This window comes from Strigops habroptila, chromosome 4, assembly GCF_004027225.2.
Source record: "Strigops habroptila isolate Jane chromosome 4, bStrHab1.2.pri, whole genome shotgun sequence".
Taxonomy (NCBI): Eukaryota; Metazoa; Chordata; class Aves; order Psittaciformes; family Psittacidae; genus Strigops; species Strigops habroptila.
The window spans coordinates 46,312,783-46,805,713 of NC_046358.1; the positions used below are offsets into that span (position 1 = coordinate 46,312,783).

At 39.6% G+C, this 492,931-nt stretch overlaps 13 protein-coding genes across 45 annotated transcripts in view; 8 read left to right on the top strand and 5 right to left on the bottom strand.

Moving 5' to 3' along the window:
- GPHN (gephyrin) overlaps positions 1-183,536 on the top strand; it is a 312,212-nt gene extending 128,676 nt beyond the window's left edge. Inside the window, exons 1-26 of one of the 17 annotated variants that reach the window (XM_030481561.1) lie at positions 11,112-11,169; positions 37,565-37,754; positions 45,769-45,861; positions 71,035-71,129; positions 75,644-75,710; positions 79,765-80,037; positions 81,305-81,412; positions 88,576-88,710; positions 107,782-107,838; positions 116,121-116,162; positions 129,522-129,584; positions 131,950-131,992; positions 134,214-134,351; positions 139,179-139,271; positions 143,169-143,224; positions 148,204-148,323; positions 152,584-152,642; positions 152,858-153,011; positions 155,037-155,158; positions 163,484-163,555; positions 173,114-173,201; positions 175,228-175,301; positions 177,914-177,978; positions 179,119-179,222; positions 180,383-180,479; positions 182,526-183,536. In XM_030481561.1, coding sequence (XP_030337421.1) covers positions 37,713-37,754; positions 45,769-45,861; positions 71,035-71,129; positions 75,644-75,710; positions 79,765-80,037; positions 81,305-81,412; positions 88,576-88,710; positions 107,782-107,838; positions 116,121-116,162; positions 129,522-129,584; positions 131,950-131,992; positions 134,214-134,351; positions 139,179-139,271; positions 143,169-143,224; positions 148,204-148,323; positions 152,584-152,642; positions 152,858-153,011; positions 155,037-155,158; positions 163,484-163,555; positions 173,114-173,201; positions 175,228-175,301; positions 177,914-177,978; positions 179,119-179,222; positions 180,383-180,479; positions 182,526-182,659 — 2,394 coding nt within the window. In that variant the 5' untranslated portion in view covers positions 11,112-11,169; positions 37,565-37,712 and the 3' untranslated portion in view covers positions 182,660-183,536. Of the gene's footprint in view, positions 1-11,111; positions 11,170-37,564; positions 37,755-45,768; positions 45,862-71,034; positions 71,130-75,643; positions 75,711-79,764; positions 80,038-81,304; positions 81,413-88,575; positions 88,711-107,781; positions 107,839-116,120; positions 116,163-129,521; positions 129,585-131,949; positions 131,993-134,213; positions 134,352-139,178; positions 139,272-143,168; positions 143,225-148,203; positions 148,324-152,583; positions 152,643-152,857; positions 153,012-155,036; positions 155,159-163,483; positions 163,556-173,113; positions 173,202-175,227; positions 175,302-177,913; positions 177,979-179,118; positions 179,223-180,382; positions 180,480-182,525 lie in introns of those variants that run through there. The other 16 variants (XM_030481564.1, XM_030481563.1, XM_030481562.1 and 13 more) reach the window with 16 other exon arrangements.
- Positions 183,537-194,244: 10,708 nt separating this feature from the next.
- FAM71D (family with sequence similarity 71 member D) lies at positions 194,245-200,913 on the top strand. Its single transcript, XM_030482232.1, has 6 exons — positions 194,245-194,489; positions 196,031-196,233; positions 196,822-197,086; positions 199,126-199,364; positions 199,923-199,969; positions 200,879-200,913. Exons 1-6 carry the CDS (start codon positions 194,355-194,357, stop codon positions 200,911-200,913), a joined length of 924 nt encoding a protein of 307 aa, XP_030338092.1. The 5' UTR covers positions 194,245-194,354.
- An 11,288-nt stretch (positions 200,914-212,201) lies between these two features.
- MPP5 (membrane palmitoylated protein 5) lies at positions 212,202-268,144 on the top strand. Of its 5 annotated transcripts, none has more exons than XM_030481971.1 (15): positions 212,202-212,412; positions 234,959-235,046; positions 241,773-242,281; positions 247,964-248,172; positions 254,478-254,555; positions 255,320-255,466; positions 256,101-256,262; positions 257,867-257,944; positions 258,846-259,029; positions 260,107-260,178; positions 260,620-260,691; positions 261,388-261,555; positions 262,294-262,496; positions 263,882-263,992; positions 265,023-268,144. In XM_030481971.1, the coding sequence occupies exons 3-15, from the start codon at positions 241,915-241,917 to the stop codon at positions 265,197-265,199; spliced, it is 2,028 nt and encodes a 675-aa protein (XP_030337831.1). In that variant the 5' UTR covers positions 212,202-212,412; positions 234,959-235,046; positions 241,773-241,914; the 3' UTR covers positions 265,200-268,144. The 5 variants fall into 5 exon arrangements, with proteins under 5 accessions (XP_030337831.1, XP_030337835.1, XP_030337833.1 ...); XM_030481973.2 differs by having other exon boundaries at positions 212,251-212,398; XM_030481972.1 differs by lacking the exon at positions 212,202-212,412 and adding an exon at positions 234,386-234,589.
- Positions 268,145-268,846: 702 nt separating this feature from the next.
- ATP6V1D (ATPase H+ transporting V1 subunit D) lies at positions 268,847-278,358 on the bottom strand. The gene is made up of 9 exons (XM_030481981.1): positions 277,998-278,358; positions 275,302-275,419; positions 275,034-275,113; positions 273,585-273,652; positions 272,839-272,883; positions 272,255-272,358; positions 271,876-271,942; positions 270,328-270,406; positions 268,847-269,720 (listed from the first exon to the last, which is right to left on the bottom strand). Exons 1-9 carry the CDS (start codon positions 278,036-278,038, stop codon positions 269,579-269,581), a joined length of 744 nt encoding a protein of 247 aa, XP_030337841.1. The 5' UTR covers positions 278,039-278,358; the 3' UTR covers positions 268,847-269,578.
- On the top strand, positions 278,211-289,580 carry EIF2S1 (eukaryotic translation initiation factor 2 subunit alpha). The gene is made up of 8 exons (XM_030481979.1): positions 278,211-278,550; positions 281,412-281,653; positions 282,813-282,892; positions 283,362-283,513; positions 285,971-286,077; positions 287,228-287,325; positions 288,319-288,462; positions 288,748-289,580. Exons 2-8 carry the CDS (start codon positions 281,413-281,415, stop codon positions 288,871-288,873), a joined length of 948 nt encoding a protein of 315 aa, XP_030337839.1. The 5' UTR covers positions 278,211-278,550; position 281,412; the 3' UTR covers positions 288,874-289,580.
- A 3,778-nt stretch (positions 289,581-293,358) lies between these two features.
- On the top strand, positions 293,359-305,895 carry PLEK2 (pleckstrin 2). The gene is made up of 9 exons (XM_030481977.1): positions 293,359-294,869; positions 297,497-297,661; positions 298,620-298,801; positions 299,543-299,634; positions 299,972-300,159; positions 300,676-300,777; positions 302,504-302,587; positions 303,738-303,816; positions 304,851-305,895. The coding sequence occupies exons 1-9, from the start codon at positions 294,750-294,752 to the stop codon at positions 304,976-304,978; spliced, it is 1,140 nt and encodes a 379-aa protein (XP_030337837.1). The 5' UTR covers positions 293,359-294,749; the 3' UTR covers positions 304,979-305,895.
- A 92-nt stretch (positions 305,896-305,987) lies between these two features.
- LOC115606303 (galectin-related protein A-like) lies at positions 305,988-311,289 on the bottom strand. 3 transcript variants are annotated; one of them, XM_030481984.2, is made up of 5 exons: positions 311,059-311,289; positions 308,594-308,682; positions 307,647-307,821; positions 307,112-307,298; positions 305,988-306,604 (listed from the first exon to the last, which is right to left on the bottom strand). In XM_030481984.2, the coding sequence occupies exons 1-4, from the start codon at positions 311,080-311,082 to the stop codon at positions 307,155-307,157; spliced, it is 432 nt and encodes a 143-aa protein (XP_030337844.1). In that variant the 5' UTR covers positions 311,083-311,289; the 3' UTR covers positions 305,988-306,604; positions 307,112-307,154. The 3 variants fall into 3 exon arrangements, with proteins under 3 accessions (XP_030337844.1, XP_030337843.1, XP_030337845.1); XM_030481983.1 differs by having other exon boundaries at positions 306,300-307,298; positions 311,059-311,288; XM_030481985.1 differs by having other exon boundaries at positions 306,300-307,298; positions 311,014-311,097.
- A 695-nt stretch (positions 311,290-311,984) lies between these two features.
- ZFYVE26 (zinc finger FYVE-type containing 26) lies at positions 311,985-374,129 on the top strand. 9 transcript variants are annotated; one of them, XR_003990876.1, is made up of 43 exons: positions 311,985-312,172; positions 312,595-312,807; positions 314,244-314,322; positions 315,131-315,220; positions 317,128-317,680; positions 318,900-319,027; positions 319,877-320,041; positions 321,119-321,207; positions 321,482-321,642; positions 324,860-325,042; positions 325,623-326,276; positions 327,695-327,784; positions 328,494-328,562; positions 329,174-329,325; positions 330,669-330,867; positions 331,211-331,474; positions 331,654-331,773; positions 332,054-332,218; positions 332,650-332,877; positions 334,276-334,381; positions 335,167-335,906; positions 336,470-336,666; positions 337,581-337,685; positions 338,252-338,374; positions 339,094-339,270; positions 340,436-340,682; positions 341,750-341,848; positions 343,687-343,844; positions 344,777-344,946; positions 346,280-346,308; positions 348,637-348,731; positions 348,819-349,039; positions 349,689-349,836; positions 350,955-351,164; positions 351,988-352,203; positions 353,686-353,883; positions 354,204-354,406; positions 355,261-355,402; positions 355,956-356,015; positions 357,356-357,538; positions 357,925-357,969; positions 358,857-360,637; positions 373,180-374,129. XR_003990876.1 is itself a non-coding variant. In XM_030481961.1 (42 exons), the coding sequence occupies exons 2-42, from the start codon at positions 312,617-312,619 to the stop codon at positions 359,064-359,066; spliced, it is 7,662 nt and encodes a 2,553-aa protein (XP_030337821.1). In that variant the 5' UTR covers positions 311,985-312,172; positions 312,595-312,616; the 3' UTR covers positions 359,067-361,265. The 9 variants fall into 9 exon arrangements, 8 of the variants coding, with proteins under 8 accessions (XP_030337821.1, XP_030337823.1, XP_030337825.1 ...); XM_030481961.1 differs by lacking the exon at positions 373,180-374,129 and having other exon boundaries at positions 358,857-361,265; XM_030481963.1 differs by lacking the exon at positions 373,180-374,129 and having other exon boundaries at positions 324,863-325,042; positions 358,857-361,265.
- Positions 362,063-371,035, bottom strand: LOC115606295 (retinol dehydrogenase 12-like). The gene is made up of 8 exons (XM_030481976.2): positions 370,969-371,035; positions 370,335-370,882; positions 369,492-369,610; positions 368,541-368,696; positions 368,140-368,244; positions 367,521-367,730; positions 365,528-365,717; positions 362,063-363,586 (listed from the first exon to the last, which is right to left on the bottom strand). The coding sequence occupies exons 2-8, from the start codon at positions 370,850-370,852 to the stop codon at positions 363,484-363,486; spliced, it is 1,401 nt and encodes a 466-aa protein (XP_030337836.1). The 5' UTR covers positions 370,853-370,882; positions 370,969-371,035; the 3' UTR covers positions 362,063-363,483.
- On the top strand, positions 371,174-384,474 carry VTI1B (vesicle transport through interaction with t-SNAREs 1B). The gene is made up of 6 exons (XM_030481982.1): positions 371,174-371,486; positions 374,804-374,862; positions 376,048-376,239; positions 377,508-377,681; positions 378,547-378,608; positions 379,690-384,474. The coding sequence occupies exons 1-6, from the start codon at positions 371,372-371,374 to the stop codon at positions 379,784-379,786; spliced, it is 699 nt and encodes a 232-aa protein (XP_030337842.1). The 5' UTR covers positions 371,174-371,371; the 3' UTR covers positions 379,787-384,474.
- ARG2 (arginase 2) lies at positions 379,965-402,902 on the bottom strand. Its single transcript, XM_030481978.1, has 8 exons — positions 402,558-402,902; positions 402,336-402,408; positions 389,108-389,285; positions 388,043-388,202; positions 383,206-383,300; positions 382,971-383,075; positions 381,335-381,471; positions 379,965-380,389 (listed from the first exon to the last, which is right to left on the bottom strand). Exons 1-8 carry the CDS (start codon positions 402,672-402,674, stop codon positions 380,184-380,186), a joined length of 1,071 nt encoding a protein of 356 aa, XP_030337838.1. The 5' UTR covers positions 402,675-402,902; the 3' UTR covers positions 379,965-380,183.
- Positions 402,713-411,671, top strand: PIGH (phosphatidylinositol glycan anchor biosynthesis class H). The gene is made up of 4 exons (XM_030481980.1): positions 402,713-405,452; positions 407,408-407,617; positions 408,248-408,331; positions 410,448-411,671. Exons 1-4 carry the CDS (start codon positions 404,973-404,975, stop codon positions 410,547-410,549), a joined length of 876 nt encoding a protein of 291 aa, XP_030337840.1. The 5' UTR covers positions 402,713-404,972; the 3' UTR covers positions 410,550-411,671.
- A 1,189-nt stretch (positions 411,672-412,860) lies between these two features.
- On the bottom strand, positions 412,861-468,258 carry PLEKHH1 (pleckstrin homology, MyTH4 and FERM domain containing H1). Of its 3 annotated transcripts, none has more exons than XM_030481937.1 (29): positions 468,071-468,258; positions 458,965-459,140; positions 452,659-452,721; positions 449,465-449,614; positions 446,229-446,312; positions 444,587-444,668; positions 440,989-442,007; positions 439,141-439,219; positions 438,469-438,557; positions 437,762-437,912; positions 436,603-436,742; positions 435,718-435,828; positions 434,190-434,276; positions 432,999-433,160; positions 431,927-432,007; positions 431,397-431,576; positions 431,158-431,266; positions 430,109-430,221; positions 429,261-429,437; positions 428,439-428,536; positions 425,698-425,875; positions 425,134-425,289; positions 422,406-422,506; positions 420,473-420,614; positions 419,395-419,537; positions 418,190-418,319; positions 416,473-416,559; positions 415,784-415,930; positions 412,861-415,475 (listed from the first exon to the last, which is right to left on the bottom strand). In XM_030481937.1, the coding sequence occupies exons 1-29, from the start codon at positions 468,123-468,125 to the stop codon at positions 415,299-415,301; spliced, it is 4,467 nt and encodes a 1,488-aa protein (XP_030337797.1). In that variant the 5' UTR covers positions 468,126-468,258; the 3' UTR covers positions 412,861-415,298. The 3 variants fall into 3 exon arrangements, with proteins under 3 accessions (XP_030337797.1, XP_030337799.1, XP_030337798.1); XM_030481939.1 differs by lacking the exon at positions 468,071-468,258 and adding an exon at positions 467,982-468,035; XM_030481938.1 differs by lacking the exon at positions 468,071-468,258 and adding an exon at positions 464,406-464,797.
- Between the last annotated feature and the right edge of the window lie 24,673 nt (positions 468,259-492,931).

Sequence of the window (492,931 nt, forward strand, 5' to 3'; positions counted from 1 at the left end):
TATCTAGGGTAGAATTATGCATCAATGAGCACTTGAAGTCAGGTGATATGGCTGGAGGAAATAGGAGCTAAAGTGTTGACTGCTGTTGTGGAGGGATGGCATCGCTATTTATCCTGACAGGGTTTAGATGAAAATATAGCTGACAATATAGTTTATGTTAAAATAACCTAGTAAAATCTACCCACGGTATTCTGCTGGGGTGGGTGGGAGTGTCTTATAAGATACAAAATCTGGAGTTTTCTCTTCATTTGTAAATGGTCTTTGGTCCACCTGCTTTCTAGATCCATCTTTTAGGTTTTAAATTGAAGAAATGGTCCTCTAAGTTTAATTTTGTTTGATTTCATGGATATGTACTGAGCTACCTTCTCAGGATAGGCCTTTCGTTCTTTCATTGCTTGACCTGATGCTGCCCACTTACCTGTAAGCTCTTTGATCACAAGTGCAAATCCAAAATAGAACAAAACCTTACAAAGCAATTAAACTGTTGCATTGTCGGCATAAGATGATTTTGCAATTTTACCAGAGGTTGAAGTCCTAAACTTTATTCTACTGACGTTTAAATGTTCTCTCAATGTGATGCTGCAGTTTAGCTCAGTTCCTAAATTTAGGTACTACTGAAACTCGTTTCAGTACGGATTTGGATTATTTCTGGGCTCTCGTAACTAGGTTTTTGTAGTTATTACTGTTACTCTCTGAGGGGTGAGGGTGTTCAATGCTAGTTCTGGAAAGAAAAGGCAGGTTACATAATAAAAATTGCTTGTTTGGAGTAAAACTGTAAATTGTGATTTGGCAAGGAGGTTATACATGAAGCCCAGGTATCCCTGTACAGAAACCTCAGATATCTTTATGGATATCAATGTCTGTGAGGGTTATGCGTATGCTGTACTGTCCTCAATATCTGTTTGCAAGTGGAGTTGTTTTAACCATCTTTGATTTCCTTTCTCACCATGACTCAGGAAGTACTGTGTGAAGTAGCAAGTATTAGCAACATTAGCTTAGGTCATGTTAGTCATTTGTCTATTGATAGGTATTTAGCCTCATAATTAATATAAGGTGGTTCTAGTAAGCAAAATCTATGGTGTTAAATCTTTTCCAATGTGCATCTGTGATTGCAGTTAGCATATTGGCTCTTTCAGATGCCTAGAAACACATCTAAGCTATCTGTGGTATCTGTCAGTAGGTTTGCAGGTTAAGCATTTTTCAAGACTGTTCTCTAGATATATGAGGTTCATTGTTGGTGAGTAAAGGGAGACCAACATGAGCATGCTGGAAAAGAGGTCTCTACTGCTTCTAACATTTTTTTAAAACTTGTGTGGAGTTATCATTTCCAAATGTACTGTTACATGGCAGAGACTGTTAGACTAAATTTCTGCTTTGTAAGAGATACCCTACTGTCACTTTTTCTATTCTAGGTAAATTGGCCAAGGCTCAGCAATGTGGAATATACATGGCAGCGCTTAAGTTACGTGTTTTACAGAAATGTAAACTCAGCGTTTGCTTTGTCTATTTTCACTCCTCCTCATCCATGCTGAAGCAGTAACTGAGGAAGAGATCACATCTCTTCCTCATTTTTGTTCTTCAGCTTGGGGATGGCTGGAGGCATGTTGCAGTTGTCAGAGATGTTATGATCACTGTCACCCAAAGGAATATGATAGTAAGTACTATGTATATGTGCCTAGTAACCTTGTGCAATCACATCTTAAAAAAAAAAATAATTAAAAAATCTTCAGTTACCGTGAGGTGGGTTACTCTTCTTTCTAAATATCATGCTTGTAGAGGGAGCCATTATAAGGGAGAAGAGCTTTGGCCAAATGGAACTGGAGGGGATTGTTATAACTTGTTTTTATTTCAAGATAACATCATACAAAATAGATGGCAGTAGAACATACCTGATAATGACTTACAAGGTCACTTAAAGCTGCAAGTAAGGAGAAGTTAATACTTATATTTTGCCAATGGATTATGTTTGTGCAAGCTATCTAGAAATTAAAGTACTCATATTTTTTAGGACCCGAATGAAACAAAATTAATGAATCCACTCTTAATCAAAGACCTCAAGTTGTCTAAGATCCGCATGTCCCCTGCCTACTGTGTTTCTTGGTATTGAGTCAGGTTGTAATGAGTTGTGACATGAGTAGCAGAGACAATAACATCAGTGGTTTTTAAATGCATCTAGAAACATTTTGTTGACATTTAAATGATAAAATGCAAAGAAAAAAGGGAATGACAACTGCATAAAATGAAAACAGGAGTGTTGAAAAACCCATATAGCCAATAATATATGAAAAGCAATGAAATGTTTTTTCAATAACTTGAATTTGGACCTTACGGAAGTATTTTACAAGCAGCTGTAACGTATGGATGATGGCTTCAAAAATAGCTGCAAATTATCTGGAATTGAGATTACTGTGAGACAGGCAATAAAATCTCACTTTCAGCATTGTCAGTAATGCTATTTGTCTGTAGAAGGTTCCTCCTAGGTATGAAAAGGGATAGATGAAATATGGAGTTTTTATTCATATGACTCCATTCTGTGGCTGAATACCTCTATTTTACCTTTTTTTTCCCCCCTTTCACAATCCACAGCACACAGTATACTCAAAAAAAAAAAAAAAAAAAAAGACCCATCTGAGTCAGGTCACTATTTTAAACACAATTTACTTGTCCCATTTAGGCTAAGCGTGGCAATATATGTATGGATAGGCAAACACACTAATATATTCAGGAAAAAGAAAAACAGGAGCGAATTCTGGCTCTGAATTTAACTGGAGAAATATAGACATAAAAAGAGTGTCATTAATCATATACTGGGTTGCATTCATACTTTTTATTTCTCTGGAATGTGGTATGGAGAGAAATGAGACATTAGAGCTTTGTGAATGAGTATTGCGTGAACTAGCCCTTGTGGATGCTGCTTGCCTCTCAGACTCCTCTATCATTTTTGTAATTTCAGAACTGTAGGAATTATTTTTTCTTAAAACAAGTTATTTAAAAATTCTGTCAGTCTTCCATAAGCCCTGTGATTTCAATTGTAAAGAACAAATTTGAACTAGAATCTGGAATGAGCAGACCATTTCCGCATATTTCCCACGTTTTATTCTTCCCAAGTTTGAGTCATTCTGCTCTCGCCTTTAGTCTTTTATTGGTATTTTTGGCAGTGAAGACATTTTCTGGATGTCTTTTTGCCTGATTGCTCTTCTCAACCTGTGATCTGCAATTCATTCCAGCTTATTCTTCAACATCAGAAATCCCTGTGTTTCCATTATTCAGTTTTCTGGTTTTATATATTCCAGCCAAACTTCCTCTCTTTTAAAAATAAATATTTAATATTTATTAGCCTTGGCATAACCGTGCACGTGGAATTTGTGTGTCTAAGCATTCTTCACAAGCATCAGACAAGCATGTGCCTCAGCATGTAAGAAATGAAAGGGAAAATATACATTAAAGTTATTGGGAAGAAAATGGTGATATTGCAGTGGGGTGTGAGAAGCATGTACATAGTTGTCCTGGGTTCAGCTATAGCAGCCATTTTTCTCCTTCTTAGTAGCTGGTGCAGTGCTGTGTTTTTAACTTTCAGCCTGGGAACAACACTGATAACACCGATGTTTTTAGTTGTTGCTAAGTAATGTTTACTCCGACCAAGGACTTTCTCAGTCTCATGCTCTGCCAGGGAGGAGGGGAAGCGGGGAGGAAGCAGAGACAGGACACCTGACCCAAACTAGCCAAAGGGGTATTCCATACCACAGCACGTCATGCCCAGTATATAAACTGGGGGAGTTACCCGGAAGGCCCAGATCACTGCTCGGGTCAGGCTGGGTATCGGTCGGCGGGTGGTGAGCAGTTGTACCCTCTCCCCTTGTTATTTCCCTTGTCGTTATTATCATTGGTGGTAGCAGTAGTGGTTTTGTGTTATACCTCATACTGGACTGTTCTTATCTCAACCCGTGGGAATTACATTCTTCCGATTCTTCTCCCCATCCCTCAGGAGCGGGGGGAAGAAGAAGGGGGGAGTGAGCGAGCGGCTGTGTGGTTCCGAGCTACTGGCTAGGCTCAAACCACGACAATGGTAAAAATTGAGGGTTCATGGTGGAGGGCCATATTTTTTTAAATCCATTTTTTGTTGGGTACTGAAAGTCTGGGGGGGAGGGTTGTTACAAGAAAATAAGCCTTATTGTTTCTGCTAGTTGTGGGTCAACTTACTCTTTTGGGAGGATTTTTTTTTTTCTTAACACTTTCTTCAGATGATCTCTCTTCTACATTTGGATAGAAGCAAATAAAGCTCAACTGAAATCATAGTGTCAGCAAAAATAACTTTATCTGTCTGTAGAAGTTTCTGCAAGCAGTGATGGTAATTTACAAGTGGAATCTTTCATTTCCTGCAGATCACTGCAACCCTTATCATATTGCCTAAATCCTTTAATTTGCAATGCCTTCCAAGACAGCCAAAAGGTCACTCTCAGGCGCACAAATTTTGCTTTCAGTTGAGGTAGGTGGGGATTTCGTGACAGGCAATTGCTAGCAATATATATGCAAATGCTCTATCTCTCCTTCATTTCTCTACCACTGCATTTCCTATAGGACAAAGTAAGATCAACATTTATTATTGTCTTGGCCCTTACTATAAATATTTCTCTTCACACAGTGTTTCAAAGTCCTTGGTCTACCAACTAAATCCCAACATGGATATTAAATTCATATTTCTTTGTCTATCTGGTAAGAATTTGACTGGTTTCGCGATAATGATTTTTGTCTGCTTCTGCATATTTTTTCTCTCAGGAAATTTCAAATCTTGCTCATGTTGTTTAATGAGCTGGCTGGTCAAACATCTGATGCCCCAGTGGGAACTTTCAAAGTCACTGAACACATTTTTAGTTAAATCTAGCTGACATTTCTGTCTGTTTGATTTAATGTATGATTTTCATAGTTAGATTACCAATCAGATGGAGCATAGTACAATCATTCCTCTGCTCTATATACATGCATTCATCCTGCAGAGAAGTTGGGGGTTTTTGCTGTTGGTCCACATGGCAAGACTGGTTTTGGATTTTGCTGGCATTTGGGAAGACTTTAAAAGTCAATTTTTATTAGAAATAAAAAATTTGAATCTGTAATGAAAATTCTGAGTGCAGAATGAGTCTTTGATACTTAATTTTCAGCCTATTTCAGATGCAGTGCTTCTCTCTTTTGTTATGATCTGGTAGAACTAGGCTATTACAAAGCATGAAATATTTGATGTAATGTTATGCATGCTACATTGTCTGTCAGTTAAATGCTAAAGTCCTAAAAACAAATTTGGACGTTTATCCATATTGTTTATGTTTCATTCTATTTAAAGATCTTAAAATATTTACCATCTGCATGCTTCATACCCTTGCTGTGAATCATACAAGTATTGATGATAAGACTTTTGAACAATTATTAATGAATTTTTTAGTGAGAATCAAATAGTTTTTGCTTCTCATGGAAGATCAGCCTTCCTCCTACTTTTGGCCAGAAAGCACCTCTCTTTATGCTGAGAGTAAAAAAAAAAAAACAACAGCACCACTAAAAAGTCCACATATTTAAGCATATTCTTCATCTGTTTTGTTTCTTTTGGGGGCCAGTGCTTGCAAGCCCAAAATTTTTGGGATGTTGCCTTCCCTGCTCCCCTTCTGTGTCTTTATCAGGAAGTAAGTAAACTGGATAAACATTCTCAAGAGGGGGCAGTCTGTAGATCTGTCTTTTGGCTGGCAGCAATAATAACCCCAAAATGTCATATATAGGTGTGCCCTGTGCACTGAGGTTAAACCAATGATACCCCCTTAGAAAACTATACTAAACCTGATGTGAGTTTTGGTAACTATACAGAGTGTCTTTTAAGTTTATGTGCTTAATTTATATCATAACAGTTCAATCCTTCCTCTCCTATCTCCCAATAAACAAATCATTTGCCTGCAAGGGGAGAGTGCTTCCTGGTCATGTGATTGCCAAATGAAATACAAATCGGCCCTCGTCTCTAGTTTCTGACATATACTGGGGACAAAGATCCTTGTTGTTGTCTTACCCAGTAACAGATTGTGAGGTTGACAGTATTTCCATACAGAAGGTGCCTGAAAAATTAGCTGCTTCTAATTTATTCTTGCTTTTCCTACAGTAAAAAACAAACAAAAAACCAAAAACAATCAAACAAAAAAAAAAAAACCCCAAAACGACACTTTGAAGGGTGAAGGAAAAAATTAACGTTGTTCCTCCTTAAAAATGTAGTTTGTTTATTCTGTTTAGGAAGAAAAAAAAAAAGCCAGAAAGCAGGGACAAAGTATTCTTACACTTTTGTTATTCTTAAAACAGTATTAAGTTAGGGAATAAAAATTTTAAAACATGGATTGATTTTAACACCCACCCCCTTTTTTCCTTTGTTGTATGTGCAATAAATTTGGCACATGGTGAGGCAGAGGGAGAATCCTGTAATTTGATGCCTTTTAATCCCAGAGCTGTCATTCAAGAGAGACATGAACTGACAGAGGGCACGTCTGCCAATCAGGTTTATTTCAGTGAGGTTTTTGAGTACAGCATGTTGAATTAGCCTAAGATTACAGGTGGAGAGGGGAGAGAAGTGAGTTTTCTAGGATGTCATTATTGAATCCATTGGGGGAAAAAAGAAATAAAAAAAAAAAAATAAAAGAACCAAACCAGAAAACATGGGTGGATCTTCATCACGTTATTTCAACACCTTAGAGTAAGTAAAACTGTTGTCACGAAGCACTTTCCAAAGCTGTTTTTGCAGATTCGTCGCTGGCGTGCAGCCAGCTTGCTCTAAGCTACCAGTGTTCTGTTGTGTAGGAAGGGAGCCTGAAATAGCCTTATCTCCCTCCCTCAGGGTGCTTTAACAGTTTCTCACAGGACAGGAAACTAGTGTTAAAGTAGCTTGTGACTGCTTTTAGTGTATGCTTTTACAGGTAGTAGAGTACAAAGTTGTTTTCAAACGCAGTGCTGCTACCTCCTTCCAGGGAATACTCCGTGAAGTTTTGGCTGTATGTGAGGATCCAAGGCAAGATGATTTGCTGATGTCTCACATGTCACCATTAAGCCCAGTTGAGTAAGCTAAAAATTGCTGTCTTGGTCAATTTGCTCCAGCAGTAGTAGTATCATAATATGTATTCATTCAGTAGCCTGTGATAAAATGAACATGCCCTTAGAATTAGAAACAGACAGTCTGGCTCCCAGTCATTTGATCTGCTCACAAGCACAGTCTGTGCTTGGTTTATAAATCAAATCAAAATATCCTGATGGTAATAACAAATATATTTATGAGATGGATCTGAGGAAAAAAAGTTGGGCAAAAGATTCTGAGGTTGCTTTCATTTAAAGGTGAAGCAGAGTTCCACTGGGAGGTTTAGCAGCAACTTGATATGATTTAGACAGTGATCTATCTGAAGAAAGATTAATGTTAATTAAAGTGGCATTGGAGAACTTCAGCAGATGACAAGCAGCCAAGCTGGCTAGAAGCTATTTTAGAAAATTGACTTCACTGCATTCAGTATGACTCATTAATTAAGTTAACAGATGAATCAATAGCTCAGCTTCTTATGGCAGTCACTGAATGTGGAACCGTATTATAAAGAGTATGTTCATATATTTAGTCAGAATTCAAATTGTAAAAGCTGACCAGTATTGATTCAGTCCAAGTGCACAAGTGTCTTGCGCATGATTTATCTATTCAGTAATAATCCAGTGGATCCATTGGCAACAGGCATATATACAGGGGGCAGGGGAAGACCAGTCAGAAGCCCAACTTGCAACTATATGGAAAATAATACTGTGATGATTTTTAACCCTCATATCAAGAATAAATGTTTTTATTAAATGAGAAATTCAGTTTCTCTTTTAGGTAGATTATTAAACATACAGCAAACAGGTAATAAAAGGATAATTTATTAAAAAATTTGATAGTTTATTGTTATAACAGAGTGTAATCTATTTCTCTTGATGTTTTGTCCTCTCAAGTTCTCTTCCCGTTAGGGCGATGGTCATTGTTTCTTGCCTCCAATCTGAGCACAGTTCTTCTTGGTTTTAACTTTCCATTACTTGGATGAAGTTCAAGTTTCTCTCTTCAGCGGGTACTTTCTGCTTTAATTTGTGAAATAGTAAAGCTTCCATCTGTTCCAATACAACTGTATTGGCCTCGCTTCAGTTTATTTCCTGTATTTTGCTAATTTCTTAGGTTGCTATAGAAACCTTACTTTCCACATTCTCCTCAATCCTTTTTGTGAACTTCCACCAAACCGAGTCTGTGCATTGTATGTCAACCTGAGATGCACTTGTTTCCCTAAAAAAGACACAGTTTCTATTGTTTCACAAACTCCTGTGCAGATAGTTACATGAGATTTATTAGTTCCTAACTATTTTTATGGATTTTTCGATCTTATCTTTTCTGATTCTCTCCTCAAATACCATCACCAATTGTGCCCAATATGAGGTGTGGTTCTTCATTTTTATTATGTCAGCTCTAATTTCTACATCCAGGAGTAATTTCATTTCTCTCCTGCCAAAGGATTAAAGAACTGGAGTGTCAGTATTACATGCAGTGTATGATACAAACCTGATGAGACTGCTGTCTATTGAAATTTTTATATAAATTGCATAACCTTCAGAGATTTTCTGTAACATATGCACGTGTGAAAAAATAAAGCTAACTAGTATTTAAAATAATTCCATTATTTAATAATGCAATGTTGTATTTAGCTTTGCTCTTGGTTGGTGTGTTTGTTCTGAAGAGAAAATGCCATTTATATTGTAGAATGCTGATTGTTGTGTTGTTCAACTAGAGAAAAATATAATAAAATCTATAGTAAACTGAAACGTGCGAAAGACAAAGAGTGAATCTGCACAAGAATTACGTCCCTAGTGAATTGAATTCTGGCCCTTCTACCATGTTCTTGCTGCATTACATTTTAGTGTACAAGCCCACAGTAGTTAATGTGTCCTCATGCCAGCTGGTCCTTTGCTTTTCTGATTGAGTGTAATTACTTCTTGAAACACTGTGATCAAAAAAGCTGGTGTAAAATTTTCTAACAAAACCAACCAGCAGAGAGAGGTTACTCCAAGAAAATGAAAAAACATATGCCACATGCAAGTCCTCTGTCACTCTCTCTTTCAAAACTGTGGATTTGTAGTAATTGACATTTTACTTTAAAATGTGCTACCATTTGGACTGCAACTTGGCAGACTTAGAGTATGCTAAGCTCTTGACAGAGAACTTTGCAGAAGTATTTGCAGAAAATGATGTTAATTAATGGTTTAAGCAAGCCAGATGAGTTTACTGAGTCAATTATTTTGATTTTTAGGGGTTTTTTTTCCTGTGTATTCCAAGAAAGTGCTTAATAGTTGTGCTGAGAGTTGACAGTAAGAAATCCGCTAGGTGGAATTCTGTGCTAGTGGAGTGCTGGCAGCAGAGACTCTGTCATCCCCTTCTGCTGGAGGATAGAAAGTCAATGAAGTTATTTTTTTGGGTACTCCAGAGTATGGGCAGGAATGGATCTAAAAGTACTAAATAAAAAATATTTTCTAATAGACCTAAGGACTAATAGACCAAAAGGACTGGTCATGTGCAATAAAATGTGTGCTGATCTGAGCCATTCCTTGTCACGAAATGATGAAGCAGTCTTTCGTAATGAAGTGAAACCAGTTTCTTGTAGCTATCTGGCAACACCATTTGCACAAAGGTCAGGCACAGTGAAGACTAAAAGCTCATGTTTGTACTTGCACTGGCAAACGAAAGCTTCACTTCTCTCCCAACTTTCAACTCCATTGATGATAAGCAGCCATAGAAGTTGCAGATGAAAGAAGAGAGAGTCATTACTGCACTCTAGTTGTTCATCATGAATTGAATGCCGTGATGTGGACCCTGTCTCTACCTCAGAAATCTTAGTTGATATTACTTGGAGCAGTGATGGACTTCAGACTTAGCTTTTACTATGCAGACTTCATCTTCTGTCTAAAGCCTTCAAACCATCCATTTCTGAGTGACTTACTTGTAGAGATACAGAAAGGCAGGACTTATGAGGAAAATCTTAATGTGCATTCTGTGTTACTCTCTTCTCCCCTATTTAGGTTGAGTAAACAATATGTGTAATAATGTCAAGATTGAATGTAAGGAAATACATTAGTGTAGAAATGCTGACAATGGGAAGCAAAAATTCCAATAATAGGCTGATAATACAAATGCACATTTGATAGCTGTCTGCTGCTTTAGTTTCTTACATGATTTCCATTTCCTTAGGACCTGGAAGATGACTGGTGTTGCTAGAGCCAGCAGGGAGGTCATTAGTGCAGTTATATTTTTAGGTCTGAGTTGTCACTATCAATCATACTGCTTCATGAAATAGAAGAAGCCATGACTGCATGTCTCTGGGGAAAATGTACTATTTACCACAATTTGTAGTACATGCTATTCATGCATCCTCAGCCTGTGAACTATTCTTTACCATAAAATTTTGCAGGATGTAGACAAGTAAGTTCAATGTGGAACAAACCCCACTTCTTCTACATCAGTGCCAACTATTGCACATCACCTGCTTTTTATTACCAATCATGAACAACAGAGACTTTTCAAACATGGAAGCCATAGAGTCTGTGTGGATTGTGAGTTCTGTACACAGATGTCTAATTAAAAAAAATCAACTAATAAAATTGCATTTGGGTGCATTTAAGACTGTAGCAGCTTAATGAAATACTGAGCACAAAGCATATCAGGTTTCAAAGACTTAAACTCATCTTAGACAACAAACAAGAAGTCGTAGAGTATGATGATTGATGGCCGTTAATATAAAGAGTAACATCCTGGTGATGGTAGTCCTGCTTGGTTGACCTCATTCTTATCTTTCAGGCTAGTAAAAGACACCTTGTTTCTAATGTTTATGTTAGTTACATGAGGATTTTTCTTTGGATAAAGAAAGGAAAGGGTTTTTTTGCTGTTTTGGGGCTTAGTAGATTTTACCTCTAAACTGGTAGGAGAGATATTTGTATTTTGTAGCAAGTAATGACACCGTTAACATGCTGTGCTTTGCATTACTGATTTTGAGAACATTTTTGTTCTGATTTCAGAGAATATCTTTTTTTTCTCCTGATTTCAGGTTGGGTGGGACTATATCTGCATACAAGATAGTGCCAGACGAAATAGAAGAAATCAAGGTACAGTATTAGTGCCTTTCAACATTTAATTTCTTTGCTTGGAGAATTATAGAAATGTCATATTAAAAAGCCATGTTATTTCTTGCTTTGAAGTGTATCATGGGGGGGGAAGTGTCTAAAGTAAAATTGTTAGACCCATATTTAGGTATCTAAAATAGAATTTTTATTGTTTTTACAAGTACAGTTTACCTTCAGCTTAAGTTGACTTCAGTAGGGTTTGTTTGATGCCAAAAACTTGTGTAACTGAACATATTTCTGACAGCTGCAGGATTAATGTGAACATTGAGTTATATTTTCATAACAGAAAATAAATATAAACGTAGTGTCCTTTTGCTTTTTTTTGCAGTATTATCTGTCTTAAAAAGCAGATAATATGAAGTCATTGGTACTCAAAATCATTAAAAGCTCTTTAATTTTTGGGGAGTGACCACAACAAGTGCTGAGGTTTATCTCCAATGCAGTGTACATTATAAAAAACCTCACTTTACCTAAGTCCACTCATGGAAAGTACTTCAGCAATTTGTGTCAATTTTGTTCTTCAGTGGAGTAAAAGATGGGTACTAGGTGGGAATTTGGCCTAGGTCTGGCAGTGTGGTCTGTGTAGCTGGTTCTTTGGTTGGTAGTCAATCAGTCTGACATATTGCTTGCTCATTAAGATTGATTACTTAATCCATTGTGCTGTTTCTTGGACTCATTTTCTGCTGTGCAAAAGGAGATGAGTAGTTTAAAATCTAGTAAAGAGAAGTGGTTGCATAATCATCTGATCTAGATATGACTTCATAGTATGTAAAGTTGTGAGGATTTATTCCTCCTCCATTAATGTCAAACTCGCTGTAAGAAAATACAGTGACTGGCCGTATCTGCATCAATCAAAGTTATCACTCTGTTTTGATCACAATTTATTTCTCTCTTCTGAGATTCATGGACTCCTAAAGTACCAAGAGGAGCACAATTTATTAGGATAGATACAATCTTTCGTCTTTGGTATTAGAAAGAAAGAAAGAAAAAAGGTTTTCAGAACTACTTTGTATTATGCATTATTTTCATGATGTTCAGAGAACTGCACCAAAGCTATAAAACCAAAAACTACAAAAACTGTAAACCGTAATCTTTCTTCTTTAATATAAAAAATCCATACCCACTGACATTTTGCTAATGTTGAAGATGGAGAATAGGAAGGTGATATTTTTGGCTTTATGGTGCAAACTGAGTTCAGTGAACAAAGGAAAATGGAATGCTGGGAAATAAATAATAATTTTATTTTTAAGAAATTACTGTATTAGGCAAGATCACTAGTCACAGGAATGTGGTTTCCTCCATCTTGTCCCCTCCCCACAGCTGCTAAAGAAGCCTGTTCTGAATTTTCAGCTCGCTCTTACTCAGCTGGTGTTTAGGTGCTTGAGATACAGCAAAAGGTGGGTTTCTCATTGATCTCAGTTGTGCCAGCATGTAAGTGTGGAAGGAGGATCATATTTTCTAAGTCAGAGCTATTCCAAGTGTTCAGAAAAAATCTCTTTTGCTTGTTTCTGGTAGCTATCTTGTCTTGTTCAGGTAATGGGTTTTCTAGATTGTGACTGAAGTCAGCCCATCTCTCACACCTTAAATGATTGAATATCTGAAGCTGCAATAAAATAGGTGTTATTCATATGAAATAAGGCATGACTGGAAGACGCTAAGACACACTAGCAGTGAATATAATGAACAAATCTATATCAAATATGGAAAAGTATTGTATTGTATATATGTATTTCGAACAGTAGTTGGCAAACAGGGAGACTGAGTATTCTTGCAGTAAATATAGGAGGTGTCTTAACTTCTGAAAGGTTCTCCAAGCACATTTGAGTAGAAAAAGGAGAAAGGAGGAAATAAAAGAGAAAGCAAATTATGTTATTGGAATGTTACTTGTAAAGAGGACAGAATCTTCAATGCACAAAAGTTCGGTTATTTTGCCTCACAACTATCCCTTCCCTATTTAAACATGAAATACTACGGGGTTTAATTTGACAAATATGCAAGAAGAACAGCTCCATTTTTAATACCCGATTTAACTTGACAGGCTGCTGAATGATATTCACAGGAGTTGGAATATCCATGTTTTCCAATAGTCCTTACAAAGTAAACTGCTGTCTTAAATGGCAAAGGAGTGTACTTTATCAGGCAGAGAGCAATAATTTCTATGACAAATAAGTAAAGAAGTCTCTGAGAGCGTTTGCATATATTCTAGAAGAGGTGGTAGATTAACCTCCTTTACAGCTCACAATAATTTGTAAGGAAAACAGATGTATTGATTTTGTTAATTCACGTAATTACATCTTAGGTAGAACATCATTGTAAAGAGACTATATCTCTGAGTTTATGAAAGAGGAAAAACTCTGTAAGCCTTAATATACCTGCTGGTTGAAAAACATCTTTAGAAGATTAATGAAATGCATGTTTCTAAATATATATATATATATGAGAAATTTTTTGTCCATATTGCAGTTCTCAGCAAATTTTAACATGTCTTTATATTGTTTCCATTCTGGAGTGTTTAGAATATATTTATCCTTGCATGTGAGTGTGATTTTACTATGTGTACACATGTATTGTGAGATCATATACGAGTTATGTATCTACAATATAGCCTGTGCAAAAGTGTATCTATTTCTTTGAATGAGTGTATATGGTGAGAGTTGTGTGTAATTAAAGCAGTGCATCCCACTTACCAAAGCTAAGTAGTGTTGGGCGTGCTTATAGGTATATGTATTAGGAGTATTTATGGTAGAAGTAATAGCACGTACCCTAACTACTCTCCTCCATGTTACCGAGGTGTTGTGGTTTAACCAGGACACAAGTTTAGGAAGAATTGTATAGAACCCATCACCACTACAGTTCTTCAGCATCTATATGCGTCTGAAATGGAGTGGGATGTAACTTCTCTTCCCTAGATTTTTGTCAGAGTTGCTTAGGTTCCCAAAGTGTGAGTGCTCAACAGGTAACCATATGAAGATACCATCAAATTTCAGGTTTCCTCCCTGAAAACTTTTCTAGAAGGTAGAAATATCTTCTATCACAGGGTCTTCAGGACCAATGCTTCAATAAGAGAAGCTTTTAGAGGAGGAAAAACAGTGAATGCCTAAATGGATGTGCTGCCATCTGCATTCCTGTCATTTTTCTACACCAGTTAAAGGAATGGCACCTTGTTTTCAGTACCTTCTGGTTTTAACAAACTGCAGGAACTGATGAAGACAGTAAATATAGTAATTACAGCATATTTTGAGAAAGTGTCACTCTTTCAACATTCTCTAGACTTTTGATCTCATCAGAATTATTCATCTTGTAAGCAAGGAGCTTTTCAAACTTGCAAAAACACATTGACAGATTTCAGCCTTGTTCCTTGTCCCCCGTAGTAGTATGTTGTGCCTAAAGAAAAGGTCTTCCAAGCCATATAATTTCATGGACATAGGGACTGGTGAGCATATCAGGCAGCACTGGTTTTGAAGAATATTTTGGTTGGAAATTAAAGCAATTGCATTTGAGAGGAAAATAATAGTAGTAAACTTAACATTTCTTTATTTTCAGGTAATGACATTTATTACAAAATACGATTTCATTTGCAACGTGGAGTTTGCCTCAAGAGTAAAGAGCCATTTATGACCGTTACTGATGAGGGAAAGTTTGTGTGATGTGCCTGTAGATAGTTTTATATGTCAACACTCGCATGTTATGGTTTATAATACCATGAGAGATGGTCTTTTTTGATTGCAGTATTCTGTCACTACAAAGCAAATACGCTGTGAAGGACTGTTATGCTAGAGGAAAACTCGGTGAATGAGAAGGCCACTCATTAACAGATTTCTAGAAAAATACTTGGCTGGCTAGGATTTGGAAGTGAACAGCAGAAGGGAATGTAATTGGAGGGGGATGGTTTTGGTTTTTGTTTATTTGTTTGTTTTGGGTGGCTTGGTTTTAGCTTTGCGGCTTGTTGGTTTTTGGTTTTTTGGGTTTTTTTCTAAGTGCTTTCCCATATGCTTTTCATGTAGGCATATGCATGCATTTCATAATCTCAGGATAAGAAATGAATTTGGGAAGAGGTGTTCAATTCATAAAAGTGATATGCACAAGAACAGCATTGCCATTGTATTTCATTCTTGTAATACTTGTGGTATGAGACAGATACAGACACTCCGGTGTAGAGAACAAGGTTAAGTGGTTGCTTCCTCTGGTAGTTAATTTTAAGAAATCTAGTTAGAAATTTTTCTTAGAACTGGTTGTAAATTTGTAATTTACATGTAAAGCAGTTCTAGAGGAAGGTGGGAATTTTCTTTAGTTCCATTATCCACCCTTTCACACAGAGACATACTTCATGCTCCTCAAACACCTTTAATTCTTCTATAGTTAGTTGCTCTTTAAATGAAAGCACATATGCATTAAAGGCTACATTTAAAACTACAGACCTTTTCCCCTGAATAATGATAGCTCTCTTTTTTTTCTTTAGAAGTATGTGTTCACTTACTAGTTTAACATTAAGATCCTTTTCATGAATGGCTCTCATGCGTTCCTCTCAGACTGTCTTCAGTCTGTGAGGCAACAGACTGGTGATAAAGATTCAAGAGTAGAAAGTTTATTAAAAAATGTGTGAGAGGGGGAATTAGCCAGAAGGGAAGTGAGGAACTCTGTGTCTTCTTAGAGGGCAGTTGCTCTAGGTGACTTAGGAATTAATGAGATTTTAACTTTTCCATGCAATCGTATTTAGGAATATCTAATGAATGAAGTAAGCTGATTTCAGTATCAGCTGCATTTCAGAGGAAAGCTGGACTCTCTGCCATTAAAAATATGCATCTTTGAAATGATTACAAATTATTTCAGTCTATTCAGAGACTTTCTCAGAAATCTTCTCCAAGTTATAGACCTTGTGGTGTCATATACCTACATAATACTGTATGCCAGAATCTGTTATTTATGCCAGTAGGAGTAGCTGATGAAACTTGTGCAACCTCTGTGTGCAGCCAAGAGACACTGGCCTTGATCCTTCAAAGCATTTTCATGTTTATCAATGTGTGGAAAAAATAAGTAGCAATTTGTCAACAAGTGCCTGTAATCATAAAAACATGACTGAAAGAAAGGTAGTCATTATTAGTGTGGTGGATAGTCCATAAGAACAGAATTGTGGTTCAAAATATTTGGACTTCACAAGACTGGCTTTGTATCTCAAGAGCTGGTGTTAGGGCATTTAAATATTTTTGCATCTTCTGTAGAATCAACAACACATTACATAAACAAGGAGATGTGCTGTTATCCAGTTTTGCATAGGACTTTAAGTCCTGAATCTGGTTTATTTCATCATTGTATTGATGTTCATCTGCTAAGTGTATGAGCATTTGCTGAGGATCTTCACAAAAAGTTTCCCCAAGGTTTTTAATGGGAGGCATCACAATTTGGTGAATACAGTCTGTATCTGTTTGGATCCAGCACGAACAAAAAATAGATTTTCTTCCAGTGACCTTTGAGAATAAGAGTTTTTTGAAGAGGCTCAAGCTGTTTAAAGTATGCAGTCCCACCAATCCCATCATTGGAAATGTAAAACACCAAGAAGCTTTTACTACTTACCTTGCAGGAAGAACAATTCTGGTTCTTGTTTTTTCTGACAGTGTTTTCCTTCTTCTACGTCTTAGGTTAGAATTACTAACTCATGGCACAAGAGCTCTTACTGAGTAGCATGACATAAAAAGATATTATCAATTGAATGTCTAATGTGTAGAATCTCCATAGACTCCAAAGCTTACAGATAGAAGTTGAAAAAGATTTAAAGGCAATATATGATGGTCATGTGTTCTTCCATGATTAGATTACTAGTCCTGCTGGACTGTGTGCTGGCTAAAACTGAGGGCTTGTCTTTTAACATGCACTCAGAGTCCGACTCTCCAGTAGACAGCTTCATTGTGCTCCTGCAGCCAGGAAAAGGTGTTTTCTAAAATGATTTGAGGTGTCCCAACAAGTAACAAAAAAGAGATGCTATTCTGAGATCTCAATTTAGTGTATGAGATCCCTGATGAACTTTCAGATTTGGATCTTCTACTTGGTTCTCAGGTTTCCATAAAGGAGACTTTCTCAAGAATCCAGCTCAGACAATTGAGAAGTGGGGCATGTTACATTAGAACAACTTTACGTGTCATCATATTTCTCTTTAATTAAAGTTTTCCTGATGTATGCACAGATTTCTTCACAAGTTAATTTCTAAATTCTGTATTAGCATAGTCAATCACTGATTAGTATTCTTTTTAAGCTATGTATGGCTCACAAAAAAAGTAAATTACATTGTTTAGATGACAGAAAGAACTTTTGAGTTTTTACTTGCTGTGTTAATCCTTAAGTGGTCTTACAGGCTGTTGTTGTTTCCATGCTGGAGAGTATGAAAAGTTTGTGTGACAGATGATGTGCCAAAACTGAGAAAAGCATTATATGAAACAAAAAATTACTTTGCTTTGTTTGTCTGTGTGTATGCATTCATGCTGTAAGCATATATATACAGTCAGTTATGCTAGAGATTTACACCCCTTGCAGTACTGGTAGTGTGCCCATAGCTCTTTCTCCTCCCATGTCATGCATTTGTGCTCCATTCTTTTAGTTCTTGTCAATAGCTGAATATTTATATTATATTGCATCATGGTATATTGCTTCTACTTGACTGTGATTTCTTTATCTGTTGTGTTACATCAGTTTTTCTTCTCATTAGCATTCTCAGTGCTTTGTTTTTTAAGTCTAACCTTTTTTCTGGAAAGCACAGTCTATATTACACTGGTTCTGGCGTAGAATCTAGGTTTTCAGTGCCAAGCCTGACTGTACAAGCCTGACCCACTGTCCAGGCATACTATCACACCAGTGAAATATGAGTGTTTTGTAAGGATGACTTTTCTATTGTGGGATTTTTTCCTCCACCTATGAAGCCAGTAGTTATTGTAGATACCTGTTTGGACTCTCACAGTGTTCTGCTCTGAAAGGTTTGAGACTCTTCTCTTGAGAGGACATGCTATAGCTATTGCTATCTCAAGTTTTTGTATAGAAACTCTTAAGGGAGTACTCATTGAAGGAGCTTTTCATCTGTTTCGCTCATCTGTGGATGATGGATACTCAGTGCAATCACAGACCTCTCAACCAAAAAAAAAAAAAAATCTGTACAAAAAGAATGTAAAGTGAGAGATGCCTGAAGTATCTATCGCTGTTCCCTGATTATTGGACAACAGGATTCAGCCCTGTCCTTGTGGATGTTCCCTGACATTTGATAGGATTTTTTTTAGGCCCAGGCAGTTGCTGCCATTACCAGTATTACATAGTCCATTTTCCTTTCTGCCTTCTGATTGTCTCTATTATTTTGATAGATGTGCATGATGTAAACCAAGCAACTTGGTTGGGAGAAGCTGAGCGTATGCTCTTTTTGGCATCTGGCTCTGAAGAGGCCAGTTGACTTTTCTAGTTTGGAAGAGACACTAGCAAGTACCTGAGGGTGGCCCAAATTTCTTTATTTCTGGTAGTGATCAAACTCTGATCAATATTAGGACTGCTGAGTGCATCGCAAGCACTTCTGCTTTTCTGGCAAGGACATCAAATGCCTAGATCATCCTGATGAAAAAGTATATTCATTAACTTTCCACATGAGAATAGGAGTTGTCATTTCTTGTTTTCCTGCTGTCTTCCGTCTTATGTTTCATAGGCTCTGTGGCCTCAGACATCGCATGGCTCCAGAAATGACAGAGGAGACCACCTCACCAAGCTACCTTTCTCTTACTAACTGTCTTGAATATAGAAGATGATGAAGCATTGTTATTAATTCCTATTCTAATGTGAGAAGGATTTAAACTAATGCATTTTCTATTTTATTTTGAAACTTGGTCTTACAAACGTACAAAAGAAATTTAGCCTGTGTTTTGCAGATCGTGGAATATTGCAGCATGGGGAAGGAAAGGGCAGGAAGATTTAAGTTGAAATGCCATGCCAATGACATAAAATCACTTAGGTAATATTATTATGTACTTTCTAAAGCAAAAAAAAAATAGTTCTGTGGTTCTCCTGCAGATAGAGAAGTTTCAGTAGGATTAAAAAAAGAAAAATAGCTGAAAGTTAGTTTACAAGACAAACCAGTATATTGCTAATCTTTCAAGCCTTTCTGGTTACCCAGCATTTAAGCATTATTGGTGCTGTGGCCCTTACGAGGGAAGATTAATGTGTATCAGATTTTTCACAATCACAGTCCTGTTTATCTATTAAATCATTCTTCACTAAGTAAACTAAAAATAAGCAACAAGAAACTTCAAATCTCATGTTGTTTTCCAGCATAAAAAATATCTTTGCTTCTCTCTGTGGTCATAGTAACCATTTTTCTCTGTTTTCTTCCTGGCTTTCTTCAATTTTCCATTCTGGCAAAATGCATATCTCTGTATTGATAATCACCTGAAACCTACTTAGTTCTTGGGGCATCTTCTTGCTTGCTCTAACACAGTTCTTGCGGTTTTCATCTGACCCAGTATACTGGACAATGTTTTCAGTGGCTTCTCACTAGAAAACTCACTTCGGCTGAATGAGAGGACAAAACGTAGCTCAGCCTTATTAAGCAGCAAATAGCTTTTGGCAACTATATAAGTAAATCAAGTTTATGTAAAAGCCCTAATAATTTTCCATGTGACCTGTTACATTAATTTTTGTTTGGTTATATTTACGCTATCAAAATGTATTTTGGTGACTCACTCTTGAGATCTGTAAAAGAAATTTTAATGTTGTCTTATCATAAGTGGTAATGTCATAATTGGTTAGGGGCTTGACTGAGTTTGAGGGAGATCTACAATATGATTTTTTTTTCTTGTGGTAAATAGATTTCTGAATGTTCTTTTTCTGATTGTCAAAATAGATTAACACTGGTACTGTACATATAAGAAGAATGGAGATAAGGTGGGTTTTTTTTTTTCTTTTTTTCTGTAGAACCACCTTCAGGTTCTGCAGCATTTACAGGTAATGTCTTAGTGAATTCTGAAAATTATTATTTGTAGAGAAATTAAGTATAACTGCAAATAAGGACACTGAAATACTGAGTAATTGGGTGACAAACCATCTGATGAAATTCAATGGAAGTAAATGTTAAGTGGTGTATATGGGAGTTGTGAAAAAATCCTAGATTTACAAATAAAATAGGGGTCTCTAACTTGACTTTTGCAATTCAAGAATGAGGTCTGAAAGGTGTGCTAAGGTAGTTACTATTAGCTCAGTGTTCAGGGGCAACTGAAGGGAAAGAAAGAAAAATAAAAAAAAAAAAGTGTGTGAGGAATTATTAGGAAAGGAACCAAGACCATAAAACAAAACTTTTTCTGTTATGGCAGGACACCAGAGGCTCATACATATAAAATGGTTTGTGAAGGGCTGATCCCCTAATCACCAAAATGGCACAGTAGGGCTGAAAAAGATTGAGTCAGATTACAAAAATTATGTAATTTATAGAAGCACTTCCATATGAGGAACAGATAAAGACACTGAGATAGAAATGTCCACAAGTGGCACATTTGGTTGCATTTCAGCAACATTCCTCCTTATTTCTACTGCACTTCTTAAATTAACTCTCGTGCTTAATTTAGGCAAATTGTAAGACAGCCTCAAGGCACTGAAGCTTTGAATATATGTCTCCTATTAGTTGAGAATCTACTGATTAGGGGGTGGGGGGAAGGAGGGAAGAAAAACAGTAAAAGAATGGAGTTCCTAATAACAGAAAGCATTTGCTTAAAACTGCTGAAGCTGAAACCTTATCTGGTTATAACACAGCAGTTATCTCTCCATCAGAAACTAGCTCAATAGATTGTATTATTCTGACAAAGATTTGTAACTGGTAGACTGCAGATAATTCTGCTAAAATAGTGTAGTTTGTTTTGCTTTCATAATATGTTTTCTCTTTAGATGCTTTTTTATGTTGTCTTAATGGCTTGATTGGAAAAACACAGTAGGAAGAAAACAAAGACTGTACACGCCTCCCCGTGATATGCAAGCTTGTAAACTGTATTAATAGAGTGATGCTTAGTACTTAATGTGTGATTACACCTAATTAAACTTCTCTGATAATTTTTTTGTGGTGCCCTAATCCTTTAGTTACCCTATCCCATGTAAGGTCCACTATCTAAAACAGAATAGGAAACATGAAATGTTTGTAACAGAAAACCAGCGCAAAACTTCCTTCAAGGAAATATCAAAAGGAAATGATATAAAATAGTATTAACAGGCATGTTGAACTCTGTGGCTAGAGGCATTTTGTTTGCTCAGATGCTTTTTTTTATCAGAGGCACAAGATTCATCTAGATGAGATTTCATGCTGATGAGCTGTATCTGAGCACAGATGTAAAATAGAAGTTTTAAGTGGATTCTATGTTTTATTGAGTATGTTGGGTGAGAGACTTATCTTGTTTCTGACAGTACACAGAGCTGGAATGTTGGCTTATAAAGGCTTCTACAAATAGATGTCTTCTAGCTAAACAAAATCAGAGCAAAGTGTGTGGAGATGAAGTTAAAAATCATAGAATCATAGAATCGTAAGGGTTGGAAAGGACCTTAAGATCATCTAGTTCCAACCCCCCTGCCATGGGCAGGGACACCTTGCCCTAAACCATGTGGCTCAAGGCTCTGTCCAACCTGGCCTTGAACACCGCCAGGGATGGAGCATCCACAACCTCCCTGGGCAACCCATTCCAGTGCGTCACCACCCTCACTGTAAAGAACTTCTTCCTTATATCTAATCTAAACTTCCTCTGTTTAAGTTTGAACCCATTACCCCTTGTCCTACCACTACAGTCCCTAAGGAAGAGTCCCTCCCCAGCATCCTTGTAGACCCCCTTCAGATACTGGAAGGCTGCTATGAGGTCACCACGCAGCCTTCTCTTCTCCAGGCTGAACAGCCCCAACTTTCTCAGCCTGTCTTCATATGGGAGGTGCTCCAGCCCTCTTATCATCCTCGTGGCCCTCCTCTGGACTCGCTCCAACAGCTCCATGTCCTTTTTATGTTGAGGACACCAGAACTGTACGCAGTACTCCAAGTGGGGTCTCACAAGAGCAGAGTAGAGGGGCAGGATCACCTCCTTCGACCTGCTGGCCACGCTTCTTTTGATGCAGCCCAGGATACGGTTGGCTTTCTGGGCTGCAAGCGCACACTGCCGGCTCATGTTAAGCTTCTCGTCAACCAACACCCCCAAGTCCTTTTCTGCAGGGCTGCTCTGAATCTCTTCTCTGCCCAGCCTGTAGCAGTGCCTGGGGTTGCCCCGACCCAGATGTAGGACCTTGCACTTGCCTTGGTTAAACTTCATAAGGTTGGCATCGGCCCACCTCACAAGCGTGTCAAGGTCCCTCTGGATGGCATCCCTTCCCTCCAGCGTATCAACCGAACCACACAGCTTGGTGTCGTCGGCAAACTTGCTGAGGGCGCACTCAATCCCACTGTCCATGTCACCAACAAAGATGTTGAACAGGACCAGTCCCAACACCGATCCCTGAGGGACACCACTCGTTACAGGTTTCCAACTGGACATCGAGCCATTTACCACAACTCTTTGCGTGCGGCCATCGAGCCAGTTTTTTATCCACCGAGTGGTCCATCTATCAAATTGATGTCTCTCCAATTTAGAGACAAGGATGTCATGTGGGACAGTGTCGAATGCTTTGCACAAGTCCAGGTAGATGACATCAACTGCTCTGCCGCTGTCCATCAGTTCCGTGGCTCCATCATAGAAGGCCACCAAATTGGTCAGGCAGGATTTCCCCTTAGTGAAGCCATGTTGGCTGTCACCAATCACCTCGTTGTTTTTCATGTGCCTTAGCATGTTTTCCAGGAGAAACTGTTCCAAGATTTTGCCAGGCACAGAGGTGAGGCTGACTGGTCTGTAGTTCCCCGGGTCTTCCACCTTCCCCTTCTTGAAAATGGGGGTTATATTACCCTTCTTCCAGTCATCGGGAACTTCACCTGACTGCCAGGATTTTTCGAATATGATGGACAGTGGCTTAGCAACTTCATTCGCCAGCTCCTTCAGGACCCGTGGATGGATTTCATCAGGTCCCATGGACTTGTGCACGTTCAGGTTCTTAAGATGGTCTCGAACCTGATCCTCTCCTACAGTGGGCCTAAGGTCTTCGTTCTCACAGGCCCTGCATTTGCTTTCCAAGACTTGGGTTGTGTGGTCAGAGCATTTGCTGGTGAAGACTGAGGCAAAGAAGTCATTAAGAACCTCAGCCTTCTCCAAATCCATGGTAGCCAGTTCTCCTGATAGCTTCTGGAGAGGGCCTACATTGTCCCTAGCCTGTCTTTTATTTGCTACATATCTATAGAATCCTTTCCTGTTATCTTTTACATCCCTTGCCAAACTTAATTCTAGCTGGGCCTTAGCTTTCCTAACCTGGTCCCTAGCTTCTCGGGCAATGTTCCTGTATTCTTCCCAGGCCGCCTGTCCTCGCTTCCACCTTCTATAAGCTTCTTTTTTCCCTCTAAGTTTCCTCAGCAGCTCCTTGTCCATCCATGGAGGTCTCCTGGCCCTCCTGCTGCACTTTCTTCTAGTCGGGATGCAACACTCTTGAGCACGTAGCAGGTGATCCTTGAATACCAACCAGCAGTCTTGGGCCCCCCTGCCCTCTAGGACTGTATCCCATGAAACCTTACTAAGGAGGTTCCTGAAGAGGCCAAAGTCTGCTTTCTTGAAGTCCAGGGCAGTGAGCTTGCTGCACGCTCTTCTCACCGTCCTGAGGATCTCAAACTCAACCATCTCGTGATCACTAGAGCCAAGGCTGCCCTGGAGCGTTACATTTCCAACCAGTCCCTCCCTGTTGGTGAGCACAAGGTCCAGCATGGCACCTCTCCTCGTCGGCTCCTCTACTGCTTGAAAGAGGAAGTTGTCTTCCACACAATCGAGGAACCTCCTGGATTGCTTGTGCCGGGCCGTACCGTCCCTCCAACAGATGTCAGGATGGTTGAAGTCCCCCATGAGGACCAGGGCCTGCGAGCGTGAGGCTGCTCCTATCTGTCTGTAGAGCGCTTCATCCACAGAGTCCTCTTGATCAGGCGGCCTGTAACAGATCCCCACCGTAATGTCCCCTGTTGCTGTTTTCCCTTTGATCCTGACCCACAAACACTCTGTTACCTCATCACCCGTCCCCAGACAGAGTTCCATACTCTCTAGCCTATCACTGACATAGATAGCAACGCCCCCTCCCCGTCTGCCTGGCCTGTCTTTTCTAAACAGCCTGTAACCTTCCATTCCAACATTCCAGTCATAGGAGCCATCCCACCATGTTTCTGTGATACCAATGACATCATATTCCCGTAGCCTTGCACACATCTCTAATTCCTCTTGCTTGTTCCCCATACTACGGGCGTTTGTATAGAGGCACCTTAGCCGAGCTCCAAATGAAGCCGACTCAATGGCTGGGGCAGCTGGAACATCTCTACATCGCTCCAAGCACTTATTACAGGTGCTGGCAACTGACCAGGAATGTTGGGATGGATCAATGCTCCCCTCCCCCAACACATCTAGTTTAAAGCTTTCCTGACCAGCCTGGCAAGCCTCCTACCAAAACAGCTCTTCCCCTTCTTTGTCAGACCAGCTCCACCAGCCTCCAGTAGATCTGGCCTCCCAAATGGAGCCCCATGTTCTAAATAGCCAAACCCCTGACTATGGCACCAGCTTTCTAACCATTTATTAACCTGCCAGACACGCCTAGCTTTTTTAAGGTCCTCCCCTTTGCCCTGGAGAATCGATGAAAAAACTATCTGAGCTCCAGAGCCCCTAACCACCTCTCCCAGGGCTCTGTAGTCCTTCTTAATGTCCTCCAGGCAACTGCTGTCTATATCTCTAGCACCCACATGGACCACTACAAGGGGGTAATAGTCAGCAGGACTTACTAGAGCAGGCAGCCTCTCAGCAACATCCCTGATCCGAGCCCCCGGCAGGCAACACACCTCCCTTGAGACTGGATCAGGCCGGCAGATGGGTGCCTCTGTGCCTTTCAAAGTAGAGTCCCCTACTACTATGACCCTCCGCTTCTTCCTGGAGGCACCAGTAGCGATCCTCTTTACTGGTGCATCAGCAGGGTGCTCATTAGGTGTGGTGGGTGCTTTCTCATTAGCCTCCTGCAGAACCGCGAAGCGGTTCTGGGTGGGGACATCAGATTTAGGAGGAAGCCCCTTGTCGTTAATTGTCCTCTTCCTCCTTTTTTTGTTCGTTTTTCTCGTGACTAATTCCCAGCTTCCTGGGTTGCTGCCCTCCTTCTTTCCTATACGAGCAATGCTGGACGTTTGCAGCCCCTGCGCAGTTTGAGCCTGGAGCAAGCAGCCCAGCTTCCTCTCAGCTTCCCTGGCATCTTTTAGCTCTCCAACAGCCTCCCGCAGCTCAGCCACCTGCTGCAGGAGGACCTCCACCAGAGCGCACCGAGTGCAGCCCTGTCCATCGTGCACCCCCGCCTCACGAGACCAGTCGAGGCACTTTCTACACTCCGAGGTCTGCACCGCAGCCTCCCCTCTCATCGGCTCTGTCTGGGTGCCTACGCTGGCCACCGCCGGGGCAGAGCTCCCACAGCGGGCCCTGCTCCTAAGGCGAGTGCTCACCATCCCGCTCGCTGCCCGCTCGCCCTGCCTGCGCGAACTGCCGTGCCACGCCCTGACTGCCCGCCCTGTTCGCCGCGCTCCTGGTCGCTCGCGCTCCCTGGGATGGGTTTTACCCACTGAGGGCTGGTGCCGTCACTCCTGGCGCCGCCCCCTGTGAGTCAGCTGCTCGCGTCAGCTGAGCTGCCGGCTCCTGGGCAAGTCCTGTCGAGGACTTGAGGCTCCCTCGGTCTCTCTTGCCGCTCCGAACTGAGGCTCCGGGACGCTGTGCTTCCCCCCGCTCCGGTGTTAAAGGCGTCCTCTCTGGAGATACTCACCTCGGCTTGCCTTAGCCCTAGCCACCGAATCCCTAGTGCCAAGAACTGAACATTTATCTTGACCTATGTTTATGTTACCAAATCATGCAGACCAATAAAATGCATCTATCTTCTTGGCCACCTGGGCACAAGCTGGCTCGTAGTCAGCCAGGTGTCAACCAACACCCCAAGGTCCTTTTCCTGGGCAGTTTTCCAGCCTTCCCCAGGCCTGTAGCATTGCATGGGATTGTTGTGATCCAAGTGCAGGACCGGACACTTTGCCTTGTTGAACATTATAGCACTGGCCACAGCCCATCAATCCAGCCTGTCCAGATCCCTCTGCAGAGCCTTCCTATCCTCCAGCAGATCAACACTCCCACCCAACTTGGTGTCATCTGCAAACTTACTGAGGGTGCACTCCATCCCCTCATGCAGACCATTGATAAAGATGTTAAACAGAACTGGCCCCAGTACTGAGCCCTGGGGAACATGACTTGTGACCAGCTGCCGACTATTTAACTCCATTCACCACTACTTTTTGGGCCCAAACATCCAGTCTGTTTTTACCCAGCAAAGAGTACACCTGTAGGAGAATGCTGTGGGAAACAGTGTCAAAAGCTTTACTGAATTCCAGGTAAACAACATCCACAGCCTTTCCTTCATCCACTAAGCAGGTCACATTGTCATAGGAGACCAGGTCAGTCATCATCCTGCATGCATTCCACTTTGGAGACCACTAGTCTGGGCTATTGAAATGATTTACTGGTTCTGGGAGCATCACACCAGTAGGTAATGAAAAACAGCTCTGTTTTTTAGGTAGCTCAGTACTAATCATTCCATAAATAATACAATTCTTAAGAGGCACTTTGAGTTCTCCCACACTTTTGGTTTACATAAGTTTGGTTTCGAGTCAAGTTGGTATTTTACTTCTACGCCGGATAAAGTTTACTGAAAATCACCCAGCATTCAAAATTTCATGTGAGGTGTTTATAAAATTGTAAAAAACACAGGAATGTTACTTGAACACATTATCCTAATGAAAATGCTCTTGACAATAGGTTATTAAAAGGATCCAGAAAAAAAATTGGAGGAGATCTATTCCACATCCAAAAATACTGTATAGCAACAGTTTCAAGTGAGGAAGCAGATACGTTAACATGCCAAAAGGAATTCTTCCCCTAAAGTCTCTTTCTGTAACACAAGCACACAGGAGGAAAAAAGCTTTCCTGAGAGGTTCCTTGTTTGGATTGTTGGGGTTTTTTTTTTCCTGAGATAAAAAGCCTTTTTGTGTTAATTAGCATTAATAACCACCATATTTTATCTGGTTGTTTATTTTGTGTGAGCCATAGTTTACAGAGCTATTTATCTTTATGGCCTTTACGTAAGGAAACTAAGAAGTGCTGCCGCAGGGTGAGGAGAAGACAGACATGAGTGCAGGGTGCAGGTGTTGTCTGAATGAAGTGGGTCCAAATTGGGTGCATATGAGATAGATATGGAGAGATTATATCAGAGACCTATGGTTGTAACAAAAGCCAATTATTTTTCCCATGGTGTGTGGAGACAACACGGATTATGTATTTGGTTGGGCAACAGTAGTATTATGTATTTGGATGCAAGATAAAGTAGTTTGTTAAACAGAATGTCTTGATATTACAATACACATGATGTAATTTTCTGTAGTCGAAGTCACTATTTGCTTGTCTGGGGTATCTTTGAGAACCCCATGGAAATGTTTCCTAGCATGCATCTATTTGGGCAAGAAAAACAATTCTTTTCTTGTTAAGCACTAATATAAAATTAAAGTTTAATGTTTCTCTTTCATTATTCCTGTGCTTTTGATATGTTCTTTTTCTAGATACCCCCATGATAAAATAGCTAGTATTTTGATTTAACTTACTGTAACTCTGGTTCTGTACCTTTCAATTATAATAGGAATTCAGAAATGATATGACTAAATTATTCATCAGAGAAATATATAAGGGAGAGAGAATGCCACTAAATTGTCAGAGTTCAGTAAAGGTGCAGTACTTGCCGAGTTTACTTTTTAAAATATTCTCTTACAAAAAATATACAAGGATTTCTGGAATTGTTCTGTCAGAAACGTTTGCATTCAATTTCACCTGCCTCATCTTTCTGACAAGATTAGGTGGAATGTTGAGACTGCAGAGGTAATGCATATATTTACTTTCACTATTTCTGCATAAACTGACATTTCTATTTTCTCTTATTATTTATCATGTGCTTTATTACTGTTGTTATACTCTATCAAAATAGCCTTGTATTTTAAAATTATGAATATTGTAACAGTTTCACTGTGTTGCTTCAGTAGCATGATGACACCAACCTCTCTATTAACAAATAGGTTGATCCCCTATAGAAATTTATATTGCTCAGTCCTTTCATTTTAAAGATCTTCTGCATCCTTACCAGTGAAGTGGTCTTAGTAGTTGAACATAATTTAAATTTAGTGAGAATTACCTAACATTTATCGAATGAAATTTGAGAATGAAGCTATGTATCTGAGGATACCTGATGAAGACAAGAGCTTACCATCCAGGTGTTTTAAAATTCTTGTCCCCCTTTGATAAAACAGAGTAGAACTATTCTTTATGTATTTGGAGCAAGGAATGTGTTCTATATTTTAATAAATATTTCTAGGGAATACTGCTATATAAAAAAGGCAGTGTGTAAAAATAAAGCTGAGTGTCATTTGGGACACTGAAGCTAACACTTTAGTTTTACAGAATATCTTGAGGCTGTAAAAGACAACAGTTACCCTCAGGCTGTTTTGAAGGAAAGATGCTTGAGTTTAAAATCAGGGAACTGTAAAGAAATGCTTTACATACAAAAGCCCCAAATGCCTCTAAGTACTGCTCAGAACTGTGAATATTTCTGTAGATGAGAAATCAAAGACATGGTTGTGTTTCAAAAACAAAAAATGGGTATTTGTGAAGTATTGTGCTCTAAGTGTAATTAAAGCTTTCACATGTACGATACGCTCACCGAGTTGACTTCTGAGACCCAGCAAAAGAAGTAAGCAAGAGTAGTGCACGCTTACTTAAAGGGAGATTATGAGTTTTCTGTAATTAAGTCTTTTCTGTGGACCTAACCATGGAAAGCACTTAGGACACACATTCTGACTGTTCAGCCAATACTTGATACACATCATGAAGCTTTAATCATAATGGCTCAGTTCCCTGCATTTGCCATTTTGCTTTAAGTAAAACAACTGAAATGCACTTCATGTATTTGGGTACCCAAGCCCTTTTACAATGTATTGTTATATTTAAACACATTATGTGAAGTAAGATATAGATTTTATGTAATATTTGTGTGTGTGTGCTTAGAATACTTTGTATTTCGATATTTTTTGCACAATTTTAGTACCCTAATCTCTTTAAAAAGAAACCCTATATTTGGGTAAAGAGTATTTTAGCAGAGACATAGTCTTGACAACAGCAAAAACTGACCTAATTATGTTGCAGTTAATCTAAACCCGTGACAGTCTCATAACAGTCAAACTGAAAAAATGAAAGGGGAAAAGAATTTTCCTCTGTGGTGGAAGTACAGAGTTTGCAAAAGATTTAAACAAATTCTTATCAAACCTCATTCAAATACTGGAATCTGTCTAAAGAACAGAGATTACTGATGAAAATTTTTCTATCGGTAGGCCAGTGAGAAATGTAATACCTCCCTACAAAAAGGTCATTATAATAAAAGGAGCCTAAAGGGATGAAGTCTGTTTATTCTGCTAGCCTGCAATTATTTCCATAGCAAAATGGTGTTCTTTTGTCAGTACTGTAAATGGGGATGGCCAGATGTTAACTTGCTAGTTATGACCTTCAATTGAGTATATTTAAATGAAGTCGTAGTGTGCCTCAGTTTTATCATTATTATTATTACAGGGTTTTTTTCCTAAGGGTTCAAAAATACATGAAATTCAAATTTACCAAAATCCAAAGAATGGGATAGAAAAGGAGCTGCCTGACAAAAAGTAGTTTTGTCTGTAAAGTGAGTTTCTGTGTAGAGAGTTGTATCGTGCTTATTCCAATAAAATATATGTGCTGTAGCCAACGCTTTTATGATATTTTCTTGTAGATATTTTGAAATTTGGGTGACAGACAAAAAATGCTTAGTTTCCTACTAAAAATATCTCTGCTTTTGGAGTTAGAAGTGAAAGCTGAAACAGCAGCTAGAGACTTAATGTACTGAATGATCTGTGACATTTAGGAAAGAATAGCTACAGTGGCTTGGAAATTGGCTTCATTTTTTAGACTTGATTGGTACGTATGGTTACAGCTCTGAAACCAAAAGTTCTAAGTGGATGAAGTGTCAAATACTGTGCTTAGATTCCTGGGTACAAATGTACTAGCTCTTGGAGTATTGCTGCAGTAGAATTGTTGGATTCCTGGTAGACCTGACCTTTAATCAGCAATTTGTAACTCTTAGCAGAATTAAAAAAAAAAAAAAAATCTTTGATCTCTTTTTAACATCTTCAAATTTCACAGATATTTCCAGGCCTGGAGAAAGAACTCCTACAGGACAGAAAAGACTTGCTTAGTAATTGCAAGAAAAAAAAACAAGGGCTTCTCCTTCCATAGAGTCAGAAGTGGTGGGTGTTGAAATGGGAATTCTGGGTGTATGTTTGTTCTGCACTGTGGCAGGGGAGTGAGACAGAGGGATGGTGCCAGGTTCTTTCTGGATCTCAATAAGAAAGGCCTGACAACAAATGGCTGAATAAAATATCTGCTTTAATAAGGCAGAATAAGAGGAGGAATATAGATAACAAATAAATCTTACTCACTTCAGATGCTGCGAACTGTGTAGCATTGGATCAATCCTTTGATGGATTTCTCAGCTCATGAGAAATTCCTGCTACACTTTTAGGTAAAGGAATAGTTTACTGGTGTGATCACCAGTACTGAGTGGGAGCTGCCTGCAGCCTCCTCTGTTGCAATGAGGTGGCTGAGTCTGTCCTTGGGCCAAGAGGTTTGTGCAGCATGACGCATACCTGAGGACCACGTTGGACATGGAGCACAGCACAGCCTACTGTGGGAACTGCAGGGGAACTGTGTTGTGGATCACTAACTCTGTGATGTATAACGGTCTCCTGGTCAGGATCACTACAACATTAGAAACACTAGAAATAGAACATTATGTGGTCCTTAATTTCTGAAGGGTATTGCCCAGTTCTTGCTCACAGATAATATTTATTGCATAGCCTCTTTCATCCACTAATTCCACCTACTCTTTCTTACCGAAAATACTATCTGAATGACTCTGCTGCCTGTGTAGGCTCTTCATCATTCTCCAGCACTAAAGTGGCAATTGTCTGTACAAGGGAAAGCAGTAGTCCAGAGATAACTATACTGTATGCATCATAGTCCTCAAAGTAGAATGTGTGGGAGATAATACAGCTCTTTGAAAGGGGCAATATGGTATTTTTAATTATTGAGATGATGCCTTTATTCTAAATTTTATTGAGCAGATGACTGTAATGTGATTTTAACATGTCCAGAAAGGTAAGTTTTGCAATTAAAAAACAGACAAAAAATACTTATATAAACATTTTCGTGTGACAGACCATATGGTAGAATGCTAGTACATAAAGCAGAGGATACTCAGTCAAAAAGATTCATTATTTCTTATGCAACTTTTTTTCCAAGTATTTAAGTAACTCAGGATTCTCGTAAAGGTTACCATGTGTGTCGTCTTGAATCTTTAAAATCACAGACAAGTACTTCCTAGTCCAGAGGGCTTTCCGTGGTTTCACAACTCTAAAAATGACTCATGCTTTAGCAAGAAGGGTTCTGTTCCTGTGAAGCAGCAGACATTTTGTATGCATAACTTCCACTACCTGTCTGATCTGAGCACATCAGTAACAATGGGAATGCACTTTTTTCACCAGAACCTGCTGTACCTCCAACTGTACTCCTTAAGCATTTCCATAATTACTGAGTCCTCATGTTTATCGTTTTGGAAAACTACTCAAAAAAAAAAAAAAAAGAAAAAAAGGAAGTGTTTATATATTCTCTCTTCATTCTTTTTCAAGGTAAACAGGAGGAGAGGAGCATGAAATACCTATTTATGAAAGTATAATGAATAATTGTGGTATCTGTACCTTAATTGTGACATTTAAAATAATGGCTTCTATATAGTTATGAAGGTTTAATATAAACCAGATAAAGTGAAAGCAATTTCAAATTAAATTGAAAAAACGCTTCTTGAAATACTTATTTCAAAAGGTTTACTTATGGTGAGAAATGTCTGCTAAGATTAGCACAATAGAAATCAGGTGGGGTTTTGAACTTAAATTGTAAGAAAAGCTTTTAGTAAAAAGGAATCTAAGATTTAGTTTGTCTTGTGTTAAGGAATTAAGAGGTTATAAATCATTCATTCCTCTTGAAGCAGATATTGTAAGGAAGGGCTTCAGTGACTATTCCCTCACTGCTGCAGCTTTTGGTTCTGGCACAGATCTTCATTTCGCAACTGAAGCATATGGTACAAATATATTCATTGCCAGAACACTTAATTAATTAAGCCGTCATTCATTCAAGATTAATTGTTAGGAGTACGAGTATAGATGACATGCTTAATGCAAGTGTTTCTTACTCTGGAAATAGTAGTTTGTTTGAAAACTCTGTCACAGGACCAATAATTGCGAATAGAACCAGCGCGTTGGAAATTATGGGCCTGGAAGGCATTTCTGAGTATACCAAGACATTCTCTGCAGCAGTCAAGAGAGTCGCTATGATCGCAGCAAGCATTCGTAAGGATTGCTCTTCCTTTAGCAGAAAGCATTTTATACTTCTGTCATTCTGATAGTACCGATTAGTATTTCTTTTATGATTCTTAAATTTTAGCAAGTGAAGTTTGGCACCTGTCTTTACAAAACCAAGAGATTACAAGTGATTCTGCTTAGAATTGTCTTTTCCAGCTCTTTTCATGTATTGCTTTGAACTTTGTTCATGTCCTCTATGGCTTTGTTAACATTTTGAGACTAGACTGAGCTAGATCACTTCTGTAAAGCAGTTGCTTTGTTAAGCTTCTGTTTGCTCCATTTGCAGCAACTTTATCAAATTAGGCAGACTTCTTACAAAGTTGTCTCCACTTCAGTCAGTTCAGAAGGACATACATTTTTTTTTTTTATTTTATATATATAATTCTTGTCATATAACAAAGCATTAGCATATTTTTCTATATAGCACAAAATAACTTCCAAGAATTTAGGACCTTAGAAACAATAGAGATTACGATACAAAAAATTCTTGCAAAATGCTGCAGGTTGTTAGACATTCTGGATATTTTTTGCCTGTGAGATTTTCTATATCCATAAAGGCATGTTTGAACAACCTTAGTATCCTGGCAGATTTTAGCTTCATTTATACCAGCTGCAGAAACAGTTGGAAGGTGATTTTGAAATCTCTTTAGGATTTTTAATGTTTTTATTACCACCTGACTCCAAGTAATTTTGTTGTTTGTAAGTATTAAGAAGAAAACTAAACATCTTTTAAAAACATTCCAGCAAAGAAATGACCAGAAAGTTTCAGCTCTTAGAGAAAGAAGTTTTCTAATGCAAATTGTTCCGCATCAGTTTTCTCCTGAGTATAATAATCAGTTGAAACCTTTGATTGCAGTGGGATCAGCTAATGTTAAGACACCTCTGCAAGTTGCAATGGAAGCAGAAGATAGCTCATCAAATTCTATGGTAACAGCTTTCACCTGGTATCGGGTAATAGCTGTAATCCTTTGGGCCTATCAGAGATATTCTGCGTAGACTGAATCCTGAAAAGGTCTTCCCTTTGAAGAGAATGGCCCTTTAAGTTCAGTAGTGGATTATCCTACGAGTACCAAAAGGTTCTTTCACTACATTTTAGTCTTTGGATGCTTATACTCCAGAGTTCAGGCATAAACAATAACCTAATCGGCAAGGCAGCCTATTACTACCTCATTCTATTATTCTTTTATTGAGCTATGTCTTTATAAGGAAAATGCAAGAGCTTGTAGGGAAAAATACTTTTTCTGTAGTGAGCACAGTTATTTATTTTTCATTGCCTTCAACAGCTGTCAGTGTGTTCTTTGCATTAAGAACCATCAATAAATCTCAATTGATTTTTATCCTTCCTTATCCCTTTTAGGAATCATATGCAGAGTCTCCAAAATTACTCCTACACAACAGCTAATGGAGAAGGGCAGGCAGTTTAATCAGTTCCAGAATCTTTCCTTTCTTGTGTATACCTTTTTCTTCCTTGTTTGTATACCTCCCATCACAAGAATGTATCAGAGCAGGGTGTCCATACCTTTCTTTATATTTTGAGAAATAAAGGACACTGCTTAGTTTTAGATGAAGGGGCTTTCTTCCTTATGGTTTATTATCTTCTGGAAACTAAATCTGGCATTGAATGTTAGACCTGGAAGGTCATTTACCATCTGAAAATAGTACTCTGTAATTTGCTACTTATTTGCCAGCAGTAGTCATTTTTCCTGGGGGAAAATAAATATCTTTGCATACTCACATGTAGTGACCTGATTTGTACAAGAATCCTTTCTCCATGAACGCATACGTAATGTTCAGGGTCCTCTACAAATACTATTTTATTTTACTCTACAGTAGAAGGATGAACACAAATAATTCCCATCTAATTTATATTCAGGAAAGAGAAACAATCTGAACAGTGCTAGGACAGTGATAGATCACAATAAGATCATGCCTTTAGTTGTTATGTCACATGGCCTGTACATGCACTGGTTGGCTGGGAACAGCTTACATTTAATTCATGCATTACCATTAGGTCTTAGAGAATGAATACAGCTGATAGTAATCTTAAAATCTCTCAGCTGTTAAGGGGATCCACTACAAATATGTAGAGATGCCAGTACAGATGCCTTCTTCGTTGCAAAAGAGCAGCATCTCTGGTAAATGTTGCTGGGCAAAATTGGAGTGCTGTTCTGTATCCATACACTGATGATCAGAACAATGATTTTTGGGTGAATAACACCGTCATAGTGCACTGCATGAGCAAGATCTATCCATTATGTAATGACTCCAGCTATGGAGTTGTTGTGATGCCATAGAACAGCTGTTACAATCAGTTATCTTCAGAATCTTCAAAATATGCTGCCACATCTTCTTAACAGATACTTCTCTGAATAGCTATATAGGCAATTGTATTGACAGTATTATTCACCAAAGATTAATCTGTGGTTGATAACATCAAGAAATGCGAAGATTTCTTTTCTAGATGGGAAAAGCATCTGAGTTGGATGAGAGATGTCTTTAATTCCATGCATTTCAGATCTATGCTTGTCTACCAATACCCTTATTCTGTTGTGATTAAGTGTCTGAGTCACCATAGTCACTCCATTCTGGCTTGAACAGTATCAGTACCTGGAATTCAGAAGCTTGCAAGCATCTCTTCTAATCATTCTGCTTTTTTTTTCCCCCCACCGTTGATCATTCAGACCAATAGATGCATGCATCATTCAGAGCTTGGTTTTCATGAAGTGAAGTATAATAACATATTTGACTATTTAAACATCCAGAACATTTTGGTTCAGGTTAGGAAACAGTCCAATACCTTTACCTAGGCTACAAAATGGAAACAATATTGCTTCTGAGGAGTGCATCTTCTGCAAGGGCTTTATTTCTCAGTACTTTGACTCTTTACAGTCCTTTGTAAGATTGAAATGATACTTTAGACCAAATCTCTACATTTCTTCTGAAAATTAGAATTTTCATTTAAATTGTTTTAATCACCTGCTCTTCCAGTTGTCATTTGTCCAAAAGTAAAATATTCACTGATCTTTAAATATATGTTTTTTAGACAGGTGTCTACCAGGAATGACAAAATAATCTTGAACTGGACAGAGAGAGAAAAAAACAGATTCCATCCAGGCCTATTTTAGTGTATTATTTAGAATTTGGTGGACCAGACTTCATCAAGGAAATTTCAGTGAGGATACAAGTGATTTTTGCTGTTTCCTTTAGAGGACCTAAGAAAGTCTGATCTATGCAATACTGCCTATGCTTTTGCTAAAATATACTCATTGTTTCAGCGTCTCATTCAGGTGCCTGGCGTAATAAAGCCATAAAGCAATTTTGCTTGGATTAGGCTTGCAAAATGCTGCTTCTCCTTTTACGGTATATTGATTTTAAGTTACTAGAATTGGCACAGGTACAGAGAGACATTCAGTAAAGACAAACTTGGTATTTTTGGGGTAATTTCACCTTGTTCTGATAGTGGGTGTATTCATATGCTTCTACGTGAGATTTCTTTTGTAGTATCCATAGACATTGGATTTTAGCTCTTCTTGAACCTGTGGCAGTCTCAGGACCCTCCATGTCAAAACATTACTCAGTCTCTAAGATAGTCAGTTCTTGTTACTCTCCAGAGTAATGATAGCCAGTAGCATTTGTGTATGATGTGTGTGGTGCTGCTTTGATCACGGCTCTTTTAAGTTGTTACATGCCATTCCTTTGATTCCTTTCTGTACTTTGGTGAGGGTTCCAGGTTGCTTTCTCTGGTTGAGTATACTCATGTTCTCACACCTCAGAACTCATAGCTTCCTAACAGTTGATCAGGATGCATTGGATTTTTCATTACTAAATAGCCCTGGAAAACCACTGCGTTATAGTGGTTCCTTCTCCCATTATAGTGGTTCCTTCTCCCATTATAGTGGTTCCTTCTCCCATTTTGAGGTCTTAAATTCTTACTCCTTCTGCTTGCATCTCTGAATGTGACACATCTGGTAACAGTTTTCTCAGCCAGTTGCTGAAGTATATGGGTTCTTATGGCTGCCATTTTACAAACTACTTTTATAAGGGCAGAGTATCTGTTCTTCAGTCATACAAAATTCCTTCTTGAAGTGGTGCTGAAGTTCCAGAGTAGCTAGGCAATTAGTCCTTCACTACTAATTTCCAGATCTTGCACTACTTTGGTTGAATTTTATACTTTAAATTCTTGATTTCGTAAGGACTTTATAATTCCTCTTCACAAGTCCAAGTCTTTTAGTTTGTTTCTTTGCTTGTTGCACTGTAGCAATATCCAGAAGTTCACCTAACTTCACGCAACAATTGTTCAGATGGCTTTCTGGCTCTACATGGACTCAAGGAACTTCTCTCCCAGAGAAGCAAAAGCAAATGGCCAAATCAAATTCTGCCAGATCTCTGGGCAGACTTGGTATTTGTACTGTATGGTGTTTGAACATTTGCCGTAAGGCCATCTGGAGTTCTGTCTTTGCTTTCACCCGGCATTATGTTAGCCTAATAGTATCCAGGGCTGTTTCAGCCTTCAGTGGAGTGATGCTGCAGTTGTTTGTGGGAGTCCTCAGACCTTCTCCTGGGTGGTAAAAGGCAAAGGTAACTGTTCAGAGTGAGTCATTGTGGGAATGTACATGCAGACTCAAAGAAGAAAGGTTACTGGTCAGTAACTGGTGTTCTTTGAGAGATACAGTCTGCATGTACATTAGTCTCCTACCTGCCTTTCCCCTCTTTCTGAATCTCTTTCAGGTTTGATTGTGCATTTAAGAGGAACTGAAGTGGTGGCGGATGCACTCTGCCCTGTATGTCATGCCTCAAGCAGGAAGAGGGGAGGAGGTAGAGCACCCCTCCCGGGACACTCCAGGGCAGGCCACGAGCCCACCCACTCTTAGAGTATATGTATGGACTAAGTATCTCAAAGTACAGCAGCCATTTGTTGGTAGGTAAATTTTCTTTACTGTATTTTCACAGGTAAAGCAGTAGATTGTATTTTAAAAACAATTTCATTCATTGACTCTGTGGATGATATGCATGAACAATACACACATGAGGGACTTTATACCACAAACTGCATTACACTGAGTAGCTCCCTATCTCTCTGATGGTTTTATCTCTCGTCTTTTTCCCCCCAGTCCTAACTTTTTTAGATATTTGAATATTTTCACTCTGTTCAATTTGTCATTTCCATTGTGAGCTACACCACAAATTGAATCACATAAGTTGTAATTTTATTTAAAAAGTAAAAGGAAACAATGTCTTACACAATTTTAGCTGAGTGTATGAAGTAACACTTGAGATTGTATTTACTATTAGAAACTGAACTGGGTTCTGTAAGAATCAATTATATTTTACAATTACATTGTTCTTTAAAACTTTATAGTTGCAGAAAAGCAAACGTTTGAGTTTAAACATTTTTTTCCACAGCTGGGTTTCTCTTTGTGTTTATTTCTTTAATCACAGAAGCCTTGTAGTTAATTTTTTAATCCACTGCACTTCCTATCCATTAAACGGAACAAGTAGATGCAGGGTATAACCTTGCTAAAATGGGAGATGCAGTTGTCCCTGCAAGCAAATACATGCTAATACAAGCAAATTCTGCAAGTTGTTATTTTCAAGTATAGTTTCTAAGAAGTGAAGGTGATGTGAGTTGAGGGCTATTACAGAAATATGATTCTTACCTGTTTGTACTTGGAATTCTCTAAGACATACGCCTTTGCCTATGATGGGCATGCTTTTCCTAGTTTCTTAGAGTTGAAACAGTTAGTGTTGTCTTGGCAGCTCAAAGAAATTTACAGGGGTTTTTTGTGGCTTTACCATTTCTATGTTTTCGATAAGATTAAGGTGTAGATTATCTGGGTTTAGTTACAGCCAGTAAAGTTTAGTGAAACTTCTGATCTGTGGTGCATGAGATATATGTGCTGTAGATGTGGATGCACATATGTAAAATATCATAAACAACTCTCATTTTAGAAAGTTACTGACTTGTGTAATATCAAGCTGCCTTTTTACATTCTAAGAAAACCCAAAGTAAAGAGTCTTTTAAACAACCTTAGATGAACGTTAACATAGCAAAGGGAAAGATAGTGTGGGGAAAAGCCATCTTGTTTTGCACAATTAATCTGAAGCTTATGGCTCCAAACTCAAGCATTTATATCTTGTGATAATAGATCTTTGAAGTGCAGCTTTAATTAAAAAATAAAAAAATAAAAAAATAAAATCTGGTTATCTATTATTACTGAGCCATATTGGATTAATTTAGTTGACTTTATGCTTTTCTTTCCTTTTCATTCCAGTTGCTATTTTAGCTTGTGTTGTTGTAATAATAATTGGAGGAATATGTATTAGATGTCAAGATTCTCACTGGGAAAAGCATTACTGGCAAGGAGGCATTATATTTTTCTTTAATATTTAATTGGTTTCAAATAACTTCTGAAGAAAACCAGAGTTTTTGTAACTACTGTAATATTTATTTTAGTAAATTAGTGTTTTTAGAGAGAGTGTTTTTACGTGTGACAGAAATGAGACACGTTTCATTTTGGTGCTTTTGCTAGTACATTTTCATAATGTAAAGATAAGCATGTGTGTAGGCATATATGCCTACACACATGTATACGTACCTGCTGAATTCAGAGTGGACACGAAAGTTGTTGTTTCAAGAAACAGACATGTTTGGAAAATACATAATCCTGTCTCTTCTGGCAATTCTAAGGTCCATCCCTTTCTCCAGGCATCTGAGAAAAACTGTGATGCTGGAGTGACTGATGCTTTCCAGTGAGTAGCTGTGATTTCAAGACCTTAGCATGCACTCTAGGAGGATACTAGTGTGCTGTACCAACAGTAGACGGGAACATATCCTTCATGTAGAAGGAAACAAGTCTTTTGCCTTGCTGCATGTACAGACATATGGTTTGCATCTGATCAAGACCTCCTTATAGATTTTAATTCAATTTGTTAAATCATACAATAAAATCACAATTTTTCTTGTTTACACTAAAACTGATATGTCAAGGTAGTTTGAATTTTTCCTTTGCTTTCTGAGAGGAAATCAGTACAAGACATTTAAAACTGCACTTTTATTTTGTGTTGAACCTTGAAATATTTGATAGCTGCAAATTATTTTAAGTGGAAAATGCCTATAATTAAATTTCTATTTAAAAAGTAAGCCATTTATGGAGTACATTTTTATTACTTTCTTCCTTTAGTTTTGCATTTCAGTAAAATAGTTGCATTTTTATAACTTCTTTTAATATATTGGTGTACTATTTATAAAGCTGTATTTAGAAAAACAACAATGCAAAAAGATTGCAACACTGAAACCTGCAACCATATCCATGAAATCTTCCAAAGACTATTAACAATGTTCAGTAAAATCTCAAAAGATTAAAATGTCTATTTAGGCACATCAAAGTACTTCTTGTATTTCATCCAAGTCTCTTGACTACGGTGATTACATGATTACACTATGAACAGAATCCTGATATTTCTCTTACTTTCTGTTTTTGTTGATGGGGGAAGGTAATAGAAAATGTTGAGTGTATTTTCATGGTGTTTTAGTCTTTCATTTTCTGATATTCTTAAATCATTTTGAGATTGATTACTTGCAAAGTTGTTGCTTCACACATAAAAATAGCAAAGCTTTCAAGCAATAAGAGAAAGATTATGAGCATAAGAAATAAAACCTTCGCATGAAATAGGGCAAAATTATATTAAAAAAAACAAACTAAGAATATATTCACATTTATAAGGCCTTCCGTGTTTTTCAAATTGAATGTTGAACTCAGCTCTTTATCTTTCCTTCAGAGCCTTTGCTTTATGGGTATTATTGTTCTTGCATGGTCCTCAGGACTTGATTTTCCCTTTAAAATTAATAGACAAGCCATGTTAAGCTGAATAGAGAAGATTTAAACTCCTAAATACAAAACAGTGATGAACAATTGGGTTTCTTTTACCTTTTCTTTTTTTTCCTGGTTTGTATTTGTGTGCTGTGACGTGAGTTTCTGATTCATGCAATTACATGTGCTCTGTCATGCCACAGTGTCAGGGTCAATCTTTAGTGAGCTTTGGTCAAGCCACATGAGTAAGTAAAGGTTGTTATGAGATCTTAATGTACCAATTCCTGTATTCCTGAAACTCAGTGGTCAAAATTACACCCAGTTTTCTTAGTAAAACGGTGACTGTGCACACTTTCTCTTCTTTGATATGTTTTTCCATATTCTCATTCACTATAATTTTTTCATTATGATGATGTTATATAATCATACATGAAAATAATCTCAGACACTCTTTAAGCTCTGTTAGCATGAGACCACAAAGTGTGAAGGAACATTAAATTGTTATTTAATGTTGCATTTATACAACAGTTCTTCTTATTTGACTTGGATTGGTAAGGAAATTTATCATTATAGCTTTAAGAACATACTGTTATATGTTTTTTCCTTGCATTTTGAAACATACTGTCCTAAAGTAAACAGGATTTATTTGCAAATATAGAAGTTACATAATTTTACAATGCTTATAGTTTTGAGAAGATCTGTTCTGGGAAACACAGACTTTTGCATTTCTAAGCACTACCAGTAATTTTTCCCAGAATCCACAATGATCTTTTCAGTCACATAAAGTTGTTTTGAGAAATTCTGGAATGTATGCATGTCTGTGAAACAGCTTATACTAACTTCTGTTTTAAAGTCCAATGTGAAATTGTTTCATAATTAAATTTAATATTGATATTTGTTCAGCAATTTCCATTAAATTTCAACATTTTAAATGGTCCTTCATATGTGATTAGTGGTGTATATAAGGTGAAATAACTTCAAGTTTACACTGTGCTAGAAAAATTTAGCATGTGCCAAAATACCGAAGATCTTTGTTAACTATAGAATTACATAACCGGTTTCAATACCTAATATAGAATACTTAATATAGGCATTTAGTCCAATCCACAGTGACCATTTTTGTGTGCTTTGTAGTACTTCTGTTTCAGTTAAGGGTGTTACACAGGGTCTCAGTATCTATGTGGAAGAACAGTGTACAGTAGCAGTGAGAGGATTGGAAGAGTCTTGCAATCTTTCTCAAGTTTTAATTTCTGGCTAACAGCATGCATTATAATATTGTGTCAATGACAGATGATTCTGTCATTCTGAAAATGAAATAATTAATTACACATGTAGAACTGCTCTGTTCCATTATTTAAGAGAAACAGCAATCAAGGACAGAAATGTAGAGTGCCTATGATTGTAATAAAGCTTTATTGCAAGAGATTGCAAACATTTACTCAGATAAGTAACCCACAACCATCAGTTATTGCCAAAGATCAGGGAACTGAGCCTTTCATTCCAGAAAGGAATCCCTATTTGTTTCTCCTGTTCACTTACTTGCAGGGATTAGTGGATGGTACATTAATAGCTGCTGGGAAAATCTACTAAATTAAATTATGATGTAATTATACATGTAATACCTGGTAAACACCAGGAATGGAGTGTTTACCACTTCCTTGGGCAACCTGTTCCAGTACCTCACCACGCTCATAGTAAAGAATTTCTTCCCTATATCTAAGCTGAACTTCCCCTGTTTAAGGTTAAACCCATTACCCATTTTCCTATTGCTACAGTCGCTGATGAAGATTCCCTCTCTGCCATCCTTGTAGGCCCCCTTCAGATACTGGAAGGCTGCTGTGAGGTCTCCACGCAGCCTTCTCTTCTCCAGGCTGAACAGCCCCACCTTTCTCAGCCTATCTTCATACGGGAGGTGCTCCAGTCCTCTTATCATCCTTGTGGCCCTTCTCTGGACTTGCTTCAACAGCTCCATGTCCTTTTTATGTTGAGGACACCAGAACTGCATTCAGTACTCCAGTCTTGGACATTGAGATATTTAAGTTACCTCAGCAGAAGCGCATATGTCTGTGTTATATCCATTCACTGACTGAAATGTCAGGAAGTGCTAGCTTAGGTGTGGTGCCACAAGGATACATCTGTACAGCTTTTGGACTTAGTGTGTCTTAAGGTGACAATGCCTATATGAATTTGCAAGTATGTGTCTGTGGTAAACATAGGGTCTTTGCCCTGTGCCACACACTGTAAGCATTCTTTCCATGAGTTAATGATCTTTATTGGCTTTAATTAATTTATATGTGAAAGACTAAGAACTCAGAGAAAGAGTGAGGCAAGATTTTTCTGCACTGGTGAGATCAACACTGTTCAGGAGAAAATTCAAACAGATCTTAAGTAAAATTTTGGATGGGCTGTGTTATAATTGAAATAATTTCAAAGATTGGGCAATGCATAAGAAGTCCAGCAAGTAGTTCCGAGTTGGGAGAGAGAGGGGACTGATTGAAACAAGACCTCTTTGGTGCTGGATGTAAGTTGTATGTTAGTCCCAAGGATTTCCTACCTATTTAAATGAGAAAAAATTAGATGTATTTAAAAGGGGAAATGCAAAGAAACAGGTAGAGATCATATCACCGTATCTGATCCAAAGCTTAAGAAGACAACTGGCCCACCATTTTATTTCTGTGCAGCAGAAAAACATAATTCATGTAATTATTCTAGGACTTCAGTGAAATCTGAACAGGTAAGAACCACAGATGTATGCTTTTGAAGTAAAATTGTGGCTAGAGGAACTGACTACAGTAACTATATTTCTCCCTGTCTACTTTGACACTACAAAATATATGAAAAAATATATATTAAAAAAATCTTAAATATTAAGCTCTTTAATGGCTGTGGGAATTTTGTTCTGTTTTTGTTTGTTTGTTTGTGTTTGTTGGTTTTTGGATTTTTTTTTGGTTTTTTTGTTTGTTTCCCCCCTCTCCCCTGGAAGTCTATAGTTTCGTTCTGGCTTTTTAAAATTTGGCAGTAATTTCGCAGTACTTTTTTTTCCTGAGCCAGATACTGTATTTTTATTCATAATTCCATTAGCAGCATAATTCCATTGACTTGAATGAAGTGACAGTGATTTACATAACTTGTTGGTGTAGTCTCATTTTATCTTGAAAGCTTATCATCAATGAAACAATAGAAGAGGAGAAAGATACACAAAATTATTTAATCATGTTTTCTCTGGTTGAAATATTATATAATAATTCTGCTTTTATAGCATTGGTAAAGCCAAATATCAGGTTTGTGGCCTAGAGGAATTCTCGTTTGAAGACAAAGCAAATTCAGTTCCCTGCAAAGCTAGTGAAGAATCAAACTGTACTGCTGGCAGAAGCGAAGAGAATATGAGTAGCTTCTTGTCCTCAACTGATCAGGGTGGTGCTTCCTTTTTTAGATACTTAGAATGTCAATGAGAATGTTTCATAAGGTAGGGTTTTGTGGGCTACAGGGAAAGCAAGCAAGCTGAATATCACTCAGGTATTTTTACATGATTTTAAAATGACGTGTACAATTTACATGTCTAAAATACAGTGAAACCCAAACTTAAACTTACTGCCTCATAGTCAAAGGTCGTCTTACTGGAAACTTACGTTTCTCTACTATAACTAGAACTTGGTAGAGAATTATATGTCTGCCTAAGTACACTGATGCAATAGCGGTAACAGGCATTTAATTATTGTTCAGTTTATTTGAAGAGTTAGGATACGAACTGATTTCTTTAGCTTTTTGTGAGCTACTACATGACTTTTTTTTTCTTCCCCCATGTTAATTGGAGTGGTTTGGAATTGCAAGATGAGAAGAGAGGAAGGATTTATTTTCTCTATAAAACCAGTTGAAGTGTTGTGGGTAAAATGCTTCATTAAGAAAAAAAACCAAAAAATAAAAAACAACAAAACCCAAGACAAAATCTCTCCCTCCTGTTTTATACTGACACATACTTCTTGATGTTAATAATTTTTTAAATATACACAATATTAAGCTCTAACTTTGCCAAACACATTTTACACTGAACTTCTCTCAAGTATTCTCTGAAATTTGTAGCTGTTTGAAGTCAAATATGGTTTTAGATGATAAAATAGAGAAGATGCCACCTCTTTAAAATAATTTTTCTGATGCGTAAGTACGTTATTTGAGCAAACAATTTTAAACTTAAGATGGTTTTTACTACCATAATTCCTGCTTTTTCAAAACATTAATCAGAAGTCAGACTTAAAAGTTAATTTCTGAGACATTATGTGTGTTCTTTTCTTGAGCTTATTTGAAATGTTCATATAAGCAGAAACTTCTGGTATTTTAAATGTAATATTGATAAAGTCAAGAGATGACACAAAAGAGGAAATAGAAGGAATAGGTAAAGAAAGAAGAAATAAAGACGGAACTTTTGGCTTTGACACTTCTTAAAGTATCCTTGGATACATTTGCATGATGGAGCTTGCAGGCAGATATAGGTTTATTCTCTAGTATCATGAGTTCTCCGGTACTGTAATTCATTGAATTTATATGACATTTCTTAATCTTTCTTAGTCCAACCTTGGAATTGGTATGTACAGTCCTACTGAGATGTTGTAGGGAATATAGAAAAGATGATTATAGATAATCTTTTCTGTTGCTGTATCACGTGTATTGTTACAGCTTTTAATAGATACACTTACAAATATATGGTTCTTGCTTTTTTCAGGCTATTAAAAAGAGGAGCACATAAACCAAAGTTACTGCAATGAGAATCAACCATGTAGTCTGAATTAAATGAACACAATGTATTACTTCTCAAAATCAAAATTAATAGTGTTATAAATGAATAACTGAATTCTTGTTTTCCATTTCAGGTGAAGAGATGGAGAACAGAATTTCAGTTTCCATTTCCAAAAATATTATGATGGATACTTGAATTATTCTGTCATATGCTGGTTATAAATAGTGGTTTAAAATCTTTGTATAAAAAGCCATGAGTGATTTTACATTTTCCTGTATTTATTGTGTGTGTTTATGTTATTAAGACATTTCAGGTCTTCAGTGTTTTCTGATATAACTGTATCCCACATATTGCTTGGTAGATCTGACAGGATTCATATTCTCTTTCAGGAGACGCTGATAGATTGGTGTGATGAAAAGGAACTTAATTTGATTTTAACAACTGGAGGAACAGGGTTTGCACCACGAGATGTCACTCCAGAGGTGAGATAGTCCTGGAATAGAAAAGATCTGCCTTTTGGCATAGAAATGTATGAGCCGGTGGGAGGGAGATGATTTTTTTTTTTTTTTTTTTTTTTATTTAGTCTGTAACGTTGTAGTATCTATGGACAGGTCAAGTGACACACAACTTGGAAGCAGAAAAACCAATAGGGAATATAGCACAAGAGGATTACTCTGACCTTGGGTTCTGACTCACACAACGATTTTCAAACTAAAATGTAGCACAGTATAATGGATTTCCAGTCCCCTTACACAAAAAAAAAAAAAAAAAAAATCAAACAGCTTTTTGGTGTAATTTTCCTTAGCAGTACAGTACAACACTGCTAAGCAAACCCTGTGTGGCTTTTGTTGTGTCCTGCACAAGGAAAGGTAGGATAAGAGAGATCCTTTAATTCTCCCTTGCAGGCTACTGCATTGTCAACTACTGCATTATAGGTTAGAGTGTGAGAGGCAGATAGTAGGGGGAAAAAATTGCTTGACACCACATCATCAAAAAAAGTTAAACAGGCACAGCAATGGAGGTAACGTGTACTAGTAAATGTTGCACAGGAAATCTGGTTACATTCCACATATAAGGAGCTAAGGTAAGGAAAGAAAAAAAGGAAACGTAGCCTAATAACCTCACAGCTATGAGCTGTTTTATGAAATGAGTGTGTGATTGCAGTTGAAGTATTGTGGTATTTATGGTTCAAATTAGATAAATAGAAACTTCTAAAATCACATACTTTTTTTGGTTTGCTTATGTTCACTAAAGGGCAGAATTAAGATTGAGTGCCTGAAGTGTTTATTTCCGTAATTTAACATACTTAGATTTCTCCTAAGTACTCAGGTAAGTTCTCAATTGCTTAGACTTTCAACTTAGAGTTGATTTGAGTTCATTATAACATGCCTACAGTGCCTTTTACTTACAAATATGTTCTGTCAACTATGGCTACGGTTTAACTTTTTTCTGTTAGGAATCTAAAAATATTTTTTAAAATCTATTGTATAACATTTGTGTAACTAAAAAAACATGTAAAGAAAATGCTCCTATACGTTATTTCTGATCTTTTTACATTATATACTAGAAACCTGGAGTAACTAAAACCTAAGGATCAGTGTATCAGAAAATGAGTACAGTCTAAGATGACCACAGCGTGCTAGAGCTAGTAAAACTGAATTTGCAGATCATTCGCTGTGCTAAAGCAACACAAAATTGAAAAGTGTGTTGGTTAAATTGGCTTCTTCCTTTCAAACTAACTTAATGGTTTTGAAGGTTGTATTCCCAGCACTGCGTAGAAGAAGGGCTGAATTTCTGTTTCAGTTTTTCTGATTTGTTACCTTTATCCAGGCTTGAGACTAAACAATGGTGCCAGAGGAAGCATTGCAGCCAGTGCCAGAAATTAGCTACAGATTCTTAAGCAGCATTTGGGACAAGAAATAAACAAATGAGAACTCCACACATAAACACCTAGTATTTTTCTTGTGTTGCTTCATTTCTGTTATTCAAACTAATTAAGACAGGTGGTGATGATTTGTTTGGTTAGTTTTGCTGTTACAGTGAGCCATTAAAAAAAATATCTGAGTTGTTGAAGTGTCTTTACACTATGTAATAAAACCACACTGATATAAAAAGTCATTAATAACTTGTACTGAAGAACATTTGTTTTTAATGCAATAGGTATGCAAGACTTCAGTTGGTTATAACAGAATTATGTGTTCTGACTGTCGAATTATTCCGATATTTAAAAGAATTTATATAAGACGATATTTACTCGCTTTTCACCCATTTAAGTTGGGTTAACTTGCAAGCTTAAACTTAAATCACAGCGGAGAGATTGAATCCCAGTTCTAATTACGAAGTCGCAATGATAAGGTTTGTTCTTATGACAGGGTTTATTAGATCATTCATTCGAACAAATATTTTTAATGTAAGAAAATTGGCTTGGCAGTATGTGTCATTACAAAAAAGTAAGAAGAAGCATAAGCTTTGTCCCCATATTTACTGCTTTTGGGTCAATGAGTGCCAATTTGAAATGGAAAATTCATTATGCCAACATACAATGTGCAATTGCAAGACTTCAGGAAAACTTGCATTGATGTAGGAGGTGGTTTTCATCTCTTCTGTGTATGGTGTTTGTCCAGCATGCTTCTCTCATTACTGAACTGATAGTGAAATGATGTGATCATGACGTGCTATTGAGATGTCATCTTTGAGACATGATTTTAGAACTGGTAGTAATTTAATCTGATATTGGAAGACATGTTAACATTTTTCCTGTGAGTAGGAAGAGTAGTCCCTTGGGTCGTATTTCATCTGGAATGATTGAAATACTGCTTCTCCTTAATCCACCTGTACTTCTGGTTAGAAAACACATTTTTCTGAGCATAGAGACATAATTGCTATTGTACTGTACAAGATAAAGTTAGTTCCTGACAGTATTTACAGGCCAAAGAATTAATGCTAATTGAATGTTATAATTATTTATTAAATTGAAATTAAGTGCCTAGCATAATATATCTATTGAAAATAACTTCTTGAAATTTCAGGTATTTATGATTAAGCTTCCAAAAAAATTTACTTGGTTTCCCCACTCACTTTGCCTTTTGAACACTATATCACAATCATACCAAGTTATTGCAATTGTTTCAATAATGTGTAATTACTTTTTTTCTTATAATGGAATAGACAATTTTAGGCATAATCACAATATCCGATTTTCCTTACCTATCTCTGGTCCCTAAATGTATAGCCTCTGTCTAGACAGTGGATGGTGAGAAGCTTTTGAACCAGTTACTGATTCACATTTTGAGGGGCACTAGTCAGTTGAATTGAGGAGTGTGAATATCCTTCACTTTCTTGTCTACACAACTAGAAGTGATGAAATGCAAGTCGATATTTAAAAAGCAAAATTCACCCAATGGATGGCTGAATTTGAAGGAAATTTTGTTGTAGTTGTTATTAGGGAATGCCGTAATTCATCTGCTATGGCAGTTGGTGGTAGTTTGCATTTGGACTAAAGCCAAAGTGTAGGGTTAATTTTGTAGATACAACTTCTTTTTCACAGTCTCATTTTGCCTATAATTTATGGGGATAGTCTTGAAATCCATACTGGAAATGCTCATACAGTGTTGTTTTTAAGAAGTGTTTGTTGCTGGACAGACATCAGGCTTTTGCATATGCCCAAGATTTAGGGAACTTTTGTTTTACATTTTCAGATGCAAACATTTTTTTCATGGAACTACAGTACTTGAGTGGCAGACAGTTACAGTTACAGAATGTTAAGCATAAGACACATTAACGTTTGTGAAGAACAAAAAAGTGGCAGTATTTTTATTGATCACTAGATACCCTTCTGAGATAGAAATGTGTTTTCTCTGTTTCTTGGTCAATACAAAGAGAAAGGAAAAATCTCATGTATACAGACTCTCTGCACAGTTTTCTACCTTCTGGCTTCTCTACTTTTACATTTATCCTTTTGCAAAATTGTGCATCCAAAAAATTCACTTGTCTGCCCCCTAACAGAGTCTTCTTACTGTTTTCTTATCTTTCATGAATGGTGTGGCTCACAAGTTTTGTTTGCCCCACTACAAAGCTAACTTTATGTACATAGATAATAGCAATAGAAGTCAATTTGTTGTGCCTCAACTGATGCTAGATGTCCTTGAGCTGTGTCACTGTGTGTATTCACAATTGGTTCAGCCACGCTGCAGGTATGCCTGAAATTTTACACCTTGAAATTTTAAGATAAGACTTTAGAAGAAGCTTAGAAGAACTCTTTTTCATCATGTAAAACCAGACAGATGTTTCCTTATTCTTCCTTCTTTTCCAATGCTCTGGAAAAATTATGAATGCTCCATTCAATTCTTGCTGGTTATATTCATCAAAGTTTATAGACTATTTTTAAATGTATTTAGACATATGCTTGTTTTCATTTATGACAATATAGGCGTATTTGCCTATTTTTTCCCCGAAGTTCTATAGTCCATGAAAAGAAATCATTCTCTGGAACTCCCTCATATTTGTCAGCATCTTTCTGAAAAAGCATGCTCAGAATGAACAAAATACTCCAAACCACCTCACACAAAAGCCATGTTTGGAGAGAAGAAAGTCTCTATTATGCTGTGATGTAAAGTCTTTGTATATTCAGTTCAAAATTGCACCAGCATTTTTATAATCAGTACCAATTGCAAATTTTCTGTCACTTGGCTTTTCCCAGTTCCCTAAGGTAGCTTTCGCTGTTGCTGTTTCCCAAGTTTCTCCTTGGAATTTACTGTGGGTTTTTTTCTTCAAGTTCCATTTGAATTCCACAGACTATTTAAAAATGTCTGTATGCTTCCATTTCTGTGTCCCAAATAGTGTTGGCAACCTTCCTAATCTCTATTATTTGTAATTTTCATGTGTTCTATTTGTTTCCTTCCCCTTCAACTCTGTTGATGAAATAAGATGCTTGTGACAAAACAGGGTATATCATGTTATCCCCGTACTCAGAGCAACACATGTTCCCTCCAGATTAACCAAATCCACTGAGACATTTCAAATAACACCTTCCATTTAATAGGCGACAATTTAAAGTAGAAATAATATGTAGGGTTTTTTGTCCTCCCTGATTAAAACAGTGCCTTTCCAGAGCATCAGGATTTCTAATGTTGTTGTGGATATGGCAGTACTTCTGGTCTTCTTCAGCAGTATTCAGCTTTTCTTAGTGCCATATCAAAGACATTTTAGTGTTGTCATTGGGCCAAAATAAACAAATTTTCTTTTTACAAACTGTCACTTCAGGACAATCTTCATCTCACATGGGACATTAGTCACTTTTGTGGTAGGAATCGTATGAAACTGTACCACCTGTGATTACCCAGACTGTTGTTATGGTTTTTCACCCTTCAATAAGCAGGGTACCCTCCATTTTAATAACCTTTTCTGGCATTTATTTTCATAGTCTATTCTAGGACTGTAGTTTTCAGTTCCTCTTGAGGTCTCTCTCCCTTGATTTCTATGTAGAGCTATTGTGAAATGAAGTGTGCTGTGTATATAAAATGTCTAACCCTGTAACTTGCCATCAGAACTTTTGAGAACTACTGTTCCCTGTAGTTTAAATAAGTATGTATTATGTCACTTCTCGTATGTTTAAACTGGTATTTTGGTTCTAGAGTTCTAGCTCACTTCCAGCTTGCTCCTAGACGGTGTGAATTAGGAAACTGTGCCAGGTGCATCTAGACAACAAACATGCTTAAATGGAACACACTGCTCTGTGACAGACTCCTTCCAAAATGTGTGCTACTTTATTAGAAGTTTATCAGCAACTCTATAAGGCACCATTCCCTTTTTCTGAGTCCTCCAGACAGTTCCTAGCTTATATGATTAGGTCTTTATCCAGTCTGCTTTCATTTCTCAATAAAATTTATTATTTGAAATGCTGTATTTGGTGTTATAAAAATCCAAATATATTTATGTGCTATATTCATTTAATTAAAAATTCTATAATTAGATTTTAAATCTCATATTGTTATAGCAGAATTGATATATTTAGTTGCAGAACATTTTTCACTAAACAACTACTACCAGTTTCTTTGAGAAGCAGTAGTGTACAGATTATCTGCACTACACAGTACACTGTCAGGTTACAGAAGTACCTGTCTTGGGAAACGTGAAACTAGTTTAGCTGACTTATGAAGTGCTAAAAAGTGTGCTTTCTATTCTCTTGTTTGAGTTTCTGAGGAAAACTTGGAAACACATCAGTATCACCGAAGAGCTTGGTTGTGCTGTCAGCTGCAGTTACTGCATGGAAACACCAGGACAGGTATAGAGAGAAGTGAGAGGCGAAGAAGCCAGATCCCATTTACTCAAATATCAGAGGTTACACAAAAAAAGAAAAGAAGCCCCTCATCACACCCCAAACCCCCAACCAAAAAAAACCCAACCCAAACGCAAAGGAAGTAGGAAACATGTGGAGACAGCATTCCTGAAGAATGCTATTTTTGATAAATAAAGAGGGATTGGTACATTCTTGATATTCTGGTACATACACAGCAGTTTTGAACATGTTTCTTTGTGTATCTAGCTGAGATACTGTACTGAAAGAATGTATGTCTCTCAACTTGTTTCTGTCTAGATTTCCTGACATAGACAAGTATGAAGATGGGGAGGTTGGGGGGGAGGGGGAGAAGAGGGGGAGAAGGAATAGGAATACAGAGGATACTTTTGTCTCTGTATCTGGGATTGATATGTCTAAAATGGGAAGCTGCATATTTTTCCGACATTCCCTTTTTAAAAAGTTTCAAATGTCACAATGGCTATAGAAAAAGGTGGTAAAAAAAAAAAAAAGATGTCTAGGAGAGATGCTTTCTGTCAGAGTTACACAACTCAGTCTGTTCAGTTTATCCTAAAGAACACTGGGAGGTAATTTGGGTTTTACCTGGGTTTTCTTTGGGAAATAATGTAAGGTACCAACAGGTTTCTTAGTCTACTAAAGAGAATTGTAACAACAGCTGCTGATGGGAAGCTCGAGCCAGAAAAGTCTAATAAGAATATCATCAAAATGGTGTTGCCTTCCGAAGGCGTGGCGACCTGGTTCAGGAACGGCACGGCGACCAACCCCAGTCCGCTCGGGCCATCAGCTTACAGACACCAATGTGGTGGATGGCAAATGGCATTTATTGTTAAGTAGCATAGCATTATATAGCTTTAGGTCTTATGACGTCACTTCCGTCCGCTTACATCATAAGCTAAGCTAAATGCTATTGGCTATCAGAAATGTCAGGAGAGGGGCTCTCTCTTTCCGTACAGCGCGATATCTTCCGGCCGCCAGACCTTAACTACCTACAAAATGGAAGGTTTTTATGTGTTTGGGCTGGTTTGTTTAACAATGAGACATTGATCACACAAAACAAATTCCCATCTGTCAAATCAAAGGTGATTGACTGTGGGAGAGATGTCTTATAAAACTCAAGTTATCTTGTACTCATTCAGAAGTCATGGATGAGTTATCCTGTGTGGAATCCAAAACCTGATTCTAGTCTTGTGGTTTTTATTTGTTAAATGAGAAGATAGTTTGAATTAAATGGATCCTGAAATTAATGAATAAACAATTTTGTTTCCTGCATACAAAAGGATTACATGAATTGCTTCTCTGTCCCTTAATGGAAAATGCAAAACTCTAATAATATTAGCTGAGGATGCTGGGGCAAATATCTTTTAGATTATTTAAGTAATGTGTTAACCTTCTGTGCAAAGTTGTCTGACCATCAGAACCTAAAGATAATACTAATAGAATTCCTGTTAAGCAGTTGGGTATTTTTACCCATTTGAGGATCAAATTGCTTTATTTTAGCTTTCCTTAATACTCTCAAATACGAAATAGATGTTCTGTTTTCTGTCTTTCAAACATGTATGCAAGCTCTGTTGAATAGAAGAAATCAATAGTAAAACAGCAGTAAGGGGCTCAAATGTTTCATAGAATGAGAAGCAAAGCCACAGTAACAAGCCAGGAAATCTTGCTTTTGTTTCTTAAATTGTTCAGTTAAGTTTTTTATTCCAAGGTAATTTCAGAATGGAAGCTGGAAGAAGCCTCAGCATATCCTGTGGGTGGGCAAATGGTTCATATCCCAGTGATTCCAAATACTTTCAAAATACACCCAGAAGAACAATATGGTTATAATTTACTTTCTATTGAGAGGCATTCTCCTCCTCTTGGCCTTTTAGCCATGTTTTCATTGTAGGGACCACAACTCTCATAGGTATCTCTCTGTTCATTTAAATCATCTGGCTTGGCTCTTATTAGCAGTTTAGTAGCAGCAGTGCATAGATCTTGCAGTCCTTTCTGTAGCTGGGGAAGAAAAATATGCCTGCTGTAGGATTTCTGCATAACAAAATTTTCAGTTTGGAACTTTCAGATTTTTTTTCCTCTTAGTAATTTATAAAAACAGTTTCCATTAAAACATCACTTTACAGCAGATAATAGGGAACTGAAAAAAATTAAACATCAAGTTAAGGCAAAATAATCATGAAAACATTGTCAGGCCTGTAATTGTGCAATTCTTGCTCTTAATGTTTCATTTTTTTAGCTGGTCATGGTCTATTACAAAGAGTTTAATAAAAGCTTAATATGGAGAAAAATATTAAAAAAATGCATAGACATGTTAGGAAGACTGTGAAGGCAGCTTAAAGAAATGACAACTAGAGGGCAAATAGTAGTCTGGATTTAAGATGTATCAAAAATTGAGTTAGTCCTTTTGACATAAGCACATCAGAATAGCAAAATGACTATTAAAATAGTCAATCATTAAAAGTAATACTCATTAAAGAGTATAGAAATTCTCATTTGCTCTTTGCCTGCAGTGTAGGAGCTTTTTGAGCCACGGAGCAGGAAGAAACTAGAAGACTCCTGGAAAGCAGCTGGCTTCAGCAGTTATTTTAGGATTGTAACTAGTCTTTTGCCTGCTTTTGCTAATTGCTATCACGTGGAGCAGTGAAGCTTTAGCAAAATGTAGATTCAGTATAAATACCAGAATAGAAAACCAAAATTACTATTGTCACATTCAGGCATGAAGGTCTTATCAATTATGGACAAGAAACTGATTACTTTTCAACCTTCATTTACACCATGTTTTAGCTTCTTATCACTTTATGCATATATTCTTTTCCCAATTATTTTGTGACGAGAACACCCAAATTAATAGAGGTGCATTATCTACTGTTTATTACTGACATTAAAGTTTCACTAGATTTAAGAAGTCCATCTTTTCCTCCACAAATAAACATTTTGTTACAGTTTGCTGAGATCAGTTCCATCATAGTTCATTTTCATTAGCCTTTGAAAGATCTCCCTTTGGAGTGAAGGTGCTAGCAATTTTGTTCTTGCTGTGGTGCAGCTAACTGTGGTTGCTGCTGGCCACAAAATCACAGGATCTTATAAAACTGCCAATACATGCTCTAAGTAAGTACCTCATACTCTACAGTATTAGTATCTACTCTGGTTCAGGCAGATTTATGGCATTACTAGTCGTGTGATGGTAATGTCTTGGTCTCCTCTGCCTAAATTTCCTGTCATTTTGTTCTAAGCCCAACTAGTGTTTCATACAGGAAAGTTTGGATATGGAAGAAATTCCTGTTCTATGACCCAAATTTCTAAATTTGAAGTTATATTAACCTCTGTTATTCCTCTGCCTTGCTCAGCTAGAAGAATGAATGGCTGATATCCAGAGGATCAGTATAAAAAATGTATCAGTTTAGGCTATTATTATGGTATTCCTTAAAAGCTTTGTTGCACATGAGTACATGGCAAATTCATACAGATTCTTTCTCTGTGACCTTTCCAAATCCTAACTCAGCAGTGCACAACAGAACTACTGATTCTTTTATTGTGTCTAAGGTTCTCTACAGTTTGCAGGAGAGGGAATAGTTGGCTTCTTGTTGCATACTATTGCCTTATCAAAGAGAGTTGTAGGTTTTCAGTGTTACAAGTAACGAGTTAACGTGCAGACAGATAAGTACACACACAGTGGACCTCTAAGAGGACAGAAATAGTGAAGTTTGATTCTTCGTTATTGACTTTTAGTTACTAGGAAGATACTTACTGAATAAAAAGACATACTGAATAAAAATGACTGAAGTGACAGATGAGTTAAATTACTGAATTTTATTACTGCTGGGATGTTCTCAGTTCTTGCATTCCAGAGTTCATTACATGTTTCTGAAATAGAGCAGCAGCTAAGATTTCTGAAACGTGGTTTAATTTGTTTCCATGTTAAATAGCAAAGTGCTCAAGTTAAAGAGGAGACTTAAGGTAAATAAAGGTGTTGATAAGTTTTGCACTTTTGCAACTTGCCATCGAAGAGGGTTACCCCACAAGACTCGTAAGACTTAATTCTTTTCATTAGAGTGTGGGTGTATCTAAGGCAAACACCAACCTACGCTAATGATGAGTAACAGATAATGACAACTTCAGTTTATCTCACCAATGGCCGGCAATGGCTAATGGGTACTCCTGTTCATCTTCATAAGCTATTTTTGCAGTGGATATGGGAATGAGCTCACACGACCATCCCCTTTCCCCTCTTATGCACCTTGTGCTAGAGGTAAGTGTGGTTTCGGGGAATAAGGGTGGGATGTCATGAGATGAAAGTGATATGGGCTTCTTAAATTTTTCACAAACCTCAATAAAGGCATGTATCTTGGGATGGGCAAAGACTCAGTTGAATTCTTATTTTTTGCCCAAAGAGATTACCCAGTCCTAAATTGACATGCTTTCCTTGAACTGGGAGTCAGAAATCCCTTTTCTCTTCTGTTTTTCTGCTGCAGAATTTCCCAACATTCCCATTATGTGGGCTCCAGAGAGGGGTAAGCAACATCTTCAATCCCACCCAATCATTTCCAAACTAATTCTTTGCTAGTATTTTTTTGCTTTTTTAATCATCATCAGAAACAGGTTTTAGACACATTTTTCCCATTTGTTTGATTTTTCTTGTGGATTCTCATATTTTGTTTTATAGGAAGGTCCCACGGCCTCCCAAGGTGTTAGGGTCAGACTCATCTGCTGTTTCCATTTGTCTGCTATTCTCCTGTGGATATTCATGGTTCACTCTGATCTAATGATATTACCAGAGGGTGAGCATCTAGACTCTTGGGATTGTTTCACTCATGGTATCCTAAGTTATTGAAAAAGCAGTGCCACCCTGCTGCTCTGTCAGTCAGTTGGCAGGCTTTTGTTTTGTTCTTGCTGACAGTTGCATCTGATTTTCTGTGGGCTTTGGTCTTTTGCAGCCTGTCTGGGGACTGCCTGGCATTCACTACTCTCTTTTATTCTGTCTACCTGCTGGCTGTGTGACGTTGTCCTCCTGAAATCTTGGCCCTTTACCTGACTGTCTAGCATTACCATTTGACCAGCTAATTGCTTGACACTACCTACTGCCCTGTCCATCTGTTGAATGGCATGTATCGCCTCCTTATTGTCCTTTCAATCTGATTGCACATGGGCATTGGCCTTCCGCTGCCCTGTCTCATGCTCTGAGTGCCCGGGCGTCACCTTCCTGCTGAGTGCGTCTGCTGACTCTGTGGAATTGCTCTTCCGCTGCTTCGCACACTTGCTGACTTTTGGTACTGCTTTATCAACTTGCTGAATGTCTGGCATTTTCCTCCTGCCTTTTCACTTGATCCTTGAATACAGTATTCCCTTGCTGCTCTTTGGGTCTGCGTACTCACTGATACTTGCTCTTTTGCTGTCCTGTCCACTTGCTTTTATGCCTGGCATTTCTATCATATTGTCCTGCCCACCTGCCTAGATTTTATTTCTAAATATGCACCAGTCTGAAAAAAATAAGAAGGATTGTAAGGAATGGGGAAAAAAATATTGTTTGGCTCCTTCATGATCTGATTCAGTTCAACATACCAGCCAAAACCTGATCTCAGTACCAGCATCCACTTTTTTTCATAGAACTGCTCAAAACCTTTCCCTCCTTACAAAAAAAGAAAAAAACCAAAGCTGAATCGTATTAAGTTTTTGTTTCCATCCCTTCATTTGATAGGTGTATTACTGTTCAGTACTACTATATTCAGTATTAAATTTGACAGTAATTAAGTACTAAACAACATCACTAATATTACCTACGGTAGGTCTCAGCGTCGATGGAAGGTAGGTAATAACAGGGGAAAAAAACAATCTGTTGCTGAGCCTCAGAAAGATTAAAGTTTTATTGTAGAGATGTTCAGTAAAAACACAGTGAATCAAAAGAGTAAATAAGAAATGTTACAGATCTCTTAATTTGAAACACAAGGTTACACCTAATGTAAAAAAGTCATTGCGTCAGTACAGTATTACCACACCGCAGTGTGTCTTAGTTGCTGCTTCCTACTCTGTACTGGGAAAATGATCAATTGCCAGTTTACAGAAACCTTTCGTCACTCTCTCACAGATCAAGAACAGGACTTGACTACATCTGTAAGGACCATAGTAAGGGGATAAATCATTGTCACAGCTTAGAGTAAGAAGCAGGATTTCCTGCCTCTTCTTTTAATTCAACTCACTTGACCTTTCTTTTCCTAGGTCTGCCACAGTCTAGTTTATTATGTGTGTTTGTGGGTTTAATTACGCTTTTAAATCCAGTACCAACTAGGAACCAGAGAGAATATTCTGTCATAATGAACCCTATCATAATTGCAGAATAAGTTCTTCCTACACTTAGAATAATTGTATGTAATATTCTTTCAACTTTAGCTTTTAATCTCTCCAGATATAATATTACTACTTTTGCTATCTTCAGAGAAACCCTAAATATGCAAAATTATGCCTAACCATACAGGCAGGGCAGCATCCCTTTAGTCAGTAAGTAGCCTCTTTCATCTGTGGAATCAAAGTGAGACACTGTGGGAGAGCACCTTGCTCCCATGCTCCCAGCACCAGCTTGCCCCTATGGAGGATTGCTGCCCATGCAACAGATAGTGTTCCAAGTGAGAGTCAGTAGGAACCTTCTCCCAGTTTTCACATTAACTTCTATAAGTCCAGTAAACTTGTATTCTGGTCCAAGAAACTGGAGGACGCAGATGTCTGCCTTTACAATCTTCTAGGCTCTCTGTCCTCTCCACAGCCTTTCCAACCCTCCCTTGCTTCTCCAAGGATATTTTCTCCACAACTTTGTGAACTTTTAAAGACAGAAGGCTGGCAGTCTCTCACTTCCTACCAGCTTCACACTGTTGAAGGGTCTGGTGACAAGAACAGATCTCAGTAGCAATTCTCTTTCTCCCAGTGTTACTTTGCTGCTTCCCTAGGCTGTTGTTTGAGAAGTGACTTCAAATGCTGCAAGGGAAGAGGAATATTCACTCCAGCACTGCAGGGCTGCAAGACGCTGCTAGAACTCACTTCTTATCCCAAGACCATAAGTCATTTTTCTGTGTATCATTTTAGTTACTTTTAATATAGTTGTTTGGGGGTTTTTTAATCAGTATTACCTCAGAAAAAATGGCTACTTTTCAAATTATATTCAGGTTATATAAACTTTCAATGCAGAAAAGAATCAGAAACTGGAGGAAAATAAACACAATGCTTTTTCTTGGTTGAAAATTATACCTACTGGAGAATTGATACAGTGCTGTCTCAAACAGCTTCACTGTAAAATATCCAGGAAAATCAGTTTTCCATCTGCAGTGGTCAAGTTATGTTCAACATATTTTGATCAGTTTACAAAAAAATAATCTATGTTAAGTTGGAAGAATACATTGGGGGTTTTGTCTTATAAATGAGTCAATTTGTTTAAAGAAACAAGAAAAAAATTGCGTACAAACCCTGAGAAGAACATCATGTCTATCAAATCCCAGGAACAATGAAATACAACAAAATTTTGTCCTTTTTTAAAATGGTTTTGTTTGGTTTTGTTATTGTTAAGGTATCCTTTAGTCTATGCTGTGCACTTTTCAACAAAAAATTAGCTTCTGGAACCATCACGAGGAGTTACTAGTCTTTCCAGCATATAGTTTCCTTTTCCAGGATAACTAAATTTCCTGTTATCAGCCTAATTGTATCTTAGTTTTATTTCCTCTTATTAGACTCTTTTCCTTCCTTATTATCTCTAAAAAAAAGAAGAAATTTTTACATTTCTCATAGTAATTTCCTGAACTACTATGTCTAAATCCTACAAATTATTTGTCAGAAGAGGGTTTTTCGTATATCCTCACTTCAATGCAGTATTTAAATTCCATTAAAATTTTTACAGCTTGCTTTCTTTATTCTCTGTTTTCTAAAGGTGTCTTTTCTGATGACAGTCAGCAGCTAATTGCTTCAGTTGTTTCTGAAAAGGAAACAAATTCCTAACTAATACAGGTCTTTTGCTATCAAAAAGGAAGACAAGTATATAATTATTTTGCTACCCTTGGGATTTCTAGAAGTTGTTCCACTGCCCTGACCTACTTAATCACTGCTTTTGGTTTCAGTTGAAATTTTCCATTCTTTTAAGAATAATGTGTCTGACAGTGACTTATATCAACTTGGAATTAAAATTTTGTTGTGTCTGTATGTTGCTTCTGGATCCAGTTTGAAAAAATTACTTTATTTTAGACAAGAATGCGTCTGATGATATATGTGCTAAAGAACACATGTGCCTTTTGGTTCATGCATTGTCATCAATGACGAGAGCTTTTGCTGTCACAACTCATATAACAATTTGCTGAAGGTATGTTGATACCGAGTAAGTTCTAGTGTCTTTCTACTGTTACCTCTTTACTCAGTGGTTAAATAGCTTTTGTTTAAAGAATGAGGAGATAGTTACACAAAGCAGGTGTAAGAAGCAAGATGACACTATTTTTACATTGATTACTTCTAAGCATTGCAATTTGTGACTCATGATTTTTTGTTTTGTTCTGATGAATACATTTGGGAAGATTTAAACACTCCATCTTGTGGGTTCCCTTTTCTTAAAATGTCCTTTAGAGTACAGGCTAGGAAAAGATGTTTACTTGGTTATAATGCAGTTTTAACTTATTCCTTGTTAAGATAATATCCACAGCTTAAAGTTGGTGAACTTCCTTAGTAAATTAAACTGATATATTCACTGAATTTATACATGAAAAAAGACCCAATCATCCATCCTTCAATGACTGTTGCAGACTTGTTCCCCCCAGTACTTTTTTCTATTGTTCTGCCCAGCCAGTTTTTAGATTTTGAAGTTGCTGGAGCTTCTTTCACTTCACTTGGGAGTTTGATGAAGTCGTATAAGTGTCATGGTTTGGAAATTGTATCTGAGACCATACCTAAACTTTTGTTTGATTAGTCATTTACGGCTCTCACAGTACATCATAGCAACACTAAATAATCTTTTCCATCCTTGTGATTTACTTTTGGGAAATAATTGCACACCTTAATTAGGCTTTTTCTTTTAATCTTTTTCAGATGGACAGTAGTATTTGTGAAATAAGCTTTATTTTATGTAGTGCTGCAATCACGTACATCACTCAAATGGCGGATTTGGCAGATTTCAAAGCTGAATGAAACCTACGCATTGCACTTTTTTCTTCCTTTTTTTTTTTTTTTTTTTTTTTTTTTTGTCTGAGTTTTCGGGATACAGCTCCTTTTTCAAGAGTGACAAATGATTGTGTTATTGCCACTTCTTTCCATGAGATAACCGGTTCTTCCTTTCAAACCAAATAGTGTTTATGTATCCAGTGAAATACAGAATTAACCCATGAACAGCAAGCCCTAAAGCTACGGTCTCTCTCAAACTCTTCTACTACTCATTCAAATTTTACTGATTTCTACTGTTTGGCATTGGTGGTTCCTGGAACGAAAAGAACAGAGAAGGGCTCAAAGTTCTTTTACATGTCTTTGTCTCCCAAGGACTTTGTTTCCTGCAGCATCTTAATGAGGAGCTGCTCTGAACTCATCGTCACTCTTTGCAGGCAAGAAGGAGCCTGTAATAGTAGTTTTCTTTTGACATTTTTAAACATAAAAAAGACAGATTTATTAACTTAGCTGGAACTTCCAGGATTTTCTCAGTTAACAGATTTCACATTGTTATGACAGCTTAATATTTTCCCCAGAAATATTTTGGGTCTTTGTTTCTTTTCCTTTTTACCTTTTTTAAAAAGAGAATTTTTAAATTTAAGTTCTTTAATCAGGCACATATTATTGGGCAGGTAACCCTAGGTGCATATGATTTCTATGTCATTCTGAATTACTGTCTTCCATCATCCATATACATTGTATAGAAATACTGCTGTATGATTTCTTTACTTGTTAATCTGCTTAAAGGCGCTATGGTTGTTGCGGTTCTCTGAGCGTGAACACGCTTCTGTGATAGCGAGCTACTTAGCATGTATTGCAAGAGCCCAGCCCTGTGTACATTTTAAGTACACAGAGTCAGAACTAACTTCTTCCCTGTGCCTATCTAAGAATCTCTTCTGCCTTAACAGTTGTTAAAAGTTACCACTTTTCTCTGTGATCCACTTAGACAGTGCTAGTACAAAAATCAATCTGCTGAAAAAGTTTGGACAGAGATTGAATTTTATTAAAAAGCAAAAAGATTTTTCAGCACAACATGGTCAGCTGCTTCACGCACAGCAGAAGTGTATGTGAAGGGACTTGCTTATATACCTATGTTGCTAATCTGTGTTAATGAAAAGAACATTACATTGCAAGAACCGTAGGGTTTCGAAGTTAGGAGTTGAGCAGTTAGGAAGTAAACCAACAGAATTTGTCTATACAATGCAAAGTTGCCTTAATCTGAAAGCATTACTCTGTCACAGCTGAGTAGTGTCAATAAATGATTGAACTGTTCTTAGCTAGTGCACGGAAGATACTGTAATACTTTCTAAAATTGGAAGAAACTGGTGTTTTGGGTACAGAAATGTATATAGAAAAGATCTTAGGGACATTGAAATAAAGGAGAAATATTTTATACTGGATTTTGTTATATTGATAATTATTATTATTAAGTATTGTAAAACATTAATTAAATAGTAAAATCAAATTCCAGAAGAAAAGGTAAATGTGGTATATTTAATATTCCTTATTCAAGGTAGATCAGGAATTCTGCCATTTTTCATTCCAGTGCTCTGTGGTGCAGCAGTCTCAACAAAGTACTTTCCACCTTCTCTACGAGAAACCTTTTCATCCAATTGTTTGCATGAGAATTTCGGAGGAAAAATGTAATTTGTGCCAGGAGTTAAATAACCCTGTGTGGGAAATAATTTGACAGAATGCACAGTAGGTTCCTTTGACTTTCAAAATCTATTCAGTTGTTCAGTTTCAATGAACACATCATTTACATGTGCCTAAATCACAGCTCTATTGAGGCTCTGATTAAGTTGAGACTCTGAATACATGAATTGCATCACAGGATCTCACAAAAGAATCCTTTCTGTCAGTTTTTAGGTTATGGCAGAAGTGCTTTAAAGCTGTTGTTATTAGAGATGCTTTATCATGCTTTTACTTGGAGAGTAAAGATACTGTGTCAGGGAATCTTAAAAGAAAGTACTTTTTGTAATTTTTGTATTGCCGTGATACATTCTGGAAAAACTATCCCTCAGTAGTCCATCCTTTGTAGTGTAAAATGTATATTTTAGGAAGTTGGTTTGGTTTTAGTCTTCAGCATTGATGATTGGAGATCTGAAATTGTTTGGAGGAGCTACTGTAGAGAAACTGACTGGAGTTTCAGAAGTACAAATATTTTATATGCAATATTTGTCCTTGGCAGAAGGTAGCAGATGACACAAAACAACAGACAACATTCTCAAAATTAAATATTTCCACATCTCAATCTCAGTAACAAATGTGTTGGAGCTAAAGTATTGCAAAATTATTTATTTAGAGAAGTGAAATTGCAAGTAAAAAGAAAGGGGAGTATATCTTTGGTATATACATAGTCTAGAAGGCAGTACACATAACTAGAAGCACGGCACATGGCATTTTTTTGGTGAGACAGTGCTCCCTAGTTGTTATACCATTAGCTAAGGCTCATTATGTTGTCAGTTGCATTGCATTCTTATTGATAGTCTTACTGAAATATAGCAAGTATTTATAATAATTTCTCTCATTTCTGCTGTATGATTCTACAATTTATAGAGAACAAAATTTTTCACTTCTGAGGTTTTGTTCTACTTCAATTTTTAAAGAATTTTGCAAAAGTTGTGAGGGATTGAATAGATTTTTACATTTTACATTAAATATAAAGCAGTTTGAAGTAACTGAAGGAAAACTTAATAATAATGATTCAAAATAAAATACTAACAATGTTTTGTAGTAGCAGAATGGTGTCACTACCTTTAACAGCAAATCTTCAGCTGTACTACTTTTGAGCAGCAAGGGATTTATTCATACATGAAGTGGAGTTGAAGTGGGAAGCACAGTTTGCACATGAAAAAGTGGGCTGAAAAAGGAAGTAGGCACCTGGCCCTCCTTGTAAGCAAGTGCGGTGGCTTGGTTTCACCTGTTATTTTAACAATAATCCTCCTAACCTCTACACCTTTGCAAATATTGTGCCTTTTGTCACTGGCTTAACACACACCATTATACAGCTGTAACATACTGTATCTGGTGGGCTGCGTACATCTTCATGGAGCCTAAATGCTTTCCCCATCGTGCAGAAAAGCATTTAGTGTTTTCTTTGTTTGGTTAACTGTTTCTAAAATTGATTGTTCTGTAGCTTTTAGGTTTTATAGCAATGTAGTGGGGTGGGCAGTATCATAAAATCAAGATCAGATTCTATGGCATATAAAATTTAAAGACGTTTACTATCTTAAAAATTTGTTTAGTAATCTGGATTTAGAAAAAAAAATTATTATCACTTAATATATATATATTAGAAGTGGTATTTTGAAGATGCACATGGTTGGTTACCCATATCCACCATATCCACTAATTTCATTACCATTTCTATTACCAAATGAGGTAGGCAAATCACTGATCTGTGAAATTTATGTAAATCAAATGCAATCAGGTTTAGCTCAAAACTTTGGTACAAACCTACTGAGGTGCAGGAACAAGTTATATATTCCACAGTGTTGCTTTCTCCAGTTATATTAATTCAAATTTTCAGGTTCTTTGTTGTGTATAAATATGTGAAGCATCTTCCCCAAAATGTTTTGCAAGCTCTAAGTAAAAAGGAAACTGAATGTTATGAAGTACATCTTTTGATTGGCTTGATTTCAGTTGAAGAAAACAAGATCTTTTAAAGAAAGTTACAGGAAATACTAAAATCCTTATTTATACTTAGGTAATTTTTTGTTTACAAAATTAATTATCACTGGAGTCCAACTACTAAAAATTAAATATATTCATGGCTTAGTCGTGAATAAGTGATCAAGTACTGTCAGAGGTACTTCTACCAGCCAGTTGGTTTTTATGGTCATATACACAGTGGAGTTAAACTGATAAAATCATTTGCTGATAACAGTTTATAAACAAGAATGACATTGAATTATCTCCTGGTATCTTAAGTCTCATGCTATAGGCATCGTTACAGTAGGTGGTACGATGGATCCCAGTGAAGGGATTGAGGGAATTTTGAGGGGGGAAGTTGCAGGCAGAGGGAATTGTGGATGTGAGGAGAAACAGAGAAAACAGTCTGTACTTAATCTAATCTAACAGCTTTTATTACTGTGACACTTTTGTTCCTCAGCCAGATAAATTCTGAGTCATTCTGTGATGTTTAGGATCTTCATGGCAGCACAGTTGCTGCAAGTGTGCTGAGAGTGCAAGAGAATTTCAAATCAGCATTCTTGTGCTGCAGGTAGTGGAAATGAATTATTGGTGTGTGCAAATATACAAATACACCAGTTTGTAGAGTTCATTTTTAGTTGGCTGCATTCATCAGGGTTTCATCCACCTTTGGTTGTTTGTAGGTTTGAGTCGGGAGAAGGGGAAAAAGAACATGTGACAGTTATTGGAGGAATGTATACCGAGCTCACCACTGAGAAGAGGGAAAGATGATAGAATAAGCCACCCTAATACATTTAGACATGTTTTGTTTTATGTAAAATAACTCTATAAAAGCCTGGGAGAGCTCTCAATATGTGTTTATATATGTCTGACACACATAGCTGCATTTAACATCAGAAAGACCCAACAGGAACATCAAAATGGAGACTCATCAGTCTCAGGTTGAGTTTCTTACTGTACAGGAAAATTGACAGAAGCCTAGATGGTCACTTCATGAGGAGAAACAAAAACACACATTGGGGCAGCACTGGCCTGATGTCTGCCTACCCACCACCAGCCTGTCCTGTGAGTCCAAACTTAGTGATTGTGCTTAATTTAGCCTTATGTCAGTTATTCTCCACTACTCTGGGACTATAACAGTTGATAGGTTTACAGGCCCACATCATTAGCACTCATTGATAACTCACTGTTGAGGAAATTATGACTGTCGGGCTACTACTTTTAAGGTACATGTGGCCAGTTCATTGGTGTGGATGTGAATCTGTCAAAAGCTCTAGAATGACAGTAAACACCTCTACTTCTGGGATCCACCCTGTCCAGAAGCAGCTATTCATTGCCCTCTGGATGTATGCCATTCTTGTCTTACATGGATCTGTTACAGCTAATTTGACATGGAGAAGTCAATGATAATTATAATTACATACATGTGAAAGGACAGCAGTTGTATGGTGTACCTCTGGCTGCAGCACCTCAATAATGTGTTAGGGCCACTGTATTGTTAGAAAGTTATTAACCCATGACAAGTTGAGATACTTACTGACCTGCCTGACTTTGGTTGCTTTGCACTAATGGCATATGTGATCAGTTTTACCCATTTGACAAATTAGCTGAGCAATTAGCAAAAGAAATTTGATTTTGGAGGACATCAGAGAGTACAGTTCCCGTCAAGCCTTCAATCCATGAAGAAGATGCAGAATATCATCACACAGTATGAGTGTCTCAAAACTTACCTTTATCCAAAAACTTTTCAGTGTGTTGAAAGAATCCAACTGCTGCAACCTGTATTATCTCTTGTACTAAGAGCAGAAATAGGTAAGTGATTTTTAGGGAGAACCTCTAATCAGTCTAGCTGCATGTAAGCTCTATTTTCTCCCCTGCAAAAGAGTAGGGAAGTAGACAATAAGCTGAAATAGCTGACTTGTGAATAGAAATTACAGGCACATGTCATCTCCAGCAGAGGTATACTGAATAACCTTGAAGGAGGTATCTCCAAGCTGAGAGATTCAATTTTTGTTACTAAATTGTACATTTCTTACATAACTGGTCAACAGACATGACTGGCATTTTGTTTGCATATTTGACTAATCTGTCTCCATAGTTCTTTGTCTGGTGTGGTCTGTGAGCTCTGTTGCAGAGGAGTATATAGGTTTGGATTTTTTTTTAGACCCTTCCAAGACTTCTGCTTTCAATAAAAAGCTCAAATAGGTAATGAAATGTTATGCTAATTCTATAGTCTGCTAAATATAAATTATCTGCAAATTTGTCCATTAATTTACATAAATAGTTTTATGATATGCTATGCAGTATCATAGATTTTAGGTTTTTTCAGCAGAGGCAGTATCGGTCATCTTAATTTAGTCAAACTTATTATAACTTGTCTCATATTTGCATTTTAGTTGAAGAGATAAAACTATATTACCAACCCAAAAATGCTGAAGAGTTTATGTCTTAGATCATTACTTACTATTGAGGTCAAACTTTGCTATGCTTAATACCTGAAAGACAAAGATAAGGAGTTTCTGAACATTTCAAGAAGAATAGTCCTTGGTCTGATAAGTAAATCAGCCTGGAGTAGGTATATCCTCCAGAAGCTGTCTGGGAGGGCTTCCACAGGTGTGGAACTGAATTAACTTACCTTATATGGAAGCATAGAAAGGCAGTGAAGCATCAGAAAACTCTGTGAAACCAATTGGCAGTGAGCCATCTGTTAAGCAACCACAACTACGTCAAAGATATCTAAAAATATATCAGTTGGTTTGGGAACATAATGCCCTAACTCCAATTAAAAGGCACGTTGAAAACAATCAAAAATGTGTTTTAAAATAAATTGGTTTTATTCATATAGCTATGAAATATAAGAAGAACTGCTCTCATAGACATTGTTAGTAAGTCCTGAATAGTTATGTGAAATACTTAATTGTTAGTCTCTACGTTTCCTCTCTGGAGTAAAAACTACCGTTTTATTTCAGTCCACTGTCTCTCTCCCTAGTTCCCCCACAGCCTGACATTTCTATCATGTCCTGTCTTACTTTTTGGTTCTCCTGAGTTTTTCCATTATGTATTTATTGTCTGTCCAAGCCACCTTGCGGAGTGTTATTTCCATCCCGCTGACTTTGTTCACTCACCCCTTGCTCTACCCTCATTCCTGACCTTTTGATAATTCTACTGCTCGGACTTCCTTTCTGCAATTCTTCCTTTCCACTTAGGCTTCCTTCTTCCCACATTTCCTTCTCCCATCTAAATTACAAGCCTCAGCTTTTTTTGCAACCTCCAAACTGTCCTTTCTGCATTTCTGGCTCTCTACCTTCAAGTGCTTCTGCTTCTTTGGAACCCCTCTTTTCCACCTCCATCTTGTATGCATCTGTCTGCTTTGCACTTTGATCTTAGGTGAAAGAAACTGGGGACACTTTTGGCTGTCATTTAATATTTTATGCAAATTTACTCCAGTATTTTCCACCTACTTTTTATATAGTCATCAGCCTCAGGTTTGAGAAATCAGTGGGTAGCTTCTGTCTGGACAAAGGCATCAGCGTGAGAGCTCTGAATGAAATCTTCTCATCATTTTTTCCTGCTTCTGCCCATATAGTAGTGTTGTCATCACTGTTTGTAAGAGAGACAGGGGCAACAGCCTTGATCTGTGGTTTGTTTTAGCCAACGCTATGGCCCCATGCCACAGGCAAAAGCTGACCGATGGTGAGACTACCAAGGTAAAAATGCCTGAATTCAGCCTTGCTAGAGTTCTGATAAAATGTGAAGATGCTGAGTCACTAATTCTTCAGTAGTTTACATGCAGGTAGATATTGGTACCAGACAGTTAATTCCTGAGCTGGATGCAGATGAAAATCTAGTTTTGACCTCTTTCTTCCACCCTTAGTTCAAAGCTGAAAGAAGTATTAAAAAACTTTTCTACCAGCACTTTGGTACAATGTTAGGTGAAACAAAGAGTTGTTACAGATAGACACAAAGTATCTACAAATCACTGCGGTAATGCCAATTTCATTCATATACATATAGCTAATCAAGACTGTGCTTCCCAGTGTGATGGTGATTTCTGTTCCTGTACACTGCACATTTGAAGTCGTGTTATTTGAGGACATCCCAAGAGTGGACTTTCCAGTGGCTGATTTCAAGACCAGATGTCACTGTAAAAGTTGTTTACTTAGCAGCAGCATTTTTTTTTTTTATTTTTTTTTTTTTTGCGTCCATCCAGTCAGGCTGCAAATATGAAAATGGGAAGCATTCCCCTGTTTGTAGAAGTCTGCCTGCAGTAATAAATATAAGCATGTATATTTTGAAACAATTATTTTTAGAAACTTCTGTCAAGGGCTGTACTGCTGTTTGGACTTTCTGCCCTTTCAGGTTTTGTTGCTTAGTCTATACATTTTTAATAATCACATTGCCTGCTAGCAGTGACATTTTGTGAAGGTCATTTTTTCTTGTGAAGTTGGAGAGTGGACTGGAATTTCATTGAAGGACTCCCTGAGCTGCAGGATTGTTGTTTATGGAACTGTCTTGCATCTTGTACCACCTTTGAAGCCTGTTTAGCATTTTAACTAATGATATCTTCAAAGTGTCACTGTGCTCAAGGGCAAAAAAGAAATCTCAAAATATACTTTGTATTTAAAACCAGTTTTGAATAGCTTTGAAGCATGGTATTAGCTGAAAATAAAAGGCATAGATATAGACTTACGACGTATGCGCACACAGAGAATTCCATGTTTCACCAACTTTTTCATTGTCAGCAAAGTGCCCCTGCACCATTGCGATGCCTTTTCCTTCTGTACTATAAATAACATCACATCTATGAATAGTTAAGAATTTTTAATGTGATTGATAATTTAACACCTCAGCAGATATCTTTAGACAATCTCCCTCAGTGGAGAGGTTTTAGTTTTTCCACATTATTCCTAGCCTGCTTCTTCTCATTTCCCCTGTGTAGAAATACGGACACTGGGTTGTATTTATACGCCTTTTCCATTTCTGAGTGGAGGATGGCAGATACTAAAACTGATATGCTGTGCTTGAAATAAAAGAGGCTGTGGTGTCAGCTACTGAACTAAAATTGCTTGGTTTTGTAAGAACCAAAGTTCCTGATTCCCACAACTAAGCATATGTCAAATTTGCTTGTAAATTAAAGATCTGAAGGTTTACTTGGTAGCTGTGATACTGACATATTCCTTTAAAACATGCTAAATGTTAATGGAAATGTTTGAGAATATGGCCACTTGAATATCCATACTGTTCAGGAGTATTTTTTTCCTGTTTTATTTATTATTTCCTGTAAGTGTTTTAGCTGTATAGCTAGTATAGGACTCCTTGATCCTTCTCATAGGTGTGTAGTTCTCTGTGACTTTGTTTTTGTACTTTTAAACTAGTAAAAAGTACAAGGATGTGATTTATAATTTAATATTTCCCACAAAATAATTTGTCTGCTTTTCTTCCATTTTATTCTTTTGCCGTATTAAACTGCCAAGAAAATTTAGGTTATTCAGAGTGTCCTTATATGTAAGATCTGTTTTTGTCTTTTTATTTTGATGGCTGTACCATCAAAGCATTGTAGTTTGGCTGGATGTTTTACAATGGATTTCATAGTTTTGTGAGCATTGCTAACATTTTAGTCGTGCCAAATAACTTAGAATCTTGTTTCAGAACATGAAACAAGATGATCCACTGAACAGCAGCTACTGTGAGGGAAATGAAGAGAGGTAGGACTGTAACCTGTCTTTGGAGTGTTACGTCTTAACTAAAGTTAGAGGCTGGGAAGCTGGGCAGCTTGTGCGTTTGAGAGAATTCGTGTTAGGAAGTAAGAAGGCTGTGCACATCCCAGAAAAATAATTTTCTGTCTGGTTCTCTGTGTGGAAAAGGGACTAAAAAGACAAGGATTTTCAGACTCTGTTTCCAGGCTTCTTAATGCCCACTGTATACAGACCGCTTGTGAATAAAAGCCACCAGCCTGTTTGGAACTGCTGTTTTGCTGACATGATCAAAATGACATGATCAGCCTCAGCCTCTGGCCATTATCATTACCATTTTACTATTTTCCTGCCTGCCTGCTACATGGGCTTCCCTTTGCAAATTTTTTTTTCCTGTCTTCTGCACAGACTGATTCACCCTTCTCATGCCTAGGAAAATCTCAGTGGGAAAATGCACATGAGATTGATGAGGAAGACAAGGCAGTTACATTTGGTCTTTCCTTTGCTTATTCACAAACATTATTTCCTTTCTGTTGGAGGGAGTTGTTATTTATGTGATGCTGGTTAACATTTCCTATATATGTAGGGTCCTGACTTCTAACATTTTCTATAGGAGTCTTTACAGTACAGCTAACAGTGCTTCTTCCCAACCCCTTGTCTTTCCCTGTTTTACGCAACCAAGAGAAAATTCTTTAACGTAATTGTGTTGAGAATTTAGCAACGACATCTCTTGGCAGAAACAAAAAAAGAAGATATTCTTACCCAAATTTTACCTGGTTTCATATTTTTCTTGTCCTTGTACTTCTTCACTCACTTTGCTATTTAATCTTTGATTGCAGGCCACTAAAGAAGTAATAGAGCGAGAAGCCCCAGGGATGGCCCTGGCAATGCTGATGGGATCACTTAATGTAACTCCTCTGGGCATGCTCTCTAGGTAAGACCATTTCCTTCAAAATGTGAGGTGAACTATTTCCTTAGAAATACACATTTCTATGTTATTGTTGTGAAATGACAATGCACAAATAACTGAAGGTTGTCACTGTTATCAAGTCTAGAAGTCTTAACTTCAGAGAAGTGGCCACATTCCAAGAATGCTAATTGCATTCTCTCATTTAGTTCCCTTTGTTGTCTCCATGAGACACTGTATCCCCCTGTATTTTCCATGCCAGGTTATTTGTAATGTTGATGCTTGCTGTTAAACTGCTATCTTTTCATCCTAGAGCTGTGGCATTTTAGTGGTGAGTGAAGTTCATCAAGTACTAAAATGTTTTGTTTAGCAAAAAACCACTTTGATAAATACAAATGCTCTCTGAGTAAGTTAAATGGTATTTATCCCATGCTTTCAGATAAATACTTTAACTTCTAGAGTTTGGTATTTCCTACTGAATAATTAGTAACTGTTTCTCTGCCTGTTATTTCTTTTTTATCAGTGGCATCTCTTGCTATTGTGTATTCCTTTCTGGAGCAGATTTTTAGTTTATTCCTTTAATTTACCTCATTTTACATATGAGAGACAGTGATAGTGATACCTTTCATAAAAGTTAGTTTGTGCTTGCATGTTATTTCAAGGTACGTAAGAAACAATGTCTGTTGCAGGTTTTTATTTCTTTTTGTATAATGATCGTATAACAAGAAAATAATTATGTAAGAAATAAAGAAAGAACTTCTGAATCTGCAGCTTTGTATCCAGATACTTTCTTTTTTTAAAGGACATTTAGATGAGAGGTTTAGTGATTCAACCAGGTATTTTAAAACTTTTCATATCACTTATCATGTATCTGAAAGGGCAACATTACCAAATTAACACCTTCAGATTCTGTCCAAATTAGCAGTTATTTTAATTTTCTTTAGCTGTTACAATTTTTTTGTATCATAGTTTGTGTTTATCTGAAGGGAAAGGATAATAGAATGCTGCCATAAGGAGAGGAAGGGTTAATTTTGCTGTTCTGTTTCGGATCAAGAAGAGGATTGCCATTTAGATGACATTACCAACTTTGATTTAGGACATGGTGTGATCAGGATGTCTGCAAGAATGTTGTAATGGTGGTGGAACCAAAATGCTGGATTGTAACCTGACACTTCTGTACATATAGAAAGAAAATGTCCCTTAAACTACAGCCACATTGAGTAGTAATTGATGACTACTGTGATGGGAGATAACATTGCAAAGATACTGCATGCAATGATATTAGGGCTTTTAAAATTTTCCAGTGAAAACTTTTGCTTCAGGCCTAAAAGCAATCAGCATGCAAAGGCCATAATTTTTGTAACACTTTTCAGTTCATAAAAGTTAAGTACACAAAAATTACAAAATTACAGCATTATGGTTTCAGTTCTGCATGAATGCACGTGTGTGGCGATTATGGTTTTTTGTAGAATTCATCTGCAAATGCTTAGGGTGGAGGAAGGAAATTTACTTTCCTTTGTTTTGGTTGTCCTATGTGTAATCCTGTATCAGGTTTAGTGCTCTGTATTCAGAATCTTCTCTGAATGCAGACTCATTTCCTTTGAGATTTTTCTTACAGCATTTGTTATTTACAATAGAAATTGTTAATATATTTTCATAAATAAATCTGCAAATTGAGGTAGTGTTGTAATCCCCCTTTACAATGAGAATTAAGGCACACATTGAGAGAGGTCAAAAACATATGCTATTTTTAGGTGCACAGATTGAGAAATGTAGATCCTAATTTTCCAGAGTAGAAAACATTAAATGTTACTTGTCCTAAGCTTACCTCTCATTGACTTCACTTTGAAGTGAAGTTCTGATGGATAATTTTGCATGTAATTTCTTTGACTTTTCAAAAAAAACGAAAGCAGAAGTTCCATTATGCAACATTAAGCTGACACTTCTATAAATCACCTGCAGGCTTGGAAATGTTAGGTCAATAGTGTTGAATTGTATCACATGAACTCCTAAAAATTGTTATAAATTACAGGCTGTCTTTCTGACTATGGGCCAGCATTAGGAAGTGGCGAGTTATTTTGTAGACTGGATTCACAGATGGCAAATGAGGGGCAGTGAGACTCTTGTAGTTTGGATTCAGTCCCAAGGTCCAGCAGGGAGTATCTTACAGCATCATAGACCTTTTTTTTTATGTGTTTCCTGAAAGTGTTTCCTTTTCTTCTCTGTGAGCTTCCAAAGTGGTCCTTGTCCCAAAATTATCTCTTTTCTTCACCCGGTTCCTTACCTGTCAACTACGAGTGCTGTGCCAGTCTTTATTGAGGCTTTTTAAAGTACTCCCTGTCTCCTTGTCCTTCTATTCTACTTTTACCAGCATAGTTTCTTGCCAGGGAGATCCTGGGTTTTTTTCAGAGATCACGATCTCCATTCCTGCTTCTGCATCAGGCCTGTAATTCTTTCCTCCCACATCCATTTTGTCCATTGTTTTTTTCTCCCACATCCTGTGTTTCCTTCCACTCCCTTGCTTCTATTTGTATTCTTCTTTCTCAGACTTTGGGTTTTTTTAAAGTTTCTGTCCACTACATCACAAGGCTGAGGATAACATGAGGTCCACAGCATCTCCCTCAACTGTTCTGTATTTGGAGGAATATCATCAATTTATCTCTCCAATTAGCCAGAATGAATGCACATTTTATGTGCTTTTATGCTAGGAGCACGCACAATAGTTTTTGCAAACCATGCAGTTCTTAAGTACTTTTACTTAATTTTGCATGCTCTCTTGAGAAATTTTTGGCAGCTCCATTTCTGTCTTGAGTCACTAAATTTGATTATTGGCAGCTGAAACTTGTAGCTTTCAGGAGAATGGCTGCTGGTTTAGTCCTTTTTTATCATTGATTGGTTGTACTGGTCATTTAGCTTATAATGTTTGAAATTATTTAAAGCAGAATTAAAAAGCCAAGAAGAAGATTATTAAGGGAACTATCTGCCAAACACAATTCCACCTCATTTTAATTCCTTTGCGAATAATTTCTATTTATTTCCTTTATTTTGAATCTGTCATAAACTGTATCCCATAAATGGGATTTGCTGGATTGAGTTTGTACTCTGTAAGTTTGGCTACTGCAACAAGAGTAAATGAGTGATTTCTTTAATTCAGGCTCTTCATCGTCGTATTTCAGTAGTATTTCAGTATATATTCAATATATATTCCTCAACTACCTGGAATTCTTTCTTAACACAAATGATATAGTGTCAAAGAAGTGAATATAGGAAAACAGAGGCTAGGAGTCATTCAATAGTCAAGCTGCCAGTTGAAATAAGACTTGTCTTCAGGCTGGCTTGACTGTGATATCGAAAGTTCATTTTGTGGCACGAAAAAGGTCTCTGTGCTATTTCACTGTAAGCATTATGACAGCTGTCACTAGAATGCTTGCTACCATGCTAAAAAATGCCATGCTACCTATAAATTACATTAATCACTGAGAAATATTTGTATAAGAATAAATCCAAGGGAAGCTGGCTACCCCACATATCATGTCCTTTGGCTCAAAATTGTTTTTAATGCCCTGTTAAGAAACTATTTTCTCTTCTATTCTGTCTTCAGTTATGGCTCCAGTTTTTGTTTGATAAAGAGATTGTTGTTACACAGTTTCTCTCAATTGTAGCCTCCATATCTCTGTGGTTTGGTTTTGTCCTTTTATTTTCTTCTTATCCTTATACCCAGGCCTGGGTTTTTCACCACCAGTTTTGTAAACACTAGAGAAAAGCAAGAGGCACTCTTTACAACCTCAAGGCAAAATCCAGTAATTTTAATTTACTTTTTCTTGAAAAATATTTAGCTAAAAGGAGGAAGAGACAAACTCTAAACAACAGAAAGCATTCACCAGTTGGGTGTTCTAGTTCAGCCCTGTATCAACACCAAACAAATTCCTGAAGATAAAAAATAACATAATATCTTCCATCTTTGATAGTTGGTTCCATCTTTTGGTGGGGCCAGGGGGAAGACTGTCAGGAAGAATTAGATATGAATTGCATAATTGCATAAGTGCAGTTTTCACTTGAGAATTACTTCTCTATGTGCTTTTCTTACATTGTATCTCTAAAAAAAAGAAAACACATTTGAATTAATGCAACCGGCTTGACTTAGTAATTTTGCCTGGCAGGGGGAATAGTTTTTGACACCATCGATTATGTTACAAAGGAGCCATGTGTATGAGCAATTAGGGACTGTATCAAAGAGTGTATTAAGGAAACAACAGAATTATGGAAGCCACACAGATCTAAAAAAGGACAGAAATCTAGCCAGTGTTTATACTATCAATTAAATGTTAGACTCTATCAGCCTTGTTTGATGCTTTTACAGCTCAGCATTTCCTGAGCTGTTTTATGAGGACATGGGCAATGAATATTTTTAGACGTTTTGTAAGTTTTGTAAGTTTACAAATGCTGATAAATGGTTGAATTCATCTTAAATGCTCCATTCTTGTTTCTACAGTGGAAAAAGCTGCATGCAAGAATTTCACTCTGGGTTTCTTTCTTTTCAGACCTGTGTGTGGAATCAGAGGGAAAACTCTCATAATTAATCTACCAGGTAGCAAGAAAGGGTCACAGGTAAGAAGTATTCTTACTGATCTGCTACTGAGGATCCATGATGAGTACCTCCCATTGTTAATGGTATAAAGTATCCACTACAACAAATTTTACAAAAGCAAATTGAAATGCATATTCATATAACTGAACTCATCATCACTCTTAGGGTTGATACAATTCCAATCTGATTGAAGGTACTGTGTGATCAGGACGGCATTACATGTAGTGCAAGAGTGCTCACTGTGAAAGTGCTAATAAAGAGTTTAATGGTCCCTTACACTTTCTCCTTCTTCTCTAGTCCATCTGTACCTGATGCCTGTGCTGTCTACAACTTCCAAGAAAATGTTCTTTTTCACACAGAAGAGGAAGGCATAGTATATGGTAGAATATGCTGGAGTATGAAGAGCATTCCCAGTTCTGGTCAGGAAGAGGGAAAAAACAGAACATAAATTTTAAGAGTTTAAGGATATTTTAAATCTTTTTGGATATGGGGACCAGACTTTAAACCCTTAATACAGTCTGTCTTCTTCCTGTATTTTGCTTGGTTTGGACAGAGAAGTTAGGGTTTATGGTTTTATTCATGCTTTCTGACTGTAGAGCTGAGAGAAACAGAATCAAACACCAGGAGGAATTTTTGTGTGTGTGTGTTAATAAGGCTTGATCATTCCAGTGCTCTTTCTTTCTGTGTAATTGTCTGATAGATCTAGAAAAAAGCCTTTTCCATGCAAATACTGGCAAGCTGAATAGTGGGCAGTACAATGTAATACAAAACTGCTAAGGTAGATTTCCCATCAATCGCAAGATCATATTTCTTCAGGGCTCAGACTAGGTGAGTGGCCTTGTTAAAAAATGTCTTTACCTCTGGCCTCTAACAAATGTGTACCTTGTAGTTTATCAACGTCTTCTGAACCAGTAGTACCCAATCACAGAAAAGACAGTTCTAATGTGTTTGGCAGCACAGCCCCGAAGTCACTGTTGCTTGAAAGATTTATGTCTGGAGATAAATAAAGAATGTTTGTGGAGGCTGTCACCTGGAAGTTGAAGAGTAAATGTTTCAAATGCTATTATCTTAAGCAGCCATCACAGATTTTCACATACATTATCTACATACTTCAGTTCAAGAGCTCAGTAAACCCTCCTATGATTCTACCATTCTGAAGAGTCTTTTTGCGAAATATAATGAGACTCTGTAATTGAAAAGAAATTAAAAAGCCTTCAAAACATGCAACAAGCATGGTGGGGCAGGAGTATACCTACTTGAAGGTCTTCCAGTTGTGAGTGGGAAGTTACATGTATGTACACAAATTTAACATAGCAATGGGCCCCACATCTTAGAGAACTGGTGTACCTGTAAGAAGATTTTTCAGAAGTTGATACTTTTTTTGTTGGATTATGAAAGAGATGAGATAGCTTACAGTCTCTAATGGTTTCTGTTGTGTTCAGTAGCACTCCTAACATGGTAGGTACAGAAAAAAAATTGTCATTTTCTGCCCTGAGGGTCTCAGACTGTGGAGATAGGTAAATTGTAGAAAGAAGATGAGGAAAAGAAATGAAAAAATGTTAATAAGTATTTCAACAGTAGTTTGATAAGTCATAAAAAAGGTAATTCTGTTGGAAAAGAGATAGTGTCATATGATTTCATTATACAAGCAAGCTTTTTATAAACTGATGATTTATTTGTTCCTTTCATGATACTCTGTTCTGTCACAATTTATTTTAATATGAAACATCTTTAAAAGTATCAGATTTCAGCAAAGATTTTTAAGATGAATAGTAGAGAAAACTGTTCCATAACAGGCTGGATCTCAAAAACCAAATAGGACAGGTTGTTGCCAGGAATCTTTTTCATTTCTCTCTTTTATGACTTGCTAAGTTCGTTTCCATCATATTAATACAATCATATAAGAAGCTTATATAAAGCTATGAAATAGCAGCAATATACAGATTCAATTAATAAAATACTAAAATACTAATAGAAAATGGCAGCAGTGTAAAGGTTCCATCTCAAAAATGGGCACAATGCATACAAAGCATGTTTTCTCCAGAGAATGTGTGGCATGCACACTGAATCACGATCTGTAAATACTTCTATTTTTTTGTTGTTCTGGTCAGTTTTCTTTTCTTTTAGCCTTGCAATAAGTATTTAATGTTATAAAAGAGAGTAAAGTGTGAAATTACCAGATTTCATTGAAATTTTGGGGTCTATGACAATTTTTCATAATTGTACTAACAATTGCCTAAAACAATGAGTTTTACAAGTAACATGAGCTTTGGACTAGTTACTGGGAATCTATTCATCAACAATCAAGCCAACAAGACTTTATTTCAGTGGTAGGAGGGGAGCATGCTTCTCTGAAAAATTAGTCCTTAATTATTTTTTCATTATTATTGGTCAGTTCACCGATTTTTGTCATTGTTTACCACTCACTTGACGTTTGCTTTTTCACTGAAGTAACGATGGTTGTATGCTTCAGTACTTTAAACCATTTAAAAAATAGTACTGTAGAGACATAAAAACTCTGAGGTTTGCAGTTACATTAGAAGCTATAATTATTATGCTTGCAAATATATTTTAGTATATATTCATTATATACAGCATCCTATGTTAATCTAGTTTGTTATCAAGTAGTCTGACTTTTCATTACTGTTAAAAGAGTGACTGAAAGGTGGGTTCTTATTGAGAAGCTTTGAGGAAATAGTGTGAGTCATGTTTTTGACTTACACAGTGGCTTATATAAACTCTAGTGATTTCTGGTGGATGGTTTGCTCTTTATTTTGTTTACATAGGCATTTTTTAAAAATATTTGTTACAGTATCTATTTACAAACTGTTTATCATTTTTTATTTTCTGGATACTCTGAAATGTTGGAATAAATTTTAAAAAAATCTTCCTTATGCTTGAAACAAAACTGAAAATGAAGTACAACAAAAGGAATAACGTCAGCTCTCTTTGTCAACTTGTATGTTCCCTAACTGCACTGCCATGGCAATTCATTCTTGTGACCCTGCCATCATTTTCGAATAATTTAATGTTTCTATGCAGTCTGCTCAAATAATATGAAGAAAACTTTTTACAGAGGCGCCTGGGGGACAAAAATCTTAAGTTGAAGAAGGTAGCTTCCAGCTGGATAAAAAGAAGACAAACAAACGAAAAAACAAAATTCACTTTGAGGGCAATTAAGTGTTAGAACAAGTTGTCAAGAATGGTTGTGGAGTCTCTGTTCTTGGATTTTTTTCAAGACTTTACTGAGCAAAGCCCTAAGCAACCTGTCTGAATTTCATATGGATGCTGACCTGAGCAGGAGCCTGCAGTGTGTGATGTCCTGAGGTTCCTCTTTGATTTGATGAAATACTAGCATATTTTAGCAGCAAAGATAACCGTCTATGAGTATGCCCATTACAGAACAAGAACAGTTACACAGTGTCTACATTTTTGCTCTCTCCAGCCATATAAAATAAACGTTCTTCTAATTGTTTTTAAGATCACAGAGCAAGGAGAGGTTTGAAAAATAGATTATTTATGAACAATTTTTTCTGAGTTACGTAAAATTATAATTAATGTATTTTGTCGTTCTTCCAGTATATAGGATAAGTCCATGAATAAAAAAGGATGTAATTACATGAAATTACAATTATGGAAACCCTTATGAATTGTTCTGTAATTGTGAAGGAACGTAATAAGAATGATATGAAGTTAATACCCCTGCAGGGATAGAGTTAATGTTTTTATTCTGCATTTTTGTAGCATTCTGCCAGCTGCCATCTACTGTTTTTTGTGTTATGTATTCATGAAAATTTAAGTCTTGTTTTCTGAAGGTTTTATCCAATATCAGCTTAATTACAGTAGCTCCGTTGCACTTTAAAAAGTCAAAAATATATGGTATAGTCCCCAGTTCTGGTTCTGAGTTTTATTTTGCCCTCTGTGAGCAATTGTGTAGGGCATTTGAAGTTTTATTTATGATTGGGTGAGAAGATGCATCTAAATCCCAAATACATTTTAAGAGTAAATCTGAAAAATCCCTATTTACTTCTGCAGGTAACTTCTCATAGACATTTCTCTTCTTGTTGTGCATAGGAATGCTTTCAGTTTATACTGCCAGCCCTACCTCACGCCATTGATCTTTTGCGGGATGCCATTGTAAAAGTAAAGGAGGTACACGATGAGCTTGAAGATCTACCTTCACCACCACCTCCTCTTTCTCCTCCTCCAACCACCAGCCCTCACAAGCAGACAGAAGACAAAGGAGTACAATGTGAGGAAGAAGAGGAAGAGAAGAAGGATAGCGGAGTTGCCTCAACAGAGGACAGTTCTTCTTCACATATAACAGCAGCAGCCATTGCAGCTAAGGTGAGTCTGGCTTGTTTCCCTGAGAGACCCTTTGTTTCTTTCTCAGGTACTTTCCACCAATCTGCATGTTAAGACTATACTTTGATGTCTGTGTGGTCAAACACATATATTTTAGGTATGTTCTGTAGAAATATTGCTTCGTAAAAATACGTGAATCCTGTTTCAGTAGATGATTTCAAATTTCAGCGGGAGATATATTGTGTATTGTCTTGATGATACCATGCATTTTTATTATACCATTCTGATGTGACAGACTATTTTTAGTGATTTTTTTTTTTAATTCAAAGTACTCACACACCTGAACATGTAAAGTCCAATAAATGGCATATTAAGGAATCGCAACAGGATTTTTTAAGCCATGATATTTATTTTGAAAAGAAAATGTTGGTTTCTAAAAACATTGATTAAAAAGTAGGACAAATAGGTAGCAGGTTAAGTAGTAAGCTATCCAGACTACTGTATTCCACTGTGCATGTCCACATAAGAGATGTGAAATTCTGCTACAAAACTAAGTATCATCACATTGTCTTGATAGCCTTGTTTTAACCAGCAATTCATAGATCAACATTACTCAAACCAAAATAATAAATTTGAGACTACAAAAGGAAAAAATAAGGTAACACTTGCGAATCATTTGAGTTGAAATTTTAAATGTTTTCCAAAGAAATATATTATTTGAAGCAATATATAAATATGTACCTCAGTTTTGTCTTCAGTTTTCAAATGGAAAGACAATGTATTCCTACATATCTGGCAAGGTTTTTTCCTAAACTGCTTTGTTCTATATTTACTCACAAATTGTGCTTTTAATTCCTATTATGAGAATTGAAAGTCTGAGTGACTCAAAATTATATTAAACATTTTCTAAATCAAAGCAGCAACATTCTAACTCCAGAAATGTGAATTCAGGTCTGAGACATCTTGACATTTCTAAGACAGCTGCAGCTGGAGATCATCTCCTCATGTACAGGAAATCCTGATTACATATATCTTTACAGGGATGACTTAAGGTAATTATTACTTGCAAGTTTCAGTTTTTATTAATGCAGATTTAAAATATCTTAATTTCTTTTGATATAGGCAAAAGTAAATAATATGTGCCATTTTTAAAGGCAGAAAATACCTGAGATCTAAACTGGCTGTGTTCATATGAGCTTGGCATTTCAGTGTCACACTTGTTTTTACGTCATTCCTTTTCAGTCATTGGCTTGTATAGTTTCATGTTTTCCTGTCACTGTACTCATAGCTGTTATGTGTTGTGCATTAGAAGCATCCATCCTACACCAGTTCAGCTGTTATCATGGCAAAAGGTGAACAGCCCATCCCTGGTCTCATCAGTTATTGCCATCACGCAGCAGGCAGTGCAGAAGAACTGGTAAGAGACACTTCCAAGAGGCTTTTGCACTAACAGTAGCTAAAAATACACTGCCTGCCTTCTAGTCTACTGTGTGAACAGACAGTGTTATTTATTTTCTTCTAACCAAGAAGGTAGCACACATCAGTGCTACCTTTTAGAGAACATGCTACAGAAAATACTCTGTTTAAGATACAGGGCTAAACAAGGTAAAGTTTGTGTGCATTGTCAGTTTGAATAATTTGGCTGCTGAGATAATCATTGCTATAAAGCCTTTTTCTGATTCGTCATCAGCTTTGTCATCGAATAGACTCAATAATTGAATGTGATTAAAGTAATCCCCTAAAAATTACTGCTTTAGATCTATGAAATTTTGGTAACTCTTTCCCCTTCATTTGCTTTGCTTTGCTTTGCTTTGCACTCAATATTTTGTTTGTCAACATAATACAGCATTTGCACTGGGTATTCATAGTTTGTTTTCATCACTTGCAGTTTCTCCCTTATTTTTGTGTTCTGTTTAAAAGTAGAATTTCTCAAAAACAGAAGAAAAGACTTGAGGAGTCAGGATACAGTGGGCTTATTGTTAATTACTGGATTTTAGGAATAGTAGGCAACCATTGGTAGAAAGGACTTAGTTTATTACAACCCAGAGGTTATAACTTGGGCTCTAACAAAATATAATACTTCTTATATTTCTGCCAAAGGCTTAGTCTAGGCTTGAATCAAGATCGAATAATGACTACAGTATCATCAGGAATGGAACATAATTTATTGTATTCATAACTGTAGATTAGAGAAACCTAAAGAAGGCAGTTGGTCTAGGGAGAGTTGTCTGACCTGTTCTTCCCATGTCAGCCAGCAAACGGGGTGTAAGTTCTTGTGAAAATGTCACTACATTTGATGACTAGAGGCTGCACTTTCTTGTTGCCTTAGGCAAATAGTAATTTAAACCATCACTCAAATAGCGTCACACCTCTGTATTTAAAACATGATGACCATGTCTCTTGAAAAGTGACTTAAGAAATGTAGAGGCATTAAAGTTCACATACCTGGTGAGAAAGCTATGTATGTATACGCACATACACATCTATTCCAATAGTTTCATTTTTCTGAGTTGAGGTTACTAAACCAGAGTTTGCACCATATTCTTTAGTATGAGTAGAACAGTGAATTCAGCCTCTCTGACACATGCTGTTAAGCTGTCATCCAGGCTTCTCTGTCCTTTTGCAATTACTCTTAAGCTATTGTTTTACGCATTCTATAATCTAATTCAGATCTTCAAACCCAGAGCTGGAAGTGGCTAGTTTTTCAGAAAGTTGTTGAGTTTTTTAAGCTGTCATTTCTCTATGTTTTTAAGACATTTTTGCTCATGTATAACGATCAAAGTAATTACCATCTAAGGCTTGTTTTCTTAGTACCTCACCAGCACCGTCAATCTTTATTCCAGTCCTGGGCAATAGACACTAAATCTCATATCTTTTCCTTTTCCCATTCTTGTCAACACTTAGTTCTCTATTTTGAAAATACAAACATTTAAACCGATATAAAAGTACTTCTGGAAAGGTAATATCAGATAAAAACTGTAGAAGTAATGACTGATGGATGCGGTGGATATCTTTCTCTGTCACTTCATTTGTTTCTCATTCATTTCTTTCTCTGTCATTATGTTACAGCAGGTTTTCCACTCCACCTAGTGCAAACAGAAGCTATTTTCACTGATCCTGGAGTTTTGGTTTACTCCAGTTAAGAGTTTTGAGACCTCTATCCTCTATTAAATTTTTTTGAAACTGGAAGATTAGCTGAAAAATTTTAGGGGGAGATATCATAAATTGTCAAGATGTGACTTTGTGAAAGTTTATTATCACAAATGCAATGATATTCATACCCTTCTTTATTGAAGATTTCCAGGCTCCAGGAAACACAGAAATTTCTCATGAGTTTATCAAGGTCTTTAACGGGATTAACAAGAAGTTGCCTTGATTAGAGACTTATATTGCTTAGATTTAATTTTTAAAGGAAAATCTTACTAAATGTAGGTGAGAAAAATGAGACATTCTCCATATCACATAACATATGCATAGGAATACAAATCATATTCTGTTGTCCCTTTCACCTAATGAGCAGTAGACATCCATTATATTTTTTATATATTTGTGTCTATGCAGTATACATATTAGTACCTTCTCTGAAAACAGCAAGTTGTAGGTTTAATGAGAATATTCATACTGGTTTTATAATACAACACACTGTTATATTAGAGAAATAAAACTCTTGGGAGCAAAATTTGTTAGTGTGAACTAACTTAATTCTCTCAGTGAGATTTTGTGTCTGTGAAAGCTAGCAAGAAACTTAGAGTTCTAGATTGGTTTATATATGGATTGGTTTATAGCAATTGTCCTTTCTGTAAAGGTAGAGATTAGGAAATATTTCTCATTGAAATGAAATGTCTGTAATCATTTTTCCCTTTGTCTTCAGCTTCCTTTTATGATTAGTATCCTGGCTGAAATTTTGCTTAAATTTTAATTTTCTTACAGGCAAAAATTAGTACTTCACATGCAATTCAATGGAGACTGGAATTGTCTCAGTCACTTTGTTGAGAGAGTTTTTTGTTCTGAAAAAGGTTATATCAGGTAAAATTTTAGAAGCAATGATTGATAGATATGGTAGGTAGAAAAAAATACACCAAACAGTTACTTGCCTGAAGAGAATGAGACAATGTAACTCTAGAATAATCAGGGTAAACCCAGTGGACCAATACACAATCATATCAAGATGTGTGCAGTTTTTTTTCAGGGGAGGATAAAGAAGAGGTGTCTTATTTGAAGCGTTAAAACTATTCTTTCTTTTATTGTGTCTTCTTTTATTTTATGCCTTTAGCAAAATGTAATTTTTTGTTGTATTGTCCTTAGTCACGGAGATTAAAAGGAAGCATTCGAATTTATAGATAGCACTGGAGCTCTGCCAATATAAAATTTCGGGGTTTTGGGGTTTTTTCTTGTGTTTGACGTATTTAAGATGGGATTTCAGGAGAAAAAGAGAGCAGAAGGGAAATGGTGCTTCTGGCTACAAACTGTTTGCATGATGAGAATATCATTGTCCTTGTTTACCTCTATTTACTATTATTCACAGTACACCTCTAAGATGCCATTTGCAAATCAAGCCTACTTCAAGTAGAGGCCAGTTATGCACTGTTTCTGAATAGGAAGATATCCTCAGCATAATAGTCCATAGTGAAGAGAAACTTCTGAATTCATAATTTGTAGTGGAAACTGCAGCAAAAGATACTTAGCCTTGAAAAATCCTCTGAGGAAAGTTGGGTTTTTTTCAAATGCTGACAGAAGTTGACTGGTAAAGAATACTTTCAGTCTAGAAATATATCAGTAGAGCAGAAAGCAGGCAGCTGTTGGTACACTGAGAACAAGATCTCTTTCCACACAACTTATAAACAGGTTATAAACATGAGAAACTCTAAAGTGTGGAGGAGGGTTTGTGGTAAAACAAGATCCCCTAGGTATAACCCAGTATCTCTAAGTTAAGGTTGCTAAGTTAGACATAGTCATAATTTCTAGATGGGAACCAAGGAAGTTGAGGGGGAAAAAAATTACATAAAAAAGAAGTATTTAATGACTTGAGTTTTAAGATTGGTCATTTTAACTGCACAGAGATAAGCAACAAAGCTGTCAATATCTTATCAGTGGTCCTAAGGATGCAACAGATTTTAAAATCTAGGGTTCAAGCTTGTTCCTGGAAGGAGGTAATTTTCAGTAGCTTCTATTAGTGCTAAAGCCCTGCTAGGCAAGAATGTTCAAAATGCCTTGATGCACACTGGGTCCTGCATCTCCATTATGGAAAAAAAAAAAAAAAAAGAAGAAAAAATCCTGGCCAGAAATGTCCAATGTTCGTGGTTTGACTTGTCACTGGATCTTCGTCTCTTGCTTCTTTTTGTTGTCTGCTACTGCCATTTCCCCCAAATATGGAGGTTCTTTTGGTGGTTCTCTTGGAACTTGAGCATTCTTAGGTGAGCTAAGAAATTCTCAGTGAGGAGAAAGATCTTAAAATACGTGTATATATATTCCTTCAAAGATCTGAATTTCTACATTTCCTAGTGTGTTATAGTAGAAAAGTGAATTGCAGGAAGCAAGAGAAATCTGATCTGGTAGAAGTGGGGCCTCTGAAAAAAGAAGAGGTTAAAATTATGAAAATAAAATTAAAACAAGCCTTTGTAGAGAGTGTGTTATAACGGAGTATCTGCTGCATTTTGTGTTGCGAAACTAATGTTAGAGATCAGTTCTCTTACCTGAGGTATTTATCATTTCTATGTCTCACCATTTTGCACAGAGAAAAATTTAAAAATTATTCATTATGTTAAACTAGCAATGTAGTCAGTTATAAAGCTGGTGAGGTATCTGCATTACTGGGCCAAAATACTGCAGTAATAAGAAGCAACATACTTTCTTAGACTTGTTATATTAATGCTAAGAAAAGCTCTATTCTTAAATGCATTCTTCTACCTCACTTCTTCGGAACTGGTGATAAAATTGAACAGAAGAGACAGAAGATAAAAAACAATGATATATTCACTTTTATAACAGAAAATAAGACCATTTTCTCACTGTTTTAAGATGGTGTAATTACATTTATGTAAGATGCTTAATAATACCAGCTAAGGGATCTGTCTCTAAAATTCCATCTTAGAAATAGATTTATAGAATCATAGAATAGTTCGGGTTAAAAGTAACCTTTAAAGGCCATTTAGTCCACAACTGCCTGCAATAAGCAGGGAAATCTGCAACTAGATCAGGTTACTCAAAGTCCTGTCCAACCTGACCTTGAATGTTTCCAAGGATGAGGCATGAACCACCTCTCCCGGCAACCTGTTCCACTGTTTACCACCCTATTGTAAATAATTTCTTCCTTCTATCTAGTCTAAATCTACTCTCGGTTTAAAACCATTACCCCTCATCCTATTGCAGCTGGCCCAACTAAAAAGTTTGTCACCACTTTTCTTATAAGCCCAGTTTAAGTACTGAAAGGCCCCAGTAAGGTCTTCTTGGAGTCTTCTCTTCTCTGGGCTGAACAACCCCAGCTCTCAGCCTTTCCTCATGGGAGAGCTGTTCCATCCCTTTGATCATTCTTGTGACCCTCCTCTGGACCTGCTCCAACAGGTCCAAATCTTTCCTGTACTGAGGACTCTAGAACTGGGTACTGTACTCCGGGTGGGGTCTCACCAGAGCAGAATAAAGGGGCAGAATCACTTCACTCAAATTCTGGCCACGCTCCTTTGGATGCAGCCCAGGGTACAGTTGGTTTTCTGGGCTGCAGGCACACACTGCTGGCTCAAGTCCAATCTTTCATCTACCAGTACCCCCAAGTCCTTCTCTCAGGGCTGCTTTCAGTCCCTTCATCCCCCAGCGTGTATTGCTACCAGGGGTTGCCCTGACCCAGGTGCAGGATCTTGCTCTTGGCATTGTTGAACCTCATGAAGTTCACATGGGCCCACTTCTCAAGCTTGTCCAGGTCCCTCTGGATGGCATCCCATCCTTCAGACATGTCAACCCCGCCACTTGGCTTGGTGTCATCTGCAAACTTGGTTGAGGGTGCCCTTGGTCCTGCTGTCTATGTCATTGATGAAGATATTGAACATTACTGGTTCCAATATGGACCTCTGAGGGACACCATTTGTCACCAGTCTCCATATGGACATTGAGCTGTTGACCACTACCATCTGGATGCAAACATACAACCAGTTCCTCATCCACTGCACATCAAATCTCTATCTCTCTAATTTAGAGAGAAGGACATTGCGGGGGATCATATCAAAGGCCTTGCAGGAGTCCAGATAGACAACATCTTTAGCTCTTCCCTTGTTCACTGATGTAGTGAGTCTATCGTAGAAGGGCACTAGGTTGGTCAGGCAAGACTTGCCCTTGGTTAAGCCATACTGGCTGTCTCAAATCACTTCCCTGTCCTTCATGTATCTTAGCATCACTTCTAGGAGGATCTGTTCCATGAACTTTCCAGGCACAGAGGTAGGCTGACAGGTCAGTAGTTCCCAGGGTCCTCCTTTCTATCCTTTTTAAAAACGTGTGTAATATTTGCTTTCTTCCAGTCACCAGGGACCTCACCTGACTGCCATGACTTTTTCATATATCACTGAGAGTGGCTTGGCAACTGTGTTGGCCAATTCCCTCAGGGCTTTGGAATGCATCTCGTCAGGTCCCGTAGACATGCATGTGCAGATTCCTCAGGTGGTCACAAACCTGACATTCTCTTACAGATGGAGGGACTTTGCTCCTCCAGTCCCTGTCTTGCAGTCCATCCACTCAAGAGGTGGAAGAGGAGAGGTTGCCAATGAAGACAGAGGCAAAAATGGGTTTGGGTGCCTCAGCCTTTCATCCATTGTTATCAGTTTGCCAGTTGTGTTCATCATGGGGGTATACTTTCTTAGCTGGTCTTCCAATACATAATGTGAAGGAGAAAAAAAAAAACAAAACCAAAAAACCAAAACCAACCAAACAAAAAAAGGATGAAATTCTTATTTTTCTGTTTAGAATGCATTTTAAACCAAGTGTGGCTTTGGATGGTGATTTCTAGTGCTTTTGCCTGTATTCCCTTCAGAGAGGCCTGCAGCTTTTGCAGCACAAACCTTACATCAAGAATTTTTGTAGCTGTATTTTTGTACTGTCTTCAGTACATGAAGAGTATTTACTCACTGCATGACATTTCGTATGAGAAATTTTCTCACTGCATGAAAACTGCATGAGGGATTCAGTCATTGCTAATAAATGGTTTTCTGTTCAGAATATTGTCCCCTAGTTAAAGAATGGGAAGTCCGCCTCCCTTCATGCCACAGTAGAAATCACCGTTGGTCATTGTTGGGTTTGAAACAGAGGCTTAGGAGGAAAAACATTACTTTCTTACTATTTCCATTGTAGTATGTCTGATTCATAGGTTTTTCAGGAGAAATATATGTTCTATGCTACTTCAGTTAGAATATGATCTTATATATTTGCTGTGTTTGTAACTGAAATTATGAGAACATGCCATTAACCACTGCCAGCACTGAGTGTGAGAAGGTATGCAGAGTGAGAGTGGGGTATTCCTGTGTTTTTTATTTGAGGTTTTGAGTAAGTTTTAAATACAGTATAATTGTTACTATTAATTCCATCTCTCTTCTTTTTAAGATTCCAGATTCCATCATCTCTCGTGGTGTTCAGGTGCTCCCACGTGATACAGCCTCCCTCAGTACTACTCCTTCAGAATCTCCTCGTGCCCAGGCCACCTCTCGTCTCTCCACTGCATCCTGCCCAACACCAAAAGTAAGTACATTGATGCCTTTGCAAGCTCCATGCTCAGGTATATAATCTGTCAAATTAATGTATTGCCTCTGCTGAACAAGTTTGTTTTGCATGGAAGGGTTATATCATTCTAAGTAATAGACAAATGCAAGACAGTATAGTTCATTCCATGTGTACTGTTGCACAATTTAATGTGTGGGTCCACCAACACGTTATGGTTACTGAAGTTTCGTGTTATCTCTTGCAATATCAGTCATGAATATGAAATTGTTAACACTTTGAATGTCTTTAATATCCCCAGGAATGTAGATAATCCTGCCACTGAGTAGCAACATTAAGCAAGTAGTATTTTGTCAATAAAATATATGTGCAAATTTCTAGCCTGGGCTGGGGCAGTTCTGCGCCTCACTTTATTATTGGGTTTAAGACACTTTCAAGCCAACTGGTTTCGCACAAACCTAGGTATTTGCTGCCTGACATTTGCAAACAAAAAAACAGCCTAAATTGAATAGAAAGAAAGTTTTAATGCCAACCTTATGGGATTATTATTCAGTTCTTACTGATTACGCTATAGTATTTAATCATTGAGGTGAACTCTATTATGTTCTCTTTCTATCAAACTTTAATTAGGACACATCAAAAACTAAGTGAATTGACCAGTGGCAAGGCCTGAGATGTTTACTCTCAGAAGGATTCCTTTCAGCAGAAGAAAACTCTGTCTGAATTCGCTTTGTGCGTTCACGTCACAAAGATCTTTCTGTGGCACCAGATGCTGACATACTAATAGACCCATAGCAGATGGCAAACAATAACATTCTTCCTCATCTAATTCATGATCCTTGAAGATTATTCTGCTTGCTAAGGTGATTGCCGGCATCTGCTAGGTCTTCTTTCCTGCTGTCTCCTTCTTTTGTGTCAGCAAACAAGATTTATTGGCAATCACCCATAGAAATGTTTTGATTTAGCCTGTGGGATTGTTTTATGCAGTACTCACCTTCACTATAATAGAATAAAAATTATTCTGATGGACAGCATACTTAAACTTCATTATATAGTCTACTTTTCTTAAGAAGATACTCAGTGAATTCTGTCTGCAAGTGACTCCTTCATTTTTTTGCTAAGAATTTGTCACTTGTCTGATGGCTTAAAAATAAAACTCAGAGCTTATTACATTAGAACACTCAGGGCAGAAGAGCTATATGAAACGGAGAAACTGCACTGAGTTTTATGCCTATTGACAAAACAAGTGTCCAAAGAAAACCAAAGGAGACCAGTAACAGGCATAAAAAAGGGACAGCACTGCTAATAGCTCTAGATGTAGCCTATATATTTTCGGGAAGGTTATCACAGTGGGAAGGAGTAAAGCTTACTTGTGAAGCAGAATGCACTCCTCTAGACTATCTTCAGAGATTCAGAAATTACAGAAGGAAACTACAAGAACTTTGAAACAGATTAAAAATCTGAAAGTCTTCTTTGGGAAATCAGTTGAGGTGAGCTGTTATCATAATTGGATCATGCTTTGGTATTTCATGTTATGCCCTGTTTTTCATGTATTACTGAAAAAACAGATTTTGTTCAAAATGTTTGAAATCACACCACTTTTATAAGAGGAAGTGCCATTCAACATCTAGCTAGTCTAGCTTTTCTGTGATGTCTTTTGAAATTGGGTGGTACAAGCTGATGTAAGGAAAGATCTGGGAAAGCCCAACTGGAAAATAAACATGAAGTGTGATCTCATCTGTTCCTGTCACCTAGAGGTTGGATTTTGCACAAAAGTATAAGCTTCTTTGCCACTTAGAGAGCTCTTAGTTAATTTTACTTATTACTTGAAAAAATTCAAACAAACTACTCATCATATTTTTCTTCAGTCCTTTTCAGTACCGACAAGTTCTCAAACATCATACGAATTTGTCAGGAAATATGGTTCATTCATATTCTTTACAATTGTCAGTATGTCTAAATGTCTTCACTTACTGTGTTTTCCCTTCTGGACCCTGGCTTTCTAATTATGCGATATGATTTAAATTTACACCAGATCTTTTGATCCACACAGTAGTGAGATTAAAGACAAATTGTACTTTGTTATCCAGTGGATGTTCCAGGGTGGTATTTTTTTCCTTCTTTAATCTGCAAGTGTGTACCTTTTCAATATTCTTATTTGCTGGTTGAGGAACCCATTTCAGGATTCCAAAACATAGGACATGAAACAAAGGAGAGGAAGTTTCAGGGGAAAAAAAAAACCAAAACCAAAATCAAACAACAGTTCAGTTTTCTTTGATTATACATATTGTTTATAGTGGTGGTCTAGCTGTAGAGCTAGTGGCACTATATTTCTTTGTCAGCTACATATTCCAATTTATTTTGTTGTACCATTTTCTTGTATTTTTTGTCCTAAATGTGCATAAACCCTTACATCTCTCTTACTGAATTTGCTGAATAGCAGAAAGTTGAGTGTGTCTCAGAAAAAGAAAAATCAAGCTTCTGCAATACCAGGAGCACCTCTATTGAATGAATGTAAGTAGCAGGTTTCTAATACAGGAGGTATTGGAGAGAAGGTATGGGAGAGTGTATTACTCATACTCCTGATTGATCTGTTAGGAGAAGTCTTTACCTTTTTATAATTATATTTTGGAAAACCTAATACTGTATATATATACACACGGGTCATGTAAGCAAAACATTTAATTTTAAATTTGCTTTACTGTTTATCTTCCATGTTTTCTGAAAATCTCTGTTTCTAACAAAACAGTAAATGATGAATATTAGGTTTGAACCTGTATGTTTCAATCAGTCCTCAGAAGTTTAATTTCCTGATAAAAGAAGTAATTATATTTTTCACTGTAGCCTCTTGGGAGGTCAACTCAGGAAAAATTTCCATTGGGACTACTCTGTCATTAGGTACATCCCCAAAACTAAGCAAACTTACTTTTGTTAGCTTTTAATAAATCTATGTAGAACACCTTCCTGATTTTCTAAATTGCGTTTGGGTTTCGAACAAAATCCACTGCGGCTCAGAGGTCATTTAAACCATATTTATAGTAGATGGAATCACATACAGAGGCAATCTAAGTTTTACTCGGGAAAACTGCACTAACAGTCCTCCCTTTTTCAGTCATTCAACCATAAAGTTAATAGTGATTGTGGCAGATATTTTTATCTTCTACAATATAGTTTTGGTCTTTTGAAAGTTTTAGTGCTTTCTCAACAAGGTTAGATGAATTTGTGAATACTTGCATGACAAAAGTTTAGGACAATGTGGCTTGCAAGTTTTTCTTGTCATTTGCAGTAGCTGCTCAGATTCTAAGATCTTACTATATTTTTGTGTATGTTTGTGGTCAGCATTTTCATCAAGTTAAATGCAACGTTCTTTCAGATACAAAAGTAATACAATACCTAATGCAAAATACATTTTACAAATATGGAGAAATTTTTTAATGGTTGCATTAATGTTGACTCTTGAGACTTTTTTTAAACTTACAGTATAAAATTTTAGATCTATGACTTCAGGTAACTTAAAAGAATATATCCAGAGCAAATGACTGAGTCATTCCTTCAAACTTCTAATTTTGTTCTACTCTTAGTGAGATGATATTAGTATAAAAGAAAATTACAGTTTTCAAATTGAAGTCTTCACTTCTCCCATACATAAATGACGTAATCAATATTTGATTTTTGGCAATGTTGTGTGTCAAAGTCAAATGAAGCAGAGATAGAAGACCAAGGGCAGGTTTTGAATTATCACCAGGAATACATTTCAGTGACAGGAGGTGTTCAAAGTATTTCACTTCGCAAGATCATCAGTCTCATTGATGTTCAGTTCTTCCACTTCAGTGTGCCGAGTTTCTTTCAATGTTATCTTTGATCATGAGGGATCCTAAGGAACTTGTTACAGTACTTTTAAGATGAGAGTGGTTTTTTCTTTTTCCATCTTGCTGCTTCATTCCCAACAGTCCTTATATTCTGCTTAAGAAAAAGTCTCTCTCTACTTTACTTGCTGGTTATCTGTCCTTTCCCTAACTATCCATATTTTAGTTACACTGAATCAGACAAAACCCTCGATGATGGTAAGTTACATCCTTACCCATTTGTAGTTGTGATAGATAGCTTTTAATTCCTACATAAGAAAGGTATATAGGCTCAGTCTTACAGGTAAAATCAGCAAGCAAAGCTACTTTTCAGTAGTTTTTTAGGTTCTAGCGAAACAGTCATCTACCCACTGCTTCATCCATGCCTTCTTTATAGCAGAGTATATTCAACTAGTTGATCACTTTCTGTAACTTTCTATAGCTGTCTCCTGTTAAGAACTCTTATCTTTATAATTTGTAAGTTGATATTCACCTAAAGACGTAATATTCCTAATGTCAAAAGTATGTTACACATAAGTTTTGTAAACGTTTCAGTTGCAGAGAAATTCTGAAATGAAAAGGCTTAGAAAAATATATTCAACTTTTTTAAAAAAGTAAAGAGGCTGATGAGAATTATTTCCGTAGCAAAAAATATTTTATCTCAATCATCTCTTATGCTTGCTATCCATGAGGAATGATGCTCTGAACACCTTCTGTCATGAACTGTAGCTTTAATGTTGAATGTGCACATTGGTGCAAGTTTTTCACACAACCAAATAAGTTACAAAGTAATACTAAATGTAATTATGATTTATGTCTTCAGTCTAGTGTTGTGACTTTCAGTATACAACTACTCTGTGAAGTAATACCATTAACAGATGAGCAGGTAGAGTTGGGAATATGCTTTTGTATCAGTTATTGTTACAAATTTTTCAGTAGAAATATTCAGTATTTTTCAATAGAAGAAAGATCAGGTTGCTTACTAGAAATTCTTCATTAATAGTTAGATGCTGCTCAGGACATGATATGGCAAGCTGTACTTTTACCCATAGGGTAGATATTTTGTGTGCATTGAGGGTGTTAAATTTTGTATTTGTTATCTTGATTCCTAGTAGTTCTTCTAAGGTGGGCATCAAGGTGAAAACAATATGGCAAGTATATGAATATATTTTAAAGTTTGTATGCATACACTCGATTCCCAAGTAAAGGTTTGTTATTTATGAAGTTTGCTGTGGTTTTTTCTCGCTAGGAACTTGCTTGAGTAGGTAGCAAGTGCATTGGCACAGCTGTTTAGCTGTGATATGGTTGAGAAGCATGGAAAAGTATAAAGGATGTTTTAAATTGCTAGGATGATCTAGGTAGGTGAAATCACACTCCAAGCACTGCAAGGGTTTCTTGCTTTTTCCTATAAAACAGGAAGCTCTTTATAGATACAGGCTTAATCAGATATGTGATACTGCTAGAAATTCCAATATTGTGATTATTTCTGGGGTTTATTTCCTCTTAATTTTTTTTCAGTGCAATTTCCAGGATTACAAAAATTATATTTGGTGAAAAACAATGCTGAGAGAATGTATATTGGAGTAGAAAGTAGCCAGTGTTGCCTGAAGATGAGGAATCCTGCTTACTAACACATGTCAATCCACTGTATCCTCCCAGGTTCTCCTCAATACAGTGCAGCGGTGCCTTTCAAATCAATTACTAATTAAGATAGTAGAATATTTTCCATATAATTATTGCCTTTTTCCTCATTGTTTAAAGTGTATTGTCTTGGCAAAACATGTGGATGATTGAGTTCCTACCAGTCTTATTTTTAGTTTACATTTTGGTTAAAAATCCCAGTTGTTCTTAACTGAAAACACTAGATGTCACAGCTTCGAAAGCGAGGCCTTGTACTAAGAAAGAAGCAGCTTGATATGCCTGGGATAGTGAAAAAAAAACAAACCAAATACTTAAAAACTAATAAAAGGAAAGTCTACTAAAATTCTTTCTAAAATAGAAGATTCACTGTGTAGGAAGGTTGAAAAATACAGGGGTATGGGTTTAGGTTTTTTTGTTAGTATCAAAATAGACCCATCAACAAGTCTCTGGAGAGGCAGAATAAAGACTTGAGTTACCAAGCTTAAGGTGAACATAGAATTTCAGTGGAGGTACTTATTTGACTTAGTTTTATTTATTGAATATCTGTTTTTCAAGTAGAACCATATTCATTGGTAAATGGAGTCTGTATTAAATATATAGCAGTGCCAAAATCCAGTTCCCTTCCTTTTCGCATGCCCAAGAACTGTTAGGAGCAGGGCTGAAGAAAGTTGTTAGGGTAGTTGGGAGTTGACTACCAATCCAGAGCATCCAGAACAATTCTTGAAATCATAGAATGAGCTCTTTTTCAGACCTGTTATATACTGAATCATAGGAAGAAGTTCTAATGTGCAAAATTTCTCTACATTTCTCTTTCTTAGTAACCAATTTGTGTTTTGTAAAGCTATGGAATTCCGTTCTTTTTGTGAGTCCAGTGAAACTTTCAGACATGTCAGAAATAAGCTTCTTAGTCTTTCCCTGAAAATATGTGTATTTTTAAATTGTAGCTATTCTGCATGTGTATCCATCCAGAAGAGAACGATCTTTCAGTACGGACATCCTGGCTGACACATGCATTGCATGAGTTCTGATCTATGTATGCTTATGCTGTATCAGCTTGTCAGTTAGTTCTTCCTTGATTTTTTTTTTTTTCCTCCAATTAGCTTTGGGAGCAAGAGTTTTTGTTGTTATTATGCTTTCTTCAAAAGTCAAGTGTTTTTTTTTAAATTCTGATAACTTCAATTTGGCATTACTTCTAAGAAACGGACAAGATGTGCATCTCCTTCACACATTAGTTTCATTACCCACACCTTTTCAGTTCCTGTTCAAGATAAATCTGTGGTTTGAATTCTGATGTATCACAAGATGAGGGCTTTGGAGTTTGTCTGTTTGTTTGTTTGGGGTTTTTTTTCCAAACAGCAATATCTTTTATCCAGATTTTTCATTTAGAAATTTCTTTGAATGCACCTCCACAGAAATAGTTGCTATTCCAATTTCCAGTGTATCTAGTTCCGAACTTGTCACCGATGCTTGGTGAGTTTGTTGGTGCCTGGTAATTATTTTGATGTCTTGCTGGAGTTAGCTTCTTGGAGCAATATTGACCTCCCATCTCCATTCATCATCTTTTCCTTGGGCATATTAGTTTTTATTACCTGTGCCAACTGATTTATTTTTGTTTCTTTAGGAAATATGGTTTCAAGAGTAAAACTATGCATCTGTGTGCTGAATCTTCATATTGCTATATGTTCAGTTTGTAGAAATTTGTTTTTCCAGTGCTCCTCTTTTTTAGCATCTCAGTTCCTGATAATCTGTAATTTCAGCCATACATACATTAACCTGATCTTAATCAACAGTTCAGGTATGGGCAGGCTTGCTTCTGTTCCTCCACTGGCTGTTGGTAAAACATATAATCCACATCGCTTGCGGCTGTGTTCTTTTTTTGATAAAAGAAACAGAAATTTCAAAAACATACTTGCAAGGATAGACAGTGATCCTTTTCTAGTTGTTTCTTTCTTGTCACAGTAAATAATTCAGTGAGGGTGTAACAAAGATCAATGACAGATATTATAGGAGAGGTAGGTGATGTTATTTTAAAACAAAATGGACTTCAGTCACACTTTCATATCTTACATACTCAAGAGCACAAAAGATACATGCATTCAGTAAAGTCCAGCATTCAGGCATCCATATATATGTGTACCCACGTGGTCTGGTCAGGATTGTTTGAATTGATGTGTAGGATGTGGGGCACAAGCTATCAAGTCCTCCACAACTTCTCTAGGTTTCTTCCTACGCTCGTATCCATGAAGTCAGTGTTGGACATGTCCTTTATGCTCTTTAGAGGTTGACATTTAAGGGGATATTTGTCTCTCCACCTGGTTCCGCCTCTTGAATATTTAGTATTCACTTGCTGTCCTGTGTTCTCCTTATCTAAACCTGCTTTTTATCATTCCAACATCATCTCTCAGTGGCTCAACTCATTGTCTTGGTCTGTGAATTGTTTTAGGTTTTCTTGTTTTGCTGATTGGGTATCCCCAATGAAGTGTTGCATGAAGTGCTGTGAACTAAATGAACTACTAATTGGTATGCCATCAACATATTTACCTTTCATCCCTTCTGCTATGCTGTCTGGTGCTTCCACATTCATACATTTCCATTTTTTCTCTAACATTTTGAATATATCTGTTAGTTATTCAAGGAGTATTCTTATGCAGAAGTCTGTATTAACTTACTATCAAAACAAGCTACTTGCATGTTACAGCCTGATACCATATCATGCTTCTACAGATTTGCAATATAGTAATAATATTCCATTTCATGTGCACGTGCAACCCAAAGTGCTGTAAAAAGTGGTGGTACTCTAGCAGCAGCAAACAGTTATGTGTTCACAGGAGCCAAAACGTAGATTTAGACCAGGAAAGCTCTTTCAGGGCATGCATGTTCCTGTGGTTAATGAATGTATCACCCGCAGTAAAAGTTCACTGGTTCCATCTACCTGATGCAAGATGTGAGAAAGAAGCAAGAATCTAAAGCACAGACATTGCTTTTCCCATGGATGATGTAAATATGGAATTGCCTTCAAGTTGTATGTTCTTTAGTGAGTGTACTAGTAGTCCCTAACGTCCAATTTCTCTTTTGAAAAGTTAAATGGCACCTCTTGGTTCTATGAATCTTACCTCCTATTTTGGGCAATACCTAGTACAATTCAGTGTTGTAATATGTAATACAAGCTGAGTACAAACTAACCAAGTTGCCCTTGTGCCACTGTTGGTGCTTTAACTTAAATAGACCAATCTTTTGTTGGTCATGTATTCACTCCTAAGATAGACTTATAGAGGAGATGCGTAGAAACTTTCAGATTTCATTTTCATGAATTAACTAAGTCAAACATCTTCATTTTCATCCTTTAAAAAAGGAAAACCAGAAAAACAAAAAATCCAACCTTCTTCAAAAGTCTTTTTCTACATTTGTTACACATTTCGCCTTCCTTGGAGTGATCAAATCTGCTTATGTGAGATTTTACTGGTGTTTTGTACAATGGATTTATCATCTGTCTTTTTTCCAACTGTTAAGTCCTTGCCCATGTAGCGAAGATGCTTGTTAGTTCAGAACTTTGTGTAAAATTTCACTCTATTTCTTTTACAGTGATCTTCAATGTTATCAAATACCTGCTGATGAGATTACTGTAATATTTTCTAGTGATGATGCCTCACATATTTATCTGAGAGCACTCCTAACTTTAGTGTCAGAATCATTATTGAAAATACTAGATAAGGTCAGTTTCTACATCCCTTATTTGCAAACTATATTCATAACTTCTCTTCCGCCCGTTCCCCTTTCAGCAAAATGTTACCTTCCAACTAGCAATTTCCTTGCCCTCCGAACAATTCTATTTTTACTTCTATATAATCCTGTCCTACATTTCATCTGTTTATAAGAGCAGTTGCCTCGTCAAAAGTAAAACAGCTTTATACTAATTCTCATTGATTACTATGCCTTTTTTCCCATACTGTGTATAATCATCCCAAATCAAAATTCAGGCAAGGTATTATTTTTCATTACCGAGTTTACCACTGTTACCTTCGCAACCTCAAATGATAACATTTCTACTTTCTCTTATTATGTTTGTATGTTTAAGGGATCTTTTACTCCTCGTTTTAATTTCTTTCACTCTGTTTTGTACTTAGCAGTTTCTAGCTTAGACAAAATAGTATCTTTTATCTTCATGGCTGCCAGGCTCTCAGTCTAGACCTAGTAGCATTCTTGGCATAGTTTTTTGTTCTTCTCCACTCAAAAAAACAAAGTCAAAGTATTTCAAGAGTTTATTTTGGCTGGCTGTGTCTTCAGTTAGAATGGTACTTTTGCAAAAGGTTCGTGAAAGATGGTCATTTGTCTCCTTTGGTAGGTAAAGCTGTTGTCAATACAGAAAAGTATATTTTTCAAGATCAGTCATAACTGAATTGAGTATATGTTAACTTTGGATTTACTGTATCCATACTAAAAATTCTTCTCATTTGAGAGCAAATCTATCTTTATGTATTCAAGCAATTAGGCTATTTCATTATAGTATAAAAATGCAAAGTCATTCTCAGTCTGATGTGATATAAAAAAAAACCCAACTATCCAAGAAGTTAGTAGTTTATCTAAAAAATGGATTGAGCCTGAATTCAAGGCTCATATATGCCGTTCACTCTAGAGTACGTTTGTGTTGTCTTCTCATTTTGCATGGAGCTTACAAGATAGCCTTCTACGGGGCATGGGAGATGTAGGACTTATCTCAATTTTGAGTTTTTTTCATAGTAACTCTTTTATATCAAGGTCTTGTTTCTAGTATCTTTTTTGCCCAAGCAGATAGGCTTTCTCTTTTAGAAAGTCTAGATCTCAAAATCATGTTACCCTTGCATTTATAGGTCAGCATAACAGTGTGTTAAATGTGAATACGGTCATTCATCTGTTTGTCTTTCCAAGACAGAAAAGACAAGACATTGTCTTTTAGGACTTACCCTGAGCAATTGCTATCAGATTTTGAGAGTTTCATTCATTAAGTAGATTCTTACATCATCTTGATTACCCACTTTTTTGAACTGTAGTTATTTTTAGCAAGTATTATCCAAGATGGTTTTGGGAAAAGGTACAAGATGCTTTCTCTTTGGCATTTTTCTGCCAAGTTCCCATGCATTATTTCCTGGCTGGAAGAGGAGAACATCATTGATCCTATTTAGGATGTGGTCTAATATTTTTACCTATTGGTGTGTATAATTCTCATTCTGTGCCTCTCTATTCCTCAGGATGATTTAAATAAAAAAAAAATCTGTGTGTATGTGTGTACGCATAATCTTTTATCACATCTGAGCCTATGTGCTGTGCAACCATAGCAGAGAAATATGTGTGCAGTATGTCAGTGCGCTTTACTTGCTGTTTTGGTGTAGTTCCACTCTATCTGTTCGAAGTGCAATAAATGACAGTTTAGAGTACCTCGAATGAATGGTAGTCATTAAGCAATGAGATGAGGTAAGCCCTATAGCAAATTTATCTAGAAAGGTTGGAAAACATTACTGTAATACCTAACATACCAAGTCCGTTCCATTAAATAGTTCTGTTAAATTCTAACCATCACTAAGCATCGAACAAATAGTACTAGGAAATGAGAAAACAAAGGTGATGGAAAAGGTGATGGTTTTCAGAATCAAAAGAACAGTTTTGAGTCGCAATAAACAGCCATTCTAAATTTGATAATACAGTTCATGCTGTTAAATTCAACTTCTTTGTCTGCTTACACCTCTACCTACCTCTTTTCTCACAGTGTATGTTAGAAGCACTTTATTTTATAATTCATGTAAGAGGTCAGTGCTTATCCAACTCTGCATTCTGGATCTGCAAGGAGAACTTAGTATGTGCCAAGTGCATTGCCTGTGTTTGAGAAAATTCTTATTTAGTTGTACCACTTTTTGTTTAGCAAAATATTGATCATAGGTTGTTCTCCCTGTTTCAGTATTCTCTGTGGAACAAGAACAGGGAGAAGGCACTGTAATGCCACAGGGAATTGTCCCTTTTTGAACATCAGCAATCTGTTTAACTAGTTTTGGTTGTTCCTTGAAGAGATTGTGTAAGAAAACAGTATTTAATTTTTTTCTACATTTCTGCATCGTAAAAGTACTAAACTGTTGCAGCACAAATCATGACAAAATTCTGATGACATGTTACAATGTGAGTTCAGAATTGTGTGACCATGAAGATACTATGCTGTACTTCAAGATTAGGTGTTAGAATATGTTCAAATGATTAATAGTAATGACAACAATCCAAATGACTCCCCATATTTATTACACTAAAACTTATCTTAAATGCCTGAAATTAGTTGCCTCTATTTTTCTGACCAATTTAGTTCCATTTTAAAAGTCAAAATACATATTATCTCTTTAAAAGGGGCATTTATGAATACAGTAGAATTTGATTTCTTCAATTAGGCTTCAACAGTGTATTTGCTTTTTGAAGGGAAGTGGTTATCTATTTCTGATTACTTTCACAGTAGCATTGCATATTCTTGGACAAGAATTTCCGTAGGCATTTATCAATATTTACATTTACTGAAACCTGCATATATTTCAGTAAAGAGCTTTTTATTTAAGCCAGCAATAGTGGTGACTGCAGGAATGTATTGATGGGAAAAGTCTGTGACAAATTAGGGGTCCTGAAGGTGAGAAATTCAAAGTGCTTACATTTGGAACATATTTCTCTCCAGTAACTGCTGGAAGCTAGGCCTCCCACTTGAATGCCCTACAGTAGATTTATGGAAATCATCATAAGAAACAGTAACAAGTTTGGCAAGATTTCAAACGAGCTGTTGGCAATCTCTCTTTCGAATTTGCACCATACATTACAGTTTATTTATTAAGACTACTTTTTTTTCTTTTAAAAATAGTTTTTCAAAATGCAAGGAATGCCTTTGAGCAAAGAGTTCTGTGCATTGGCATGGTGGTTCTTCGCAGTGCTTTCTTTCCTTTATTAAGTTCCCAGGCAACCTCTTGGGACAATGGTCTCATTCAAAAGCACAGTTAGTGTGGACAAAGGTTGACCTTTGTCACTTCCCGGGTTATTGTTAGTATCTAGCGTCTTAAAGGTCATATTGTTTAAAGCTTCTGCAAAGTGAATTGAATCCTGGATCTTTCCACCTTATCTTCATCTTCCGAGATTATCATCTCTCTGGTTTAATTATGAGTTTCCTATAGCTATAATGGATACACCCTTTCCCAGTATCCTTACCAACCCTTCCGCTTCTCTTTCACAGTTGAACTCTGCAGGATGCATAGATGTCAGGAAATACATGTGACAAGAAGCTTTATACAGATTTTCCAAACACAGCCCTGCCTAGTCAAAAGGATAAAGTACAGGATATTACAGATATTTGAGAACAAACCTTAAATGCACTTGTCCTCAAAAGAGGTTTACTCTTCCCTTTAAAGTCCCACTGGCCCATCTGTTTTCAGAAAGTTGGGATCTTCCTTATTACACTGAGTCCCAGTACAAACGTCTCTCCCTTAATTTTGTTGCTAAAAGTGGCCAAAGAGAGCAAATGTCTTAGATGGTTTGCTTTATAACCTACGTGTCCCACCATCAGGTCACTTCTAAGTGACTTTGTTGATGCAGCAGCTTTCACCGTGACCACCAAGGTATGTTTAAAAGGAGCTAGCTGAGTGTCTAAAACTGTTTAAAGGACGTTGCCCTCCACTGAAGTATGGACAGCTCTGTATATGCTGCAGCTTTTAGAACTTTAGTTCAGCTTAGGGCAACAAATCAAGAGAGCAGCACATTCAGAAGTGAATTGGCAGTTTGGGAAAGGCACCACCTAAGACTTCCCATGTTTTTATTTTTTCCTTAAATATGAAATTCTTCCCTGCTTACCAAACAGATTTTTGATATACATAATGGAGTTTTGGTTTTTTAAAAGCCCTACCAGAAGCATGAGGAAATTCTGCTTTCCTTTGTGGGGAAAGCCAGAGAATCAGTGGGGCTGCAGGCATAGCTGGAGAGCAAAATGTGCCATCAGCCAGTGAAAAAATGTTCAAAGTGAGGCTTTGAGAGGATTGAAGGTATTGAATTGAGGAGAAATCTGGTATAAAGTTGGGTGGTAGAGATCTGGTATAGAGCAAAGCAGTATTTGTGGCTCTTGGGTGATGAAGTTGCAGGACTTAGAGTGGCTTGGAGAAGAATAGGAAGTAGGTTGGAGGCAGGAGGAACCAATGTAAAAATAAAGGTCTGTGATCAGGAAAAAATGGAAGAAAGGTACTCTTGAATGTGTAGAAAGGTTTGGGGGGCTTGACCTGTGTGACAGGACTTCTCAGTTGCGTGACTGAAAACTCTGAGACAAGCTGGGTCTGGAATCCTACTGTAAAATTTGATTCTCTATATGTTTGTGCATCCCTATATAATAAAGTGAAGCATAAAGTATTTGAACTTAATTAGTTTTCTTGGAGCAGTCTGGTCTTGATAGCACACAGCTCTGTGCATGCTAATTAAGCCTTCTGATTGCCAGCATTCTTTACAATGGGTGGGAGCCCTTTGTTTGATTTCCATACCATTCCCTTTGGGCTGGGCATGCCTCTGCCAAGAGTAGCCATTCGGTTTCGTTACTCATCATTTATAATCTCTTCATGTCTTGGGCAACATAAAGCATGTGTATTTTAACTGCATAGTGAAAGTGAGTACCCAGCTCTTGTGTGCCCAGAGCTCCAGTTTAAATGAGATTTAGGATGTTAAGTCACTAAGAATAGTGGCATAATATGTAATGTTTGTATTTATTGTAGTCTGTTTTGCCCTGGCAGTGCATTTTACCTACCAGCTTTTAGATTTAGTTTCTGGCCATTAAATTTCACTGAAGTTAATAGATAAAAACTAAAAGAACTAGACTGTCATATGTGGGTGTAAAATAACCAGTATATTACAAAATGTCCTGTATAAGGACATCTTACATTATCTTTGCCATTGTATATGTTAACAGAGCACTGATTTAGTGATGATACTAATGTACTAATCTCCAAAACTGCAAGAAAATTGCATTACTTTTTACCATTGATAGGTCCACCTGCACTGTGTTTATTCTCTCATCTGTACATGGAACAGTGCGAGTAGTAGTGCCCATTAAAAGAAAAAAAACCAAAAAAACCTTTCATGTGGAGGCTGTTGGAATATATTATGATTCATATTTAGTTTCTCTTCTGCAAGTTTTTGATGTTTTTGTCTTCTCAATGCGTTTATCTTTAAGATCATTTTAATGTTGTTTTTATACATCCACCTACCTTTTCACTGAATCATAGAACATCTCTTTAAACTACGTTAGACTGGAGAGAGGTTTCTCCCATTGCTGTTCTCCCATATTTTGCCTTGGTCAGTTTGGATGGCCCTTTGGACGTGACAGATTTGGAGTGTATTATGGAATTCAGCTGAAGGAAGTTAACCAAAGTAGGAGCATTATATGCACAGTTTTCCTCTAGACTTCTAAAACTGATCATTCCTTTCTTGCCATGATGCCCTGCATTTTGAGATGAAATGGTAATTGAAAGGAAGTAATAGCAGGTAAAACTGGAAAAATGAGGGAGGAGGTTTTTTGTCGTAGCAGCTACCAACTTGTGAATGTCACTGTTTCACATCCAAAAACCTGCTTTAAAAAGGAAAAACTTCATAAATATTTATCAACAGTATGTGTAGTCACATTGACAAATATCTTGCAAGCAAGTTTCATGATTTAGGATTCAGTAGAGGATATTAACACCATTTAAATGCGTATCCCCTGAGGCAACTAGGTTAGGAGCATAAGAGAACTTTTAGTTAGGTGCAATGACAAGATGCCGTGGCTCAAAACTAACAGGAACAATTTCTGTCTAAGAAAACAGAAAATATTTGTCAGCGTGGTTGTCAGGAATATGTGGGATAACATATATGGCAAATGCAGAAACATTTATTTGCAGGCCCAGTGATGTAATGTTCCACAAGTAACATTAATAGTTTTCTTTACTCACTGATCATTAGTGATCTCTGTGGTAGTGGTCAAGTGGGAGAACAGTTACCTTTTTCTTATATACAGCAAATAATCTGAACTTGATTTGGATGCTGTGTAGCATAATCTCTGGCTTTTTAAGTGATCAAATATTGCATGCCCAGGCCATTGAGTAAGAAACTGAACATCTTTTTAAACTACTGCTGCAAAGAGTTTCCATTACTAGTGTTGCATTTATTTGGTTTCAGAATTAAGTAATTAGATCATATCAAAAGGCTTCATCATTTTGAACCATGTATTGGCCAGAATTTTAGAAAGACAGAATCTTATATTAGTCATATTATATTGTTATATTGTTCAGAGCTGTTCTTTCTTTATAACTGCTAATTTATATATATAAGGTTGGGATTTTTAAATTGTTTTTTTCTGGAATAAAATCATGGTTAAAGATGAACAGGTACACTTCTATGGGCTCTGTTAGAAGGTAGAGGAATAATAATGAAACAAAATGCAACACTTCTCCTTAGAAAACATTAATTGTCTGTTCTTTGGTACCTAAGTCTTTCACTCATCTTCTGAGAAGTTCATTAAGCATATTTAAACACTCCGTTTTGCTCACTGTTTGTTTCTGGTTTCCCTGCTTCCTAAGGTTTCTTCCACTGGGTTCCTATCTCATTCTGCTCCTACTGGAATTCCAGCTTGTTCTTCAGATATCAGGATAGGGATCTGTGGCTAATCTTCAGCTATTAACTATTATTCCCTTGTGAATAAGAAAGAGATGTAAATATAATGCATTTATCTTAACTGTCAGTGCATCATACCTTGCCAATTTTCTGGAATGTTCTCTACACAATATCTTTCTTCCTTCATTACACTGAGTATCTTCATTCTTGTCCTTCAGAATGTTTCAAAACCCTCTGGTCATTAAGGTAACATTTTTCCAGTAACTACTTAGTGTTGCTCCTGCCTCATCTCTCAATCTACTAATTTAGATTGTGTTGTGGTATAAAAAAAAAAAAGTCTTAAACCTGAGGCAAAAATATTTGTTTTCAGTGCCACTATTGAGATTCTTTTCCTTAGTCCTATGTTTTCCTTAGAAGTATTGTTTTCATTTCACAAATGGGTAGTAAAAAAATCAAAGGACTCATTTCTAGATCACACAAGTGACAGAAGTATACATATTGTTCATTTAAAATGCTTCCATGCGCATCTTTTATTCTAATCTCTTCTAGCTACAAGTGTTCATCTATGATGGGGTTCTTGTGTCTAGCTGAGTTTCTGAAAAACAAGGAGTGTATAATTCATGCTGGTTTCTGAAACACTAGTTTATCAGTCAACTTCTAGGAGTACAGGAGTTGACTGGAGAGAGACAAGAATATGCCAGAATTTCTTTCTATGGCATTTGCCATGAAAAAAAAAAAAAAAAAAAGCTTTTTTATTCTTACTGTCCATACTGTCCGTTGCCTTCTGGGCAATACCATATTTAATTCCCAGAACAGATGTAGTATAGTTTGTGCAATACACATATCACTCTGAGTAATCCCTTGAGAAGCATCCAAGTTGCATTCTGCAAGGTTCCTGCAGAAAACATGTTATCAAGTATATAAACTGTGCCATGGATGTAAAACAAGAGTTGACCTTAGGCTATTTCCTTGTAATTTATATTTTCAAGCATTTATAGTTGTATTGCTTGCAGTATACACGTTGTATATGTATTCCTCTGTATATTTTTAAGAAATATATGTAATTATGTCAGTCATATGCACCTAGAATATCTCTGATCTCAATTCTGACTGAATTCTAAATGTTCAGCATAATTTGAGCAGCCACAATCCCCACACTGGTAAGTAGTAGAAGAAAAACTTTTTCCTTGAAAGGCAATGCATACTGCTGTCACCTAAAACTTTTCCCCAAGTTTCTGTGGTATGTAGCAGTTTTCTTCTTAATGTCCTAGTTCCGTGTCATTATGTGAGAATGTCAGCATTTATTTTTTTCTTATTTCTCATTTTGCAAAACAAAATTAAATATAGTAATTTTGAAAAATTTTTAGTAACACAAATTAGGGTCCTACTTGATTATGTCTTATTCTCTGGGACTGGTAATATTTGAAGTAGGATATTGGGCCAAATATCTTTGCTCTAACTCCCTAAATCCTGTTGTTTTCTTTTCAAATAAGGATCTTTTTACCCTATTGAGGCTTCTTTTTTGTTGTTTTTGGCTTCTAGGTATATTTTTATGTGTGTTTTTTTAATTAGCAAAAATATAGCAGCTAGGTTAAACTGCATATAATTTAATTGCATCTGTCTTCTAAATGGGACATATTTTATTTAAGAATGACAGTTGTTTTTATTGGTCAGTATACTAGAATTGCTTGGAGGTTTGCCTGGAGTCCCATGAAAACAGTAATGTGGGTGTTTCACTTGAGAGTTCAAAACTTACTATTTTAATGCCATAAGACCAGGGAAGGAAAGAACAATTTCCAGAAATGTTTCTAGTGTGATTTGCTCAGTTGCATTATTTTCTTAAGAATTGAGTGCAAGTAAAAAATACATTGTTGACTGTGTTTTGAATATGAATTTCTCCATTTTGCATGGGTCAGATAAAAACAAACAGGGAAATCTAACTTGTGCTTTTGCTAACGTGCTCCAGAGAATATAAAGTGTAGTTGAATTTCCATGGTTCATTCAGTCTTTGGCTTCTTTGCTGAGATTTCTTAAAGACAGATTATGTGGTTTGAAAGGGTTCATCTCACTTGTGTGGGACTTTCTTTTGTGTAAGCTGTGAAATAACCATCAGATAATAAAAATTTCCAATTCAGTCTTGGCTCAGAACTAGAAGGATATCCCTAAGTCATTTTTGTTGTCTTCTTCCTTTACTTCAAATGACACAACAGAAGTTTAATTGATCAGTGAGAGATTTAAATTTACTGGATTCAGCAATTCCAAGAAGAACTTTTGCTGTAAATGGATGTTTTATTTTACCTGCTTCTAATGATATGAAGCCTTTTGAGCAGCTACCTTATTTTTTTCTTCCATCCTCTACATCATCTAGGAAAAAAACTTATAAATGAAAAGTAATCAGATAGGAGATATCAGGGGAAAGGTTATATATGTCGTATATTTAAAATAAAAATCTAATGTTGGTCTGGCATTAAAATTTTCTGGTTGGGCAGCATAATTTTAACTGGGAATCTTAATAGCAGTGGCTAAAATCTCTAGGCCTGGGTCAGTAGTAATCTGTATTGCATTCTGTCAGGTATCAATCATAATACTTGCCAGGCCTGATACTCCCAGTTATGGCATACTATGATCGTGTGATTCGTAGAAGATATAGGGTGTTTTTTCTTCAGTTAGAGTTTTAGGACTTCATTATTCCTCATATCCAGATCAGATAAGTAACATGTATTATTTCAAAAATGTTAGTGAATTCAGCATGCAGCATATGTGCCAGATTGGTAATATATTGAAATAAAACTGATCAACAAAGCAAGTTCAAAATGCCATGATAAAGCATCATTTATTCCAGAAATTAGAGTCTGTGTCTTTGTCCTCTAGAGGTGTCTCAGAGAGTCAAATTGATGTCTTGCATGTACTGCTAACTGATTGTGTGGAAATTTTTTTAAGTTCACTTTTTCTTTATTCTTCTGTCTTTTTTACCCATCTTCCCCCATTGTAGCAAATTAGACGGCCGGATGAAAGCAAAGGAGTTGCTAGTAGAGTTGGATCCCTCAAAGTAAATATGTTTCTAACATTTATTTTGCAAGTTTTCTTCTATAGCCTACACTTTTCCTTTTGAAGGGGGAGGTGAGGGGAGGGAGGGAAGGGGCTTTTCCATTTCTCACCATCCCATCATTTTTATTTCAGTATTCTTATTGCTGTTGGGTCACATTTTGTTTGTTTCTGTGCTACACATAGAACAACTGAAGTCAGGCTGCCAGTTAGTTAGCTTTGAATGTCACTACAAATAAAAGATAGTAACAACTTCCTTGAAATGCCTGTAATTTGGTGATCATGATTAAACCACTTCTCTGATCTGTGGTGTTTGTTGTCTCTTAACTGCTTGTTACATGGAGAAGTGACTTACTCATCTTCAGACTACTGCTTCCCATCTTGAAACATAATTAAACTTCTGTAGTGCTCACACATTTTGCATTTAAATCTGCAAAAGACCATTACAGGAGAGTTTAATATTTCATGTATATATAGCCTTTAAATCAGAAAAAATCAGAGTAAATAAAGAGGAGATAAGAGATTCATGTGAGGCTAATAAGAATGGAGACACTGTTTTGTTAATAATTAGTCCCTTCTGCCTTTTTTATGTTTGTATAAACATACTCAAATATTTAGGGCACGTAACAGAATAGGCAGATACCTAAACCAGTACCCACCATGCACAATGTTAGACCCTAATAAATGGTTTAAAACACAAGATATAACCTATACCAAGATGTTGATCATATGCAGTACAAGCCATCCTGTTAAGGTTCCATCTCAACAGTTGCCTCTTTTTCAGCCATCCAATTTTTCACTTTTTTTCCAGTTTATTTCCTTTTAGCACTTTCTCAAGCACTGAATATTTCTCTTTTCTTCTACACTCTCTTTGCCTTTCCTGCCGCCTTTGGTTTTGAGCTTTTGGTTTGGTTTTGTATGTGAGTGTATTGACTTTGTTCTAGGACAAGCCATCCTCTCTGTTCTCTAACACTGCTCTACAGCTGCTCTTTGTGAAAATGTTATTTCACTGAGCACAGAGAAGGGGAGGGGAAGGATTAATTATGCGCCTCTTTCCAGTAATGCCACCATTTAAATTGATCTCAGCATAGAAGAATAAGCCAGTTGATATTTGTTTATACAACTTATAGTTGGAGGCATCTGTAGCATTCCTCACTGTCTGTGAGGCTTTATCTTTTCATCTTGTGTTTTGAGAAGAGGTTTAAGTTACAGTGTTGATGAGAAGAGCACTGTACAGGAATGAGGCACTGTTTCAGTGGGAGACCTTCAAGACCACTGGATTCACATGGACAAAAATACAAGACAGCCACAGTTTCTATGCTGTTTTTGAAAATTGTGTATGTAATTATTGTGACCTGTGCATTTTAATGGGTTATCACGTGCAATTCTAGGTTTACTACGTATACATATGTAGAAGATGTAGCTAATTTAGGTGATGGGATTCACCTATTATTTTAAGAACACCCATTGATACTTAATTTAGGATTATTATTTCTGTATCTGATTGCCCAGGATTTAATTTCACAACCCAAAATACATATTTAGACACAAAATCTTCTATGACTATCATTATAGAAAATGGGAAATTCTAATTGAGGTTCCCAAACATGAAAATTTATCTCTAAAATGTTGTTATTTGTGGAAATAAATTCTAGAACACCATCTTACCCATAAATAAGCAAATAAATAATTAGAATTATCTGTGCCTTGATCTTCCATTTTTTTCCTGTACTGAAAAAAGAGCCATGTTAATCAAGCAAATGTATCTTGTTTCCAGATTCCAAGTTTAATGAGCTTGTATGTCTGTGTTGTCCAAAGCATTTTGATGTCTTTTCAGAGGCAGTGAGAAATGTGTAATGCTATGATTTATTAAAAAATAAAATAAAATTAAAAAAAAAACGAACAAAAAAACAAAGAACAAAAGAAAAAAAGAAAAAGAAAAAAAAAGTGCCAAGAGAACAGGTTGCTTTTTCAATTCGTTTTCTGATGTTTACATGTAGCTCCATTGAAAGCTGGAGGAGCTCAGAGATCACCTAGAAGGCAATGTCAAAGGATGCTCTGCCCGAGTAAATGTACGATTTCACTTGGTGATCTGTTTTTTTTAAAAAAACTTCCACTGGCTGGTAACACCAAATCTGATTGGTTTGTCCTCTCATCCCCATCTTTTTCCTTTCTCTCTCTCTTTCTCCCTTTGTGTTTTCTTTCTTTTCTGGCTGGGGTTTCATTTTAATGTGTGTGAGAAACCTGACCTAATTGACAGGGTTCTTCTTTAAAAGAATATCGTACTACATTTTAATGAATGCCAATCAAAATGCTAGGCTTTACAGTAACTAAAAAAAGTCCCTTTCCAAAATTGAAGTTGCATATCTAAAAGTTTTGTGAATATTAAACTTAGCAACAAATAAAATAGACATCCTCAATTTAAAGGATAAAAATATCTTCTGCCAGTGATTGATGGCGTTTCCTGAACTGAAAATTGATAGAAGGTAACCCAAAAGCATATAGGTTCACATGTACCTCTGTCTTTGCCTTTAATCTTTTTGCATCCCTATTTTATCTCACAAAATAGATTAGTATTTGGTTCAAGGCCAGCTATGCAAATTTTGATTGTTTTTTTAGCAGACTAAGGAAAAAATCTGCAGCATATTTCTTATGCATTAGGCTTGTTCTTTAATGAAAAAAAAAAATGTGAAAAAAGGATTAGGATCTAGTATATCAGTCACGATACCCATATAAAGTTGTGTATTTCTCACAGTGTCACAAGGAATGTTTAATAAAGCAAGTCAAATCCAACATAGCAATACAGACAGCAGTACCTCATGTTTAGTAGTTCACCTCATAAATTAAGATCAGCTTTTCAGTAGTTCTGTAGAAGTGAGTTTAAGCCTCATAATTTAATGCATCATGAAAATTACAAAAAAAGGTACAGTTGTGAGCATAGTAGATGTAAAAGGTAGTAACCCTCTATCCCTTTGCACATCTATCTAGTAAAGATTCTGTGAATAATTTCTTTAGATTCGTGTCTTGTTTGTGTCTTCCATACACTGTGACTGTTGTCATTCTCAGCACTATCATTCTAATGCATAATCCACTATGGTGATACAGTGCAAGATAATTTTGGTAATAATAATGATTTGATAATTTTTACCCCTTTTGGATGCTTTTGCATATCCAGCTATATATCTGACAAGGAATACAACGAAGTTTAGCTGCTAATATATTGCAGCTTTCTATGGGAAAAAAAAAAAAAAAGAAAAGAAAAAAGAAAAAAAAGAAAAAAAAAGTAAAAATCAATTAAAAGACTGTATTTTTTCCCTGGCAAATCTTTAAGAATCAATTTTGGGGAAGAATAAACTGTGTGGTATTTTACATTTGGTGGTAACTCAAATTATTAGTCATAATCAAGACAAAGCAAGTTACTTTACTTTAGATTCCTCACTCTTAAATTCATGAATTACTACTAGTGAATAAATGTAAAGCTAGAAACAAATTATGTCATGAAACTTTGTACTACAAAAAATGTGTTCTAATCACACATGATTTCAGAAAATGTCACATCAGGAAAGGTTTCAAACAAAAAGCTGTGACCACATTAGCCATGAAAAATTAGTTGTAATAAAATGATCCTGTTCCTCTGTGCCACTTTATGTGTTATTTTGTGGCTGTATCCTACACAATGTAAGGAAGTCAGATTGCGAACTAAGACATGTTCCATATATTCTGCTTATGCCCTTTAAGTTTCTTAAAACAAGCAGGGCACATTTCAAATATAATAACTTATAACTAAAATCTGGTGCTTTTTCACTGCCACTCTGATTCATACTGCAATAATGGATGTTTTAGACAAGGCAACACTTTAGAAGACAAAAATGACTGATCAAAATAAAGAACAAATCCTTACTTAATAGCAGACAATTGGAAAGAAAATAATGAGGAATCAGTTAATAGTCCATCTTTAAAACAATTTTTATTTCTTCCATACCACTTTTGGAAAGGGGTTTAGATGTCAGTTGTTAATACTCCTACAATGTGGCAAATGTATTGAATGGTGTGGGATGGGGAGCATATAGTATCTGATGGCCAGCTCCGTAAGTGAAAATGAAATGCTATTGCACGATTGTGTATATTATTAAGGTGGAACCTTTGTTCCAGACTGAATTGCAAAGACATGCTTTCCAGATTACATTTAAGGGCCATTGGAAATATGCAGGAAACATTGGAATTCTGCAGAATATCCCTGATTCCAACAGAAGTTTAGAAAGCCTGCCAGATATTAAAAAAAAAAAAAAAAAAAAACCAAAAAAACCCTGCACTGAAAACATGCATAAAGTTTGAGTTAATTAGGCATTTTGAGGGTTTGGGTAGTTTTCACTTTAAAACACTGCTTTTAATATCAGCAGTAATGCATGACCATTTACCGGACAAGTTATCCTGAGCTGAGATTTGTTTTTCCATTTCTACTTGAGAACTTCATTCATCTTCCTTGCAGCTCTTCCAGTTTTTTCATGGCTAAATCCTTTGACCCCTCCCAGAGAGAAGTGTTTAGAAAAATAAGTCTTCTGTCACTTGGACATGTTAGCATTTCCTTACTGTTCAAATTAATGTAGCAGTAGCAAAGAAACGCAATAGCTACTGAGATTATCAACAGTGATACAGCTGACTGGTTTATGTTTCTAGAACTCACAATACCGCCTAAAATTGATACCTTCCTATAAGTGTGGAGTTCAGCTGAAATTCAATAGAACAGCACTGCTTCAATCTGTGATTTGAAGTTTTTTTGGTTGGTTTTTTTTTGGTAATTGTGCAGGCTAAAAATTTTAAATGCCAGTATAAATTCTGCAGAAAAATAGTACGGAAAGCCCATCAGAAAAAAAATTAAGTGTAGAAGTTCCGCACAGAGTTCCCACATAATATACCTAACAATTTTTGTGTGATTTTTGACCAGCATGGTTCCAAATCAAAGATTCTGGGTTTGTTCAAGAAAAACATTCTCCAAATACATAGCAGAGGCCAAATACTACCCATAGATGATGATTAATGAAACTGTAATTATCATTTTTGATACAGAGCTGTATCTCTCAGTCTACGGTCTCCTGCATGCAGTGTTCTCTTTAAGTACCTGCCTTGATGAAGGATTACATTTATGGTGCTTTTATTCCTGGTCTTAATATTCCATTATTAAAGATCTAAGTCAAGCCAGTAAGGGCCTCAGACTAACAACAAATTGCTGTTGCAGACTTTGAACCAGATTCTCAGTTGGTATAAATAGGCAATGCTCTTTTAAAATCATTCTCACAGTGGGGTATTTCTGTGACTGACAACATGGCCCCTTAACTTGAATGTTTAGGGCGGAAGAGCCCAACATCTCAAATGTTAGAATGTTAGCTTCACCTAAGGTAGTGTATAGCGGTTGTCAAGTAGTATGCAAAATAAAGAGAGCTGCCCCCTCTCTCATACTGGAAAAAATAAGCACTGCAGTTCATATATGATAATAAATTGAAAGCAGAGTAGATGGCAGATGTAGATTAAATTAAATAGATGGCAGAACTGTCAAAGGAATTTGGAAAAGTATTGACATTTAATTTTAAAATTAAACGTGTTATTAACACAGAAGTTGTACACTTACAAAATGCTAAAATTGGGCAGATGCAGGAAAACAGTGACATAGAAATGATCAGGAAATTAAGTGTGCAGCAGATTAAACAGTCTCATTGTGTGATCCTATTGAACATAAACCAAACAGCAATTACTATATGTAGAAGTGTGGTATAAGCATAATCATTTCTTCAAGAACATTAGATTGAGACTAGAACACTTGAGCATACCTTCAATTTCCTGATTATGAGACAATGTCATAGGTAAATTGAGAGTCTATACATGTATGAATAAGAAAAAAAGAAATAGGAGTGAGTGAGATTAAGAGATTAAGGAAAATTGTGTGTTCAAGCATAGGGAGAAATAAAATATACAGGTATCTTATTAAATATTATAATTTGCTTCTATACAACTGAAGCTATGAAAAAAATATAAAATTATTTAAAGTGATTAAATACTAAGAAGAGTAAGACTGAAGTTAAATGGTAAGTTTAGCCTAGATACTAATGAAAATATGGATAATTAGATCACAGGGTAATTTGACAAGGAAAGTAATAGCATTCTTCTTGCAGCAGTTATCTAAGAGAAGACTAAAGTAGTATACAAGCATCTAGCATACCCCTTGTAAGTTAGCGTGAGGAGTAGACAAGATGAACCAAGTTCTTCAAAGCTTTTCAGAATACTATTCCAAACATCCTCATAGTTGTTTCTGTTTATCTAGTTGCTAATACTTAAAAAAGTGATGCTGTGATGTTTCTTCTTGTTACTGCATTCTTTGGATCCTCATCTGCAAACCTGAAGCTAATGGTTCTTCTTTTTCCATGCTGTTGCAAGGCAAACCATGGGAACAATGATTGGACACTATTTATGAGAATCTTGATTAGAGATTCACCCAAAATTTTAGATGAACCCCTGTTCTGAGCAAAGCCACACTCTTTTCTTTCTTAGAAAAATTTCAAAGCAGTGTTGCTGGAAACAGATTTTTCTCTGTCATAAGGAGATCTCTCTTTTTTTTTTTCCTTTTTTCTTCCCATTCCCCCCCTTTTTTAGAAAACAAGATGGACTGTTAAGAATAATACTTGATTTCTTAAAACTGTCTTTTCTATGTTTCTATTTGTCTGAAGGAATCTTCTATTTTTGACTTAATTTTTCTGCAAACCCTTTCCCTATAAGAAAACTTTTTGTCAGGAAAACAAAGTGCTGAGTGCATGTGAACATTTAAGATGTTTTGAAGTGATTTTTATTTCCTTAGTAATGCTATCTAGAAGAGCAAACAAGATACACAATGCCAGAAAAGAACAAAAATATTTTCAGAGTATTAAAAAACGTTAGTGAAGAAAGAACAGCTGCATAGAACTATATAATAGAGACATAAATGAACACAAATGTGACTGTAGAGTTTTCCTGGAAGTGATATTTTATATTTCAATGAAGACTTATGAAATAGACGTTTGAGATTGAAGAATATTCATGAGAGGCTTTTTATGAGTACCATGTTCTCTGCTCAGTCCATCAAAATACCTATGTCAGCAAGAGGTCACGAATAATTTATGTGGAAATTCTTGCTGGGTTCATCTTTACCACAAATGTATCCAAACTGCTGTTTTGTTGAAGTCTAGACACTAATTTTGTTGAAGTCTAAGGAAGTTTTTCTGGGGCTTCTGATAATTCATTTTTCCCGTAGAAAAAATTGAGAGGAGATTTTTAATGCATTTAGAAGAAAGAAGTCTTAAATTCCATTTATTCGGCTGCTTTTAGTCTTTCTTCACATCCAGTTGTCATCAGATCTATTAATCTAACAAAAGTTAAGGGGGAAAAGAAAACCAAAACACCAAAACTCTTACTACTCTTTGTAATTGAAACATGAAATGTTTTCAAGCAAAGAAAGGATTTTCAGATTAGATTTATTAGGAAAAGATATCCTATAAATAACTGGAGAGTCCTTTTTTAATACTTATGTAAGTACATAAGTATTATATTTTACTTAATAGTAAAATGAGTGTCGTGTACAAACAAAATGTTTCTTAAGCAATCAGTAAAGCTGTAGTGTTACCAATTGACTTGTGTTTGCGCTGAAAGCTTTTGACAGTGGACAGTATCCCTCAAGACTCACAGCACTTTACATTGCTTAGAGACATACTCTGCAGGTTTCTGCTGACCTATATCTGGCCATTAGTCATTTAACTTTGCAAGTTATTCTGGTTTTTGGGGCAGTGAGATTGAAGAAAATCCACTGTTGTTAAAATGCTGGTTCTGAGCATCTAAAAACATAAAGATATACAGGAAAGAATAGGGCTTCTAGTAGGTTTTCACATTGTACCCTTTGCAGAGTTAGATTAAAACTAATAGTTTTAAATGAAAGAGAATGGTAAAGCTTCATCCTAGAATACCATATTGTCCTAAGGATAGTGTTGTTAGCTATTTAAAGGAGGCAGGATTGATAGTTGCTTTCAGATTAATCATTAGTTTTAATTATTTTACAAACACAGTACATTTTTTTTTTTCTTTTAAGAAGCTTCCACCTTAAAAGGCATAAATTTGGAGTTTCTGAAATAGCTGGTCATGGAAACTTAATGAACCCCCTACTACTATCTCAGTGCTGGAACCACCTATACAGAAAACCTTCTGAGATCCTTACTGTGCCACCATTTCCTTTTTAACAATGTCTTCTTTTCCCCACTGCACAACCAGGCTCGGCTCCCTTCGTGCTCATCCACCTATAGTGTTTCTGAGGTATACTTTGCACGTGTTCTCTCACACAGTTGACCTGCTCGCCCATCACACTTTTTGCTTTTATTTACTTTCTTCTTTTTTTGCATTGCACTTGTGCACAAGTGGGTAAAAATCAGCTGGGGGGGAGCAGATTTTGCATGATCAATCTGCGACCATGTTCAACGTGGTTTTAAAATCACTGTACCAGTCTGGGGCAATCATGGTGTATAGTCTAGCAAGGCAACTGCTACATGACATAACAACATAAATTAGATAGTAAAAGCATCCTTAGTTATCTCTTACATTAAATAAAAATAATAAATTTACAGATGTCCAGGCTGCAAAATGCTTCAGTGGTTAGTCTGATCCATTTTCAGCTGATGAAACTGGAAAAACTCTGTAAAGATGGCTGTCACATTATGATTGCTAACTACCTATCTAGATACAGGTGGGGTTATGATACCTTTAGTTCATTACTAATTCCCATATCTCTGGCTTGGGTCACTACCTGCCAAAATGCATACACTGTTGTAAATACTTGCATATTGGCTTCACAGTAGTCTTCTATAATAAAGTATAGTACCATCTTAGCAAGAATTGAAAAGTACATTCAATTGTAATTAGGATGGGAAAGAAAAGGAGAAAGATGTTAAGATAAACTAGAATTCACAGCATCATGGGATAAAAACAGAGTGTATAAAATACTGTCAAATTAATATCCATGACCCACTGTGGAAAGATTAGGCTTCAGCATGTTATAAATGATTAATGGATGAGTATCAAAAAGATGGACTTAAGGTTTTCTGCAGTACCGAATCACTCTTAAGCATATATAGTTATTTATTCTGTATTTTAAAAGAATCCCTTAAAGTTGACAAGATCTCTTAAAATGATGACAGTTCGTGCTATCTCACACTGTCGGCCCAGTTCTAGACCTGATGTGAATGTTGTGTTAATGAGCATCATAGACAATGTAAGCATAAGGAGCTCACCTACTCAGTCACTTTGTCCCTAAGCAGGAAGATCTGTGTGTAAGCAATACCTAGCTGATGCGTGTCTAATTTGTTCTCAAAAGCTTCAGTTTCTTAAGCCATCATTCCTCGCACTTCCTCGTGCTTAATAATAGAAAGTTTTTTTCTAGTTCCAGTGTATGAACAGACAAGAGATCTAATAAAACAGGTTTTAAGAAGAAATATGCTTACCAGTTTTTCTGCCATAGATAAATAGTTGCTGTCTGGCTCCAGGGGACAAGTTATTTTAAAGATACTTAAGTATGTGTTCTTAAAAGCACCTAATACGTATTCTGCAGTTTATTGTGCTTCGTTACTGTATTGTGTGAAAGTCTCTGTTTTTATCATGATTATTGTCAAAACGCTAATGTGGAATAAATAAGTAACACTATGCTTGTATGCATACAAAGACACTTTTTTCTTGGCTAATGCAGCAGCAAGGAATTAAGTTCAGTGCTTCACATGCAAGGCAAAGGCCATCCGCATTGAACCAGCCTTTCTTCTGAATGATTCGTATGAAATTATGAGAAAGCACTGGATCAACAGGCATTTCAGCTTGATGACACTGTCATAATGCACATGAGCAAAAATGGTGAACATGCTTTTATGGTTTGTGAAGTAAATAAACCGCTTTAAGGGAAACTGGACTCTTCTTGCTTTGATGGCAACTTCAGCCATTTGTCCTTTTCACATTCTGGAGCAATCACTGTCTTCGAAAGAAATATGAACCTGGGCATTGTGGCTGGTGACTGGTCAACACGTATGGGTCTCCTGCTTGATCAGATTCCAAAATCTATTTTGCCTTCTCCAAAGCTACGAGACTGTAGTACCAATTAGTAATCTTGGAATAGAGAGACTCTACTGAAACTGAACAAGAAAATTGGAGTATAAAGTGCATGAAAACTTAGTGACTGCTGTCCGCAAATGGATTGCTTTGCAATTTGTTGTAAGGAATCTGCTCGCTGAAGTATCAAAGTGGCACTGCAAGACTGTACAAGCAACTTGTCCCTTATACCCTGTCCAAATGGAAGATCTTCATATCTAAAATATGCATAACCTGGCTGCCTGGTGAACCAGATCTTGTGATGCAGATAAAAAATTTCTAGCTGATCAGAATTTCATGCTTAGGAAAGCAATAGCGCAAGCCCTAGACTGCCCTCTCCAGAACTGCAGACTGGAGGTGTGAAAAAAAATGCGTATGTTTTTCCCTGGTGGCAGGGTAACGTCCTGTGTACTTTTGAACAGACCATTTGAGCCAATGACAGATCCAAAAGAACAAATCAATTGAAACTGAACATCTCTGGCAATTGTAGGATCTGAATCTCTAGGGATTGGAGATTCTCAGGGATCCGTAAAAGATTTGTGGTGTAGTTTCTAACTTTGTAAAAGACTCTTTCTTCAGAAATACAGCACAATATCAGGATGCATGTCCAGCAATGCTCAATGTCATCTGCTATTATTTTAGAAAATGGGAAAAGCTGCTATGAGTGAACAACATCCTAAACTCTGAAGGATATGATAGAAAATCAAGTCCAAACGTCCACCATGAATTTTTATCAAGGGGAAGAAAAGCAGAAATGTACTGCACATATCCGGGGGGCGAAAGGACCACCCTTTTGATAGAATCTCAGTGTTGTTTCTTGTGTTTAGACATATTTCTGTGGTTCTTGTTCCAAGAAAATATTTTTCTAAAGCTGATTCTTAAGCACCAACTTCAGAGCTTCTTAATTTTGTATGTCCGAGTCATCACCAGATATCTTTAGGCCTTCAGAGAATGCCAGGAACACAGAGATGAGAGAAATGAAATCAATGCTGTGGGAATTTAGCTGAACATGCTCTCTGACAAAGATACAACAAAAGATAGTGAGTGTACTGTCAGGGATTTTTTTTCTTGCTGTTACATAGAAGGTCTTTAATTGAAGAAGTAAAAGATCTTCCAGCAGAAGAGAAACTTGATATTCTGCATTGTGAAGAATTTGAGGTAGATTTCACTGCCTGATTTTTTTCACAGAAAACATCCTGTAGAGGCTCTTTTGTGTCTCAGACTCCCAATAATTAGGAAAAACTTCTTTTCACCTGTTCCTTTTTATTGCCACCAGTTGCACTGGTGGAACTATGAATGTGGTCAACTGATACCTGTTTGAGAGGAATGGGCAGAAAGTTGTTAAAAATTTCTACTTACCCTTAGTTACAGAAAGTTTTGCATAGTTTGTTGAACTCCAGACATTATAGGGTAGTAGTACTATGTATCTACTTAGCCCCAGTCAGCTCCTTAGCAATTCCTCTTGTTTGGAATGAGGGGCTGTCTTTGGTTCAATTCAACTAAATCAAAGTGAATTTCATTAAAAAGTGATTCCCTTGTGGCAAGAGAAGTAAAGCTTTAATGCTCTAAAATGATATAATAGTAAAATACAAATTCATATTCTCTTTGAGCTTTACAATATAGAATAAATTCTTCCCCCTTTATGAACACTGGTTAGCTTCATGCCTGAAATTTTTGTAAATGTTAGCACGACTACTTAAATTATTTTTCTAAGAGTAGAAATATTAATTAGGAACAATGCTGACTTAGAAGTTGTGCAGTATAGTATGTGTATAATATAGCTATAATCTACTTATCCAGCTGTCACAAAACATTTTTCTTTTTTAATAGCAGTGCTTCACTTAAGAAATTATTAAATCAGATTGGTTTCACTTACATTTTTAGAAGTACTCTGAATTCAACTTCTATCATAAAAATAGCATACAAAATGCAAAACTAGGAGATTGACCAATGGAGATTCATAGTGTCCTAATTTATAAAATTACACTTAGGTGTAATGGCCCCATTTTTTACCCTCATTTGTATCTCAGACCAGCATCTCTCGCTCGCTCGCTTCTGCATGCGCTATGTGTTTGGTAAAAGCATAATGAAGGAAACCTATTGATCTGATTGTTTAAAGTATAGTGGCAGCAAAATGTTTACTGCAGTGTTATCCCCTGCTTTTTTTAAAAAACAAAAAAAAGTATGTTTTTCAAAGGGGGAAACAGTCAGGTCCATAGCTTGTCGTCTGTTTTATTTAGCCTCATTAAGTGGTTAGAACATGATGCCTTGTGTTGTGAAATGTCTGCAAACTTTCATGTCAGACTTTTCTCGCACAAAGTACATTGTTTCCATAAACATAGTTTGGAATATGTATTAGCTGCGTACTGATTGACAGGATTTGATTGTGTACTTAGCATTGTTAATAAAACAACAGAGACTTGTGTTATCTTACCTGATAATACAGGAGCAGAGGGACCAGTACAGGGAATTAAGTATCAGCAGTTTGTTTGTTTGTCCAACTATATTGGTAAAATCTTGTTCTGGTTTTCTGTGTAAGTTTTTTTGCTGTTGAAAATGGAAGAATGAGATTTTAGGTAAAATCAGAATTTGTAGGTATTTCTCTTTCAAACCTGAACAAAAGGTAAAAGCTTTCTACTTGGCAATTGCCATTGAAAGACTTATATTTTTCCTATTGTATTTTACTTTGCTACTAGTGCTACAGTACTCTAGGCCTAAGAAAATTGAATTAATTAAAATTCTTACTTTTAGAGAAACATGGTTTGCTCAGCGCACGTTGCAGTGCAAAAGTTTATGAAAAGCCAATGATCTTATTTCCTTATTTGTTTAAAAAAAAGCAAAAAAAGGTTTGCTAGTTCTATCTTAATTCTTGTTATTGGGATTAATAGCTGCACAAAATATCTTCTGTAGCATTCTCTGTTCCGTACCAGAATAGAGAACTGTTCTTGCTAGGTGTCATATCAAGAAAGGCATTCAAGGCATCTCATGAGTGAAAGTATAGCAAAACTTCAAGCTACATCAGGAAGGAGAGTGGGTTATTGCAATAATCTGATCAAGGTATACATGAATAACTTCGATGAATGTCATCTTAGATATTTACAATCAAATTTATTTTAAAAAATCATTAAGAAATGTTACTATATTTGTACTTCAGATACAATTTATCTTTTTTACCCCCTGCTTATTCTCAAATTAGATTCTTTATTAGTTCATACATCCAAAATAGAAGCAAAATTTTACTAAATCCTATAGCTTCTCTGTACATGGTACTTACCTCATGACTTCTGTCAAATAAAATTATCCCTTCATATTAACATTTTGCACTTTTTTACTCTCTATTAATAAGTTCGGTTCAAGCACTCACGAAGTCCATTTACAAAGAACTATTTAAATTTTAGTAGAGTGGTAGAAACAGGGATTTTGAATGGCATCTCATTTAATATTACAAACTTTGGCTTATATATTATCTATTCAACTTATCGAAATTGTAATACTTTTTGTTGATTTTATGATGGTAAAATGCTTCCCTGCTCTGTATTTATCAGAGAGAGAATAAATAAAATTCAAAGTGTGTATTAGGAAGCATAGGCATTAAGAAATTGAATGACAAAATCACAACTATTTTCCAGATAATGTTATATACATTTCTATATTCCAAAACCTCAAGTAATTCAGAAATAGTTTCCATCCTTCCTCATTTGGAACTCTAAAGTTCTTTACTTTCTGTTTCAAGACAAGTCTTTATGGTTTTTTTTTAAATGCCTTTTCTCCTTCTTCCCTTTCTCCTTCTTCCACAAAACGGGGAGACATTTCACCCTGCCTTATGGTAGAGATGTGCAATCATTTATAAAACAAATTAGATCAAGTCAGAGAGCTTTAATGTAATTTTCCTTTTGATTGGTTATAGTTTAGACTAATGTATGTAATCTATATTTGCATTTTCTGAAGTCAGTCTTGTCATTATTTCTCTATAATTACATCCATTTAAGCAAGGGGTTCTGTTTCCATTTTCCTGTGCTGTACCATTCCTTGGACTATATAGCATCAAAACTGGCTTGATTAGATATAAATGTGATATTTGTTTTCTAGACAACCACTGTTTTCTTTTTAAATCCAGTAGCAAGCTGCTCACCAGCCAGTAGCAAGCTGCTTGCTAGCATACAATGCTTAGTATTTATTTTGAGGGTCTTACTACTTATATCAGTTTGTTTAAGAAGCCAGGTGTTAGTTTGTGTCCTGTTACACTGGAAATAACACTCAGTGCAACTGCTTTCTAAGTTAAGTTCAGCTCCCAAGAACTAATTCTTCAGAGTCAGCTTCAGTAATAGAAGCTATAGAAAATTAGTCTGGAGTCTGAAACAGTAATAAAGTAGATCAAAACTTCTATTACATTGCTATGACTGCTTTTGGAGTAATCACTGGTGTAAAATGCCATATGTATGACATAATTTACATGTGTCTCTAGTGGACAGTGTCTGTTCTAAGATCTGGAAATCAAATTAGAGAGACACAGCAGTGTCAGTAACATATAGCTCAGATGTCAGTGGGTTCCCATCAGTGCTCCCTGTTGTCTTCCTGGTTTTGCAGTTTTTCAAATGCAGTTTTGTAACATGGAAACAAGTGTTTTTGCTAAACATAATTACCATGAGGTTTTTTATTTAAGAACTGAAGGGAGGAATGTCCTTATTCACAGTATTTTTCATATCCCTTTATTTTCTATGAATTTCCAGGGTTTAGTGCTGCTAGAAGCCCAGCCAAATTAATATTGAGGTCTCAGGCACATAACTGCTGGTGGTTACCATTGTGCTGGACCCTGCAATCCAGACTGCCAAATTCAAGACGGAGCTAAAGGAATCTTACCCTTTTGAGCCTTTAAGGCTCAAAGCAAAATCCTAAATGCAGATCCTCTTTCTGCTTTTGTATTTCTGATCACTTTCAAAAATAATTTCTAACATGGGTTTGGCAGTATAGTTCTCAGTGCAGCATTTGCTTGATTCCACCATCTCCTTTCCATGGCTTATGAACCATCTGAAATCATTGCATTATTCATCCATGATGATTCTGATTTCACTTTAAGGATTCTCCTCAGAGGAATATAGTCTGTGTTTCTGCCTCAAGTCAAAGGCAGAAACCTAGCTCTTCATGCAGTAAGTTCACTGTACTGGTATTTACTGCTCAGATGGATTCCCATACTGAAGCTTTATTTTCCTTACAGCTGTTGCTTCCTAGTTTGAATCTGAATTTAAATGAGCTTTATGCATTTTTATACTTGAAAATGTGCAAGCCTGAGGTTTTGGCTGAATGCTGTATACATCAGTTACTATAATATACACCATATATAAGGTTATTGTTACTTGTGTTTACTAGGTTTTGCAATTCTACTTGAAGCCCTTCAAATTTGATGCTCCTAACTCAAATTAAAATGTTAAGCTTAACTAGAATCAACTACTTTGGAGTTACACTGGGGCAGGAATTCTGATTGGATCACATGGGAAAACTTATGTTTTGTTCCTGCTTATACAGTTAGAAAAGCAGTCTAGCCATTCATGTTAGAATGATAATAACTATAAAAATTCCAAGCAAAATTGCTGGCAAACACTAGTGGAAAAAGCTGAAATTTAAAGATGCTTTAAAAATCTAAGAAATTGAGCGATGGCCTTTTGTTGACTTTTTGGCCTGAAAATTCACTAGTCAGGTGATTGGTGGCTTTTGAAGCTTATCATTGCTTTGGTTTTGTTGGTGGTGTTCTCATGTGTTCATAGTCTTTTAACATAGAAATGCAAGGAATGTTACCTATGTAGTCAGCTTCCAGAAAGGTGAGATTGTAAGCGTGAAATATAGGTTGTAGGCTTTGCTAGCAATTCCAAGTTTGATTCAAAATCCTATCAAGGTCAATGGAGAGATGCTTCTTCACTCCCACAGACATTGGATCAAAAGGATGGAGGCCTGTAGGCCTCAGACCAGGTAGGAACAAAAGTAGCAGAAGCTGAAAGTTCCAAACAAGCCTCTGTCCCTTCCCCACCAACATATGTTCAAATATTGATGATAACTAGATGTTATGAAAACTGAAGTCTGTTTCCCAGTTGTAGCAGATGGGGTGAATGGTGACTACAGCTATCTGGCTTCAGTCCAGGAGGCATAGCTGTCTGCTGGAATGGAAAACATGATGCTGTGGCAGAAAGCCCTGAATGGGTGCCAAGAAAGACTATACTGCATTTTCTGCCTCCCTATTAATGCAAACTTCATGTTTCATGCTGGAAAAACTTCTTACACTGTTGTCGGGGTACTCATTTTGTGTGTGTCCTACTTGAGACATATGCTGAGTGATGTTCACATATGCTGAGCACTCCAAATGCAGTTGAAATAAATGGCATCTGAGGGACTTTTCATTCTGTAGTCCAGCTGCAGGCACGTCAAGTTAAATTTAGTTTAGATGTCTCTGGGTCTCCGTTTCTTGTTTGTAAAATCAAGTCATCCCTCTGCTTCACAAAAGATTTTGTAAAAATAAATTCCTTCATGTGTATTAGGATGTTTTATATTGTAGAACCAAACAGAGCAGAGAAATCTATGAAGAACTAAATAATTCCCCATTCAGAAGACAGTTTTGCTAATGTTTAGTAAGTAAAATGTAAAATCAGTTTTTGAACAGGGAGATTAAAATTTAATAGCCTTATCTTGTCTCATGCAGAAGCCCTGTTGAAAATAATGATGAAATAATGATGCTTACATGTCAAAGGAAAAAGAAGAGCTGCACACATAACATTGATTGGATACATCCTAAATGTTATTGAGTGTTGTGTTTCACTTAAACTTACCAATTTTGCTTGACTAAATTTGAATGAAGAGTTTATTTTAAAATTCTGATTTTGAGAGTCATACATTCAGGAAAAATAGTTTACTCTTTTTGCAGTATTGTGGAAATGTCTTTGTTTTAATGTTGCATTGAAATTTGCTGTTGCTGGGTCAAGAAACAGAAATGTGAAAATAGTTGAAATTTCATATAAAAGTAAAGCACTTGTAATAGAAATGAAACTTTTAAAAATGACAACCTTATTAGTATATATCAGTGGTTAGAGAGTAATTTATGGTGTGCTTGAGGACAAGAATTTCTAGTTATCACATATTTTCAGTCCATCTGAATAACAGCAACTTCAAAAGCCGGTTTAACTGAAATGGACATGGAGTTTAAAAAGTCTTATGCTGGTCAGATAGGATATAACTCAGACATCTAGGACATACTTAGAAGGCTGAGTGATTCATCAAATTTCCAGGGTGTGAGATTGTATGAAAATAGGCAAATAAATCCCATTTCTGTGGCAAACAAGGATGACAGGAATGCCTTTCTTTTGTATCACTTTGGAAAGAAAATTTATTCTCTCTGCCTTTACTTAGGCTATCTACTTCTCAAACTGGAGAATATTTCCAGGGCATTTGGAGAATGTTCAAGATTTTCATTCAAAGAAATAAAGATCTTGTCCACAGCTAATACTACAAGTAGTAGAACTTTTGATTTTCCCAAATGCAGTGTTCCTAGAGATTTCTTGTGTCTTACAAATCAAGTTAGAAATACGCATTGGGAATTTGTGAACAAATCATTTGGCTATGTCTTGACTTAATATGGCTTCAGTTTATACAAGATGCATATCCTGTCCATATTTGGGTATTATAATTAATACTGCTTCTCTGAACAAAACCAGTGTGATCTTGAATAAGTCCTGAACAGCCACTAAAACATCACAGAAACATGCTGTCTTTCCAGTGTTATTCATACAGCATATCTATATGCTGTCTCATGCTCTTAAAAACACAAAAGCTAGCTTTTTGTTTTTCTCATAAAAATGTAAGCATTTCATTAAAATTCCTCTGACGAAATAAAACCCACCTCCTTTCTCTTTTCCTCTTTTTATTCTCAACTATCAAGCCTATGCCGCCAGTTTGTAGTAGCAAGTTTGCTTTTCCATTAGCTTTCTGACCAGATAGGAGATTACCAATTTGTCTCCTTTTTTTGCTGTACATAACATAGTTCTTCCTGTTTTCTTATTCAGTGAGGTGTTCAGCTTGCAACTTTAGTTGGTGTGTAAGATTTTGTTTGAATCCTCTTCTAGTAATAATCATTTTGATTTTGCATCTCCAGGACAAGGTCAGTTTCCACTGAGAGATGACTAATCAGCGTCTTACCCCAGAAAACTGGCCTTTGCCTTTTCATTTCCTTTTCTTCCAAATAATGGATAGTAACTTTTATTTTTTTTCAAATACTGCTCCTGTAAAATGAACCAATTCAGCCCTCATGTCTGTACAGTGTATTCATCAGTCCACTTCCACCATCCTGTTTGAACAGTAGTTAGGATGAACCATAATCTGACCATAAAATACCATATTTGTGTTCAGAGTCTCCTGGGAAACAGTGATGAAAATAAAATGTATCTTTATGTAAAGTGTAGGTGACTAGGAAAAAACTCAGAAAAGAGAACTCAGTAATATATGGATGAAGACATAAAGGCATATTCAAGATTTGAAGATTACTTCTGTTCAGTGTCCAGTCTACCAAGCATAACATTTAATAAGTGGTAAAAATCTGCTCCTAAAATTATTCTGCTTCAAATAATTTTTTGCTTATTTCTTCTCACTGACTCCAAGTGAGTAATTCCATGTGTAGAATACTGCATTATTCATATTTAAATTTTGGTGAGGTGAATCCCAACAACCATGCTGCTCCTTTTTAAAAACATCTTAATGCGTAATGTCTGCTGCTATCAAATTCCTTGAGCTCACTTTCCTTTCTCTTTCAGACGTGTTCTTAGTATAACAAGAAAAAAATCATTCTGTAGGTTTGAACTGACTTCAGTCCTAATTCAGGTGGCCGTAAAGCATACTCTTAAGACCTTGCATATTCAGCTCAGCGTAAAAGTGCTGTTTGATTAGGAATGTGTTCCTGAAATACGAAGATTGCATCTTGTAGTAACATTATTTAATCCTCAAATACTTCATTGAATGTTTTGTGAAGTTTGCAATTCCAAGATACTCTTTTCCTGTGAATTTTTTTTAACTTCATTTTTATATTCTGTATTAATTAAATCAAAGCAATTCTCTGTTCTTCAGATTAGATTTAAACAAATTTTTTAATGAAACCAACCAATGTAATTCGTTACATTTTTCAGTTTACTCCTAATTTAACCTTACATATATTGCTTAGAATAACAGACCAAAATAAATTTTTACAGTACTGTCACACCAGTTTGAGACATTGTTATTCATGATTAAGTTTTATGTGTTTATTTACAGATATTGATTAATGTATGTTTCACTCTTAGCAGGGAAAAGGTATTTTAGGCAGCAGCATGCAAACCCTACATTTATAAATCAGATCATACATGATTTGAAATCTATTTAAAGCAGATAGGTATTTGAGAGACCATTCAAATGGCATGTGCACAGGGTGTGTTGTACAGAACTCAGATTATGTCATTACTAATAAATCACATGTAGAAGAAAGCAGCAGCAGCATGCTTTCCCACATCACAGAGAATAAATTGTCTTCATAAAACTGCTAAAGTTTCAAGGAGAGGTTATATGAGTTACGCACTTGCTCACAAACAGCAAGTCGTAGTAGGTGTAATACCTCATAGACAGGCCTCCCCACTGTTCATGAGACCGTTAGAGGAATAGAGTTCTAAATTGCTAATGGCTGCTATGCTTTGCATACCCTGCTTCCTTCATTACAGCTTAATGAACTCATTCCCTTTGCTGTACCTTAGTCCTCTGTGTCTGTATGAATGTTTGGGTTTCTGCTGGTGGTTCCATATTCTGCATGCTTTCCTTAAAGAGAAGCAATGTGCTTTCCCATAAATGATAAAGATTATGGGTTAGCCTCCTACAGGCTGTGTGTTCCTGAGAAATTGGCTCTTTCTGTTGGTGATAACTCATGTTTTGGTGTCATTGTTCTGAATTGTTCTTCATGTTGCAAAATTGAGTTGAAATGTACTCCCATAAGAGTTAGCTTTTCATATTGGGCTGGAAACTCTTCATCTTTGTGTAGCAATTTGTTTTATTATAACGACTGGCTTTTAATTGTACCTCCCATAATGAAGAGCTGACTTAATACTCTGTGCTAATCTTGTTATGACTTTAAAAAGGTAAGTAATTTCTCTAACAATTCCTAAGTTATGGTAAAGTGTTAAAGGGTTTTTCAGTTTTCTTTTTCCCTTTATTTTTCACATGAATTTTTTACTTGTAGCATGAATTTTTCTTTGTGTCTTTTTCTATTTTTCTTGTAAAAAAGCCTTTTGTGGACTGATTTTTATTTGCAGCAAAACATATCATGTAAATATAAATAAATCCAATTCAGTACAGTGATTGATTTCATTTTTGAGACCAATCATGATTGATAGATAGAAATTGTCAGCAGGACTCTTTATTTTACCATTCATTTAATTTATTTTTGAGTATTATATTTCACATTCTATTTACTACTGCAGCTATGGGAGAAAGCTTACAAGTTGCATTCCGGCATAATGAAATTGTATCTTATAGAATATAAAATCAAGTTTGCTTATAAAAACAGAGTAATGTGAACTGAATGCTTTGGGTTTGGTAACGTTCTGCCTGAATTATGCAGGGGAATGGTGCTGGCTGGTGGCCCATTGTATCATCTGCCAAGATACATTGTGAGCCAAGAGGCTGTGTAATGGTCAAACAGAAAAACTATACTTTTCCTGTGAAAGGAGAAACAGACATAGGTTGTTATTTATGTAACTACCTGTGAATGAGAAGAATTATAGTAAATGCTACTACTAATCACTCGCCCCAGTCAGTCATGGTACTATATGCAATGTAATATGGATTTCTTTACTTAACAGTAGCTTTGAAAAGAATACAGGTTTTTTTGTAAATGTCACAAAGTAGTGAAACCTGCAGATAATGAATATGATAAAAGGCACTTAAAGCACGTGACCCCATTTATACAGAGCTCCACTGCTGCTAAAACTGTATGTGTTAGAAAACTGGTGGGTCTTATTCAAAATCATTTTACTTCAGTCTTTTGTTAGAAATAACATTTAGGATCTCAATGTGCAATTTATATATTAAACAAACTAAAGTATTATGTAATACCTAATTTTGATGTTAGTTATGTTAAAACATGGTTTGTATTCTGCAGCTGTGAGCATAGGTTGGGAAATGACCAAGTCTAGCTGATCAAACCTTTTATTTTATTATCATGGATTCCTCTTCCACAGCTGCTTTTAAAATTTGTGGGAAGCAAATTATTTCTCATACTGCATATGTTGCCCATCAGGTGAGTGATAACATGGAAACTGTAGGCTGGGTGTAAGAAATCAAAAAGTATATTTAAAGTCCTCTGTGTGCACAGAATTAAAAAAAATGACCTGTAAGAGGCTGTGTGTGAAGCCAGCTGTCTTTTGTTACCATTGTCATTTGGACACTGTAAGAGCAAAACTTTGTCAGCACGTTTTCTATATTAGAAGATTTGATCTGCAAATCTCAGCTGCTCTGTTCATTATAAATCTCTTGTTTTTGTCCATACACTAGCTCCACTATAGGTTGGAAGGGCTTAAAGATGAACTGAGGAGGAATAGAGGCTACAACTCGAGAGTAACTATTACTGCTCAAAGGAGCTGTTTTCCATTCGCAAACATTGCTTTGCGCTATGGGTTTGGGCTCCTTTTGTTCCTCCACTTTGTTGAAGACTCTCTCTTGACTTCCATTTTACTTCTTTAGCACTGTCTTTGTCTGCTAACATTTTTCCTCCTTCTCTAGTAGCTTTTATCTGTGTCCTTTGGATCACATATTTTACTTTGTTTTAGTAGATTGTTTCAAATGTTTTGTATTTTTGTATTTTTGGATTTTTTTTCTTTTTCTTTAGGACTGTGTTATCTCACTGAGTTTCATTCCACAGTTTGCTGAATTGCTTGGTTATTTTGCAGCAGGCCCATTCCTCGTTTTTTCTCTTTTCATATGGTTTTCAGTGAGAAATAAGAGAGCCTCTTCCATTTTAAATAGCGGTCTTACACACATAGGCCCATGTCTCCTTTTGAACACACCTTCTGCCTTGCCATGTCCATCCTGCTTCTCTCTCTCTCAATCTGTGCTGCTTTCTCTCTCTTGTGCTTTCTTTCCTACCATTATACCATCTTTTTGGTCCAGAATTGTCCATTGGTAAATTATAGATAAATATTTACTTCTTCCAAAGAGAGATCATGTCATGCCTTTGAAATCTTGTAAAACAACTCTGGGCCAAATTTGGGCATCATCATTAATATTTTGTTTGCAGTTTTCTTGTATAATGCTTTTGGTGGGAAGGAGGGAGGGCTTGGGGGGTTTCTGTTTGTTTTTTTTAAACAACAGTTTTCTTCAGGGAAGGACACCATAACCCACTCTAAGTTGCAACATTACTTTCCATAAGTTATTCCATTACAATAAGTAGACTGTGTTGCACTGTAGAATCCAATTTTTTTATGTGAATATACATTTGGGGCAAGCTGCTGTGGAACAGAAGAAAGAGGTTTAGAAGTTGGGCCACAGTTGGTTTCAGCTTTAAATGATTGTTCCTTTCTGAAGACTTTTGCGGGTTCCATTGTGTACCATTGTGTACCATTCTTCATCAGTTGTTAGATCATACAAATTTAATTTCTAGGCAATTCTTCTGCAAATTGAAACTAGTCTGGAAGATAATCTGGGTTCACTCCTTCGCTTCTTCAGCAGAGGCAAATGTTCTGCAGGGAAATTATACCCTCAGCATGGCTTGTGCTATTCCACTTCTTTCACCACGTGTCCACAGGTTTACTTTATTAGTCCTTTCATTGAAATTTAGCAATACATTTGTCAATAAAGTACAAAAGAGAAGGATTCTGTTCATACCCTCTGAGAGGATTGTCTTCCTGCAAATTTTACTTTAGCTGGGGTATTTTCCACACAAAAAGCTTTTTTTCAAATTTTACCAGTTCCGTCAGCTGACCTGCCAGAATATAGATTCCTTTTCAAATTAGTTCATCTAAAAACTTGCAACTTCAGTGTTATTATACAATGTGCTATCTTTGCAAACCTGAGAAGAATTAACAAGAGCTGATGCTTCAGTATAGATAAACGTCAAAATGTGTCATATTTACAGGACTGATACTCTTAAAAAAATAATTATTTTTTCAAATCTGCATGGTAGATAGATGGAACTCTAAATATCCAGTGTTACTAGAATATTAGACCAATGTGAATCCTCCAATTTCCCTAGAGTCAGGCTAATGTATCTGGAATAGCACAGTGGCAGCTAAGCATCTAGGAAGAGGATTTGTTGAGAAACCTGTTGTCATTCTCACACAGTTACTTTTTAAAGTAGAACTGCACTGTAAAATTCATAATGAACATAGCATTTAGTTTAACACAACAGAAGCAACTGAGTAAATATATATGGCTCCAGCCAGGAGCTGTTAATAAAATTGTGATTTGCTTACACAATTGCAAAGAAGACTTATTAAATATCTACAGAATCAGCACAATCTAATTTGAATATTTTAAACTCTTTCTATAATATCTGAAATTATCAATAACAAAATTTTAAAGCAGGTCATGATAATATATTGGTATTTTGTCTAATCATAAAACAGGACCTAGATTCAGAGTTACTGTAATTACAATTGTATGAGAAAATGTGGATTTTTTTGTTTAAAACTGGAGCTTAACATGTAATTTTGACCACCGTGTTCTTTGATTTTACTCTATTATCATCCTTAGGCCATCATTTCTTATGAGGGGGGGAGGAGTAGAGTCAAATTCCTATATCAGATTCTGACCATCAGCTACTACCCTTCTGCTTAAATATACTTATCTTATGTAGAATATGTAAGAATATTGCTGAAAATATGTATAGCCTCTGTCTTTGATCCCAGGAGCTTGCCCACTATATCTTTGTATTTTGCATTCCTGTTAACTTCTGTAACTCATAGACTCTCTTCTTTCTCTGCAGGTCCAGTCCAGGTGCAGCAGCAAGGAGAACATCCTCAGAGCAAGTAAGTACTGAAACTCATAGCTCTATTGAGAAACTAAGAGAGGTCATAAGACAGCAAATCACAGTCAGATGAGAAGGATATGGTTGGGACATAAGTGGGTTTGCAGAAGAAATTTAATGATTTAAGACAGCGAAATTCAATTCAAAGAGAAAATAAAAGCGTAATTAGCTCATAGTGTTCATGTATTGATGGGTAGTTGCTTTTTAATTTTTCTTCCAGGTTGTTCATCTAATGACATGGAGGTCTGTGTTATTTGTGGTGATGTATTGTAAATATTCATGTGTGTGCAAGCTTTATGGGCAAAAAGAATCAACACTCAAAGACAATGAAAATGAAAATTCTCACGTTGAATATATATATGATTTTTATTTTCATACTTGACCATGAAATTGAATGTTGGATTACATAAAACCAAACAAAAAAATGCAGAAGTGAAGAATTCAGACTTGATTCAAAGTATCTATTCTTTAATTTGCACTATTCCTTTCCTTCTGTTTGTGGGAATCTTTCCTAGTCTGAAGTTTGATCCACCATATGTGTGTATGTGTATGTATATAAAAGAACAGGAATAAGAAGTTGTTTTAGTGATGAGAGAAAGCTGTCAGGAATTTTCTATGTTATGCAACCAATTGACTTTGCTGCTTCAAAGCTAAAGGATTATTTTTTCATACAAAATGCTGCTAAATGTAAGTAGTTATTTTTAGAGTGATCTGACATTTCACATTAGTGAAAGATAAATTGGGAAGATCTGAGGAGTTGTTTAATGTCATTTACTTGTAATTAAAAAATACCACTTAGTAATTTTAGAATTTAAAAAAATATTAGTTGTTTGTTTCCAGGTCTGTTTAAATATATGATACCTCTAAAACAAGAGTTAGCATTTGTAGGAAGAAATAGGGAGAGAGAAGGATTAGTAATTACGCTTGCATTTCTCTTCCTTTCTTCATTAAGGTTATTCATGCTAGTGTTAAACCTGAACAGTTTTTATTATTGAGTGTGTATTTTCTTGGTTTCTCTTGTAGAAATAATGGGTGTTACTTTTGGCGTTGGAACAAAGTTGGCAGAGATAAGGGGATTTTATCCATTGTCAAAAAAAAGTGTTGAAGAACACGTATGTCAGTACATTTTAACAGAACCTTTGACTTAAGCAAATGTCATGGCTCAGCATTCCGAATCTTAAGGTAGTACTCTGGGCGCTACTCAAAGCATTCAAAGCCTCTGAATTCAGTCATGTTTTAAGGATTAAAGAGGTGAAATGTTAGTCTCTGAAGTAGCTAACAGTGAGGTTTAGGTAGCAGTAAAACATAAACATAAAAGCATTTAATGGCTGTAGCATAGGTTTGCTGCCACAAAATTCCCCCAGCTTTCACTGCTGAAACATGTTTTCCTAGAATCTTCCTTCATTTTTTCTATCTTTTCCTTGTAAGAAAATAGTATCTTAATTTATACAGTCAGGATAAAGTTTTTAACATATATCGTGTGGAATCTGCTGGACTTGCAGGAATTACAGTGCTGCTAAGCAGGGTTTCTTTCTCTATGCAGAGAAAGGTAGGGAAGTTTGACTCACATGTGCTTTTGTTTTCCTTATTTTTGTGAGGTTGCTAACAAATTACAGGTGTAATAGTGGAAAATGTATGCTTAGAGGGGCATGCCTACTGTTAAATCCAGGAATGCAGTTTTTCCACTAATTACAATTTTATCTTGCAATAATTTAATTTGGATCATTTCTGCCTTGTCTGCTTATGAGAAAGTCATGTTTAAGAGTGTGAAAAATCTTAATATAGTTAAGATATATCTCATCAGCTGTTTCGCTCTTAGTATGCTGACTGCTATGTTAAGGAAAGGAATTAGGTCAGAAATAATTCGTGTTTGACAAATTCACAGTGCCTGCTTTTACCATCATGTTATCTTCTAAATAAATGCAAAAAAAAAGTTCAAGTAATTTTTCCCAGCATCTTTCTTGGGACTGGAAGTAGGCAGTTTTGTTTGTCTCTACTTCTACCTCTGAAAGACAGTTACTGTGTTAACGGCAAAAAATAAATTCATCAACAATCTCCCACATAGAGAGACAAGCATGTGTCAGTGATACTCAGAGGTGATAGCTAACTGATTTCATTTTCCCGAAAGTGCCGCATTTATTTCAGTAAAGTGGTTTAAATAAACATCACCGTGTACATCTACACACTGTAGCACACATGAACTCGGTGCTCTCTCGTTGCAGGTCACAGTGCTGTTGACATTACCAAGGTAGCAAGAAGACACCGCATGTCTCCATTCCCATTGACATCTATGGACAAGGCCTTCATCACAGTTCTGGAGATGACTCCAGTGCTTGGAACAGAAATCATCAATTACAGAGGTATTTTAAGTAGGATTCTTTGTGAGGATTAGGGTGGTTATTTCCTTATTTTACAACCTTCTTAAGTAGTTGCTCTTTTGTTAATGTTGTCTGAGGTGTCTGAGACACTACCTTCTCCAGGAGAAACTGCTTTAGGAAATGCCAATGATAGGAGCAGAAGTCTCCTTTCAAACTCAGGAGATGTTGATTGAGCTCAGTGCTGCTCCCTGAAGGAATCTGTAATGGAGCTGTAATTAAATATATAGATGAATTTCCTTCCAGTCTGTGTTATATGCAACAAAGCTAAATCATAGAAACCACAATTTGCCTCAGTGGTTAACACTGGACTTCTGTAGATGCGATGTAGATCCAAGTTGCACTGTGATTGTTCACTCTGTTGTCTTACTATTGGAGTTGTGGTAAATGGCTCGATGTCCAGTTGGAAACCTGTAACGAGTGGTGTCCCTCAGGGATCGGTGTTGGGACCGGTCCTGTTCAACATCTTTGTCGGTGACATGGACAGTGGGATTGAGTGCGCCCTCAGCAAGTTTGCCGATGACACCAAGCTGTGTGGTTCGGTTGATACGCTGGAGGGAAGGGATGCCATCCAGAGGGACCTTGACACGCTTGTGAGGTGGGCTGATGCCAACCTTATGAAGTTTAACCAAGCCAAGTGCAAGGTCCTACGCCTGGGTCGGGGCAACCCCAGGCACTGCTACAGGCTGGGCAGAGAAGAGATTCAGAGCAGCCCTGCAGAAAAGGACTTGGGAGTGTTGGTTGACGAGAAGCTTAACATGAGCTGGCAGTGTGCGCTTGCAGCCCAGAAAGCCAACCGCATCCTGGGCTGCATCAAAAGCAGCGTGACCAGCAGGTCGAAGGAGGTGATCCTGCCCCTCTACTCTGCTCTTGTGAGACCCCACTTGGAGTACTGCGTACAGTTCTGGTGTCCTCAACATAAAAAGGACATGGAGCTGTTGGAGCGAGTCCAGAGGAGGGCCACAAGGATGATAAGAGGGCTGGAGCACCTCCCATATGAAGACAGGCTGAGAAAGTTGGGGCTGTTCAGCCTGGAGAAGAGAAGGCTGCGTGGTGACCTCCTAGCAGCCTTCCAGTATCTGAAGGGGGTCTACAAGGATGCTGGGGAGGGACTCTTCCTTAGGGACTGTAGTGGTAGGACAAGGGGTAATGGGTTCAAACTTAAACAGAGGAAGTTTAGATTAGATATAAGGAAGAAGTTCTTTACAGTGAGGGTGGTGAAGCACTGGAATGGGTTGCCCAGGGAGGTTGTGGATGCTCCGTCCCTGGCGGTGTTCAAGGCCAGGTTGGACAGAGCCTTGAGCCACATGGTTTAGGGCAAGGTGTCCCTGCCCATGGCAGGGGGGTTGGAACTAGATGATCTTAAGGTCCTTTCCAACCCTTACGATTCTATGATTCTATGATTCTCACTAAACCCCCTTTCCAATCTGAGGTTAATGATCAAATAAAAAAATGCATTATATATGTATATGTGTGTGTGCGTGTGTGTGCACATGTATGTTAGTTTGCAAAAAAAAAATGTTCATTTTGAAGAATACAGTCTTATGAATTAAGAACCAGCTTTTCGTTTAGTTATCTTTTCATTTATTTTTCTGTTAATATACCTGTAATTTTAGGAGATAATAAAAATGTAGTCTTGGAGGTCTGAATGCCAGCTAACTCTACTCAGAAAAGCATTATTGTGCTGTGTTAGGATTTTTTTGTGGGTTTGTATCTTGAATTAGCATTGGGGTCCTTAAATTTATCTTTCAGGAGCACAGTTTCTCTGTAGGGAAAGTGAAATATTTAAAGTTCTAGCATTGCAATTTCTTTCATTAAAAAATTGCCTATTAATTTTAACCTGATTTATTTACATTACTAAACATACTACGTAATATTCATCCTCATAAATAAAGCTGTTGAATGTTACTCTGTATATGTAGCCAGTAGAGTCCTGAGTTTATTCTTGATTAAGTCAAGGCATGCTGTAGTCTCTCAAATATATTCTTTCCTAACAAAGGAGGAGGATGAATAAAGATATTTTTTGAAACATGACTTTCACATTGGTAAGAGTATTGCTCAGTGCCTGTATAGCTCATTTAGCCTCTTCCATATTAAGAAAAAAAAAAAAAAAATGGACCATCCTAAAACATTTTACAAAAGTGCCATAAAACAAAGGCATCTGAAGCATTTTTCCCACTTGCCATCATCAATATCTGGTATGAATCCCCCAGTTAGCCTTTTATTCCATCTGAATTCAGTTACCTGAGCATTGCTCCATGGTTATATAAGTTTAATTTTTTAGACACCATGATAATGATTATTCTTCTGATATTAAGAAGAGGCAGAAGTTTAATTGATACTAAAAGTACAAAGCAGAGACAATCCACACTTCATGGTTTAAGCCTCAGAATGGAGCAGTTTTACTGATCTAGTCCACGAGCCCTGTAACATCTGTAGCGTTTGGACTTTTTTTTTTACACTGGTTATTCATTTTGAACTAGCTGATTATTCTGATAGCATTGACTTTTTGTATCACACTGAAGTACTACCAGGGCAATATTTACAAAATGGGAGCAAATCCATCACCTCTAGTACAATCTGTCTCACTGCTTTATCACAGTACCAATACCCTGAGAAATCAAAATTCTTCACAGGACCGTACCAGTTTCACCAGATAAGCTTTAGAAAATACCCAAATTTGAAAAGTTGTTTTAATGTAATTCTCCATTTTGTGTTTGAATCAGAAAGCTATGGGCATTACAAGGGGCATTTTGTGACATTAAAGCATTTCAAAACATCTTTTTTAATTACAGTTAATCAAAATAAGGCCAAACAGTGTATTTCTAAAATAATTGCTCAAATGAAGGAGAGTACAGAGGTACTTCACATTGTCCTTTAGTTCCTGACTTGCTTCATTTTAAATGCCTATGGCTTCAGCAGATAATTCTACATTTTTCTACCCTTAATGAAATTCATTCCCGCTACTGGCTGGCCATTTATTCCTTTCAAATATTGCATGGCAGAATGCCAGGAACATGCTGTTCAACTTTGCTTTAATTGGTGTGATTTTGCATGCAGACAAGAAGTAAAATGAAGACATAACATGCCTGCTAAAATTAGAAGCATCACTTTTGTATGAGATTTTGTGTTTCTGTGAACAGAGGGTGTTTTTACTAGGCCTTTGATAGCTGCCTTTTCTATGCTATAATTTAAACGTCTGTGCATTCTTTTTTTCAGTGCAATAATACAAGCTTTTGTGAGCTTTCTAATAACTTCTATATTGTTTATCATGGACAGTGATACACAGCGATGCACAGACATACTAATAGCCATCATGAAGATGCTTTTCTAGTTGCTTTAACAGATGCTATCAGCATTTTCATAGCAATACCTGTTTCAAAAATGCAATGAGTCGCCTCATGCTGAAAGGTCATACATATGGATATGAGCATAATGATGTTATAGTTATTATAATTATAATTAATTACTAAATCATTTTTTGTAATAAGTAAAATATAACTTGCATTTATAATACCACTTTACTGGAGCTCAACAGTTTCAAATCAAGTTATCCATTTAGTGTGCAATGTTAGGTCTTTTGCCTTCCCAGCAAATCCAGAATCATATCAAGTTCCCTATCTGTAAAACAAGCAACATACTTTGTTTATGTCTTTCTATTTTGGCATGTCTGAAAGATCATAATCGATAAAGTACATATCCACATAAGTTCTCCTGGCAGAAATATTCATGCATTCTCTCATTCCTTCATATTTTCAGCTGGATATTGCCTTCCTGTACCACAACACACTCTTAAGAGCTGTGGCTTCTGTTAAGCAATAAGCTTCCTTTCTCCACATAGACATACTATACTGGAATCAAGCCAATCTGAGTAGTGTTGTAGTAGTCAGTAGTTCTGACCCTTGTGCCCCTTCCCAGTCCATCTAATCACGCATGCAATAAATATTCTTTCTCACTCACCCACTGTATGAAGGGATGAGATATATACTTTCCACTCTGCTCCACATCATACTACAAAAAAAAAACCTCTTGCTGGTGCCATAAAAGCAAACAAGCAGTGCACACTTGACTGAGGGTAGAGTAATTCCTATCAGTCTCTACAGGGAGGCTGAGCCAAATTACAGCTCATCAGTCATAGCTGCTAAGTGAAGGGAAAGCGTATGTTAAAATATTTAGAACTGTAATAGTGTAAATTTACATAAATAATCCTCACACTTAAATGCACTCACCCTCCATTAAGCAGAAATGCTCCCAGCAATTGGGCAAAGCTAATGTATTGCAAAACTTCTTTGTCAATTTATGGAAACTTATCCATCATTACTGTTTATATTGAGTCCTCTGGGCTCAATCCATCACCTCTCACCTTTTGCACACAAGATTAGCTTTTGAAATGTTATTTTTAAAGGTTTTTTAAAAGATCCACTTTTTTATTGAAATACAGGAAAGTATGTATTTTTAAGAGATTTCAGGAGAAAAACTTGTCTTGAAGAAACAAATACTTGTTTTCTCTGCCTAATCCTATATCAGAGCTGTTACCTCTGGGTGTGGATACTTGGCATTCAGACCTAGTGTCAACAGTTTCACCATAGCTAGGAACACAGACTTACTGAAGAAATCTTCCATCAGTACTTTCAGACTCCAGTCTTTTTTCATTTATGCAGACGCAGAAATCAAAAGCCCGAGAGATCTATTCATGTCCCATACACATACATTTCATCCATCAGAGCTCACTGCTGTTCATGGGTTTCTTTTCCCTTTCTCTAGGCATAATGATATGGAGCGTGTTCTTTTCTCTTTTTTTCTCTTTTCTAGATGGCATGGGCCGGGTCCTTGCACAAGATGTATATGCAAAAGATAATCTGCCACCATTTCCAGCATCAGTAAAAGATGGCTATGCTGTCAGAGGTAAACTCTCGCTTTGCAGACATACAGTATAGTGTCTGTAAAACCACTTTATAACATGTTAGTTCACCTGTTTTGGATCCAGCAATGGTTATTTTGGTTGAGATTTTATTCAGATCATTGCTGATTATGTACAAGGCAACTGTCTTGAAGGAAGACCATAAAGTTGAATTCAGATCTGTTAAGTGTATATATATGTATATGCATAAATGTACATCAACATGTGCTCATGGACTTGCACCTGTCTTGCCAGTGAGGTTCTTGGAAATATAAAGAATTCAGTAGAGTAACAGAACATCTGTTTCTGAATGACAGATTCTTCTTCTATTCCTCTGGTTTTGATTTGATCACGAATTTCTTACAGTAGAACTGGCACAGGTCCAGCTTCCTGTTTATGAATTATTGTATGATTGAATTAGAGAATTTTCAAAAATTCTGTACTCTTATGGAGGCACATTAAAAGAAGAACTCATTTTTACTTTAAAAATATTGCAGTTGCTGTATATAAATAAAATTAGTAGTGTGACTTTATGGAGCAAGCAGTGAGTGGTTTCCCAGGAGACCTGAATCCATTCTCGCTTTGCCACTAGGAGCTGCATGATTTTGAATAACTTGCTTCTCTGTGCATCAGTTATTCGCTTTCTAAAGTAAGACTAACGATATTCACCTCAGATGTTTATGGAGGAAAATTAATATATACATGATTGAACATTATACCATTAGTGAATTCATTGTGGTAGGGATTGAATCATCATAATACCATGTTTAAATTTGGACACGATGGCAAACTTTCTTCTAGGGACATTAAAGTATCTTTTTTGTTACTGGCTGCTGAAACAATGGAAAACAACTGTCCATGAAATAGACTGTCTGCAAACCCAGGCAATGGATGTAGTCCAATTGCTTCCCCATGGATTTGATATCAAAATAAAAATCCGGGTCTACAAGATGAGTTTGACTGCAGCTCTCTGTTGTCTATGTGTGTGCGAGACAGGCAGACCAAAATGACCAGTAATAGCGGCAAGGGAGCAGATGTAGCCAGAGAAAAATTCAGGTAATATAAAGCTGAGAAAAGCTAAGAGAGGAAGCTCTGAGTAGAATGCTGACTGACAAAGGCTTTGGGATCAGCTAAATGCTGTCTGGCAATACAATTGCTACAAAGTAAGGGAAAGCACAAGTACAATCTCAGTAAATACACAGAATAAGCAGAATGATCACAATCGCCATCTTCAACAACTTCTGTCAGAACCAACACACAAGACCCTAATTTTGGTGGTGGATTCAAATAAAGTAACAGTAAGGTACTTGAATGCATCCAGAGGAAGACACCAAAGCTGGTGAAAGAGCTGGAAGGCATGTTCTTTGAGGAGCAGCTAAGGACTTAGGGTTTCTCTGGCTTGGAGGAAAGGAGACTGAGGGGTGACCTCATTGCTTTCTACAGATTCCTGAAGAGGGGAAGTGGAGAGAGAGGTGCTGATCTCTTCTCCCTGGGATCCAATGGTGGGACATGTGAGAATGGTTCAAAGCTGCGCAAGGGGAGGTTTAGACTGGACATAAGGAAGCATTTCTTTACTGAGAGGGTGATCAAACACTGGAATAGGCTTCCTAGAGAAGTGGTCAATGCCTCAAGCCTGTCAGTGTTTAAGATGCATTTGGACAATGCCCTTAATAATTTGCTTTAACTTTTGGTCAGCCTTGAATTGGTCAGGCAGTTGAACTAAATGATCACTGTAGGGCTCTTCCAACTGAAATAGTCTGTTCTGTTCTATTCTGTTCTGTTCTGTTCTAATCTATTCTATTCTATTCTATTCTATTCTATTCTATTCTAGTAAAGCTGTTATCTCAAGATATGAGAAACAAAGCTTGTAGGCAGAGATAATATTGACTACATTAATGGATATTTTTGACCAAAAAAATGAAGGCTTAGCTTTCAGTCACATAAAACTATCTGCCCAAAACCTGTTCCACTTCTTTCAAGATATATCAGTTGCTCACCACCTATAAACTTTTTCTCCATATCATTATTAATCGGGGATTAAAATCTAACTCAGTAGCATTTTACCAGGTCTAAAATAATTCAGCTATTAGGGACTTTTTTTCTCTTCTTTTGCTGGATCATCCCAGGATATTTTTTTCAGGGAAGGTCTGACAACTGTATTCAGTAGTATTATATGCATTACTCAAGGACAAGTAGTTCAAGAGTCCTTCTCCACTTTCTTGTTTTAGGGTTTATTCTAAAGCTCATAGATTAGGCTGTTTGGCAGGGTTTTAAATTTAAGTTAAAACTTGACTAAGTACCAGAGATCCTCATCTGCAGAGTTGCAGCTGATGTATGAGTATGAATATGATAAATTGTTATATAGACTGAACGGGCAGTTCTGCTGTCCTCAACATAAGAAGGACATGGAGCTGTTGGAGCTAGTCCAGAGGAGGGCCACAAGGATGATAAGGGGGCTGGAGCACCTCTCGTATGAAGACAGGCTGAGAAAGTTGGGGCTGTTCAGCCTGGAGAAGAGAAGCTGTGTGGAGACCTCATAGCAGCCTTCCAGTATCTGAAGGGGGCCTACAAGCATGTCAGAGAGGGACTTTTCGTCAGGGACTGCAGTGACAGGACAAGGGATAATAGATTCAGACTTAGAGAGAGGAAGTTTAGGTTAGTTGTAAGGAAGAAGTTCTTTACTGTGAGGGTGGTGAGGCAAGCTGCCCAAAGAAGTGGTAAATGCTCCATCCCTGGCAGTGTTCAAGGCCAGGCTGGACAGTCTTGGGTGACATGGTCTAGTGTGAGATGTCTCTGCCCATGTCAGGGGGATTGGAACTAGATGATCTTAAGGTCCTTTCCAACCCTAACTATTCTATGATTCCTGAAAGCAATTCTTCTCAATACAATAAGGTTATCTGACTGTATATTCAGGGCTTTTGAAATAAAACAGAATATACTAAGGTAAAGGTTGTCACTGATTAGACTTCATCTCTGGAAAATCAACTTTTGACATTTTCAGATTTAAAATTAATAAAAAGACATATTTAAATATGATCATATGTACCCAGTTTGTCCGAACACTCTTGGCAGCATGCCTGCTGTCCTTGGACAGGGAAGTTGCTTGTGCTCTGTACATGCTTTGCACCATGGTAAAAAGCATGTAATACCACTAGTGCAATTTGCCAAAAGAGGCAGGCAGAAGCTTGAACTTTGTTAATAATGGTGCCTTTGTTGTTCCTGTAAAAGTACAGATTTGGCTAAATTAGAAGTCCTGGAGACTTTCAGTTTGTTAAATCTGACTTTTAATTTTCAGAATGGCTTCAGTGAAGGGTGTAAGGTAACTAGTTCGGTGCTAACTCCTAACATTACAAAAAGAAGCACAACTCAAGACTTCTAATGTGGCAGTCCAAGTTGCACTGTCTTAAGCCCTATTGCTTTTCAGAAAATGCCAAACCTGTAAGGTCATCTACGCAGTCTGTCACCATTGCACTTGTCCACATTTTCCTCCAAAGGCAGAGACAGAATCTCTGAAATATCAGTATTTACAAAATATTGATACCCCTGTGCTAGTTTCACAAAGAAAAAGATTTGTTCCTGGTGGTCATGTTTATAAAAATAATCTCATGAGCTCTCTTAATTATTTGTTATTAATGTAATACCTCCTAATCACCTTTTACTTGATCCCTTATTGCCCAGAAATGTTCAGTTAAAAGTATTATAGAACCTGTAATTTTCGAAAGAATAAGCACAACTTAAAAGGACCTAAAATGTGAATTGCTTGCAAATGTTTGCATTTGAAATGTTCATGCTGACACTGAAGAACTGAGTCTTAGATCATTCTTTGGTTCTTCTGCTCTTAATTTCTAATGCCATCGCTTGTTTGGTTCAGCCTTTACCATTTGTATTGTCCACCTTAACAGCTGCTGATGGCCCAGGAGATCGATTCATCATAGGGGAATCCCAGGCTGGTGAGCAGGTGAGCACAATTTTTTTTTTTTTTTTTTTTTTTTTTTTTAATGTACTTTTCTTTCATAAGATACTGCTTAGTAGTTTTTACAAGCCTTGCTAGAGCTCCAATAACTCAGTATTCTTGGAGGTGGCATGAAGTAGGACACAGCTGTACCCTCCTGCTATGTGCCTTGGGACATGATGATAGAAAGGGAGGTAGTACGGTTACATAAGCAACTAACAAGGATATCCCAAAATACTTCTGAGCATTGCGCTGACATGTCTGATAGGAGTGTATACAGTAATTTTTTGCCCTACTGCAATGTTAGAGGACATAAGGTTTCTAGTGGCATTACAATTCATACACAGGGAAAAGCATTATTTAACCCCTTATTGCTGGCAGATTTTTAAAGGGGCATCATCCCAATAACTGTTTCCAGAAGATGCTCGTATACTTCACACTGATCCCTGCAAAACAAAGTGTAAGAATTCTGTATGAAGCCTTTAAAGAAAGGTAATTATCAGAACAAACTTTTGGAAGCCAGTCAGGAGCCAGGTTTGTGGTATTGCTTTGGGGTTTTTTGCTTGTTAAATGAAGGGTGTTTGTGCACCCTAGTACATACATGGATTGAGTTTAAGAGCAAGTTGAGGCAGCATCCATTCATGACCTGCTGTGCTATATAAATACTCATGAATAAACACAATTCGTGATTTGCTTTCAAACTCAAGAGTACATTTCATTAAATTGCTGTATTAATACTGAGGGAATGGAAAAAAAATAGCAGTTATGTTCAGCCACTTTTATTATTCTGTCAATTTAATTATACATGCTATCTTCTGTTCAGGAGAGCATGAGTTAGTCCAAAATGTTTCTCCACTATTTCAAGTCCCAGTTTATAATCGTGTATATTGTATATGAAATGGTGGAGAAAGGGAATAAATAACAGGCAAAACAAAGGATTGGTCAGTTTTAATGAGGATTTTATAGTGTGGCTATTTTGACTATTAAACAAAAAAGTCCAAGTAAAATAGATGTATTTTAAAAGTTGTTTCAGGTTTTAGAAGTACTAACAGTTACAGGATTATTCAATTTTTTAAAAAATGGAGTTGAACTGCCTCTAACTGTATATTAGAATTTATTTTGGCTAATCGTAATAGATACACAGAACTGTGAAAATTATTCTTGCTGTAGTTCCCATCCATCATCATGAATTATACTTTGGTATAATAGACATCTTCTCAATACTGATATTCATGTGAACTTAGATTAATTAATATGTTATACAAAATACGTAAAATTACTTTAAATGCCAAAAAAAAGTAGACTAATGAATTTTGCAGGTTTTTCACCTGCCTTGGATTTTTAGCCCTTCTATCTGCATTTCCAAGCATTAGTCCGGAATTGAAAAGGCTGACAACTATTTCAACAGCCCTCTTCATGGTCACTATAAAATAGCAAGAACCAACAGAGTAACCTGCTGAATTATCACTCCTATCATTATTCAGCTGTCATCAATATTATCATTTTGCTAGTTAGAAAATATAACAGCACACTGGTGCTGAAAAACAGGACTTTTGAAGCTGTGCTTAATGGGGAAGACTGCCCACAGGCCTAAAGGGTTTCAAATCCTAATGAGTTCAGCAGGTTTGGACAAAGGATAAAAGGGCAAATGGGAGCTTGCTTCCCTCCTACAAAATTCAGAAGTTCACAAACGGTTCTCTACAGGGACAGTCTGTCCTCTCAGATTACTGGGAATAGGAAGCCTCTCTGGCAAGGAACAAAAACTGGGTGGGAGGAGGCTTGCAGAGAGAGAATAATTCTGAAAATACCATCGGCAAGTTAGGAAAATGAGGCTGTTGACCTCTGAATAATTGGTCAACATTTTTTTCTTGAGCCAACACATCTTCAGGTTCCTCTCCTTCCCAAGAAATTATTTATAGCCTTGGAAGGCTCCTCAGTCTCATTTCATCCTTCAGTCACTCTCAGCAGCAACATTCTGCTTTTCATGTTACAGACCAATTAACAGAATGATTCACAGCAGGGAGTTCAAAATGGGTTTAGATTTGGCTCCTCCTGTAGGGAAAAAGGTTATGTAAATGCTACGTAGAGAGGAAGAAGATGGGACTGAGAATTGCAGAGAGGTCGTATAGCCAAGTTGCACATTTCTGTATCAATTCGTAAATTGTGTATTATTTTCTGATTTCCATTTCCAGGTGGCTGTGTTTATGTTAACAACCACTTTTTATTTTGTATTGAGGAAACCTTTCAGACACAGTCCTGCTTTGGGGAGGCTAGGGCACATTTGAGAGTACTACTCATGAGCCATCCACGTGGCCTCTGTGTGAAAAACTCAACCACAGGGAGCAGTGGTTGTCTTCCTAAAGACTTACGTAGCTGGAGTTTAGCATTTCATGGAAGACTTTCTAAAGATGTTTGTAAGAGCCACTGTGACTAATCAGATGTAATATAGGATGGAAACAGACATTCTATTAACTTGGGTCTTTTTACAGAAAGGAGCATGGGTCAGTGGAAATCACACAGGAGAGGTGTAATATGTGCAAGAGAAAATGTCAGATGGGGGCTGTGCTCAGTAGATTATTTCTGGTTTTTATTCAGTGGCTGAGATTAAATAGATTATCGGTGATGAAGGCAAAAGACAGAACCCAATAGTGCCATATTCCAGGTAAGTGTGAGATCTCAGAGGCCTTTAAAAGAGCTTCTGTGAAATTATTATACATTAATATGCTTTCTGAGAAGCGATCATTTATTTATCTTCATAGTCTCTAGCACAAAAGAACACAGCCCTGGAGATTCACACACAAATCTGATGGTTGACTTTTGTTCATAAAGTTAATCTGATCAAATTCTCAAAGGAAAAAAAAGGAAATTAAATATATGAGCAACACAACCAGTTCTAAAAGCAGCTCTTACTGTATCGTAAATTTGTTTAAATGTTTCACATCATTACATCTCAAAAAAATTAACTCATCTAGTAATAAACTCCAAGAGCATGAGTAGTTGCAGTGCATTTTATCACCATAGGCACTGATTTCTGGCAGAATTGTCAACATTTTGTATTCCTTGTGGTTCTTGAGGCCCAAAAAATGCATTTTAAATGGGAGAATATTTTTATACAATATACACTGAAAATTGTCACTAATGTCATCAATATGTTAGTAAGTCCAAAACAATTTTTACCTACAACAATATGCAAAAGAGCTCCCATAATCCAAGGCATAAGATTTGCCTTTTGCAATTATTTTTGTTTTCCATAAAAATCAAAACACACTAGACAAGATTATCTTATTTTCGCTTTTAAGTGTCTTCAGTTATTGGCAGTATTTCAGCTGTTCATCCACAGCTCCTTGCATAGTCTGTGGTGAGAAGTAAGTACTGTTTTTTAAAAAAGTATTATTTTAGTGTCATCTGGTTTAGATGCCTACTTTAGGATAACATGAATCTTGCTTTTGCACACTGACCGTGACATATGGCAAATGTGAATTTTTTTTTTTTTTTTTTTTTTTTAGTTAGGATTTTATTTCGGTTCTTCCCAAAGGATGTTACATTTCTGTTACCCACAGAAAAGGGTCAAGATTCAATCAGCTCAAGGCTCAGTTCTTTCTTGGGATGCATAGGTCACTGTGATACTGTGGTAAAGCAGATAGATACAAACCATTTCTAATCTCTCCCTGGGTCTCCTTACCCTGGGGCTTCTGTCCCAGTGACCAGCTTTTGAAATACACACATTTCAAAGTAATACTCGTATTTCAGACGTTATGACAGTGCTAAAATGGAGTAGAAGAATGGGAAAGGCAATCACAGCTTTGTGCAGCTGAAATGTTGGTCACTGGTCTAGAATTTGCAAATGTCTAACAGCCTCCTGTCACAAGTCATGGAGTAAATGACTGCAGGCAGTACTGCAGGTCCATGGGTTGCTATCAGATATGTGCTAATTGCAGTCTGAGAAGTCCTGGACAAACTCCAGTGCTGCATATGGAATAGAGAGTCAATCTGCACATGAAGTATACATGTGACATGTACAGAATATGTTGGTCTGATCACAGCTGTGTAGATCTGTGTGTAGCACATGTTTACTAGTAACAGTAATGCCTAAATAAGTTGAGCTTACCAAAGTGCTGCAGGGAGCAAGCATTCGTATTCCAGCAATGAAATCTCAATCATCTTCTTTTTTAGAAAGATTTTCTTTTAGGTATATATTTCTTAAGTTCTTATGATCAAATCTGGCCAAATTTTACTCTGGATTTTGAAAAATGTGTATTAAAATATGCTGCCTGGTGAGAATTCTATTAAAACCGTGTCATTTGTCTTATCATGTTCTGATATTTTTCTGTTCTTTGTATTACTTATGCTGAAACTTTGTAATGTACTGTGACTTTACATAATTATAGAATACTATCAATTTTCGGCTTTGCTAAAGTCAACCTTACAAAGATAGATATTCTGTGTCAACTGATGTTGAGCTGTCCCTCAGTAGGAGGAAATCTGCTTCAAAATGAAGCAGCTGGTTACATTACTTATAAGCTGCTGGGGTTTTACATATAGTGTGCTGGTAAAACAAAACAGAACGAAAATGCAACCAAATCAAAGCAAAGAAATTTCAACCCTGAGGACCAGACTACTCTGCAAAATATTTATGTACAGAGAACTACTTCGATTTAGCTCATGTAAGTTTCTAGAAGGTCACCACTTGTTATATTTCTGAGCCAGTTATTTTTCTGAGCCAACCAGAGTACCAGTATATTGCTGCTTATGAAAGTTGTTCTTGTGATAGAAAGGGGAAAAATGTGAAGCCACCTAATATCTGACGATATAAAAGTCAGATCTGAAGAAATGACCTAATGATCTTTAAATACATTAAAGTTTATACCTGTTGATGTCACTAGCAGTATATCCAGAGCCACACCAGAACTAAGAACTTTAGTCTTTCAGATTACTTTCATAAAGTTCAAATGATTTGAGATTTTTGGGGGTTTTTCATTTTTCAGCCAACTCAGACTGTGATGCCTGGTCAAGTAATGCGCGTTACAACTGGTGCTCCAATTCCATGTGGTGCTGATGCGGTGGTGCAAGTGGAAGATACAGAGCTCATCAGGGAATCAGATGATGTGAGTCACAAGTTAAAAATCATTTTTCTTTTGTGTGCAATGGAAAATGGCTCATGATATAATCCTGTAAATACAGTCCTGCAGAAAAGCTCTTCTGTTCATCTCAGAAATCTGAGGAATTTCACATCAGTTCCTAGTGGCAATTCTACTCACTTTTTCAGGCTGTGGCAACAGTATCACAGACCTACCTGTCTTGACGTTGATTTTTCATCACAGTTGTTGAATGCTGACACCAAAGTATTTGGGAGCATGATTTGAGTGAAAGTCATATGCCTCCTGGAGATCCATAACTACAGTCCAATTTGTGTGCCTAGTGTAATTGCATTTTAAAATACAGAGTAATGGCAATCAGACGTATTTCCTTCTTTTCTGCTGAGTCTACATTTAGCAGTAGAGCAATCTTTTTTATATTTCAGCATCATCCTGAAACTCAGCAAGATAAGGACTTTTAAAGTTCCTCTAAACTCACCAAGTAAGAAAGGGAAAAATTTTCTTAAAATACATGTTGATTCCAGAATTGTACTTTGAAATATTACATTGCAGCATTACTGCTGATATAATTAAAACTGAATATGATTTTCTGTGGGAAAGTGAACTGGTTTAAGTCTGCAAAATCTATGGGATAACTTGGATTATTTTGAACTATGCTATGAAGATGGTTCTGTTTTATCAGAGTTGGTCTCATTTCAGCAAGGGTGAATTTGGTGGATTTTGGAGAATGTGTCGTGTGCACATACCTTACAATAAATGCATATGTTTAAAATAAGAGGTTTTATTATGTAAGAGGGGAAGTAAGTGCCCCCCAATTTTTATTAAAGTTTCTTCAGTATACGTCTGTGTTCCTTTAATATGAGAAAATTACTGTATTTGAGACCTCTGAAAGCAAGCAAATGGATAAGGTGCATATTCCCTCAGAACGCAGTCTTAACTTTGTTTAGCTCGGACAGATTTTCCAGTATACCTATAAGTCATATTGCACTCAATCTTATGGATGCTGCAAAATACCACATTAAAAATGAGTACTACAATACTAATACTGTACGCACAGTTGTCTTAAGGTAAAATGGGGTTTTCTGATGAAGTAAAAGAGCTATTTGTAGACAACTTCATCCCAAACAGGTCCATCTTAGACTTCATGTTTAGAGAATTCCTTCTGAATGATTACCTTACCTAGCTGTGATTTCAGGATACCATTGTCATGTTTTCCATCATCTGACAGATTTTAAGGCAAGAAGTTAGTCTCTTTTTGACACAACTTCCAAGTTCAGTTTTGGAATTAAGCGTGTGCGTGGTTCGCTGCTCAAATCAGCTTTTGCTCTTCTGCTGCTGTTCTGACAAGCTGTTCCACTTCACCATAGCTCTATGCTAGCATTGCGATTGCAGCTGGGGTGTAAGCAGATGAATTCTAGTGTTCAAAGCTGATGAAGACAGCAAAAACTGAAACATACTCTCATGATCCTTTCTTATGCCTTATTACCGTAAATGCATAGATTTTTACATCTGAGGTCAGCAAGCTGTCTAGGCTGGCCTTCTTCCTGACAGAGTCAGTCCTGCTTTGAGGTTACAGATGCGTACGTGTAGATTATATCTTCCTGTAAAATACGCTATTGCCTTCAGTGCTTGTAAATCATTCCGTTAGCCTTACTGAGCAAGTTTTCTGTGGCCATTGCCCACCTCATCATGAGAGGACTATCATGCTGCAGAGCAACATGCACCATAACCTGATATTTTCTACTTCTTCTTTGGATGACTGTCTTCCTGAATTCTACTTTTTCTGTCCGTGTTCTCCTGTGCACATGAGAACAGATTATTTGGTTATTCACTTAAACTGAGGTTTTTAAGCAAATGGTCAGCCACCTTCAGCTTCCTTGTCCTGCCTGTAAGTGTGAGATAGTACCCTTCAGTTTCTACTTGTCCTTGAATATGCCACTCTACTAATCCTGTACATAAATAATTAGTATAGTTTCAATATTAAGTTATTTTTCTTTCCTTTTTCATGCCTAGGTGGCTACATATTTGAAGAATATTTTTCTTTTTAGTGTTAAGAACTCCTTCAGGGCTGGGATTTAACTAAAATGAAATCTTGAACATCTGAAAAATGTTCTTCTGAAAAGACAGAGAGTACTTTTTAAAGGAGCTCCTTGACCTCTAATTGCAGTAGCAGTACTTAAATATCATAGCAAGCATTCCCCAAATGATTGTAGAAGTCACAGGTCCGAAAGGAATTGCATCTATCCAGCAGGAAGGTAAATTTTCATAAGCTTTCTAAATGCACAATCATTAAGAAAGATCCCTGCAAAAACATGTCTACATCCTTTTCATTTTGAGCTTTTATGTCACCTTGTAGGACAAAGGAGCCCAATGTGATCAACCAAAGCAATAGTTAGATCCTAGATCAAGATTGAGCATCAGTATATCAGCATGGATGCTGGCTGTTAACAACCATCAAAGTACAAAGACATAGTTTAAAATATATTAATACACAGCAAGAAGAATGCTGCCTGATACACACCAAATGGAAGATGCCATACCTCCCTGCAAGCCTTACCACTAGCCACCTTTAATTCTCTTGTATTCCTAAAGCTTTCTAGGATATCCATCAGTTTCATAAATAATAATCTCCGCATGTCACCATGTTGTCCACAGTCACTTCCCACTGTGCTTTTTAAACCTGGGATTACAAAATTCCCAAAAAGCCTTTTTTTCCCCTTGTTCCCTCTAATCCAGGAGTCTTAAATAGGACCTTCTTTATTAATCAAATGTATCCTCTTGATTCCCTAGAAACTTCCTAGCTATCTTTAAATGTTATCCAAAATATGGAAAATTTGGATCTTCATGACTGGCCAACCACCCCCAGAGTTGTAAAAATTAAATAATACTTAGGCTAACTGTTGCCCCAGATTTTCATCACAAGCTAAAGCGTCTTTTAGAGCTTCAGATGTGAATAAGGGAAATAAAAGGACATCCTGGGCATCAGCACAGCCGTTTTGGATATTAGCAGCCAAAAATACTCTCTTCTCTTAAACAAGAGGAGCAAGTATAAAAGAAACAGAATTTGCATTTAAAGCATATTTTGAAAATGCTGTGATAAAGTAAGAAATAAGATTTTTCAGGGTTGATGTTTTTGTAAATTTCCTGGTTTTGATTTATCCATTGTCACAGTAAGAAAACAGAATCACAATCTGAACATAACAATGCATTCATTAACTACAGTAAGTAAACAGAATCACAATCTGAATGTAACGACACATTCATTACCTTTAACTTTGGAGCCTTTAGTTTAAAGCACTTAGTTTGAACTCAGACATCTTCCAATATCCTATGCAACACTATCATTCCTGTAAAAATTCCAAGTGACAATGACGTGGCTGTTTGTCTTATAATATTAGTGTCCGATTTATAACTTTGAGGTACTGTAAGTATGAAGCACTACACGATAATGTAAAAACAAAATCTGTTCCAGTGTAAGCAACTGTAGTTTTAGTGCTACAGACAGACTAGCAGTCGAGGCTGAGTGTACATATCAACCACCCACTTGCAGGTCATATAAATCAAATATTGACAGTATAGGTCATGTGCCATTTATTGGCATTTATTTGCATTGAATGAGCCAACAAACCATTGAAATTCTGAAGAAGTAAACACAAATATTAAAGTAGACATCAGACTTTTAAGGCCACTCTCTCTTGTTGTGGTTTAACCCCATGAAAAAATGGCCAAATCAGCCTCATTCTGATTTGTACAAAGCTCTTAAGTGGGTGTTTCCACTGCAGGAATTGACATGAAAATCCTGAAACAGCTAGTGCGTATAGCATCTTCCTGTCTTTCTGCAGATGTAGTGGTATATTGCCTGTCAGAATAACCATCTTTTTGAAATGGCATCTTTGAAATTGTTTGAGCACATAGAGTTGGCTGAGAGGAATAGAAATAATCCGCTTGATATACCAGATCAACAGATAAACATAGGACATAATATAAGAAAGATAAATAAGCACAGAGATCATTAAAGAAAGGAAGGTAAAACTATATATTCAATGCTGGTGAGCTCATCAAAGAGAGAATTTCTTAGAAAGCAGTTCCATTTTAGCACACATTGTATTACGATCTTGACACATGGGTCAGGAGAACAGTGATGATGCTTAAACCATGCGGTCTCAGTGTAATGAGTACCATAAGCTGTGTAGACTTCTGAGAAATTGAAGATGATTAATCTTCTTTGAATAACCCAGCTGACCGTATTTGATCTCCTTGTTTTTGTAGGGCACTGAAGAACTAGAGGTTCGAATCCTGGTGCAGGCTCGACCAGGCCAAGATATCAGGTCTGTAACAGCCTACTTCATAAACAGTAAAATATCTCTGTAGGGAATTGAAGGGCTGGTGATTTTTATAGTAATTTTTTAACCATAAGTAGTACTGACATTTTGACAATCTGACTAATGAGCATCCCTGGACACTCCTTACCTGAAGGAGGACCAATCAAGGAAATATACTTTCAATCTCATTCTGGTTTTCTTTCATTTTTCTCTGCGCTCAGACCTATAGGACATGACATTAAAAGAGGTGAATGTGTGCTGGCTAAAGGAACCCACATGGGTCCATCTGAGATTGGTCTCTTAGCAACTGTTGGAGTAACTGAAGTAGAAGTTAACAAGTTTCCAGTGGTTGCAGTCATGTCAACAGGGAACGAGGTAAGAAAAGTATGTTTAGATGAAGGTCTGAATTACTGTATCTTCCTTTGGACAGTGTTTTGGATGGTGGCTTCCACCCTCTTCCCAAGTAGGCTCGCTTTTTGAGCTGCAACTTGTGCTGACATGAGGTATTTTAATGAGTGATCAATCCATAATAGGCTGCTTGTGCCTGTTGTGCTTGTGCCATCGCTTTTTCCCTCAATGGTCTCTTACAAGTCTCACACACTGTCTTTGCCAAAATTTCAGTACTGTATCCAGCCATGTGCCAGCTGCTTTCTCCTGCCAGGAAGGGAGGACCTGTGGGGTAGTCAGAGAGGTAATTTGTACTGCCAGTCATGACTGGAAGAATAATTTCTTTTGAGCAGCACGCCTCTGTATCCATAGTGCAAATGGCAGCTAACCTGTCTTTAAAAACTCAATAGTACTGCCAAATGCCTGCTTGTAGCATTGTGCCTTAATATTTTAATAATAGCACATTTTGAAATCCAGATAATCTGCAATTGGTAGGAGTGCAGACCAGCTTTCTAATTGCTTTCTTTTAACTACATCAGAAAAATCAGATTCAAGATTAACTTAATTTAGTAATTTTGTATATGTGTGAGTTGACTCTGGCCAGCAACTATGCGCACTCATTCTTTCCAGCAGCAGGACAGAGAGAGAACAGGAAGAACAAAAGCAAAAGAACTTGTGGGTTGAGTTAAAGTCAGTTTGAAGTTTAAAGATGGCATGAAGTTTGACCTATAATTTTGACTCTCTTGTGAGTCAAACATTTTGAAATTCAGACACAAACATAAACCCAATAGCTGTATTCCCATACAGCTTGAATAGGTTGAATTTTGAAAGACTTTGGACACTTTTAATACGTTGCATTTTGTCATCTGGCAGTGTCCTTACAACTTCCACAACCCTAGTGAAGGTTACTTTGTGACTACTGGGTACTGTGGGTGACAGAGGCCAGCCTTGCTGGATCAGAATCTTTCCAGATTTCATAACATAAATAGGATGTGTCGTGCAGGAAACATATTGCTAATTGAAGAACAAATGCAAAGAGCTACAAGGATAGCAGGTGATGATTTTCTGAATAGTATCTTCTCTATGACTGATGATTCTTGCATGTCATTAAAGGGTCAATTACTGATGTGGGCACTCTCTTTTGTATCTTGTGTTAAAAAAGATCGTAGAATCATATAATAGTTAGGGTTGGAAAGGACCTTAAGATCGTCTAGTTCCAACCCTACATGGTAGGTTTCTTAAACATCCTATGGAAATCTTCACAGAAATAGGACTGCTAGCCAAAGCATCAAAATGTAGCCATGCTCCACTTTTGGTTATTCTGACCTTACTACCTATTACTATTGCTGTAATTTTCACATAGGCATTTTTATTGTTATTTACCTCCTGACAATATTGTGTTGTCCTTCTGTGTCCTACAAAAAAATTCCTATTATATGTAGAACATGTTTACATATGTATGTTTTGTAGTTTAATTTCCACAATACAGGACGCATGTAAGGCAATTGCTATGATACTATATTGAGAGAAAGATTTTAATCCAATTCAGTAATTGGTATAAGAACCAATATTTAAGCTTCTGTCTATTATTCCAATACAGATTGTTGTATTTAAAAAACATTTTTATTGGTAAGTAAACAAGGAACTTCAAAATTGCTTTTAATACCTGTAAATCTGGTTATCAATATCAATGAGGTTCCTTTAGAAGCATTTAAATAGAAACAATAACATGGAAACTTAAAGTTTGTAGTTTGATTTCTAATGTTTGAGATTAGAAGCCAGGTACTAGCAAGAAGAAAGAAGATTTTGCAGGCTTGGACCAATAGAAACAAACTAAGCAACATGGAGGATTGGACTAAACAAGCATATATCTTACTAAATTAAATTCACTAAATCACTTTACGTATATATTTTGTTATAGGTGTCTAATATTCTGTCCCATATGAAGAAGAAAATTCTTACTTGTGCAAAGTATTGCAAGGAGACTGACTGAAAGTGTTTCTGGTTTTATAGCTACTGAATCCTGAAGATGACCTCTTGCCAGGAAAAATTCGGGACAGTAACCGTTCAACTCTCCTAGCTACAATCCAAGAACATGGCTATCCAACAATCAACTTGGGAATTGTGGGGGATAAGTAAGTACCACATGTTAGTAAAGTTGTCAGTTCATATTTATGTGGTGCACTTTATGGCATCCGTGGAAAAAAGAAATGACAGAGAAAATGTCACTTGTTGCAAGTGTGACAGTGTTGTGACAGAGTACATCTTGAAGAAGATGTTTTACCCCTTTCATTAGAGAAATAAATGTCTATTCTAATATTAAGAGGGATCATTTGATAATTTTTTTATTGAATGGTGTTTATCTTGTTCTGCTTTCTGTTTGTTGAAACATCTATTACTGTGCAAATTGTATTTATTGCTGCACTATCATTACAAGCACCGTACTTAAAAATGCAAAAGGAGACATTTCTACAGCAACTATACTTTTTTCTGATCCAGTAAAGGGAGAAGGAGTTCTTCTCAGGGTTTATTTTCCATGACAAAATTAATTTAGAGTACAAAATTTTGTCAGATGATGAATAACTGTCTTTTAGGGAAGGCCCCACCGCTGGATGTTGCTCAACATTTCCGGAAATATATCAAAGAATTTAAAAGAGTAATATTTTTTTTCCTTTAATGGTCTCTACTTTGATTGCCACAGAGTAGTACCTATGATCAGTCTTTCCGTTCATCTGACAGTGATTGCTCCTTGTTTCCAAGTGGTAGCAAAGTAACATCTCCTGTCGAGAGCTCTACGATAAGTGATTGAAGTGTTCAGTCTTTTGTCCTTTGTAAGGCTGTGCAGTGCCTGTCATCCATGCCTCGAGTTTCTCAGCATAATGTATTTCCTCAATTTATTGTGCCCCAAAGGCTTTGAACAGGCTTTCTTGTTTCTCATTTTGGGTATCAAACCAACTGACAGACTTGGTTTGATGGGGAGTTGTTCAAGTTCCCCTCTACCTCTTTGAGGAAAGGGGTATTCCTTGTAGGTAATTAAAAGTCAGGCCAGATCAGAAAGGAAAAAAAAAAAAAAAAAAGGGAAATAGTGAATTTCAGCATCCACTTTTCACATTGATTGATGACAAAATTCCCAAGCAGGGAGACAAGGTTACTGCTAGGGAACAGCTCATTTCAAAACCAGTCTTCCCTTGTGCAGGATTCAATACAAAACATCACTGGCTTGACAGAAAATACATGAATGGGCCAACCGCTGAGTGGTTTTACAATAGTGAACAAAGCTGAATGGTGGCTCCAGGACATGCAGTTGTATTTGAAGTGTTCATGTAGGGAATGTGACACACAGCAATTACAGCGGTTTTTGTGTTCTCAGGGAAAGCAAACCCTCCTGAATACTTTCACTGACTGCATCCAGGCATCCTTATTGCTACTCTGGCCTGGCAAAACTCCATTGTTATTGCAAATAGCAGTAAATATCAAAAACTTCCTGCCCATGGATATTTCTAGTTTCAGGTGGTGATTTTATGAGAACAGAGTCTAAGCTCATGAGACTGTTCATGAGAATGTAAAGATTGTTTATTCTTTATGGCCTTGTCCTAACCAAATAGTTATAGTCTCAAATTTGCTATAAAGTCAACCAGAGTTGAAGATCATTGTGCAAAAATACGACTGTGTTCCATTGCCTTCAGGAATTTTTTCTGTGACCTCCTAGGCATGGAGTGTCTGTGAAGATAAATAATCTTGAAGGCTTTCAGTAATAAATAGCAAATAATTTTAGAGTCATAGGATCATAGAATCATTTAGGTTCGATAAGAACTTAAAGATCATCGAGTTCAATGGTTAACTGAGCACTACCAAGTCCACCACTAAACCATGTCCCCAAGTGCCACGTTTATGAGCCTTTAAAATATTTCCAGGGATGGCAACTCAACTACTTCCCTGGGCAGCCTGTTCCAATGCTTGACAAACCCTTTCAGTGCAGAAATTTTTCCTAATATCCAAACTAAACTCCCCTCACACAATTTGAAGCCATTTCCTCTCATCATATCACTTGCTACTTGGGAAAAGAGACCAACACCTCCCTCACTACAACCTCCTGAAGGTAACTATAGATAGTGATAAGGTCTCCCCTGAGCCTTCTTTACTCCAGGCTAAACAACCACAGTCTCCTTTACAACAAATACATCTGCAATTCTGTTTCAGTCAAAAGGAAAATCTGATTATGTCAATTAGGTTGATAATAAGTATGATATTATTTCATTGTGTAATAAAGCTACTAAGCGAATGTTGAACAAATGCAAGAGACTTACCAGAAAGATCTTACAAAGGGTACAATTTTGACATTTTAGTTAGCATGTTTATAGAAAAGGTGAACAAGCCTTCAGTATCTGTTACATGGTTCACTAGAATTAAACCATAGATTATGTGTGTGTGTTTGTGCTCATGTATATGTGCAGTTTATTTTGTATGTATAGTATGTATCTAAAGAGTGAAAAAGAGAAAGATTTTATGTGCCTGCAATACCTGTAGTAAAAATAGATGTAGTAAAAATAACTGGCAAACAATACTTCTCAGAAGGGAAAATTAACAATTTGTAATTTTTTCTTTGAAGGTATCACTGTAAGGTATTTCTTCATTGCCATATTTCACACTTGGGTGTTACATTCTTTTTTTTTTTTCCTGTTTCTTTTTGCTTATACAGTTTAAATTGAGTAAATTTTTACTTCATTTTACTGGGAGTGTCGCTGTGTACCATAAGAGTTTGAGAAAGCAGAAAATAGGGAGTGCAGTTGAGCAGTATTATTGCTGTAACCAGTCAAATTTCTTAACAAGCATGGAAATTCTGTCAGTCATATTTACAGAGCTAATACTCAAAGTGTTTTAGAGTAGTACTTGCAGAGACAAACTTAGAGGTAAGTATTCCTATATTTCAGTTCAGCGTATGAATCAATCACAGGTGTTTAGATAAGAAAATAGCTTGTGCAGCTGCTTCATAGCCTGGAATTGTGATAGATGTAAACACATTCCAACAGAGAACATGAAAGGATGGGGAAGCACGTGGAATGTCTGTGAGTGTCTGCAGAGTAGTTAGGAACACTTTAAAAATACCTTAGCTTACTAATCATATGTGAAGTTACATTTTGAACTGGCCACTCAAGTCTCGCTTTAGCCAATATTTGTATTTTCAATTGAAATCAATTTCTTTGTTTTTCCAGCATTTTAACAGTTTCTGAGATTGTCATTGTTTGTTTCCATTCTCATAAATTGTATACATTAGTCAATATTCAAAATGAAAACAGCAAGTTCAAAACACATAGATAAGATCTACAATTAAAATCCTAGAAGCAAGCAATAGGAAAAAAGAACAAACCTGGAAAATGTGATATAGCTGAAGCTACGTCTGGCTAGAAGCCAAGATTTTCTCTATTTGTGTTCTTAGCACATAAAAAGTGAGCTGTTTGAAAAGCACACATCTCTGAGTAGAAATGGAAGATACTTCAATTCTAAAACTACTCCAAAAAACAAATGCGAAAACAAAAAAAGGAAGAACCCTTCTGATGTTGTTCTTACTATTGTGTCTTTCATCTTTGTGTGAATAGCTGAATGAATTGTCAAAAAATTGCAAAAACAATTGGGCAGTTAAAACTGGTATTCCAATGTACTTTTGAATGTTGTCTCGTATAACAAGACCAAGTTAGAAAGGCTTCTAATTTAATTTCCTTTGCTTGTAGTCTATGAAATTATTTGGTTCTTTGGAAAACGTTGATAAAACAAGAGTTACATCTCTGATCTGATCTGTAGAACCATTAACTTAATTATCAGGATATTTTCGTGTCTGATTATTTCATTTGTGTTGTTCTTTGTATCCACTGTTTATTTAAAGCTCTAAACTTTAGCCCTAGCAAAATCTGCTACAGCATGGACCTCTGTTTTAAAAAGCCATCTTCCATTTTGACAGTTTTCCTTCTATGAGAGGCTCTTCTATTAAACTTCCTAAAGAATTTTGATCACATATGTAATGAATTCAATTTCCTTTAGTTTTACCTTTGTTTACATGAGTGCATTTTCCCCTTCTCTGCATTCTTTTCTCTATTTTCTAGTTCCTTTATCGTTCTTCTCTGAGACAAGTATAACATTAGCTGATTCCAGATGCATTTTCATTTATGAGCCTGTGATTACACAATGGAGAGAGAGAAAGAATATCTCTCTCCCTGTAGGAGAAAAATTTAGGAAATTCGCATCTTTATCTGCTCAGTTGCTTTAAAATTTATCAGAATAGTTATAAAATCAGCAGCATATGAGAGCTTTTCCACATTAAAATTGATTAGTCTCTCATTTATATACGTCTCTTATCACATATTGTTTGACAATATTGTTTGACAAAATAGAGCTCCTAAGTGACAGGTAAACTTATTAAAAATCACCCTTGCTATTGTGACAGCATTGTTGTATGATATCCCTAAAATACAGGCTTTCAAATAGTCTTTCCATATTTTGGAAGAGATACTACGATCTGATTCAAGGATTTAGTCTGCTTGAATTTTGTGTTTTGCATTCAAAAAGAGATTTAAGTCTTGTGTACCTGTGTGGGTTGCATGTAATTACTAGTATTATAATTCAGATGGCACATCTGGACTGGAGGCAGAAGAGCAGAGAAACTGCTCTAACTAACATTTCTCATGCAATATCAACTTGACATGTATTATCATATGAGTGAGTTATAGGCAGAATGCAGCCACAGAATCCGAGCCTCTCCAAACACCAGTTTAATCTCCAACTTGGGTACGATCAAATATGCTGTGAACAGAACTTTTAGTAGTAGTTGTATTATTTAACAAATTACTGCAAGAAAAGGCTTGTCAGAGAAAAGGCTATAAATCAAATGTCACAATATTAGTTTTTGCTAAAGTGACTTCAGTTCCAGATCTGCTCAAAGAATGATGGTGTTATAAAATGTGATCATAGCCTAATGAATCCAGTGACACTGGGTAACAGTTTGAAGGTGAGTCAGACATGGAGGTCTTCTCTTTCATTGTGCCCTGTCTAGAAAAATATTCTTCTTTTCAAGCAGAAATGTTTAATATCTGTCACAACTCTTGATAATCATTAGGGCCAACTTCAGATAAGTTGTCATCTCATCTAATGCACATATTCAGAAAACACAAAGAAATGTCTGAGTCAAAACAGAGGTGGAAAATACAACTTGTGAAAGGGACCAGTGCAAGGCCCAGGGGATTTTCTGTACCAGTAGGAAACTACATAGTGTGACAGGTAATAAAATTTTATGCTGTAGAGGTGACAGGTGCAAAGCTAATGCACAACAATGTGTCATTCTCCTAATTGTCCTCAACACAACCATGAACTTCTTCCTGAATTAGCGTTTATAGAATCACATTAGTAGAACATGACACTAAAAAGCAAATAATAAAGAGGACAGAAAACTGTGAAAATCTTCCTGTATTTGAAAACAGAGGGAATCTGTAACTGTACTTATTGGAGGGAAATAAAAACTACTCTATTTTTGAGGCATGTGTTAACATTTAAAAAAAATTCTTGGAGTCGTAAGTTCTGTTTAGAAGAGAACTTCAGCCTCTAGAAGCCAAAATATCGTTCACCTAAGCTACTTTCAACATCCTTTATATCTAGATCATATATAGGAATTTGGGTTCCCAAGTCACTGAGAAATTTTTAAAGATTGAAATTTTACTAGTAATACCCTAGAAGAAAATAATTTAAACTAATAAAGGCAGTAAATACAGAAATGTCAAAGAAGTGGTGAATGTTGAAGATGGGTCACTGTGTAAGCAATATGAATCACTTAGAAAACTTTATTAGTATATCATTAATACAGCCAAGTATGATTTTTTATATATATATATATAGACTAAATAATGTAAGTAAAATTTACAGGATAGAGGACTATATCCTAAAAAGTAAAGATTTAGGAGAAGATTTGAAATCATAGCAAGAAATCTGCTGAATATAAGTACTAGCAGATGTATAAAGAGCTAAGTCCCCTGTAGAATTAGAAGGTTGGTTTTGATCTTACCTTTGTATTCCCAGGAAGAAGAACACAATAATTCTACAGAATTCAGAGAAGAACCATTAAATCTTTTAAGTGGTTGAAAGTTGGACCATATGTTACAACAGTATCAGAACTCAGACTGTTCAGGTCTACAAAGATCTTACATAGTGACCTGATTACATTCCAGTAATACTGAGCCACATGGAGAATAAACTTTGAATAAAATTTCTATTTCAGCAGCAATGGCTTGATATCAGTTAGAGGATTTCAGGCTGTAAACAGTGAAAGTAATTAGTTTATAGGAAACGATATTAAATGCTTTGATAGAAACTCATTTCAAAGCAAGATTGGATATTTATTTCAATGTGATCTACAGCGCGAACTGAAGCAAGTTCAGGGAGGGTCTCAGATTATATTAAATACCAAATCGGATAGAATTATCAAAATTATTTCTTCTGGTCACAAATAATCTCTGAACTCTTACTTCAGGGAATTAAATTAATTTTCATGTTCTATTAATGGACAATATGTAGTAGAAGCACAAACTCAGAAGACCAGTAGCAGCAGAAATAACACAGCAACTGTGGTCTTTAAAGATAGAGTGCCAGTCAGAGCTTTGGGTATTTTAATATGTGATGCTCAAATTAATTTAAAACTTTCTGGAATTCTCAACAAGATGCTTTTAATTTCCTTATCTCTGTGTAATTCACTGTGTTGTTTAGAAACATCTGTAGCTGCAGTCTGTCTTCTGGGAGAAAAATATTCTGAGAGTCAGAGTACTTTTAGAATTTAGAACCTTACTGGAAAAAGTTGTTGATTTTTGAGGCTCCTGTCTGTAATGCTGATGAGTAAACCAGAATCTGGGATCACTTATGAAATCTGAAAGACTTTTGTATGTCACTTCCTGACATAATGACCCTATTTTGAGAAACAAAGACTGACTTTGTTCTCTGGCAGTGAATAGAAGAACAAATGAGGGACTGAAGCCATTTGAGGAAATAGGTATCTTGGGAAAACTATGAGAAAGAAATAGGCACTGAAACTTATAACCTGAATAGTTGTTACATTTTTCCATGACTTCCAAACAACATTAGTATGCATCTGATCTGGCATACCAGTTCTGTGATGACATATGAGGAGAAACCAGGCATGGATTTACAAGATGATAAAGAGGATTTTAGATTTCATGTAGCAGTGTCCTACTATAAGAATAGTGCAGACACACTGGCCCATTCTTCTCCTTACATTCCTCAGTCAGACAAGATCTCTGTGTGCCCAGAAGTGATCTTTGAAATGATCACAGAATCGAATCACAGAATGCAAGGTTGAAGTATCATCAAGTATCATCTGGTCCAATCTAAATGATAGACAGCAGCTGCTGTGTGCAGAATGAACTGAGCCTGGGCTGGGGACTGTGGAGAGAGGTTGAGTTTGTTACTGTTAACAAACAGTCCAGCCTTCTGAAAAGAAGAAAGGGCTCAAGAGTTGCACAATGACAATTCATGACCTGGTCTATTTCAATCCTGAACATCTTATTTTAGGGTTTTTTTAAGAGACATTTATAAATCTGTGTTTCTAATGAAGATATTTTACATTTTACGTTTATTTGTCCTACATTTAAGAGTATCGAGACAGATTTCAGCTTATTTCATATTTCTGTTACAAAGGATGCTATTTAATGATTATTTCTTCCCAGTGAAACTGACTTGGAAGAAGTGTGTGTAAAAGGAAACGCTGTCTTCATAAAACAGAAATTCATAGCAAAACATCATTTTAAATAAGGTCCTGATAGCAGTAACTGTCTCAATTTTGGACATTTTTTTCTAATCCTGTCTCTTGGAGCAGGGTAGCTCAGTATGAAGCTTTTCATGAATGAAGTGGCATCTTTACTGACTATGGAGATATAAAATTAGGATAAATACAGCCCATTCCCCTTGTAGTCAAGAAGGTGACATTTAATATGCCTTGAGACCCTTTCCTGAGTAAGAAGCTAGAAAGTGTGAGTAAAAATGTTTCAATAGGGCCCATCTCCAAGTATTTTCCCATTATTATCTGTGGTCCTCCTTCCAAAATGTCAGCGTTTAACACTTCATTTTGTTTTGCCTGGAAGTCAAGAGTAAAGAAGTTTCTCCGTAGACTCTGCAAGGAAAGATGAACTATGCATTGTTGGCATGTCCAGTTGAGCCTAAATTCATCCACAACTTCACTCTTCATCCTTGTGAGAAGCCTGTCCAAACTATAACAGAAAGGTGTTCCCATGCACTCCCTGTCGTTTCTGTTGGCTGGTCTTGCAGAGAGGAAGCATTTCCCAGGATGATTTTGAATATTCAGAGCCACTAAGGGGGACACAGCTGGGCACAGAGCATCCCTTTCACTACAGGAGCCTTTCTCCTTCCCTAGCTCTTTATTATACCCCTTCTGCTTCCTTTACCCTCAGGAAGCCAGATGTTTTTAAAGAAGAAGGGACACAGAGCTTCCAGAACACTGCGGAGACAGGCCTACCAGATTGGTGAGCACTGGTTTTGAAACACTTGGGACATTGAGACACATGCATGCTCACAGGCAGGCTTGACTAGGTGTCTGTCAGTGCAGAGCTTGGAGCACAGATTCTACAAGTGGTTGCCATACAGAAGGAAATGGTATTTTTATTCTGTCCATTAAATAACATTGCCTTGTCAGTTAAGTTCTTATGCACCAGTGCACTGTAGACGTACATGGCTCCACAACATTAGTAAACTTGAAGTTCTGTTAACATCAAGAGTGTTTACATTACTCACCAATAGCAGCAAATATCTTTATCCATCAAGTCTTTTCCCTTTTAAAAATACAGCAAATTAGGAAGAAACCTGCTTGAAGGTAGTAGCGGAGTACAGCTCTAGGGAAATCCCTGTTAAGACTCTTCAGTCATACCTGCATATTTGTTTTTCCATTAACATGCTGATCATCTCTAAAGCAGGCTAACTGGATTGCTCATGAAATCTCTAAACTATCCAGTACACTTTTTTACCAAAATACATGTACAATTGTATGTTAGATCTTATTTAGGAGGATGGCTTAATAACATAGATTAATTTACAGAACTTACCTCCTATCACAGACAGGCCAAAGGGACAGGAGTGATAACAGGGGGAGAGTATACCACCTGTCATTTTCTCCATTAACAAACAGAAAAAATAGTTTCTATAGTTTGATTCTTGTAGAAATTAAATATAGGCTGAAAAGTAATGAAAAACCTATGGCGGGCTAGTACCCAAAAACTTCAGTCATGTGAGGATCCTCACTGAGGTTAATGGGCCTGTTTTTATAACAAAAGGTTGGAGGATTGAATTACAGCTTAACTTCATTTTGCATACTAGAAAAACAAGTTTCTGTACACATTACTGGATCAATCTGCTATATCCGTAGCCTTCTAAAATGGTTTAGCAATTGATTGTTTATGCTGAAGCCAGGTTGTCATAAATTTAGGTTTTCCTCATTAAATTGACTAAAGAGATCAACCCATTAGAATCTTAAGCTGTACACTACACATCCTCAAAAAATGAACTGCAGTTAGCTTATAAGAACCTGCCATCTTTAAAACATTTTAGATGAATGTGAAGAACATAGTATAGACTGTCTGCTTTATCAGAATTTGCTTAGAAGCTGAAAGCTATCAGCAGGTGATCAACTTGGAATACCTCATAGAAGTCACATGTCATTGCTAATAGCCTAAATCCAGAGGACACATTAAATGAGCCTTTTGGCTCTTCTAAGCAGTGCTGGGGCAAGCATCAACAAAAAAAACCCCAGCCGTTAGAATAAAACCTTGCTACCCAAAGCATGAGCAGTAAGAAAATGCTTCTTCTCCCATCTTTGTGCTTGAAGGAATTTAGTCCAGTATCCTAGAGACAAATGAAGGTCTAGTTCCTTCTGTCAACTAACAAACAGCTGTCAAAAAATTGACTTGCTGGTCCCAGACAGAATAAGTTTCTCTTTCAGTTCCTTCTCTTCACTTGTTTCTAATAAACTGTAGTTTACTCTTCTTGGATAATTTGTACTATGTTTTAGTAAACAAAAATCAATGTCATATTTTATTTGACATTTTATAAAAAAATAACTATTTGGTTTAAGACATAGCTGGTGACAGGGAATTTTAAAGGCCTTTTTATATTGTCTCTGACCTGTGGCTTCCAACTCATTTTTCTTCTGGAGACAGACATTTTTCCAAGTGACTAAGTTGTGATTCTGTAAAAGGTGGAGCTTTACAGAGAAAACGCATTGCCTTTAGGGACTGCATTTCTACCTGTCATAGAGACATCCATACTGTAGTTCAATAGCAGTTACACCACTTTACACAAGGGATGAATTTACTTTAAATTCACTTTAAATTTATTTAGAATTTACTTTTACTTAAAATTGAATCTAAAGCAAAATGAAAATGTAAGAAATTCCATTATAACAATACCATGCCCCTGCATGTCAGACTTTGTAATACTATTTGCAATATATAAGCAATTGTCACTAATTACATTAGTCATAATATTTTACTTTCAGATATGTCAGTATAAGCCAATCCTCATATTTTATGAGTGTTCTGAAAGAACTAACTGCAGAACCATGTTTACTCTTCAGACTCACCAGTGGCCTGAAATCTTTACTGATGAGCAGTGTCTGATTACTGAGGCATTGATTACTGTATTATGTGGTGTAATCTTCACCACACAATTATACATAAGTTATATAATAAGTTATGTAAGTTATATAAGTTAAAAGTTGTATATAAGTTTTGTAATAAGTTATATATATTAGATAAATTCTATATATATATGTTATATAATTTCAACCCAGCTACAACTGTTGAATATTTTTCACTCCAAAAGTGAAGACTTTTCAGTGAATCCATGTAGATTCACCTCTTTCATAAGAAGGAAGATAAAACAGAAGCAATGATCTTTATCAGTGAAATACCATCCAACTTCTCGGAAAAACTAATAGACTTCTGGGAAGTACTGGGATAGGATTCATTGTCCCAAGCCAGTAAACTTTTCAGGGATAAAGTATTAGTTAATGCAACCAGCTGTTCTCAGGCTTTTTCTTACATTCAGGGCTTAATATAATGGCACGGCACCTGAATTATCAAAGCTTTGGTCCTGTTCTTTCAGCATTTATGAAAAAAATAGTAATTACAATTCACAAGCAAATGCTTGCAGATGCATGTACACAAGCAGCAGACAAGAATGCAGTTCAGGACCCAACCATCAACAATATAATTCCTTCATGTAGGAATGTTCCATACTGCAGAAGCACATGGCTTCTACAACATGGGACCTTTTCCTGTGGAACTACCATGGCTATCTCTTTTTCTGACCTTTATGCTCTTTTGTCATTCTGGCATATATATGAGTGGAAGTCTTCTGAAATAGTTCATGAAAACAGTGGAGTAAAATATGTTGTCATCAAGATACAGAGACAGAGGAAAAGCTGAAGGCATTAGGCAGATCTCATGGTAACTTCAGCAGGAGTTGAAGACCTCTGATCAAAGTCTCTTTGAGTTCATAAATGTAACGTAAAAAAGAATACTCTGCAAAATAGCATTCTTACTTGCAGCAGCAGCAATAAAAGGACCAGCAAAAAGTAGCAAAGACAGATTATTTTATGTTGTTATCAGATAGACAAAACTTCCATAGTCATGTTGGACAAGCCAAAAGCTGCTGTAATTATTCCAGCTTTCCTCACAAGCTGGCCTATATTCTTAGGGAAAACATACTGCATCTGTTCAAAGTGATCCAGGGAAATACCACAGAAGGTAGAAGGAAGAAATATTATAAGAACATGATGAAATACACTGGAGAATTTTGAAACAAATACAGTTTCAGAAGATTGCCCATATGTTCCTACATACATCATCAAAATCAGATCTTCTTCTGCCTTAGAAAACCAGACTAGTCAAAACACAGAATTCCTATTACATTCAAATATTTATTCAGTAAATTACATGCATTGAAATACATTGAAATACATTCATCAAATTACATTCAATATTACATTCTACAGAAGACAGGGTTTAGCTGGCTAAACCTAATATGGCATCTATTCACTATTCTGCATCCTGCAAATTACTGATATGCAAAATATTCCTGTTGGCCTTGAGGTGAGAAGTGTGTGACAGGCTTTGTCTTTATGCCTAGCTGCATTCTTCCATTCACTTTGAAATCTCTCACTTCAACTGGATGAGCACAAGAAAAATGAGAGTTTATCATAAAGGATCAAATCCATATCCCATGTTTCCTCAAACAGAAATGTCATTGAGCTTGTCGAGATCTCTGAGTACAATAAGTACAGTCTCTTTGGTTTTGGTTGTTTGGGGTTTTTTTAATGAAAGTTTTACTTTGGTAAAGTCTTTGTTGTTTTGGAGGTGTTTCTTCTGTTTTTTTCTGATGTGGAACTAGAAGCTTGATTGGGATCTTTGCACACAAGAGGAATTCCTAGCAGGTCTTTGTACCTTAGTTATATATCCTTTTCTAGGAAATCTGTTTAGCAGAAAAAAGACCTCATAAGATGCAAAATTAGCACTAACCACTGTTCCCACTTTGTGTGGGCATAGCCAGAATGTGCTAAGTTCAGGGTACCTACAGACAGCACGTAGCCTTTTGAAGTTTGCAGTCAACTGCTGTAGTTTAGAGGAGCAGCTGGTCTCCTTTGGTCTTTAGTGTGTGATGTAGGATCACTGCTAGCACTTCAGTTTTCACTGTGCGTCCAGGAACCTGTAGCTCTGCTGAATCTGTGCAAAATCATGTCTGAAGGGATCATTATTTCAGCATATAACTGAAATACTGGAGATGCTTCCAAATAAAGTAAAACAGTAGGCAAGAAAGGTTACTGAGCTCTGCTTTTGTACTCACGATAGACACTTCTGCATGCCTCTGGTGCATTATAGTGCATGCACATCTTTATGTATCTGTGTCCAATATATCCATAAAGCACTCAGGTTTAAGGGACTAACTGTGGTGGTTTGCATGCACAAATTTTGCAGGTATGGGTTTCCAGAAGACCTAGATTTATAAAAGCCAGAGTACAATAATCACAAGTGTTTCTATTAACCACCCAACAGTAATAGCTGTATACGGCAATGAACAACCAGGACTGGAAATGACTGTCAGGTAATGAGGTTAATTTGAATGAATGAGACTACTGTGGCAAAGAACTTGGTGGAAATGGTCCTGGAAATTAGTAGTGAACTGTGGATTTTGTACTTTGACAGTGGCTTGGTAAGTCAGTCCTAACTGAATGTTCCGGTTCGAATTTACAGGGATAACTCATTTTACTTCAAAGTGGTAGGTGATGCAGATCACCATTTGTTGTTACTTGTTTTCTAAATTAAATTATAACACTGAGCAGTTTAATTGCATGTATCAAACTGCTGGTGTTAAGGGTTGTATCACTGAAAAGGCTGACAGATTTATAATTAATGACAGTGAAGCACACAATAGGATCAACAGAAGTGAATTAACAGATGTTGATTTCTATTTGAAAGAGAAAATTACACTGTAATTTAGGGTACTTCAGAATGGCACTTAAAACATTGAGAATTCTTGGCTGTACTGTAGCTATTTCTTTAGAGGGAGATAGATAAAGAAAAAAATCTCCTACGTGGCTGATGTCTGTTTTAATGAGGCTTGCATAATTTTCTTGTTCAAGCTCTTAAGCTCCTGCATATCTTTTCAGTTCAAAGACAGCTTAGTAATCAAGTGCTCTGTAACAGTTTTCCACAAACTAGCTTTGATAATCAGAATTCTGCATGAATCCAGAAAGCGTTCCTATTCTGGTATACTGCCAGCCTGCAAGCCCTCTCTTCAAATAAATGAAATCAAGTGGCATGTCAACTGCAATGTTATGCATCTGCTTATTGGATTCTATACATCCTGCTGCCACTATACAGCAGACACCCTCCAACTAATTTTCAGATCGTACTGCTTATTCTGTTCTGTTCCGTATAAAAAGGGTCAGGACATTGAGGCAGTGACGTCGATACTCTGTTTATCAGATTGACAAAATTAGCATGTAATATAAAGGTATACTTAAAAGTACATGGTTTCTTTATGCAAAGTATTATGTCTGCAGTTTCAAAAATATATGTACAATACATATAATATTTGTACAGACACAATCTGCTGTAGATGGGGATTTCTACTGTTGATAAAAAGGTTGGATTTGTGCTTTCTTACCTATATGAATAGTTTCGTAAACTGTGAGTAATTGTTCTAGAACAACTTTTCTTAGTTGTATTTACAGAAGATGCTGGGTTGTGATGTGCAACATACAGGGAATGTAATTTTTGCCATCAATTTCAGCAGGTTAGAAAAGCACACTCCCTTCTTGTGCACAGTGTCACTCTGACTTTGAAAATCACCAAATGAAACAGAACAGTTTTGCCATCTGGAAATGAGACTTCCCATCAAAATCTACTTTACATTGATTCAGGTATTCACCATTATATTTGAGGACATGTTACAGTTCTGTCCCGGAAGGAAAAAAATCCAAGAGTGGCACCTTCACAAGACATTTTAAAGCATTTATCATACTAAATTAGACCATTAGTCTAGCTAATCCTGTATCCTGTCCCTGGCAGTGGCCAGAACATAGTTCCTGATTTGTACCTGCTCAGTGAGTGTTATTTCTCAGCTTCGTGGTGATTTGTCACAGGCTTTTTTGAACAATCTTTTCCTCTTATGCTCAGATGCCAAAGTTATTTTGTCTATTCTTTCATAAGTTAATTGTCTTCACTTTATTCTTTTTCCATGACAATCCAAAGGAGAAGCTGCTCATTGCTATACAACAAATTAAACGAGAAGTAGCATCTTCATATCTGATTATATCAAATATGTTTTAATAGACATTTGAATGATAACTCTCTGTATTAATTCGACTAAAGGCAAGGAAAATGTTCGCTGCAGTTGATTGAAGTGTTGATTGAAGATTACAGCAGGTGACTCCTGTAAGGAGTGTTTTGTGTTAATTGCCAAGTCATGGAACTGCCAGACTCAAGTAGCATAGAAAGTTAGACAGACCTGAGTGACAAAAAGAAATGTGCCCAATGAGTTAGAAAGAGAGAAACCTTCTGCAAAGGCAAGGGAGAGAATTCTGTAAATGTCTTCTTTCTTCAGAATAAAAAACAAGCTAGCATAATAATTCCATTTATTACAATAAAATTTCTATCTTTGATTTTGGAAGGATTCAGTGCATTTTGCAACTATCTGAAGATGATAGAGAGTGCTATTGGTTGAATAAAGTTTTAGAGGTAGAATTTTTAAATGTCTTGCATAACCAGATGGTAAAGAAAGGGACATATTATAGAGGTCACTCGACTGGAAATGCTAAAAAAAAATGCACCGGCTCCACTAATTTCAACGTTTTACATTACATGTAATAAAAAAAAAAAAGTATGATGAACTACTCCAGTGATATGCTACCCTCATAAACAAAGGTGTGAATTGAGTTCTCACCTGGTTTGAGTTTGGGCTTATTTTGGGTTTGTTTGGTTTTTTTCCTTTGTTAAGTAATTTTATATATATACACACATACATATATTTGGTATGTAAGTAGGAGAACTTCCATTCTGTTTAACAACAGTTAAATATAGAGTTGACTGCTTTTCACTGTTCTTTACATTATTCTCAAACCACAGTCAAAAACAAGCACACTTCATAATTCAGACTTAGGATGTTCTCAGACAGGTGGTCTTGCTACCTAGGGATAACTCTCAAATATTAAAGCAAGATAAAATGAAACAGCCTGAAGCAAGCTCCAGAAAGGTCCTCAGCTGCATCACAACCTAATGAGAAAAATACACTGAAAGCAGTCTTAGTTTAGTAATAGTAGTGTGTCTGACTGTCATCGAGCTTCAGGAAGACCTTATCAACCTGTGTAAAGAACATGTATTCCTTGTTGCATTCCAGTCTGCACTCCAGTCCTCGTTGGCAAGGATTAAGGAATGCTTAGATCTTGAGAGACTTTTGCTATTAAAAACTCTATAATTATCTTAAGCAGTATCTTGTTACATACAGATTATTAATTAGACAATGAATATGAAACAGTTGGTTCTGAAGAAGATACTGACAGTAGCCAACAACAGACTTGCTTCTTTCCTCTTGCCTTCACCAGTTAGTGAAGACTTGCACTGGATTTTGGATAAAATGATCCTGAGATTTCAGAAGGGGCAGCTGAAAAAATGTCTGTTTCCTGAAGAACAAAGGAGATGGTTTTTGTTCGAATCCATATGTTCTGTATTTCTCCCAAAGAAAACAGAATTCAGCCATTCATAATAGGCCATTTAGAGTATCCAAGATACCCAGTACACTAAGCAAAAGTTGTGGAGGCATGCCACAATACCTGAAACCACCATTTCGTTTTAAAAAATGGTAGGGTATAATTCTATCTATTGATTATAGCCTGCTCTGTGGCACCAGCAATCTGACCTTCTTTCTGCTGTAGTTTGTTGCCTACCTCTTACAAAGAAATATGACCCTAAACAGTGGATGTAACCAAACATAAATAGAAAAGTTTTCCAGGATAACCGCACTGTCATACCAAAGAAGATGCTGCATCAGTCACTGGACATGGTGGAGAAAGGGTCTTGAGTCTTTCTGCCTGTAAGGCATGACCAGGTTAGAGGACATGTGAGGGCTCTCTGGTGAGGAGGTGAGGGGTGTGCAGGGTTGCATGCACTTGCGATGTCTGCTCAGTGAGGGAGCAAAGTCTTTCTCGTGTGACATAAATCATAGTGTGCACAGCACCACATAATGCTAACTGCTGCTTTGATTTCAATAAACCATGGGCAAAGACAGGATGCTCAGAGGAAAGGAGTTTTCTTTCTGAGACCTTTTGAAATACACCATTTCTGTTAGTCTCTGAAAGGTCAACCAGGATTTGCCCAGTATTTCTAATTTTCCTGTTTCCAGCTCAAACCCCAAAATAACTGCAGTGATTCTCTTTTATTGAAATGTAGCCAAAGCTCCTAAAGGACAGCCCACATGCCACCTGCAGCCTGCAAAGCCTTGATAACCCATAATGGTATTTTGTAATTGTAGTGTGGCATTTAACTGAGGTGTTGTATTCTAGGTGAAGTCCTTTATACAGTCACTAGCATTCTAAGAAGGAACAGCCTTCCATGAAAAACTTTGAGAATCATTGAAATAAAAACATACTGTTGAAGGAACATTACATACAGTCATAGCAACTGGTCAGCTTCTGGTCAGTTCACAAATGTTACAGTATGTATTTAATATATTGAAAATTCTTTTGAGTTCCTTTGGTCTTATGTAAGCTGTATTACTGAGTTTCCCCACTAGTTTAGATCTCAAAAAAAAAAAGAATCTAAAAAGAAATTAGTTAAGACACCAAAACTGAAATACACTCAGCTTCTATCGTTCACCTTTGCAGTTGTACTCTTTGTGTGGAGGAACACTACATGTCCCCTTACAGTTTCTCGGGAAGTTAGATAGACATTTGAACAGGATGGATTGTGTTTTTTCAAGATGAAGTGAATGTACAGCTGGCTTTGCTGCAGAGCCCTCTAATGGAGAAGACAGGCAAAGGATTTATTCCCACTTTTCACTAATGAAAGTTTGAAGTGGAGCCTTACCCCTAGTTTTGCACGCATGAAATAAGCTAGACAGGTAGTACTGCAGCCTGCTTGGTGGGCAGTAATTTTCATATGTCAGGTCCCTTTATATAGGCCTGTCAGTTCATCTAAATCATAGTTTGTATTGCTGCCTACTGTGCAAATTACATACTTTTATACACGTGTGTTAGTGTTCTTCAATCCCAGCCTGAAGTATCCCAATGTTCCTGTTGCAAAGCTTTTAGACAGAAAGGTGCCAAACGGTGTGGTGTTCACTTAATGAGACTGTATGGAGTAGAGCAGGGTGGAGTCTTAAAAAGGAAAAGATCTTATATTAGCCAAGAGTTGTATCTCTTTCTTAAAATAGTGTGTGTGTATACATCTGTATGTGTGCACACAGACACTTGCTTACACTACAACTCGTACTAGTTCCATGCCACTAATCCACTTGCCTGTTCTTTTCTGTAGCCCAGATGATTTACTGAATGCACTGAATGAGGGTATCAGCCGTGCTGATGTCATCATTACATCAGGAGGTGTATCTATGGGGGAAAAGGTATGCTAAATTTAAGTATGACTTCCTACAATATATGTAAGAATTTCAAGCCAGAGTCTGTCGTCAGAGCTTCTACGTTTGTATTAATGTTTATTTTAAAAGGGATCTTACTTTTTTTGGAATGCTTAAATGTGAACTAATTAAGAAAATAGTCTTCAGTGCTATCCTCATTCCCTTTGTTCCTATTACTGTACAACAGGGAAGATTTTAGTTCTTGATTTGCAAATGTGTTTTTATTTAAGGAATGATTTATATAGTTATGATGAGGAAGGTGTTTGGTTAATAGCACATGAAGGCAACAGACTTCTTTTTAATCTTAGAGCAGGTGAAAGTAGATAGAATAAAGCTATTTTGAAAGCACTTTGAAAAGCAACCTGAGTATATAAATAGCCCGTTCTTGCTCAGCAGATCTGTCTCCTGAATATGCCAAAGCTGTATCTGTTACAAAAATAGTTTTATCACATTTTGCGCCTGATAGTCCTACAGAGGCAATACATACGAGACACAGTGAGCTGATATATTTGCCTTTTGAATCATTAACAGAATTGTTGATTGAGTTCCTGTTGGTAATCCCTGTGCCAAAACCATCAAAGAAAATAGGGATACACAGATGCTGGTGGGGCGTAGATGAACCTTCAGGACATTTATTAATCATGACTCAAGGAAAACTCAGATTACTTTTTGATCCCAGGCTGAATCTGTGAGTTTGGCAGGTAAAAGAAACATCTCTCCTTTTATAATATCAGATACTAAAGACAGTCATTAGGAGATGGCAAACATGAGTGCTGGTTTTGTCACTTTTCTGAGTAGAAATCATATTGTTGGATACATCATGAAAATGGATAACTAGTTAAACCAGTGTCAATTACTTTCAATCCCATCATTGTCCTCAGTAGTCTTAGAAAAATAATCAAGGACAAGTGCTCATTGTTAAATTGGTAACGTGGCAACATAGTGCAGAGACAGGAACACTTGGAGGTGACTGGACTGGTGGATGGTCTTACAGGTGTTCATGCCTTCTGGCTAATTTTTCCCAAGCCTGAATCTGAGGCAACAGCATGAAGTCATAGACTATATTCCCCTGATGGTTACCCCTCTGATACTGAGCTTTCAGCAGTTTTAATGAAATAACTGTGAACATCCAGAAAGTAAATAGAAAGTAAAAAATTATTTAGAATTCATGCCTGGCTGAAAAAAGTTGCTGCTTTCTAAGTATTTGAACACACACCCAAAAGAAAAAAATAAGAGAGAGAAAGATGGGAAAACTGCAAGGGAGCTTCACATTTACTGCTACAATAATCTTTCTCCATAGATGTCTGTTATGTCCTTTGTCTTCAATCTCACTAAACACAACAGACAGGGTACTACATCTTGAAACACAGCAATTTTCAAGAAAGACTAAACAAGTAATTCAATTTGGTTTAATAACTGGATCAATTGTATTTATGCAAAATCATTTAACTTTAACGCACAAGCTACCCACAGTTTTTCCTTTCTAAGGACTGTTAACCCCAGCCACTGTGAATTAGACCATGTCCCCAAGAAATTGCAGTAATTACAGTATCCTGGAAAACTATGATTTCTACAGTACAGTATTGATTTCAGAAGTACTAGGAGATTTTTAAATCTACTGCTAGATAGCTTCCATGGCAAAAGTTAAATAACTTGATGATTTTAAGTCTTAACTTTGAACCATACAGGTTTTTTCCATCTTTGACATAGAGAATGTTTTAGTAGTAGGTATTTGTGGGGTCCTCTAAGATTCTGATGCTGCTGCTGACGTTTAAGTAAATGCATTACTATGTCCTCGTGGAGTCAGGATGGCACCTAAACTAAGTCTGTTCTTCACCACTTCTTTTTGAAAATACTTTTTTCAAATACTGGAAATTCCCCACTGGACTGTAGCACTTTCAGGATATGAAAAGTCTTTCATCTTCACTTGATATTAATTAATTGCTTTGAATGCTTAGATGATGTAAGCCACTTTGATGTTACTTAATTGATTTTCTCTTTTGAATTTGAACAGGACTATCTTAAACAGGTGCTGGATATTGATCTTCACGCACAGATTCACTTTGGCAGAGTTTTTATGAAACCAGGGTAAGAAACCTTTCAACTTAGGCAGCATAGATGGGGGCTATAGTGGGCCAAATATCCTGTAGAAGTTCTTCAGTAGATTTCAGTTTTCCAAATATACTATATATATGGGAAAAGAAGCAAAATCAGTCCTGTTCAGATTATTCATCATCTTTATGGGTGAAATCAACTGGAACAGAGACGTTACTTTTTATCAGTAAAAGATATTTCTCTGATAACTGTTGCAAATCAAGCTTGGGGACTGAGGAGAAACCAGCATGCTGTAAATGTTGCCACAGTCTTCACTGTGATCACAGAGCTCAAATGTCAACATTGTTATGAAATAACTGGGAAACATAAGGACACTTAGCTGCTGGTTTGCTTATCGAGCATCTCATTTCACTTCAACATTTGCATAAGTCATATTCCTACAAACAAGCAATTTCTTGAGAGAGGTGGAATGACAGCTAATTTACAAAGTTTTATCTAACTGGCATATTGAGCAGAGTAATTTTAAAGTAGACACAATCCTTTATATGCTTAGTTTGCCTCAGAAAACTGTCTCAGCATTGCTTTCCTTTGCCGTAGCACAGCAAATTAATGTGTCTGGAAGTGTGCTCCGTAGAGAAAATGAAAACTATCTGTATGGAAAATAGAGTGTTCCCTTTCACAGTACAGTAGAAGAAAGATGTCTACTGCTCTGCCTCACTAACAATGGAGTGCACTTTGTTTACCAGCTGGGTTGTTGGCGTGGTCCAGTAACACAAGGCCAAGTGCAGCTTTGAGGAATGATTCCCTCTAGCCCGTAACTGTTGCCAGGGAGCAGAACAGAAAGTGGGTGTTTGCTGTGAAAACAGACAAACTTTTACTGTCTCTGTATACAGCCCATGTGGTTTTTGTGCTTGTGCTGCTACTACCACCAGCTCCCTTACGTAAAGGGAACAAGTGAGCTGAAAGCTTCCCCCATGCTGGATGAAGGCATGGAAATTGCTCACTGCTTCTGTCTTACTGCTACAACCAATATGGGGAAGTCCCAAAAGTGGGATCTGCTGCTGTCAAGAATGCATGTTCTGATTTAGAGAATTCAGAGTATTAAATTCTGGTCTGGCTTACCTGAAAGCAAATGTAGTTCTTTCTTCTGGTGATCCCTCTGTAGACTTGTAGCAATACAGTTTTAATAACTAGCCAGAAAAGCTGTAAGAAATTTGTTTTCCCCAAATATCCATTTTCATTTTATGCCATAAGAAAGTTATTTCTTGCTGCTACCAAAGCATTTGGTCATCTAATCTTACTGAGAATGTAAGCACTCTTATTTTCATTGGCTGTAGTGCAATAGCAAATATTGTGTCTTAGTTTTTATTAATTCTGTCTTAAAAGGCCTTAGAGATTAATTGTGATTATTATATTGGGAAGAATTCGTTTGAGTAAGTTCCAAGAGTGAAGTCAGAATTTGCTTTGTTTGCCTGTATTTTGATGCGCTACATGACTGCAGCATGATGCCTGGAATTTACCATTCTCTACTTGATCCGAAAGTTGCTGAGCTAATGTAAAGTTGAGTCTTGTCTAGCAGCACTGCCAGAAGACTTTATCCATGATGGTGTTGAACTCTTATATGAGAATTCAGTTTTCAGTAAATATGAATTAGCAATTAGATTTTTTTGTACCTCAGTTTGTGCACTGGTTATAAGATTTGGAGGCCTGGCACGTAGTTCCCATTACGTTAGAGACATTTCAAAATAGAAACTTCAAACACCAACTTGCCGTGGTAAAATAGGATATTGATTAGTCCTAGCAGATACAAAACCAGGTAGTAATGATCAAAGTGTGGCAAATCTCCAGAGTTGCTGCTGGTCAGCCACTATTGTCTGCTGTTAGTTCAAAATGAAGCCAAGGAACTCGTCTAATTATTGTTCCTAACAAAGTATTATTTCTAATGTTTAAAATGATGCTATTAACATAGGTATATAGAAAACATTTTTTCACAGATGAGTACCTTTTCTTTGCCAGCCACATTCTTGAGCCATCACATTTCTGTCCTATTCGTAATAGCTCTGATAACAAGTCACTAAAGATCACTTGGGAGCAGCTCTGAAAGACAGAGAGAGCTCTTTACTGATAGGCCTAGGTCTTAACCTGACTGCAGCTCTGCCTGCTTATCAAAACGTGTTCATCTGCAGACTACCTAGCATTTGCTGCTCTGAAATACTGCTCCATTGTCACTACTGCTGTAGGCACTGGAGTAAGGGAAATTAGAGTTACTAGTGTTACAAAGAATTTGGAGAGCCTTATAGGAAAATGAATACAGCTCTGTGATGCATTTCAGTATTGCTTCTTTGTTAATTGGCTTCTAGCATGAAGACAGGATTTAGATTTTTGATTACTAGTTCATCTGCTCTTGGCTGTTTCCTCACCACAAAATCATCTATTTAAAACTTCGTAGCTGAATACCAAGAAAAACTAATTGTTCTGTCATCGCAAAGAGAGGATTACACCCCCAGTATGGAATAAGCAGCAGGTGCTAATGAACTGCTGAGAGAGATCCTGGTTTGTTTTCTTTTCCAAATGTTTTAAATAATAACATAATAATGTTCAAACAAAGTCTAGTGCACTTATTAAATAACTTTCTTTTTCCATAGCCTGCCAACAACTTTTGCAACTCTGGATATTGATGGCGTAAGAAAAATAATCTTTGCACTCCCAGGTAAGATGTTTTGTGGATTACTTTTGTTGTCATGCATATTTAACAGACATGAAACACAATAGTGACATTTCACAGCACCTGCGTCTGGTATTGGCATCCCTAAGGAAGGTATCTGTAAGGTTTTCCTAGAAATTTCCAGAAGAGACAGACTTACAGGGATATATTGAGGAGTTCTTTCTTGTTCTTGTCCTCAGAATTTGCCAGTGTACAGGCCTTACGCTTTCTTCCATCCAACAATTTCCTTGGGTTTTGGAAGCGGTACTGTGCAGGGATGGTTTTTTCCCACAGCTCCCTCTGCTTTCACAGTAAATATTCTGTGCGTGTAAGTCAGTGCATCCACTCTGACATACTGAAAACAGAGATAAAAACGAGGGAGTGCCAAGGAACATGTGACAGAATTCTTTTTTTCAATCGTGATCGTACCGTGGAACCAAAAGAGGGCAGCATCGCTTCACCACCTGGTGCTGCGTTTCCTTGGAAATCACCGTTCAAAATAAACAGTTCCTTAGGGAAATGTCTGCAAATCTCTATCTTCTAAATCAGGAAGAATTTATTTTATTCCTCTTGCTCTGGATTTGCATGGATTTCTGACTACACAAGGAATCCTGCTCTTGATAAGCTGGTGGGTTTCAGATGTATCTCTAGTGCTCTTTCTCTCTCTTATTTTAGTTGCTGCAGTACATTTTCTTCCAGGGAGAGCTCAATGGAGCATCTGTCTGATCATAGTATTTATTTTAGAACTGTCACCTAGGAAAGTCCAGATGTGTGAATCAAGTGGTGTTTGACAGATGTTGGTCATACATGTCTCTTGTAAGCCAATAGAAAACATATAAATCAGTAGAATTCTCCTCAGAATTTGTACTAAAGCATTTTGCCACTCTGTTAGGGAATTAAAAGTTATTTTTGCATAGGTCTTGAAAACCTTAATCATGAATCAAGAGCCCTATCAGCTAGGACTTTGTGTACGCAGTAGGCCCCACATGCCACTCTGGTCTTGAATGAAATGTTTCCTGTACGTAGCACGAAAAGCTCTTTAGAGTTCTTTAGAAGTGCAATTGCTCTAAAAAACATTAGATCACTTCCAGCATTTCACAGAGTAAATCAAGAGGGAGTCACCACCAACTGTTCTTTGTCCTACAGGCAACCCTGTCTCAGCCGTTGTCACCTGTAATCTCTTTGTTGTTCCCGCACTGAGGAAAATGCAGGGTATCCTGGATCCTCGGCCCACCATCATCAAAGCCAGGGTAAGAAGCTTGTCCTCTATTTAAAAATTCTCTCAAGATGTTGAAGCACAGCTCTTCAGGCTCTGCAAGGCTGTCTTGTTTGTGGAATCTGACCCCTAGACTAATTCTGGCAAGTTGAAGGAAGTTCACACAAAACAGATCCATTCTCAATCTCTGTGTCCCAAATATTCAATCCCAAAATTTCTAAGAGTTAGGTGACCATTTAATGGAGCAAGATACACAGATGCAGAGGCAGTCGTTTGCCAATCAGGCAGAAAGGACACTTTTCCAGTTTTTAAAAAAAAAAAAAATGGTTTTAACCTGTGGTAAAAAATGCAGAGTAATCTGGGAAGACCTGAAGAGTTGGATAGTTCTGTACTAGCAATGGAAAATACAAACTTTCTGTTCTTGAGTTATTCATACAAGTAGACTCCCCACCCCACACCCCCCCCCAAGCAATATAAATCCCTTAAACTATTCATTTCACTTTTAGAAGAAATCATGGGTATTGTAACTCTGTTTAATATAGATGCAAGGTATATTGTTATAATGTATTATTCTTCTATTTTTGATTCAAATAAAGTACCAAGGGATACATTACTTTTTATAGTTTTCCTAGTGTTCTTGGCTATGCAGTTTTCTCTTGCTGCTTATCCCGTGTCTCTCTTGCACACTTCCTCAGGCATCCAGATTTTTCTTTATCTTACACCTATAATATTCTAAAACAGAGAGCAATTTGTAGTGACGCTCACTTTTGCGTGAATTTTCCGATGTGTTCCATCAAATTCCATTGTGAGCCATCCCTTGTATGTCTTTTCATTTCAAAAATGGCCATTTCTCTTTTGTCAGAGCTAGCAGGATTTTGAATGCGAGTAAAATTTTTATCTTTATGCAGTGTAATGCAGAAACCAGAAATGAAAAAGCTTTTTTTACAGAGAAATACTATTTTTAAACTCCCAGTAAAGGAACAATATTATAATATCACAGTTGTATTTTCCTTAAATATTGCAGTCTCTGCCTCTGTCAGCTTTTGATCTTGCACTAGACACCATCTGACCTCGAAATGCAAGTCTTTAAGAAGTCCATTTTTAAGGAAAAACAATTGAGCAGATGATTCCGTTATCTTAGACAGTTCAATCTGAATGTGTGACATTTTCATCCTTTCTTTGCTTCTTCTACAGTTATCATGTGATGTAAAATTGGACCCCCGCCCAGAATATCATCGGTGCATACTGACTTGGCATCACCAAGAACCTCTACCTTGGGCACAGAGTACAGGTTAGTGTCCCATCACACAGACTGGCAGACACTCACACAGGTCCTTGCCTCCTTACGTACATGTCTAAAAACAACCAAGCGTGTGCACACATTTTTTCATATAACCTTCCTTATTCAGGCTGATTTGCTGATATTCTTGTGCACATCCATACATGTTCAAAAAACGTGTAGATGAGGTCCTTAGTAATGTGATTTAGTGGTGGACTTGGCAGTCCTTGGGTATGGTTGGACTTGATCTTAAAGGTCTTTTCCAACCTAGTTGATTCTACGATTCTATGTACATTATTATAAAATTCAGTCATGATAAGAGTTACCAACTTAACCATTAAAACCTCCTTTATCTGAATAACCTGACTTTTTACAGACACAACACATCTGTATGCTTGCTATGTGCACGTATTTCATTAAGATCCACTCATGCTACTTGCACTCACAGACACATTTGCTTACTCATGCTTTTGTGCATGTACTAAACAAACACAAGTTGAAGCCTAGGTTGGAACAATACAGATAAAAGTGTGATTCTAGCTGAACTGGAAAAGTAGAAGAGAGAGCAGAGACTGTATGTTCTTTTAAAGCAGACCAAGGCTTTTCTTAGTCATGTTTGCCACCTAGGGATGCTGCTGGATACTCAGCTGCAGTTGAGGTAAATAGTATATTTGAATACTTGATTAGCTGTGTAGCACTGGAAGACTGACTCTGCCAGTTACTCAAGAGATTCAGGTCCTTAAACAACTAATTGTATTTTTGCTGCATCCAAATTGTTCAATACAAAGCACTATATGCAAGTCTCCACAGGGTAAACATAAGCTCAAATGAATCTTTCTGTTTACTCAGAGAAAGTTCTTACTGTTGACTCCCAAGATCACACAGCCTTTGACATATTTCCAGGTATAAGTCAAGGTATTACTTACATCTATAACACTGTATTTGGTTTAACTCTTGTTTTATTGTGCACCACTTCTTTCCTTACACAAACAGATTGTCTGGAATGATTTCTCTGTCAGTCTGGAGGTTTAAAACCCAAGAAACTGAAGGACACAACTTTTTATTGCATTTTCATTTTTTTCGGTACTACCAATATGATACTGTTTTTCTTCAGGACACGTTGTGAAGTTCAGTGTCCCAAAGAAACCCACTGTTTTGAGGTGGTCTATGTTATGGATTTACCAAGCCGGCCACCTAGGGTCCAACCCTAGGATTGCGCTCAAAAATGTGAAGTCAAAGTGAAGGTTTCCAGTTCCTGTCTTGCCAGTTCTCAGGTTACAGCTCGAGCTGGGTGCCTCTGCAGAGGGACCCGTACCCCAGATCATGCCCTCCAATTATACCCATACCACGCGGCACCCAATCCCCAAGTCCACTCACTTAATTCTGATTAGTCATCTCTTGATTTCTTAGTGGTTTTGTCACCAGGCCTTCTTCTGAAGTTACCTCATTCTCTTGGAATTGTTTCCTTGGTCCTTATCTTCTTCATTCTGCTCACACCTGCCAGATTCAACTAGTTCTGTGTTAGCACCATTAGTCTTATCAAAAGTTTTCTCTCGATCAGTGCTTGTGGCTTCAGCTACTTCAGCTACTAGTGCTAAGCTAGTAATGCTAAATGAGACTATTCAGAGAGAATAAATTTATTCTATTTACTCTATAACAGTATATTAAGAACATTCTAGAGTGTGCTGATTTTAGTCTTTCTACAATCATATTAGGTATACAAATTGAAAAATGAAGACATTTTTATAGGATTAGAAATTCCAACAGAAAAGCAATTTATTGTGGTGAGATATAAGATATAGCTAATGCAGAAGGCTGGGTAGGAAAGCAGTCAGCACCGGGAATGAAGGTTTTGAGAGCCAAGGCGAAGAGAGGCTGACTAATTCTCTGCAGAGTTCTGTGTTTCCATCCACCTTGTAACAGTGAGATCCCAGCTTTATGAATAAGTTAGTACCATGAACATCTTCATAAGAACAGCTCTTGTTTCTCACATGGTGTGTTGCAGCATTTGAAAATAGTGGAAAACTTAACTGAAATTCTTCTCTCACTCTCCTATAGGGAATCAGATGAGCAGTCGTCTGATGAGTATGCGCAGTGCCAATGGACTGTTGATGCTACCTCCAAAGACAGAGCAGTATGTGGAGCTTCACAAGGGGGAGGTGGTGGATGTCATGGTCATTGGAAGGCTATGATGCCACCAGCAAGAGTGAAGCTTTGATGCATGTCCACATATCATTGACTGTATCCTGTAATATGCAACGGCACAGCTAGTTTTTCTGATTTGGATAAAAGTTGATCAGTATAGTCAACATCTTGAACTATATTTCAAATGGAATTTAAATAAATACCTTTTAAAAAAAACTTTAAAACAAATCTTAACAAAGAAATTTATTCTGATTATATCAAAGCAACTTTTTCCTTTCCTTGCAATTGCTTTGTGTGTTCAATGCTAGTTCTAATAGCGGTAGCTTTTAGTAGACAGCAGTAGGTGCCTGCAGAACTTGTGTTTTTTCTCATCTTTAAGATACAACTACTTATGCTCTTAAAACAAGGCTGTCTGCTTATTTATACTAGCGTAGACAACACTTGGATTTCCCTTATTAGTATGCTTCATAACTGCTTCACAGAGAGCTTCTGCTTGTTCTTTATCTTGTATCTCGTGTTGATGTGCACAGTGCCAAAAGCGGAGTAGCTGCATTGGGAACCCAATGAAGCCCCGAGGTTTCCTCACCTCGCTGCGCATTCAGGGATCTCTCTTGTCCCGGCAGCCACCCAGCTCCGTACTCTTGGGCAGTAACTGGATACCTTTTATTTCAACAAACAACAAAATTGCTTCCTTAAGTGCTGACAGCCTTTTTAACCAATACATTTAAAAATGTACAGAACTGAAAACTAAAAAAAATCAAAGACTGATCTTGTACAGATATTAGTGTTACCAGCATTCGTGTGGAAATTAAATGAGCAAAGAAATAAAACTAATGTTAAACAACTCTGTACCATAACATTTTCTGTAATGATATTGAAACTTAAATGAATAAAAAAAATCCTCAATCATTATTTAAAATTTCACCTGTTTAGCCTTGTTGTTTGAACCAAGAAAATAGTGGTTTAAGAGGATATTTGGGGTGGGGAAGAGGACAGGAAGGGAAATAGTATGTGGAACCTAGGGTCCATCCCTCATGTACAGTAAGTATCACGAGTGAACTGAAAATACAGAGTAAGCACTGTCACCGCCCAAGGGACAAAATGGAAGCAGCTTTTGGGGGGGATTACAACTGCGCTAGTCAAAGCTGGAGAATACTTTTTTTTTCCATCTGAATTGCACAGCAGTTGCAAAGAGCCCTTGTGCTGCAGTGTGGAATTTGATAGATCATTCTTTTTTATTATTATTTCCATGAGATACTGGCACTTTTCAGCACTCGCCAGATTATGTATTTTGGTAATTTCACATTTCATCTGGGATTAAGACCCTAGCAGTGCCCTACAACACCTTGCTTCTTGGAGTTCAGGGGTAAAATGCTATCCCACCAACGCCACTCATGAAGCCAGACATTTGTCTGTAGTATTTTTTTGAAGAGTTACTCAGAGAGGACACAGAAAACTGGGTTTGAACCCTGACTGCCACAGTGGAGCAGAGCTGTAGTTCTGTGATAACCACAGAGGCCATCCCTGTGGTAGTTTTAAAACCAAACTCTTTGCTGTGAAACAGCCTGAATACTCCCTGCACAAGCCATTGAAAAGGTGAAAGGCAGGTGGTGGGCATACACCATGTTTGAAGACACTCGAGGGACTGATCATTCAGAAAAATAATAATACAACTTTCTGATTTTATTTCTCTGTTCTGGAGTACATGTCCACGTTTGTGATCTCTGTGTAGCAGCAGGATGGTATCAAGTTAAATTCATGGATGCCTGTGTTGACTGTACCAATATTGTAAATCACAGAAGAAGGAAGAGAGAGAAGAGTTAACTCATCTCTGAGAAATAATGTAGAACACTGCCTATTATAATCCAAAGGGTTATTATATAGTTAGAAGTTATTACTGGCAGCATATATAATGAAAATTGGAAATGTGTAAAGGACACCAGTAACAACCACCTGAGGGAGATTGTATATGCAATTGGAAATACTAGACAAAGACGAAAGAGAAATGTGAGGAAACCCAGCCAGAAATACCTTGGGTCTGGTTTACATTAAAACCATTACGCAAAACGAATGCGCCTGAGAAGAGTTGGCACAATGCTGTGTGTAACACTGGGCTGCATTTAAACTGCATCTTAAGCGGTATCTCAGCATCGTAATACTTCATTACCATTGTAACAAATAAAACATCTAGAGGTTAATCACAGATAGTATAAACTGCTTTAGCCACCCTATGTTTTTTGTAATGGCCTCTGACCAGTGTTCAAAGTTTTATGCAGGAGAATAAACTTTGCACTTTCCAGTCCAGCCTTCGTTAACACTGAAAGCTGTAGCATATATTGGAGAGGTAACTCTGGGAGAAGTGTAATGAATCATTTTACAACTAGGTCTCAATTATCAAGCCTAAAATCTGAAGAATCTGCCTTGGTTGTTGTAATATAAATGGATATAAAGGAGATACAAATAGATAAATTCAAATTACTTTTTTAACATTCCCAATTTATGGTTTCAGGGAAGGTTGGAAGCTTCAGAAAACAAATCAAGGACAAAGGGGTCTTCAAGTATGTGGTTACTTTGGTTCAAGGGTTGAAACTTGCAAATGGAAACATTTTAAGGAATATTTTCACTATTTTTACTTCTCTAGATAAGGCTTTAGCACAGTCAGAATAGTAACCTAGTTAACAAGAAGCAACACCAGCAAAGACCGAAGATAAGGTGGGTGTTCCAGCATTTGTAGTTTTCTTCTTTTTACATCATTTTCCTTGTGTGTATATATGGGGATGATCATGGTTAGAAACATATGCAGTGAGCTTTCTGAGTCTCATTCATCCAGCTGGGATAATACTACAGTGACCTACAAAATCCTGCAGCAGCTTTTATATCCTGGCTACCTGGTACCAAAACCTTGATCGTGCCCCTGGATGTGAAACATGATACAAAAATTGGCGGTATTCAATCAGATAAGTAGAAGGATAGACTGGCCTCTTCCAAATACTAATTTTAAGACTTTAATTACAACATTAATTCTATCTTGATGTTAAAATGTGCTAAACATGAAATGTCTTTGATCTGTAGGTAGTTATTACACATCTGTATGACTCCAGAGATAACTAATTAACAGGGAATCTTTAGTCTTTTTGATTCTTGAGCTGAAGGGTTGCACTTAAAACATATTACAGCATCGATACTGCTTAAGGACAATACGGAACTGAAATCACCCTGCAGGTTCTGTCTTTGACCTCCTCAGCTTGCCACTCTGCACCAAGTGCTAAAGGTTGTCTTCTTTCATATGTCTCAGTCCAGAAGACATGCTGCTTGCCTCATGCCCAGTAAAGATGGTATTCAGGTCACTGGCAGTCTGCACATACCTGCACTGACCACAAGTGCCAGGTGTAGTACCTGGATCTACCTTTTCCTTCCAGTTGCCTTGTTTCAAAGTCTTGTCAGTGGTGGGATGGCATATGCCAGCCTCATTACCTTCGTGTGATACCTTAAGCAGCCTTCAAGGCCTGCCTCAAGACATACTCAGGAAAGCTCTTCAGACTGACACCTCTGCCAGCACTTGTAGGGCAGGAACTATGTCTGGGAGTTGAGACTTTATGGTGGGACTTGTTATTTTAGAAAGACTAATACTATCCAGCACTTCCTATGGCTCTCTATTAATGTTCTAATACTCAACTTCTGAAAACTAGCACCATCACCTGAACTATTCATGAGGTTTTGTGTTAGATAAGAAAAATATACATAAACTGAAAAGAAACATACCACAGCTTTGTTTTCTTACATCATAACATGAGATGTTTCCAGGTACCAGTATTTGACAAAGAAAGGACAAGCAAAGTAAGAGTAAGCAAAAAGCCATAAGCACTGATTAATGCCGAAAACACAACTCAAGAAGTGCATATTCACTAGCTATCAGGTTCAATAGTTGTTTTAAAGGCAGAGGCTCCTTCTTGGGTACATTTATTTAGTATATTTGGATATATAGCTTTGTACGTCCCTGAGGAACTAAGTGGGAGAGTGGGAGAGGATCAGATGAGGCATCAGAGCCCAATTCAGGCTATCAAGCAGTAGATTGGACTGACCTGTAATGATCCTTATATTCTTCTTCTTAATAAGAGGGAAAAGGGTAGGTGTTGAAATGCTCAAGCACAAAATTTGCCAATGATTTTATTTTGCCTTAGCTGGAAAATTGAAACTAGTTTCTAATATTAGGAAAAAAGCATTAAAATTGCCTGTCATTTATGCTGACACTTTCTGAACATTTCTAATAGACTTTTATCCAAAATAAATTCAGGAATATATGTCAGCCTAATATTTCTTTCGTGAGGTTATTTTATTAATTTCCAAAAATTCCAGGTAATAAACTTTTTGCTTAAATGATTTGTATCTATGGTAGTCTCCTTCCTAAAGCTAAACTCAGCTGGTGCTACTCCCATGAAAAAGCTGGAATTTAGCACTTCAGGTTAGACAGAGAAGGGCATTTATGTGTGTAGTTAAAGAAAGCGGAGACATTTCTGGGAGAAGGGGGCAAGGTGGTCAAAGTCACAGCTATTGATGAAGACAAAGTATTTGCAATGAGGAGAATAACTGCAGCAGCCAATGATTGCTAAAGCAGTAACCTGTAGAATACAGACAAGGTATAGTTTCCCATAGTAGTATTTGATCAGTAAGTTGCAATTAGGGTCCTTAACCTCACAATGAAGAACACGATCTCTAATAACTGTAACTCCTGAACAGTTTGGCAATGCCTTCACTTTCCTAAAGCCAGCCGGTTTCAGAAGACAAAACACACCATTTGCATTCCTTCAAGCATGATACTGTCAAGAGCTGTATATGTAACATAATTGCTATTATTTACTCAGAGTGAAAAAATCCACATTGTTTCTTCTGTTTCCTTTTATTCACTTTTTTCTGGGTTGGTCTTTTTTTTTCAAACTTGACTTTTGTTTGATAATAAGTATAACCCAGCCTCCACTCGGAAAGGTGAGTGCCATGCTGGCTTTAAACACAGCACTGAAATGCAGACACTTCTTGGCTGATTCATGGGGAGGAAAAGCCTGTTTGTTTTGCAAATGTTACATCCTCATGATCTAGTTTTCTGAAAGGGCTTAGTGACTCATGTTCAGCATTAGATTAAGACTTGCGTCCATGCCATGTTGCACGCAAGCTGACAAAGCTCTTGGAATATAAAGCTTTCAAAAAGGCAATGCACAGATGCATGGTAGCTCTCTAGTTGTTGGACTGGTCTGCCAGGGATTACTTGCTCCATCCTAGCATTGTACAGCGACATCCAGCATCCTCTAACCCTATGCAAGGACTTCTGCATTTGCATGGACCCAATTTGGGTTTAAAAATACAGGCAGCAAACTCAATTTTTGCAGAGTTAATTCACAACAAAACCAAAACCCGATTGTACACCAGTAACTCCACAGATAATCTCAACATACAAGAGAAAGCAAATGCATTGGCATGATCTTGATAACTAGGGATTCAAAAGTAAAAGTAACTTCAAGAAAAATAGAAGATAGAAGGTAAGTTTATGTCTGTGCAAAAACCACCTTAGAAACAGCAGCAGGTAAAATCTCAAAACCCTGATATAATCCTTTTGGAGGTATGAAACACTGCCAGATGGAGAGCCATATCCAGATGCATTTGCTTCCATGAGAAAAGCAGAAGTCAGATTGCAATTCTGACATGTTACCAGCCACTGGCACAAAAAAACTGTCCCACTGGACTGACTAGGAAGCATGCAAAGTGGATTTTGTCAGTACCTGACATTCTCCTCATGTGGATTTTGCCGTGGCCCAAGATGGTTTGAAAGGATTCCACTACCAAACAGGAATCAGAAAGATCAGTAGGACAAATGAGAGTTAGCACATCAAGGATGTAAAGCTTTTCAAAAACAACACATTATTACCTGTCTGACAAGAGCATTTCCCAACTCAGATGTTTGTTGTGGCAAAGTCACCAATGACTTCATCATTTTGAAATGTTGTGCTGATTGGACCACTAAGGAGGACCCAATTCTGCAACAACATGTAGACCAGAAGATGGGCCAGGAGAAGTCAACTCAGATGTTTGCAGACGCAACTTCCTACGCTGGCGATGGCTGGTACCAGCAGGAGAAGGCAGCTTCTGGGGGTCTACTCCAAAACTGCTGAGAAGGAGACAGCAAACTTCCCGGCATTGTGTGGCCTTTGCACTTTTAGATACATTTCTTTCACAAAAATCTCTCCCTTGTAAAGAAGTGGCCAATAGTTCACATCTCAGGCACAGTATAAATGCATGGCAAGTAGATAACGATCCACCTTCCAAATAGGCCCCCAGCACCTACGGTGTTCATGGCAAGAAGTCCCACATTTTCGCAGCCTGAAGCAGTATCATCTCCTCTGTTTTGCCCTGAATCTGCCACCTCCTGGTTTTGTTTGATGTCTCTTAGTTTTCACGTTGAGGCAGACAAAGAGAAGTCATCCTCACTGTACCACTCATAGATGGCTATCATTTGGATTAAGAGTCCTTAATCTATGTAGTCTGCCCTTTGTGGTCATGTTCTGTCTCCGATGGTCCATAAATTGGATTATGCTTGTGTTCCTCTTTGCACCCTCTTCAATTTTACTATATTCTATTTGAGACAAGGAGACCAGAACTGCACACACATTAAAAGGCATCACTATCATCTCACGTATCCACATAACAATGACTTCTCTTTGTTCTCTACTTCCTAATAGTTAATTTTTGTTCTTCAGTGCTTCTGACCAATGTGTTTTTAAGGGTATTAAAATACAGGTAACCTTAAAGTCTCATTCTTAATTGGTAGTAGTCAACCTAGGAACATAATTATAATGACAGTTTCAGAAAATATTTTCCTCATAGGCATAATTTTACTTTTATCTGTGTTGAATTTCCTCAGCTGTTTTAAGTCACTTCCACTCAATTTTGAGCAATCCATCCGCAGTTCTTGTTCCTTTAAATTAGCTACCTTTAGTTTAATTTGCTAATAGAGACTGCATCAATTACCTCAGCTGAGCATCTGTTCTATACTGTATGAAAAGACCTTGGGTAGCTTGACAGCTATGCTATAATATTGATAGTTTACCTTGTTATGTCTTATGCCTCATCTTTTCTTGTGGTTTATTGCCAGCTGGATTGCCCACTGGTGCTGACAGCCTCTTCAGCTATGCTTTAGTTTTAGCATGCTGTTGCATTATGCCAGCTGACCTAATAAATCCCACCTAAGGCAAGACCACCCTCATGCATACAGGGAGAAGCTGCAGTGAAAAAAATTTGGTTTAATATTTCTTGTATTTGGATGAGGTTGCTGGAACAGGCATGTTCATGGTGAAGACTGGCGGTCAGTCTCTTGGGATGTGGCTTTGCAGTGCCCCGGGGCAGGTGCATGTGCTGCATTCAAGGGAATTAGCTCACAGGAATGTGTAGGTGAGTGAACTGGAGCCAATGCTGATTACAGCTGGTTGTTTGGGGCATGCTACGCCTTTCTGCAAACACAGTCTGTCAGGACTTTGGTGCCAGTGCTAGGTAGCTGTTCATCACTAAAGATATTGGATAACGAAAATGAAAATGGCCTGAGAGCTACTTATCTGCCAGTCTTTCAGGAGCGGAGAGGTACCCATGCAGATGCAATGGTACTTGAACCCATTTAAACAAAAGGTAGTCGGCACTGTACATCCATGACTGACTTGCCATAATTTACTCCCTGTGGGCCAAATCCAATCAATTTGGCTAACATGCTGTGAAAAGCCAGGGAACAGAGCAGAAGACAGGATTTAATGTGCTCTTGGTAGCCTGCATTGCTAAGGAGTCATGCTGCTGGCTTCCCCATTAACTAGAGTTTTTCTAAGAGGTGGTGGCTAGGGTTAGATTAAAAGAAAAAATAACAAAAATAATAGTCCTATGTTAATGGGTGGGATAAAAAGCACACACACAAAGGAGCACAGAGAGGATGGCAGTTGGGTGAATCCATATAACACCCTGTGCCAGCTACTCCCAGGCACATCACAGGAGCTACCAGACTACCAGCCCACCAGCCCACCAGCCCATCACTACAATGGCACAATGTCAAGCAGGAACACAAGTTAAGGATTCATAGGGGTGGCTGGGGCCCTGGCCAGGGCTGTCGCAGGAGTATCTCAGCCCCTGCCCAGGTCTGAAACCCATCAACATGAAGCAAGAGGAGGGCTCTCACAACCACCTTTCAGACAACGGGAGGTTACTCTCTGGGAGTGCAGGACACATTACAGGATGCAGGGGAAAAGCATTTATGGGATTGCACAAGATTTATGAGATGTTTAAGAGAAAAACCAAAAGTGGTGAAAGGAATGGGTGTAAGGGGCTTGGAGAAGAACAGATGTAGGAAAATAGAGGGATAAAGGGATTAAAAGGATTGGTCAAGTGTAAACAGGTATGCTTGTCTGGCCAGGCCCTGTGCCCTGCCTGATCACTACAATCTGTCCTGTCTTATTAAATGTTGTTTCTAACTCTTTTCCTGGGTGAGGAAGAGGCAAGACCATGGGAGGAGCTAGCTATGAGGGGGAACAGGGGAGTCCCAGAGATCTGTTGGAGACACCAGGGGGTCTGTGGGCCACATGAGACTCATTTTGTGTGTGTTTTGTGTGTCTATAGGTGTCTCCATGAGGGGAGAGACCTAAGAATGACCAAGGATCCAGGACCAGCTACAGGGTGAACTGTGTGTCCGAAGCTGGCCACTGCAGAGACTGTGATGTGTGTATGTGTTTTTACATATGTGTGTCCAAGTGAGGGGTCTGTATCAGCAAAAAGAGTGGGGTTACAGCCTCAGGGGTTCCTATGTCCAGGTGCCAGCATCTGGGGAGACTGGGACCCAGGGGCCAGATACTGGACAGAGTGCCTGAGCCCAGCTGCTGAAGAGATAGATATCATATTTACATGTCTGTATTTTCCACTAATGGACCTTCATCCTGATCAGCCAGAGAGGGGAACAGGATATGGCCATTGATGCTATGTTTGTGCAAGTGCTGTATACATGTTGTGTGTGTGTTTGTGTTGTACGTCCTGGGAGGGAATACATGCTCAGCCTTATTGTTGGTTGCACCCTGGGGACATGTTGCTGCAGCAGCCTCACTTCTATGAGGCTACTGGATTTACCCCATCCCCCACAAAACCCACAGTCCTTGGGGCTCTACTGCTTCCTAAGTTTGTCTTAGCTCAGACTGTTGCTCCTCTGGTATCCGCGTACTACACTTACTGCACAGTACAAGCAAGGGCTGAGTGTATGTGTGTATGGGGTAGGTAGATAGACTTGCAGCTTCCATGGTTTACACAAGAGCTGTGACCACTTGGCTTCATTGGAGTCAGTCTCCTCCATCTCAGTCACTCACTCATGGTGGTGTTTGTGATTATATTCCCATTGGCTAGAGAGGGAAAGGGAATTCAATGTTGAAAAGGGCATGATAGTGGTGGTTTTGCTAAAGTAATGCTATTTATCCTTTTCTGGCCATGTATATTTCACAGCTGATATCAAGCTGGGAAAGAAAAGCACCATTGTTTTCCATGCTGGATCAGAGTTGTCTTGTACAGTGGAGAGTCCAGAAAGCATTTCTACTGGAGATTGCTATGTCAGTGCATAGTATTATTGGACAGTCCAGAAGCTGTTCTATGGTGGGCCCTACTTAAACAAGGGAGGATGTGTACCTTCCCAAAGGAGGCTGTGTACCTGCAAGGGAGATTGCACAACTCTTCAAACTATCAGGCAACATAATCCTCATTTTGCAATATTGATTCTGATTCAACCAGCCTGATGCTCAGCCATGGCCTGAACCCTGTCCAAACAGCAGGCTGAGTTGGAAGCAGCAGTGGTATCATGTCAGCTGAAGAGGAGGAGTTAATATCATAGGTTGATTATGATATCACCTGGATATCTAAAAGGTTACTCCAGTAAAAGAATGTATACAGAGAAGATAAAATTTACAAACCTGAGCAAGACATATGACCACAAATGCCATTTTAAATTGGCTCATTAACACTCAGGCCAGGGCCCTGAGTGCACCAATAGGCCATAACTGCCCTGACCACCTTCATCTGGTGGGTGGGTCCACCCAACATCCCTTACCTATGGTTCTGGGAGCTACACATCAGCTCTCGCTTGGGCATGTAGCTCTTGTTAGAGAGAGGCTACAGGTGTATCTCTTGCCAGCTCTGACTCCTGGGTGGACGTTCTTAGACATTTATTACAATTTCGTCTCCAGTCTTGCCTCCTGCTACTATTGACTGGATTCCTGGAACAGAGTCTCAGGATGGACTCCAGATCTGGTTTTGCATCTTGCCTTGTCTGTGTCTGTTAGTGGACCCTATTACCACCATCCTGCTCAGCGCATTCACTTTGAATTCTTCAGGATTGGAGGACTATGCCTTGACTGTTCAAAGCAATGCCTCTGATGAGGTCACCCAGCTCATCATCCCTCATGGAGCAGACCATGCTGCTGTTCCTGCACTGCATGGACAATACCTGTGCAAAAACCTCTGATGTTATCATGCCCTTAATGTTCTTCTGTTACAGGTGAACCTATGCTACCTGCTACCCCTATGCCCTGATGCAACCAAGAAATGGAATTGCTGCCAGGACTGATGAGAGCTCAACCAGGTGATGTATTGTGATGTCAGCAGTGATGGGGCTGAGTTCTCCCAAACCACTCCGCCTGCCTGTTATAATAACACTTGCTGCCTCACATATACAGATTCACATACTACTTCTCTTCATGTCATTACTTCTTAAAGAAACTCAAGCAGGGAAACCATATCATCAAGCCTGCGCATGATGCTGCTGCCAATCATTGATTTCTAGTGCTGGGAAAATTCCAGCAGGCTCTGCAGAAGGGACTAGTGCCCCCTCTTTTCTTAGACATCCTCGTCTGTGTAAGAAATGGATTGATCTAAGTAAAATAAGGTAAAAAGTAAAATAAGTAAAAAGAATAGGAAGCAGAAGTCTACTACATCTATTTTCTTTAAAGCCTGGTAGCAGGGTATTTCTATTCTTGGCATTCTGCCACTTACTGAGCAGTTATGAACAAATAATTTGACTTTTGTATATATTTGGGTTAATAGAAATCAGCTGTTTAATGAAGATGTACAAAATTTAATTAATGAGTAGCATTGAATATTATTTTTTTTCCCCTCAATGTGTCAATCAATATTATGTTACTTATTCTCCAGCTTTTGTGTTAAAGTCAGCCTGGTCAGCTGCTGGAAAATTTCTACTTCAGAACATCTCTTAAGTCCTGCCCTCTTCTTGACTCCTGGCAGAAAATTGTGACCCAAGAGATGCAAATATAGATGTCACTATCTCTCACTGAGAACAGCCCAAGGGTTTCTACTGTTATTTGCAAATACAGAAAGTTATCTTAACAGTGACAAAAATATATAAAATTACTTATAAACAAGAACATAATGAAGTATAGAATAGCATGTGCAAACTAGTGTTTAGAGATTCACTGGCCCTTTTTCCTTAAATAGTAAAAGAGGAGCCAAGAGCTGTGAGAAAGCCTTCCTAAGTTCCCTTTTGCACTTGAGATTGCATGTTCTTAAAAATGTAAGTTTGAGGGGGTGAGGTTCTGCTCTTTGGCAGTATAGTAAAGCCCATCAAAAAGGATTATGCTTGTTTTCACAATTATTGGGGGGGAGGGTGTGATAAGCCTTTTGATCTCTATCCCTTTAACTTGCAAATTTATTTTTGTTTTGTAGAGAGGCAAAATGAATAGCAAGTTTGATTTTAAGACCATCAGTTCAAGTCAGGCATCCATTATGGGTGACCTTCAGAAACTTCTTAGCCAAGGAGAATATGCTCCTTTTATCTCTGCTCCCATCTTAGAAAGCAAGTTTGTCCAGGTAAAAAGTCATTCAAATTAAATTATTTGGCATGCTTAAGATAAAATTGCTTGCAATTATTACCTTTTTTCCCTCTCTCAGCTCAACAGGTATTCCTCATTCGTTTGTTCTCACTATTCTTAGTCTCTGTCCACTACACACACACATGGATATGTTTCTCCTCTCCTAGAGACTCATTCTGCTCATATTTTTAAGGCAACAGTCCAGAAACCTATGAACAGCAATGCTGCAAATTAGAGAAGGAAGACAGAGTGATATTTTCACTCTTCCTTGTCAGCAGTTCACTCCTTCCTGTAGCAGCAGCTAGGGCTGTTCTAGCAAATTCCTGGTTCTGTGCTATCTCATTAATATTTTCAGCCATCAACATCAGTTCAACCTAGCCTATATGGCAGGCAGCCTTTCCCAGGCAATCTCCCCCCCTAGTTGCATCTTGTAGTATCCTTGCATGCAGTATCACTACCCTGCCTGTCACTTGCCCTAAGCACTGGCCAAAGAACCCTGCAAGACTCTGGCAACAGTCTACACTCCTACAATACTGCATTCACAGTGAGTCTAAAATATCTGAATTCTATTTGCATGGTGTATCTGAGCTCTGTTTTTCATAGGGTTTCATTACTTCACTTTCTGATAATTGCAACATCCTTTGGTCTTGCCTTGATTAATTCAATCTTGCATTGTTGATACACATAGAGAATGTTAATTAGCTATGAGTCCTCATTTTCAAGGTACTTTATGATTTATCTCTGCTTTATTTATCAGACCTCATTTGCTATCAAGGAAGCAGTTGCCCTTAACCAATCAACTCAAGAAAACAGCTCCATCACTGACTCATTTACATTAAAACAGAAAGAAGAAGAAAAAAAAAAAGCCTTTGATCATTTTTACATACTGTCTCTCACACATGGGAGGAGATTCTACTGGATATCCACTAATTTAATGCACTATCCTCCCTCAGATTTCTTTTTAGGACACACTTCTTCTCTGCCTATCAAAACCAGATCCTGACAATGGTACATCAAATGTGAGTTGATCACATTTATCAACTTGTTCTTATCTCCTTGCATTTTCTAATTTTTCTTTCTGTAATTTCAAGTCTTACACATAAATTACCTGGGATCATTTTCCTTCCTGTGTTTGTACAGTGCCTAGCAGGACCCTGGTTCATAACCAGGTCTCATTAATATTGCAGTATTGCTGACAAAGACAATGAGTCATCAGAACAGAGTGCCTCTTCCATCATATTTACACTAACAGATAACGGTACTCAAGAGGTTTCTGACCACAGCAATCAGATACCAAATTATTTGGACTACCAGCGATTTCCAGTCCTCTTCTATTATTTTTCAACTTCTTTCCTTTGTTTTCATTCACATGCATTTGTGTTTTGTTTCCACATTCTCCTCTATCCTCACCAACCCAATACATAAGCTCCAGGGCCCCCAAGCCAAAACACCGTTAAATGTGTTGGTAGCATATTCTCTGAGAGATCATACAGCAAATGCCAGTGTTGATGGGGCTTTTTTTTTGTTGTTGTTGTTCAGGTTAATCAAAGAGGGGAACCAATTTCTGTCCATAACCGACCCAGCTGCGTGACCATCGGCATCTGTGCTGCCAATCCCACTTCATTAATGCCTGAGGCAATGCTGGTAGCATGTGAGGTGTCCATGTTCCCACAGGAAAGTATGAAAAACTTCTGGAAACTCTCAGAGATGCCATCCCCCATGGAACAGCTAGCACTTACCAGGTGAGTTAGCACTGAGAAGGGTTAAATATTTCTTTGAAGAATAAATAAGAAATATGAATGTATTTCCCAATTTGATACAGCATGTTCCTTCTTTTAACGGTCAGTTTATTAACAGGCCTCATACTTGCACTGGCTCTTTGTTCCAGCACTAACACCATAAAGCTACGAGAAACTCTTAAGTACAAATCTTTAGGCCCCACTCCAGTCATAATTTCAGGCCAATGCTACCCATGTGCGTATAGATATCTTGATGATTACAAATACTTACTACTTTCTAAATATATCAGAAGCTGAAAGCTGGTAGGAAGACTAGGGGTACAGGATTGCAAAGGAATAAGGTAGTGGAATAAAGATATTGTAGAGATGCCAACTTCCTTTACCTCCATTCTGCACACTACTGCCCAGCATTTCTTCCACAATTAGCTAGGGGCATACAGAAAAAGTATGTCCAAATCCACTCAGCAGATTGTTCCTATTCCAGTTTATCACTTTCAGTCTTACTCTATCTGTAGGTCTGACAGACACAGTATCTTCTTTGAGAGAATTCTCCACTTGTGTTTAATGATGAGTTTCCCCCTTTTTTTATAGGCTCTTCCCCTTGAAGTTTGTGGAACTCTCTGTCCACAGCACAGTTAATCATCACCTCATGTTGAAATTAGTAAATGGCCGTTCCTATTATCTAGAGCTCTGTGCCCCACCGGACCAGCAACAATACCTATTCCACCTGTGGCTGCAGCTCATCTCTCTCCTGAAACACCCTGAAGATATCAGCAATACTGAAGTAGATGTAAAATGCAAGGATTTTGACACGTGTCCCAAGAAAGTTCCCAGCTCAAACGACCCATCAGAAAAGGTGGGTCTTCAGCAAATAGGTATCAAAATTTCAAGCTGACCAATCGGAAAGTATCACTTGTGCTCATATTCTGTACTATCTCTCAAGTCATATTTTTTGAGTGCTTTGAAGGAGCTACAGTTCTGTTTATCAAAATAGCTGGCTTGTAAACTCCCTGCAGAATTTCAGGGCAATGGGAGCGAGGATGCGAGGTGCACCACAGCCCTCCTAAATTTTTGCAGATCAGTAAATAGCATACTACTTATTGTTCGGTGTTCAGCTTTCCCTCATAATTGCGGCTATGTTCTTAAATAGTTCTTTTTGACTGAATTCAGTCAAACCACTGAATTTCAGTGGTTTGACTATGACCTGCTGAAAAAAAGCAGAGAAGGAAAGATGCAGCACAGCTGAGACCCCTGCAGGGACTGACAACTAATTAAGTAAAGAGGGCAAAGTCATTTGATCCATTCAAAGGACAGAAAGAGAAAATTCTTGAGGCAAATGCTACAGCAGGCAGGCAGCAGGCAGCTGCTCACTGTAGCTAAGACAGAAACAAGGAGAACAGTGAAGGTCAGCAAAAATGCTTCAGGTCCTAAAGAGAATATCAGATACAGAAATTTCACTAAAGTACAGAAGGGATCTGTTACCTTAGCGTCACACTTAGGAAGCAATTAGGTGGTTAATGATGCTGCTCAACGTTACTTAATGTTATTTCCCCAAAGTTCCAAGCAAACATTTTGTCAGCACAGTATTGGTGAGTCTTTAGTTCCCATTCAAGCCAGCTCATCTCTCAGCCAAGCACAGCCACATCCACAGGGAGAAGAAAAAACAAAATCATATGGCCAGTGCTCAATGCTGCATGTACAGAGATAAGGAACAACTTTGTGTATGTGCAGCAGAAAAATTACAAGGGAACTAGAAAAATATAATTTTTGAGAGAGGAGAAAACTGTGAGAGATGATTCTTTTAAGAAAAATCAGTGATGAGGTAAACAGATGACTGAAAACCATCTAGGGGAAAGCTAGCATATTCAGATTAGATTTGCAGAAAGTATAGACTCAGATTTGGCTGAAAAATCTGCACAGCCACATCTAATAACCATACCGCTTACGTCAAGAATGCATAGATTGTAAGAAAGAAAGTATAAGATTTATAAAATTTCTTAATTTATATTCTCCTGCTTCAAATATCCCTACATAGCCACCTTTCTTCTGGGTTTTCTGCTTTCTCTCTTATCGAATGTCAGAGACTAGACCCTTGTTTCAACTTCTGGACATAAACTGGCCTGATATGGATGTCAGTTCCTACATGTACAACAGATATTACTAGTGATTCAGTATGCAAAAATCATGACCCAGACCTGGAATCTCAATTTTTCTTTGCAGAATAGATGTCTTCTTTTTCCAGTCACACGTTCATCAGTGTTTCAATACCTTGAGGTGTTGGCCATCACTCACTATTGGCTTTTCTACTGTTAGTTTTTAAGTTTGAATTATTACATCCTCCCTGCTCTCTTTCTGTTTAGCTAGAAAACTGTCTGCATGTGAGAGACAAGTATCTCTGCCTCAGCTACTTAAAAGCAGGACACTTCTTAGAAAGATTTTTGTAAGGACCAATCTCAAAATCTGGACAGAACAGAAAGCAAAGATCTTTTCTCAGCTTCTGAATATGATCAAAAAGAGGAGAATACTCTGGAGATAAAGTTGGCCTGGACATGAATCAGAAGCAGAGAACTTGGAGGTGAAGCCACAAACAAATCTCAGAGGTTAAGCTTTGGGCCTGTTATCCCTTGATGGACTGTATAGTCACCTCTAGGCAAAGCTGTAGGCCAATAATCACCAACAAACTGATAATGTCAGAAAAACAGTAGTCTCTCTTCTAGATAAATATATCACATTTCCTATGTATGGTCTGTCTGACACCACTTTATAGCAGAATATTCAGTGTATAGGGGACTATAGCAAATTACCACAAAGTTCCAGCTGTGCTGATCAACCCTGTGTGCAGCTCTTTTTTATGTCAGTTGCTCACCTCTGTTAATCTTTCCCTTTTCCTTTAAGAGGGATGACCCACAAGATGTGCCGAACCCCACAGCAGAGGAAGAAGTTGTTATTAAACAAATCTCCAACCAAGTTTCCCTCTCAGATACAGTGGATCACACAGAAGAGAGTGGAATAAAAGGAGAAATCTTCTACAACAACCTGAAACCAGCAAGGCAGGAAATCACCATGCAGTCAAAGAATATGAATCTTTCTCGGGATATAAAGAAGAGCAAAAGCTCAGAAAAGAGGAAAACTAGGTAGGTATGCTTGGAAAATGAATCTAATATAATTAATTTCTCGTGCTGACTTTGAAAAGTGAAATGTGGCATCTTTGTCTTCAGAAAATACATTATTGCAACGCTTTTTCAGGATTACTATGATTTTCCTAATGCTTTAATGGATTAGGAACCTGACGAATACAGGGTGGGGGTTCCAAGTATCTAGACTTTGATTTCTCAGATGTTCAGGGGCTTTTGAAAGGCCATTCCCCCTGCCCACTCTCCCATACACCAGGTCCACGCAGACAGGAACCAAGTAAAAGTGCATGAATGCTCAGTGCTTCAGTGCTGTTATATATAAGTGCAGTCTATACCATTCAAGTATCTCTATGTATTAGTGTGCCTGTGCTTCAAAACAAGGCTTACTATATCATTTAGCACCTATTTATCATTGATCCTGGTATATAATGATATTACTAGGCTAAGACTTTTTCATTAGTTTCTTGGCAATGGCATAATGGGTTTTTCTTTGGTTTGGTTTTTGTTTTTTTTCCCTGAACTACCTTTTTTTTTGTTTTTTTATTTGTGTTTTTTTAGGACAAGCACAACAAAGAAAAAAAGGGAAAAGAAAACACAGACTCCAGGTATGACGTTTTTTCCAATATTGACTTGCTTGCCCATTGCTATTCCTAATTCAATTACAAATGAGAGAAGCTGAAACTTCATGAGCTGAGAGTTCCTTAGAACAAATATTCCTATATCCACAAATAGGAATATGTGCCAACAGATCAGCACTTCTCATGTTATTAGAAGGTACCCTTTGCTATTTTCCTGCTGTGATCACATCTCACCTTCCAGGGTTCAGCATCAGGTTTCTTCCAGAAAGGCCTTTGCCTGATGGCAGCCATTGCAACTTCACTGCAAAATCAGATAAAATACAGGATGGTGGAAAGGGTGAGAAAGATGCAGGCCTAGGACAGTTCAAAGTTATAATGTTGGCCCACATCTCCTCTGCTGGTGTGCTGTCAGGCTTCCCCAAAACCCATGTCTGAGCATGAAGTTACCTCCAGATAGTGTGTCTGCAGTGTCCTCTAGCATTGGGTCTGGACTCATGTTTCAAACAGAATGTGGACACGTTTTGGAGCACTCTCCACAATGTCACACTGTGATTAGCATTAGCATCCTTTCTGACATCCTGCATTTCTGCAAAATCTCTACAGAATATCCAGCTAGAACAAGCAGGCACCTAAAGACAGTCTTTCTTAACATTCACAGTTCCCCTTTTTTATACGTCTCCATTTCTAGTCAGTGATTAAACACTGCTATCTATGCCTGCCAAGGAATGACAAAAACTGGAGCCCCTTAGCTTATTAATGCCACTTTATACTCATGATCATTATGCATGTGAATGAATCAGTCTCTTAAACAAAAGCTGTTATGGTCTTCCTCTGCATACTTCTCCATTTTACTAAGTCACAAAAGTTTGAACAAGCTCTTGTTCAATCAACATCATTTTTTGTGAACGTGATGCTCCTGTGTGCTTCTCTTTGTAGCTGGCTGGTGGGCTGCATGCAGTTCACCGTCCTAACTGCCAGTTGGTGATCTTAAAGTGATCTCTATGACCTGGAAGGAAAAGTATTTTGGTTTATGATGTACTCTCTTTTTCTCTGTGTGCACATGTCTCTGTCCACTAAAACACATTTATCTGGCTGAAAATCTTGTTGCATCTCTCTCTACATACCCTTTGGTACATTAATAATTTTTAACTTCTCATTGTTATGTTCTTTTTCACTCTCTTTTTCTCTTAAAAGCCGTTCCTTTTGAAATGGGGATACTGAAAGGGAGCAATGGGTTATGAGGAGATATAAATTAGTACATGCTTAATAATTTATTTCAGCACTCTGCATGAAAGGGAGACAAATAATGACATAGTTGGCAATAACAAATTTGTGCAAAGTCCTAGATTATTGTGCTCTTCATTTCAAATTCATTTCCTGCATTTTTAAATTGTCTGTGACATACAAACAGTGCCAAACACCTAAATTATATTTTACTTGGGCTTAGTGCTACAGTATTGTGTTTCTTGTGATTTTATTGTGAAAATTGTAATAATGGAGAAATAGCGATCAGAACAGAAATGCTTGATATATTTTCCTATTACGTACACACAATCATAATTTCCTTTAGGAAAAAAAAAAACCAAACCCGTCTTGACAAATCCGGCATTCAGATTTGTTGCATTGAGTGAAGGGGACCTGCCTATTTATTTCCATCACTTCCACCCTAGAGTTTAGTGCCCATTTTGTACTCTATATAAACAATTACTTTTTTATATTAATTTTGTAGTCATATATTTGCAGTGTGTTTTCTATAGGGAAGAAAAAATATCTGACTGTATTTCCCATTGTTTTCTTTCTGTTACCGTCTTTGCTTCTTTCTCTGTGCCTAACTGTTCCTTTTTCCCAGTCACTTACTTTTCAGCTTTCCCTCTGATCAGCTTTCCTGTTCATTTTCTCTAGCCCTAGATTATTCTTTTTCTCACTTTCTATGTTCTTTCAATGCTACTCTACACTTCTTCTTTTTAAATGGTACCTTCCTCCAAAGACTTATTCCTCCTCCTGTGTTACTGTGTGTCTGCTCTTTTGCTCTTTTCCTTCCTTTTCTGATCATGCTTCTCCCAGTCTGCATCCTACTATCAATTCCCGAATTTGCCATATTGAAGCAAAGGTAGCGTGTGCTCTTCATGAGCTTCCTTAGACCTGCAGTCTCTCTTGTCTTCTTCTCAACTACTGGTCAGTCTCCAGAATAGAAACGATCTTCACATAACCGCCAGGCAGCTGAGAAGCATGACAATATCATGTCAACAGACACCAGCTATGCACAGGTTTTTTTTACACTTCTCAGATGTTCTGCAAGGACTAAAGATGATTTCTGCTGTGAGGGTGAGTAGATGAGACAGCTTGTAGGAGTGACTGAGGAAGAATAGCATGGGAGAGACTGGGAAAGGCCAGTTTGGAATACAGAGCACAAATTCTAATAAACTCCCCACAAAGGCAAATCAATTCCCTCTGGCAAATCAGTTCTGTCTTTGTGGTTCTTAGTTCTGTCTTTGTGATTCTTGATGAATGTTTATCTTCTCTGTCCTTTGCTCTTTTGATTCCTTGTGCTTCTTTTTCATTCTCTACTTTTGTGTGCTGTCTTCCTCATGCTCGTCATGTTTCTTTTCAGAAAATTTAAAGAGTGACAATAAATCAAGTAGGCTGCTTCAAGTAATACCTGGGCCATTTTTCACTAAGAAGAAATGAAAGAAAATAAAGCAAAGCATCCTGGACATCAGATGCAGTTGGAACAAGGACAAGATGTACACACAGAAGAAAAAATTCCCTTGCAGACTTCAATTCCATTCATAACCTCTTACTATTACAATTAATTATTACTGAAATACAAGGTCTGCATTTCCCTGTATTAGTTCACAACTAGCAACAACAAATAAATTTTGATCCTTGGCAGTGCAATCTACATTTTTCAGTGACTGGGACCATTTTTTCAGGGAGAAGATTTGCAGCAGAAGGCAAAAAAATAGGTGCTTGAATTAACTTTATAATGCCTGACTGTGACTTACACTTTTATATAGGGGCAAGAGAGTTTCTCATGCAAGCAACTTTCAGAACATTTCAGGGGTACAAATGACAGAGAGTAATATCAGGTAATGGGCACAAAATTGTATTAACACAGGTTTTATTTCTGCCAGTGAACTCCTAAATCAATGTTGGCAAATCACTTTTACTTTTTGTTCCTTAGCTTCTTCATTTGTAGAATGAGGATAGCCAGACCTCTTTTGAAAATCATCATGCAGTGTACTATTGAGAACCATTTTATAAGAATTTTGGTATTGTTGTTAGTATTGTTGTTCTTATCTAGACACTATAAACATTGCTATCCTATTGGAATACTGAGAACATACTTGCTGCACTATGAAGCATTTTGCATTAAGCAAACTAAATTGCTGCTGCTGCTGCTCATGCTACCTGCCGCTGGGACATTCCTGGGTAGTTTACAGCATGTGCAGTATTTTCTGAAGTTTTGAAGCATAAATTCTGCACAAGCATAGCTAAGCATGGGAGATGGATGCTTTCTGTGTGCTTTCCTCCAAATGAGCACAGAGAGATTACATAATTCACAGCTACCAATCTATCGTTCCTTGAGAATATAAAACAACTCAATACTCTTTGAGAACAGCCCATGTATAATCAGATTCCAGTCTAGGAAGGGCTGGCAAATTCAAATTCTAGATATCACCCAAAACATGAACAAGAGTGAAATACCATTCAATACAACTGGAAATTGCAACGTTATTTTCCATGGTAAAAAAAGTTTCTAGATTCTGTTTAACAGAAGAGCAAAGTAGCAATTACTGACAAGGAAGAAACTTTTAGGTTTTCACTGAGAAAATGATTGTACAGCACATTTTCTGCTGAAGGGACAGTAAGTACTTGAACGATACACCATTTATGAAGTGCTGTTGTCCACTACAAGAACAAACAAATAATACTGTAAAAATAAGGATCAGTAACAGTTTCTTCACTATCATCTACACATAGACTGGCTGAAGATGCTTACCATCAGTGACTTCATGCTAAACTTGCACACTAGAGGTGAAAATGAAATGAAAATTGTAACACTGGGAAATCAATGGTACAGATTTTGAATATTCCTAAGTAGAGTATACTGCATTCAAAAGCTGTTTGCATTAACTGGAAATTGTCATTTTGCTAGGTCAGAGCTATGACTGATTTCATATCAAGATACACTGCCCATACTAAGTAATGTAGAATGGAATGCAATAAATTAAATATTTAATTAGGAATACCTCCCTTATAAGCTAAATACCATGTTTGGAGAAGCACTGCACACTACCTGCACTACAAACTAATAAAGAGAAATTTAGTTCGTATCCAAACAACTTGCCAATGCATAAGGCATCAGACATAACCTAGTCCTAAGGGAAAAGTTAAAATCCATCAAAACAAAGGGATTGGATGTTCAAGCACATTTTGAGAAGAGTGATTTTGAGACGAGAAACAACATTAATGAAACTCATTCTTTTGAATTCTCAGACCTGAACTGTTGTTAAGTAAATATATTTGCCTCAGTTACACACATTTGTCATAACAGAAGACAAGCTGATGAGGCAGGTGAGGAAAGAACAAAATACTTCCACAAAGACTTTATGCTGTGGTAAATGGGACAAAGGTGCCCACTAAACTCAGGACAGCTGCTCTGAAGTCATTAATGTGGCAATGTGACACTAGAATAATTACAACTCTTGAACATTGTGTTTCTCTTCACTTACTGAACAGGTAGATATAGCCCTTTACCTGTAGAAATCAGAATCAGCCTGAGCATATATTGTGCTGCTAAAAAGTCACTCTTACATACATAGTACCCTAACCTGTGGCCACACTGACAGCCCTTGAAGAGACAGGGTATGACAAAGGGCAGCTGCACCGTGTAAATGGAAATATTATTTAGCCTCAGTTCACTGGAATCCAACCTAAAATACTCTCAGCCAACGCTGCGAAGAATGAGTGACTTCAGAGTATTGTGTTTCCCAGATTACAACACTGGGAAGAAGGCTGAGTTGCCTGCATTGCAAATGCGGCAAAAAATACCTCCTAATTGCTGTGCCTAGAGCAAAGAAAAATAACTCAGCATGGATGCTTGCTGGGTTACATACTTATGGTCTTATACTGAGCTGATTCAGTAGACTGGTATGCAGTGTTGGCTCAGTGAGCCAGTACAGTCTATCAGCTCCTCTGAAAGAAAAATTACTGCTGGGAGAATGACAGTCATTGAAGATCCTGCAAGCAGAGTGGAGTGTGTAGAGTGACAAAGCATAATGTGTTTGACTACACTTTTTAGGAAATATTGCAAAATAGAGTGGTATTCATGCAATAGAGAAGGTTTTGCAACTTTCTGTTAAGGTGCAGATTCATGAGAATGGTATAGAACTGTCATTGCAGTTTATCTAAGGACAAATGAAGACCACCTGCATAGCTCCACATAGCTATGTGGAAATTATTATTCTGTTAGTATCAAAACAACTGCTTTCTTCCTTAAAGATTATTATGTAGCTGCTATCACTTTCCTAGGAAAGGTAAGTATAGCAGTTTTCATTATGGCAACATAGGACAAGTGTATTTTGGTGCTATCTTCCATAATTCATTTTCACAAATCAAGCAGCTATCCCTTCATTGCTCAAAACGTGGTAATGGAAATCTATTGACATAGAATCATATAGAATCATAGAATCGTAAGGGTTGGAAAGGACCTTAAGATCATCTAGTTCCAACCCCCCTGCCATGGGCAGGGACACCTTGCACTAAACCATGTGGTCCAAGGCTCTGTCCAACCTGGCCTTGAACACTGCCAGGGATGGAGCATTCACAAGTTCCTTGGGCAATGTATTCCAGTGCCTCATCACCCTCACTGTAAAGAACTTCTTCCTTATGTCTAATCTAAACTTCCCCTGTTTAAGTTTCAAGCCATTACTCCTTGTCTATCACTACAGTCCCTAATGAAGAGTCCCTCTTCAGCATCCTTGTAGGCCCCCTTCAGATACTGGAAGGCTGCTATGAGGTCTCCACGCAGCCTTCTCTTCTCCAGGCTGAACAGCCCCAACTCTCTCAGCCTGTCTTCATACAGGAGGTGCTCCAGCCCTCTTATCATCCTCGTGGCCCTCCTCTGGACTCGCTCCAACAGCTCCATGTCCATCTTATGTTGAGGACACCAGAACTGTACAGAGTACTCCAAGTGACACGTCTGTAGGGAAGATATTATGCTGGGATCAGCATGGACTTCTGCAAAAGAACTGGATGCCATACCTGATTTTTTTCTGTGCCACGACACTCCAGATTTATGCATATGATGAAATAATGTATGAAGGATTTTCTGAGCATGTTTCTCAAAGAAAAGAAAAAGTCGCTTACTTTCAGAATATTTCCAATAAAACTTATGCAGTTATGGATTTGAATAAAACAGATTTTAAACATTGCTTTAAGTGCTGTGGAACAACAGACATGCGGGCTGGCAGTTAACTGCCCCAAATATTGTTTATAATCCGCTGAAAGTAAGCTCAAAAACTAGGGCAATATTCAAACAACAATTTTAAGAAGAATAATTTTGAAAGTGATTCTGCCTTATGTCATATTCAGACATCCATGTTGTTAAAGATACAGTACAGCACGGCCATAAATCTCTTTGTATCACTAATTAAAGTACAACAGGGATGCACAAATTGAAAACCTACACCAAACAAGACTGATAAATAAAGCACAATATGCAAGATTATTTCAGTGAAGATTTAGAAAAAGGGAACAAGAAGGACAGTTATGATATTTATGGTTTACTGTATCTTACAGCTGTCTTACTGTACATCTAGTTTGCTTTCAAGAAAAAGATTTATTACATTTCACGTTTATAAAATATGCGCAGTATACTGTGGTGTCATACATTTGATCGATAAATATATAAAGCTTAAGCTTTACACTGCAGCATTATGAGGTAGGAGGGTTTTGTCATTAACACAATCACCACTACTAAGCTGCCTTTCATGAAAGACAATCGCACTTGGGGAGAATATAAATCCACAAATGTCATAGGATTTACTTCTTAAGTATTTCCCTTAGGTGGTATCAACTGCTGAAACTTTTGTTGTCTTTTTTGTTGGTTCTTCCCCTATTTTCTCACAGATCTGTGAGTTACAGGGGTTTATTTTTTTTTCTTTATGTATGTTTATGAGAATAAGAAGCTCCACAGAGTAAACAGAGTAGCAATAAAAACTGGCTTTTGCCCTGTATTCACAGATTAAAACAAAGTAATCAAACTGTCAGGTAAACCCGGTAAAAAAAGTACATGCAAGTTGCCAGCAAAGCAGGTTATCAGTAAAATCCAAACATAATCTTGTCTTGACTTTGGGCTTTAGGATACATCCAGCCTGCAAATGGCAAATCAGGGAAGAAGAGAGTTCATCATGATACAAATTAATAATTTTTATAAATAGCGAAGCAGGATTTCTTTTCCAGAAAGACTTAAATATGTCCTTCAGATCTTCAAGATCAAACAAAAGATGGAGAGTTGTGCACAGGAAGGCACACAGATGACTGCAACAATATCAAAAAGATACACGGGTATACAATCATAAAGAGAGTAACATTCAAAACCAAGGAGAAACTACCGAAGGAAGAACAAGCAGCAGCAAACATATAAAGAGACAGATAAGGTAATCACTAATCTGAGTATAACTTAAAAGCGGAAGGGAAAACAGTGGCAAGAAAGATAATTTTTATTGTCCATTATTTTTCTGGATTAAAAATAGTGCCCCAACCTGTTACATTAACAACCTCACTTCCAGGTTTAATTTGGGTCACCCATCTTCTGGGAATGATTCCTATTTCTGGGCTTAAGACCCCTCACTGAGAGATGTGTAGTACTTCCAGGCTTGAGACCTCTCTTATGGAGATTAATCTTTTTCTACAGCTGAACTTCTGTTGGGTTTACTACCCTATTTGTAAATACTGTGACCTTACTTGGAGTTGTGCAATTTCGGATCTGAAGGATTAAGGAGTGGCAGAGGATACTAGAAGACAGTGAGGAAGACGTTTCAGTCACTCAGAGGAACATGAGTGCAAAATGTAGTTATTGGATAGGAAGTAAGAAATAGTTCTAGTGCTTTCAAAGAGAAAAACATGACCATATTTGAATCAGTGGTATTTCTTGTCCTAGCTAAGGAAGGCTGAAATTATATTGGACTGCTGTATTAATTTCAAAATTCAGGTTTTCTGTTTCTGTGTTGTGGAGGCCAAGAGATATTTGGTTTTTTCCCTTGCTTAATAGTTGATTTAGGTTCTGGACTTTTGTATATTGCACTTTTCTTTGGAACACTAGATACTGAACACAGTAGGCATATAGGTGGACTAGTGCTGCTGTTATATTCTTTCATTCTGCTGGTGCATGTGTCCTACTTAGGGTTAAAACAATCACCAGATTTGTAGTCAGGAGATATCAGATTGCTATAAATCAAACTGGAAAGACCATTGTGAGAGATATTGTCATTTCCTCTGCAACACAGGGAGAATATACAGGCAAAGTGTGAGCGGGAAGGAGCTTCCTTTCATTCATATGCAGTTAAAGGTGACATTTAAATGTGATTATCCAAGATATAAGCTATCAATATCTAAAGGCCAAGGGAAAAATCCCTGTGAAGTTCTCAGAGACAGGAGGAAAAGAGTCTATCTAAATAGATGCCAGACATGAAAGCAGAGATAAAAAGAACACAATTTCTAAAAACCTGGCACGAATAAAAGATCAAGAAGGAAAGGGTAATCAAGATAATGTAAAATGAAATAAAGTAACATAAACTACACACACACCAAAAAAACCAAAAACCCCAAACCAAACAAAACAAGAAAATACCCCCCAAAACCCAAACCCAGCAGACAGGTCAAGAAAGAGAATGAAATAACGGAGTCTGACATCAGGCAGGCAAGAATTCTTTAGGGATTGCGCAAAAAAAATGTTCTGGCAAATAAAGGGGGATGACACCAGCTTGGAAGGGATCCAAGATGAAGCTGGAAGAGAAAGTACATCTGTTGTAGAATGGGTGTTCAGTGAGTTTAGAGATAAAGAGTTTAGAGATAAAGGGGAGGAGAGTGATGGGACAAACAGATGGGGATTACTTCTCCAGCCTTCACTGACATAAGCACTGTGGCCACTGTGGCTTTTCTGGCAGAGCATTCCTTTTTGTGTCAGTCTATAGAGCCACTCATGGGCTGTAAAGCATAAATTCAGTTAAACAGTGACATAAAAGGGAATTTTTACCCTTCTGTGATTTTTCATTCCCCCTGCAGAGGGCAATCGTTTCAAAGAGAACATTTTGTCCTATGTTATGCTGATGCCTCAGTTTGAGACAGATTTTTGTTTTATTTTCAATTGATTACCATCAGCCAGATTTAGATTGATCAACAGTTATATCTGCACCTCTCTGGCAAACATTGACACTAATTCAAATTCAAGTCATCAAAGATGAACATTTTTTTTGTTAAAAAATATTTGTCTGTGGAATGAATGCATCAATCTTAAAAAGAAGGTTCTTCAATAAAAAAGTTGCCTAAATACATTGGTTCTGTAGCTGCAAGCATGCTTTAATGTTCCCATAATCCCAGATAGTAAAATCATAGAAAAATCATGTTTAAAATGAAAATGTTCTAAGATCTAAGCTCACAAAAGGTATCACTTGGATATTTTTTTTCTGCTCCTTTCTGCTTAAAGATGCTAATTGAAAACTTAGAACAAGAGATGGAACAGTAAGGTTTGTAGTACTTTGGTAAACAATTTTCTCATTTCCTTTAAAACCTCTTAGTGGATAATACATAAAAGATTAATTAGCTAAGACAAAACAAAGGAAGACTAAAAAGTTTTGATTTTCCCAATCATCTTCCTTCATCTCCCACTTGCCTTTTTCCTCTTTTTTTATTCTCATATTTTGTTAAATTCAAGCCAAAATTATTTTCTCACAGCCATTTTTGTACCCTCAGCATGCCACCAAATAGCACCTACCAGGCAAAATGAACCATCAGATCTGTCCATTTAAATTGCTAACACAACAATTTAAAAATGAAAGGTTGTCTGGGTCTTCACAAATAACGCTGCTGATCCTGTGCGGTATTGTGAAATATTTTCAGGTATGACAGTTTCTTGGCCTAATAGAATATTTTAATCTGTGGATACAATTAGCCAAGCACACCTCATTCGAGTATCTTATGAATGGATTTGCCAGCTGGGCATGGCTAATATTAGGGTTTGTGAAAGCCAGAGGGAGGAGATTGGTTACCAAAGAAACAAATAGATCTTTAAGCAGATATATGCAAGGATATCCCAAGCTCAGTCTTAACCTGCTCTGGTAAACCCCTTCTGGCAAAAGATTAAAACTTCAGCTACAGATAGAAAAGAGTAAAGGATGGAAACAGAAACTGATGTGAATCCTTCTCTGCTCTACGACACGTTGCACAACAATTAAACACAATTCCCTTATCCTGGTTTAAAAACTGGCTACTGGTCGACATACACACTGGAGGCAATGAGATTTTCTGTGAGAGGAAGGAGAAATGCCGTCAGCCAAGGGAAACTGTAATCAGAGTTTTTGTTAGATCATCCCAACCTTGGATGTAGAAAAACCAGTAAACTAGTGATCCATTTGGATAAGGATGACAACAGTCAACAGTCAACTGATGAACTACCAACTAGCTACTTTTTTGCAGTCATTACATCTTCTAGACAAGTATCATATTTTGAAAAAGTCCTTTCTGATTCTCAGCTTCTTTGCCTAAGCAGTTTGTAAAAAATGGTTTGTGTGAACTTTCACCATTTTCATATTAAGGGGAAAAAAATTGTGCTTGGTACCGCTCAGACATGAATTACCACTGTCATGTTTTCCCTCCTTTTTATTTTCCAAGTAAATAATTCTGCAGTCTAACAACATTTGTATTCCCTGCAGCGCTGCAGTTTTGCTGACTTGATACAAAGACCCTTGTTGTTGGTCAGAACAGAAAAAAATGGTTAAACGCAGATACAAAGCATTGCTGCCCTGAATGCAGCAAACAAAAAGACCTTCCAAGGAGTCTGAGTCACAATGTGAAAAGGTACACTTTCAGTCTCCTCTGCAGGTATTTGGGCAGGACGTATCAGGTCAGCTGGCCTTTTCACATGGCAAGGAAAGAAAAGCCTGGAATCTGGTGGTTGTTTTTTGGACTGTGTCTATCTCTAGAAAGGATCCAAAAAACCATGGTATAGGGTAAAATTAAAGGAAGTTCAAAGTTTATCTGGATTTCACTATGGAGAATGATACAAAGTTAAATGACAGATAAATATATAAATGGTTAAACTGAAGCAAGGAGAGATGGACTAAAGCAGGAGTATCTTTAGGACTTTTTAGTGATTTCAGAAAGCCTTTTTTTTCTAGCCTTGTTATGTGGAACATTTCTTCTGATGCCTCAGGCAATGATCTAGGCAGGCTAGCCTGAAAAACCAGAGGTGGGAATGCCTTTTTCAGCTCAAACTAAACTGCAGCACTGCAGATACGCTTCCTTGCTCCTGTAAAACAGCCATGGGTAAGAAAACCCCGGTAAAACTACTTGTAATGTCCCGTTTCCTTTATTTTTCCATACACTGTGTTCTGGGTGCCTTCTTGCCTCAGCCTCCCTCAGGTCTCCCAAAGGTGGACTGGACTCTCAGATAAGAGTATAAACATTTTTCTCCCCACAACTGACCGAAGCCTGGCAGAGGCACTCAGTCGTGGGTTGTGGCTTCAGCAGAAGTAGAAGGAGAATGCAGGGATTGACAAGGAGGGTGGAGGAGAAAGGGGTTGCAGTGGCATGGTGCAACCAGGACACACGCTAGGTGCAGCAGGCAGCAGCACAGGGAGCAGGAGGAGGCAGCTGGAGGCAGTAGATGAGGCAGGAGAGAAGAAAGGAGGAGCCCGCAGGCAAACCACCTCAGTCCAGGGCACAGGGGCCCCCGTGGTGCTGCCTCTCCCGGTTGCAGAGAGCACTGTGGTAGAAAGATGGGGCATCACTGCAGTAGGACCGAGACACTGAAGCAGTGTCATGTCTTCTGCGTCCTCCCCCGCCCCTCAGCCAGCGCTGAGGTAAGCCCCAGCCCCCCAACCGCGACCACGGCTGCGGCCGGTGAGGCAGCACCGACCCCGGCCGGCAGGGGGCGAGCTCAGCGCGCCTAGTCCCGCCCCCGCCCAGAAGCGGCCGGTGCGGCCCCGGCGGCAGCTGTGGGGCGGCTCCGCGCCTGCGCCGGGCCGTGCGGGGCGGGGCCTGACGGCCGGCGCTGGAGCGGGGACGGGGGGCAGGGGCGGGCCGGGCTTGGCGGCTTCTGCGCAGGTCCGCGCGGGCTGTGGACGGGCGGCTCCGCGGTGTGTCGGCGGAGAGGTGCTGCGGGGTGTGGGCGACCCTGACTTTCAGCCGGCGGCTGGGCCGGAGCGTGCTGGCGACGGAGAGGGAAGGACGGTGAGGGAAGGACGGTGAGCGCAGTCCGCGTTCCCGCGTCCGGCGTGCGAGCAACAGGTCCCCCCGCGGAGCCGCCAGTTTCGGCTTACCGGGAAGCCTACCCCACTGCCCCGGCGCCCGCAAAGGCCTGGGGGTCCGGCCGGGCCGTAGCCGGGCCAGAGCTCGGCGGCTTTCGGGGTACCGCGTCGTCCCCGCGCCGCGCGGGGCGGTGGCCCGGGCTGTGCCTCGGCCGGGGGGGGCGGCCCTGGCTGCTGCGGCTACAGGTGCGTGCGCCGCGGGGCGCCCGGGGCCGGTGCCGCTGGGGGAGCGTGGGGGGCGGGTGAGGGCGCCTGGGGGGCCTCTTGAGAGCCAGTCCCGCGGCCGCCCTCCCGCGGGGCGCCCCCCGGGCGGGCGCGGCGAGCCTAGGCCCGGAGTTGTAAGGAAACTGCCGTGCTTGGCTGTGTGCTGTCCCTACGTGGTTGTAGGGGTGTGTGTTTGTGGCTTAATGAGGAGAGAAACTTGAGGCTTCCTCCCTCAGGACTTCGGACCTTTTGGTAGTTCTGTGTTTGGAAAGGGTGCCGCTGTAAAGACATTGCTTCGTGTTGATTTATGAAGCTTTGCAGGGTTAAGTTAGAGTAGGTTGGATAGGAGCCACTTCAATGTATTTTATAGGCTGCAGTGGTTAACGTATGCCCTGGCTTGGCACGGCTTCGCTTTCAGAAAGCCTGTGCTGGCGGTATTTGGCGGTGGTGCTGCTTCCCTGGCTGAGGGACCGGCGCTGTGACCGTGTTGTGGTAGAGGCTCTGCAGGCAAGCAACAAAGAGCACCGTGACTTTGAGCCTGGTGAGGTGGACTGCACAAGAAAATTAAATTAACTTGTACTTGGCCTTTTAGGAAAAAATTTATATTAAAAAAAAATCTGTCTAAAGTAATAATGTTCTTAAACGTCTCACTGAGACAGATCCCTAAAAAAGAACGAGATACATTTAAGGGGTAAATATCAACTACTGCTGTGAGGGTTTTTTCTTTTAAAGGGTAATTCTTAAAGCCTCTATAATGGAATTATTTGGGCATAAACTAGTTCCATAGTTCACTTACTAGGACAAAATACTTGTATTTTAAGCAAGCGATGATGTATCAGTGACTACAGTCAAACTTCTTGGGCCTGGTGGTGGTCTTTTCCTAAGTTTCTGCTGCCTCAGTGTACAGATTCCTATCCTTAAAGGGACCTCTCTGTCTTTTTGCAGGATTGAGGTGTTTTCTCTGAATTTGTCAAATCCAGGATAATTCTGTATTGTCTTTAATTAGGCATCCAAGCCTACAGTCTTGGTTTTATTCTGTCCTGTGAGTTTTCACATGTAGTACATCTTTTTTTCTTATCATCATCTTAGAGCTGTTATTGCAAATCTAGATGTCACTTTAGAGTATGGCTGGCTTGTACACGTGAACTGTTTTCCAACATGCTGTGGTCCAAACAAATTCAGTATTTCACATATTAAATGCTTAACCGATGGTTAGTATTGTAGATGGTTTAGTAAGGCATCAAAGATATTGTAGAATGTTGCAAACCAGCATGCTAGAATGCTTAATTAATTTAACCATTAAATTAATACAGAGTTAAATGTTAATACATGATCGCTTAACACTTTTCAAAGTAGTTCTTTCAGATTTTACTTCTTTCCAGTGTGTGTCATGTTGCCTTGCAATGTATGGAATAGCAGTGGGTGGTAGTTTTTGCTATGTAGAATAAGGTGATGGGAAAGATAATAGTTTTACTTAGTTTTTATTAGATTTCCTGTCAAAATATCTGAACTTACTTAGAAATGTAAATCAAATGTTTCTTTACTAGACTGATTCAGCTGCCTTAGGAATCTACAGGAGTTACTTGTTGAGGGGTATCAGACATGTTTCATTACCACAGCAATATTGGATGTAGAAGCAGTAAAAATGCAATGTACGGGGTAGCATTCATACCGAGGGTTGTGGATGCAGAGAACTTAATGTAGTCTGAAGTTCATATGCATCCACATATTTTCCCATGTAAATAATTATATTTTCATAACACTTCCGTTTGTGGGTTTTAATTAAAATCTCTTGCAATAGTTTGAAGTTGCAGGCTCTTAAAAATCCTGTGGCATTTTTACATGCAAATTCTGTCTCCTCAAAGACTGGATCTTAGCATCAGATGCTAACAGCTGTAAATACCTGTTTCAGCCACCAATTTTATTTTTTCCAGTTTGCACTTTTGATTAAGTGCCTTCCTTTTACAGTGTTGGGCTTTTAGAATGCTGAAGGCTATTTCAAACAGTCTGCTACTTCCTAGGTGACAGGATTTGGATTTGTATTCATATGTCATGTTTAAAATCCTTAGATGTTCTAGCAACTAGCTTTTTTTTTTTTTTTTAAGTATTTTCGCAGTGTGACAGGTAGTGTTGCAGGAAGGCTTGACATTACGGTATTTGGAACGTTAATTACTGCTTTGGTCATCAGAAAACCTCAAGACTTCTTGTAAATATTAATTAAATACTACTCTATTGTTTTGCTTTTATTAATGGTCAAAGAGGCATTTGTATGTTTGAAAAGGTTTGCTGCAGTGTCTGTGATAGAAAACTCAGTCAGTGGAAACAATTTATACTGTGGTTTAAAATCAGGCATGTTGGCAAAATGATTTTTTCTACTATAGTTATCTACTCTGGAGCTTTCTTCAGTACAACTATTCTGACAAAAAATGTATGTTATGGACACATCCTCCTTCCTCCTTCCCAGTATAGTTATATAACAAAATGTTTTAAGTGTAGTTCATACTAAAGTGTGAAGCAGAACTCTAAGCAAGAGGAGGAAATTATAACTAAGTAGTTTATATACCAGGCTATTTTAAAGAAAGCTTTGGTGTTTTGTGGTTTGTGTGTTGGTTTTGTTTGTTTGTTTGAGGGGTTTTTGTTTGGTTGGTTTTTTGTTTGTTTCTGGGTTTTTTTTGTTGTTTTTTTTTTTTTTTAACTAGAGCTGATAAATTATGTATGTCTATTGGTAAAGACTTGGTTTATGCTGCAAGGCTGTCTAATTACATACCAATACATAGCTGTGTGGGAAGAAAAAATGCCATAACTCTTAAAGCTTGCATCAGTTTAATAAGAAAATTAGAAAGCAAGCAGAGGTACCATTAGTAATGCACAATTGTACAAGGAATGCTTCTATTCTGTGAAGCAGGAAACACAGAAATCTTGCATGCTTTTTTTTATTTTGTTTTGTTTTCCAGAAAAAAAGGATGTGGTGTTACATTTCTTTACAGATGGGTAAGTGGTTTGAGTACCTGCCCAGAATGTTGAGATTTGGGTTCAAATCCTTCTACTGTTTGGAGGAACTTGAACCCCCCCTATCTGTCCATTCCCAAAGGGAATGCCTGAACTGCCAGGCCACTAGGTATTTAGGTGTGAGGTGCTTCCAGACACCAGCAAGTTTTGTTCTTGAGGAGCAGTATTCACTTGGGAATGAAGTGAGTGGGGTATGTAGCCCAGGGGCTGGCTGGCAAGAAGCATGATCAAGTAGAAATTCATGATAATGCACCCAGGTCTCCTTGTTACAGGAAAAGTGTTAAAAGAGTAGATAAAAGGGACTTTTTTTTTTCCCCTTCCCCTAGTATGATGTGAAATTCTGTAGACTTAAATCTCTGATCTTTCTCTTTGTGTTTATTCTTGGCTGACTTGGCCAATTCCTACTCATGTTGAGTATTAGCTGTTTGAACTGCACCAGTAATGTGCCCTTTTCATTGTGGAGTGAAGCTTGGTTGCTTATCTGCGAGTTGTGGAGTCTAGTAGGTGGCATGGTGTTTAGATTGCTTGTGGATCTAATTCTGCTTTCTTGTAAGATGCCAAATAATTAGATATAAAAATGTAATTGTTTCAGCATTCCTATGATTATTACCTTTTATGTAAAGATCACCTCAGTACCTTGTGTTTCCTTAAGTGATTTGCCTGTTGCATCAGGTCTTTGTTCTGGTTGGCCGTAATTGTCTCATAGAGAAAAATAATGAGTAAGAAATAGTTTATATGATTTTGTTAACATTCTTAATACTTGGGTTTGGCTCTAGTGTATCTCATTTTTTAAATGTCTTTCCTGGAATTAGAGAAGAGGCTTAACAGTTGATACATGTGACAGTGAAGCTCATGGTTGTTCGTCATAAACCTTCGTATCTGAATTGGCTATGTATACTATATCAGCATAGAAAATAAACTTCTTATTTCATGCAAAGTTCTAACTCAACAATAGATGATATAATAGATAGAAATTCTGTAAAAAAGATAGTTCTTAAGAAAAATAAGACAGAAACCAAACCATAAGTTTCATTCTTGTCTTGTGTTCATCTTGTGGGGAATCTGCTGGAAGGTCATACTTGGTTATTTGGCCATTACAGGTAATTCAGAAGACTCTCAAATGTGTTTGGGTTTTGGTTTTCTTTTTTGGTTGGGGGTGGGGAGTAGTTTAGATTTCTGGTAAGTGTTAGGATGGTCAAGTACTCCTTTTGTAAAGAAACACAAGGGTATGTTAGCATCTAAAGCACATACCTGTGTATGTGCATCAACCATTATCTGAGTGGTTGGTGTGAACTCTCGTATTTCCATGGTGAGAAGCTGTTGTATTTTCAAGCTCTCTAGAAAGTTGAATTAGGCAAAACTAAAAACCTTTGATAACCGGGAAGTGCCAGTGCAACCTCAGCAGCTGCTCTTTGACCTGGTAATGGTGCTGGGAGGTGGCTGTATGCATTCCAAGTCTGTTTCCAAGGATAGGTGTGTATTTTTAAAGTCAGGAAGGAGGGGCTGGAAAAGTATTCATTTAGGTACCAGTGGTGTTGAGTGGTAGTCTGTGAAATCAGAGGAGAACAATGTATACTGGCACCTAAAAGAGTCACTTCTCATTTCAACAGTATAGGTAGAAGATTTCCAATGATATATGTATAAGCTGTTGTTAGCACTGTGGTGGCATAGAGTGACTTGTGTTTAATGAGGTATATATGAAAGAGTACTGAAACTCTGAAAGTTCGCTGTGTTCAAGGCTGAAGGCAGATCAGATGTAACTCGTATCATGTCTTAGTAAAAAGACTTGAGAGAAATGACTTCACTTCTGATGTTTCCTATCACCTGTCCATTTCCCTGGAGGCAAACCTAGATCTTGGTTTAGGTGGCAGAGAGAGCAGAGTTGGCTCTCAAATGAATATTCAAATGTAAACCTAAGTGTTCCTTTAGCTGGGATGATCTTCATGATTAAGGTCAATGAAGGTAATATGCTTCAGTAATGACTTCTGTATTAATAACTTATTTAGAAGCTGGTTTTAGTGTGACAGGGGAGAAATCTAGGGAGAGAAGCATGTTCTTCTGTGTGGTGGTTGCGGTACTAAGTTAAATTCTTCAGCACAGCAAATATCGTAACAACTTTTTCTTTAGAATGTGGTACCACTGCGCATAAAGCTAAGGCTTGACCTTAATATTGGATCATGCAGTGTTCCTGCAGTGTCATGGTTGAGAACTTGTGGTCTTGTTTGTCTCATTTTATCAAATTGGCATTGATTTGTCAATTACTGCTAGTGAAATTTGAGATTGATTAATCATGGATTAATGCAGTGCACCTAGGCTAAGACAATTCAGGTCGCTTTTGTAGAAAAACTGTGATACAGATAAACTGCATTGTGCACCATAGAAGTTACTTACATGTGTTGGCTAAGAGAACATGTTGCTAATTCCTCTGATATGACCTGTTTTCTAAATGTTCTTGCCTCTGAAGGTAAAACTCATGCTTTCAGGTTAAGCATTGAGATTTCAAACAGGTGAGGGTTTGGATCGTATTGGCTTGTATTATATTGATTGTACTTCTTAGGTATGTATATCCTTGTTTTCGGAGAGCAAATCTCTTCCTGATGTCTGAAAGGGCATACGATGTCAGCGGATAAACTAAGTCCTGGGTTAGTGGGAGAATATAGCATTAGTGGCCATCACGTGCTTTCCGCAGAATCAGTTCCTGTAGGATCAAGTGGTGATGGAATTGCTTAGTGCCGCTATGCAGTGGCATTTACATTTTGTTTGAATGGTATTAGAAGTTCTTGGATGCAGGAGAGAAGTGAGTTGAAATGGAACTGGATATATGTCTTTAAAGGTGATTGTTGTTGTAAGATAATTAAAACAAACATAATGCAAGCTCTTACCATTTAATTTTTTCCCAATAATCAAGATGTGTGTTTTAAATTAGTAACCTAATTACTTACAGGGAGGAATTAGCACAGTGTCTTAAAGTGAGATAAAAGCTGATTAGCTCAGCATTGTCTGGTTGGGCTGACTGACTAAGTGACTTATGAGCCCAGCAGTATTGCTTTTGATTTTGACCAGTGGCATAGTCTGTTTCACATCTTTATTTTTTTGAGAGTATAAACAGCACTAAAAATCAGTTGGAGCCTAAGTTCTTGTTAGATTTGCAGACTACTTCTATTGAATTATCAGTTTAATTGTTGCCTGTTCATAGAATATTTATCTAGTGTGTGTTATGATCTTCTTGAGACTTTGTTACCAACTGCTTCCTGACGAAGCATCTTGCTTCAAGTTGGTGTGATGGGGGCTAGCTCATCAACTCTGAAGAGGCAAGTTACTTGGCTTCAGTGGAAAGAGGAGGAAGGTGGCAACCTGAGGATTCGGCAGTTGGGTAGACACTTTTCTACTTTTTAGCCTACTTAAATTTCTCTCTCTTCATTGGCTCATCAAGAAAAATGTGAAGGACTTAAAGTGCATCCCAAGGAAAGCCAGGAATCCAAAAAGTAAATGTCACTTGTCCTTTCTCCCCAAAGAAAAATCCTGAGGATGTTTTAAAGATAACAGAAGAGGCTAAAAGCTGTTAAAGACCAGTCATTTTGATATATTTTATATGTCATTCTTTAAGCTTTTGCCAATTTTCAAGTAAGGAGAGGTCAGAATGAGGTGCAGGGAAGAGCTGTTTGTTCTTGATTGAAAAAGAGAACTCTGCATCTAATTACGTGACCTTTTGAAGCAGCAGTTAAGTTATTGTGACTTATTGCTTATGAAGTAATTTTTAGGTTAAACATTTCTCTCTTTTGTTATCAGTGTCTTGTTTAGACTAGAAAGCTTACTGCTGTTAGGAAGTAGTCATATGATCAGTTTCGAGTAGTCATGATGTATTGGTTTTCCTTAGATCTTTCCTGGTTTAGTATGGACTACTTACATTTTTGCCACTGCTTTTTTTTTTTGGCAACTTTTCTGTTGCTCATTTTCTTGCATGCTTTCCTTCTGCAGACCTTCAAGCATGAAGGTCTGTCTTAGTCTCCAATCTCTCTAGATAGGAAAGATGGACAATACTGGCAAGGAAACAAAGGTTCTGTGTGCTGGATCACGCCATTCCTATTCTGTTGTCTTACAATCTTTTGCTTTCTCTTCCCATTATGTTATTGCCTTGTGTCTTAAGGTTGGATTGGCCTGTGAAACAGTGCCTATACTTAGCATTTCTTTAATTTTGCAGTACTGTCCTGGTTCTTCAGATCTTCTGGTGCTTGTGTTCTCTTGACAGCTTTGGTATACTCAAAAATACCTCTCCTATTTCGTTGGGAAGTTTTCCTGTAATAAGAGTGAAGTTAAACAGGAATATTGGTTTTAATGGGACATAATGATGACTGTTATCTAGTACTGTGCAAAGCAGAGTAGTTCAGTGCCAGGAGCTCAGGAAATAATTTTTACCAAGTGTGTGGTGGGGCTGTGAAGTGTAATAAAATTGGACCAGACTCTCGGTTTCTGTAGAACTGTTGAGAAACTTATCTTTAACCTTAGTGTCTGTTTGCTGTGCTTTATGTGGTGTGAGTGACAGCCAGAAAGCCAACAAAATGCTGGATGTATCAGAAAAGGCATTAAGATGACAGAAGACATCATATTGAAGCTGTGCAAACCCCTGCTGTCTTCATTTTTGTGTACAGTTCAGGTCTCAGCATTTAAAGGAAGTATACAGCAGGAAGAAAAAAAAAAAAAAGAAGAGAGGGGACACAAAAAAAGTCAAGGGATGGAGCCTTATAAGAAGAAACTGGCAAGACTGGAACCCTTCAGTTGGAAGGGGATATGATGGAATTTTTGAGGGGGGAACCATGGAGGCAGCAGATCTTAGAAATGCAAGATGCAGTTGATTAAAATGATAGGTTTGAAGCAGATAGAAGAAGCTGTTTCTTCTCATTCTGGGTGGTGAACTACTGGCTTTTATTGCCATGGGAGTTTGTGGAGGCAACCAGTATTGTCATCTTCAAAAAAGTGGTTATGCAGATTTGCGGGCAGCAGATCCATTGACAGATATATTTAATGGTTCATAATTGAGTAGGGATGTACCATCTGATGTCCTTCAACGATCAAACTTCTGGGTGCACAAGTTATCCCTTAACAGCATTTCTGGTTGCCGCTGCCAGATGGAAGAGTTCTGGGCTTGATGGATCATTGGTCTGACTCCTTAGGGCATTTCTATGTTATCCTAAACAGGCAGAAACCGCGTTTTATACACCTTCCTGAAATTTGTTGTGTAAAAATGTGGTAGCTTATCTGAGGAGATACTGCGTTGCACTGGGCTACAAGCATGTAAGAAGCTGGGGGGTTTTGGAGGTTGGTTTGTTTTTAAAAAAGGGGGGAACTGAAGAGCTGGAAACTCTCAAGAGATTATCAAACTAGATCAGCAATATAATAATGCAATAACTGAACTCCTGTCTACAAAAATGTCATATTTGGTCTCATTTGGGATTCTGTGTTAATGGCTCAGTTTTTATCAGTGGACAATGTGCAAAGCTGGGTAGGGCCCTTTGTTATAAATGCATCTGCATGATGCTGACCTTAAAATTTGTATGATGTTTGGAGAAGCGAAGGAATCTTAGAAGCTAAAAATACCAGATAAAGGTGGGTGGGAGGAGACAATCTGCAGAAGTGACCAGTTAGGCCTGCTTATTATGTACAAGTGCTTTTTGAACCCTTCAGTGTGATTTCCATGGCTGATCAGTGGTGGTTCATAATTTATAAACCTTATATGAAGTATTTTATGTGTTTAATCCTAAAGAAAAGTATTAGGGTGATAACTGCACGGTACATATTTCAAGAACTTTACTTAATAGGTTGTACAAAATCTGAAATACTACCTTTGTAGTTGTAAAGTATTAAATACTTGCATATATGGGGTTCTTAATTCAACAGCTTGAGTTACAGATTTGAATTTATATATACTTCGTCCCCTAAGCCAGTTTCTGACTTCCGTTGGTGAGAACTTCATACAAGTTTTCCTCCTGTCAATATTTTTGAAGTCTTTTTTACACAAATATTTAATGAATTCAGCTGCATACCTAAGTGGCTGGGTAGTAAATGTAGGCTAGTTTGTGTTCCCTCTTAAGTGTGCACTCTTGTCAAATCTCAGAAGATATTTAACGCTGTTCTCTTGGTATTACGTGCATTAGTGCTCCTTGTAACTTCTGTAGTTGGGACTTCATGTGATGATTAAAATTCCATGCAAAACTTCAGTTCTTGATTTCTAAAAGCTGATTTGAAATTGAGTATTCAGCCTTTAAGGTAGCTAGGGTGACTTATTTTCTGATTGTTTAACAGCTCATATTGTGCTTCTGAAACTTTTTGGTGAGAGTGTGGTTTTTTTATTTTTGGGTGAATTTGTGACAAGTGGAACGTCTGATTTGGCTGCTTTAGAAGAAATCTACATTGTCATTACAGCTCTGGGAGATCTTGCCAGATTTGGTGATGTCTGTTTTTCACCTTTCCCTGCTTAGCTCCTCTGCTCTAGTTCATTTGCAGAATTAGAAGAGATGCTTACTCCTCTGTCATTACAGTTAATAGTGTAATATCTGACCCAAATTAAGGTGCTAGTCTTAGTGTTGAAGTGACTGAGGTGTCAGCACATGTTCCCTTCTGCCAGCTCTGCTTTTGGGATCAGTGACTTCTGATGGGAGAATGGTCTACAGCTGAGGATAGTAACTTAATCTGCTAGAACAAGATTTGCTAGAGCTTGTCTATCAACATCTTTAGTTTAAGCTTGCTGTCTTTTCAACTCAGCTTCCTATGCAGCCATATTTGAGAAGAGTAACATGAGGAGAAATAATAATTTGCCTTATTTTATGATCTCTTTGCGACAAATTCCATGTCTAACTTCTGAGTTGTACTTTGAGAAGCCCATAAACAATCAAGCATATTATTGCTGAGCATTACACCACTGCAGCTATCAAGGATTCATATATCATTGTATTAGTAAAATCTTACAGGTATATTTCTGAAAAATTTTATTTAGCAGATAAAATTTGCAGTAGCTTTGGTTTCCAGACTTGCAGTATAGAGCCATCCAGAAATGCACTGCATCAGTTTAATACACATAACCACCGGTTGTGCAGAATCAAAAGTAAAATACAAACATTGTTAAAAAATGGTAAGACCTATTACTCAAAGTAAGACTGAAGTATTGTGCATGGGAGCTGTTAGAGTGGGTGCTTAAAGTTTAGAGGAATAAGAAAGCACGAGAAGTATGTTTATGGTTTTAGCTTGTTAAAATTGAAAGTTCTCTAATAAATACCCCTTGTTTGTATTCAGAATTCCAGAACTGGTCTTCATAGAATGTAGGTACATAGAATGATTTGAGTTTGTGGAGCATGAAGATACTCATAAATCTCATTGACCTGAAATAATAGATTCTGATTTTAATACAGAATTTGTTAGGTGATTTTTTTTTATTATTATTTTTTTCCCACCCCTGGAACTCAGCATATTTTTTTTAATCTGTGAATGTTGACTAAATATCTGGAATTAGGTTGATCTCTTAATAAATGTAGAATTCATCAAGAACAAAAAGATTATGAATGCTGATTCTGTTGGATGTTCTTCTCTAGATAAATCTGAGTAAATAGTTTTCTAATGTAAAATGTCAGCTGAGTTCAGGTTGAAGATACATCCCAGATGTACAAATATCTTCCAACTGATTGGTCAATTGGAAAAGGGCATGTGAAGCTTTGGTTCAAGTTCCAAAACTTCCAGAGTGTTGAATGAGGTCTGACTATCTGTGGCATACATAAACCTTCCTTTTTTTGCTGTAGTATTTCTGCTTTGCAAAAATAAATTTTATTGCAGGCAATGCAGCCTTGATAGTGCTGAAACAAAATTCTCAGCCTGCATTGCCAAGGTGATTTGCAGTCTCTGGGGACTGGAGAGAATTACAACTCCTCCCAGATGCTTTCTTTAAATTCAGTAGGATAAAACCGTTTTACTTAACAGAGTGTCTCTGGTAAACAGATATGTCAGAAGGATAAAATGGTTGCTTTGGTTTCAGAAGTTGTAAATTTCTGCAGCTTTAAAGCAAAGATTGTAGACTTGACATGGAAAATTGAATGCATTATTGGAAGTATTGGGGTTCCTGTGTGATTAATCTGTTGTTTCCACTGACAATCACTAATGGCTACTGCATTGATTATTTTAAAATGGATTTAAGGTATAACCTGACCTAAATTGCATTGTAATAATTCAGTCTGCAGTGACAAAACAGAAATAATGTACAATAGGTAATCTACATCCCAAAATTTGTTTGTTTCCCAAGTAGCTGATGGTAAAAAGTAATGATAAAAATTTAGAAACTCCCATCAAGACTCCCAGAAAATCAGATATACCTGCTTTGATTTGCCTCACTAACGTAGTTGGTTGATTTGGCACTTAAGATTAAACCCAATGACCAGAATTGCCACTTGATTGCTCCGAGTAATCGACATGTGAACAGTATTGCAGCTCTTGTTCAGGAGCTCAGTATTTTTCTGACATTATTTGGAAAAGTGACTCTTGTTTTATATGCTCAGGTTCCAAACAAAATTGTAAAGTCACTGTAGTGGTCCTGGCTTGTTCAGGAAAAGTCTCTGGGGTTTTTTTGGTGGTTGGTTTTTTGTTTTGGGTTTTTTTGGTGGTATTTCTCTCTCTCTCCTCCCCCCTTCCCCTTCCTCCTGCCCTCCCCCCCCCCTCGCCCCCCGATAAAAGTCTCAGTGTTAAATGCTTCCTTAGGGCAAGAACCTATATTCTCACTCTGCAGAATCAGAAAGCATAATCTTGGAACCTTGGGGTTTTTTCCTAGCATCACAAAGAGTGCATGTAATGAGTGCTCAGAGGGGTGGTGGAAAAGAAAGTAATGTGTGGAGCTGCTAATGAAACACCTCTGTACAGTCATCAGAGGAGCTGCTTTCAAGTAAGGCATGAGTGCTGTTCACAGTGTACCTGCTGGGTAGAAGTTGGGCTAACCTGTTGGGCTTTGTAGAAATCTAATACTGCTTCATATCTCTGCTACCCTCTCTTGATCTCTAGTCTTAGAGGAACTCTTAAGCCACAAAGACTTGCTTTTGTACATCTGATGAATGGAAAATATGGGACTGCAGTATCTGCTTTACTTTTTGAACTTTCTTATTATGACAAAATTAAAGTATTACCAGAACTGATATTACTGGTGTAGTGTGTGATATGTCAATTCTCAGTTAAAATTCTGTATTAATAGTATATTCAGTCTACTAAAGTTTGCCTGAGGGACTATATTAAATGGCTTCATAACAAGCCTATGTGGTATCTGTAGGAACAACAGTTGCATGTTCTAGTGAGTAAAGGAATGTAAAGTTGATGCCCAGACAGTAGCCTACCACCTGGCCAGGACCCTGTAGAGCTATACTGTGGGATGGGATGCACTGGAGTATCAGGGAGGGAGCAATCTATTGTCTTAGAGCCCCATTCTCTTTATTTGTGATTAAAATGTGTGTGCCTGAGCTTAATAAGTTGTCAAGAACTTGGGTAGTCTGGTTAGCATAGCACTGAAATTAAATTCAGCATGGTTTATTAATTTCAGGCCACTGCCAGTTGTGCTGGACCCTGGGACTTGCGTGTCATTTCATTTTAGTCCTCTAAACTCATAGCCGTGGGCTTTGTTGTTGTGCAAAGTTTCCCAGTCTCTTACAGCTCACTGGAAATATTGACTAAAGTATTTTTATTACAGATTTGAAATGTATTTTGTTTCAGGCATTATCCTGAGAAGTACTTTGAAAATTATGCTAGGAGACTGTTTATAATTGACCTACGGTCATGTCAGGCTCCATGATTATGCTCACTCAGTCCTGTCGTGAAAAATTACTGGTTGAAAAAAATTGTGGAGACAATTTGAGATCCTGACACCCCTCCCCTTGAGCTGGGGAATGGAGGGAGCCAGCAGCACTGTCCTAATGATACTATTTAGCTGCTATAGCTATGCGATGGATTGACTAAAATTATATCCTTGTATTTGGATGTCTTTCTCAGTTTATGGAGCTGTTTGGATCCTTTTGTGCACTGTCCTCAATAAAATCTTAATGACTTTTATAAGCTGTTTATTTTTTGTAAGCAAACCATTTTTTGCTCTAATTTTTGTTGAGTAGCCCTGTTGTTCTTCTAATTAAAAATGCATTATTTAACTTTTGTAGGCTGTTCCTTATCTGTATGTCCTTTTGTGTATTTCCCTTTTTCATGTGTAGACTTTGTTGTGTCTCTAACTGATGCTGCTGATCTTTAGACCCTGCAGTGATTCAGGTAGACATCAAGAAAATACTGCTTAAATAGCAGTTTTGTTTGCACTGGGTGACATTATTGGATTGTATTCTAATTGATCCTATAATTCTGTTTTTTGCCAGAGCCCAGAAGCTCCCATTTGTAAGTGGACCCAAAAATCCTAATCCATATTTTTAAAGTTCTGAAATTGAGAAAGCTGATAGCATTCACTGCCATCTTGGATTGTATCTGATATGCAGGGCAAGTATGCCTCTCTTTCTCTGTTACCTTCGGGTACTTCTCTGTTCCTGAATCATTTGTTGCTGATCACACAGCAGTGTTCTGGAGTGGGTTTGGATCTTTCTTGTTCTTTCACTTAAATACATGAGCATGTGGAATTTTCTTGTGCACATTTTGTCTGATTTTTTTAGGTATAAACTGCCTCTTCTATACCCAGTAAGAGTGGTAACAGTTTCGCTTTTAAAAGTCTGTAACTGATCAAAAATTGTAATTGTTTTGGTGATGAAAAGAGGCTACTGTTTTATGCGCAGATGATCTCACATTAGACCTTTTTGCTACTGAGAATGGGAGGTATCTTTCTCCTGGGTTTTAATTCCGTTTTATTCTGCTAAGGTGGCTGGTGCAGAGCTTTACTCATGCCAAAGCCACTCTAAAATAAGTGAGGAAAGGGGTTTGATATAAGGTAAAGGATGTCTCCATCTTGCAGAATCTTACCCTAAGCTCAAGTGGGAAAGCTAGTAGCAAGAAGTAGAGGCTGTAACTCACGATTGTTCCAAAACACGGATATATGTGTGTGTTGAGGCATGGGTGGTGTGGATTGTTTCATCCTGAAGTTTTTTAGCTGTGCTGCTCCAATGCATTGTGAGAATTTGCTGCTGTGAAATCTTGAGAAACTATGTTTAGGAAAACTAGTTTTCCATTTCAGCTGGTCAAGTATTCTCAAATTGCCAGGCAAAAGAAGGGCCAAGTATTTTCAAGCTTTACAGTGACAAAACATGGAGTTCTTGCTGGAGTTACAAGCTGGAGTTCTTGCTGCTTGTGAGGTTCTTAGAGATGTGTGTGGCTATGGTCTGGATGAAGTTTAGCAACTGAAACCCCTTGTATAAACCTGACTGTTTGGGTGTGACTGCAGTGAAGTCTGCAGAATGTGTTCTGCTGCTGTTATGGCTTTGGTGCCTCACAGTGATAGTCAAAGTTTTGTCTGCAAAATTTGCTACCATGTCCTGTTGCTTACAAGGTAGATGCCCCAGCCTAGATTGGTTTATTTTCTATGTACATAATATTTTCAGTTTAATTTTCATTACATTTCCTATATGTGAATCAGAGAAAATACACTTTCTTTCCTTCCACCCCCTGTTACACAGAGGAAACAGAGTTTCTCTCTTCCAGTGGACCACAGTTTTCACTCTACTGTTACCATTCGACTGACCTCTTTGATATGAAAAACTTCATGTAGAGACAGTGGCAGCTTCCCGAGCAGTGTATATAAGTGCTGATATTGGCACCACGCCCCATATCCAGTTAGTGGTCTTGTTGTCTGTTCTGTCATTTTAGTCATGCCCTTTAACACTGGATTCTGCTTTTTATACAAGTAGGGAATTTAGAGTAATTCGACTTTGCTATTCTTTTGATTTTTGTTTGAATGAAAAATTACTCCAGTTTCTCAAATGATGAGCTTCTCTCCATATCATTTAGTTCTAGACTCTCCCCTTTTATTCCTCCCTCTTTTTGTCCTCTACTTTCTCATTCTCTTCTGTGGCTTTCCTCAGGGAAAAGAGAGATCCATCTTCACTAGCACTCATACTGTGCACACCTTGTGGTGGTGGTCTGTGGAGCAGCAACTGAAGTCTTGACACCTGGTTTTGCAGTAGGGCAACGCTGGCAGTTTGAGGACAGAAGCGCTGAGAATATTTCAAGCTGTCCTGAGGTGTCATTGCTGGTTAATGACAGTATTTGTGGCACAGTTCAGTTATCAGTTTAGTTTGGGGTAACTTCATAATTATAACGCTATTTTCTGGAATGCTTCAGTATCATGGAGTGTTACCAATACAGTTTTGTAGGTAAGACTGGTGTTAGTTTACTTAGCTCTAGAAGAAAATGCCTGTGTGGTTTCTGCATAAGGAGGCAGCATCCAGGCTCCTTATTTTGCTGAAGGATTTACAAAGTAATACTTCCATTCAGAGGTTCGTATTTTTAGTTATGTAAATGTGAATTTAAGAAAGAGTACCTTGTGCCCAGAGTATTATCATTCTTTTTTTATTTAAAAGATTAGTAAAGTAAAACCTGTTAAAGACTAATTTACTGAAGGCTTTATTTTTTAACCCAAAGCAGAACTGCCAAATATGCAGCTTACATTCTTAGGTAAGCTTAATTATGGGAAATTTGGCTCTAGGGTTTTCAATTTAATAGCAGTTTGTATTCAGTTGGATGGCATCAGTGTGTTCTTATGAAGCTCAAATTTCTAGTAAGTTTGTTCCAAAGGAGTCAATACTGTGGTTCTTTTGGAGCGAAACTAAAGAATGATTAGTGAAGACACTGCTACCTAAAGTGTCTAGAAATGACCCTGTTTATAGTTAATGTCTTCAGAATTATTTTGGGACAGTTTCTCACTTTCTGACTCAGAAGTACCTGATGACTGAGCTCTGAATATTTGGGCAAAAAAGTGTTGTGATGTTTTCGTTAAAGAGATTTATCAGCTATGTTGGTGTAATGCATATGAACATATTTGCATCATTGGTATGTAAAACTTTAGGTATTTTTTAAGGGATTGGAGGTGTGATTGACTCTTCTAAGTATTGCTCAATAACTTTTTTGAATGTATTTTTAATATTTAGTGCCCTTTTGTGTAATACCTATTTGATGTACTTCACTAAGTGGTAAAATGCAAAAATATCATGCATTCATCAGTTGAAGGTGTTCTGCCCCTCTTCCTGTTTCCCCATTACAAAATATCTGCATTGCTGAGGTCTGACATCAGCCCCAGGAGGAAAGCTTTGTTTTAGAGAAGTTTCATTATCTTGCATTGATTAGAATTTGATTTAACTTAATTTTTATGCACACTCAGGTAGAAGTCATGTCCAAATATTTTATCTCTTTTCTACTTTTCTGTTGAGAAACTTGTTTTGGGTGTTACAAAAGGTAAAGTGGGACAAATTAGTAAATTTTGAACTTGTACTAGGAAGACTGGCTGTTCCTGGATTGTGATTTCCATTTTCTCTTGCTGTTACAATTTTCTATATTGCAATGAGTAGTAGTAAGTAATATGAGTTTATGGAACTAATTTTAGTTGTCAGACACTTTAGAAAGTTCAAACGATGGGGCAAAATTTGTGTTGGAGTTAGTGTTTGGGGTGTTTTGCATGGGGTTTTTTTGGTGGTTGTTTATTGAAAGAGTAACTATATACTAGTTAATACAAGCAAAGTATAAAGTAGAGGTTAACATACATTTCACTGTTTATCCATTTCACTGGCACAGAATATTAATGATGATTGAGAAATTTTTTTTTTTTTTTTTTTTTTTATAAAGCAAAAATTCAGTCTTCAGCTTTCAACTCTGAATTTAGGGGAGGGAAGAACAATTTAAAGATGCTACCAAAGAAGGAAAAGGTTGGTTTTAAACAAAGTTTTTAACCCTACTATTTGAAGAGTCATCTGCAGCTTGATTAGTTTAAGAATTGAGGGGAAATACTTCAAATGCTGTGTTAGAAGTTCATTTTACTAAAAGATTTGCTCCATGATCTTAGGCAAAGGGAGGTTTCTGCTAAATTCCACCTTTCTAGGCATTAAATCTTGTTCCATAGTATGATTTGAGAGTTCTGTGGAGGGACTTGCATCACTTAGCTTACCAGTGTTTTTTTTCCCTGACTTGTAATAGTGATGTTTAATATCTTAGTTCAACAGTTCAAGTGATGATACAATTTTCTGGACAGGGTTATTATATCACTACATATGAAAAAGGTTTACCTTTCTTCACATAGAAGGGAGTCTTATATTCCTGCGATTTTATCAGAATTTGCTAAGGTTTTCTTACTAAAAAGAACACTTGGTTTAACAAGGTTTCCAAACTGAATATACTTTCTTTGATTTGGCAAAAGAGTTGAACTGTGAAAGAGCTCTGCAACCACAGTTCTTATGTTCTTGAGTTCAATTTGCAGAAAGAAGTGAGTATGTTCCTGTCAGGATTTTATCTTAGTTTGTGTAACTGATTGCAAATAGTAGGCCCAAGAGTCCAGTTATATTTAATAGGCAAGAGAGACTGTTTTTATAAAGCACACAAGGTCTCTAATGTTATGTCTTTATAACCTTTGTGAAGCTTTCTTATGCATTTTTATTATGAAGTCTAGTAATGTAGGTTACTTACAAAGCAATCGAATTTTCACATCCTATAGTGGAATTTTGGTAATACTTTACATGAAGTATTTTTCTACAGGTTTTCCTCATAACCTGTGTTTTAAGTTAATAGATGGTATAAGTTTGCTCAGCAGTCTTGATTTACAATATGATCAAGGAATCGCCATCAGTTTTTCGGTCATGGTTGGCATTGTTCCCACAAGTTTAACAGATCATTGTGATAAATTTTGTGAAGCTATAAGGTAAGGGTGATTTGTCATTTTTGACCATTTCCAAGTGGTTACCCATATGTGAATTCCATTGTATAGGTATATGTATGGCTGAGATAGTAGTACTTTTATTTCCATTAGTATTTGATAAGTAAATGTACGATTTTATGCCTTCTGCTGTAAGTACTCAGGAAATTAAGATTTATCTGTTACTGCTGTCCATGATGTAAAAAAAGAAAAACAACCACCACCAAAAAAAAAAAAACAAACCAAAAAACAAAAACCTGAACACCACACCACCCAAAAAACCCCATGAATTCTCATCTACTGTGTATATACTGTTTGCACAGAGAGAATAGGTTGAGATGACTGCTTGAGTATCTTCAAGTAATGAATGTGCAGAGATGTTCAGATGTTTCAGTAGAACCTGATTTAATGCTCTCAAGACATGGGTGTTTGATTTACTGTTTTTATTTGGGAGGAAATAAGGTAAATACACATTTTGTGGTCCTTTACACCCACAGTGTCTTAGTTATGCCTTTTAAGGAAAAAAAGGGTTTTTTAACTGTCCTATTTACATCATCAGGAAGAGGTGCAAGTGGTTGTAGGTGTGTGGTTGCTTTTTTGTGGTGTGGTTTTGTAAAGCTCTTTCAAAATCAGTAGCTGTTGCTGAGATTTTTTTTTTTTTTTTTGAGGAGTGAGAGAAAGTGGATGAATTCACAGTATATGGTTTCATGAGGTGAATTTCCATTGGAGTTGACTCTCTGCTGCTGGGGGCAAGTTACTGCTTGTCTCGATTCTCACCTCTTTACCTCCCAGGTCTCAGCCACTTGTTCCTGCCCCTTGTGCCAATGCTCTCAACTTTCAGAATGATTGTGAGCTGGCTTAGCATGCCACTTTGACCAAAACCAAACAACCAAAAATATTTTGTGACATTCTGTAGTCTTGCTGAATTAAGGTGACCTAATCACAGATGTATTTGACAAGCTTAAAAGCTATCAGAGGAGGTATTGCCTGTACAACCCAGAAGTGGAGAGGGTAAGGGAGCAGCCAAGAGAAAGAGTTATGAGACTGCAGTCTTTGCCAGCAGCAAACTAGTCCAGTTTAACAGTCCAAGGAATCATACTGACAGTATCCTTTTCTGGTTCGTGTCATACATTTATGAACTATGGCATCTCTGGAAGGATCCAAAAGTAGGGCACGCTTGAAAGCCTAGTCAGCTTTGTTCTGTGCTAGTGGTTGGGGAATTAGCTGTGCACAAGCATACGAATTATGTGATTTCCCTTAAGAAATTACTGAAATGTTCTGCAAATATTAAGTAATGTGGCTGACACACTGTAAAGAAACTAGAACACTTTGCAAAATCTGATCAGTTCTTTCAGTCTGCAGAATTGAGTTCTGACATTGCTACTTGTCTTCTATTCCTCAGGAGTGAGAAACATTCGAGCAGATTTCATGGACATAAATTCACTTTAGCGTAATTCTTCTCTGCAAACTCCAACTGTCACCAGTTATTTCTTTGAGGATATATTGCCACAGCTGTCCATTGCATTTGTCCTGGTTGAGGATGATTTCTTTCTTCGGTACTGTCAAGGTTTCTGTCATCTTTTTTTAACAGGACATCTCACTGTAGTAGTAATCTTGAAATGGGTGTCTTAGAAAAAACTGACGTACACTGCATGACTGGTACAGAGCAGTCACCACAATCTCAGATGAGTTTAGGAATGAGAAACTTGTGATGCCAGAGACATGAGTATCTAAAATAGTTTGGGTTTGTTATTCCCCCCTCCATCTCACCCTGCCCCCCCACCCCCCAAATAACTAGAGAAGAGCTCAAATTAAATGTGGTTGTTCTGAGTTTGTGTTGCATAAGTGACTGAGTTCTGTGAAGCACAGAGATCAACAATCGGGCACTTTTGTGGTTTATGTTCTATTTTTCAGAATTTCAATCTTCGGAAGTCTCAACTCATTTTGTCGTCTGAAAAAAATGTCAGAAGATCCTTGCCCTCTTCTCCCCCTCCCCCCCCCCCATACCTACAAGTAATATAGTGATGGAGCTAATCAGGTTACATCGTTACGGACAATAATAATAAAAATCACTTTGTCACCCATTCAGATAATATTGCAAAAAAGAGTTGAAAAGAGAGCTCAAGGAGGAAGGCCACAGAAAAAGGCTGGCACATATATCTTCGTTACATGATGTTGTGAGACTTTGCTTTTTGAACTTGCAAAGCCTATAGCTCAGTCTTAGTCTCTATATCTAGCCTCTCTGAAGACTGTGGAAATAGATAACTAACGTTTCATCGTTTTTGGATGAAAGTCTGTGAGGAGTATCTCTCTTCCTCCCCTTTTCTTTAGAAGATATTTCTAAACATGTTTCAGCAGGTTTGGAATAATTGAAATATTAAAATGTAAGTAAGGAAGAAATTTCTCTTTCCCCAGAATGTTGTAAATACAGTTTAACAGCTTGTTGTGGAGGACTAAGCTGATGCTATTTTGTGTGAATTTAAACATCAGATGAGATGTAAATTTTAGAACATCATATCTTCAGTTTAATATGGGATTATTGATATAGTTTTGCTTCAGTCACCTTTCTGAAGTGAAAGTGGCATTTACATATTAATAATCATGAATGTTTACTATTAATAATATGTTTTACCTAGTGAAGCAGTAGCAAGCGATGACACAAAAAATAACAGGCTAAAAAGTACAGGGATTAACATGAGACCAGAATGCAAGAGCCCAAGCCAAAAAGGATAGAATTTGGAGGGGGTGGGGGAATCTTATAACTAATATAGCAGCATATTTTTAATTTCATAGTGAATATGACCACTGTTTAAAACAAGGACAGACATGTTTACTTTTAAGACAATGAAATCTGAAGTCTTAACTGTTTGTGAATAGGTGATAAGAAATGACTGTCTTGTTATCATGCTTCTGGCTGCCCTGTGAGATCTGTTAACAATCCTTGGAATTCTTGGAATTTCTTTACTCTTCATTTGTTATGCTGGAAGTTTTCTAAGCATTTGGAAAAACTGCTAAATTAAGATAATTCTTTTTTCCTTTTTTCACTCTAATCTTTTCATTGCACCTCGTAGACATCCCCGTTATCCACTCATATCTAAGTATAAAGTGTTTCTTGTGACAGGGATTGTTGGTGCTAAAGACTTGATCAGAGCTGGATATGCAAATGTATGCATACTTGTAGCCTATCAATGTGAGCCATAGTGGGATGTTAGGGTAATAAATCTGTGTGCTGGTTTGGGGTAATGCGGGTGTCGGACCAGTTAATGAGCTGTAGCGTCGGTTCTTTCTATGAGCTGCTTTTTGAAACTGAGCGTGGGGGTTTGTTTTTTTTTTTCTCCATGTTTTCATGAGTTGATGTAGAGAGCACTGCCCTCTGCTGTGCTCCTCACCGAAAGTAGAATTCAGGTCTTGTCTGCACGAGGAGTTGCTCAAAGTGTTTAAAAGGTGTTAAACTACATCAGAGCTTTACTGATGATACAAATGGCAAAATATAAGCAGAAGTTAAATACTGTATTATTGAATTTAAAAATATGCTTAAAGGACCTTGGCAAAAATCTTCGCTTTTTCTATCTAGATATGATTTTCAGCAGTAAGCTTCTTGAAAGCCTGTTCTGATTTGTTTCTGTTGTCATTCCTTCTCTGCAGTACATCTGTAGTCACCTCAGCTGAAACTTTATTCCACCTTGTGTTTATTTTTCATTTGGTCTAAAAAGCAGGAATTAAGCAATGCAGATGTGTAAGTGGTAGCGTGTATTTTAAACTAAGGGAGTTGTGGCATGTAAGAAAGGTTTTTATGCTTAGTGTTTTCAACAATTTTTTTCAATCTTGATTAACTTTGGTAGTATTTTAACTATTTGTTACTGAGAAAAAAGCATTTATATACTGCAGTGGGAAGTCAGATTTGTTAGGACTAAAGAAAACTTCTTGTGCAGTGGTTCTGCTTGACCCATGCTATCACTTTTAACTGATTAAAGGAGCTCATTATTGAGATACTAATCAAGGAATATTGCTGCTAGTAGAGCATGCAGCATGTGTTTTTCACAGAGATTGGTAAGAATTTAGGTAAGATTTAAGTGTTCCTCTGTCTAAAAATCAGCCTGTTTAGTTCCTTAAAGCTTCGATCATGCTTATTCTAAGTGGCATTAATTTCTTTAGACCTAAAAGAGCTAAAATATATTATCAGAAGTAATCTATTGTGGTGTATCCAACATATCTTTTGAACTGATTTCACTCACCTAAATCATCTAGGCTGTGTTTTTTCTAATGATTACTGTAAATGCAACAGTGGAAGTGCTGTATGTCAGAGATTTTGTTGGCCTCACTGCTGCTGTGTGTTGAGAGATTTTAGCCATCTACTGATCAAGCTTGATAAAACTTGCAAAAGGTTGTTTTGATCCTCTGGATTTGAGTAATTGTCTCGATTTCTAACAGGGCTGGAAGACGGGCTGCCACAGTCTCAAAACCTGGGGAGAAGCAGCAGAGCAAGCCAAGGAGCAGCGCTGCATGGCTGGCGCGTGATGTAAGTCCTGTGGAGCTGGCAGAGCTGTGGCCATGGGAACCTCCAGTGCTCTGGGGCCAGCAGGGGAATGCAGGGCTAACCCTGCAAATGGGGGCTGCAGCTGCTGCCCAGGGGAGCCCTGGCACCAGAAAAGCTGGAGGGGCATAAACATCACCTCCCTGGGCCAGATGAGGACTGGCTGCAAGTTTGGACATTTGGCAGTGAAGCTTGGATTAGTGATAACAAATAGAAGTCTTGCATTTCTGCTTCTAATTTTGAGGCAGCAAGAATTGTGTATCCAAACTCCGTTGTCTGTCTCACTGGGTAGTTTAACATGACCTCTTTTAGAAATATATCTTGTAGTCTGATGTGACTAAAAGTTACAGCAGTAACTGAAACAGGAATAATGTGTTATATTACACTGAATATTTATATAAAACAGCCTTTGGATGTACCTTAGAAAGCAATTTATGCTTCTGCAGTGAAACAGGTTAAAATCCTCTCTCTTGTTTGTCATGTGCAAATATACAGTGAAATTATGATATATCTCTGTGGTGTAATTTCATATAATATGTGCATAGAAAGTGCCAAGGTATCTTGCATATTTTTTTACTGCGAAGGTGAAGTTGATGGAGAAGTCCGAGTGATGTGGCTGTTGACTGACATGATGTACTCTATTATTGGTCCACATTTTTCATGGAAAACACTTTGTTCGTAGCAGTGGTGTATCTTTGGAAGTTGATAGTGTAGACTGGCCAGCTCTTGAGCTGTGATTTTTTTGATTGTTGCCACTGCATCAATAGATAAGCAAGCCTCATAAAGTTAAATGTGTTATAAATTAAATGTTCTTAAATGTAATACTGATGAGATTCAAAAAAGTGCTGACAGTTTCCCAGGTTTGCCCATCAAGCAGTTTGTTTATACAATTTATAAAGCTGGAATCTAACCTTAGCATCTGAATTTGTTTCATCAGTTTCTGTGTGCTTTAATGTCGCAAGTTAACATGGTTATTGCTCTGGTATAGATGTAACTTAGAAAGCACTAACAATGAAAATTACTTTCTGTTTGAGGGTCTAGCCCTTTTTGCTGTTTATCCACATATCTTGCACGTTTAAGTGAGCATGGAATGTTAAAACCTCTTGGCATGTCCGAAAGCCCTTTGAAATACACATGAACTGAGTTACTGTGCTTGACAGGTTTTATAATGAACTCTGGTTTGAAATTACTAGAAGTAAGAGTCAGCTGGATATTAGAGGAAGAGTTATCTTCCACTACCAAGACTGTGCTAGAACATCTAGTTAGAAGAAATCATGTGAAATATTGTAGACTAAAAAAAACAAACCAACCATACCAGAAGTGACAGTCTTGAATGTGTTGCAAAGCTAGTGTAAATAGAATTCTCTTCTCTATTATGGAATTTTTCATATAAAGAAAAATAGTATCAAGTAGTCATAGGTTTTGTAACTTGCTTTTGAAAAACATCAGGCTGCTTCAGTCTGTACCAGGCATTTCAGGTACTCTTAAGTTCCATAGGAGATACTTGTGAAGTATTTTCTACCATAAATTCCAATCTTTAACTCTCATCAAGTAGTGGTGAATTTATGCTGTGCAACATGGTTTGTGTTGTGTTTTCCTTTCTGCAGTGGGCTTCCAAGTCTCTCAGTCTTGCAGGTTCACTGTAATGCTGTTGAAGAAACAAATGATGCTTGAGAGATGATGCAGGGAAAGCTGACAAAATTTTTTTCCTACACTGAGCTTCCATTTGGGGAATTACTAAAGTGTTTTATTTTGCAATTTTTATGACGTGGGTCTTGCTTCCTTAGAAATCTGAAGCACTGAGTAAAATCACCAGAAGACCCGCCATTATGTGGGCCATTAAGAATACATAGTAGTGTTCTCTATCATATGCTCATATTGTGTTAGTAATTCAGATATCGGGAACCATCTTGTATGTGAATTTAATCTAATTTTTAATTCAGCAACCTAGAATTCTTCTTCCAGCTGTTTTAATGAATATTTTGATATACCATGTCTGTCATACTATATGGCTTTCAGCTGATGATGAACCCTTTGCACTGCACCTGATGTTAAAGATGTAGGTTGGGCTTTTATGCTCTCAACTATGCTAAAACTAAGGAAATTCAGTTGGAGGTGAGCACTGAACTCCTTTGCAGTCATTCAGAATTTGCAGCTTTAATGAATTTTAAAAAGGAAACTATCAAGACTAATCATACTTCCAGCACTGAAAGAATTTTAAACACCACCAAAATGTAACACAAAACCTCAGTCTCCAGAAAATGTCGTTTTGCTCTTGGAAGTTGCTGAAGCAAAACAAATTTAATTTTACTGTAGAGAATTTAGTTGTTAAAGCAGTTAGGATTGCTATGCACACCAGCCACAGTCCCCAGGAAGCAAGTGAAAACTTAAACCACCTTACAGCACTTCTGTTTCTGTCCCTGTCAGTATGTATGTTGTACTAGCATTTCTCTCGCACCCCAAGATGATCGTGTTTATGTATATTTATTCTTTGACAGAGCTTTGGGGGTCTGTGCTTTGTTTAGTGTATTCAGGGTGGTTAAAGAGTGATAGAAGCCTGACGTTATTAGGGGTCAATATGATGAATGATGTGTGGCTTGTAAAATATAGTATTTTTGAGAATAGTAAGTATAGTAAGCAAGACAGTAGTTGTGTGTTTTTCTTTCATTTTGCTGGTTTGAACTTGCACCAGAAATATGATTTGTTTACTGTTCATAATTACTTCACAGTGAAATTCTTGTGTGATGTCTGGTGGTGATTGGAGCGACTGAAATGCTTTTCTTCAATACCTGTACTTATGTTAAGAGTTTATACCAACCTTCCTCTGTAGGGCAAAAATTTGAATAGTACAAATAATCTGTGAAAAACAGCCTTTCACATGTGCTCTCCGGGATCCTGTTGGTAAGACTTGTGATATGAAGTTGGACAGAAGACAGTCATGGATCTGCTTTATTTGGAAAGATTACCACATGTCATGAGGAAATGCTAAGGTTCCCCTGTTAGGTATTGGCAGTTCAAAGAAAGACAGTCAAAGCCACAATTTAACCCTATTAAACTTTGAGCGACCAAACTTTGTGTAGCATAGAAACTTGTCCATATCTAAAGAATATAAAACCTGCTAATACCAAGTTCTAAAGTGGAAAAGAATTCTATGAATTCCAGATATTGTTCTGTATATTTTACATACAAGGTAGTAAAAATCAGCATTATTGAGTATGTCTGTAAATTTTCCTACTTACTACAAGATTTAAGGTAACAAAATAAGCTCCTCTTGGGCTCCGCGACTTGCAGAGAAAAGACTTGGTATAACAACCTTCCCTTATTGTTATCTTGGGACTTTCAAAATTGCAAAAGAAACCTTCAGAAACAAAAGCCAAGAAAATGGCTTGTGAAATTATTCATCGTAAGACTTTTGATGCCATAATAAATGTTTCTGTTCCTGGTGCCGGCCTCAAGCTCAATCTTACTTTTAACCTCAGCTACATCATACCTTAATTTGAGGACTGAGTTAACATTTTGTCAGTATCATATTTTACATTTTAAATTCCTTAGGACTACTGTAGATGGACTTAAGGAAAATCTGATCAGCTCTTACATACTTATTTCATTTGTTGCATTGGACAGTAGCATTTTTCCAAGACTGGTGGAGATGAAGATTTGTGATGTCTGAAGCAGACTTGAGACAGCAGAAAGAACAGTGGGCTTAGGTTTGGAAGGGGTCAACTGTTATCAGAAGTTCTTTAATCAAAGGAAGTTGTTGCAGCATTCCAGACTTGCAGCATGCCTATGCTTTTATGGATTACCAACTAGTTATATCAGGGATGGGGTTGTGGGGGGAGAGGAGCAGATTTTTGTGGAGTTGGTTTGAAATTTTGGTAATGTCAAATTTTAGGCTGCCTGATAAGTGGTATTTTGTATAATCTGTTGTATTATCTGAGTGTGAATACTTTGCCTTTACTGTTTATTGCTTGCTTCAGAGAAATCTAACTTTCTAGGATATCAAAATATTTTCTATTGAAAATTCTCCTAAAACTCTTTTAAATTTTGATGACAGTTTTCTGAATATTGCTGTAAAAGTGTGACTGCGGGAGAACTCTATATTTTCTGTAACTTTTGTTTGTTTCTTAACTGACTTAACTCAGATCTTAAATACTGAAAGTGAGCAGCTACTGTTATAGGCTACTTAAATGTCTTGGTTACTCTGTTCCAAGAAATCTTATGCTCTTTGCGTCTTGCATGGAGCTTAAAGTGAAAATGTAAGTAGTGTTACTAATGGTTGCCTATTACTAGTGTTTACCTCGGACCATATTTTTCTTTCTCTGGTCTATAGTGCTTATTGCTAAAGAAATTTAAACCCTTCTCTATACATATGCATGAGTTTATATACAGATATATACAGATACGTGAGTTTTTCTTGTGCCGTTTTTCTGACTCGTTCTCTTAGGTAGCTAGTGCTTTTAAATTTGATAGAGGAAATGTAGCTAATCCCACCTTAAATATTTTTGATCAGTTAGTAAATACTGGCCATCAGCTTCATTTTTTGATGTGTGGATTCTTCGTTAGTGAGCGAGACAGTATTTAGGTTACACATGATTGAGAGTTAACGATGGTATCTTTAAAGTTGGTTTTACTTGCGTATCCTCAGGTAGTGCTTTTGACTTCTTTAGTGCTGAGTAAATGGATATTATTCATCCCCTCAAATTGTTTCGGTACCTGTTAGTTGTACCTTATGCACCGAGGAATGTGAATTTTCTTTCAGCTTGTCAGAGTTGAAAAAAGATGAATGTAAGTTTCAGAAGGCTCAGTCTTCAGGCAAGCTGTGGCCAGTACAATGCAGATGAGAGAATTTGATTTACCTTCCACCCTCAGTTAAATTAGTGGTCTTTGCAGTTTTGTTGTACACAGTGAGACTTCCTTCTTTGAGGTTGGTATTTCTGTAGAGTGAAGCTGCCTTTACAAAAGGGGAAATGTAGCTTTCTGAGGATCATTTTGCTAAATTGTTATCTGTCTTTCTCTGAATTTGAGACCATTTTTTGAACCGGTGCTTTATATAACCCAGTCTGAATGCTAACTTTATGTGATTTTATTCTTTGAAAAGCTGTTCTTTTTAAGTTGGGCGCTGGCTGAAAGTTTTACAGGTGCCAAATAATTACGTGGTACTTGCAGTGGTAGCCCCACTACTGTGCAGCTTTTGATGGGCTTTTTTTTTTTTTTTTTTTGTTGCCTGATTTTTTTTTTTTTTTCCTCAATTTGGGAATGTTGAGCATTGAAACAACTTTTACATACAAGTGCAGTGCAATTAAGTATCTTTTAAAGGCAGAAGAGAATTCTTACTACCATTGAAATGCTTTAATATTTCCTGCTTTGAAGATCTTGGTAATAACTGGCAGTAGCGGCTGGACAGGAAATAAAGGAAATTGTTGCTGTATGTAGCTATATACTACTCCTTATGAAAATGAAAAGCTGTACTTTTTTAGAATTGCAAGCTGGCAGAAACTTGTGTAGGAGTCTCTGTTGCTGCTCCTCCAAAACAGTACTATTGATATTTAATTTTCAGCTTAATTACAACGTAAGCATCTTTCCTTCCCTCCTCCAAACACAAACATTTGGTTTAAGAAAGTTGGTTGTGAGGTTTTTTTTTTTGTTTTGGTGCTTCCAGTGTATAATAAAACTTTAAGATATTTTGTAGTATTTCCTTTCAGTAGATTATAAAAAGGAACTTGAAAAATTAAGTGTTGGTAATACTGTGCACAACTATTTCTTGATTTTATGACCTTTTAATTGGACTTACTGAGAATAATGTATCACTGACTTTGATATAGAAAGGCAATGTGGTATAAAACACATTGTTATATATATTACAAGTAAGAGCTGAGTTGTTATATTTATCAGGACACTTAAGTTCTTTAGCTTGAATCATCAAGAATGCGAAAACAGATAAGGTGTAAGGAGTGTAGTGGAATGTTACTACTTGACTGTGGAAATTATTGTTCTCTGTCAAATCTACACTTCTGTACACCCACACAAGTATTTCTACTCTTGTATTTAATCCTTTCTGCTTTAGTACATACCTATAGGAAGTATTAAGAGTAGCTGCTAATCAGAACTGTCCAACCCTTATCCTAGGACTTTATCCCTACTTGGAATTGAGTAAATGCAGCTCCAGACTGCTTTATATAATATCCTTGGAAGAACTCTATGCCAGATTTGTTGTCTCTGAACCTGGGAAGTGATGTCTGCATACAAAATGCCTCAATTTATGAATAATAAATGCAAATACCTTGTGTTTAACTTATTAAACTTCTTGTGAGCTTGTTGTTTATAAGAAGTTACTTGTATTTAGTGCTTGTAGGATCATAAGCATGGTTCGTGTTGGACTTCTTAAGAATTAAAGGATAAATTAAAACTGAGTGGGAACTTTCAGAAAACTGCTAATTTGTAATTATGTGTATTAAGTGCAGAATCTTCACTGCTTTGATCGGGGAATATAAGAGGCTTTAAGGTTAGTTTGACAGTACTCCTTTTCTAACATTGGCACATCAAGTTTACTAAAATGCGTGAGGGTTCTGTAGTTCTTAGTAGGGAAGAGGCACTACGTAAATGTGGAGGAAAAGTTACATTGTTGTGATGCCTGGGGACCTGGAGAATTGTCTTAGGTGTTCTCTTATTAATGCAGATATTCACTAACTTCCTTTTAATATCTTTCATTAGAGTCCTCCTAGATGTTTCTTCAACTGTCTTGTGATGGAATGGAAATATTTTTGAAGTTATAATGGATTTTATGCAGCATCGTAACGAAAACTGGCCTAATAGCATTTCTGTTTGAAGAGAATACGAATAATTAAAAACAATCATGACAACTTCTCATATGAATGGACACATCACAGAAGATTCTGACAGTGAAGTAAAAAATGTGGATCTTGCATCTCCTGAGGAACCTCAGAAGCACAGAGAAATGGGGGTTGATTGCCCTGGGGATTTGGGCTCCAGGATGATGCCCGTGCGGCGGAGCGCTCAACTCGAGCGAATTCGTCAGCAACAGGAGGACATAAGGCGCAGACGGGAAGAAGAGGGAAAGAAACAAGAACTGGACCTTACTGCTTCCATGAGGCTAAAGAAACTAGCACAAATTCCTCCTAAAACTGGAATAGATAATCCAATATTTGACACAGAAGAAGGAATTGTTTTGGAGAGTCCTCATTATACTGTGAGGACACTAGGTAGGTAAAATGCAGCGAAAGGGCTAATAGGGAAATAATTAGTTGATACGATAGTAATGTTCTTTTAGGCCACTGAAAACCCAGTATAGCTAATTCTTCCTATGCAGATTTAATGTCTTCTGGTTCTTTGGATTTGGGTTGGTTTGGGGGTTTATTTATGTATTTGGTCAAGCATCAGGCTATGTGCCTCAGCAAGTAGCTGTTCAAAACCGATTCATTCGGGATCCAGTTAAATACCCTGTAGATAACTAATTAATTCAGTGGATGTCTTCATTGTCTTTAGGCTGAGGAAAACCATGCAAGTAATACCCAGTTTTATTATGTTTGATGAAGCACCGACCAGAATAAGCAATGAATAAACACTTACTGTCATTTAAAATCAAAACGCGAGAGTTTTTAATATTTCAGAGAAACACTATGGGGATTTCTTCTGACTGTCTTGCATTACCAATTTTTCACCTAATATAATTTATACTCTTAAAGTATTGGCATTGATAGTAAAAATCTGCTTACCTTAACACTTGGACGTTGATGAAAATGTAATGTTAGTAATTTTTAAAGAGAGAGTCTGAAGTTGTTTGCTTCATAGCTGTCATTGCTAGATACTGTGAAATTGTTAGATTGTGAAATTCTCTTCTTAGAGGGAACACAAAACAGAAGGTGCAAAGATTGATGTCAGACAGTAGAAGCGAAAGGCAAAGAGCTTTAGGAGATGTAATTAGACTAAATCATGGTATACCTATATATGCATCAGGGAGCTGAATTAAGGTGTCATAGGCATCTATTTCAATCAGAGAAGTCATGACATAATATTGACAGGCATACAAACATACTACTGCTATTTCCTTACCAGACAGAATTATAGTAACAATTTGGATTAGGTAGACAGAAGATTCAGGAAGAGGATTTATAATAATTAAGAACTTCTGTTAAGAGTGGTGCTTTGGTTATACTCAACTGTGATGTTGAGTTGCAAACTTAAAAAATATGTCATAAATGAAATGCTGTGAATCTCTTAATTTACGTAATCCGTAAAGAATTTCTGTTCAGTCATCAGTGCTGTCAAAAACTGAGTCATAATTTTAAATTTAACAAAGTTCTTCTGCAGTAACTTTTCTTCTTCCAAAATTTTCCTCTACTTTTAAGCACGTCGTTTTTCCAGTTTCTGGATTAATCATACTAACATCTGACACCAGTTCTGAATTTCAGCAGAATTTTTTTTTAATTCTGAAAGCTGTCCCTTATTAGTATCAGGGCCAGGGATGTTGCCTTATGAGCATATATACACACATGCACACTTAAAAATAATATGGTTTCATAGAGAGGATTTAAGTCCATTATCATTAATACTTCTGCTTTTTTATCGGATACCTGAACTGGAGAGGCCAGATTTTTTGTAAATTTACATATACAACTTTTTGGTCTCCAAGAAACTTGCTAGCCCCTGGCTTTGTCCAAAACCGAACTGCTAGTGTGTAATTTTTCACAGTTTGTCGGTTTGGTTATACTGAATTCCTCACCTATGCTATTCTTGACTCTTTCTAATCTCATCTTCCACTCCAGATGAGATTACTTATTCACTTTCACAAATCTCTAACCTTTATTAGGAGAACCGCAATACACCTTGGCAAGTGCTAGTGAATTATAGAGATGTTAAATTACCCTTATTCAGTCATCTTTAAAATACTGATTTTAGTTTTGCTTTTTTGTGGTTTGGGTTTTTGTGTGTGTTAATTAATCAATACAGCCTCTTCTAAAGATATACATTTAAAATAAGACTATTGACCTAATTGTCTGTATTCTTAGTTTTGAAAATGTTTCATAAGTTCCAATGTCTAATGTGGCAGATCTTTGCCAAGTCTTTAGTCTTTTCATCTTAAAAAAAAAAAGGCAGACTAGATTACGCAGATTGGATTGTATTTATAAAACAGGACACAATCAAAACAGTTTTAAAGGGCATGTTTGTTATTAAAGCAGTATAGGATTTAGACAGCTGTCTCAATGGAAATAACTTGATGTGCACCTAGAACATGTACATGTAAGTATATGGCTTTTTCATAGCAGTATACTTCTATAAAATGCAGAAAAGTTTTTGTTTGCTACAATCCATCCAGCTAATTTAGTTAAATGAGTAACTGACCCTTTAAACCCTTCGTGGCTACAGTAAAATGGGGGTTTTAGAGGAAAATGTGCCTATTTGTTTTTTTGTTTTGTTTTTTTTAATACCTTGGGCAAGACTTATTTATAAATATGCTATAAATAAAATTTCAGAAATAGTTTTGCATAAAACAATATTTAGCCCTGTGATTCAAGTAATATGTGGAGTATCAGTGTGCTAATACTAGCACATATAGTACTCTAGGGATCTGTGAAAAAACTTGGGAATTAAGATCTTGGTGCTGACGTATAATAAAGCCAATTATATCAAGTTTGCTGTTCATAACTTTTTGTTTAAGGTGATAAACAACAGCGATTTTATTTTCTTCTTTTTCTAATCTAACATGTTAGGCTGTGGCCATGGGTCCTCCCCTGCAGTTGCATACTTTTGCCCTGCAGTCTTTTGATTAATGTGCGTATCGCACAGTGCTCGGTCACATTCCAGCCATTTCATAGCCTAATGGAAAAAAGGCTGCAACACTGTTTGTAAAAGAAGACTTTTTAAAAAAGTACTTGATTGCTAATTGATCTGCGATTTAAAAAATGGACTTGTTCTGCCAAAGAACCCTGACTTTTTTCTGTGAGTAAATGCAGATGTTAGTCTTTTACTGATCTTTTTTCCTCAAGACAACCCTTGCAGTAGGAAATGTCTAGAGATGGAGTCTTTGTTGCTTGGCTTTTATTTATTTTTGAAGACTACAAAAACAAAAAACTTGCAACAAAATCTAATCTGTGAGTTAGAATTCAGAAGCAGGAACCTAGAGAGAGCTAGCCAGATGTGTATGTGGGTTATTTTGGTTAAACAAGTGACTAGGCAATGGATTGCTAGCTTTTGGGGAATGTTTCATTTCACTCCTTTCAAGCATTATTTCTCTTTTAGAATTGTGATGGGGAGGTATTTTTTTGTTCCATGGGGAGGCATGTAATTTGGTATAGGGCTTTTGCATCCAGCACAAAGAAAGATTCAGTATAGAAAGGAATTATACAGGGAGGAGAGTACTGTGGTAGTTTGTAAGAAAGGACGACACAGAAGGAAATAATGAAGTGCCGAAACAAGAATATGCAGAGGCATCTAGGAGTAGGACATCTTTTTATGCAGAATAAGATGTTTATATGTATTTATCTTATAGAAGGTGTTTTAAAATTGTGTGTGTGCATATGGGTATATATATTTGAATCCTCTGATATATAAGCGGGGATAGACAATTCAAAAATAATGGAATAAAATTGTTTATGCATAGGAAGAGTTAGAAGAGGTGAGGTTCTGCCCTAATGCCTCACTGTTTTTTGAATCTGGTAACAGTAACGAATAGCTGAATTTTAGTTTGGTGTGTTTAACTGGACAGGTATCAGTAGGAACTTTACAATAACATCTGACTGGTTTCCACTTTTTTTTTTTTTTTTTTTTTTTTTTTTTTTAGTTTATTATTAAATGCTTGAAAATAGCACATTTCCTCTGACTTGGGAGAATCAGTTGCTGAGGTGCTTTGGTAACATGCATACTCCACTAGATCAGAATTTTGCCAGCTGACAATGTCCTATTTAGCAAATATTCTTGCTTGTAGAGTGTTCTTTAGCCTTCTCCACAAATGGCATTTCCCTCTGTGTGGTAGGCAGTATATTGTGTATACAGTTCTCTAGTGAGACATTGGCTGCCTTAATCAGCGTTGTGAGCTGTACTGGATTTCACCTGTGGAATATCCTGCACAGCCGGTATCTGAGCTTTCCATGCAGCTTTTGTACCACTGCACTTTGTTTCCTTGGTGGTTGCAGGAAGAAGCTTTTGACCTTTGGTGGGTAGGATGTTTTTGGCATGTGTGGAATGGTTCTGGAAGGGTTGGGTTTGATTTGTTTATTGTCCTGCAGACAGTACAGTATGAGAGTAGTAGCTCTGTATAGTTTGTTTCCTTTTATTATACAGAAGACTGACTTGCAAACTCAGAATTGAAAACATATATGTAGGTATGCTTTGTCCAAAATGAAAACCATTAAACTAGATTGAAATGTGTAATTTATTAGGAATTATAGTTTTCATGTGCCCATTTATCAACTGTTTTAATCTTGTGCTCAAGTTTGAGTCTAGCATTGTGTTCAGAATACTGGTGAATTTGAGGTTAAAACTAGGTAAAGGAAATTTCTCACAGAATATAGCCAGGTTAGTAATCGGTGATTAGTAATCTACTGTGAATTTTCATGTAAAAAGTGCAACTTAGATGATATCTTGATAGCTTTTCTATTTTAATGTCATTTAGTTAGCTCATAATGAATAAATGAAGGTTCCTAAATCTTAGAAGTTCTCAAAGCTGATATTTTGATACCAGTAAGGGAGATTGACCTCAGTATCAAGTCACAGTTTTAAAATTTGGGATTTTCTTTGTTGTTCATTTTTTGAAACTATCAGGATTCAAAATTCTAGCTTACTCAAATTTATTAAAACAGACGATAGCTGACCAGCCTCTTGTGGCTGAAGAGATTTTGTCAGATGATGTGTGAGAATGCATACATTATTTCAGGCTCAAAACATCTGCTGGTTTTTTGATCTGCTTGAGGATTTCTTACCTGGGTTTATTCACATTGTAGGTATGATTAAAATTCCTTGTTTTAGGTAGTTTCTCAGTACTTGATATTGGAAAGTGACATACTTTGCAGAAATTCTGATTGGTTCAAAAACATGTTAATTTGACAGTTTTTAAAAAGCACCCATAAAGTATCAGATTAGTTCTTGAAGCTTCAGAACTTAGCACATGTGTAGTGTTCTGCAAACATGTAGAAACTGGTTAAAACTGGTTAAAATCCATTAAAATATTTTATGGTCTAAATAGAACTCCTGATCTTGTAGGTAAAAGGTACGGACTTTCTTCTGGTGCAGATGACTTTCAGAACTCTGACAATTGGCATTTTTTTTTCATCCTTAACTTTTTATTTTAATGTTCCAAGACTGAGCATAAGTTTATGTTCCAAAATTGAGTGTAGTTTACGTATCAAACACTCATTCTATAACTAAGCAATATTTAGTTGAGATAGCTACCATGGCAGATATACATGAAATGATGTATCAAAATAACACTTTGGACTAGATGACCTCTGATGATCCCTTCCAACCCGTATATTCTATGATTCTATGAAAATAACTGAGTGTTCAGTGCATCAAGATTAGTTTAGCAAAGGAGTTATTTTCATATGGCAAAATTGTCCCTCTTTCACATTTAGCTATACAGGAGCTGAAATTATTGGATTTGTTATGTATTGGTGATTTCTTTCAGAGAAGAATTTTTCTTGCAATAGGAATTTAAGTTTAAACAGTATCAGCTTTTTCATTTCTCCTTTTACCAACTTTGTGGTCTTTATTTTTTTTCATTCAGGTATGTTCTGCTAATAAAAGTCAGAGTGAACTTGCATATGTTGTTGCTGATTTAAAAAAATGAACAGCAAAAAACCTTTTTGTAAAAATCTTTATATAAACATTGCTTAACTATGAATCTTGTTAACTCATATCTTATTTGTATTTTGTTATTTCCTACCTAGAAGTGGAAGAACTGTTAACTTCTCTTAAGCATATCCAGCATGTTTTGGTAGACCCTCAGAGCCAAGAGGATCTCTCTCTCATTTTACAGCTTGTTCAAAATACTGATTTTCAGAATGCAATTAAGATACACAATGCTGTTACAGTACACATGAACAAAGCCAGCCCTCCATATCCTCTCATCTCCAACGCACAAGAACTAGCACAAGAGGTATGTACAGTATGCATCTCTGTGATATATCTGAAACCTATAATCATAGCTGTTGTTGAAGTATGTACCTGTCAAGCTTGTCTGACTTACTGAATGGTGAATATGAAAGGGTTTATAATAGTCACTGATTGCTGTATCCAGTTTTTCCAGATTTCCAAACAGTAACCAGAACAATATTTTGGGGATACAAACTCCCTTTTTAGCATTGATAAGATATGCGACAGAAAAGATACTATGTTTAAACATAGGAAAAGGGAGTGGTTATGAAAATCTAACTCCTTTACCTTTAGTATTCTTTATTCCAAGTATTCAGGAATTGAATTGCAGCTCTCTATTACTGACTTTCATCTGAGCTGAGCCATGGTTCTTACATTGGGAGGCATCTCTGAAAACACAACCATACTTGAAACAAGCATACTGCTTTAAAGTGAGCAACAGATCCCTTAATACTTCCTCTCAATGTTTTAATTACTGCTGTGCTGGTCAGATTACGCTTAAATTTTATCCGACAGATGACAGCTCTCTCATAAGATGATTCGTCTTTTAGAAATTATTAAAGTATAGTTTTAGAAATTTACTTGAGCAAGATTTTTAACTTTAATCTTTTACAGTTTCAGCCAGGTTAACTACTTTCTTTGGTGCTTACTCACTTCAGTATAGATGGGCAATACTGGTATACCTGCTTTATAAGCATTAATAGTAATTTACAGAAAACTCATAAGATACAGCGTTGCTGTGAACAGAATGAGTTTTTGCATGTGGCTGGATGCAGCCAAGACACTCTGAGGGGTTGCTCAATAACTTTATCTTCATTTTCTGTGGCCTGGTGCACGTATGTATTGAAGTGTAGCTACACCTTATATGGATATACATTTGTTAATACGTTTAAAGTTTAAACTCACTATAGCTTGAATGCCAGTGTCAGTGCAAGCATAGCACTGCAGTGTTCAGCAAAGCCAGATTCAGAGGCTGGGTAGATGCTCCTGCATTTAGCACCCCATGAACCAAACTTAGCCATTCAAAAACGGGCTCTGGTACACCAGTTGGAGTACCTGCACCAGCACATAGCTATTCTCCAGTTACGCAAAGGTACATCACTCCAATTTCAGTATGGCAGCAAGTATGGTTTTTCTCCCCCCTCCCCCCCCCCTTTTTTTTCTTTTTTTTTTCTTTTTTTTTTATTTTTTTTCTTTATTTTTTTTTTTTTTTTTTTTTTTTTTTTTCATTTTTATTTTTGTGGCTTCTTTCTGCCTGAAGCAGGTTTTTTTTCAACAGCTCTTTCCACTCTCCTTTCTTTTTCTAGACCTTAACCTTGTAAGTCAAGGAGAACAGCATTGTAGCAAGCTTGAACTTCTTTTGCAGAAGAAATTACTGATTCTTGAGGGACATAACTTAAATATTATCTAAAGGTGCAGTGTGCTGACTAAATTGCAGCTCAGGATTTTCCTGTTTAGGTTTGTCATCAAGACTGTGCCAAAACAAGGTGGGAGTATTTTGCATACAGGCTTTCCTCTGGCTTTTTATCAGGCTGTAGGCTGCTATAGGATCCTCAGTAGGCTGTTTTGATGTCTGTGAGCCTGAAGGAACCTTTTCATCTAACTTCTGATTGTAAACTACTTCCCCAAACACCCACTTTACACAAGCCTAGCTTGGGATTTCATTCAGATACAAGCCAGAGTTTTTGCATCTTCATTTATAATATAGGAAGCTATAGACTTATTTCTGAAGAAAGCTGGTTTTTCTCCTTCATGGATATGAAATCCTTTTATTTGCTGCTTCATAGAAGTTTCCAAGAAAATATGCCTAGGAAAACTTTTCGTCTGTTTTCAAACCTTCATATTTCTCCCCATCTTCCCTACCCCTCACCTTACCAACACATTCCTCTCTTTCTTTTCCAGGTGATTTGGTAAATACTAAAATCAGAGTGCTGTAAAGCCATTTTCATGTCTCTTAGCAATTCATGAAGAAGGTTAAGCATAAAGAAAATATTTCTTTAATCTAAGATTAATTTTATTATCACCGAGGAGAGAGACTACTATGTGAAAGGCAAACATATCACCACACTTGTTTTGATTCTTCATCTCTCATCCTTGTCTTTTCCAGCTTTGAAATTCCTGAAAAGTCAATATATTGCATATGTCTGTTCCCATTTTCAGATGTAATCTAGTTTCTCAGTGATTCAGCTTTGGGTCTATTTAAGTGACTTGTATTTTGCAATATGTTAAATAGCATCCTGAAACAATTGAGACAGAAATTCAGGACAAATATTTCTGACTGACAGAAGTGTTGAAGAAGCACACTTTGAAGCCTCCATTCACATCACTCTGTTCTTCCTGGTACATCCTGAATACAAGATGCTTGGGCTTATGCTTGGTTTCTTGAGATCCTTTAGTCCTTTTGGAAAGGCTACTGTATTTGTTATGGTAGCAGTATGGGAAGAAATAATTTCTGCTTTAGGAAAAGTTAGGTTTGGTTGGGTTTTTTTTCACCCTGTCAAAAAGTTTGTCTTGCATGCCCAGGTTTTTCTTGTTCTGTGATTTTTGGTTATGTCTCGCTTTTCCATCCTTAAACACAGGCATGGGAAGGTCCCCCAGAAAACAGTTTGTTTATTTACTTCAGGGTGTGGTAGGAAAGACTTGTAAATGCCTGGGCTTAAGATACTGGTAACATCTTGATGATAAAAGCCACAAGGCATTACAAGAAAGAAAAATAGCAGATACATGCATAACATTAATTTTAAATGGCAAGTAATCTAGTGTGCATATTTTAGTGCGCAGGTCATCAGTGACAGTGTATAACTCAAACTGTTTTGGAGTGCATGTCCTAATTTAAAGCTGCAGACATGTTTTATTTGAGGCTTTATGGTGTGGAAGAGAACCTGTTCTAGAGCTCATGCTTCTGTAGCTCTAGCAGGAAAAGACAGTTTGCAACATAATTTCATATTGCAACATGGAACAGCCTCTTTTTAAAAAAATAAGGTATATATTAATATTTAATTAAACTACAGTTTTGAAAGTGTGTTTGGGGAGAATTATCGTTTACACTGAAGTTAATTTAAAAAATCTGTTGTCATTTACTCTTTAATTAATTGCTTTTATAAAACAACATATAGTGTGTTACGAAAACTTTTTTGATTTTGGATTTTTTAACCATTAACAGTCATGAGAGTAGAATGGTGCATTTTTATTTGCTAGTCTCCTTTAGAAAATTCTTAAAACTAGTAGTGTGCTGGTACAGTTAACTTTTCCCACGGACTCTGATAACCAGGCACCAACAGCTCAAGATTTTTCTTTCTTTTAAAAAGAAACTTTAATTGACTTTAAAAGGTGGAATGAAGCACCTGAGCTTAAGGAATTTATTTTAGAAAGCTAATCTTCATGTAATGTGGTGTACTCCAAGTCTTAAATAAAAATAGCCAGGAAACATCAAGTGTAATTAAATTGATTTTTAAGTCCATTTAAAATGGACCAAGATGGGGGCAAGGATTATGGGACCATGATCTGAATCCTGACCTTGTAAGACTCAAACAGGGGAGATTTAGGTTAAATACAAGGAAGAAGTTCTTTACCGCGATCGTGGTGAGGCACTGGAACAGGTTGCCCAGAGAAGTTGTGAAAGCTCCATCCCTGGCAGTGTTAAAGGCCAGGTTGGATGGGGCCTTGAGCAACCTAGTCTAGTGTGAGGCATCCCTGCCCATAGCAGAAAGGTTGGAACTAGATGATCTTAAGGTCTTTTGCAGTCCAAACCATTCTATGATTCTGTGACTGGATGCATCATTCAAGACAGTTTGTAATTTTTGGCCTGTAACAGCACCTATTTAAAGATGTTCTTGCTGTTAAATATACGTAATAGGCTGAAATTATATAGGCTATGTTTCTGAAGGTTTCAGACTTGCTACTGTTCACTTCAACAAGTGAATGCAATTAAACTACATCAGTACTTTGAGAGGATGCACTAGAAGCTTGTCACTTCTGGTATAAGTGCACTAGAATGTGCATGTATATTCTCTCTGACAGACCTGCTCACCTGAGAGTAAACAACAAAGGATTTTGTAGGTGTGGTTAAATTCTGAGTATTTAGTATCATTTCAGTATGTGCCTCCAAATTGTGGTATGTGTAGTGAAACCAAATTGATAGCTTTTGGGGAGTTGCTTGAACTAAAGTTAACAAAATTAACAAGAAGACCTAGGCTGAAGAGTTAAGAAAATACTATTGTCGCTACATATTTAGTATGGATTGCTGTGCTATCTGTAGTGTGTCACTTCTGGAATGACAGCCTATATTCAAATTTCTTCATCTGATAAAACTGTGGAATTCATTAACACAAGTTACAAAGGAATCTGACATGCAGCAATACTGGTGTAGTAAGTGGTGTATATAGCAACCTGATGCTTTCCTAGAAGCTTCATTAAATAAACAAATAATAAATGCACATGTTTCTTAGGGGAGGAAGGATACTATTAAAGTTTTGAATAATCAAATTATTCAAAGCAGAAATTCAACTTGATTAAATGATATTCACTCCACACAGAATGACTGGTTGGGCCTGGTTGCTTTCTTTTCCTCTATTAAATCCCCAGTATCTGACCTTGCATTCAAAAGGTGTCTTGCTTGCAGGACTTCTAAGTTGCTTTCTAAATAGGTTTTCTCATAAAAAGGTCATTCGGATGGGGTAAATAAGGTGTTAAAATCTTCTTGTAGCTTCTTCTAGAAAGGAATTGACAGTCACGTGAAGTTAGAGACTGCAAATAAACCTCTATGAGAAAGTCTTTTGCACAGAAGAATCTCTTCTTTCAACACAGACGAATATTTGTTAGTGAAATGTATCCTTTACAGTGCTCTGTCTGCTATATGCAAAATTCAGGCTACGCCAGGGATAATGGCTTCCTGGCTAATTCAGAGGTATGACTGGAAGTCAGGCCTCTATGAAGCTGAATTCTTTCTGTTCTCTATGGTTGAGAAATCAGTTTTAAAGAAATAAATAAATCTGGCTTCTCGTTTGACTATTATAAGTTGTACTAGATTTGTTGACCAGGAGGAATGTTCTAGGGATGTCAGAAGGAAGGCTTTTGGAGATTGTGCCAGGTTTATTGCCAAGCACAGGAATTTATTCCATGTGACACTGTTTGCTTGGCAGCATAAGGGTCTTGCTCCGTGGGAACAGTTAACTTGATGGCTTCTGCTAGGATGTAAAATTATCTTTATGACTTTCATTACTGTCATCTGGTAGCATCCAAGAGTTGTTAGCATTTCTGTAGATAATTGCTTCTAAGATAGAGGCTCTTCAGACCTTTTGGTATTATTAGAACACACAAAAAGCTTAATTATTTTCACTTTGGAACATGTGATTTCTAGATTCTTTGATGTCACATTACCTCATCCTTAAGAGTAAAAAGCTCTTGGAAAAAATCTTTTCCATACCACTGCAAGCTGCTGCTCTGGTGTGTATAATTTACTCTTGATGTCTCTGTGCCTTTGGACTTGTGTGCGGTTGTCAGATTAGACCAGAGGATAATGACTATGGGGAAGTATCTTCCTTGGGCTCACCTTCAGCTAAGAGGGACTTCCCTGCTTCTGGGTTTCTCTATAAGCATATCAGTCTACTTGCAAGGGATGTTTGGTAACTGAATGAGAAGGCAAACCTTTTCTGGCAACTGAGGCTGCTTGAGCAAAAACTGCCCTTATGTTAATGGGTATTATTTTGGAACGAGCCAAAGAAACCTGGTTTTCTGGGATCTTTTCAAGTTTTGACTCGTACACTTTGAGGCAGGGACTCCAGGATGCATTGCAAAATCCATCTTGGAATCTTTGGTCTTCCAGTTGGTGGAAATAGTTTGGATAAAAATAAGCCACCTGCTTTTAAGGAAAAGGAAGGATAGTCACATTAATGAGAAATTAGTCCATTTTAAAAGACCCAGCATATTCACTTAATAGACTTCATCATGAGAGATTTCACTATCGTGTTCCTTATTAGAGTTTATTTTTTTGTGTGTGCATCTTTGTGTTTGCTGAGCTCATTGCCAGTTTCTGGTATTGACAAATATGCGTGATGCGCTGGATACCAGGTTAGATTTGGTAGATAATTACTGAGGCAAGATGTGCTGCAGTTGTCCCGTGGTCTCATCACGTGTTTCCCTAATGTGTACCAGATTAAGTTTAGTCAGCCAGTGTAACTACTACATGGATATACTTTACTTTCACTGAAAAGAATAATTGCAGCTAGGAGGGTTTGTGCTTGAGTAGGGGAGGAAGGATTGATAAATCATTGGGGAGATTAAGAGCTTTATTACTTGATTTCTTTTTAGGTACAGAGTGTGTTGAAACCCAGTCACCATAAGGATGGGCAGGAGCTTAATGCTTTGCTGAATGCCCCTCATGTGCAGGTAAAACAAAATGAAACTTCTAATCTAATGGAAGTATTTCTTGATGTGGTTTTGAGTATAACTTTTTTGGTTTTGTAAATGTCTTGGGCTGACTGGGCAAGGATGGATTTTTGTTCTTCAACTCTGTGCAGATCTCAATACTAGGAGGAGAAGCTTCCAGTTCCCAGCAAGTAATGGAAACTTCTAATCAAGCATAGTGCATGAATGTATTCAGCCCTTGCTACATTCTCATGTATTACAGGGTAATTTGCACATAAATGATGTAGCAGTGGATCAGTAAGGTCAGAGCAACACATGAGCTGCCTTGCTTATCTCTGGGGGTTTTTGACAACTGTTTCATGCTTAGCATAGGGTGCATAAAGGGAGTTTTGTCCTGTGGTGATCATGTAAATCCATGAGTAGTTTTCACTGCAGTAACTTCTTATGTCTGTGTCCTAATTCACACACAGACTAAACCAATGTCTGCTTTTTTAGGAAGGAGAAGCTGTAAGTCCATAGTTGTGTGTGCAATTTTTTCTTTTTTTTTTTTTTTTTTTTTTTTAATTCTTTTCCGATCTGAAAGGAAAGTTTTGGAAAGCATTAGGTGCTACATAGCTGTGATAGATTATTTTTTGTTTGGCTCAGTTTGCAATGTTCTGTAACCTGCAAAGACTATTCAGATTGCAGAACTTCATCAAACTCTACTATTTTGTATTAAGTTTGAATTTTTAATTTTGTATAAAGTGTGAAATTTTCTCTAACTGAGCTGATTTGTTTAACACTAGGCACTTTTACTGGCTCATGATAAGGTTGCAGAACAAGAAATGCAACCAGACCCTGTGACAGATGAAAAAATTTACGAGAATGTTGGTGTGTATGGAGGGGAGACGGTTAAAATAGTTCGCATTGAGAAAGCTCGGGATATTCCTTTGGTAAGTACTGCTACTCACTCTGTTATATGTAAAGGAGGTAATAAGCTTTTTTGTCCTTTGCAGATTGCTATGAAAGCTTCGAATTTGAATTTGGAGGTGATGTTTAACTTGTAAACACTCCCCCTCCCTCCAAAATGAGAAATAGTCAACAGATGGTAAACTTGTGTGTGTCTTCATACAATAGGAGCCACGCTACCATTTAAAATCTGTCCAATTTCTGTCAGCTTGGGTTTGGAAAGGACTCCTTGACGGAAGTCAGTGTCTCAAACTTTGCTGCAGGGGAGCTTATACGTTTGTGCCAACCATGGCTGGGTTTTTTGCTGTGGTTGTTTGAGTTTTTTAAGCAACTCGTCTTCTAGTTTGCATTTTTCAAATAAGTGTTTACTTAGGAATACATTTTCTAAAAATCATGAATCTTACGCTGTGGCATAATTCAACTCTTCAATCTTTGGTGCAGCTTGAAGAAATAAAGTGGTGTGTTTCTTTAAATTGGAGCATTGGGTGTATGCATCTGAGCTGTTACTTGAATTCTCTTTCAACATAGTTTCTGTTCTCCCCTGGCTTGGAATATATACAATAGATGGCTTTGAGTTTCATATATGTAATAAATCTGGAATGTGTTGTTACTACACAGGGCGCTACTGTTCGCAATGAAATGGATTCTGTTATCATTAGTCGAATAGTGAAAGGAGGTGCCGCAGAGAAGAGTGGGCTGTTACATGAAGGAGATGAAGTTCTGGAGATTAATGGCATTGAGATTCGTGGAAAAGATGTTAATGAAGTTTTTGACTTGTTGGTGAGTTGGACGGTGCTTGTTTTCCCTGCAAAAAATACTGCTTTCATATGACTGAAGCCTGCTGGCTCTGCTTGTCATTTGTACTCATATTTAGCATTAGTTTGAAAGTATTTTAGTTCTGATAAATAGTGTTTATATGTAAAGGGCCATTTCAAGTTTTCTTTCTGATACATAGTATGATATTAGTAAGAATGATGGCAGTTACATGCAAAAATGAAACCTACAAGGGTGGAAAAGTCAAGCTGTCATGTGGAGACTTGCTTTTAATGATTTATAAGAAAAACTTTGTTTAGCTCTGAAAAGCCATGATTTTTCCTCTTTGTCTCTGGTTGAGTCTGTAATCAATAAACGTGTGGCTGTGTGGCTGTGTGACTGTGGTAGTGGATGGGATGGGATGGAGGTGATTTTCTTCATAGCAGTTTATATGTGCTGTGGTTTAGGCTGGCTTTGGACTGAAACAGTGTTGATAACTCACCAATGTTCTTAGCTATTTCTGAGCAGTGCTTGCACAGTGTCAAGGCCTTCTCTGATTCTCATGCTATCCCCTGTATGCAAGTAGGCTGGGGATGAGCAAGAGGTTGGGAGGGGACACACAGCTGGGACAGCTGGCCTGGAACAACCACAGTGATATATCCTGCCATGTAATATGGCGCTGAGCAATAAAAACTGGGTGGTGAGTGATTGCCATTGCATCACTTGTTGGGTTGGGGTTTTTTGCCTTCACTTATTAAACTGTGTTTACCTTGACCCATGAGGTTGTTCTTGCCTTCAGTCTTCCAGTTCTCTCCCCCATCCCGCTGGGGAAGGGGGATTGAGTAAGGAGCTGGCGGATGCTTAGTTGGTGGCCAGACTTAACCCACCATGAATTGTATCACACAGGATCTTTACATGACTAGACTTCTTTCCCTCATGATAAAACCCCTTTCATTTAGCAGTTTACCAACATAGACATTTTTGGTTTTATTATACTTTTAGCATTTATGGCAAAATTATACATCAGTTCAAAAGCAGCTAGTCAAAACAACAGGCAAGAAATTAATGAGGAACTAGTAAGTGCAGAGTATTTTACGCATTTTACAGATGCAGGATTTGAGTATGTTAAATTTTTAAATAGTCGTTTGTTAACAGCATAAAATCATAGTAGAAATTTTTAGATTTGAAAACACTGTTCCATTTCAGCCATTTTAGAAAAATAATAATCTTTTAAAATTTTTTTTCTTCCCAACATAGATCTCAGTTGTTGGTATTTTTGAACAAAACAAGAGAATATTATTCTCTGTTTCTCCTAAGTCGCTGCTTGACAGAATTGCAGCTGCTCCATTTCAAATAGAAATAATTTATGTATTATCAAGAATGCTAGGCTTTGAAAATCTGAATATCAGCATTTGGCTTTCTACCCTGTCATTGATTCACTGCATCTGAATCTGTACTTTTTGTCTCTTAAACCAGTTAAGGGGTAGATGGTATGCTGTTAGGAACTGCCTTTTATGGGAATTGTTGAAGCATTTGCTAAAATACGTTATTAATTCTTAACCTGAAGCCATGTTTTGATGCTGTATATGAAGAGTTTTGTTTGGGTTTTTTGTATTTTTTTTCTGTCTCAGGCTGACATGCATGGTACTCTGACCTTTGTATTGATTCCCAGTCAGCAGAGCAAGCCACCTCCTGCAAAGGAGACAGTTGTAAGTAGCTCTACGTAAGTTTTTGAGCTTGATGATACCTTGTTTTACCAGTAATGTGTAGAAAGTTCTGCTGTAAGTCATTTACGTTATGGAACGAAACCAAAATTAATCGTTTAAATTGGTTTAATTGATACCAGACTAACACCTGAATTAAGTGTTGAAAATGATTGATGGTAAGCTAAAACTCTTAATATGATATTAACTCAGTTTCTAAAATAGTAAGAAATTGTAAAAGTAGAACTGTCTGTGCTTCTGAAATTCTATTTCAAAATTCCCAATTTGTCTATTTTCATGTATATAAAAAAGGATTGATGGGACTTGCAAAAATGCTTTAGGAGGAAAAGTCTGTATACTGTAAACTTTGTTCATTATCTTTTTAGCTAACATACTTTTCTTGAAACAGCATTAACAGTTTGAAGAAAAAGCATACCAATTTTTATCACAGCCAAACAAAACCAGTAACAGTTGGTGACAAAGTAAAATATTTTCCAAGTGAAACTTCACCTAAAGCCCAGCAAATGGGTTTCAGTCTGTGTATTTATTAGGTATTTAAACAAATCAAAATATCTCTCATACTTTTTGAATGCAAAGAACTTAAATCAGTAACTCGGGGGTTTTGCCTCCTAAAATGATGAGGAAATTGTATAGACTTAAAAATAACAAGAGTTAAATTCAGGCCTTCAACTCCAACCTAGCACAATTGTGTCTTTTCCATTGCTAACCCAGGTAATGATTCCATTCCACTGTCTCCTGTGCCCCAGATGAAGTTTCCATTTTATAGAATCTTGGAGGTTTTGTATGTCAGAGCTCTACTGCAAGCACAGGAAGATGGGGTCTAATTCTTCAGAAGTCACGGGGTGGTTTTTTTTCTTCTTTTTTTTTTACATTTGGTGTCTCACAGATACATGTGAAAGCACATTTTGACTATGATCCCTCTGATGACCCGTACGTCCCTTGCCGAGAGCTAGGACTATCTTTTCAGAAAGGAGATATACTCCATGTGATCAGCCAAGAAGATCCAAACTGGTGGCAGGCTTACAGAGATGGTGATGAAGATAACCAGCCATTGGCAGGCCTTATCCCTGGTAAATAGATCTCTAGAAACAGTTTGACAGCCAGTTGTTCCCATAGCCACAGGAACAACATTATAGTTTTCAAAGACTTGTATACCCTTAAATATCTGTGGCTCTGAACCTTTTGCAACAGAGCCTACAACATGTTGGTTATGTAATTCACTTACTTAGGTTGACCTTTTAAGGCATCTCTATGTATAGATGTTAAATGCAGAGTAAAGCTAACACTTCCTTTGCAGTTCACCTTTCAGAGCTACTTTCTTCTTCTTGTACTCCTCCACCCTGGGGACTCTGTGGGTTCAGAGTTCCCCCTGCTGGCTGCGGCAGAAACGTGTGATTTTAGCCTGCCTTGTTCTCTGGAGATGAGAGCAGCTGTTAGGTTTCTTGATATATCAAGTAGACTAATTGAAAAATGTATGGTTTTTTGTAGTATCTTTTCTGCATGTTTTCACTTAGCAAAGAGTTTCAGTTACATGCAGTTGCATGGTTCCTTTCTAACTCTTGGGGGCCTTTGAATAATGGAGTTTTCAGACCCTGAAGTCAGTATATTGTTTTTTCATGGAAATATGTATAGCGTTATAGTCCATTAAAGATCTGCTGATCTGTTAAACACAGTGAGCAGAAGACTTTTCAAATTCTATGTAATATCACACTGTTACTTTATGGCAAGTAAGCTGAGAGGAACACAGATTTAAATATAGGCTAATCTTTTTCAAGCTGAAGTTCAAAGACTTAGTATAAATAGAACACATTTAACATACAAAAATAATTAGAAAACCATGTCATCATAGTGTGAAATGTAGTCTTTCCAGTAGTTTCAATTTTCCAGGTAAAACTGTCCGGAATGGTACTATTGCTCTGCAAGTCTGTCTTAATATATTTTCATAGCAATAAACAAGCTTCGCAGCAATTTTAGTTTCTTTTAAAATTCTAATTTCTTGTTAAATTCTAATTTCTTTTTAAATTTCTCTTATGTAGAAGCTTAGGAAAAAATGAGTAAGTCATTACAAAAAAGTAGGGAAATGGTTTCTAAATGTTAACTGGTTTTCTACTTTTTTTTTTTTTTTTTTTTTTTTTTAATGTGTTAAGGAAAAAGTTTTCAGCAACAAAGAGAAGCTATGAAGCAAACCATAGAAGAAGACAAGGAGCCGGAAAAATCAGGTTGGATATATGCTTTCTAAGGAAAAAATCTGGAGGTGCTAATTAGTGGTATCTGGAACCTTGTCATTGTGGAATTGCAGAAAATTCTTCCATTTTTTGTAATACAAGTAGGATGATTCTTTGAAATTCTTCATGTAAATACGGGTCTGAATTTAGCACTTTGTTGTATAAAGCACATGTATTTTTCATAACTATGTGTGATGTAATTAGGATGATACAGGGGAATTTGGAAAGCCCCTTTTTTCTTAAAGAATTTTATCTGCCATGACTCATTTGAAGTCCTTGGCATGTAACATTTGCTTAATACACACCAAACTGCTGTAATGAACCAAAGAATGTAATGCCTTTTCAAAACCTCACTTTAAAGATCCAGATAGTGGGTGGGATAGGAAGCTTTTTACTGTACAGGTATTGGATTGTGATGATTTTTATTTTGGTTAGGAAAACTCTGGTGCGCGAAGAAAAACAAAAAGAAACGGAAAAAGGTTTTATACAATGCAAATAAAAATGATGGTAAGTAACATCTTTTGCGCAGTGTCTGCCCTTAGAAGCAACTATCTTGTGAAAAGGATGCTGAAATTCAGGATATGTCAGAAATACTGCCTGATTATGTTCTGTGCAGGTTTGTAGTAGCATTTAGTGGAAGATGTAAGAGGTGGCAGGATTTGTATGGTCGTTTAGTCTTTAATAAAGACTAGATGAAAAAAAAAAAAAACCAGTTTTTTAGGCATGGAAGCACTCATAATTTTACAATGATGAACCATTTTATTATGGTTTTGTAATATCATCTCACTCTGCATAATTAAGTTTAGGAAATGGAAACTTCTTCCACAGAGAGTTTGCAGGCTACTTATACTATATTACAACAGTACATTGGGATTGGGATGATGATTTTTGTTGTTATTGGGCATAAAGTGTTATTCTTGTACTGGAAACTTATCCTTGGCAAGAAAGTTGTTTCCCAAGTTTATGCTACAACTTATGTCAGTAGTAAGTGGAAACATTTTCTTTCTCAAGAAAGGGGGGGGGGTGGGGAGGAAAGCCTCATCTTACTGGGCAGGTGATGATCTTTGGAGTTCTGTTGCTCTGGGGAGTCACAGATGCTGGGCAGAGTGTCAGGAGCTGCCTGAAACTTGGTACTACATGACAGGCAATACATGCAATTAGCAGTAAAGTATGTTGTGACTATTTTATTGTTCCTCTCTCAAGATTATGACAACGAGGAAATTTTGACCTATGAGGAAATGTCACTGTATCATCAACCAGCAAATAGGAAGCGGCCTATTGTTCTGATTGGCCCGCAGAACTGTGGCCAGAATGAATTGCGGCAGCGACTTATGAATAACGAAGTGGATCGCTTTGCCTCTGCAGTTCCCCGTAAGTTTGACAGGCAGATGTGGTTGCTTATTCTAAACATTGTGTGCAGGCACATCCTCCTGTGTTGAAAATAGTAATTGGGGTCTCAGGGTTTGAGCAGCTCTTGGATAAGGGACAAGTAATAAAGTTATATCTTGTGTGGCAAAAAGTTGCTTTGGTAAGTCAGTGCGTATCCGGTGTCCCAGCACAGTGTTATAGAGGCATTATAAGATACGTATATATTTCAATTTGTATAAAATTTGAGTGAATTACAGTTGTTTAAAAAAGAAACTGCTGCATTGGTCAAAGAACTTTTAACCTACGTCTCCTGCATAAATTTAAATTTAGGTGGTTTTAGTGCCTTCCCAAATGACTTACGTTTCAGTGAGTTTTATATTTTTAATGTCTAATGTACCCTAAATTAGGTTTACAAACAGCTTAGCAATGTAATTTGTTATAAACAACTTAGATCTGTTTTCATATTTAGAATGCAACTGCACTATTCCTTTCCTAGTTGTCTATTTTTTTTCCTCTAGATAATGTAAACAAGACCTGTAAATGTAGGTTCAGCCTTTGGCAACTTAATCTGTCCAGGGATATTTATTGTAGAAAATAATACTTGCATGTCTTGGATTTTTTTTTTTTTTTTTTTTAATTTTTTTTTTTTTTAGCAATATGTCTCCTAAGAGAAACACTTATTTCTCCTCTTCAACTCTACAGGTGTATCACTGGTTTCTTTTTTGTCACTATTGTTTGTAGATACTACTCGGAGCAGGCGAGAGACTGAAGCAGCTGGCAGGGATTACCATTTTGTTTCTCGACAGGCATTTGAGAGTGACATAGCTGCAGGGAAGTTCATTGAATACGGAGAGTTTGAAAAGAACCTCTATGGTACTAGCATAGACTCTGTACGGCAAGTAATCAACTCTGGCAAGATATGCCTTTTAAACCTTCATACGCAGGTAAGGCAAAGCTTTTGCCTGTTGTGTTTTAATTGTAGAAGCTACTGTGAGAATCTAGAGAGCTGTATTTGGTTTATATAAAATCAGTGTCTTCTCAAGGTCCATTTTCACATTTATTCCAAATTTTCTTTCAGTGGTGTTCAGTTGACTCTAGTGTGTTATGAATACAACCTTCTTGTTCCTTGTTTGAAAATGTACACATCATCTTCTCTAAAGATGATTAGCTAACAGTAATAGGGACCTTGGTGTCCAGGTACTGAAAGCTGGTGAGAACTATCTGAATTGAAAGATTATTTAAAATAGGATTTGTGTCTCAGTCTTCCAGTTATTCTGTGAGCTCTGACGTTTTTGAAGATGGAGAGGAAGTTATTTGGGATTATACTTGGAAACTGCATTTGGGGAATGTTTATGCAGTTCCATAACACACAGGATTAAAGTATATCACATCAGCAATATTGAAAAGATCTTTAGCTATGACCTGTTGATTATGGAGAAAGAAGAGAGAAACTATGCATACAGACCTCAACTTGGAAATTTAGTCAAACGTGGGAAGAGGCAAAGTCCTGGAACACTGCCCATTTTCGAATACGTACAATATGTATAAGGTCTGCTACTGTTGCAGATGCTGCAACAAGACGACCTAAAACTCAGACACACCAGTAAAGTCTGCTAGTATTGAAGCTGTAATTAGCCATCACCAGTTGGGACTGTGTGATACGTCACCAGCATAGCTCATAGGTATTGCGAAGCATGTAATTCAGAACACCTTTTGAAAATGGATCTAATTATGTGGTTATAAAAATCTATCTCAGAGACAAGTTGTTTGTCCTGAAACATATGCAAAGAACCTTTTGAAAAAATCAAACTGCAGTTGGGTTCTTTATTTCCTGTCCCTTAATATCAATGCAACCTGCAAAACAAAATGCTAAGCATACAGTAGTAGTGTATTTGATACCTTGTATTTTAATTTTCAAAACAGAAAATATTAAACTGTAGTATTTAAAGACTCTTCTCTCTGTTCAAAGCTGGTACCATTCCTTAGCATTGTAAGGAGACTTATTTCAATGTAGGTGACTTTTTCCTTTGGATACCAAAAGATATCTTCCTTCAGTTTAGATACGAAGAATATTCATGAACAAAAGTAAATGTTTGGGTTCCATGAAGCTGAAAAATGTTGGAATATCAATTTTGCAGGAAATGGTGACTGAACTCTTTGAGTGGTGATGATAATACTGTTATGGTTAATTGTACTGCTGTTAATATATTGTTCAATTGTCATTGTGTTTGAAGAGTATATTATCTATTATAGCATGTGAATAATGCATCATTAAATGACCTTTTCATGGATAGAACTGTTAAATATTTAATAAATTCTATTTCTGCAGTCACTGAAGACACTACGTAATTCTGACTTGAAGCCATATATTATATTTGTTGCACCACCTTCACAAGAGAGATTACGTGCTTTATTGGCCAAAGAAGGGAAAAACCCAAAGGTAATGTGTCTATGTTTCTGAAACCATGTTGGTTTTTTGTTTACAGATGGTTTTGATAAATTCTTACACTCTTTCTTTGGAATTGGGAGATGTATGGGGAAGCAGTGTAGGTGAAATGTGTGTGCTCTGGGTTAGTAGAGAGACCATACTAAGGGAAGGGCTCAGTGATGCTTTTGCCTAATGAAATGACAGGTATGAGGCAAGGGAATCTGTTGCTAATTCAGTAATCCTGGGGCACAGTGTCTCAGCTGGGGTCCCTGCATTTGGGTACAAAAATAGAACCCTCTATTTCAAAACTGTGGAAACCCCAACTTTGTCTTCAAGTAAACCTGAGAGTATTCTAGGGAGCACATGATTACTTTTTTTATTTTAAGAACTTACATGCACTTGGAAAAGCATTTACTTGAAAATGTACTCCAAAACTCTTCAGATTAAGTTATTTTAATGCTTGATTCTGTGGAATCACTTTTCATGTTTCAGCCAGAGCCATCTCAACTTAACCAGTTCAGATAGTTTAGTTGAGGAGTTAGTTCTGTGGAATGGAATTGAAACGCGCAGGTTAAACCACAATGTCTGAAGCTCAGAAAAGGTCCTTATCAGCTTTTGAGATACAAAGTGCTTATTGCTATGATAATGAAATATGTTGATCTTGAGCTTTTTAACTGAAATCTACCCTATAGTGGTTGGTGGGAGCACTTTGCCACCAAAGTACTAGTTGAATATAATGCAGTTCGTACTGAGGAAGAACAGTCTTTCCAGCCTAACTCTAAGGGATTCCTGATACGGCTGTTGGTCAGGAATCGCGTTCTATGGCTGTGTTGTTCTGCTCTCCTTGTTTGGTGCAAGGGTGATGTATTGCCTGGGTGCACATATGTATCATGGTTCAATGTTGTTGTAAACTTTGCAATAGCTGATAGCAATACCATGAAAATTTGTGTAAAAGTGTTTTCTCAGTTGTTACCTTTCCCTACTCTCTTGCTGTTCGGGAGAGGCTTACTCACATGTGCTAATTCTCCATTTTTGATTGCAGCCAGAAGAGCTGAGAGAAATCATAGAGAAGACAAGGGAGATGGAACAGAACAATGGGCACTACTTTGATACAGCAATTGTGAATTCTGATCTTGATAAGGCATATCAAGAGTTACTTCGGTTAATAAACAAACTTGACACAGAACCCCAGTGGGTGCCCTCTACCTGGCTACGATGAGAGCAATTCCAAGGGACAGATGGACTTCAGTCTAGTAATCTTTCCAAGGAGATCATGTGTAGGGCTGCCCAGTTCTAGTGTACACGTGTGTGAGCTCTAGACCTCAGTGGCTGCATCCTTTGCCAGTGAAATTGCGTATTACTGAAAAAAATACGCTAATCAGCTTGTGAGCTGGTTTAGCTGATCTAAAGATCGTCCAAGTTTTCTTTCTCTGTGGTCTAGAAATGGAGACCTTGACAGTACTAAATTCTAAAGCTTTAGATAGATATTTTCTAGCAACTACTTTTATACATAAATCTACCTTTTTTACCTAGAATCACTGTTATGAAATCAAAGATTTTAAGTGTGTTTGTGTGTGTGTGTGTGTGTATATACAGTCCATGCTGTCACATAGTTATAAATATGAATGTTATTTAACACTTAACTTAATGACTTTGTGGGACATGATGGTAGTTCAGGAGCATAATTCTACAGATCATTGGGCAGAGGAGTAATCTACACATGAAAAACGTTACTATTAATGCGAAATCTCTCCTGTTCAAAAAATACACAGAATAAAGATGCCGCTCTGCTCTGGAGCTGCCCTGTGAGGCTTTAGTTAGTATTTTAGTTATCAAACATTCCATTTTCTCATAGCACTGTAATTGGCAAATGTGTATAATGTAAATACTTCAATCCTTGTGTCTTTTTAGTCAGACTTTGTAAATCAGATTTGACTGCACATTAATTTTAGGTCCAAAAATTAATATTATGTTGTTCTTTTAGATGTGATATTTTTATGGAATTATCTTTAAAACATATTGAGTGATTGGAGCCACTGTTTTGAACAAATAGAGATATTTAGAAAGGCAAAGGTTATATTTTTGTGAAATATATATAGTTATAAGACATGCTGCTTAAAAGTCAACTTAAGTTCTCATGTTTTATAACAGAATACTGACTAAAATAAACTGATATGCTGAACATTGGAAGATAGTTGGGGTTTTTAATCTCTAAAAGCGGTTCATTTTGTGGCTGTTGGTCTAATGGATGACTAACTGGAATTAAAATAGCTGAATGTAGCTACTGTGTTATAAATGACTGTTATAATTCACTAGCCAACATATTGTCCTGCGTTTGCTCAGTACTGCAGTGAAAGTATGAGTAAAACACTGGTAACTGACTGAGAAGTCACAAGAAAGGGGAATATTATTAATGGTTAAAACAAAAAAAGTTGAAACAAGGGAACAAAAGGTGAGGTCTGCCTGTATCCTAGTGTGTTCCGCAAAGCAGATAAGAACATCTTTGCATCTTCAATTGATTCTGAGCTGTGAAGGTTTAGCTACTAAGTCTGTGCATCTGCAGTAGGGCTGTTCCATCGCTGAAGCTAACAGAATAGTATCTCAGCTGTTTTGGTTTTGGGTAGCACAAAGAACCTTGACTGTGAATATCTCTTAATTTTAGCCATAGTGCTTCTTTGTTCCTACAGGTAAAACACTGGAGTTATGTCAATGTGTAGTTCACTCCTGTCTAATGTTGAAGGATGAAAAAGTAGTTGATTTTTTCCATTCTGTCTTGTGTATATTCTTTCCTCAAAAGTGGAACAAATTCAGACCCACAATTAAACAGAGAGCTCAAAGCATACAGCAGATATAAAGAAATTGTCACTTTACTATCCTACTTACTGAACTAACATTCAGTACATTTTTGTGTTGAAAAATTGAAGTATAGAGTGCATTCCTGTCTTGTTAGAAAGGAAAATTATTGCTGGTTTAATTAGTATTTAGGGCTGAAAAGCAATTAAGCAATTAGTGGGGATAAGTAATGACCCTTCAGAAAGAGAAGGGGTTGGAAACTTTAATATCTTTAGTTCAATTCAGTGTTAGAAATAATGATGTGCTAGCTGTTGGCCCAAGGACTGGATATTCAAAGTAATGGCTTTTGCCTCACATTGCAGGCATGTTCTCGGTTTAATCCATAGTTTGACAACTACGATGTTCAGGTATATTGGATAGTCAGTGTTTCATAGATGACAAAATACTGTATCAATTTTACCCTTTTTTAAGAAAGATGGTTGTAGATGTATTAGGCTTTTTTGGTATTGGCAGTTTCATAGCTGGACAAGGTGGAAATCAGTAAAATGTTAAGGGTAACCTAGCTCAGCTACGTAGGCTCTGTCCAAATTACTGCAGTCACAATCAGATGGTTGCTGAACCCCCTTACGTATTCAGTGTTCACAGGCAGTGTCAGTCACATTAAATCATGCCATTAATGTATTTGACTAATGTTTGTCTACCCAGTTTTTCTGAAATTACACAGAAGCTGGTTTTATACAAATAAGCTCTTGAATGTAGACTTAAAGAATGTTGAAGCTCTACTCTCTCAATTCCCAAGGCACACAGTACTTGCTGACATCCATGTGGAGAGGTGCTATGATATTTTATAAGTAGCGTTAGCTTTGTCTCCTGAAAGGAAAGGCTTGAGCAGCACTGAGAAATGTACCTGACTGTCCATCTGCGGCCAGCTTGGACCAGGAACTACCTTCTGTAAGAAATTATTCTGCCTTCTTTAATGATGACTGTGTGTTAATTTCCTTGAGAGTAAAAGAGAATATGCAAGCTTTGCTGGTGAAACTCTTCAGCCTTATCACAGGCTTTGTAGTGAGCTATATCAGACTGAAATGAGGGTATCTGCATTTTTACCAGTCCAGATTTAGTTAAAAGAAATAGTAGCTGAATTGCAAAACCGAATTTTTGACTTTAATTTTATGAGACTTTTAAAAATTGGGTGGGTGGTTTTAATGCCTTAACTAATTAAGGTAACTTTACTGAGACCTGTGGCTAGCCCCACATTGTACTTTTATACATGTATCTGCACTCTGTATTTTGAGACATCATGAACTGCACACTAATGTAAAAATGTAAAATATTCCTAGATTTAAAATAAATCACTGTACAATTTTACTACTTGTAGTGCATGTTGGGTGTCATCTTTCTTGCCATTTTGCTGAATGTGGGAAGATGCTGTGACCTGTCAGTGCCCTAAAGGATGTTCTCTGTTCCTTCTGACACCATGCATCTGGGGGTAGAGGTAACAAATGTCCTCGAATCTAGTTTTTCTCTTTCAAGCTACACCTACAGAGTATGGACTTGCTATTCAGCTGTGCTGCCTTCAGCTTTGAAAGAGAAAAGAAATGGCCTTATGCTTCATGCAATTATAAAATTACTTTTTGAAGGTGTTTAGTAGAATTTCCTTGCACTTACCCCACACCTGCAGTTAAGTGCTGGATCAGGTTTAAAACAAGGTGCTTACTTTGAAGAGACTACTAGTACTAGAGACAATGTACCAGTATTACAGCAATAGCATGTGTTCGGTTTGCTGACTGTAAAACAATGTCTTTGGGAAAACAGTCCTTCAAACTGAGTAGCTGAGGACATGAAGAAACACAGCAAGGATGGACTGCCTCAGCTTCAACCTTACTCTGCTTGCAAACTACTGGCTGCAATGAAGATCTGGAGCAACATGTAGCTGCATAGTTGAGACGAGTTTCTATGTGTTTGTGGTAGGAAGGAGCCACTTAACCTTTATTGCTTTAGGTTAATAACCAAGGAGAAGTGAATGTGGGCACATGCTGAAAGATGTGCCCAGTGCAAGTTCTAAACTGGAGGTAGGGGATGAAGTGAAGGTTTTATTTTGAAATCAATATGACAAACTTTTAAGACCACCATCTTCCAGCAGCTTGAGCCAGACACCAGATATTTAACATTTAAAATTTTTACTTGTTTCTAGCACAGACAGTACACAAGTTGGCAGAACCTCTAATTAAAACCAAGATGGTTTTAGGCCAATGGTAACAATCGTGCAACAGAAGTCAGTTAGAGAGGACTCTCGATTTTGTCAACAGGACAACTCCAGAAAACTGGAGTTGTCTTTACGGACATTTGACTTAAGTATGTCAATACCTGCTTTAACCAACATGAACATTAATAGTTCTGCAGGAAAGAACATTACATGCATCTCCCTCCTTAAATAATATTTTCCTTTGCATGCACTAGGAAGGGGAGTAATAATTAAAGAGGAATCTTGATTAGACAAATCCAGAGCCATACTGCAAAAAACACAGCTATGGATAGTAATTCCTACTAAGTGAAGAAACAGGTTGAACACACAATAGGCAGCTTTCCTGATAGTAAAGCACCTCATCTCTCCTTTTCCTCCTATGCTGCAGTTAAGTTCTCAGATTTCTGATCTCCCAGGGGAAATCCACAATCCATTCAACTCAAGATTTATACACCAACTGAGAAGCCACATAAGCATCATCGAGGCAACATGTCCTGAATTACATTGCAACTGGACATTCTTTATTCTGGGTCGCCTGCTCCATATCCAACTGTGCTGGGTTACTCAAAGAGGAGGTCTTCATCCTTCTCTTCTGCTAAGAGATTGGCTGGTTCATGCTCCCCACCATCAGCCCTTCGCAGCGCCTGTTCTTTCTCAGATTTTTCTTTCAATTCTTTTTTCTTTTCCTGGATCTTCTTCAACCTGTGAAGAGAAATGTGCTTTGTCTGTGAAACAAACATGTTTTCATGAAACAGGCTAGCAGCAAAGATGCCATACCACTTGCATATGATAACGCTGCCTGGAGGTATTCCCTGAGAACCCAAAGTCCTGTAACAAATGGCAGAAGGCTTTTATCACTAGCTGCTGCCATCGAAGAATTTCATTCAAACTATAAATTATATTCTTGACTTTAAACACTGCATTATACTGCTCTGCTTGTCTTTAATGAAGTTTATTCTCCTTTCATTCATTCCAGGTTTGACATTTTTGCTTCAGGCAGCCCAGAACACTGAGCTCTATGGCAGAGGTGTCGTTAATGCAGAACACCTCAGTTCAGTGTACCGTATCAGCATTCCCTTCGTAAAAACTGCAATGACAGCTGTGTACAATCTAGTGCTAGGGATTCATCTGTAAATTTCAGACAAGTAATTGCAGATCTCCAAGGTCCCAGCTCTGGAAACTCAGTGTGCAGGAAGAACCAGGTCATGTTTAAAAGTGTTTGCTGCCAGGTTAATAGTTCTCGTAAGTCCCTTCTGAGGAATGGTCTATTTGAGAAAGAGGCCAGTCTTGTCTTGGTTTGGATATTTACCTGTAGAATTCCTCTCGTTCTCGTTCATCCAGCTCTGTGATGATATAAGAAAGAGTACGCTCAATCTTGGGAATAATCACTAAAAAATATAAACAAGGAAGTCGTTGGACTGCTGTTATATTAGCCAGGAAGTTACCTAATGCAGTGCACAGATGGTTGTTGGAAGTCAATCTATAATTCCTTTGGCTAGGGGAAATTTACATGTCTTTAACGGAAAAGCATGCTATTTCATTATGGACAAGTACACAAAATTGTTTTTTTCAGGAAGCCCAGGACTAAACTAGGACTTTGAACATCACGGAATCTCCCATAGCATGTTCTTCTGAAAGATATAATGGAATCAGTAAGCACTGAGCCCTGATTGCTTGTGAGGTCCTTATTCCCCATGGAAGTGGTAAAAAAAAAAAAAAAAATCCTGCAAGAGATGGGCAAAATTTGAATTAAAACTATGTTCTTCCATCACATTCTTTCAGAAACTTCTGCTCCATGTAGTGCTTTTACTCACAGAGTTATATTCTTGGTTTGAAAAAGCCATTGTGAAAACAAATACTCAAATGTAACACCATTATGAGGGAAGAGGTAAGACATTAAACAAAGCTTTAACACCCAACTGGGCAAGCTGTGTGTCAGAATCACTTTTTGAAAGGAGAAAGCTGTTACCAGCATTATCAAAGTTATCTTGAAGGCTGCAGAGGAAACCTCTTCTACAGTTAAATTTGGAGAGTGATGAGCTGCAGATAAGGCCTGCATGATCAAGGGAACAAGTCCATGAAAAACAGGACTGAAAAGGACAGTTCAGATTCATGTACTAAGTTATTGCATACATGCGAAGATGATTAAATATGACCTGTCAACAACTCAGGAACTTGAAATAATCAAAGCACCCTGAATACTGCAGCAAAAGGAATCACATCAATACTGTACGTAGGCTGTTTTTAAAACATGGCGAGAAACAAATTTACAAACAAGAACATGAAGAATTAAGAAATTTGGATGAAAGAAAAATACTAGAATATTGACATTAGGACTGTTCTATTTCCTCTAATACAGATCTAAAGAGGTTCACAAGCTTGCTTTCAATGCCTGCTCTGCGCTCCCATCCAAAACCAACAAAAAAAGTTACCAGCTCTCCACTGGACACCATCCTTACAGTTTTAAAAGCTATTACGCTGTTAGAACATCTGAACACATAAAAGCATCCCTTCTTTTGTTTCTATACAACAGACTTGACCAAGTAAGTCACTAGCAGAGACTCCACAATGTTTGTGAAATCTTTGCTTTATAGGTTCTCCACACAACTTCCTGATTACTTTCCCATGTTTGCATATTCATTTATCGAAATGTATTCCAGTCCATTCTACCAGGCTTTTGATTTTTGTTCTTATTTGCAATATGCTTTAACTCTTATGCTTTCTGAAGAGTTCTTGAACTGGTTAGAAATTCTACGAAGAAGAAAGCAGTCAAAACAAGAGATACTTCCATGACCCTGTTCCTCATCTTGCATGGAGACAGAAAAATATTACACATCCCAAAAGGAAAAATACTCACCGTGTTCAATTGCATTCACACGTCTGTTTGTTATTTTAATGGCTTCATCCAAAGTAATAAAGGATGTCTGATGGAAGACAAGACAAATTCCACATTTCCATCAATTCTATACACAAACCCAAATAGCACTTGAAAGCCAAGTCTGTAATGAAGCTTTACACACAGACTCAATTCTTGATAGAAGCAGAGTTTTTTTTCTACTTATGTCAGTAGCACACTGAATACTGCACATGAGCAGTTACAAATACCAACTCCCCAAAAGTTTCTTTGTATGGCATTAAGACTAAAGGAGTATAGTACAGTTCATAGTACTGAGACTACTTCCATTTTGGAACAGGAAGAAACCAATAATCCCCTTCTGTTTTTTCCTCCCAACAACCTGTAAAGAGGCCAGTTCCACAAGCAGCTCCACTGCTTTGGCATAGTTCCTCTTCAGCTTAGCCAGCTGTTCTCCACCTCTGGCCAAGCCAGTCAATTCATAGCCTGAGGAAAAAAAAAAATCAAATATCAAAATATCAAATAATATTTGTTGCTATTGCTACTGTGATGTTTTCTTACTAGATAAAAATTAGTATTTTATGAGCTACAGTGATACAGACAGCTCAGCAAGTGTTACAAGCTAAAGCCCTTGTCCATTAACAAATTGTCTTTATAGTGGTTTATGTTACTACAGATCATTGTTGTGCATGTCTACAGTAAGACCTACCAGTCTCAAAACCTGATAGTTCAAGACAAGCCTTCTCCTCACCTGAAAAACTCACTAATTTAGGAAATCAACATCCACTACAGTCCTTTAATAATCCCTCCATGTCACAGGAACATGGCAAAGTATCATAGAGGAAGTAAGTACACCTATGCCTATGATGTAAACTGACTTATCAGCAAGACACGACAAGTATTTTTGTATTACCATACAATAGCTGTAAGTACATGTAAGATAGAAAACACTTGTTCTGTACTTACTGTCTCCTCCTTCCTGGTAGTGCTCAAAAACTGGCAGGGTTACACCTGACAAAAGTGAACAAGAATGTGTGTAAGAGACATAAAGGGTTATAGATTTATTAAGCACAACTCACTTATACCCGATTTGCTTCTAATGCATTATGTAAGCTCAGAAGCTTTGTTTCCAAAATCTTCCTATATAGCTTGGAACGATGAAGGCATGCTGGTTCTGACATCTTAAGATGGAACTTCTGAATTGTACTGAGACCACAGAGATCTAGACATATGAAAAATTCAGAGAAGTATTCTGATTTATTCAGTGTTCAGTTTTATTATGTTTCTGTTTAGAAATGTATTCCCTATGCTTACAGAATATTTCAAGCATTCAATCCTGATTTAGCTTTCTTGTTTTCTTCTTAGACAATTATTGATATTTAATTTCCTGAAACTTACTTAATTCTTGATTCTTAGATTCTTAATCTCCTGATCTATTTTTCTTTAAAGCTCTATGGAAATCATGCTTTGTCTGAAGATCTGGAAATTGGACTGCAGCTTACACGCTCATTTAATTTTATGAGAGGTAAATAAATACAAAAATTACATGCTGTATGTGAAAGAAAAAGCAGCATTTTACAGGTGTTCCTATTGTTAGATGAGCATAAGAAAGAAAGAAGAGGAGACAGTGTTTGGATACATTCCTGCATATTTCAGAGTCTCCTCCCACAGTTCCCTTAAGAGTTGAAATACTCATTGTCTGGAAAAGTCACCTGCTACATTGTCTTTTTTAGCTCTGATCTTGACTTGAGCTTTGTTCACGTTTTGGATCACAGTGGTACTGTAAGGAAGAAAACACACATCTTAATCAGGAACGTGGTTCATTAAGTCATCATTACATCCAAGGTGAAGTAGTTATCAAATAGCTGTAAACATGTGGAAATTGTCCTCAGCAAAGTTCTCTATGCAATTCATTGCACAGACTTTGAAGCTAACACGGAAGCTTTGAAAGAAATAAGGTTTCCAGCAATGTTTGTAAATGTAAAAAACACAAAGTTTGTTCAAATGTAACTTTAGAAATGTCTTAGAGAAGTATACAAAACATAGCTAAAAATTAGCCAGTTCTCTGGCAAATTACTTAAAATATTTTAATAACATTGAGTCTAATTGACCTGTGAGACTTCTTCCCCAATAAAAGTGAAGGAATTTCAAGGCTTTAATGCAGACCAAGGCCACAACATTTTGCTCTTTTGAGTTTGTATGTACTTGTTTTTTCAGAACATTTAGGAGTTTGTTTATCCACTAACTCTAGCATATTAACAAACTTAAGCTTGTACAACAATGCATCTTGAAGTATTCTAGAGTATCTTAAGATCTTCTAAGAACAGGTCACTGTAGCCAAATCTTCTACTAAAGTACAGTTTGCTTACAGGGTGGAATCTGACTATTGTTTACAGCTAAACACTGTGACTGGTTAGGACAGGAAACAGCACCATATCCAAATGAAAGGGCAAAAAGACTTTTCTCCAGTAGCACACAGATTACAGCTGTGTCTGATCACTTAATTCTTCCCCATTAACCGGTAGTACCATCAGCTGAGTCATTAACACTTCCCCAACTTTATTCCACAAGATCGTCACACACTTGAATGAATTACACAAATACTGTAGTTAGAACTGTGATTTATTAAAATACAATTTAAAAACACCCTACTGGAAGAAAAATATTCGTTTCCCCTCTCACATACAGCCCTCACTAGGCCTAGTGAGACAAGAAGGCAGTGAGACAGGAGGTTAGAACAATGAGTAAAATTACTTTATGACTTACAGGGAGAAAATAACACACATTACATCCAGCCCTCAAATTCACAAGAAAGATCAAAATAATAAATAGTTCAATACTCTGCTATAAATCCTTGTTTCCCTACATTTTAGATTTCAAGCTGCAAAAGCAACACCTTCTCAAATCAAAGATTTGTAAATAAATTGTTATTCTTTCCACTTTGTTTAGCTTCCAAATGGAATACACATTTTCATCGTGTAAATTATCTCTCTCCTGCAGTGACATCTCTCACCTTTACCTAATGCAATTCAGTTCATCCTGTCCTACCCTGTTTCTTTTTAAAGTGCATTTAAGAATTTTACTTTTTTCCAAGAGAAAACAACAACTTGTTGATCACTCTTTCCCGTGGACTGGACATCTACAAGATCAGCAATCCTCACCTGAAATCGCCTGCTGTAAACTTTGCCTCAGCAAGTGAAAAGGCAGCTTCTCTCATCACCTCACCCATCAGCATCTTAGTCTGTTTAAAAAGGCAGCAAACACAAGGCACATCATTGCTCCTTTACCAGGATAAATAATTAACAGCATAAAGAAGAATAAGAAATTTGAGTAAGAAATTTCTGTTAGCAAAAGAGGAATGCACAAGTGACAGAACAGACAGGTTCCATATAAAGTGAGTCAAACAGAGGAAAATTCTCATTTACCTACCTCAATAATTTTCTTAAGGATCTGCCTAAATCGAAGTGTCAAAGCATCAGATTTTTTCTTCAAGAGATTACGACCCGTCTGGGCTCCTTTTAAACGGGCCTTCATGATGGTCTGAGCCCTGTTAAACAGAGAAATAAAAAAAAATGTCATGCATCATCTGAAGGGATTAGAAAAAAACTTCTGCAAAGTTTGCTCACACGGATATAGGTGAAATTATGAAGCAACCAAGAAATATCAATGCAGTAAAAACAGGATAGCCACTTCAGGATAGAATTTTATATTCCCGTCTAAAATCAAGGGAATTTATTATATTTATCTCCATCAGCAATGAAAATTAGATTCCATCAAAGATCATGGAAAATTGACGAGTCATTTTTCAGCACTTCCATAATAGGAAAAGAGTTTTCATTTTTGATGACTTACAAGTACCAGAAATCCAACTACTCACTGTCAGTATGACAGTGGTGTGGCTTTCAAGCTCTTTTACTGCTATGTCATCTTCTCAAAATCAGACAACACAGCAAATTCTTCATGTGATCACAGCTGTTGATGCTGTGTTCTGATTTTACAGTGCAACACGATACAGCAGCCATACATTCTGGTTTAAAGAAAGTCAGAAAGCACAATGATTCCATAGCTTCACGTGCCGCACAGGAGATGTCCAAGCTATTTAAGACCATCAGAAGTAGCATCAGTTGAAAAGTGACATTAGTAAGCTAGCTGTAGCGTTGTATATCCTTTACTTCCAGTAGCACACTTACAGGTTTCCTGTACAGAATTAGGATCTGAAGAAGGATCCAAACCTTGCTTTCCTCTCTGCTGTGGAGTGTATTTTAATTTGAAGAATCTTTTTGCTTTAAGTTAACTAGAACAGCAGGAGCTGTACGACAAGAAGCACAAGCTGTGCTAACTTAAGCTACCCCTTTGTGCATACAGCTGCTACGCACAAAGGACAATACTGAAGTCACCTCTGTGTGAAGAAAAGCCCTGTATACGCTTCCTCCCTGACCTTGAAAAAGTAAGTATAATTAAGATTCTACCTACACAGTGGAATCCATTACTTTCCACATTTACTAGCATGTGATGAGAATAGCTCTATTCGTATCTACCAAATACTTGTAACTGAAAAGCACAAATACTTTCTAAATGTTTATGATTAAAAAAACCACCACAAACTCAAAGAGTACAAAGGCAGCTTTGCCTCCACAACAGGCAGGTCTCTGTCACCACCTTGAACTAACTTGTTTGCTCTGTTCACTACCTGCCAGAGACTGGATGACTTTCTAGTTCAAGCAAGATTTCACAGCCTCTGAGAGTGCATTGACCAAAGTCCTGTTTACCATCAAGGAGACTGAGCAGCTTGTGTAACTGCTGACATCCAGCCCAGAAGAGGCCCATACCTGCAAGCCACTTCATTAAGATTAAAAACAAAACAAAACAAAACCACACACAAAAAAACCCCACACAACAAAAACCTTGTGAAATTCTGTTCTGTCAGTTAACAAAGTAACTGTTGCAGATGCAGGCTGTCCTTACTTTATCATCCTAACTTTCATTCCTATCAAAACATCAGCCACGCTTTTGCTCTACTACCTCATTTAAAACAGAGCTTGTAAATATTAAGCCTTTGTACATCACCACGTTCTTGCCACAATGAGATATCACCCCACAAAACCTTTTAAAAGTGATCTGCTTCCTCCTTGGACATGTAAACTGAATGGAAAAAGCACTACCAAAAGAGCAGGAGTGAGACCAGATGAGTATATGTATGTGATTTATTTCTGAACTAAGTTTCCAAACAGACCCTTTACCATGTGATGTGTTAATCTTTCCATATAAACTCTTATTTCATATGTCCTGAGCACATACATGGGGGAATAATTATTATTCGACATTCAATGATTTCTGTCCTGCAAGGCACCTTTTTATAAAGACTACATGCAGGCATCAACCCAGTTTTATGCAAGAAGATTTGAAACAGCTTGTCACCTTAAAGCAAAGTCTTTCTGTCCTGGAGGGTTCTGAAAAGAAACTGAATAGCATTAAAACACTAATTTTATTAGCAGATCAGTTTCACTTGTTTGTGTTCATTCCAACTTTGGTGGCCGCCTAAGCCTTGTCAGGAGACATTTGATTTCATGACAAATAGTTTGCTGGCAGGATCTGGAAAATTACTTCTCTGCCCACTGCACATCACGCATTTTACTTCCTTCTTCTCTTTTAACACTTTATGGCCAACCTTTTGTACAACAGTACTGTCTATTAAAAAGCTACGGTTCGATTTCTGCCATTTTTTTCTAATACATATATTCTACAAATTCTTCTTTTAAAAATAAAGGTTTTCGTAACTGCATGATCTCAAACAGCCGCCAACCACCCCCCGCACTGGGAGCTGCTTGCGTTCTACCACCGGACCCCGCCATGGCGCTCTGACGGCTGACCGAGCCCGGACCGAGCAGACCCACCCGCCGCCTTTGCACAACACCCAGAGGGAGGTAGGGAGGGAGACCCCCTCGGGGGCGGCGGGGACAGACCCGCACCCAGCGCGGCCGTTCCCAGCGCCGGGGCCCAGCTGGGACAAGGAGCCCCCCAGGGCCGCCCCGAGCAGTCCCACCGCGGCGCTGACCCGTTCCCGCGGCTGCGCCCGAGGCCGCCGTAGCGGGACCCGTCGCCCCTCGCTCCCGGCGGACACTCACATCCTGGAGGGGAAGATCTCGATGCGGTCCTTGCCCGACATGGTGGCGGCGCGGGACGGCGGGGACGGCGGGGCCCGCTCCCGATGTCACCGCTGCCACCGCCGTCACGTGACGCGCCGCCGCGCGAGGCGGTGCCCCGGCGGGCGGAGCACCCGGATGCCGGCGCAACTCTCCCCCCCACACACACACACCCCGCCCTAGCGCCGCCGGCCGGTCACGTGTCCCCCGGGGACGGGCAGGAAGAGGCGCAGTTGGCTCCCGGGTCCGCTTGCGCCACCGGGAGGGCTCCGGCGGCCCGCCCGCCTTGCTTTCAGCGGCCGGTCCAGGCGGGGGAGCTCTAGCACAGGGCGGCCTTCTGCCTCGCCGTGGAGACTCTATGGTCGCTGAGGGAAGCCGTGCTGGCCTATCGCGCGCGGAGGCGCGGGAGTAGGGCGGGTTGGCGCTTGCGCAGTAGGGCGCGGTGGCGGTGGCCGGGAGCACGGTGAGGCAGGAGTGCGACCAGCGCGAGAGCCCGGGCCGCGAGCGCACAGCGGGACCCCTCGGCCGTTGCCAGGTACTGGCGGCGCTCCCGCTGCGGGGCCTGGCCTCGGTTAGCCTCGCCTCCTCCTGGCGGGGACCGCGGCGTCGGGGGGACTCGGCGCGGCTCGGGGCTGGGCCCGAGCGCTTGGGCCCGGGGGAGGCAGGAGGGCCCGGCGCCGCAGCTGCGAGCTCTCCGGCCGGCGGGGCCGCCCTCCCCGGGGGGGTAGCCGGCTCTTTCGCTGTGGTAGAGATGGGCCGTTCCCGGCCCGGCAGCGGCTGTGGGCCGCCCTGGGGACCGCCGCGCCGCCCTGGGGACCGCCGCACCGCCCTGGTGCCGTGGCTGGGCATTGCCTGCGTCAGTGGCGCCCCAGCGGCCGGGGGAGTGAGTCGCTGGTCAGAAGTTCCTCCGTGTTCGTCGGTTTCCGCAGAGACCCGTGCAGCCGCGGGGACCTAAGCCTTTGCTGAGGCGTTTCTGAGGTCTTGGAAGGAGGATTTCCAGCACGGCGCTGTGGGCACTGTGTTGCTCCCGAGAGTCTTCCACAGAAGGACGAAACAAAAAGCTGTGTCTGGGGAGAGAGGAGTAAAATGCTGTGTGTGCAGAACGGTGGTTGTCCATTCTTGCTTGCTGTCGTTGGGGTTTGTTGCTTTGCAATCTATCTTTATTATGTATCTCATAGTAGACATATAGGATTGAGCTGAACTGCATGAAGTGGACTAGAAAAACAAGCTGTAAAGCTTTTATTTTTAACCTTGGGAGTTCTTTGTTCAGCTTCAAGTTACATGAGACCTTTAGAGGACTCTTTTTATAATCCTTTACCAGCCTGTATTTCCCTTTTCTCAAAGTTAAGAATAGAAATAAGGGTGGACACAACCTTTCGAATTGTGTACATAGCACTTAGCGTTACCATCTTACTCTCTTTTTCAGTTCTCATGTAGCTAGAAAGCATTAGCTCTGCTGTAAAGAGCAAGAATAAAACTTCAAGATGGTGCATAGTAGAAGCCTTCTGAAGGTGTGGCACATTTAACTTGGCATCTGGGGCTCCTACTTCAGTAGGAAACTTTAGGCATATACAAAAGGAATCAAACTAACCTGGTTAGCAGTGACAAGTATGTGGATCCATTGTCAGGAAAATGAAGCCATTTAAGCATTTCTTATCACTGCATGATTATGAAGCATCAATTTTGTACTTTTTAAATGTATATGAATTAATCCAGTTTTGTTTTTCAGGTGTGGTTTTTTTTCCTTCTGACTAGCAATATGCTGGGGGGTACTTTTTTCTTTTTTAGTGCTTCAGACGTTTCAGGCCAGGTCTGTCTTCTGTTCTGATAATTGCCTTTGCTTTCTTTGCTGACAGGTGGCCTCTGGAGCAGGTCGTGCACGACTGTTGCAAAAACCTTGTGTTGGGTTTAGAAGGTCATCTGGAACGTAGAGTCTGCTCCTTCTCAATACTGCAGAAGCTTCACTCTACCTCTTTATTTTCTCGGCCTGTTGCATGATCTCTTATTAAAGCATCCTAAAATGGTTTGGGTTGGAAGAGACCTTAAGATTATCTAGTTCCAAACCCCTACCATGGGCAGGGACACCCTCCACTACACCAGTTTGCTCAAAGCCCCGTCCAGCCTGGCCTTGAGCGCTTCCAGGGATGGGGCACCCGTGGCAAATAAATACCTTTGTGAGCACTGCGGGCTTCTTCTCTCCCATGTCCTCCTCTTGCTGAAATCTGATTCAAAATTTTGCACAGCCACATGAATTTAATGAATGCAAGGTGTGCAGTGCCACCTTTTCACCACTTGAAGTCTCTGTGCTACAGCGTGCTATGTGTAGGTAGTACAACAGTTGAAGTGGATTATAAAGTCTGGATAGAAAGCTCTACTTTTAATGCAGAAAAATTAGCGTCTTAGCAAATTGTCACAGTAATACTAAAATACTAGTTAATTTATTGTTTATGAAGTTCAACAAAGCCAAGTGCAAGGTCCTGCACCTGGTTTGGGGCAATCGCAGGCACAGCTGCAGGTTGGGCACAGTAAAGATTCAGAGCAGCCCTGCGGAGAAGGACTTGGGGGTGTTGGTTGATGAGAAAGTGAACATGAGCCGGCTTCAGTGTGCGCTCGCAGCCCAGAAACCAACCGTATCCTGGGCTGCATCAAAAGGAGCGTTACCAGCAGGTCAAAGGAGGTGATCCTGCCCCTCTACTCTGCTCTTGTGAGACCTCACTTGGAGTATTGTGTACAGGTCTGGTGTCCTCAACATAAGAAGGACATGGAGGTGTTGGAGCAAGTCCAGAGGAGGGCCACGAGGATGATAAGGGGATTGGAGCACCTCCCGTATGAAGACGGGCTGAGAAAGTTGGGGCTGTTCAGCCTGGAGAAGAGAAGCTGCGTGGAGACCTCCTAGCAGCCTCCCAGTATCTGAAGGGGGCCTACAAGACTGCCAGAGAGGGACTCTTCCTTAGGGACTGTAGTGATAGACAAGGGGTAATGGGTTTAACCTTAAACAGGGGAAGTTCAAGTTAGATATAAGGGAGAAGCTCTTTACTGTGAGGGTGGTGAGGCACTGGAACAGGTTGCCCAAAGAAGTGGTAAATGCTCCATCCCTGGTGGTTCAAGGCCAGGTTGGGCAGGGCCTTGGGTGACATGGTCTAGTGTGAGGCGTCCCTGCCCATGGCAGGAGGGTTGGAACTAGATCATCTTACGGGCCTTTCTAACCCAAACCATTCTATGATTAATTTCTGTTAAAACCTAAGTTTGAATTGCACAAGCCTTATTCTAATATGCAATTTTTGTGCCAGTGTTCCTCTCTGTCCTTACCAGTCCTTGCTGATTTTTTTACTGTGTTTGTAGGAGAAGGCAGTGACGTACTGTAAAATAAAATCTTTGTTTCTTCTCAAATTCCAGAATGCCAGGACTAAGCTGTAGATTCTACCAGCATAAATTTCCAGAGGTGGAAGATGTAGTGATGGTCAATGTTCGGTCCATTGCTGAAATGGGAGCCTACGTCAGCCTGCTGGAGTACAACAACATTGAGGGCATGATCCTTCTCAGTGAGCTTTCCAGAAGACGTATTCGTTCCATAAACAAACTCATCCGCATCGGGCGGAATGAATGCGTTGTGGTCATAAGAGTTGACAAAGAAAAAGGTATTTGGGGGTATTGTGGGCAGTATCAAATTTGTATTCATAGAGAGAAATGCAGATAAACTAGGCAGCTTAGGTGTTCTTTGGTTTTGTGAGGGATTCTGGTTTTTAAGATGCTTGAGCAAAATGGATCATCGTTGTGCCATCTGATCATTCTTCCATTTCTCTGTATCCATTGGAAATTGGGTTAATGAAGGTCAATCGTATCAGTAAAAATTTGTAGTGAAGTGGAATTTGTTACATCTATGTAGATTTTCTTAATCTTAACTGAAGAGACTCAGTTAAGATCTACATCTCGTCTGATGTAGAGATGAAAATCTAAATCATGAGCATTTAATGCTCACAGTCCATCCTGTTCATTCACAAGTCTTTAATCTTGTTTATAAATGCACAGATGATGTGTATGTAATTGTACCACATGAATTGTGTAGGTTACAAGTTGAGATTGCGCAGGCAACTTTGTGTTTCTGTCTTCTGAATGTTTGAATCTTTTACTCTAAAGGGTTTTTTTAATATATTTTCTATATAGAACTTGTCAGATTTTGATAATACTGTTCCATGCAGTCTTTAAAATCTGTAACCAGGTATAAAGAAATAATAAAAATAAACACTGAGCACATCTAGAAACCTGACTGTTGGTATGATGTTTCTCAAGTGATAGGCTTTTCTAGAATACTTCTGAAACTGCAGTTAATTCTGAGATTAAGTGATGAATGACAGGATAAGAAAAAGCAAAGAGGAAGGAAAGACGAGAACCTTATTTCAGATAGGTCTGAAGTGAAGGAAGTTTCCCAGCAATTCTAGTGAAAGAATACTTCCTCTTACAAGTTCATCTAGTTCTTATATTAACACAAAAACATATCTAGAATTCATATAGTAGTCTTTTAGTGAATCTTTGAGTGAGTCTGTGGTTTGTGAGAAGTAGGTGGAGGCCTTTTCAAATTTGTTAAGAGATGGTTCAAAAGAACTTAATATCCTAATTTGGATCATAATTTGATCAAATTAAGGCTTCATTTTGTTACTTTCTGTAGCAACATAAAGAGATAGTGTAGGCAAGGGGCAAATCCTGAGCGAGAGTGTTTGTCCTTTATGCATTTTTCTTGAAGCAGTTAAACTTAGTTTGCACAATGCCTGACACTTTTAAAATGGTTTTCCCCAATAGGTTATATCGACTTGTCAAAAAGAAGAGTTTCTCCAGAGGAGGCAATCAAATGTGAAGACAAATTCACAAAATCAAAGACTGTAAGTTGCTTTGCTATATTCAGGCACTGTGTATTTCCAGCTTCTTTCCTGAGCAACCAAAATGCACAGATGTAAGATAAGATGAAAATAAAGTATTGTTCTCATGTGTTGGGCATACTCTGATTTTCATTTACCCATGCAAATGTGTTTAACGAGTTCATCTCTCCATGAGTGCTCTGATAAACTGCTGCTTCATTAATGAATAGATCAAGTAAGACGTCAGTTGAAAATTTGTGATGTAAAGGGATGTATTGAAATGATCAGAAATCCAAAGTGTATGCTGGTTTAGCACACTGGACATCTTTTAGTGAAAAGTCATTCAGGTAGTTTAAAGTGTTGACTACCACCCTTACTACTGTCTTACACTTCCAAATAGAAGTCTTTATCATTTAAATATTACTTCTTATTCTAAATTTTTTCTGGTTTTGGTATTTGTTTTGGGTTTTTTAACACTCCTTTTGTGTTCCAGGTTTATAGCATCCTTCGCCATGTTGCTGAAGTCTTGGAGTACACTAAGGATGAGCAGCTTGAGAGCCTGTTCCAGAGAACTGCCTGGGTATTTGATGACAAGTACAAAAGACCAGGATATGGTGCTTATGACGCATTCAAGCACGCAGTCTCGTAAGGACATCTTTTCTACTTCCAGGGGCTTATTTCAAATTGCAGAGAAATATTTATTGAAATAGATTCATCATAATGTTCTTTTGCTTTTGGGGGTTTGGTTTTGTGTTGTCGTTTGTGGTTTGGTTTCTTGTTTGTTTGTTTTTTTCTGGAGTCGGTATGTAAAACATAGTAGTCAAGTGACCTAGTAAATTGTGACATCAGTCTTCCAGTTACTTACTGTAGGTTTCTCTGTCTTACTGCTTTCTTTAAGTTCCCAGTGCTCTTGAAAAAGAAGGCTCAAAGTTGACTTGGTTTTATTGGTCTTTGAGTCTGCCACTTTGTATGTCAAGTTTTTCAAAGCAGTAATTGAATGTGATGTGGAGAAATACTGAGGCATTGGTGAATAATATGTTTTAAGTATAAAAGAAATCTGACTACAAATACTGGAGCGATTTTGATTGCTGCAAGTGAGCCTGTGGCATTTCTAGAAGAAGCAGCAGCACTGATCTTGGTTGTCTGTCAGAATTTGGCTATTCTTAGTCCCAAGCAGATACTAACAAAAATATCTTGCTGTGTCTGAAGATATTTCTACTCACAGCTGACTGTCACTCTTCCACTGCACAGGAAGAGTTTTTCTTTTTCAAATGCAGCAAGCTGGCTTGTTACTTCTCTATACTTCCGAACTTAAAGAATGGGAATGGGATCATGAACTTAGAAATGGAATTATGAACAGAAAGCGATAGAAATTTTGATGCTAATGGAATACACACTGAGATACATGGCTTGTTTGGTTTTTTTATGGAGTCTGATATTTTAGTTTGCTTTCAGAATTAACCTATTTGGTTTCCCTCTAAAGATTCCCAGCATACTGAGACATCTAGTCTAGGTCATGCTTCCCTAGAAAGGTTGGACCAGATGATCCTTGAGGTCCCTTCCAACCTGATATTCTATGATTCCATTGTGAAATTGGCGATCCAAAAATACATTTTTCTGTCTTTTTTACTCTTTTATGGCACATAAACCTGAGTGATGAACGTGAGTTGAACACTAGATGGCAGTAGTAAAATTTTACATTTTGTATGAACTTTAAGAAGCAGGGTGCTTGGTAGCATTTTGACAAGCTTAAACCCATCTTTGTGTTTTTGGGAAAGAGGCAACTTGTACCTTCATTTAGACTGAATGTGTTCTGTTTTACAGAATAATAATTATTTTCTAATGATAGCAAATTTCCTGGTAACGGGCAAATCTGCAAAATTGCTGCAGAAGGAATTCCTGATCATTCTGTAACTGTTAAATACTTAGTTAAACACCTGCATAATAGAAGAAGAAAAACTGTAGTTACATTGGCTGTTTAAGATTCTCTCCTACTTGGAAAAATTCCTGAACACACATGCCATTTGTTGCTCATCTGCAGGTCAGATTGGAGCACAAACATGTTTCCACCAGTAATGCCTTAAGATTTCTGACAGTGGACTGTAACTTTTATTTGTTCTCGTGCTCCTATACATAAGCTGTATATATAATGCTCACAAAAGTAACTCAAAGATTTAACAGGATAGATTGTAAATGACAAAGCAGAATTTGCATGTTCAATAAATCACTTCTGCTATGCAGGTTCGTATTTTGATGTGTAAAACCTGTCATATTTCTGGGTTCTGAGTGCTTATTTTTGGCCCTTCTGCTGTCTGTGTTCGGTATATAAAACCATGAAAGATGATGTTTTATTAGCAGCAGAGACCAATCTCCAATATTGCCTCTGGTTTTTGGGCTATTTTAGCTCATGTTTGCCTGCTAGTAGAAGTATAGGTGGTCTGGTATGGTTTTTTAGAGAACTGCAGCTCTTGTCTCTGAACAAGAAGAAGAGTTTTTGTGAGGAGCTCTGTGGTTATGTTTCAGATATATTTTGGTTAAAAATAATACAGCAGTAGAGAATTGACACCACTTCTTCAAACAAGAGCTGCTAATTTATATTGGTAAACAGCAGAGGCATTTGTCCCTTGTGATCTCTGGATTTTAAACTACTAGCTTGTGATTTAGAAAACCTTTATCCTTTCTTTAGCCAAGAACGTAGGCAGCAGATAAATAAGTGTCTGTGATCCAGTAGGTTATTTTGCAAATGCAAAAATCTTGCATTTGAATGAAATACTGAAACAATTCAAAAACCTCAGATTCATAACGGATTCTTTTTCATGTAATAGAGGTTTATCTTCACATTGGAGGGAACATAAATACAAGGCAACTAGGTATTTGTCTCATTCTGTGTATCATATATAAATAGAGATAGACAGAAGTCATTCCTCTTGATTAAAAAAAAAGAAAAAAATTTTTCAGGTCTTTTCTTCCAGGAACAGATTGAGTAAACTACTTACCTGCTTTGTTGTTAAATGCTTCCAATATTGAAATAGTATCAGAAGTTAATGTTATGTTGCATTCCACTTCAGTATGACTTCTGTAACGTTGCTTTGCTTGGCTCAGAGACCCTGCAATCCTGGATAGCCTAGATCTGACAGAGGAAGAGAGACGTGTATTGATTGACAATATTAACAGACGTCTGACACCGCAAGCAGTCAAAATCCGAGCTGGTGAGTTCTTTCCAGATGTTAATTGAACACATCTTGACCCTTAAGTCAAACCACTTAGTGGTTTGTAATGCTGATATTTGAGTGGAACTGCTCAGAATTAAGGCACCTTAATCAAGGATTGCTTGCAAAATGCCTATTTGTGTTCTGTCCCAAAGTGCAAGGTGGTTTGGCTTTTATTTTTTCCCCTGAACTGCAGATTCTTTGGTAGACAAAGTAGTTGTCCTGATATATAATACAGTCTATCATACTGCACTGGCATACAGTGAATTTAGATGTTTTATAGCTATTACTGCATCCACAACACTCTTTTTCATTATTCAAAGTCTTAAATTTGTTGATTCCTAACAGGATGATTGATCTCTGTCAGCATGGCTACAACATATGTCTTAGCCACTGGTCCATGAACATGTGAAAATAGTCTACAGAGTCTTCTCAGTGTAGCTTGGTCTTGCACCATTGTTACATATGTAAAGAAATCTTTGCCTCTAAACCACTCAGGGTATTACAGATATGGCCAGCATTAGTCTGTGCTTTAATTTCCAAACATCTACAAAATGTTCTACAAAATGTATCTACAAAAAGGTAACTAACATTACTAATTAATTAATTACTAACTAATGTTTTAACTATGTATTAATATAACTTACCTTAGAAAAAATCCAGTGCTCCTCAAGTGATGACTCCATGCATCTGTTGTAATTGCTGACAGAATTCTGTGAATTTGTGGATGTGCTCTTTTTCAAGTTTCATTTTTCCTGATAGATCTTTAATTTTCCCTGGTATTTATTGCTTTTATATCTTCATCTCTCTATGTGAAATACGTAATTATTCCTGATGAATTTATTGGGTGAGAGGTAAGTGAAGGTGGGCATAGAATTCCATATCTTGGCTTTTCCAAGCACAATGTAAAATGTAGTATGTCTAAAGAATTTACGAAGTGTTTTCACCTCAACTTGCAAGTCGAGAAAGTGAAATACCTTCCTCAGCTTTGGCAGCTACTGAGGCTCTCATCGTGAATAAACACTGGATGCTAAAATCTTTATCCAAGCTTATGTTAAAAAGCTTTAAAGACTCTATAGCTTTTGGTAACTTTTTGATTATTAGTTTTATTCATTTATTAAGTTTTATTATTTGTATTCCTCTATCCTAGATATTGAGGTGGCCTGTTATGGTTATGAAGGCATAGATGCAGTAAAAGAAGCTTTGAGAGCAGGATTGAACTGTTCCACAGAGAATATGCCCATTAAAGTAAGTGTTTTAACAGTGAAATCAAAAGCCGTTTTCTGATGACTTCAGGTACCAGTAGCATGCAATTGCCATTGTCACAATCACATAGCCGAGGCTGGGAAGCCATGTCTTGCTGTCTGATTCTTTTCTAGCAGGTCTGTAATGTACTTCCTATCAGCTATGTGCTGACAGTTGTTCCTGTGGCTGTGCTGTGACTTGCCGAGTTCAAGAAGCTGTATTTATTCTGTTCACAGAATCACAGAGTCATTAGGGTTGGAAGGGACCTCTGGAGATCATCTAGTCCAACCCCCCTGCCAAGGCATTAGTTCAGTTTATTCAATTTATTCTAGTATTTGCACTGTGCATACCTACTGTTCCTTTATACAGCCTTAGGTAGGGAGCAATAGATTGTATTTTCAGGTACAAGATTGTGTAAGAAAAGGAATGTTTGCTCTCATATGTTTGACTGTTGACTACTGTAGAATGGCTGCTGTACCCAGGCCTAGCTTTTCTGTCCCAACAATTTCAGGATATTGAGTGTATTATTGAATAAGTGTTTAAAAAAAAAACTTGAAAGAATTTCCTTCTTTGAAAATTATTTCTTATATTGGTTTCTTGTAACAAAATGAAAAGTTCACTCATTCAGTTTTTTGGGGTTTTTTTAAGTGCTGGTTTTAACACTTGTAATTCAAAAATGGTGAATAGCTGTTTTACTGATCTGCAAAGTGAATATTCTCTCCACTTAACAATATTTGTCTAAATAAACACACTATGTAGAAATACCCAATACTGGTACTGGAAATCAGACAGGCTGTACAACACTTCCTTGTCTGCTATTTCACTCCATGTTGTTTATGCTTCTAGAAGGGGTTTTTCTAATGGGAAATGCTTTTTCTTCTGTCAACTGTACATTCAGAAGAGTGTTCCTTGCTTTGCTTTCCATGTTTTTTTCTTTGGTTTTATTACTGAGTTTGCTTTTTAATTCCTCTCCCCCAAATCCATACAATGTGATAGATTAATCTGATAGCCCCTCCTCGTTATGTGATGACTACTACAACACTGGAGAGAACTGAAGGACTCTCTGTTCTGAATCAAGCCATGGCTGTAATTAAAGAAAAAATTGAGGAGAAGAGAGGAGTCTTTAATGTGCAGATGGAGGTAAGAACACATTACATTCTAAAGTGTAATTTTTTAGCGTTTTTAAAGTAGAACAAGACCAGTACTGCTAGGAGAAATTTTAGCAAAAAGGTATTAAAAAAACCCTGAACTTTGTGTTCTTTAAACAAATGGCAAAAAAATTTCTAATTTTCTTGGGGTTTATTGTGTGACTTTAGGATATATTTGGTCTCTTGCTCTTTATGTAGAATCAGAGTCTACAAATATACATTATATTTTCTTTATGAGAGTTTACCATGTGTTCTGGTTTGTTTTTGGTTTTTTCAGCCCAAGGTGGTTACTGACACAGATGAGACTGAGCTTGCAAGGCAGTTGGAAAGACTGGAGAGGGAAAATGCTGAAGTGGATGGGGATGATGATGCTGAGGAAATGGAAGCCAAAACTGAAGACTAAATGTTCTGGAGTATTTAGAAGAGAGACCATATGACAAATTAGAGACCCTATTGCAAACACTCTGGACTAAATGTTTCCAGTATTGAAAACTTCAAATGCGAATACTTGAAGTGTTTTCTGTTTTAAAAAGACCAAAATGTAAAAGGCTCTTCTAGCTAATATGTGATACAGCACCTTACAGAAATTGAATCCTTTGAACGGAAGGTGCCTAGTCAAATTGAAGACACAGATCTGGCCAGAAGGAGGTTGTCACCCCATGCTGAACATTTTCATACATCACAGTTCCTAATTGGTGACTACAGCTCAGTGCATTTGTTAATGATCTTTCCTGGGAGCACCAAAACCAAGTGAGCTGAACAGTTCTATACAGAATGTATTTGAGCAAATATTCAATAAATTTGGGCTATGTAACTCCAAGAATTTTTTTTCCCCTCCTTTGTCACATGGCCTAGAGTGGTATGAATGTAAAACCTGGAAGGGTATGACCAGCAGGTGATTCCCCTTTAACAGTGAAAGGGCTTTCTTTTGTTTGCTTTAAATCAAGCCAAGAAGGAGTGGAACAAAATGTTTTTCTTGCAAGTTTGTTGATGCAGACTTGTTTAAAAGAGCGTTTCCTTTCTTTATCATCTGCAGTTAAGGACTGAGAACTTGAAAACTTTAAAAATAACTTGTTATCATTCCAATAAACATAGCTGATAACTGAAAAATTACATAAAGTTGTACTTTTCTCCTATAGGTGAATATAGCAGGAGCTTTAATGAACTTGCTTATACTTCAAAACAAGCTGTACTGTCTTGTAAGCTCACTGCTGCATGACCTGAATTTCTGCCCACCCTAAGTCTGCTTTACACTGGGCTGAGCTATTCACTCTAGAAACAACCTGTTTATCTTCTCTGAAGAAGAGAAATAAGGTGTGCTTTCCGTGTTGGAGTATAAAAAAATCCTGTTTCCTTGTCTGTGAGAACTGGTGGGCGGGAGGAGGTGGTTTTTGTAAACCAAAAAGTAACCTTTCCAATTGCTACATTTTAAAATATCCTTTTTTTTTTTTTTAATTGTCATGTCACATATCACCCATCCCATTTTTTCTTAATATTTTGTGCTGCTAAAGGAAAAATGCATGGAAAATGAGGCTTTGAGCCTGAGCTAGGAATTCTTAATGCTGCCACAGTACAAACAATATCATTGCTATATGGTGTTGCCACAAAAGGCGTTCATAAAGGGTACAGGCATTGCAATCCATGCTTGATTATTGGGGTTGGCTACATGTGAACTCTGATAGTAATGCAAAGCCAAGAAAGTTAAGTAATTTCTTTACAGAATGTAAGAAAATACCTAGATGTGTCACAACAAAATGAAGAAATAATATAATTTTCTGGTTATTTCCTCAAATTGTTGCCTTTTCAGAAGCTGCATATGATGGCCTTGTCATGGCTTAAAGTTGTGATAATGTCAGTTTCCTGTTCGAACAGCTCTTCCAACTCTGCCCATTCACTAAAAGTGTTTTGAATTCCATTAAACACAACATGTGGGTACTCAGACTGAAAAACAAAGTGTTTAAAAACTTAGTCACCATGTGATCTGTATGCCAAAGTAATGCTGTAAAGGAAAGCACTGAAAAAAGAGCCTTTCTTGGCGTATTATCAAGGTGTTAAGATTAGTATAATCTCCACAGATGATGTGTTACACCTGTGTTACTGTTTTGGTGTGTTACTAGGTGAACATTGTTTCTGTCAGTAACTTAGGGCAAAGTTTGCTGAACTTGTTCAGTGGTTTCAGAAGCTTTTCTAATTGGACCCTTAGCGTGCTGGTGAACACAGTTCTCTGTCAATTTTGCGTGCCTGAAAAAATGACCGAGATGGTGAGGATGGTAACAAAGCAGCTAAAGATAAATGCATGTCAGTCACTTGTTACCCTGGCACATAAAATCAGGCTCTCCTGTTGCCTGAGCACATTTTAACCAAGAGGCTTAGAAGATTCAAGACAACTTGGTGGATATTTCTCAAGAGTTGCAGTAGGTGGAAGGAGAGGGTCTGAGATGGCTGCTTTCGAGAGGGGTGTAAGGGAGCACTGAACCTGTGAAGCCCATGCTGGCCTCAGCTGTGCTGCATCCGTTGCTGTAGCCCGTGACTTAAGGATCTTTAGAAGTTCCTTCGATGGTACCTTCTATCTCAGCTAGTGAATTTGGTACGCATGGAACAGCGTTTGCTTACCAGTTGCTTAAAATAAGGGTTGTGGATTTTGCATGAACACCTTTGCTGAAGCAAGGTAGTTATATTCTTGCTGTTCGTTAGCAACTCTGTGCTGTTTACTCAATTGTAATCGCAAGGCCAAAATCTCCACTAGCACTAGCCACCTGAAGGGAAAAGTAAAGGTGTATTTGTGGACAGGGCTTGGCCTGATGTATTATTTGTAAGGATCTCAGCATGATTTTCATATCCCAAATTAATTTCGTAAGATTGGCAGCTTGGAAACAGTTTTACTTATAACATCTGATAAGGGCTCATTAATACAAAAAAACCCCAACCAACCAGGGGTACCGGCTCAAGTCAGGCACACAGTCTGGTAACACACATCCCTGTATCCTGTTCCTGATGAGGGCTACTAAAGAAGGGGTGCCCTGCTTTCTTGGGACTTGTGATTTGACAGGCTTTTAATCCAGTGACAATTCCTTGCTGTTTTCTCTCCAGTTCTGGCCCTCAGGTGTTGTTTTAGATGCAGTGGAGCTGGCATGTTGTTCTTCATAGTGGAATCTACACTTCAGTATTTAATTTCTGATAGCTTTTTGTTCCAGTCTAGACAATTAAACAACTGTTTTCAAACAGTGCCACCTTTCTACATGTCCTGCTGTTACGTCAGAATTCTTTTGAACACTTGTCATCTTTCATTTTTATCTAGAAATATTTCATCATTCCTTATTTTGATGTGGTTTCTTTTCATCTTTTTTCATCCCTAATCCTACACCAGAGGGCAAAATCCTAGTATCTTAAGAAACTGCTTTGAACAAGTTGAGTATATGTAATCGCCCATGTGACACAATGATACACGACGGGCTTTGCAGAGCATGGGATGGGTTTGTCCTGTGGGCAGGTTCTCTTCATCAGCTGTTTGTGGCTTCTTGAGGGACTGACTTGGAGGTACCAGCAATGTCTGTCACGTCACCCAGCTGAAATAGTGTACTCAGAGCTGCCTACTCCTGCCCTTGTCTCTAACCGTGAATACTGTCCTGCGCCCTGAAGCCTGCAGCTGTCTCTTCCAGGCCATCCCAATGCAGATTCTAAAACATATAAAGTATTTTGGGGACACTTTGAATGGAAGAATATGTCAAGCACTCAGCTGTATTCTTTTATTAAAATACTGCACTGATGTGTAGGAAACATTCTAAAACAGATCTGAGGAACCAGATAGTTCTCCCTTTACGGAGTTTCCAGTCCCACAGAAGGCTTGATATAGAGCTCCCTAGGTTTATACAGATGGAAGCATGTCCTTTTCCGCCAGGAGACTGCAGTGCTAGAACTTGCCTTCCCAGCACGTGTGTGGAAACAGCAGCCCTGATCTACTGACTCATTTTTCACTGTATGACCCTGGAAGATCTGTATTTACTCAGCCTCAGGGAGCAGAAAAGGGGCAGTTTGTTAGCCATGATTAACTACAGAATGAGACAAGGGAAGGGAGTGTGTGTATGATAAATACCCAAAGAATTGAAGAAGTACTTAGAAGTATTGAAAAAAGTGAAGGCTCTAGATTGTAAGAAGTAGTTGATACGAAACCTTTTACTTAATGAGCAGCTACAGCAGCATTTGCTTCACCATTCACCAGCAGTTTGACAATAAAATTCTTTGTTGCTAATGGTAATTTTCCCAAGATCCGTCCACAGGGTTGCGGGTGGTCTGCATGCTGGAGAAAAAGCTCACTCAAATCTTGGGCGAGGACTGGTTGTGGTGCAATGCTGAGCTCACTGTCTGAGCAAGAGCACCCTGCAAGCTTCTGCCTGTCCTCACTAGCATGAAATTATCTCACCCACCTTGTTATAAATTGCCTGCAGTTACAAGCTTGAACAATGTGAAGTCAAACCTCAAACACCGAACGGGGGAACACTGTATTCCTGGAGCTGGTGATATAAAGAGTGCATGTCCCGTGCATGCAGCAGTAACGTCCCTTGTGTACCTAGACTCAAGTTTTCTTCTTTTTATTCTCAAGTTAAATCCTGATGTACAGAACATTGTGCGATGAAATTTATTTTCTTTTTTCCTGGTGACTGCATTGGGTTTTTTCCCAATACTCTGCTTCTGAGTACAGCTTTTTATTTATATGTATATTTATGTATTTGCACCTGGACAGAGATTATTTTTTAAATTGAAAGAAATACACTCAGTTCTTTTCTGCATTATTTTAAGGCCACAATAGTATATAAAGCATATAAATGGAAAATTTGTATATTTGAAAATACTACACACCTACAGCAAAAAATACTCCTCTAGGTGTACTTACACTAGGTGGACTGAAGAACAAACATAACCGGGATATGACTTATGCAGCAGGTTGCCCCGTGGCTGCCTGCTTCCTCCAGAGTGGCGAAGGGAATACAGTAGGAGCTACGCAGGTAACTTCCGCAAGGGCCAGCTGCTTTTGAAGTGTCAGCCAGCATGCTTTCTCTTTATACAGCAATCGGTTTCTCTAACTTCAAGTAGTGTTCAGCCACGTGTTGTCTGTCTCATGATCTCTGCAGGACTGTTCTCTGGGTCGTCTCCAGTACATTGTCAGGTTTGAATTCTTCAGTGCTTTGTTCTTCCTCACTAAAAGTGATAAAAAAATACAAAAATAAAGAAATTATTAGTTTGTTCCTTTTCTCAGTATGTGAAAGCAGTAATTAGATCTGGTGTGCAAAGACTGAGGGATACTTGAGTCACTTTACCTTACTGAACTCTGAACACTCTTTTTACATAGCAACGAGTGCTTTTGTTTGTTTGTTACCATCTACATCATGTTTCTTATCACAGCCACTAGCTCTGCCCACATACATCACCTTGATTTTGATACAAGTCAGGGAATGCTAACAGCACAGTGAAGACTATTACTCCTGCACAGTTGGTGTAGATTTATTGAAATACCAATACTTTCATCAGGACAAGATCTGCTATATCTGTCAAACAGGTTTATCATGGGCAAAGTCTTCAAAAATGCAATAAATATCTAAGCCCCTATTCAGACAAACAAAAGGCACTCTGTTTCAGAGGTGCCCAGGAGTTGCAAGAGGTAACTGCATGGTGTTCATTGATCAGACTGCTTTACTAAAAGCCTGAATAGTTGCTTAGGTAGGGATTTAGGGTGTTAACTTGGGAATCTTAGAGTTTGTGCCCAGAGGTCGCTGAAAGCAGAGTGGTGCTTTAGAACTTCTTTAGTAAAATAAATTTCTAGCAAAAGAAATTATCTTAAGGTTTGTAAAAGTCTCCTTGTAATCACAATATTCTATGTGTTACACTTAAGGTGTTCTGTAGGACCCCTATGAGGATACATTTATTAGATGAGAAAATTCAAGTGGTAGACTTGATTAGTCTGAAGTTTTGAGGCATGTGATTTTATAATTCTGCTTCTCCCTCCCATGCAATACCTGATTTGTCATCATGTGGCTACTTACATTGGCCAACTCACTCAGCGGTGGGTTTTGCTGTACTAAAGTCTGTGAAATTCTTTTGAGATCCTTTTTAGACTTTGCTTTGTTTCACTTCCCAGAGGGCAGGTAATGTATCAGAGCCAGCTCACTGTTTAACCGATGTCTCATAGGTAGGAAGAGAGGGAGAAAAAAACAGGGAAGGGAGACTGCGTCACATTGGAGGAGGAGGGTAGCAAAGAAAAATGAGCTTTCTTACACAAATCACATGCAGAGGGACAGGCTGCCAGGGCTTGGGCGCTTCTCGGCAGGGGCTCAGCTCTCTTCCCTGCTGGCCACAATGCAGGAGGCAGCTGGAGTGTTGAAGGAGGGCTTCCTCGTCAAACGGGTGAGTGTATCCGTCCCCTTCCGTGCAGTTCTGCTCCAACGTGGAAGCAGCCCCTGAGCAGGAACTGGATTGAGCCAGGGCTCATGGCAAGGCAGCCCACTGGGTGCTGGATATGAGGGGCTCCTGCCTGCTCCTGGGAAAGGAGCTCCTTCAGGTTTGTGCAGATGCGTGCCAGGGGAGCTGCACGACCTGCAGGTGCTCACTATCCTCGCTTGAGTTTCCCTCTATTGGCCCTGTATTTACTCAGGGGAAAGTGAATTAGCCATCAGCATTACTCAGGTATTAGAAAGCAATTGTGTCTGTGCCTCTGCAAGAAGCACATAAAAACCTACCAGCAAATGGCTACATGGCGGCAGTGGAAGTGGCCATGGGAGGATGGAGAGTGGGAAGGTGTTTGTGCCTTCTTTAGTGACCCAGCTGAGCTGCATTTCCCATTTCATGTGAGGGGATGGAGAACAGGCTATTCTATCTGAAGGGGATCAGAGCAATGCAAACGTAGAAGTATGTTTGAACTAACTTCTTTTTTCCACACCCCTCAAACTGCACTGTGAGAAAATTCTAGCCAAAGCGTAGAGAAAAGAGCTGAAAGATGGTGTCACACATTTCAGCCTTTCCAACACTTCTTCCTGCAGGACCAAGTCAGTTATAGCTAGGACACAAGAAGGCAATTTAACAAGCAGCACAAGTTGCTTTTAGTACCAGGAACCTGTTTCAATGACTAATATGGTCCTTGATTGCACACCAAAAATGTATTTGTTCAAAGCTTTGCCACGCCTCAGGAAATGCTTTTCTACTGTACGTGGCAGTGCTTCTGGTGCTGACATGAAGGTAATCCTGGTCAGGAGCCCTCCTGGCAGGGCTGGCCAGCCACCAGCCATGTGAAGCCATGCTCTATGCAGAGAAGGGCTGCACAGCCTGAGCTATTCCTCATCGTCCCTTGTGCAGTGAGGGCAGAGCAGTCCCAGCTCCTGGTCTCTTCTCTGGGCTATGGTTGTATTTTGTGGTTCTTAAATGACTACTAAATTCAAGATGGGAAGCCAGGGCACCAAGTGTGCGAGAGGAATAGGTTATCGGCAGCACACTGAGCTGTAACTGCCTGCAGCCTGTACAACATCACCCAGATAGACAGTTTGATAGGAAGGAGACCACAGAGAAGATGACTAAAGGAAACTGGGGGAGAAGGGAACAAGAGATCCTGAGAAAAAAAAGAAAAATGAGGAAGGGGTGGGCTCAGGTAAATGAAAACAGAGCTTTCTTAAGAAGAGAGCAGAAGCAAGGAGATTATCTAAATGCATTATAAATGTCTGAATTATGTAATGTATTATAAAGTAAATGTGTGGAAGTCAGGTAAAGATAGAGGAAAAACGGTAAGGCAACCTCCTGAAAAAGAGGAAATCTCCAAAAAGGAAATAAAAGAGCTATAGCAAAGAACATATTCTCAGGGAAAATGGCCAAGGGACTTACAACAGGTGGAAAGAAAAAAACCCACACCACTGAAGAATGCAAAGGAAAGGAGAGAACAAACCCAAGTTAGATAAATTGTACTTAGTATAGACTAAAAGGCATTAGACCTAAAATGCCCTGGATTTTAGAGACTCATTACCCCACCTTTTCTTGGAAATTGCTGGGTTTCCCCTTCACTCATAGAGAATTAATGAGCTTTGACTCCTGCCACAACTGGACTTTGCATGTTTCCTTTCTTCTAGCTATGCCCACCCTCTCCCAGGTCTCAGAGCTTCATCTACCCAGTGTTTCGCCTGCTGGCTGCAATGCTTCACAGCCTGTAGAAACACAAGTCAGCTCCTCACCTCAGGAAGCTGGACCTGACACTTCTAGACAGGACTGAGCCTGTTGGTGTCAGCCCTCGCTGGGTTTGCTCTCCTGTACAGCCAGACTAAAAAGAGCCAGGGGCTGTTTGCAGAGGGGAAAGAAGGGATTTTGTCTTTTTTCTGACAAAACCCAAGAGGCATTCGACAGCAGCCTTCATTCAGTCTTTTGTCATTGAAAAGCACGTTTCCTTTCCAGGAAACAGTAACACAGAGAATGTTTTAGCCCAGGACACTGGAGGCAGGTAAGATAGAAATAAACCACTCATTAGCAGTAAGAGGAGATGTAAGGAAAAGCCAATTCACTCAGAAAGGTGGTCTCAAAACCACTTGGCACCTACAGCCACATCACAATGACAGAAAACAAAACACATCAAACACCACCCGGGTCCGTGGAGAGGAGCAGTTTGTCTCCAAAAGCCCTCACACATTTACCAGGTTTAGCTAGCCCTGTTCCTGCCTGGTGCTGTCAGCGGACAGGCATGCTCGTAAATGACAGCTCTTTGGGATAATTCATGTGAGCTTCTGCAAGAAACAACTCCTGCTGGAAAAGAGGATGTCCTTGCTAGAGAAAGAGCAAAGCACCTTTCTATTGCTCCATGATTTTTATAGTGATGGAGCTGTGCTGCTTAGTTACTTGAAATGTGTATTTCAGGAAGGACAGGACTTATGATGACTTCTTGTGTTTCTTTTCATGCCATTTCCTATTATTTTATGGTATTTTCACCTACCTCAAGAAAGAAAATATGTTAATTTCTCAATGCTTGTGTTAACGTTAGCTATGTGATTCTTCCCCTCTAGGGACACATTGTTCGTAACTGGAAAGTGAGGTGGTTTGTTCTGCTTCAGGATAAGCTGCTGTATTACAAAATTGAAGGAGGCAAGAAGGAACCTTCTCCAAAGGGCAGGATCCTTTTGGATGGCTGCACTATTACCTGTCCGTGCCTGGAATATGAAAACAGACCGGTAGGAATGGAAAAATGTATCCCTTCTCAGTGGCATTCACTTTCTAAATTTTCCCTAGACTTTTCCACTCCTTCTGACTTCTTTGATCATTGCAACCATATTACTGGGGTGTTTCTAGAATTAGGCCCAGCAAAAAGCAAGCTGCCATTAGTAATGTAGCCAGGACAAGCAATGAGTTCCCCCATTCTGTCTTTGCCGTTCTCTGTGCCCAAACCTGAGTCACAGACATTAACAAAAAAACAAACCCACTGCACACACACACAGTGGTAAGAATAAATGCAAATGCATCAGCCCAACAGCGTGTGGAGAGAGGACATGGACAGCTCAATAAAATCTGAGGATGGGAAAAAGTGAAATTTATCATCAATGGCGGTTGCCTTAAACCCTGGCTGTGTCCATGGGGTGCTCCTGGGCAGCCAGGTCAGACTCCTTTTTCCTTCACCAACAGGACATTGCTGCTGTGGAGTTTCCAGCAAGAGGGCTCTGGAAGGGAAAGTGCTTCCTGCGCTTCTCTGCTCACCTGTGGGTAGCAGCAATGCAGACTTCCTCTGAGTGGGGCCAGAAGGGAAATGACTCTGGAACTTGATGGCTATTTCAGTACTTCTCATAGCAGAAAGAGCCTAGTGAGAGTTTGTAGTTGTTGAGAAACTAGAGAGCTTGATGTGAAAAGCTTCACAGTCAACAGCACATTCCTGTGTAATCCAGCATCTGGGTGGTCTGGTCTCTTTTAAGTACCACAAGCTCCATGCACACAAACTGTGCTTGGAACTGAAAACACAGGGATCTGAGGAGGGGGAAAGCAAAAAGTAAAACAACCCAGAGTTGTGCCCACCATCCTTCTGGCCAAGAGTTGCTCTGTTCTGCTCAGGTGGGATGGCATATGAGACTTACTTGTGTCGCTTAATGTACATGGAGGACAATAGCTAAATGATATTGCTTTGCACTTCCCTCTCCACAGCTACTCATCAAGCTAAAGACAAAAACCAATACAGACTATTTCCTTGAATGTTGCTCCAGGGAGGAGCGAGACTCGTGGGCTTTGGACATCACTGGGGCTATTCATGCTGGTCACCCAGTACAGGTACAAGAGCTTCACAGAATGAAGAACTCTTTCAAACTGCTAGAGAATATCAGCCTCCAGTAAGTGTATATGGTTTATTCTTCTGCTATTGCTGTAGTTTGCAAAGCACCTGAGATGATGTATGGAGCGGGTCAAGGGAAGCTCCTCTCTGCACAGATTCACTCCCATGTGGCCAAGAGCCTCTAAACTGGTTGCTCTGCCCTAGGTTTGCACATACTCTTGCCAGAGCATGGAAACGCACTTTCCCCAACCATTATTTTTGGGACTATTTGGTTTCTGCACAGACATCTCACTGCTGGCTTGAAGACCTTCCTAGTCAGCTGCAAAGGTTCTCACCGGGGAGATATATTACCTCAGAAGATGTAATACCAGGGAAAAGACTGAGTGATGGCATTGTTCATGCCATGCTGGTGAGCTTTCAAAGCTGGTAGCTGGAATCCAGCTACCCTAGGATTTTTAGGGTGCATCATGTTAAACAAGCGGAAACAGAGAACTGGTTAAGAAATAGAAAGATGACAGAAATTTTATTTGTGTTGAAAAGGTAAATGGAAACTGACTATAGCTCAGTTTGAAATACTTTAAATTAGAAGGTACTTCACGAGGCATCTTGTTTAGTGCTGCTACTGGGTAAACAAAGTTTTCCTATACTGTACTTAGGACAAAACTTCTGGGTGTATACCTAGGCTGTTTCCCATCTTTGTGTTGGTAATCGGGAGGACATCCCAGGCACTGACAAAAGTATGTGGCAATTTCTGCCTGGTTTTTTTATTCTACTAACTTTGTCCTGTGCTCTTTTGCAGTCATATAGTGAAGAGAATGTGTGAGAGCAGTACTGGAATTAAGCTAACCCGCAACTTGCAACAAGGCAACAGATACAAAGAGACTTTCACAGGTACGCCTACTGCAGGCAAAGAGCTTCCTCACATCTAACACACTACATTGCAGAGGCAAGGGAGCTACTGTAATGCCTGCATAGTGTAATCAGTTGTGGTCCAGTGGAAAGTAGTGGTGCAACCAAGCTTTCCAACACCTTTCTCTCTTGCTTGCTCTTTGGATATAAGGAAGCACACACAGGACCTCACACTTTTGGTCAACCTTGCACTTCATTGACAGTCTTTGTGATAGTGCCAAAATGTTTCAGCAAATGAAGACCTGTGTAGCAGTAGACCATGTGTCTCATCTTGGAAGAGTACACTGTCTTGGTATGAGAACTGCCTTTCTCCCTGCAGGTTCTGCCCTGGTGGACTGGCTCATCTCCAATAGCTTTGCTGTGTCACGATTCGAGGCCATCACCTTGGCATCCATGCTGATGGAGGAGAACTTCATCAAGCCTGTGGGAACCCGCAGCACTGAGGCCACACGCTTCAGCGACCTCTCTGAGCAGTTCCTCGATGACTCTACTGCACTGTACATGTTCGTAAGTGATGCAGCTGCCCACAGAAGCACCTCTCCTGCCTCTTGTCACACGCTTGATTTGGGCAGTGGTAAAGAGGACACACACACTGTGCAAACACAGGCAAATATGCAGGCTATGAAAGCAAACACAGAAGGAGCAGCTCTAGGCCTTTAGGGGTGCCAACACTTGCACTTTTGCTGGAGACAAATAGCTACATGGATATGGAGGGATCTACAAATTACATAATTGGGCATTAAAAGGGGTGTGTCCCTCGAGTGCAGTGCTGTGTCTGCATTTAAGAGATGCTGTAGTTATGCTAACACTCAAGGCCACAGTGCATGTGCAGGCTTCACTGCTGTAATTTGTTGCTTGTAAATCTTGGATCTACACAAAGCTGAGCAGCAGGGCTACAGAGTAGAATTTACTGAGGAAATATAAGCTAAAAGCAGCTCAAAGAAAATAAAATGCAGAACTTTGTACTTAAAAGTGTGTTTAGATTCAACAGAGAAGTGGAACCATCTTTTCCCTATTTTGCAGGCTGAGAGCAGTAAGAAAAATATCAGTTCCAAGGAAGAGCTACAATTTAACATCTCTGAATTAAGCGGCCCAATTGTGAAGCAAGGGTTCTTAGTGAAACAGGTAAACACCGTCTTTGAACCTTCACTGGGAAACAAGAAAAATGACAGCTCTTAAGGGCTTCCTAGAGAATAAACCTGATTTTTATGAGCATGGCTGGAGAGTTGTGGCCAGCAGAGCTAATTTGCCTATCAGTAATACTATCACAGATCATGTGGAGAAAAATGTCTAGTTATAAAGAAATGAGCTATGGAACCTGCTGCTCAAGCAGGATTAATTGGATATTCCATATATATTGAGTCTATAGTGAAACGTATAAATTAGTATCAAAAGCAAAAGTCCCACCCAAAGTCCAAACCCCACCGGAGGCATTGCATGCACTTCCAAGCAGATCCTCTGTTCCTCTGGTCTAACCTGTCCCATCCGGGTCATGTGAGCAGCTATGGAATTCTGCTGGCTACAGACAAATTTCAAATCTGAGTAGATTGACTTTTACATGAAGTGGACATTTACCTCTCATAGTCACTCACGTACACATGGATGCTCTGGTAATGGTGAGACCTGTTTTCTTTGGGCACAAGAAAGACCTCTTTACAGAATCCAACTTTAGTCTGCAAGACTTGGTTTTCAACTCTTGCTACGAACAAGAGAAGGATCAGTCACGCTGTTTCAAAGCATAACGCAGCCACCTGCAGAGAGAACCCTACCATGCACTGCATGGCCAAATTTCTACTCTAGAGCTTTGTACCATGAGCTGTGATTTTAGTGTTGGAAAACTTGATGTATTTCATAGAATCATAGAATAGTAAGGGTTGGAAAGGACCTTAAGATCATCTAGTTCCAACCCCCCTGCCATGGGCAGGGACACCTCGCACTAAACCATGTCGCCCAAGGCTCTGTCCAACCTGGCCTTGAACACCACCAGGGATGGAGCATTCACAACTTCCTTGGGCAATGTATTCCAGTGCCTCACCACCCTCGCTGTAAAGAACTTCTTCCTTATATCTAATCTAAACTTCCCCTGTTTAAGTTTCAAGCCATTACCCCTTGTCTATCACTACAGTCCCTAATGAAGGGTCCCTCTCCAGCATCCTTGTAGGCCCCCTTCAGATACTGGAAGGCTGCTAGGAGGTCTCCACACAGCCTTCTCTTCTCCAGGCTGAACAGCCCCAACTTTCCCAGCCTGTCTTCATATGGGAGGTGCTCCAGCCCTCTTATCATCCTCGTGGCCCTCCTCTGGACTTGCTCCATCAGCTCCATTTCCTTTTTATGTTAAGGACACCAGAACTGCACACGGTACTCCAAGTGGGGTCTCATGAGAGCAGAGTAGAGGGGCAGGATCACCTCCTTTACCTGCTGGTCACACTTCTTTTGATGCAGCCCAGGATACAGTTGGTTTCTGGCCTGCGAGCGCACACTGAAGCCGGCTCATGTTCAGCTTCTCATCAACCAACACCCCCAAGTCCTTCTCTGCAGGGCTGCTCTGAATCTCTTCTCCGTCCAATTAAGAAATTAAGAGAAGGAATCAGGGATATAATCACCTGGTCCTGTCACTCTGTTTTCTTGGTTCTTAGCACAAGGAAGGGAGAGAGGAAGGAATTCTCAATGTATGGAGAAGGATGTTAAGCAGAAATCCTGGGAGTTATTAAGATGTCAGAAAATATTTTTCTCTATTGGCTCCAAAACCTCTTATTTTCAGTACCTATTTAGGTGTCCCCTACAGCCTGCAGGGAAATGGCCATTTCAGGAGATATTTACTGGTGGTAACTTTAATTCTTCTGTTTTGCAGGGGCACAAGAGGAAAAACTGGAAGGTGAGGAGATTTGTTTTGAGAGCTGATCCTGCTTTTTTGCACTACTATGACCCCACTAAGGTAGGTGAGTGGGGATTTACTACCTCCAGAAATCCTCTTACGGACCTGAACATTATAATGAAAGTACAATTATGCTGTAGATGTTTCTCTTACTCAAATCTCCTTTTGGGTTCCTCTATCCATTTCCCGGGGAATAAGACCTTTCTCCCCTTACCCTGGGACATTATCCTTGTAGGATTTTCTATCCCTGTATCTTCCCTTCTGTCTTTCCCCAGTAAGATTCTTTTTCCTTAGCCAAGTCGTCTTGGGATTTGTCTTCTGCTGTACCCACACAGTCTGGGACCATGCTCCTGCAGGGATTCTTCCTGGGCTGTGATCTTTCTGGGCTGACATCCCACCACTTGAGGGTCATACTGCTACTAGGATTTTTCATGGCTTTGTTCCAACACTGGCGAGGGTCTCCTTAATGCCAAAGTATCTATAGGCATTACGGCTACTCAGTTTTAAACTTGCTCATGGAATAGTAGAATTTATCTTAATGGATATAATAACCAATGCGAGCAACCTAGAAAGGCATATGCCAGAAGGGCATCCACCCCAGGTACATAGAGTATCCCAAAGGTCAACGGGTTGCTAAAAGAACATGTATAGAAATGCTTTATGTGTCTTTTTAAAGAAAACACAAACACCGTAACAGTGAAAAGAGCTTATGGAGCTGGTTCATTTTCCATTACCTGTTTCTTTGTGAGGTTTTTTTTGCCCTGCAACTCACCCTTGTAATGCCATAAATTCAAACTGCAGAATATGAAGATCAGACAAGGGCACCAGCCTACTAGTGAAAACAGTCAAATTTTTCCCATAAGTTCTCAGTGAAAAGCAGCAAGCTAAAAGCTTGCAGAAATATATAATATATTTTAATATGGATTGTTCTTGATAAGACTATGCGTAAGTTTGAAATGTGATTATTATCCTACCGTCGTGCTTTTAATTGATCTCCACCATTCCCAGATATGTCAAACATCTAAGACTGAAACAACATAGTAATGCCTTTAATTACATGCCCTAATTGACTTATCTTGTGACATGGATGTTTTGTATCTGGAAAGACTGGTATTACATCTCCACCTCCACAAAATTAATTGATGTGCTCTTGGAAATCATTCTAATAACGATATTTTCCCAGTAAGCCTCATTTCCTTTTTCTTTGCAGGAAGAAAACAGGCCAGTAGGTGGATTTTCTCTTCGTGGCTGTCTTGTGTCAGCTCTGGAGGATAATGGAGTCCCAGCAGGTAAGCATGAGCCTCTAAACCTTCATACATACATATTTATGCCATAGCAAAGCAGTCTTTAGGTGTGGGTTTGTGTATAGCTGTCTGTACGCACAAGCGGGCTGGCCTCTCCTCTCCCTTTGCAAGCAAGGGGATAGGCACATCATAAAAAATCCCCATACTGCTGGGTTGTCCACACCAGGAGGGATTTTTTTGGGGTTTTTTCCACTTATCTTGGGTGTTCCCTTCTTAAGGGCTTTTCTCAGTCAGATGACCTTTGAGACAGTCCTAAAACGCTGATTAATATTCCTGAGTTAACAGACAAAGAGGAAACAGTTTCTTTTTGGATGTTGTTTAACTCAGTCTTGAGTCATCCCCTGATGCCATCCCTTTTCTGTGTGTTCTCTCTACTTATGCTATTACCTTTTCCTTTTCGATCTGCTAGAACCCAAATGTAAGGGAAACCTAAAGACGGCGATACAAAAACCAGTTCTGCTAGCAAATATGCTTAGCTTAGGCATTTGTCCAGAACTTCACTCTCACAGATAAGTGTTTCTGCTGTTAAAGCAATTTATTTTATGACAGTAAGCACAATATGTGGATCTTAGTTAGGGAACATCTTTCTAAAGACAAAAGACAGGGTATGAAAAGATAAGGTGCAGGGGGAGAGGGGGCATGAACAATAGAGCCTGTTGCTAAGAGGAACCTGGAGAGGGGCATAAGCAAATCTAATCTACTGCACAAACTGGTCAGGAGTTCATCCTGACCAGTAGACATCCCATTGTATAACTCAAGTAAGATTCTCCATCTAAACAGTGGCTATTTTATATATGATGCATAGTGCACAGTAGTTCATAACAGTCTCTGTAAGGGGTGTCTATACTCTATATTCGTTTTGCAGAAGGGAAATCAAAGACACAAGAGCTATCCATAATGAAATGGAAAGGTCTACATTCTAATTCACTAAATTAAAAGTCTTCCTTATGAAGGTTCGCATCTGCCACAAGGCATTTCTCTGTGCAGCTTTCTGATCTGCCATACTTTTTTCTCTGCAGGAGTGAAGGGCAATGTGCAAGGCAATCTCTTCAAAATCATCACCAAAAATGACATTCGTTATTATATCCAGGCCAGCTCCAAGGCAGAGCGAGCACAGTGGATTGAGGCAATCAAACCACTGACATGAGTAAGGTGGACTCCATGCCAAATGATGAGCCACATTTGTGACCAAGTTTCCTGCTCTCATTGTCCAGGACTGTTGTTTTGTTCTTAGATAGTCTATTTTTGTTATTTGTACCTCCACAGCACTCAGCAATTCCCAAGAGACCAGCATCCTAGGTGCCTAGGAGTCATGTGGATCCAGAATAATTCCCCACCAAGAACTTAACCATCTAACAAAAGACAACAGGTGGATACAGGCAAACAGGGCTTTACAAAGAAACAATGAGATACAATATTCCAAGATGGAAGAAAATAACTAATTTTGTACAAGTATTCAGTCTATATTTGACAGATTCAGGTTGTGCTTTATCCTAAAGCTGAAATGCCTTGTTCCTTTCCCCTTTATAAAGGGGCTTATAAACTTAATTAGTTAAGACTGACTGAATCAAAGTCATGAAAGGTCATGAAAGGCTACCTTTCTTGCTATATACAAGAGTCTTGTGCTAAGCCACAATCCAGCTGCCAGGATAATCACTAATGCAAAACAAACCAAGTGTCTGTCTGTCCATCTGTCTGCTCTACCATTTGGTTCTCTGTTAGGTTGGAAAAGACCAAAAGATATTCCTCTCCAGTATAAAAATTATTCTTTTGCTGGTAATGGCCCACAGCAGTACAGGATCCTGAGTATCAAATCAGATCAGTGGCAGTTATTCCAGAAAAACGCCTGTGCTGAATATATTGGATAAAACCACTCAGCCATAGAAATGAGACTGTTCCTCCTGATTCTGACAGTAAATCCATTTATGTGGAACACCATTGGGACTGAGAGCTCTAATAGCAGTTATGACTATTGCTTTTTCTATTTTAAGCCATTAAATCTTCCATTATTTGTCTACTAATCTTGACTTTGATATCATTAAATTTTTTTTTAAAAGTTCAGTACATTCGAATCTCCTGTGCTCTTTAAACATTATTTTTCTCAGAAGGCAGTTTAAGTATATGAAAATGATGGTTTCATACACTGTAAATTTAGATTTATATAGAAACTGAGACATTCTCCACAACACCAGAGGGTATAATGGAATGTATAAGATAATTAAAACACCCAACCAGCCTGCTGATACACTACTTTCATAAAATTCCTCATGTTATCTGAGTACCTGTATCTGACAGCCAGACTCTGCAGAGACTCCAAAATCCCTCTGAAGACAACATGCTATACATCTTCACTGAAGTCACAGAGGAATTTGATAGCCCTCTATACACAGAACCACCTTGTTGCATATTTTTTGTCCTCTATGTACTAAAACCAAAAAAATCTTCATTTAAAAACTTTCATATGTGTTATAACCAACCAATCATAACAGAGCCAAAGACAGCAGCTATAATACATGCTTCTATATGTATTAAAATAGCCATTTATTTAGGACTTTTTTTCTAAATATACGGCAATGAAATAACAGCACAACACTCACATGCATTCAGATATTCAACAGAGCTGGTAAAGAAGTTTGCCAGCAAAGATGGAGTTTTAATTAAATACAAGAATGGGCAATGCAGTTTGAGGTACAATTCCAGGTACCATTTCCTAGGGCTGGTTCGGAGAAGACTGTGAAATCCACAGCTGTTGAAACCTTTCAATTCATGCTACCTGCAAGGGGCAGGGATGCTGGTAAGGCATTTATTGCTCTGTACTGGGAAGCACAGATGGCTTTGTGCTGACTGAGCAGAGCTTACAGGAAAACCAATTCCTCCTGATAACGTGAACACTGCTGGGGCCCACCAGGCCCCATTATTTGCTTATATGAAAATCTCCTGCTTCTCTTCTCGAAGACCCACCACCTGCACACTGCCCGGTTCTAGTCACAAGAGTAACAGCCACCCCACTTTAGAGGACTGAGTTCCACCAGCTGACATGCCAGGGGGGTTAGGGGATGTGAGATACTGCATAGCACCATAAATCTTGCCGTTTGAGAGGCCAAAAGAGTTTGACAGCAAAGGCTCTCTGATTTACCAGGAGAGTAAATCAGGACCAGCCACAGCTCTGCAATTGCTGATTGTGTATGAGAAAAAAAAGTGTATATTTCAAACACATTCAACACTCTACAGAATCAACCAGGGGGGAAAGATAAAACATTTCTCAGACAGAAGAAAGTACATTTGCCTCTGTCCCCTGGTGATATTGTGGTCTCATTTTTTTTTCAAGCCACTTTGGTAAGTTTGATGTCCCCTGAGATCTGCAAAGCTTTCACCAAGTTCAGGGGCTGAATGCGGTGAGTGAAGTCACAGAGCTGCCGTCCATCAAGCAAGACTCGTATTTGCTGGTGTTCACATAAGAGCTCCATCTGCAATGGGAAAGGACAGGAGGAGAGTGTTAGAGATCAGCATCAGAGCTGATTTCACCATCATGGACTTAGAACCCCATGTGATGGGGATAGTGAAGCACAAAGTCTACCCATTCTTCTAAAATGCCCCTAATAAATAACCTACCCTCTGCTGAGATGATTCTGTAAAGCTCCTTATAGTGAGTTCTCTCTCTAAGACTAGAGAAGGGCTTGAAGTGTTGCTCTCTGTGCCATACTAGACCAGTTAACCCACCAATGTCAATAGTTAGCTATTTGTGGTCATATATGTAGCCTTCAGCCTTTCTCCCCTCCTTTTCTCAACTCTATTCATAGTACCCCAAAAATTACCTTAAACGTGTCGCCTGCTGTAAATGGGAAGTAGGGAATAGTCTTCTCTTCTCTTCCCCACTTTCCAGCAATTCTTGCATTGCGGGTGATGGATTTGTCACTAAAGTTAACTTTAAATAACAGCCCAACGTCTTTATTTGCATCCACTGGATCACAGAGCAGAGTCACTGAAAAGCTGAAAAAAATACCAATTAAATAACAGGGTCCTTCAGAAGGATAAAATGACATGGTAAACACAGCAGATGACTGTAAAGACTAGAGACAGCCCTTGATTTCTTGTCATGCTGAAACACAGGACTTTTACAGGCTTAGAAGCTGCAGAAAGGTATGAGAACAGGCTGGTCTTTGTTTCTCCTCCAGTTTCCAGTAGGATGCTAGTGACTTCTGATGTTGCTTTCCCTCTCTTATGACTGAAATCAAACCAACAGTTGTGCATGAGCCAATTCTAATTTGTGTCTTGAAAGAGGTTACAGCAAAGTCTTTACCAGTGGAAGCACTGGAGTTGATCACTGTAGCTGCAAGAAAGTGTAATGATAAGCATAGTTGCTGTCATCCAGATCAAACGCAGCAACGAACCTGCACCTCCTGTGGCAAAACCACGAGTTTTTAAATGCTGATGATTCCAGCCCCCAGCAGATGACCAAGATGCAGGTTCATGATTGCACCTCTTCCTGGAGGAGAAATGCCGCTTGTGTGCCCCCTCTGGTTCGCAGTACATAAGAGCAAGAAACAGAAAATCCTGACAGGGCAGCCAGAAAGGCTGAACAGTGAATTCTTTCTTGCTCTTTTAATCTTAGTCTAAGAGCAGGAAAATTAAAGCCATAAATTATGAATCTGTTTGATTTTCTTCCTCCAAAGAGCACAGACCCTCAAGAAATCTTTTAAATTCAGAAGACAGGTAGGAGCATGTGTGACAGGGTGAACATCCCTCCAGCCCCCTTACCTACCTCTTGGGGTTGGAGTGTACCATTCCTATGACTGTGAGTTTCATGGCTGGTCTCAGGCCACCTTTAATTTCACCAACATAATGCTCCACCTGCAGGGAACAGTGAAAATGTGCTGCAGTAGGTGATGCTGTGGGTAAACCAGGTTTAACAGCTGCTTGGTCACCTCATATAACTTGATTTTATTTTTATGTGTACAGAAGAATTTAAAAATATTTCTGGCCTAAAGTACTTCTGGGTATTTTCAGTATAAATTCTGTCAGTTCTGGTATCTGAGGCAAGCAAGAAGGCTGCCATAAGTGAACAAATGACTAGTAATGAGGCATTGGCTGCCAGGACATGACTGCCAGCCCTGGTTGGGCAGTTTCTGGCCAAAACTGCTGTCAGTAAGACGAGTGATGGCATGCCTCAGGCTCTGGGAACAGCCACCACTGACTTCAGGTGACTGGCGCCACTCCTCAAGACCGGAACAGGTACTGCAAGTGCTGCGGTGACCCACACATCTCAGGGTGCCGGGACCCAGATAGCTGACACGCCTGGGATGAGCCAGTGACGGCTGCTATGCTCTAATGATACAATAGATCTGGTTGCAGTGCTCCATGTAGCACATCAAAGGCTTTGTGGCAGCATGACGCAGAGAGCAGATTCTCTGTGAACTTACTCTGCCAGCACAAATTCGTTAACAGATTTCAGTAAGCTAACTTAACACCAGCAGGCTTTACACCAGGCCAGGTAGCCTCTGTTCTCCACTGCAAGAGCATGAAGCCACCACAGATGCTGCCGTCGAGCTGCTGCGTGTTGACAGAAACGCAACCTTGTCCTCACAGCTGATCCCAGTCACGCCTGTCCCCATCCCTTTATCAAAGCCAGAAAATGGCTTCTTGGTGGACTACTTTTGTCCCGTTCACAGAGACCTGTAGTTGCAAACTCCACCCAAAGATTAGAGCTGTATTTACTTTCCAAGTGCTTCTTGAACAGCCTTGATGGTTGGTGGAGAAACTAACATAGGTGATGGTTGACATGGAAAAATGAAAAAGAGAGCTTGGAAACGAGTGTTAGGGACGATCTGAGACTTCAGGTTCAGAAATGGCTTTAAAATGTAAATGCCAGAGTAGTACACTGTAGCGTATAATCACTCCCTATGCAGATTCACTTAGAAAGAAGCTGCTATAAAACACTAAGCGTTATTAGCAATTTGCTTAACACTGATAATATTTCAAGGCGATGCACAGCAGACCCTATTGTAGATAAAAAGCGCTTTATCATTCCAGTGTTCCAAGGTAAAAATTCAGACATTTTTTGCTAGAAGACCTGCACAATATATGCAGAGTTTAGTATTTTGGCAATGAGAAGCACTACATCAGCATGGAAACCCATAGAAGTCTGTTCACAGCAAATGGCCTTCCATTCAAGTGTAAGTTGCTGTGGGTATTTCATACCCATTTTTAAATTTTGAAAAATACAAACAATGTTAGATTTTTACATTACTGAATGCAAGTTTGCTTACCGGAAACACAAATTCAAGATTTAAAATGTTTTGCCTACATTCCATTTCTTAATTTCAATATATTAGTCATGTTTTCTGCTAAGATGACCTTAAACAATTTATTTTTCCACCTTGATATTAATATCTAGCTGCCTTTAAAGCTTCACAGATATATTAATAAACATCTAATTCTTAACAAGGCCAATATTAGAAGAAAATAATTTAAAAGTACCTTCCAAAATGACAGCACTACTGCTGATTGTTAATAATGTACGTTTAGCCTTGCAGAAGTGGGCAGGTATGTTTTGAACTTTATAGCAAAAGAAAAACATCAACTACCTGAGATGTCTTAGGTGAGGGTGCAGCTCCTCAAGTAAGGAATCTGACTGTAAGGAGATACTTAAACTGGATAAAGCAATTAGAGAGTGGGTAATAAGCATAAAAGATCCCAGGCTAAATGAACTCCATCCTCATACAGGTCCTGTGTCCTACTAAAGCTCCTTTCTTGCCTACACAAGACAAGATATAAAATAATACCCCAAATTGAAAGTGCACGTTGAGGAATTGTTTGCACAGAGTTGCACTGTAATAAGCACCATCATTAACCTGCCCGTGGTGATGAGGTTGGAACTAGATGACCTTTAAGTCCCTTCCAACCCAAACCACTCTATGAGTCTATGATTAAAGGCACAGGGACTCAGAACTGAATAGATCAAATGACGACCCCATGGTTTCAACACTTACAGCTTGTCCAGCACCGCTGAGTAAGTTCAGAGGCATGACTACCCACATGCCCTTTCTCTGCCTACACTGAGTTGACAGTACAGGTGAAAAATACTCAGGATGCTGTAGGAGTTAATGGTACCAACTCCTGCAGCATCTTACACACTGTATTGGTGGATCTCTGAGCAGGTGCACACAGACATAGCCCCCTTCCCATATTTTCCATTCAGGAGCCCTGTGGACTCACTCGGTCACTTACTTTGGGATACCTCTCCTCTGTCATCACCGCTCTGCCTCTTACACTTGCCCCGGCCGCAGCAGTCCCTGGAGAAGTTTTGTTTTGTGCATCAGGACAAAAGCAAACAAAAAGCCCAGAATAAAGGGAGGATGCTTGGAGGAGCTTATCTCTGCCAAACACTGGCTGGACACCACCCAGCCAAGCAGCTGAGTCATGGTCCTCTGTGCCTTGTCCCAGTGCAGAAGCTCACAAATAACACAGCTGGTGACAGTGGGAAGGCTGGGGGACAGCAAGGGTGGGCAGGGCCGTGCTGCCCCACACAGGAGTGCCTTGTCCGCAGCTGTACATGTAACTATACCTACGTGTTTATGTATTTAAAATTATGTGTGTATGTGCATAGCATATTGTATTTGTATGTGTAATACATATAAGTAACATGTCATTTATTTACTCATAACATTTCTGTCCTCTCGCAAAGGAGAGGACAGAATATATATAACTTATATATGGATATATGTTTATTCCCTATATATATTTACTTATATATACATATATACTATTATTTATATATGTATATGTGTATGTATATGTAAGTAAATATATATAGGAAATATATAATAAAATATACATGGGGTGTAAGTTATATATACTTATATATATGTATATGTAAGTAAATACATATAACTTATATCCTTATACAGACCTATACAGAGTGAAGTATACACATAGGGTAAATGGTACCTCTCTATGTACCCCATACCCCTATACACAGCCCCCACCCAGCAGTCCCCCCCCCCCGCACGGCACGCCGCCGCAGAGGGGCGGTCCCACTGCGCGCCGGGGGGCGCAGCTTCCGGCGCGAGCCAATCAGAACCACGAGAGGCCCGATGACGACACGGGGAGGGCGGGGCTTGCGCTGCCCGGGCTCCCGCGGGGCGTCAGGCGCCCCCAAGGAACATGGCGGTTTATTTACATTCTGCCCCAGCTCGGCCAATGGGCGGACGCCTGCCCGCGTGCCCGCCCGGCGACGCGGTCAGCTGAGGCGGCGCCCAAGATGGCGGCGGCGCGGGGCGGTATTGCCGGGGCGGTGCAGTAGAGCCCAGCGCCGCCGGGGTGGCCGCGTCTTGCCCGACAGGTAATGCGGACCGCGCCAGGATGGGGCGCGGGGCCCGCCGTGCCGGACAGGAACTTGCGAAGGAGGGCGAGGCCGCGGGCGGGTGCGCGGTAGAGCGCGCGGCCCGGGGCGAGTGGCCGCCGCCACCCCCCAAGGCAGTCCCAGCCTGCCGGGCTCTGGCGGTGGTGCGGAGCGGCGGGAGCATCCCGCGGGCCGCTGGGCTCCCCCGGACCGGGCGGTCATGGCCGAGCGGCAGCCGCGTTGTCAGCCCGCGGTGCTTGTTGGCGCCTCACCACTCCCGTGTGGCAGGAATCCCCCCGAGGCCTGGCCTTGGCTCTCCGCCCGACCCTGCCCCGGGCGCGCTGTCAGTGCGAAGGAGAAATCGGGCTAGTGCCCCAGCGTGCCCTCACCCACCCACCCTCGCGTGTGTCACCCTGCCCCAGGTCACCAGCCCGTCCTGGGAAGATGCACTCTTTTGGAAATGAAGAAGCAGTGTCTCTGGAGCAGCTCTTTGGGTTCTTCTGCGAGTGTGTACGGCATGGGGACTGGGAGCTTGCGCAGGCCTGTGTGCTGCAGCTGAGCCAGTGGCACGGGGATGGCCCCGAGAAGGTGGAAGCAATTCTTCAGGCTCTGGTAGCTTGTCCCATGGGAGTAAGGTAAGTAAGGTACTGTTTTGGTTCAGTAGGCTCAGTAGGCTCAAGCATGAAGCGAGGAGGAACAATTAGTTTAGTGATGACTGTGGGAGACAGGTAGAATCTGGGAAGTAGCACTTGCTGCAGTGCTGAGGTGTCTTGGATGTGGCTAGTGTGCTGTCATGTGAACATTGACATCTTACCATTGCCCAAACACTTAGCAAGCTGTCCAGCCCACTGGGATAATGAGCTGTGTTTGTGTATACAGTTGACATGCTGACTGTTACAAGCTTAAAATTATTTGGAAGCATGTCAGAACCTATTTTGTTAGATTTTACCGAAGGATAAGAAGAAGAAGGAACATCTGAAATTGCATTCATTTGACAGCTTCAGTTAATTTAGAAAAGAAACCAGCAAGATCAGCCCTGTGTTATTTAAATTGTTCTCGTTTCCAGCTCTTGAAAGACCTTCCAATTTCTAAAAACTTAAACTCTAAAAAAAATCAAATTATGCTACTGATTTTTTTATTTCTCTCACGCTCTATTTTTAAATGGCATTGCTTTTAGGCATTGCTTTTACTCAGTCCTAGTTAGTTTTGATCTCTGCTTTTCAGGTAGGTGCATATGAAGGATGACTTTCTAGCACTTCAGGGAACATTGGTATTCCCTCTCTCCAAGCAGATGTTCATTAACATTTGTGTAACATTTTGGTAAAGTTCTAAAAAACAGTTAGGTCTGACAGCAGTTAAATGAGTCTGGAGGAAGGTGTGCACATGCTTAGATGAATTTGCTAATGGCCATGTGAGACATAAGCATTTTGGATCTTTTTATCTTTGATAAGTTGGGCTATCCCATCTAAAGGCTTTCATTAGCAGTGCTGAGATTTTTAAAGGCCCGTAAACTGTCTTGAGCTTTTTCCTTTTCCTAGTCCCTCTGACAATACTGAATATGTTCCCTAATATGTGTAGGTTTTGGAATGTGTGTATAAGTACTGGAGCACATGAAAAGCTGATGGAAATTAGAAGTATTCTTAGTTTAATTAGTACATTACTTCACTTTTAATCTGGGCATAGAGCTGCACTTGTGCTGCTTTGACCTGAAACTGAGTTGTTTTTTTTCTGGTAGAACTAGACAGAACAGGAAGTATCAGTGTTTGGCAAGTGGTTGGATTTAAAAGAAATCTGCTGAAGTGCTCAAAGAGGGCTACACAGACTGAACTTTAGACCAGAAATAAATGTCATTGTTTTGAAGCACAGAACTATGGCAGTAGTGTTTGGTATCTTTCAGATCTAAAAGCAGTTAGTTCCACAGCAGATATCATTTAGTTGATGTGTAAGTAGTACCAGTATTCTGGTTTCTCTGCATAAATATAAAAGTCAAAATGACCTCTGACTGTTTTCTGGACCTTAGAGATGGGAATTACCTTGTATAATCCAGTGTATGTCCTTACTGCTTTTGTAGATGGGAACAGAATTCTAGCCCGTGGAGAACTGCATGGCTTTGGCTTCTTGTGCTGGAAAAATGGCTTGCCAGGAATCAGGTACAGAAATATCTAGCTGACTTCCAACTGCAAATTATAGTTGACTTCCATGGGCAAAATGCCTTCCTAGTTGCTTATCTAAACTGTAGGCTTTCCCATATTTCACAAAATCAAGTTCTCAAGGTAGCTGGAGAGGCACATTGCTTTTCCTTTTAACAAACTTGTCAAGAAACAACAGTTAACCTTCTCCACACTGGAGAGAAAAAATGGAATTTTTCTTTTTTTGTTTAAATAACAGAAGCTGGCTTTTAGTATTGAGCATTTCTATAAGTGGAAAGCATGAGTGTATCAGCTTTTGCATTTGCACAACACCTTTCTTACACTAAAGATTAAATAGCTCAGGCATCAGACAGTTCTTTTTAAGCTTTGGGTGGTGAGGGATGTGCCGTTTGTATTGCTGTTTTCAGACAGGTGCAGTATGTTTCGTGAGTAAAGGAGGAACTAGTCTATCTTCCTTTTTTTTTAATTGGTACGCTGGGATGTGTGATCATACTTTTTTTTTTTTAATTCATTTGTCCTTGTCACTCTTTAGACTTGCATTTTTTCTTTACCTTCTGAGAAAAGATCCTCAAAGTGATGGCATTGCAATTCCTAACAAAGTGACACTCGTCTCTGTTTGCAAATGTATAGGTAAATGGAATCCACTGGTGTGGGAGCAGAACCTAATTGTGGAATAGCTTTTAACTAAGAATTAGGTATCTGCAGAGAGATAGTTCAAAATGTTAATGAAAATAGATTGGGTTTGTATGGTAATGTAAATAAAAAGTTTTATTGACTAACATCTTTCCTTTCTCTTACGTTAATTCAGAAAACTGTTCCAGTTGTTCTTCAGAGGGAAACTGAATTTTTATTGTTCTTGGAAGAACTACAGAAAGATGTTTCTGAGGAAGTCCTAAAGGTGAGCTACTTAGTATTCCCTACTTCTTGTTGTTAGTTATGCAGAATGTCCAACTTTATCAGGTTTGGGAATCAAAGTTAATGCTTCCTGCTAACTTAACTGCCTGAGGTGCTAGTGTGTTATTAATCTTCTAGGCAGCTGAAAGAGGCTGTAATTCAGATCCCTTTCTGAAGTTAATCCAATGTGCCTGCAAGTGCTTTCTCTGGCTAGAGAGGAGGCTGTAGGCAGGCAAGGAACAAGCTTTTTTGTATGATCTTTCTAACATACTTCAGTCCTTACTGCAGCTACTTGCCACAGGCTTATATCTATAGACACCTTTAGTAATCATAAAGTTAAAACCCACTGTGAGCCAAAATAAACTGTAGTCAGCAAGCACATTTTACAAGTATGTCTATTTTCTTCTTCTTTCTTCTGAGATCTTAATTTTCACCTTTTATGCACTCCTTTTCCCCCTTCCTGGAAGTTTTTGGGTGCTGTAGTGTTACTGCTGACATCATTTGATAATTGGTATGATGGGTACTCTGAGGTCAGGGTCCCATTTTTCCATAATTCATTAATACACGCAGACTGATTTATTTGAGAAATACATGGAAATACGCAAAGATGGATTAATATCAAAAGCAAGTATAGAGCAGAAAATCAAGAGAGTTACTAACTGCAGAACTGTCCTAATTTGGCATCGGTTACAACAGAATTAGATGTGAAATGGTATGTGGAACGTCCTCAGATGTTGCTTCTAGTCTTACAAGTTCTAACTCTCAAAAGAATCTTTTTTTTTTGGTTTGCCTTTTTTAAGTTGAAAATGAAAACTTACTATATCCAGACACTATTTGCAGCTTTTAGATATGAATAAGGGAAAGGTGTTCAATATTTCTCTTAAGGATACAGAATTAACAATTACAGGCTGAAAGCAAGGAAGGTGAACTTGACAATTGATTAAAATAAATCTGCTTGAAGTCTATTAATGACTACTGAAGTCTGTGTACATTACTATCCAACCTCTAAGGTCACGAAAGATGCCACCATTGTCTGCAGTGTTGCACAGAAATAAGAGATTCAGCAATCTCTTACCTTTGTCACAATTACTGTCAGAGGCATGTTAGTAGGTAGAGCTATGTTTTGATCCAGCAAATAAAGAAAAGGATGTTGTGGACTTGTCTTCTACTGCTAATGTGGTAATTTTTGTGTACACCAATCACATCTCCCCTCCATATTCCCGAAGTTGTCTGTTCCAGCCAAAATCAGCACTTACATAGTTCTAGAAGTGCCACAACTGCTGTTTAGGTGCTGTTCAACTGGATTGTCCCTCACCTTCCTACCCCTTGCTTGGAGAGCTAATTGGGGCTTTTTTGGTTGTTCGTTTTCCCCTTCCTAGTTCTGGAATTGTAGATTTGCTTCTGTTAGCAAGAAGAATGATTTTTGCTTAAGAAAGAAGTCTCTGAGATTGCTTCTGAATTTGCTTTAACCAAGTTTGAAAAATTAGCATTGTTGAAGATGATGCAGTAAGTAGATAGATGGTATGAATCTGGAAAAGTAGAATTAAAAAGACAAAAAAAAGACTGGACTGACTTATGAAGATACAGTCACATCGATACATTGCTAAGAGGTAGAATATGGTGGTGCTTCAGCCATCCCATAGGAGCTGCCTGTGATCCAAGGTGACTTGCTTATGAGCACATGGCCTATATAATGTAGTTGTATATTATAGGATTCTTTATATTTTGTTACATATTCAGGCATATCCATTCTTCTAGGAGAGATATTGGATAAGGTGGATTTCCTTAGTTATATGATGTTTCCAAATTGATTTATCTTCTCGCTTTCAAGTTTCTTCTATTTTTTAAATAATTTAGTTAATATTTTTCATGAAGTCTGAAAGGCCTACTCTTTTATTGTTTCCCTACCAGGAACTGTTTGAAGCATTTGGGTGCACCCAGACCAAGCACATCACAGACGGGAAAAGAAGAGATGGCTCTTCTCACAGATTCAGTTTGGATGTTGTTTCAGCTCTCCGGAAGCTTTTGCTGCAGGCTCCCCAGAGGGCTAAAGCCCTGCTGGAGTTCTTTCAGGAGGAAGGAGGCACACACAGCTCCTCGCTCCAGCAATATTGCTCTCTACAAAACATCTTTGTTGAGTTTCTTCATGACTCCTTGAAATCTCTGCAGAGGCTTCAGTGCAGTTCTGAAATGTCAGCAGAACTGGATCAAAGAGAACTAGTAGATACAATTTATGCTGCTCTTAGTATAGTGACTTTTGATGTGGAGCAACAGGCAGATGAAGTACGACACCTATTCGTGGAGCTCTTGGATGTATGCTGGGTTGAGGGAAGCCCGCTGAGGGAGGAGAAGCTACTAAGCTGTATGCTGAGGAAACAGAGCCATGGCCTGTTAAGCCTATATAGCAGTGTTCTCATAGAAAGAACAAGAGAAAAATTTTTGGTGTCAAAGTCAATGCAAAAAGGTTTGTTTGTCTTCTTGCTTTGTTTTAATTTCTGCTTAACAAAGCCTTTGAGACATTAAACAGGCAAGTTGTCAACAAGTCAGGCAGTGTTCTTGCTTAAGCCTTCTTTTGTGAGGACTTCCTTTACCACCCTTTGTTGTGCTTTATTTTAATTTGCTCAGCATTTCTCTGCTGAAGATGTTGCTCGTAACCAAAAAATTGACTCTCTATATGTATATAAAGGTTTTATTGGTTCACCTCCAGCTTGAGGTCATCTGTGTTGGAGGATGTTCTATCGCAGGCCAATAACAGTTTGATTGCCTCAGTAATCCCCAAAAGTTCAAACCCCTTAATACTGGAAAACAAAACTTCTAGAAGTGTAAGGAGATATGGAGTGGCCTAATAGCCCAGCTGTAAAGAAGATGCAGTTTGATTACCTGCTCACTTGCCAGAGCCCAACTGCTGTTTTCGTATCAGCTGTAACTTCACAGCTTCTGCCTAGCTCCCTCTGTCTGGTATATTTACTTGAGGATCTCAGTTGAAGCTGAATGGCAGGTGGTGCCCATGCTCTTGTCAGGAAAGTGGCAGGTGAGCACGCAAGGAGGGAAAAGCTAGAATGCCTACCCTCTACAATGAGGTGTAAATCAGGGGGGTTGTGTCCTTTTTCCTCCCTTCACCTGGGCATTGCTGAAGGGAAGTTCAGGCTGGTGTGGTGTGGCTGACTAGCATTTCTGATAATAACTACCATTAGTGCTTCCACATAAGGGAAGAGAAATGGAGGTATGGATACCTTCACGCTCACTGGGAGTAGATCAGTTCTCACTTTGCACAGATCTGAGAAATTTCTCTGCTGGACAAGTCTTTGCTAAGGCCCTGCATAGCAGCACAGTGTGTCAGAACACAAGTGGCAATTCATACAAACAAATAAGAAGCATACAACTAGAGAAAGAAAAGCAGTATGACCTGAACTAATGCAAACCACCTGTACGCTGAACAGGCTCTTGCTATGTTAATCACTGTTTATACAGTTTCCTGTTTTCCTACCTGACTTGTTTAGTTTCTATGAAATTTCTCTGCTTGGCTCAGTAATAATATCTGAGAGTCTTAACTGTTAACATGTAACAGTTGGTTAACATTGGAGGAAATGTTGAGTGTTTCTCAGTTTAATTTAACAGCAGTTACGCTTCTTTCAAAGGCCTCCCTCTGTACTAGAAGGAAATGTTGTTGTGGTGGTTTTTAGGTTCATCTGAGCAGCTGGACACAGAGCGAGCCGTGATGAGTTTGTTCTCAGATCCGGAAGAGACTTCTTGGAAGACAGCCTATTTCTACTGCTTGAGCAGCAGCAAGCACTTTCTGGAACAGATTCTGGTATGGCCATAAAATCATTAAGTGGGAAACTCAGTGGAGGCTAAAGTCAGTCCTTGTATTGAACCTGTCTTGGTGGTGCACAGAAACATTTTGTATTCAAATAGTGTTTACTAGGGGTCATAACTTACAGGAACAAGGTTAACTGGTGATAACTCCCCTGCTGCGTGATGAACTCAAAACATTCAGTAAGATTTTTAGAAAAGCTTATTTATGTGCAGGCTGAATATTAGATCTTCAGGCTTTGAGAAGTGCTTGTGTTCTGCTTGTAATTTATTGGATATGCCACTTGATTTACCCCATGACCTTGAACTCGTTGCTTTGCTTTTCTGATTCTGGTAAACTTGGGGCAGTGAGACTAGTTTGCATAATGAAATTTATGTTTTAAAGAGCTTGAAAACCTGGTGAAAAATACTCGGGTATGAAACAAATTATTTGAATGTATTTTCATAGATAGAAGAAACAGAATACAGGTAGGCGGTCGCTGTTAAGGTGCAAGTTTTTAAGGCTGAATGTATTTCCACTTCTAAGCAACATGCTCATTCAAGTTTATTACATAATGCCCTTGACAGAGACATGATCAATATAAAGAATGTAAAGATAACGTAGTGAGGGAGTGTGAGTTGGCTCTGTAGTAAGCATTTGAAATGATGTTTTTTTCCTCATGACAGTTTTACTGAAGAGTAACCTGATGGCTTGGAAAATACAAATTTGGGGTCATTCCAGATGTGGAACTTCACTATTTTAGTGAAGTGAAATAATACCGAAATGGCTACTGGCTTACATAACCTGCCAGGCCTTATGGGTCTCTGCATTTTGGAAAGATAAATTCTACTTCATTTTGTTTTGTAGGTGACTGCATTAACTTTGCTGAAGAGAGAAGACTACTCAGGCCTGAACAGCTTATTGAGGAGAGAATTCAACTCCCTTAGTCGCCTCTTGGTATTGCTGGGATGGACACATTGTCAAAGCGTGGAGTCAGCAAAAACATTGCTGTGGACTCTTCACAAAACTCGGGTAAATCAGCAGAAAGCAAGTAGCAGTATTGAAGTCTGAGTCCAGATAATGCAATTTGCTTGCAAATACAAAAATAATTAAAACGAGGGAGTTTCCAGTGAGAATATTAATCTTTGTCCAAATGGAATTAAAAAAGCTAAGGTGTTACAGCTGAGTGTAGGTAACATTATTGGACACTTGCCTTTCTTCTTACTCCTCAGCTGTGAAGCGATTATGACTGCCCAGGAGATTCTGAAAGTTTATCTTGCATAAGCTTTTCAGCCTTTGCTGTTAACAATGGTTGTTGGTTGGTTTTGAAAAGAGCTGGGGGACATTTCATCCAGTGAGTCATCCCTGGATAGTGAATGACTAACTGGTCACAATTAACCTGAGCTCAGCAGCAGGGTAGCTGAATTTCCCATACCCATTCTCAAAATTAAATGATAATGACAAGAGCTGTGACTGCAAGATTGGCCTTGTTTGGGGGGAGTTTTCATCTTTGAAGAAGAGAGAGAATTCTAACTCCGATGATGTCTGCCTGCAGGCAAGTGGCATGGAGAACAGAGGTCAGGAGAGAGGGAGCCTTGGGTCATTGGGGCAGATCTAGGCTGGGATTGCCTTAAGGGAGTTACCATTTATTGGTAATAGGCTGAAGATCTATTCAATAGCCTCTGTAAAGTGAAAGTCTTGGATCTGATTTAACGGGCAGGTATCTGTAGTAGAAAAGCACATGGTAAAGGAGAATAACTGTCTGCTACCCAGCATATTACCTGTTTTAGTACATGATTAGTTCTGGAGGTTAGTGTCTTACACTGTTACTAAGAAGCGTTAATTTTGCATTTTGAAAGCTAACCTTGAAAAGGGGTGTAGCCTCCTTTCTGTGGTCTGTATGTGTGTCACATGGAGGCTGGCTGATTTTGATGCTTCTTCAGAATAGCCCTTCCTTGCTGGCTTTGTAATAAAACTGGCAGTTTTCTGTACTTGAAAGTTACCATCTGGATAAAGAAGTCTTATGAACATCCCGTATGCCGTACAGGTTGGTTCTGCTGTAAAGGGGATTTGTTGTAAAGGGATTCTTTTATTTGTCTTTTCATGTAGGATCTGTGCAATGATTTGGTACTGAAAGACTTCTGTGATGGGCTGTGGGCCCAGGTGGAAGTTCTTGAATGGTGCATACAGCAAAACAGGTAGGACTTTTTCCAAACTGTCTTGCCAAATCTGCTTATTAGTCAATTTATGTATGCAAATAGAAAATATGTTCTTTTCTGTGAATCTTGGTTGATCATCTCCTCGTGACTCTATATCACAAGCTCTTGAAATTGCTTCATGGGCAATGCTATTTGTTTTTCTTTTTAATTGCAGTAGTTTGGTTGAATCAGAATTAGAGTGGGAGATATGTTTTTAAACGTCTGAGAGACCTAAATCTGTTTATGCCACTTTTTTGTTTGTTCTCTCTTGCAGTATTACTATCCCAAGGAAGGTTCTTTTGCAACACTTGCACAGTCTAGATTGTCACACTGCAGTGTACTCTCTTCATCATCTCACTAATCTTCTGGCACTGAAGGAAGATGATGTTATTGAGCTTCTTCAAAAAGTTCCTGCTAGAGACCAACAGATGCAGGGTAAATGTGTAGGGTCATGAGAACACAGAAAACACATGATCCATCAAGTATGTGCTGCTCAGTGTTTACGCCAGGAAGAATCTGTTCTTTTGTACTACTTCTGTAAATAAGGACGATACCGCTTATCAGCTGTTTTGTAGAAGAATACTAGAGAGCATGTGGAAGTCACTTTAGAATCCTTTTGTGAAGTAAGTTGTCTCCCAAGAAGGAATTGTGAGATCTCTTTAATCTCACAAGGGCAGATCTCTGAAAGAGATTTTTCAAAGTGGTAACAAGATTTTGCACATGCTTATAATATGTGCTACTCATTGTAACTTACATACTGTATAATACCCTTAGCTATCTGTGCCCTCATTTTAAAATCAAAGGGTGAAGCCAAATGAAATTGATAATATCTTATACTATAACTAATATTAATCCTAATAGTAATATTAAGTTTCACCCAATCTACTTTAATATTAAAATCAGTAAGGCTTACCTACAGGCTGTGTTTACATCCTTGTTGCCTCACTTCTCTTATCTTCTTGTGTTCCAATTTGGTGCCTAGAATACCTGAGTTTACTAAACACGTTAGTTCACTTAGAAGTGACTCCTTTGTACGCTCTTTTGATTGCAGCTGATGTCCAGGTACAGCTGCTATTTTAATGCTGTTTTCTGATAGAGCCTCTTAATAACGATACAGAAACTCAGTCTTCCTGTATGTGTTAGAACCTAAGAAGCTGCAACTTTTTGTGCCTTATTCGTTCTATGGATGGGAATTTGTACATGGGTAATTTCAACCTGAGTTGTGAGGAAAGCTCTCAGTGATGGATCTTGCACAGATTTTCCAGGTTGCTTAGTGGAAAGCAGTTTTTTCTCCCTCCAGTATCATATTGTTAAAATGTTGGCTTCCAGTCCTGTTTTACAAGTTTTGTTGTTAAAATTATCATGACAGTTGTCTTGAAGAGGTTTAAAAGACATAATGATTGATACTCTATATAGATCTCTGGTTTCACTGTCCTGCTTTCTGAAATTAATTGTTTTGTTGTTCCTGATGTTGGGGTTTTTTTTAATTAGTTCTTACATTTTAATTCTTTTCTGCTTATATTCTGTCAAAATCTTTCAAAAACAGGAAGAGGCAGTCCCATCATATCTTCTGGGAGCTGCATGACTATAGCAAAAGAACTCTAGCTGTGGTTTCTTTTCTATTTTCAGATCACTTTAATTTACGGAACTACTTAATGGAAGACAAGTCCTCCCTTTCTTTTCAGTCTGGTGATTATTGTAAAATTCAGATAATTCTATAAACACAGATTAATAGAATCTCCTTTAAAATAATTATTTTGGATCTTAAGGGGAGGAGAGGAGTCGTAACATTTTGATTTGTCTGACTTGGTAGTGTTAACAGATCTTTTTCTACATTCACCCCACCTACTTCCCTTTCTTCCCCTTCTCTCTGACATATTTGTCAGCTGCAGTAGTGAAACTGAAGTAGTGGTATTTTAGACAGTTATGTTCAGGCATCCTTCAGATCAGTGTGTAACATTAGCTTTGATCACCCACACTGACAAAAGAAATGATGGGCAGAAATTTCTTCATGATGGATAGAATTCAAGAATAAGGTATTAGTATTTCTGGCGTAGGAAAAAAGAGCGCTTGTAGTTGAAGGATATCTCTTCATTATTGGTACAGGGAAAAGGCTTGGTTTAGATGTGAGTACTGGCACAGACTCACTGCATCCAAGTCTTTCCACATGGGAGGCAAAAGTGTATTAAACTTGCATTTGATTACCTATGTGTATCTTGTAATGTCTCCAGCTAGCTATTTATCTTTTTAAGAGGACTGTTTTTATTTGATCTCTGGCTTCACGTACCTGAAGTCCTCTTAAGACACTGGTATTGAGAGGTTTTTGGGTGCTATATATTAGTGTAGAGCTGCTGGTGAATTATGGCATTTCTGTGGCCATGTGGGTTCTGCAAAAGATTCATACTTGGATGTTTCCTCAGTTCTGTGCTGTCTACACAATAGTTTCCACCACTATCTTTGTTTAGAATTGCAGTGAGAGGGAATAATTGGTTTCAAATTGTTTGTGCTCTCAGGGCTTTTGTCTTGGCTGCTCTGTAGTTTTTAGAACAGTTCAGGCTCGTGCTTTTCTTTGAAATCATGCCCACGCCTTGTGGAGGACAATGCTGAAAGACTTTCTAGGTAATACTATTCAGTACCAGAGTTTGTGTGGGGACATTATCAGTACATCAAACCAGTGCTTGGTTTTAAAAAAACTTGGCTAGTGCTTCCCTTGCATGACAGTAGGCAAAGGGACAATCTTCCCCTTGTATAAGAATATAGGATAGTGGATTCAAGAAACCTAATTTAACATTGGGGTTTTGTTGGTTTGGCTTAGTTTGCTTGTTTGTTGGGGGTTTTTAACCTTTATACAGTAGTTGGATAATTCATCTAAACTCAATATAATGGAATATATGGCTCTATATTGCCTTCCTGGGTGAAGGTGATGATCACACGACGTGTATGTAATTTGCAGCTCTGATGTTCTGTTACACTGAGAAGGGATCATGTCTCTGGCATGTGACACCTTCTTTCCTCAAAAGAAAAAAAAAGCAAAAGGGGAAAGGAGGGGCTATAGTACTTCTCGAAGTTGCCTTTGTCGTAAGTGTGTGAGGGAAACTGGGGGGCTGTACTTTTTGTTTAATCAATGGCCAGCCGTTGTGCATGGAATCAACCACGACTATTTATTAGTAGAAGTCCGTAGAGGTGGCACTCTGTGCTCACTGTGGTCAGTGAGCCAGTCTACACTATCTTCCCTACTTATCTACTATGCGATAGAACACAAAATTCTAAGATGCTGGAAAGAGACAGGATCTGTCCTTGTATTGTGAATACATCAGTGTAGCTTAATGCGTACCTCTAATGAGACTCATCATGAGCAGAATTTGATCATTCTGTGCAATCTCCAGCTCCTGTAACCCAAATTCACAGAAAATTTCCCTTTCAGAAAGGGATCCAGACCTGGCTTTTCTGTGCATACCTGTTGTGTTTTGTTTTGTATCAAATGTTGTGAGGTAGCAGTGAGAGAGAGCAAAGCTGGGACGGAGGTGCCATAGGGGAAGAAAGACTTCTAAAGTCTAAAGGATAAATATTGCTGTGTGGGAACTGCAGGAGAAAACTAACTTGTTTGCTTGTCTACCTCCTACCCCCTCACCACCTTTATTTCCCTCTGCAGTGGCAACATTCCCTAGCACCCTGAGTCAGCAGCGCAATCTGGCACTCTTTCGAGCATTTTGTGCCATGAAGTATGCTGTTTATGCTCTCTGTGTGAATTCACATAAGCATTCCAAGTGCAAAGATTGTGTACGCAGCCATCTTGGTGATATCCCTGAGGATGAAACTTCTGGAGAACCAGCAGGTGATTTGCCTTTTTTCTCAGGTTCAGTAGCTTGTGCTTTTCCATTTGCTGAACTCTGAATTATTATTGGGATAGTATTGCATCCTGCATACATATGGTGTTTTTATTCATTGGGCTATGAATGCTTTGCAAACAAGTATGATGGCATTTCTTTGAGGTGTTGTTACCTTTAATGATAATAGATATGAATAAGCTCCTTGCCTTGTTCCAAAACATTTAAGGTAATTGTATTACAAATACTGTGCAAAAAGAAGGTGATATCAGATACAGGATGGTAGTGGCAGGGATGCTTTTGTAAAAGCTTATGATTTCCCAGAGCTAAACCAGATTTAATCCCTAAAATTGGTGTAATCTGAGTTTGTACATCACTGCACAAGTTGGTAATTGGCATTACCAATAGGGAGGAAGCACACTACATTTTATAATGTAAAATGCTGGCCATTGACCTGTGGAGCAATGATTGGCTCTGAGCCATGGGGAGAGTTCTCTCTTCTAGGATTTTCTTAAAGGGCAGAGGTTGGAGGAAGGAACTCCTGAAAAATGTTGTAAATGTTCCTTATTTTTGTCTTTGATTTTACAGATTGCTCTTCAGTATTTCCTCAGTACCTTGCGAAGTGTCAGCAGTTCTTAAGGAGCGTTCCTGCTCCTCTGCGCCTGGAGGTTTTGGAGAACATCTTCTCCTTGCTTTTTGTTTCCTACAGTGACCTGCACACTGAGGCTCTTTTACCTGAGGACTATGCAGAAGATGAGGATCTTGACAAAAAGAGTACTACTGTGAGTGTAGAAGGCAGTGCTAGTCGACATTCTTCTACCTCAGAAAGTCCACAGCGCCTAATAGAGGCTGAAAAGAAGTCAGAGAGGCGTCTGCTGGCTGCTCAGACAGTTCACATGGACCCCCAAGATCTTCATGACTTGATGTTAGCTGGACAAAGCTGTGAAACCTCTAGGCTGAACTACCTGGATCTGAAACACTTCACCAGTGGTGTAACTGGATTTTTAGCGGATGATGTAGCCATGGATGCGTTCCTCACATTGCTTCTCAACCATCTGGAAGAAATTCAGAGTTCTCTCCCATGGGACTCTAGTAATGTACCTCATGAAGAGCTGGAGCTTGTAGAGTGCTTGAATCTTTCTGCAAACAGAGATGCCTTTGGAAGTCACGTGTTACAGTTTTCCAAATATCTTTCTGAAGCTCACTGGCGATACAAGGTGGTGATGAGTAACAGAAGTGCAGGTAAGCTTCGTATTTAGCACTTCCTGATACATCCACACTGTTCTGTGTCCTGATTTACCCCAGATGGCAACTAAGTACCACGCAGCTTCTCACTCTACTAGTGACTAGGAAGAAAATTAACTGTGTCCCAGCTGAAACCAGGACATTGTTACAGCTGCCCAGGCAGTAGTCTGGATGAAATTCCCTGAGCACATTTTGGCAGATACTAGGAGAGTGATCTAGTTGGAGATTACCTCGTTCTTTCACCATTCCCCAGTAGGAGTAATCTCTATTCTAATCAGAGAGTTTTGAGTTTTCTGTCTCCCCTTTGTGGACACACTGCTTCAGTTTGTCTTTCTCTTGTTCTTTTGTTACAAGTTGTATTGACAGTGCAATGATACGAAGGGACATGGTGGTGTGTGTGATACAGTGCAAGCCAGATAGACTCATTTCATTCATGAAGTGTTGATTTAGCCTACTCTAGAGACATGTTAGGAAGAGGAAGTTGGATTATTCTGGGATGCAGACCACTCCTCAGGAGTAGCTAGAACAACACCCTCAGGAGCCTATTTCCCACCTTATTCCATGTTGTCAGCCCTACTACTATCAGATTTCTGCTTGTGTCATAGTGTGGCTTATTGTGTATCTCTGACCATGCAAAGTCTGTGTCCCAGGAAAGACTGGGCAGTATGGACCTTAAATGTTCCAAGTTTCCAAACTTGTGTTCAACTATTTCCCCTGTAAAGGAGGGGATGTGCTGGGACTTCTGTTTGAGTAGGCAGCCCTCAGTATTTCTGTGGCAGCAGCTTTCTGTGGGATTCTGTACATTTGAGTCCTGATTTCTGACAAATGATGACAATTATTTGGTGAACATCTTTCAGGGAAAGGTGGCTTTTATTGACACTGCATATCTCTTGGATTTTTTTGTTTCAAGGGCTGACACCCCCATTACTTGCTCACTTCCAGAACTGTTGACTGAGTCAGGGTTCATACTACCGTGTATTGAAAAACCCAGTTATTTCAGCAAAACCTTAATGACAGATCAAACTCTCTTTTACTATTTTAATTCTTATTCTTTTTACCCTGTTTCTAGCTGTTTATGTACTTGGGCTATACCTACTTTTCTGTACAGTTAGAATCGTGGAATCATTTAGGTTGGAAAAAACCCTTAGTACTCATCAGGGATGTGTAAGAAGGTATAGTACATTCCAAGCAACATTGGATGTGGATGTGAAAGATTAATTGCATCAAAATTACTTCAAGGTGATAGTTTAAACTTCATTGCAAAAGAGCTCTTAGCTGAGATTAACTGTGTTTCCTTTGGAAATTGCTATCATAGTTCTACCTATGTAAATGTGCTGATAGACTCTAATTCAGACATGTAACTGTTGATGGCCTGTCCAGCTATTTGGTAATGTTTTTGCTTAAATGCTTCACAGAACATCAGCTTGCAACTTCCAGGAGATACTGCTCTTTAATCAGGTGCTCCAGCTTTAAGAAACGAAGTAGATCTCAAAGGTACAAGACAGGTGGGTTGAAAAAGTGACTTGGAGAAGACATCTCTGAAATGTGTGTAATTTTGCTGAGCTCATAGCTGAATGCAATTACATTTAATAGACTAGGAGTAGAGAACTAGATTTATTTTCTTTAGTTTTCTAGCTGATTTGAAATGTCTTAGTCAAGTTCCACTTGGTTTGAGGTTGTTTTCTTAAAGTTCACCTGCACAACTAAAAGATAATTAATTTTAAATTCAGGTTAGAAAATAAGTTCTTTCATACATAGTCTGAACTTTGCAACTACAGTACAATTCTTTCCTTTCTCCGTTATATCCAATGACTGTTTGGTATATTTTCATCCCTATCACAATAGTATCTAGGATGTGAATCTACAGGAATCTGTGGTTTAGATTGACAGCCTTAGGAGAAGGTTGGATTCCTCACCCTTTCTCTATTTAGCCTTTAAAAGGTACATCTGGTTTTGGAGTGGGATGTTCCAAAATAAGAAGCTTTAAAGTATCTCACATGAGTCACTGATGGGTCACCCTAACATAGTTTCCTGCCTAACATTTTCTTCAAATCAGGAGGTTTTGCATTTGTCATAGACATCAGTGATGGCTCATTGTGAGACACTCTTGAAGATCTCTTGTGGTTGCCTGGCCTGTTATTTGCAGTAAGTTTTAATTACCTTGTCTAGGAAGAGTGCATTTAATATATCAGGTTTTATTTGTTTCTGTTTTAGATGGGAAAGAGGGAACTTCCAGTCCATCATTAGAAAGTACAAGTAGTGAGCTAAGCACCAGTACTTCAGGTATTAAGCCACAAAAGTAGTATTTGTTTGTCTTGTCAGTGTGCATGATGATGTATTTGCTTGATGATTTAATGTGAATTACTGCTTGTGTAGAAGAGGATTAGAACTCTTCACTTCTGAGAGCTCCCATTTTTGGGCTGACTTTTTCTCTAATTAGATTAATATATGTCTTCTGGAATAAGAAAATTAGATTTTTCTTGATATTTTTGGCTTTCAGGAAACAGTAGGCAATGCAGTGAGATGCAACAGTCACAGAAGCTAACAGACCATTCTAAAACATTCTTAGGCATGTTAAATTGATTTAACAAGTCCAATAGTTAAGACTTCTCCCTTCATCCCTATTGAACCAGTGCCCTAGCATTGCGTGCACATTATGTAGCTGCTAAACAGTGTTATATTTGGATGAGATCCAAACTGAAAGTTCTGATCAAGTAGTGAAATATTGCAAGAATTTATAACAAGATATTTATGTTGACCTCTATGCTAAAACTTCCTTGCAACTCTGCTCCTATATCTTTGTGTTAAATATATTAAGTATCTGATATTTGGCTGTTATCTAGTGAAATGTTTTTTTCCATAATATTATACTGATGAATTCTGTTGTCTTGCAGAGGGAAGCACCAGTAATGTGTCTGGCTTGAGTGATTTGGAAAGCAGGGCGAGACCACAGCAGCAAAACCCCCTCATTCCTATGATGCTTTCCCCACCAGAATCACTGTTAGTGTCTTGTGTTTTGAGGGGAAATTTCGTAGAAGCCCATCAGGTAAAAGAGTTGCATGTATTTTGTACAATTAAAAATGTAATTTGCTATTGATATTTGTGGTTGTGATAGCAGATGAAATTCCTGCTTCTTCTGCGTTAGGAAGCATAGGGCTGAAGCATCTGCATTCCAAGTGAAAGGGTCACTTCAGAAGTCAAGTGGAAGATCAAAGATATTCCAAACCAAGATCCCAAGAATGCGGGGTGGTTTTATTCCTTGTTATATAAAAATGTTTTCTCTAAGCCTGGGTTCTCAAAGTTTGAAAATGTTTGAGAGCTGGTCAAGCTTAGTGTTTCAACTGAATGAAGATCATAAAGAGCTCATATAAAGTCTCCTGAGGAAGCAGAATCTGAACTGCTTACTTTAGTCAGTGAATAAAACCCATGACACTGCCACTTGTAAGCTTGGCAGGAACATGCAAATGTGTTCCTTACCCAAAACAGAGCCGAAGTGGTGATTACATTTATTTGAAGGAGGTATGTTTTGAGGCTGAATTCATGGTACTGAAAACAGGCAGAAAGACTTGAAGTTGACAGTCCGCAGGTTTGTAGTTCTTTGCTCCCTCACAGCTCTGCATACCTTTCTCTAAGGGGCTTTTGGGCTTATGCTCTGAAAAAAATATGTTGAGGTCCACCAGTGATTTGATCCTCTACAAAAAGCAGTGACCTGGCTGAGTTTGAGAGTGATATCAGAGCAATTAGTATCATTTAAGCATTGTGTTAGCAGCAGGTTACTGCTCAACTCATTAGTTCTGTTTGATGTCAAGCATACCACTTAATCTCTGCTTACAGGGCCAAAAGAGGCATTTTGTTTTGCTTCGTTACTTTGAATTTCAGTATCACTGATGATGAGTTCAAGCTTGGTTTGTGTTCTGTTGTTGGTTTGATAATAGAAACTTGCACAGCTGTGCTTACCTACTCTGTGTGTAAATTTCTAGCTTAATTCCTTGCTGAATAAGAATTTGTTTAAAATAGTTTACTTTGGAGGCCCAACTTGATATTTTTTTTTTTTTTTTTTTTTTTTGTTACATAGTGTATTGAAATCATGAAGAGTTATTCTGCAAGATGTGGTTTACAAAGATTAATTCAGCTGTAGCTTTGCAACAAATAATAGTTGAGCTTTATAAAAATAGGTGAAAATCTTCTCTAAGGTCCTGATTTTCAGGCACTTAAAACTCTCTAGAAAAAACAACCATTTCAGCCTTCTGTGTCTGGGGGGGCTTTTTTCAGTTGAAGTATCTGTTTTATTTTATTCCTTCATCTCTTCTAAAAACCCCCAAAGTTCTTTGACCTTTCAAAAGTTCTGTTGACATGCTTTGTAATTACATCTATTGCTATTTTTGAAAGGTGGCTTTGATGTTTAATCTGGATACTTCACCTTGCTACGGTGAATTGGTTTTCATGGAGCGCTACCAAGAGGCGGTACAAGAAATGGCAAGAGTGGAGCAAAATATTGATAATCAAGCATCGGATGGCACTGGAGGCATCAGGAAATCTGGCAGTGGTCGTTCGACACTGCAAGCTATTGGGAATGCAGCAGCAGCTGGTAAGGACTAGGGGTTTTGAATTTTTTATCATAAAAGGTGAGGGAGAGGGAGAGGTAGAAAATAGGAAAATAGGAATTCAAAAGCAATTGGAATACTGTCATAATGAGTACAGCAATTGTTCAGAAGAGTAAGTGGTGGTTCTTTGAGATAAGTGAAGACTAAGAATGCTGAAATTTGCTTTTGATGCCCAGTTAGTTTTATCCGTTCTGCAGTAATTGGTCTGTGATGCAGGTCACCTATTGAACTATTTTCCGAAAGGATTAAGAGAATAATCATCTCTGACAGGATCTGAGACACGTAGCATATTTAGTCAGTGATTGTGTGTTTTACTGACGCATGCAGGTATGGTATTTTATTCCATCTCGGATGTTACTGATAAATTGCTTGCAACTTCTGGAAGTCTTGCCCCTACTCTCCAAGAAAACTTCTGGATAAACAATATCCAGCTGGAGCATACTGATCCTCTGCGGGAAGTGCTGGAAGACCTCAGTCCTTCAGCAATGGCAGCATTTGACCTGGCTTGTACTCAGTGCCGTCTTTGGAAGACGTGCAAACAGCTTTTGGAAACAACAGAAAGAAGACTGTACAACAGCCTTGAAACTCGGGGTAGGCTTTTGATTTTTGTGTTTATTAACTTGGGCCTGGGAGCAGAAAATGCCTATCTGTGGTGTGGTGTTTGTGCTAACACCTGAGTCTTCACTAACTCTCATTTTGTACTTTTTATGTTAGTTTCTCCTTTTTCCACTCCTTTTATTTTGTCTCTTTTTGCACAATGACTTTTCCAGGCCACCATCCTGACTTTGTTTCACTGTACTCTGAAGGTGTAAAGGGTTTCCCAGCAGTTCTCCAGCAAATAAGTAAAATTCTCAACTATTCCTGCACATCTCAAGGGCAATCCAAGCCAGGTAGTATGCTTTGCTGTTAAGATACTCTGTTGAAATGTGCTTAAATCCAGTTCTTGTGCTCTGTTGCAATGGAAATTTGAACTTTCAGGTTTTTAGGTTAGTATTTAAAACAAAAAAGGAGTGGGGGGGCAAGATCCAAGCTCAATTCCGAGTAAAAGGAAACACTTTGAATTTGGCAAGCTAACTGTATAGTAAAACAGTTTTGGTTCTGTGGGGATTTTTCTGTGCAAAAGTATTTCTGTCTTTGTTATAGTTGCTGTTTCTTTCTCCCTCTTTGTAGAGGTCTCAGATGAGAAAATAGGGAGTCATTTTCGATGCAGTATTGTAAACCTTCTGCAAGCTTGCTACCCTGCCTTGACTGAAGAAAGTATTACTAATGAAATTGTTTTATCACAAAATCTGGATCAAATCCTAAAAGCACTGACACATGTTGAACGTTCTGTGGGTGAGTTACTTGTGTGATTGTGAAGACTGACAAATGGATCTAAACTTTTTTTTTTCCCCTGTCCAAGTAACTCTAAATCTAGTTGTAATGCTCTTTGAGAAATGCATAAATATTTTTTTTGTTCAAATTGTAAATGCAAAGTGTAAATTTTATCTGTAATTCTTATATTCTGAGCACTTGTTCTCAGAGCTAAAATTGTGAACTTGACAGAGATGAAAGGGAACTATTCATGAGTACAATTGAGGTTATTATTTGTCCTATTTTTCTTCAGTCCTAACAAGGAATTCTTACAGTGTATTTTAAGCTGACACCTTATAGATAATTTGGTGTATCCTTACTGTTGCCTTTTTCTTTTATTTTCTTCCTACTCTTCCTTTTTGGCATTTAATACTTACTTGAATCTTAGATGTGTGTCTGTTCTCTTAAACCAGACTCTAAAGGCAGCTTGCTTGGCACCTTGGTGGAGCAGGCCTCTCTCAAATCTGCGGAGCTAGAGAAGCACCTGGTTTGGAATCAGTCACAGCTCCTGCTGAGAACTCTTGACCAACATGTCCAAATCACGCCAGAGAGCAACACGCAGACAAACTTTGTGAAGTCCTTCTTTGACTACATCACTAGACTGGCTGCTGTTGTATTACAAAGCCTGAATACAGAGCTAGGTAAGGGATTTCTGCTAGAAGGTCTGAGCCTAGGTGAAGATACCCAGACTGTGTAGTCTGGCCTGATTCTGGAAAGTACAAAAATGGTTCCTTGCCAAACATGCCTACTACCTGTGCATAGTCACATCTTTTCATTTTGCTGATTATTGAGCTGCTTTTTCAATTTTATTTCTTAACACCTAGGCCACTCACAGCTAAGATAAAAATAGCTGGTGGCAGTAGGAAAACGAGAACAGAAATGTTAACTACTGCCCAGATTCTGTATTTCAGTTAGACAAAATGAACTCTTGACCTCCAAAAATTCTGATCACTACTCTGTAAGGCAAGATTGATTCTTGCATCCAGTGGATTAGCATGCTGTGCACTTTTCAGCTCAGTTAGAGGCAACCAGTGCCCTCCTGCTCCACAGGGATAACAAGAGAGTGTGTAGGCGGCTATGCAGAGGTCACTAGGCAGATTTTTTTTCAGATAATCAGACGATGATGGTGGTGCATGAAAAGAAAGGCACCATTGGCACATAAAGCTATCAGAAGAACAGAAAATTCAATCTGCTAGGAGAAAAACCACTTGTCTGAGTTTTAAATTTGACGTTAATAGAGCTGCTCTAGTGTAAAATACCACAGTACTGATTTCAGAGAATATCTTCCCAAGAGAAAAGGGCAAAAATATGTTTTCAGACATGCTGGTTCAGCTCAAGGTCACTACCATAACAACTGTAACTTCTGTATGGACATGAATCAGTCCTCGTTGGCTGACTGCCATAGCCAAAAAAACCACACAGTATTTAAGGGCAGAGTGAGTTTTGGGGAAATTTTATTGTACGGGAAGATAAAGGGAAAAGGTAAACTTAGGAGAATATGTTCAGAGCTACTCGACATAACTCAGTAGTGGATACAAAGGCTTTTCAACAATACTGGCCAGGGTTTCACTCCTTTTGTAGAAGTAGCTGTACATCTGTGAGTTCCCTCTGCCTTTTTTCACTTTGACTTGGCAGACCATGGACTCACTAATCTACATGCAGAGACTCCTTAGAAACCAATATTGCATATTTTATATGTCTCACCACAAATTCACATTTTGGTTAAAGTTTGAAATAGAGTTGGCTAAACTGTGAACCTAGATTGCGTAAAAGCCAAGGAGTCTCCACTGTACCTGATTTGGTATTAGGTCTAGTAAAATGTGATCTCATGGTGCCAAGTTTGAGAGGCCTGTCGTAATTACAAATGCCTTGCAGTCTGCTCAGGATTTTACCACTGGTGTGAATGCGGACATCTGTGAATTTAGTCAAAGAGGTTTCAGACTCAGGCTCTTAAAATTTGTACATAAAATAAGACTTGTTTAGTATATTCCGCTAATATGTTTGTATTATAACAAATGTTCTGATTTTCTTTTTTTAAGATACATCTGCAGAAGTGAAAGTGGGGAACCCTTTCATACTGTTACAGCAGAGTCCATCTCAGCTGCTCTCCCAGCTTGTGTTTGAGAAACAGGTTCATCCTGACAGGTTGGTACTTTTAAGGTTATATACTTCTCTAGGTTATTTTGGTGTTGGTGACTTAAGACCTCAGCCAGGATTAAATTCTTCTCTGGCTGCTTAGCACAGGTAGTACAGCCAGCTGTGTCCCACCAGCCAATCACTTAATGCTGCAAGGGTTGGGGTGTAGGGAGGAGCTTAGTCAGTGGCTTCTCTATCAACCTGAAGATTTTTAATAGTGAAAAGTATGGCTCTGTATTTGTAACAGTTGCTGTCTATTGTGAAGAGTGAGTGCGTTTATGTGGATTTTTTTAATTGAATGTGTGACAGTTCAGAGCAGTGGGCTTGCAACTTAGCAGTGTAATAAGATGTAATAGACCAGTAGGGCTTCTTATGAATGCAGCAAGGCACGGCCCTTGCCCTAGTCAGTAAGTAAACTGGATAATCTAAGGTATTTCCATCACATATTACTAAATTAGGCTGGCATGGAAAGTGATTTGACAAAGAAGCTCTTAAAAAGATGAGCACTAACTGTGAACTTTAGTATGCTACATTTAGGTAAAAGTGAATGTTTGAGGAATAAGTTCCTTTTCATTAAAGGAATGGCAGCATAAGCTCTGAATTACCAGTGTTGTGCTGTATACATTTTTTTCATACTGAGTAAACATAGGATATGTAGTCTCCCCCGGTATGTGCCTGTGAAGAATATTAGGGGGCTTGTCTTCACAAAGCATTTGGCAGATTTATGAAAATATGTAATTGTAAAGTACCTTTTATGTGTTCTGGGTAAGCTGTTTCTGTTTTCAATCCTGCAGGGTTTCCTCTCTCTTGGCTAAAAAAGAGTTGAACTTGAATGTGCAGCAAGTTATTGTTAACTGTTGCTGTGAACCACTGTCATTGTGCAGTGCAAGGCAAAACAGCCAGGTGAAGTCTCTTCTGACAAACATCAACAACTTAGCACACCAGTGTGCCTGCCACTGCCTGCCAGATGTTGAAATACCTATTCTCAATTCTGCAGTGACCTCTGAGGATATCTCTACTCAGGCCTCATCCCCTGTAAATGACCTGAGCCCGCACACACTCACTGCCTCCTCCCTAGACTTCCTAAAGTCTCAGTCAAAGCTGATGGCCACAGTGGCATGTCTGAGTGCATCTAATATACAGAAAATTCCCAAATCGAGTTTATCTTGGATGGAATTTCGGGGCAAACGGGAGGTGCCCTTAGGTTTGGAGCAGATTTCCAGGGAGTGTGAGACATTGTTGAAGGAGTTTCCAATATTGGAACGATTTCTTCTTACTATGTTTGAGCCACTTCAGAATCGGCAAGAGGAAGGTAGCAGTTTGGCTACTGTCTTCTCTGGCAAGACATACATATCTCTGGTTCTCCTAGGATTGCATTCCAACACAGCTGTTAAGGTATTAATGGGAGTCTTTCAACAAGCTCTTGCTGCAAAGAATTGGGACAGAGCTCTGAAGGTCTTAGATCGGTACAGTCAGGACATGGAGGAGCTGGTCAATGTGAAGGATGCTGTGCTGAGCTGTGCAACTGCTGAAGGTAAAAAGGATTAAGTCAGGCTTTTTTCTCTTCATCTTTTTTTTTTTTTTCTTTTAATGAAGAATACAGCCTGGATCAAGAGGTGAAACTAAAGTAGTGGTCCTTGGGCAAATCCAAAGACGGAAGTTGATCCCTTCCCTTCCTTAATTCTAAATTTGCTTTCTCTGATGGCATAGTTTCGGTTTTGCAAATGTGCAAATCTTGACCAATTTGGTACAAGAGAACTGGAATGCACCTGTGGTGGTATTTTTATGTGGAGCGCTGAATACATGAGTAGACATTAATCATGGTACTGTTAATGGAGCATCTCTTACAGCAGTGTCATTGTCATACATGGATGATGTATCCTGTGAAAGCAGGTGCCTTTTGGAGTGTAGAGATAGTAAATGTCTATGCTAACTTGGGTTACTTCCTGAGAATCTGATGCTTGGGATGAGTCTTGCATAGATTTTTCAGCAGTGTACTGTTTCTTTTGGTAATGTGATCCAGTGAGGATGAGGATTTTTTTTATTTGCCAAATTACACAAACTGAGTTTCAAACTAGTGCTTTGTTTCCTCCACAGATAAGGATGGTTGGCAATACTTGTTCCCAGTAAAAAATGCAACATTGAGAAGTAGGTTGGCTCTGCGCTATCTGGACAAATGGCCCCTTGATGCCTGTTTGGAAATCCTAGCTTACTGCATTTCTGATTTGGGCATAGCTGATGAACTGAAAGCCAGTCTGCAGAGCAGGAAGAAAGAACTTCAGGTTTATGAAAAGGTATAAAGTTATTCTTCAAGTAACCAGTGAGATGAAATAGGTAGCAGGGAGCAAATATGCTTGCCCTGTGAAAAAGTTGTAGCCCTTGGTTCTTTTTTCATCATAATAGCTTTTCAAGTCTTTCATCCAAAACAATTCATGCGTTTTGAGTGCTGTAATACCCAATTAACATTCTGCTCCCATCCTTCATAACTCTTCTACTCTCATATTAGCATCCAGGTCTGCAAACATGATTAGACATACACATTTGTGTGAGGCTGCTTTTTTGCAAAATATTTTTTTTTCCATTCTATACAAATGCTGGAGCCTCTGGAAGCTTTCTGTGGTGATTCATCCTTTTATAAGTTTGAGAGGTGCAGATATACCTAGGCATGGTGTACAAGACTAGTGGTCCAATAAGAGTGTTTGTATTGTAGGCAGTTCTAACTGCAGGGTAGTGCAGATACCCAAGTTCAGTCAGACCAGCTGGCCTAGAGTTCACCACAGACTGAAAAGCCAAACAGAGCAAAAAAAGGAGTCATAAATCCCTGCTGAGCTTGTCCGGTGGTGGTTCTGCTAACTCACAGCTCAGTTAGCTGCCAGCAATGTCTGCAGTACACATGTACTTTTTCATCCATAATTACTGGCATCTAGTGTCATGGTTTAAGTCCAGGACATCTAGTCTTTCAAAAACCTTCCCTTATAAGTGTTTTTTGTAGACTCATACCTCTGAGAAAGTTGTGTGGTCATTTTTGTGGTGCAAGTGCATTACAACATCCTGGAAAAGGGCTAGACATAAATGTGGGTCTCCTTTTTGACTTTTTTCTTCATATGAAGCAGCTCTAGATGTGATCAGCTCAGCTGTTGCCTTAGACTGTATTATTGTAGATAAAGCTTTTATAACTTGTGCTATCCTAATACTAACTTCCTTTCAGATTCTGAATGTGCAAAATGAACCATTGTGGAATGACTGGCAGGAGCTGAAAAAAGCCTGCACTGATGACCCCCAGGCCGTCATGAATATAATTCTAAAGGCAAAGGTTAGGCATCCTGTTGTGAATTTTGTTGAATTGGATTGCATTAAACTTTGGATAGATAAATTTGTTGAAATAGGATCTTAAAACACTGATCAACGGAGATTACCTTGGGAGGAAGGATTGCTTTGCTCAGTTCTGTGCTTCAGAAACACACACACATCTGTGTTTAATGTCAAGATTTACATGTAGTTAATAATCTGTAAGTTAAAGTTATAACTCTTACTCTGAGATACAACTTGTTCTTTTCTCTTAGAATATTGAAGATTTTAATAGCATGGCTTTTGGCATAATACAGGCTTGATTATTATATAAGTACTAATACTGTGAATCTGGCTGGCTTTACTGTGAGATGAAAAGGTATTCTCAATGCAGGCAGTGGCTCTGACAAACTTGACTATCATCATAATCTTCCCCTTGTCAGTGTAATTATTTACTTTTTGCAGGTGGAAGAGGAGTCTAAACTACAGAATTTCTTGAAGTTGATCAAAACTTTGGGAGAAAGTATCAGAGAGGGTAGAGTTTGTCCTTCTATTGTTTTATTTTTCCTCTGGTTTTTTTTTATTCTTTAGGATTATGAGTTGTGTGAGGAATGGGGGCACTTGTATCCTGTCCCAAGAGAAGATTTGATCAGCCTTCACCGGGAGCATCTTCTTCACTTACTGGAGATGGGAGAGATGGAAAAAGCATTGCAGGTAATAGCAAGACTCTTTCAGACTTACATCCATAGCTCAAATAAGTTGAAAAACATTTTCTTTGCTTTCTTCATGTGTATTTTCATTATCTTTTTGGTTCCTTCCTTAAGAGATGCTGTTTGCTTAGATATGCTTTCAGAATCCTGGCTCTCCACTGTTCCACTTAAGTGAAAATCCAGCTTGGCAATCTAGTTGTTGGAAATGTTCCTTACATGAAAATAAAAGGCCCATTATATTTGAAAAATGATAATGAAGCATTTCTGTGCTGCTTAAACAGAAGAACCAATAGTGAAACTAATAAGAGGAATTGGTCAGTTGTGCTTCAGTGCCCAAATTAGTGAAGTGTGATTTCTTCTGGTTTTAATAATTACAGAGCTGTTGCTAATAACAGAGAGCATAAAATAAAGTGCAGGCTCTTTCAGAGTACATAGCTTTGAAAATACTCTGGAAGCAAAGGGCAGACTTCTGACCACTACACCTTCTGACCTATTCCTTCTTTAATTTTTTGCTTAATTTAATTTTTAAAATATTTTGATTAATAAATGGAGCAAACAGGCAATGAGTAGTCTATAAATGGATTATCTAAATCATCCTTATATATGTAAAACACTTGTGCAAGTTAATTTGCTTGAGGCAATAATCCATTATGGACTGCCCATTATAAAGGCTACTCCCCAGGAATGTAGCAGGGTTTCACTGTATTTTATTTGTTTTTATAGCTTTTACAAAGAATTGAAGACCCTGGCATTTGCCTTGCCATCAGTGAACAGTCCCTTGACCAGCATCCGAACTTGGCAGGCTCTCACTTCTTGGCTGATTACCTCACAGCTCACTTCTACGCAGATCTGACAGCAGCACGCCGTAATGAAATCCAGGCACTCTATATGGGATCAAAGGTGAGTAAAATTCCTGCATTGTGGGATTTATGGCAAAATATAATTATAGAAGTAATTTTGTAATACATAATATATAAAGTCTCTACATTTTACGAGAGCATTCTCATCATATCAGGTCTAAGATCCTCAGTCTCAAGATCCAAAGGAAAGATAGAGATGGCTTAAAACTTCTCTTCCCCTTCTCCGTCTTTGCGGTTCCTGTATTATGAGGTGGTTGTAGCTCCCAATGTGAACAGATCAGTCTTGTGTTTGAGCTGTAGGGAGTGGAGGAATACATAGGCTAAAAGAGAGTGGGGGCAGAATAAAATAAAATTGTGGTGTTTATCAGGACAGTTGCTGTCTTTGTCCCAAGTGAAAAAGAAAGCATCCTCAACTAACTCTCTGGGTCAGTAACACCAGGTGTCCTACATATGGCCACCTGTATGGTGGTCTTTGACACTTACAAGGCATGTTTTTGCCCAAATGCCTTCCAAAGGTAGACAGTATCACTCCTCTTTTTGGATGGTCATTGCCTTTACAGAAGTCGTACAGGTTCTGTGCTCAGCCTGGGAATAGATGCATTCATTAACCAGTAGATTATCTTAGTCAAATGCATTATATGTAAACAAAATGCAGTGCTTTTGGTAATGTCTGTTTTGTTGTAGGAATACAAATAGCAGCTTGTTCCAGTGTGTGCAGCCACAGTATTTTGTCAGGCTTCCTGTTTCCTTACTTGTCGCTTCCGAAGAGATGATTTATTTTGGGAAGTGTCCCTATTAGCTGTCTATCTTTGAGAAGACAAAATAAGAGCAATTCTCCTAATGTTTCTTCAAGTGATGGAAGAATGATTGGGCTAATACTCTTTTTATATCTTATTTTATTAAGAGAATGTGCTCTACCTTACAATTTGTCACAGAGTCACAGAATGCTTTCCACTCTTCAACTTTGAAATGAGATAGTGTTTTATAGAATGGGAAAGTGGAAGCTGAGTAATTTCTGCAAATCCACTCAATAGTTCTGTAACGGAAGTAGGAATAGGTCTGAGAAGTCCCACCTCCATTTTTTGGCCTTTCTATGTTATTCCGTTCTCTTCATAAGCTACTGTGCTAATTTCTTGTCTTTAATTTTACAGAAACACAGATTTGAAGGTGTATGATTTTAATAGGCTTTTCTCCTTGTGTCTCAGGTGCTGCTGACTCTGCCTGAGCTTTCCCGTGTTAACTACTTCCACCTCTCCTCCAGGCCACTGCTCATGCTGGAACAGCTCCTCATGAATATGAAGGTGGACTGGGTAGCTGTCGCTGTGCAGACACTGCACCAGCTCTTAGCTGGACAGGAAATTGGTTTTACTGTAGAAGACATTGACAATTTGCTCTCCAAGTATGCAGAAAAAGCTCTCAACTTCCCTTTTGCATTAAAAGAAAAGAGATCAGGTGACTGCCCCTGAGAATGCTGTTTTTCACTTGGGAAAGAAGGGCCAATTTCCACCCAGAATAATTTCACCAACTGTGGCAAAACACTTTCAGATGTGTGCCTCCAGTCTCCCTCTAGCCCAGAACATATTCTTAAAGTCTTTGCCTGTCTTGTAAATAGATATTCTCAAGGACCAACAGCTTCAAAAGTTTCTCATACTTTCCTCTGCTCCTTTTTGGGGTCTCTTTTCTTCTAAACTTCAATTTTATTTCATTCTGTTCCTGTTTAACACAAGGTCACAGACAACTTAAGGAGTTCTAAAGCCTGCCCTCCTGCCAGAGTCCTGTCCCTTTTATCATATAAAAGATGTTTAAACCTGTAGTTCTTTTTAACATTCTCAGCACGATTCTCCTTTCTGGTTTGCCAGTCCTTTCTCTGCCATGTTGTCTGATTTTCCTGTATTTGGCACTCTCAGGGTTTTAGAACTGGAACAGCAGAGGGTGCTGCAGATCAAGTCTAGTGCTTTTGTTTCACTGTATTAAAACTGCATCATGTGTGTACCTATCTATCTGTCTATTTCTACCTACCTATATGGTACCAACTTGCTTTATGCCAGTTCCAAATGTTGACTTCATCTAATGGTTTAAAGATACAGCTCTTGCTAACAAAAAAGCAGCACTTACCTATCTTTTCATGCCAAATGACATATAATTTTGCAAGAATATTCCTTCCACTGTGATGTGAAGCATTTAATATTTGCCATGAGCATCTTGCATCAACTAATTCTTTTCACATCTGGTACTTATTCTCTGCTTTATTATCCCTGTGCCTATCAGTAGGCCATTGCTTTGATAAGGATCTTTTTCTCTTGTGTTTTAGGTCATTGAATATATAGTTTTGCATTAATTGTTGTGGGCTAATTTTCATGAACGCATAGTAATTTGTAGTTACATAGCTAGTCCTGATTTGTTTTGTCATTCTTACATAGTCCTGTGGATGGATTCCTCTTATCTTTGTAAAAACAGGTAGATGTATGGCCAGTATTGTTCTCCAATTATTTTTCTTTTTTCCCTTCCCTTTGTTCTAGATTCTCTGATACGTATCCAAGAAAGTCTCAATCATGTATTGGAGTCTGAAACAACATCTAAATCGGGATCATCAGAACTATCTCCTGTCAGCTTTACTGGTAAGGTTAAGACCTTGGTGCCATTTTCTTTGAATCTGCTCGTATTTGTTTTATCTCCTGTGTATGTGGGTCCCTCTGCTTAATAGTAACTTGGGTCACATTTAATGCAGGTTAGTAGATCTCTGCAGTTGGGTACTTTGGGTCCAATTAAAAGAAAACTTAAAGGGCAACAAGAAGTTTACAGCTCTGTTTGAGTTTTGGTAGGTATCTACAATATGTCTGAAAAATCAGTGCGAAAGCTTTCTATTCCAGACACCACAGAAAAAACCAAGCCTGAACAGACCATAGGAAACCAGACTACATCTGCAGTGGATTACTGGTGCTGCAGGTTAATCTTTCTCTGTCTTAACTTCTCAGTCTGGGTATATAGGCAGAGCTTGCTTGGACTCCCATCATTGTGGTACTTCTCCCAGTTTTCCTATTCTTTGCTCAGTAACTTTTTTATTTCTGGCTCTTAACTTTGCCTTTACAATAGAAGTCTCATTCGTGTTGTATTTTTTTTGTAATTCTTTTGGTCCTTGAATTTATTTTTTTCTAGGATCCCTCTTGTGACCTGAGGGAATGTGACCTTGTATTGCCTGAGAGGCTCCACTCACAGTCCTCAAACACAGATAAATAGAAACAAAATAATTTAAGCCAAAACAACTGAAGAATGCTTATGGCTTAAAACCAACCACAGATCCTTATATAGATTCCGTTCAGCATCTAATGCAAGAAATGCAGTCTTTGGAGGATATATATTGTGAGAGATGCACAGTCTGTGCTCGCAGGGAATGACCAGCAAAGGATACCTTCATACCACCAAGGCTATTGATTCTCAGCAACTGGTGGGCTGAACTAGAGCTGCACAACGATACCCTGATCTACAGTTTAGGGTATCTGAGCTGTTCTCTGGTTCTGTATACTGAACTGAAGACTCTTGCTCTGTCTACGCAAAGCAACAGCAGTGTCTTTGGTTTGGGCTGCGTAGCTCATCAGTTTTTCTCCTAATGGTCAGCTTAATGTTTGTCTGTTGTTACAAAACTTGAATTCATTGTCCTCTAATGTGTTCCTTTGCAATCCAGTGTTTACTTGGATGAGCATGAGTTAGCTTTATGGAATGGAGATTTTTTTTCTTTTTTAGTTTAGTATTCATGTACACAGAAAGTGGCTTGCAGGGCTGCAATGACATGTTGAACTTTATAATTAGCCTGTAGTGTAACTGGCTCACAGCATATAAACTAAAAGCCCATCTAATACTGTAAACTTGATTCAATGAATATTTCACTGGCAAGGTCAGGAGATCCCAAAAGACAAAGATTTAAACTTCTGCCTCTGTGAACTGATTTCCACACATTAGATTGTAAAGGGGACCAGAACAGGGAGGGATATGCTGTTGCTAGCCATACCACACCTCTCCCGTGATTAAAAAAGTCCCAGTCTTCATGAATGTCAACACTGGGTATCTTTATATTTTATGCTATATCACTCTTTGGTATCCATATACTGGGGTATTTATTTCTTCCTCATCTAAGTGCCTGCTTATGATAAAAGAACAGATGTTGACAAGTTGGTTTATGCTTTTCTAATGATTATGGTAAAGGTCTATTAGCAAGTATGTACTTTTGCTTATCAGTATTGAAATACTGTAAGTTTACAACCTTACGGTCTTAGCTTAAAGTATATGTATTCCTTAAACAATGTTACTTTGCCATGCCTGGTTGAAGGTGATGGGAGTCATCTTGTGAGCCATAAAGATCTTACAGCCTCAGTAAATATGCGGTGTTTTCTGCTATTCAACACTGCATTAAAGAGCTTAAATCTCATTCTGTGTTTTTCTTGGCCTGGGTCTTTTTAAGGTGTCACCATACCTGCAAGTCCCAGAGACAGAATTCTGCAGCAGAATTTGTGCCCTCAAGAATTTGTGCCTCCTGAGAAGCCACCACCAAAGCAGCAATGGATACCTGATGACACTGAAACGATATGTATGGTTTGCAAAACTGAACGTTTCACTATGGTAAGGAACAAAAATTGAGTACAAACATTCCTTACAGATATGTGACCTTAATATGAAAACTTGCTCATAGCCTGTTTCCTAAGAGACACTAGCTACTTCAGAAAGTTTGTCTGCATCAGTGTAGGCCTGACAAGATTGCCAGTCCTTTGATATTTAACTGTTTCTGTTTAGTGTAGTTGAGGAGACTGGCAACAGTTAGCTCCTCAGAGTCCTGTGAAGTGATAGAGCCACAACAGGAAATCTGATCATCAGAGAGAAAACTATATGATCTAAAAAATGTGTAATAATAGCGTTAGTAATCTTTCAGAAAGCTGTCTAGTTGACAGTGCTGGCAGGAAATAACATGAGCATCATATTCAGATGAAAATGTGTACTTTGTTGTTGGTTACACTTTGCTAAGACCTGTTGGTGCGTAGACCATGTGGGCAACTGCATTGGTGCTCTAAGGGAGAAGATTAATTTTGAGTTTTGCAGCTGTGCTGGCAGTCTGTTCTCTTCTATTGCTTAGAAAGAGTACTGTTTTTCAAAGTATCTATTGATTTTGAATTTGGAAATTACTAAGATGGTGTCAGAAAGACAGTCTACAGCTTTTAACTTTTCCAAGAGATGATCTAACTAGCACAGTGATCAAAATGGGGAGAATTTAAGAGTGGAATGCCCAAGACAGCAGCAAACGTGTTTTAAATACCTGCCTCTGGCTTTTGGGTTTGTGGTTTTTTGGAGTTGGTGGGGTTTTTTTTCTCCTTTGACGTGCCCTCTCCAGAAAGGAAATGTAACAGTGAGAGTCAGTCATTGTATAGTTCTGAAAAGCCTTATCATGCTTAGTGTTTCTTCTCTTCAAATGGAGTAGGTTTACTCACAAGTGGAGGCAGACATAGGAGAGGACTTTAGTAAATTCTTTCTGTTGCTCATCCATGACCTTTTTTGCCTAGTTTAACAGGCGCCATCACTGCAGGCGCTGTGGCAGGCTGGTGTGCAGCTCTTGCTCCACCAAGAAAATGGCAGTAGAAGCTTGCAGAGAAAATCTGTCTCGTGTATGTGATCAGTGCTATAGCTACTACAACAGAGAACATCTGCCTGGCTTGGTAAAAGACACAAACATGTAAGTCCTTCCATTCTAGTTCTCCTCAATTTCATGTACACAGCAGAGTATATGAATGGAATGAGAAATAAGCATTTGGGTTTGTCTGGAAAATATAATAACATCACTTTAATAAGTTACTTTAATAACTTTTTGGCCTCCAGCTGCTGGGATTTTCAGGTTTAATAGGTGTGGGGATGTTCATTGTGCCTCAACTTACTTTTCACATTAGAAAGAACACTGGAGAGCCAGGCAAGAAAGTCTTTAATTCTTTAAGCATCAATTGATCATTAACCTGAGAATTGAATGCTTTGATGCAAAACATACTCAGCACAAACTACTACAGTGTGACAAAACTTCTTGCAGTTTTACTTGACTCCTGGATTAACATCACATGTTGACTAGCTGTGTTGAACGTATCAGTGTTTAATAATCAGTTATTCCATAATCCCTTGATTATGACTTCTGGAACCCTTGGGGATTCAAATACAAGTTCATTATTACATAGGCTTTGAAACTGCCTTTAATAAAAGAGACAGCTGTGATGACAGATTTTCAATATGTGGTTCCTTTAAGCTGAAATTCGTTGTGTTTATGTTAAGCCAGCTGGTGAAAAGTGCAACTGAAAAGAGTGAATGTGACTCTCCGTGACCCTGTCAAGCCTGCTGATACTGCTGTCTGGGTCACAGAGTGTGAAACTCTTTCAGCTGCACTTTCAGCTGCATTTCCTCTTTTCCTAGCAAGCCTGCAGACAGCAGTATTCCACTACGGCAGTACTGGCAGGCTTGCTGTGAAAAGAGCGATACTGTGCACATCTGAAAAGGAACCTCTGAAAAAATCAAGCAGTCACCTCTAGTTAAACCAGTTTTCATCAGAATGGTTGCTTACTCTGCCAGATTAGGTCAGCAGAGCCTACTAGTAAGTTTGAATGCCACTTGTCATGTTTTAATTGTTTAAGTGTCTAGGTTTGTATATCAAAACCAATTACATCTGAAAGACAGAGATCTGGTTGCCAAAACCTTAATTTTAGTTCTGAAATATTCTGATACTGGGAAGCTCTTGTTCTCGGTATTTGCTTTTTTATGATGTGTGCCACAGTACTATTCCTAATCAAGGTTTTAAGAACTAATTACTTAGTGTAGTTGAAATACAACAATGCAGAGGCAGGATGTTATATTTCCAGATAGTAGGGGTTAGGGGCAGGGCAATGAGTTAGAGAGGGCAGGGAGGGAGGGAGGTTAGATTTTTACAAGACAGTGTTCTGAGAAGGCTAGTCATATTCATGTCTCTTTTAAAACTCTTTTCCTCAGTGTGCTGGAGTAGGCATAATGGTTTTTCTGTCATTTTATTACAGCAGAAAAGAAGATCAGGACCAAGTGGAAGGTAAGGAATGGAGTAACGTTACACTTTTTTTTTTTTTTTTTTTTTTTTAAGTGCCTGCTGAGCAGCAGAGTAGGCGATAGGAAGCTGGAGACAGAGATCATAGAATCACAGAATCGTAGAATGGTTTGGGTTGGAAAGGACCTTAAGATCATTTAGTTCCAACCCCCCCACCATGGGCAGGGACGCCTTACACTAGACCATGTTGCCTAAGGCTCTGTCTAACCTGGCCTTGAACACTGCCAGGGATGGAACGTAGGAGATAGGAAGTGGATGCATCTAGTTGCAGCTGAAGGGTGATAAAAACCTCAGTTACAAAATACCAGGGATGTTCTTTGTATGAGCAGGCTGAAATTGAGCATTCCAAACTTCTGTGAATGGAAATAGAGATCTAGGAGAGATGTCTGAGCCAATGTTCGGTGTGCTGAATGGGGATTAAAGGAAGGAACTGAAAACCAACAATAGTTGGAGAATGCACTTTGCATACTACAAACAGCCAGTGAGAGGTTGTGGTGTGAGCAGGAATTAATTAGCCCACTACAGAGCTGTGCTGAGTGATCCCTTTTTTACAAACCATGGTAGTGCAACTCAATACCACTGCAGTGTGCTGTGGGGTTTGATACCCCGTGCTGGTTGCATAAGATGAGGCCCCTTTCATGGGTGTGGTGGTATCCTGAGTTCCATCTCCTTTGTTAGTTGTTGTGAGTATGGACTCACTTCAGTGCCTCAATTTCCACATCTAATATCTTCAGGAATAATAATAAAATTTAGTTGACTTTTTCTTTGCCATTTTTCCTTAGAAAGTATTTACTGTTTGGTTTTAGTCTCGTGTTTGAGATGATTCTGCAAAATTTTCCTACACTGACATGAAATTCTGGCAGACCAAAACATAGTTATTGGAAGTGCTTATAGCAATAATGTGAAACAGGGTGCAAAATACGCATTTGTGCTACAAAGTGAATAAGTATTTTTCCTTACTTGTTCCTTTTTAAGTATGGTGGGCTGTTTGAGTTAGGGCTTTTTTTCTGCTGTTGACGGAAGTTTGCTTCACTGCTACCTTTGTTACAAGACTGAAACAGCTGAAATGCAGCTTCTGAGCTGCTGCTTCTGGTTAGATCTTTCTGCCTGCAGCATTGCTGTGCATCACTGGGCCCGTACGATTCGTTCAGTAGGAGTGAGTAAGAACAGTATCGAAATCCTCAGATTTAAGAGGGAAAGTGTTTTATTCTGCTTTTCTAATTTTTCCAATGACACTGTGAAGAAGGCTTATCGAATGTTTCCAAGCCTCCTTTCTTCTAGTTATTCCAGTTTCCAGTTAAATTTAAAAGCAGCATCTTATTTTAATTTTTTTTTTTTTGTTTACCCTACAGTTTTAGAGTTATTCAAGACTCTGACGGTCCTTCTGTGAAATCTAGAACAGTGAATTTTGAGACTTTTTAAGTTCTTCCAAGGAGAAGGAGGAGTTGGTCAGGGAAAGAGTAGCAAATTAGCATTATTCTCAATTTTTTAGTATTGTGATATTGGCCATTGTTTTTCTGCCAGGAACCAGAACCACAAACTTGAGCATCAGAGAGCTTGTACATTCTCAGCTGCACTCAAATGACAGACAGTATTTGATTTGTAACTATTCTAAGTTACTAAGTTCAAAACAGAAATTTCCTTAATTCGGAGGAAAGAAAAAGACTTTTCACAGAAATGAAATTTCTTTAATCATTTGGTCAAAACTCCAATTGTCTGCAATACTATTTTATGTGAAAAAAACATAATGAGTTAACTCATCTTCTCACAATCTTTCATCTTAAAGCTGCTGGACTATACGTTGAAATAACCCAGATTCTGAAAAGAAGATACAGGCAGTGAAGTCAATTTACCCTTTCTTTTACAGCTGGTTCTTCAGTTTCCCTTTTTAGCTGTAACCCACAGCTCTCAAATTTCTACTTCCCTCCTGCTCAGAAATATTTAATAACTTGCCTGAGGGAAGGCTAAAGAGGGAAGGTTGCTGTGTTTGGTGTCCTGTAGGATAAGAGTTGGATAATCATTTGAAGATATGTCGCTGGAGCCAGTTTTTTGTGATACGGTGTTGGTAACAGAGAGAGTGAGTTTAAGTACAATTTGGCAGCCTGCTGAGGAATGGAAATGTTTCTGTAATCTGTGTGCTGGACATGTCATACTGGCAGAAAGTGGCACAGTGAGAGGATTACACATGATTGTTTTACAAGAGTATAGGAATACTCTGCATAATGCGTCTTTAGCCAGGTTTGTTGTATGATGATTCTACCTGGTGGGAGGGTTTTTTGGCTGTAGAAACTTCTAATAATGATTATTCCACAGTGGTGCGAATACCCAAAGCTACTGAGCTTGAATGGATTTTTTCCCTGAATGAAGAGGAGAATGAAATTGTACGCAGTGAATTTTATTATGATCAGGTGAGGTCTGGAGAAAGTTGAATATAAGCGATTTCCTTGTGAACTACCTCAATACCCATATTTGTCTATCTTTCCTTGAATTGTCAGGCTCCCAGCTCTTCCTTGTGTATTGCCATCCTTAGCCTGCACAGTGACAGCATAGTTTGTGGCCACCAGCTGATAGAGCACTGCTGCAAATTGTCCCAAGGGCTCACTAATCCGGAGGTGGATGCTGGTCTGCTTATGGACATCATGAAACAATTGCTTTTCAGTGCCAAAATGATGTTTGTAAAAGCTGGAAGGAACCAGGACCTAGCTCTTTGTGACAGGTGATTTATCAGATGTTCACTAAAGTGTATTGAGGTATTGTTGAGACCATTATCCTTTTTTGCTGGGGAGTTGGAGCATGGGAGGCTTGTTTTGTGATTGTGCTGTGGACATTTTAAACAAGAAGAGAGGTTCATAATTTAAGAATAATGTAAGAGTTAAAATGGTAGAAATTCAAGTAATATGATTACACAATATTTACTGAGAAAATTGTCAGAGTAGGTAGAAATAATTCACAAAGATCAAGATAAGTATTTTACTTCCGATATTTTATATCTGCTTTCAATCTGTATTTGAATATAGGATTTTAAACCCGCGCTTCCTGAGAATGAGCATTTTACACTTCCCTCAGGTTGTGTCCTACAGAGCTTGAGATGGTGGGTGTAATATGTGCATTTCACATGTATTATTTTGATTTGGGAACACAATTGGTGCCTGCAATCAGCCTCTGCCAGTGTTCTACTGAATGTGGCAACAACAAAAAAAAAAGGTAAAAAGTAGTCTGAACAGGATAGTGTGATGAATACAGAAACCTGGTATACTGGTGACTAGGAACCACTGCTTTAAGAGTTGTCTTTGACATAAAGTTCTTTAAGTGTATGGTAATAGCGAAAGTGTATGTATTTGTTTAATCTCTTTGTTTTCTCCTAGCTACATCAGCAAAGTGGATGTGTTGAATATTTTGGTTGCTGCTGCCTACCATCCAATACCATCTTTGGATCAGATTCTTCTCCCTGCAGCAGTAACAAGATTAAGGAATCAGCTTCTGGAAGCAGAGTACTATGAACTAGCTATCGAGGTAATGACAGTGGAGGGATGTCAGTGTTAATAATGCTTCTGTAGTTGCTTTTGGTTTTCTCCCTCTTGAGTTCAGATGGATGTGATGTGTGAAATGGACAATATTTAAACAGTTGCAAAATGGGATTCAGTTTTTAAACAAGGAAAAATGATTTTATGAGCACTGGAAAAAAATTTCTGAGAAGGAAGAGTCCTTCCGCTGTGCAGTAGGCTGCTGAAAGGAAGGGTGAGGGCCTTGTTTCCCAGGACAGTTAAAATTGGAATGGAGTAACTGCAAGAAAGTCATTAAATAGAGGAATCTTGCATCCAGTAGAATGGGTGAGACATCCTTTGTGGCAGGACTTTATCTGAAGCTTATGTGTTTGATTTCATTTGTCTGTAATCCCACAGCAGACATTAGTAAGGCACCTTGCCCAAGCGTTTACTTTGAAATCAGCAATGGTAGCAAATCTGTCTATTGGAGTTCATCTTGTGTCCTATAATCTTCTGTTTTCCTCCTGCTCCCAGGATTTTGTAAGCCTCTGTTTTATGGTTTTGCAGTTTGTTAAACACAGGATTACAATACTACAAACTGGATTAGGATTTATAAAGGGGTAATAAACAGTAGGAATAGATGACCTATTTGAATACAAACAGTTCATGCTTAAAGGCAGCTGGTCCACTAAAGAAAATCAGGAATAAATTTGATCAGCAGAGTTATCTGAAGTAAAAAACTTTGCTGACAGTTCGTGAAGCATCTTCTATTGCTTTTTTTTTCTTTTTTTTAAACTACAAGCCTGATGAATTCTGCTCTGTAAAAACCTGCTTTAGAAAAGCAGATGTGAAGATGTCCTGAGTTTTAAAAATGCTGAACTGAGATTTCCTATATAAATCATTGCTTCAACTTGTACAATAAAAAATACTTCTACATTTGGAAATCGTGGGTGTTTTGGTAGTTGGCATTTTGTGCCAGTAATACGGAAATAATCAGCACGGATTTTTTTGTGGTTTGTTTGGGTTTTAATGGGACATGTGCTCTGGGAATTTAAAGGTCACAGCCACAGATGGTGTGATAAGCCAGTTTTCCTGTTTTCTGTACTGGGACTGTTTTGCAGTATTAACAAATGATTTTTAATTTAGGTATCTACAAAATCTGGGTTGGATCCAGGTGGAGCATGGCATGCCTGGGGCATGGCTTGCCTTAAAGCTGGAAATTTAAGTTCAGCCAGAGAGAAGTTTAACCGATGTTTAAAACCACCTATGGATCTAAACCAGCTGAACCATGGTTCAAGGCTGGTCCAGGACGTGATACAGTACCTGGAGTCCACAGTGAAGCCCATACTCATTGCAGTAAGAGTCTTTCTGTTCTGTCTGCTCTATATAGCCAAGTGATGATGTTTAATACACATCTTATAGCAATGCATATCAGGTGTGTTATGTTTTTGTCCTTCTTTCGTCATGATTGCATACTGCAAACTGGATATTTTTTGTGATTTTTTTAGCTGTTTCATCACAGTGAATTGGTGGCTGAGAACCAGATCATGCTTGGTGGAGGGGAAAGAAGCTGTACTGGTTAATGTGTTATTGCTGAGGAAGTAATACAATTCAATTACGGTCTTGAGGAAACTAAACTCGATTCCAATGATATGTTGTGATATTACGGTGATGCCATTTTTGTACTGAAACTCTGACAGCTTTGCAGGAATTCAGGGGAGAAATTACAAATGCTTTCCCTATCTTCTTAAACACTGTTTATTACGTGTTTTGGAATTAGCTCTGGAAGTTCTAATTAGGTACCAAAAAATTACTTTTAGTACTAAGTAACTGCAGAATCATAATCATGAAAGACCTCTTAGTAGTACATATTCTAGGAGAATAAAAAAGCCTGTTTGAACTATTTATTGAAGTAGCTGTTGACAGTGGAATTGTGTTTAAATAGGCCTCCTGTCTGTCGTATGGCTAGCTAGTCATGCTAACTACAGTAACACGCAGCACCTCTATTGGTAGCAGGGTTCCAATCTAGTGTTTATAAAAAGCATTTACTGGATTTTCATCCTTCTAAAGCAATACCTATTTTAAAAACAATAACAATGCTTCAAGGCCAAGTGACAAGATCTAACTGAAAAGAAAGTTCTACTCATCAGCTATCATTGATTCTCTGCTTTAACGGCAGGATGATGATTACTTTGCCACATTGAGGGAACTTGAAGCAACACTGAGAACGAGAAGTCTGTCTCTGGAGATGATATGTGAGGGGAAGATTCAGCACAACAGCTACTATCAAGAGTGCTTGTTCTATTTACACAGTTACGGCACTAATCTGGCGATAATAAGCTTTTACATGAGGCATGACTGTATGAGAGAAGCACTGCTTCACTTGTTAAATAAGGTGAGTAATCTAATTTGCCGTCATCTAAATAGAAATATAAAAAGTAGCTAAGAGGGCTTGAAGGCCAGTCTAAGACAGTAATGAGCATCATGCAGCGTTCTGGGTGGTTTTCTGCACAGGAGTTTTCGGAGGTCCTAAATGTTGTTATATGCACTATCCAGATACTGACAAAATTCAGTGACATGAAAAAATAACTTTGATCTTAACATCTTATGTTTAATCCCTCTTCCCTATTGTGTTGAAACAGTGGCTTCTAGAGGTCCTGCATCAGCAGCTCTTGGTCTTTTTTCTACAAAGCTGAAAACCTGGGATTATTGTCATACAGTTCAGAAAAGAGGAGGAAAATTTTGAATTGCAACATGCTGATAACACTAGACATTTCACTCTGTCACAGTGGCTCTGTCTCTTGGCATTGTTTGTTGAATCAGACACCCACATTTGTGCTTCTGTAACCATCAGGAATATAAGGGAATAGTCATGTCCCAGAGGATAGGAATCTAAGGAAGCCAAAAGCTGGTTTTCAATTCTCCCATAGGAAAACTGCATAATATAGAAGGGCTTAAGAATCTCTGGAGAAAACAGTTCTGTTACAATTAAACCTAGAAATTATTCCAACAAGGTTCTCATTAATTAAGGGTGCTTCTTTTGGACAAGGAGGCTGGTAGTGATCATGCAAACTAGGGAGGAAGATTTGTTACCTTAAAGCAGTAAGGTACTAGGCTTCTGATGAAACGTTTTGCAGTTGGATGTCTGGAAACGTTTTATGCATGCAGGCTGTGTAGCTTCTATCTTATGCTTAGATTTAAAAAACAAACAAAAAAATCGTATCATGGCTTGCATAAACATTTTAAAGACACGTTGTGACACATGCTTCTTTCCATAGTAACCTCAATATGTGAGCCTGCATTTGTGAGACCATAGTAAATATCCCCGTCAGCTCACTACTTGTGAGGTTTCATCTGAACTGCTGTGCCCAGTTTTGGGTTCCCTACTATAAACCAGACATTGTCAGAGTGAAGGCAAGTCTAAGGGAAGGCCACCAAAGTGGCTAGGGGCCTGAGGCACATGATACGAGGAGAGTGACAGAGCTAGTTTTTTCCAGCTTGAAGAAGGAAGCGCAAAAGAAGACCTTTGTGCTGTTTTCAGCTTCCAAGTGGGTGATTATACAGAAGATAGATCCAGGCTTATCTCAAATGTGCACAGTAAAAGGGTAAGACACAGTAAAAGCGTAACAGCCAGAGAGGCTGTTAAATTGCCGTATTATCATGCACAGAACTTGACTGGGCAGGCCCAGAGCAGCATGACCTAACTTGGAAGCCATTCTTGGAGTGGGGGTTTAAACCAAATGACCTCTAGAGATCCCTGCCAAACTAAATTATTTAGTAATTTTATGATCTCTGTCACTTATCACTGCTTTATATTATATAAGGAAAATCAACAAGCCACAGTGGCTTTGCTTCAGGCTACCTTTCTGATGTGTAGGAATCCCCATCAGAAGTGTTCATTGAAGGGATCTTCATTCCAAGTTATGAAAGTGGAAAACTCCATATGTTGGAGAACTTGCTGGAAACCATTGATCCAGGACTGGAGAGCTGGGGAGTCTACTTGATTGCAGCCTGCAAATACTTGCAGAGAAAGAACTACTACCATATTCTGTATGAGCTGCAACAGTTCATGAAGGTAAGGTGAGGGTCGGTGCCACCTCTTTCAGTGAAATGTTGAATACTGTCAGACTTTGTTATTTACTTTGGTGTAAATCTGCATGATGGACAGGTATATTTTTTGCTACTTTGCAATCCTAAGAAACAGATAGGAAGGCCTGAGCCTGACTGAAGCTGATCTGCTGTGCATTTGTCATGGAGCTGGTGCATTGCAGTAGCTTAACTACTGTTTTAATGAAAACAGACATTGCCTGCTTTGTGTGAGCACTTCAGTACAGACAACAATTAGTGAAGGTGGTGTACTTTGGTCCACCTTAGTGTTCAGTATATTCCTTCTAGGATCACGTTCGTGCTGCCATGACCTGCATTAGATTTTTCACTCATGGAGCAAAGTCTTACACTGAACTGGGAGGCAAACAGACATGGCTTCTAAAGATCAAGGACCATCTCAAAGTCTATCTGCAGGAGGTCTCAAGAAATTCAGGAAGGAAAAAAATGGCATTCACTTTTCGGAAGAAAATGTCTGCTACAGATGTGTCAAGGTATCAATAAACAAGAAGCTAAGTCATACGAAAGGGGAAATTCAGGCTTTTATGGGGGATTTTAGGTGGTGGGGGTTTTTATTTGGGGGGGGTGTGATGTTTTTTGTTTGGTTGGTTTCGTTTGTTTTTTGTTTTAGTGTTTGTGTTTAAGTTGGATTTAGCCAACACATACTAGCTGTGCCTGACCCAAATCTGACTTTTACATAGTTGCAGTTACAGGATTCCTGTTACCTGTTCCTCCAACAACCCAACCCAGGGGATGAGCAATTGTTTCTACTAAAAGTATCAGACCATGTATCATCTACCTTCCTTTAATTAGAAAGAAAAAAGCCCTCTGCAAAGCAAGCAGTCTCTTGGTGCTTAGCTCTTGGTGCAAAACATTCAACTACGTACAAGTTATAAGTGCCAGACATAACTGAAGCCCTGTATTCAAAACTTAAAGTGTAAATTTAGCCAGATCTCTCCTGTACTTGGGGTTTTATACCCTGTTTCTCTTAGGGGCTTGTTTCTTTCCTTTTTTTAGGCTAGATACTAACTTAAAAGGTGGGGGGAAGTGTGTATGATGAGGTGGAAAAGAGGAAGCAGATACTTACTTGGAATCCAAATTCTCTGGCTCACTTTGAAATAATGTAAACAAGTGCTCACCTTCAGCTTGTGGTGCATGATAAGTGCAAAGTATCTCATTGCTGCAGACTTGGCTGCACAAAAGACAAAGTTTAAAAAGTAACTAAAATAATAATTCCTTGGAAATATGTCTTGTTTTGAAATGTGTTCAAGAAAGAGAAGGTGTCAGTTATTATTTGTGTGAACTTACTTCTATTTCAAAATAAAGTCTGAATTTTTCCTCTATCTAGGCACATCAATACAGTTGATCTGCAGATGGAAGTAACAAAGTTCCTGCATCGATGTGAGAGCTCAGGAACCTCTCAAATGACAGGTTCCTCCTTGCCCACACTCTTTGGAAACAATAACATGAAAATGGATGTTGCTTGCAAGGTACTTACTGCTATTTCAAACATAGCTCTATTTTTCGTCAACAATGCTAACTTGATATACACATTGAAACAGTTGATGGTTGGAGCAGCCTTTTAGTTTTTTCATGGGTAGGTTACTTGTGCATGTGTGCAACCTACCATTTATGAAAAATTCATGGTTTTCCTCAAAGTAGCAGTGAACACGTCAGAACTTGGAGCTCCTCTCCTCGAAGTTCCAGTTTTTCAGAGGTAGATGATCCCAAATACAAATAGTAACATGCCTTTTGACTACGCAGCCTACTGTGTTTTGAAGCAAGGCAAATGCTGCTGTTTATTCTAACCCTTCTTAACTTCATCTCAGCTCCATCCTTAACTTTCTCAATGTCCCACAGGAAATCACTGTGTGACAGTAGACCCTATATTTGCTCTACTTGTTGGGGTTGTGCTGTTCTCTGACCTATTGCATTGTCTTTTGGACCCTGTCTTGGGCAAAATCTGGAAATGCATTATTATTCAACTGTATGTAATGAAAAAGGAGTGTGCATCCCCAAAATTGTCTCTACCTCTCTTTTCAGGTCATGTTGGAAGGCAAAAACATTGAGGAAGGTTTTGGAATTGCATTTAGAGTCCTTCAGGTATGGAAAAACTTGATATAACAAGCACTATTATTATAAATGTAATTCCTGCAAGCAGCAATTGCTTAAGCAAAAGATCCTTTTGCAAAATGTCTGTTTAATCCCCTAAAAGAAAAACTTCTTGTGAGGAAAAGTCACTAGTTCAGGTCTTAGTTCAGTCCCTCTTTCAGGTCTTAAATATCCATGTATTTGGAAGCTTGGTAAGGAAATGAAAATGCTGCTTCAGTGGGACACTTGCGAACTAATTGGGTCCTACAGTGGAACTTAATATAGCTTCTTCTTGGCTGTATACCTTGTTCTGTGACCTAACTGTGGCAAACCACAATCACAGGTGTGAACAGAGAGCTCTGACTTGGTAGCTCTCTGCAGTTTATGATAGTCATGCAAAGACACAGTGAATAAAATAAGTGCAGGGCTGTCTCTGTGCTATTCTCCTGGCTGAGAGCAAAATTAATTAACTGGAAACTCTCTCAGCAGTCCTCTCCTTCTTGTCTGGGTAGAAGTTGAGGTGCCTGTTAGTCAGTGCAGCTCATGAGGCTCCAAACTTTTCTGTGTGTTTCTCATCCATGTTAGGAGCTGCTAAAAGATACTGCTTCAAGCAGTGCAGTTAGCTGGGACAGAGGGTATAGCAGGGCCACTTCTGGACAGAGGTGGCACACTGAAAGAGTATTTGTGGATATGGCAGGCCCTGCTCCCTCTTTCAGGTCAGGAGGTACCAGGCAGAATGCCTGTTTGTAGTGAGATGGAGAGCCTTAGTAAAATAGCACTTCTTAGCAGCAACAGCAGCCACTACCCCCTGTTAAAACTGGAGCAGCACATCCAGCTGCCTGGCATCGCTTCTGCTTCTTTCTTTTTTTCTTTATTTTCTTGCCTTATTCATGGCAGGATCAGTCTGCAGCTTTATCATCTCTTCCTTCATATGGGAGGTGTACGATGGTCAGTTACCTCCTGTTTCTCAGGCACATGAAGGGTGGCTGTTGGTGGAGTGGCTGGAGGAATATATTGGGAGCTTGCTAAGTGAGCGAGAGGTGGGGAGGGACCTAGGAAAGATCTTTTGCCAGAAGAAAAAAATCATTATTTTGCCACCCCTGAGAAGGAGGTGGTAACAGTGCTCTTGTTCTTGAGCAAAACTGAGCGTGACCAGTCTGATGATAGAAAACCTTTGAGGCAGCCCTGAGCAGTGGTGACTCACAAATCAGAGACCCCCAAAACAGCTTTGGTATTTTGTAGCATGGTGTGATATTGTCGTTAAGAGGGATTGTCTCAGCTGTATAGACTCCCTTTGTGAAAACCTGCTGAAAACATTTAATGTGTTTCTTTGATGTTCCACCTACCCCTAGGACTTCCAGCTGGAGGCTACAGAAGTGTACAGCAAAGTGGCCAAGCAGCTGGTGAAGCAGCAGAAGTACAGTGAGATCCGGCAGCTCCTCAAGTGTGTCAATGAGTCGGGAGTTGCAGCAAAAAACGATGGGGATAACATTATCCTAAATTGTCTAAACGAGTTCAAGAACATTCCTGCTGAGGTAATTCTGTCCTGCATTGTGTCCCTTTTGAAGTAGAATGGGTACAATACAGGCTACAATACAATACAGGCTACAGGGAAACCATCCAGTGGTGCCTGTGCTGCTCTTTTAGTGAGGCCTTATCTCCTGGCTCTGTACTACGTGCGTTGTTTAAAGGTGGGAGTGTGTGGTTTGCCTTACTCAAGTTATGCCATGTCTGTGGTAAAGGGAGGAATTAGAGTTTGTATTTTTGACACCTGCAGCCCTTGCAGCTGGGACAATGTAACCGTCTAGCTGTGATCTCAGCTGCCCTTCCTCTAAGCAGCAGTTTGGTGCCTGATGGGGTGAAGATTTGAAAATTATAGTCACTCTAAATGTGAACACCTTTTTCCCTTCTTTGCATACAGGATCTTGATAATCTGATTCAGGATATGGACAGTGATGAAAACAAGGTAAGTAAAAGTACAACAGGGGAACTCATTTAGCAAGAGCTAAACAGCCCAGTCTTGGTCTGCAGCCTACGTGTTCTCTTTTACTATCTTCTCTCTCATCCTCATTCCAGCCAAAGATTTGAAGGCCACTTCCTAGATTGTAATCACAGTGAATTCCTCAGGGCTGTGGTGTTTGCGATTGTAGAGCTGTGAGATGAAAGTTTGTGGTTTTGTTATCCAATGTCTCATATAGGTGCCTGTAAGTTTCTAGTAATGGCAGACAGCTAACGCGGATCAGCGTACCTCCAAGATGACCATTTCAGCTTACTGTTTCAGGATAATACTACTTCTATTGTGATCAAGAGTTAAATAATAAAACTTCTCAAATTCTGATATACTTTTTTTCTTAGAGGAAGCGAGGGTTAAACTACTTTGTTTCTTTGTTAGCTTTCATACCAGCCAGCCAAGCCCCTGGAGAGTCACAGATAAATCTGTGAACTGTAGGTGCATGTTTATAGATGAAGAAGCTGTGGCTCAGCATTTGTGGCTTGTTGTAGATCCTGTGTGGCCTAGCTGGGAATAAAATGTTGAGATTTGTGACTGTCCTCTGGCCTGCTCCAGCTGACAAACTCACTATGAGGGTATGGTAATTCAGGCACAAAATAGGATCCCTGATGCTAATTACATGGTGATACAGTAAAAGGGGTTTCCACAACAATAAAATACAGCTGTCTATCCATCTTTTACATCGGGATCTGCTCCATGCCGTACTCCGCTTCATAATAAGCTGCTGCTACCTTGTACAACACACTTCTGAACTAGGTATTTCCAGTGAATCCTTGCTTAACCTTGTGCTGTTAGTTTACTTCAGCTTTCTAACCAAGTTCTGATTGCCTCTTCTGCTTCAGATCCAGGCCTACGTGATGTGCAACAAGTTGCGTTCTGCCTACCTCGTCTCGGTGAGGCAGGAAAAGACCAGAGCAGTGCAGCTAGTGCAACATGTGCGACAGCTGGCTGAGAGCAGCAGAGATGACGTTGTGAAGGCCATCTGTACCCAGTGGCTCCTGGCACACCAGCCCAAAACCAGAAATCGGCTTCCCCAGGGCACTAGGAAATAATAAGAAATTGACATTCACCATCATACAGAGGAGCAAGGCTTCAAGGCTGCGTAAAGGCATGTGGCTCAGCAATCTCTTGGTAAAATGGAAATCTCTTGACTGATGTTGGTGGCTAATGGATGCTGCTAATGTGCCTCTGGTAAAAGGAAGGGAACTAAATTACAAGTGCCAGTCCTGTATTTTGTCAAACAGTCACTACCTCAGGGTCTTTTTTGACTATCTTTTTTGGGGCAAGGGGTCAGTTTCAAACTGAACAAGCAAGAATTTAGGTGTATAAAAGTGAGTACTTCTCTTTCTGGGGTGGGGGTGGGGGTGTTGTTGGGGTTTGGGCCTTTTTTTTCAAAGGTATTGACCTTTATTACATATTTTTAATCCAGAAAGCCTAAATAGAGAGGACAGTAAAATTTCGTCAACTCAGTGTAGCCTGGGGTATAAAACTTCTTGTGATTATGGGTTTCCTGTAGCTTTTCTGGAGACATCCTCTTTTACAAAGACTGTAATTTCCAAAGACAAAATTGAGATTTTTTTTTTTTTTTTTTTAAGCCTCTCTACAAACCATTGCTACTCCTTTTTTTTTTTTTTTTTTTTCCTTTTTCTTCCCTTTTTTTTTTTCCTTTCCCCTCCCACTAGGCGGGGAGAGGAAAAAGAAGAAACATGCCCGGTTTCTTTAGTTCTCTTGAAAAGGTAGGAACTGATTCTCTGTGGCAGGTTTCTGCTTACCAGTCATATTGTCTGACGTGTGCCATACGTATGGTACTTGAGCCCTTATTAGATGAATGAAGTTATAAAGGGCTTATCCTGTAAGGGGAGTACAAAGGGAAAATAATACTTTAAAATAGCTGAAAAATCATGTACCTCTTTCTTTGCTATGGTAATATCCAATAAACTGTTGCAATGCAGCTTTATCACAAAATACTTGCCAGTAAACTTCCACAATTTTTCATCAGGTGTAGCAGAAAATACAGATAAAGCAAGCTGTGGTAGAATTCAACAGGCCGTCTGTATCCCTGTCACACAGGGATTTATTTGTTTCGTACCAGAATAATCTGTCACTGTCAGGTACAGTCGAACACCAGACTGAATTTTATTAACTTGGCATATTGTATAGACTATATTGACAGGCTTTGCTCTGGAAGTGTTAGCTTAACTCAGCTTTATGAAAAAGCAGGAATCTTCGTGTAATGACTGTTCAGGGATGCTGAAAAAAGCAGCTGCTTCTCTGCAACTGTGATTGGGACACGAGAATGGTAGACAGTAGTAGGACCTTCAGAAAGAAACAGAACGAAACGTGGTACTCAACAATGGTTTGTGCTTGCTGTTTACATGTACTTCAGCACAAGAAGTAGGAAAACTAGTTCACTTTGGAAGTAAACTGAAGTTTTTAACAAAAGAAGAAACAAGAGGTTTTCTGAAGTGTAATATAACTGTAAATAGTTTTAGTACATAACTGTCAAATAAGAGTTTTGCACTATCCCCAAGCTCACCGTAGTGACAGAACGGACTTCCATGGGTTCAGAAAGGACTTGGTCCATCTCCTTTAGTGTTTCATGAGCACTGCCCCACTGATGCCTGTCTCAGAGTGAAGCAGTTGGAAGTGACCACATTTAGCATTCAGAATCTCCTGACCACAGATTTGCATTATCTCATTAGTGAGCAGTACTAATGAAAGCTTTTGTTTCTTGACCAGGCTGACCTAGCTCTCCTTCAGATTACAGTATTAGGCTATTCCTAAAACCTGGCACCATCCATGTCTTCAATCATTTCCAAATCTCTAATTATGCAGAGGAGGTTTTACTGTTTGTGGTATCCAGATCAGCATTGCTGCAATGCCTAGCGTTCTGCTAGTGTTCCTTCAGCTGTGTAGAGCACAGAGGGTGGGGTTTGCCATGCAGACCAGTCAGTTCTGTACCTGCCTTTCCTCCTGACCTCTTTGCACTGTACCTGATGCACTTTATATAGTGTTTGTTGTAATTTGATTTTCCTAACTTGGAATCTAGAGATCTTTCTCTTACCAGCAGAACTGGAATTTTGATCCTGACTAACTGCCTTGTGTCACAACTAGTGCAATTAACAAGGGGCTTTGAATTTTTGAGCATTAAAAAGGGATTGAGTACTGCCAGTTAATAAGAACTTCTCTATTAATGACCAAGGTTTGTTTACAATGAAAAAAGAGAATAAAGTATTACGACTGTTCACATATCTTCTGTTTGTTTTTTTATCTCTGCAAGCTGGGGATCTCTTTCTAGATCTGTGTTTTGTTTTGGCTGTGCTTGGCAGAGTAATTTGAAGGGGAAAAAATTGTTCAAATCATGCAAAATCTCTCTGCCGCTGTGTCCTCAACGTTTAGATCAATTGGAATACCACATCTTTAGAAGCCCTCCCAGTAGCTACCTCGGCCCCATATGTGTACTCTCACAAACCAGTAATCCTCTTTAGAGAGCTTTGAAAGTTAATCTAACTCTCCCCTGCAAGCCTCCCTTTCAGACAGCTAAATGAGCTTTAGTTCCCCCATTTTACAGATCAGCTTAGAAGAAGGTATAAGTGGCTTGCCCAAGGTCAGAAAGAGTGGGGGTGCATCTCTGGAAATGTGTAGTTACATACCTTATGCAAAATCTACAGTCAGACTTCTCTGAGAAGAGCATTGACCTGCAAGGGCAAAATATTTCAGCCTAGAGCCTTTCTGGCCTTTTTATTTTTTAATAGTTTCTGCTGCCCTTGAAAGCCACTTTGAAGATCAGAGACTCACACAGAGAAAACACACCAAGCCTGTGATGCTAGGTAGCGTTCTACTGCTACACTATAGTTGTGGATTTAGCTTCATAGAGAAGATTAAGCCTAAAGACGGAGGAAAAAAGTAGAGTGACAGGGAGAAACACAAAGGGACTTTAAAATGTTGCCTAAATAGAGTTCTCTACATTAGTAAGGCAGGTGCAGATAACAGCAACACCACGTAAACTGGTACAACATTTCTGAAGGAAGATACAGTCTTCTGTTGTAAAAGGAAAATGGCTTTATTTAGTATTGCTCAGAGGTAGCACAGGACTGTTCTGCATAGATGCCATCCAGGCAGAAAGAATTAATCATAAAATTACCATTTGTTTCCCAAAACTGGCAGTTGGTCACAGTGACATGCTCATGTGCAAGTCCAAAAACTTCCAAGGTGGTTTTTTTCCAGAAGCAGAAGATAATCCTACGAGCTGTGGCACTTGTTTTCTAACTGCTTAACTCTTTCAGAAACAATGTGATGATGGATCACACCCTAGCACCAAGGTACGCTAGGGTTTCAAGGGAGCAGTCCCATTACTGCATGGATTGACAGCTGCCTTTTGGAAATGCATACTATGTAGTACTGCAGGGCCTGTAACTGCCATGGCCAGCAACTGCTGGGCAGATACATGTAAGGATTTCTGTGCAAGTCTTACTTTCCTGTCCTGTAGCTAACTTGATCTATATCAAGATAGTCTTGATCTCTGCTTCAACTATTCAGCTCTAGGTAGTTTGCTGTCATGTAAAGCTAAAGCCTCAGCTGAAGCTGTTTAATGTTGTTTTTTAACGCAGTTGAGATGTTACTCATTCTGCTCTCTTTTTTGAAGTTCTGACGTCATTTAAAGTGCAGCTGGGGGTTTTATTGTGACAATTTTTACACCATCTTTTCTCGCATGCTTCACAGGAGAGATGTTAATCTTTTTTAGCAAGATAACTTGCCTATGCACAATTGCAGCACTCATGCAACTTTTAACCTCCCAGTCACCTGCACTGAGACCCGGGTTCTCAAAAGATATGCCAACCCTCTGTTGACTTACTGCCATCGGTGGGCACTTGGGGCCAAGATAATTCAGTGGCTAGGGGTCCTGCCTCTTGCAAAGAATATTGAGAAAAACAGTTGAGTCCACTTAAAAACTTTACCTAATGCTTGGCACAAAAAGGCCAGCACCTATTTCTGTATGCTTGAGATCATCTGTATTGCATGGAATTGCCAGAAAATCTAATGGTCTAAAGTACTTTCACTCTGACAGGTCAAATAGCAGGAACTGAAAATAAACTCATCAATAGTCCTACAAATTTACTATTACTGGGGGGGGATAAAGGTAATTCTTTAGACTACCTGGTAACCTAAACCTAAGACTGCAACTTCCATTTCTGTTCTAAAGCCAGAGGACAATAGCCTCCGCCCAACCAAGCAAAGGTTGCTCCCTGCATTGGTGCTTTAATTCACCAGCTAGGAAGGGGGACAGGTTGCTTATAAATCTCAATCATCAAGTGTAATATTCCAGAAATTCACATTAGATTGTGTCCATACAGCCATCACTAGGGCAGCAAAAGTATTGGAGTTCCAGTCTTGAGGTCTGTCAGCAGTGCTCTTCCCAGGAAAAGTATGGCTGGGCTCAGCCAGGTACACACTTGAGGTCTGCGCTGCTCAGTCCCACTGGATTCCGAGGAGCTTGCAGCTCACGCTCCAGAGCTTCTTTGCTGTCTCATCATCCCGACCCCATGAAGATACGTATGCTGGCTGGCAATCACTGCAAGAAGCACACGTTTTGTTTTTATTAAGTCAAAGGTCTCCATCTCCATTAGCATACTGAAATGTCTGTGTTAAGATAAGGGAGGTGCTTTCAATCAGCTTAACTTCAAGACCAACTGAAGGAAGGGTGGGAGGCTGTCCAGCAAATGAGCAAGGGTTAGTGCTAAGCCATCTTGAGAAAGCTTTCTTTCCAACTGGCCAGGGAAAAGTCTCTCCTAATGGCACCAAGAACTGGTATGCAAGTATACTGTCTGTTGTCTCAACTCTTAAAGAAACCTGTATATGTTCTACTATGTACTCTTCAGTGTACATTCTCATTAATACCACCAAGAAGGGCTATAACCACTAACCAACCTTCTCAGGAGCACCGCTTCTAGCAAACACTACAAAAAAAAACCCACCCCACTGAAACAGCCCTTCATTCTAAACAACTATTTTCCTCACTATATTGCTGTGGCATGAAAGGCAAAGCTGCTCCAGAATGGTAATACTGCAATCCCCTTTTCCATTATCCACTGAACTAGGGCTCCTTTCTTTTCAGCTCCTGCAATCAGACAGACAGCACTCTGCCTGGAACAGATCATGTGTTCTCCTCTGTAACGCTAGATGCTGCAATAACATGGGAGTTTAAGAGAACAGAGGAAATTTCATCTCTAAGATCTGTATCCAGCCTAGTGCTTGTAGAGCTCCAAGTGCGCAGACTCTGAAGTTCCTGAAATTACTCTGGACTCCACCTGTCTTGCTGTGGCATGCAAATTCTTTTCCATACTTGTGCTTTATATTCTATGCCTGGAAAGTGAAGAGGATTTTAGGCTAGTCCAATGTGAGCTGTGAATTACTGTTGAAGGTATTCATTTCCTACCAAGCCGAGAACTCCTTTCTTTTATGAGTTTAAAATCCACCAAAATTTTCTGTACTCCAGCACATAAATGCTCCATTTATATCCTAGGACAGACAGTCATCCAGGAAAGATTAAGACATCTATTTATATATTCAAGTCTGATTAAGATGGTACAAACTCCCAAGTGAAGATCAGACAAAGTCATAACAGAGACTAATCTGGTCACACATCACGAGAGGAAAGCTCTGCAGACGCAAAGGCTCCAACAGTATCCATGTGGGGGAAAAAAAAGAGAGATAAATTTTCACATTCATTTCCCCAAAACCAGTACTGTTACACTGCTGTACACCCAGGGGGAAGCTGACATAAATCTGTTCAAATGGCAGTCTTCAAATCTAGGATGATGATGACTTGGAATTGCTCTGGGCAGTAGTTTTGGTGAGGGGAAAAGGCATGACTATACAGGGTCCTGGAGTAAGCCAAAGAAGTCAGGGTTTGTAGTAGGAGCTACATAAGAAAGTTTGCAGGACAGAGCGTTGTGTCCCAGCAGGAGTTCCTCCCAGCTGGTGGTTCTGTCACACTGGAGAATCAAGTTATTTTGTCAACATGCCAGTCCTGAGCATCTCACCTCCCGGCTCTGCAGCACCACCAGCCTGCCCAGCACCCTGGGAGCACAGGCCCCTTCTGCTCCTTCTGTAGGGTGCAACTGCAGAGAGAACCAAAGCAGTTTTCCCAGGATTGACTCAAGCGACCTCATTAACTAAACAGCTCTACTGAAAGTGATTTGCCAAAATCTCAGGCAGATCAGGATTAGAGCTCTGAGCACGTGACAGCCATTCCTGCATTCTGAGTACAGTGATATTCCCAGCACTAAAGGACCTGCTATTGTGTAGAGCTGCAAATGGTCAGAGATCCCTTCTAACACGATATTCACTGCAACAGACCAGGAAGGGGTAATGCTCTAGTATTTGTCACCTTCAATCTTATCAGCCAGCCTCTTACCTAGTCTCTACTTAATGAAGACTGACAGTAAGTCTCATTTTCCCCAACTAACAAGGTTGCCTTCCACAGTATATCACTCCGTCAGCTTGTACCCACCTGAAATACTGTCCTGTCACAGAGTCTAGCTCCTCTGCTACTGCACAGTAGATACTGGTCTGAGCTCCTTCCCAAGGTGTCTTCAAGAAGAATGAGAATATCTTCCACAGCCACGTCATTACAAATGAGTGCCGGACCAGCTCAGAATGGACAGAACCAGGATGGAGAGCGTTTGCTGTGACTTTAGTGCCTGTGGCAAAAAACAGTAGTCCAGGACAAATCTGCATGCATCAAACTGCCATTTTTTATTTTTTTTTTTAAAGTTAATATATTCCTCAATTCCACCTGCAGAAAACCTAAAGGATGAGTCCAGGCATGGATACAGGGAGAGCAAGTAAAGTCCTCTGTAGTTACTACTTGCTGGATGTGATGGATGCACTTGACCCCTTAACCAAACCAGCAGTAGTTTGGCACAGCCTGAGTCACAGTCGAACCAAGAACTCCTCTAGGAAACCCAGGAAGAGACAATGACACAGTGAGCACCGAGGCAATGGAATACCCATCGTGGCATTAAAACATGAATAGAGTGGGGCTTTTCCAAGACTCATTTATCAAGGAACAAAGGAAGTTGTGGGTAAAAGGAGTCTCGTGCATACCTTTCTACTGAATGCAATTTGACTATGGGCCAACCACTTTACTCCATAAATACAACAGCCTAAGTGAGTCTTCTTTGAGCTCTCCCTGGTAGGAAGCATGGCCATGGCCTCCCCTTGAGCCAAGGACACCTCTCAAGGTTGCTCCTTGAAGCAGAGACCTTTCGTCAACAGCAGATCTTTGGATGAGCCCACTTTGAGCTCTCCCTAAACGGCAACTGACTGCCTGCCAGGTGAGTCTCCCCTTCAGCTGGGACACCGCTCAAGGTTTGAGGTCCCATACCTGACACTAAGAGATCCTTCCTTACCCAGGGTGGAGAGACCCCTTGCTCACAACAGATCCTTGGTAAGTGACTGATAGTATGCTGAATTAATACTAACGAAACATTACTAATCCATGTAGCTACTCCAATATTAATTATTATAAACTTTGTATTGATTATTCCATTATATATATATCATTGTCCAAGACTGAGACTAAGATTGTACCTAGCCACATCTAGGCTCCATAAAGAGTTTAGAAAGCAAGGGGGTCCTCTCCAAACCTCATGATTCAATGGGAGGGTCTTCCTTACCCTTTGCATATTGGGTCTCTGTGTGAATAAATTCGAACCAATTTTTCTTTGTATGTTTCCTCCATGTAATAAGTTGCAATTTTACAACTTCATATTAAAATCACTTTTACTAATACCTTTGATGGTGATTCTTTAAGCAATCTAAATCACTGATCTGCGACTGGATCATCCCCCACTCCTTTCCAAGCACTGCAGTCACTACATGCCTTCTGCAGAACAGTGTGCTAGAGGGCCTGGGTGCTACAACAGCAGTGGTTTCCATCAGACTTTTGAGAATGCCAACTTCTTTTGATTTACTGTAATACTAATTTCCTACAGAAGACAACGCTGTATTTTAGTAAAATAAATACTACTTAAGTTTATGAAAAGGACTGAATGACATGGCTGTGAGAGATGCTGGGACTTAAGAGGTACCGTCTTACGCTTCTGTTCTACAGGCCATCAACGTTTAAGGTAGCTGAGTACACATTCGCTTTTCTATTGGAGACTGTAACTTTAGTTCAGCTCCTTCTGGTTTTTCAGCTTCTACCTACGTACCACGATCGTCTTTGTGGATGCAGCTAGTTTTTTGACAAGCACCAAAGAAAAATGAAATACATTCAACTGTGCCAAGCTACTAAACTCCTCTGCCCTGTTGCAAACACAACTAGTGTTCCAAGTCCCGCTTCCACATACAGGAGATATGCAAAGAGCTGTCAGTGACTCTTGCCTCAAACCATTTCATTTCTTCACAGCCAATTTCCAGACCTATCTCTGATTCACTCTCATCATCCGTAGTGCTCAAAAGCCAAGAGGGAAAAGACTCTGCTCTCCTGTGAGACTTGCCTTGCAGCCGCCTCGCCAGCTCCCGGGTGAAGAGCACGTTGGCCAGTTTGCTGTGACAGTAGGCGAGGCCGCGGTTGTAGCACTTCTCACCATGGAGATCATGGAAGCGGATTCGGCCGCCGTGATGAGCCAGTGAGGACACGTTCACTATGCGGGCTGGGGCAGACTGCTTCAGACGCTCCAGCAATAGGAAGGTCAAGAGAAAATGACCTAGGGGCAGGAGGAAATGTCATCCTTCTCTGAAGGTTTCCCCTGCTGGAATTTCAAAGTCCTCACGACATCTTGCTTACATGTTATACCTTACTGCTGCCCTCATTTCAAGTCCAGGGAAAAGACAATCCCCCGAATCAACAGCTAAACTTTTCTGTGGCCACTAAGTTCTGCTCCTCAGCTTCCAAAAGCTGGTACAGTCATACATTTCAAATGTCCCAGGTAACGTGCAGATATTTAAGCTGGGTGCATGACAAGCAAATACATCGCATTGCATCTCCAGAACTCTAACTCTGGCTTTCCATCCTTCCTCAAGAAGGAAGGTTGAGGAACAGAAAATGCAAAAGCAGAATTTCCTCTGGCATTTTGCCACAGACCTTGAATGAAAACGTGACTCCACTGGCCTTACCAAGATGGTTGACTCCCAGATGCATCTCAAAGCCATCAGCAGTCTTGGAGTAAGGGCATAACATTACCCCAGCATTGTTAATGAGAATATGGAGCTCCTTCTCCTCTGCAAGAAACAACAGACATCTTTAAACAGGGAAACGGAGACCAAAGACAGACAAGAGGGAGGCACAAGTCATCCAAAAAACCTCATGCCTGTCTTGAGTTGCAGCCACAGCACCTCAATAAGGATAAGTCTCCTACCACAAACTAGCTCATAGCCTCTGTCAAGCCCCTGCTGTGAACTGCAGTACCCAACACAGTAGAGAGATATGCAGGTCAGGGATTTGGCATCTGCCAGAAGAGCAGCCAGCAGTCCTTGGTAAAATATTCTCACTGAAAAGAAGGATCTAGAGACTGTACCTGCTAGAAATTTCTCAGCGAACGCCCGGATGGATTTCGTATCAGCCAAGTCCAGTTTTTTCACAATGACTTGCTGATTCCCTGTCTCAGCTCGGATTTCACTGGCTGCAGCTTCTGCCTTTGTTATGTCTCTGCAAGCGACAATCACCCTCGCTCCTGGAAGGGAGGTAAAAAAACAGCAACAGAAGCTGAGATCACCAGAGCACACTGAGTGATTGAGGCTAAGATAAGTTGACCATGCACAGTGCTTACAAACAATGTGTTGTTTATTTAGGGTGTTGGCATCAGTCAAGGGAGCAGCAGGGAGGGACAAAACCTTTCCTACTATATTATTAGCCTCCACGCAGCCCAAAGCTGTTTTCAGAACAGAAAAACAGAAGTGCCTCTGCCCAGGCACTCCCAGGTCAGGAGCATGTACCACCACACCGGTATGATAGGGCTGTATCTGCCCCTATACTGGGAATGTCAAGCCAGGAGCACAAGGAGATACTTGGATTACAGCCAGAGTAATTTCTAAACAGATTGTGCACAGGAAGTTTAATCTCCTTACCAGCAACCCAGAAAGCATGTAAACCAAAATAACTTGAAACATGAATAACTAAAGCACACAGCAGTGGATCTGTGGCCAGCCTCATGCAAACAGAATACAGCAATACCAGGATCTTCTCCAGTCCTCTCAGAAAAGGTGCGCTGCAGAGCATCTTCATGTCACAAGGTACATTTTTGGAGTTCAAGCAATGAAAACAGCCAAGGAACTGGGGACTTGCACCTTGATGGTCATAACCTTTGGACGAGCAACACTTGGGCTTGTCTGAAATAACTTTGGACGCTAATTGACTTCCGTGTTAGCACAAAACACTCCTCCCTTAGATGTGGAAGTGGGACTAGTGACCCTCACGCACAAGGGCATCAGCTTGCATGGGGATGCCTGCTTGATAACTGGTGACTTGCCTCTTCGTGCGAGGTCTCTGGCAGTCTCCTTCCCGATGCCTGTGTTGGCTCCTGTGATTACCACCACCTTCCCGTCCAGCTTAGCTGTTGACTTACACTGTCCTCCGGCGACATACCTCCTGCAATAGAGGGCGGCAGCCCCCCCTCGACGAGGGGACCAGGGGATGTGGGTCAGGGACGAGCACCCAGAGCCCCACGTTTCACCCCAACGGCAGGATTAACCGGGGAGCCACAAGCGTCGTTACCCGAAGCGGCCGATCACGATCGCGTCGTGCCCGGGCCACCGGGATCTCGCCCTCTGACCCCCTCCCCGCTTTACAAACACCGGCGCGGCCCGGCCCGGCCCCACCGCCCGCCCTGGCGCCAAGTGGGGCCACCGCTCCCATTGGCTGCCGCCACCGACTCCAGAGCCCGGGCCCAATGGGCTCGGCCGCGCCGCCGTGAGGAGAAGGCGGGCCCCGCCCCCCGGGCACACCGGCACCGCGGCCGGTTCCCTCCGCGCCCGGCCGGGTCCGCGGGGCGAGGCAGACCCCGGAGTAAGTTCCGGGCGGCTCGGAGGCCCGGGAGACCGCCGAACCAGGCGCCGCCGCCGGTGGCAGGGCTGAGCCGAGCCCCAGCTCCTGCCGCGAACGCGTCAGTGCTACTGAGGCGCTGGAGCTGGGGACGCGTCAATAGCGCCCTACTCCGGCGCGGGCTACAGAAACGGGATCCCTGTTAGCCCCATGTTAGTCCCGTCACACAAGCACGCAGGTAGACCTGACCGCCGTGCGGTGCGGTGCGGCGCAGCACCAGCGGCTACCCGCACACGCGCGAAGGGCTAGGGCCGCGCTCGGTAAAACGTACCTGATGTAGGGCGCTGCCACGAGGAAGAGGACGGGGACGGAGACGGCAGCCCCCAGCGCGGCTCCCCAGCAGGTGAACATCCCCGCCGCCCGCTCCATGCTCATTGCCGGCGCTGGCGGCAGCCCCGGGCCCGCTCCAGTCCCCTCGGCCACGCCCCTGCTCCCTTGGGCCCGCCCCGCCAGCAGCAGGCAGCCCCTGAGCGCACCTCCGCAGAGGCCCCTCACGGCTCCGGCGCGGGCGGTTGTTTGACCCAGCGGTGCAGCGGCTCCCGGCTCCTCTCGCGTCAGACACCGCGCGGGTCCCGCTGCCTGCCGCGGCTGTGCCCCGCCGGGAGGAGGAGGGCGGCTTGCCGGTGCCACGCCGGCAGCCTGCTGCTTTTTTTGCCCGGGCAGCGCAGGACCCTCGGGACAGCCCGAGAGCGCCGCTCGAACTGCGCTGCCCAGTTCACAGGCGGAGAAGCATCTGAAGCGAAAGCGCGGCGGCGGCCGCCTGGGGAGACGTTCCGCACAGGTTCTCATAGCCTGGCGCCGGGGTTCGCGACACTAACCCTAAAACGCGTGAAACAATGCACACGTTAGCACGCACTGAGGGCCGGGGGACGCGCGGCGGTGGGTTCAGCCGTTCCCGCTCTCACCGCCATCAGAGAACACGAAAGGAGGAGGCCGGCGGTGCAGAGCGGCGCTGGTCCCGGAGCACCACCTCCTACCAGGGCAGACTACAACTCCCAGCAGGCAGTGCGCGCCGCGAGGCCGCTCCCTCGCGGCAGGCCTGGGCAGCGCCTGACGCGCCGTGGCGCCCGCGGTCGGCGTCGCCTTCAGCCGTGCCGCGGCTCCCGGCTCCCGCGGGGGGGAGGCCGCGGCGGGCTGTGACCGCTGCGCAGCCGCCGGGCGGTTTTGCGGTCGGGCGGCGTTCGGGTCGCCCATGCGAGGCCCCCGCTGCCGCCGATGGCGGAAGTGCCTCGCGAGGGAGCGGCGATGGGAAGGGGCAGGGGGAGGCGGTAGCGCCAGCGGTAGCGGTGCGGGAGGCGGCTCCCAGCCATGGCGGGCCGCGGCTCCGGATCCTCGGAGCACCTGGAGCGGCTGCACGAGATCTTCCGGGGGTTGCACGGAGACCTGCGGGGTGTCCCCGAGCGGCTGCGGGGCAGCGCGGCCGGTGAGACGGCGGCGGGGGGGGGGGCATGCGGCGGGCTGGGCTCTAACGGGAGCGGCGGCGCGGGGCCGGCCCGGCCGCGGTCTCCCACCCTGTCGCTGGGGTCCGGCCGCGGCGGGGTCTGGCGGCGCTTCCCCTCTTTGCCCCCTGGCTGGGGCTTCCCCGCCCCGCGGGCGGCCCCAGGGGTGGCTGGGGCTGGTGGCAAGGCCGCTGCAGGGGCGTTTGGGATGTTTCTCCATGGATAAACCCGGTTTTACAGCCGAGAGGGCAAGGTCCCTGGGGGGATTTGCCAAGGCAGTTGCAGGAATTCGGTGCATCTTTGGACACCTCCTTGGCAGGAGCATGTGGCTTTACTAGGTCTGGCTTCCTTGTGTGATTTTTTTTCAGTTGATGTTAGATTCTGGTAGCTTTGCTCTTGAGTATTAGGGCTGGTCATGCAAAGTCCAGAGTAGGAAGGTGGAGAGGCAGGTGTGCTGCTTTACTGCTCTGGAGCTGCTCCTCTTGTCTGACACATTTCTGTGCTGGATGTTCTGCTTCAGTCTCAGATCTGAGGAGGAGTTGTTATTCGGCTGTCACTTCATGCTGTTTCTAGGTGAACTGCCTAAATTGCAATGCTGTGGTTGGTCACTGTTGGACTCTTCTTTAAGATCTCACCAGCAGAATTAAAAGCAGGTTTTATCATCACAACCATTTGTAGACTCACTAGAGAAGATCTGCATTTTAAATTGCCATTTTAAAAGTCTGGTTTGTGCACTACCTACTCACAGATTAGAAAGCACTATCTGTCAAGCTACACGAAGTTGTATTAGAAGCAAACCCTGATTTTATGGCTATTCTTTATACTATGCAGCAGGTAAAACACTCTGACAGAACGCTTATCTGTAGGACTTGGCATTGTGCTTCCAATTCAGTTCTTGATATTTGGCAGTATTCTGAGAAACGGAAAGGGAAGTCATCTGACAAGGAGAATTTTACCAATGTCACCAAATCTACTTCCTTCATATGAGAAACATGATGCACCGTTATCCTGAGCTGCCGTAGTTAAGCTTGGGGCTTGTACGAGAATGAGTAGGGGCTCTCAGCCACCTTCTGCATCTTGTCTTGTCGTTCTTCCGTAACTGATCAGTTTTATGTGTTTAGGTGTAAAATCATAGAAATGGTTTGTTCAGGATATGCCGGCCTGTGCTAGATAACACAGGCTACAAAAAGCTTAATGCTCCGTTTCTTACCTGGCTTTCCAGTTAGTAATGAGTTAAATTCAGGATCACAGTCCTCCTCATTGGCATTCCCAGAAAGTTTGGTACAAGAAAGATGTTCAAACCTGCAAATGACAACTTTGAAAGCTTTCACAGGCAGTCAACAGGAATAAAAAGCATAAAAGAAGAAATACCCTTCCTGTAGGTAATCCTTGTTTCCTTGTAGGGTGGAGAGTGGTCAGTTTCTTGGTGAAGGAAAGTTTCATCAGGTCTCCATGGAACTGGGAAGTCTTGAGCAATGAATTCTGAGCAATGTGCTCAAATGGGGTAGTTACAGACAGCAATTTTTGCAATGCTTGTAGACATGACAATTTCAAACTGATTTTTCAGACATGCTGTGACGTTTTAACATGGTTGTTCTGGTCTTTAAATTTGTTGTCGCGAAAATCTGGTAATATTTTTGGAAAGTATATCTAGGAGAGTTCAAGCTAAGTCAGGAGTCTGCCTGTCTGGTGGAGGTGTTCCACTCACCTGATGTGCTTCGTTTGCTGCTTGTACTTATGGGGAGGGATTCATTTTTCAAGTTACCTGATCCTGAGAACTTCGGGAGGTGATAAAAGATACCTCTTTTAAGGCGATTGGCACACTCCCAAACTTGAGAGAAGACAGAATCTGCCCTAGACCTTGGGATGTCTTTGAGTGGTGGAGGTTTGGAAACACTGTTTTGCTCCATATAAACAAGATAACAAAGTCCTAGCTCTAGAAACATTCTTTTTTTTTTCCTTCCAAATTTGTAAGAAGGCATTTTCAACAGGGTCAGTTTCAGATCAGGTACTTTCCTCTAAGTTAATTCATTTAGCCATATTTTTCAGTTGTTCCTAACTGAATGGAAATCAGTTAAATGTTGGTGGGCATGTGGGTAATGTTATTGTGGCTTAGGTACCTCTTACTTCTACTGCATTAAAGTTCTCTTGATGTGCTTTGAGTCACAGTTTAATCCGGATTGATGTGAATTAACTGCCAAATGCATTCTGGCATTTCCATTAGGGCAGACCCAGTGTAATGCTTTCAGTCCGCATTGTCTGATCTCTTGTTGGCATATAGACAAAAATGTCTCAAGCCATTGCCACCTGGCTTTTGGCAACTAGCGTTTCTTTGGCTGCTGGTTAGTGAGTGCACTGGGTTCTTAAGCCTCCTGGGGGACACAGAGGAGGTAAAATGCTGCTTTTTCAGTCCTGCCCCGGGTTTCAGTGAGTTCGAGGCAGCAGTTTTGAGCGGGCGCTATTTAAATCGGGTTAGTGACATGACCTGTATGAAACAAAATATTGACTTCTGAAGGCTGTTTTCCTGCAGTTCATGTCCATGATTTCACTTGCAACCCAGCTACAAAAGTAATTGCGTTGGCACAGATGTACGTGGTGGCAAATCATGGGAGAAGTTGCAGAGAGTGTTTTTAGGAACACTGAGTTGTGAAACTGCATTTCCTGACGGCAGCTAGTGTGTGATGTGCGAACAGTCACAATGTAGCTTTATCTGCAACAATTCTGTGCACTCCTGGAGAGCATAGCTTATTGTTAATTCTGTCTTAAGTCCCCAGTTCAAATTCTGGGGCTTCTTATGAATTGGAACTGAAAAGGAAAGCCTACAGCATGTCATGGATGTGAGAGGAGCAGTGTCAAAATGGTTTTGATTGCTTCAAGTTTTTTCCTGGTTCTCCGTTGGGAGCTCAGTGGTTTAAAAACTGATTTTTTTGCAGAGACATACTTACAAAAGGGTATGATCAAGTTGGGTTTTTACTGCAACAATGTTTTCAGAATGTTTTTCAACCTTCAATTCTGTCAGTGGAGACTGGAGTATAATAGCTCACGAAAGTATTTCAGTTTGAAAAATGACTTCTTTTGTGTACCAGAGAGACCGGCCAGTGTTTGGGAGAGAGGTTTCTGCTTTCTCCCCCCACTCGCTGCTGAAAAATTGTCCTAAGAACAGGCTGTTCCTGTTTGAGGTAAATTGTGACCTGAGGTCTCTGTAATCAGCCATCTGTGGCAGCTTCCTTGTCTGCGATGAATTGAGTTGGAGTTGTCATTTCTCTGTAGTGTGTCTGACATACTACTTTTTCCTTCACAGAGGAGAAGAAAAAACTAGTTCGAGAGTTTGATGAGAAACAGCGTGAAGCAAATGAAACGGTAAACACCAGCTGAGGCTCCTGCCCTTCCTGACCACCTGGAATGTTGCCAGGACACTACTTCCAGATTTTACTTTCTTTATGGATCCTATTCTGACAGGCGGATGTTGTATTTTTTTGATGCTTGATTAATTGATCTTATAGATGTGTCTGTCTGTCAAGACGGTTGTATCTATTGATATACAGATATAGGCAAACATTCCTACATGCCTTTTTTTTCAGTGCTTGGTTTGGATATCACCTTCCCTTTGTTGAACAAAGGAGAGTGATAAAGGTGCAACTAAAATTGGTAGAGATTGTAGGGGAGCATGTGGAGAATCTGCTGCCTTTCACCCCCCCTTCTGTCTTCACGTTGGTCTGAACCCATTTGATCTCTCTGTAATAGACTGATAGTTAAATATCGGGGACTTTGAATGTTTGAAACCTCTATTGTATTGGCTTTTTGGGCCACAAGTGACATGGAACAGCACAAAAAACCCCAACATGTGACTCATCTCTTTAAGCAAGACATTGTGGTTTAAGCTTTATTTTCATATTAATGTGTTCGGATGGTTTTGAGTCACAGCTGAATGTGATGCTCTATCGCTCTAACTTGCTGGGTTTTATTGACGGGTGTCTGTGTAGGTGATGTGCAAGATGTTGAGCTCGTACTGTGTGAGAGCTGGTACTGGTGGGCAGCTTTAACCATTGTGACTTTGTAACAACTGCCACTAAAAGCTGATGTGAAAATTCACACATCCAGAATCCCTGGCAACTCCCATTGCCAGGCTGGAGGTTCAGAGTGTGAATTTAGTGCACTAGATCTCTGCTGCATAGATACGATGAGAAAGTGATACCCGTTCTATAGATGCATGAACTATGTGAAAGTGAGAACTGCAAATTTTGAAGTTATAGAGTGACCTTTCAGGAAAAAATCACACATTTGAGCCTGGCAATTAGTTAATTAATTTCTTTTTTTAACTGGAGGCATTGTGCATCAGAAAGTCCATGTGGGCTGAACAGCACTGGGCAGATACATTGGTGTACTTGATACTAGATGAGGGGTATATGGGTTTGGGATTCATCCTCCTCGCCCAATGACATAAAAACATGTGAATCCGTTCACCTGGTGGTGAGTTTTGAGGATCGCTGCTGTGAAGAACAGATCTGGTGCTTTAAAAACTCAACACATTTTCTTCTTTTAAAGCTGCGGGAGATGGAGGAAGAGCTGAAGTTTGCTCCTCTGCCGTTCCGCAACCAAATGATGAGCAAAATCCGGGCGTACAGGAGAGACCTCTCCACGTTCCAGAGAGAGATGAGAAGCACAGATTTGGGACTGGGCCCTGGAGGTCAAGGCGATATGAGATACGGAATCTTCTCCACAGAAAATGAGCAGAGTGTGAGAATTAGATACAAGTTTTATTCAACATTGCTGTGATTGTTAAAAAAGTAATATTCCAGATATATTGTTCAGAGTGTTTCTACTTCAGTCTGCTCAGTTTCTGTGCTTTTATAACTCCCTGCATATATCTCTGCACGTAACATGAATATCTCAGGGAGGAGAAAGAACACCTGGAACTCGAGAGATTTTCTGTTCTAAAACAGATATAGGAGTAGATTCAAAATGGAACTCCTTGAGTGCCACGTGGTTAGTAACTTACACAACATTCTTTACTGAAATGCTTCATTTAATCATTCCCCTAGAATAGGGGAAACACAGAAGTGATGCTGTGGACTCAGCAGAAAGTTGAACTGATCTGCTTTTAGTCTCCAAAACTAGCAAAGTGTGTGAATCATGCACTGTACGGGTTCTCTGGTAGGTTTCTCTTCTAAGCAATCTCAATGTAGATAATTCCAAGAACATATAGAAGTCATGCTCTAGCACTTTGTTCCCTACGGATGTGCTGCTACAGTGCAAGAAATAAACCAATTCATTTGTGTACCAAGTGTGCTTAGATATGTCTGAGCTAGTGAGACTCAGTTGACTTTTGTCATCAGAGTGCTGTGACCTGCACAGCAAGTGAAGGTGGGCATCTTTTTCGCCTGCCTTAGATCAGGAAGGCTTGAGGGAAGCTCTCTCCTTGGTACCTTGTTCTGCAGTAGCGTGGTTTTTGGTTCCTCTTGAAACCTGTGAGCACAGCGGTAGTTTAGACTTTTTGAAGGTTAAGAAAATGCTTTATTTTGAGCTACCTTTTGATCCGAGGTCAGCAAACATTTCTTATGCTCTGGCTAAGGCTACTGGCACGAGAAGAGGATCTTTGTTACTTAGCAGTCCATCTGTTAGTGCTGTTTGTTCCTAATCCTTTTGACTGTGAACTCTTAATGATCTCCTGGGCAACCAATTGTGAAGTCAGTCACAAATAAGACTGAATTTAGATATGAATGGAAGGAAAAGTTAACATCTGGAAAGCAAAGATACTATTTTCATGTAAATGTTCTTTGATGGAAAAGTAAATAGTTGCAAAGGCAATTTTTCAAGATTTGACTGTAATCTTAGAACGTGAACAAGAACTCTTTTAAAATTAACTGGGCTACCTGAGTTAACATCAGAAGCACGTACAGCTAATACAGATGGATGGCCTAAGGAGTCGTGTCCTAACTTCTTAATATGTCAGAAGCGTAATGCCTCTGTCTTTGTACTCAAGTTAAGCATATGTTGTTTTTCAGACTAATCTGCAGTCACAGAGAGTGCTGCTGCTCCAGGGAACAGACAGCCTGAACCGAGCCAGTCAGAGCATTGAGCGCTCACACCGAATTGCTGCTGAAACAGATCAGATCGGCACTGATATAATTGAAGAACTCGGGGAGCAGCGGGAGCAACTGGAACGCACCAGGAGCAGAGTAAGCAGAGAAACTGAGGGCTTTGTACCCAACGTTAGCTTAGTGGGAACCACGTGCCAATCAGCACTCCCAGAGACCTCTGCAGCAGTGGTAATCCAGCTGATGTTTCTGCAGACCAAATCTGTCTGCCACGTTTCTGTGCTGTGCTCATAAAAGGAAAATAATCACTGTAGAAGGGCCCAAAGCACGATGGTAGCCATAGCGAAGTCTTACCCGGAGACCTCCAGGGGCCATGCCTCATGAACCCAGACTCTGTGAGACAACAGCTTTTTTAGTTGTCTGTAACCCCACTTAGTTACGTGCTTCTTGATAGCTGACTGACTGAGAAATACCTGACAGCTCATTTCTGAGCATTGCAAAGCTGAAATGGATCATCTACTAACAGTTCAGAGCTCACAGCTGCTGGGTCACTTAGACCTGTCTGCACAACATGGTTCATTCTTTGCTAGAAATTGAAGAGTGTTTCAGAAGGTTCCAAATATGAACTGGGGAGAGCACTTCGGTATCGTTTTCTCCTGGCGTCAACAACTAGAATAATCAAATGAAATGTAATGAAAGCAGCTTTCCAGCCCGCTTCCTGGTGTTTGTAGATGAACGTAAAAGGGCAGAAAGTGACCCTAAATTGCATGTCTTCCTTTGTATGTATCTAAGGGAAAGTATGCATGAAAGTCTTATTTCCTCCTGAGAAAGGAGACAATGCTTCCAGCTTGTATTGTGTGTAGAGAACAATGTTGTCTGAATTTTGTGAATGTCTGGTTAGCCTTGGCCCCGTTATTAATTGCAACATTCCAGCACCAGCTGCTTCCAGGTGCAGATTTACAGTTGCTGTGCACTTGTGTGACAGGTAACTTTTGTTTATTCTTAGTTGGTGAATACAAGTGAGAACTTGAGCAAGAGCCGCAAGATTCTACGTTCCATGTCCAGGAGGTGAGTCCTGTGGCTGACTTAGAGCAGCGCTCGGCTGTGGCATTGCTGCCTGCCACTTTCAGGCAAAAAAGTAAAGAACAGAGTCAGCTGGAACTGCGGGCAGGTTTTGGGGAGTGTGCAAACAGAATGTGTGCCCATGGGCAGATGTTCGTTTGTGGTGTTTGTTTTCTTTCTGGTGATTACATAAAGGAGTGCAGGCAGTGGAGCACTATGGAATTTGTGCTGCTTGTTTGGGATAATGTGGGGTCTTTAAACCATCCACATGATAAACTGTGGTGAGGCCATAAGCAAGTTACAGGGAATTGCTAATGGTAACTTTAGATCCTTGTTACTCAGGTTAGAAAAAGCTGTGCCATAAATCACTGCAGCAGTAAGGGAGTGAATGATGACACACACAAATCTCTTTAGCCCATAGTAATGCCCTAGAGTAGCTCAATTGGCTTGTGAGAAACTGGGCCTGACCATGTACTCTTTTGATGACTAAAGCCTTGGCTGCTTAAGTGCATTTACAGTTTCTTAACTACATGGTTTAATTAGCCTCATAAACCAGTTCTTGGAGTACAGTTCTAGTAGGTATTTCCAACCTAACAAACACCCTTTCCCTCATACCCATTGCTAAAGGAAGTTATGACAACTGTATCATTTTCAATAGTAAAAGTACATTATTCTTTTGAGATTTTATTGTTTTACTTTAGCTACACGGTTCCAAGTAAAAGCACTACAATGCAGCTTTTAGCACAGGAGTTCAACTGATGATTTCCTCTTTGCTTAGTTGAATGAGTAGGCACATGCAGAGCAGAATGATCTGGTTTATGTGGGGTGGGGGGTAAGAGGAACAGAACTGCTACTGTTGAAGTAGAAGATTTAAACAGAATTTCCAGGAAAAACATGAGTAAGAAACTGAGTTTGTCCCTGCCTGCTTGTTAAGAGCTATCCAAATAGCACTTAACAAGTGGTCTAGCTGAACCGGGGCGTATACTTACTGAAGGCAAGATGATGATCAAATGATCTAGAATCTGCTTCCATACCCAAGGGAAAACCAGCTGTCTTGGATTTCTGTATTTTTATTTTTTAACTCTAGAATAACCACTAATAAGTTGTTGCTGTCCATCATCATCATCCTGGAGCTGGCCATCCTAGGTGGGCTGGTCTACTACAAGTTCTTTCGCAGCAGATGAATCTTCATGACTGAGATGAGCTCTTCCCCCATTGAGGAACCAGCTGGGCTGTCTGTTCCCTTTGACTGTCTGAGGACTGAACTGTCTCATGAGACAGCTTATCCAACTGAAACTGTACTGACACTAGAAAGGCAGAGAATGGGAGTAAAAGGCAGAGACAGACTTGAACTACTGGTAAGACTAATAAGAAGGTAATAAATATTTTATTGTCTCAATTTGTATATACTTAACTAAATGAATAAATCTTGGTATGTAATAAAGTAGCCACCGACCAGTGGAAAAGCTAGTTTATTTAAAAATTGAGAAGTTAACAGTATTTGCCAAGTGTTGACAATCTATCCACTCGAGTGCCTCAGCAGAGCTCTGTAATGTCCACTGTACCCAACACTTTGGGTTCTTAAATCCTCACTTGCTCTTCACTGTCAGATTCATCTGGAGAACTGGGTGTTGGGAGTTCATCAAAAGCAGTGTGTGCTCCTTCCCTTGTCTGCCCAAAGCACGTTGCTATCACATCGACTGCCAGACTAGCAGTTGCATTCACTTCCTCTTGAGAAGCTCCAAGCAGTGGATTGACTTCAACCATGTCTACAGCTGAAAGCATTCCTGCAAGAATGATTTACAGCTTTGTTACTGGGAAAAGGGTAAAATCTCTAGTAGGGTTTCTTTTGCAGCCTTTCAGTCATTGCAGCAAGTCTGATATTCAAGCTTGTGACCTACTCTACCCCTTAGAGCAGCAAAATTTGCCCTCAAGTGAGGGATGAGGTTATCATTCTTAAATGCAAGTTTGTGGGTTTAATTTGGTTCTTTCTTACATCATCACTACCTCATTCATGCTTTTAGCATTCAGGAAAAACAAGTTTGATGTTTCATACACACTTAGGACACGAATGGGTTTTAATCTTTTTTTCTCCCAGTCCAAAAATTAGGGGATATAGAATAGTCTCACCTGCTATTCATTTGCTACCTTGTTCATGATTCTGTTGACTCTTGTCTGGGCAGCTTTATTTCCTGATTGCTTTTTTTTTCCCCTTTTATTGCAAGTAACTCATTATTTAAATACATGAAATAAAACCTCCATGGCGTAAGAAGGAAAGCACTTATATGTTGAGTCAACTGCAGCATACGTAATGAAAGCTCGAATTGTCAGCCTCCATTCCTAGAATGGAGCTTTGAACTGTTTAAAATCATGTGCATCCATTTTTGTATTCCAGATGCCCAGTTTAACATCTTGCCTTATGTATTTAGGTGACAGTATTGTACGAGATGACAAAGTCATTTTTGACAGTAGTTATAAATACGTTGTGTATTTTATTTCCTTTTCGTAAGGTGAAGTTGATGGTGATTAAGCTGCTTCCAACACCTGGGGCACTGCCCAACCCTAGGACTACTGCTTCCCTGACTGGAGGCTGAATTGACTTTGTAGGCACCCTGGCTTTCACTGCATGTATCTCACTGTCTACTGACACAGGAAAAACATAACCAACATGAATGAACTCTATGGAGTTCGTCCTGACCTTGCTTAGTCCACTACTGCTGATCAACTCCTACCTGTGTTGTGTATTTCCTCTGCGATGTACATGCCTTCTCTGTAAGTTAATCCACCTAGGACAGGAGTCCCAGTTGCTGGAGCCAGTGAGGGATCGAAAGCATCAATGTCAAAACTCAGGTGAATTGGTCTCTGCCTCCTGAAGCAGAATAAAACAAGAAAAGCAACCTCAGAACCTTAAACGTTTTTCTATTTCTTACTGTCCAGGCTCATTAGCAAAGTAGCATCGTGCTCCATGATGCTGAAGGTCCTCCCCACGTCCTGCACCACATCTTGTATACATTTGCAAAAAATTTACTTTTTTTTAGTATATTTGGACTCTGAAACATCTCTTAGCTCAGAACTTTCCCTAGTACATGGTAGGAAAGCAGAAGTTTGTCTTTCTAGTTTCACTGAGCATCCACTCAGGTGTAATTTGGCTGGAGACAAGTACTTTATTTCTAAGTATCTTATCTGGTATTTGCCTCATTAGTTGGAAAAATGTAGAGAAATGTCTGGTATAATGCAGCCTTTCTCCTTCTGTACAGAAAGCCAGGGTGAAAGGCTGAAACAGTGATTCACATGGCAACTAGAATGGAGGAAGTGCCAAGCGTGAGGATTTCCTACCCTATCAGGATAAATATTCCTAGCTCATCGGGATAGCTGGGGCATTCTGCACCTTTCCGGTCAATAGTTGAAGGCTGCCTCCAAACTCTGCCATGTCAGCCTACCTGATGAAAAAGGGAAGGATATTCTCAAACCTACAATGTTAGTTACTGACTACATGAAGTCTGGCAACTGCTGACTATAATACCACTATAAGTCTACCACTTAAATTGGTGCTGCTTGTCAATTTAAGTGGTAGACTGTGTACTTCCAACTTGGTGCAGATGCTCAGTAGGGACAAGCATCTGGATTAGCAACTTCTTCACTTGGCAGAGCTGCAGCTAGGAAGGGTGAGCACACCTTTAGGTACAACAGTGTGCAGCACAAACACATGGACCTTGCTCTGCTTACAGGACTTTGTTCTACGCTGTGGGGAGAGTTTACCCTTTCTAACTCTGATCCTCTCCATGTGTCCCTAGATGAGCAGGATTTGCTCCCTGATCTGGTTCCTTGACTTAAACAAGGTTAGCCAAGACTTGGGAACTCAACTTAAGTAAGGAAGTGGTTACAGTGAACCTCAGAAGCTGAACTGAAAGTGGCAGTTTTCATCAGGACAGCACATGTGAGCACAGTCTAGGGAGGAAGCCACCAAATGCTTCTGTCTCATGTAGAACTACCTCATGTAGTTAGCTGTACTATCAGCTGAATTCAAGTCACTGTCAAGTTGCTACAGACCTATTTTTAAAAGTATGATGTATAGCCTGGACTCTGAGTTGATTCAAACATCTTGTCAAACTGCAGCAAAATGCAGAATAAAGCAGAGCCACAGCTATAGTGTAACCCGTCTCACAGCTTTTTGCCAAACGCCATGAAATGGTTCTAGTTCAAGATGTGGAAACTGAGGACTAAAGTCAGTGCTAAGACCTCACTATTTACTGCACACAATCACAGTTCTGTTAGGCCACCTTACATCAAGAGTAAGGCCTTACTTTCAGGAAAGTAGATACTCAACAATGGATGATGAGTAGTTTAAATCAGATAATAGTTTGTTACCTGCCCATAAGTTGTTCAAATGTTCTTTCCATAACCTTCTGAATTCCAAGGCGATCAATATCCCTCATGGAAAAATACTGGATGTCATAGTTCTTCAAAATATAGCTGTTAAAATAGTAATAGTAAAAAAAATCATTACTGGCCTAAGCTTAAGCCCGGCAACCCTTGTGAACAGCCACATGTGGAAAGAAGCTCATGATTTCAGCCTGAGCAAAAATCCTTTAACAAAACTTACTATTCAGCAGGATCCACATCCCTCAAACCAATGTACACTATATCAGAAGCTGAAAGGCAGGGCTTTAGCCAGGAAAAGCCAGGAAGCTGTGGTACCTGCAAGCAAAGGTTTAGTATTAGGTTAATGACATGCAAAACAGAATTGTATATTTAATGCTTCCCTCAAAACTTTGTATTTATTTATAGCATCCGTTCACTGTCTCAACAGAGAAACTTCATCACTTGAGAGGTTGGCTTCCTGATTTAATCAGTCCTTACCTTTGTTATACCATTTTACCTTAGTTCAGTGTTAATGGATGAAGATTTTAACTCTTCTACATTTTCCGGTTTGAAGAGGAATAAAAAGCCCAAAGCCACAAGTAGTAGGTAATTAGCAGCAGTGAGTGTAAGGGGGGATGGTAATAAACTAGATATACCCAGATGTAAATACAGTGCATTTAATGGTAATGCTATGTAACTTACCCAGCACATCGTGCTGAAGTGGAAGAATAAAATCAAGGTGCTTCTGTCTTTTTAGGAGAATCACCAAAAAGTCATGCAAACTTTGTTACAAAACCATGTTAAAGATGGACAAATTTGAAGTGGGTAGTTGCTGGGGACGGGGGGTGGGAAGAGCATGACGGGAAGTTGGACCTCGGCATTGTGCTACATTATGACTGGTTTTTAGTGTAGAGCTGAAGAGAGCAGGTTTAGGACAGCAAATGGAAGATGATGAGGTCATAATTTTCAGCTTTGGTAATAAAGTAGTCATGAGATGCAATTATAAGAATCCTTCAGTTAGCAATAGCTACTCATTTTAGGACTGCTTTAAATTAATTCGAATTTCTCTTCTTCCTCTCCCAGCTCTGAAAATGGCCACAGCCAACACAGCTGTCAAGCAGCAAGAAGGCTGTTTCCCTTTTATACTTAATTACTAATTACATTGTAGTTACAACATTCAGATTTGGTTTTGAAGGCTAACACACCCATAGCTATATTTAATTATGTTGGGATTAAATAAGCACGTATTATAGAAGTATTTGTTACTCTGGGACAATGACCTGAAACTCTTCTGCAGTCATGGATTCGGAAGAGGGATAAATGAATTGGAGACCACTAGGAAAAATAATTCACGTCTCAGAAATGAAGCTGTATCTGCAAAACCTATCACCATACCATAAGCTGAGCATAGTATTGATAATATTGTCAGTATCGATGATTTAGCAGATTTAATCCTGCCATTTTTAATTCTACCTCTTCCTCTTTAAATAAAGAAAATGGAATGCCTTAACTTCTTCTGGTAGGCTCTGTTCTTGCTTTGTTGCAATAGAAAAGGAGTTACCCATAATAAAGCCAAACAGGCATCAGAAAAAAGTGCAGGCATTCTCACGTAAGTTATTAATAGCAGGGGTTTGGTTCCAGGAGCCCTGGCACTAATGCTTGGTTTAAGGAACACCAGCCAAGGGATGATGTTTATCAATATTTTCCTTTAAAACAGCAAAATTAAACGTTTTAGAAAACCCTGAAGTGCCACCTCACCTTGAGGAACACCAAGCAGTGCTCCTGTGAAGCTACCTGGCCAAACAAGTAGCAGCTGTGAGCCTGTGAAGAGACTGTGCCAGCAACACCAGGGTTTGTTCTACAGCGACCTGGCCAAATGCTTTATTTTATTTCATAGCCATACTTGATGTTGTCTTCTGTGTGGGGTCATTGAATGTAATAGAGCATTGACCACGCTCCTTAGCCTTGGATACATAAGGGATTCTGAAAACAGGTGCAATAACCTAAACTGGGGGACTTGAAGCAGCCCTGGAGCATTCCTGGTAGTTGTGCTAATTTAAGCAGTTGCTGCCACATCAGTTCCTGCTGTTACGCTGTGCCAGGACAGCTGTTTGTAGGTCATGCAGTGAACGAAGGCTAGGACTGCATGTGACTCAAAAACTAACCAAGCAAAGAGGCAGTGCTCCTGAGTCAGTTCTCATGCAATCCCACAGAAGGTTACAGCAGCTAAACAGCTGCTGGCACGGGGTCAAGAACAGGCTAAACAGATTGTGCCACCAAGAGAGACCTATGTTACACAACTGCCTCTGTCTCATGTCCCCTTGATAGGGAATGAAGAACAAGGAGCCCGGAGATGCTGGAAGAGCAGTACCAGTTAGAGAAGGACAGTGAACCAGGAAGGTAAAATGTAATCATGCAGGCTGTTTTGTTCTCTGTGTCCTCAGAGGAGCTGTTGTGTAGACAGGGAGCCAGGTGCTAACTGGCCTTCCTGAGACTATCAGGTTGATGGCCAAATCCTGTGATCCAGAGAGACAGTTTGGTTGAATTACAGGAGCCCACCCAGAGAAGCATACATACACATGTGTGTCATGGCGGGGAGGGCTTGCTCAAAAAACTCTTCACGGCGTGAATGAAAGCAAGGAAGGAGATACAGGGCTCACTGCAAAATCTCTGTTGGCCTCTCACACTGCTATGCTGTCTACCCTTTGACAAGATAGAAACCTCTTCAGGAGGCAAAGTGCAGCTGGTTGGTTTGTCTGTTGTGTTGAGAAAAAAGTTATGCTTATCTCTGCATACAGACTAACGTGGCCTTTTTGCTGATGACAGACAGTTTTAGGATTTAAAAAGAATCCTTGCAAAGCTGTCAAGAAAGGACAGTAAAATTTTTTGTCCCATTATCAACATATCTGCTCTACTGGATGAGAGCAAGAGCACAAGCCACATGCCCCTGTTCTCACAGTAAAGTTCCCTCCCATGAGCCAGACAGGTAGCCAGGCAACCTACTGTCAGAAGCACATTCTACTGCTGCTAAACAGCTGTTTAAAGATTTATGCTATTGTAGAAGCTGTCTGGCACCAGCAGGACAGATGTTGGGTTTTCTCCCTCTAAACAGGAATACATTAGGGTATGAAAACCCTCTAAACATGTACACCCCTGTTGTGTAGCTGCAAATACAGGTTGAGGGGCTTGTGTCAGATGTTCTGCATAGGCTTCCTGACCTAAGCTAGGGCTTAGGTGGGCTTGAGACAAGATTTCGTAACAGCACCACACCTGACTAACTCACCTCTAAGAGTAGCCTCATCTTACTCTTTCTTCACTACTGCTGCTGGCGAGAGGGCTACTCCCCCACTGACGCCAGAGAGCTCACACTGTTCTTTTAGTAGCTCTAAAAAAAAAATAAAATCCTGCTTTTCTGTGCTGCTCAAGAAGCAGAGCCCAGCAGAGCAGAAATCACCAACGTATACACAGGAAGCTGATTCAATACTTCTGTCCTACTGACAAGAGAGGAAAGCAGCGTATCTTGTTCTGCCTTTCTCCTCCTTCCTTAGCTATCAAAGAACTTGGCTTGGTTTTGTTCTTACTAAGGCATAAACTCTTCACCTTAGGTAAGCTCCAAAATTCACAAGATTTTCTCTTATCTGTCCTGCAGAAGTGGGTACAGTTGCCAAAAAGAAGAAAGAGTATCCCACCCTTTAACTTGTGGGCAAGAAACTTGAAATACAGTAGCCTTTTATGTTAACCTTCTCATGTCCTGGGGTTATTTCAAGAAGCCCCCTTAATTTTGCCTTACTTTGGGAATACTAGCATGTTTGTAGAGACTATATAAGGATTATTAGAAAGAGGAAAGTATGTAGAAGCACCAAATTACTCTTGACTTGTGGATAGAATTCATTCAAAAGAATTTGCAGGACAAAAGCAGAAGAGCTTTACTAGGTGATAGCAATCTTGCTGTGCCAACAGATACTAATGCGATGTTATCTTCAATAACCATAAAGACGATAAGCATGCTTGGTATTACTTGGAAGAGGTGTACACAACACTCCCAAAATCTAGCAGAGAGAAAAAGAAATCTAAGAGAAATAACTAGCAGCCAAAGTGCCAGAATAAATTAGAATCAGGTTTTCTACAGCTCCAGCATCCAGTCTCAGCATTCAGTTGCTGATCCTGCTCCCACTTTCCAGCCTAAGCTTCAGTAGCAGCAGATTGTCATATCCAAGTTCCGGCTGCAAAGGCCCTGGCTATTAATGCACCGGCTGCCACAGTAATGTCCCTGTATATGTTACAGCCAAAAAGGACATGTAGGCCTTAGGTCAACCTACCGTTTAGCATCATGACAGTAGCAAAATTGGCCATGCACTTCCATGTGCCCCAGTAAACAGCTCTTTTTAGTAATTTGACCTCTTTCCAAGACAAAGATACTCTCTTTACAAGCACCCCGTAAACAGGTACAGCTGTTCTGTTTTGTATTTGCCAGTGGAGCCAACACCAGAGCAGCCAGTTAGGCGAGATCATGCAGCAAGAGCCCCGGTCAGGCCCCAAGATTGTCAAAACATGGAAGTGCCAAACTAAGCAGAAGCAGGGTGCAGGGTATGCAGGAACCAGCTGTTACTGGAGGTGAGCTTAGCACTGCTCTCAGGCACAGCTGCAGGGAGGGTCTCTCTCTTGCTCAGTTGGTAGAATTGCTGCCATTGCACACCTTCAGCACCAGCTCCACTCTTTACAAGGGAGCAGCATCATGGCCAGCCTCTATATACAGCGTGCGTGAACTCTTGCTTACTGTACAGCCCACAGGGGTGCTAACACAAAGAAAAGCTTTTTCCTCATTCGTGTCTCTAAGTGTGTGTGTATGTATATTTGTGTCTATGTGTGTATGTGTGCATTTGTGTGTGTATATATATGTGTATATGTATGTGCATGAATACACACACAAAAAATACGTATTTTTGCTTGTACAAACATAAACAAGGTCTGTATTTGCAGCAGGTAAGAAAGCACCTCATACCAGAAAAAGTAAAATGCTCAGAGGATTTCACTGTAGGCTAACTTAAACCATAACACTGTGTAAGCAAGGTACTTACTTTATCTTGAAGCTCTCTCAAGAGAAACGAGAGAGGTTGTCCATGGAGGCTTCCAGACTGAGTTGTAAGAGGGGTGTTTATATCAGCATGTGCATCCACCCAGATCACACCAACGTGTGGGCATTGCCGCGCATGGCCACTGACAGAACCAAGTGCCAAGCTGGAAGTACAGTAGCAAAGTCTTTAGTCACCATTTCTCCTCCAGAACAACTGCAAGGACAATGGGAAGTCTCTCCAATAAGAGACTTGCAAGATGATGCAAATCAACCATGTTGTCATGTTTCAACACATCAGACATCTGTGACAATGAAGGGTGCATCCCATGCAAACTGCACGTCACTGTCATGATTCCAGGAGACTCCAAGTAACTCTACGGACTGGACTAGTACTGACAGATGAGAAAGAGCTCTTTTCTCTCTCCACTGTCACCCTTCCCACACCCTAATCTTCACCTGTTCTAGCTCCAGATGATCTCTTAGAAAATACAGTGTGCTCACTCAGCAATTCTGCTATTCACTCATTTTTTATCCCAGCCATGACACCTTCCCCCACAATTCATTCTTACATGCTCTACCTTCTTCAACCAATTCTCAGACCAAAGGTTAGTGAAAAAGACAAAGAGATTCACATGTTGTAAGATCTATTACAAAATGGTCTGTGTGTAGGCATTACAAACCCATCCTATGAGTTGATGGACATTCTGAGAGTTGAAAGGCAAAAGAGACACATCACTAAATATTCAGCAATAAAGAAATAACAACAATTCCTAAAGGGAACTGATCACACAAACTCTCCCAAACAGGAAAAGACCATTTGCATACCTGCAGATTGCAGAAGTCTGGAACTAAGCAGTACTGTCTTAGGAAGTTAGATTTTTGTCAGATTTTTGTCTTCTATGTTCCACGCTAAAAGCCCCAACAGTAAAGTCAGAATACTGCTACCCTATGCTATTGCCAGGAAACGACCCCAAGTTGTTCTCACTATCCCCTTGTTTTTTAATTAAATTCTTATACTCCTAGTGTCAACCTGCAGTATGCACCAGGGATTGTTTCTAGTTCAGCTCACCTGTGATCACCTCCTATAGTCACACAGCTGTGCCCAGCAGCTACTGCTCTGCTTACAGTATCAGCCAGCACCTGGCTGGCTAAACCCACCGACCGTGGGTATAGAACCAGGTTGTTGTACAGTTCATCGTTGGGAACTTGAGTGAAATTCAGATCTCCAAAGTCATACACTTGGCATCCTGGAAACACAGCAGCAAAAGAAGAAAGTGAATTACTTCAGTGCCCAGGGAAATGTTCAAAATATGGTCGCCCTAGAGAATCAGCTGGGCAAGTAGGAAAGGAACAACTGGAAGGGAATGGATTCATTTGACAATTTGTGTGTCCGTGCAAACAGCCCTTTTCCAACTTTACAGACTAGAAAGCTTCAGACAGTATTGTTGCTCAGTTTAGTGACAAGATACAACAACCATAGAAAAATAGCTTGTGTTTTTTTTAATTATTTCTTGGCAATTTTAACATGAAAAAGTACAGTTTGTATTGCCATCTTCCTTCCCAATTAGACAGACTGCATACAGCCTTAAATGAGCTCAGTTGCCCACAGATACCCAGGACTGTGCATTTCATTAACTACCTGAGTGCTAACAGTTTTAGCTTCCATTTTCAAACCCCACAAGAACCCAAGCACAAAAGTGCCAAGTTACCAATAATGGAAATTGCCTTATAGTACTTCCAGGCACCTCCATGGAGGCTGTGCTAGTGCTCTGTAAGAGAACCTGCCCATTTTCTCAATGCAAGATGTTCTGGAATGCATTTTAATTCTGAGGCTTTGATACCAACCCTCTTAAAGATCCTGTCATTGCCAGTTACGACTTAATTGGCTGTTGAAGCCTGACAACGTTCTGGGTCTAAGACTCAGCCTTTCCTAAGATGTATGTCTGCCTACTTCCCCTGAAAGGGAGTCACTTCACAAATGAGGAAACAAAGGAGCATATTTATTAGTTGGCTGCATTTAAAGTTTAATTCTCTTTCACACACATTATAGATTATCCTTTAAATACATTAGCCTTTGAAGCTCTGCTGTCCAATAGCATGTGCTTTCTTAACATTTAGATACCAAAACTTCTAAGAGGCCAGAGCCTCTCGGTTTCAGATAGGCCTGTTGCTGCAAGTGCTGATGACGACTGTGAACACCCCAAGGTATTTACAGCTACACCGATAGCGGCTTCATAAGTCATGACCACCCTAAATACCAGTCAGACCTGTCCCATTTGTTCCTCAGAATCACTAGCCTGGTCAGTCATTGTGAGAATTAGGTGGCTGGAAAATACGCAAACATACTTTTTATAGCAGGGACATAGATGGGCATATGTCAGGGTATTTGCTAGAAGAGGATATATCAGCAGAGCACAGCCAATTAACAAAAGATTAATTACATGTAGTCTCAACAACTGTGAGAAAAAACATTAGCTACAGAGACTTCAAGCAGTAAGCACAACCATGACATACCACTCCCTGGTTTTCAAAAGGTAACACAGGCACACAACAGCATCTTTTTTCTCTCTTAGGCAACACCTAATGAGCCAACAGGATGAAGGCTGTGGAATTTTGGTCAGATTTGGATGTGCTATCTGATCTCTATGTGACCACTACATTTTTTGCCCTCTGTTTCATTCTGCCGCTGTGCAGAATCAGAAGAGACTTGCAAGTTCTGATAGATGTTCAACAAATGTCAAGAATCTTTTTTTAATGTGTGTCTTCCTGCAAGGCTGCTGCTCACACACATGCACACTGCTGCACATTGCAGTATTGCCAGGTTTGATGAAAATACATGAGTGTGACCAGGAGACAAGTTTCAGAAGCAAGGCTTCAAATGCATTGCATCATTCAATAGGTATCAAGAGCTGTTGGAGATGCTGTTCAAGTTAATAATACCTTTGATCTAATACCTCTGACATGTGCGGGAAGTAAATCTGCACTTGGGAGTGGTGTTCAGTGACTTACACATTGCAAGACAGCACATTACACAACGTAATGGAAGAAAGGACTGCCACTTCAGTTTTGTTCTGCCTTACAGGACATATATGCACATCGCAGTATTTTTACCCATTAAAGGATGAAAAAGAATGAAAGGAAATTGCATCATGAAGCTACATCTTTAGATCAGTGTAAAACAAAGAACCAAGCATGACACCTTTCATAGTTCTTTAAGGAATCAGTTCAGATTCTTCAGGTTATGCTCAAGGCAGGTCAAACATGGCAGGTTCTAGGAAGCATATTTAGAGAAGTATTACTTGTGTTCAAGATTTTTTTCTTTACAAATGGGGTTAGGCTAAGGCAAAAAGACTTGGTTCAGCAGCTTCTGAATAAAAATGCCATTCATGTTTTACAGTCACATCAGGTTCATGCAGCTTTCAATGTGGGGATGGTAGACATGGATGGACAGACATTTTTGGAGTCCAGAATTCTGGGATCTTGTCCACCTTTTGGACAAATGGCATTCTCCTATCTCCTGCATTAAATCGCTCTCTAGCTATTTTTATAGAAAAGCCTAATGTCTGTTAAAGACAGGGACCTTCAGTTTTTGTTATCATCTTCAAAAGTTTATTGTTGTTCAGATAAAGTTCATAAACCTGGAAGCAGCTTCTTTTCTCAGCCTTGTGCTTCCCTCTTATTTAGGCCCACTGTTCTACTGTGCTTGCAGACAGATTGCTCAAGTTTCCCAGGGTGATATGAACGTTTTCAGCCAGCTAACCAATGGCTAATTAAGATACAGTTAATCTCAGAAGTACGCACTAATCCAACCCTCATATTAATATCTTTATTTTTTTAAGATGTGTCTAGAGTTGTGGAAGCTATGATTAAATGACCTTAAAAGGCAAAAGGAAAACATAGCAAATAAATAGTACACAAAAAAATTCACAGTATGCAGATAAACAATGTATCCTGAAGTGATTAAAAGCATGTGCATGTGTGCACATATTTATTAGGATTGAGCAGATATTAAAGAGATTAAATCAACGTGTACATTTGTCTCACTGCTTACTGAACAGCAAAGAACACCAATTTATGTTCAATTATTAATTATTAATGTATTTCTTGGCTTTTATGTAGCATGTCAGATATTACTCGAAGAGAGACCTGAATAGTTTTCCATTTCATCTGCCTGCTTGCACATAGTTTTGATTTAAAGAAATTAGCTAAATCTTTCTCAACTACATTATTTTGCCCAATGTAGAAACTGCCCAACAGATAGACATGCTGTAGTGTAATCTTGCTCTTCTCTAGACAGCAGTGAAAGATTTATATAATCTACCACACCAAACAACATGCACTTACTTTCTTTGGTAGCTGGGGCACTTTATTCTAAGGTACTAATAGCTATAAGCAAACAGCTTTTTAAATCAGCGTAGAAAATTAATGTAAAGAATATATATATGGGCCTTTTAAGAGACAGTAGATCCAAGTTCTGAAAACTAGAAAAATATATGGGCAGATAGGAAAGGCAGCTTACATTTGTTAGAGAGCACTGTATCCATTGTCAGAGCAGCAGATCAGGTCTAGCCAGCACTGAAGTACTTTTTAAATGAAACAGTACCATACAGTACTTCTAGACTAAGCACCGCAGACATTTTGCTAGTAACTAAGTAACATGAATTTAAACATGATCAAAAGTAGTCCTCTGCTCAACTTTTAAGCTCTAACAGAAGTTACATTCAAACAAAAAAATATATTCTGTTTGATTTATTAGTCAATTATCAACAGCACAGAAAATTTAGAACTACCAAGTCCATTTAAGTCAGACCCATCAGCACTCTGGCTCAAGAGGACATCACTTCAAGTGACAAAAACAAACAGGCTTGTTTCATCTATTTCTATTACAGGAGCTTGAAAGACACTTGAGGGAGATAAAGGTGTCAATCTGAATACAAACACACCATATAGTTATATAAATAAGATGCATATATACACCACAGCCCTCCTGTTAGTGTGAATGATGAGGGTGTAAAGGCAGCATACAAATCTCTTCTACAGTTTAGGAGCGCAATCCTCAGTGATTCAAGTGCCCCCCTCTGTCAGAGTTTTATCGGAGCTGCCTTGGGGCACATTTCAGCCAAAAATGAAGAAATTAGTCTGAAAACAGTTTGTATAGTAGATCTTTCCTGGGTCAACTTCTTTTGACCAGATCAGGTTAGGGTAAGTTCGCATAGGCATTCAACCAGCAGACCACAGGATGGAGGGCAGTCCTTTCTTCAGCCTGCACAGCCAGAACCAGAATTTTCCTATATTTGGTAAAGAAATCAACCTTTTTCATAGTCAGGAGCCTAACTTGAGGGGAAGGTAGAAATACAAATTAAGAACATATTTAAGAAAAAGTTTCCTGAATGTCTTTTCAAATAATAAGCTTTTAATGTAGGATTCAGGCTCAACCCAACAATGCTTATAACTGGGACACAAGATGCCCTTTAGCAAGCTGTATGACAATGGTCATGTTCACTTCCCATCATCCTAAGCAAAATACAGTCTGTTTATTTGGTACCCACAGTAGGCAGCAGTTACTATAGCACATCATTTTCCTGCACAGATTTAGAGGAAGTTTTCTTCTGTAAAAGCAGGAGGCTCTTAAGCCTGGGGACACTTAACTGTGAAAACATCTGGACAATAAGTAGCAGGGAAAGCCTCCCTCCCATCCTCCTTTACTAACATACTGCACCAGAGCCAGGAGCAGCAATTTGATAGTAGCAGATTTCAGCTTTCCAAATCCAGGCTATCTGCTGACAGGGCCCAATGGCATGCTACTGTAGCAATTGTAACAGCTCTCCTAGACAGCAAAGAGGAATGGGAACAAAAGCATGTGGAATACGAGATAGAAATGATCTCCTGGTACTGCCTGTTTACAATGGCTATTTGTGAACTAGAGGGGCGGAAAAAAAAAATCCTAGATTAATGGGAAGATTAAGTCTTTCCTCTTCCAAGTTTCTAAACCTTGCTGAATGGCTTTCAAAGGAATCTGGAAATCCCAGTTATTAGATCTTACCTCATACGAGGTGTTATATAAAGCCACTCACATGAAAGCATCACTCCTGCAAAGCGATTCCTCAGATTACAGCCCATCCAGTGAATCACTACACACAGAATGGCTTTTCAGGAAGCCATGAGCATTATGAACAATGTTTATAGACAAACTTAACATTTTCTTTCCTGTGAACAAAACAAAGGACTACAAGCTGTTAACATCCTTCTTTTCAGTATAAGCTCATTGGTTTATGGTATGGACTTTGTAATCCTTTCTCAAAGACACTGTCAAAATGTTGCACAACAGCAAACAAATGATTCAGTTAATTATGACCAGTGCATTCTGAGGCCTATTTTAAGACAGTTTTAACCCTCCAGAATTACCCAGTGTGTGTGTAAAAGCTATGCAAAGTGCCTATTTTTGTTTTACATGAATATGAAATTAGGCTAGCAAGATTCCCATGACAAAAGACAGACTTCAGTCTGGTTTAACCTCCTTACTTGGAAGTTCATTACATAGTGTCTAATTCTCTTTAAGTACCCATCTGCTGGAAGAAGTCTCCTATTAGATACAAACATTTGATGGCTCAAAAGTTTTCTGCCAGCTCTAAAATTTCACTACCTAAAAGGCAAGTTCACATCTTAGTAGTTTCCACCCTGCCTTTTGGAATTTTGAAGGGTCTGGTTTAAGACAAAGTTTCTGTATCTGTACCTATTGGAGAGGCTTCAGCTCATACAACATCAATAAGCAAACCCAATTCCAATTGCTACACCAAGTCTGTAGTCTTAAGTTGCCCCCTGCATAAAATGAACCAAGAAATACTTTTTCTGACTCCAAATTGAGCAGCCACCTCATTTCCCTTTGATAATCATTTATGACTTTAATCTCTTATGAAATCCAGTGTGCTTGACCTGAAGAGGTTTCCAAAAACGTCAGTATCAGGTGTTGGGAAACATTTGCACTATGGCTTGCATCAGAGAGGAGACAAGGGTGCAGCTATTGCAATCTGTCACTCTACCACCAAACCCTGCACAAGTTCTAATTCCCTTCAAATAGGCTTAACCCAGAAACAGTTCCAGATAGCGAAAACACAAGAGGGCACTTAGAGCCATAGAAAGTCGTAATACCAAAACAGCTCTCCTCAACAAGCACCTTGTGCTTTAGATTGTTACAGAAGTAGTTATGATATTAGTTAACCCAGACAAGTAACACTTCAGAGGAAGGAGAGCAGAATATATCAGAGATGACTGAAGTTCTCTCCCTTTCATCAGCTGCAAGAAACTAACACCAGACCAGCTCACTTCATATTCAAATGAAAGATCTCATTTATTTTTTTAGTTCAGTGCCTCATTTCCTGTTTTTCACCAGGAAGTTTTACAACAGAAATTTCCACCTTCCATCCAAAAATAATCCTCTGTACCATACTCACATAAGCACGTACCTGCCATGCATAGCTTGGTCTTACTAGTCCACAATGAGTTTCAAATGAGAAATTAATAACAGATTCTGTGCACCATAAAGCAGATCAAAACCCAACTTGTTACCTAAGTTTTCCCCTGTCATCTCCCTTTGTGCCCATCCCCAGTAACTCCTCTTGTTCAACACCACTCATAGTAAAAAAAAAAAAAACAAAAACCAAAAAACAACAAACAAACAAAACAGCATCTATCTCCAATCCAGAGACAATTTAATGGGTACAGAAATTAAGCCAAGTCATGTATTAAAACCAATTTTGTAGTACGGAAATATCAAGGATTAAGGGCATCGCCATAAAAGCAAACACAGTCGTGGTCCATCTGTCCATCCGTCCCCACCCCCGAACTCTGTTCTTCAGTCCTTGAATCTAATCTCCCTTTATTAAAAAATTAGGAATAAACTATTAATTCAGGTTTCCTAATCTGCATCAGCATAGCTTGATATTTTAGATTAAAACTAAACTGATCTGAGGAATAACTGCAATTAAAGCATCAAGTGAACTTAACGCCAAATTAACAAAGTTTATTTTAAAGCCAACTGCATGGATAATGCATAACCTGGAATATGCAGCAGAAAAATGGAAGAGGAAAAAAAACCTCTAACATCAAATTGATGACTGACACAAAGCTTTTCATTCCAAAGCAAAACCAAGCAGATTGTGTCCTCCATCAGGATGGGCAAAGGAAGAATCAGAACTGATCTACTGCAAGGAATGCTCCAACTCCATGTACTTTTGCTGTCAGCATTTTCCTAGTAACATCTGAGGCTAGTTGTAATCATGCAAATATCAAAGGGCACAACATTCAGAAGGATAAACCTTAACTGTTGTCAGAGCACACACCCTCACTTCGAGGAGTTTAGCTTCCCAAGAACTAGCTGATGAGGTTTGCTGTGAAGAAGCAACTTACAAACAGCCTCAGTTGAGGCCTCCCCAAAACAGCTCTCCTCCAAAGCCTCAGCAGGGCTAGTTCTGCTAGCCTGATTATCAGCATGAGCCCCTGTGTGCCTTCCCTCACAGAGTGGAGCAGCATCTGCCCTTGATGCATTCTGACAACTGGCATGATTTCAAAGGCTCACTGCAAATGCCAATTATGACCAGTCCATTTGATCATGCTGTGGGTTTTGTCAAACCACAGGGCTTTGAAGCTAACCAATCATGGCTAATCAACATTTGAGAGGTAAATAAGAATAACAGTGCCTCTTTGATCTCTATCTCTGTATAAATAAATAGGTTATTTATTCTAGTTCTGGAAATAAGCTGCAGTACTGCATAAGCATGTTTTACTGACACTATTAGGCAGAAGTGTTTGTGCATGCTTATGTCTAAGGGAAAGAAAGGAAAAAGGGGACTGCCTTTTACCTGTCCTGCTTCAGGGAAAGGAAAAAAAAAGGGGGTGGGGGGAAAAGAATACCTAGCTAAAAAAGGGGCATTCCCATTTCTGCTTTGTATGGCAGAAGACCTAGCTACTGGTCTAACATCTATATCCTAATTGATTTTTTCCTGATAATGTTCCTAGCAAATTAATAGACTCAGCTTTGACAGCATTCACAGCAGATGTGATCAGAAAGAACTTGTGAACAGTAGCATTTTCTTGGCAATACAGAGATTTAACTAAACAACATGCTGCTTAAAATGCCAGCACTTATTTAAGATTTTGTTTCCCATTTCAACTTCATCAACAGCAGAAAAGGTGAGGAAAGAGGCTAAAAAGGCAGATCTCTATGATATCTATACAATAAATTTAGACTTTATTGGATTCTAACCCAATCCTGAATTTCTGACATCTCATTCTTAACATGAACAAATCTTTGTCAAAGCATGGTCTGTAAACTCAATCATCTTAATTCAAATACAGGGCAAGCAGAACAGTACAGTTTATCAAAGCCTTCAGGGCAACTCTTTAAACACATATTTACTCGATGGACTGATGAAAATTACTTTTGCAGTACTGCAGCTGTAACTCCCGCTAGTCCACATCTGCTGAACGTCAGCACAAGTATTTCATTGCACTTACCTTCATCTACAATTGAAAGATTATTTATATTTCTCTTAAAACTCTTCACCCACAAAGATTTAGGTGGAAAATGACGAGATGTGGGAGAAGCTGCTTCATGATTTATTGTTAAGACTGAAACTAACCATATGAGTCCAATAGTTTTAGGCAAAGCAGGTGTGTACCCCCAGTCATATGGGATTTGGCAGCTCCACTCCTCTATTAGTGGAGGTTACTCCTTTCAGAGTCACTGCACTCACCTCCCGAATCCTTCTACTGAAGAGCTTTTTTTCTTCCAGTCAAACAAAGGACTAGTAATACGATGCCCGTTCTTTTTGATAAGTCTAACTCTACTTCTGTATGTGGACTGCAGAGACATGTGGCTAACTTGTCAAACCAGCAATTCAGATTCAAACTTTCAGTTCTAGCATAATCCAAACCCTAGTTTGACCCAGCCACATTCAGCAATAAATAAAGGAGGAGGAAGGAGGATAATTCTACAGTTATAATTATACTTTGTATAGTTTATATACAAGTTTTATACTTAATTTTATACTAAAGTTGTTCCATTGTTAGCAACAGCAGAGGTGCTCTAACTCACCCCAAAGGCTATGGTAATTAACACAACAGCTATCCGCCACTTATAAAAGATGTCCTCTTACTTGAAGGGAAGAAGGACTATTATCAGACAAGGCAACACAGGATTTACGTTTGATCAGATTCTCTGCTTAATCTGAAGCAAACAGGGGAGTCCAAAAAATTCCCACTTTAAAGAACTTCATACTTTACATCTTCTATAGTTGAGGTCAAGTGCATCTGTCACTTGTCTTCCACACTCCTTCCCACTGAAAGTCCAAGCATCTCCACATATTGTACCCATTTCTTTTTACTGCCAGAACACTGCACAGCCCTGAAAGCTTTGTACCCTTTCCTGCCCCATACCAGGGAGTTATGGGTCTCCATTTTCATGTAGCACTTCTTTGGCAATATGGAAGAGTCCTTTAAGGTGTTAATATTTTAATCTCCCTTAGGAGAAGCAGCCAAACAATGAACATCACCAAGGTGAACAAAAAAGCCCTACAGGCTTAGTCAGTTTTATTTTAAATTATCCCTACTGCACACCGGCTGGTTTTGCCCTGGGAGCTGGACTCCTGCTACATTAAGTCTCCTCCTGAGTACACCTCAAGCTACTACCAATGTATAATAGGTTCTCTCTCTGCTTCTAACAAGGGGAAGAAAGTCTTTAGTGGCGATACCATCTGCCTCTGAGCTCCCTCCTCATATTTCAGCCTAAGCATAAACAAGTCTATAGACAGTCATCATTTTAGGCAGCCAAGAATTTATCATACCATGTAGGTATAGTCACAGTCTCTTTCAAGGGAGGGATCCCCCCCAAAAAATAGTAGAGTAGTAGCTCAGGATACTGCAATAGGACTATGAAGGAACAGAAATTAGGATAGGGTGAAAGAAACAATAAAATTCCCTCTCAGAGATACTAGCCAGCGAAAGCAAAATGCAAAACAGTGCAAAAATGAGGAAACAAAGGCCTGGTGTTCTCACTGTCTCTGATGTAGCTTGAGCACTATCAATGGAAGCCATTAAATCAGGCATACAAATGTATGAAAAGCCATGTGGTTGCTTGACATTCAAAGTAACATGTACACATACAACCAAAACAAGCACGCATGCATCTTACTACCTGCATGCTACATTTTAGAGAAGATTTCAGAGCACCTTTGTTTTATGCAGACTGAAGTGAATTTGAATATACTAGGGCTAACGGGTTCAAACTTAAACAGGGGAAGTTCAGGTTACGTATAAGGAAGAAATTCTTTACTGTGACACTGGAACAGGTTGCCCAAAGAAGTGATAAATGCTCCATCCCTGGCAGTGTTCAAGGACAGGTTGGACAGAGCCTTGGATGACATGGTCTAGAGTGAGGTGTCCCTGCCCATGGCAAGGGGGTTGGAACTAGATGATCTTAAGGTCCTTTCCAACCCTAATGATTCTATGGTTACAGGAACACTGCCTCTTTACCCTCCATCTATACTTCCTTAGATTGCCCAGAATCTACCCTTGCTCCTCTACAGGGAATCATTACTCAGCAGCCGACCTCATGCCTGCTTTCAAGCTTGTAATGGCAAGGAAAATCATGTTTATATATCCCTCACATCCCAGTGGGGAACGTGGGTATGCAACAACAAAAAGAACCACTCACACACGCACACCCCCTGCCATAATCACATATGCTTCAGAAGTAGCCAATACAGGTGGAAGAACAGAAACCATATCTTAGGTAAATGTTCTTTCTTTCTAAAAGAGAAACCTGGTCTGCTGCAGTATTATTTACCTGCTCCTGGAAAACAAGCACAAGGTCTCATGAAAATTATTCTTTCAACATAACAGATAAATAGAATATCCGAGTTAATAATGAGAATAATACTGTCTCTATTCCCTTCAGTGTATGAGAAGAAAATGCATAGTATTAGAAAAACAAAGAAAGCAGCTGAAGTTTTACTACCAGTCCAGTGTACTGCAGGAGTACAAGCAATGCCACTACTATCACAGTACTCCAGGCAAAGCTACAGTGCCAGCCCAGGCAAGAAAAATTAACAGCCCACACACAAAAACAATCATTTGTTAAGTTTCCATGAACAACAGATGTGCACAATATAAAAGGCTACATGGCAGTGTCCTCCTCAATCTACCACCCTACCCTCCAGCAGGCTGTCTTTGCAAGATAAACAACTCCGTTGTGTATGCTGGCAACTGTCATTGTTTCAGGATGGGCTCTCATCACAGAACCTGTTACAATCCATGTACCATCTGAATCTGTGCATAAGTGAGCTGCAGAGATTTAAGTAGCAATAAACATCAGCACCGACTGGAGAAACAAACAAACAAACATAAAAAAACCCAAAAAAAAAACCCCAACAAAACAACCCTTACTCCAGTGGAAGGGCATGAGAGCAACAGGAAACTGAAAGGAGGAAGAAATCCCAGACCCTTTAAAAATTATAAAGGAACAGCAAGAAAATACCTCCACGTGCATTAATGATTAGTTGCTTTTGGACTGTTTACTCATTAAACAGTGAAAGTATTTCCCACTTTCCACTTATTTTTTACTTTAGCTTGCTTGCTTTAGCTTGTTGTCCCCACAACTTATTACTGGAATCCAGAAAGGGCTTGTATTCTCCTTTCTTTCTACCTTCTCAAAGTTCCCATCGAAGTGAGCGTGTGTCATGCAAATGAGCTTGGGGTTTTTGGGGGGTTGAGTTTTTTGTTTTGTTTGGGTTTGGTTTTTCTTTTCCCCCAAAAGATAATTCTTAGTATTAGGGAATTATTAGATTTGAACTAAGAGAAAGAGAACCCTAGGCCTTCCAGTATAAAATTCTATCATAGATATAAACTGCTGCCTACAGTCTTGTCTACAATAACATCTTCCTTTCAAACCTGGTAACTTGGTAGTTTTACATAAACTCTGAGCTCAGTAACATCCAGACCTGCTTTTATTCCAGTGTGTAAGACCTCTTTTATACACCTTCTCCTATGTTTGTAGAGGTTCTAGATCATGCTCACTGGAATTCAAGTATTGTCAAGGATGGCATATATCTCAGCTTTGCACAAAACAAGACAGGAAAAGAATACCTACTCATTTGACTGCAAACTGGGACTTTTCAGCTTGTGAATCATAAGATGTGTAGGATAAGCCTACAGAGCTGCACAGAACAACAGCTCCTTTTTTAAAGAAGTCTCATAATTCGCAAGAAATTTGCTAGAGGGTTATTAGGCAACCATCTTTGCATGCATCCACTGATACTAATTACACACAGAGCAGATAACAGCTCTTCCTGTGGTCCACCCCCTGCAATCCATCCCCATAATACAATTTGCAGTAACACTTTTTAGGTTAAAGATTCTCCAAGAGAGTTCAGCTTTACAAGTTTCTATCCCTCATGTCCTGTTTCTGTGACACAGTTTTCTGCAGGTCTCAGCTTGTAGAAGGAATAGATGCGAGAAGCTGAAACACAAACAGGCATGTGGATGTGCTTGAATAGCTGTAGCGTTAACAGTGAAAAGACCAGAAACTTTCCATTCACGCAGAGCTATTTGCAAGTGTTTTCAAAACAAAACTTCAGCCCAGACCTCACACGCAAATCTGGGTATTTCTCCAGAAAGCTCTGAATTTTATCACTTGAAAGCATACAAGTATTTTTAGGAACAAACTAAGTAGCTGGTAATGAATACGGAAAAATAGCACACATACACGATGTATGAAGTCGAGGAACACAGTCAAGGCTACTATTTAGCTGATGCACGGAGCGCACATCACGTTTTAAACGGCCTCACGTTCCTCCAGCTTTTCTTAAGCCAACACGCCGACAGCACACACCCCGTGCGCAGCGGAGCGCTCCATGCGCCAACGCGGGCGGCGCGGGGCGCACCCAGCGAAGCCGGGGCTGGCAGCGGCCGGTGTGCCGGGGCACGGCGCCGCTCTTTGTTCGGGAGGCGCGGGCAGCTTCTGAGCCGCACGCGCAATCCCCGCCGCCCCGGTGCCGCAGAGCGCGGCGGGCACCGCCTCCGCCGGGCACCGGGGCCTCAGGGGCACCCAGGGCTTCGCCATTCACGGTAAGGGACCGCTTTCACCACCTCACGCCGCCCACCCCCCCTTCCCCAGGTTCGCGGCAAGCGGCTGAGTCACGCTTCGCCGAAGCGAACTGTTAAAGGGATGCTCTGCCAGGGGATGGGGAACTGGGGCAGCCCCGCAGCCCCTCCGACACCCCATCCCAGCCCCCGCGCCTCACCGAGCCCGGCCAGCCGTTCCACCAGCCCCGCGGCGCGGAGAGTCGCGGGGCCGTGATCCACTCCTCGCCGTTTCTGCGAGACAAAGAGAAAGGGGATGCGTTAGCCAGCGCTGCCCACAGCCGGGTACCCGACCGCGCCGCGGGGAGCCGAGCCGAGCGGCTGCGGCAGCGGCTGCGGCACCGCCTGCGAACGGCGCCTTCTCTCTCTGCCGCGATGCCCACCTGCCCCCGGGAGAGCGGAGCTCCCACCAGAGCCACGGAGTGCGCCTGCTTAGTCAGCTGGAGCCCCGCATCCGCCTGCTTGCAGAGGAGCCGGGCGAAACTGCGGCACAAGGCCATGATGGAACGCCGCGGAGACGCCAAGGGATGCCGGGTGCCGCCGCCCCGCTCCTTTTAACGGGCTCCAGCCCCACACGCCGCGGCCCGCGGCCGGGCCCCGCCCCCCGCCCCTCACACCCCCGCGGCGCCCAGCCAACGGCAGCGCGTGCGCCCGGAGGTGTGTCCCGCCCCACGCGGCGCACGCGGCTCAGCGCGCCGCTGCCCGGCTCGGGGGCGGGGCGGGGCGGGGCGGGGGGTGCCCGGGCCCCTCCGCAGCGGCCAACGGTGCCCCCGCAAGGGCCGACGCCCCGCCCCGCCGCCGGCGCCCCTCCGCGCCGGCCGCCCCTCCCGCCGCGCCCGGCCCTCCCCTGCTCCTCGCCGGGTTTTTCCACTGCCACCCGGCGCCCCACCGCGCTGCCGGCGGCGGGCGGGGCTGCCGCCCCCACAGGGGCTCCTCACCGCAGCCCCCCGGGGCAGGTGCGGCGCCGGCTCTCCTTGCCCTGCCGAGAGGCCAAGCCCGGGGCTGGGGCAGCGGGAGGGGTCTCAGGGACTACCCCTTCTCTCAGAACTCACCCCTCGGCGTGAAATGGTGGAACTTGTAACTGCCCGTGGGGGAAAAGCGCACCCCAGCAGAGCTGCCCGGCTGGACACACCGAGCCGCCCCGCGGGAACGCCACTGCTTGGCTTTCTGAATAAAACCCGGGGTGACGCTCGTCATCTGGTAACCTTGATAAAGCATTTAAAAAGCCACCTCTGTAGCACCTGCCTCCAGTACCTGACCTCACACTGTCTTGGCCTGAGAGGATTCACAAGTTCTGAAAGCTGTCACTGTTGCTATTCACAGCGCATTTGAAGGATTACAGATAAAGAAGTGATTTAAAAACTAGTAATAGCCCCCATCTTCCCATTCTGTGACAAGGCAACATGACTCCTACTGTCAAATGTCCAACCTTACACACACGTTTGAAAGAAAGTCTGGCAGCGTTCAGTAGAAGAAAGATGACAGGGTGCAGACACGGTTAAATTGGGACTCGCCAGTGACACAAAAAACCCCAAAACACACACTTCTTTTTTCCTTCCAAGATTTCCACATCCTCACCTCTGTACCTCAGTAATATCTTGCTAATGGAGAATGACCATTACCACTCCTCCAGGAGCTCACACTTCTTTTCCCTCCTGTCACTCACCTTCTAGGTCTTTACATTGCTTTTTCTTCTTCTACCCACTACTTCCATTCTTTTTTCCCTTTCTCCCTGTCCCCATCTCCTAGTCTGTCATACCAGAGCTCCCATTCATTTACTTCAGACCTTACACCATTACAACCATTTCTTCCCTTTTTAAAAACCCTGTAACTTTGTTTTCAATTTACTGGTTCTTTCCGCTTTCACTCCATCTATACAATTCTTTTACCCTCCTTTTAACTTCAATATTTTCTCCTTTTTCCTCTGTTTCTGCAGTTCATCATTTGCCACTGCTTTTTTCTCTCCAGCCCATCCCTCACCTCGGCTCTTGTGTCACGGTGAGATCCTGGACACACCGCATGAGTCCTCTGCTAGTGCCAGCCATCACCCACTGCTCCGGGCTGAGCAGATTCTTCAATGCCCCTCAGTTTCTCACATCCCTTAAAGACTCCTTCACTGTCCCCACAAGTTAACAGGTTTATACATGCAGCATCCACCCAAGTGCTCTTTAGATATTGCTCCTAGAAAAGATGGTATCTGCAATTAAAGCTAACAGACACACTCGAGGACTATGCGAAAGAGGGAACAAACAAAAGGGGCAAAGGTGTTTGTATGATGGTTTGTAAATCACTGCTTTATGTCACTGCCAGGTGAGTCACGCAAAGAAGTAACTGGAAAGTATTAAAGGAAACACAGTCCAAAGACTCATTCTCTGTACACAAGGCCAACTCTCCAATTTATTATGTATTACAACAGCAAGGAACATGAAAATACTGCTTTAAACTCTGCAAAAAATACTACGGAAGTAAAAGCAAAAGAGCTCCTAGTAACAGATGGTACAGGCAAAAAGATAGGTTTATGCAGCAGGAGCTGGTGAAGGCAAACGGGGAAGAAAACCCGTCTCTTCATTGTGGCAAGAGAGGTACACATCAACACTAACACTTGTGTTGTTTAAAAGCGCTATTAAAAACCAGAGGAAGCGAGCAGTGAATTAGCAACACTCGCAAGCCGCAGAAGCTCCTGATACCGATCACGGGCACGGAAAGACGCCTGGCCAGCCGCAGCCAAGTGAGACGGCACCGGGGACACGGCGGGGCCGGCTGCACGCTCGCTGCCGGGGAGGCGCCATTTGCCAGGAATGAGACAGGCCTTAAGAGCTTCCCTGAGCCCACCTCGGCCACGGCCCCTCCCGCACGGCTGCGGTAACCCCGCCGACTGCCCGCGGCTCCGCTCCGCGCTCCGGCCGGGGCGGGCCGCCTCCCGCACTGCCAATCCCAGGCCCGCGGAACCGGCAGGCCCGGCAGAGGCCGCCCCGCCCGCGCGGTTGGAGTGGGCGCGAGGCAGCGGCCCGCCGCGCCAGCCCTTCCCGGGGCCGGAAGCGTGTGCCGGGGCCGTACCATCGAGCCAGGCGGGCCGCTCCAGACGGTTCCGGCGGGGCGGCATGGAGGAGCGGCGGTACCGCTCGGCGTCCGGGGCGCCCATCGCGCTGCGGACCCGCCAGCACAGCGCCTCCTGCCGGGAGCTGGCGGTGCGCTGCCCCCGCCTACAGCTCCGCTCCCTCAGCGCCGTCACCTCCGCCGTCTGGCTGGCGGCCTACGGGCTCTTCGTGCTCAGCCAGGTACCGATCGCTCCCCGGGCCGGGCCGCACCGGCCGCGCCCCTTCCCGCCGCCCTTGGGACCTCTCCGCGGCCCAGGCCGCGCCCCTGAGCCTATGTCCCGCTGAAGTACCGGGGGCATTCGAGAGGCTGGTGGCCGCGTGTGTCCCCAGAGCCCGCCTGCCTGGAGGGAGCCCCCCCGCCTTTGCCGAGCTGCTCACGGCAACGCAGGTGGCCAGAGCCGCTGGAAAGGCGACTTCCGTGTATGCTGGGCCTCCTCCGTGCCTCGAAGTGGTAGATCGTGGTGAGCATGTGAAAAAGAGAGAGCTGTGCCAGCCGGCGCCTGAGGGCCCGCAGGCTGTGCCCTGGGCGAATCTGGGGGCTCCTCAGATGTCTCCGTTGGTTTGTAGCCTCTTGCCAGACAGGGTAGATGTAGGTATCGGTGTTGAGTGATGCCTGGCGCATTCTGGTGAGTCCAGATACCTATTTGGAGAGAGGAGTTGTGGGAATCTAAAATAAAGGATATATTGGAGAAGGTGAGTTAATCTTACTGTTAATCCCTAAAGGGATTTTCCTGAGTGACTAAGGGAGCACTGTGCTGCGAGTGTCATTTTACTTGCTCCTGTTTCACAGCTGGGGCAGTAAGACCTTGGCAGTGCAGATTTCAAAAGCTGCTGATAAATCCAAAAGCATTAGTTTAGATTCCTGATCTGTGACCCATACTTGCAGAGAATGACCAGCTTGTAGACCCAGACCAGTTATCTCCAGATTGAAGTCAGTAGCTTGACCAAAGAAGCTGGTCACTGTGACCAGTGCTATGACTGTTGCACTTAAATTTTTTCAATAATCTTTCCCAAGGAATGAAAGCAGAGATTGCAACATGAGTCAGCTGGCAGGCTTCCGATATAGAAAGATGGTTCACGTTTCTCTGGTTGAAAAGGAAGCTGTGCTCAAGTTTTATTTGTTACAAGAACATACACCCCAGCCAGTGGTTACCACCCACTGCCCTCCTGCGTGGTCTTACACGTGCTCATGCAGCTTGTATGCAAGTGACTGCAGTCCTTCCTTTCTGCTAGGAAAGTCTCTTTCTGTGTGGATTTCAGTGTCTGTAATTCATGACTAATTTTTCTCCGTGACAGACTTTCAGAGAAGTCCTGTATCCTTGTGTTTGAATGTGGCCATGGCTTCTTTACCTCACACGACAGTGGTACAGGCCCAGCTTGAGTGGTAGGGCCATGCAGTTCTTCCAGTCCTTTAGGAAGTATCAGTTATAACTTCGATTTATGGGTATGTGGCCTTGAGCTCTCTAAAATGTGTCCCAGAAATAGGTTGTAGTTGCAGACCTTTAGCAGTTATCACGTCTTCAGATGACTCACTGTTGCCTGTAGTTTCAGCAGTTCTATATTATGCACCAGCAATCCCAAGATTGAGCATACAAAAGATGTTTGTCCTCAGATGAAGCACAGGAGAAAGCAAATGTTCTGTAGATTGGTATTTAAAGCAGGAAGAGAGACGAGGTTTGAACAAGTTTAGACTTGCAGTTCATAAGAAGCAAGCCACTAGGGCAGTAGTTTTTCCTGAAAGATTTTTGTTACCAAGACTCCACCCTCAGTATTAGTTAGCATTTCACAGCACTTCTCTGCCAGTGACATCATCTCTGTAGACACGTGTGTCATACACTCTCATGGATGTAACTGGCTGGTTTTGTTTGAGATTTCTGCACTAAATTTACAAGGCAGTAGAATTCGGTTGCCGTTTTCAGTTTCAGCTTCCTATTCTTTCAGACCATACTGTGAAGACTGATTTAAATCTCATTACGCATATATCAGGCAGCCAGGTGAATAAAAGGACTCCACCTAAGTAAAACTGCCTTGTCACTGAAGCTTTAATATTATAATTTACTACTGCAATATTACTTCCTCTAAAGCTGTGTTGATTGTGATACCAGAGCTCTGTCTTTGCTTGGCTTGTGTTACAGAATAGTATGGTGCTTTCTGCTGCTATCTTCATCACACTGATTGGCCTGATCATATACCTGCACTTTGTGAAAATTGACCAGGAATCCCTGCTGGTCATCGGCTCACTCGGCATTCAGGTGACTGCATCCTATGCATCAGGGAAGGAGAGCACGACCTTCATTGAGATGGGTCGTGTGAAGGATGTGGTTATCAATGAAGCCATCCATATGGTAATCATACACAGTCTTTCTTCTTGTGTATCTGCGGGCACACTCACATCCAGTATATTTTCATGAGCGTAATTAACCAGAGCAGCTAAACACAGCACTGACCTGAAGCTTTGCTTCAGATTTCTCTTCTGATTCTCTTATCTGTTCTCTCACCTTTAAAAGAGAACTGAAGCCAAATAACCTCAAAAAGTCAAATCCATCTCTTAGATAATGCCACTGACACTGACCTAGTGGTTTTAGTTCTTTGTGTTATACTGCTTTTACAAATCCTGGTGCCCAACTCCACAAGTAGTCAAGACGGAGATAAGAGAGACAACACAAGAGATTATTTTTCCTGTTGCTGGGGTTTTTTGCAAGGCTCTTTTAGAAAAGCAAACCTTACTCTTCCAGCATGTGTGTGTTCTTTTCAGGTTAAACATTTAATAGGAAAGAACACAAGTACAATTTTATTTGTATTTTTTTTTGTTGTGTGAAGGGAGGAAAGCTATAGATGCAAGTCTGTAGACTTGAGCGTGGCCTGGGGTGATTGGCCTTCAGCGCTGGAGTTGAAACACATTTCTTTCTGCGATAACTCCAGGCACTTTGATAACATTTTCAAACTCCAGTGACTTTGTCTTGTTTGTCTTGTAGCAAAAAGTTATCTACTACTTGTGCATTCTCCTCCAGGACCCTGGAGATCCTCAGGGAGTATCTGAGGTTGTGCCACTCTTTCAGGTGAGTTTGGCTGAATGGTGAAGAAATCCAGATCTGGCGTCTGTGTGCACGCTAGTTGAAGCTTGTCTTTATTCCACTACAGGTAGCTGATTACAGTTGCCTTTCCCAGACTGGGCCTTCATGGTGGGTGGTGTTAGAAGTCTCATAGAACTACGTACTGGAATGGTTTTTTCATCTGCTCTCCATTCGGAGAACAGGGAGTCGTGTCAATCTGAACCCAACCACAAGCCTGCATGAACTAGAAGTCTTTGGCTCACAGTTCACTGTGTAGTCTTATGCTCGGCGTTACCATCACTACTGTGGCACTGTGCTGCAGTTGATTTTTCTCTCGGCTTTGTGTGCCAAAAGTGACCGTAAAAACCTTACTGGCATTAGAATGACTGCCCCGTCTCACCCGTTGACAAAGATCACAGTACAAGCTGTAAGCAATTTGCTTAATGTATAATAACTTGTTTGCTTTACCATTACCCTGTCTCCCCTTTCTCTTATCCTGCTAACTTGCTCTGACTGTTCCGAATCCCATTTTTGGGATGGATTTTCTTTCTGCATGTACATGCCTAACACAACAATGCCTTGATCCTGGAGTGGTAAGTAGTACAGAGGTACCTCATATCTTGGACTGCTGAAGTTTATAGCCCTTTCTGTCCTTCTTACTTCACCTGCTGCTGGTGGCTGTCATTTTGTAGTCCACATCCAATTTATGACTAGATACAATTAGTCTTCAGCTAAATACTTACAGGTATAAATAGACTGTTCCACTGGTACTTGCTGCTAAGTCAGTCCCACAATTGTAAAGACGTTTACTAACAATAATAGAAATTATTTCACATCTAGTCAAGGGAAAAAAATGGACTTGCTGGAAACCAACAAGTAATGAACTCCAGAGAGCTGCAATCAGGAAGCTGGTTTTAGTTATACATGTTCCTTTCCAGCTTCAGAGAGGCTGCCTGGCATTTGTGTAGTTTCTCCTTTCTTTATAGCTCAGTGCTGAACAGTTTTATTTTCATGGAAGTATCTTGGCATTGGTAGAGTGGACTTCACCAGCAGCGGAGGTACAGAAAGAACTGTATGAGTTTGCACTGGTAATTTTCACTTCAACATGCAAGTTAGTATGTTACTTAGTGTTGAAGGAGCAGTAATTAGTAACTTTATTGCGCCTCCTTCACTGGGTTCCTCTAAGTAAATACAATTTACTGTATCACTGAGCCCAGGAGCACTTCTGTGCTGAACTGACCTATCGTTCCCTTAAGCAACACTGGCAAGGAGAGGTGTTTGATGGACTTTACACAGTAGTGCTGTTTTGGGAGCTCAAAGTCAGGGGATTATAGGGACTGTAGGACTGGGAAACTTTCACCTCCCTGCTGGTTTTAGTTTGGTCCAGGTTAGAAGTGATGGAAAATCATTATACTTTGACCACCATTGGCTGTTTGTGTGAAATTAATTGATGTTTCCAGTTAACCTTCCAGTGTCCTTTTGGCAGTACTAGCAGAGGCCAAGGGCCAGGTGTCTAAATTCCCTGTCCTGAAGGTACATTTTTCAGGGTGGAGGTTTTCTAGAAGGGTGGATTGGTGTATGGAAGTCTGTTGTTTGGTAGGTCTAGAGGGAGTATGGCCCAATGCATAGGTTAGTGGGCAGGGAGCTGTGGATGTTCTTCCATGCCGTCACTGTGAGCGGTGAGCTGTGGAAGGGGAGGATTTCTGGTTTGGTGACAGATTCAGGCTAACTGCAGAATGGTGCTGCCTGTTTTGACCTGACAGCTTCAGGGGCAGGCGTTTTCAGTCACAGAGCAGGTGTGGCTTATGGAATGGCTTCGCACTGCTGTATCAGCAGTTCCACCAAATACCTCCTGGAGTTTGACGGATTATTTCTCAACAAACATGTAAAAGGGAAATCTATTCTTTGACATTGACTTAATGTGAGAAAGCTAATCAGCTACAGATATCTTGCTGTTGCATTCCTTACACATGCATACATATACATATTCTGATAGCTTTACATCAGCCATCTCCACATTCCTTTCTCTGCCTGAGAGTCTCACTAGTGGGAAGTTAAAGCTTTCCAGCTTTTTTACAGCCAGTTCAGAGCCTGATTCTTTGTTGCTTCACTTAAATTCTAGAGCTCCAAGCCACGTCTGGACTGCTTGATAGAAGTATACAGAAGTTGTCAAGAAATCCTGCAGCAGAGGAAGACAGCTCCACAATCAAATGGAATAAAATAGTAAAAATAATTTAAAAAATGAAAATGAAGGCAGCGAGCTGCCAGCAGGTCTCACAGAAACACATGGAAAAGTAACTACAAAACTGCCCTGTGGCTTTTTATAATTACATGAGTGGTGCATAAGTACACTGACGTTAAGGCTAAAGACCCTCAGACTCACAGAGTTGTTACAGAAAATGGCAGCTCAGCGCAGAAGCAAACGTTGAAATCCTCTGCTCTGAAGACAGGTGATCAGAACTTTTTAGACTCAGACAGCAGCATTTTTTTCTTGCCTCTCCAGCAAAAAATCATGGGGAAATAAGGCAAAGGGAGGCAAGAATATGTGTCAAATGTTTAGTCTTTTGTGGATCTGAAAATTATGCTAAAATAATAATGTAACCCTTGCCATACTGCCAAAAATAGGCTTTTTTGTTTGTTTCTATTTAACCCTTTGTTTGAAAAAGCATATACCACTCTAAATACCAAAGTTGATGTTTGGGCTGGGATAGTAACTTCCTGATCCACAGGAGAATTTCAGAAAAAAAATAACAGAAAATTAAAATACACTGTTACACTATATTATGTTTAATGAAATAAACATAGGAGAGCAGACTTTGATCTCTTTAGGGATTTGCTTGAAAGAGTCCCATGGGATGGGGCTCTGGAGGTAAGAAGGGTCAAACAAAGCTGATGGTAGTCAAGGATCACCTCCTCTAAGCCCAAGGACAGTCCATCCCCATGAGCAGGAAGTCAAGCAGAAATTCCAGGAAGCCTGCATGGATGAACAAGTTGCTCCTGGTGAAACTCAGGACACAAGAAGAAAGCATACAGAAGGTGGAAGCAGGGACAGATAACAGATAACCTGGGAGGAATACAGCAACACTGCCCATCATGCAGTTAGGAAAGCCAAAGCCCACCTGGATTTGAATCTGTTGAGGGATGTCAAAGGCAACAAGATGAGCTTCTCTAAGTACATAAGTGGACACATTGCTGAATGGGGCAGAGGCATGGTGACACAGGACATGGAAAAGAAGTGGCATTAAAAGCACCACATCAATTGCTCTGAGAATATGAGGAAAATGTGTTGAAGAAAATAATGGTAATGACTATGTGAATAAAGTTTTATTGGTCTGTGCTCTCCAGAGTAAGGTCGGGAAATTCTTCTTTGTTGATGAGCTGAAAGTTACTGTAATCTTTAACTGGTATTTTCCTCTCTTTTTTTTCCCATGACTCCTTACTAATGTAGCTGAGAATTGAAATTTCAAACCAAGAGCTAAACCAGCAAGCTGGCAGGAGTCTGAGGTCATGCTTAATTTGCAGCCAGTGCTGTACTATGCTTGTCTACATACTCTGTAATTAAAAGGTGGCAACATTCCATCGTGCAATATGGGAGAGATAAGGTGATTTTTAATTTTTTTTTCACGGTGCCATGAAGCTTGCAAGACACAGGTTAGCTCATGGCACAGGAAGCATCCTGGTTGTCCCAGTGAAAGGCAGCAGCTTGGGGATGTGCCACTGGCTTTCAGGTAATGTTGTCTAGGCTACTTCATTTTTTATGGTTTTATTTCTCATAAATACTTCAAATGTTGGGGTTGGCCAGATTTTTAATTCCAGTGCTTCCCTAACATAAGTTGGTAGGTCTCTCTGAAGTTAGTGAAGCTGCACCCTGATGCAAACTGTGTTTGGTTGCAAGTCCAGGCAGAACTGTAAAGGGCGAGTGTTGGGGCAAGGGCAGAAATTGGCCGTTAGCAGAGGCAGCAGGCCTTGGGAGCGCGATCGTGTAAACGGCTATGGTGGAGGTCCCTTGACTAAGAACCATGTGGTATACTTGAGTTGCACATGGCTCAGAATATGGTTTGATTAGGTTGTGCTGCTTCATGGGGAGGAGAAATGGTCAAGGCCCTTGAGGAGCACTACAGCAGGAAGATTCACTGAGTCATGAGGAGAACGTGTTAGAAAACAAATTATGTCTGAGCAAAGTGGCCAGAGTCTTGGGCTCAAGAGTGTGCTGGGAACATTGACTACACTGTAAAAGTCCCATGAAGTCCTGAGAATGTGCGCTGAAGAAATGACCAAGTAGCTGCGTACAGGAGGAAGCCTGAAGATTTTAACCATCTTGTGAAGGAGTGACCATCCTGTGCCCATGGGAGTGCACCTTAGTCATCCACTAATGCTGAGAGATCATCAGCAGAGAGAAACAAGAGTAAGACGAGAGCAGGTGTGCACCAGGTATGTGCCTAGATATCAAACACAGTCTTCATCCATTTTTGTTTACATTGAGCCTATTTTGGTTTTTAAAGTAGTTTCTTCAATCTGAGAATAATACAGCTGAATTCATGATAACTGCATTTTATTAAGAACAATCAGAAATCTCACAGTATCTCCCAGACAGCCTTTTACAGACACACAGCAGTTAGGAAAACAAAGGCTTTTGTCATCTCATTCTATGCTGCAGCAATAGTCATTGCCAAAAGCATTGATTAAAATAGAAATAGTTTTCTCTACCAAAGAATCATACAAAATAGGTATCTATAGAGGATTGGTTGGTTGAAATCAGGTGAGCTATAAATCATAGAATAGTTAGGGTTGTATGTGCATCCATCCAAGTGGGGTGGTCCCTGAAATACTCAAGTATTGGTGAATATTTTTAAGAAATAAGGAAAAAAGTTCTGTATGTCACACTTATCTATTTAAAGTGCAGTTATGGCAGAAAATACTGAGCTTCATGACAGCGCTTGCTTATTCAACATCCTGTTGGCCCCAGTATAAGTCTCTAAGGACAGTAGTGTTAGCGCTGTAAGGCACGTACAGGCTCTGAACTGTGAGCTGGAGATGTTTATGCCTTGAGCATCCCCAGCACTGATGGCAGCACAGCTTATGGTGAAGCAGCTTTGTTACTGGTGGGATACAAGCAGCAGGCTGTCAACAGACCTTCAGGTAGAGGAGGGATTGTCAGGCACAGGTGATTGAGGGAGGAAGAATAATTCTCTCTCTAGTCAAACTGATGTGTGTGTGTGAGAGAGGAAATACGTGCACAGTCTATCAGGATATACAGTCACTTAAAAGTATCTAAGTAAAAAAAAAAAAAAAAGACTAAATACCTTCTCAAAATCGTTTTTGGCTCAGAAAGCTTCTACCCTTTTCCAGAACTTCAAGGGATGCTCCTCAAATTCATAAAAAGTGAATACATGACAGTATATGTAAATCAGGTTTGTGTGTTCATACAATCCTTTCCTGCCATATTGTTTCCACAACCCGCCATGGGGTGGTTTGGGGTTTTTTGTGGGGGTTTTAGGGTTTTTTTTTATGTTACAAAGATGCTGATACGGAATAGCTTAGAATTACTTTTGTCTGTCCAATGCTCTTTTAATTTGTAGCTTTGCACCCATCATAGGCATGAAAAAAAAACCTCATGAATTACCAGCTCTGCTGTGTGCACTAGTTGGATGTTTCAAGGCAGATGCAAGGGAGTGAAAAAGCTGGTATGGTTGGTTGGTTCATTTGCGAATAGCTTTAGTTTGCTATTGCTGAATTCTTTCTAATGGTTGGATTCACGCTGTTTTAATTTGGGAAAGTTGCCCATGAATGCGTAATTACCATGAAGTTGCACATGGTACTTTTGAAAGTGCAATTATGTTGGAATGCTTATCAAAATAGCTGAACTCCAGCCAGGTAGACATAGATATTTTCAAGAAGAATTGAAAAAAAAATCTTTAGGAAAGGCAGAAGAACACTACTTGAGTACACATTTGCTGACTACCTCCTCCTTGCTAGGGTAGCATGAAGGAAGCAGGAGTTTGAAAGGAGCAGCTTCTGTCAAGTCAGAATGGCAGAGCTGATTTGGAAAGATCTGTTCCAGTTGCTGAAAGACAGAAAAAGTACAAAATTTGCTTGCCTTGTCTTCCTTTGTCTGAGATGATGTGCAGTTTCAAACACACCCTGAAACATCTACAGCAGTGATTACAGAAAGAGTCTTTGAAAGTGCTTGTCTGACGGTGGAGCACGTGACACATTCAGCCCTGCAGCAGAGATCTAATGTTCATCTACTGTGTAGAACAGCATCAACTCCCAAAATGCATCAGTTCTATAGGAGCTAGGGCATCATCTGACACTGTTCCAGTCCCAGTCAGTCTGAGTCCTTAACATGCAAACCCAGTAGGTTTCCACCCTTATTTAAAGTTGAAAATAAATTCTTGAGTACCACTGAACTCTTACTTTATACTCCCTATGTCAGGTCTGAAATTACCCTTGACTTGCATCATAATTATTCAGTTTAGTTCCTCTTCCTTCTCAACAGTGTCTTCTTTCTTTCTTTCTTTCTTTCTTCCTTCCTTTCACATCTGGAGCAAGGAATTGGTAAGTTCTTGTCCTCTGGAAGCTGAAAATGGCAGTCATCAAAGCGCACAATCATGTGCTTGTAAGCAAAGCAGTAAGATCAGGAGACGGAAGAAGAATGGGTGCAAGGAAGTAACTGGAGCACCGTGCAGGCAAGTTACCTGAGGCATGGTATTTTGGATGGAGTGTGGCATGGAAAGGAAACTCCTGCACAGTCCCCTAATTCAATATTTTTTTTAAGAAGACACTCTCTCTACCCACACCAAGGAACTTTGTCTATTATTATGGAAAAAGAATCAGAGCCCACATTAAATTAATGTGTGTAACCAGCAAAATCGTAGCAGTCTGCTATTTGGTACACAGCAGTGGGAAAAAAAACAAACAAAACAAAAATCCAAACAAACAAAAAAGCCCCAAAGTAATTTGGAATGAGCCCTCAGAGCAGGGTGGGCCCCTTAGTGCTTCGGGGCATAGAAGGAAGCAAGCACCTATTTTCAGTCTCCCAGAGCTTGTTGGCAGGTGTTTTGCTTCGGGAGGGCTGTGTAGAAGATAGGAGTGAAGGTGATGAACAGCAGTTAATATAGCTGGCAATAAGAAGTGTTGCTTCAACAATCTAGGAAAAAAGAGAATGATTAACTGTAAGTCAATTAGAGGTAAGAGTGCCCTTTGATTTTTAGAACCTATTGACGGCATAACTTTCGCAAATGGCTTTCTCACATGCAATTATTCCATTTTGAAATGACAATCTGTCTAGGAATTAGGTAGAAAAAGTCTCTTGATTAAAGGTTTCAGCTTACAGGGACTTATTGGATGCATATAGCTAGCGTGGCAGCCACACGTACCAGTCCCCAGGGCTTGCACGAATTGCCCAGCTGTGATGCTGCCAGCTAGAAAGAACAATACTGCTCATGTTGTAATTACCTTTGGAATTGCCATTGTGAAAAGGAGCTTTTCAGTACTGTTTTTTCCAGAACTCCTTTCTTTCATTTGACTGACTACAATCATGAAGTCATCTCGACAGCCTCCAAAGGTCAGCACAGAGGAGTACGAGTAAGAAACCTTCAAGTGCTGCAGACAACAGAAAGTTTGAAAGAGTCATAGTTCTGTAAAAGAAAAAACGGCCACCTTAAACTAATGTTTGCTACATCTTGCAAGAACACCAGCTCTCCAGCAGCAATTGGCAGTGTAAATAATGGGCTTTATAGGTAATAGCTGGTAGAGAAAGCTCAAGTGAGAACTGCATTTCTAGTTTTCTCCTAGCTTGCTCAATGCCTCCCTGCTTCAGAGCAATAGTCCGAACTTTGTTATATCCCAGATGGTGGTAGTAAAGCACATATCACAGATTTTGAAAGATGTCTGAGCATGTTTACTGCTCATCAACGAGGCAGTTAGCTGTTTCATGAAACTCTACCTTGCACTGTAGCTGTAATTTTCCTTTGTTTATGTAGTGTTCAAACATAGTACTGACTTCCCTCATCTCTGACTTCTACAAATTAACTTCTGGATCCATTTGAAGTTAAACACAAACTTTCAATGACTTTAAGTGGACTCAGGGGACTGTCTTTCTGTGGGAGGTTAAGTTATTTTGCTTCAGTGTTCCTCACCCATACCATAGTGTTATAATCCAGTATGCTGATACCATCTTCGTTCACAGCTATCCAGACTGGAGAGTCTTCCAATGAGGAAGGCAAAATAGGCTAGAGAGAAAGAAAATCAATTTAGATATTTCTTGACCACCACATAAATATGTTTCTGACATAAATCTTGGGGTTTAATGATAAAGTGAAGACGAGAGAGAATCCCATAGACTTACTGGTCTGACCTGGTTTGATTTTTAAGAGGACTTTTCTCAAAAACTGGAATAACTTTCAGATTTACACAGGATTTTGGGACTAGTGGCACAAGAGATGCAATGATAATGAAGGCTTTGAGATTAAGTAAATTCCACCAGTGTAGTTAAAGCTGAAGCAAGTGCTAGGATAGAGCAACAAGACAGCAGTTTTGCTCTGCCCTGGTTCTTGCACTACTTTCATCAGGCAGGCAGGCAGGCAGTGAAGCCTGTTGGTTTCTGTAACAGCAGTACACTCAGTACCATCACATCAAAGCAGTCTTCTTTCTTACAGATTTTGACAAATATGCATCAATTATCTGTTAAGGGACGAGTTATGTGTTATGGCCAATGACATCAGTCTTCCCTGGGAGTGTGCTATTACGTGGCTAATGGCATAGTCTTTGCTGTTCAACTATTGTAAAGTTATAAAATGTGTCAATCATCAGAAATATCAACATTATTTAAACTCTGTGTGGAACTATTCTATATTCCAATTATTCTGTGGTAACCTCAAGGACCAGTAACGTCTTCTGGTTTTACTCCTGACAGTGGAAATAACTGTCTTTTTGAAAACTTCTTGTATATTTATTCAAGAGGTCCATTTCGTCCTTAGACTTTATTCCATAACTATAGCAGCTTTGACTTCAAAGCAAGAGACATTTAACCATGAACAAGACTTATCTCAAGCTTTCAACAGAGGAGGTTTCTGCTTGGTTGGGGAAGCTGGCTGACGCCAAAACAATTTCTCAGCCAGCCACTATGTGCTAAAACATCAGTTCAGGCAAGGGCATTAGGTACAGATCCCTAGCCTGTGATGGGCTGAGGGATGGAAGAAGCTACTGGGAGAAGCAGACCCTCCAGCTGTCCTTTGCTCTCCTGCTGATGCCTGTGGGCTGGCAGCTTACCCAATACATGCTTTTGTTTTTCTTTCTGCAACAGGACGTTAGCAGGGCTTGACTCTAGTGTGGCAAGGAAAGCCACACTAGCTCTCTATGTCAAGTAAAGAACAGGACTGAAAGTACCCATTCTCCTTTTAGCTAGCATCAGCTGCTGGGTGTGATTTATGGGGGACTCTTCCCTTCCACTCCCCCAGTGGTAATGTATGTAAAAAAAACTATGTAAATAGTATTTTTTAAATTATCACTGCAGCCTTGATGACCTGGGAAATTCCTGTCTAAGAAAGCTTTGGCAAGGTTTACAAGGAGAGGTAGTACCCTGTATTATAATCAACTGATGCAATCAGGGAACCTTCAGTTCAGTATTTACTGAATACTAGCAACCCCTAGTGTTTAGAATATATTTCTCTTCCTTCTTTCTAAAGTGACAGCTTCTTTCTGGTATGTGGTACCAGAGCTGATCGTTCAGAACAGAGTATTGTTATTTTTTTTTTTCCCCCTTCCTGAAGTAGAAGCACTTTTAACTGGTGTAACCAGAGATCATAGCTACAGCTCTGCTCAGTTCACTCTCAGGAACAGAAAAAAGCATGTTCCAGTTACCTTAGCAGCAAATATTTTGGTTCCAAAGAGAGGCCATTTCCGGGCCACTGTCAAATAAATTCGAATGCATTCTGGTGGAGAGCATCCCTGCAGCACCATCCACTTTGTCGCCAACTTGTCAGTCAGTTGCCTTACAGAAGCCAAGACACAAGACAGCATTATTTACTAATGTCTTCCAAGGAAGGGTGAGTCAACCATAATAGTTAATAAATGTACCTCTTATTCCAAAAAGGCCATTCTACACAGCACTAAGGACAGAGCTTTTAGCACGGACAGTTATGAGGGTTGTACACCCTCAGTTTATTTTAGCGTTTTCTCCACTTCCACTATTATTTTACTACTAGTATACGGTAATGCCCAGGAATCACAGTCACATATGGGTTGCCCACTGGTGTATATATTAAACAACTGTAGCTACACTCAGGCAGCTGTTACAGTAAAATCCTGTCCAGATTGTCTTCACATTCAATTATACTCTCACCTTAACATCCTAACCTGTCTGTAGTAGGCTCTATGTGGAGTGGCAATATATTAATGCACTCTTGATTTGGTTCACTAGGGATGGTTTGGCAGCTATCATGCAAATGGAATTGCTTCCAAAAGGTGGGAATAGTGTTAGTTCCACCACTGCATCCCTAAGTTGCTTTGGATCTGTAAGATGACTGTTCTCTCTCTTTAAAACAGTTAGAGCTGAGATCCATGGCAGCATCTGAATTATGTACTTGAGTACTTGAGGGCTCTGCATTGTGTGTGAGAATTCCCAAGCCAGAACACCAAAAAGCCCTGCCAGAGTATGCTCTACCAGAATTGCTGCATGGCCTGAAGCAGCCCGTATTTGTTGGCTTTATGGCTGGTTGCAAATGTTAGGCATCTGGATTCAATTGACACTTGGGGGAAGGGTAAAACAAAAATTCAGAAACAGAATACATCTTAGGCTTAGGATAGAGTTTGTTGGAACTGAGATGCCCAATTTGGAAGTGAAAGGCTTAAACTTCTTGTCCAAGGGAAAATTAGTTGGTGATTTGGCTCTTTTTATAATAGTTATGTGCTATTTTCTTTTAAAGGAACCTTTTCCTGACACTTAGTGGGTTTTTTTAAGTTTCTACATCAAATAATCTTCACAGGGCTCCTTCAAAATTCTTAAAGACAGAATTTTGCAATAAAATTTTCTTTCAGTGCAAAGTACAGAAGAACCAACAGTTTACCTGAGCTGTTCCGAAGTAATGTTTTGCTTGTAGTGTTTTGGGTAGAATTTATCTAAGACCTGCTGGAGAAGGTGCTGCATTTTTGACTGTGATGTTCCCCCAGGACTTGAAGATCCTGGTCGATCCAAGTCCCCATATTCCACCTAAGACAACATTATAGTTTATAGTGCAACAGAACTATGGGGTTAGGGAGCACTGGAGGGGGTAGTGCGGTAGAACGTTCCATGAATTCCCATACTGATAACTACTCTGTTTATTAGTCATGCAAAAAGACACCATTAGGCTGGGGAATTTTGTCTACAGCATTTACCATAGTAAATGTATACAACAGAGCAACTACTGCGACATGACTGCCCAGGGAATTCTTTGCTGATCTAAGAATGTGAAACAAGATCTTGTTTCAGCTACTGATCTTGTGTCAGCTACTTATTGTAAGGAGACACTTCTGTATAACTGCTAAGCTTTTCAGGGTTATTTTCAATTGGCTAATTAGAACAATAGTGTATTTCTAGCTTGGACAACATTCCCAGCTTCTTCAACTCAGTTTACACTGTTTTAATAAATAGCACAACCAGTTTCAGCTCAGTAAGAAACTATTATCCTGCTTATCATGCCCACAACCCATACTGCATTTTTTATCTGATAAAATCCTAAATGCAAGCCTGGAGGATCCTACATGATGCTCTTCCTAAGAGGCTATTTGCAGTATAACAGGGAAAATTTTTACTATTAATAGAATTTTAGTAGAGATATTTCCATATCTCTACTAAGGCACTACTAATTGGAGCAGGTCTGGGGATACTCCAGCCTCACTGTTTTTTTTCAATATTTTTCTTCAGAAAGAAAGGGGAGGCACCCTTATAGCAGATTTCTCTACAGCAAGAGGTGTTCTAGCAATATACATATGCTGCTGTAATGTGTTTGGCATGGTACATCTCAGACTATGTTTGGTAAAAAAAAACCCCAAAACAACAAACACTTTTGATGTAAAAGATAGCTGCTTAGTCATAGACATTCAGTGCACAGCTAAAGTCCCTGGAGGACAAAAGGGAGGATTTCTGCCCATAGTCATATTCACCTGAGCCATCAGAGCCACCATTTCCAGAGCTAATTCCTTATTAACAGGAAACCTTCCATTGGCTATTTCATTGCTGACTTGGAAGGCCAGTAGCAACCGCTCACGGTCTGTCTCACCTTTGGCCTGGCTCCGAAAATATAGCCTAAAATATAGAGAGATTGTGAAGATAAAAAGATATTGCAAACTGAAATTAGAGGTGGAAACTTTAATCAAGGTGAGTGAAAAATAAGAGTGGAGTGATTTTTTTTCTCCCTCTTTCTCCAAAGTAAACTTTGGGTATTTCAGGGGTACTGGACAGAGATTTGGAAGCTGAGGTGCTTTCCTTATGAACAAGATCTGGGCAAGGGGGCTCAAACATGCTTTGTAGCTTTGAAAACCATTTGAATTCTGTAAGCCAATCACTTCAAGATAGTGAAGCCTTATTAAACACAGGTAAATTTGTGTCCATCCATCCCCTTCAAGCACAGACAGGCAATATTTAAAATCTGGTCTTCTCTGCTTATCACAGAATACAGAGCTACCCCTGCTCTACATGTATAAACTTCCACACAGAGGTCTTGTACACTTGTTATTTTTACCATCTTTGGTTTGACCACTTACACTGCTATTCTTCCTTTAAAAAGTCTTCAGCAGAAAGAAGGAGATCCAATTAGCAGCCTTTATTTCAAAAATTGAAGAATCATTCTTGTAAATCAAAGCTTCCGACTATTTTTTATTCCCTTCGTGCTTGCAATTCTTTGACCCAGTATAGCAAGATGACTAGTGGGGGTTGAAGACACCAGCTTGGGGAATGCTTCCCAGAACCATTCCTCATGCATGCCTATTTACAGCCCACACCATTTAATTCAAATATCAATTTAAAGCTGCATCTATGGCTATATATTCCACAATACTACACAATATACTCATTCCAGTGAGTCAGTTTATTTTCATTTTAAGATTAACACCACCATTAGGACCATATTGACCTTACACATGTCTTATCAGAGTCCCTGGTGTTAGAACAGCCCAACCTTGGAAAGACCTTATCAAAACATGCTTGTGTCCAGTCTAGGCACATTCCAGTCCAACAAAATACCACAAAGTTTCATCCCTGAAACAAATACTGCCTTCTGGGTCAAAAGCAATAAGTTCTGCTTCCACCTCTGTTATACCAAAGATGACAGAAATCTGTTTCCACCGTTACAATCAACAAAATCTTCATACATTCAGTACAGAACTTTGTCTCTTATTGGTTTTGGGGTGGTCTTTATTTTGCCTGAAAAGAGAATGCACATGCAGAAAGCCATTTCTTGTTCTCATATACAGTTCTTCATTCACTACAATTCAGAATTCATGTCTGTATTATAAATGATGAACTTGTTCCAATTTTTGGTTTAGATCTTTGTCTCGTACTTCCCCTCTCTACCATCTCTCATCATCTAACCTGTAACATTTCTTTCTTTATAAAGTCTGGGCACTGCTACTACATGTCTCTTCTACAGCTCAAGCTATTTAGAACGTTGTTCTATCTTTTTCATCTTTGTGATTCTTCACTTAATTGCAAGTTTCAGCATATTTGTTTTCACTGGTGATTCTTCCCTCAGGTCTCTCCTCCTCTCACCTAACACACATTATTTAATTACACTTTAGGATCTAGGCAAATGAAATTGTGCCAAGTATATCTTATTGTGCTACAGCTACTTGTTAACTCATTTTCAGTCTCTTCTGCTATTGCAAAGTGGTTTTGGTTTTACTTCTAGGCCATATGCCTTCTTTTATACATGTACTACACGCAAAAGTCATCACATCTCATGTAGGATTTGAACCCATCTTAACTAAAATAGTTTTGGCGCTAACACTACTATAAATTACTGGGCATCTACAGAGATATATGCAGTCTAGAAATGTTTAATTAACAGCAGTAGTGATGCCAACCAAGAAAGCACAGTACCTGTTCTTATAGGTCAACTTCACAATTCTCGTGCCACCTTCATATTTCCCGGGATGCAATTCTTTTAAGGCTTGTTCCCATTTAGAAATTACATCACAGATCTTTAAACAAAATATCATGGGGAAAGGAGAGAGAAACTGAGGTGAAATGTATAGTCAAGGCTTGAGGGGAAAGTACGTAAAAAAGGAATTGTGCAACACAGAAGATAAACACACTGGATCAGTATAAACACAGCCAAAAGTGACAAACAATTTCTTTTTTCTATTACTCAGTGTGTAATAATTAAAGAATTCCAACTGAAAACTCCAGCATTGATCTGCAGGGAACCATGTGTAAGTGAATTCTGGTCTAGTAGCAACTCTGTGGTTATGTCTATGTTAGCAAGCAGCAAAGCCTAGGAGGAGATCTGCACAGTGAAACACCTAAGACTCTATGCCCAACTGTATGAGTTTCAAAGAGTTTGCCTTTGGACTAGCTTCAGTCTGACCAAATGGCCTGAAAGCTCCCTACTATGTTGGATCACATCTTCCAGTTCATGCTTCATGTAAAAAGAATCCATTTCATGCTCTCTAAAGGTGCTCCTTGATGTGAATCAAAGCATGGTTAACAGGAATGATTGGTAGGTTTGTTTCAGAGTGCCCCCCTGAGCCAAACTAAAGGACTAACATATCCTCTGAATAGCAACTGTCTACATGCATGGCTGAACCAAACACCTTTGGATGTGAATGTTCAAACTTTGGGAACATTTGGTCCTAGATTCCAACTTTGTAACTCAGACATATTTTTAGTAATAGCATGGTTGATTTCTTTGGTTCCATTCAGCTTCTCTTGATTATTCCATTCCTTTTACAAGTTGTCTAATAAAGGTCCCAACTTCTCTTTTGATAGCATCTCAATAAAAGGAATGTAAACATAAGCCACATGAAATATATCAGATATCCTAATACTCTCTTAAGAAGCTACTCAGGTTGCCTTGGCAAGTAAATAATAACCAGTTAATATCCAGTAAAAGTGATGCCTTTGATCATCTCAACTCCTTCATTTACTCTAATATCTCCTCTCTCCAAATGGTCGTTCAGCTACCAGCAAAGCTCCAGATTATCTGATCTGTATCAGGCCACGAAAGAGAAGTATATTATTTGGCACCACCTGTGGTAGTTTCCTCTTCAAACCATCTAATTTAAAGTTACTGGTATCTTCTCCCTCTGTTAGCCAATGCGAAATTTTATACTGTGTAAAACAATGTTCCTCACAGGTATCAGGGCCTCTTCAAAGTTGTCACTTTGAACGTGACAATTTGTATGACAAATCATTCTCCCAAATTTGTACCAAAGTCTGATGTGTCTCACTCATGGCTAGCCTGCTTACTTAAGGCAGTTATCCATCCACAGTGTGGGTAAAAATCTCCACATGAAAGACAAATGTTAATACTTTATCTGCTTTTCTTTTCCCTTGATGTGAGACACTCCTCTCTTTTTTTAAAGTGAAGGCTTAATCAGTAGAGAGCTTTCTTCCCCAAGTACACCCATCGACAATGAAAGCTTGATTTATCTGGAGATACTTCATAAATATAAATACAATAGATGGGATTTATATAGACATGCCAAGAGACTCACAGCCTAACATAAATTCGTCTCAATTAGTAGTGTTACATTTGATGTTAGTTGTGATATCTGATCATGCTAGCTAGCTCAGTCAGGTTTTAATTTTGTAGTCAAGACAAATTAAAACTTATATATGTGCTAAAATCTAAGCTGACTTTTTAAAAATTGACCAATTTATCACCTACTAAGCAGAATATGCTTCATCTTAACTAGTATCTCAGACTAGACTGAGATAATTATAGAATCACAGAATCATTTAAGTTGGAAAAGACCTTTAAGATCATTGAGTCCAAGTGTTAACTGAGCACTGCCAAACCCACCACTAAACTAAGCACCACATCTACACGTCTTTTAAATACCTCCAGGGATGGTGACTCAACCGCTTCCCTGGACAGCCTGTTCCAATGCTTGACAACACTTTCGCTGAAGAATTTTTTTCCTAATATCCAGTCTAAACCTTCTCTGTTGAGTCATATTCTCTTGTCCTATCACTTGTTACTTGGGAAAGGAGACTGACCCCCATCTCAGTACAACCTCCTTTTAGGTAGTTATAAGAGAGCACTAAGGTCTCCCTTGAGCCTCCTTTTCTTCTGACTAAAGAACCCCAGTTCCCCCAGTTGTTCCATAAGACTTGTGCTGTATGTAAACCCTTCACCAGCTTTGTTGCCCTCTTCTGGACATGCTCCAGCACCTCAATGTATTCTTGTAGTGAGGGGCCCAGAACTGAACACAGTATTTGAGATGCAGCCTCACCAGTGCCGAGTACAGGGGAATGACCACTGCCTTGGCCCTGCTGGCCAGAGTTTTTGATACAGGCCAGGATGCTGTTGGCCTTCTTGGCTGTCTGGGCACAAGCTGGCTCATGTTCAGCCAGCTGTCAACCAATACCCCCCCCAGGTCTTTTTCTGCCAGGCAGCTTTCCGGACATGCTTTCCCAAGCCTGTAGCATTGCATAGGGTTGTCGCGGCCCAAGTGCATAATGAATATCTCATCTCTGAATACTAATCTAGATAGACAATACTGAAGTGTATTTGCTCTTGCTGCATTAAGAAAAATGTATTAGCCATTTAGCAGCTCTTCAAAGATGTATGCTGGATGAAGCAGAGGGAAAAAAAGAAAATTACCTTCATGTTACCCTGCAGACAATGTTCCAAATTTCTGCCAGAAGGATCATCTGTGAACAGAGAAAATCCCATGTGGGATGGTTTCCTCATTCCTGTTTCCTGGTTCAGTCGCTGGATGAATTCATCAACTGTTGAGGAACCATCAAAACCTACAACCTGTAATGAAAGAGGAGTTGGTTGATGATAACTTTCAAGAAACATGACATTGATGGATATCACAACTGCTGAAGCCTGGCTTCCTACAGACTGGTGCCTGAGGATTGACTGCCAGCTCCAGTGACAGCACTTGCGTATTGTCTCCCCTCACATTGCAGCCTTTCTCATACTGTGAAACTCATGACATCTCTCCCTTTTCCCCAGCTACCTTTTCTTCATATGACCTGTAGAGCTGAGGATGGATTCCCTTCATTTTCTCAGGAAAAACACTAAAATGGCAAGAAGGAGAAATAGCACCTATCTCCCAATACCTGATACGTACAAACACCATGGTGCCATCCACATGAAGGAGGCAGGTTATGGTGCAGTCCTCTAGTGCCCAGAAGAAAGGCAGCTGTGATGGCTCACCTGGTAGGTTCCGTTCATGAAGTGCACTGGGATGCTGAAGGGGAGTGAGTGGTGGTAGGGATTTCTCAGCAGGATGGACACAATCTCCATCCGGGAGGGCTTGGCTTCCCGCTCACCAGTCTGCAGAGTGCGGTCTACTGATCTCTGGCAGTAGATGGCATACTTGCCTATTTCACTCCTAGGTGAAGATGTGGAGATAAGCTACAAACATGCCTTAAATGCCATGTCCTCTTCCATTTCTCATGCCATGACAAAGCATCGTCCCCCCTCAGGCTTTTGCTCAAGCAAAGATACATCTCTATGCAGATATTCTCATTCATCTCAACACACTCAAGCAAACAGCATGTAGCTTGAGTAGCTTGAGCATCACAACAGCTCAAGCAAAAAGCTACAATACAAACCCAGCTCCAAGGATCTGTAAAATTAAGGTAGACAGTGGAATCTCCAGGAAGTGCAAGAGCATTCCCTGCTCTTAGATGGACTGGACATAGCATAGGAATACCCTCTTCTATACCCTGTTGCTATCTTAGTATCCATTAAACCAAGACCAGTTTACCCTCCAACTCGTCCTCATACCAGCAGAATTTAGTTACTATTATGTCAAGTCCTGGTAAGTGTTAACAATAAGTTGTAATGCATTAGTCTCACGGGATTATATAGATTATGTTTACAACTTACACAGTTATAAAAATTCTAAGTTTATATGTATTAATCCTATCTGCCAATCAAGAGACTCAGAGATTCAAAGCAGGCTCAGGATTGTTGATAGTTCAATACAGTATAGGGATAGTTGTTGATAGGATCAGTTTACTGTCTACTGACAAGAGGGCTCCATTGAACAGCACCAAAAGGATATAAGTGTCTCTAAAGCCAGGCACTTACACCTTTTGCAATAATGTTTAGAATGTGTATACCGAATAAGTTCTGAAATTGAAGGATTTATATGAATTTATAACTGTGCTATCACTTTGCAGGGGAAATTAATTTCATTCAAGATGCCTTCAGAAGCTCAGTACATGATTAAATCTCTAGTTAAATCCCTCCAAGCAATATGGAAGTCAGGAGCTCTGGCTTCTTATATATTTTATATATTGCTCACCTCCGCAGTAATGCATTTAAACAATTTTCAAATTGAGAATCTTGCTTTGATGAGAAGCTGTTGTGTCTGGCTTCCAAATGCTCCTGTGCCTTGTGTCTTCTAACCTAGAACTGTACCCCACTGTTCTTCCTCTCTTAGAGATCGGATATATACTCTAAGGTCACCTTTCATGGCAAACAATAGCTAGAATGAAGATCTAGTGTAAATCTAGACCACAGGCATTATGCAGTGCAAACACTCTAGTGTATTGTTTGCTGTATGAAGCAGGGGAAGCCTATCTATTTAACTGGTCAAGAAACAGCCATACCTGCTCCATCTAAAGAGACACAAGTATTCCTAAAGCTAGACAGAAGGACATAAGTCCTGTTTAGCAACTGCTCTAAATCTAATCTAAACTGATGAATATAAGCACAGTTTGCTGTTATTTCTGTATGTTTTGGTGTGGAGTTTTTTTTCCTAGCCCTAATAATTGTTTCATAGCTGGACTGTATACATACATTTCCTCTTTGCTTCTACTTAATTTGTTATAAAGGTACTTTGAGGCCAAGAACCTGGCAGACCATCAGCATAGTAATGCTTGAAACTGATGCAGTAAATCAATTTCACAGAGCCCAGCTCATCCTTATGAAAGTTAATAGTCCCTAACAGTAGAACAGCTTCACTGCTGAGTTTGGGAGAATGGGTGCATTTGAAGAGCTGGTAATGGACAAGTTTTAAGAGCTGGTTTCTAGTACTAGCCAAAAGATCCCTAACATGTTGCCTTAGCCAATGGAGAGCCTGAACATCAAGGAGTGCCTGACATTTGTGTTTTTGCTTCTGAGAAGACATAGCAAATGTGAGGCAGCATATAAGAAAATAGAAAATACTTGATAGGAGGAGTACAGAGATTTCCTTTGCAATATCAGACTTCTAACTCAGTTCCTAGGAAGACTGATATTTGAATAGGAATATTTGTTTGAAATGAAACCACTCTTTTACCTATGTCTTACCAACAGTATATTGTTGCAACAGACAATTAGACATCTCTGGCTGTGACCTCCCAGCCAAGGGCACAAGGAGACTTGCTGAAAACCAGATCACCATGGAAACAAACAAAGAGCACAGCATGAACACGGGGGAACAACTTCTGCCTTACAGTAGATCTTGCACTATTTTCTTATAAGGAAAGTGTTAGATGCCAAAGAGGTAACAGAAAACAGTACTAGCATGTATTTCAGGTTTGTTAATTTTTCCTACTTCTTATAATGTTATCTGCCTCACTTCTGTCAGTATGCCTACTAATCTGGCAGCAGAGTGTAATTACCTAAAATTCTAATCATTCATTCTAAAGAATTACTTTGGTCTTTCTGTTAATAAAAGAAAGTATCTGCATCAGCAAAAAAACCTCCCTATGTAGCTCTAGCTATATCTGCAGAAAGTTCTTTTGCTAGTATAGGTCACTCAGTTTTGTGAACTAGCTTATTATAAGTGACAAATTAATGTGAATGACTGAAAGGGGACAGTGCGATACCATTTGGAAACTTCTTTTCCCTCCCTCAACTGATTTTTGCAGATGTGTGTTACAAAATTGCTTCTATCTTTATCCACAGTGAATGCAAAAGGCAATCAGCTTAGCAGAAGAAAATGCTCTTACGGTCTTTACCTGGGGTCTGCATGTCGCTGCAAGTGCTGTTTGATGTACCAGAGGAAGTGATGTTGAGGTAGGAACAGAGGAGCACACAAAGCCAGGAGCTGCCAACACTGTGAACATAAAACTGGACATCATTCTCCTGTACTTCTTGCCTGTTGTCTTTCACAGAATACTGCAACCAAAACGTTGGATAGTGTCTAGTGCTTTTGGGAGTGACCATTTTAGACATGTGGTTCAAAATGCTTCAAAGGGAAGTGATGGTCAGAGGACAGACTGCTCTTTTTTTTTTTTTTTTCCCCTATTTGTAACTGCAGATCATAGCAAAGAATACACTGGTGAATTTTGATTCAAACTGGACCCATTATTTTCAGCCATATTTAATTTTCTCATTTGAGCTGGGAATATTATAACCAAGTATGTACGTTCATGCTGTAACTTACTGATTTACCCAATAATTATAGTGCAAAAATCACATTTAATGCTTAATAGTAGTATTAATGATTTGCATGCTGTTGATTAACTAAAATGGAAGTAAAAATTAATACCATGTGACAATTATAGCTAGCCAACACGAGATATGAATTTTGATTTTGAATATGGTCTGAATAGATCATTTGCGGCTGGTAAATGGTTAAATTCAAACTAAAATTTATTTTGCAAGTAGGTTACATTTGCAATGTTTTTCTTCGCACATCAGTGCCAAGATTCTCTTTCCTCCAACACACCTTTAGTATTAGCACACTGTTATGAGAACCAGTCTCACTGCTGATTATTAAAACTATGGAATTAAATAAAAAGCATTTGCAGAGTGGAAGTGACAAAAGGGGAACTGACCTGAATGACTGAGTGGTTCTGGGGTTGTCGGCAGCTGGTCTGTTTAACAAGCTGACAGTAAATTTCATTCTGCAGCTCAGTATGTGTCAAGCAGACCTGCAGTGCTGTCTGGGCGAGTGACACATGGTAATCAATAGAGGGTGCCTCCACAGGGACATTGATGAACAGCTGACAGGACTGTAAAAGGGTGGAAATTAGTCAATGGAATACAGCCATTCTTCTCTGGTACTTTCCAGACCAGGTTCCCCAGATGGGTTACAATTAAATCTTCTACATACCCTTGAGAGGAGGGAAGAGAATAAGTACTTTATTCCTGTCCTTCTCTCATTAGCTGTGGCAACTAGAAGATTCATTCAACCTCCCCCAGCCTGAGGAGCTCACAAGTCAGCAACAGAATTGAGGGGAAAGTGTGCTTCCTGTCTTCCATGCCTGTGCTTTACCTTGCTAAAACTGTCCGGACTTACTGCTGATCTTACACTTGAAGAATGCAAAAACCAAATCTCCAATGGCTTCACCACTGGTCTTACTGACACAATTGAGTTTGCTAGTAAATTATTTCTGTTTCCTTCAATCCAACTATTAGAGAGGAAAGGGGAAAGATATGGCTAACTTTGAAGTGTAAAGCCTGTGGGGGATATTGCTCCTAAACCTAGGTTCCCTACAAGTTAAACCTCCAGAGGATCAATGAAACCTAATATCTAACGGTCCTATTATAACTAAATGACCCAGCAGGCTAGTCTAAAGCAACCAATTGTGGCAGTAAATGTTGTGACAAGCAACAGGAGCAAATAATGTTGTCCCAACAACAGAGCAAAATAATTGAAACCCATCAATGTCCCTTTAAATACCTTAAAAAGTTTCAGAGCTTCAGTCTGTAGAGCCTCTGAAGGCAGAGTGGTGAGGGATGTCTGCAACCCATCTTTACTGTAGCACAACATAGGATGTTTCCACAGAGGAGAATCTGAGGTAGCAGATGGGCAAAAAATGCTGGGTCAGAAACAGCAGACAGGTAACAGTGTCCACATTGAAAAGGAGCCCTGATAAAATGGCAAAGCACCCAAGAAAGTAGCACTGAGATAGGCCACATTTATCTTTGGGGCCACTTTGCTGATTTCAGCAACGCCTGCCATGAACAGGGAGTCACCAGCAGCATTAGCCATCAGAAGTATTGCCATTTTCAATCCTGCTGTGTCAGAGCTTCGCATCAGCTGGACTCTGGTGAGAAACTGCTTAGCTCTGCGTTTGAGCAAGAGACACAAACTCTGCCAGGGCAGCTGCCTGTAGTGGGGATCTTCGTTAGTGCAAGTCACTATTCAACAGTAAGCAAGGTTCACATATAAGTCTAGGAATGTGAGCGTGCAGGAAAAGAGTATGAAGTACAAATGCATATGTTAATACACATTTGAGGACATGGTGCATAAACATACATGAATGAGCAAGTATCAAAGATGAGGAGGAACAGATGAGCATGGATGTAGGTGTGAGGGCTTACATGTGCAGACAGAGGAACAGATGTGAAGGCCAGTGTGCACGAGTGTATTTAGAGAAGAGAGCATATGCTTGTATGGTCAAGATTCCCAAGGAATGGAAAATCAGGACCGACAATAACAGGAAATATTAAAGCTCCAGTTCTTCATTTTAATTTGAATTAAAGTTACAGACATTTCAGATGCTTTGATACATTGTGTGACAACGTGACGGACTTGTCTAGTTTCACTACAATGTCTGTATCCTCTCTGGAGACATTACTGTGGAACTAGGGGAGAAGGACACTAGATCATATGCTGTTCTACTGAGAATCGCCTTCTTTCACCTTTGGCTGGATTAAAACTGAGAATTGAAGTTACCCCTCCATACGCTTTGCTACCATGGAAAAGAGCTTGTGGTTTCTACTTACTAGGGTCTCCCTCTGCGTCCAGTAGTTTTCCAATGAGTTGTTCATATGATGTGCCCACTGTGGCATTACTGCTACCAGCTGCTACAGTCAGATGGTACAGCCAGGTATTCTAGGCATAAAGATGAAAACAGCACGGGTCAATTCTTGTATTGTATAAACAGGTTCAGTCTGTACACCCCATTTGCTCACTGATACCAAAAGGTTTCTCTCTCTCTCTCCAAACAGACTGCCTTTTATACCTTCTCCTGTTTGGTGCGAATGAGTAAGTATGTGGGACTCTGGTCCTGTGGGTGAATCACCAACGTACAGTGGGATGAGAGAAGTCCTCCACCAGTGGCTTCATAATCTTCATCAGAGTCACAGGAACGGTCTACTTCTTCCACTTTGGACTCACGCATAGGCAGATGCCCTAGGGGACACTGTAAGGAGGAGAAAAGTTAGATAAGTGTAGCTAATCTCCCACTATGGACAGGGAACACTGGGAAAGAAAACCCAGGTCAAAATGTTAGCAGTTCTGTAAAATGTAAGGAATAAACTATAATTCAGTGTTTAACTAATGTAATTATATAATCTTGCATTTCTATAGGATCTCTTCTCTTTCATCAACTGAAGTACTTACAAACTATGTCACTATTTCTATTATTTTTCTTGGGAGAGCATCTACAGGTCAGAAGAAGAATATGCAAATGAAGAAATGGCCTTTCCCATAAGGTACTATTTTCTTCCCATTATACTTGGCAGGGTCCTTCCCTTGGGGGAAAGGAATTACCTTGTCTTCATGATTTCGATAGTAGTAAAAAGTTTTTCCAATCAGTGCACACCAGACCAGCTTAGAGTGACCATGCTTGACCTGTAAGGAGAAAAGAAATGTTTTTTAACATGTTTTTAACATCAGCAGTGTTGCTGGAATGATTTTCTAACATTTCAATTTTCAATTCAACTTTCCCTTAAAACCTTGCATAGATTATTTGTTCTATGCTAATATGAGCTCCTCTCAAAACGTACAGGGCACCACTTCCAAAAGCAGATAATAATTTGATGGGACGTAAGTGCTTATGGAAACGGATCTAAGATTTTGTGAAGTATTTTACCCATTCATCACAACCTATCATGTCTGTATCCTGAAATACAATATTAAGAATGACCTTTTTAAGATTATAAACCCAAATCATTTCATCTCAGCAGGAAGTGACTGGTCAACATGTAGTCTAGGGAACTGCTTCCTATTTCAGATGAATGAGCTTCAGATGCATGCTGTCTTTAGCCATCTTTAGATGCTGACCAGAATTACATTTAAATATTCATAGTAACTTGCTATGCAAAACGAATGTACGGAAATGGCATAAAGCATAAGAATTTTCAGCCACTGTATTTTGTGCATGCAGTCTGTTATGATGGGAATAAATGCTAACCTACAACCCGACAAGCCTATTTCTTTGAAACTCTCCTGTAACACCAAGTCCAGATCAATGAAACATGACATTTAACAGCATTTCCTGATCATCTGTTGTTTGGTTTGTTTTTTGTTTTTTGTTTTTTTTTTCTGGGGCATGCTGTGGGTTCTGTTGGAGAAAAGCGCACATAACCTAGATACTTGATATTACTGACTATTTGATAAAGTCAGTATCTCTCAGTAGCCTCGCTTGTCCCATTCCTTATCATTTATATAAATGTTCCTCTCCCTGAAATACAGAAATCTACTACCACTTTCCTTTCTTTCTTTCCCCACTTTTCTAGGGAGTATTAAAATACTGATTTCTTATTGACTTTTACTGCACAAACTGAGAAGCTGGTACACTGTCAATACTGAACTAAACTGAATATAGTAGACATAATTTTACCTTGGTAAGCCAACCTTTCACAATGGGTTTAGCATCACCATGAGGAACACCAACAGGACTGGTCACTTGCACTCTGAGGATACTCTGTAGGACATGAATCCACTCCTCCAGGATATTGGGAGAGTCTGCTGTCAGGAAGTAGGTTCTCTTTTCTGTCATGAGCTGGAAGGAAAAGGAGCGTGCAAGTATAAATACGCACACCTACGTGGCTTTTCTTTGGCTGCTGAGTTTCATTGTTCCATACAGATTTTATTATATTTTTTTTTTTTGGTGGTTCAGGAGGGATTTTGGAGGGAGGGTGAGAAATAAGGTGCTAGCCCTCAAAGCCCAAGTGAAAGAACTGAAACTCAGATGAATCAAATTCTCATGAGCTCTCTTGCTGTTCCTGTTGGATAGTGTGGCTTTGTCTCCTCTCTCATCCTTTCTTGTTTCTCAGTGCTGCTAATTTTTCATTTTAAAGGTAACTACATAAATGGTTATTTTTTGCTGCCTTCACTTTATATTGCATTCTGCCTTCAATGTCTTGTGACTGAGAGGAAAGATGTTATGTATTTGATAGTATTAAGCCTTAGCAACTTCAGTTCCATGGGGCAGAAGGTAGATCACAGGTCAGGCTACGAGCCTGTCAGTCAGACTATGAGAGAAATTTTAATGCTGCCTTTATAATGCTGCCTCTAGAAAAATGACTTAAAACTGAACCCAGTGATGGGCTAACTTCTAATACGTCAGAAGTTGAACTCTAATAGGAACCCAATACTTCAGATACTTCTTCAGATCCTCCAGACATCTAAAGTCAGGCTAGCGATCTTGTGAGAGGAATCATTCAGAAAGAGAAGATCCTAGCTAGTATCTGGTTTTATTTGTTACAAGAATCACTTTTCCCCAGAGATTTCAAGCTCTCAGTCCTAAATGCAAAAAAGGAAAGTGGTATGGTGTAAAATAAAACAAAAATAAAGGAGAAATTCTTTCCATCTCGAAAAGCTCTATTTGGGTTACAATTTAGCTCTTGCCCCATTATTTATTAAACTAACTGCCTGGTTTGTGCCAGGAAACACAGGGGCCAGATAGAAGTTGATATCAACTAATATTGGTATCAATGGTACATACAGTACCATTCAGCCTGAAATACATGCTCTCTCATCCAGCCACTGAACGTGTGGTTAATCTGCAGGATGAAAAAGCAATGCTTACCTGGAATGTTTGGGACCCTTCACCTCTGACAATTTGGCATGAGGAATTCAGCTCCATTTGCCCTTGTGGTTTGCGGATAACATCACTCTGAGGAAAGAAAAGCAAACAACTTTTTCAAAAAATATCAGATAAGTCTTAGAGTACTTAAATACAGCTTAATATGCATGTGCAGGTTGGAGTCCGTATTAATGAGCTGCAAAGGACAGCTTGCCAAATTGAATATGAGACAGTGTGATCCCATTGCAATGATGAAGCAAAAGTCTCCTCAGTAGCAGGGGACAATATGAGGTAATGACGACAAGTACTATCTTATGAAGTCCAGGAAAAAAAGCAACGAAACAACAAACCCTTTGTCACTACGAAGGCAGTACAACACCGAGCAGGTACCAAGACAGTGGCTGAATTTCCACCTGTGGCAGTTTTCAAGATTCAGCTAGACAAGTCACAGGTAGTTTGATCTACAGCTGGTGACAGTCCCTCTTCAATGTGTCAGTTGGACTAGGGCCTTTCAGAAGTCCCTCCTAACCAACAGTCTAAATTCTGCATCTTTATGAAATTAATTTTTATATATGTGTATGTACATATCATGTATGTATAATTTGTGAATTCTGATGGATAAACCTAGTATCAGAAATAAAGATGCATTGTGCCCTAGGGTGTATTTTTGTCTTGTCAGAATATGACAGCTGAAAAAATAAAAAGTTGAAAATAAATCTTTTCAATTTTCCTGACTTGTAAGCAAAGATGTGCATATACACAGAAATACTGTGTAATTTATGCAGGTATTGGAGGAAATTGCTGTGACCAGAAGAAAAAAGCATGGAAGGTGAATATCCCTAAATATAGTTCTCTGTAACGTAGCTAAGTGCAGTAGAATAACAAAGGCCAACAAGAAATGTACTTTATTGTACATTCAAATTTTGAGTGCATACTGCTAGGATTTTTGAAACAATGTAACTTCATTTGAAATGTGAGTTATAAAAGTTATTTGGAAAGGTTTGATTGTACAAACATATTCTCTCAATATTGTTTCATTGATCAGTGTAAGACAGCATTCTGCATGAAAGCTTATTTTCAGTTTTATCCTGGTTTTCTAATACTTCCATGGCCATGTGGGAGGGCGAAAATGAAAGAATCCATCCTTCTTCCCCCTGAAAGCTGTAGTTTTGCACAGATACCCATATATTGAGTATGTATCTGCACCCTCCTCATATTGTAATTTATTTTTCCTTTATTTTCATCTTAAACATGACCAAAGCTGGGCCATGGCATGCCTACTCCTTTTCATCATCTGTACGAAGTTAACTGGTAGGTGTCAAGAGTCTGTCGTCCTGACCAACCTTCCATCTCGTGGAAACTGCTACAAGAAGCTTCCTTGCCTAAGCAGAGACCCACAGTTGAACCTGTGGGTCAGACATAAAGCTGTTTCACAGGACATTCTGGGTCCACTCTGCCAATGGTATCAGCCTGGAACTGTTTCTGCAGACAGCCTTCCCTGTGCCTCCACACAGGAGTACATGTGACTCACCGGAGACTTGTAGTACATGATTTGTCTGTTTCTTAGAACAAACCATCGTCTCTTCCACATCTTCACCTGGCTTCCCATTTTCAGCAAGTAACCAGATTTTTCCATGGGTTCCTGGAGGGCAGAGAGCAAAGGGTAGAGGATGTTATCTTGCATTACTCAAAATACAAATGAAAGAATGCTGAAATCAAGCTCAGACATTTGCTGCATCTCCATCATTTTCCACTTTACTCTGCCTGATGGGAGTAGCAGTCATCCAAGGTCAATGCTCTCTACTCAACACGAAAGAGTCCTAGAGGATTGGTGTAGCTGCAAATACCCCACTGTGTTGTTTTAGTAAAGAGTGTATCTGAAGATCATTTAATTGATTGTTTCAAGCACTGAAAACTTGTCTTCCTACAATAACAGTGATTTTCCAAATAAAAGTGAAGGCTGGCTCTAAGTCATGATTAGACTCCTGTTCCTTGTCTGTTTGATCACTTACATTCAAGACTACAGAATTTAATGCTGCCCATGCTTGAGGTTTTTTTTTCTAGACCAAAATATTCTATCCTTTCTCCTCTTTCATTTGAATTTCCAAACTTGTTTTGTCACAGAAATGGAAGGCCATCATTAAAGCAGAATATGACTACGGGAAACCAGTTCAGGTCATCAGGAAAGAATACAGCCCTTGATGCTTACACTTTTATCTGGCCACATAACAGAAATTGCACATTCTTCTGAAGCATCAGATAGTGTGTTTTGATACAAACCAGCTGGACTAACAGCCCAATCTGTTAGAGCATCACTTTGCAAGGGATAGCTCAATATATTGTAGTTATGCTTTTTCTCTTTCACGAACAAGGCTCTATTTGCATCCCTGCACAGCTGTGAGGTAGCAAGACCTACAGTGCAGATTCCACCATCGGTGGAATAGGAAGATGTTCGCTGTAGCTTATGTTCTGGCTCTGAATAGTCTCCATCCAAGGAGCAGGCATCAGGAGGAATGGCATAGTCACTCTCAGAGCTCAGTGAGGACATAGATACACCTGTTCAAAATAAAGAATGAGAATCATGGCTAGACAGAAGTATGAACCGAATACTGCACACTCTGAAAGTTCCGAGTTCACCATTAAGGCTTTTTTGTTCATGAAGAAAATCAGATCAGACTTTGGAAACCCAAATCCCACTAGCCAAACTTCTGAGACCATTTGTTTTCCCTAGGAAGACAAGTAGGGAGAGTGAGTTTTGGATACTGACAGTGTATAGTGTAATAAATTTGTGCTGAATAAACAGAGACTATATATATACACACATATATATATGTATACGTATATACATATAAAGCAACAGACTTGTTATCCAAAGCACAGACATGCTGTCTTCAGCTTGGAAACATCCATTATAAAGCATCAAGCCCCTCTCATTCAAAGTAAATTCATTCTCATTCACCAGCAATGAGCCTTTGCTTTCTATGAATCTTCCACCACATGGCAATGTACAGACACATCACAGACAATGCATCACAACAGAAGTTAAGACTAGATGAAATAGAATTCTATTTTATTGACTACCAATTGTAATGAAAATTCCATTCACAGATCCAGTTTAACCTTCAGTTAAACTGCAGCCAGGACCTAGCCAGGACCCAAACTACCTGATGCCTCTCAAAGATAGGAAAGATTTGCTTACTGATCACAAAATTATCAGCCAGTGACAGAGAAAAAAACATTTTCTTTAAGATGTCCGTACTAGCTTGCTTACAAGGACAAGTCACAGTAAAAGTGTGGATGGTTTCACTATATATGCGATGAATTTGGGAGATCAATCCTTCCCACAAACAGAGCTTACCAAGTGCCTGGATGAAAAACTACCAGCAGTAAAAACCCATCTAAGAGGACAGGTTTCTACCGAGTAGCTGTTGATGCCTGCACACATTCTGGGAGAACACCCTATTAGCATCACCAAGGCTAAGCATTTGCCTGCCACTGATGATGCTCTTCAGGACATCTTGCCTCACCCATGAGGACAGAGTTCATGCTGCTCAGTAGCAATACTCCCACTTTACCTCTCTTCACTGCTCGAGGGCTGCCTGGCACACTAGCTTTCCTGTTCTCAGATCCAGCAGTAGAAGTCCTGAAGCTGGCATGGGAGCCACAGTCATCATCAGAACCTGAAGACTCATCTAAGAAAGGCACGTTGCTGATCTGCACGGCTTTCTGGAAAACAGACCTGTATGGTCAGTGTGTGAGGGAAGAGTTTCCCCAGGACAATCCCTGCCCAGTAAGGAGACAGAACAATCAATACACGCCCTTCATTTTCACACTGCCCTGCTCACTACTGTCCAAGGGCTCCTAATTTCCTCCCATTCTAGTCTGAGAACTTCCAAACTGGACTCTCTAGTCTGATCTGTTTGGGTCTCCTCAGGTTACACCCTTCTGCTATTCCACAAGCACCGTGCTTTCCCTTAAGATCTCAAGAGCCCTCTCTCATTTCATTTCATTTAATTCTCTAGACTACACCTACTATCACCCCTAGCTTCTACTGTCTCATAGTGTACACAGCAGCTTCCTGGACTAAAACTTGCTGCTGTGTTCTGTATTCCTAAATACATTTATCATCTGCTACTCCTTCTGCATTCTTTTGGTGTCCAGTACTTCCTAACATTCTCTAATTTTCTTTCCTTCACTGCACAGCTTCATCCCATTCTTTCTCAAACCACTAGCAGCCCTGGACCATGCTTTTCGTAATAGGAAAAGTGAGGTAACTCCTTACCCCTTTCAGCGTAGTGTAGACTGGCACTGTGACATTTCTGTAGATGAGACAGGTAAATGGCCCAGAAGCTGAACACGAGAAATTGGAAACTGGGAAAATTCAGAGAGCAAGAGAGCAAATAATACAAACTGGTGAAAAGGAGAAGGTTTTAAGGGAGAGATACACGTATGTGTGAAAAAACTTACGTAGCCTCTTGGAACATCAAATAATGGAGAACTGCCATCCGGACAGTCTGGCCTCAGAAAGGCTAGGGGATGCAACTCCCGGAGACATCTACAGTGCTCCCTCCATTTAGCCTGTAAGACTAAATGTGCCCACCCTGTGCTCCCCATAGCACAATGGCAATCCAGTGCACAATCTGCAAACAGGTAAAAGCTGTAACAGGGGAAGGTGATGGTGAATTGCAAGACTAAAAGCAGGCCACAGACATCCAGAGGCAAAACAGTGCCAGCAAAAATAATGCAGGAGATAACCCTGAAGATGTCACTGAATGCAGCGGCTCAAACAGATCAGATGTACCCTCATCCCTTCCTCTCTTTATCGTGGCTATCTACGAAATCAAAGTTACTTTGAAAACAAGTAAAGAAATGAAGAAATCTGAACAGCCAGAAGCTCAGGTCCCACACTGTCATTGTAAACTCCCTCTAAGGATGGATCTTGTCTAGAACTTACAGCAGCTGGAAGTATCATTCACCGTGGCCACTTCAGATAACCTCATGCCAGACTTGGCCACAGCATAGATTCGACTCTCCTGGAACAATACCATGAAGAGCAATGGTCAGACAAAAACATGATTCCTGCAAACAGAAACACTCATGTCACAGAATCACATCATGATCACACCTTTGGTCAGGAAGGATGGGGCCTCTAAGACTGCTCTATTCCACCAGATGATGTGTGAATTACATTAGTAGAAATATACATCTGTGTGTGATTCCCTGAATCACAACAGGTTTGGCTTATAAATGCTACATAGATTATATCCACAGACTGAAACATCTACATGTAATTATCAATAAATTATTGTATCACAGCCTGGAAAAGCTGTTTCTTTCCACTTTATTAAACGATGCATTAAAATGAACCAAGAAACCCCCTAAACCAGGACAATTTATTGAGTCACCACCTGAAAAGGATTCCTATTCTCTGACAATGGAATGAAAGAAATGCCTGGAGTGATCTCAATAAGCCTATGTCTCAGTTATAACAACATATGGAGCTTTCAGTTCAAAGGATCTCTGAGTGCTTCACAAATTGATAAAAATTCCAAGGAGGGAACCCGAACCTGCAGCTAAATGCAATGTTATGACTAAGACATCAACCAGTCTAAAACAGACAAAAATCAAAGCTAGGAATCCTCTTGCTGCTCCTTAAAGCCTACAACCAATCACTATCAGTTAACACACATAATACATACACATGAAAGTATCTAAGACTGCAAAGTCAAGTACACCAAAAAAAGAAATTACAGAATTAGTATTTTCTGTATGTATATACATGCTAATTTAGTCTCTAATGAAACATTACAGACTTTTTTTTTTCCCCAGACACTTCTTATTCAGGGCACATAATAGGCATTTCTTACTGATTAAGCTGCTATTTAATATTCTATCCGTGCTTTAGCTTTTGATATACTTGGATACATTAATTTGACTCTGGACTGAAGACAAAAGAATGGATTTTTCACGTGGTGTTCCTGACTACAATACTGCAATGCTTATAAATATTAATAAAACATTTTATAAACCCCCCCAGGAGGGACACTGATGAGTGCTCTCACATAGGTTCTCTGAAGTATCCAATACCTTTGGAGTAACAATTTCAAGATGTCCAAGACCTCACTTTTTGAGAATTTAGCATTGTATAACATTGTTTGTAATTAAAACTGAATACAGTTGCAGCAGATAAGCTCAGCACTTCTCTAATTAAATTTACTTGCCAAACTCAAGTTAGATGTTTAGGAGGTGTGTGTGGAGCTGATGTCACCTGTGAAAAATTTATCTTAAGGACTAGAAGAATCTTAGATGGGAAATTTAGATCAGAGAAAGGAATAGTAGCCAATCTCTGAAATAGGAATGCTGTAATCTAATCTGTTCTAGTATTTACATCTTACTTTGACACTGAAACTACCTGGTCTGGTCCATTCACTCACTTGGTCTTAAACACATGACAACAGAACTACAGATTAACTTTTGATGATCCATAAGGATAAACCACAATGCAGCACCTCTTAACTTTCATTTTTATTCCTGTGTATCATAAGTACTATGCTCTTTCACGGATTCCCCTCCCCCACGCCCCTCTTATAAAGAGGGAAAAAAACCCAAAACCAAAAAAACCCACAACTGTCAGTGGAACCAGCATGCCCATGATCTGGAACTATCAAACTAGGTGGTTCAGAAATGTGACGGATGTCCACAAGAAACAACTGCTTGAGACCAAGAGCTGTTGTAGCCTAACTACTAGGCACGACTCAACGATAAGCAACACTTCTCAGACTGTTGTCCTTGCATTTCTTACCCATGATGGGAATCTGTGCAGTGGTGGTGTGGGAGGTTTGCCTCCTGGGTCAAGTATGCCAGCCTCGGAACTCACAGCTTCGCTTTGCCCTGCAGATAAGTGGTTCATTTCCTCACACACTCCAGCTTCTTCCCTCACTGGGCCACGTTCTGTCTCCATTTCCTCCAGTACCCTATCATCATCCTCATCATCAATGCCTGTCTCCTTCACTTGTCCATGGCACACTGGAGAGTTTACGATGGGCTGGAAGGCACTGGCCTCTAAGCTCATTACACGATGGAAAGAATTAGCCCCTGGCTGTGGCTGGCTGTAATGCCTCTTGGCTAGTTGGATACTGTCTCTTGGTGTATTGGGAGTTCGTATTTTTGGAAAGGTCATACTACTGCCTAGGTGGCATTCCCTTGCTGGACAGAGGGAATGCGCTGTAACAGCTGATGTTGACACAACCAGAGGTGGCTCTGCAGTTTGGAGATGGCCCTCAAGCATGCTCCTTATTTCTCCTGAGGAGGAGGAGTCCAGCCGGTGGGAGCGGAACCTGGCACTCAGATCATCAGAGAAGCGGGTGCTGTCCAAAGCCACTTGTTGCAAGGTTCTCACAGCGCTATAGTTTCCTTCCAAAGATGACTGGTAAGTCAAAGCCTCTAGGATTCTTGTGGCCTCAGCTGGAGGGCCCAGCGATGTGGGATCAGAGCACCCTAACCTGTGTTCAGCACTTACAGTTGTAAATACATCTTTCTCTGTGGAGAGATTCCAGCTTAATGGGTCTGACACGAGCTTCAGTGTGCTCTGGGAATGCAGAGATTTATCCTCTCCATCCTCAGTAAAGGTGTCATTGGCAAGAACTATATTTGCTGTAGAGAGGACACGTTTGCTGTGTCCTGTCTGACACATCTGTCTGAAACCAGGTGTAAGGAGCACAGATTTCTGGTCTATCTTCTCAGCAAGAGAGGTCTGTGATGCTCTGGGCTTCAGAGAATTACAGCTCCAAAGAGACTCAAAGGGAGGAATGCTGGTCATATCTACAATAGAGAACGCATGGTTAGGGCATTTAAATGCTTTACTGTCTAAAAGTACACTTGCTAGTGTAAGTTGATCATGTCAGTTGTATCTGAATAGCACCCAGGCCTGGTTAGGACTATAAGAATGGAAGGGAGATGGCTGGGCACAAGTAATTCATCAGTGGTACAAACAGCAGCTTAGACAGAAGTTCAGGCCTAGGAGTTTCCTGAAACATTGACAGCAGAAGCTGGGGGGTACATAGAGAGAAGGACAGCTCTACTTGCAATATTTTCTACACTTTTTCATGAAACATCCAGAGCCAACCAGGAGAAGGATACTGGCCTATGCAAGCTTTCAATCTAACTCAATATAGCAGTTTTTACTCATACCTATCCAGGATTAGCCATGAGAAGAAAGTACACCTATCCACACCATACTTGGTCAAAAACCATCTAAGTGGCCAGAACATTGCTTAGTGTGGTTTGTGACTTCAATAGACCTACAGTGATTTATGCCATCAAATATGCTGGTATGGTTCCTCCCATTCCCAGGAGCTAGATGAGGCTTCCAGCGTACATATGGAGACCTTCTTAACCACTGCACTAAAGCGTGAGGTTACTCTCTTTTCAATAATTTCCCTAGAGCTTTTTGCTACCCTTTTGTGCTATGACTCCAGCACTGCTTTTTGGCAACAAGTTTTATAAGTTAGTTACATGTTTTTGCTGTAAAAACTTCATTTTCTTTATTTTCTCTCGGTGCCTTCAGTTGCTATATTAGAAGATGACAAAAAAAGATAGATCCTAGATTGCCTCCATTGGTTTTGGTCTATTCAGAACCTACACTTTATAATTCTTCTACTTTCTTCCTTTCCGTAATTACTAGACTATCTCAGTTCTACAGGTTCTGCTGAATAGCACCTTTAGGGTATAAGAAAGTGCAGATAAAACTTGGACTGGCAGAGGATGTTACATCACTTCATGATTTTGATTGACCTTGGCATTTATAAATTGCCTGACTGAAAAGAACCAGGCCATAAGATGCTTTGGAAATTGCATAAATATGGGCAAGTGTGACTCTGCACAGCTATTGCTGAAAACGCTGCCTGAATGTCAGACTCTACAGACATTGATTAACCACTAATGGGATTTACAAGGAAGTAGAAACAAACTGAAGACACAAAGTAAAACAGGGAAGGACAAACAGCAAAATAAACCACTGTTGATTGCAGAGAGGATAAAACCCGCCCTTGGAAACACAGCTGAGAAAGGTAACCATGAGAGCCTGACCCTGGCACTTGAGCCACAAGGAACTAAATGTTAACAAAGCTATTCCTAACATACAATGCTGGCACACACAATCCTGGCACACATTTTCCCCTGCCCCGAGGTAAAACTGAAAAGAGGCCATTCAATTTAAACATTATTGGTATTTTTGCAGCTTCCTAGATGTGACAGGAGATTAAGCAGACGAAGCTGCTACTATTAGCATGGCAAGCAAGAAGAAATTTGTCTCTCTGCAGAGGCTTCTGAATTCAGCCTGGCACAGTGAGACTAGCAAGGGATAAGAGGAGAGAGCAGGGCTGTTTACTGCCCAGAGAGTTGGGATCCAGGGAACACTTAATACCAGATTATTAACGCAGCTTACCAGCCATTCTCTTTTTGTAAGCAGCCAGAGCCAGAGGGGATGAGGAAAAAGCCAGTCAAAGTATTTTGCTAGAAACATGGTGGGATTTAGAAGGAATTTTGCCCTATTCCCTTGCTGTGGAGTGATAGGAATGCCAGAAAGACTTCTGCAGGAAAGAAATGCCCCCTGCATGCATGACCAGTTAGGTTCTGGAAACTAGCTCATCTTACTGTGACCAAACCAAGCTAATTTAAAAAACAAGAAAACAACTCCCCCCAAAACCAACCAAACAAAACATGACCACCCCCACACCCCCCCAAAAAAAAATAAACCAAAACACATGAAAAGCCCCACAAACCAGGAAGGAAATGGTTAAGAAAATTCCTTCTTCAAAATGTGGTGCTGATTTTAAGCCCTGGAGACCTAAGTTCTCCATCTATTCACCAAACAAGAACCACAAAAGCACAAGCACCGTAAGCAGCTTTCTCCAACCCAACCCAACAGCGTGGAAGAACCCAGCTTCTAAAGGCAAGACCAGACAGCTGCTGCCTTAGCCCATTCAGCCCTCAGTTGCTCAGCTCACATGTCAGCAAAGGTTCTGTGAGGATGATGACAATTTGTATGCAGAGGTAAAGTGAAGTACCTCAGGGACTTCCACCGCTGAAGTGAATGGAGAGTTTTGCTATCTATTTCAACAAGTGCTTCTAATTCAGGAGCTCAGTGGCCTACTTTACTGGCAAAAGCAGACTGAAAAACAGGGGGCCTGTGTTGATTGCTGTTAAGAGTTAAGGGTTTAAGGCAGGCAAGCAATATTGATCCCATCTTAAAAATGGACCTACTAAGGAACAGAGCACTTTGACTGCTTACTCACTGTCACAAGTGCTAATTTCTGACAAAGTTAAGAATACAACCCAAGAATGCTAATTTCCGCTCTCATGGTGGTTACTAGGCTACAGTGCCAGGTGAACGCATTTACCTTGCAATGTATCCTGAAGGGCTTCAATTTGCTCTGTCAGCCTCTGATTACAGTTTCTCAGGTGGTAATTTTCTAGCTCAAGCTATGAAACAACAACAATAAAAACTGAAAAATAATGCAAAACCGTATGTGTGTTCCACTATACAGATCTTCATCTTTATTACATTCAAGTGTCTTAACCGGAAAAGGAATAAAGGATGGGTGAGTCTATCAGTCATCTTGAAATTTTATTCAGCAGCTCCACTGGACAACCCACTTAAACTCTTTGCTGTGCTTTCTCAAACAGTCTTTGTATATACTGTTAACACTTTTCAAATACATTTTTTAATTTTTTTGCCTCCTATTGTTTATCATTCACTCCTGTTCCAGAAATAACTGTCATGAAAAAGAATCAAAAACTATTACCCTGGAGGAGCATTTTTCCCCCTCTCAACCTGTATGTGATAAAAGGAGATCCCCTGGATCCAGGGGACCAAAGGAAAAAAAAAAACAAACACTAAAACATTAAGGATGCATTTACTATTGCAATTAGTGCACAACTGATTCTTTGCAAATCTGCCTTACATCTTTGCTTGAAGTAGCTCAGCGTACATTCTTAAATGCAGCAGTGGTACACCCAAAGAGGCTTTTCTCCTGATGAAATAAAAGTTGAAACTGCACCCACAGTGCTGTCTAGAGCAACTCATTTGCAACACAGAAGTGCAAAGTCTTTCAGTTGGCAGTGGTCCACTTATGCATGGTCTGCATCTAAAATCAGGATCTAGTTCGAACTTCATTGCCAGCAAAGACACAGTGTGAATGTACAGTCCTGGATTCACAGCAGGTCACACCAAGTCAGTCCTTGTGTTTCCTCTTTTGTGCTGCACCAGTCAGTAATGTAGCTGCACCTTAAGTTATCTCATATAGGAAAGGAGAAGCAGCACAGCAGCTCAGTGAAATATCTAGACAAACTAACAAGGTGACAAAGTCACATCATAACACAATTAGTGCCCACAAAGACTGCTTCTTCCAACTCCAACAAATTCCCTTTCTGGCACAAACTGGGAAATCTATGGCTTTAACTTGGAATAAAAGACCAGATAGCCCTATTCCTAGTTGTAAACTATTACTATGTCTTTAAAACTATGTGCTGACCCATTGCTATCTCTGTTTTTCTAGAGTGTATTGAATTAGGCCCAGATAGATGCATAAGTCCATGAGATGGATAGGAGGGAGAGGTTAGAGATGAGAAAATGCTGGGCATAGGAAAACAGTGTTAGTCAGAGATGGCAAATTAAGGAAGAACAAAGGACATTTTTGTGTCACAGCTGCTTTGTCAGAAAGAGACAGAAACTACACCCAGAGAATAGGACAAGCAGAGAAAAGCTAGGTGAAAGCTACTAGTAAATCTTCTTCAGAGACTGCTTTTGGGCATTAGTGAGTTCACTGTTATTTATAGTTTGCCCAAAGCAGTAAATAGCCCTCAGTAAGAGGGATGACTAGCCTAGTTCTGCAAGTGAGAGTGTGTAGGGCAAAACAAGCAGAAAGCCTCTGTGGCAAATTGGCTGTCCTCAGACTATTGTCCTACATAGAAGCCCACTGGCAGTGCAGCCACTGAACCTACTCATAGGCCTTGAAACCCGACAGCAAGTTAAAGACTCACCTCTCCCAGCTTAAATGTTACCCATTCTTTGATCTTGGCAGCTTTCTCTTGAACAATTTTGGCTTCCTCAGTTCTCAACTGTTTCTGTACCAAAAAAAGATTAGATACATCAGGAGAGTACAACTGTTCTCAGTAAGTTAACTGCATCAGGAGTGACTTAAATATTGAAGCTCCCATTCCAGATGTAAGAATTAAGACTGCTACTTAGATATTATTACTCAGCTGGCCTCTGAAAAAATTGAATCTCTAAGTTGTCTTAAATGGTCCCTGGAGTCAAATTCAGAGGGTTGTTTAAAGAGTGTGTTGTAGAATAGCAAAATCCAGCTCAGGTAATGATTGCCCACCTACCACAGTTTCTTTTGAGTACAGTCTGCAACTTCTCCTAAGTGTTTTAGATACTTTTGCAATGTTGCTGTTGAGCATCTGTAGCGTTCCCTCAGCCTACACTTACACACATTGTCGGCTGAAGTTACTAAGAATTAAGCAGTGTCTGTGAGTGATTTATAAAACACTATGATAATCCCAAGCAAAAAGGATTCAATCACTGCAAGCACAGGTGTAGAGTGTAGAATTTAAAGGTGTGGGAGATGGAAGCCAGTACAAACAATGTATTTAGCACACACAATGTTCTCATTGAGAAATAAAAACCAAAACAAAACCCACACACACACAAAAAAAAAAACCCCAAAACCAAAAACCACATACACACACAAAAAAAAGCAGACTTATAATTTAAAAAAGTGTACAAAACTTGACCTTGGAACACTAAGACCTGCTAGGAGGTTTTGAGATGGTGTAAGTGGTTGTGCGTTTACATATTCATTAAAACAGGTTCTAGTCCACGCAAAAGCATTATAGGAATACTCTTGATTTGCACAATGAGCATTCCCCTCCACCCCGAGTATCTGCTTGGCCAATATTGCTACAACATAATTTTTGCAGCTGTGTTTTCTCAGCTGCATTGTTTTCCTTTTCTGGGAATTTCCTTTGCAAGATGCTGGATTGATACCTCAGTCACCTGAAGCCTTCTGTTTATCTGCTGTGTGGATTCATCATAAGCAATGCCACTTAAAGGTCCGTCTACAAAGTGGTTTAAACAATTACAAGGATAAATCAGTGCCAGGAGGGAGGGAAGGAAGGAAAACATACTCTGTATGGCACATTCAGCCCTAGTTTCTCTAATTAAATGGACAACGGTAATACCTTCTGGAAGCAGTTGATAGTTTCCCTGCTAAAAACGTGATGTAAACAAATATCAGTAATTACGACAATAAAAAAGTCAGTGCTTCCACTCCACCTCCCCCCTCCCCACTTAAGTTTTCCAAACTGAGGAGTGTAAGTTAACTTAATGAATACCATATAAATACACAATAGTCTGCAGGAAATTCTCCACATCTTCACAACTCTTAATCACCACATGCTATTGACCACAAATGTACATTTAAAAGCACTTATTCAAGAATGTTTGCTGACTTTAAAATAGATCTTGACAACATTATGGATAGCAGTAACATTTTTAGTTGAGCATAATGAAACAAAAGTAATCAAATCTGATGCTTCAAGAAGAGGATTTATTTAGCTTTCCTCCTTGACTATGGCTGTATGTGTTCCTAATCATCAGGTACCAGCCTTTGGTGGAGTCAGAATATTAGATGTGCCTACTGGTCTGACATAAACTGGCACATACAATGTATGTACCATAGTCCTCTGAATATCCATCATATGGGTAATGCCTTTGAATCCCTAATGACCTGGACTTGTCTCAAATCAAAGACTAAAAGGTAAAAAGATTCAGAATATTGCTACGCTACAGTGAAATACAATGCCAACATTTTATTTAGTGTCCTAAAGTAGAATAGTGACATGACAACAGCATTGTCACAGAGCTTAGCAAGCCCTGCCTCTAATTAGAACCAATTCACTTGGGCACAGCACCTGTAGATGCTGTTATTGTGCTTTAAGGTCCAGAAGCGGTTAGAGATTTGTGTCCCATGCTATTGTGTGGTCCAGACATGACCTCAGTGTTCTTAACACTCTGAACTCCATAGCTCTCCCCATCCCACTGAAAATAAACAAGGTGCCTACAAGGACCCTTAGTGACCTTCCAGCACTGCCACCATCCTATCCCATTCTGAAACTAAACCAATGACCCTGATAGAGCGTTTCTTATCTGAAATTTTCAAACTTCAGTTTTCATTTCTCACTTTGCCTCTTGTTGCTAAAATAAGATTTCTACTAGCAGAATAATTTGTGTTTGTTGATTTTAATCAAATCACACCCCGCATTTTTGGGTAAATGAGGATTTTTTTCCAAATTTGATTACAAGAGCTGCTTCCAGACCTTGATCGCTATTGTAGCTCCTTCTAAACCCCCTCTTTCTCCTCCAAAATGCAGAAACTTAATCTACATTCTGCCTGAGCAAGCTGGCCTGGAGAACTGACATGAAACCCAGAGTACTACAAAGACTTGATGCAAGACCTCCACACTACACTTGGGCTGAGTAAGTTCAGACATCTTACTAATCTATTTTGCCCTTGAAATACATAGCAATTAGTTAAATGGCAAAGTATTTTTTGTGTATAATGCCAATAAGCTATTTCCATTTAAAAGTAATTCACTTAACAACATGAAGAACACCACATTCCTCGTGTTATAAAGACCATAGGGCAAAGCCTTTACTAGAGCCAAAATACAAGTCCTGCTGTAGATGTAGCTCCTTCTTTCCACTAACTAAGAATGGAAGAGACTAAGAACTATCCATACTGGAAACCAGCTGCTCTTCTACAGTTGAGGGCATCTGACAAGAGATGAACTGCGCAAAGGATTGCTGAAGACTGGGAAAAGTCTCCTCCTAGGAAGCAGCATATATGGAGTCAGAGATGGGCTACATAATGAATTTGCAGAACAATCTATATGCTAGGAAGCCAGAGAAATACTGTGACCAGTCTCCAGCATCACTCCAGTCAGGGTCTCGACACTGACTCAACACCAACATAAGGAAATCGTTTAAGGACATTGACCAACCTAATATAATGAAGAGACAAGGGCTACTGAGGTGGAATGGATGTTTTTGTCTGAAAAGAGAAAGGAAGGAGAGAATCTTGCACTGGACAGGGCATAATTTTACAGCTGATCTGAAGGCAACTCTCAGGCTAATATGTAACGGAGACATAATCCATACCTTTGAGTCCCTCCAACTCATGAAAGCTACAGGTCTCCCTGTAGAAAATAACTACCTGTTTTGCCAGCTGTGTCTCCAATCTGTTGATCAGATCTTCCTTTCCTTGCACTGTGCCCATCAGCTCCTGGTATTTCCTGTGCAGAGTGCTGTCTGATTCTCTGGTCTTCACGTTAGCTAGTGTCATCTTCTCTTCCATAACTCTGACCTGTGATGGCAATCAGTGGGAGATAAAAAAACCCAGACCAATGCAAATGAAGGAGCTACTTGTTTAGTGGTAAGACCCTAACTAAGAGCATTTGTGGGTTTCATATTCTTGAAGTTGGGAAAGGAAGAAAAAAAAAAAAACCGCCTTCAGGTCACAGTTTATATCCATACTTGTGAAAAGAACATTGTCCATGCATTAGTAATGCTGAAGCAGTTGCAGATGCAAACTGAACCATGAACAGATAACCACATTGTGGACTGTGAAATATTTGCACACTATTAGATAAACACAGGCACTATAGTCTACACAAATGGGCAAGGAACATCACATTTTCCTCCTTTGCAATACAGTGGTCAGCTTTTTACCACATTCACTACCAAGGCATACACCACAAAACCCCAGCCATTTGCTTCAGATCAAGATTTTTATAGGGAAGTGTGCTAACAGAGTGCCTTCCTCCTCCTTTTCCCAGCTTAGACAACAGTTTGGCAACTTCTGGCTTTCTGACAGGAGTTTTCTCAAGACCTGCTAAGGAGTTACTATGCTGGATTTTTCAGAAGCTTTGCCTATCTTTGAGCTCTTACTAGTGCCAACGCTTGTTCATCTCAGCTAGAGAATCACCAGTATAATGCTCCTCCACTATAGACAAAGTTTCAGTGCACTAAAATCTAGCTGCTGCTAAAGCTTTTTGGGTTTTTAGCAGATTTTGTAAAACCTGTGCTTTCTTCAAAACCTGTGTCTCTTGATATGTCAGTCTGTTTTGTCATTACCTCATCCTATTGCAATGGTTATAAGACTTCATTTCTAAGGATGAATGGAATTTCATCAACTCAAAACTGCTAACTGAAGCATTTGATGATGGCAAAATATCTGGTTCCAACAGATCCCAGAGAGACTAAATCAGCAAAGAAACCAACTCCAGATACCATTAATTTGGCATGAGTATAGAACCAGGAAGTCAGAATGCAGTGATCTGAGCACTTCACAGTCTGTGTAAGAGAGTTACTCATGCTTTGTTGAGCAGCCTACACTTCATACTTGCAGAAGCTGTGTTTTGTCCTGCTGTCTGCCTGCATTAGGCAGAGAAGCAAACTGCCTCTTCCTCATACTGAACCAGAAAGGTAGGCGCCCAACATCTGAGCCAGAAAACTAAGCCTGCTGAGTCGGATGTGTTTTCATTGGAGTTTAGGGTGATTATAGTAAAAAGAAATGGCCCCTCCTTTCTGTCTGATGCCCAAATGCTGACTCTGTACTAGAGGCTCAGAGAGGGGACTGCAAACATGTGATTTCCTTAATTGAGGTTGGCAGCTACAGGGAGCCCATTGAATTAACAAATCCAACCCCACAGACTCCTGGAGAGAAAGATAACAAGGGATTTTGCACTTGATGTGGAGCCTTCTCATTTGTCAGCTGCTTCTCATTCATGGTGAATATACTTGTTAGTGGAAGCGAATAGTCCTATTCCTCCTATGCTGTCGTTTCTTCAGGCTGTCAGGCAGCAATGAAGTATTTCTCTAGGAACACTTATCTCTGGATGTGGATAAGGCTGCTGGAAAGGCAAACTCTGAGGGCTGCTAGTCTTTTTAACCTGCCAACACATGGCTGCAGAACTGCTGGTGGCAGGTTAGTGAAGGCAACCCTCACTTCTGCTGGTGGCAGGTGAGTGAAAGCAACCCTCATTTCTTCTACACCTTCCCAGCAAAGTTCTCCTTTTCTTGCCCATTCTTAGACCTGAATTTGCCTTGCTTTACATCTGCTCCCTTGCTGTCATTGCATCTTATCATATCATGGACAGCCTACTCCTGTCATTGAGACATCTGCTAGTATCAAACCTCCTTCACTGGCCTGCAGCAATATCTTTATTTCCTGATGGTGCTGTCACAGTGACAATGTTACCTTTGCCTGTCCTGGTTGGGTGCGGACTTACTGATATCACTCTCAATAACAACTCTTGTTCTTGATTGGCAGTTACTGATCTAGCATAGGGGCCAACAGCACAGTGCCTACCATCTTTCCTATATTTAAACTGGTCAGAAAAAAGTCTTGATGTCAATATGAAACTAGCATGGAATAGTACATTCTGCAGACAGAATACCTTACCACGTAGCTCAAGTTCTTGATTCCTAGGCAGTATGATTCCCTGTGCTTATAACACTGCCTGTTCAGTCCTTCACTACTGAAGTCATCTTTGACAGCCATTCTTGGCCATCTTGCATGGCTTTTAGTTCTGCACTGAAATCTGTGACTCAATGCTTAGTCCTGCAGCTCTTGCCCAGCTGCAGAGAGCTGGTTCACCTCAAACCTTCCCTTCAGCAATGGTCTGCAGCAATGCAGGAGCTTAGAACACCTGTCCCTTCCTGACTCTTGTTTCTACAACACTCCTTACAATGCAGGCTGTAACCTTCCCCAAGGTCTGTTATTCTTTATAGCCTGTTCACAAGCTGAAGTCTCTCTCTCTCCCTCCTTGGCCATTATTCAAGAAGCATAGAAGGACTAGCTTAGACAACATACCTACTTTTTAGATGGTTACAGTAATATGCATTATATCCAGCTCTTACTACCTTTCTCCATAGGCTCCTGAGACAGAGCAGTAACTATGAAAAAGTCCAAAACAACTGATAGGTTTTGTAGACACTCCCTTGCACAGAACCTTCTCCACTTGTAGACAAGTCCTTACCAGTACTCTTACGTATTTTTTTCCCCTGAGGACCTGCCAGGCAGCTCTATCCCTGCAGTTTAATCCTGAGGTCCAACATTCCCTTCCTTTTCCCTGAGAATGCCCATCATGGATGACAGGACTAAACACTGTTGAGAGGCAGATACAAGCTGCTGGTTTTCACTTAGGGTTGAACATATTTAGGCACCTGTTTATAGCTCAGGCTTAAAAACTGTGAAGGAGGCCAGAAAAATCCATTCACCACTGTAAATCAATGTTTTCCTAGCAGGGCACAGCACTGCAGTGCTGTCTGTATGCTAGACTGGAGGGAATTTAGAGTAAGCTGCTGCTGGGCTTGTACCAAAGCAACCATAAGAGAATCTCTTACCTGTTTCTCTGCATCCTCAGCTCTTTGCTCTGCTTCTATCACTCTCTGTTCCAATTCCTGCATCTTCAGAGCCAGAAGAGGAGGGGAAAGGGGGGAAGAAAGAAAAGAAATTAACATCACCTGGAAATTCACCTGTTTTACTCAGGAATCTTCCTTTTTTTGTGCAGGTCTACAGATCTTTGGCATCTTTTGGGTTAAATGGACAGCTTTGACCAGGGGGAGAAAAAAAAATAAAATAAAAATTCCTCTGACCTTTTCTAGCCTTCTGCCCTACTTTGAATTTACCAGAACTGTTTTCTCATTAGTGAGCTTCATCATTCATTACATGGGTCAAAGGAACAGTCTTGACCTCATCTCTACAATTTACACACCATGGGTCCCTTCAAGAAGCCTGTCTACAGCACACCATTCTTTCCTGGGTTTATTTCAGCTAGGATTCATTCACAATGGTAAATAAAATTGAATACATCTTAGAAAGCTCACAGCACATTCTCTATGATGCCACATTATAACCAATGAATACTTCGCTTTGGCTTCAAAACACAGGTTCATAACTGACAAGATAAACAATGACCTTAGTTTTCTTATGCTTCTTTTCATTTTAAAGAGCTTTGCAAACTGACAATTCTGTGATTCTCTATTGGAGCACTGATGCTACTGAAGTCAAAGGATATTGAATAGAATTTTATTCTAAATGTATATGAATCGCTTCATTCTCACTGAAATGCAGGTGTACCTGGGGTTCCTCTAACAACTTACTAGTAGAGCCCAGTCTTTTTTGTTTTGTTTTTTTAAACAGCAACTAAGGATCTCATTCAGTACTTGCAAAGTGTCCTGCGTTCATCTTCCACCACTTGCTCTGCTTCAATGGGACTCGGATTTAAGCTGAGTAATACGAAGCCAGTGACACTAACTTTCATCCACTAAGATGCAATATCTAAGGAATGCTCCACAGAGTTTCCAGCATTTACTTGCATTTTCTAATGAAGAAATGACATAGAAGCAGCTTCAGAAGATTAAAAGAATCATGCTGCAAGCAGAAAACAAACTACAGAATCATAGAATAGTTAGGGTTGGAAAGGACCTCAAGATCATCTAGTTCCAATCCCCCTGCCATTGACAGGGACACCTCGCACTAAACCATGTCACCCAAGACTCCACCCAACCTGGCCTTGAACACTGCCAGGGATGGAGCGTTCAAAACTTCCTTGGGCAACCTGTTCCAGTGCCTCACCACCCTTACATCAAATAACTTCTTTATGTTTAACTTCAACTTCCCCTGTTTAAGTTTGAATCCATTACCCCTTGTCCTATCAGTACAGTCCCTGATGAAGAGTCCCTCTCCAGCACCCTTACGGGCCCCCTTCAGATACTGGAAGGCTGCTCTGAGGTCTCTACGCAGCTTCTCTTCTCCAGGCTGAACAGCCCCAACTTTCTCACCCTGTCTTCATACGGGAGGTGCTCCAGCCCCCTGATCATCCTCGTGGCCCTCCTCCGGACTTGCTCCAACAGCTCCATGTCCTTTTTATGTTGAGGACACCAGAACTGTACACAATACTCCAAGTGAGGTCTCAGGAAAACAGAGTAGGGGGTAGGATCACCTCCTTCGACCTGCTGTTCATGCTTCTTTTGATGCAGCCCAGGATACGGTTGGCTTTCTGGGCTGCGAGCACACACTGAAGCCAGCTCATGTTAAGTTTCTCAATCAACCAACACCCCAAGTCCTTCTCTGCAGGGCTGCTCTGAATCTCTTCTCATAAGGGGAAGTGTTCTCCTTTTCTCTCCAATGCATTTTATGATTCCTCATAAAGCACTGGAGCCAAGTATTCAGGTTGGTCACTATGAGGACCAAACCAATACTTCTGAAAATGGGACTTACTCCTCTCAGGTTGATCACCCAGATTGGAGATGACAACATTCCTATGTTTCCATTTCCCTTCCTTCAGGTAGTAACAACACCTATCAACAAACATATCAGAAAGGTACATATATGTAGACACCTCAATGGTCATATAACTAAAAAAGCCATGCCATAACAAATTCAAACCATGAAGATCGTAAAATGCCATATTCAGCATGATACCTCTCAGGTTTGCTTTTTCAGTGAAGTAATCAAGGACATCACAGCCTACAGAGCTTAATATCAAGGACACTTCTTTAGCAGAGGAACAGAGAGATTCCATAGAATATTGCACAGCCAGACAAAGCTGCTCTGACCTAAGGCCCGAGAGTTTCCGAGTCTTGGTAGAGACAGAACTCAAGGCAACCTAACACCAACAGCAGTGGTTTGGGTTATGACACGAGTCTGTGTCCATTAGGAACAGTGATCTACCCATGCATTTATCTATTAGGCTCTGGACAGTCATCACTACAGACAGGTAGCAGTCAAATATATTAGTGAAAGACAGACGCTAAGTGGAGCCCAAAGGCTACCCTCTTAGACTAATAATTTAATCCTCCACAAGGTGGGTGATGTCCATGAAAGACTCAGGTTATTTTAAGGCGGCAACACTGTTCTGACTGAAAACCACCTTGTTGTCCCAGCCTCATGACAGTCTGCTTTGCATTGCTAGCAGTCCTGGACCCTGAGCAGAACAAAGAATGTATGTTGGGACCATTCCTGATCACTAAAGAGTTATGAAATTTCTTGTGCAAGCAGGGTGACCTGGCCAAATTCCAGTCAAATCAATTACTTTTGTCACCACGACTCCCTCTGTAGCCTTAAGTGAACTTGCACTTTTCTTAACTTCCTGTACTACATTGTTGGGTTGTCCTGCTATGAACTGTTAAATGACCACTGTGTTTCTCATGTACACAAAATGATTACTTCATCCATCCCTGGTGTCAGCTATCTCACTGGAGCGCATTCAGATTTGCTACATCCATGGTTGTAAGGCTCTTTCAAATCCCTCAATGAATTAATAATGATGCTTGGTATTTACATGGGTCCTTTTATTCAAAATGCTTTATAATTTGACAAAAGCTACCAAGCAACTTGACCCAGGTCACATAAAATTTAGCGACCAAGCCAACTTCAAGTAACTCTTCTCCCAAACATTAGCCCAGAGAGCTTGTATGGAGAGAAATAGGCCCAGCTGTATAGCCATGCCTGCATGAGACAAAGGAGGCTTTTTCCAACTGTTCATTGTTTATTATTGAAGTAAGACAGAAGCAGGTTAAAAGCTACCCAGATGGTCCTTCTAAAAGCTGCAAAAGATCCTCCTATCCACCATTCACAGAGGCTTTCCCTCTCCCGATGGCTCAGAATATGCTAAATAAAACTGAGTGAAAAAAGTTCCTGCATGTCTCAGCCTCATTTTCTTCCTGTTGCTCTCTTCCAGAGCTCACTCCTAACCAGGTCAACTTGCTGCCAAGGCAACAGCCTGCTATGTCGCTCACCAACAGAGGAGTATCCCTTTCTTTGTGTGTGTGTACAAGAAAGTCAGAGCGGAAACAACTGCCTGTTTCCAAAGAGACCAGATCCCCGCTGATGTCCACAACAAGGCAAGACCCAGGAGTCCCGTACCCCGCAGGGGCCCAGCAGGATGGCAGAGCTTTGTCTTGGAGGCAAGGGGCTGGGGTGCCTCTGCTGCACCAACCTGCAGTCAGGCTCTGCACAGCTTGGGCAGCACTGCTTGATAGCTGAGAGTGGGCTACCGACATGGAAGTTCACACCATGTGAATTAGGGCACTGGCAGTTAAACCATTGGGTTTTAAATTCCTCATGTTCTGAATGGTGATCTAGATTATTCAATCTAAGCGGATTTTAAAAATCTGAAGTATTTAAACTGTTAGCACACATTGTACTACCAGTGCCAGGCATGAGTGTTTAGGGTATTTCGTGAGTTAAAATCTGCCTTTTAAATCATAAAATTAGTTATAAAGACTACTTTAAAATAATGTGGGAGATCAGGTTTCCAGATCTTTCAACCAGTAGCTTTCAGACCCGAGACAACCTTGCTGGTGAGCAAGTATCACACCGCTGCTGACATTGCTCTTCACTTTCACTAGCAAAACTACTTTCTTATTATTTTCTTGTTGCTGTGAACAATATCAGAGGATCTCGGGAACAATGCTCACCACAGGTTGGCAACACAGCTTCAAACTGTGCCCACTTCACGTTTTTCACAATCTTCTTCCCTGCCCACTCAAATAACCTTTTTGCAAATGCAGTACTCTTTCAAAGAAGTCTGAATATCTTCATTCTCACAGCAGGAACTGTAAGAAGAAATGAAAAAAAAAAAAAAAACCCAAACACAGTTGCTATAAAATCTATGATAAAAATCGCTGGAGTTGGCATCACTATGCAGAAAGCATGCATCTCCTTCAGCTCAGCATCACTGACCATCTGAGGGAGAGAAGGATGCAGTGTCAGCCAGAGTCCCAGTTGCTGTGACTGCTGGGGAGTCCTGTGGCAACCAAGGAGGAGCAAAGGAGGGAGCAAACCCATTGCACAGCGGTCAGGAACCTGAGGCACAGGACACTTCAACAGCAGTGCTCAGCATGAGCGTTGTGTGCTCTGGTGCCTCAGGAGAGCCTGCCAGAGCTGCCCCACAGCCCCTGAGGCTCTCCCCTTCCCACATGACATTCAGAGTAGGGAACTGCAAACCTGCTAGCTCTTTGACCCTTCAAGTAAGCCTACGACAGTGCTGAACAAGTAGTTACAGAATAACCTGATCACTGAACCAAGCTGCTCCTTAATCTTAACAAAGGGAACATCACTTTGAATGAAAGGCTGGATTAATGGCAGTCAGGCCCATTTCTTGAGAAGCCCCCTGAAGCAGATGAAAATTTTCATTCTCTACTGTCACCCACAAACCTCTCTAAAGAGACAATTAGAAGATCTGTCAAGTCTGTTCTCCAAGAAGAACGTTTGGTAGGTGCGTTTGTTTTATGTGGAGGCAGTCAGGAAGTTTCTCAAGGTAGAAGTTAACAAAGCACAAGCAGAGTATTTCACATGAGTACTGGTCATCTTCACCAGAACTGTGCCGCATCTGTACATGAATTTTTTAATGCACATTTATCTAAATATACTTTACAACCACTTTCAGTGCTTTCCAAGATAGGTAATCACTACGGTCCATCTCAGAAGCTACCTTGAAAAGATGAAGAGGGTTCTTAGAATTGCATCATTTCTTAAAATATAAACAGTGCAATGAAAGTCTCATGCAGTATAAGGGCATTAGTGGAAACATGATAACAGTGAAAGCAAGGATGAAGATTGCTCCACTGTGAAATAGATATAGTTTGGACGTTTTTACATCCAAAAAATCAACCAACAAGAATTTACACATAAAAGTTACATAACACAAAATGGAGCAAAAGTGAGTTTAGAACACACCTGTCATCAGGTACAGATTAAAAGCATTTGGAGTAAACTACAGTCAGTTGTAAAGATTTCAACTTCATTAGCAAACCATGACTGAAAGAAACTGTTCTCACTTCCCAATAGTAATCGAGTATCTGAGCAACCTTGGACTGACTGTGATAATGTAAGCCAAATTTTGAGAAAAGGAACCCCACAGCAATCTACAAACTTGGATTCTATGCAAATTAGAGGTTAATAAAAAAAGCTTTAATACAAGTTGGAAAAAATAACTGAAGGTAAAGAAAAAATCCCACCAAAAATGCACATCGTGATGGAAAAAAAACCCAACACACAGAAAACCACAAAACCAAACCTACCCAACAAACCACTCTCAAACCTTTGGCAGTCCTCTCCCCTAGAGTTGCAGATGAGCTCACTTAGCGCGCTTGAAAGAGATTAGTAGGAGATGCCTACAAACCCACAGATGCCATGCACCTTTCCAACATTCAGATCTCAAAATATCTCAGTCCTGCTCTTCAGCATCCCCAGAGTGTTTTGACTGGATATGCAATGTCATTCTAACACTACGGCAGTACACGTACGCCTGTCAAGTCTTTTAGCGTTACAGAATAATTGCGCTCCTGTAAGCTTCTCCATTGCCAGCCAAGTCCTGATCCTGCTGTTCTTACTCAAAATACTCACCTTTGCAGCTGCCTCAGTCACTTTAGAATCTTGCTGGTACAGTTTTCCAGTAGAACCCAAACACATGATATTCCAGTAAACAAGGCCAAATTCTTATTTTCACTAATGCCACCTTACACCACTCCGACAGGCACATTTCTGTATCTCAAATGATAAGCAGAGTGCAACGGCACACTGTAATCATGGAAGGGATCCTCGCTGCAAGTAACAGTTTTATTGGATAGCTCAGCATTTATAGATTTTTTGCTTTCATGCCATATCTCAGTGCAAAGCAGAAGAAGCCATCACTGCCTCACCTTCTCAGCTAGCAGCTCTCGGATCTTGCTTGCCTGCAAGCGGAATTTGAAGAGCTGGGACTCCAATATAAGGCATCGCTTTTGCCAGTCCATACAGCTGCCATTCTCCACTGTGAGTTCTGCCATTGTGAAGTTAATCATCCATTTGGGATGTCGTCCGAGGGGCTCTAAAAATCCTAGAGAAGAAAACGGGGTGAGGGGAAGTGATTTTTTAGACAGGCAAACTTTTCATTCCTTGTACCTTGTGTTCCTTGGTTCATCTTACAGGACTGGTAAGAAAGGCCATTTCCTCTGCAAGCAGAAGATGAAATGGTACAATCCCAAGTTACCGATATTGCCTTCAATCAGAGCTCACTCTTTTAATGGACAGGAGATAAACATTCAAATAAGTTTTCCTCTTTTGAGTGAGAACTTACATCATGCTGTATATTCTGCAAACAGCCTTATTACCATCCTTACAGCCTTGCTCAGCATCTACCTATAGCCTAGGACTATTTTTACTCCTGCCTCCTTTGTACCAGTATGGCTACAAGCTCTCAAGTCACTAAAACTTCTTAAATGTAGCTCGGGTCACAAACCAATTACTAACTTGGGGCACCAGCACCTTATCTCATAAGACGGTGTTAAGAGGATGGGATGTATGAAGCAACAGTGTTCCCAATCCCTAACTACTTGATACAGTTAGTCCACAATAAAAGTAGCTGTACCACAGTATTTAAACAATTGTTCTGTTAAAAAAGAAAGGAGATCCCAGCCAGGAATAAAAGCTAGGGCTGAATGAGACATTCAGGTCTACTGAAGTCCTTGCAGACATCAAGAAATACACACAACTCCATAAAGTAGAAAAAGCTCTGGTTTTTGAAGTTGGTTTATTGTCTTACTTAGTAACTGTTTAGACATTTCATGAGCACAAAGTATGTAACGTAGGTACTAAGTGTCCTTAATCAAATTTCAGCATTTGTGAACACTCACAAGGAGGTATATAATATCAACCCAGCATGTGCAGTCCAGCAGCCAGCTGTATTACCCTAGCATAACAAATGTTTACAAAACCAGAAGTTATTAGTTCATCAGCTTCATCAAAACACTGAAATCCATACTTATGAAAGGAACTTCTCACCTGCTCACAGACAAACTTGGTGCTTTCCTGAACTGGGACCAAAGCAACAGACCAAGACTTGGGAAAGAATAGTGAAGTCACTTCACCTCATTGCTTTTATACCTGCCTTTGCAGGGTTGGAAAAGCTTAAGATGTCCCTCTAGTTGTACCCACTTGCCAGGACCTGGCTCATATTTTGCATAAGAGACCTAAGATTCAAGTTACCCTAAGTATAACATACATAACAGCGTAAGTATACATAACACAGCAAGCCACTCTAAGCAGATATACCCCTGCTGTTCTGAATTAAGGAAGACATGTTATATCCTTTAGCTACAAACACTACCTGTGAGTTATTTTATGTACAGGTTTCTTTGTTCAGTAATAGAGAGTCTTCCAGGCAACAAGTTGCCTGCCTTTCCAATGATGTGTGAAACACTACTCCAGGCCAGAATGCAGGTTTAAGTAAAACAAGGAAAAGGCACACTCATGTCCAGTACTGCATTGCTGAATGCACTCTGAGATGGGAAGGAAGACCAGTATTCCACAAGCAGCACACCCACTGCTTTACAGAAACACATGGACCAACCTTTTCCACAGCCCAGTCCAGCACATTGACCTAACCTCTAGCCCTAGCTCCTTGCCAGGCATTGAACCAGGCAACCGTTGGCACACTTCACAATAACACTGTACGGTTTCCCTCTCAGGTAGCGTGATCAGTCCTTCTCAAGCCAAAACAGTATACTAAGTCATGATCCTACAACACCCTAAGCTTGTTTATAGCTAACCTTGCCCCAGACATCATAATTCAGCTCTCAAGTCAAATTCTGTTCTCTTTCACACACGTACAAAGATACTTCAGTCTTTATTCCTACTTTAAGTCCAAAGAGGACATATGAACAATTGGGATAAACTCTAATCACACAAAGAAAAATTAATGTGATTTACCACACAGCTTATGCCAGAGAAAAAGTGATTTCCGCAGATAGTCCCTAACTTCTGGCTGAACTAAAATACCCTGTTCTGAATAGGAAATCTAAAACTGGCGTAGATATCCTGAATCATTAAGTCTTTTTCCTTCTCACTGTAGATAACTGCATCTCATAATCCCTTTCATAAATGAACACAGCCCTTCCCCAGAACCACACAGGCAGTTTTGCTCCCATTATTCCTGTTGTTCTAGAACCTCACCCCTCTAATAAGCTGCCTGCTAATTACTAGCATAAATATAGTAACAACCAGCTTGTATCTGTTCATTCTCGTAGACTACTGCCCTTCAGCTTAACTAATTTCCACCCCCCCCTCATATTTATCCCTTGCTATATTTATAAATATCAACAGCTTCTCCTTAAAAACCTCATTTTGCAAGGCTAGAGATAAAGGGCTCTTTTAGTCTCATCAGAAAAGCTCACTACTCTCCCTCTGCACCTGTTCCAGCTTAGAAAAGTTGAGTCTTCTCTTTCTCACTCCAATCCATAGACATGGGTGACCACAACTGCATCTGAAAGGCAGGATGCAGCCTCATCAAACCCTTGTGTAAAGGCATTTAGTACTTCTCACTCTCCCAGGGAATACCTCAACCTGACTGCATTTGCCTTTCTTAGAACCACATTACACTTATGGTTGACATTCACAGGCAAGCCGACACAGGCTTTGCCTTTGCAAATGCTAGACATGGAAGTGGAGGAGGCCCATTACAATGGTACAGAAACAGATCAATAAAGTACAGGTCTGTGCCAGATCTCCACAAGATCAAGAATGTCTGTACTACAGGCCATTGCAAAATTTAACAGGCCCATGGCTACCCCAAAATCGATGAGCATATCCAGATCTTTTCCTCCACTGCTGTTCCTAACTAGTGTTCTTCCCACTTGTGCCCACTTTATTACCACTTCAAAGGTGCAATGTTACTTTGTGTCAATACTAATCACTACTAATTCCCCAGGTCAGTCAACTCTTCCAGAAAAATCATAGAATCACAGAACACCAGGTTGGATGGGCCCCAGGAACCATCCAGTCCAACTTCTCTTGGCAAAGTGTGATCTAGACTAGATGGCCCAGCACCCTAAGCATCCAAATCTTAAAGGTGTCTATCACTTCCCTGCGGAGATTATTCCAATGGCTCATTGTAAAATACCTACCTTATAAGAGACTCCTCCCCCCCGCCTTCAGCACAGTGTTGTCACATTCTTTTTTGTAATTTGGCTACCTTGTCATTCTTCTATTAATTCCCATCGCTTCCACGTAAGCTAATAACTTTCCTATGTGTCGTTATATCAATCGATTTCTGAAGGCCAGAGATTACAATGATAGCTTTTCCTCTCTCTAGCAAAAACCTCACCCTTTTTCAGAGAAAGATATTTTAATCACAATGTCTCATGTTTACCCGACAACTTTATTTACCATTTAAAATTTATTCTAAATTCTCATTTACTCTTAAATGCATCATTCATTCTCCCCCATTCTCCTGAAAAACTGTACTTCATGAATTACAGTATCAACTTTATTTTGACATATTGACTTTAAATCCTTGCCACTGGACCTGTCATTTCATATGCCTTTTTTTGCAATTCTTAACCATCTTAATCCACTAAATTCATTTATCTCCACCCCAAATTGGTCCTTTTGTATCAGATAAAAAATTTATATGGTTATATAAACCATATTTATATGATTATACAAAACTGGATTTTTTTCCCCCCCTTCAGCACATGAAAAAGTTGAGAATCAGATACTTTCAGGTACAGTATTCTTATTTTAGGAACTTGGAAAATAGGAGGCAGCCACTTTGTTCAAACAAGCTGAGATTTCCAATACTTCATTCTTACATGCACAGATTCACTTCTAAAGAACAGCTTGATTTTTCAAGTGTCAACCAACTTCCAGTGAAGATAACAGGAGCTACAAAGTCCTTAAAACTTAGGAGGGGGGGCTAAATGACTGAACCAACTGCTAAATGCAGACGTGAGACTTCTAGTTTTGACTATATCTGTAAGTTTAAATCAACAGATAGTTCTGACATCAAATGTTATAGCTAAAATAAATATGAATATGTTTACTTGGAGTCCCTATATCCAGTTGCAATTCCGATGGAGGTAAAGTTTATATCAGAATGCCTTTTTTTTTTTTAAATTTTTTAGACCAGAATCAGCTGATGTCCCAGACGTTGGTGGATCCAGACTAGAATTCAAAACACTTCAGAGACTTTATATACTTCCACCTGAAAAGCCTTCTGAAAATAAGCAATTAATCAGCACAAAGACTTTCAGGTGCTGGCACAAATGCAAGTAAAACATTTGCAGCTTTGTTCATTCGGTACAAACAATGCAGACAAGTGAAACAGTATTTCTGCATTTCAAATGCCAGTGTCTCCTCAGCCCAGGAATTACTTTACCTAGGCTGTTACAGAGATTCAGTCAGCACAGGACTGCAGTTCTCAGCACCTGCCAGTAAAGTGCACCAGACCCTGCCTGAACACCAGAGCTGAATCTAACTTTCAGCTACCATCTTACTACAAAAGGAGTAACTACAAGTGCAATAAATGTAACGTGAAGTGAGAGAGATTTCCTCCCATGCCACTGCATCAACACGAAGAGGGTCAGCAGTATGGGTGATGGTCAAAAGTCAGTGGGGAAATACCATACTATTAATGAACTCCCCCCAATCACCTCATTTTCCACTTCATAACCACTTTAACACCCAGGTTTTTAACCCTGAGACCACTAGAATTGTTCAGCCACTCAATCATTTCCAGTTCACAAGTGCAACCCGGAATTTGCAGCGAATGGGGAAAAATAACGTGCTAAGCTGTGGGAAGGGCAGGGGGGGTGGGGGGAGGAAATTAAATAAGAATTCTTCTGCATCGGTGCAGTTGACTTGACTAGTACAAGTAGCAGGAGGCAGGAAGAGGGAGCCCGGTTTTGTCATTTCTGCCTCCAGAGGTCTTGCCCCACACACCTAGGCTTACCATGGAGGCAGAAGAGACCGTAGAACTTACATACTCTTGGGCTGCGTTTTTTCCCCCCGTGTGGCCGTTCCTCCCCCCACCTCCTCCATGCAGTCTCAGTGACCAAAGTCCCACACTCAGAGGCAAACTTATTCATTTGAAGCAGCAAACCTCGATTACCCGAAATGACACAACATCACGCCAGAACGCTCCCTTCAGCCTCTTGCCGTCACTTCAAAGAAAGAAAAGAGTGGGGAAGAAGGGCTATGACAGCCAGCCCCGCACAGACCAGCTCTCAAGCTCCCACCGCCCTCTCCCCACCCGCGGGCCCGCAGCCGCAGACACCTCTCCCGGCAGCGAGGAGGGGGCTCGGGCCGCCGCCCCGCCTGCGCTCACCTTGGCCGGCTCGGGGGTCTCCCCCCAGCGGAGCGGGACAGTGACAGGCGCAGCCGGCGGCGTCCGGGGGCTCCACAGCCCGCGCGGCCGCAGGGAGAGCGGTGGTACCGGCCCTGGCCGCGGGCGGCTGCGCGGTGCCGGGTAGCAGGCAGGTGCCCGGCGCAGCTTCTGTCCCATTCAGCACTTTACCATCCCCGCTCCGTTTTCCTTCGAGCGGGAGAGCCCGGCTCAAATATCAGAGCCAGCCCTCCCGAGGAGCGCAGGAACTGACATCACCCGCCCCAGGCTTTTAACCCCTTCTCGGGCTCGACGGCGAGGCAGGTGGGGCGGGCGGTGCCCTGCCCCGGGTGTGGGGCGGCCCGGGGGGAATGGAGCTGCAGTCGCGCTCTGCCGCGGCCGGAGCCATCCTGCTCCCCGCCCACCCTGCATGTTGAGGGGCTTCGGCTGAGGCGCTGCGAACGGGCCGGTGCTGACGAGGCATCCCGGGCCGGGCTCCCCGGGGCGCCTGCTCGCTGCTCCCTCCAGCGGGAGTGCTCCTGCAGCCCTTACGCCGGACAGCCATCTTGCTCTGCTTGGCGCCTCAGGGCAGCAGCCGAACGGCGTTGGAGGTCCCCCTGGGCAGACCTCCTGGCGGCTCTAGGCTGCTACCTCGGGCCTTTCAGACGAGCAAGTGTCGGGCCCTTGTCTCCTGAGATCCCCCTTGCAGTCATCTCGCAGCCTTCAGAACTGATGTGCCCACAGCCGCGCTTCCCGTGCAGCAGCCAGGCAGGGAGCTGGCATCCACAGAAGCAGTGCTGCCCTCGCCACCCACCACAGCCTGGAGGGACTGATGGAGCACCCTTCAGTGGTTGTAGGCAGCCCCAGCGCATGGGGTTGGTGCCATGATGGAGATGAAAACCAAATTAGTTGAATGACAGCTCTCCTGATGTGGGGACACCATCCTACCCCCACGTACTTAGGCCATCTCTCACACAACATGGCTCAAACTGGTCTGAGTTTTCAAGCATTTCTAATGATAGCTACCAGCACACACCTTATTTTATTCAGGGACAGGGCTACCACTTACTGGGCTACTTTATGCGCAGTAATCTCTCACAGGAAGATAAATTTACTTATATTAATGATATTACCCGTGTTACTCAAACGGAGCCGGCAGTGTCTCTGCCTGGGGAGGCTGGCCACTGGGACTGAGTGTGCTGCCTGCTGCTGCTCTCTGCCGCAGGCCAGTCGCCAGCTGCACCTGTGCTCTGTCTCTTAATATCCAGCAGACCAGGATGGGCACATGGGAACCAAAGGGACTGGAGATAGAGGGGGGCTGCAGAACCAAACGCTGCCAGGGCTTTGGGCCTCAGAGCAGCATGTTTCAAAGCAAAAGATCATTCATTCTGGCCCAGGTTTAGCAACTGCTTGTTACTTTCTCCATCATCAGGCATGTTACTTCCACTAAAGATACTTTAAGAATTTCCCTATGAGGCTGTCCTCAGTGGGGATAACAACAGTCATGCTGACATGTATCTCCCTGGCCAATTTGCATGTGCCCTTCACACGCCCTGCTTTGCCACCATGAAAGGTGGTCTCATCTCCTCAAGAAAGCGAGTGTGGCTTGTTGGGAAGGGCTGCACCAAAAAGGTGATGTCTTGAGTGATAATGAGAGATCCATGAGTGCTCTGAAACTGTGCTTTGCTCTTGTTGAGACTGCCCACGCATAACATGGCAGTCTGAATTAAACAGGCTTGCAACAACCTATGGAAGAAGCAGGCGGGAGAACTGAACAAAATTATCTCCTAGTACTGTAAGCAACACTCTTCACCAGGCATGGTTAAACAAGATCTTAAGTGTGGTTATCTGGCTCACAGTTATTGTCTGGTCTGAGACCTGCTGTTTAATAAACTTTTGTTGCAAAATCTTTCCTCACATCAATAGTGTACTTTCACTGGTGTCTCAGCAGAGAAACAGTGGGTAGCAAATCACTTACTATGCACAAATAAAAAGACTGATGTGATTAAGTGGTTAAAATGTAGAAATATAAATAAAAACATAAGGCTAAGATTTGGACACAGGAGTGGCTAAAGGCAAACTCTGAGATCTATACCTTGTTATTCATAGAAGTAGCCAGATTTCCAAAGACTTTGTGGACCTCACGATTCCCTGAAGATTGTTTTGCTTTACATTTCTCATCTATTACAAGTTTCATGGGAATTTGGCTGAATGATGCTGCCTGTTCCTTTCTAGCTAAAAGACAAAGCATACATTACACAGCTGGTTCAGGCAGAGAGCAGGATAGCACTAGGCAGAGATGGCCAGAGAGCCAAGTGGAGACAGGCAAAGAACTGAAAAGAAACAGGCATCTGTCAAGGAGCAATCTCATTTGGCCAGCCCAGCAGAGACAGGCAGGAATACAGGCAGAAATGGAGCTGGATGCTGAGATAGTGTCACCTAAAGAGACTTCTCTGGCAGTTCCCAGTGGAAGGGGCTCCATTTGCCTACAGATTGTGTGTTGTGTGTGAGCCTGTACTAATTATTACTCCCAGTGATCTAGGAATTGTAACAGGTAACCAGAGCCAACGCAATTTGTGGCTCCCTATAGGTATTTCAGAAGGGAAAAGGCAGCTTCATGCCTTACAGAATCCCCTCCTGAACTGAGGTTGACCAAAGTGGGAAAAGAAGCTATTCCCTTCATGCTCCCCAATCTGTTCCTGACTCCTTTCAGTCACAGCATACAACTATAGTATTTCTTAATCTGAATTTTATGAGGTATTTTTATTCTTCTTTTAAAGGCACTGGTCAAGTTCTCTCATTTGCACCAGCAAAGCCAACAGGATTGTGTCACTAACTAAAATGTCAATCTGGCCTTGTGTTTTTCCCAGGCAGTGAAGCTTGACTGCCAGGACATTCCTCAGCCACTGAACTTTATACAAAGTACCTCCCCAGGAATTGCCTGCACACACCTTGCTTTAACCCCTGGAAGCCCAGAACCACATCAGCAGTCACACAGCCATGTGCTACCATTTCTTTAATGCAATTATTCCACAGAGCTGTGCCTCCTTATGCTGTCTGTTAAATTATTTAACAAAATTATTAAAAAAAAAAAAAAATTAAAAATGTGGCTTCCATTAAATAATGCAAATAGAAACACAGTTTTGACTATAAAGGGAGAAGGTTATAAGAACAGCCAGTAGTATCTCACAGTTCCCAAGTGATTTACCTTGGTAGTTATCTTTAATATGTCTGCTCAAGCACTCTTTGTCAAGTTTTTACAATTTGCAGACAAATCATTCAGCAAAAAATAAAATTTACTATAAACAGCAAATATCTTATTGACAAAACAAACTCTCTGGCAGATGCAAGAGAACTAGCTTGGCATTGTTAGACTATCATTATCACAACACAAGCACAGGCTGCTTTGTTAAGAGCACTATATCCAAGATACCTAAACAGAAGGACAAAAAGATAAATGAGAACAAGGTGTCAGAAGATAAGGGAAGAAGAAACTCTTTGTCAAGCCAGCAAAGTTGTCATAGTTCTGCAGGTGGGAGAGAGCATTACATTCCAGTCACAGCAGTGATGAAAACTTACCAAAGGGGTAAGGATACCAGCCAGACCAAGTCCGTGTGCCAGAGCTCAATCTTATGTGGGAAAAACCTTGCAGAAAAACAAGACAGTACCTTGAAACACCTGTTTGGGGTACTTGTTTCTCTCCACAGGGAACTTAGGCTTCATATTGTAGTTCTCTGAATTCCACCTGTGTTAGAGGCTTAAAGATGTTGAAAATGGCCTTTGTGCCTAGTTCCCTTACTCTGTTTCTCCTGGGCTTGCAGTGTGCTGACAGATACGACACAGACCTGCAAAACCCTACTTTGCTTCTCTTCTAATCAGCAATGACAAGTTCATGCAGCAGAAAGTAAGACTGGCAGCTGTGGATCACCTCACTGCATAAACCAGTTGCTCGTGGGAGGACCCAGTGGGAGGGCCAGGAAACCATTGCCCTCCGGTACTTTGTCAGCTGCTTTTGATTGTGTTATGGCAATCTTGTTGCACTTCACACACATAAAGGACATAAAGACACTTGTGTGTACCAAGAATTTGAGTGAGAGCATATGTTTTATATATACAGCCTTGACTGGCACAGAGCAAAACAGTGGAGAATTTCCATTTTCCTTAGGGCATCATCCCACGGGTAACTCCAGCGCTACTCAGTATTAATAGCTCACAGTTTGTTTCATCTCTGTGCATCTCCAGTTTCAGCCTCCATGTACCAAATTGCATTAGGTCTTTGTCTGCTAGATTTAGAAGCCATCAACTATCATTAGTCTGTGACAAAAAACTTAACATTCTCTTCTATAACATACACAGATTTAACATCTCTCACAATCATGAATGTTTTCTAATGCTTATATTCTCATAGGTTTATCTACATCATAGATTAGACAATTGGAGCTGAAAAAGTAAATTTGAAGTTGTTATCAGTATGCTTGTGTGTGCCTGTTAAACTCCTGTTCCAGAGGGGAGAAGAAAGGAGAACAGCATATGGGAGTCTTCAGGCTAAGGAGGAAGAAAACAGTCCTTGCAAGTTTGTTTTGTGTGATCTTTCTGTGTCTGGCATCGACTGGTATGCAGCCCATACGGTTCCTACATACCATGGCACACTTTGAATCTTTCTCTGAGTCCACAGGTTACAGCAGAAAGTGCTGTGCAAGTGATGCCATACATGATGAATCTCACAGGTAAACTATATCAAGCCCAGATGCTACAACTATGCAGAGCTGGCTCAACAGTACTTGAAAAACTAAATGTTGCTGCCCTAAGGATGAGGGGCCTGGCTGTTCCCACAGAGGAAAAGGAGGCATTGAAAGAGAGGGGGTGGAGCTGGGAGAAGGTATTGGAAGGAATCAGGGAGAGCCCTGGAGGATTGGGCCTGCTGCTCCTGCAGCCTCAGTCATGTGAGGGATGGTCACAGTTCTGCTGCTGCAGGCGAGAGCCCATATCGTTCAACCCCTCCTTGAACAGCAGCAGCAGGTCTGGCCTCCCAGCAGCGTAGCTCAGGCAAAGTAGGCAGCAGCATATGGTAATTTTGCTTCCCCAGGTTTCCTGTGACATGCCAGGGAAATACCCATTTACAGAGCTGGTTCTGGAAGCACAGTGCAAAAAGCTGCACCAGGGAGAGAAACCCAAACCATGTCGGGAGTAAGGAACAGATTATAGATTACTGGTTTGAATTTAAGCCAAGTGATAGAAACAAAAACCTGCTACCCTCTGACAAGCAGCAACAGTGACAGCTATATGGACAGACTGGTCATCTCAGCCCAGTTCTTAAACATCAGCTGTCTGAGGGACATGTTTAGGAGGAGTGAGCACTGAGGAGGCAATAGCGTGTGCTGCAGGTCGCCAGAGGAGCTCCACAGTATAGCACAGACCTCCTCTACTGCTATTGAAGATTATAGTTATGCATCCACCCATCACTGCAAACAGCTTCTCAGCAAAAAAAACCCCTCAGGCCACAAGGGATCATGGGGAGTGAACTGCCTGATCCCCACTAGAGCTGTAAACAGAGTTGTTGGGTTGGAGAGGTTTTGGTAGGCCAGGAGAACTAGTAGTCCTTGTCCCTGCTGTACCTCTATGGCAGAGCTAAGGGGAAAGTCCATTTCCAGAATTGTTAAATCGATACATTCAGTGAAGAGTAATGTAGTTCTCAGCTTGCCCTCTCTTTGGATGCCGATCTGAGAACTTCAGCATGGGCACCTGGGGTAGGTCTGTGGTCACAGCAGGAGAGACTGCACAAAACACCATGCTCTGATGGAACATCCCTGCCTCTCCACAAGTAGGGTGGCCTGTACTGGCTGGGAGTTGGTAAGAGAAGACACTAGTAGGAGATAGGGCTAGTCTGTGGGAAGGGTTTTGGCTGCCTTCCCAGTCTTGTGTGGAAGTCATGCCTACTAGATGTAGGGATGGGGTGTGGAGAAGAACACGAATCCCTGCCATAGGACTCCTACTTGCAGAGTCTCCATTGCTAGAACCAGCAGGCAGCCTGTTCCTCCATGGGAGTGCAGGAGGGAGGCATTGTTAGCTGGAGAGGTTTTTGGCTCCTTTCCTGGTCTCACGCCAGAGCCAAGCACACAGCTCCCAGTTGTCTGTGATCTCTGCTCTGGGATCTTTCAGGCTTGTCAACACATTGTGTAAAGGGAGAAATTATTTCACTCCCACATGGGGGGTGGAAATGTCAAAAGCCCCCATGGAGATCCCTCTGCCTGTTTCTCCCAGGAGGGGTCACCTGCAGGTGAGCAGCCTTGGAGAGGGCTCCGTCTCTCTGCAGGCGAGATCCCCGTGCAGAGTACTCGAGAGCAGTGGTTGCTGAGCTTCCCTGGCATGAATGTTCCTGCTGGTTTCCATGGGGATCCATAAAAACATCAGGAAAGCAATGATCTCTTTTGGAAGGCAAGTAATGTGATGTGATAGTGCCTGTGGCTGGGGAGGGGGAGACAACCCCACTTTTATACTGTTAATTGAGTGCTGGGGTCAGTCCTGGGACTTGTCTGCCCAGAGTTGGCAAGGAAAGCATTTCTGTACCATTCCCAAAGGGTTAGCAGCAGCTTTTCTGTACCATTCCCAAAGGGTTGGCAGCAGCATTTCTGTACCACTCCCAAAGGGCTAGCAGCAGCTCAAAGCAGTAACTCAAGCTTGTAGGTATTACAAGCTGCCATAGGCAGGTTTAAATGATATTGCAAATTGATTTTAATGGACAGCACTGGCAAACGATGTCAGCAGGCAGCCTAACGAGCAGTGTTTGATAGTACTTTGACTGGATGGGGTTAGTGGGAAGCACTGGTGAGGAGCCCAGGATGTGCTGCTATGTGGCCCTGCATGCAAGTGCACACACAGAGATATGACATACAGAGAAAATGTGCATGCTGCTCTCTCTTCTGTCACGTCTGAATGCACATGGACCAAATCTTAACCCTTTCACCTTGGTCATAGAGGGAAACTTCCATGTGCAAGGAACAAATTCACAGTCTTGCCATCACAGCATCATGTCACCAAGACTTCATCCACTGCCCTGAAGGTCTCACCCTGCCCTCTTCTCCATTACAAAAGCACATTCTTCCCCATGGAGTTTGGAAGTGCCTGCCCAATACTCACCCACCCCCTTGCACACAGCAGCAATTGCCAAACAGTACAGCTGCCAGGATGAAAGGACATGGAGGGAATGGGCAGAGGGGTGGCTTTTCTCATCTGCATAACTTCTGTGATGCAGTTTAAGATTTCCAGAAAATTCTGGAGGGAGAGAGAGGTAAAACTGATAGAGGATAAGATGGCTTTCAAACACAGCCAACAAGCATCTTAAAAAGGAAAACCTAATTTTGTGTGCCTCTGCCTCTGGGCAAAATATTCTTGGCTCAGTTTCGAAGGTGCTGGGAAATTCAAGGGTTGGGTGTCTCAAAACCAGTCTCAGGGTGCCTGCAACAGGGTGTCCAGGAAAAGGTGCCAATTTTGAAAATGTCATCTTCATTTTTTTTTGTTTGTTTGTTTTATTTTGTCATTTCCTATCAATAAGCACTCCCTGGAAGGCTCAGGGATTGATCTAGAACTTGTCTTTCACTCTATGCACTGCCTGAGGCGGCAGTCCATGTAAGAGAAATCTGTCACCTCGGCTGTAGATTTCAGTGGTGCTTGGATGTCGTTGCGCTGACTGCTGTGATATGAGACTCCCACCCATTTCCTTATGCAGTGCTCCCTTGCCCAGAGTCCTATGAGCCTGCAAAGGAGCCTCCAAAGTTGAGGTCACTTCCTGGCCTCTCCCTCTGTCAGTGACTGTCTCCCCTGTTCAGTAACCTCAGTGCTGGTGTAGAGATGTAGAGTTCCCCTGCTCCCTCAGAAACCCATGCCAAGATGCAGCACATCTTGGACACACAGACGGACAGCTAATTAAAACTGCTCAAGCAGCTCCAACACAAAACTGAGTTAGGGCCTTCTTCAAAGGATGTCATGGGTAATTTTTAATTATTTGTTTAATTAGTGTTAATTGCACATAGTAGGAGATCAGAACTCAGCCTGCAAATGCTCAGTTGGCTGAGACGCACAAGTTCTCCAGCCATTCTGGAAACCCTGGTCGAGGAGCAGGAGAAGGAGGGGGATTTGCATGTGGCAGGTGAGTGATATTCTGGGAATTTTTCTGCAGAGGGAGAAGGAGGAGGAGAGGAAGTATGGGAAGATGGGCTTGTCGTGGTTTGAGCCCAGCCGGTAACTCAGAACCACACAGCCGCTCGCTCACTCCCCCCCCCCTTCTTCCTCCCCCCGCTCCCGGAGGGATGGGGAGGAGAATGGGAAGAATGTAACTCCCACGGGTTGAGATAAGAGCAGTCCCGCAACTAAGGTATAACACAAAACCACTACTGCTACCACCAATGATAATAACGATTAGTGAAATAACAAGGGGAGAGGATACAATTGCTCACCACCCGCCGACCGATACCCAGCCCGACCCGAGCAGTGATCTGGGCCTTCCGGGTAACTCCCCCCGGTTTATATACTGGGCATGACGTGCTGTGGTATGGAATACCCCTTTGGCTAGTTTGGGTCAGGTGTCCTGTCTCTGCTTCCTCCCGGCTTCCCCTCCTCCCTGGCAAAGCATGAGACTGAGAAAGTCCTTGGTTGGAATAAACATTACTTAGCAACAACTAAAAACATCGGTGTTATCAGCGTTGTTCCCAGGCTGAAAGTTAAAAAACACAGCACTGCACCAGCTACTAAGCAGGAGAAAAATGACTGCTATAGCTGAACCCAGGACAGTATCCACCCCTTATTCCATACCATTCACGTCATGCTCAGATCCCACATCTCTCAGCACACCATCACCCCTGTCCCATATATACACATATATATACACCCACACCCACACACAGAGAAAGATATCGTTCCCTAGTCCATGGACCAATCCCTGTAAAATTGCTGAACTCATCCAGTCCATGATGTCAGGTTCCATCTCTTGTAATAGTCTTTCAGGGCAGGAGGGACGGTACATGGTGTTGGGTTGTTGCCTGCTGATGATACCGCCAAACTCATCTGGTCACTGCTGAGCTCATCTGGTTTCCTCAAAATTCATTCTTTGTTGAGGTGATGATCGGAGGGAAGTCAGGGTCAATGGCTGGTGACCTGAAGATATCTAGCTGGTGGGCTATAAAAGTGTTATAGAGCAGGCAACAGCGTACAATTGAGTTCATTGGCTGTTTTCCCCCAAAATCAAATCCCCTTGAGGTACACATCGGACTTCCCCATCTTCCCGCATTACCCACCAAGTATATCCAGGTCCCTGAGCAAAAGCAACCCCACGAGTGGGTTTGCCTTTACCTGAAGCAGGAATAACCCAGACTGTCTTCCCCAACAAATTCTTTATGTGCACCACAGGAACTTTATCCCCCTCTACAGTACGTAAAAGTTCTGATTGGGCTGGGCCAGCCCTGTTGGCAGATCCCCTACTGTTGACCAACCAGGTGGCTTTTGGTAAATGTGTATCCCAGTGTTTGAAAGTCCCACCACCCATTGCTCTCAGTGTAGTTTTTAACAGCCCATTGTACCGTTCGATTTTCCCAGAGGCTGGTGCATGGTAGGGGATGTGGTATACCCACTCAATGCCATGCTCTTTGGCCCAAGTGTCTATGAGGTTGTTCCGGAAATGAGTCCCATTGTCTGACTCAATTCTCTCTGGGGTGCCGTGTCGCCACAAGACTTGTTTCTCAAGGCCCAGGATAGTGTTCCGGGCAGTGGCATGGGACACAGCGTATGTTTCCAGCCAGCCGGTGGTTGCTTCCACCATGGTAAGCACATAGCGCTTGCCCTGGCGGGTTGGTGGGAGTGTGATATAGTCAATCTGCCAGGCCTCCCCATATTTGTACTTCAGCCATCGTCCTCCATACCAGAGAGGCTTTAACCGCTTGGCTTGCTTAATTGCAGCACATGTTTCACATTCGTGAATAACCTGGGCAATAGTGTCCATCGTTAAGTCCACCCCTCGATCACGAGCCCATCTATATGTTGCATCTCTGCCTTGATGGCCTGAGGTGTCATGGGCCCACCGGGCTAAAAATAATTCACCCTTATGTTGCCAATCCAAGTCCATCTGAGCCACTTTAATCTTAGCAGCTTTATCCACTTGCTGGTTATTCTGGTGTTCCTCAGTGGCCCGACTCTTGGGTACATGAGCATCTACGTGGCGTACCTTCACCACCAGGTTCTGCACCCGAGCAGCGATATCTTGCCACAATGCAGCAGCCCAGATGGGTTTACTTCTGCGTTGCCAGTTGCTCTGCTTCCATTGCTGCAACCACCCCCACAGGGCATTTGCCACCATCCATGAGTCAGTATAGAGATAAAGTACTGGCCATTTTTCTCGTTCAGCAATGTCCAAGGCCAGCTGGATGGCTTTCACCTCTGCAAATTGACTCGATTCACCCTCTCCCTCAGCAGTTTCTGCAACTTGTCGCAGGGGACTCCACACAGCTGCCTTCCATCTCCGATGCTTTCCCACAATACGGCAGGACCCATCAGTAAACAAGGCATATTGCTTTTTACTCTCTGACAGTTCATTATATGGTGGGGCCTCTTCAGCACGCGTCACCTCCTCTTCTGGTGATATCCCAAAATCTTTGCCCTCTGGCCAGTCCATGATGACTTCTAGAATTCCTGGACGACTGGGATTTCCTATTCGAGCTCGTTGTGTAATTAGTGCGGCCCACTTACTCCATGTAGCATCAGTTGCATGATGTGTAGAGGAGACCCTGCCTTTGAACATCCAGCCCAGCACAGGCAACCGGGGTGCCAGGAGGAGCTGCGCTTCAGTTCCAATCACTTCTGAGGCAGCTCGAACCCCTTCATAGGCTGCCAGTATCTCTTTTTCAGTGGGAGTATAGCTGGCCTCAGATCCTTTATATCCCCGACTCCAAAAGCCAAGGGGTCGACCTCGAGTCTCCCCTGGAGCTTTCTGCCAGAGGCTCCAGGTAGGACCATTCTCCCCAGCTGCGGTATAGAGCACATTTTTCACATCTGGCCCGGCCCGGACTGGTCCAAGGGCTACTGCATGAACTATTTCTCGTTTAATTTGTTCAAAGGCTTGTTGTTGCTCAGGGCCCCATTTGAAATCATTCTTCTTCCGGGTCACGTGGTAGAGAGGGCTTACAATCAGACTGTAATTTGGGATGTGCATTCTCCAGAACCCCACAACACCTAAGAAAGCTTGTGTTTCTTTCTTGTTAGTTGGTGGAGACATTGCTGTTATCTTGTTGATCACGTCTGTGGGGATCTGGCGGCGTCCATCTTGCCATTTTATTCCCAAAAATTGAATCTCCTGTGCAGGTCCCTTGACCTTATTCCGTTTTATGGCAAAACCGGCCTTCAGCAGGATTTGGATTATTTTCCTCCCTTTCTCAAAAACTTCTTCCGCTGTATCACCCCACACGATGATGTCATCAATGTATTGCAGGTGTTCTGGAGCTTGCCCCTGTTCCAGTGCAGTCTGGATCAATCCATGGCAGATGGTAGGGCTGTGTTTCCACCCCTGGGGCAGTCGGTTCCAAGTGTACTGGACGCCCCTCCAAGTGAAAGCAAACTGTGGCCTGCATTCTGCTGCCAAAGGGATTGAGAAAAATGCATTGGCAATGTCAATTGTGGCATACCACTTGGCTGCCTTTGACTCCAGTTCATACTGAAGTTCTAACATGTCCGGTACGGCAGCACTCAATGGTGGTGTGACTTCGTTCAGACCACGATAGTCTACTGTTAATCTCCACTCTCCATTAGACTTTTGCACTGGCCATATGGGGCTATTAAAGGGTGAGCGGGTCCTGCTGATCACTCCTTGGCTTTCCAGTCTGCGGATCAGCTTATGGATGGGAATCAAGGAGTCTCGGTTGGTGCGATATTGCCGCCGGTGCACTGTTGTGGTCGCAATTGGCACTTGTTGTTCTTCGACCTTCAGCAACCCCACAACAGAAGGATCCTCTGAGAGACCGGGTAAGGTGGACAGCTGCTTAATTTCCTCTGTCTCCAAGGCAGCGATACCAAAAGCCCATCTATACCCTTTTGGGTCTTTGAAATACCCTCTCCTGAGATAGTCTATGCCAAGGATGCATGGAGCCCCTGGACCAGTTACAATGGGGTGCTTTTGCCACTTCCTCCCAGTCAGGCTGATTTCAGCTTCCAGCATAGTTAACGCTTGGGATCCTCCTGTCACTCCAGAAATAGAAATGGGTTTCACCCCTTGATACCTTGATGGCATCAGAGTACACTGTGCACCGGTATCTACTAGAGCCTTATACTTCTGTGGGACTGATGTGCCAGGCCATCTGATCCACACAGTCCAGTAAACCTGATTATCCCTCTCCTCCACCTGGCTGGAGGCAGGGCCCCTCTAATAGTGATCACAAAATTCTCCACTTCTGTCTTGTAGAAAGGGATTAGTATTCCTTATCACAGGAGCTGGAGTAAAATCAGCTCTTTCGCTCCATCTGGGAAACTGCTCGCCAGAGACTGGAGCAGCAGCTTTCCTGGGAGGATCATCCTTGACCATTGTTCTCCTCTTCAGTTCACGCACCCGTTGCTCCAGAGCTGAAGTAGGTTTTCCATCCCACTTTCTCATGTCTTCTCCATGATCCCGCAGGTAAAACCATAGGGTGGCCCGTGGCGTGTACCTCGTATATTTTCTTTCTCGAGCAGTAGGGCGCCTTCTGTTGATAGCTGAGACATGGGTTGGTACGCGTGGAGAGCTGGATAGATCGGATAAATCGTCTCTCAATTGTTTGAACTCCTGGGACAGTTTTTCCACAGCTGAAATGATGGAAGGGGTGAGATTGTCTTCGAACTCTCGGAGTTGACGAATCAGGAAATCCACTGTTGGTGATACTCCGTCATTCCAGGTCATTGATGCCAATGTGTGGGCATACGATGATGGCGCACTCCGTGTAAGTTTCCGCCACATGGGTCGTGTACATTCGACTTCATCTGGGTCTACAGATGTGTTCCTGGAATCCGGCCTACGATAGATCATCTCTATAATGGCTGATTCCCTCAGGGACTGGATGCCTTTCTCTATCGTGGTCCAGTTGGCTGAGCGATTCGTAATATCGTCTTTGTAGGGAAACCTTTCCTTCACAGCTGCCAGGAGCCGCCTCCAAAGACTGAGGGCTCGCTTCTCTCTTGCAATCGCTTTGTCAATTCCTCCTTCCTTAGCAAGTGATCCCAGCTGCTTGGCTTCCCTACCTTCTAGTTCATGACCGTCGGCCCCATTGTCCCAGCACCGGAGCAACCAGGTGACAATGTGCTCCCCTGGAAGACGGGTGAAATCTTTTCGCATATTCCGTAGTTCGGTTGAGGTCCGGGGTCGAGAAGTGACCTCTTCTTCTTCTTCCTCTTCCTCTGACCCACGTAGTAGTGACTCTTGTTCAGGTGCTGTTGCATATAGTAATGGCACTGGGTCTTCATCTTTCTTCGCTTCACGGGTTGCTCTTTGTGCCTTTCGTTTGCTTTTGCTTACAGGGGCAACAGACATTGTCACAAACTGGACATTTGGTTTAGCTGCAGTGTTTGTCACTGTGGTTGGAGTGGCTGCAGTGTCTGCCACTAGGATTGGAGTGGTTGCAATGTCTATTGCTGGGGTTGGTGCAGCTGTTGTGCTTGGGAGTTGAGTAACACCAACAGCTGCATTATCTGTTGCTGTCGGGGTTTGAGTAGCTACTGTGCTTGTCACTGGGGTTGGTGTAGCTGCAGTGCTTGGAGTAGCCATATTGTCTGTTGCTGTCGGGGTTTGAATAGCTACTGTGCATGTCACTGGGGTTGGTGTAGCTGTGGTGCTTGGAGTAGCTATATTGTCTGTTGTTGTCGGGGTTTGAGTAGCTACTGTGCTTGTCACTGGGGTTGACAAGCATGACTTGGGCATCAAAAGGAGCCTGGCCAGCAGGTCGAGGGAGGTGATTCTGCTCCTCTACACTGCTCTGGTGAGACCCCACCTGCAGTACTGCATTCAGCTCTAGGGCACCCAGTGCAAGAGGATTGTGGACCTGCTCGAGCAAGTCCAGAGGAGGGCCACGAAGATGATCAGAGCACCTGGTCACCTGTGGAGATGGGCCAAGAGAGTTGGGGCTGTTCAGCCTGCAGAAGAGAAGGCTCCAGAGAGAGTTTATTGCAGCCTTTTGGTACCTAAAGGGGGGCTACAAGAAATCCGGAGAGGGACTTTTTACAAGGGCGTGTAATGACAGGACAAGAAGGAATGGTTTTAAATTGAAAAAGGGTAGATTTAGAATAGACATTAGGAAGAAATTCTTCACTGTGAGGGTGGTGAGACACTGGCACAGGTTGTCCAGAGAAGCTGTGGTTGCCCCATCCCTGGCAGTGTTCACGGCCAGGTTAGACAGGACTTTGAGAAACCTGGTCTCATGGAAGGTGTCCCTGTCCATGGCCGGGGTTGGAACTAAATGATCTTTAAGGTCCCTTCCAACCCAAACCACTCTGTGATTCTGTGACACTGAGGGGTGAGTGGGCTCCTGGGCCCACTCTGCACTGGAGAGACTTCAGCACACCTCCTGCTTGCACCGACACTAGCCAGTCATGGCCAGAGCTGTCCCATCGGCAGGGGCCTTCTCCAGATAGTTAAATTGGGGCGTTTCAATCCAGCCTTTCCCTTTGGAATTCTATTTTGGTCAGAAGTGTCTTTACATTTGTAGTTATTATGAAACACACTGATAATATATGTATGTGTAGATGTGCAATAATGTACGCATACATACGCGCATTATAAGTGCGTAATTTCTAGTATGTTATAGTAATAAATGTATTATATAAAATCACAACACGACCCAGCTCGATACTCGTGACGGCCGCAGCACCACAGCGCGGAGCCCACACGGCCCGCGCCGCCCGCGCCGCCTGAGCCGGACTCGCTGCCCCGGCCGTTGGGAACGGCCGCGCCCCTCCCCGCCGCCTGTGCTCCAGCGCCACCTCGTGGCTGGCGGCGGCGCGGCGGGCGGGTTTCTCCTGAGGGAGGTTTATTCGAGGCGTTGATGTATCGAGGGAATCCACCAAAAACGGGTGTCCCGAGAATGGGCGATGCCTTCCTCTGGTTTAACTTTGGTGTGTACATTTGTCGATGGGGAAATGGGCTGCCTATAGGGACAGCTGGGTGCAGAGTCAGTGGGACACATCTTCTGGCGGTCTCAGCCATGCGTACCTGCACCCGTAAAGCCCTCTGCCATTCTGCTAAAACGTAACACCACTAACTCACATTCTTTTAAATTGGTTTTCAAATGCCTACAAGCATCAAAGATTCACCTGGTAATATTTTCAGAAAGATTTCACAGCATGAAGCTCTTTGGAGGCCTCATTTTAAACAGAAAGCTTCCACTGCACAATACTGAATTGCATCCAACAAAGTCTCCTCACAAGCCATACAACCTGAGCTGGCTTACACAGGGAGGGAAACACGAGGTGAGGCATTGCGTTCAGCCACTGGCCTAACACTCAGCGGCTCTCAGTTTGTCTCTACAGTTTAGCAAGTTTTGTCTTACCAGGGAAACAAACCTCCTGGTGGGACAGTCAGTCATTACCTTCTGAGAGACATGAACACAACTGTGCATCTGCACTATTTAGGCCCTATGATAATTACAGCTAATATAGATTTCTTTTCAGCTGAAATAAATAGAAACCTTGGATCAGACAAACATGAGCTATGCCCAGGCTGTTCCTAGGGAGCATAGTAGCGGTACAGCTCTGAGGAGTCTCAGGGGAAATGGAGTATTTATGGCCATGGATTTGTTATGGGCTCTCTGCTGGAGGGGTGCTAAGGTTCAGCCCCAAACCACGTCTCTGAGACACTGGATGCAGATGCTATCATATAATCCCATCTAGGTCACCCCTGGGCAATTATTCCTAAGAAGCAGGTAAGCATTGGATTGTTTTATCATGTAAACATATGGGACTGTGCAGGTGAGTAGGAGAAAGTGTTCCTAGGGCAATGGTTGCATACCTTAGATGTTCAGTTCAGGTGTAAGTTCAAAGAACCAGTTTTTTCTTTGGTGCAAACCCACTAAAAACCTTAAGACTATTTTCTAATTTTTGTTAAAGCTGGACCCACTCCCACCCTTACAACAGGTCAAAATTCAAGCCTGATGTTTCTGTACAAGACACTTGTCTCATCTCAGCCTTCATTTCTTCTTATAAGGAAGAATATGCCATTTTTGTTTGCCCAAAGATTATTTAGCTTCTGAGAAGACATCACAGAAATAAACCCCTTTATAGTAAACCTTTTATAAATGAAGAACTTTAACAAAATGTTTTTCTGCTGGATCAAAATTATAATCTGATTCTTCTAGTGAGCAAAAGCAATTCCACTATTACCGCAAGAAAGGGTTGCTTTTGCTTTTAAATCTAGGAGAGCTTTTGAGCCTGTACTGCTAGCTTTACATTCCCTCTGCAAAGCACTCTGCGGGCATACAGAAATGCGGAATACTGGTTCCAGATTTCTATATTCTTGTCTGAAATCAGTGCCCATAGTTTACTATCTGGGCTTAGATTGACTAGATTTATATTTAAAGTAAGCCTGATGTCATAGAAGATAGCCTGTGAATTGTGGGCATGTAGGCATAAAAGGAGAGAAGATTCAGGACATCTTTCACCGGGGAAGGATTTTGCCAGGATCAGGCAAAATCTGCCTGCTTGCAAGAGGTTAGGCTCACATGGGTTTGTGACTGGGTCATGTCTTTCAGCCTCTGCAGAAGAGACAGGACATTTTGGATCCGGCAGCTGTGGTACTCCTACAAGCTCATATTCCTTCCTCCTAGAGACCAAAATTTCTGGGAACTGTCCTGAATTTCCAGTAGCTGTTTACTCCATTATCCAAAATCAATCACAGATGGTGCTTTTGATGCTGGCAGGTTGGAAAAAATAATCTCCTGGTTTATATCCTGAGCACATTTGATCTGGACTGACTGGGTGGAATCATGACAGCCCATCGTCTTGTCATTGGTACAGAAACACTTTCCTGTCTGCAGCTAACGTTTGGGCAAGGATGAACATTTTCCTTTAAATAGCAAACTTCAGCCTTAAATAGTTACACTTTGCCCTTGCTGTTTGGCTCTGTTGCATACCGAAGACTTAGCTCTTAGCAACATGAAATCCCATCCTAATTAGCTTCTGTTTAACAATACCACTTTGTACCACTCTCAGAATGCCAAGCTCCTTCTATTCTGGGGCTACAGAGGATGGGAACATTTCATATGAAGCTCAATGCAGTTCAAGAGTCTTTCTGTGAAATGCGATTTTTTTTTCAACGTGTGAGGTAGTCCTGTGTGTTAAACCTGAGCCAGTCTGTATGAGTAAAAAGCATCCTCAAGAAATTAAAGACTATTAACTGAACATAGCCCAGTGTAAGCACACAAAAGTGCTGTAAGCAGCTCTGGAAAATTCAGCAGTGTCATAAATTCAACATAAAGGGTGCATGCTAAACATAAAACTTGTGTTTAAGTGGTCAGGTGGTATAATTCATTCCAGTTTGACACTCAGCTGGAGAGAAAACTGTGCATCATTTACTCACTGGGGAGTCAGTGAGCACATATAAAATAGAGCAACTAAGCCACCTTCTGTACTTGCATCAACACTCCCAAAACCTCCCAAGACTTTCAATATCAAAAGTAGCTCTATTTAAGACTGTACTCTTCAAAAAGAAGTAAGGTCTTGGCAGACCTGACCCTGTATCTCAAACAGCTGTGGATTCATGTCTCACAGCAACATTAGTGTATTTTCTGATGATGAAACTTCCACCATCAGTTACAGGGCTGCTTATTTGATCCATTGTTAGGAACTTTTCATGAACATATAGACAGATACACAAAGATGGAAGAGGAAGTAACAAGAGACCTTACACTGAAACCCTGAAAACATTTGCAAAAGAGTGTGACCATCTGAATATATAGGGCTTTTATTTGTTTGTTTGTTTTGTTGTTGTTTAATGCAGGCCTGGAGGATCACTTGCAGAAAGCGTGGAGACCCATGGACCTCCTTAGCATAAAAACCAAACAAGATGACACATGCAGCTCTGCCCACCACAAATGCCAATGGCTAATGATGATCATTCACACATACAGTTTTTTGCATTTGGTCCTTCTTTTATGCTGCTATAAATGTTTTCCTGACCTTACAGGAAAGTCCCTCAATTCAAGGACAGTTTCTTACCTGGAGCAGTCTGGAGACAGAGAGGGTGACAATGCCAAGCTCTTTCTTTTCAGCCTTTCACAAAAACTTTATGCAATCTGTTTCACTTACTATCCTTGAAACTTTGACCTAATTTCCATCCCATAAATCTACTCTCCTAGACAACATTATGCAAAATAATAAAGAATGTATGATGACCCCAAATAGGTCTATTTGCTTTGAGTTCTAATATTTTGTGGTTATACAGAATTCCATCATTTTCTATACACTGTGAATTTGTGCAACCAGTGTGTTCGCATTCTTTAAAAGAAGTCTTTATAGCTTTTAAAGTGAACAAAAGAACCCCTTCCTGAAATGGGTTTGGTGCCTGTTTTAAAGGGAAAACTCCATTATCATGACACATTCCAACCACAGTAGGTAAGTATAAAGCAACCTGGAAAAAAGAAAAACTCTTGCTTAAAAAGCTTTGCTGAGATAAACCTAAGGCTGCAAGTTTGAGTGGATATTGGAGCCACTGTAAATTGGATTGGTCTTGGTCCTGAAATGTAATATCCAGCAAAGCTTCATTTTTCAGACCCCAGTGCCCACAAAGCCCTGAAGGCAGGGGCTGCAATTTGTTAATTCCAGCATGTTCTGGTCTTTCAAACTCAGTGGTATGCCGGGTGCAGGTATGAAGCATATATCAGTGCACCCCCTGACCTCCTTCTCTGTGTGGATGACAGACAGCTCCGCGGAGCTATTACGTCTGCCTCAGATGGTGGAGCTGAGAGACCATGTTCTTAGCCAGCACTGGGGTCTGACTGGGTTGGAGGTTGCTTGCAAATAAGATTGTTGGAAATTACTCAGTATCACAGAGAAACCTGTATTAGCTCCCATCAGTACCAGAGTTTGTATTTGTCACTCAGCCTGTTAATATGCACTTTTTTTCAAATTATTACCTTTGGATACCCAGATATCAGCATGGACAAAAGTCACAGAGGAGCTGTTCTGACACTGTAAGAAGAACTTTCAGCAGATTATTTTCTCTCCTTTTGTCATCCAGCAGGTGGGAGGAGATCAAAACAAACAGTGAAATATAGGGCTACTGGGTGGATTGTTCCCCTGGGACACCTGATTTGCTTGTGCACAGCTCCTCAGGGCATATCCAGTTGCCCTAATTTCCATACAACTATCCACCAGCCTTGGGGAACATGACAGCACCATTTTTTGCTCTCTTGGAAAGAAAGGAGTTGGGTGTCACAGTGTCAACATTCATGGATCACAACAAAGGGACACAACAACTGCCCAGCAATGTCTCCACTTAGGAATTGCCAGCTGAGGTTACAGGACTGTTGCCAGCAGGCGGAGACATGGACTCACCTACCTGCGACTTTTTCCTAGTTGTTTGCCCATCAGTTATAGATATTTCTAAGGTTACTTCTGTAAACATAGCTTCTTGAGACATCCAGAAGAAGTTGTTCTGCTATGCCAAAAATGCCCTAAAAAAAGATTATTAGCATAAGTCTAGTCCCGTTGCTCTGCCAGAAAGTGTTAACTTGACTGCTGAGCTGCCCACCTGGTAATGAACTTTGATCATTTTTCTTTATCCTGATCACAGGGCAAGGGCATTGAGAATACAGGGAACATAACAATTGAGAGAGAAACAATTGAGGAACACAACAATTGGGACCTGTTGTAGTGTAAGGGAGAAGTCAGGGACAATATAGTCTGACCATGGAAGCAGGGCTTGTGAATTCCTAGTTTATCCAAGTTTTATTTGTGCTGCAGTGATGTTTGCAGGTAAGTAACAGTTAAATGTTCACAGAATTATGATGAATAGAAATGTTTTATAGTCAGGGAAATATAGTAGTGGTGGTTCATGTCTGGGATCATGCTAGAGAAGCAGCTTATTTGGGGAAGATGCGCTATTTCTTTGTCCTCTGGTCTTATTAGGGTATTGAGAAGAACATCAGTTGATGGCTAAGTCTGTACCTCTGAGACTGGCTAATAAAGGACCCTTAATTGCTTGTATTAGTATGGATATCCCTTAAGAAAAAAGCCTACAGAAAATGTAGCTGACTCCAAAAGGATTTTATAAGCTGATATCATCTTTGGCTCTGTTAAACTATGATAGAATATTTCTTCCTAAGAGCATGCTTAACCTTACAATAAGATTTAAAATGGCTTTGAATCAAAAAGCAACTATGTCTTTTTTTTTCTGAAGAGGCAAAATTCAGTAATATCCCTTTTACTCTCAAATTCCCCTTGTATTAACTTGTGTTTTCCCTTTGGAAGGATATAGAAGATAGAATGTAGTTCACATCTGCAAAGGCAACTACGAAAAAAACCCACTTCTGAAGGCATTTGATGGTATAGGTGTGATAGAGGTCAAATGAAAGAAGTGAGATTTACTTATACATAAGAGCCTAATTTGGGCTTTTTTTCTGACTCTCATGTTACCAGTTCAAGATCTGTCTCATGTTGTCAGGGTGTTATGAAACAGAAAGCAGCCAGTTCGACTATCAGTCTGGGATTATTTTGCCTGACTTCAGCTACCCAGAAGCCAAGAAACAGGCCCGAACTATTCAGCTGGCTCCATCTATCACCAGTGGAGACAGTTCCATCTCCTTAGAATGGAGTGCATAATCATCCAGAAGTGTCCACCTCTCACAACTGTATAAATAGGGAATTAGAGCAGATGGAAAGCAAAGAATCAGAATATCCTTGTAGGCAGAGAACAGCTAATATAGAATGCAGATGTAAGTGTATCACGTCAAGAAATTGGGACAATCTTCCATGTTTGCAGCACTGTTAAGAACTGTATCAGTCCGTAGATGAAGAGTCACAACTAATTGTGCAGATAACTTTCACGGCTGAGGAGCTGAAAGGTGCATCAGGACCTTTGTTCAAGTTTCCTCTAACTTGATCTATTTTTGTGCTTGTATTTTTGAGGCTGATTTCTCATTACCAGCATCAGTTATATTAGTTGTAGCCAGAAGATTTGCAGGATGCTTGGGATTATTTGGTATCTGGAGCACCATTTCTGGTCTCTTCTAAACTAGAAAGTCACACAAATTATGGTTTTAAAGTTCACTGGGCTGGATATTTTTAAGCTGGCATTTGTAGTGAGTGTAAAATATCTGATAATTATAGATCACAATATGACAAAAATTCATATCAGATATGTCATATAAACATTCTAAAGGGCTACATTCTTACTTAGTCCCATGAAATTCTTCACAAAAATTCTCTTTAATAACTTTCCAAAATGAAAACTTAGTCTTCAGACAGTATCACATGGCCATGCCTATGCAGTCTATGCTGCGGTGATGCCTACTAATGGGGAGATTTGCTGTATAAGATACAGATGAATATTTGATGATGTAGTTATTTATTTAGTGTATCTGTAGAGACAGACAGCCTTTTTCGTGTGACTTTTCTTAGTCATCAAAAAGATTTGGGACCATTTGGCTCTTACCCCACCTGACCCACTGACATTTGTTGGGATCAGTGACAGGACAGTGACAAGATCTGAAAGGAAAGGAAGAAAGGATAAAAGCTACTTTTTAAAAAGTGCAGTAGCCTCCTTGTGTATCACTTTGATGTGTTCATCATATGCATGTATATGCCAGCTGAAATAGATGATGAGGTTAGGTGGCTGCTTGTCCAGGCTTCTGGGTATTATTTTCAGTCTTGTGTGATAAACTTCTCCATGCCTGAGGCTATCCACCTGAAGGGGAAAAATATTCATATGTAATGTATTCTGAAAGTGACATAACAAAAGTAGGATAACAGTAAAATATCAGTGACTGTGTTCAATGAACAGCGCAAAAGGACCCTATTTCTAATGGAACTGCTGGTAACTCAGCCTTACGGTCAAACTGAACCAATGTCACAAAGGTTAAAGAAAGGAGGAATTCTTCAGCTCTTTATACACTGCTGCTAAGAGTGGAGGTAGCAGCACAAAATAAGAGATATTTGTTGTTAAGAAGAAAACCAATTTAGCCAGCATTCTGAAACCTGCTGCAATAATTTATACAGTAAAATGTCTTGTTTTAGTTTGTCTCCAATGAGACAGGGAGTAAAAGAGGAATACAAGAAGGAGTCAGCATAAGGAGGATATGCTCTTTCTTAAGGATAACCACTGAGTATTCCAGAATTATTAGTAACTCAGATCCACATGTGCTTTAATGAATAATGGCTCGATGTACTAAATAATAACAAAGTGTAAGATACCACTGGGGAAGAAGAGTCTCAGAGACCACTGAATCAGATTACAGAGCAGGACAAAACACAGCAAAACTGAGGAAGAGAAGCTCAGACAGAAAAATACAGAAGACAACTGGAAGATGTTTAAGAGTCACTAGACCAAAAAAAGTCTCAATTTCATAAGTATAATAATGAACAATGTTGTTTAAAATGCCATCCTGGGTCAATGTATGAAGTGAAGGCATAGTGAGAAAATAAAAAGCTTACATGGCAAATGGATAAAATGGGAAATATATAGCAATCAATATAAATTAGAAGTTACAGAATGTAAAAATAGACAACAACAAAATGACAACAGGAAAATCATTGGCTGGCAGGCTTTAAGACAATAAAATGAGTTAAGAGTATATTAACAACAGAAGTCTTATCGAGGGTACATGCTGCTGCTTGATGCCAATGATGAAATGATAATATTGCAGAAACGACATATTCCAGAAATATTTCTGTTCTGCATTGGGAAAGAAGAACGATGATGCACTTATATCACATGGGCTGATGAAAAAATTTCCACTCCATTAGAGACTAGGAGGAATGTAAAGTATGTACTGGGGGTAAATATTTTAAAATCAGCAGGCCCGGATAGCTTACATGGGAATACTAATAGAACTTATTTAACTGAAATCTAGCCTGCTGATACTGATATTTCATAAATCCTGTAATAGTGGGGAAATTAATAGTGGGGAAATAGAAGAGTAGAGGAATGTCTGTCCTATGCCAATATTAAAAAATGGCAAAATCAATAATCCCAATAGATGTGCACCAGCAAGCCTAACAGCAGTTCAGGCTGAAAAATATTAACTGGTAGAGAATCCTTTGATAAAGAAGAAGAAAATCTAGGGATGTATTTTCCAGCATCAAAATAATTTTGGGGGAAAAAAAAAGTGAAGAGTAATCAAAGCATCCCTGCCATGAGCAGGAAGACACTAGAGATACTCTTAAAGTACTTTCTAGCCCTAACTTCTGTGGCTCCATGAAGAGATAATATGGTTATCAACAGAATCCTCCCTGGACAGAAGTGAATGTATGTACAGGATGTGAATTCCCCTTGGCTTTTTTTCTTGAATCAGAACAGAATAAAGCCATATCACCTGTGCTTTTGCAAAAGCCAGTAGTAGGAAGTCATATTAGAATGAATTTTACAGTCAGTACTAATCAACATTTTCATCATTGCTGTAGATGTAAATATAAACTCACTGCTGATAAAATATGCAGGTATTAGGAAGCCTGGTGGAACAGCAATGATGAAGGGAAGGCTTTTATATAGAGCAGGCTGGATCACCTAGCAGATCAGACATGTTCAAGTAAAAAGCCTTTTACAACAGCCAAATGCAAAGTTATGCATGTGGGAACCAGATAGGAGATTAGGAGGTGTGTAATCAGAAACTCTACCCTGGAAAACAGCGCTCTGAAAAGGATCAGGGTTGTCAGAGTATGGAGCATTTCACTCCAGAGAGATACTGTGGCAGAAAGAGTGAAATCAATCCTTGAATGCATAAACATAGTAATAGTGAGTAGAAGTACCAGGTTGCTTTTCTTCCCTTTGCGGTACTCATGAGACTAATCATATGCAGGATATTTATTTTCAAAGGTTGCTGAAAAGCTGGGGAAGGTGCAAAAGAAGCTTGGTAATTATTCAAGATCTAAAGAAAATGCCTTATTGTAGAAGAGTTACAGTGCTCAAGCTGTCTGACTTACTGAAAACGAGATGACTTGATTTATGACTTGATTAATGAATTGGTGCTGTTAGAGGCATAAAACACTAGCAGGAAAGGGCTCTGAGCAGACTAAGTTTTACTGAAGGCTGAGTGCACGAATTATAAAGCCAGACAAATTCGAGTGAAGAATGAGACATAGAAAATGGTTAACCACTAGAACAAGCTAATGTAGTGAATTCTTCACCTCCTTATGTCTTCATATCAAGACTAGACACTTTTCTTACTGGCCTACAGCCAACTACAAATTGTCAAGCATGAGTTATAGCACTTAATAGTGGAATCTATCCATGAAAATTAATGGTCTCTGATATCAAAGAGGTCCTGCTAGGCGATAGTGATCTCTCAGACTCATTGTGCTGTAGGAGAGAGATATATTTATTAATTATTATGATGATGTCAATAAGTGGTAGCTAAACATGCAACTTTCCCTCTGTTCTGCCCGTTAAGTGCTGCCATTTAATGATAAAAAGATGAATTAAGGTTGTCAAGATAACTAATGAGAGAAACTGGAGGACTGTAAAAGTCCACGATTGATTTTCCCTTTTTAGATATTCAAGTAGATGGTCACTTTAGCAGTTGGACTGGCATAATACATGGGAAATATAACTTTCTTTTGCTTTTTTTGTTCCTCTGTCTAGAAACTTCTTTATTTGGCTGTGACATGCGCCTATGGTAAGTAAGTAATCTGGCCTCACGTGCACACCATATTAACAAAAACAGCCAAAGTATTTTTGGAAGAAATGAACGGAAGTGAAGATGCCAAAAATAAGTTCTTACACAGAAAACTAAAAAAAACCCAACAAACCCACAATGCTGCCATAGGAGGCAATGTTTTTAACATTATTTTGATGCTTGAATGTGGGAGCCTCCTTTGCCAAAGTGATATTTGATGTTCGTATCACCAAAACAAATAAGCATGAATTGCTGTTAATTTGATTTTGAGAATATCTGGGTGGCTAAATGCTTTTAGGAATTGGGCCTGTGAGAACTTTCATCCTATATAATTCCAAAGCACTGTGGAGGCTTCTATGGCTCTAGGGCAAAGCATGGGTGCTACTGATAGTGCACAGCCTTTCAAAATAACAGTTTAAGAAAGAAACTGAAGAATTTCATCACTAATGCAACTTCGGGGGAAATTCAGGGGATTAATGCATGAGGGGAAATGATGGAAAAGACAAAGGTTACAATATAAAAAAAGATAAATGAAGAAGGCAATTAAATTGTATGAATGAAATTGAAAAAGTGTTCCTCTGAGATTTGAAATTATGTGGAAAGTGGATGAGTCAAAGGAATATATAAAAGCTATTTAGAGCTAAAAATCATGGTTCGACTCTCTGCTTCTGTGTATCAAATAGTCACAATGAGCTGCTCGAGAACATTCCACAGGCCAAGAGCTTTTTGAACAACAAAAACATCCGAGATGAACAAAAGCTGTTCACAAACAGTGCTGAAACAGCAAGAGAAGTGACTAAATCTGTCAGATAAGCTGTCTACATAAATACAAGTTAGCTACCCTGCCCTACCTTGCATTGCTCCCAACCTTCTTCATTTATCTCTTTTTATATCATAACCCTTGTCTTTTCCATAATTTCCCTCATCCATTCTCCTCCTCTCCCTGATTTATTATCACTACTTGACTAATGTTTGAGAATTTTATTGTAAGTGACTCCAAGCAGACACTTGTCAGTTTAGTGCTGTGCAGAGCACTTTGCATACGTGTCATGTTGTATAAATAAAAATTACAGCTCCAGAAATATTTAGTATCTCAATTATATTTTGCAGTATAATGTGTACCAGAGACACTATATGAAATAGAATTATTTATTATAATTATCCCATCTCTCATACTGACATTCAAAAGCATTTTAGGCAAATTATGTGCCTTCTCTCTTCTCTGTCTCAGTTTCATAGCTAGCTTAGAGTTACATGATGTGTCAGGAAAGTGCTAGCATCGGGTTGTTTGGCATTCTAGAAACCCTTCCAATGTAACACCTCTTTGCTTATCCTGCTTTCTACTGGAGTGTCTCAAAGCCTTCTAGCAAAGGAAATGTGTTCCCTCTTTTACAGCTGGGGAAACAGAAAAACAGAGAGGTGAATTTGAGGGCAGTGAGACAGCCGGAAGCATGTCTGTGAACACAACCCAAGTCTCCAGGGCTCCAGTCTCCTAGCATTTTCCAAAGGCAACACTTCTCCACAAAATAGATCATTGGATCGAGTTGAACTGCACTTGTCCAGGTTTGTATAGTGGCTTGCCTCTCCCCAGAACAAAGTTTGCATTTTGTTAAACCTGGCAAAATAACAGAAAAGAGTTGCCCCCAAAACCTCCCCCAAAGCTTTTCCCCAAAGCCACATCACAGGATCTGTGGTTTCCACATGTATGGTATTTGCTTTTCTTCTGCCCCTGAGTCCAGAATAGAAAACACGAGGGTTTCTTTTATTTATTTTTATCAAATATTCAAGCAAATACAGGCTTACTTAGATATCAGTCATGCTTCTGGTAAATTTTGCTTACTGCTTGTTGTAGAAGAAGTCTCAGGCTACTTTGTTCTGAAGGACCTGTCTAGCATCTAATCCACGTAAAGGCAAAGGTGGCAGGAGGTAGCGGAGGATACTAGCGCTCTGCTGAGCAATTCATCTATCATTCCAAAGAGATGATCCCTGAACAACATCCCAGAGAAAACTCAAAACAAGTCTGTGATAGAGTCACTCCCGTGGATACCTTCAATGGGAACACCCCATTCACACAACAGGGCTTTCCTAAACAGGCTACCCTGACAGTAAGAGATGCTTTCCTGCATCTCTTCGGTAGCATCTCTTAGGAGTAAAAGTTTCCTGTCCACTGTGTATAGTTTCAGAGCCAAGCTCTCACCAAGCCATAAGATATGGCAGGTATCTATTACAGAAAAATGTCTTGAAGGAAAGCAAATAGTGCAAAGCTAAATATTCATGCAAACTTCACTATTATAATTTATACCAAGAGGAAAGAACATGCTCTGAGTAAGAAAATGATTTCAGCAATCCTAGAGAGAAAGACCAGAGTTTTCAAAAATAGCTCTAGGTACCTTGGGGATTGCTGCCCAGCCTTTAAGTTTTGAGGCTGATCCCAAGGACAGCACCTTACTGGCAGAGATTGGCACACAAACAAATGCTTAGAGGGCTTCACTTTTGGGTAGTGAACCCAAAATTAAGAACCTGCATGGACCTAACTCCTGCCTCAGTCCCTTTGTGAATCACGCCCCTTGTCAAGAGTGATGAATATGGATGTCAGTGTCTGAAGCTATCCAAGAACCCAAGCGTATTTTGATAGAGCCTATAGGGGAGGAAAAAAAGTCCCCGCTACAGGCGAAAGAAAGAAGAGAGAAACCCATCAGACCAGGGAGTTTCCTCCAGCTTGAAGGAATCATTTTGAAAATTCCCTTCACATTTCCTTCAATAAACTCACCGAACGAGTGAAGGCAGTGAAAATCCATGGCTTGTATGTTTTCTACCCTCACCAAAAAGAGATAAAGGAAGCAATTTCCATGTTATTGCATGAAGATGCATGCTGATCTGAGGCAGCATGTGATTTGTGTTATTCTTCAAAATGCACTTCCTACTTTAGGGACCTGAAGAACATTTGTCACCGCAGTGACTGGGAGCCCCTCTGGAACGAAAGAAAGAAAAAGTTCCTCCTTTTTTTTTTTTTGCAAGCTTCAAGATTGCTCTTTGTTCCTCAGTTTCCTGACAGAGAAGCCTGTATTTTAGATGTACATCTGTGAGGGGTTTATTCAATAAACACAGAGCATCTCCTCTCTGTTCTATACACCTATACAGCCAAGGAGATGAAATTCCCTATTCCCAATTGTAGTACCTCCTCAGGCAAACAGGAGAGAAAAAGCCAAACCTCTCCAAGGAGGGGAAAACCCTGATTTCAGCCTGAGAGGTTTTAAACAATTGTGCTGAAGTTTTCCATGACAGGTCTCTCTTTCAATGCACTGGCTGGCTGGAGTCAGGCTGAACTAGGACTAGGTAGGGAATGGGGAATGTTATAAGGTAAGATTCCCGTTTCGTTTGTTGCAGAACCCGATAGCACATAGAGCATGGGGCAGGAAATTACAGTAAGGGTGAAGTAATGAGCCAAGTGGTTAAACCCCCCTCTGGAAAGCTGGATCCCATTCCTCATTGGTTCCTAAGCAGTACCAGACAAGTCACTTAGACTAAACCAGTAAGACTAATGGAGGTTCCTGATTTCCAGGTGCTCCTTTTTCTAGACTGCGGCTGGATTTACAGAAGGGATGAACATGCACAACTGGAATGTAAACATAAGAAGCCATATAAAACTAAATTCTTGGGGGGGGAAAGATGCTATGAATCTCAGATTTATGATTCTTTTTAACT

What these genes read in the sequence shown, in the direction of transcription:
- VTI1B (XM_030481982.1), top strand. Translation starts at nt 371,372, where the DNA reads ATGGCGGGCCGCGGCTCCGGATCCTCGGAGCACCTGGAGCGGCTGCAC. An exon ending in AGCGTGAAGCAAATGAAACG is followed by an intron (nt 374,863 to 376,047) that starts GTAAACACCAGC and finishes CTTCTTTTAAAG; the next exon opens with CTGCGGGAGATGGAGGAAGA. An exon ending in CTACGTTCCATGTCCAGGAG is followed by an intron (nt 378,609 to 379,689) that starts GTGAGTCCTGTG and finishes TTTTAACTCTAG; the next exon opens with AATAACCACTAATAAGTTGT.
- LOC115606303 (XM_030481984.2), bottom strand. Translation starts at nt 311,082, where the DNA reads ATGACAGAGGAGAGGTATCCCAAA. An exon ending in GTACACTCCAACCCCAAGAG is followed by an intron (nt 307,822 to 308,593) that starts GTAGGTAAGGGG and finishes TATTTTTTTCAG; the next exon opens with CTTTTCAGTGACTCTGCTCT. An exon ending in CAGCAGGCGACACGTTTAAG is followed by an intron (nt 307,299 to 307,646) that starts GTAATTTTTGGG and finishes TTCCCATTGCAG; the next exon opens with ATGGAGCTCTTATGTGAACA.
- EIF2S1 (XM_030481979.1), top strand. Translation starts at nt 281,413, where the DNA reads ATGCCAGGACTAAGCTGTAGATTCTACCAGCATAAATTTCCAGAGGTG. An exon ending in AGCAGTCAAAATCCGAGCTG is followed by an intron (nt 286,078 to 287,227) that starts GTGAGTTCTTTC and finishes CCTCTATCCTAG; the next exon opens with ATATTGAGGTGGCCTGTTAT. An exon ending in CAGAGAATATGCCCATTAAA is followed by an intron (nt 287,326 to 288,318) that starts GTAAGTGTTTTA and finishes ACAATGTGATAG; the next exon opens with ATTAATCTGATAGCCCCTCC.
- ZFYVE26 (XM_030481961.1), top strand. Translation starts at nt 312,617, where the DNA reads ATGCACTCTTTTGGAAATGAAGAAGCAGTGTCTCTGGAGCAGCTCTTT. An exon ending in TTTCTGAGGAAGTCCTAAAG is followed by an intron (nt 315,221 to 317,127) that starts GTGAGCTACTTA and finishes TTTCCCTACCAG; the next exon opens with GAACTGTTTGAAGCATTTGG. An exon ending in AGATGGAAAAAGCATTGCAG is followed by an intron (nt 338,375 to 339,093) that starts GTAATAGCAAGA and finishes TTGTTTTTATAG; the next exon opens with CTTTTACAAAGAATTGAAGA.
- ARG2 (XM_030481978.1), bottom strand. Translation starts at nt 402,674, where the DNA reads ATGGCCTTGTGCCGCAGTTTCGCCCGGCTCCTCTGCAAGCAGGCGGAT. An exon ending in GATGTGGATCCTGCTGAATA is followed by an intron (nt 383,076 to 383,205) that starts GTAAGTTTTGTT and finishes CTATTTTAACAG; the next exon opens with CTATATTTTGAAGAACTATG. An exon ending in AGAGGAAATACACAACACAG is followed by an intron (nt 380,390 to 381,334) that starts GTAGGAGTTGAT and finishes TCATTCTTGCAG; the next exon opens with GAATGCTTTCAGCTGTAGAC.
- FAM71D (XM_030482232.1), top strand. Translation starts at nt 194,355, where the DNA reads ATGAATAGCAAGTTTGATTTTAAGACCATCAGTTCAAGTCAGGCATCC. An exon ending in TCAGAAAAGAGGAAAACTAG is followed by an intron (nt 199,365 to 199,922) that starts GTAGGTATGCTT and finishes GTGTTTTTTTAG; the next exon opens with GACAAGCACAACAAAGAAAA. An exon ending in AAAGAAAACACAGACTCCAG is followed by an intron (nt 199,970 to 200,878) that starts GTATGACGTTTT and finishes TTCTCTTTGTAG; the next exon opens with CTGGCTGGTGGGCTGCATGC.
- ATP6V1D (XM_030481981.1), bottom strand. Translation starts at nt 278,038, where the DNA reads ATGTCGGGCAAGGACCGCATCGAGATCTTCCCCTCCAGGAT. An exon ending in TCCTTAAGAAAATTATTGAG is followed by an intron (nt 275,114 to 275,301) that starts GTAGGTAAATGA and finishes CTTTTTAAACAG; the next exon opens with ACTAAGATGCTGATGGGTGA. An exon ending in TGGAACTGGCCTCTTTACAG is followed by an intron (nt 271,943 to 272,254) that starts GTTGTTGGGAGG and finishes GTCTTCCATCAG; the next exon opens with ACATCCTTTATTACTTTGGA.
- PIGH (XM_030481980.1), top strand. Translation starts at nt 404,973, where the DNA reads ATGAGACAGGCCTTAAGAGCTTCCCTGAGCCCACCTCGGCCACGGCCC. An exon ending in GGCTCTTCGTGCTCAGCCAG is followed by an intron (nt 405,453 to 407,407) that starts GTACCGATCGCT and finishes CTTGTGTTACAG; the next exon opens with AATAGTATGGTGCTTTCTGC. An exon ending in AGGTTGTGCCACTCTTTCAG is followed by an intron (nt 408,332 to 410,447) that starts GTGAGTTTGGCT and finishes CTTAAATTCTAG; the next exon opens with AGCTCCAAGCCACGTCTGGA.
- PLEK2 (XM_030481977.1), top strand. Translation starts at nt 294,750, where the DNA reads ATGCAGAGGGACAGGCTGCCAGGGCTTGGGCGCTTCTCGGCAGGGGCT. An exon ending in AAGGGTTCTTAGTGAAACAG is followed by an intron (nt 300,778 to 302,503) that starts GTAAACACCGTC and finishes TCTGTTTTGCAG; the next exon opens with GGGCACAAGAGGAAAAACTG. An exon ending in GGATAATGGAGTCCCAGCAG is followed by an intron (nt 303,817 to 304,850) that starts GTAAGCATGAGC and finishes TTTTCTCTGCAG; the next exon opens with GAGTGAAGGGCAATGTGCAA.
- MPP5 (XM_030481971.1), top strand. Translation starts at nt 241,915, where the DNA reads ATGACAACTTCTCATATGAATGGACACATCACAGAAGATTCTGACAGT. An exon ending in CACAAGAACTAGCACAAGAG is followed by an intron (nt 248,173 to 254,477) that starts GTATGTACAGTA and finishes ATTTCTTTTTAG; the next exon opens with GTACAGAGTGTGTTGAAACC. An exon ending in AAGCTCGGGATATTCCTTTG is followed by an intron (nt 255,467 to 256,100) that starts GTAAGTACTGCT and finishes GTTACTACACAG; the next exon opens with GGCGCTACTGTTCGCAATGA.
- PLEKHH1 (XM_030481937.1), bottom strand. Translation starts at nt 468,125, where the DNA reads ATGAAGCCTAAGTTCCCTGTGGAGAGAAACAAGTACCCCAAACAGGTG. An exon ending in ATCGAAATCATGAAGACAAG is followed by an intron (nt 431,577 to 431,926) that starts GTAATTCCTTTC and finishes TCCTCCTTACAG; the next exon opens with TGTCCCCTAGGGCATCTGCC. An exon ending in TACTGGATTATAACACTATG is followed by an intron (nt 415,931 to 416,472) that starts GTATGGGTGAGG and finishes TGTTGTCTGCAG; the next exon opens with CACTTGAAGGTTTCTTACTC.
- LOC115606295 (XM_030481976.2), bottom strand. Translation starts at nt 370,852, where the DNA reads ATGAGAACCTGTGCGGAACGTCTCCCCAGGCGGCCGCCGCCGCGCTTT. An exon ending in CAGAGACCTCGCACGAAGAG is followed by an intron (nt 368,697 to 369,491) that starts GCAAGTCACCAG and finishes CCTCCCTTCCAG; the next exon opens with GAGCGAGGGTGATTGTCGCT. An exon ending in CGCTGAGAAATTTCTAGCAG is followed by an intron (nt 368,245 to 368,540) that starts GTACAGTCTCTA and finishes TGTTTCTTGCAG; the next exon opens with AGGAGAAGGAGCTCCATATT.